Here is a 536,971-nt window from a genome sequence, read left to right on the forward strand (position 1 = left end):
ATGTAATTTATGGAAGTTAATAGTTACGCGTTTATTATGTAATTTATGGAAGTTCATTTACATACGTATCATTTTCAGATGTTTCATCAGTTACTTTTCTTATGTAACTAAGGGGTTTTCAGTTTTACTTGTAACCAGTCTGTGTTGTTTAGGAGTCAAAACTTACATTCTTTAGTTGACTCATAGATTTATTTCATGATTATGTATTTGTATTGATCGTTCCTGTTAGTGCAAATTTGTAATTACAGTTATTTGTTAGTAATAAAAGTGACCGCATAACTTAAATTGTGAGTTTATAAACTACAGACTTGCACATTTACAGTTTATGGCAAACAGTGCAATTCATTCTTCCGAGTATTGATCTGAATATATAAGCGAACACGCAACAAGTGACTAGTTTGAGAAATGTTAGACTAATAAAGGGTTTATTAAATCAAGGCATAAAATTTCTGGTAGGCACTGGTGAGTAACAGGGGCGGGCTTGTGTATAGCCCGCTCCCCCCAGTTCTTTGTCATCGGAACTGGAAGAGTCACTACTACTACTACTATTACTGCTGCTGCTACTACTACTGCTACTACTATTACTACTACTCCTACTACTACTACTACTTATATCGAGAACAGAACCCAACCAACCCCTTCAGGGCTTCTAACCCTTTCCTACTACTACTACTACTAGTAGTATTGCTACTAACTACTACCACCATTACTTCTTCTACTACTACTACTACTACTACCAATACTAGTACTAATACTACTACTTATACTAAAACCTCCTTACCACAAGATTGACATATTAAATCTTTATAACATGCGATTCCGATTCATTATGAACTAATATGAATCGTTAGAATCACTATGATTCGTTAAAAAACACTGGGGGAAGCGGACTATACTCAATCCCAGGGGCGGATCCAGGGGGGGGGCAATCGCCCCCCCCCCAGAAGAGGAAACTTTTTTATTTTATATATAAATAAAATATAGTTTATATTTTGACGCTCTTAAAAGTAGCTCCAAGTAGCAGTATTACAACCCACAGCCCCCCCCCAGAAGTCCGTCCCTGGTGAGTAAATAGTTCGGCTTGACAATGGGTGGCCTTTACTTTGCCTTCGAATTGCAAAGAAAACATGGAGACCAAACTCTGATGTGGGTACCGTTTTCAAATCTGAAATTTGGAGCCTTGTTTCACAGAAAGTGTTTGGTAAGATTATATTGTTCTGTATGTATAATACCACTATAACTAACCTCTGTTTTTTCCATAATAATTCTGTGATATTTCAATCCGCGTTTTTCTTCCTTTCGTCGATCATTCGGTGAAATATTAACAGAGGTTAGAGATCTTGTCCTTTCCTAACAGAGCACCGTAGTATAGAGTTATGTTCCGTTAGGCACCGCCGCGATTACTTATAATAACCGAACAGAACCCATCTTGCCTAACCTCATGTTTTATAAGCTGGCGGAGGTTAACGGAATTTTTGCCATGGTATGAGATGTTCTATTAAAAAAAAAAAAAAAAAAACAATATTGGTGAACCCTTTTTATTGCATATACACGCAGTTGGTGCAGATTTTCATAAGAAGTTGAAATATAAATTGGTTAGGGTTATGTTGCACGATAATTATAGATCTCGGTGAGAGGAACACAATAGTTAGATAAAATAATAATAATAATAATAATAATAATAATAATAATAATAATAATAATAAAATAATAATAATAATAATAATAATAATAATAATAATAATAATAATAATAATAATAATAATAAGCGATCCGACTTTCAGAACTGCATATAATCGCAGTTCTTTGGAACTTCTCCTTTCATGGAAGCTTCATAGCATCAAAAATATTTTTACCATCCAGATCAAGTTTAAACACATCACTCGCAATAATTGTTTGTAAAATTATAATTCTTTCACTATGTTTTCTCTTGTTCTTCAAAAGATTTGCACTGGGGACATCACAATATTAGACTTAGGATAGACGAAGTTCAAGGAGACCACAAGAAATAATTGTTAAAAAATCACAATTCTTTACGATTTCAGTATAAATAACAGTATTCAGACATGCAATAAAATCGCAGTGCGAAAAACAGAAACAAACATGTGCTAACTGAAAACCATGAATGCTGTGTAACAGTCATGACAGGCGATGCTGATGGGCACAAGGGGATGCGGCTAAAGAGAGCAGGCATGTGAGCGAAGATGGGTATATGCGTAAGGGTATAAAAAGACGTGGGTTCTCTCAGTGATACGAGTTCCTATAGCACCTATAATGGTCTCAGTCTAGTTACACTACACTTGTAAGCATAGAATGTCTTCTCGATAGCAAAAACACAGCGGGTACAAAAAAGATGATCCAATGAGACTTTTGGAACTTGAGATATTTGAAGTTTGTGAGTGCTTTCACTTTTCCTTTCACTTGAAGCATTTGCGTGTTAAAAATGCATTTCATAGTTATACAGGGTGTCTCAAAAGTTCCTTACCACCCCTATTAAAATCCAAATGGATGTACTTGCAGCGAATTTGATGTGGTAGGTGAACTTGAGGGTTAGGGGGACACTTTCTGGCGTAGGATACGCGGACGACCGCCATTTTGGTGCCGTCATCTTGATTTTAACTTTTTTATTACAAACGTTACGTGGGTCATGTGATACAAGACCATAGGCTAGAATTTCACCAAAAAACCGAATCTGAAGTCAAAATGTATTTATCTTTATGTGGTAAACACCCATAATTGCAGGTGTGACTTTCGTATTACATAATGTGCTCAACATGTTGTCCGTGCTGGGTAATGCACGTGTTCAGATGCTTTTCCCAATTACTATGGACACGTATTAAGGTTTCTAGGGATATTTGTTAACAGGCAACCATGATACGTTGTTCCAGATGGCGAACATCACGAATTTTCACAGCATACACCATAGCCTTCACATGTCCCCACAGGTAGAAGTCAAGGGGGCTTAAGTCTAATGATCGGACAGGCCATTCCACTGGTCCACGTCCCTGGGAATTGTTCTTCCAGGAACTGACGCACCTGGATGCCATAATGGGGAGGTGCACCATCTTGTTAGAAGAACCTGGGGAAGGTACCATCCTCGGACATCAGAGCCGGCATTATGTTTTCCTGCAACAACGAAAGGTATCGGTCTACATTTAACGTTCCTGTAATGAAAAACGGATCGACGATCTTTATTTCCCATATGCCTGCCCATAAACTAACTAACTAACTCTATGGCCTATGGAACCCGGAGGTTCAGTGCCGCGTTCACAAAAGCTCTCCACTGACTTCTATCCTTGGCAAATTGGATCCAGTTTCTACTTTGTATTCCTATCTCTGCGAGATCCATCTTAATATGATCCTCCCATCTGCGCCTAGGTCTTCCTAATGGTCGTTTTCCTATTGGTCTACCAGTCAAGACTTTGAAAGCGTTTCTACTTTCTTCCATTCTAGCTACATGACCTGCCCACCTAAGCCTCCTAGACTTGACGACCCTAACAATGTTGGGTAAACCGTATAAACTATGTAATTCCTCGTTATGAAACTTCCGCCATTCCCCATTCTCGTTCCTCTTGGGTCCGAATATTCTTCTCAGGATCCCGTTCTCAAATACTTTCAGTCTATGTTCTTCCCTCAGAGTAAGCGACCATGTTTCGCAACCATACAGAACAACAGCCATGATTATCGTTTTATATATTTTAAGTTTCAAATTCCTCGACAGAATTCGCGACGACAAGAGATTTTGAACCGAATAGTAACACGAATTCCCTGCTTTTAGTCGACATTTAATTTCTTCGTGAATATGATTTTCGTCTGTTAATATTGATCCTAAATATTTGAAAGTATCCACTTTATCAAAAGTATTATTTAATATTTTAACGCCTCCACAATTTGCCGTATTACGGTCCCGACGCACTTCCATGTATTTAGTTTTCTCTGCATTTACTTCTAAACCCATGTCCCTGCACGCGTTTAATAATATCTCTGCATTTATTTCTACTGTTCTCCTATCATCCCCTATTAAATTTACATCATCAGCTTATGCCATAACCTGGTGAATGCCGTTCAACTCTAGGCCCTGGTTGCTATCTTTGATTTTCCTTATGGCGTATTCCAGCACAAAGTTAAATAATAATGGCGACAACGCATCTCCTTGTTTCAGGCCATTTTCGACGTGGAAGCTCGTGGACAAAAATTTTCCTACCCGGACTTTACTTTGGGATTCACTTAAGCATATCTTAATTAATCCAATTAGCTTTCTCGGTATTCCAAATTCTGTAAGAACGTTGTATAATGTTTCTCTCCTAACGGAGTCGTAAGCCTTTCTAAAATCAATAAATAGTTGATGTACCGGGGTATTGTATTCCCACTTCTTTTCGAGTATTTGGCGAATGGTAAATATTTGGTTGATAGTTTCTCTTCTGTCAACATCCTATAAAATCCTTTCAAATATTCTGTTAGCAAGATATGCCTGCCCATACCATACTTTTCCCTGCACCAGTCATTTTCGAGGGATCTGTCCAAGCGGGGTTGTCACGGAATCAATAGCGCATGTTTTGCCTATTGACCTCACAATTTACGTAGAAATGGGCTTCATCCGAAAAAAGTATCTGCATAGTGAACTGCGGATTTACCCTCAATTGCTCAATAGCCCACTCGCAAAACTGGACGCGACGATCGGGATCGTCCTCCGACAAATGTTGCTGCAATTGCATCTTATATGGATACCACTTATACCTTTGGAGCATCCTGTGCACTGAACTGTGACTCACGGCACATTGCATTGCTAATCGACGTGTGCTTCGCTGCTGCGACTACGAGAAGAAGCCCAGCACGGCAGTAGCTGTTTCTTCGTCCGTGTCTGTCATTGGCCGTCCACTACGGGGTCTATCCACAACTGTTCGCATTTCCTCGAATTTGGTCAATAACCGTGCCACTGCAATATGCGATACAGGTGCTTGTTGTGGATGACGCGCATTGAAATCAGCAGCCACTGCGCGGGCACTCTTTCCGCCCCATATTTTGATGATTTGGATGCGTTCGTCCCTCGTTAACGGCATGATTCACAACCTGCAACACAAAAGAAACGCAGTCAAATTCACAACTTCAATTGTGGATAACTGTTTACCACATAAAGATAAATGCATTTTGACTTCAGATTCGGTTTTCTGGTGAAGTTCTAGCCTATGGTCATGTATTACAAGACCCACGTAGCGTTTGTAATAAAAAAAGTTAAATTCAAGATGGCGGCCGTCCGCGTAACCTACGCCAGAAAGTATCCCCCTAACCCTCAAGTTCACTTACCACATCAAATTCGCTGAAAGTACATGTAACGGCCTATTTTAGGGCCATAAAAAATGAGAACATATCAAGCAAACTTCCTGATCGGATAAAAAAATTAACGTATTATGAATATTCAATAGCTTGCCTAAATTAACCCAATTTTTGTATACTCAGTCCAAGTAATAAAATAAAAAAAATTCAGAATGAAAGCAATTTCTAATTTACATGCGCAACGGAAATTTAACATTTATCACAGGTTCTTGCTACAGTGGTAGACCCACAATGAGATTTTAGTCGGTGTGCCATCTAGCACATGTTCGACACGAACTTACAATGTACCTTATTACTATCAAATAATCTTGATATTTAATATACATTTTTGGAATGGAATCATAGATTCAAAGTTGAAGTTATTATTTATTGATTCACAAAAAGGAAGAAAAAAATCGAATTACAATTTAGAAAGGTTGATATAAAATTTTAGATTACTGGTTTCGATATACATTAGCTTTCAAATATCTTGATTTTGCACTGTTTCGGTTTTCACATTTTATCACTGCATAGATTTCAATATACATGTTATTATTAATACAAGATTTAGTTTTCCAATACAAGGAAGATAAGATAAACATATAAATGATACATTATTAATAACTTCTTTTGGCAGGTCAAACAGATCAAAATAGGTTACACCCTTTTTAGTGAACCAATACTCACCAAAATGCGATGTTTGGCTCCCAATATTTCATATTATTGTACACTGATCCATTTATCCTTTATCTAACACTCAAGAAAGTACAGGGGAAAGATTAAAAGTAAAATAATAACGGAAAATGTTACGTGCACGTCCATCAAAAGTGCTCGTACTTATACTACATTAATATTCCACTTTGGGAATCGCTTCAGAATTCATCTGTTCGTAGCATATTATAAATTTGGCTTACATGCCATGGGTCACATTTTACATACAACACAAGAAGAAAACACTACATTGATTATCCCTATTAATGAGCATGCACTATATACAGGGTGTCCGAGAAGTCCTTCCCTCATTACAGAAATTTATAACTCAGGCTAGAAATAAGATAGAAATATGAAACTGGTGTTGAATTGTTTACAAACTATAAAAGTTTTGGTCACATCAGTACACTTCCACATGAGCACCCTTGGTAGCACGTAGCACATCTAAGCGATATTCAATTTCCATCCACACATTAGCCAACATCACTGGAGGGATCGATGCAACGACTGTGGTTATTCGTTGCTGTAGGGTTTCAAGATCTGGTACACGTGTTCGGTAGACCTCATCCTTGACATAACCCCATAAAAAGAAGTCTAATGGGGTTATGTCAGGAGAGCATGGAGGCCAAACTGTTGGTCCATCATGACCAATCCATCGCCCAGGAAATGTCCTATCGAGATAGGCACGGACGTCCAAAGTCCAATGAGGTGGTGCACCGTCTTGCTGAAAAACGACATCGGGGCGATACTGAAGCAGCTGAGGAACAGCATACAGCTGCAACATATCCAGGTACACTGCAGATATGATGATATCCTCAGCGAAGAAGAATGGCCCGATAATTCAATCGTGCAATAACGCGCACCAAACATTCACCTTTGGACTGCCTCTGGTGAACTCCCTGACCTCCCTAGGGGGTTCTGAACCCCAAATGCGTACATTATGGCGATTCACTACTCCACTGACAAAGAATGTCGCTTTGTCGGAAAAGGCAATTCGTCTGAGATAACCATTATCGTCCTCAATACGTGATAGCATTTCGACCGCAAAGTCATATCGACGTGTACCGTCGTCGGGCAACAAGGCCTGAACGAGTTGCACTTTGTAAGCACGAAACAATAAACGTTTGTGTAAAGTGTCACGGATAGAGCTTTTTGGCATCTGTAATTCACGTGAGGCCCTGCGCACCGATTTCTTAGGACTTCTCAGAAAAGACTGCCGCACAGCCTCCACCGTGTCTGCTGAGGTTCTTGGTCGACCAGACCTCGGAAGGTCAGCAACCGACTCTGTGTTCTTGAAATTCTCATGCCAGGCTTTAATGCTCTTGACACCAGGTGGAGTCCTCCCAAATGTTGTCTGGAACTGTCTCTGCACCGTGGTTGGTGATCGTGTCTCATGGTACCACAGGACACACTGTGCCTTCTCCTGGTTGGTTGGCATGGCTTCTTGGGCTTCTTACTTACGTACTACAAACCTAAAACAAAAAAATGAGACTTGGTAAAACAGAACAAACCTAACACAGACAAAAACTTTTATAGTTTGTAAACAATTCAACACCAGTTTCATATTTCTATCTTATTTCTAGCCTGAGTTATCAATTTCTGAATTCAGGGAAGGACTTCTCGGACACCCTGTACAAATGAAGATGAAAAAATACAATGTTTAGTACTTTCCTGATCATACCATAAGCGTACTATTTAATTATACGGATCAATACATCGCCCTACTCAAAAGAAAAACGACAAGTTGGCCATACCTGAGCTAACCTAATCTTCCAAATTCTATCATTTAATTAAGTCGGTAAAATTCTGTACTGGAAACCAATTATATAGTCGTACTGAGGTATACTAGAAATTTTGATAATAATAATAGCGGATTAGCGAAAATATCACGATGAGACTGTTAGATGCGTAACGCAACACGAAACACTATTCGCACTTAGCTGTCATGTTAATAACACTTACAAATGATTTTTTTTTCTTTTCAGCAGTTAATGTCTTTCAATATTTCAAAGTTTAAAACGCAAATGGTACCATGTATTAGGGTGAATTCAGTTCGGAATAATTCCCATGAAAGAAAAGGTAAACTTTAACGTTACCTGTTATAAGTTGTGTAGCAAGTCCAGACTATCCTGCATCCTACCTCTCCATGACGCTGCAGGGGCCGGTTCCAGAATATCTCGGCCTAAAACACAACAAACATACCATATCCTTCTACTTTTACGGCGAAGAGATGATGGTTTTGGTGACGCTTATGTCCAAGAACAGGTTATTCATTTTGGATAAGACCTCCCAAATTTCTTTTGTCTAATACATCACAGGTTATTTCGAATTAACAATTTTATACACTTTGGTCCTAGAATGCCAATTTAGGCTTTTAAATTTCGAATTTTTCCTGGAGGTCATACAGCGTCACATGTTTCACTTCAACACATTATAGTGGAGCGTCATACAATGCCTGGCCACTACAAACCCAGCTACTCCACAATATTTCATATTGCAAAGCATAACCTTTATCATAATTACCATCTTAAATTTTGAAAATCTAATGGATTATCAACAAATACCATATATATTAAGTTACGCTAACAGTTCTTCAAACTAAGATTCATAATATTTATACACATCACTTACTTACTCTTTTTCGTCCGGGTTGCATAAACCAATGGTAGCCCCCCACCTCTCCGAAGTGGAAATGCTGGACGGCGCCATGTTGATTTCACTATCCATCATGCATCAACACACGACAGTAGAAAACAAATTATTATTGTTCTACTACGAAAGGTTTGCAGTTAACGCAATACGTAAGTTTTCATAATAAGAAGTTAACACATTCATCATAGATTTTACGTAAACAAAAATTTAAAAGAATCCGATATAACGTTAGGAATTATTCCTAATTAATATTAATTATATACGGATATAATGTGCAGTTATTGAATAAGTGTGCAGTTATTGAATAACCTTGCCACCAAAGGCTTGTATTAATAATAAAGAAACATTTCAACCACTAACATGAATAACTAACACGTAAAAACAAATAAAACGTGTATTTGAACGAATGGTACGACTATACCAAAAGGGGCCACTTAAATAAAACAACAGAAAAACAATAACAATGTAAGGTACCGTAAAGGGGTACGTTACATTTTTCCATTGGATTTTAATTGGGGTGGTAAGGAACTTTTCAGACACCCTGTAGATCTCGATCAGAGGAACACAATCGGATAAAAAAAAAGTTCGATTTGATTTTCGGAACCGGCAGGGTTGGCGAAAACCATGGTTTTTATTGAAAACATAAAAAAACGTTTTATTTTGTTTAAACTTTTTTTATTTGGTTTAAATAATTTGCTTTATGTATTTATATCACATGGACAGAAACAAATTTGCTTCCTCTTGCTGTTATAATGCAAAAACCGGGTTATGCTGGAAAGGGTCACATAAACTTAAAAAGGATTCCAAACCGCTTCTCGGCTTACATCCGAGAGAAATTATCCTTCATTTGAACTCGAAACTGGGACTAATTGGCCACAAACGCGATACGCCTAACGACTCTCCCGAAGGATTCCTCCTGATATATATAAAGTTGTACTAGTCTTTATATACTTGTTAATATAATTGTCAAGAGTCATTTCAGAAGGACAGAAAGCTAAACAATTGCACAAATGAAACCATTATACAGAATTACATATGAACAATTTCAAAGTACTGCAGAGTACAGAAGAACTAATTCAGTTCAAATTAGATCACTAAGACTTATTAGTCCAAGTTAAAGAAATAGAACGTCTTAATTTGCATATCAATAAAAAAGTGAATAAAGATACGAATTATTTGAGTTCACTTTAGCTCTGACCCATTTATACATAAATAAATATCGAAGATAATTCTGATTTCAATAAATGCCTCTCGTAGGGTTTCAATAGGGGTTCAATAAATGCCCCCCCAAAAATGTACGGCATTTCGATGCATTTTATCAATAATAAACATTATTAAAACGAAACAATATTTAGAATATTTTTGATTGCAATTGCGTAACAATAATAAAAAACTATAAAAAATCACAAAACATTCATAAACTTATATTTTAAAAAAAGTTGCTTTGGTAGTATAATCTCTTTGAGTAGTGAATGGGGATTTTAGGTCTAAATATAATACGGATAATGTACGAGAGTGAAATTGATAACCCACAAATGTGTGTTCATCAAGATTTTACGAACATTTCGTTTTTTGGTTTAAACCAGTTGGATTTTTCTAAAACCTGTTTTAAACCAGCCAACCCTGGGATCCAGAAATGCAAATTTACTGTAATTTCACTGAAACTTGAGAATTAATTATCTTCAGTTCCGAAAGTTGAATCACAGCAGTTTGTGTATCGTTGTGTTCTCATCGAGATGTATAATAATCGTGAAAATATTTGTAATGCTACAATACTTCATCCCAACTCATAAATTTATGGCAGACATACTGCTTTCTTCACTAAATCTACCCTTAGTACCTTTAAAGTTTTTTCCCCCCTAGTTGGTGGCGTTGCACTAGAGGTTAACCGTTATGGCTGTAAATACAGCGTGCTTTTGATTGTTAATATACAATTTGATGCAAACACTAAACCAACTGTTACGCACCTTATTGGTATGGCACTGACCGATTGTCTTCAGATTTGTAAAATGTGTGCAAGCATATGCCATAAATAGTACTAAAATCACGCACCAGTCTACTATGTGGTCACTACATGTAAGATTTCTATCTTCCTGTTCAGTGCAGGGCGATGGTAGTGGTCTGGACAGTTATTATTGCGTCCGTAGGAAATGCGCGATACACTGTTTGTGAACCACTTCTCTAGAACATAGTGAGTGAGAATTGAGGTGTTCGCGCACACTGAAATTGATTGAAGAACTACTTGATAAAAGAAACGACTGATCATGTTTCAGTTGTAAAATGTTTGTACCTAGCAAAAACACGAAACATGTGATTTGATAAGCTAATTTCATCAACGGATTTATTATTATGACCATAAGGGGTACGCATATTAAATTTGGATCGTAACTTTTGTTCTCTATAATGTCAAAATGCTGTGTTTCTTCTGCTATATTCGAAATAGTTTTGCACGCCAGGGACGTACTTGGGGGTGGGTCCTGGGAGTAGGGACCCCCCGAAATTTCGGCTTTTGTGTATATTTAGCCTAATTTTAGGGGCAATTTTAGGAATTTTAATATAAAATACCCTCATATTGAGTTTAAATCCCCTCTCCGAAATAAATTCCTGCGTACGCTACTGTTTCATTCCAACTTCATGTGACTGTCTAGAAATATAGTAGGAGGATCAGCTTTTTGATGTAATGCAAAACCTAAGCTCAGCCGCAACTGGTAATATACTCCTGTAATCCTGCTTCCCTGGAAGCGAGATAATGGAATGGGGAAGTGTCGTATACTATGAGAGTTGGGCTCACGTGATGGTCCGTGAAGCCGCCAGCTGCGTCACATTCGGGCCCCAGCCGTAGCCTGAAACCAACGTTAATAGTAAGTTTTATCCTCTACAATTTAACGTGTTGTATAAGGACGTAAAACAATATTTTTTTAAAAAAACACTAGGGCATCCATGTAACAATTCGATACACACGTTTCAAAAAACAATTATCATCATCATTGCGCGTTTCCACAATCGTAGAAAGTGTTAATAGATCTTGAATTACTAATATCTTTGTCTGGTGAAAGATTCCTCTAAATTACATATCAGCACAATGCTACCGTGTTGATACTTGAAATGAAGAAGCGGTACAGATATCCTACCGTGGCGTGGAAGATCCGGGTTCGATTCCCGATTGGAGCTCAACCTAGTTCGGATTCCACGTTAAGCTGTAGGTTCTCGTCTCATATAGCCTCGCTGCTCAAAGGGATGCTAAACCTAAAATCAACATTTCGTATCAGTTTGATGAAAACCTGTAACTTGTGTAACTTGCTGCGAACGATTAACCGAAACTAGGATCCCACTGAATGACTTCAACAAAACTTTTAAATTCTGTAATTGTTTTCCATCTTATGGTTACCGAACTGAAATTGTCGCATTGCCGGAAACTTAGATATCTATGCTGGAAACTTAAATATTTAGCTTGACAAAACTAATGGAGGAAATTGATCAGAATATGTAGTTCCATAAAGAACGTGATGTCTAATATGGGGCGTTTACACTTGGTCGATTTAGTCGCACGACTAAATCGACTCGCTGCATTTGCCACTAAATCGAAGCAACTAGGCCGAATCAGATCGATGGATGTGTTCAATTATTTCAACCACAGAAAATATAACGTTTTTCAATTCAGTTGCCAGTCGATTAGTCGCCTTCGATCAACAAGCGATTAAGTTGAATTCCTGTTTACACGGTCGATTAAGTTGAAAGTGACGTCAATTCAACTGTATCGAACGCAAATCGACTAAGTGTAAACGCCCCATTAAGGGACACGTGCTAAGGATGAGAGTTTGGTGATTGAAACGTGTGTATGAAATTGTTATGTAGATGCTTTGGTGATCAATTTTTTTCCGATTAGTTAATATGCATCCTACAAAAACAAACTCAAAAGGTAAGCTCGAAATTTGATACTTTTGTTCAATCGTTAATGATTTTCCGACACTTTCAAATGATTTAGATTCATTCTTTTTTGAAAACAATCATTCTTTCCACAATACAAGCCAAAAATAAAACTTTAGGATACCATGACATTACGTAGTAATTAGTTATTTCACATGTGTTCCTGTGTACAAATAGACATAAGGCCTAGAAACTATTCCTGTATTGTTATCTTCTACATCATTTACAGGGGCTAGGGATGAAACCTAATTAAGCGACTCAACAGCATAGTAACAGAGATTAACAACAATCTTGCAGGATCCAAAGGAATCAGAAACTAATAAATTGAATCGTTGCTTTCTTTAACCTTTTCAGTGGATTTGTACTGTACATCAAACTTTGGTATGCTTTAGGGACACTTATTGACTTAGTCGAGCTAAAATTATAATTATTCGTCTTAACATTTATTTTGGACCCTTAAGATACTTTACACGAATGGCGGTTTCTCTTAATGTTTGCATGTTTGTACAAACCTCCTTCCAATATTTTCATTTTTTATTTGTGTGAAATCACTTCATTTTATTGTCAACATTATCTGTTCTTAAACAAGTGCATTTGAAACGGGGCTGGCTAGTTGCTTTCTGCTTGATAGTTTGCCAAACTCCCCAGCTTTAACAGCTTCTGGGCCATTGCGGGGGTTGCGCAGTGAGAGGGGGGTTATCACGCCATGCACTGCCTCATAAGGATCCACATGCTTGCATATCTTTTGCAAACAAATCTACCAAACAAAAACAGCCTTTCCAAAACATAACGCTTTGGAACTGGAATTTCACCACCGTCCCTCCCCCTGCAGTATAGGTTCACACGGTTCTCGCCTGAAGGGGAATAGTCTGTTCATTTGTGACAATGTTGCTTACCGTAACCAAGTCGCTTCAGAGAGAGAGAGAAAAAAAAACTTGCGCCTTGCCTAAAAGCGAGATTGCCAAGTGGTCATAACTATTGGTTCTGTCAACCAAGTAACGTCAAGGTAGCTATGGAGACAGTAAAGGCGACCCCGTGAAGAGGGAAGACAAATTGAGGGTGTCGATATTTAATAGACTCGTATCTGAATAAGTAGAAATTTGGCAGCATGGATACAATGTTTTCCTTTTCATGTGTGCATGAGTGAATGAGAAAATTAGAGGGCAGTTTTTAGAAAAAGGGCGTTAATTGGGGAAGGGGTGAGATTTTAAAGCGGGTAGCGGAATTTGTTGTGTGTGTATGTGTGTGTGTGTGTGCCGGTCTTTGTTGTTCATCGGAATATTGTTGCTGTAATTGCATAATTACGTGTCTGTCCCTGATATACGTGAACTAGCAATGCAGTAGCAATGAATTCTGTAACGTCTCTGTTGAATTAGCCGTTTTCGAAAAGAACTGCAGAAGCAAACCTACTTATGAAAGACATCGGAAGACCGATTCTGACTCTCAATATAACGCAAGTAATTAGAAGTCAGAAACGAACATTTACAAGGAAGTTTAATCTCAACTTGTACAAACAGCATAAGTGGTTATGTGAATGTGAAATTAAAAATGCTTTGTTTTGTTTTCCCTGTTAGTTATTCGGGGCGGAGGAAGATGCATGGAGTAAAAGAAGGTGTAAATATCCAGCATCTGCACGACAAAAAAAAAAAAAAAAAAAAAAAAATCCTCAGGTCATATAAGACACGTTCTGATCTCACTGTGTTGGGAAACTTGAATATTGCTGCTCAATTAAATGCTGGTTATAGGCGGTCCATTGAGAATCACAATCAAAAAGTGACGCAAAACAGGTACGTGCTCAATATAATCATCAATTGCATTTGGTTTCATGGTACCTTCGAAATGCCGGTTCCACAGATATGCCGGTTAGGCTAAAGGAGACGGTGATGATGAGTGATGAATGAAATGGTGGAATGAAGAAAGTGGAAGGAAACGGGAGAACCCCGAGAAAACCCACGCACACGGTGTTTGTCCACCACAAAGTTCACTTGGCGGGGGCTGGATCGAACCCAGGACCCCGAGCACCAGAGGTGAACGCTCTACCACTGAGCCACCGCGGCCCCACGTGGCACCTTTGAATTGGCTTTAAGAGGACATAGTGAAAAACAGACTCGTCTTCAAATCGAGGCGTTTTTCGTAGATTAATTAACTTCAGTGCAGAACTTGACAGCGCTCTCAAGAGTCATTTAGAAAGCGCAATAATTTTCAAGAGTACGTCAAAAATCATACAAAATGAGTTCCATTGCATACTTGAAGCATGCCATGAGGAAATCGCTATTATCATTTATAACTATCAGTGGCGTATTTAGGGGGGCTTCCGGGTTTAAGCCCCCCGAAATCTTACTTACTATAGTAAAGTATATGAAATATCTTGCAGAATTTTCACATTTTCAGGCAAAGCCCTCCGAAACAAAATCGTGAATACGCCACTGCTATTATTATTATTTTATTATTATTAATAATATAATAATAATTATTATTATTAAACTATTATTATTTATAATAATAATAATAATGGAAAAGGAGAGGTCATCTATTGTGCACCACCTAAAATTCAAAGCACCAGCCGCCACTGCTTTATACCATATATTTTTCAAAATGCACACTATAATGTACATTTTCCTTGTAACATTTGTATATGATACATATAAAATGATCAATTTCTGAACACTGTACTAGATTTTTGAGTATGCAAAAGTGTACTATAGAAAAGTCTTTTTTATGATTACACACCAGAAGAAATGACTTTTGGTGGAATTCACAGAAACAGTTTATTTTTTGCTTTAGACACAAATGCACATGGTACTTTTGACAGAGAGTGAGACCTGAACTTTTCACATGTCTGATATTTGCAACGGATTGGTTCATCCTGACCATCATGAATAAGAAGATGGTCTACTTTGTCCACTTCTTCAGGGGTCGTTGTTCAGTCTTTTTTTCTTGGTGGTGGCGTAGCTGAGCCTTCTCTTGAGTCAAATGATGGCTTTCCTCTGTTTTTTTTTTTTTTTTTGGTTTGAACTGATTTTCCCATCTTGATCAGTTCTTCAGCTAACTGAAATCAGGAATTAAAATCTAGCTAGTCTTTCTCAGGTACCTTTAGAAAATGCTACTCTTTTATATTGTAATGCACCACGTGTTTCTGTATACAAACAATATTATACTCTTGTTTGTAAATACAGGGCGCGAGGGATAGCATGAGCTATGACCTTGAAATCCGCAACCAACAGACTTGAAAGGAACGGGCAATCCTAATAGTGTTGCTAACTGCCACAACAGTGAAGTAGAATTTGGCGATTCGACAGAGACACTTTGAATCAATCTGCAGCCTTCCTTTTCTCATCTTCATTTAGAAAAATCTGAACAATAAATTAGAATATTTATTTAATAAGATGTAAAAGTGCACTCGTTGCAATAAAGGTTTCCTTACTAGTTCATTGATATATATATATATATATATATATATATATATATATATATATATATATATATATATATATATATATATATATATATATAGTAAAACTTACAACACATAACACAACCTATATTTGCAATTCATTCATTCTGGGCACCACGACTCATGTTCTCGCCTTAGGGAAATCGTGGCTGCAGACCTGTCAACTCCTTCCCCCATCATACAAGGAAGTTTGTCATTTTCATTGGTAAAACAAAGTGGTGCTATTAGTACCCTCTCTCCCGGGGTAGTTATTTATGGCACAGATGGGGTCGTCGTGAGAGACACATGAAGAAGCCGAACCGGACATAGTGTTCTTGTGTTCAGTGAAGTGTGGTTCTTTGTGTATAGTTCTGTGTTGTTTTCACTTATGTTGGAGGTTATTATCAGCATGGGTTAGAAACACTACCAAAAAATCTTCCTCCTCTCTCCACTGTCGCCCTCGTAGCGAATAGCGTTCTTCCTACCTCCCACTTCTCATTCATAGATGGTCATTTTCCACTGGGCTCGCTCGCGCTCGCGCTCACTCGGGCTCGCGCTCATCTGTTTTGACTGGGCTCGCACTCACTCGCGCTCGCGCTCACTAGCACTCGCGATCACTTCTCTCAACTGAGCTCGCACTCACTTGGGCTCGCGCTCATCTCTTTTGACTGGGCTCGCACTTACTCGCGCTCGCGCTCAACTGTCTCAAATGGGCTCGCGCTCACTAGCACTCGCGACCACTTCTCTCAACTGAGCTCGCCTCACTCGGGCTCGCGCTCATCTCTTTTGACTGCGCTCGCAGTCACTCGCGCTCGCACTCAACTGTCTCAACTTAGCTCGCGCTCATTCGCATTCGCGATCGTTTCTTTTAATTGGGCTCGCACTCACTCGGGCTCGCGCTCACCTGTCTCAACTGGGCTCGCGCTCGCGCTCATCTCTCTTGACTGAGCTTGCACTCACTTCTCTCGATTGGGTTCGCGCTCACTGGGGCTCGCGCACTGGAGCAAGCTCACTAATCTCAAGTGGGCTTGCGCTCAGTCGGACTCGCGCTCACTTCTCTCAACTGGGCTCGCGCTCACTTATTTCATTGGGGCTCGGGCTCGCGCTCACTCGGGCTCGCGCTCAATTATTGAGCTCGAGCCCGGTTGAGCGCGAGTGCCGAGCTCATGAGCGCCGGGCTCGCGAGTTTGGACACCTATGGCTCATGCTATTTCTCGCGCTCTGTAACAGTGAAAATACAACCATGAAGGTAGAGCGTGCGTATTGTGTGAGGGAATTTGCATGAACTGGGCCTGTCGTACCGGTGCAGAGACAATTTCGTATATATATATATTTTGAAGTTTAACGTCCCACGATTATGCACCAAGGCTAAGCGAGATGTTGATAATAATGAAGTGGATGACAATGGTGGAATGAAGAGGATGGGAGAACCCCAAGAAAACCCACATACACGATATTTGTCTATCACAAAGTTCATTTAGTGCGAGCTGGGATCGAACTAGAGACCTCAGTATAAAATAAAGAAATAAGTCGACCAGAAACATTGAGGGAGGCAGAAGATAGCTGTGTTATCCAGGGTGCTCATATCCAACACTTGTAATATCGACAAAATCTTACAATCTTATTTTCTTCTTTCCAACCAAATTTGCTTTTGTATGTCCTTTCAGTACTAAATAAGTGCGGTTTAGTTTTGTACCATTCTTTTTGAATATCCCTGTATGTTGTGCCACTAACAAATTTATTAGAAGCCTAAGAATGAAAGCATTGTAGCCGTTGATAGTGGTAAGTCTCAGAAAGAAAGTGATTGACCAGTTTTTCTGGAAATCACTGATAAAGTTTAAGAGTTGAGAATATTAATGGTTTGGTATATATACAATTGCCTGCTTAGCGTGGCTTGTGGTGCATCACATGATTATGCCGTGGAAGACATAAGAGACGGTATTAATGAGAAACAATGAAACGGCGGAATGAAAACAGTGTCAGGAAACGATAGTGCCCTCAGGAAACCTGCGCATACGGTGCTTGTCCATCACAAAGCTACTTGGCGCGATCTGGGATCGAATTAGGAACTGTATTCTCCAGACTGAATGTTCTAGCACTGAGTCAACGCGGATGTAATTCTCTTGCGGGACTCTGGCGTTAGGGTATGTTGATCTGTGGTCTGGCACCCAAGATTTATGCTCGTAGTCGATACGTAGTTATTGCGAAAACCATGCAATTTTACTACATGGATCTATAGTATATGTACTAGTAGTAGTGGTAGAAGTAGTAGTAGTAGTAGCAGCAGCAACGGGTTAGAAGTATCGCGGGGGTTAGTTGGGTTCTGTTCTCTACATGAAATGGGCAAATTAAAGATGCCCCCAAAAATTTCTGTACGTTTAACAATCTATGAATCCGAATAGTAAAACTGCACCGCCAAAACAATATTTACGTATGTGTTATAAAATATCAAAATATAATATGTATCGAGAAATGATGCATTGTAAAACTGTTATGCCATAGAAGCTGCAGTAAACACATTCAGATGTTCTAGATAGGCGATTGCTTATAAATATTACTGCAGATGCAACTATATCGTGTTTCAAGATTATGGAGGTTCGTCTTCGTGTCACATCTCTCATCCTATAATTTTTCACTATCCAATTTCAATACTTTACTAATAATACACTTTTATTAATTTATTGTACACTTAATAACTATCCAATAGTGTTTATTTTCTGGTACTTTAAATTTATGATAAAGAAGGTGACTGGAGGTTTTGTTCACCACCTTGGTGGAATTTTATATGATCCTGTTGGCAGCACTGCTTGTTTTGCAGACCGCCAAATTTTGATGCCTTCTGCTGGATTCTGAATTTTTCCAGGAGGATCAAAATAAACAGTGATTCTGAATTTTAGGTAAGTTCAATATTATTATAATTATTTATTCTGGTTCAATATAATTAATATTATATCGTGCAGGTTAAATTTTGACACACCACTCTAGATTATTGGGTAATAGTATACAACAGTGCCTCATGATCTGTGCGCGTGGATACTTCCTACTGTTGCACTACGTATAAAAATGATTTTATTACATTTAGAAGTAGTAAGAAGCATCCACGTGCACGTGACATGCGATATGTGTTTCAAATTCCCCACATATACTCATACACTACGTACAAGGGCACATTATTATTCTTCGCATACCATAAAACACAACGAAACGCAACGCAAACCGATGTACATTTTATTTTATATTACTCAGTAATTAAATGAAAGTCGCATTTTTACCTCATTTTCAAGTTCCTATATCCTCAATGAATAATCCTTAAAAGACTGCACTTCGTGAGTCCTCGCTAAATGATGAGGCACTCTCGTATACTATATCCGATTATTGTTAAAAATTATAATTTACTACCGGTAATTTCCTTGTTCCGTAAACCATTTGCGCTGGGCAAGATGAAAATATTCCTCTTGGCATAGCTAAAGTTCAAGGGGTCCACGAGATGTAATTGTTGAAAAATTACTATTACGATTTGCGCATAAATACGGCTTCCGTTTGTATGACAAAAACTATAGGACATAATTTTGGATTTGAGAAGTGGGAAGAGAATTTTTTGATTGAGTACTTTGAGCTATATTTTCTGTATTTTTCGTTTGTCCAGGTTACATTACGTTGGCTTAGTATTTACCTTCACTTACTAATTACATTTCTGTAACATCAGATCATTTCATCTGTAACATTTTTTTTCTTTAACCTGATCCCCTAAATCCAAAACTATCCCGGTTAAGTTAGGTTAACTTAGTACTTCATTTCAAGGTTTGTAGAGATCGGCTTTCTTGCTATATTTTATGTATCTATGGTTTGTTCAGATTAGGTTAACTTCGTACTTACCTTCACTTAGTTATTTCGGCTTAAGTTTAGAGTTGCCCCTCCAGTCTGAAGGTGCCCTTGGACTTTGTTATAGAAAACAATGCATAAAGTATTAGAAATCGTTACATTTCACGTAACTTCAGTACTCCGTGGGCTTTACAAAAATTTAAAAGATTTTCTTCATTATTTTTGCGCATCCGTTACACCTGTTCACCATATTTTACAACTAGCATGCTGCTGAAACCTTCCGCATCCGGCAAATAGTACTAACTTCCACATATCTTTTCTCGCATTAAACATAATTCTCCTGCCGAACTTGCATTCCTAAACATCAAATAAAAACTTCAAATTATCATTTCCTTTCTCATTTCTCCTGTACATTTTCCTGATTTTTATAAAAACCGGAGGGGTAACTCTAAATTTAACCCGTTATTTCCATAACATCAACTCATGTCTCCTGTGAATATCTTGTTTTTGCTTGATTTGGGACCCCCAAGTCCAAATCTATCCCAACCCTACAGTGCGGAGAACACGAACCAATCTATACTGTAGCCACTAAAAACCACAAATGTTATCTAACTGAGTCAGGGCTAGGCGAAGCTGGGGCCTTACGCGGTAGTGCTGGGCTGCTTTTAAAGGGAGCATGCGCATTAACAGCGCTGAGTATACGCGTAAGTTACGATAGTGAAAAGAAATGGGTTTTGGCAGAAATATGAATTTCAATAGCTTGTAATGATTTTATATTAGTGTCACTCCACTCGTAAGCATAAAATACAGTTGTATTATTTTGTATTTACTTATGTCCCCTGTCGTCTGCAGAATTTGTTGTCAGCAGGGGCGTCATTTAGGGAGGGCAGGAGGGGGCAATTGCCCCCCCCCCCCAAGAGTTTGAGGAATGCATATACTTTAGTCGATGCCTACTAATATACTAGTACAAAACGTGAAATTCTTATGTCGGTGGTGCTCTTGCCCCCCCCAAGCAAAGTCTGAAATGACGCTCCTGGTTGTCAGCCTTAAAAATATGTTTCTTCATGCGCAGTACGTACTGAATTTTACCTGTAAATCTTGAAAATGCGGTTTGCCAAAACTACACCAGCACCATTTATATATTTCAATACTAGGTAAAAAGTAAATGTATATTTCTAATTTTACTTGAAAATATGACGAGCTTTTGAAGTGTAGGGTTAGCTGATAATTTTTTTTTTTTTTTTTTGCCATATTCGTTTGCCAGTTTTTGTTTTTCGGCATATTTTACGGCATGGATTGTTATGAATTTATGGTGTAGAATTTTGTTTTAGGGAGTAATTTTATTTCGCGCAAACTGTAAATAAAAAAAATCGCATCAAACAGTCTGTAGTGCACACGAAGTCTTGGGCAGGCATGACAAAATCTTCGACTTACGGGGTTTGGGTTAAGTGATACTACTAATTGTGGTGCTGATTGAGAATAGTTTCACCAATAGACAGTTACTACATGTATCCTGCAGTAATATTGCACTCCTTAGTGTTGATTTAACTACAGCTTTACACTGTGCCGTCGTCATTTTATCGTTAAAATGAGAGACTTTATATAAGAGAACTGTATTAGATATTAATTTATACCGTCGCAGTTGAATTTTATGATTATAGGAGTAGAGGTACTAATGTGAAACCTTTACAACTTGTATAGGGAGTCGCATTCCTGTTGACAATTCTGAGTAGTTACAAGAATATTTACGACAGATGATTTGTTTCTGGATACGAATGTTAATTCGTGCGTATTATACTCGTTGAAACACTACGAAACCACATTAAGATATTTGTAAAGCGTTAATTGTCGTATCGCCGGACCAATTTTAGGAAATTTACCGGGTCATTTGGAGAATTTATTTACGTTGGTGATTAGGAATAAGTGAAGGTGAGGTAAGCGAAATAATAAAAGTGAAGAAAGTTGTTGTTGTTTTTGTTAGTTGATTTTGATGTAAGCGCTACTATATGTGGAGGTGGAAGGAGTATTTCGCGGAGAGGTACATTTCTTATAATATAGTAGCGCGAAAGGCATGGCGTTGGGGAAGGGGGAGCATTTCGAGAGCTATTTAGATGAGTATTTATTTAAGGAAAGGAAATCCCAGGAAACTGTTGTACACTATTTTCTTCTTGAAATTGGAAAAGTTTACCAACCTCAGTTTTGAAGGTAAGTGACTTCTAACTGAACGGGAATGTATTTCTGCAGAGTGTACAGAAGCTGTATTGTATGTTAACAAGTGAAGCGTTGGAAGTATGATACCATGACAAGAGGTATTGAAATTTATATGATCGCCAAAACCCACATGTCACTACTCTCGTTTACGAGTATACCCACCGTCGCTGGCGCACCTGCTCCCTTCGCACACATTCCCTCGCTCCGTTCGGCCCACTGCTGCGCTCCTGCTCTGATTGTTAGCATTCGTGCTTTTTAGTGGCCACCTAGGATAGGTTGGTTTGTGTCTTTGCATTGTAGTTTTTGCACGTATGCACCAGAGATGAACAACGCTCTACCACTGAGCCACCGCAGCCCCATTACGAGAACATGATTTTTTTTTTTTAGTTTTACGTCCCACGATTATGCCGGTTAGGCGAAAGGAGACGGTGATGATGATGAGATGATTAAAATGGTGGAATGAAGAAAGTGGGAGGAAACGGGAGAACCCCAAGAAAACCCACGCACACGGTGTTTGTCCACCAGAAAGTTCACTTGGCGGGAGCAGGGTTTGAATCCGGGACCCCAAACACCAGAGGTGAACGCTCTACCACTGAGCCACCGCGGTCCCCATTACGAGAACAGTAAGCAAATGAACTGTCTGCTGCGTACGTGTAATGTATACCACATTTCCCTATTCCCTTTACTATTCAGTAAGGAGAACTCGATTTTTGTCCATAATGACCCTCTTGAGACGTATTCACCATTAGTTCAGACTCCCAGTACCCTGTTCGAGATTGGTCATACGTGATTCAGAGTGGAGTGAATTACGTATATCGAACAAGTGCCGGAAGTCACTGAATCCATAACTTCTATGGAAGCAACACAACTACGGAATAAATAAAAAAAAATCAATGTAGAAACTGAAATAAGGAAAGTTTCTCCAGTGCGAAAAAAAAAATCTAATAATGATATTATCCGCGATGTAACAAAATTTTGAATTTAGAGAACGGGACTCCGATATTAGGGACGGTTATTTTACTCTTCAATGTATTTTCTCAGAAATTCAAAATAATGTTACCAGCATATGGTCTCAGTCTAGCTGATCAAAGTAAAATACCGAGTTCTCAAGCGTGAAAAGATTGGCCACCAATGTGTCAGGAGGAGGATTGTGATTAATAGGGTCAGTAAGGGTAATTATGAGACCCCTCATTGATCTTCAACCACTGTAGGTAAATACAAATAAAGAGCACAGGCATTTAGTAAAATCCTTTACAATGCTCTTTCTACATTTTTAAGTTTCAGTTTACAAAAGTTTATTGCGAAATTACGCCTAACAGCCCAGGGAATCAACATAACGTCTAAGTGACATGAATCACGCCAGGAGAAATCTCGGCGTCCTCCCCTGCACACTTATTTTGGAGCAAAAGACTTCGTCATTTCACAATAAACTTACATGCTCATGTTGCAGGTTTTTTGCTGCGGACTGTACCAGTTTTTTTTTTTTTTTTTTTTTTTTTTTTTTTTTTTTTTTAAACAAACTCATTAAAAGAAGTTTTGAAATTTGAACTTCTATATCAATTCGTGCAGTAATATCACTGCTGTAAAACCAATGAGTGTTGATGGAAGCCTTGTAGGTCAGCAGTTAGAGGTTAAGTTGAATTTGTCCTTTGGGCTTTCGTTTCAGAGTTACAAATTTTTTTGTTGTTCTATCTAATTTTGCTTATATGGAGGGTAATTATGAGACGCACGCTAGATTAATGTATTTGACAGATAACTGGAATCTGTCTCTGTATCCTAGTATGTTAAGTTTCAAAAAAGCTGTATTCTGTAGTTTAAGCAGTCCTATAATCTTGTTTCTTAGTCACTTTCAAAATTGTAAACCTACATTATTTTGTTGAAAATAGCCTAGACTGCATATGAATATACTAAAACATAAAGAAAAAGAAGTATCCTAAGTTGTTTTTTAATGAACAGCCTAGAACTTGGTCTACATTTGTTTCATAAGCCTGTTTTCTAACCTGAAATTATCTAATATAGGCTATTAGCCTTTAGGCGTATTATAGTCAACTCACAAAAATGTTAGAATAACATCCGTAGCTATTTCCACTGTCTTTCTTAGTTATTTTCTTTTAACTCAGCAAAATAATTGTATATTTTTATGTAATAAACACAAAATAACGAAGACTTCTTTGTCTCAAATTGTACTCCTTCATACCTCAATATCACATACAGAAAGCTGGGGACAACAGGTGTCTCGTAATTACGCTTTTGGAGGGAAATTATGAGACAGCACAAATTTGACATTTACCCCTCAACTTATGAGATAACAGGAAATTTCTTGGCAGCAAATTGTTACTCTATTGGCACCATAAACTGCTTTCAAAACTACAATGTAAGCTGAGTAACGTGGAAGAGTTGTGATATCTGTCTCATAATTACTCTCACTGGCCCTATCCAATCCGGAAAGTTGGAAAGTAGTGCAGCGGATTTTCATGGATAATTTACTGTACATCTTAATAGGAATTCTGAAATACTGATATATATTGGCTCTTGGTATTATGATAAAAATTGCTTTCAGCTATTTCAAGCAAACCTGAAAATAAGTTCTTATAATTTATTTATCTATTCTTTTTCAGATATCTGGGTGCGAAGAAGATAAAGTAAAATGACGTTTGATCCAGATATGATGTCAGACCTTCTTCCTTTGTATTACAAGAGATTATTTCCGTACGGACCATATTACAAATGGCTCACCTACGGAAACTGTAAGTGCGAAGTCATTCTGTTAATTGTCTTGCCTGTAATTTCAGCAACTATTTCTCTCAGATGGTTACTTTTGCAACCATTCAAAATACTTCTCATTATCGTATTCGTGTTTGAAATTTTGTAAAGTTGTTAAGTTTAACAACCATTAACGAGCTTAAAGTGAGGAATGGACCCATATTTGAATTGTCAAAATAACTTAATTTATTAAGAGTCACTAATAATTATGACACTTAATAAGCAGTGTTGCTAGGTCTGAAGATTAAAAAGTAGCGAGGTTGTACTTAAAAAGTAACGAATGTGAACTATTTATAGTCCAAACATAAAAATGTCACATATCTGGGTTGGCAATGGTCAGGCAGCGACGGCCTTTTGGACTGTTGGGGACGGTGGGGAAAATAACAGGATTTTCCCAATGGCTAAGGCGGCACATTCCCGATTTATATATAATTCTGTATAATGGTTTCACTTGTGCAACGGTTTCGCTTTTTGTCCTTGTAAAATGACTCTTGACAATTATATTAACAAATATGTAAAGATCAGTACAACGTATTTTTATGAGGAGTCCTTCGTGAGTGAGTCGGCAGACGTATCGCATTTGTGGCCAATTAGTCCCGGTTTCGAGTTCAAATGGAGAACAACTTCTCTTGGATGAAAGCAGAGAAGCGGTTTGAATTTCGCTTTAAGTTTATGTGACTTCTTCCAGCATAACCCCGTTGTTGCATAATAACACCACGGCGAAACAAACTCATTTCTGTGCATATGTTAGAGGATGTCCATACTTCCAGGTAATTAAAAGTAGCGTGTGGCCCAATTTGCAATTCTGGCAGCGAGAGCACTTGAAAAATCGCGCAATCAACTATTTGTAGCTCAATCTGGGAACACTGTTAATAAGGATTAATAAGATTTTTTTGTTTGTTTGTTTGTTGGACATCCTCTAACTTTTTATGTGCTCTGGGAATCTTAATCATTCATGATTACTTCCTGAGCATGGTGGCTTAATGGTAGAGGGCCCCTGGTTTGTTCCCATCTCGCATCAAGTTGGGTTTATGGTGCACAGTCACCGTGTGAGTGGTTTTCTCAAGCTGCTTTTACTTCCTTCCACTTTCTTCATTCCACCATTTTATTCATTTTTGTCATCATCATCTCATTTAGCTTAGGTACATAATCATCGAAAGTAGAACTAGAAATTTCAGTCATTCAACACGATTACATTTCTTAAATAAGTGGTATCGTCAACCAATATGGCCCATAAAAAGAGATTAGTGGTTATTTATCTTAACAAAATTATGCCAGACTTCTGTGTTAAAATAGTTAAGTATTAAAACTTTAAACTATTTGATTTCCTATTAACACTCCCCTCGCTACACGAATATGAAATTATTATTAAAATATTTTTTAAAAAATGTACTTTTTTTTTTTAAAAAAAAAGAGCAATTTATCCTTGTGTTTCTTGGACAGTAACAAATGTAATCAAACTTAAGAGAATATTTTGTTTCTTTTTTCCTAGTGAAGCAGAATTACTTCCAGCACCGTGAGTTTTCTTTCACATTAGCTGATGATGTGTATATCAGGTACCAATCTTTCGCGAACCAAGAAGAAATGGAGAAAGAAATCCAAAAACGGTGTCCTTTTAAGATAGATATTGGCGCAATATATTCATTCAGGTCAGTTTATTTCATTAGCTTATTCAAGTCAAAAATACATATAAATAATCTAGTCTGAATTGTACTTATATGGTAACTATGTAGGAAAGTTAAAATTATTTATATTGTAAAACTTTGTGTAAACTCGTCTCATATAAGGAAGAGGTAGAGCAGATAATAAAAAGAGTGTCCGGAATCGACTCCCACTACCAGTTTTATTATAAAAATCCACTATATGAGTATTTGTACAAAATACTATACAATTTGGTCTCTATTTAAAAGGGTGAGTAAAAGGTAGTCTTTGACCGTGTGGTCGCAGACAGGATCTCCAACAGAGCCCCGTAGCAGGCTAAGAGGAGTGGAGTTAAGGAACCAATGCTCCGTAGCAAGCAGAGGCAGGTTAAGTTGCCAACAGAGCCCCGTAGCAGGCTAAGCGGCTGAGGATGGGATACCCAGACAGAGCCCCGTAGCAGGCTAAGCCAGGAGATAGGATAGGCGTAGTCCCGTAGCAGACTAGAGGCCTGGGGTTAGGTTACTCCAAGAGTCCCGTAGCAGACTAGAGGAGGGTCACCAGAGAACTGGTCCCGAGTTGCCTTGGTCCATCCAATTTATAGGGTCCTTTTGGGTGGCGGTGGCGCTGTTGCTCCGATGTCGTCTTCTGCTCCATGGGAGGGGCCAGAAGCCGTCGTCTGCATGTGATTACAGGTCCCTCTGGTGGAAGATCCTCTTGCCGAACCATGTGGTGTTGTTTGTAAACATTGAAGGGTGGAACTGTTTGTTTACGACATCACATAGGATATTACAATATGCTTTCTTCTTCTTATTATTATTATTATTATTATTATCCTCATTTATTAATAAGTAAGCTGTACAAGTACATACTGTCAAATCGTGTAATAAAATGGTTAGATTCATATTTAAATAACGAAAAATTTAGAGTTAGATTTAATGGCTATACTTCCTCTACTTATGACAATATCTGGAGTACCTCAGAGCTATAACCTGAGTCCCTCGCTGTTTTTATTTTATATAAATGATTTACTTGGTAGGTTAACCTGTAAATATTTGAAGTATACTGATGACAATAAAATCATTAATGAAATTAATATTGTCCAAAATCTAGTAATGTTGCAAGAAAACATTAATATATTAGTTACATGGACATAGAATCATTTCTTATCTTTGAATATAGTCAAAAAAAAAAAGTATGACTTACCAGTTAAATTATCTTTTGTCTTATAAATTTAATAGATATTCAGGGAATTAAATGTGGAACGTATGTTACAGATTTCGGAATAATTTAGATAACAAATTATTCTTTCAAACACATTCACAGGTGATTATATCTAAGGTCAGAAAAAAAAATTGTCAATGTTAAAATAGCTTTGTTGGAATATGGTACTTGATTTGGAATAATGAAGTCAGATACTTTGTAAATACTGTTGAGTTTATTCAGAATAGCTTCCTAACCTGGTTACGATGGAAGTTCAAAGATTTCAAAGATACAAATTATTTAGTACCGTATATCCAAAGAATTACATCTCTTGTCTTTAGCCGACAGGTGATATCTTTTGATCTTAGATTTTTCATGATATTCTTTATGGGGTTTCTTCATTGATGGTTTTGTTTCCATAAGAATTCCTTACTGTAACACGAGAAATTTTATTATTTTTGTCTCTGAGTTTCTACTGCAAAATCGTCTATTTATAATATAAAACCATTGATATTGCAAATACGAGTAAATTTTATACTATTCTAGGTATTTTTCAAACAAAATTTATAAAAGTTCGTTCAGAACTTAGTTATTAAAGATCATTTAGTGTTACGGTACCTATTTAATTTATAGTAGTGCCATGTGATTATTATTATTTTTTTTTTTTTGTTTGTTTGTTTGTTGTTGCATGATCTGATACTACATCTCTTCTTTTATCTTAATTAATATGAATTTTGTTTAATTATATGAATTACTTTTCTTATAATCTTTTTTTTTTATTTATGATATGTCACATTTTATCCCTGTATAAAATCCTTTATTAAATTCATTGTATATTAAAATTTTATGATTTTGACTGCATGTGCATCTTATATATTGTATATACAGAGTGTCCACATAAAACCGGTACGTCTCACATATTGGTTAATCATCCCTAGTTAAATTGTTGACAATACTGTCACGGAAGTAGGCTACACATGCATTTTTATCAGAAAGTTGAATGCAGCAGCATGTTCGTGCGTCAGTTGTTGTGAGAAGCTCGAATTGTTGACTTGTTGCAATGTGTTATGTATTGAATCAGTGCTTGTGGTAACAAGGAACATTTGTGACAGAAACGGGGCAGTTTGCATTTGAACAACGAATTGATATTGTGGAATTTGTGAGAAGTCATATTTCTTGAATTTTGTTTTTGAAAATTGTCAGGTTTTGTTCTTTGCTTTTAAATGAGCAAGCTTCACGTCCATAGAACACGCAGGACAGAAATATTTTTTTGATACTTGTGACTACAGTCAACGGTTTGTACAGAGTAATAATACGCATTGTCCGTCATTAAAACTTTGGATCGTAAGCCCGGGTAAGGCTTAGAGGTAACTTATTAATCCAAACCAACGAAGCTAGTCTTGCTCGATAATATTGTTACAATTTCACCCAACAATACCAGTGAATGTTGTATTCATGTTAAAATAGAATGTGCAAAGATTTATTTATCATGTATTTCGCAAGATTGTCTTTTTCTATCACCTGAAACATTTTTTTAAATCACTAAACTGACAGCAAGCTAGAATTTATTATATAAGTTCAGATGTGAACTATTTACTTTCTTCTTACTGTTTAATTGTACACCCAGAGGTAAAAGTGGATCTGAAAAGGTAGGGGGACGGTAAGTAGCGGCATGACGTCACGCCGTCCCCCTTGCCTATCTTTGCCCATTCTAATTTCTTAGGAACTGGAGGGACGTCGTACATATTTTTGAAGTATCCCCCGCACTTTTACCCTTGATTGTACCCTTATGAACCTTAATTTGTTCTTCTAGGCCGAAGGATCATCGCACGGTATCAGTGTTTAATCCACTAGAAAAGGAACTTGTCTTTGATATTGACATGACAGATTATGATGACGTGAGAACGTGTTGTAGTGGAGCAGAAGTGTGTCAGAAATGCTGGAAGTTTCTGATATTAGCAGTTAAGATTCTGGATACAGCTTTGAGAGGTAACAAATTTTAATATAAAAATATGGCAGATTTCATTTTACATAACTTACAAATTAAAGTTTTATTATTTTGTAATTGTGTGAATCTTCAATAAAACTGATATATTTCAACCATCTGTTTTCCTGTGGCTGTCTTCGGGGTTACATCTTCTTCTTACACAGATTCTTTAGAGAGAGAGAGAGAAAGAGGAAGATTTCACGATTTTTAAGGGGAAAAAAAGAGGAAGATATGTGGTGCTCAGAATTTACGTATGATAGTCACATGCATGATTGCACATAGTATTGATAATCAAGCATACACAATCTGAGAACAGTTTGTATGGTGTATATTAATTACGTTCCGCAACTACGAGTTTCTTTAAGGATCAAAACTTTTCAGTCACCCCTCGTACAATGTTTAGGCTTAGAGCTTCCATACAACTCTTAAACATAAATACGCTGATACGTATTGAGTCCTTTATTGTGCGATATTTCCATATTTCACATTGATTTCCTCAATTACTCAAAAAGATCCAAGTGAGCCATATGAATACATCTTAGCATGGTTAGAGAGATTCTACCGACAAGAGAACATTTATGAGAGGCCTAAGAAATTCTGATATCTTGTTTGCACAGAACCATACATGATAACTAAACATTCAACGTAGAGTATGTGCAACTTTTTGTGGCACTTTTATAGAAGAATATTAGAATAATTTTAATTACAAATTGGGACAGTTTCATTTAATTAAAAATAACTGCAAATATAAAAAAAAAACACATACAAAAATATATTACAGTTTCCAGTAGGAGATATGTGGTTTAGATCCAACGTAAACCTGTAGTTCCCCGTCTCATATAACCTTGGTATCCTGAAGGGGACGGTAAATTCAAATCTTGCCAACCAAATATAGTACATAAATCTTATTAATTTTGAATTCATACAGAATGATTTCAAATATTCCTGCTTTAACCCTGTTGACTTCAATGGGTTTTTCATAAATTAGTCCGTAGTTTTGTCTCCAAAGAAGATAAGTATGTTTTGGGGACTCTGGAGCTGGGAGTGAAACAGTTAGCAAATCGTGTGAATCAGATGGTTAATCATTGTAGCCTGTTTGTAATTACGATATTTTCCTTACGCCCATCACTTATGTGATCGTTCTAGATTAAAATATAAATAACGTAAAATTACCGTAAAAATTACCGACTTAAAATTACCGTAATTACCGTAAAATACTTAAAATTACCGTAAAATAATTTGTAGGTATTTTGTTTGTCTACAACGAAATTATCATATACATAATGCAGTTATTATAATTTAATTTCCACCCCTGACTATGGGGAAAATGCAGGGGGAAAAAAAAGCCAGATCTAAAGGGAATTCGTAAGGATGTAGGGTCATTTTTTCTGATTTAATCTCTGGAAGGCAGTCCCACTTTTTATGACCAGAACTGCACAAACCATGTAGTTTGAGTTGGTGAATACCGATCTCAGCATGAGGGAATGTATGGCTGTTGAGGGAGCGGAGTCGGTAACGTATGGTTAATGCACGGTATGCCGAAGATCCCGGGCTCTAATCCCTGTACAGTCTCGTATTTTTCACTCTTTGCGTATCATTAATACTAATCCTGTATATCATTCTTTTCTTACAGACGATTTTGGTTTCCAGCACCTTTTGTGGGTATTTTCTGGAAGGCGAGGTGTCCATTGTTGGGTCTGTGATGAAGAAGCGAGAAGCTTAGATGCTATGGCGCGAAGTGCTGTTGCGGAATACCTTCAAGTTGTCCAAGGTGGTGAAAATCAGTCCAAAAAAGTCTCTCTACCAGGAGATAAAATTCATCCTTCTATTAGGTCAGTACCGTATGTGGGAATGTTTAACATGCTTTTGGTCTTGTGGTCCCGAGTTCAGTTCTCAGTGATTGCACGGAATTTTGATAGTGATTTAGCACATCGATGAAATCAGGGAACTAATTGAATTATGAAGTAGTAAAGCCCGGCTTAGTAAACTAGAAATATAGACATTGATACTTGCTAATGAATGTTATAGGATACATAATAAGTATTACAAATAAGCACCAATCCTGTATCCAGAAGCGTTGTTGGATCTCGGAGCAGGATTTTCCAATAGTTCCTGATTCGGAGGGAAAAAAAAAAACTGTGATTTTTTCAAAAGAATCTTTAAAGATAGAATTTATAGTGTTGTAAATAGAAAAAAACCGTTCGTTTTTTTCAGAAATGTACGTTTTTTTAGAAAAAAAAACATTGCCTCTCGTTTTTTTTCTAAATTTCGTTTTTTTTCAAATAGTCATTTGTAATGTATCTTACGTCATTTAAGTCTGAAGTATTTTTATGTAGGTGTAATTACCATAAAATGCAACATAAATTAAACACTAGAAACTGATGCGGTACAAATATTTTACAATTTATATGAGTAGTGTACCTACTAAGAATCCGGGTTTCTGTATTGTTTCACCAATATCAACGAAGAAATAAAAGTAGAAAGAAACATTTTTTTTTTCGTGAAAGTAGGCCTTTAATAAGTACGAAAATAATATAACGAACAGTATAAAACGCAAATAACTTGTCTAAAGGTAAAAACTAAAACTAATTTGCCTACTAATATTTTTTCTGAATATCATATATAAATAATGTGTCGACTTGATATATGATATGCATTGCTGGCTCTATCACATGTGCAACACGTGCATTTCCACGGGGCTGCAATATCTGTTATAAGTATTTTATTTAAAATAAATATTTCTTGTTGGAGACAGACTTCATGATCATGGTAGCTAAATTCACTAAGCTGACCTTCTATTTGAATACTACATTCATAAATTATGTTTAGGTCTCATTAGTTTAAGTCTCATGATCAGTGCTAAAGCAAATGGTAAAATAAATCCCAGAAAAAACTGCTTGATTGTTGTCAAATACAGGAACTCAATTCTCGAATGCCTGCCCCCTTTGGTTAGTTAGCAGAGCTTCTCTTGTCTTTGTCGCAAATAGGATCGTTATCATTGAAGGTGGAAAAACTTTAAAAAAATAAATAAATAACAGATGTAGAAGGAAAATCAAGAAATGAAGGTAAAAGAGCTAGTTGCACTATAATTGCAAACTGATATGTTGAGATTGAAACTTGATATTGAATTCTATAAAATGGATTACCATCTTTCAGATGTATTTGCTTTATCTTTCACTAACATAATAGATTAATATTTAAAGAAAAACACAGACACAACAATATTGTATTTGTAGTAAGTATATAAGCCTTTCTGAATGCGGGTGTAGTTTCCTTCCCTTTCGTTGTTCATGCTGGAGTAGCATACTTAAGATCGTGACTTTTAAGATTTGTTCTTTCTGGAGAAAGAGGGAGGCGGCAAATTACATCATTGCGCGGGCGACAAATTGCCTAGGGCAGGCCCGATGATATGTACACTCATGTCCAAAATGATTGTCGCATATCTATAACTGTCTTCTTGTAAGAATATAATTTGATAATGATTTTGCAGGGTACTTTTAATATTGATGCTGTGTGTATAATCTGAAAATGTATATTTATGGTAAATTTCAAAGGAAAAGAATTATAAATACGAAAATGAGAAAGAGTAAAAGAAAATGTTGCTAAATGGACAAGAAAGTTTCATTTTCGTTTTATTGTTCTTATTTACTGCTGTTTTGACATGAAATTTTCCACATACATGTCTTTGCCGATTATACACACACTAACATTATAAGAAATACCAAGCGGATTCGTTATCAAATTATATTCCTAGAACAACATATTTATAGACATGGAACAATAATTTTGGACATGAGTGTACATACAAGACATGAATATAGAATGACATAATTTGAAGTAATGCAGGGTGTTTCAAAATGAATATTAGGGTTTTGAAACTTTGTAGTATCTATTACAATTAACTTACAATTATAAGCATTATCAAATGAAAGAATAACTCAAACAATTTTGAACACACGCATGCTATGCATTGTTTCCTCTGTCTGCCGTTAGAAAGAGTAAGTAGCAAAGATGGAGACTAGAGACCAGAAAGCTTTGTGTGTTTTAATTTTGCAAAGACTGAATATGTAGTTACAGTGCAACCGTCTGTATGAATTGAATGTTTTGTGCCATATGGCGGAAAGTTTATGGGCCTTTCTCGCCTATTGACTCAATGTGTGCCATGTGACGAATGAAGCTCACATCCGAACACTTGAAGCAAAAACTGTTTGAGGTGTTCTTTTATTTGATGTATTATTTATAATTGTGCATAAAATGTAATAAGTAGGGCCTACTACGAAGACTTAATTCCCCGATATTCATTTTGAAACACCCTGCATTTCTCAGCATCAGTATTGGAACTAAGATGTAAAAAGGAGAGATTATGATTGTTTACAACAACGATATTATTATTAGTCAAGACTATAATTACTACAACAACACAAGTTAGTAGTCAAAAAAATGTAATTAAATGTACACTCGTAACCCTTTCGGACCCACATGGCCAAAGTGACACATACGCGTGTGTCACTTTTTTAATACGCTCCTGTATGGTCACTAATTAAGATATCGGTATATATTTTTTTTGCCAAATATGGTTGGTCCATAGTTTATCATTTTAGTTTCTTCTTCTTCTGTGTGTCGAATTTCCTTCTCAAATTTCACCCGTCAAAAGTTCAAGAATTTTCGAATTTTCTTTATTACTTTTCCCCTGTAGCTTCATTCGTTGTAGAGAGACCTTCTTAAGACTTGTCAGGTAGATACGTCGGATGGATACCTAATTGTTGACATCAATTGGATGGGCTTGCGCGCAGTGTTGCCAACTACGGAAATTAAAATCTCCTTAAATTTGGGCAAAAAATTCGAAATTTTTGTTATAAACCTACCTATACGTCCCAATGCAAGTCAACTTACGCCAGTCGAACATTTGTTCTTACTGAACAAACTCGGGTACATATCGTTACAGTGGAGTAATTAGGGGACGCACAAAAAATTCGGATTTAGGTTCTAACTCTTGATTTTCCCTACTTTTCTGTTTATCGAAATATATTTTTGGTAATTAAAAGCATTGTTTCTTAAATATCGCCATGATACTTGTAGGATATATTAGTAATGTACCAGTGATTATTTTAAGATAGTTTTCGTCTGTCTGGTAGCAGTGTTGCCAGCTACGGAAAATTTTAATTCAAGATGTTAGGGGAAAATTACGTGTTTTGTCTATTATATCCCTCTTGTTGACTACATAGGAACAAAAGTACCAGTATCTGAAAGTCTTGTCTTTGTCCTTCACAACGCACTATAGAAAGTTTCAATACGATAGTTAGGGGAAGTACAATTGAGGTTTACACTAGACCTTGTTCTCTAAGTGGAAAGATAATTGATTTTTTTACGTAGACTGAAATATTTTTTAATGATCTGCTTACTTTATTAGATATCGTCACAATACTTGTAGGGTATATAATAGGGATACCAAAGCTTCTTTTAAGATAGTTTGTGTGTGTCTGCTAGCACTGTTGCCAGCTACAGAAAATTTTAATTTCCGATTTTAGGAGGAAATTTTGGAAAATTCCCTTTTTGTCTCTATTATTTCCCTCTTGTTGGCTACATTCGAACAAACGTACCACTGTCTGAAAGCCTCGTCCTTAGCCGACACAGCGCACCATAAAAAGTTTCGGTAGAATAATTAGGGGAAGTACAGTTGTGGCTTATAATAAACCATGTTCTGTAAATGGTAAGAAAATTGTGCATTTCTGAGTTAGAATGAGATTTTTTTTTAAATTTCATGTTTACTTTGTTAGATATCGCAATGATACTTGTAGGATAAATTCTTAGGGTACCAAGGTTTACTTTCAGATAGTTTACGTATGTTTTATGGCAATGTTTCCAGCCAAAACAATTAATTCCCGATTTTAAGTGAAAATTTCGGCAAATTTCCCTTTCCCCTCTATTATTTCCCTCTTGCTCGCTACGTTGGAACAAATGTACCACTACCTGAAAGCCTTCTCTTTAGCCTACAGAACATACCATAAAAAGTTTCAAATAGGATAATTGGAGAAGCTGTAGCGTCGGCATATCTGTTGGTTTTTGCTTTTGAGGAGTAAAAAGTGTCAAAATTTCATGTGTATGGAAACAGATTTTTTTCTTTCTCTCTTTGAATGGAAGCCAGCGACTTCAGGTTTTCACTCTACCTTGTCAACGCACCAAAGAATCTTTTTAGGTGACTTAGACCCATATGGCAACAGTGGTGCTAGATACAAAAAATCTTGAATTTCGGTTAGGAATTTTTTGTAAATTTTCACCCCTACATTTCCCTCAGTAATTTCCCACCCGCTCGCAACACTGCAATGTAACATACACCAAAAAATAGCCACATTCCTTTTCTAAAAAAACAACGTCTTAACTATATCAATAGGGTAAATGGTTTTTGAGGAATACGTCACTAACTGACAAAGTAGGAAAACGCCAAAAATGATCTGGGTCCGAAAGGAATAATCACACGATTTTGCTCGTATATATGTACAAGGAAACAAACGATTTGTAAGTTACGAGGGCTTCGACTCAAGTTCTATTGATTATTTCAATAATCTTCAACATACATCAATAAATAATAGCTGCCAGAAAAAAAAAAACAGACATTTGAAAAAAAAACATGAAAAAGAACGACGTTTTTTATTGAAAAAAAACTTAGAAAAAAAAACCGTTTTTTTTACAACACTAAGAATTTATAAAGTTTAATTTCCAATTTAATATAGGATAATAACGACACAGTTTCACGGAGAATATTCTTTTATGTTATTTCAGCAAGCTAAGTTGAATAGGGATTTTTTTTTTTTTTTTTTTTTTTTTTTTTTTTGTTGTTGTTGAAATAGCGCAATTCATTTCGCGCTTGAGTGTTGGAAGAGCATATTTGTTGAAACATACTGTATGTAAATAGTTTCTCATCATTATAAGTAGCATACTTCTATAAATATTTACCTATACCATATATGAGATGGTATGAAAAAGTATTGAGACTATTTCTGTAGTACTCCTACAGATGGCAGCGCAAAGTTGCACACACAGGTACAGGGAGCACTGACCTTCGATGTCTCTTGGGACATCGTTGTGTGCGTATCTGGAGTTATACAGCTGATGCTATTCTGACCACGTGCGTTACCACGTCTGCGATTTCATCGTGAACAGCAAATTAAAACAACGAGCGAACCTGAAAAATTGTGTGAGACTGGGCAAATCCCATAGAGACGCTTGACATGGTTCGGTAAGTATGTCGCAATGAATCGTTCGAGGTGTTCAAATCACTGGAAGACGAAGAGAGATCAGAACGAGCACAACATCCGAAAATGTTCAAAACCATTCGGCAACTTGTGCATGAGGATTTTCGGAGAACAGTCCCTAATATTGCTGCCATTGTCGGCCTGTCATATGCAACAGTGTAATCAATTCTCACGTGTGTTGCTACCAAGTTCGTCCCCAGGCTCACACAAGTTCCAGCTACAAATTAAACACTATTTTGTTTCATACTTTTCATCTTGTAGTACTGTTTTACTGTGAAATTATTAATTTATTCCAAAAGAAGCTCTTGCTGTAACTTTCTTTTCAAAATGTAATGTCACATTCTTAGCTGATCGATACTATGGTCTGCCTATCTGGACGGCCACATCACGTCACAAATTATAGTCCAGGGACCTAAGTTTATTACTTTAGCACAATAATTTTTGGAACTAAAGTGCAGAGACGAATAAGTTAGTGAATAGAGGAAGTTAGTGTAACACAGAAAGGCATACGGAATCGTTACTGAATGCGTTTGACCCGGTTGCTATGGTGTAGTTGGTGAAGCTTCAGCATACTAGCTGAGCAGCCTGGGTTCGACCCCTGGTAAGGACAGTTTTTTTTTCGTTATATCCGTTTTCCAATGCCTCTGTAACATGAGTACCTGGGGTAAACAGAATCGGAGCATAATGCAGAGAACACTATGTGCTGAAGTTTCGGAAGCTTTACGTTCATCATATATGTAATTTATTCTTCATAATAGTTCATGAATGTAGAGAAGTTGTTTAAGCAGGGCAGGAATTGTCCAGTTCGCAGCAAAAAACCTGCAACATGAGCATATAAATTTATTGTGAAACGATGAAGTCTTTTGCTCCAAAATAAGTGTGCAGGGGGGAGGGGGGACGCCGAGGTTTCTCTGGCGTGATTCGTGCCACTTAGACGTTATGTTGATTCCCTGCGCTGTTTAATAATGTTTCACAATAAACTTACATGCTCATATTGCAGGTTTTTTTGCTGCGGATTGTACAATCGTAGTGCCTGAGCATCGACCGCAAGTAAAACAAGTAGCGGTGTCACGTGTATATCACGTGAGGGAGTTTCGTTTCTATGGCGTGGTATTTTCTCAATATTGAAGCCGGAAGTGGTATAGATTTCTGCTACTTCTGGTTTTAATAGGGAGATCTATGTGGAGATGGGGCGCTTAATTGGTTAGAGAAAAATCTGATTCTTTCTATCTAATACCGTTTTTACTTTATAGCCACCAACGTTTTAAAACCGGATGTTGTACATTTCGACCACTTCCGGTTTGAATAGAAGGTTAAGAGAGAAGATGGGCTTTATTTTTAGAACGCTAAATCGATTCCATTCCCAAACGAAAACTCTTCTCGTTATTTCTTCTTGTGTTTGCTCTATATAGATCAATATTGAAACGAGAAGTTTTAGTGAACTTGTGATTTTAGTAGAGACTTAAGGATGGACATGAAGTGTATTCTTTAGACGCTTAATCGATTGCAGGACTCCGCTTCTCGCTATCTATTACCGTTTTTGCCCTGTAGTGATCAACGTTAAAACCAGAAATTATCGATTTCTGCCACATCTCGTTTGAGTGTCACCTCCATCAACGAACTCGGTTCTTAAGCTTTGAGTCTCTACTTCCTGGCCAAAATTGATGGTGATCCATCAAGTAGTTTTGGAGATCCCAAATTCAGGATGCCCCAGTAAGATGTCCCACTTTTTAAAGGTTAATAAAACAAAAAAAAAAAAAAAAAAAATGGAAATAGACATTTGTAGATTGAAAATGAAATTGGTGCTAAGTGCCAAAAATGGAAAAATTCAGTTTAATGTCAAGATGTGGGCCTTGTACCTAACGCTGCTCAGTGAACAATGGGCTATCTAGTTTTCACTGTGGAAATAGTTCAAATAATCGACAGAAGAATGCGCGTGGGCCTGTGTGTCACCAGATTTGAAGCAAAATCTGAGCTTTATAGCCAACATTTTTATTGTGGCATTTTGCACGGAATTTATAGTCAGTCTATATTTGTTCAAAAAATATAAAATGGCATTGAAGCAGTTTGTAATTATTTTTGTTGTGTTACAATAATTGATAATACAATTATTGTAAATAATAGCCAATAAAACCACCCAGTTTTTGAACGGCTATAGCACTTTTAGTGGAGAGGCAAAAGGACTGGGGGGTCATCGTTTCCGCTCACCTCTCCTATCGTTTTCAGTCCTCATTATGGTTTGGGGGAGGGGGCCGTGGCTCAGTGGTAGAGCGTTCACGTCCGGTGCTTGGGGTCCCTGGTTCGATCCCAGCTCGCGCCGTGTGAACTTTGTGGTGGACAAACACCGTGCTCGTGGGTTTTCTCGGAGTTATACCGTTTCCTCCCACTTTCTTCATTCCACCATTTCACTCATTTCTCATTATCACAGTCTCCTTTAGCCTAACCGGCGTAACCGTGGGACGTTAAACATAAAGATTTCATTTTTTCATTATGGTTTGGCCAGGAACTTTCGCGTACGCAGTCGAAATGTTTTTCAAAAACAGCAGTCCTCTGATTGTAGTACAAAGAGCTTTTCACTTAAAGTTTACTATTCCATTTAACCAAAATGTTCCTGATCGGAAGATTTATCCTGGACTGGGTCGAGAACTTTTGAATATCAGGTTCAACGTTGGAATATTGAGGCTGTGAGACAAACTATTTGCAGTCCCCAGAACGCTCTGCATGGAAGCATGCTGCAGCTGTTGGGCTTTCTAAGGAGAGTGTAAGAACAGAACAGAGTAACTTCAAACTGTTTTCAACACTATTTTGTATTTTTCAGTAAACAAATTTTTCTATCTGCAATAGGTTTTGTTTTATTAGTCTTAAAAATCAGGGAAGTTTTATTGGGTCACCTGTGTGTAAAGACTTTTTCGTAAAGCAAATTCCTTTATGAGTTACTGGGCAAGAAACGGACGAGATATCGTAGTTGTGGGCGCACTAAGATTAAACTGTAGTCTGAGTTCAATTTCTGGTCCAGCCACGTAAAAGCCATCCTATATATAACGCAAAAATACTTCCCCTGTCCATAACGCTAAGTCCTAGAATGTTTAGCAAACTGCAAGTCATTTAAGAATTTTGGATTGCATAAACATGTAGGCGAAATATGTATATATTCTCAAGAGACGAGGCAAAGACCTGGAACAAGAAATTTTAAATAGATCCGAAAAAGAAATCAGAGGGAAACCATTAAAGTCTCCGTTCATTGAAAATATAAAAAGAAAAGTGATTCCGCATATAAATTAATAGGCTAAACAACCAAGATGGCTTGGGTAGTCAACAACCTTAAAAAATACCGGATTTTTTTGTCAAGAAAATTAAAAGTAATTGTTTTGGCTTGAACCGTTCGGGAGACCGATAATATAGAAAATGAAGTTCTATTTTTACAAGAGAGTAAATAACATTACTATTTTATTATTATTATTATTATTATTATTATTATTATTATTATTATTACTACTACTACTACTACTACTACTACCACTACTACTACTACTACTACTACTACTACTACTACTACTACTACTACTACTACTACTACTACTACTACTTATTATTATTATTATTATTATTACTACTACTACTACTACTACTACTACTACTACTACTTATTATTATTATTATTATTATTATTATTATTATTATTATTATTATTATTATTATTATTATTATTATTATTATTATTATTATTATTTAATAGTAATGTTATTTACTCTCTTGTAAAAGTAGAACTTCATTTTCTATATTATTTGTGATGTACAGAGATATCAAAAGATTGACTTACACTGGATTTCATAGAAGTAATTAGCTGGAATGTCCATCTTTCAGGCACGCAATCGTGCGGTTGCTTCTTGTTGGGTGCAAGTATAAGCACAGGCCATAAAATTAAGCTAATAATAATAGTTAGAATAAGTGCTTGTCTTTATTTTAACACTTCTTCAATTGGAATACTTCAGAGTCGTGAAAATGAGCATTATGTCTGTCAAAATGTGGTCACACGCATTCTAAATGCGTTCCCATAGGTGTTTTATGTCGTGGAGTATCTGTTTCCTGTAGAATGCTCGTCTCCAATAATTGGGGTCCCTGGTTCTCTCCCAGCTCATGCCAAGTGGATTTTGTCATGGACAAACACCGTATGCGTTTTTTTTTTTTTTTTTGGTGTGTGTGTGTGTGTGTGTGTGTGTGTGTGTGTGTGTGTGTGTGTGTGTGTGTGTGTGTGTGTGGTTCTCCTGTGTCCTACTTTCTTCAGTCCACTATTTCACTCATTATGATAATCATCATCACTGTCTCTCTTAGGCAGTGGGACGCTAACTAGAAATCTCATTTAATTTCATTTCGAATCAACTAAGTTCGGATTATTGGAACACTACTACCGACAATTATGCGTCTCCTTTAGCCTAACCGGCATAACCGTGGGACGTAAAACTCAAATTATGCCGATTGACCTCCCTATTCAAAAAGAAATAGGCCTTGTGAATAGTACGCTACGTGTAAACGAGGAATCCAGTTCTTATTAGTTCGCAGCCCACGTATAGAACTTGATTCATCGATCTAGGTCATTCTGTTTATGTTCCATGTGCAGCTTCTAATGATGTAAGCGGTTGGTGTGCAATATCCGGACACTGGTAGGTAAATAATTTTGTATTCCCGCTTGCGAATTCTTTTATTCCAACCACGTGGTCTCTGTTTTCGCTTTTATATTTTTTAACTTTTTTTTTTTTTAATTACATATTCCCTTGTCTTAATGCTTTTTCTTCTCTTCCAGCCGTGCTTTGGAAATCATCAGAAAACACTTTGAAGAGATGTGTTTGCAAGAACAGGATATCCTTGGAACACCAGAGAGAATGGAGAAAGTGCTTAAAATAATCCCAGATGCATCCCTAAGACAGACGATAGAAACGGAAATGAAAAAGTGTAGTTTATCAAGAGAAAGGTGGCAAGTCTTAGAGAAACATGTAGAAAGCCTGAAAAATGAAGTAAGTTTATTGTTTCACCATGATAGATTCTATTATGATTGTAAGCTGATCAGTAACTAATAATTCAATAACTTTTTCTCAGGACTTCCTAGTGACCAAGTGGTAAACAAATTAAAAAAATAAATAAATACAATAAAAATTTCGATTGTATTTTCAGAATTCAATACTTTTAAAGCTTGGCGTTCATTTTTAGCACCGACTATGACCTATATTTTAAGGTGAAATACGAACCATCGCTGTGCTTTCAATGCTCTCTCACGAGGAATCGAACTCAGGAACACTTACACTAAAAGTGTGCACGTTAAAGACTAGATGGGGAGGGCTCGTTACTAGTTTGGTAAACTGACAGATTTCATTTTTGTCTGTCCTGTCAAAAATTTAATGTTTTAAGCGATGGCTTCCAGCTTGCAGTGTAAGTTTTCAAATTTTAACAGGGTTGCTCCAATCTGTGTTATTATTAATAGACGCTGTAGTGTCCATCTTAAAGTAGAGCAGTTGCCTTATCTTCGTACAAAATGAAAAACGATGACTATGACTACCGCGAGAGTTGAAATATTGAAATCTTTTATCTAAAACTATAATAAACACATCGGGTACAAGGGTAAGTCCATTTTTCTATTGTAAGATGTACTCTAGAGTGGCAATTCGTAATTATAACTACTGATAGTTAGAAGGTATATCTTTTTTCTGTTCTTCACCAAACTTGGATTAAATATTTGATTTTACTTGAAAGTATGACTTTGCGGGCTGCGTTAGCATTAAGTGAAAATATAGGACACTTAAAAAATAAATAAATAAATAAATAAAAACGAATCAATGATTATTGAAGATCGATAGAGCATAAGAGAATAATGTAGTGAATACAAATCTAACCGCATAAGAACAATGGTGCATTACGACCAGAGTGGTAAATGAACGCAATTGTGTACCTCAGTAATTAGTTGGAGTTGAAACATGTAATCTTTGGAGGTGGTCTTCGATTACTCTTCAAACCATGCCTATCATTGTTGTACATTTCCAAGATATTCTTCGTATCTTGATTCGTATCTTACTAGCTTCTTACTTATCTAAAGGTCTCTGTACTATAAGTTTACCAAGTAGAATTCTTTGCACCCCACACATATGTTTCATGCGAGCGAATGTCCTGTCCCTCGTACATGCCTCGGATCTTATCCGTATAATGTACCGCTAGAATTCCATTCAAAGAAAAGTGAAATATTAATCAAAGCCTTAACTACTAAGCGTCTATATTTTATTAACACACAATCTCATATCAATACATATAATTAACTTTATTATGCTCCTTCTTGGTGAGCATTTTCTTCCCACTTAAACTTAATATTGCATTTTCTGCACTTGTCCATACCAATGTAATTACTTTTCTACTGATTTTGGGATGTTGTTATGATTTTATGATTCCATTTCTCGTTTTATTTCTTATTCAGTCATGTTTTTTCGAGATTTATGAATTTCATTTTCGTTGCTTGGATTCTGCGTCTGTCATTTTGCATTAGTCCACTGTTTAGGTTATTATAGATATGAAGTACGTGTGGTATAGTAGCATTTTAGCTTTTCACGCTTTGACTCCTAATTCTATAAATGAAAGTAATAATACTAAAATGTTTCCTAATAATTAGTAATTGTTAAGAATTCCCTTTTATTAGGTGAAGCACAAGAAACTGTGGAATCTTGTGGAAGAGATAATGTTACAGTACACTTATCCACGTTTGGATATCAATGTATCCAAAGGTCTCAACCATTTGCTGAAAAGTCCATTTTGTATCCATCCGAAGACGGGAAAAGTCTGTGTGCCTTTCAGCGCCAGAGCTGTTGAAAAATTTGATCCTTCATCAGTTCCTACGATCACGTAAGTATCACATTAAGGAATTTCAATTTGCGTTTAAATAAATGCTAAGTTCTTGTTTGTTGTACTTTTGCCCACAAAATTTTGACATTCCGTCCGTGTTTATTTTATTTGACAAACGTTTTAAATGCACTGACTGTGTCTATCAGCAGAGTTGTACTAATTAGGGACTTGTTGTACAAGGTATAATTCTAATTTTTATATTGTTTTAATTTTATATTTCAATATTTATCAATTAAATATTGTTACAAGTTACAGTTTGATTCAATTTACAGTTTTCTTAATATTGTAAAATTCTGCTAAAAACAGATTGGTAGAGACAAAATGATATTGGTGTCGAATTCCTCCCACACCAATTTTATTGTAAAAGTTTCTGTTGTAAAATAGTATAACACATATTTACTAAGATAAATACAAAGTCCACTAAATACTTAGGGCAAAATAGGTGTCCAAGGCCCAGGCAAACAAGGGAAGAATCTTCACAAACCTCCATTGCAAGCTGAGTGAGGTGGGCTAGGATTCTCAGTACTCCACAGCAAGAAAAGAGAAGTTAGAGTCCCGCAAAGCTCCAGGGCAAGATAAGCGGGAAATAGGAAACCACAAAGATCCACTACAAGTTGGGTGGTTTGCGGTTAGGAATCTCTCTGAGTTTCACGGCAGACTAAGAGAGTAGGAGTGATCAGCTGAAACTGATGTCGAATTGAAATTTTATATCTCCTGGGTAGCGGTAGCACTGGTGTTCTGTCACATGACCCAGTGGTGACAATGATTCCTGTCGTCTGTATCTTATAGTAACTTATAGTAGAAAAACACGTGGTGTTTACACAAATACAAGCACATATTGATGTTTATAAATAGAACCACGTGCGGGATAACAGTGTTATTATTGCTTTCGTTTCTTTATATGATAATAAAATATTCCAAATTTCACTTAATTTCAAACTTTCTTCTCTATTCAACATGTTATCGTGTAATTTTATTTCCATTGCTTCACTTAATAACCTTTTATATCCATCGAAACATCAGTCAGATAAAATAAATATGGATGGAGTATCAGAAGTCTTATTTATTGAATTATAAACATTTCCGTGAAAGTTATGTGAAACATGTATTGACACGTTTCAGTGTAAAATATTGGTAGTTTTGGATTCTTTCCTTGATTTGTATTATTGATGGTTTTCAGGTGTGAATCCCCAGGGGCTCTTACCTCCTATCGTGTGATATGGATTACCAGTATTTTTAAGCACTTTTTACCTCTTGTATATTGTCTCTTCCGGGAGGAAATCGGAAATCAGTGGTTGGTATGATCCAGCTTAAATTAAGTGGGGGACACTATTAAATTTGCAAAGATTATTGATTTGAGAAAAATATAGATCATTAATTTTTTGCAACGAAATTCCGCAGAAGTATGATTATTAATTATAAGTAATAATTAATATCGTTTCAACTCATGAGGGGCGCGGTGGCTCAGTGGTAGAGCGTTCACCTCCGGTGCTTGGGGTCCCTGGTTCGATTCCAGCTCGCGCCGTGTGGACTTTGTTGTGGACAAACACCGTGCTCGTGGGTTTTCTCGGGATTCTCCCGTTTCCTCCCACTTTCTTCATTCCACCTTTCATTCATTTCTCATCATCACTGTCTCCCTTAACCTAACCGGCATAACCGTGGGACGTAAAACTCAAAGATTTCATTTCAATTTCGTTCCAACTCATCTCCATGATATATTAATTTCACATAGATCGATCCTTCGCAACGAGAATCCTCTGAGTCGTAAAATATTGACAATGAGAGGGAATCCCATTCCTTCTTTCGACAAAAATCCACCGCTTTCTCACCCATTCTGCGAAGTAACGGGCTTCATTTGAGTTACTTCTATTTCCGAATGCCAAGGAAGCTCTGAAGGGATACTGTTTTGGGACGATTGGAAACGTTCTAGCCGCTGTGATAAGCCGTTTAAATAGAATCTCAGATCAAGAATGGCTGGAGTCCGTGTGTTGACTAACAAGAAGCCTGCTTTGAGGAACAAGTGTATATATATATATATATATATATATATATATATATATATATATATATATATATATATATATATATATATATATACAGCCTTTTATATATATATACAGAACGTTTCTCATTACTTTTGGGGCACATCTTTTATATATAAAAGGAAAGATGAGTACAATTAGTTCGAAATTTTTATCATTTTTTTTTTTGAAAAATTATTATTATCAAATTCCATATTTATGATTTCAGCCAGTTGTTGGAGGAGATAGGCCAATTTGATGCGAAGAATAAGGACACGGAAGGTGAAACCAAAAAAGTGAAGGATTACAAAAAGACCAGCATGTTTAAAAGTGTGGTTGCTTTCGAGGAGTTTCTGTCTAACTTAGAGAAAAGTCAGCGACAAAAGAAGCTAGAAATAAGCGGTGAGTTGTGTAGATTTTACGAATTAATTTCACACTAGAAAACTCAGTTGTCAATTGAATATGTAAGTACTTGATTATTATTAGGTATTCTGCCTTTCGGCAGATCCTGGGACTAATGATTTTTAATTTTAGATTTGGGTCTGCAACACCACATTTCGAAGCTCTCCAAATATTTCTTCTCTAACTTCCGTGAACCATACAGTCCAATGCTCCATATATAGCACTTGACCAACTTCTTCTTAAGACCTATATTGAGCTTGCTAGTTAAGAGTGATCTTATCTTGTTGAATGCTTCTTTAGCTGTGACAATTCTTGACCTGATCTCTTTGGTGCGGTAAGCGTCTCTCGTCAAAATACTTCCCAAATACTTGAAATTATCGACCCCTTCAAGTTCTGAAGTTGCGCTTGAATGAAGGAGAAACCAATAGTGTGGGGATTGGAAGAGGAGTCAGACAAGGATGTAGTTTGTCGCCCCAATTATTCAACATTTACAGTCAATGTTTAATGAAGGAAGTACTAATGGGAACTGGAGACTTCAAGATTGGAGGGCAGATCATTAACAAGATCAGGTATGCAGATGGTACGGTTATAATAGCTAAAACCGAAGGAGGACTACAGGAGATGATTGACAAAATAGTTGACACCGGAAAACTGTATGGAATGGAAATTAACATCGAAAAGTCGCAAGTACTTGATACCACCACTTTATTCACAGCTCCGTCTCCTACTACACTGTTGAAGTCTCCCATTACTATGACGTTGACCGTACCTCTTCCTGCCTGATACAATATTCCCCTAATCTCATCATACATTACTTCTACTTTATTGTCATCATGGTCAATTGTTGACATATACACTTGTATTATCAAAATATCTACTGGCTTTGCATGTAGTTTTACAAACATCAAGCGGTCACTTCTCCTCTGTTGAGTCTTCCCGGAGTAATCCCCACCCGGAGATCCGAATGGGAGACTATTTTACCTCCGGAATGTTTTACCTCAGGAAGAACCATCATTATATTTATTTATTCTCCTCCTTCGTCCTTCTGGGAGAAAGATAATGTGGTACTATTCCCATTTCCTTTCCACATTTCCATACCGCTGACCACCTTATGGTTCATCCACCTATAAGGACAGTTATGCCTTCTAAGGACAAAAAGATGCCCTGACCTCCACTCGCTCATCCGCCCTCCGAGGAGGCCGTTGGCATCCAGTAGAGGTTAACTCCTTATCCCGCAAGTCAATGGATCCCTACTTACGTTATCCGCCTAAGACGTTGGCTGCTTTCTCCCGCGAGGAGGTGTAGGTTGTGATTTTCTATTCGTTTAGGATGAGACCCTAAGGCATTCCTCAAACCTCTCCAATACTTTTAGAAAGCAACATAAAATGTAGGTCTAATTAAAATAAATAAATAAATAAACATATTTCACTATTCATTAAAGAATGACTACACAAATATGACAAGGTAGATCTAAGTTTCAAAACTTACAGTTCTGAGTTTTTAGAAAATTTCTTGATGATACGATTACTCCCTTTTAGCCTTCTCTTACGTAAGCAGATGTTATCAGGTTAAAGAATCAGTAGGTCATTAAAAAAAAAAAAAAAAAAAAAAACTTTTTCCTCATTTTTATCATGTAGATTTTTCAAACTATGCTGGATAGTCGAGTCTACTGTACACATAATAGTTATCCCATAGTAAAATCTTTAGCCTTCGCCCTGTTGCTTTTATTTCGTTCTTCCCAGATTGGGAAATGATACTTCATTAACTTATCATTTAAGTCCTTGGTTTCATTGATCGAAGTTTAACGCCTCTTTTTAGTTGGAAAGCAATATGAAACGAGTATTACTGCTTACATCGAGATCTGAACTAGCGCTTGAATTTGTATCCCCATTGGAAGTCGAACCGAGGACCAAGTGCACAAAGAGAACATGTTTTAGCCACTTATTTACAAAGAATTTTGTTTCAGTTGATAATAGTTCTACTACTGTAAGTCTACGATAAGGTTATAATTTCTATAACGAAATAAATGAACGCGGGTTCTTTGCACGGGGAAAGTAGGAGTATGGGAAATATTTAAAAGGTGCATTGAATCCCCTCTCTTTCTATCAATCTGTATGGAATTGTGAAAACCGAACTCGACCGATGTGTTCAAAAATTCATTTCAGACTGTATAGCCGTTATTATTTGCGAAAAATTGAAATGTCCTTCCCGCGTAAGATACGTACGCATTTCAATCAAGGTGTAATTGTGAAACTGCATTAGTGTTGTTGTTACTCCCTTGCAGTTTTTTCTTCCCTGATTACTGTCAGTTTGTTTCTCTCGTTGTGTAAGCTCTTTCGTGCTATTCTAAATCTGTCGTCGGATACAGCATGCCTGGTTTTCTTTCTTAAGTTCATTCGTTTCCTTGATGACATTGTGTGATATATATATTAAAAGTCTATGTTAGCAAAATTGGAAAATAATTTTATGTCGTGTAACAATGAAAAAACAATATTTCAATGTTAGTGAATTCATTGCTGCCATGCGAAATATTCTCTTTTGGCATATGTTTTGAACGCTGCTACTCCCCTCCCCCTTACTGTAGGTATTTTAATCAGTGACATGGTAAATAAAAACCTTGTTTAAGACATGTACTAAGATTGCATCTTAAAAGATAACCACGGCAATTTCTCATTATTGATAGGACCTCCGTTTTTCTCCTGCATGATGGAATTTTTTAATCTGTTACACTGTGCAGTTATTATTATTCTCTCTGTCAACACAATCAATGTTTACAAAACTGTTTCAATTTGCAGCAATTGTGTGGTTCCACCAATAATAATGATAACAGTAACAACAAGCCGTTCTTACATTTAAACATCCGGCTGACAAAGAAGAAACAGACTCAGAGAAATAAAATGTGATTTTGGAACTCAAAAGTTGAGAAAAAGTTTTTAATTGTTAATCTCATTCACATATTTTTCTTTCTTTTTCAGATCGTAAACTCGAGTTCTGATTTGGAACGTCAGAAATATGGCTAATATAGTTTGTCCTCCGCATCTCTGTTGCCTTGGTAACTTGATCGCCATGGTATTTAATGCAGCAGATTGCTGGACTCTTTCATAAAATATGAAATTTTGCAGTTTTGCTCAGAAATATTGAGTCACCGTCTGACTTTTGATCAAGTTTTACCTTAGATTCTAGGTTTAAACATGTAATTCAAAGATATTTAAATGCAATTGAATTTTTTAAATCTACGTAAGAGTATTGTATCGGGTTCACAGGCTGCAAAGCTAACAGTTACAATAGTGTTGAAAGTGACTGTACAAAGTATCCTTATATTCGAAGACTGTGCGGAAGATTATAAACGATTTGATGTTACTGATTATATTAACTTCACTGCCGATTCGAAATAGTTTTAAATGTGAACAGCCACTCGAATTAAGCCTGGATTTGAATACATATTTTTCTGCATCCAGAGCACCACCAGTATTGTCCACATTTACTTCAACGGTGAAGCAACGGAACAATAACTGCAAATTTATAAATCCGCCTGCAAATAGTACTTCTGTATATTTTGTAATATTTTAACCATTGTACGCCAAAAGTATTTTTTGATCTAAATACCTGTAAATCGTTTTTTTAAATTAAAATTTTGTACTAATTTTTAATTTCTTGTTCTAAATATAAACCTTACACTTCTTCCAAAATAACTAACCACCATAAATAAGTAGTCTGTGTTAATCTGGCTCATACATACAGTGTTTCGAAAAAATGGTATGTTACGTATGGAATTTGTGACATTTAAAAGCAACAAACAAACAATAATCTCTTTACAAAAATAAGATGAAACCACTTTTCCAAGAAATAACAATAAGTGCCAGAATTTCGATTTTACCATTGTTTTAGACATCTTATTTTTGTAATTAGGGTAATAGTTCGAAGAAGAGCTATTGGACGATTGTGAGAATGATCGAGACTACGTAGCAACAGAAATATCAGATGCATCAGGTAAGTAACCTTGAGATAATAATTCTCATATTCGCATTCATTTTCCTTACACTACGTGTAAATGTTATTTGTGATTTGTAATGGTTTTGTGGTAGGAATACAGAATATTATGTAATGCGCCGCTATTCCGAATCTACACCACAGCGCATTACATACAATATTTAGAAAGTGGTGATAAGGCTTCCAGTCCACACCATATGATACAAATTTAGAAAAATGAATGTTTTCGAATCGAAAATAAATAAGATAAAATTGTAAATGTTGGAAATCCTTAAAGGTGGGAAAAGAATTAATTATGAACCATTAATTTTACGTTTGTTCGGGAGAGATTTCTCTTTCTCCCCTTATTATAATCTGCCACGATTTTAGGATGACATAATTTAGAGTAGAACATGATCAAAATAGTCAAAATCTTATGTTTTATAGTAAACTCTCCGATATTTCCTACGTTGCCAGTGTTTTGAATATTCAGAAATATTTCCGTTTTACTTTTATTAAATATTCTATAGTAACAAGCTATTACAATGTCTCAATAAAACTTACAATAATAAGATTATTAACCGAAATGACACAATTACACTGCATTCATATAAATTACAAGTTAAATATATAATTATAAGGTCAAAGAAAAACTATTGTCTATGGATTAATATATATAAAACTATTTTATCAGAGTATAAACATCTCATCCAGTTCCTTTCCAGGAGGTAAGGTGCTAAGGACCGACGAGACGTTATCACGTTGGGTAGAAGCAGATATGCGCTGTATTAGATAAGCTGTGGAGCGAACTTCGCCGGAAACACAAGAAATGCGTCTTCCTATCTCTCTAATGAATTCAAGACTTCTTGCACCCAAGCACCACTGGTTTCAATAGCGATTGGAGTGAAAACAAAATTTTCGAGAAGGTTGTTGTATTATCTTTGCTTTTCAGCTTCTCTGTGATTAGCAACAGCTCCAGCGTTCATTACAGATAGGGGGAGACTTGAATGAGCGTATGTATCAGCGCATGTGAAGTCCCACAGTAAACACTTACCTCTCATCCATGGAACCAGCCTCATCCCATCCGGTCGCTTTCCATCAGAACGACAGCAACCAGAAGGTTCCCGTATTGAAGGAATTCCAGCTGTGTTAAGAGCTCGTAGTATTACATCATTAACGGAGGAGTGTCGGGCGAATCTACCAGCGCTCTTCATACATGAAAGGCCGTGCAGGCCACGTTGGTTAACCTCATCTCCACAAGCTGGACAGCGATGAGGCTCACAAACAGCTAAACCTAAACGTAAGGCAACAGCAATTCGAAAGCTTTCATTTGACAAATGAAGACCTAAAGGCGGAGAAGGTATCGCCATCAACCATGCACCCGCTTCGGGAGATGAGGCAACAAGGAGCCTGGCTTTATCTTCCGGAACCACAAAAGATTGTAACAGATGATTATGTAATTGAGATGCAATTGGTGTATACCAAGATGACTGATAAGACTTTTTGCTAATTTCTGGGAGGTTTGTAACTGCTAAGCTAGCCCACTTAGAACCTTCCTGAACTGAACCATCTGGGTCCAAACAATAACCCTGTGGAAGGAGAGCTTCGATTAAACGCAGAGATCCGTGGTATGACGCTAAGAATGTAGGAATCGCCATATCCACAGCTCGTCGAATACCAAGACCGCCCAAGCCAACAGGTAAACATGCTTGCATCCAAGAGTCGTCATTTAAGGAGCAGTTCAGAATTGATTCAAGGCCAGTTTTCAGGATAGTATCACACTTTTCCAACAAAAAACTCTCATGCCAAGATGGAAAGCATCGTAAAAAATAGGTTAAACGAGGGATTGATAAAGATGCCCGTAAAAGAAAAAAGAAAGAATGGGCTGAAATTGAGGAAAATCGAGACAAGAATAATTCTAAATTAGATATTTTATTCAATAGCACGTTCGTGAGTGCTTCCAGTAATTTAACTAAAGAGTGTATAGTTATAGCGAAAAGTGCTGGGCCCAGAGGATCACCTTGTTGTACACCTCTCTGAGAAGAAATAGTGTTTCCGTTGAAAAACAGGTCACTTGGTTGAGCATAACATTGATAAACATACGGATAAAATGAAGAAAAATAATTCATCACTTCGGCAAGCATAGTATCCCGGCAAAGCTCATTAAATGCGTTACGAAAATCTAACTTTCCAACCGCCTTAGTATCACTGTGAGTAGAAGAGAAATAAACTTGGGTTGCTTGAACAGCTGCCTCGGCCCCATTAGGAACACAAACACCAAGCTGATGGGGGGATAAAAAGTTCTTAACTGGCTCACGTATTCTAAAGCACATTATTTTGACGATATTCTGCGCCAAACATTCCCAACTGCTATGGGCCAAATACCACTTTTTTTTTTTCTTTTTTTCAGAGCTGTAAGTTTGGCACCGAAAAACAGCGGGCGAACTTCCATTGGTACTTTTCCAGAAATGATTAAGAAATATATGAATTCACTATTTAATATAAAACTTAATCACATGGTAGATGGATAGTTGAGATTGCGGTTTCGTAACACAATTTGAGATATCGTTTTGGAATATGGAATTCTGGCAAACCAAGTTATTTTAATGCTTTAAATACAAAATGAATGTTTCTCTGGATATAACTCGAAGAACAGCTTTACGTTTGTCGTGATCTGGAAACTGACATCAATGGTTGTAGCGGAGGTTCAACGTATCTGTAAGAAGAATAAGTAAAGAATATATTTTACGTTAATATAGTAAGAAGGAAAAAGTAGATGAAAGAGAAGTTAATTATACATGATATATAAAAAAGATATGAATGAAATATAAGAAAATATGATTTAAATATACAGGGGGTACACAAAAAAATCTAAAAACACTTCATACAGGACACGCAAGTTTGGCCCTCCACTGTACAACACGTGTTGCGGTTGCCGATCGTTTTTGTTTTGAATGTGACATGTGGACCTTCCTCTTCCGTCAGCAGTAACCAGTTCACCTGCGAATGTCGTGATGTGAAAGTGGTGCGGTAAAATGGGCGACCTGAGAGACTTCCAGAGGCATGATCGTTGGTGCCCGTCTGGCTGGAGCTTAAGTGGCAACAGTGACGAACATTGTGGGGGTATCGAAAGACTGTGTCCAATATCACGAGGGCATACACAATTCATGGGCAAACGACGTCTGCAAAGCACAACAGTGGTCGAAAGACAATCATGTCAGATAGGGACCGGAGGGCATTAAAACGGATTGTATCAGCTAAAAAGAAGACCACTGCAATGAAAATTACGTCTGAACTCAATTCCGGCCTACAGAATCCGATTTCATCGAAAACAGTGCGACGGAAACGTCATAAAATGAAAATTCATGGCAGGGCCGCTATCGTCAAACCCCTGGTCACAGCAGTAAATGCGAAGAGGCGTATCCAGTGGTGCAAGGACCACAAGGCGTGAACTCATGAGCAGTGGAAACACGTAATGTGGTCCGATGAATCGACCTTCATCTTGTTTCCAACAACCGGTCGTGTTTACATATGGAGAACACCGTCGCAGGCCTATGGTACAGACTGTCAGCTCCCAACTGTAAAGCATTGGGGTGGTTCTGTTACAGTATGGGCAGTAATATCGTGGTTTTCTGCAGGTCCCATCATAGCCCTGCATGGAATGATGAATGCTAAGGCGTATGAGGCCATTTTGGGGGACCAGGTTCTACCCATGGCCCAAATATTGTTGCCTGATGGTGATGGCATCTACCAAGATGATTTGGCACGCTGCAAAAACGGGGAAATCATGGTTTGAGGAGCATGACCAGGAGCTATCACACCTCCCCTGGGTCCCACAATCACCAGATCTGAACATCATTGAGCCATTGTGGTCTGAGTTAGAAAGGCGTGTTCGGTCTCATTACCCTCCACCAGCATCCCTTAAGGAACTGGAACATGTTTTGGAGGAACAATGGTACAAAATTCCGCACACCACAATTCAGGAGCTGTATACGTCCATTCCACGTCGGATCCAAGCTGTTTTGGACGCAAAAGTAGGCCCCACATCATACTAGGTATGATTTTTACACTTCTGCAAATGTTTTAATTTTTTTGTCCAACCCCTGTATATATTAGTTATTGAGTAGAAAAGTTTAAAAATAAATACTTACCCTGCTGTTATAATGTTGTTTCCTAAACAAGCGACGTAAATGTACTTGTGCTGAAACTGAAAAGTGGAAAGAGAACATTGAAAATAAATAAATAAATATTAATAACGCTAAAGAAAGAAACATATATACTACTAGGAATCTATTATCAAAAGATTCAGTATAATAAAGATACTTACTTACCTGTGGTTATTGTAATATTCTATACTGTATGTATTAAAATGTTGTTGAATTCAGACTGGTAATGGAAATTTCAGTTGATCGTAGTTATTAAAACTTTAGATATAATATGTACATCATATTTATGTTCTGTTGCAATATTGTGTTGCGTTTTCGAATAAGTTCCCAGCATGTTACTCCACATATCGCCTAGAGTCTGTTTTCTTCTGATTCATTTCTCGAACCATTATGTGTGAGGGTGGCGACTCCGTTGACGCCGGGCCAAACTTTGGCTCAGTTCCTGTTAGGAAATGTCCTGTTGCAGAAACCAAGCCCACAATTGAAATAACTTAACCTAAGAACTGTAACGACTTGTTGTACTGCCAGAGAAAATTGGATCCCATGTACCATCTTATTATGTCGACGTATAAAGGTGTGACAGCAACAATATCAATTCTTAAAAGGTTCATACAGTAACTTCATTTAAATGTCAACAACACTGTGTAGTACTGTGTAAGGAGTGCATTACAGTAAAATGGCTAACCACAGCCAGGATTAATAAGTACTATTACAATTTTATATATAAGAATAAAGAGCAAGCTCTAAACTTGAAAACGGTGCATGTTGTATTATTTTAGCTTTTCTAGATTTTGAGATATAATTTTTTTAAAAGGTTGCAAAAAAGGCCAGCATTCTTGGGAAAGCCTGCACCCTGCACTTCAGAGCCCAGCACTCAGTGTTAATAGAGTCAGTCCGTTAATGGGTAGGGTGTCTCCTCAGGGTGTCTTGAATGAAAGTTAATTTTTGATTATTTCTTTTTTTCCGCAATAGGTTGCTCGAGCGACTATCTTGGCCGAATTCGTTAACATTTCACGGGTAACAGAATTTTAACGGTAATTATCCAAATCCATTTTCTACTATTGAAAGAAAGGTAGTATTATACATCTCGCCGTTAGATGGCAGTAAATATCTTCCAGCGGTTGACGTCTACTGGACGAAATTAAAGCTTCTACTGCGTGGTCCTTTTTAATGTCGACCAGTTTATTATTATTTCTGTGCACATCGTCCCTTTTCTATCTAATGAAGCGTCCAGCGAAAGTCCTTTCAGTTACCTTCTTTACTATTGTGTAACGAGCTATGCTAGTCGACTGTAGTGACGTAATTATCGCCATATTTTCTTTGTTATGTCAGTGATTTAGCACGTTATTACTATATGAAGGTTTCAAATTTCGAAATAAAAGATTAAGAAGAAGCAGTCGAAGGAGTGTACCTTATAGTGTTGTAGTGGACGAATGCCAAATGTAGCCCTACCCGCTTGTTGTATGGCTAGCGAGTACCTTTGATGATTCGATTCGATTGTTGGTGGGAGAGCATTGAAATTTGAATTTATTTTGCAGAGTCAGTTTTTATCAATTAATGTTAAGTGTAAGATCGTGAAATATGAGCAAGAACTTGCAAATTGAAATTATTATTCCTTTAGAGGCGGGCGCGCATATAATCATAGCCGAGCGCTCCGTTGAGTACGGGTATAGTTTATAAGCCATATTTGCGTTTAATTTTCAACTAAGTAATTCTATACCCATCATAGTCTTGAATTGATTTAAGGGTGTTTTTTCCTAGAGAAGGGGGGGAGGTTTAGAAAAGATTAAATAGCCGTTCCTAAAGGCTTTCTGATTTCATCTTAATTCAACTAATGTTCTTAATGCCTGAAAATCGGTAGATACAGCGAGGAAAAGAGCCGTTATCAAAGTTTTTTTCTTGTATTTCATAAAATGAAGTATTTCAGTTTAACGTCTCACGATTCTGTCCTTTTAAGCTAAGGTAGACAATGATTAAGGCAAGTGAATGATGATGGAAGAATTGATGGAATGAGAATCTATGGATTTTCTCGGAGTACTCCCGTTACCTCACAGACACGCTGTTGTCCACCACAAACTTACTTGGTCCGAGATCGAACCAGGGACCACAAGCATCAGAGGTAAGCGCTCTACCACTGAGTCAGTGTGCCCGTCCTTTCATACAATGAAATGAGACGGTTGAACATTCAAAGAATTAGATACCGGAAGCTCGTAAACAAATATGGTAGATGAGACATGCAAAAACAGCAAAAATGTAAGTCCAATATGTAGAAGAAACCTTACTAGTTTTAAGCCAAGAATTTACAAAATGTGTTCTTTTAGTTCCAAAACAATATATATATATAGATATATATATAAAGTCTTTCCAGCCTTAGAACCAAGTAGACGTAAACAAAGCGAAATGTATTACTCCGCAGCTGACAGCAAGATCATCTGCTTACTTACTATCGTCGCATAATTTTCAAAGTGTAAGGCTACGGTTGGTTGGAAATAATTAACGCACTGACACTGACTACTGCTATGTAGGAAATATGTATTTTCTTAAATCGTTATATAAACTCCTCTTTTGTCTTTTATAACACGAGACGAAGATAGATTATTGTCACTCATCGTCGCCATGAAACTCTGTATTCTACAATCTCAAATGAGCGGGGTCGGCGTGCGAACGCATACGCATGCGCAGTAAATACTATATGTCCAAATACGAGTGAGGTTGAAATTAAGCTACATCTGTTGTTAAATATTATATATATTGCGTTTATTATCGCAAAATGCAGGATAAATTCAGATACATTTATTTGAAATTATTAGTTTAGTAGGAATTATATTGCGGTAGGATACTAGTGCAGTGAGACCAACAACCAATCACTGGTCATTGACCTACTGGTAGTCACGTGGGTTTGTTTACATTACTTTTTTCTAAGGCAGGAAAGAGAATAGGAAAATAATTTCGGCGACAACAAGTATAAAAATACTACGTGCGCGATATGAATATACCCATTTAATGCCTCATTTTTTTCTTTGTCTTGACTGCGAAATATAGACCGTTTCGTTCAAAAATTGTCACATATTCAAGATCGTCACACACACACACACACAAAATGTGGTGGATATTTTTTTCTTTTTTAAATAATTTTACTTTGGAACGACGGCAGAAAATTTTATTTATACCATATACATACGCCGTAAAATGTGTAAAACATCATTACGCGCATTAAAAAAGGTGTACTAAAAGCTCCTTCGCTAAAATGCTTCTTCAAATAGGGAGGGGAAGAATAGCAGAAAAGAAAAAGAACAGACAAAACTGTGCTCTAAACAGAACAAAGGGAAGGATTGTTCGCCAATCACCGTATTCTTTCATGCTGTTTCTAGATAACCAAGGTTACTGAACGCACTGTTGCTCGTAGTAAATCCTAAATCTTCTGTCAGATGTTTTAAGTACTATTATTTATATTTGGAAATCATGCGCTACACACCATGCTTATATTCTTATTACAATTGTAGAATTATGTCTCGTTAAACGCTTTAAGTTTGTTGATAGGGCTGTTGTGTTTCTATTGTTGCAGAGCTTTTGGCAACAGCATCTTCCAAAGTATCACATGTTCTGCCCAATTGCCAGGCGTCAGCTTTCTTTAACTTCACATTACTTATTGCCAAAAGCTAATTAGTTAATTGAGGATCATTATCATCATAGATATTCCGCCCTTACTGGCAGGTCATTTGCAGCAGCTGAGAAGCTTCCATGCTCCAAGGTCCTCCGCTAATCTCTTCGTCTTCACGTATGATCTTTCTGTTTTTATACCATCCATTAATTGTAGTCTCCTTCGTTCTCTTTCCCGTCACCATGCTCTATGACGTCCCTCACGATACAATTTCTCCTTAGACAATGTCCCAACCAGTTTCCCTTCCTCTTAACAATATCTAAAAGTGTTCTTTTCTCCCCCACCATTTGTAACACCCTCTCATTCGTTACCTGTTCGACCCAACTATTTTTTTCCATTCTTCTCCACACCCATATTTCGAAGGCTTCCAGTCGTTTTTCATCACAAATACGTAATGTCCACATTTCCGCCCCATACAGCACAACAGTCCACACGAATAGGATAAGCATAACTAAATTACCGTTGATAGCTAACAAGAAAAATGAAATGAAATGAAATCTTTCAGTTTTACGTCCCATGTTATGCCGGTTAGGCTAAAGGAGACGGTGATGATGAGTAATGTATGATATGGTGGAATGAAGAAAGTGGGAGGAAATGGGAGAACCCCGAGAAAACCCACGCACACGGTTTGTCCACCACAAAGTTCACTTGGCGGGGGCTGGGATCGAACCCGGGACCCAAAGCACCAGAAGTGAACGCTCTACCACTGAGCCACCGCAGCCCCACAGCTAACAAGAAATGTTACGCAACCGTTAATGAGGATCGTAAATCATCATCAGAAATATTCTGCCATTATTGGCAGGTCACTTGCCGCAACTGAGAAGCTTTCATGATCCACGATCTTCCGCTACCATCTTCGTCTTCACATACGAATTTTCTCTTTTCATATTCTCCATCAATTGTAGCCTCCTTCGCCTCCCTCCCACATTTTCCTGCCACCATCATACCCTCTAGCACGTCCCTCATGATACAGTTTCTTCTCAACCAATGTCCCAATCAGTTTCTCTTTCTCATCTCAACTATATATAAAACTGTTCTTTTTCTCCTCCTCCATTTCTAACACCCTCTCATTCGTTTTCCGCTCGACCCAAACAATTTGTCCGTTCTTCTCCACACTCACGTTTCGAAAGCTTCCAGTCGTTTTTCATCATTTTTCCGTAAAGCTCATGTTTCTGCCCCATACTTCACACAGAACATTGTATGAGTTTTTCTCAACGCTTTCTTTATTCAAAGTCGCACAAAACAAAGAGTTTTCTTCCTCCTAAAGGCTTCTTTCGCCATTCCTATCCTTATTTTTATTTCACGTTCGCACTTCATATCGTCACTAATAATACTATCCAGGTATCGAAAACTATTTCTCCCCTCTCCTATTTCTATATTTCACATGATCGTCTCGTTCCAATCCAGTGGCGAAGCGTGCCATGAAGAATTGGGTAGACACACCTATATACAGGGTGTTTCAAAACAACATTGACAACGTTTGGGAGGTGATTCCTGACACCAAAATAAGACGAAAAGTATAGACCAACCTGGGTGGACAAATGCTTCCTTTCGGAGTTATATGCTGCTGAATACATGAAAAAATGAAATTTAAAGGACCATAGCTCCAAAACTATGGGGCTTACAGTAGTCGGGTCAAGACTTTACTAAGGAACTAATATGTGCTCTATCCAAAAATACATGTTTCAGAATCCTGCAGTACTTCCGCAACAATTTTTATAGAGGTAGTTAGTGAGTACTTCAGATTATATGCCAGTAAGCAAATTGCTTGTACAAAAATTGTTGCGTGAGTTCCTTAGGATTCTGAAACATGGCTATTTGGATAGGACACATATTAGTTTCTACGTAAAGTCTTGACCCGACTACGGTAAGTACCATAGTTTTGGAGCTATGGATCTCTACAGTTCATTTTTTTTTCGGCAGCCTATAACTTCGAAAGCATTCGTACACCCAGGTTGGTCTATACTTTTCGTCTTATTTTGGTGTCAGGAATCACCTCCCAAACGTTGTCGTTGTTGTTTTGAAACACCCTGTATATATTTTGCAATACTGTTTAAATCATGTAATTGCGAGGACTTGTTGTAATTACACCTACTAAAAGTTATTCCTGCAGTGCTACAAAAGAGAAGGAAAACAACAATCAGTTTAAATATTGTCCAGAAATTACGCCATTTTCAGCAGTGTTGCGAACTTATCAATGTTTATCATATCTCCGGGACGGTTTGAGATATCGAAGTGCTGTAAACGGCAAAATGATTTATTTGTCAGTTTCAAACTACACAAGTAACTAGATATGATACTTATCTAAGCATTTTTTCGAAATAAACCCTTTTGAAAAAAAATCAAATTTTCAAACCCTTGTAACTTCGTGGCTATTCATTCAAAACAAGTCATACCATGACCATAGTATCCAACGCTAAGGTACTTCCGATGTGCGTTGTCTTGTCCATCTCCGTTGTGCTGTATGTGTGATAGATGCTTCCAAACTTCGGATGTTTATGATAGTATAACATCCTGTGTATGCAACACTGAATAATAAATGTGATATTTTAAGTTTTCGTTTAACGTGTTGGTTTGAAATATGTAGTAATCTGACGTAGTGCCATTTGAAAAAATATAAGTATACTGGGATGGCAACACTGTTCACCAGATGGTGGTGTTTAATACGTAAAACGATGCCCCCCTCCTTATAGTTGCTTCATGCAAAGTTTCACTTTTCTCCCTCTTTTGATTTCTCCGTTATCACGGATGTTCCAGATAAATTGTCCACCCTATATATATATATATATATATATATATATATATATATATATATATATATATATATATATATATATATATATATATATATATATATATGTGTGTGTGTGTGTGTGTGTGTGTGTGTCTATAGTCATTCCTACAGTGGGTGTGGGAAAATGATGCCCCTCATTTCTAGGAAATGTGCCATTCGGAAAATCTAGACTTCGGAAGAATAACATATTACATGTATAAAATCAACTAATTATGAAATTTTATACTTTAGACTCAAAGAAAAAGAGTAGATAGATATATAGCAAATAATAATGAAAACTCAAAAACATAAAGGTATGAATGATCAGGGAGATTCAGCGACGGCCTTTACATAGGGCGACCCGGGCAACTGCCTGGGGTACCGCACTTCAGAGCACTGCCCTTGATCATGTATGGTCATCCAAAGAACACATGTATGGTCATCCAATAAAATTATGAAGTTTAGGAAGTCCTAATCGATTCGATCACAGTTTTATAAGTAGCCCATCTGCAGGACACCAAAAAATGCAACATGGATAAAAGTATTTGCATTATTCCCTCCATCAGCATGGGATCTGCGACTAGGCAAACTGTCTAGGCCGCTGAGCTCAGAAGGACCACAAAAGAAAAAATCAACCTTCAGAACAATTTCATTAGTGGATAGCGTATCAGGAGGTACTTCAGTGACGGGCAAAGGAGGGCATTCAACCATAAGTTGCCTAGGCCACAAAATGCCTAAATCCACTATTGCCCTCCATCTACGTACATATTCAGTGTATTAATGAGTCCTGTTGTCCTTCAATTTATCCTGTAATATCCTTGTAGGTAAATTAATAGAGTTCTAAAATTCAAATTGTATTTTCTGAGCAGCCTTACGCAAGCGATAGCTTTATGCAGTGTCATAGCAACGTAAACTAGCACATTAAGATTACTTTCCAATACTAGTTCAACTTGCTTTGGTGTGGAGTCAATTAATGGGAAAAGAATGTCGTTCGCAAGCATCAAAGTTCGCTGAAAATAATTTTATGATAAGCTATTAAAATCCATTCAGTGACTTACAAGTGAGAATAATTTCTTTAAATGAGGTGTTAACCAACATTTTCGAAACAGCTCTTCCCGCTGGTATAGTGGCTAATGCGTGGGCCATTAATGTACATAGTTCTCGGTTTGATTCCTATTCGGCGAGCGTTGGAAATTCCAACGCATTACGGTGGTTCCAATTCCACCGTAATCTGTAACTTCACGACTTATATAAACTTGTTGCTAAAAAAGGGATGCTAAACTTCATAGAAATTTTCGAATTATACGTTAGGGATTCCATAATACAATGTAAGTAAACACACATCGAGGGAAAGAGAGAGAACGTCGTAATCACCTCTTCTTCTTGTCACTCTCGCGAAGGCGAAGTAGACAAGAGTTGCCAATGCAACATCCGAACTTTAAACCCTGAAAAGACGAAGAGGCCACCGTCTTCTGAAAGGTTCTAAAGGCAAGTATTTATTTGGCCCTTTAATCGTGCACAGCTCGTACTTCTACCCTTCTATAGGTTGATGCAAGGAATATGGATCTAACACAGGGATAATGTCCACGGTTCCACTGGACGGTTAAAAATCTGTCTCTGTGTATAAGGATCTAGTTTCAAATTGAAAATAATAATAATAAAATAAAATTTTAGGTTAGAAAAAGACTTAAACTTAATGCATATGAAATTCTAATGAGTAGACGCTGTCTCCCCTCAAGCGTCGCCACTGTTCCAGTCTCCATGGCTTTGTCTTTGTAACATTTATTTTCATCCCGTACTCTTCACAACATTTCCTCAAGTTTTCTGGCATCTTATCGATATTCTTTTCATATTCCGTCGCAAGTGCCATATCGTGAATCAAATAATGGTATAACTTTTGGACAAATCAAAATGTCTCCAAATATACATGAAAACCGAAATGAAGCTTATGTTGTATAGTACATACTGTACAGAGTATTCACAAAAGTTTCACTAAGCCTCGGGTTTCTATGACATGTCATGTTTGTATCCTTACATTTTGTTTTACATCTCTAATTAAATATAAACACATTTATAATTCTTGTGAGCACGAAAATGCATACTTATTGATCATATTTTAGGCGAATTTCACTTATCGCTAAAAAAATATTGTAAAATTCTCTCAGTTTATGTAAGGTAGAGCAATTATCGTACTCGGGAGATTGGACTTTCCCAGCACCTTTTATTATAAAAGATCTTCTTGAATACAAAAATATATTGCAATAAGTAGTTTCATCTAATATTTTAGGTAAGAAAGTGGAAGGAACCCAATGACCAAGCGTCGTAGAGCTTTTAGGAAGGGTATCTCAATTGACCAAGCGTCGTGACAGGGTAAGGTGTTCCCAATGAACAGGCACTTTAGGGCTTTTGGTGGTTTGATCAACCTGTAGAAATTGATGCTGCTTGAGGCATGCTGCTGACTTTTATCTTAAAATGTCGGCTACCTTCGATGATCTCCAACTTACCGACTGTTGGCGATGGTGAGCGACTCCTTTTCGGTACTGTCGTCTGCGTTGTAGTTGTTTATTGCAAACACGTGTAGTACACACATGGTTACAGCATGATGTGAAGACATGCGGAACCTTACAATATATTCGCCAGTACTAGCAGTGAGGTTATTTAGAACTTTTTTTCTGCCTATCAATTAGTCTTGTGTAACAGTATTTGAAGAAATCAGAGTGAAAGGGTCAAAGCGGTTGACCTGGGATAGCATCAGCCACTTTGAAAACAGAAATTGTCATTGCAGCTTCTGCCTCTCTCTCTCTCTTCTCTTCTGCTAAGATACCTCAAGTCTAGTTTATTCGTTGCATATTGGAAAATATTTCCATCCATATCCGGGGAAGGCTTTAAATACACAGATGAAAGTACCACTGAGAAAATAGTGGTAAATCACATTGAGCACGATCGGAGATATGACAGGGAGAATTCTCCCCCGGGCCACCTGAAACCATTGCTGATACATATAAAATCCGTCCTTTTTCTTTCTTTTATATTGAGTATACGGATATTTTTTTTCAAGTATGAGGGATATTTCACAATCCTTGGAGGGATTTTTGTTATAGAATCTGGCATCATTTAGAACTTTTTTTCTCTTGTTTGTTATAAGGAATTAACTCCTGGAGATTGGTGGTATTTTTCCGTATATACTGTATATATCAAACTCAAGGTATTATTTGTCCCCACTCCTGCAGCCCCATTCTCTTTTTTAGTTATATTTTAGGTTATATATTGCCATATTTTGTGAGGGCATAAGTGCAATTATTTTCAAAGTTTTTAGGTCATAGAAATCTAACAGCAACGTCAAAAGTAATTTCGAGTTTTGTCAACCCGGAGACCACTACATTCATTTTCCAGGTTTCATAAACTCCTTTTACAATAGGGAAGCATTCTCTTCTCATTGACGTATCATCAATCTACGCATACTTCATTATCTTTAAGTTCATTAACTCTTTAGAAACGGTGTGGCATATAAACAACCGATCGTTGCATTGATGGCAGGTGTGGCATATAAGTACACATGGATGGATGGTACAGTTTATAAGCCCCATTTGCGTTTAATATGACAAATATATCATTCAATACCCAATCACAAGTTCGGATGACTTTCAGGGCGTCCATTTATTTGCGTCTGTGAAGATTAATGCCGTCCCTAAATTCTTTAGAGACTGTTGTGGCACATAAACATAACATTTGGACGAAGAAGTCAAGCCCCAAATGAGAAGATACAGTAGGTATCACTTTCGTTCAATTTGTCAAATGAATCGTTCTATGTATTGGAATGTAATAAAATAGTTTGATTTTTATTTTTCGTCTCTGAAGACTTGATTAAAAATGAGCTGTCCCTAAAGGGTTAATGTGTAGTAAGTGTACTTATTAATATGAATTATTAAGATATTTATCCTATGTATGAGGATCACCTAGTAAATAATAATAAAAAATAACGTTTTAGTATGAAACAAATGACACCGGTATATGCAAAAGATTTATAATACAGAAACTCCATATCTTATTCTACTTTTCAACATATTTGTCGTACATACTGACGCTCTTATTATAGCGTGATACCAGTCTTTCTATACCGCCACTCTATTCTGTTGCCGCCAATGTATTCAAAGAGTCTTAATTTCCGGAACAAATGGAAATCAATAAAACATTTCACTCTGCACGTCACAGTTGGCAACATTCTCAATTTTGTCACACACTAACATTTATATTCACGTCTGCACTGATGCGCTGCTAGACTCAAACTAAGGGGTCGTACATGAGTATGCTGCATGCTATAGTCGAATATTGCTCTTTCCGGAAAGCAATTTCTCACTGGCAATAAACACACTTTACTCGAGTACGTAGTTCAATACATTGGCGGTAACCGAGTAATGGTTGGTTGACTTAGAAGTTTAGTGACCCCTTCAGCAGCGAGGCTAAATGAGGCTTGGGACTTAGAGCCTAACGTGGGCTCTGAACCACATGTGCTCCCATTCATCAAACCGAGATGATCTATGCGGTGGCTATTCGCTAACCGTATATCCACGAAGGAGCTATTTCTCGTTTTGTTTTACATCAAATCGATCCTTTCTGTCTGGATGACCCTCGAATTTCGTTAGTACAGGTAGCAACAAATATGCATACCTCTGCATGCTGTTCTTTGATAACTTCGGAACAATTCAAGTTCAATTTTTAATAGCGTACAAAGAATTACGTCAAAACTATACCCAAATAAGGCAATTATTTTTGAAATTAATGAAAAAAAAAAAAAAAAAGCTTATGTCAAAGTGCCCACGCTTGGTTAAATTTCTAATACTAATTTGAAGCTACTGAATCCAGTGGAAGTATTTTCAAACACCCGTCCATAGGATCGCGAGAAAAAGACGCCAATTAGAAATTTATCCAAATGTAAGAACTTTTTAGCACTGGGATGATCAACAGTTATTTGAGTGGCAATTGTACTATTAGGGTTGATTAACACAACCATCTGGATGTTTCTTACTCTAGTAAACAAGAAAAATAAAAGAAAATAAATTTTATACACAAATATTTATTATATTACAGGACATAAAAAGCATTAACAAAATTTTATTAATCTGGAATTCAGTATGACGTATGTACTTTGGTATGAGTTATGAATTCCTATGACTGATACATTTTGCTACTGTTTTTCCTTGCAGACTAGATCTCACATGCAAATCATACACACACATTCACTTACAAATACACAATATTAGTAATAATAATAATAATATAATATATAGTCTTTCAAATAGTAAAAAAAGAGTCCTGTTTCTCAGTTACTAGCAGTTTATATTTTCTATATTTTACACACTCACAAAAAATGCGTTCTCGTCTCACATTCGCGCTCATTATTATTAAAAACTGCCTCAGATATTACAGAAACAAAAGAAATATACGTGATGAAATATAATAAGATATTAAATACATTAACACATTTACTTTCATCCAAACACACACACACACACACACACAACTTGGCGAATAATGCGTACGTTTATGCATGTATATAAAATAAAAAATGTCCTTAAGTTCGAAATTAAAAACACTTTACTTCTGGTCCCGCAGTCCTTGAACACAACAATACAAAATATCTTCCAACTCGCCGCACTTCGCAATATGATGGATCCTGCTTATCGCCGCCATTTAGGTTTCTCGCCTTGCGCATGCACATAAGAAGAGAATGTTCTCTGTACGTAATGGTAAAGGGAGGCTATTATGCTGCATATGGAATGTGCACACTCATAAATGCCTTGTTTTGCTGCCCCGATCTGCCACCGGCAGCTGCCCTTCTATTTAGAGGTCATGACCCTTTACACGAGGCCTTCCTCCTCAAGAGTTGCTGGCGAACGAAATGAGAGAATCCCGCGAAGGACGACTTGAAAGATCTACATCCTCAAATACCTGGAAAACAAAACGAGAGAATCATTAGGATTTTATTCCTTTTTTTAAATCAGGAATTCCTTCAAAAAAAAAAAAAAAAAAAAGACAAATCTGTTACTTAACAATATCTATTTTTAATATACAGTACGTAAGTAAAAAAACAACCAATTTCAACTGAACAAAACCTATCAACGAACGACATACCTTTTAGTGCCATAATTTTTTTTACCTTTTTAAGCTCAATGTGATCTCTCTTATCTTTGGACAACATTACAGTTTAAGAGTTATAATTTTGGGCTACATCTCATTAACAATTTGTCATAATGAAAAGCTAGATGAGTTTCATCTCAATACGTTTCTCTGAGCTCGAACCACCATAATGCGTTCAGTGCTTTCTAACGGGAATCGAACCCGGGTAGACCAGCGGGGAGCGCTCTACTCAACTTTTGGAATCTATTGCTGAGAATAAATGAAATGGTGGAATGAACAAAGTGGGAGAATCCCGAGAACCGCCCCCCCCCCCATACACTGTTTGTCCATCATAAAATTCACATGGCGCGAGCTGGGATCGAACCATGCACCAGAGATAAACGCTCTACCACTGAGCCACCGTGGCACTTAAGATGATTTTTTCCCCTTCATAATGAAATCAATAGATTTATCGAAGACGAATAATGACGCATTAACAACACTAAACATCAGAACAACGTATACAAACCTCATTAAATTAGCTCTAGTTTTCTTGGAATGAACACAGAGAAAGCGATTGTGCACGTTTCCTAGCGTATGATCCATTGTACTTTTTACAATATGAGTAACTATTATATTGATAATATTTATCTTGCTTAAAAGAAGTATGTGATAGGAAAAGTACCACAGTTATTCCCAGATCAAATCAAGGAAAATGTTGATGTAAACCCTGATCTCAGAACGATTACAATCACCAAACGGACTTCTAAGGAGCCGTTCTTGGAAAAACGGGCGATTGATATATTGTATTTCCATAGCAGATTGCGTTACAAAAAAATACCTCTTCAGATGGCTAATTGCTTTAATCATGTTTCTAATCAAGCAGCTTGGGAGCAGAACTTGATAATCCACACATCTGAGAAATGGAAAAAACGCATTTCAAAGTTCGAAAATAATAATGTGTGCTTCTTACTATCACGGCTAGCTACCGGGTAACAGAATGAACAGAGTCCAAATCATGTATTACTGTATTTCAATCAGTATGTGGACTATGGAACTTTACTGTCGAGCCGCTAAATTAGATAAAATTACAAAGCGTGTGTGTATATCTTCAATTCAAATCCAAATGCATTCCTTACAAGCAGCTTCTAGAGTTGAAGCACAGGGTCACCACTAAGAACGTCAGAGCTTTGAAATCGTGGATTGGTGAGATTATACTGCGACATACACATTAGTATGGAGACATACACAATTCATCAACGCACATAAATTATTCGAATTCCCCATCCAAGTGCGACGTGCCAAACGCGTTCTGCTGAAAAATGGTGATGTGAACTGATCCAGATCAGCGATCGCTCTCGACCTGGATAATTTTCTATGGGGTTACCTTAGGTGTATCAGAATAAACCACGAACAGTTCATGAAATAAGAAGGAACACTGAACGCACCGTTGTGAATTTACCGTTCATTGTGTGTATAAAAGTGATGCACAATTGAACTCTTAGAATCCATTCTTCCAACGAAGTTAGCTAACTAATTAATTCTATGGCCTATGAAACCCGGAGGTTTAATGCTGCATACACAAAAGCTCTCCACTGACTTCTATCCTCAGCCAACTGGGTCTAGTTTCTACTTTGTATCCCTATTTCTGCGAGATCCATCTTAATATTGTCCTCCTATCTGCTCTTAGGTCTTCCTAATGGTCGTTTTACCGATTGAATTTTCAGTTAAACTGAAAGCATTCCTGTTTTCTTCCGTTCTGGCTACATGACCTGCCCACCTAAACCTCCTAGATTTGATGACCCTAATGTGTGCTAAACGGTATAAATTATACAGTTCGTCGTTATGAAGTTTCCGCCATTCTCCATTTCCGTTCTTCGGTTCGAATATTCGTCTCAGAATCTTATTTTCAAATACTTTCAGTCTACGTTCTTCCCTCAGAGTAAGCGACCATGTTCTGCAAAAGCATGATTATCGTTTTATATATTTTAAGCTTCAAATTCCTCGACAGAATTCGCGACGACAAAAGACTTTGCACTGAATAATAACACGAATTACCTGTTTTTAGCCGACATTTAATTTGTTTTGGTCTATTAATACTGATTCTAGTTATTTGAAAGTATCCACATTGTCGAAAATATTATTTGATATTGTGACGCATCTATAATTTGTTGTATTACGATTCCGACGAACTTCCACGTATTTAATTTTCTCTGCATTTACACCCGAAGCAGAGGACGAAATTTGAGCAATATTACTTTCAAAAGATAATGCCATTGATTGCTCTGCACAATAAAACAAAAGGGTATTTCATTATAACTTGTAGATCTCATTTTAAAGTTCTGGTGATCTTATTGGTAGACCCTATATTTCTAGATTAAGGGACATTTTTTTCTTCCTTAATCAACCTTGTTATTTTTCATTATTGATTTCATTTGAAATTAGTATTTTGTTTATCACTATTATTGAACAGTTAAAAACATCTTGCTTCATATCCACCTCTAACACAGTACTTGTTTCGGAACAAAATTTTCAAAAAAAAAAAAATTATTTTCGCTTTTCGATATGGACATTCGCTATATAAATTAAAATGAAGCCGTATGTTTTGACAAAATTGTATACTCTGACTTTAAGGTTAGTAACCGACAGTAAAATTTTAACTACATTGCTTAGCTCCATAAAATACTACCTATAAGTAATGCTTTCTGCGAACTCCACGAGAATGCTTTAATTCGGGTTATGCGAGCTTAAGCCCTTTCCAGAAGGATCTCCCGTCACCACTCACGTGTGTAGATCTAAACTGACATTGTAAGGTGCAATATTTTATGGATTATTATAAACTTACTTTTATTAGATTATCCAGCCCAAAGAGGTAGCCTTCTTCGTGATTTCCTTGGACCCACGGCTTTCTGTGATCAATGTGTGTGTTTTCTGGCACCACCCGGGTCTTCGCAAAATCTATCAACCAAGCTCCCACTTTATCGTCGTCATAAATCATGAATATGCTGCTACCAACAACCTGAAATAAAAGATTACGAATCCTGTGAGTAAACCTTATATCACTACATTTCCCATTAGGGACCAAAATATTATATGCAAAATCATATTCATGATTATTTTCCGACCTTTCATACTATCAACTTATTCATACTCTCAGAAAGAATTAAGCAAAATTAAAAAAATGACAAGGAAAATGTTTGCGCCTAGACTAACATAACACAGTGCAAAATATTTCCCTTGTATAATTCTTTGATTTTGCTTAATTGTTTATGAAAAGGTATATAGCTTAATACAGTGGTTCCCAATCGGTGTGTCGCGCAGTCCTATAGGGTGTGTCACAAAATTTTAGAATTTAATAATCAGTTAAAGTTAATTTTGAGTCACACCGTATCAGTCAATGCCTCCAGCGGCAATAATATAATGCTCAGTACTATACAGAGTCACTACGTCATAGAAACTCACTTTTATAGTTTTATATCTCTATAATTTTTATTTTTATTGATAAAAATAATCAAGTAACTGTGCGCCCATGTCACAGGGATTCAGTAACGTGTGTCACTCAAAAAACGTTGGGAACCACTGGTTTAGTAGCTTTGTCCTTTATTTGATACATTTTGTTTCAATAGTACCCTTCTATGACCATGTACAAACGCGAGTCACGTGCGGCTTCGACCCGATTTCCGGTGGGAAAGTACTTGGATCGGACACAACCCCAACTAGTGGTCCAAAATTCACTTTAACAAACCACTTCGAACAAAAAACTCAGCACTTGCATGTGAGTTTCAATTTATATTAACACGAAATCAATTAACTTTACTGTCGCATCATTATGAGGTAGCAAATGAACAACTAATCTGTGAGCTTCTGATACCACCGTAATTTTTAAGCCCACTAGCTTATCATGTGGAAGTCTTCTTTACTGAATTCCAAGGACACTTAATAACTTTCGATTTTATTGTTTTGGTCTATAGTTATTATCTGCACGAGGAAAATTATTTTAGTTTATATGCTAAAATTTCCCTCACAACACTAACCGCCATATGGACCAACAAATCAAGATTTTGTATCTAATTAAGACAGTCTTAATGTCATTAAGTAACTAAATTATTATGCCTGAACAATATCATTTCAAAAAGTATATTTAAAATATAATATAACCCTTGGATTTACGGTGAATTTCACTTACCTCATGATTTTGAAAGTAGGATGACTGCTCGAATTTGGCTCGGATTTCTCTGAGACGAGACAACATCTTTTGTCTGACGTCTTCCTTGCCAGCAAGGAACAGTGCTATCGTTGCCATTACCTCGTCGCGGGATTTTATCTTCTTCAAATCAGTTACTGGCGCTGAACCACGAAACTAAAAATAAACATAAGTCATAAATTATGTTATTATAATTATCACAATTTCATTTTAAACTTCACAGTTTTTACATTTACCACAGTGTAAACCGTAGGTGTTACAGTACAACTGAAATGTCTCTTTTTAAAAATTAATGTATAAAAATAAAATGCTCCGCTATTCCTAACTTAATGCTTTACACATGTTACTTATAGGTTCAACAGAACACAACACTAGGATTTTAAATAACTAACAAGCAATTCATTACGGTATTTCCATGTGAGCAAGTGGTTAGCATGCTTTCTTTTGTGGTCTTCGATTCTCAGTCGAGACGCGATGTTTGGCATAAGATTTAACTCAATATATTGGGAAGCTATTGCCAATGAACCCTTTTGGTGCCGTCCTAAATTGAGAAGTTTGATGCAATAAGGGCGTAAGTCTGAAACATGCAGTTGGAGAAAAACGATGTTGAAAATTTTAGTTTAAAATAAATAAATAAATAAATAAAAAATAAAGCAATGTAATATGCAGCATTTTATTCCGATATTGAGTTGAAATATTACCAGGAGGCTAAACAAGCATGGCAAAAGCCACAAATGCGTTTGATGCAAAAAGGGCGTAAACTCGCTTACGCCTTTCTTATTACATCAAACTCCTCAATTCAGGTGCTACATGCGACAAATGCATCGTAAAGTAAAGACAGTCGAAAAATCAAGGAATATCACTGAGTAAACAGGATCTCTTCTATTAATTTCAAGCAGTGATTACAATCGTTTGAAAATCATGGTCGATAAACAGACCGGTGGCACTATAGATATCTTTCGGTTGCTGCCATCACAACAAGAGTTAATGGGAAACAATATCTTGGGAGAAAATTGAACTATATAAAAAAAATATCACTTTTAACTCGAGGCTCAACTTTGAATTAATACAATAAATCAAATAACGTTTTCTACAAGGCAGTAAATTAGCACGAATTCATTGCTGCACATCATATTCTTGAAATTTTAATTCCCATAAGGATTATTCAAAAGAGTTCCCAAAACTTAAGGAAACAATATGCATAAATACGCTTCATTATTGTCAGCATGCCATTCAGGCAGTTTTTATTTTTGTTTGTTTGTTCTCGATAAAAGTTATGTTAAAAAATTTTCTTTCCTACAGTAATTCTGATTTTTATTTGGGATCTCACTTAAAACACGCCATCTCAAGAGACTACATTTGGTTTCTACAACTGTATCAAGACTAAAAGAAATCAGAGGTAGAGAAATAAGTGTAGACATGACTTACTAATATTCTAACGTATTCTCATCAAACTTTTTTATGACTTGTACCAAAGTTCTGTGTAACGGGCCCCCAAACCTCTTACGGATCTATCTCTAATGTACCGTAAATAAAAAAATCGCCTATTTAGAAGTTATAAAGTTAATTTCTTTTCTAATGCAAAAACTGAGTCAATATTATTTAGTAATTTTTAACGTAAACGACAGAAATCTTATGATCTCACTCGATTATAATTCGGGTTACTCCCCGCTAGCTAAACACACGTCATTCTGTAGCGACTTCCTGTTTCTTGATGCAGTTTGTTGGTGACCTTGAATGAATGGAATACGAGCACTTACCCTCATGGCTTCTATCCGGAATCCTTCACTACAAGATGAACTCTGCTGATCTCGGAACTGCATGTACCGCAACTTGGTAACGGCCTTCTGTTTGTGTTCCTCCTCGGTGGGTGCGTTTGGATCTACCTGCACCATCTGCCAAATAAACAATAACAAATATTTGTACACGGCCTTTCTTAGACGCAACGAAAGTTTACAATTTACATTGCACAGCTAAATATAGTTTTAAATGAATATGAGAAACATGTAGTAAATCCATGTGATTACACAAATTCTGCTACACTCGACATGTAACGATTTCCACTATTTACCGCATCTGGCCTCTTTGGCCTTTATATTATGTACCAAGCGACGGGTGGCAATGTTTGTTGTAATACTACGCAAACAAAACAGTTGTTAATAGCTTAAAAGATATGATGTTACTATATAGCATAAGCACAAACTACTGTGTCCTGATAAACTTGAATTACCTTTTTAGATGTTATTTACACAAGAGATATAACCAACAGGGACGACTTCTTTACTATCATAGTTCAAAAGTAATTAGTAATCCAAAAATAAATAGGTAAACAAATAAAAAATACTACACTATCGCACTAAGTTTTCAGTCAAACTGACATATCAACCTGGTAAAAGTTAAACTATGATATTAAGTATGATACATTACTCATATTGGTATGATCAGTAAGCAACCTTTGCTGGCTCTTTCCAAGAAAAATGAATAATACTGCATTATAATATATGAGAAAAAAGTTGAGAGCCGTTTTTGAGAAAATCCAAGAGCTGCCTTATGGCTAAACGGTTACCGTACGCGCCGTTAGCTTGGCAGACCTGGGTTCGATTCCCGGCGGGAGCTCATATGATTCGGATTTCACGTGTCATCTACTCTTGCTGCTGAAGTTAGTTCTAAACTTAAATTGGTTTCAAATCCTTAAAAAGAACAGTGTGCCAGATCTTTTGACACACAGCCAGATGACACCCAAAATCACTCTTGGTACATATACGTCATAAAATTTAACCCACCCTCTTTACTCACAACGCTCGAAAAGGCGAAATTGAAATATTAATTCCAAAAGAAGATGTCGGTTGCATTAACTATAAATTCCATATTACTTCGAAGGAAACATTACTTAAAAAACAAGCTGCAACTTTATTGAGTACTTCTATTTCATTCAAATTTATCTAAAACATATTTGAATGCTATTGTCTAAAGAATGTTATATCTAAGCTGAACAGAAGTGGCGAAGAACTCACAATCTAAAGTGTTAGTATACAGACAGCATCAGAGCTACTCGAATGAAATAACACTTTACATTATACAGTTCTTATGTCACTAAGATTATTGACAACGACAAGAGAATATCAGTTAAAGCAATCGAAAGCTTGCGTCCATTTCGAGGAACTACTCCAATTCTTATCATAGCGATAAAATAAAAAAAGTAAAAAATAATAAGCTTCAAAACATTGGAAGAAGAAATAAGTCATTACGTATTTTCTATTTAACAAATGATGTAATTACGATAAGAATCCATTCCGAGAGCTGTAAATACTTGAGATTCTGTTTTAAGTGTTTTGCCATGTTTATTTATAACGGCATTTTTTTTTTTTTCCAAATTACATAAACTCCGAAATTAAACGGCTTTAATTCACAAGTCACGAGAATAACTTCCCTAATGTTGGTTTATTTCATGTGTGCTTTGTATTTAGTGAAATGTGCCTCACAGTCTGTCATTTTCTAAAGTGCTGAAATGTCAATATTTTAAGCAAAAATGATGTGCGAATTTTGAAACAGATACATAAGAAATCACTATTTTCATTACTTCACATTTTATTGTTTTGGTTCTGGTGTTATTACTTCTGAAACACGCTTTTGCTCTCTAAAATAACCAGACTATTATACAGTAAAGGGAAGCTGACGTCTGACAAATAGCTGAATATACTGTAAGCAAATCAAAAGAGGAGGACTGTTTGCCAATCGCTGCAGTATTCTTTCATGCTGCTTTTAGGCAACCAAGAATACTGACTGCGTAACAGTTGAATGACGATATTATTATTATTTGGAAACCTACGTTAGAGTTCAACCTGCCATATTACGATTCTAGAATGACTTGTTAAACGTTCTAAATTTGTCGCCTCAGTTGTTATTGAGTTGAAGAGCCTTTGCCAATAGAACGTCCAGCATACCACGTGTTCTGTCCAACTATCAGACACCAGCTTTTCTTAATTGCATGTATTTCTTATTTCGTGTTCACACCTCCCCCCTCCCCCCTGCCAAACGTGCTCATTTCCACTTTAGTGATGATCCTGTCAATATTTGATTGATGACTACGAAATGCGAAAATTTGCATTTGTAAATATTCCTATTTTCTTCACAAAATAATTAAAATAATATTCCTAAGGTGGAAATATAGTTAAGTATGTAACAAGAAGAAATTTTGAAACTATGCTGTGTCACGCTACAAATGTCCAAGACATTAAAAAATAAATAAATAAATAAATAAAAATAAAAAAAAATTACCTTTTTATACAAATCAGATCGTGCTGTTGTCTTTTGGACCTCAGATTCAAGGAATGTCCTGGTTCCCATTTTAATGTCCATAACATTAGGGTCTTTGAATTCGTGTAACAAGTCCTGCAATTCTATGAACTTCTCTCCCTGATATTCGACTTCTCTGTAGTAGCGAGGAATGATGTCTCGTGCTTGTGGGTCAGACCGCAAGGCTTCGTACACGGTTCGTTCTGTGTTATCGGGGCCGTTGCGTTTCTTCCAAATAGTCCCTGGGCCAGCTGGTGCAAAACAACCCGGATGTCCCGCCAGTTGGAACCAGTTGTTCTGTCGGTTTTTCAGCAACACATCACTTGCAGGGACGGAAAGATCTAATGCATTCTGTTAACAAAAATAAATCGGAATATTAGTCTACATGTTTTATTTTATATTAAACAGATTCCACAATGAATTTATGATAACATTTACTTCATAAAGTACTGACCTACGCTAAGAGGTCAGAAGATATGAATGAGAGGGGAGTTTTGTATAAAAATGTTTTTAATGGTATGGGTGGGGCAAAAAGTGAGAAATTATACAACTCCAGACTATCTGGCTTTTTTATTATCCGGTTTGCTCATCTACTACATTAGCCGAATAAATGGCACTCTAGTGTATTAACTGAAGAAAAGACATATTTACCTTTTTTCTATGTAAAAAATAAAGGTTAACAATAATATTTTATAATTTTACATCTACATGAGGTATTACAATTTATATAGTTTTTATCTTAATAAATTATGTAATTTATACCTGTTTGAAATTCCCAACTATAATGTGCTACGCATTCGAACTTTATTTTTATTTTGTCGTTTTTGGACTAATATTGAATATTAAAGGATCACACGGGCAGACCTTGAGGACCAATATTGCTCTGCAGACTATAGTTTGAGAAACACTGTCCTAGATCATGGGCGCCTACAGGAAACCTTTCTGGTAATAAGTAAATGTTTGTAAACTTATGGTAATAGTTTACATCCTTTGATTCAAAAATTCCTTTCTACATGTGTTGCTTCAAAAATTCACGGAAAGGTAAATATTTCTCTTACGCTTGAAGTACTGCACTAGAGTAATATATTTCAATAATATTTATTTTAATTCTTAAAGCGTATGTAATCTAAAGATGAGACACTAAAAAATACCGTATATAGGCCAGCAAAAATAATTACGTTTCCATTTCTGGATTCATATTATTTATTACTAAGGGAGTCATTCAGTACGAATCATCGGAAAATTTTGCGGACAGCACCGCAACGCAAAAGCTCGAACAAGTAATAGTAAGTGCTGTATGGATTACCGCAAACTAAAACATATATATATTTTGCACTGAGTTGACGCAACTTCGTATGGAATAGAGACCCAAAATTTATTATCATTAAATTGTCAGTAACTTCAGAATTAAATCCTCAATTTGAATACAGTTTCCGGTAACATACAGATAGATAATGTCAAGTTAATAAATAAATAAATAAATCAGTACCTCCTAAGCTGTTAACTAAGGCACTTGTAGGAAGCGGAAATGTACAGTACTTCTGCTGATAACTGAAGCTATTCAAAATGGAATTTTGACATTAAATACTTTTAATTTATCTATTACTTTGTCAACTTGGCCTAATCATGGTGAAAATTTAAAACATACGAAAAAAAAAATGGTAAAACGACGATATAAATGATATCTCACAAGATTAATCAACAATAACAACAAAAAAGGAAGATAATTGTTCACTTCCTGATCTCTTCTCATAGTATAAAAGATACTATTACTTATATAATAATTGTTCAGTTTCTTGTCCCACGCGTTCCGCGTACGTATCATCAAGTGGAAAAGCTTACTGAATAATTACAAATGCCTACTATTGCGCCTAAGCAACTCATTCAGGGTGTTTTTTTTTTTTATCTAATAGTGTTCAGATAACATGAGTTTTCTAAACAAGCATTAAAAAAAAAAAGTAATATTTCTCTGTTTACTGCTACATATTATCGACTACTGTAAAAAATACCTCTCTCCCTGACGTAAATTGGTTCGGTGTAATATTTCAAAGTGCCGAAGACCATTATATAACTTCCTACTTTTCTTTTTTTTTTCCTTTTCTTTCTTTTTTCTTTTTAACAATTATATAGGACAGTCAGATTAGATTTTGCTATCTTATAACAGCAGCAGTTTTCATATTGAAAACCCTCCAATTCGCTCATTTTCATGTATTAACAGCTTAATCGAAACAAAAAATCAAAAATATGCACGGTGGCGTCGTTGAAACTTTCAGTGAGGCAGAGTCGAGAAAAAAAAAAAAAATCAGTTGAAACTTCAACCAGCTAGTACCTAAATGAAAATCTATGTAAAAGCAATCGTCGTACCCAGAACAAGCATGAAAGTCCGGAAGGGGATCATAGAAGATAAGTGATATTGAGTCTGGACGTCATACGGCATTCCGAGTACAAACAGAAGAACAAACTCACTTGCTAATTCACAAGCCGGAACTAAACAAACAACAATTTAATCCATGCGAAATTTATAAGAACTTCGACATAAAACACTGAAATCATATCGACTAAAAAGATCGAAGCCTTTTGAGGATGCAGTTATGACAGACACGTTTGATGGAAGCTGCCGTTGACTGGGCGGATTTAATTTCAGTGTAATTTCAGAAATAGTTTTCTCTAGAACCAACGTAAATAAATTATTCAAAATTTGAATGTAAATGTAGCCAGATCTCTTATCTTGATAAAACAATTCTTAATCGTCACTACTTATATGAAGATGTACGATACAAAAGATTTTCAGAAAAAATCCACGAGAAGCTGAAGAAAAAAATATACAATGAATTTTAATCTTTTGAAAGCACTAGATCTATTTAACACAGTCATTCACAAATATAAATGAACAAGCACATTTTCTATGTAAATACAAATGGAAAGCAATAATATAATGACGAATATTTAGCCTGAAATTTATAAAGTAACCTACCACGAAAAGAAAGTCACTCCACCCGGAAACAAATGACATCGTACTTGATGATAATGGGAGTCAGTGGTTCTTTCAGAAATAATGTTCCGGGGGAGCACACTTAGTATTCTGGGGGGGCACTGCTGATACTATTCTATTTATTATTATATTATAAATGTATTATTTTGGTCTGCTCCGTGGGGGGCACTCTCAGAACTCCGGGGAAGCAGTGTCCCCCAAAAACAGGTCTGGAAGAAACACTGATGGGAGTGGTGTTCCCGTCACATTTCAACAACTAAACCAACTTACAAAAAGAGCAAATTTTCGTCTATTTTGTGATCTATTTTAATGTACAATTCGTTCATTTTTGTTTTCTTACCCGAACCAATGAGGACGCAATACAGGTTTTGATTGGTTAAGTGTACAGAAAACCTAGTTTTCTAGCACACAATTCTGGAGTCTTTCCATAGATTACGAGCAACATATAGGATCTACTTTGAGAGTACCTCTTCATGGACCTCCTATTGCTAAGGAAATGTTCAGTGGCGGATCGTGTAAAGGAAGTGACATCGGTAAAAATTAAAATAGCATTGCTCAAACTAAGGGAAGAACGGTTACTTTAATGTACTAATCCATAAACCGCACAAGGCGCCACTGGAAAAATTATGGTCTATATATATTATATGCCACTTACCCATGCAAATAACTGAAGGTAGGACATATCCTCCTCTGACGAGCTGCTATCCTTTTTCCCAGGCACCAGAGGAAGTTTGTGATTACAACCATTTTCAGTCTCGGCTGTGCTTTCCCCATCCGTATCACTGACACTTCGGCCAACTTTCAGCTTTCTCCATTTTTTCAGTCCTGCAGGAGGAGACAGGGTCTTCTTTTTGTCTGTCTGTGTACATCGAGATCGGCCCTTTAGAATATCGCCGAATTCCACCCTTTCACCACCATTCTGAAAGTAAAATTAAGTAAAGTTATTATCAAAATTTATAACGCAAAATGTGGCACATTAAAAGCTTAATATGGGTGTTAGGTAACATTAATTTGAAAATTTAAAACTGTTCCCAAGTAGCTTCCATTTTTTTTTTTCTAATTTACTATAGTAAATTTCATTTTCCTCTATATCAAAGACATCTTCGTTACTTTTTAAATAAGCAAGAGGTTTGTAAATTGAAACCTGATAAAGTGAAGTTAATTAACGTTATTCCAATTCAACACAGAGCTGGGGAAGGTGAATCCAACCCAGACATACAATGAATAAACCACGAATACCATCAGCAAAAAACACTGAAATGTACAACTACACTGTGATGAATTTATAGGAAGATGTTTAGATCATGTAAGTGGACAGAAAAAAAAAATATTTTGCCTGTCAGAAGAAATTTTCCTGATCTGAAGCTCGTATTAAAATAATTAAGTAAACAACCATGACCAATAATCACAAACATTTAAAAAGGTTCGCAAGAACTAATATGAAACTCAAAAACATTTTAAAATAAATAAATTTAGCGAAAAAGCAAGTAATTTTAAGCTTTCGATCTCAAATTTAAAGTTTGCTGTATCTGTACAGATAAATGTTGCAAATTTAATGCAAACGTTACATTATCTGATACTTGACACAAATGAAACAAGTTACATATAATTATAATATTGACATAACTGAACTTCTCTTGAAAATTTAATTATTGGAATATAATAAAACTACTGAATATTATATAACTGTGTATACTAAATTTTTAATCAGCAATGTCATTTCTATATATTGAGGCGGAAAACTTCTTTCTACTAAGTTTAGCAACACTGTAGGTAGACTTGCGTTTCTAAACGCAACACTAGTCACAAAATAATCCACAATTTTATTCTACTCTTCGAGCACAAAATATTAACAGAAAAAAAGTGTTATCTGCCATACACGCTTTCATGTTAATTGTTGAAGACAATGTACTTTGTTAATTGTATAAAACAATAACACATATTCACACTAACTTCTTCAAGCACTTTTACACACCTGTTTGTAACACAATCGCGCTGCCGATACTTCCGCTGTGACAAATCCCATAGCTGCACTATTTGCGATTAAATAAAATAAATTACGGAAAAAAAATCACACTGCTGCGTCTTGCGCTTCGAGCACTTAAGAGCGTTCCGCTCCAACACACAACTAGCTCTAGTCCAACCTCCGTTCTACTCGATAGTGTTTATTCGCAGCTTCGGGTACTTCCGCCACTCCTCGTGGGTGATACCCGATGTTACGTCACCCGCGCACGAGCCAATCCATGCTTATAAACAGCTGAAAACGCCTACAAAATGAATAGGACACACGAGTGGCTACCGAAGTTCCTTTGAAATTTTCATTTATCTTCCTGTTAAATGAATGATCTGGACATGCTTTAGAATTTACTTGTATTCCAACTATCTGTGTCACAATCAGTTTTTGTAATCTAAGGTTGTCATTGAGGTGGAATCCCAAACAACATGCAGGAAGATTCAAGGGCATTCGCGTTTTATAAAATTACTACCCATGCTTTCTCAATGAAGTACTTTATCATTCGTCAAAAGCTTTAAGAAGATGCGCATTATTTTGTTCTTGGTTCAGACGCAATTCCTTCAAATTCCGCTACATCTTCTGGGAAGAAATTCACTGAAAATTTGTACCATTACAACATGTAATATACATAAACATGCATTTGTACGTATTAGAAATGAAATTTCTTTTCTTGTTAATTTGTTCATTTCACTATTATCATTACTACTCCATATTAAAATTATATTTTCATGTTAGATTATGCAATACTCATTACAATACAAAATTTTCAAGAAAGCAAAAGATCATTTTTCAATTTAAAAAATAAATCCTATTTTCGCCTTATACATGGATGAACAGAAGACGTAAGAAGTATTTCTGAACCTAAAATTGCATCAGTTTCTCACAATACACGAATAGTTTGTATTTATCAATAGCTTTTCCATGTGCCGCTATTACTGCATATGTATACTTCTTTTAGAAACTAAATTTGCATTTCAGGATCTTCAGCAAAGCTGCTACAGACCTGGATAATCAGGGAATTTGGGTCTTGTCTTCAGAGAAAACCAATGAAGTGATGTCAAAAGTAAGGAAAGGTAATCGTTTTCATTTCGTTGACTCAATTCACAAACAAACCCTTTTCATAACATATTTTGGCATTGCTCCTGCAAATTTGGTGCTGAATGCTAGAAAAACTAGGGAAATTTTCTAATAAATTCTGTAATAGGGTGCTTTTCTAAAGGTTAGATTAATTTTTTCTTTTTGTCAATATGTTTCTGGTTTTCTCCGCTAGTTTCTTTTAAGTTACACATATCATGTCATTTTCCTGAAAATTATACTTTAAAAAAAAAAGTTCATTTTCAATGAATCAATACAGACAAAGACACTTAATATATCGAGTGATATTGGGGTTATTTCTTTGAATTGTTTTTATGACTAACATATTATTTGACATAAGTTATATTAGTGAGTTACTGCAACTTAAAAGCATTCAAAAATAATTAAGAACTTACTAGAATAATGTTCCTTTCATTTTTTTTTTTTTAAGTCTATATTTCAAGTGCTTTCCGTGGGCACTCTTCGTCAGGAGGAATCACTTGAAAATATAGAATTAAATACACGAATGGAAACATTATTCAGGCAAGTTTATAATTATTATGGTATTCACACACTCAAAGACAGTTTAAAAATGACTTTTTTTTAAGGAGTCGAGATTATGGTAATGGTGCAAACAGCAGCATTATGAAAATAATTTTATTGGTTTCTTGCTAAAAATCTTGATGGTGAGAGTAAAGCATTCTACCTACACAAGGCATGGAGTCAACGAAAATGTTCACTTTTCTGTGGCAATAGGTACAATATCACAAATCCATTTAGAAGGCATTCTTGAAAAGGTACCGGCTCAGTATTTAAGACAGAGAAGTGTTCCTGTGTAGTCGAATTTTGAACGCACGTGGTTCCCGACGAGGCATTGAGGCAATTGGTAAACTATTTTAAGTAAGAGATAGCTCCTGACTCTTTCTTTAGTTACGTTCAATTCATAGACTCGCCTTCCGTAGACTTCGCTTTAATCAGCAATCAGATAAAATCTACAGTATCCTTTATTGACATTGCGTAATGTTTTACAGTAAATGATCATATACGCACGTAGTATCCAACTACTCAGCTAACTGTATACAAGAAAGAAAAAACTCTCCCAATCTGTTTTTTACTTTGCCATAAACCCTCTATTATATTTGCAATATAAAGACATCATTTCCATGCTGCACCCATATCGTTTCATAATAAAACTTTCGTATGAATACATAATAATATCAAACTCCAGTTTACGTCAAATGAACTTTATGGTGGACAAACACCGTGTGCGTGGGTTTTCTCGGAGCTCTCTTCTTTCCTTCCATTTTCTTAATTTCATCATTTCCTTCATTTCTCATCATCACCGTCTCCTTTAGCCTAGTCGGCATAATTGTGGTACGTAAAACTGAAACATTTCATTTCATTTCCAATTTACGGCGGTGGGAGCCAATATGCTGACCACACATCCTCAATTAAAGGCCACTTAATTGTATTGATACTTGTTAAAAGTTAATAAGACAGACTGCACAAGTTTTATTTCATAGCTCTGTTCGATTATAACTTTATTAGAAGACATTCTATTTTAACGTTTAGGTTTTTAACAGTTCAACCGACCGAATATCTTATCACTTGATAAACCCATGACGACAGCGATAAAATTTTTATCTTATTTATAAGTTTTAATATTAATAAATAATCTTCGTGTGCTGACAGCTTAAATAGTGAATTTCTCCTTCTTCAGTGCTATTCAATAATTAGGTATTTTTAAACTTCAAAATGTTCAGTGTATTTTTCGGCTAATTCAATAATGCCCAATTCTATTACTACAGATAGCACGTACTACAGTAAAATTTCCAGATAATTAGTTCATAAACTGAGAATGTAAGAGATTTTATATAATCAATTCTTCGATAGGTACGGGACTGGATAACATAGTGACTAACGAATGGGCACGGCAAACCGGAGACCCGTGTTCGACTCTCGGTCCAGTCACGCATTTCTTCAGTTTTTGTATATACATAGTAGTTTTTGTATTCCAAACACGTTATCCTGTTACAATCGCTGATATCTTAAAATTTATCAATATTGTTCTAACCGGTATTTATCAACTAAGATTTTGTAATACACGCTGATGCATAATAAATATTAGCATTAGGATACAAGATTAAGAAATATCCTTACGTAAGGTGAGAAATCAAAACAGGAAATAAACAAACACTCTTCTTGATAATCAACTGGGAAGCAACCAAACCGCAGACAGACAAGCGTATAGAAGAAACATGTAAAGTAATTTCCCAGTTTGAGGGGCAGGAAAGCACAATAACAACTTTTGGACTTTCCCGAATATTTTACATTGCATAATCGTACTGCAGATTTTAATATATATATTATAATCTTTGTTTATTTTTTTTTAAATCACATACAGACTTCTAAAAAGGTTTATAATGAAACAAAAAGCATGAAGTATACTATCATGAAGAGAAAGAACTTCACGGCTGAAGTTTCGTTTCAGAGCTCTGTACTTGCACCCCTTAGTAGCAGACTTTCCCCACGGATTTGGAAAGTGGAGAGAGAAGGGGCTACAGACTACTGTGCGATTTTCAGTTTAAAGGTACATTACACATTTTCCACGCATTATCAATTTTTAATTTTCGAAGTATATATACGCACTTCAATTGCTGCGGTAGCAGCGAGCAGTAATAATGTTGTCCTTAAGGTCCTGAATTGTTTAGGTTGTTGGGATATACTTGTTCTTTCAAATATAGCTTGACAGAAAAAAGAAGTCTATGTGACAACAACCCACAAATAATTCAGTATCTTACGGACAAAATTATCGCTGCTATCCCAGCAACTGACATGCTTTATGCATTTAGAAATGTTAACATAAGAATCATTGTTTGACGCAATTCCAGAGAAGGCATGACATCATTTTTCATTGTTAACCGGAACATGTATTCTTTAAAAAATCAGTTTTCCACTCTTTTGTGCGTTTATTTACTAAATGAAAAGTAACATTGAAATGTTAACACTCTTTGCAACATGATTAGCGTTTGTAATATAGATATCATTCAGCTGAAGAAAATATGGAAACTGTAAACCCTTACGCATAGTTTTCGAGAAAAAAGAAATATTTTGTAAACCTAAAAATTGATGCTATACAATAATCTCAAGTAGAACTAACTAACTATATCAGGGTGTCTACTAAAATTCCAAAATGAAATTTCGTGACTTTTTCGTGATCTTTTCTTTACCAAACCATAAAATTTTTAACATTCTCATGAGCGAATTTGGGCGCGAATTAGGCCGAATTTTCACGCATACAATAGAAGCGTGCTTTGCTTGCGATTTGGTAGCGTCTAAAGCCAACCATAGACATTGCTGATGGTGAATTTTCACGTTTGATACAACAAAATTTTCCAGTCTGTACTTATATTTGTACAGATTTTTTTTTTAAAAAAAAAATCGTGATTCAAAAGCTAAATTTCATGACTTTTTCTTGACTTCACGGCCGTTTTCTAATTTCGTGACTTTTTCGGGACTTTCGTGACCGATAGACACCCTGTATATGGCCTATGGAACCCGAAAATTCACAAAAGCTCTCCACTGACTTCTATCCTTAGCCAACTAGATCCAGTTTGTACTTAGTACTCCTATTTCTGCGAGATCCAACTTAATATTGTCCTGCCGTCTGCGTCTTCCTAATTTCTTTCATTCTAGCTACATGAACTGTCCACTTTAACCTCCTAGACTTGATGGCCCTAACAATATTTGATAAACGGTATAATGACAAGTATACTGTCACCAAATTTCTGGTTATGATGGTGGCACTAAGGTTAATGAGATTTCACACCCTTAAACTTTCATTTGTGTTAAATACTGTCCCTAGGTGAGGCATATGTAAATCGACGTTACGTCAGGCTGAACAAAAATAATTGAGAGAGAAAACTCTCGTGTGTAGCTATCGAGGAAAACGAATTTTTATTACGCTAAAACATGTGTCGTTCGATGCCCATTCTGTTGAAACAAATTCTTTGTATACTACATGTTAAAAATTGTTAACTAACCGATTGTTTCTGTTCTCCCAACGGTGGCACACATTCTCCTAGTAGTGACGTACATTGTTAATTTCTACATTCACAGATCGGACAATATATAAGACTACACAGAGAGCTTTCACAAATAGAGAAAGTAACGGAACTTTAGAAAGTAAAATTTTAATAATAAAAACCACAGTATTCTTCTTGCACGAAGAACCTTCCAATGAAATGGGAGAATGATGGGTTTGGTATGGTTAGTAAGTTTTAATGCATAGCATTACAGTTTTAATGCATAGGGCAATTTTAATACATAGGAAAATCTTCAGAGCGGCGAAGACCTTTTCCGTAGCTTATTTTGCGCAAAGATCGTTAAAATAAGAATTCTATTGTTTTTACAGTGTGTATTTCTCTGCTTCGAAATATGAAGGAAGTCTGACTACGACTAAAAGCACCGGGTGCTTTTTCTATGGTTAAGGGCTAAAGTTTTTACGGATATTAGGGAAGTTGTTCGTTATAATTTGAGTTGTTCGTTATAATTTGTTATAACCAGTGATTTCCATGTTTGATGCGATATGCTTATCACATGTTCACAATTTGAGACCTATGATAGGTCATAACAGAAATATTTAAACATTAGATCGTGGCCAATATTTCACTGCTTAGTTCATTTCTTCATTTTATCCCATCAAAAAAGTATTATTTATTTGTTTAAACAGATTTCGTAAAAAATACTGCTATTTATTTATTTATTTTTACGGTTATTATTTACATTTTCTCTTTATTCGATTATAAGATCCTCTTAAGTTACATTTCGTGAAATATTTTCAAGGAGTGTGATGGATATTGAGTATGGTACGTTGTAACTCCTTTTAAGTATGCAACCAAAATTGCTTACATGATATTTGGGTGGCATTCATAGTAGGATAGTAACTTATTTAGATCGCCAATTACTAATTACTATTATTAGTAGTAATAGTAATTACTGAAAATAACCGAAATGGGAAAAAAATGTGGAAATATTGTATTGTCATTGGGTTTACATATCGGTACAAAACTTTACAGTTCTAATGAAATTTATGTTGCAAGGGTTGACACTACAAACGAACAGAAAAGTAACCCATGAAAGCATTAGGTCTACATAAAAAAAATATTAAAAAAAAAAAAAAAAAGTTTGAAATTTAACTTATTCTTCTGGAAGTTTACAAGTTATAGTCAGTTTTCAATTTTTTTTAAATAAAAAATTGTGAAAACAATCGCCAGAAATTTTGCTTAACGTCTGAAAATTTACCTCTTTCGTATTAGATAATCCCGCCTTACTAAAGATTAAAATTGTCCCATAGTACCTATTCTATTTGAAACGTCTGATACGGATTTTTTAAATTGCTACGGTTCTACTTACGGATGAAGTTATATAGAATTTGAAAGAGAAAGGTGTTAATTTTTTTTAACACGACTGTACCACCATCCTATATAGATATAAATTTTAATGTTCCGTAATTAACCAGTATTGGCAATAAATAATAAAAAAAGTAATTATATGGTTGCTTGACATTAAAAGAGCATTAAATTACTTTCACAGGCATCTTATACGACGTGAGAAAAACCGCATACGGGAACCAAGGCGAACTTTTGTGAGATTGTTGAAGAGAAAAGAGAAAGAAAAAAAGGATCCGAACAACATGCATGACGCAGTGAATCAAGTACATATTTGTTCTTCGCATTTCGTAATATGTTTCCATATTTCTTTTAACAAGACTGCATTGTGTGTGTATGTCTGTGTATGGTACAGGTGAATTAATTTTCCATTCTGTGAACCTAGACGGCTTTTTATGATTCCACTTTTTTCTACAGAGACGATGAATTACTTTTGTGGACATCATAACAGACATGCACGTGGTGGGAATATCAGGTCGACAGTTCAAAGAAACGCTAACAGAAAATTATGGCCACATCAATTGTTAGCATGACAAATTGCTGGGTGGTTTATCTGTTTAGTTGGTGTGCTGCGTACAAGCATAATGGTAAATCGTTCAATTTATGGAAAGATGTAGTTTCTGAAAATTTTCGGCTTCGGAGAAACAAAACAGGAAAACATATTTTTCCGAATAATTTACTTTCATGTGAATTGACCCTGTACGCAGATTTCGTATCGTGTAATGATTTGGAAAACAACAATCGCTCCTAAATTTGCTTCTAAAGAACATTTTAATGAAAAATAATTTCTTAGAAAACTGAGGTATAGTATGATGGTTCAATGGAAGAGTGCTCAAGTTTCCCTGTTCAAACACACCTGAAATTCGTAGTGAAAAAATCACCTATTTTCTTTGTTTTTATTTCCTTTCTCTCTCCCCACTTTCTCATTCATTTTTGCCCGCTTCCCTTACTTGAATGCGAACTTTACAATAGCTACAGTATTAGCGTTCTTACGAGACAAGAATTGTGGCAGTTTTGTCTTGAAAAGATATCGTAGCCAATCTTACCCCGAATATCACACGGAGACACAAGATGAGCGGGACACGGCACTGACATGAAAAATACGAGCGGGTGATAAGTTTCAAATGAAGAGAATTTGGGGTAGACCAATAAAAAAAGTGAAGAAATAATACAGCAGGAGTGTTTTATTTACCAGTAAGTCTATATGAGAGTGAACTTACACTTTAACGTGAAATTTTACATATTAGATACTGTCGTGGATTGAACTCGAGCCTCCCGTCCGAAAGGCTAGTATGTCATAACCTAACAACAATCTTAAACTGGCTTGGTTTGGAACAGGAGCTCTTGTTACCACCACAATAAACTATATCACTTCTTTCAAGCCACAGAGTTAGCCAACAAGACAATTTTCAGACTTTGAAGACAATTCTCTGGATTAGTCCATTTTCTCATAGAGTAAGTTAACAGATTTTTCACAACGCTTTCAACCAAGATTTTTTAAAAATATTAAATAAGTGAGCGAAATGGTTTCTACAAAATCTTATTAAATGAACTAACAACCATTTCCAGGTTTCTTTCTTATAGAATTTCGGTGCGCAGTTTTATGACGTCATAATGATTCGGTACTCGAATTAAGGTACTACTATATGAAAGGTTCTGAAAACAATTAAATTACATAATAAATACAATCTTCAACTGATTTAAGCACCTATATTTTTAACTTGTTCGTATGTATGTCAACAACTGTCTGTTATCATTTTCAGTACATATCTATTAAAGAATTTGTATCTATGAATTATATCTGTACGAAAAGTACTCGTTGAAAAGTACACGGGCAAGTTTTGTATCCTATCAGTTCATTAAGTATCGTATATTTCTGAATCCAAGACGAGAATTTTTGCCGCAATTTCGTGCCCAAAAGTACGAGATTGTCTTAATTTCACATGTGATGTGGAGTTTTACTTTACTGAACTGAATTACGAGTTTTCATTATGTTCGAACTTCATTCTCTTCCCCGTCTATCACTTTAGTCCTGAACGTTTGCAGATTTAATGGCCCCTTCCAATGAGGAAAATTAAGGGAGGTCTGTCACTGATTTGATTTTCTGTATAGGGGGCAGAGTGGCTCACTGGTAGAGCGCTTACCTCTGGTGCATAGGGTCCCTGGTTCGTCCTTCGGCCAAGTAAGTCTGCGGTAGACAACATCGTGTCCGTGGGTTTTCTCGGAATACTTTAATTTATTCCCACATTCTCATTCCACCAATTTCTCCATCACCATTCACATGCCTTAATCACTGTCTCCTTTAGTCAAAAGGGTATAATCATGGGACGTTAAACTGGAAGATTTCAAATAAAAATGAAATGAAATCTTTAAGTTTTACGTCCCACAGTCATACCGGCTATGCTAAAGGAGACAGTGATGATGAGAAATGAATGAAATGGTGGAATGAAGAAAGTAGGAGGAAACGGGAGAACCGAGAAAAAAAACACACACGATGTCTGTTCACCACAAAACCATTTGGCGCGAGCTAGGATCGAACCAAGGACCCCATGCACCAGGAGTGAATGCTCTACCACTGAGCTACCGCGGTCTCTACTGAAAGATATAATTTTCAGTTGATTTTCTTGTTGCTTCATAGTAAGTATGAAGTGCGAACGTGAAATAAAAGCAAGGATAGGAATGGCGAAAGAAGCCTTTAGGAGGAAGAAAAGTCTGTTTTGTGGGACCTTGAAGAAAGGGTTGAGAAAAAGACTCATAAAATGCTTCTTGTGGAGTGTTGTACTGTATGGGGCGGAAACGTGGACATTATGTAAAGGTGATGAAAATCGACTGGAACCCTTCGAAATGTGGGTGTGGAGAAGAATGGAAAGAATTAGTTGGGTCGAGCGCAAAACGAATGAGAAAATGTTAGAATTGGTGGGTGAAAAAAGAACACTTTTAGATATTATTAGGAAGAGGAAGAGAAACTGGTTGGGACATTGTCTAAGAAGAGATTGTATCATGAGGGGCGTCCTAGAGGGTATGGTGTCGGGAAAGAGAGGGACGGGGCGAAGGAGACTACAATTAATGGATGATATAAAAACAGAAAGATCATACGCGAAGACAAAGAAGTTAGCGGAGGACCGTGGAGCATAGAAGCTTCTCAGCTGCGACAAGTGACCTGCCAATCAAGGCAGAACACCTATGATGATGATGATGATGATCATAGTAAGTTCTGAAAATACATACCCAGTATGTGCTTTTTCTTTGTAATACTTTGTTTTAAAAGTGCGAGGTAGTTTTCGGCTCAGAAATATACGGCAATTTGAAGTAAGGAATTATTCAAAACCATTTTGTTAGTATTAAATGGTTTATGACAAAAAATGTTCAAACTGTCTTATAATGAAAATTGACGAATCCATAGCAAGAGAAATTTCCTGTGAAAAGCTACAAAGCACGGAGGCGTATACTTTCAAACACGACACCAACCTCACACAATAGAATGCAATGATAAAAGAAGGCAATCGACGAAAGATTTATTAGTTGTTACACCAGCTTCAACACCGTATTTTCTTTTCTTCAATTTCTCTTTTGTTTCACCTAATTGTTTCCTTGGTGAGAAAGAAACGTGTAAACCGACACTTGTACAGCCACTGAACACCCTAACCTAAGTCACAGGAAGTTGAAACATATTCTCATAGCTCTGACGCACAAGGAAGACGTCAATAGGTGCAGCAACTAAATGCTCGCTTCCTTTCCATGTCACGGGAAAACGTGAGCAACATCCACATACATTCCAAGGTCTATAAAAATAAATACAATTCCCACAGCGCCTTTCATTTTAGATAGATATTTCAACAAATCACTGTTATCAAACATGGCTGTGTGAATTAAGATATTTGTGTGAATTAGAATTTTCATCGTAACTGCATTCAGTCTTTTCTCACCCTTTTTCTGCATTCTTTTTAAACAAATCCTATAATTTTTTTAGTGTAAAAAATGCTATTATAGTGTTTAACGTAAAAAAAATTCTCAACGATAAGTGAGATACCAATCGATACATATTACTGAGCTATGACTTTTGATTTTGAGTTCAGCGCCCCTTTCGGCAGAGAGGTTATATGAAACGTGGACCTATAGCTTAACGTGGGATCCGAACCACATGAACTTCCGCCGGGAAACGAACTCGGATCTTCCACGCCGAAGGCGCGTATGCTAACCGCTTAGCCACGAGGGAGCTCCACTGAGCTATGACATTGATTTAGTTGAGTTCTACTTTTGTAAACAAGAAATAAATTTTAAAATCAACAACAAAAACTATTATAATATTATTCTCTCAGTTAAGTTCCCACAATATATATATAGGGTTTTCATAAAGTCTGGACGGATTTAATTTGCTTATAATTTTTATAAAAATGCTCATAATGAAATCAAATAAAGTGCAAACGGTAGCGGAAGGATTAAATTTTTACCTGTAATGTGCACCAGCTCAGTTCATTCACCGCCACACCTCCAACTGGGCGCCATTTACGTCCGCACATTCGCGTAGGCGGCGCTGGAATCCACTCACAGCGTTCCGCCGTGTTTGATCCGAAATGCCAGCCACAGACGCCCTGATTTTGTCCTTTAAGTTCTCCAAACCACTTTCGGATTGCACTCTCAGTCGGTGCCGGCTTTTTTAACTCTTTGGTGAACTTTCGACACACCAGAATTGGTGATTTTAGCTCTGCGTACCACAGAACACATTGCGCTTTCTCTTTCATCGACGCCATCTTTGATACGGTAAAAAAAAATAGTCTTCTTAGAGGAGTTTTTCATTTATTTATTTCTTTAAAAGACACACACACTAATACAGCTTACAACTTACTTTTAACAGTCAACATTGAAACAACAATGAAAACAACAATGGATGGAATTTGGTAAGAAACTGACCCTTGCCCTCCCTCTCCCTCTCTCAACGTGTTCAGAGTTGCCGCTTATCTAACAGTGTTGCCAGCTAAAAATTTAATCCTTCCGCTACCGTTTGCACTTCATTTGATTTCATTATGAGCATTTTTATGAAAATTATAAGCAAATTAAATCCGTCCAGACTTTATGAAAACCCTGTATGTATATATATATATATATATATATATATATATATATATATATATATATATATATATGCATATTTGTAAACTGAACCTACGTACGGTACTCAACTCAAAATCAACATTTTAAAAAATATTATTGTAAACAAAAAGAAAAAAAATATTTTTAGGTCCTTAAAAGAAAGTTTCCTTTTTTGAAGTCACTTCTTCGTATAATCCTGACTTCAGAAAATAAGAACAAAAAGGACAGAGTCAAAAAATATTCTCTGATAGATGTCATATATACAGAGTGGCCCGAAAGTAGGTATACAGACTAGCATCGATCAAGTATGGCATATTAATTTATTAAGATAATGAATTTACTTGCTTTGGTTTGTTCTGAGCTTAAGGTATAAGTGAAAATAAATTAATTGAAACTAAGTCAATACCTATATGGATAATAATAAGTAAATGATATAAAATGTCATGACTGATCAGTACGGGAGTTTATACCTACTTTTGGGCCACTCTGTATAAAGGAAGGGAAGTTCAGAAACTGAACCAATGGTGATAATCTAACGCCAAATTATGTGAAAGATTAGATTCATAAATGTGGAATTTTGCCTTAATGCGACCAAATTACTTTGTTGATACCTTTATTAATACGCTATTCTTATATCCTTGATTCACTTACCGGTGCTAAAGAGTGACCATGCCAACCAACAAGAATACACGTTACTGGAGTAGAGATTTTTCCATCAAGAGAACATACTTGAACAACGAATACGCTGATCAACCTTTCATTATAACACCAGCAAGATGACAGCATACTGTAGGTTAATGCAAGTGGTTCCCACCCTAAGTTGATTGACAACGCACTTTTCTTAACATCTGCGACACACTTGTCTCATGTTTTATTAATAACAGTAAAATAAACTATAATCGTGTAAGACTATAAATTTCTAGAGCATCCTACATGGTTAGCGTACGTATCTTCGGCGCGGGAATCCGGGTTCGATTCCCGGCGGGAGTTCATGTGGTTCCGATGTATGTCCACGTTTCATATAGCCTCACTGCTGAAGGGGGCGCAAAACACCAATCCAACCAACTATAAGTTTCTATAATGAAGTCACTCAAATATAGTATCGAGCAATATTTACTGGTGATGGAGACATTAACTACTACAGTTTGTCTCAAAATTGATTTTATAATTATTTTATGCTTCTTATTTTTAACTTTTAAAAAAAATTCGCGACATCTTGCATGGGACTACCCGACACAACGGTTGGGAACCACTAGGTTACAGCCCAAACTTATCATTAACCCTTAAAACGAGAAATTTCAGCAATATAACCAATCAATAGCTTGATAGCCATAGATCTATATTGTGAATGGAAATTTACAAATGTCATTCGCATGTTCTGTAGTGTTTTGGCTAATTTTAAGTCCCGTCATAAAATGTGCTCCTCTTATGCGTAATTGGAGAGGCTGAACATTTTCTTAAAATATTATTTCTACTAATTCGGGACAAGTGGCAACCTACCCGGAACTGCTGGATGCTCTCCTACCGGAAATCGGGACCATGTGCACGAAAGGCACACGCGCAAGCCATTAATCAGTGAGGAGAACTGTATTAGATACATAAACTACAACGTAAGACTCATATCGAAGCTTAAAATACCAACTTTTTTTTTTTTTTTTTTAAGCAAGATGAATATCTAAATTTTATATTTCAACCTGGTTTTATGAATAGTGTGATCGGGCCGTGAATCGCACCAGTCTTCGGTTTAATCACTACGTTGTCCCGTCCACTCTACGACCAACCACACATTCTACTCTTTTAAAGCCGGTGCTCAGCCATTCTCCTTCTACCACAACTCCTGTTGCATTTGGAAAATCTAATTTCAACATTAATGAGCACTAATGACTGATAATTTATAATCAAATAACTACAAAACTTTTAAAAAGAACGAAAGGTTAAAAAAAAGCACGTGCACACACACCCGAAACGCTAAAATATTGCAAAACAACAGTCTAGACACAAAGAAACGTTGAAATATATTGTCTGCTACATTTCTATTGTGTTTGTTCCAAAAACAAAAACTGTTTATTTTAGAAGCGAGAGTTTCATAAAGTAAAACCTATGTATCACGTAAGTACGTATCTGATCATGCATTGACGTAAAAAGAAATGTTTTGTATTTGGCTGCCAGGAAAACAAACGATGACTTCTTGGCGTAAAGGTCTCTCCTGTTTATACAAAACAAATGAAAACGCGGTGAAACACATAATTTGACAAACTCGCACGCAGTAAGTTGAATGAATTTGCTTCCTTTTGTGGATTTAGTAAGGAGTTAGCATTAACTCCTACTAACATTCGAAATTATGTACTAACATTTTTTCGAAACCGCCTCAACTTTATACAATTTATTTGGTGAACCTCAACGTGAGGCTCATATTATTTCAAGTAGTTCTCAATAATATACTATTTACGAGAGATGATTTTTTTTAAAAAAAAGGTTACAAAACATAAATCATTTCCCATAATTAGAAGCTCTGCTTTGTTATAATTAGAAGCCAAAGAGTTAGTTGGCGAAACTGTAACACGTGTTAAATTTTAATGAAAATATATAGTTTTGCTCAGCAAATAATTAGTTTATAAATCATTTACAGGGTGTCCGAGAAGTCCTTCCCTGATTACAGAAATTGATAACTCAGGCCAGAAATAAGATAGGAATATGAAACTGGTGTTGAATTGTTTACAAACTATAAAAGTTTTGGTCACATCAGTACATTTCCACATGTGCAATCTTGGTAGCACGTAGCACATCTAGGCGATATTCAATTTCCATTCACACATTAGCCAACATCACTGGAGGAATCGATGCAACGACTGTGGTTATTCGTTGCTGCAGGGTTTCAAGATCTGGTACACGTGTTCGCTAGACCTCATCCTTGACATAACCCCATAAAAAGAAGTCTAATGGGGTTATGTGAGGAGAGCGTGGAGGCCAAGCCTTTGGTCCATCACGACCAATCCATCGCCCAGGAAATGTCCTATCGAGATAGGCACGGACGTCCAAAAAAATTGAGACTTGGTAAAACAGAACAAACCTAACACAGACAAAAACTTTTATAGTTTGTAAACAATGCAACACCAGTTTCATATTTCTATCTTATTTCTAGCCTGAGTTATCAATTTCTGTAATCAGGGAAGGACTTCTCGGACACCCTGTATGTTATTCACAGCAACTTAACGAAAATTTATTTGTAGATTAATAACATGTCAGTCTTGATGGAGGTTTGAATTAAAGACGTTGAATTCTGATCATGTATACCCGAGAAGGAGTCATTAAAAATGAACACTCGTCTGGAAAATTATTAATAATCAAGAGTGCAAGTGAGGTCAGTGGTGCGGTTCCTGTGGGCCAAAAACACTGCACCTGTTGACATTCATAGGTACCCAGACAGCATGTTTGCTTGCCGCAAGCTTGTCTATCGCTTTTATTTGATTTTATTTCGCTTTGGCTTATACACAAAAGCTTATTTCTGCTTAGCGCAAGCCGTAGTGCGGGCAACCCACGCTTCGCTTGCGAGACGCTTTTCTTTAGATTGAAGTAAAAAGCCAGCGCGCGTTCGATTTTCAGTTGTTCTCAAAATCCACGTGACGCTTAGTGCAAGATTCCATATAAATTCTTTGGCGTGTGTTTCGCTTGCAATAAGCTTAATAAAGCTTGCCATTGATGAGAATACGCTTATACTTGGCTTGCGTTTGAGATAATTTGACTTGTGTTTAACTTGTGAAGACAAGCTTGCCCCAAGCCTTGCCCAGATGTAACTAACTAGCTTGCCACAAGCTTAAAGCAAGCTAATTGGCTTGCATAGTATAGCTTGCGGCAAGCTAATTTACCTTGCAACAGCAAGTTTGTGGCAACTTGCAGCAAGTTTAAATTGCTGTCTGGGTAGTGTTTAGAGGGCTAAATTTCAAAGCAACATGTAGGGAAGTGGTGTCATGTCTTCAAAGAAAGACGCACCAATATTCTTATTGATAACCCTGAACACAGCGGTAGACCCAGCACTTCAACCACTGACGTTACGCTTGGAACGAGTACAGTACCCCTTCTACATCCCTGACCTAGCCCCAGTGACTTTCACTTTTTTCGTGTTCTACAGAAAAAAGAAAAAAAGCTGGCCAATACTATCTTACATGTGATTATGTCAAAACCGCTGCCTCACGGTGGCTACAACAACTTGTCGCGGATTTCTATGTAAATGGTATAGAAAACTATCTGCCGTTGTGATACGCGGTTGAACTAAACTGTGATTATATCGAGACTAGTATTGTGTGCCCTCTAATATGATGTGTTGATCTTCCAGCTATGTCTGACACAGAAGCCATAATAGGTTTTGTAACTTTTTTTTTTTTTTTTGATCATCCGTCGTATAACCAACCAATTACATCTTTCTGCTAATTCTTCTTTTTCGCTAAATCTTACTATATTTCTGGTTCCTTAACTTCACACTAGCTATTAATACCTCAAAGTTGGATATCTTTAGCTCCTCAAACTCCCTTTCTTTAGCCCCCCCCCTTCCAATAACAGTCTCTTTAATATACGAACTTCATGCCTTCTGCTGTGCTTCACACAGGATCATGTTGAACCTCAATCTAGCAGTACCTACTGACCTCAAACTCATATCCTTTAAGTCTATCAAGCTTACAGTAAATGTTGACACCTCACACTCAGATTTCCTACAGCAGTACTCGCCAAACTTATGAAGCTTCAGAACCACCGTACCATTTTAAAATCCTACTGTGAACTACCAACCAAAAGAACTACCAACTTACAAAAAACATATTTGTTTATGGAGGAGTCAAGGTTAGTCAACCAGAGCGTAAATGTGATCTACTAGTAGCTCGCGATCGACAGTTTGGTGATCACTGCTCTAGACCCTCAACCTCACACTACATATTAACAGCTCAAACTCGGATCCCTGTGGCATCTCAACCTAACAATATATACAGATACTTAAACTCTGATTCTTTCAGCCCTTCAACTTCACACTACACAATCACACTTCAAACCTAGACCTTTAAATCTCATCGGTCTAATCCATCCTTATTGTTGGAACTGTTGGAAGTTTCTTTCAACCTAGAGGCTATATGAGAGTGGGCCTACAATTTAACAAGCGATCCGGATTACGTGAACTTCCACCAGATATCGAGTTCGGGCTCCTCACACGGAAAGATTCTCAATACTACCATGAGGATGGGTGCGGCTAAGTCTGACCTCAATATATGACGGCGTCCAACCATTGCTTCTCTCACTGATAAATTTTAGATCTTGAGTATACTTCAGAACGGGTCTGAACACCACAACCCGTCTACAACTGTAGTTCAATGTCAAAGCTTTCGAGTACTTACCACCCTCATTTAACACAACTTATCCTCAATTTACACTCACGCACTGATTCTGATCGTGAAAGATGAGATCGAACTTCATTACCAACACCAGATAAGCTCATCCACCTCCTGTTACCACACTGCTTACTCACAATATGCAAAGCAACTGCCATACACAACGATTCCAAGACAAAAGAAACAGTTCTACTTTGGCTACTTTTTTGAGTTCATTCACTCTGTTTGCTTCTGTAAAGAGAAACTGCTTCCGCATACCGCAACTCATTTTTACTTTTTCAATTCCGCTGCTTGTAAAGTAACGATGCAACTGTCTTCTAACAATACATTCAAACACAGCTCGTCATTAAATTTCTTACACCTATATTCTAACATCACGCTTCCCAGTAAATGACTAACACTCAAAATTGATCACACGGTTTGATGTGAATGAACTTTCTTCCAATCTCACTCTTCCGCAATCATGATAAAAAGATATAGAATAGTCATATTTTGGATATTAATATGGGAAATATAATTTAGAAGTATCAAATTCCTTTTTATTTTTTTTAAAAATCAACTTATGAACTTTCCTCAAACACTGAACATTTGCTATAAACTAACCTCCTTGGTGTTACATGCCGCAAAAAGTTTATGGTCAGTCGGTCAGCTTTTAGTAAAATAGCCTTATATAGACGTTATTTGTAGTTTTCTAGGTTGGCGTTCGATATTCGAATATTAAATCGAATATTAAATCGAAGGCTTCTATGTCTCTACCAGGAATCGGATTCAATACCACGCACGTCGAATATTCGAATAAGGAAAGACTTCCAGTAAAGTATACTGAAATTACGGAATAAAACTTAGAATACAAAATAACGCTGGATTGAGAACATGGAACGATACAATTAATGTGTATGTTTAATATATATATATATTTTAAACTTTTGTGTGTTCATTAAAAAATATCCTTGTTATACACAAAAATAGGACTATAGCCAAAGTTATCTTACTGAATATCGGAATTTCCTTGATCTATTACCTCATTTTATAAGTTTTCATCCGACCTCTTTTTCTGTAGTATAGTGTCTAATAACCTCGCGTTTCTCATTATTTATTTCACACGAGTAAAATCTTTAAGTTTTACGTCACTTAGTACTGGCCGATGGTTGAAGGAGACGAATGACAAGAGCACGTCAACTACTAATGAAACATCGGTGGAATATGTGGTGAAAGAAAACGGCATAACGTATCCACGGACGGGTTTTCTCCTAGCTACTTTCGTTTCCCCAAATTATATATTGACAATCATTTTTTGGTGAAGAGGCGAAGTGGCGTAACTGGAAACACTGTGAGTTGAATTATGACCAATACCTATCCTTATTTAATCTGCTGTATCAACCATAAAGTTTCATACCTGAATTCCTTATATTAACGCAGATATGAACTTCCTGAAAATGACATATATCTTGAAATCAGTATAGCAGGATATAAATAAAGTGCAATGAGAAATTTCAAATCGCTCTCCTATAAAATTCTAAAACTCAATATACGCCATTTCGTGCCTTCACCAACGCAATGTAATGAGTCTATATCTATGTTTATCACAAATATTGTATTGTTAGAACATGGACGGTAATTTACTATTTTTTGTGCCCGCCTTCTGCGACAGTGTATTTTGATGATCTCTGAATACAGAGTTAATAATAATAATAATAATAATAATAATAATAATAATAATAATAATAATAATAATAATAATAATAATAATAATAATAATAATAATAATTCTACTACGCAGAGACGTGGACACTATGCAAAAGCTGGATGGAATTCAATCTGTTTTTACTAAGGAGTTTCATTTATCAACGTATATGTACTCTTGTCTATCTGTATGTCCATCCGGGAGACAAAATCTTACGAATTTCTTTACAGATCAACATCAATTTTGGCCACGATGTAGAGGGTCACAGTTAGGAATCCAGTTCGCTGATGAACGTTATACATCCAGTTGATTCCAAGATATAGATTACCAAAAATCGGTCCCCATGTACAGTACTCCTATGGAAGTAATTATGGATATCATCCTTGCTTGATAAGACTACCCGCAATGCTGTTTAGCGGGTTTGTATAATGCTCAGGATCCAAGATACAAACCTGTCTGCAGAAAGCAACCTTAAAATGAAATTAAATGACTTTTCTACTTCACAAATCTAAAGGCCTAAATGTATTCTATTGTCAAATATTCATTTGCAAAAATTCAAACTTCAATTTTCACGTGTACATTGTGAGAAACCAAATCCCTTTAAGTGGTATCCGCAGTGACGCAGCTCCTTGTTTTACATAATCATATGTGGCTTACTGTAAATAGTTTTCCCATGTATTGGAAAAGATTTTGGTTGGATATAATATTATATATTAATAAGATTTTTTTTTATTTTTAGACGCAAGAGCAGCTTTGAAGAAGAAAAATGTACCGGTACAGGAAATTAATAAGCAAAATTACTTTGGTAATAAAGCTGATTGCAGGAGGTCTAATAAATTCCAAGTAAAATACTTTATTTAAATATCACTTCCGCAAGCCATTACACGTAATTTGATCCATACAAAAAAAAAAAGTAATATTCATAATCCTTAAAGAACAAGTCAATCATTTAGTTTGTTGATTTGCTGTTAATAATAAAACGCATATTAACACAGAGAGAAAAGCTTACGTGATCGGTACTTGTTCATCGTCTTAATCACCACGATAGCCTTATAGTCATGTATTATATTTTTTTTTTCTGAAACTGGTTTCTATTTTTAACCCTTGGAACAAAAAGCAGCTTATGTGAATGTGAATTAAATGGTGAAACAGGGGGTCAAAGGGGGGGAAGCAGGGAGGAATGACGTCAAACAGACGTCAGTAGGAACCTCAGGTTGTGGTTGACCTCGTTCTGACCGAAGATCATCGCTCGAATGCTTCTCCCGTGCCCCCCGCTCCGTTCACTTTACAAGCAACTAAACTATGTTCTCCCCTACGCAACGCACCTCTAATGAAATTTCAAGATTCTTTTGTACGTTTTCTCTTTGCTTTCTCACGGACTTAGTAAACTTTGACGACTCTTTTTTTTACTAGATTTTTCTTTAAAGATAATTAAGTGAACTCATCATTCAAGAGCTTTTCACACTGTCATTATTATAAAACCATATTTCCATAGTACCCAAATTATTGATGACATAATGACACCCGTCAGAGTAAAATTAAGAATTATGCGCTGAAATATGTTTTATGAAATGACAGATAAACGTAGATGGATAGCGTTATTCGGATAATGAAGTGGGTTTTTAAATATAATATTTCATAAGACGTGGTGTATTGATGCAGTATGTATTGTTAAAGCAATTATACTTCTCAAATATTTTATTTTATATTAACTATATTTATAATGTTTGATACTTCCATGAATAAAAGTTTTCTTCACAAATTCAATACGTAATTCTTTCATCATACGGCAAATTTCCTGCCAAATTGTTTGAAGCGTCTCTAATCCATGTTCTCAATTAGCTGCTTTACTTGTTCAGTCAGCGACAAAAGTTCCTTCCGTTTAATGGAATTAGTTTCGTGAATAACTTCAGAATGGAAGAATAATTTGAGTATAGTTCTCAGTAAATTAAAAAGAATGTTATTTTCTGTACGTTCCAACCATACAAACGTTGTACCTTCCAGTTACGCTACCGTTGTTCCCAAAATAAATTTTACCAAACGGAAAGAGCTTTTGTCGCTGATAGTACATGAATGCTACCTGTGCACTGGGTTAATGACTATTAACTGCTTATCTGTCACGTTGGTTATTGTTCTGAAGAAAATACTTGTTTTGTATGTACAATGCAACACGGACTGAGGAGTGTGCACATTTTGCAACGAACGTGGTACATATTTCAGTTAGAAAATATATATTTGTTTACTTTATATATATATACGTCCATTATATATATATATTGCATGCTATTATACACATTTGGTGACTACATGTGTTATTTGTTCCCACAATCCGCCATATTGCATCTGCCATATTGGATCCGCCATTTTGAAGTTTTTCATTTGGATATCAGATTCGTATTCAGCGACCCCCAAAACCTTTATTTACCCAATTTTAGATCCATGGCTTGATTTGTTCCTTTTTTGTCCGCCATATTGGATCCGTCATTTTGCATTTTTTTTTCATTTGAATATCAGATTCGTATTCAGCGACCCTCAAAAGCCTTTATTTACCCAATTTTAGCTCCATGGCTTGATTTTTTCTTTTTTCTGTCCGCCATATTGGATCCGCCATTTTGAAGTTTTTCATTTGGATATCAGATTCGTATTCAACAACCCCCAAAATCTATATTTACCCAATTTCAGCTCCATGGCTTGATGTTTTCTTTTTTTTTGTCCGCCATATTGGATCCGCCATTTTGAAGTTTTTAATTTGGATATCAGAATCGTACTCAGCTATCTCACAAACCTTTATCTGTCAAGTTTCATGGACATGGAACCACATCTTCCTATTTTGGCCACATTTTCAGGGTTTCTGGACCACTGTGCTGTGGGACAATTCTATACACTATTTGAACGTGAAATAATGAAATGATTTTTTTTAGTTTTACGTCCAACGGTTATGCCGGTTAGGCTAAAGGAGACGGTAATGAGAGATGAGTGAAATGGTGGAATGAAGAAAGTGGGCAGGAAACGGGAGAACCCCGAGAAAACCCACGCACACGGTGTTGGTCCACCACAAAGTTCACTTGGCGGGAGCAGGGTTGGAAACCGGGACCACTATTTGAACGTGTACATACATAGTTGTGCGAACAGCTGTTGTTCATCTGAGTTGAGTGAGATAAAACACACGAAAATGTGCTTAAAACTAGCAGTGTCACGTGAAGGAGTCTGGTTTGCATGGTGTAATATTTTCTCAATATTGAAACCGGAAGTATTAGTAGATTTCTTCTACCATTTCCGGTTTTAGAAGAGACATTAGAGTGGAGATTGAATATATTTTAGGAACGCTTGCTTAATTGATTGCACAAAATCTCTTCTCGCTATCTGCTGTCACTTTTATTTTATAGCGATGAACGCTAAACTAGAAGTAGTTGATTTCTGCGACTTCCGGTTTCAACAGAGAGTTAAAAGAGAATGTGGTACTTATTTTTAGAATGCTAAATCGATTAAAAAAAAAAAAACTCTTCTCGCTTTTTCTTAACGTTTGATTTTTTTAAAAGGGTACAAATGAACTGATTCGAAATATCGTGCTCGTTATTAATAGTCTTTCAAACGCTATGATGGGAGTGTGTCAAACATGTTAAATGTTTTAACTACAGGAACATAGGTTTTAGCTGCTTAACAACAACAAAATCATATTCCAACTGCCTGGTCCATAACCATCAAAACACTTCTAGGAACTTAACTTTGAATTTGTAGTGTTCTCTAATTTATAAAATTTGTAGAACACGGCTTCATTTTCTCACATGTGAGGGAAACATCAAAACGCTCGAAATATATCTGTTAAGTTGTATTAATCTATTATTACTTCCACATCGGAGTCGGACACCTTCCACATGGTTCTTTGTACGGTTTCGTGACTCAATGCAGAGCTTTCTTAAAGTACTTTCACCGGTACGGACATTCGTGTGATTTTTTTTTTTTTTTTTTTTTTTTTTTTTGAGAAATTACTTGGAAATTGGGTGGTTCGACTTATTGAGTGCACACACAAACCAGTATTATATTCTTGCAAATTTCGTCTTCAAAAAACTGGTTGTTTATAGACAATTCATATCATAGGCTGTCGTTTTATTTTTCTTGAAAGTTTTAGAACGTAGCAGTGAAAACGACATTAGGGTCAGATTAATGGGAAAAGGGTTCCAAAAGGGGCAAATGGGTGCTAGAAAATTATTTGTATTCCCATCCAGAGGCAAACATTTCGTACAATGACTACATTTTGAGAACTCATTCCTGCTCTAAAAGAAAAAGATGTGCACCTAAATATGCTAACCCTAATTCTTGTCGTTAATGGAATAGGCTGTCAGACAAGACACTACCTAACGGCATACCTTCTGTTTAAGGAAAACTTTTTATTTTATGCGGAGATTGTTTATCGACATTTACTTTCCTGCATTTCAGCAGGCGTGTATTACCTGTCCATTGTCAAGGTTTTCCAGTGCCGGCCTGCTTTGCAAAACCTGCCAAATTACAAACACTTTATGTTTTGACGTCATACTGGGTGAGTATATGTTACACAATAAAACTGCATGAAAATGATACGCCTCTCATTTCATAAAGGCATAGTTTTACCTTCAAACATTAAAAAAAAAAAAATAAAATAAAATAAAATAAAATAAAAAATAAAAAAATCAAGTTTACTTATCGTACGTAATACTGTACTCGAACACAATTATTAGATCTACTAGAAAACTGGAAGAAACGAAGTTAGATAATAACGTGTTCTATAATAATCTCAATTACTATACGGTCGTAATTCTAATCAGTCAATATGTTAACAGTACGGCTTTTGATCATTCTCTCTCTCCCCCCTTTTTTTTGGGCACATAAGTTTTATGGCCAGTGTTAAATTACACACGTTTTTATGTCCAATGACATATTAATCTGTAAATTATTTTTAATAGTATTTTTTTAAAACTTTTCATAACATTAATAAAATATATTTAAAGACCGATAGCTGCTAGAAACATGTGCCTTCTCTGCTGGTCTAGTGGATAGCATGCACGCCTTTGGTGCAAGGTTTCGACTGTCGGTGGGAGAGCTTTGAACTTTGAACGCACAGTCAATGACGGTTCTAGCCCGGGGCCTAGGCCCCCAGTTTTTCAGTACCTATAATTATTTAAGGCATTATTTATATATATTTTTGAAAGTTATAGTAAACTCATAATATACCTATCGTAGTCTGGGTTGTGCCAGCCCCTTCCCCCAGTTTTTACCTTCTGGAGCAGCTACTGCACACGGTGTTTCAGATTCTACGGCTCACCCCATAACTGTAGATTCACGTCTCATATAGCCTGGGTGCTGAAAATGACTGTAATCTCCAGTCAACCATGTCCAGATGTTCAACATACATTATAACAAACGCATAGTTTTTTTTTTTTTAAAGTCTAACATCCCATGTTATGCGCTGAAGTCACGATGAGATGGATCATATAGTGGAATGACGTAAGTGACAGGAATTTGGAGAACCACGAGAAAAACCACGCACACGGTGTTTGTCCACCACACAGCCCACCTAACTGGAGCTGGGCAGGGAATCTACACGCCAGAGCTGAGCGCTCTACCACTAAAACACCGCGGCCCCATCAAATACATTGAGTGCATTGTTGAGGTCAAATACAGGAAGTAAATAAAAGGAACACAAAGATAAATATATGTTTCCACGCGTGTAATATCAATTTGTTTACATGCATTGTAGACGCTATTTATGATGACGGCAGAAAACAAACACACCTACAAAATTTTAAATAATATTATCATTTCCGCGTGTGTGATCGACAACGTTGTACGGAAAGGGTGGGCATCTGCAATGAAGGGCATGACCTCCGAAGTGCTTCTAACCCTGTCAACGCCAAATACGGGACAAAGCTTATAGAAGTGTAAACAATCTTCAATGAACCCACATTCTAAAGAATAAGGACAAGTTCCGTTTGTAATTCATGACTTCATAACGTACGATTGACACTGAATATCAAAATTGTTGCATTGTTCTTTGTGGTATTTACAAGGTCCTCTAGCACATCATATGCGCGACACGAATTTATCTGTATTAAGGATATCAATTTAATTTCACTTTCATATTGTTTACAGCCTCAAATGTTTCTCAATACACAATAGAATAGCCAGAGAAATAAGTAATTCTCTTTTTGAGAGGCTATGCTGAATAGTATTGTTATGGAATGCTCTTATTATTTCTTAAAAATTAAACTTATTTCAAAAATGAAATCTTTAAGTTTTACGTCCCACGCTTATGCTAGTTAGGCTAAAGATGATGATGATGAGAAATGAATGAAATGGTGGAATGAAGAAAGTGGGAGAAAGGGAAAATCCCAAGAAAATCCACACACATGGTATTTGTCCACCACAAAGTTCACTTGGCGCGAGCTGAGACCAAACCAAGGACCCCATGCACCAGAAGTGAACGCTCTACGACTGAACCGCCGCGGCCCTGAACATTTATTTCGAAAAACAAAATAATAGTCAGCGCCTTCCTCAAGGAGAAATATGTTGGTGGTATAGTCCGAAAGAGATGCTTATATGTTCCTTCTTTTGGGGGAATTAAAGATAATTTTAAGGAAAGGTTATTTAGTAATGCGTGAAACACGTGAAACACAATTCTTCAGTTGCTAGAGGCACTGTTTTAGTCTTCACCCCATAAATGACAGACTGATACTAATAACTTTATGATTCAAGTAAGGAATACGTAATAAGAACGGAACCTTTTACACCCTCTCCCCTTCCTTTGGGAGGAATTTTACAATAGTTACACTCTCACCGCCGCACTCTGGTTTCAATTTCCGAAAACGTGGTCAAAAATCGAAATCATAATTTAGTCTTTCTAAACTAAGTGCATACGGGTTTTATAGATTGCTGATGTCGAATTTGATATTATATAATATAAATGAAAGTGACTATGTTTCTGACTTGAACCATCCGGCCGATCTCGATCAAATTTTCGACATAGATGAAGTTCGGGCTTGGTTGTTTATCATTTCACTTTCGCGGTGCAATTCAGGGGAGGAGGAAAGGGGAGCTATATAAAACTGATCGAAAATGACCGATATTAGTGTCGGATCTATAGTTTTCGGGGTCGCTGAAACGAACAGTGACACTTCCGATGCCGTTTAAATCTAAATTCAGCCCTCATTAGTACTCCTAATGGAAATGGGACATGTAAAAATAATAGTAAATGACCGATATTAGTGTCGAATTCATAGTTTTTGATGTTTTTACGTTGACTGGTGACAGTTTTGGTGCCCTTTATGTCCAAAATGAAGCGTATTCTCCCGTGCGAACAACGGACATTCTGCTAGTAATAACTAAAAATGAAAAACTGGAGGATCCAATATAGGGGACATAATAAAAATAATTTTGATTTCAATAAAAATTGATATTGGCTGTTTCCAAGGTTGTTGATTTTGAATTTTAGATAATTGTTACTACATTTATTAAATACTTTTATTAAACAGAAAGAAAGCTTGCAATGCTCGCCTTAAAAAATTGCCGCAGAGAAACTTGGATAAACAAAGTAAAGCACGTATGAGCAGGTACTTTTTGTTGTAAATACATGAAGATTGACTTTAAAAATCGAGCAAATTTGTTTGAGAGCGGGATCTCGTGGGATTTTTGACTTTGCATATTTAATATTTGCAACTTAAACTGAAAAGATAAGAAAAAAAAGTTTATATATTATAAATCCTGCAATAATTTAATAACAATCAAATTTCATTACATTTAATTTATTTGGTCTAGGAATTAATTCGTGCGGGTGGACAAGAGATGGCGCAACGAACGGAGCGTCCCACAGTTCCGTGTATCCACACATGTGTTGCAAACCCCTGTCATCGCGTATCGTTCGTAGTATAGGGCAGTGGATTAAAGCGTCAACAACACCAGTTTGTAGTTAAGTGAACATGGCGCAATTTGTGCCTGATAAAGTGTTTTTGCGGGGTGTCCTGCTGCATTACTTTAACATGCAGAGAAGTGCGACTGAAAGTCATCGTATTTTGGTGGAAGTGTATGGTGACCATGCTTTAGCTGAGCGAACGTGTCAGAAGTGGTTTGCACGGTTTAGAAGTGGTGATTTCGGCTTGGCAGACCAAGAGCGAGCTGGACAGCCAAAAAAATTTCAAGACGAAGAATTGACAGCATTGCTCGAGCAGGATTCGTGTCAAACGCAGGAACAACTTGCAGCAGCATTAGGCGTTGATCAAACAACAGTCTGCAAACGCTTGAAAGCCATGGGAATGATTCAAAAGATGTCACATTGGGTTCCACATGAATTGAAAGACAGAGACGTTGAAAGACGAACAACCATTTGCGAATTGCTGCTTCAACGACAGAGCAGAAAGGGGTTTCTGCATCGAATTATTACGGGTGATGAGAAGTGGATCCATTACGAGAACCCTAAACGAAAAAAGGCCTGGGTGAAACCAGGTGAACCAGGTCCATCACAACCAAAACGAGATATTCACTGTGCAAAGGTTATGCTGTGCATATGGTGGGATATGAAAAGTGTGGTGTACTATGAGCTGCTGCAACCGGGTGAAACTATGAATGGAGAACGTTATCGACGACAATTAATGCGTTTGAAGCAAGCTCTGGTCAGAACACGACCAGAATGGGAGAACAGACATGATAAACTTATTGTTCAACATGATAACGCTCGCCCACATGTCGCAAAACCGGTCAAAACCTATTTAGAAACTGTCGGATGGGAAGTTTTACCCCACCCGCCGTATTCACCAGACGTTGCTCCTTCGGACTACTACTTGTTCGATTGCATGAACAACGATTTGATTGGACAGCGGTTTACTTCTTCAGAAGATATCGAAACATGGGTCTCTGACTGGATCGCTTCCAAGGATGAGGACTTCTTTCGCCACGGAATCCGTACATTGCCTGACAGATGGGCGAAAGTGGTGGCTAGCGATGGACAATATTTTTCTTTAGGTATTTATGTATGTTGTGTTTGTACTACAGCTTCAATGTGTGCGTACCAACCGCACGAATTAATTCCTAGACCAAATATATAGCTGAAATTCACTTACTTTCAGTCGTTGACACCATTAAAAAAAAAAAAAAAAAAAAAAACTACAAAGGCAAAAGGAAATAGAGCACGATTGAGTTCTGAGATCCAATCTTAGGATTAGGAATTAGATTTCTAGGCTTTCGGCATATATGGCCATGTTAGGCCATGACTAGGATTAGGATTAGGAATTAGATTTCTGGGCTTTCGGCATATATGGCCATGTTAGGCCGTCACTAGGATTAGGATTAGGAATTAGATTTCTGGGCTTTCGGCATCTAAGGCCATGTTAGGCCGTCACTATGATTAGGATTAGGAATTAGATTTCTGGGCTTTCGGCATCTATGGCCATGTTAGGCCGTCACTAGGATTAGGATTAGGAATTAGATTTCTGGGCTTTCGGCATCTAAGGCCATGTTAGGCCGTCACTATGATTAGGATTAGGAATTAGATTTCTGGGCTTTCGGCATATATGGCCATGTTAGGCCGTCACTACGATCAGGAATTAGATTTTTGGGCCTTTCTGCATCTGTGGTCATGTTAGCACGTCACGTATAAGGAAGGAAGCGGACTGGGACCTATATATTAGGTACTATCCCAGCATTTGCCTGGTGTGAATGAGAAAACTCAAGAAAACCTTACTCAGGATGGCTGGCCTGAAAAAGCTGTTACATTTTTTCGACCGAGATCCGATGTGACTAGTACGATACTTAGATTTAAATAGATTTCGACAGCCAGGTATGTCAAACACGGTCATTTCTGACGGTAACACCACCACTTTGACTATTTACAGTCTTTTAAAAAGTCTCCAAATCAAGACTTCGTTTTAGGGGTTTTGGCCACTTTCTGGTAATCGGGACCACAGTGCAACAGCCTAAAATTTAAAGGGAAAATTTCTACAAAAATTCCAATTTCCTGAACTCAAATCTTTCGAGGTCTGGTAAAAAGCGAAGAAACCTGTAACTCCACTTTTCATCCGTACAGGTTGAACTTCGCAAAACTTAGCCTTATAAGCAGTTTTAAGTTTAAGGATAGCAGACACAACTGTTTCGGAAATTTAATATTGAGTAACTTAGTGCAAGATTACGCGTCCTCCCAGCTGCTCTAGTGGTTAGCACGCGCACTGTTTGGTTCAATTCTCGATGGGAGAACACTGAACATATTACTGTGGTTCAAACTGTTCCGTATAGCCTGTGCTGGAAAGGGACGCTGCACTTCAAAGAAACAAAAAGACAACATCGGGATCACACAAATGAGACGATGTTGTTTGCGTTATTAGTACTTTGACTCGCAAGCATCAGCAGATGAATGTATTTAGCATACTGAATATGAAACCTACGCAAGTGATTTCACAACGTGAAACCAGCAGAGCACAAAAGATGCATCCACGTGAAGTACTACTTCGCACATACTTTCTATTGAAGGTTCACGCACATATTTGCAAGTACTATGTGTGTACAAACAAAAGTTCAAGTAAATAAGAACCCATTTCACGTGGAGTAAGTTGTTTATTTGATGTCATAGAACCAAGAAGAGATTTCCATATTCGTTACAAAAGGTTACTTAATGAGTCAAGAAACTATTGAATTAAATTAAATTCGCCGGCTACATTATGCTAGCGAATGCTACATGTATTATAATGATAACGAAACATACAAGCTAAATTAACATAATAAAAGATTTTTTTCTTCTACAAGTACTTTCAGCGCTGCCATACGATGCAACAAACACGTATTCTATTTCATTTGCTAGGATTCTTCCACTCATAAATTCATGTAGTCATTTGAAAAAATAAAAAAAGTGTTGTAAATTACCAACAAAAAAAAATGTACTTATGTTAATATTTAAAACCTATACAGATCATTCTCTTTGAACACGTATAGCGAAAGCTATAATGTGACACATTGACATCTCTCAAGGTTATATGAGTCACAAACACACACTCAAAAAGAAATACCGCATCTGGTTCACAAGTCTGGATAGAAGATATTTACACATCTTGTAGAAGACACACATACACATTCATATTTTCTGTTACAGAAGGATAATGGTGCTTGATTTTGAGAACATACGCAAATTCCTAAAGCAAACAGCGATAACTATAGTGTAATAAATTAGTTTGAAAGAGCTATAAGGGAAGGTGTGTACAATCCTATCTAAATATCAAAAACACACGTGCTTCTCACTCAAGGAACGGTGGTAATCACGATGCCGGAATCTCTTAGAAGCCGCTCGACAATTAGAATATAATGAAAGAAAGTCAACTTTTAAATTAACAAATCACAAAATTAATCTCTTCAGATGACATTTTGAATATAACATGTTTAAGGTTGCAGGTAAAAATGAAATTCCTATTGACTTTGAAGCTTTACAGTTGCGACAAGTGATCTGCCAATAACAGCAGAATTCCATGATGAAAATGATGATGACCCTAGTTTAACGTTCCATTATATTACAAAAAAAAAAAAAAAAAAAAAAAAAAAATACACGAAACAATAGAAGAATGGATAAAAATTCAGAGAAAAGGGAGAGAACAGGAGGACCCGAGAAAACACAAGCACGCAATGCTGTATATAAACGCAATGATGACAGAATTAGTGAAATAATGGGAGAAAACAGGAGAACCTGTGAAAACCTCTGCACACAATGTGTCTATAAATGTAATGATGGCAGAATTAGTGAAATAATGGGAGAAAACAGAATCTGTGAAAACCTCTGCACACAATGCTGTCCATAAATGCAATGATGGCAGAATTAGTGAAATAATGGGAGAAAACAGAATCTGTGAAAACCTCTGCACATAATGCTGTCCATAAACGCAATAATGATGGCAGAATTACTAAAATAAGGTGGAAAAATGAAGAACCTGTCAAAACCTATGCAGGTAATGTTGTCCATCAATACAATTATGATGGAAGAATTAGTGAACAGGAAGATTCGAGAAAATCTCCGATGCACACGACGTTGTCCATAAACGCAATGATGATGGCAGAATTAGACATGAAGGGAGGAAACAGGAGAATCCGAGAAAACCCACGGACAGAATGCTGTCCACAAATGCAGCGATGATGGCAGTATTAATGAAATGAAAAAGGTCAAAACAGGAAAACACAAGAAAACTCGCGGACAGAATGTCGTACTAGGGTTCTCGAATAAACGATGACTGTTTTACTGTTGAATCATTATGCATCCTTTTAGCATACTTAAGAATACTATATTATCAGACGTTTTCTACATTTCTGGTGCTCTCCCTTACGGAACGAAGATAAAACCATATCCACAGGGCATCTACTCAACTGAATGTTTACTTCTAGACGCGGTGTCGCTAGTTAAGTACAATAAAAAAATGAAAAAGAGAAAAAAACGTTAAAAAATATCCGTCTGACCCCAATAAGTCATTCCGTTACCGATATGACACAGTCTGCACGTGATACTGGAACGCGGACATCATGAAAAAAAAAAAAAATTGCAAATAAGCAGTTATTTCGCCAAACGTTTGGCTGAACATTTTTAAAGTACGCATTTCTCTCAAATGTTGATGTTACGTTGGGAAACTAGAACACAAATATTTTAGACAGAGAAACTGCACAAAACACGGAATACTATTTTGGAATCTTGTAAGAATTAAAAATATAATGCGGAAGAAGTAAAATCGACTGAGGAGAGGTCGATGCACGGAATCTTTCGTGACGGTAAATAAAAAAAGAAAAAGTACACAGAAACCGATTCAAATAAAGATGAATAAATGATGTGCATATGTACTATGACAGGCATTCGTATGTTTCCGGGTCAAAAAGAGAGAAAAAGTAATGTGGAACACCAGCAAAAAGAGCCGGATACCCCTTTTGAGTCAATGTCCTAGTTGGAGTAACTCCAGACTCCCACACTCTGGACACGAACTTCTGTTATATTTATCCCGAAGTCACATGGAGGAACATAGGAAAGAAATACCGTCACTGAATGCACACCACACACACATACATACATGAATGTGACGTCAAACGAAACTGAACTCTTATACCGCAGTGACTTCTTACTTAGCAATCTGATCCTCGACATGTAAATTTAATTGTTGTGCCTACAACAGGATTCTAAAATGTCATTCTCTAAACAATCACACGACAAAAAGAGATGTGCGTCACCATATGCATACATATTTTTGTATATTACATGTTTGTTCATTCACAAGGTTCGTTTCAGCTTAATATGAAACGTATTTTTGTTTAACAAATACGTCACCTAATTTGTTTAACACTAGTTATTTTTTAAGAATAATTTTAAAAATATTATTCAAATTTTGAACTTTACCCTACAAAATTATTGTTATACACTAAAACAATTACAGCATTGTTTTTGCATCAGGACGCGCTTTTGGTTTCCAATTCAGGATATTTTTGGCGTTGTGCAGCATACATCCATTGTAAATGCTCGAAATCAGATTGGCATTGATAGTACGACCGACTTGATCGTAGTTCCACCATTAATATTATTCTTTTTATTCATTTGTTTTGCAAATTTGTTATTAAATAATCGAGATCACACAATTTTCCAGACAAAATTCTAAGATGTTCATGAGCAAGGAATCAAATCTCTTCTTACAATTTCGTTGTTTAAGAGTACAAAAGGTTAGTACCTACTTGCGTTGTGCTTGTCAATTTACTCAAGAAAATATGAAATACGATATACGGTATTTTAACTGAAAAAGATGGTATCCTATTACTTATACAACTTTTCATCAAATAAAGTATTAGAAACAACCAGGAAAACTAACATTGATATACAAATCTTGCCCCCCCCCACACACACACATACACACGCGCTTTTAACGTCCAATCGCCGTGTTCGAACAATTATTCGAATTTCAACAACACTAAATTAAACGCCGAAACCCCCTTGAGTATGCCACTCTCTGTAAGTAACTAAGTACATAGATAGTCCTTACAAATTAAGAAACAACGAAAAGAATACGGAAACCTGCTACTTGAAGAACAGCCAAATGATGTTACGACGACCCCGAAACCTGAAATAAATTTGCCAAACGCCACATGGCCAAATCAACAGAATGGTAGTGCTTTGCTGACAAGAGTACCACCAAAAGACAGGCACTCTGCCAAAGAAGTAAACATAAAACATTGGAAAAGTTCAGTACATTTTGACCTCAGAAATGCTTTGATTGAGCAAGGTGTCAACATGTTACATTCTATCTATGACATAGCTATTGTTTCCTTTCTGCTCCCGACAACAAGCACTTAACTCCATAAGTTTATTTATAGTAAGTAACAAGATTATCAGATTAAAGATTACAGCAAGACGTTATAGTCAGTCAATTGAAGATATGTAATAGTTGAATGAACTATTATCTAATTGTGTTGTCCTCCCTCTCGATCGGCCTTCATTTGAATGGTCTCTACAACTACTAACACGTATTTCAATTTCATTTTTTTTTTCAAGAGATGTGTTTTTCAAGTAAAAATTAATAACATTAAAAACAAACACAACATGACAAAGCTGTTCCGATTACTAAATGACATGTCTGATGCGTGATTAATTGCTATCATTCAATAAAATTCAAAGTTTCAAGACTTTCAAGTTTATCAGACGAGTTCCCCCTATCTTTAAAACACTATTAAATAACAATGTATTTCCAAGACTCCGAAAAGAAAACAATATTAAAAACACTACTTAATATATTTTCACAGACGCCGAAAAGACAAATAAATCAAGTTTGTGTATGCAGTGATCATTCTAACGTAAACAATAAGGTATTTGAAGTGAAAAATAAAAAGTGAGAGCCCTTTAACTGTGGTGTACCGCAAGGTAGCATGTCTGGGCATCACTTTTATACGATTTTTTTTTTAACCTTATAGACGTCTCAAAATTTGTGTATGTTGTGGACAATTTTCCATATTTTAATTTTACGGTTCCCTGCAATATTCACAACCTTTCAGTTTTATGTTCCACGTTTATGCCCTGTAGGCCAAAAGACATGATGATTAACGAATCTGAATATGAAACAAATTAATGGAAATGAGAACGTGGGATGAGACAGGTGAATCTCGAAAAAATCCACGGACACGATGTTGTCCACCACAAACGCACTTGGCCTAGGATCGAACCAGTGACTCTGTAGTTATTTTCAAAGTTAGAACAAATTTGCAAAATATGTGATTGGACAAACGAGGACAGACTTGCTGGAAAGTTATTTTTTAATTTATTATTATTATTATTATTATTATTATTACAAAATTCTGTCCAAATCTGATTCTAAAACATAACAAAAGCAGTTTTTAAAGATGACATTCTTTTAATTTCGTACAATGCTTAAATATTTGGACTGTAATATATAACTCATTTCCGTACTTCCTGTGTAGCCAAGATAAAGTGAGACGATTCATCAAAACACTATTTTGTACTTGTTTGCTATGACTAACAAAATCAAGACACGAACTATCACACTACTTGCTCTGGAGATTGAATCTGCAATATCCGCAGGATCAAATCAAGTTGTTGAGTAGGACTGATACTCTCTTTAGGTCTTTAAGACATTTACCAATTTCGAAAAGAACAGAAATCAGCCGGGATATTTTCTAAAATATCGTCTGATAGAAGATTAGCTGAAAGAGGAATAGGCAAAATAAGAACTCCTGTTTCGTTTATTCCTCTTCCGGTTACTCTTCCATCAGAGAAGTATTCAATGTTCTAGGATTATTCTTTTACAGGTAGAAGTGTTTTTTCTATCTTCTATAATCCATGGTTCAGTGAAAACCCACATAACCCAAAATTCCCGGATTTTTCATTACCAAAACTATTTATATTCGCTATCTATGTATTCTCGTTTTAAAATTCAGTGATTTTGAAGAAACAGAAATAGATGTTTAAGCTTAAGAAGAAAAAAAGTAACATGTTTCGGTTCCATTTCGCCTTTTATCAAACTTTGGATACGACTAATAATCCCAAAAATTAGGTAGCACACGTACAGCTTCGATAAGTGTAACGTAAAAAGATGTAGGCCAAACTAGAATTCCTGTCTCACCTGCACGTAGGATGAGATACAGATAGTGACAAATTTCCAATACGGTTATAGGCGGGTCAGGAAAGAATTGTCTCAGAACGGACTTATCCTTTAAGTTCTACGTGAAGACGAAGGTATTAGGTAAGAACTACATCCTTGAAAATTCCTCAGCTTGCTGCAGGTGACCTGATGGCATACGGCAAAGTACGTATAAATTATCTACAGGATAACACTTACATGTCAGACAATAAAACTACAAACAAATCTAAATACCAATAAATTAATACATGCTATTTGTTTAAGAAAAAAAATTGACGTACATAATGGTTTCCATTTACGCCTGTATGTCACCTTAAATAAACTCTTTGTACACATTGATGTAATTAATTCGTTATCACCATATTAACTCAATAGTTTATAATAACCATTAATTCCGGTCATACGTAATGATGAAGTTATAAAAGAAAACGTGTTAAGTGGCACATACATGCACGTAAACACGTAAGATAATTTCACGTAGAATTATATTCCACAGCGAATTCACATACGAACTTAATAGCTTACAATCATGAAATCCCATCGTAACGTCACAACAGATTAGATGCTATCTACAGTATTATAGCACGTTTTTTGACACAGAAATTTATAGCTGAATAGATTCTTTCGTTCCTTCGTTTGATAATAATAATAATAATAATAATAATAATAATAATAATAATAATAATAATAATAATAATAATAATAATAATAATAATAATAATAATAGCAGTAAATGTACGCAATCTTCAAAACCCGCCCAATTTTGGAAAGCTCCCTCGTGGTTACGTGGATAATGTATGCGCCTTTGACGTGGGAGACCCGAGTTCCATTCCCGGTGGTTCGTATCCCACATTAAGCTGTAGGTCTGATATGGCCTCACTCCTAAAAGAGACACTAAACTCAAATCAAAAATCTTCCGATCTTCATTAAACGTGGCACTGGGGTACGACTCTGATTTGGTTGTTACGCATGGAAAATATACATATTTCCGGATCGAAAGCAGTTGGACGACACATTTGGTAAATGAAGGATTGGAAGAGAAGTTTCTGTTGGCCACGTGACCATAGATTGTGAGGAGTTGTGCAGAAACGCATATATGCAATGAAATCAAGCAGGCGATATTACTGACTTTAGCAAACGTATCATAGGTTTCGCTTTCTGGTGGAATGCAAGGAAACATTACAGTGCCATTCTTCAGATATGTTATTAGCATTTATCAACAACATTTTTAAAAAACTTTTTGTTCCATAGTAAGCAAAAAATAGGTATGTTTTTTGTTGATATTTTATAATAAATGTTGTAATGTATAAATGATTAAAACAATACTTTAAAAAAATCAGGATGTGAAGACTAGCCTACAGGTAGGTACCTTTCATTTTCCATTTTTTCCTAAAGTATTCGGGTATTTTGAATTTTATGATGTTAATCTACAGAAGTCTGTCAATGAACTCTGGCTGCGTATTTGTATTGAGAATAGACGACCATTAGCTTTATTTGCACTTGCTCCGATATTAACCAACTTTACTTATTAAATATATATAATGCCGTATAACCAAAATAACTTCGTGTTAAGTGATGTTGACTTCCTTTCTCGAAAATATCCCAAGACCAATAACGATACAAGGAAAATAATTTTGGATTAGAACGAAGAGGAACGGTGACAAACGTGGAAAAGTCAGAAATAATATTAATATAATTACACAAACTGTCTACAAAACAAGAAAGAGGGAAATATGGTGGTAAAGAAAATGGTACAGCCATTGCAGTGCATTTCTGGTTGGTGCCCATAAGATTTTGGCTTCGTACAAAAAAAAAAAAAAAAGTTTCCGTCTCAATAAAATGCACTTTGTTCTTATTTCTTGAATGCCTGTTACGTACGCTTACAAAATTTTATTTATAAACGCTAAATCAGTCTCTGAAACGTGCAATGATGTGGATTCAAATCCTATAACTGAGTCAACCCAATCACCATGAGTGTACGGTATGTTGCATATGCACAAGGTGTTGACATATACAGTATGGCCCTATACGTCTTCATAGGGAAAAAAAACGACTGTTTTTTTTTTCAGCTGGATTCGATAACGTCATCGACTTCTGGCAAAGCACCTATAGATTATCTGCCTAGTTATGTCTGGTAGCACCAACATGATGCATACGAGAAATATGAAACAACATCATTCATGGCTTTGTAGCCAACTTCACTGCAAAGACTACAAATCCAGAACTATAAGAAACGTATCGTTCGAGACGCCACAGAGTGCTTACTGACGATAGAAGTTAACACGTGCTCGGAGTACCAAAAATTGGGTGAAGCATGGTCACACAACAGTTGCCAATTCTATTGTACCTGATCTTCTATGACGCAACTTATAACCTTCGGTTCATCCTGAAGATTAAATAATAAATTAATGATATTGTTGAGAAAAAAATGCAAAATATAGCAAGATGGCCCTTACCAAGATGGACAAATCTTCATATAAGGTTTGACCACACCCATTTTCAAAATAAATAAGTGAATTCCGTAACCCTGCACAATAGCTATGTAGCTAACAATGGATTTTTGTTCTAGACCTTTTCTGAATGAAACTTTTTTAAATATCAAATTTATGTTCCAGACAGCTTTATATTCTTGAGATCGACTTCAGTCTTACCTCATTGTTAATAATGAGGTTAAATGTGCAGCTGAGAAAGTACCTACTTTCGTCCCTTACATCGCTGTACTGGTAACGCATATAAACATTACAAGAGTGAAATATTCAGTGACTGAATATATTGACCTGATCATGGAAATAAAGAAGCAACACGCATTGCATAATGTTAAGAAACCCTACAAAATTCACGTGCACCCTTGTCTTGGCAGTTCCATTCTCAATATGTTAATAATCTTTCTCAAATCTCGAGATTATTTAATCTCTTCATCTGGAAGTTCGATACCTCTTGCACCACGTTGGAAAAGTGCTCGAGATTCGCGTGTCACGTGTATCCAGTTTCTTTCTTTACCGTTGACTCCAGCCTGTGTGGTCTTCGAACTCGTCAGGGGGTAGAAATCCTTATTAAATTCGGTTTGCAGTTCATTATTGAAAAAACACTGTTGCAAATCCACGTGCTTGCACCTTTTATTATTTTAGTCGGGTACAATTTCCCTCAGTTGACCTTGTCCTGTAAAACCATAGGTGGTATTTAACCGAATAATCATGAGTTCGCTTGCCGCACAAGTTTTTTTTTTGTTTCTTGAACTAAGCGTTCTTGCACAAAACACGTGCATGCGTGATCTACTGAGGGACGAAGAAAGGCATATTGTTTATAAAATCCAGATATTGACGTAAAAAACCAAAATTATCAATCACAAACGACGATATGTAGATTATTTTGTATTTTTTTTAAATACAAATTTTGCCTCGAAAGCAAATTATTAATATAATGCAGAAACTCAGTTTTATTATGCAAAACCTTTTTATGTGGCTGATATCTCCTCACTTTTATCAACATTTTTATCACATCCTGACATGAAGCAATCAAAAGCAGCTCTCTAAAGAGAGTTTGACGTCAGTGCTGGAGTTGTTTATCACTTTTGTAACCATGTCGCAAGAAAATATCTCTCTTAATATCACGCTTGTGTTGGAAATAAAGCTAAGAACAAACCATCATTAAATATTATGATTATATGCATGCATAAATACTCAGCGATTGCAAGCGAAATATCAAGACTACTCTTCAACAATTTCATTAGTCGAAGATGATGAATAAAAAATGACATTAATAGAGTATAATAGTAGATTGAGAAATTTGATTTTATAATTAATCATTCTGAGCCATTTAGTTGACTATTGAAGAGTCACTGGTGACGCAAAAGGATCCGTATCAACAGGAGAAAGTGGAAAGTGTTCAAAACAAACATTTCTTTCATCATGGCATATCGGGTTCTCCCATGAATTCAATAAAACTTTAATGTCTTCATAGTACAACTCCGTATATTCAATTACCTATAACCAATGATGTCATTCAGCCGGTTCGTCTAAACCGGTCGTTAAAATTCTTAGGCTCCCAGAACCGGTTGTTAAAAGTCTCTCTTTATCCATAGATACAGTAATTACAAGACATAAAAACAAATAAATAAAAATAAAATAGAATAATATATTCTTTAGTACTATTTTTGAAAATAATATACAAAATATCAATATAAACATGCTATATGACTTAATCCTAGCTACATTACTAGTATCCTTGGAACAAATAATAATATTATCCATAAAGTAATAATAATAATAATACCAACTCAACTTACTACACTGAACACAGAACCAGTTAAACACTAATCATAGAACCGGTTGTTAAACACTAAACACAGAACCGGTTGTTAAATACAAATCACAGAACCGGTTGTTAAATACTAGTCATAGAATCGGTTGTTAAAAACTAGTCATAGAACCGGTTGATAAGTACAAATCATAAAATCGGTTGTTAAGTACAAATCACAGAACTGGTTATTAAACGTTAATCATAGAATTGGTTGTTAAATACTAGTCATAGAGACAGTTGTTAAACATTAATCACAGAGTCGGTTGTTAAACACTATCGTACAGGGGGCTGTTAAGTACAAATCACAGAACTGGTTGTTAAACACTAATCATAGAGCCAGTTCTTAAATACTAGTCATAGAACCGGTTGTTAAATACTAGTCATAGAACCAGTTGTTAAATACTAGTCACAGAACCAGTTGTTAAATACTAATCATAGATCCGGTTGTTAAACACTAATCATATAGCCGGTTGTTAAATGATTTGAATGACTCTACTGCCTACAACCGAGTGATTATAAAATAAACGTTACGTATTTTAATTGTTGTACATTCGTGTACCGGATGCACCAGAAGTAGCGAGTCACCTTTGAGTGATCAGTACATTTTTTATTACAAACAAAAATGGAATGAAACAAAATTGCAGGTACAGAGAAATGATGTAGAAATCAAGTGCTTCTCCATAACATCGATACATACCTGCATCTGGAGACGCACATTTCTGCACTCATCTCGGCACATCTGACCGGGAATGTTGTTGAATTCCTTGGTAATTCGCGCCGTCAATTCTACAACACTATTTATGGGCCTTGCATATACCTTGTCCTTCAAATGTCCCCACAGGAAGAAGTCGGGAGGGGTAAGGTCTGGTGACCACTTTACTGTTCCCGGCAACCAATCCCCATAGCCCGGGGAAGGTGTTCAAAAAGTCACGGACAATCGGGCAAAGTGTGGTGAAACACCATCTTGCTGCCACCATATATATGTCAAAATCATCCCTGTCCTGCAACAGAGGTATCACAAACTCCTCCAGTAAGTTCAAGCACGTCCCCTCAACCACCGAACCATTAAGGATACAAGTGAATCACTACTTCTGAGATACCCTGTACTTATTGTCAATTCTTACAATTGTTTAAAGTTCCTAAGTATCTCTTTTTCTTTGCTATTTGTCTGATAATCTGTGAATACGCAGTCCTGAAATACCCGTATTTCGCATGGGAATAATAGCTTTATGGAATATATTACAAATGTCCCTCTCTTCCCTTCTTAGGATATGTATCTAAATCAAATTGTAGCCTAATGATGAAGACCCAACTCCTATGTTCAAAAATTCATTTTAAATAGTTCAACCGTTTCCTCATTTTCCATAATTTATGAATATAAAATGGAAAATTAAAATATACTATGTTATACTGCAGAAATTTCCCCGTTCCACCTTCAGAAGCGGAATTTTCGCAAATACATCGCTTTCTGATCAACGTGAAAACACTCTCCCCTCAACTTATTTTTGATAAGCTTATATACTGAGTTTCATCTGCCTAACTTGATGGGCCCCCGAGATGCTCTATATTTTTGTACATTTTGAATCTTCTCTTCCCCCTTAGGATGCGAATTTTGATGAAAATAGGATAGAAACCTGGCTCGAGCTATGACCCCCACCAAAAAAAAAAAAAAAAAAAAAAAGGAAATAAATAAAATAAAAAAAAATAAAATCGTTGAGGAGTTTTCCCGTGATGAGGAGATAGGCTTGACACTTCCGTTTTAAGAAGTGGAACAATAATTTAATGTAAACAACAAATACAATACTGCATCTGTACCGATGGAAGCTTCATGGGCATAGTGAAGTTGTAAATAATAATCGAAAACTCCATAAGGAAAAGGACAAAAAATCATAGACACGAAATATACAGGGTGTTAATGAACACCGTATCAAATTAAGAAAGTGAATTCCTATATCGAATGAAAGAACAACTCTGGCTTGAAAACTATGGACCTACTACAAATGGTTAAAAAAAAAAATACATAGGAGCTTGTATGCTCTGTACCGTATGTAAATATCCATGTTTCAAAATCTTCTGGTACGTCCACAACGAGGACTCAATTAGTAATTAAAAACTGTTTTCCCGTATCCCAACTTAGCTTATACAAATCGTTACGCTGGTACCAGGGGATTGCGAAACATGGATACTTCGATAGAGTGCATGCTAGTTTTTGTGTAATTCCTTGAATCATACTTGGAAGAGGTTCCATAATTTTCAAGCCAGAGCGTTTTAAAACGTGATGTTTCACATTTTTAGTTTGTGATGTTTCACATTTTCAGTGCTTTTTGTAACTATGAAAAGAGGCGTTTTCCGACCCTAGAACAATTGTTTGTTTTAGTTTTCAGAATGGTTATACCTTAAATGTTTCTTTCTTTCTCTCTCTCTCTCTCTCTCTCTTGGTAATGATTTTGTAGTTTCATTACTTATTATAATCAGTTTTATTTCCATGAACGGTTAATATGACATCACAAACAGCCTTGATTACATATCTTTTCCTACGAAAACTACCTCATAACACAGTATATACAGAAAGTCTTTTATCTCCAATACAGAACTCTTCACTGAATTAAATCAGTTTACTTTCACTTTAGAATTTGCGTCTCATTGCTTCGTCGTATTCACCATACAAATATTTATTTATACGAAGAATGCGTAAGTATTTCAAGCGATTGTGCAGATTACAACACGTGTGCTTCCTCTGCATGTGGATTTTATACTTTTGACTCGCTGTCCCTGGTAAATGGAGAAACTTATTTAATGCGGAACTTCAGAACACAAATACCTTATAGTCACTAGCAAATGAAGAGTACACAAAAAAAAAGGGGGGGGGGTCATTACAATTTTTGCGAAAAAGCCGATATGGACACCAGCTGTTAGTGCTAGTTTGTATTTCTAAATGCACTACGAATATTGTGAAGAAAAGTGACTCGTTGTAGAGAAACTTACACAAAGAAAAGGCGCCCATCAACATTTTAAATTGCTTCTCCTGATATTATATATATATATATATATATATATATATATATATATATATATATATATATATATATATATATATATATATATATATATAATATCGATTAGCCCCCTTCTTTCCGTGTACCCTTCAAATGTGAGTTTCCGTCTATACAATAGCTTAAAAGTGAAAATTACGTTGGGTTCAAGTTTCTGAAATTGAAAAGGAGGTTTAATATTATTTTTATTTATTTATTTTTTTAAAATAACAGCACACAGTTCAAATCACCTTTGAGAAAATTCTACAGTACCAGTATTATTTGCGTTAACGAAAAAAAAATATCAGTTACCAATTGTTAGCTCTCATTGAGCTGAAAAATGATACAAGAGAGTGTTAAATGTCATGCTTACTTTCCGAGATAGTCGAGAAAAAGGAATGTAAACCTCAAATTTGATGCTCTAAGATAACCATATGCCACCTATTACCATGAAACTGATACTGATATACCCTCAATGAAGCTTCTCGTATGTTACTAACAAGACAACAGTATGCACTGTGGATAATAACATATATTGTGTGTTCTTTATTTTCTAAGCTTTAGAGTAAATGACTTAATATCATAATCACACATTCTTTATTTATTTAACTTTACAACTTTTTTGTTTTGTGTCTTTATACAGCAGCGACCACTGTACTACCAGTATTACGGTTGGTTCCGAATCACGGTTGATGCTTGAAATTCGATGCACAGCCATCATGCGAGATCAACGGTCACAGTATAGGTTGTTTCCCACTAAACTATCCTGCATCCAAGAAGGACGGACTACAGGACCACGACACTCGTTTCTTTTCTCATTTGAATATAGGTTAACAAATTTAATGTCCTACGGTTATGATCTGTTGGCTAAAGGACACGAATCATTAATAAAAGTGAATGATTATGAAAGAACGAATGTGAGAGGAAACGGAAGAATCAGGAGAAAAACCAATGACACGATGCTATCCACTGCAGATAGGTTAATGAAAATAACTCCCACCCACAATCGAATCAAGATAACTCGAAACTTCCATGTAAATGTATTTCGTTTCGTGCTCTCTGCAAGATTTTACTTCCATCGTTACTTCTAGCTCACTCAACAAAAAGTAACGATGAAGATTCTAATGCTAACCCTCGAGGTACACCACTTCTATATGTAACCTTTCTCTGCCAATGTATTACTTACATTAATAGAACCATTAAAAAAAAATCAATATACAGAAGTCTCGACATATCGTTGCCACGCTCTCCTTTAATGTGCATCAGTCTTGGTAGAACTAATCTATGTTAACTCACAAGACATGCCTGCGATCTAAAAACTAAAAATAGTGATCGTTCTCGAAAGAGAAAGTAAGATACGATTCCAGGTCAGTAGAATGAAGTTTTTCATTACGGTTCCATATGTTATTGATTTTATAGCTTTTCCCATTGTAGTTAACACCATACGGCAACAGGATTCTGAGGCTGAACAATTTAGGTCAACAATATACAGACAATCAACTGTAAAAAGTTAAAATTTGAAATATTGACAAATATCCAAATGAATCGCTGATTTGAGAAAAGTCGTAAGTCAATAATGTCAATAATGCCGTAAGTCAATGATCTGTGACGCTCCTCAACTCAGGAACGCTTGCTGCAGCTCGATATTACACGAACTATTATCGTGACCTCTGACATATCACAACCCAACATTGTAGCTAGTCTTCAAGAATCAAACCTGCATATTAAACTCATTTTTGGCATATGGCTGACTTATGACGTTTCTCAAATCAGTGATTTAAATACATTTTTTTAAAAAGAAAAATCATTGGAAACTTAAATAAAAGTACCAATATATATACACGTATACTATATAAAGAAATTTATAATTAAAGAAAGAAAACGATAATTTCAAATATTGGGAGTAAGCTTTCTTCAGTATGAATATGCTTCTGAATTACATTTTTAAAACGATATATAATTGTTGATTGAAATTTAGCGTCCCTTTTCAGTACAGTGGCCATCTAAAACGTGAAAATACAGTTTAAGTTGGAATCAGAACAACCCTTGTAATGCGTTAAACAATCTACCATCGGAATGGTAATAATCGACGCTTGCGGGGGTCGAATCCGGCATTTCACGCACCATAGGCGAGCGAGCGCTAGCTATGAAACCAGCTGAAAGAGCTAGTACAGAATATCGTTTTTTTTTTTTTTAATATAAAATTTGACCAAGAGCTTATATACAAGAAACAAAAATTTCCACACAATGTTTCATAAATTCTTAAAGAATCAAATGTTTTACTAAATTATGACGCGCACTCAGCGAATTAACTTCAAGCACCATTATTTCTGACTTGTGAAATGGTAATTCGCTACTTTTTAAATAAGGCAGGCCCCAAATGCGTCATAATGCTGGACTGACATTGAAAATTCCGTAAGTTATCCAGAATCGAACCTACACTTGCAGCTATTAGGAACTCCCTTTATTACATTCTATACGAACTTTCCAAGGAATAAATGTAGTAAGCCATTTCTGCCTACTAAATTCATTCGAAATTACTCCCTAATTAAAACAGTAATTTTACAGTTAAAAAGAAAGAAACTCCACGTGAACATGTGATGTACATTAATTGTTTAATCTGTTAATGTAGTAATGTTTTATGTCACCAGCTATCAGGACAGAACGATAAATTCAAGAAGGAAAACCCGTATAGTACTAGAACGACGCCAGGATACTACATTGTATAAGCAGAACGATCCAGCTATGACGCACGACACAAGATTAGAGAAGAATTTTTATCGAAGTGAAATCTCTTCAATCAAATGTATCGAGTACATACAGGATATTACTCACAGCGTGCAATTTGTAAGTATGCTTAGTGTACTGATAACTAATACTCGTAATTCATGCAGAGTGATGGAACTGACAATAATAGCATGATACATTAAGAGTTGAAAACTACAGAAGTCCGCGTCTAACCGCGACCGGAATTGATACAGGGCTACCTTGTTAGCCTATATTTGTTTTTCCAAAGATGAACACTTTGCAATTGGGAGTCAACTGGACTCACTGTTACTTGGTGGCTATTCGAAGCGTTCGCAAGGCGTTTCTATTGCCTATGCGTACGCATGGAATACGCTGACCATGTATTTAAATGTGGATGGCTAATAACAATGCACTGCAAACGCGAAAGCAATAAAAACGCAATGTTGCTGTTTTGGTTTGACTACTTTTTAAATAACACTATTATTTAATTTTAACAAATGTATGTTAAAACTATTTTCTTTATTACAAACTAAATACAACTATTATTTAAAAAGTAGTTCACAAGAAACTAAGACAACATGATACGTAATCAAATTGCAGTTGAGTTCGTTCCTCTAATCGCTGCCTTAACTTAGAATTTGGGGGAAATGTTATTTTGGCAACACTGTAATTTGTATGGATGTTAACACTGAAAATTCTTCAGGTTCATATTTGCTGTTGTAGAATAACATTATCTATAATTGTGGTAAGTTGCATTTCATTATCTTATTTCACTTATGAATAAACAAGCAAAAGAAAAATGGTAAATTTTGTATTATTTTTAGTAAAGTAGGCTCTTTAATTCAATTGTAAAATTCTTTATCTGGGAACCACGAATTTTCGAAGATTTACTATAACTCCACTTACGCATTATGTTAATACGGGCAATACAGTAACTGAATTAAATTTGCGATGTTCATGTTTACACAGACAGCTTCCTGTAACTATTAGGCTCAGGCATTCACAGAGACAGCAACACGGTCAGCGATATTACGACAGCGCAAACTTAACAGAAGTCTAGTGTTATCAGATTTGGAGATTGAAAAGTACTAATACAAAAATTGAACATATTAGTTTTACTAGAACTATTGTTCGTTGTGACATGTCACTAGAATACTAAGCAAACAAAACGTTTATTGTATTATATAAAACTAATAGTTCGTAATTTCATATATAAAAATAAAAAGTAGCCCATCCTTAAGAGTTATAGCCTACACAATATTAAAAGTAGCTCTATTTGAAATTTTGGTAGCGAGGGCACTTAAAAAATTGCCCACTCCGCTACTTGTAGCCCAATCTGGCAACACTGCACAGGATCACTATTCTTAATAAGGGTAGCGTTAACTCTTATTTATCTCATTGGACTCGGGCTCACTATCCTCAATAGGAATCGCGCTACCCACCAGTGATGGAACGGGTCACAAACTTAGTGACCCGGTGATGACGGAACATCGTAATATACATGCAAACTTTTACGAGACTCATAATTCTAATAAACTCAATATTTTCATCACGCCATCTCTTTTCTCACTAAATCTGTGTACTATTCTTCTCTCTTGTGTCCGTGTGTGTGTGTGTGTGAAAGCACTGCACTGAAAGATAACTACAAAGTCTATCAGCGTATAAGGCTGCATTTATGCAACGCGATTGTCGTGCGAGTCATGGACATTGGGTTAAATTATGTTATTTATGTACCGTGATAGTTATCCAACTCAAGAACGAATCGCGTGAACCTTACTCGGAGGAAGGAGTAAGAACAATGGTGTAATAATGCGCGTGTTCAATTAAAAATTGACCCTGGGGGCAAAGTTAAGACATTCTTGGTTCACACATACTTAATCTAGAAGCCACTTATCTAACAGGAATTTCTTCTGGTATATTCGACAAAGTGGATACTTTCAAATATCTAGGATCAGTATTAACAGAGCAAAACCATACTCACGAAGAAATTAAATGTCGACTGAAAACAGAAAATTTGTGTTATTATTCAGTTGAAAACCTTTTGTCTTCTCGAATTGTGATGAGAGATTTGAAGCTTAAAATATATAAAACGATAATCATGCCTCTTCTCCTGTATGGTTGCGAAACACGGTCGCTAACTCTGAGTGAAGAACATAGACTGAAAGTATCTGAGAACAAAATCCTGAAACGAATATTCGGACCCAAGAGGAACAAGAATGGGGAATAGTGGAAACTTCCCAACAAGGAACTGCATAATTATACAGTTTACCAATCATTATTTGGGACATCAAGTCTAGGAGACTCAGGTAGGCAGGTCATACAGACAGAATGGAAGAAAGCAGAACCGCTTTCGAACTTCTAACTTTACGTCCAATCGGAAAACGACCATTAAGACGATTTAGGCGCAGATGAGAGAACAATATTAAGATGGAACTCGCAGAAATAGGAATACGAAGTAGAAACTTTATATTGTTGGCTAAAGACAGAAGTAAATTGAGAGCTTTTGTGAACGCGACATTCAACCTCCAGGTTTTATAGGCCACAGAGATAGTTAATTAGTTAGTTAGTTATATTAAGATACCAAGATTTCACGTGTAACATTTTCGCTTTAAGGATGAAAAAATCTATATCAAAAGCATACTATATGGATTCAGGAAGTTGATCTCCAACTTGTAAAGAACAACAATATCGAATCGAGAGCTTGCTTTTCTTAGTATAAGCTTTCTTCAAGAGTAAGAAAGGGTATTTAAATCGTAGGAAGACAATTGAGAAGGTACATGGAAAATGTAACGACCTCTAGTTAAGAAAGTTACAAATAACAACAATAGCATCCAATATGCTGATCTATTACACAACACATATTTAGTAGGTCCAGCCCACTTGTTTCGGGAAAGAACTACTGCTCATGCCAACAATTCACACATAGTGTGCCGAGTCAATGCCATTCCCCTGCCATATGGCTGCGACCATTCACGCGTGCAGTGCCGCTACTGCTTTCTACACTATTTTCCTGGGTTCTGGTCAACTTCGTGTCGCTTCGTGTGCTCCGAAGAAAGCCGAAGGATCGCGGCGGCCGAGTAACGGCATGGAAACGATTGAGTAAATTTCTTTCTGCGCATTGTACTAATATGAAGACTCTGGGTCCAACAGAACAATTGTAAAACATACACGTGCATATATGTTACGATAAAAATCGCCTCATGTTTGGGATAAAATAAATATACGAGGTCATTTTTTGGGGAGCTTATGGACAGACATGAATAAAAATAGTTCCACTGGATTCTGGCTCCTCCAATTAATATGGAAAGAGCAATTAAAACATTATCCAAGTGTGGGTATTTTTTTACCACTGGTATAAGCGATAGTTCAAATGTCCCACTTTGAGGTCTCATTTTTTCTCGTAGCCTCATGGAAATATATATTTAAAAATAGTCCCATTCTGTACAGGGTCCTTAAATTAGTATAAAAAGCTCAATTAAAAAAATCCCATGCTTTTACCATTAGTATGAGCAGTAGTTCTTTACTATACTTAGCTTAATACCAATGAATAATTAAAATAACGTGTCTCTGGGGTTTAAATCTACGAAAGGACTCGAAGCAGAAAAGATGAAAATATGGAATTCCATCAACAATTTTTAATACAACGGAGGACAAATGAATGCATTTATGAACAACACAAGACGGTTGCAATATACCCGTCACCTTTAATACATACGCTCTGCAATAATTCACAACTGACGGCCACTTATTAACTGTGAAGTATGGGTTTTTTCCTAGTATGGTATCTTGCTAGACACATATATCAACAAACATAATAAACGATATGTCAATTCGATAATGAGAGAACTTGCAATAATCCAGAATGCACTATTACGTAATATCTAATAATACAACGAACAACACTTATAGGAAATTACTTCGTAAGTAATCTTGTGATTAATTAGTCTGAGTTCCAGCTACATAAAGCACATTTAATGTCTTCTTAGGTGAATTGGGAAAATGAAATAAGTAGTTATGCGACCCACGGATAGAGTTTACATGCTAAAGGAGATGGGTTAATTAAAGTGAATGATAATTTTAAAAATTGGTGGGGTAAGAATGCTGGAGGAAACGGATGAAATTTAAAAAATTACGAACACTATGTTGCCATCACAAAATCACATGAACTAGGATTGAATCAGGGCTCTCTTGCGCCATAGATGAGCACTCTACCACTGAGCCACTATGTGTTCTACGTGGATTGGAGTTGAACGTCTCTTTTAGCACCGAGGTTATATGAAACGTGGACCTACAACTTAAGGGGGATTCGAGCAACATGAGCTTCCGCCAGGAATCGAACCCGGGCGTCCGATGCTGCAGAAGACGCTAACGTTAAAGCTTTCTTAGTGTAGAAGAAAGGATAAAGTAGAAGGGGAAATATAGAGATGTAATGGTGAAAAAGAAGGCAGTCATTTCAGGGCCGTAACTTGTGGGGGGAGCCGGAGGGGCAACTGCCCCTCCAGGGAAGCTCCCGGACCTTTGAGGGGGGGTTATTTTCACACAAAATTTTCTTATTGCATTAGCGATACGAACATGAAATTATAAATGAAGCATCAAACAGGTTCACTACATTACATAAACGAAACAACACACAAAAGGTAAATTAAACAAAAATGAGTCGTGGGCCCATTTCAGTAAAAAATGTCTTCTATTATGGGCCTAGAAATAATATTTATTTGTGTGGATTTGAGATTTGTCAATATTTTCCCCTTAATTAATTTGTCATGTGTGGAACGGGCCCAGGGTCGTAACTAACGGCCCCGGAGACCTTGCCGTACGGTAGGGCCCACAGACTCTGGGTGGGGGGCATAAAGAGTAAGAGAAAGATGGATTATTCTAGGGGGCCCAAATACGCGTATTAATGCTTGCCCCCCCCCCCAGAAAAAATCTAAGTTACGGCGCCGTCATTTAGTTGAGGAAAGGGCCCCAACCCCAAACAGACCCACGGATAGGGCTGTCCACGAGACGAGACGAAGTGCAAGAGAAGACACAGGCTTTTGGAAACAGATATACTTTCATGACACCTTTCCGAGATGAGATAGCTTCACTCTCATCTTATAGGTATTATTATTCATGGACACAGTGCTGTCCCCCACAAGCTGCTATGACTTGGAAACGAACCCAGGAACAGAAGTGTCATCGAGGAAAATACATTAATTGAGAGAAATTCATGTTTACTCTGTCCCTATTCCGATTAAAATCCCTTATCTTTGCAGTCCTCCTTACTCGTCTAGTGGCTAACACATGCGCCTTTGTTGTAGAGGTTCCAGATTCGATTCCATGTGGGAGACCATCAAAGAGACTACAGTGATTCAGATCCCACTCTACACCCATGTATTTATTTTACAAATTTACAGATACAGAATACGATGTCAACTTACAATGGCATAACTAATCGATAACAAGAATAGTAATGGGAAAGGAAGTTGACAAGAACCATATGTAAAGCTAGAATCCGGCATTCATGTGGTGGGAGCACCAATAAAAACACTCAACGAAAACAAGGAATACAACGTCGAATGAATATGCCCTTTAAGTTGACGGAGACGGATGATTAATGAACGTGAAGATTACGCAAGAATTATTGGATTTTTTATAAAAGCAAGACTACTCGGTCTGTCCGTAACTTTCTTAGTAGTTCAGTCTAGCTAATAGTTGTCGCTAGTTGTACTGCCTCCTACATGACCCCGAGAGATGTTGTTAATGCGAACGAGTCAAAGACTTTTCAGAATAACGGAAAGCCAGAGAAAACACACTGACATGATGTTATCTACCACACATTAACGTGGCCCAGGGTTGAACCGGGAGGCCTCGCACCAGATGTGAGCGCATTACTACTCAACCACCGTACTCCCTTATATAAAAAAAAATCAGTTATGTTGGTCAACTGGATCTGAACTGCTAAGGAAGAATGCAACTACTAGATGATTTCCGACTCTCAGAAGTAGTGTGCTATTTGTTAATCATAATACGAAGAAGCTGGTGGAAAATTAGCCACGCCGGCCAAGTACGTGTATCGATCTTTCTTTCTTTCAATTTACATCCCATGATTATTCCCTTTAGGCTGAGAGAGACCACGATTAAAGTAAGTGAATGATGATGGGAGAATTTGTGGAATGAGAAAGTGGGAGGAAAATGAAATGAAATGAAATATTTAAGTTTAACGTCACACGCTTATGCCGGTTAGGCTAAAGGAGACGGTGATGATGAGAGATGAGTGAAATGGTGGAATGAAGAAAGTGGGAGGAACGGGAGAGCCTCGAGAAAACCCACGAGCACGGTGTTTGTCCACCACAAACTTACTCTGCCAAGGATCGAACCAGGAATCCAATGCACCAAAGGTAAATGCTCCACGACTGAGCCATCGTGCCCCTACAAGTAACGTAACCTTATCACTTACAACATTACCAAACTGTCGTTACTTCATCTCTAAAATTAACTCAGAAAGCTGATTACCCCGAAAGTAGCAGCAAGCCCTACCGGCATTTTATTATCTTTACATTTTTGCGAGGCTTTGTATATATATATATATATATATATATATATATATATATATATATATATATATATAAAAGGAAAACTGGCCCACCACGTAAGAATGTACTTCATCAACATAAACGTTAAGATATGGAAATGAATTGGAAAATAACAACGGAAACACGACACCTGTGGGTTTAGAAGCAATGACCGCAATAATAATAAAAAAAAGTACTCCCTTGGTCTTTCAATGAGAACGAGGCCAACTAGGGAATAAATTTCAACAATGTCACAACGCACCCTGGGATACTCATGTATTTAGCCTTAATTACATAACCAGCACAGAGTATGTGAGATCCTTGAAATAAAGATTCATGGAAAAACGGAATCAAAATCATTCAGTACGATTAAAAATTTAGCGTTAAGTATTGTGCGTTATAAAGGCTTCCAGATATATTTTACAGACTTACAGATATATCATGCGAGGCCAATGTTTACTGGAATCGTAGGTTTTCTCGGGGTTTTTCTGCTTTCTCCTAACAATTACTTCATAATCAATCACTTTCAATAATCATCTATCTCCTTAAAGCTACAGAGCATAAACAGGGGAAGTAAAACTTTAATTTAATTTACATTAGATTCAGCAACAATGAAAATGAAAATCTCTCAGTTAACGTCCCACGCTTAGAGTATCTGCCTTTTAGGCTAAGGGAGAAGGATGATTAAGGCAAGTGAATGATGATGGAAGACGAATGAGAAAGTGGGAGGAAATGGGAGTACCCCAAAGAAACCCACAGACACGATGTTAATCACAAACTCACTTGACTGAGGATCGAACCAGGGATTCCACGCACCTGAGGTAGGCGGTTACTCGGATAACGGATAATGAATCGAACAATTATTCGGATAAGCAATGAATCCAACAATTATTGAGAAAACGATTAATGAATCGAAACATTACTCGGATAACGAATAATGAATCGAACAATTACTCGAATAACGAGTAATGAATCGAACAATTATTTGCGTAACGTATAATGAACCTAGCAATTATCACGTAAGGAATAATAAATCGAACAATTACTTGGATAATGAGTAATGAATCGAACAATTATTTGGATAACAAGTAATGAATCGAACAATTATCGGATAATGAATAACGAATCGAATAATTATTCTGATAACGAATAATGAATCGAACAATTATTTGGATAACGAATAATGAATCGAACAATTATTTGGATAATGAGTAATGAATCGAACAATTATTTGTATAACGAATAATGAATCGAACAATTATTTGTATAACGAATAATGAATCGAACAATTATTTGGATAATGAATTGAACAATTATTTGGATAACGAGTAATGAATCGAACAATTATCGGATAATGAATAACGAATCGAATAATTATTCTGATAACGAATAATGAATCGAACAATTACTTGAATAACGAGTAATGAATCGAACAATTACTACAATAACAAGTAGTGAACCGAACTGATGATAAATGTAAATCGAAGCTAATACGTACAATTGGCGGAATAATAAAATGAGAAGAAACAAAACTCCAAGAAAATCTATGGACACACTGTTGTCCCCACCACACCTTCGCATCGTCTGGTTATTACTAGACTATTCAACGCCTCAATCCTATTACGAAAACCTATTTAACAAGCCATTCAGCCCTTCGCTTTAGAGTCAAACACAAAGACAATACAGGTCTCATTATTAATTAAGATACGAGATGAATAGAGTCACGATGCAAACAAAACTCTTGCGAGATATAATCTTATCACCAAGTTCCGGTTTTCGGCTTTGTTCAAAGGATTTCTGTGTCCTGTGTTTGTTCCTAGTTTTTTCCATCAGTTTTCAATATCGATATCATTGTAACTTGTGACGCACTTCCCATAAACAGTACAATAGGAGCGTTCTTTAAATTGCGATCCTATAATCCTTCCAAGTACAACTCACATAAATTGAACCATAAAAACAGCTGAATAATAAAAGTGAAGATCACAAAAAACACATTTGTTGAGCTACAAACTTAATGAAACTTCCCATTAGATTCAGTTCACGGAGGTGGAAATTTCCAGCAGTAAAGGTGAAAAGAAATCACCTTTATGGCCATTTTCGTATTTACACGGATTTACAAATACATATACTGCGGTTTGTAGTTAGCTTACTTTCAGAACAAACACATTTTACCTAGTATATAGATAAGAGGTCAATTTGCTACTTTTAAAGAGATACGCTAGACAAACCCACTTAGCCTTATACTGGCCGTTTTTTAACATCTAGAATAGTTCTTAAAAGATTTTTCTAGTGTAACGTTCCATTATTGTGTTCTGTAGGCTGAGCCGGATGTTCAATGAAAATGAATGGTTATTAACTAATTAGAGGAACGGAACGATGTGGGAAAATTCCGAGAAAACCCACGAACACGATGTTGTTCACCACAAACTCATATGGTCTGGGATCGAATCAGGAATCTATCATATCAAATGTGACTGCTCTGCCATTGAGCCACTATGTGTCCTAGATATTCGAATTTAAAGTCCTCTTTTAGTGCTGTTCAGGGAATTCCAATAACTTGAATTCCCATAGGAAATTGAACACGGTTTTTCCCACACCGAGGGCGTGTATATTGATCATATAGCCACAAAGAAACTTTCTAACAGGTAGAGAAAAAGCCCTCGTTTCTGATCTAGGAGCTAGAATGAGTACCTTTGGTGCGCGAGATTCTAGACTCGGTCCTGAGAGAGCATCGAACGCATCACCGCGATTCAGATTAGTGAGAAATTCGAATATTTCATTATTCAAATACTGAAAACGTATATTCGGATATTTGAATAATAGAGAAAAATTACTCGAATAATTTTAGACTAATAGCACCAGTTCGGTTTTCAATGTAAATTGGTTTGTCTCATCCAATATAGCCCTCCAACCCTGAATTAAGGTTACTTATTTTAAGTTAGTTCCATTGCAACTAACTATGCCCTGCAGGCAAATGAAGATAGGATTCTAATCGGAATATTAAATTGTCACCGCATATGACAATAGACTGCGTTAACTATCACAAGGACTAGCAAACTCTCTCATGTGTTCCTCAGGGCAATATTTTGCATATTAAGTGATTTATATCTCTTTTCTTTCCATTCTAAATCAAGTATAAACAACGCTGAAAACTAATTATTTAAAATGAAAGTCTAAATGACAAATTAAAATATCCCCAAATCTCAGGAATTCCGCGATATGAAATATATATACAAGGTGGTAAGAAACTATTTGAACAAACTTCGGGAGCTGATTCCTGACACCGAAATAAGCAAAAAAGAAAAGAAAAAAACTCTGGAACTTTGGTCAGTGAGGGATAGTTTCGGTGATATAAGGTGCCAAAACTGTGGGGAAAAATGAACTTCAGCCTAGGTAATTCTAAGCCAACGATACGTAGAGAGTGCGGTTTAGAACATGACACTCGAAGTCATACCTGCTCGATTGAAAAATGTGTGTTTCAAACCTCCGCAAGATGAGTGTGAGGGATTCTCCAAAGGAACGTAGGGATTACTCGTTCCTTTGGAGAATCCCTCACACACATCTTGCGGAGGTTTGAAACATACATTTTTCAATCGAGCAGGTATAACTTCGAGTGTCATGTTGTAAACCGCACTCTTTACATTGCGTTGTTTTTAAAATTACAGCCCCCTCTGAAGTTCATTTTCCCACACTTTCGGCACCTTATATCACCGAAATGATCCCTCACTAACCAAAGCTTCAGAGGACTTTTTTTTTTTTTTTTTTGCTTGTTTCGGTGTCAGCAATCAGTTCCCGAAGTTTGTTTAAATAGTTTCTTACCACCCTGTATAATAATTTATTGCAACCCTCTTTTTACCCCCTTCCAACTCGAATTTCTAGAAAATCTTGATAGTATCTTACGCCACAAACCCTATGTGCTATCCAAATTTTAAGCGTTAATGAACGAGTAAGGATTTCTTTCATATAGAGAAACTATTCATGCAGTATGTTTTACTATATCACTATGATCGTGCAATCTAGGATAAATAATCTACAGTGTTGTTTCCATATTGTGGATACATGTTTCTGGACAAACAGTGGATGAAAATGGAAATCTCCGCAAATACAGATCCACAGCGTTTTTAACTACAATGACTTTGTCACTTCTATTTACATATACACTTATAACCTATCCTTCAATGGTTGATTTCATCATAGAAAAACTTATTTTTAAAAAAGTTATGACAAGTACATTTACGAGATAATTCATGAATTTTGCAACGAAAAGTTGAAAGGATAATTGAGAAATCCCTTTATCACTCTTAAAGTCTATACGTAGAGGCTCTTAATGAATATTTTATACTTTTAAATTGCAATACAACTACTTGTATACAAACCTATGTGCAAACTATAATTACTTTACATACATTACTATATAACTGCGTCTTGTCTTCAGCTTAACATGTAATGTTATTCATACATACTCGTAAATTAAAATATTAGCCTCAATGTTAGAAAATTCAAGGAAGAGCTGCGAAAAATGTAGGATAAGAATTAATATTAAAAAGTGAAAACAACAATGACTAGAAAGAATCTCGCGGTTGTTTTTACACTCGCGCATACTATTTTGTTCAACGGCAGCGGTGGCTCAGTGGCAGAGCGTTCGCCTGGGGTCCTTGGTTCAATCCGAACCCGCGCCAAGTGAGTTTTATGGTGGACAAACATTGCATGCGTGGATTTCCTCGAGGTTCTCCCGTTTCCTCCCACTTTCTTTATTCTACTATTTCATTCATTTCTCATCACCACCGTATGGCAAAGCGTTCACTTGGGGCCCTTGGTTCAATCCCAACACGCGCCAAGTGAGTTTTATGGTGGACAAACCGCGTGCGTGGGTTTCCTCGGGGTTCTCTCGTTTCGCCCACTTTCTTTATTCCACTATTTCATTTATTTCTCATCACCACCGTCTCCTTTAGCTTAGCCGGCATAATCGTGGGACGTAAAACTTAAAGATATCGTTTCATTTGTACTATTTTGTTAGCTCAGTAAAATATCTCTTTCATCTTTGGGCACTTCTTTTTCGTAAAACGGTAACAATATTGTACAAATATTCAGTTGGTTGTTAATAACATCACATTTTGGAAAACTTTACATATGATTTTAATACACCACCCGATATCCTCAATTCCTAATCACAGAGTCTTAGAGACACCGACAGGGCTGGCCTTGAATTTACAGTTCACTAGACACGTATGTAGTATTTGACAGACGACCTAGACCAGTAGGTCATCTTAACGCTGTTAACAGATATGTCTGACAAAGGACTAAACATAACGGGCGTTTAGTTCCTAATGGCACGACCTTCGTGGCAGTAAAGTGGGTAAACGCCATTACATATGCCGCCTTCCTTCAAAGATGCATATACGACCAGGAATGAATTGGAACATTACGTTATACTGTACTGACTTTACAATTAATAAAACTATGCTAGTTTTATTATTATTATTATTATTATTATTATTATTTGTAACAAAATGCACAAGAAAGTCTCATATTCCATCTAAAAATCACAAGGCTGTGAACACATTAATGGAGGAATATCAATTTGATTAAGAACCTATTGCGTGACCAAATAACTGAAGTTCGTGTTTTAATACACATACTCCCGTGTTCGATAGCCGGTGAGGACACTAAGGCTCGAATAAAATACCCAATAGTATTTCATTTTACAATACCCGAATTGAGTAACTGATATGCTGAAAATAATCGATTATATTTTACCAATAATGTGAATAATAATAATAATGAACAAAGATTACACGGAGTTGGTTAAACTTCAAAAAGTGTTTAAACATTTTTCTTTGCGATTTTAGCAAAAAAAAAAAAAAAAAAAAATCACGATTTCAAAGCCTCTGTTTAACTTTCCAAAGATGAAACAGGATACAAACATATCTTGCGATTAAAAATTTTAAAAAAAATAATTTTGTTACTATTTATTTTTGTTTTACAATATTTTTCAGACTTTTTCCCTAAACATTAACCCTCTTAATTTTAGAAAGAATATATATAAGACGCGATAAAAAATACACATAACTTGGATATTTATGTCAAAAAAACTTTCATTGTTGTAATTTAAATCTGGCAACGGTTGAAGAAGTTTGGTAGTATTATCATTTTTTACTTGACAAGGTTAATTCCTAGCAACAAACTTTCCGCGACAGTTCAAATCAATACAGGCGTTCCACAAGGATAGACCATTGCTCCGCTGTATTATCTTCTATACGTCAACGATGTACTACTAATCAACCTACAATCTTATACAAAACTGAGACACACTTTATAGATGACATGACATTTACTATTGGGTCACGGCTACAAGATATAGACCTACAGCTCAGATTACAAATTTTCGGCTTGGTAATACTAATAATAAAAACGACAACTATCTATCTCATTGGTATTTGCTCTGACCTCAGAAAATCTCTCGCTCTACCTTTGAGAAATCGTGTCTTCTATCATTTTATTATGAGTAAGGTACAATGTACTCCATTTGGTACCCTACGTAATTTTTAAGTTTGGTCCTTGAAATATTAAGCCTTATAGAGATCACGCATTCTTGACATATGTTGATAAGTTCCATCATTGTACCGTATATAACAGACTATGGAAATGAAAAAAAAAAAAAAATGTTCCTAGAAAATGTCGCCTGCTTCCGATAACTCCGAGCTGCTAAAATATTGCGAGATATTGGACATTGGACACAAGCATAAATACTACCTTTGTACTTTGCTCAACTAAGCCAGAACGGGGTGTACTTAACCCTGTAAGGACACAGACATGACCTTTAAATCGTTATGCAAGTTTACTCTAGACTTTTTTCCTCTTTCGAGCTAGCTCTTCTTTTAAGTTCAGCTGTAATTACGTTATATAACGGGCTTGCGGTTGTTGCAACTAATGTAAACGCACGTCACACAACAACGTTTAAGCTTCTTAAAAGACAATAGTTGTATATACATTCTAAAAGAACAATGTACTTCTCGGCAGTATTATGAAAATATGCAACGATACAAATGAGCCATAATTTATCTTGCAGAGCTTTGTCATCGGTACTTTTGCTTGTAAAGTAACGCGAAAGTGATCGCAAATTCTCGCGTGTCATAGAACTTAAGTACAAAGTCATCACTAAAGTAGGAAACATGACATTCGCTGTTTAATGTCCTGGACATTAATGCTCTGCAGGCAGTATTGTCTTTGAGACGAGAAATTTCTCGCTTCGTCTCGATTTTAGTATCGAAAACGAAACGAAAAGTTAATTTAAAATTCGAGACAAGAAATATAACAATTTTTGACTCGTTTTGCGAGACGAGAAATTTTACAAATAAAGTGGGCAAGACTAGTTCACCAAGTCTTAGATTTTAAACACTGTTTTAGTGTTAAAAGTATTCACAGTATAAAAAAACTATATATATATATATATATATATATATATATATATATATATATATATATATATATATATATAATGATTGTACGAACATAATGAAGAGCATTTATCGAGGAGGGGTCTTGTTTTGTAACACTCCCCTATACACATGTTTCAAGGTCATGTTTCGTAGTTTTGTGAACAGTTTACTTACCCAACATGACTCGTGACGATAGTACAGCGCTGATGTTCTACTTACAAACCAATTAATGACTTTGTTGGCCCAGCCAGAAGATAACAACGGGACCCCTCCCTTGTTGATTTATTTATGTTTGCAATAGTCAGAGCGATTATCCCGGCCGATTTCGTTAATGAAGTCAAACTGATGACATTTTCATTGGTAACGGAGGGTGACGTCAGTGGTGGCTGTCCATAACCCATAAATGAAAATATTTTACTTGATCCTCTTTACTGTCTTTATCAAAGTTTATTTTACTTTTAAGTTTAATCCCACTGATTTGCTCTTTCGGCTAAAGGAGACAATTAAAACGGCACTAATCAAATGAGTGTAGAAAGGACTAAATATATAACACTACGCCTTGAGCTCGATTCGAACCTGTGAAAGACAAGCTCTTCAGCCAATTTAATAACTTCCACTGTTATTCTTAATATTAATTATACGTAAGTTTGACCCGCCTTGGATAAGATTATGATTACCATCAATTTTTTTTACGGCCTTAACGTTCCACGCTTATGGTCGGCTAAAGGAGACGATGATTATGTTAATGAATGAAATGATGGAATGAAGAAAGTGGGAGGAGATAGGGGAACCCAGAGAAAACCCATACACACATGGGACTTGTCCAACACAAAGCCCACTTGGCGAGAAGTGGGCTTGAACCACAGATTTCACGCACTAAGATAAGCGCTCTACCACTGAGCCATCCGGAACTACCATCAGTTATTGGAGACACGTTAATATTCGAATGCATATTACAGTCCCTATATTATTTTTTTAGAAACGCGTTTAGTAACTATGGGATTGCTGTAATTGATCTAGGTCTTAGGTAAAATCAAAACACTGATCAAGACCAGGAAATAAGTGTGAGCCAACATCAGTTCACATCAGACGTTTAAAATAATGAGAAAATGAACTAAACTTACCATGCAAAATAATTCGAACAGTATTAGCTGCGACGAATCTTTGAATAACCGCGCTCCACCCATTCTCTTCTTGCTTACTACATGTGTGTGTGATGCAAGAAAGGAACGGACATCTCGGTCCCCCGGTTTACACCGTGTCGACATCTGTCATCCTCGAAACAGCCGGATATCCTTGAGTATGCCACCACATTATTCCTTTTCCTTCTGTTGCTGCTTATTTACTTACATAGCAACCAAGCAGCAGGAAAAGAAATTATGAAATATGGGTGAGAGAAATAAAAGAGAATATATGAATGGTGACATATACTTCCAAAAGGAAGTACAACGTATGCTATTGACTGTGATCGCGGAGTTGAGAAATAAAATATATTTTTCGGAGTACAGCAGTGAACGGAACGAAAAGAAAGAAAAAAAATGAAAAATATGAAAAGTAACTGCTTTCGAAATATGGCAGTACGATGAAAAATCACGAAAATTACCTGGATAAAACGGAAAAACATAGAGGAAAGGGAAACAATGTATTAGAAAGGATGGACAAATTACAAATGGAAAGGAACAGTTCGAGACAGAAATGTCTAAGAAGAACGCAAAACCAAAAATTACTGGACAAAATAAGGGACAGAATATCACGGATAAACTAGTAAAGGAAGGAAACCAGTATTCGAGACGAAAGTAAAGCTGGGTTGTCACTTTACAAAAATATTGTAGCTGTCATTTAAAAAAAAAAAAAAATCTTGCAACTCTACAATATTTCTCCATGTAAACATAGTCTTGAAAGGAACATACATTTTTTTTTTATCTTGCAAGAGTCAAACCACGTGCAACTGTCTGGGTCGTCTTGCTTGCTACCTGCTATCGCCCTTCCGTTGACAAAGAAAGAAAAAAAAAAAGTTTCGCCGCTTCCGAAACAACGGATTCTATTGTACGGGGAGGAGAAGCGCGCCAAAATACACGTTTTTAATGAGGAGGTTCACTATTTGACCATTAAAGTGCAGTGCTGCATGGGTGGAGATATCTTTCTTGCTTTCACAAAGTTGTAATGTGTAAACAGAAATAGAAAGATCAAGTTACAAGATATTTTTAATGACGGCTACAAGATTCTTGTAAAGTGACAACCCAGCTTAAGGTGCAACGTAAAAGAAACACGGAATTATTAGAAATAACGAAGCGAGAAGAACGAACTCAGAGACAATTGTGGCTAATAAGACACTACACTAAGAAGAAAATTTTATTCTGAAGAATATAAGAATGGTGAAACAGAAAATGAGATACAAAAAAGACTGAATCATTAAAGAGGACAATTCTTACATAAAGTTGAGACGGCGCAAGACCTTCCACCATTGTCAGAATACTACGATACGTCTATTTTTAACATAGAACATAGAATTTTATGTACAAAAAGCTATTAATTCTAATCGATAAGAACAACTTTTGGAGCCTCATTTACTTTACAAGAAAACAAAGCCTCCTTAAGTCTACTTTAATTGTCAAAGCTACATTATACACGTAAAATTACAGCGAAAAATAGACAATAGTTATTAAATTACAATCCAGTGTAACACGGAAAATAAATGAATATGGTTTAATGGGGGGGGGGGGGTAAGCAGCATGGATATTTGTTCCCATCACAAATATGGAAACAACTTACATTAAACCATAATTAAATAAAAATATTCTAAAAATAAAAAAAGAATATTCCGAGCCAGAAATTTCTCTATATATAAAACTAAATATTCAATCTCACGTTTTTGGAAAATGAAAGGTCTTAACATATGCTATAAGATTCAATACAAACATTTTTGCGTAGACTATGGTAGTTCCGGCAAGCATTTATTTATTTTTTCGTTTTCAAGAAGTAGTTTTGTGGAATGTTCTCTTTTTTAAAATTCGTTGATTCAAAAACTGAAATGTTAATAAAAATAATTATTATTTGACTAATAATCTTAATTCTTCACCAATGATGTCATGATGGAATATATTGTCGCTAATTTCTAGTTATCCAAGAAAAAAAAATCACTGTGTATACATTCAATAAAATATTCATCTGGACAATACAGCATTATTACTGAACTTGTATGGTGGATAGAAAACATCTAAATTCTGTGGAGGTTTTGAATACTTCGCATTTATACGCAATAGTTCTTTAAAATATTGCATGATTTTGTAACTGAACACTTAAGACGTAAAAGTGTCTAAATGATTTTATATTTCAAAATTCTTACATTCTTACTCACAACAGAAGAAAATGAAGTAAAAATTTTCTTTGGTTGTGTAAAATCTTAATTTGAAATCAAAATCTACATTGTCCTATGTAGACTACTATTGTGAGAATATGGCCTTGAGAGGGAAGATCTTTTTAAACACCCGGCGTATATCTTCCCAGGGTATGTCCTGAAAGTTTACGCTAGGAATTTTGCGTCTTCAATTCTCAAATATTTCACCATACGATTTTCAGCATTTCACCATTTTTTGAAAGAACGTACTTTTGGATATAGGGAACGCTTCAATAATGTACGTTCAAAATCTAGGGTCTTCAATTCGATGATATTTTACCGTAAAGAAATTTACGTGCAAATTGAATAATACAGTATGCTATTTAATTTTGTCAATGTTTGTAGAGTGTATTTCTGGTTATAAAGATGGTTTTGCAAGTAGCTGTTCGTGAAAGTAGCTTTCTGTACTCGTGGTTCCGACTTTGATTCTCGGGAAGGGGTGTAATTGCCTTGGATACAACCGTAAGTACAGAAGTAGTGATTCGGATCCGACCTTAAACAGTAGGACAGCAACTCAGTTTAGGTGCTAAAAACAAGCGTGGAAACTCCAATAAACCAAATAATCAGGTTTTTACTTTGAAATTTTAGCTTCTTTTAAAGTATCTATATGTAACATTATTCCAGACTCTTTGTAACCTTGCTGAAAAAAATAGTTATATACTTTTCATCACGTAATATAGCGGTTCTACTTTTAACTTTTATGTACATATCATTGTTCACATTACGAATAAAAAGGAAGACATTGTATGAAGGGAAAAACTGATGATATCGCAAATACCTTGGGAATTCCAAACACGCCACCTCAATAGACAGTATATTTAATTAAGAACTTCAGGCATTTCCATGTATATTTTGTACTGTTTATTAGCAATAAAACAAAAAAATATCTATCTAAATTCATAAAATTAATACTAACAATGAAGACTTATTATTAGCATAAACGGATGAAACAAGAAGGGTGTAAGTAAATAGCAATTAAACAATTATACACTGACTATATAGTTTTGGATTGGTTTGAATTCATGTAACTGCTTTTCCGGTTTAGTTGTTTATATATTGTCTACTATCTAAAACTGTATCGGCAACAGTTACAGTCTCACCACCCAGTTCAAATCCGGCGTGTGTAACTAAACTGATTGAAGCGCACTGTTGTTTCGCATTCTTCAATTTACCGTCCAAACTAAATTTAAAAGATACTAATGTTGCATATGAGCAAACCACAAGCCAGTGTACCGGGTTTGAAAACTGTGACGAACCATGTTGACAAAGTATTCTACTCAATTCCACGAGGAAACTGCCGGGATGGTTTAAATTAGGATCTGACCGAATAACTTTAATTTTCATTATTTTTGTTGTTAGTGATTCCACGGAAACTAGACTCACAGGCAGACTGTCATGAAAGATTGAAAAATAAACGAAATTGGAATGGAATGAAATATGTCAGTTTAACGCCCCACGATTATGTTCGTTAGAGTAGGGGAGACTGCTGATTAAGGCAACTGAATGATGATGGAATAATTAATGGAATGCGAATGTGGGAGGAAAAGGGAGTACCCAGAGAAAACCCACGGATACGACTTACTCACTACAAACTTTACTTGGCCAGGAATTGAACTACGGACCCCACGCACAGAGATACGCGCTATACCACTGAGCCACCATGCTCCCTTTGATAAATAAACAAATTATACAGAGTGGCCCAAAAGTATGTTTACAGTCCTGTACGTTTTATATATGTACACCTATCTGTATACCTACTTTTGGGCCACTCTGTGTGTAGATCTGCCGAAGTTCATTCAACACTGATGTCTTCCTTTTTGTTCTACATCGTGTACTATGTATTAAGTTAGCACATATAATTTCCTCCACCCGGAATATTCAAATGCTGACATCTTTAAAAAAGATTCTCTATAACGGGAGGCAGTAAAGCACAATATAATTTGTATTAATGAAGTGAATATTGTTCATTTGGACAAGCAAATTTGGAGCCAGTATTTCATTCTCGATAACTACGAAAAGATACGATAAAATTCCTTTTCGTAAACATGCTATCGTCCAACGTCATGGCAACCGTTTTTAAATTTTAAGTTTCTGCATTTATTATTGATGGAAAAGATACTTTTTGAATAGCAATCGATTTTAATCAATGTTTCAGGATTCAAACAATAAACCTACTGCTATGTTTTGAATATCATCCTGGAAGTTATGTAAACCAATATTCACAAATGATTAAGAGTTGTATACGTCTCGGATATCATTTGTCCAGTTACCAACAAAAATTAATAAGCACACCTCACACGTCTTTTAATCAATAATTCTGGAATAATAATACCAAATTTTGTTATTTTTGATGTAAAAAAAAAAGGGCATAATTCTTTGTTCAACACCGAAAACTACATTTCAATTAGTTGGTTCGTTCGGAATTTATTAACACAAAAGTATGAACTGTGTGTTTACCTCTTTTTGCTTGTGACTGTAAAAAAAACTATGATGGATATCACACATATACTGAAGACGCCAATTGTGATAAGATTTCACAGGCATAAAGAACACCGAAAAAGAAGCGACACGTATTTTTTTATATCGGCCAACAAGCGCACTGAAAGGGTCAAATATGGGCATGAAAACGGGGTCAAACTGAGATTATGTGGAATATAGCGAGTACGAGAAGACATATCGGAAAAGTTTAAAGTACGAAATACTACTCATAGTCGACGCAATTCAATGAGGTAGAACGTACTCATGAGAAGAGAGCAGAACATCCAAAATGGACCAATCACGTGTACACCATTATTACAATGTGTTACGGAAATGAGGGACAAGGGTGATAAATATCAGGAAAAAATAAGAAACGAAAACAGAAAATACGTGTTTTTGCTTTGGGTGCATATGTTGCCGAATGCGAAAGAGACGCAATTTATCTCAATGCTCGAAGATGGGATAACACGCAGGGAAGATGAAAACGCCGTTCATATAGACAGCACTGCGCGGTGGGCTGCATATATCGCGTAATGAGAACAACGATGAGATGGATGTTGGAAACTAAAATGTGTGTAGGCAGTAGTAACACAAAAACAAAATTGTTACTATTAATGTTATGTTGTACGCGTATTTTCGTAGTGATATAATGTTGATACTCATGTGTGGTACTGACATTAATGTTGCTGTCTATCTTACGTATGTGGACCACCTGCTATTACATTCTACTGTGCTATGAAGGTTTGTTCCTATTACCCGATATATGCAACCCACTGCGCAGTACTGTCACGCTGGCTGCCTATATGAACGGCGTTTGCATCCTTCCTGCGTGTTATCCCATTTTCGTGCATATTGAGATAAATCTACGTTTTTTTCGCATATGGGTGATGTATGCACCCAAAGCAAAAACACGTATTTGCTGTTTTCGTTTTTTCTTTCTTCCTGCTCCTTATCGCCCTTTCCGCTCATTTCCGTAACACATTGTGACAATGTTGTACACGTGACTGGTCCATTTACGGATGTTCTGCTCTCTTCTAATGGGTGCGTTCTACCTCATTGAATTGCGTCAACTATGGGTAGTATTTCGTACATTTAACTTTTTCCGATATCTCTTCTCGTTCTTGCTATATTCCATATAATCTCATTTTGACCCCATTTTTATGTCCCTATTTGACCCTTTCAATGCGCTTGTTGGCCGATATAAAAAAAAAATACGTGTCGTTTCTTTTTCAATGTTCTTTACGTCTGTGCAATCTTATCACAATCGGTGTTACACCTGGGTACCCTGCCCTGTAAGTAGCACAGGTAAACTTATTTATTTTTGAAGCTGGCCCAAAATATAACATCTTCAAAGAAAAACAGGCTAATTGTGTATTAAGCATTGGCCTCTTTTTCAGCACCATTCTTCCCAAGGTACCGTTGCCTGTTAACGGTGCAATGTTTTCTGCCATGTTAGGAGTACTCGCAATTCTCTTGTCCTTGGTTCGTTTAAAACTAAGTTCACACTAAAGTCATTTACAGCTAGTCAAGAGGTCCTTCAGTCTATGGGTTTAAGTAGAGGCACGGTTATGAAGCAAAATGTATTACCAAGATAAATGAAAGCATCATAGTCCCCCCTCCCGATCTTTCTTGTGACGTAAATAGGCCAATGTTTTGACTATAAATATCACCACGCGTGTTTACAATTGCCCAATAAGAGAAAACGAACAAGACATTTCTTCACAAGCTCTTAGGAATAAATAGAGCAGAAGCAGAGAAAGGATGTACACATATTACTATTTATGTTCTTTCTTAACTAATCTTTCTTTAAATAAACACTTTGTTTGGCGTTAGGCGCAATGTCTTTCAATGAAGGATACTTTAGAGAGAAAGTATGACATTGTTATTTTTTTAAGGTTCAATTATTAAACTACGTACTTTTTTTTTTTTTTTTTTTTTTTTTGCATATTCTTATCAAAAAACAAGTCTCTCAGCTTTTATGTTATTCTTAAGGAAGTTTAGCGATCGGACTAGACATACAATCAGTAGTCAAATAGGATAATTTTAGTATGTATTCGTAAATAAATAAATATTCACACAGTTTACAGCAAATACCACTTGCATGGGAAAGTAATGTCGGATGCATAACGATAGCTTCATGTAATTGTGAACCATCTCTCAGATTGCCGAGCAGGATAATGGGCCTATGGTTGTTAACGGTAACGGAACTGGTAAGTATGAATGGGTTTTGGTTCTTTTGCCGAAAAATAAAACAAAATTAAATTAAATTAAATTAAAGGCGTGCAACCGAAATTGATTTTCTGACAGGATGGGTTCTTGTTCTGGAATTTTAACCGATACTAAAATGGAAGCGAAATTAAAATTAAGTTAAATCTTTCAGTTTAACGTCCCCAATTATGTCTTTCACGCTAAAAGAGATGGATGATTGAGGCAGTGAATGATAATGGAAGAATTGGTGGAATGAGATTGTGGAAGGAAACGGAAGTACCCCGAGAAAATCCACGGACAAGATGTTGTCCACCAATCGGATTAGGGACCCCACGCACTAGAGGTAAAGGCTCTACCACTGAGCCATCACGCCCCCTACAGAGAAAAGAGAATTACGTTATAGGTGGTGCCCTCGAGATAACAGTTTACGGATGCTCAATACTGTTTGCACCTTGTAACGGTCTTTAGCTAATGATGTATGCTAATTTTCTTTGGTCTGATTTGAGTTTAGCTTCCCTTTCAGCTGTGAGGCTATATGAGATGTGGACCTACAGCTTAACATGGGATTCGAATCACATGACCTGCCACCAAGAATAAATCTCACAGCTTCACACGCACCAACGGAATATATGCAAACCATATATAGCCGAAGGGAGCTCTGATCCTTAATTATGGTAATGTCAAACTATATTTCTGATCTCTTCTCGCAATACAATGAATTACGGTTTTCGGCTTTATGAACAGAAACAATATTTCGAAATGTATTTCGACTCCCTTTCCGAAGCACACACATTAAAACGTTTACCCAGATTCCGAGACCGGAACCTCAAAACATCTTCGGTTCCATTACTATGAATAACTCATTAGTTGGAAGATAATGAATTCTCTGTAAACTAATCTTGGTAGATACACTCTATATTCTTACGACAAGAGTAGTTAAGGACGATCCGTGGAAATCGGAAACTTTACGGTTCTTCATCTATAACAAATGTAAGTCTAGACAAAATACAAAGTTTCATAATTTCGCCTAAATAACACACTGTACTAGTTATACCTTAAATGACCGTCAACCCAACATACATTAAAACATGACGGGTTGCATCTTTATCAGGTAACATATTTTAAATCTAATAATTCTTGCACTTACAAAGGCCCGGAACTAGGGTTTGCACCCGGGATAAACACGACATTAGGCGCCTCCCAATGTATACATATTACTTTTCCATTTAGGTACTCATTCCCCACCAGCTACGCACTCAGAGCACATGCTCTACTTGGTCCCTCTCCCCATGGTGCAGATCTGACTTTACGCCATGTTTGTGTTTGATGAACCACCTAATATCTCAGAATAAATTTAAGTACGTCTGAGAAATGAAATGAGAACGTACGTTATGTGCGTTATACTCGAAAGAATCGTGATCCACATACCTGTATGAGCTGTGTACCCTTTACGCGTATGGTGTTCCAGAAGATTTTCTTTGATTTCAGGCTTTATACTGTCTCAGGTGATACAGACTTCCCAAGAACGAATACATTCCAAAAGGTTTCCTTTGACTGAAAGAACTACTTGAAGAATCATAATGAATTTCAGTCAGTATGTAGAAAGCCAAAACTCAGGAATCGAATTCGTTGCTGGAGGTGATCTATCCTCCGGAAAAGTAGAAATAGGGATGCGCACGAGACAAGATTTGTGGCTGTCTCGTCTCGAAAATGTGCTGTAAAAATAATGTCTCGACACGAAAAATGTATATTTCTCTATTGGAAGAGCCGTGTCTCGACTCGAATTTTGTCAGGAAAATCCTGTCTCAACTCGGCAGGTGCGCATTCCTAAGTAGAAATGAAAATGAAATCTTTGAGTTTTACGTCCCACGGATATGCAGGTTAGACTAAAGGAGACGGTGATGATAAGAACTGAATGAAATGGTGGAATGAAGAAAGGGGGGAGGAAACGGGGAAACCCCAAGGAAACCCACGAGCACGATGTCTGTTCACCACAAAGTCCACACGGCGCGAGATGGAATCGAACCAGGGACCCCAAGCACCGGAGGTGAACGCACTACCACTGAGCCACTGCGCCTCCTCCAGAAGGGTAGAAATCATCCGGTTTCAATGTTGATTACTACAGAGTAAAAACAGTAATAGATAGCGAGAAGCTGTTTCCTGTATAATCGATTAAGCGCCCCAAGAATACTTTTCATTCTCAGCCACAACTCTCCATTAAAGATGAAAGCGATAGAATTACTACCACTTCCGGTTTCAATATTGAGAAAATATCACGCCACATAAACCAAATTCCATGTGGTGTACACGTGACTCTGCTACTTAGTTTTGTTTAAAATCTTACGTTTAAAAGGAGTTTCTATATTATTTTTTATAATTTTAAACATGTTTTGCGTGGTTATGCATAGTCCGAATGTTTCTTCGAACCAATTAACCGTGTTATGCAAGATATTAGTGTATATGAAAAATAACATCGAACATTGCCATCGCTGAAGTTCACTGATGTGGGTTTCAAACAAAGGCGCCGATCCTGGGGGGAAGGCAATGCTTATGTGAGCCCTATGTATTCTTATATGAATTTTTTATTGTTATATGTATTTTTTATGAATGGGCCCCCTAAAGTTATAGATAAATTGGTGGCCTTGGTTCCAAGCAAATGAGTGTTAAAGGAGTGTTTCTGGAATAAGTAAAGAATACAGTTTTGTCTTTTCTTTCTTTCTTTATATTATTATTATTACATTGAAGTAATACTACAAACCCAGCCACAATGAAAAGCAGACTGTTATTTGTCTGTGTGGTAGGCACTCAAGTAGTGTAACTAACAAGTCTTTAAGAATAAGGGGTGAAGGGTATTTTATGAATTTTTGAAACGAAGTTACTTGTTCAAAAGAGACTCAACCTTCGTTGTTTTGTGCGGAGTATTGTTCTATGTGGAGCAGAAAAGTAGACATCACGAAAGAAGAAAAATGACTCAGTAAAACTAATTCATAGGTTTTAGCAACACTTAGGAACAAAGGAATAATATTGGAGACAGTTAAAAATAGGAAGAAAAACTGGTTAGTAGGGATGCGCTCGAGTCGAGACATGTCTCGAATCTCGACTCGACTCGACTCGAATTCGAGTCGAGATTCGAGTCGAGACACTCTTTGTAAAATTCGAGACGAGTCGAGACAAACGTATTTCTCGACTCGAATTTTCGAGTCGAGACTCGAGTCGAGTCGAGACAGCTGGTAAAAATCTCGACTCGACTCGAATGTCTCGAAAATCTTTCTATAATTTTTAATATTATTTTGAAGAAAGTACTCGCTCAGAAACACTCGGCACGAGAATTTCGGAAACTGCAGGACTTGTCAGGTGTTCGAAGAGTGCTGTGGTGATTGTCTTCAACAAGTGGCGAAACCAAGAGGAAAAGACGTCCAAATGTCGAGGGGTTGGGCGCCCGCTACTTCATTAAAGATGTGGAGAATAAGAACGAGGACAGAAAAAGAGAAAGAGAACACTGACCGTTGGGAATTATCCCTTGTTGAAGCGATGGTTGGAGTAATAAAACCAGTTAGTATTTCCGCTGTTGTATTGTTGATTTCACAGAAATGTTCAAAAATAAGCAAAACGTGACTCTGCACAAGATGTTTACTGTTTTTTTTTTTTGTTTTTGTTTTTGTTTTTATACCCATAGTTTTTATATTGTCAACTGAACCCTGAGTGTCTGGGATGTTTCTGTCCCTTCTCGCTTTACAATTTGAGAGGGGAGGGGGTATTATCATCAGGGTACCACTAGTAGTACACACTGGCGCAAATCCCGGGGGGACGAGGGGGACATGTCCCCCCCAATGTTGGACCTGGGGGGGACTGTCCCCCCCAATAATCTGATTTAAAAAGCGCTTTTTCGGATTTGCGTCCGAGTGCCCCAAAGGAATGTAAGATGAAATTGATTTCTCTTGGCTTTTCCATTTTTTTTTTTTTTTTAAAAAAAAGAATCGTATTCTATAGTATTTCAAACTGAACTTCGTGCTGTAGTGAGTTTAGTAGTCTCATCAATATGTATTAATTCCACTTCCGCTATTTGGGCACAAATTGCAATAAATGCCAGAGGAGGATATGCCCCTCTCCTCATGCTGGAAAGTTGTCTCAGCTGTAGGTACGGGCACAGATTCCGGGGAAATGGGGAGACATGTCCCCCCCAACATTGGAACTGGAGGCTCTCGCAATAATCCGATTTGAAAACTGCTTTTTGCAGATAACTGTGATGAGTTGTGTCCGACTGCCACAAAGGAAAGTTAGATGAAATTTGTTTCTCTTGGCTTTTCCATTTATAATGAAAATGAAGGCGTGCGACTGTGCGTGACGTAACCTCATATGAAATCTTATCTCCTCCTCTCCCCTAGGCCCTAGCACACGAAGAGTATATAGACTATCCAATGTCAGTAGAACCCATCTTTTCAGTAAATGCGCATTTAATCTATTTGTAGTATCAGCCTAGGCATCTACTCATGCTTCGTAAGCTAACAAACTCTATAGCCTATGGAACTCGGAGGTTCAATGCCGCGTTCACAAAAGCTCTCCACTGATTTCTATTCTTAGCCAACTGGATCCAGTTTCTACTTTGTATTCCTATCTCTGCGAGATTCATCTTAATATTGTCTTCCCATCTGCGCCTAGGTCTTCTTAATAGTCGTTTTCCGATTGGTCTTACCGCTAACACTTTGAAAGCGTTCCTACTTTCTTCCATCCTGGCTACATGTCCTGCCCACCAGGCACGTAGCCAAGGGGGGGGTCCGGGGGGTCCGGACCCCCCCCTTCGAGACCAGAAATGAAAAAAATAATGAAGAATAAAATAAAATGAAATGGCAAAAAGAAGGATTAGCGTTAAAAATTAAAAAGAAAACTACAGGAAGCTTTTGCTTACTCTTTCTTATGAGGAGATTTGAATTACTTGCAATATGGTGGCGAGGTAAGCGAGGTATTCTGGAAGAGTCAGGGAGATTTCAAGCTTTCGAAAGCATAAGTGCCGTTGTGTAACAGCGTGGACATTTTTAATCATAATTTTTCGTCATCGCATCCTTGCAGTATCAAACATGTTATTTCAAGGACAATTTTCTGTTGCTCTTTTAACCTGTCATTTGGAGCGACAGTAGTTGACTGAATAAAAAAAAAATGTTGAAAGAAAGTTCTGTTAGCATTTGATTCAACAGAGAAAGGAACGCATATATTGTAAAACTAGTTGAATATACACATGCTTCGCACAGGGGCTGTATTTGGAAGTCAACGCCTGTGGGAGTATCACCATTAATCTCAACGACCGCGAAAACTATGGATTTGATACTAATATCGGTCATTTTGGGCTATTTTTTATATGTCTCGGTATCCACCTCCCGCTGACTCCCGGCCCGCATACTTGCAAGTCATCGCTAATGGAAGTGTCACCATTGATTTCAGCGACCGCGAAAACTATGGATTTGACACTAATATCGGTCATTTTGGATTACTCTTATATGTCTTGGTATTTCACCCCCTCCGGTGACCCCCGGCCCGGAGCCGAATAGCGTGAATTTGGAAGTTAATGCGACTGGAGTTTCACCATTGATTTCAGCGACCGCGAAATTATGAATTCGACACTAATAGCTCAAGTGGTAGAGCGTTGGCTTCGTATTCGGGAGGTCGTGGCTTCGAATCTCGCTGCCTACCATCCTGACTGAGGTTTTCCAGGGTTTCCCTCAGTCCTACCAGGCAAATGCCGGGATGGCACCTACTAAACAGGCCCTGGCCAATACCTTCCCAAATCCTTTTCATTGTTAATATTGTTGGATATTCAATGTAAAATGGCCTCTGAGTTATATCTGGTGATAAATAAGTAAATAAATATCGGTCATTTTCTACTACTTTTACATGTCCCGGTAAACGGCCCCCTGAGACTCCCCTGGTTCGAATTTCGACAAAAACGTTTAACTCTGGTCTGGAGCCTGGACCAAGGTATTCGTGACTAAAATTTGGTAACTCTCAGCCAATTTGTCTGGTTCCCAAGCCGGTTCCGGTAAACGCACCACTGTTTCGAAATTTGAAAAAACGCTTAGTCTTGATCTGGGGCCTGGGCCAAGGCACACCTGACCAAAATTTGGTAACTCTCGATCCACTCGTCTGGTCCCCAGACCGCACACAGACAGACAGACAGACAAACACACAAACAAACTTTATTTTATTTATATTAGAAGATGGTTTACAAGACAGTATTCAGTATGTACTTTTTTTAATAATTGAGGTCATAAGGAAAGGAAAGTTGTTATATTTGAATAAACAGGAGAAGGACGTAAATATTGCAAGATCTTTTTCAGTACTTTTTTTATTATTATGCTCGAAATTTCTGCATAGTTTGTTATTAAAATACTTGCCAACATATCCTCATTTTATTGTCCTAACAAACCAATATATGTTGATAGTAAAGTACTTTAGATTGATCGAGTTCCTGGGCCTTCACAATTTCATGTCACCTTCCCCCCCCCCCGTTACGAAATACTGGCTAAACGAACCAATATATGTTCCAGTAAAATAGTTCAGAGTGATCGAGTCCCTTTTTTGATGACCACAGTATTTCATGTCACGGACCCCCCCCTTGACGAAATCCTGGCTACGTGCCTGTGCCCACCTAAGCCTCCTAGACTTGATGACCTTAACAATGTTTGGTAAGCCATATAATTTACGTAGTTCGTCGTTATGAAGTTTCCACCATTCCCCATTCCCGTTCCTCTTGGTCCGAATATTTCTCTCGGGATCTTGTTCTCAAATACTTTCAGTCTATGCTCTGTACTCAGTAAGCGTATGATTATCGTTTTATACATTTTAAGCTTCAAATCCCTCGACAGAATTCGCGACGACAAGAGGTTTTGAACTGAATAATAACACGAATTCCCTGTTTTTAGTCGACATTTAATTTCTTCGTGAATATGATTTTCGTCTGTTAATATTGATCCTAGATGTTTGAAAGTATCCACTTTATCAAAAGTATTATTTAATATTTTAACACATACATAATTTGCCGTATTACGGTCCCGACGCACTTCCATGTATTTAGTTTTCTCTGCATTTACTTCTAAACTCATGTCCATGCAAGCGTGTCTAATAAGACCTCTGCATTTCTTTCTATTTTTCTCATATCAACCCCTACTAAACTTACATAATCAGCGTACGCATAACCTGGTGAACACCGTTCAGCTCTAGGCCCTGGTTGCTATCCTTCATCTTCCTTATAGCGTATTCCAGGACAAAGTTGAATAATAATGACGACAACGCATCTCCTTATTTCAGGCCATTCTTAGCGTGAAAGCTCGTGGCCAAAACTTTTCCTACCCGGACTTTACTTTGGGATTCATTTAAACATGCCTTAATTAATCTAATTAGCTTTTTCGGTATTCCAAATTCTGTAAGAACGTTGTACAATGTTTCTCTCCTAACCGAGTTATAAGCCTTTCTAAAATCAATAAATAGTTGATGTACGGGACTACTGTATTCCCGCTTATTTTCGAGTATTTGGCGAATGGTAAATATTTGGTCGATAGTTGATCGATTTCGTCTAAATCCACACTGATAATCTCCAAACATTTCATCTGCGTATGGGCTCATTCTTGCTAATAGAATGTTTGAAAGGATTTTATAGGATGTTAACAGAAGAGAGATGCCTCGATAATTATTACAGTCAGTTTTGTCGCCTTTCTTGTGAATTGGAACAATGATTGATTCTTCCCACTCTTGTGGCAATTCTTCCTTGTTGTAGATAAGGAGAATGAGTTTGTGTATCTTGTTCCACAATTTTTTTGCCTCCAACTAAAATTAACTCAGCCGGGATTTCGTTTACACCCGAGATTTATGTTTCTTTAATTTCTTTATAGCGATTTTTACTTCTATTCGATTGGGTTCTGGAATATATGGTTCTGCGGTGTGTATCTTCCTTTCTTCACGCACATTAGTTTTTGGCTGCGTGTTAAGCAAATCGTCAAAGAAATCTTTCCATCTATTTAAAATGCTATCTGTATCAGTGAGAACTGTTCCATCAGCTTTCTTTCATATATAAGAACGAGGTTGATAGCCTTTCTTAAATTCGTTGACCCCTTTATACATGTCCCGAATGTTTTTATTTTTACTATCTTCAAGTTCCTAAATTTTAGCTTTCAAAATATCGCGTTTTTTTGTTCTAAAAGTTTTGGAAGTTCCTCGCCTGATGTCTACGAAATTTTGTGTAGTTACTTCATTCGGATTTTGTAGCCAACGTAATTTTGCCTGTTTTCTCTTCTCTGCTAGTTCGAACCATGGTTTGTTCCTACATATTATTTCCGCGTGTCCCAATTTTTCTTTTGAGAGAGGATGTTTCGTAAGCAAAGAAAAGAATTCAATTGCTGGAATATTTTTCTCTCTAATCTTAAGGTTACATCTGTTAAGTAAAGAGTATGACATGCGTCAGATTTCTGAAACGATTCCTGTAATGTTATTGAGATTATAATCATTTTGCTCAAAGAGTATTGTTGCGTCACACATAATTGATATTCTTTCTTCATAGTTTTGGGGAAGTCGTCATTTATATTATTATATTACTATAAAACAATTTTAACGTGGATCTTTGTGGATGCCTAATTAGAAACATACCAATTATAAATGTGCATGTATTCAGATTTCAGAATGTTTTCACGGCAGTGATTTGTAATACTGATATGTACTACTACTTCATCTACATCACCTAATATATAATATACTCTACAACAGTTGATCAGATTCATCTACTGTAATATGAGTTTCATCTCCCTTATCTAGAATAAGCCTCAAATCTGCCCACCTTCCAATGTTGAAGACAACCAATGGCGTATTTAGGATTTTCTTTTGAGGGCTATGCCCAACACAAGGAAGGAAGTGGGCAATTGCCCACCTGAGTTTGAGAATTAAATATATATTAATTTATGCATAAATTGAAGTTATAATGACAAGAATTACAGATCGATAAATACTATATGATATGACACAAAAATTTAAAAGTGAATCTAACCCTTTATTCTATTCATACAAGAAAAAGAAAGCATCCTCTTGGCCGTCCTAATTTCCCGGGCTAATTATTTCCCCGTTTTGATTTTCTTTAATTCAAACATTTCCTTCTTTTAAAAATAACTAAACGATATAATTGTTCCTTTGTTATAATAACTAAAGTCTTGTCATGTTGATATCCGCGCATGTTGGTGTGGAACACTAGTTTCGCTTATCAACTCCTCTTAGTTTTGGTGTTACTGATGACGGCCAACTTGAATCACAACTGACAACGGTCGATAAAGTATGATAGGCGAAATGAAAGTAGTAACGTCAAGAAAAAGAAACAGAAAAATAGAAAGGATGACAGAAAGAACCATTAAGGACGCAGTTCTTACATGGAATGAAATTTGACAAATACAGTATTATTTCTGAACAAAGAGTATAAGAAAATGGAAAGTCAATGACATTCTTAGAAATGGTAAGAAGGATTATTGTTGTACGTGGAATGCGTAAAACTAACAAATTATTTCGAGGGGAGAATGAGCCCGATAGCCTCCTAAATTCGTCACTGAAGACAATTCTGCTCCCCTGATCCTTCACAACATTGTTTTTCAACTTCATAAATATTTTGAACATCGCTTATATATATATATATATATATATATATATATATATATATATATATATATATATATATATATATATATATATATATATATATATACGGGACCATCTTACCCGTCCCCCCCAATGTTGAAGACAGATTTGCGCCTTTGGTAGTACACCGCTAAAAGAAATGCTTTAGTGCTGCGTCGGAAGCGGCATGTTTTGTATATATTTCTTAAAATGTTATCCATTCATAAAGTATAAATTCCCTCACCCTCCCCTCATTCTGTTTCCAATACAGAGAACCGACTCTTTAAATGAAGAACGAACCCTGAACCTTCCCGAAAATGCTAAAATGATTGATGCGTACAAATAACAAATCTGTGGATGAATCAGAAAATGCAGATACATGAGAAGATACTTGATGCAGTGCAGTCCAACACATGTAAATAGATTTGAAGTGTTCATATTTGTGTATGTGTACGTGTGTATGTGCTTGTTTCTGAGTATTTATATGCGCGTGTGTCTCGTAATTGTTATATTAATATCCACTGGATTAAGTGAAAGTATAAAATGGATTTGATGACTGCCAAATTGACGTCACATTGATAAGTCATTATTTTTTAAATATTAATAATATTAAATTAGATTATAGTTTAGCGTCGTTTTTAGGAGCAAAGCTCTACAAGACGTGAACGTACAGTTTAATGTCGGATTTGAAACACATGAGCTCCTACCATGAATCAAACCTCGTTCGAGAAAGGCGCATCGCTAACAACATAGCAACGGGGAGCTAAACATTTAGTAATATGTATATTAAGTTGTAAAATTATATTCGTTTAATTTTCACTAATATAATCTTCACAATGTAAAGCATTCGCTAGACACGTTATCTTGTTTAAAAACTGCCTATCTCTTATGTTTCCGTCTCGGGGTTGGACTGCGGGATGATAGAAATCCGAAAGAGATGTTTTTATTATATTTTGTACAGTAGATCTGCTCCTTCATAATCTCCGTGTTTGATAAGAATGAACTTCCCTGGCTCACGAAAATGTATACGTAATATAACAAACCATGCACATTAAATGCCAGACTAATATAGCAAGCATTGAAGATGTTCTCCTAGAAAATTTTCTTCGGCCGTCCATGTCTGGAGGTACACAGTTTTGCAACTCAGTGGATACGATGTGGATGTATTCAAAGTCCACTGATTTACCCATCAAATTTAAATTTTATAAAAATATTATCAGTGAATACTAACCTGAGGAGAACTATTTTTTTAAAATTCGAACGCAAAAGCAGTTTTTTTTTTTTTTTCCACCAGGTCTCGGTAATCATCCGGTACGAAAACTGAAGTTTGTACAAGTGTTTCCCCAGCAATTTCTTTGAGAAAGGGGTTCTCCAGGAGCGTTATTTATGACGTAATTCCTGCGTTTGTTATATACATATATAGATATAAATATAGATATACTGTATACATATAAAGATATGTAGGAGCGGGTCTTTAAAATTAGTTCGGAAAGATAATATGAAAATCTGGTATAATTTCCAAGAATCTATCTAATCTAATATAAATAAAATAAACAGTTTGTTTGTGTGTTTGTCTGTCTGTATGCGGCCTGGGGACCAGACAAGTGGACCGAGAGTTACCAAATTTTGGTCAGGGGTACCTTGGCCTAGGCCCGAGATCAAGACGAAAAGTTGTTTTCAAATTTCGAACCAGGGGAGTCTCATGGGGAGGCGTTTACGGGAACCGGCTTGGGAACCAGACAAATTGACCGAGAGTTACCAAATTTTAGTCACGAATACCTTGGTCCAGGCTCCAGACCAGAGTTAAACGATTTTCTCAAAATTCGAACCAGGGGGGTCTCAGGGGTTGTTTACCGGGACATGTAAAAGTAGTATAAAATAACAGATATTAGTGTTGAATTCATAGTTTTCGCGGTCGCTGAAATGAATGGTGAAACTCCGATCACATTAACTTCCAAATTCATGCTATGCGGCACCGGGTCGGGGGTCAACGGGAAGGGGGAGTTGAGATATCGAGACATATAAAAGTAATCCACAATGACCGATATTAGTGTCAAATCCATAGTTTTCGCGGTCTCTGAGATCAATAGTGACACTTCCATTACGATGATTTGCAAATTCAGCTACAATCGCATGTGGGCCGGGAGTCAGCGGGGAGGGGGGGGGGACCGAGACAAGTAAAAGTAATCCAAAATGACCGATATTAGTGTCAAATACATACTTTTCGCGGTTGCTGAGATGAATGGTGACACTTTCATTAGTGATCACTTGTAAATTCAGCTACCATTGTATGCGGGCCGGGAGTAAGCGGGGGCGGGGATACCGAAACATGTACAAGTAATACAAAATGACCAATATTAGTGTCAAATCCATAGTTTTCGTGATCGCTGAGAACAATGGTGACACTTCCATTAGCGATGATTTGCAAATTCAGATACCATTGTATGCGGGCCGAAAATCAGCGGGGGGGGGGGGGAGGAATATACCGAGAGATGTAAAAGTAATCCAAAATGATCGATTTAGTCTCAGATCCATTAGTTTTCGCGGTCGCGGAAATGAGGGTAATACTTCCACAGGCCTTGACTTCCATGCGAAGAATGGGTATATTTATCTATTTATCTAATATATATTGATCAAAAAAATTAGGGAATCAGATGAAAACACATGTAAAACTTCTTACGAATAATGTGATAACACTGTATCTTGTCCAGTTCAGATTAAAATCCTGAAGGCCCAACGTGCAAACGAACCGTTTGAAACATCTGTGCACGTGATCAGTGACGTGGCGCTAACAGATATCATTTTGTAGTGTGGCGCTGCCAACACATTCCAGCTCCAGAATACCTTTGTTCTCATTGTGTTTAGTGCGTCACAAATCTACGTAGTGAAATTGCGCAACAACGTGATTTGCCAGAATCGTTGACATGGCGAGCTGTCGGCAGGTTGGAAGCTGGTCAGTTACAGCGGGAGGTGTCACATGCCATAGGAGTAGCACAAAGTGTGATTTCCCGATTGTGGAATCGATTACAAACAACTTGAAGTGTTCGAAGAAGACAAGGACAGAGCCGTCCACTAGCAACCAAAGCCAGAGACGATCGTTATCTCTTGTTAACAGCCCGTCGAAACCGGCGTCAGAATACAACTCTGCTCCCGCAAGCCTTCCGAACAACAACAGGACGCACAATATCCACTCAAACGGTCCGCAATCGCCTTCGAGAAGGTGGTCTCTACGCACGTAGGCCTATGGTGTGTGTCCCATTAACTGCACGACACCGTTTTGATCGAAGAGCGAAGGCAGAGGAACATCGTGGGTTGGGACGCAATGAATGGGGCAATGTTTTGTTCTCTGACGAGTCTCGATTCAGTGTGGAGCCTGATAATCGACGTGTTTTCATCTGGAGAGATTGTGGAACACAACAGAATCCCATGTTTGTGCGAGAAAGATTCCAGTATCATGGTGGTGGACTGATGGTGTGGGCAGGAATCAGCATTGGTGAGCGTACTGAGCTCCACATCATCCGAAATGGCTCTTTGACGGCTCTCAGATATAGGGATGAGATCATGAAAACTCTTGTTCTTCCCTATGCTGGTGCCATTGGTGATTCGTTCCTTTTCATGGATGACAATACTCGTCCTCACAGAGCTCGGTTAGTGGATGAGATACTGGATGCTGAGGGTATCGCTCGGATGAAGTGGCCAGCATGCTCTCCGGATCTCATTCCAATTGAGCATGTCTGGGATATGCATGGCAGACGAATTGCCGCTAGGCCAGTAAATCCATTAACCATTCCAGAGCTGGAAGTCGCTCTTCTGGATGAGTGACACAACATTCCCCAAGAACTCATCGATAATCTGATTGAATCCATGCCACGCAGGTGCGAGGCTCTGTTGGCTATTCGAAGTGATCATATGACATATTAAGGAACAATTAGTGTTGTTGCCTTGCCTATTTGTGGGCAGTTCCAGAGGTACACACATAACCGTCTTGTGTCATGAGCCATGTGAACAAGGTTTTCCGTGCCCCAACACCAGTATGTGCCCCATTTTTCTAGTGTATCTTAAAGCATTCCTTCTTGTATGATATATATGAGTCAAACACAAGCTTATTCATACACTATCTTAAGGTCTTGTGTGATGTTTCAGCTGAAACCCCTAATTTTTTGAGCATTATATACAGTATACGAGGGTTGCTATATATATTTCTGGCCTAGGCAACACTAAGTGTTGCCAGGTGCAATCTGACATTTCCATTGGAAAGTTTGACATTTTGTAGCATAAATGTACTCAGAACTTTTTGACTTACGACAATTTTTTTTTCTTTTACAGGTACTTGAAGAAATCAACTTGGCAAAAAAATGGAATTAACTCGTGAACATTTTCGTGCGATCATTTTTCACAACTTTCGACGTGGATTATCACGACAAGAGTGCATCGATGAACTTAAATCTTTGTATGGCGACGAAGCACCATCCTATAGCACTGTGAAAAACTGGTACAACGAATTCAATCGTGGCCGACGCTCGCTCAAAGACGAATTCCGTGAAGGTCGTCCAAAAACAGCCGTTGTGCCAGAAAACATCGATGCCGTACGTGAACTGATAATGCAAGACCGTCATGTGACTTACCGTGAGATAGAGGCATGCCTAGGCATTTCTTCCACCAGCATACATTCGATATTGCATGAACACCTGGCCGTAAAAAAGGTTTGTTCTCGTTGGATCCCGCACAATTTGACAATCGCTCAAAAGAAAGCTCGTGTGGATTGGTGTAAAGAAATGCTGAAAAAATACGATCGCGGTGCTTCAAAAGACGTTTATAAGATCGTCACAGGTGACGAATCATGGATCTATGCGTATGAGCCCGAAACAAAACAGCAATCGACCGTGTGGGTCTTCCAAGACGAGCCAAATCCAACGAAAGTTGTTCGTGGAAGAAGCACTTCGAAGCAAATGGTCGCCTGTTTCTTCGGCATAACTGGTCATGTGGCGACTGTTCCGCTTGAGCAACGTAGGACGGTCAATTCTGAGTGGTACACCACCATTTGTTTGCCTGAAGTCTTCGGAGAAATTCGAAAAATGAACAAGAGAAGACGAATCATTGTGCACCATGACAATGCGAGCTCTCACACATCGGCTCAAACCAGCGCATTTTTGACCGGCCAAAACGTCGAAGTGATGGGTCATCCGCCGTACAGCCCTGACTTGGCACCCAATGACTTCTTTTTATTCCCACACATCAAGAAAAAAATGCGTGGTCAACGATTTTCGTCGCCAGAAAATGCTGTTGAAGCATTCAAAAACCATGTTTTGGAGGTGTCTCAATCGGAGTGGAAAAAGTGCTTCGAAAATTGGTTTGAGCGCATGCAAAAGTGTATAAATCTTGATGGAGAATATTTTGAAAAACAATAAAACCATTTTCGTTGATAAATATTCGTATTTTCATTATTAGGCCAGAAATATATATAGCAGCCCTCGTAGTGCCGTATCCAGGATATGATCAAGGGAGGGGCTAAACCATAGTTTGCAGTTTTATCCAGTGTAAAGCAGGATTGAAGCCCATTTTATGCAGTGTATACTTGAGTGTGAAGAGAGGGGGGGCGATAGCCCCCTTGGATCCGCCTCTGTATATATATATATATGATCGAAAATGGCCTCGAATCCATACTCGCTGAGATGAGCAGAAGATGCCGTTTAAATCCACAAATTCAGCCCCATTAGTACTCTAAGGGGGATGGTGACATGTAAAGATAATTGAAAATTATTGGTATTAATGTCAAATTCATAGTTTTGGGGCTCCACAACTTCATTGGGGACAGTTTTGGTGCCCTTTGCGTCCAAAATGAAACGTATTCTCCCCGTGCGAAGAACGGATATTCTGCTAGTCTGTAATAATAACTAACGGAAGTTTCACTTAATATATTTCTCGCTGCTCAAATTTACTCACTTGTGCGGTATATGTGTGTAAAGTAGAATTAAAACCTGTTGCTTTAAGTATGTTTCCGTTAGCGAAATACATTGCATATATAGTAGGACGTCGATAATCCTAACGTCAAAAATTCGAACGCGGTCCCTAGAAGCTTTTTACATTTTGTCTTAACGCTAGCGAGAAACAAACAATAGCGTGTCCATCGACGTTATGTGAAGTCAGTGTTTTTACAAAAGTTCATTTATATGTAATTGTTCGTCATGTATTTTTATTTTTATTTTTTCTTAGGCCTATAAATTTTAAGTGTGACTTACAAGAACAGTGTTATTTAGAGTACAAGCAGGTTTTTCAGAAACACTAAATGTAAGTAGCCTTACGTACGGTATTGTAATTACTGTATGTACTGAATAACCACTGTATCGATAGAAGAACATACCGTACAGTATATGTAAGCCTAAATGTCATTTTCTTCGTCATTTTCGAAAATCCGAACAATTTTTGAAAATCCGAACTACCTGTGGTCCCAATTAGTTCGAATTTTCGACTTCCCACTGTATATGTTGCAGACATGTTACAGCAAGTAAGATTACTAGTATCAGGCCAACAAATAGTTTTTAAACTATATTTTCCTGTTTTTGCCAATATTTCCGAACAAATTATTTTTTTCTAATGGTTTCAAAATTTCCGGAATTTTACATAGAACACTGAAGATATCTGTATGAAATATGTTTGATTTAACATATTAACTAAAATGATTCTGTGATTAGCAAAAGTGATGATTCTGATAATACCCAAATTTTCCGTTTTTTCCCCAGCTCGGGAAAACCGTAAAAAAACTTTTTTTCACAGACCTTCACAACACTAGTCTGAACACACAGTGCACCGAACACTCCTACCGATGGCGAATGTTAACACCTCGACATCGGCAACTACAACTGAAATGAATACGTTACCATCGCCACTAGAGCTTGGCACAATGGCAGAGCGTTGCATTATCTGATGAATCCCGATATCATCTTCATCATGACGATGTGAGGGTGCGAATCCGTCGTGTTCCAAGGGAACAGCTCCTTGACAACTATACTGGGGGGCGGAGACAAACTGGCTGCGGTTTAATTATTATCTGGGGAACATTTAGGTGAGCATCCATGTGTCTATTGGAGCTCGAGGGAGGCACCATGACGGCCGAGGCGTCACACGCTTCTTGCAGACTACGTACATCCCTTCATGACGGCCATGTTTCTCATCGGTAGTGGCATTTTTCGACAAGATAATGCACCATGTCACAAGTCCAGGAGTGTGATGGAGTGCTTCGAGGAACACAGGAGCGAGTTCCAAGTGATGTGCTGGTCCCCAAACTCTCCGGAGCTGAACCCAATCGATCACATCTGGGATGTGATTGAACGTGACCTGAGGGCGCATCACCCCCTCCCCGGAATTTACGGGAAATAGTTGACCTGTGTGCATATGTGGTGCCAACTCTCTCCAGCGACCCACCGAGGAACATTGCGACCACGCCAAGACGCGTTGCCGTTGTTATTCGTGCCAAAAGGTGGACATACTAACAATTAGGTAGGTAGTCATAATGGTCTGGCTGATGTGTGTGTATATTTTAACTCGTATATTTTGTCTCGACTCGAATTTCGAGACGTCTCGACTCGAATTCGAGTCGAGTCGAGACAGAGACTGTCGAGTCGAGACACGAGTCGAGACAGCAACATATTTTCGAGTCGAGACACGAGTCGAGACAACATTTTCTCGAGTCGAGTCGAGACAGGCTTAAATCTCGACTCGACTCGACTCGAATGCATCCCTACTGGTTAGAACATTATTTGAAAAGAAATGGTTATTAGGATGTGATAAAAGGCAAGATTAAGTATTGGAAGAGAGAAAAATATTGGAGATACTTAAAGAGAGAGAAAAAACTGGTTAGTCGTTATTAGAAATGTGATAGGCGGTATGGTAGAAGGTTAGACTAAGTGTTGGAGGAAAGAAACACAATATTAGAGAAGTTAAAAAGAGAGGAAAAGAAGCTGGTTGGACATTATTTGATAAGAAAATGTATTATTAAGGATGTGATAGAAAGTATGGTAGAGGGTAAGATAAGAGGAATATTGGACATAGTTATACAAGAGAAGAAACTGCTCAGTATATTCTTTGAGAAGCTTTTATTAGAATTGTGACAGACGGTATGGTAGAAGGTAAGAATAAGTGTTGAAGGAGAGAAGAACAATACTGGAGACAGCTATAGAGGAAAAGAAGCTGGTTGGACATTATTTGAGAAGAAACTATTATTAGGGTTGTGATAAAAGGTATGGTAGAAGGTTAGACTAAGTGTTGAAGAGGAGAGGGACAATACTGGAGACAGTTAATGAGAGGAAAAGAAACTGGTTATTTGAGAAGAAATTGTGATGTTAGTGATGTGATAAAAGGTATGAAAGAAGGTAAATAGAAGAGGAAGAAGACACCCATGGACGATATCAAAGATGGCTATTCTTTTGTCACAACTAAGATATTTACGGGTATAAACGGTAACAAAAAATAAAACCTATAGACTGACAAAGTATTGCACCGTTTCTTTAACACTTATTTTTCGTTTTCACGATATTTTTTCACGTTAGTTTCTTTTTAAAGAGTGAAAAAGCATACGACAACCAATTCACAAACAAACAAATACTATTTCCTAAAGGACGTGTTTACTATAAGAGAATGAATGTACTCGCAATCTAACTCATTTTAGCTCCAGAAGAAGGTGGTAAAAGTCCCCCCCAAAATTTATCTATTTGTAATACAGTACTTATCAAACAAAAAGATTTAATTTTTAAGGGAACACCTTAAAACAAAACTGATTATTTGTTTCGATATTAGGCCTACGTTGCGAATGGCAAGACGATTCTATGTTTAATAATATTTTATATATATATAATAGACACCATGCCTTAAAATGCAGTATGACTGAATGTCAAATAAATACGTGTAGCCTATAATATTTCTTTCGTAACAAAGAGCACAAAAGTTTATTAATTATGCTATTACACTTACTTCGTTTTATATATAATTTTTAAAGTTAAAATTATTAATTTGTAAAAGTAATTATCCCAGATCATTAAAAGAAGCTGGACATCCTACCCCTGCTCTACTGACTTAGTGGTCTCGCTACCTAAGTTAAGGGTAAGAGGGCTAGAACCTGCCTATAGGCAAAACATTCAGTTTTCCTGTGCCATGTATCAGGGACTGTCTTTCCGTTGTTCATATTTATTTAAATAGCTAATGAGCTTGTTTCTGGGTAAGATAGTTAACAAACTTAAAATGAAAACATGACGTCTCTAGTTCAACGTTCTGAAGTTACGTTCTCTAGGTCGAAAAGCAGATAATAAATAGTGAGTGATGACGGAAGAACTGATGGCTTGACAAAGTATTAAGAAGAAACTGGACAATTTCACGAAAAATCCATGAACATGATAATGTCCACCACTCACTCACTGGGCCTGGGATCGAACCACGAACTCCTCGCACGAGAGATACATGCTTTACCACTGAACTAATGTGCTCGCACAAATCGTTTCTTCGAGGCTGAATGGCAAACATTCACGGCTTTAGCGTAACGGATTCTGGTTCGATTCTCGGTGAGAGCTAATGTAATTTGGCTTCACGTCTCATACTCTTTGTGCTGAACAGCGATGTTAAAACTCAAAACAAAAGCCACTTTACGAAAATGCTGAACATAATTCGCTTAAATCAAAGAGCAATGAAATGGCTAGCGTTAATAAGGGAAACATGTGGAATGGCAAGCGTTACATAGACACATGTAAGACAGAATCAAGAAGAAGGAGTGGTACTAAAATACAAAGTGCATTTTTGATGAAACAATGGTATTAGTCTTCCTGATTTTTTTGGTACGGCATTTCATACATATATTTGTAAGAGAAAAATTATGCAGAAAATTCTTATTCTGCTATTAGGGTAGCTATAGAGAAAGAATTTATTAATTATTTTTTTAAAAAAAAATGCCCTACCTTTTTGCCGAATTTGTTGATTTCCAATAATCGCTCGTATTGGTCCGCAGCACGAACGCACAAACGCATGGTAAAGGCCTCCATTTTCGGAGTGATCGGTGCACAACAACTGCTCATCTGTCCCTTTACTGAAGCAAGCAGACCAAAATACAATTAATTCCACGAGTTTTTATATGTATCGCGGGTCACCGGTTGGGTAAACGCTGACACACGCAGCAGCAACCACGATGACGACAAAAACTACAGGAATAGGTTCTCGCTTCCATTCGTCTTAGCTCTCGCACTTCATCTGACTGCACGGCAAGAGCAGACTGGCTGTGGACTGGTACTGCGTCCAACTCATCCTCTTTGACTCGAGTCACGTGACTTTTCCCTTAGACGACTCGACGACGGACTGCCAACTTTACATACACTTACTTCACTTACACATACTTCACTTACTACCAATACGGCGCGCACCTACATTCTCACGTACGATGGAATGCTCTATGAATCAATGATTAATTCTTATTGTTAATCAAAGTATTTCACTCACAAAAGAAACCACTGAGGTCCAGTGGTTAACGTCAATCTCTCGGAAACTCTAGCACCTATTAGCGTCACTTGATAATTTAGAGGGGTGAAGCCCACTTACTCTAATCGACAGAAAAGTGGCGCAATAGCTACATAGAAACCAAAATGGGTGACATGTATGATTGCACAGTGGAAAAACGCTGTCAACTCAGCGCTAAGGATCACTCACTCGATTCCAAGCAAATTTGCTGTAGATATAGGGTTCCGTACATTTTCTTGGTAATTCATTATTATTTACTGTTCGTCTTCTTAGGACCATTTGTACAAACAACGTGATTATTTCATTTCTCACATAAATAATCCTCATACCAAGACCTATGTAGCTTCCTTACTTGTGACCGGAGGTACGGCGACTCAGTGGCAGTGTTTAATTTTGGTGCGTGGCAAGGGCACCCATTAGGGGGGGAGCAAGGTGGGGCGCTTGCCCCCCTTGAAGAAATGGTACTTCGGAATATCAAAACTCAATTGAATTTTAGAATAGTTACAGAAAATTTGAAACTATATTTGAAATGTCGCTTATACTTCCCTCACCTTGGAAACCACAACATGGGCGCCCTTGGTGCGTGGGGAGCCTGGTTCGATCCCCGGCCAAGTAAATTTGTGGTACACAAAATTTTGTCCATGGGTTTTCTCGAGGTACTCCCACTTTCACATTCCACCAATTCTTCCATCATCATTCACTTGCTTTAATCATCGTCTACCTTAGCCTAACAGGTATAATTGTGGGACGTTAAACTGAAAGATTTAATTTTGCCAGGACCATCGTTAACGGCTACTGAATTTCTCTCTCTCTTTTCTGGCATGAATTACTTCTAATGATTAACAAATGACAGAAGAACGGAGGTGGGTAAAGTCTAGTCTTTTTCCGACTATGATAGTCATAAAAAGTAACAAGTGATCATAAAAGTCAGTACGTCGTTTGAATATGAAGATCAGGTATCGAAAGTGTCACTATTCGTCTCAGCGACTCCGAAAACTATGGATTCGACACTAATATCTGTTATTTTCGATCATTTTTAATCTCTTCTCCTCCCCTAAGCTGCACCGTCAAAGTGAAATTATATAAAGCATCCCAGGTTCGAACCTCATCTATGTTGAAAATTTTATTTTAAAAAAATGAAACGAAATGAGTTTTACGTTTCACGGTTATGCCAGCTAGGCTAAAGGAGACGGTGATGACGAGAAATGAATGAAATGGTGGAATGAAGAACGTGGGAGGAAACGCGAACCCCGAGGAAACCCACGCATACGGTGTTTATTCACCATAAAGTTCATTTGGCGGGAACAGGGTTTGAACCCGGGACCCCATACACCTGAGATGAACGCTCTGGTGTACCACTGAGCCACCGCGGCCCCAAATTTGATAGAGATGTGTCAGGTGATTCAAGACTTAATAAGTTACAAACATAGTCACTTTCAATTTTATATAATATTTTTTATATAGTTAGACTATGGGATAATTTATCTATATAGAAGACCTTGCTGAATATTAGATACGTTCTTCTTAAAGTACAATCTCAATTTTGAATTCTGAATATGTACAAAAAAGGAAAGAAAAAATTTGGCGCCTCGTACAGAGAACTTTGCGTGATCACATCAGACCGAAGCATTTACAAAATTTATCATTTCCTCATGGATTTTCTTTTCAAGAACGATTATGAAGAAGCGATGAATCAAAGTGAAAATCCCACGTTACGTGCAGCATTACTCGTCCACACCACGTTAGCTGATAGTTAACCGCCTATAAATAATTTGTGTCAGTACCTGAGGGCTTTGGCACATTGGTTGGGTGAATGGCCCGCATCCTACGTTTTAATGTTAAAAACATTCCATATTTGAAGAATTGCTTTGTTTCTCTTGTACTTTGTACACTACGAAAAAAAGAAGTTTGCTAAATTAAAATAATTGGGTTTTATGTCACATTATGAAACAATGGCAGACTTCCAAACCAATGGCGTACGCAACGAGGTTTAGGGGTTTTCAACCCCCACATTTTTGAGCAAGTATTATACAAAAAACGTTTGTCATGTATACAAACACCTGAAACTATACAAACTTGAGAGCCTGAATCTCCCTTGACGAATTACTGCGTACGCCAGTGCTTCAAGCTATATGAATTTAATAATGAAACCGGAAATGATACATTTATCGTCTTTGGTTTCAGTAAAGCGCTAAAGTCCAAGATGGAACGCTATGGCTCGGTGCGTGAGGTCTCCAGTTTGATCCCCGACCAAATAAGTTTGTGGTGAACAATATCGTGTCCATGGGTTTTCTCAGAGTACTATCGTTTCCTCCCACATTATCATTCCACCAATTATCCCATCATCATTCAGCTGCCTTAATCATCCGTCTCCCTTAGCCTAACGGGCATAAACGTCGGACGTTAAAACGTACTCTTATTTACCCCGTCTAATATAATGTACGACTGTTTTGATGTTCCTTGACATTTCCACAGCTTATCTGGGCAACTCGTCTCATTTCCTTAAAAGCTCTTCTTGCGCTATTCAGTTACTTTCATTTCCTTAAAAGCTCTTCTTGCGCTATTCAGTTATTTTCATTTCCTTAAAAGCTCTTCTTGCGCTATTCAGTTACTTTCATTTCCTTAAAAGCTCTTCTTGCGCTATTCTGGTACTTTCATTTCGTTAAAAGCTCTTCTTGCGCTATTCAGTTACTTTCATTAATTATTCGTCTCCATTAGCCTACAGAGGATAATTATGGTATATAACGAGTAGCAGTGTTACGTGTACACCACGTGGAAGAGTATGATTTCTATGACGTAATATTTTCTCGATTAATAGTCTAGCGTGGGAGACCCGGGTTCGATTCTCAACGGGGACTCATGTAATTCGGATTCCACGTTAATCAGTAGGTTTCGTCTCATATAGCCTCGCTGCTGAAAAGGACTTTAAAGTCAACTCAACTCAACTAAAATCGAAAGTGCTAGAAGTCTATTACCACTTCCAGTTTCAATAGACAATTAATCGAGAAAATACTACGCCATAGAAATCAAATACTATGCATTATAGAGTGGTAATGGGATGTATAATTGATTGCAGAAAACCACTTTTCGCTATCTATTTATGCTTCCACTTTATAGTGATCAACGTTAAAACCGGAAGTGATTGATTTATATCACTTTCGGTTTGAATAGAAGGTTACGAGAGAAGATTGTATCTATCTTAGTGTGTCAAATTGGTCCAAAAAACGCTTCTCGCCATCTCTGATCGTTTTAGCACAATATAGATCAATACTGAAACCGGAAGTTGTAGTGGATTGCTTTACTTCTGGTTTTAGTAGAGAGTTAAGGATAAAGATAAAAACATTCTTGGGACGCTTAGTTGGGTGCAAAAAAGCACTTTTCGTTATTGTGTTTTACGCTATAGTGATTCTTGAAACCGGAAGTGGTTGATTTCTGCCATTTCCGGTTTGAGTAGATGGTTAAGAGAGACGGTACCCATTCTAAGAACACTAAATCTATTTTTAAAAACGCTTCTCGCTCTCCCTTATAGTTCTTGTTATATGTAGATCAATATTGAAACCGGAAGTTTTAGTGGATTTATATCACTTCCGGTGTTAGCAGAGTTAAAAATGGAGATTAAATGTATACTTGGGACGTTTGACTGATTGCAGGAAACCGGTTTCCACCACCTATTACCGTTTTTGTTCTATAGTGGTCAACGTTAAAACTGAAAACGTCTTATTAGAACCACTTCCGGTTTGAATAATCACCACTAACGAACTAGAGTCCTAACTTTTGGCACTGTACATCTTGGCCAAAATTAATGGTGATCCATCACGTAGTTCTTGAAAATTCTCCCGAACGGTCGGACACACATTTTTTTTCTCGCAGACGGACGGACGGATACACAGACAGGCACGGAGAACATATAAAGGAGTTTTGATACACCAAACTTCTTGGAAAACTAAAGAATTTATATTCTTCAATGACAATTTATCAACCTCATTTGAAGTTTAAATAAAGTTTCAGATTGGAGCTACCGACATCACATTTTGACCTTTCTTTTTACTTCTACGCACATCTAACATATTCAGTATTTGGAAGAATGAGATTATGAAAAAAGCTCCGAAACGAGTACAATGAATCCGCGAGCTTGCTTTTATCTTCGTAACGGTGTCTGCGATAAAATTAGCCCTTTCAAAACTAAAAAAGAAAGAAAAAAGTTTAACAAATATGACCTACTTTCACGTTTACTTCATATCAGACAGAAAGAGGTTGACGAAATACTTAGGGAGCGAATATAACTTCTATTTTCTGGCTCATAAAACAATAAAAAGTATATAACATTTTATTGTGCTTTTTTTGGATCATAACACTGCATATGAATTTAGCCTTACCATCAACATTAATCATTAAAAGAATATCTGGTGAAAGAATGTGTCTCAAGACATTGCCCACATGGAGTTATCTTCAACGAGTGAGAAGGTCGAGTCATTTACGTCACTTAGAGAAAGGTTAAACAAATACATTTCTTAAAAAAAAAAAAAAAAAAAAACTTTCCAAGAAGAATAGTTTGCTACCATGGAATATTGCAACGAAATGCTAAAACTTCTCCATTCTAAAAAAATTATGATAATCTGTATTTCTAAACATTGTTACTTTACCATATTAAAATTTATTAGATGGTCAATGGCATTTTTCTGTATCCTATATACTACAGTCCTTCTAAGAAATGCAACAAAAAACACAAATACTCTTTTTTAATACTAAATTCGTAAAATATTGGGTGGATGTTTAAGTGACCGTAGTATTTGTAATTCTGGAGAAAAGTTTCGATATGGTAACACTGGGTAGCCTGAGAGTGACTGAACGAAATATTCCCGAACCGTTGGATCGATCGACGTGGGTCTTTGAAGTGGTCAGCTTGATCTCCTGATTTGTAACCACCACACTTTTCCATAGGGTATTTTAAAGAACAAAGTGTATCAATATCACATACGCAATTTGCCGAATTACGGGAAGCTATCACAGAAGAGTTTCACAGGATACCAGTACGGGTCTGTCAAACTGCTTGTGACAATGTTGCTCTCCGTTTCCAGGCATATATGGATTTGATGATGCATTGGTGGATCATGCCATGGAAAACAGAGATTAAAATTCTCGCAAGAAAAAGTATGAAAGTAATGTGTTAATGTTCAATTTTATGTTCATCTTATACTGCTAGTTTCTTTACTGCAATCTTTGAAACATAATATACATAAATATGGGCCACCCTGTAAATAAACATAGCGAGTGTGTAAGCCTCTTAGACTGCCAATGTTTTTTTTTTTTAATTATTATTTGTGCAGCTTGGACAGTAAATCACCACTACAAAACAAACTGTACATCGTTTGGAAAGACTATTTACTGTTCTTTCATTTGAAATCAAACATTATTTCAAAGGTGAAGTAACTAAAGAACTTGGAAGAGAGAGAGAGAGAGAGAGAGAAAGTAAACCAGACGGCTAACCAATAGCCTGAAATGTGAATCGGACATGAACTCAAGGATAGGAATGACAAAAGAAGAAAGTCTTAGGAAGGGGGAAGATTGTATTTCCTTGGTCACACTGAAAAAACCCCATTATTAAAAAAAAAGTCCTTGCTACGCTACTATGTTGTAAGAATATAAAAATGAAATGAAATGAAATGAAATGAAATCTTTAAGTTTTATATTCCACGATTATGCCTGTTAGGCTAAAGCAGACGGTGATTATGAGAAATGAATGAAATGGTGGAATGAAGAATGTAGGAGGAAACGGGAGAACCCCGAAAAAACACACGAGCACGGTGTTTGTCCACCACAAAGTCCACACGGCGCGAGCTGGGATCGAACCAGGAACCCCAAGCACCGGAGGTGAATGCTCTACCACTGAGCCATCGCGCCCCCTGTAAGAATATAAGATTCTAATATTACGATAATTAAGACTTACAGAAAAGTGTATGGAGTACAGATTATGGAGAGATCTCTACACAAGTAAGAGGGACGAAATAAAGTAGAAGTCAATAAGAGAATAAATGTTTACATTTAATTATATAGAGAAATCTACTTTCCGATTATTGGTAGAATACTACAAAGAACTAGTAATGTATCTCCTTATAATGCTCAAGATAGTAAAATAACATTGGAGGGAAAAGAAAAATTGTGGTGACAGTGTAAAAGAGAAGAACGAAATTGGTGATTGCAAGTGTTGTCAATGAGACGAGACGAGAAATTAAGTTTTCTCGCCTCGTCTCGATTCTCGAAAACCTTTTCTCAACTCCTCTCGAAATTCTTCTCGTCTCGTTTTATAAATTTATGTATAGAGTGATGCTCTGATTGTTATCATACTTTCATTCAAGATTTCTAGAAGTTATAAGAATTTTTCCGTGTTATGAGAAGTGCACAAAGAATGTGATATAACTGTTAGATACTCTCGAAGGGGTATTAATTAAATGGAGCCAATATTGAAATTTGTACCAAATTATATGAAAGTTTAGAATCAATTATTTACGTTCCTTAGATGTAGAGTTTTGACTTAAGGCGACCTCACAATTACCCAAACAATAGCGCACTGGCAACAGTTGATACTTATATTATATAACATTAGTATATCCATGATATAGTGATTCAATTACTACAAGAATTCATACAAAACAAATAAGAGTACACAATAACAAGAGTGTAGATTCTTCCAACAAAGTGAACATATCAGAGAGTCGTAATAATAATATCTGATATCTTTGCACAGATTCACAACGACAATACTGAGTTAAGAGACAGCTTACACTATATGAAGTTCTCCAGACGTAAGTCCTACAAGAAAATTTTTGACTAAAATATATTGGATCTTTTGATCTTAATAAATAAATAAATAAATAAATAAATAAACTTTTATGGCACTATACACTATGGAATGCATAAATCCGTAAAAGCTTTTTTTTTCTTTCTTTTTTTTTTTAACGATTAACATCTTTCTTCCCTTTCTATCGTCGCTAGAATGTAAGAATCACGAACTGAGTGTTTTAAAGTTAAACAGGATTTCCTGTTTTTATATTAATAAAGAGTACTGAATCACATTTTCAAGCCACAAAATACGCCTAGTAAGTTCTTCCATATTTGGAAAAATCTCGAGAAGAAATATGTTTATCTACAGATTATAGGATAGTCACGACCAGCAAATACTGCAAACAGCTACGAGAAGAAATAAGATTTCACACGTAATGGAAGTCAAGAGTATTGCCCTTCTTGAGGATATTTATGGAAATGAAACCATTACATGTTACAGTTTTAAAAGAAGGAAATTGCTCACGACTTTGCCAATGACGATATCTCGATAATGGTTGTACTGGCTCTAGGATTACAACGAAGAATTTAGAACATCTTCACTAAAATTTCTGTAATTTCAAGATTATGGATTCCCTACCTAGTTTTACATTAAAAGAACGAAGTTAGACTAGAGATCATTTAACCAAATATTTATTTCTTTATGAATTGGCATATAAATTATCGATACAAGATAAGAGTCGAAAAACAAATTAAGAACCATTTGAACAAACACAAAAAGAAACAAATTTGTTTTTAAAATACCAAGAAAACACGGAGAAAATTTTAAAATTTGAAAAACACGAAGCTCTAGAACTTACAGGATTGAGTGGTAAAAGTTTTGATTACGTAACACATTCATAGCTTTAAAGAACTCTTAATATGGCTAATTTACAAGGTAAAAATAATAATAATAATAATAATAATAATAATAATAATAATAATAATAATAATAATAATAATAATAATAATAATAATAATAATAATAATAATGTGACTTCACAAAGTGGCCATATTTACAGCCAAAAATTATTGTTAGGTCATAATGTGTCCATATTTGGAGCTAAAGTCTTGCGACGTCATAATGTGACCAGACAGAGTTAAACGTGATCTAAGAAAATCTTCTCAATGTTACCTCTCAATCTTACCACTTTTCACGTTTAAAGGTACTAACTTCCTCCAAATGTTAATATGGCCCTTTGTTTTATAATTATTTTGAAAGATAAAAAACTAAACAGCCGTAATATTATCTTGAAAAGACTTATCAATTCTATGCTGTATATGTATAGATGTACAGAACTCACCCTTTGGTAATAAGAAAACACCACAAAGCCCTTAACACTTACCGGAACCTGGAAACGAAAAACAAAAGTTTCGTAAGTAAAGTTACGATTGGTAAGAACAAATAAATGCATAATATATAAACCATAACGATAATCAAGCGTATTATATACAGGGCAAGTCCAAATGATGGACCTGATTTCAAAAAAGTATTCTCTGAAATCTAATAAATGTACGTTATTGTGAGTCATGTGTTCACCATGCGTAACACGCCAAACATCAAGCCGGTAGTTTCTCTTGCCCTTGGGAAGCATGTCGCGATCAATATGAGCAATGGATTCCCTACCTAGTTTGCTGTGTTGCGGTCACACAGGTCATCCAATGTTGTTGGAAGCGCTGGTACGTAAACATGATGGCGGATGCCCCACATGAAGGGATGGGCAAATGCCATAGCACACTACACACTTGTTCACATGATAATCAACCACACAGAAAGATCTCTGTTCTCCAGTCAACGCCGTTTTTCTTAACTGCTCGCTGCTAACTCTTATCGGTAGAAAATGGAAACACGGAGTGCAAACTAAACTTGGAAAGTTAACCTTTCAAAGCTCATGTCTCACAATAGCATACGATTATTAGATTTCACAATATAAATTTCTGAAATCGGGTCCATTATTTTGACTTGCCCTGTACATAAAAACATTTTAGTGGAAGATGAATATATGTATATAGGGTCTTTCGAAACAGCATCGACAACGTCCGGTGAGTTGGTTGCTGACACCAAGATAAGACAAAAAGTATAGACCAACCTGGGTGCACAAATGCTTCCTTTCGGAGTTATAGACTGCCGAAAGCATGAAAAATTGATCTTTAAAGGTCCACAGCTACAAAAACAATGGAACCTACCGTAGTCGGGTCAAGACTTTACTTAGGAACTAATATATGCCCTATTCAAATACCGGTATCCATGTTTCAGAATCCTGCGGTACTTCCGCAACAATTTTTATAGAGGTAGATGGTGAGCACTTCAAATTATATGCCCGCAGCCAAACTCCCTCTATAAAACTTGTCGCGTAAGTACCTTAGGATTCTGAAACATGTATTTCTGGGTAGTATACATATTAGTTCCTATGAGAAGTCTTGACCCGACTACGGTAGGTTTCATAGTTTCGGAACTATGGACCTTTAATTTTTTTTTCATGTTTTCGGCAGCTTATAACTCCGAAAGGAAGCATCTGTGCACCCAGATTGGTCTATACTTTTTGTCTTATCTTGGTGTCAGGAATCACCGACTAAACGTTGTCAGTGTTGTTTGAAATACCCTGTATGTAAAACACATCACAGTTGTCTTGTATCTAAATTATTAGATTAAAAGTCGCTAACATCAAAAAGGAAAAACATCATGAGCGTCAATATAAATTTATTAAATACATTTTCTGACGATATTTACGCTAATAAAATTATAAAATATTATTAGCTTTTAACGAGGAAAATGTTCAAAGATGACAAAATATGAATTGATAGATCTGATGGGGCTGAACAAAATTATATGCGTACTTTTCGAAAAGAGAGAAATTTTATAAGTATAAAAAATTATGCCGTACACTGCCAATAATAAATTATAGTTTTTTCTTTAATTCTGTCAGAAAAGATTGCACGTAGCAGATTGTATTTATTCAACACAAGTAGCACTAGCAAGTCTTCCAACAGAATCACACATACTCCTAATATAGCTACTCGCATACTGTGGTGGAGTCCTTATTTAGTAATCTATGTTTTGCCGTCAATGGATCGACCGATTTTAATGAAAAAGCTACCGTTCATGCCAATGGTGAAAGAAAAAAAAGGACCACGCTTGGATAAATTTATAATTGTGCTTTGTATACTAATTTAAGGATTTTTAAAGACATTGTTAAAGGGATTACGAGAAAAATTACCTAAAACATTGGTATATTCGAACTACTGATCATTCCAATAGTAAAAGACTCTACGCTTGGATAACTTAATTGCGCTTATGGGGTTACGACAAAAATAACCTCAAAGATGATATATTTATATTTATCCTGACACGAATTATTAAAGGATTATTCAAAACGAGCACCGCCAGTTTTGTTACATCAAATTATCAACTTTATTTTTTCAAAACACACTAACAAAATTTATAAACATGTTCATCACACATTCCGATTTCAGGTATGGGTGAATGATATCCGGCATATGACCTCCTCTACTGGACTGGCATGCATTAACTCTGTTCGTGAAATTTGTTTTGACTGACTGACAAGTTTCCACTTGGATTTCACCGACAACTCGTCGGATTTCACCCTTTAATTCAGGGATGGAACGAGGTTTCTTTACATACACCAATGATTTAAGATTACCCCAAAGAAAAATATGACAAGGAGTTAAGTCGCATGAGCCTCGGGGGCCATTTTGTCCTAGAACCGTGCGAAGTTGCGTAACAGTTGCTGCATAACTCTCCATACTGATAAAAAGTTTTCACAATTAGTACACGTTGCGCTTATAGTTAACTGCTCCATGGCTAGACACAGACTGAAGAAATGCAAAATATTCTGAGTAAGGCGAAAATCGGAATGTTTGTTGGTATAGCAACAATACAAAACAATGTCGGCAACCGAGAAATGAAAATTTGCCAGACGATCCAAAACCGGCACGCTTTTTGAATAATCTTATATTATTACCAGGTATTATGCTTTTTAGCAGGTCCTAGGACTAATTAGTTTTATCTATTTATTTTACGTTTGGGCTTGGAAAATGTTTCTTCCACGTTTCTCGATCTTCAGATCCTGACACGAATAATGTCATCCTGACTATTATGACACGAATGGCGGAAACTTTATAAGGAGGACCTGTATAGTCTACACAGTTTACCAAACATAGGGTCATTAAAGACTAGGAGACTCAGATGAACAGGTCACGTGGTAGAAAGTAGGAATGCTTTCAGAGTTTTAACTGGAAATCCAATCGGAAAACGACCATTAGGAAGACCTAGACGAAGGTAAGAAGATAATATTAAAATGGATCTCGCAGAAATTGGAATATAAAATAGAAACTGGATCCAGTTGGCGAAAGACAGAAGTTAATAGAGAGCTTTTGTAAACGTGCCATTGAATCTCGGGTTCCTTAGCCTACTGAGTTAGTTAGTTATATTCCAACTTCGAGGTCACTTTAAATCGGCAAAATCGGCTACAGTTTAATACCCGATAGCGCAGGCAGTGACACCTATCAACGTGGCTATTTATTATTAGGATTCCCATGACACATCGATTGAGACGCTTCCTACTCAGTTATCAAAAGTTGCTGTTCAGATAGTACCAGAAAACGTACGTACTGTAAACAACACTGAGTTAATTATACAAGTAAACAAACAAACTAACTAAAAAAGATTGCTTTCTGTTATAAGAACAACAGACAGCTGTACTAAATTCGTTAGGCGTTTTCATGATATAACAGCATAATACATACCACATGCCCACATTCCTAAGGCAAAGTGTAATGTTTACATCAAAATCCAAAATAAAGCTAGACAAACGTGCACAGGGTACAGTACAAGGCGGATGACAAAGAAAGAAGATAAAAGAAATTATGACCAACTAATTATCACTATTAAGCAAACACTATTTAAAACCTTCTCATCAGTTTGAGTATAACTACGTCACCTGCTGTTAGCTAAATAGTATAGCACTGACTTCATAAGTGATGATCTCACAAGAAGAATCTGGTACAATAATTAAATTCAATTATTCTTACCGGCATTGTAGGCTTTTGTATACAAATAACGGTTTCTCTCTTCTATACTGCCAACACAATTTTACTCCAACAGTGAATCACGCATTTCTTTGATTTCATGAGTTTATGGCTGACTTCATGTAACACAGAGCTTTTTACTTATAACTTCAGAAACTAGTTTGCTTGGAAGAATGTATTCTCCACTTGCTTGCCATAAGCAAAAACACTTCATTCATAAGAAGCCCACATCCGGACATAGGATAAGATGACTCAGACCGTGCTTTAAATATCTCTCTCTCATAAAATACGTGGACAAGCAAAGTCATTTTTATCACCAGAAAGCGCGAGAGGCAGAAAAAAAACCTACATATAATTACAAGTCGTTTATTTTTCAAGAGCGTATCCTGTAACACAAACACACTCAGATATTCATCAACAGCAAGTATATAGGGTGTGTGCTCTATCTGCTTGTAGACAGATGAAAGTGTAAACTTTTCCAGCTTACTGGATTTGTGTCTAAAAATGAATTTACCATAAAAATTCAAAATGAAATTTTAACGAGTTTTTATATTCTGAGCAATGCAATTGTAGAATATTTTAAATTCAACATCAATCGAAGAGCAAGTGAATTTTGTTTTGCATTATGGAAATACGTTAGCTTTTCAAATGATGCGAATTTAATACTAAAACCGGAAGTACTAGGTCTAATAACTTCCGTTCGTAAACAAAGGAAGATTGAACTTATTGTTGGGACGCTGAAGCCATATCAAAAAGCCATTTTTCGTTATCTCCTACTGTTTTTGCTCTATGGTTATCAACGTTAAAAACGGAAGTAATCCATTTCGACTACTTCCGGTTTCAATATAGTGTTAAGAGGGCAGATTGGAGTTATTTCCTAGGACGCTGAATCGATTCCGAATAAACCTCCTTGCTATCTTTAATAGTTTTACTCTATGTAGATTGATACTGAAACCGGAAGTTATGAATTTTTACCACTTCCGGTTTCATTAGAGAGATAAGGGTGAAGATGAAATATTTTCTTGGAACGCTGGTCGGCACAGTGGCTCAGTGGTAGAGTGCTTACTTCTGGTGTGTGGGATCCAGCGTTCGATCCCCGACCAAGTAAGTTTGTGCTGGACAATATCGTGTTCGTGGGTTTTCTCGGGGTACTCCCATTTCCTTCCACAATGTCACTCTACCAGTTGTTCCATCATCATTCACCTGAACTTCATTATCCGTCTCCTTTACCCTAACGGGTATAACCATGGAACGTTAAACTGAACGTTTTTTTTTTTTTTTTTTTTTTTTTGGAGCTGAGGCGATTGCAAGAAACGGCTTCACGCAATATTTTTGCTGTTGTATTGATCAACAATGAAACCGGAAATGGTTAATTTCTATCATTTTTGTATAAGACGAAGCCTACTATTAGAAAGCTGAATGGATTCCAAAATACTGCCTTCTTGCTATGTCTTACCACCATTTTTGTTTAAACAACTATCAGCAGACAGAGATAACTATCTTAAAAACTTCGCACATTTATATACCATGGTTTGCAAAACTAGAAATCCAAATAGGCCTATATCAAAATACAATCATTTCAATATGTAGTCAATATACCCATCTGGATCGTATATTCTACTAATTTAAATCTTTGATTCATTCATTCATACTTAAATACATAGACAGCATATTTTTCGCACATCGTAACCGGTTTCAGAATGTGTAAGCATTTCCTGTCCAGACTGGCCGCCGGTAGGCAATTCAGACGCTTGTAAAATAAGCAAACGAAAGAAATTCTCAGTATCTTCAATCACTAATGTGACCGTAGGTTACGAGTAATTTGCCCTTCATGTTTCTGTAAGAATTTTTACAATTAAAATTTCCTTGAAAATGAACCATTAACAGAGCGAGCCTTCAAGCATTTTTCTTTCTTTCTTTCTTTCTTTTTCCGTTCGTTTTTAGGTAACTACTTATAGTAGCTGATTCATTAGTTTCAAGTGTTGCCAATGTCACCCAAATTTATTTGGAAATTAGTAAACGTCCATAGAGTATCTAAATTAGTTAACATATCTACATTTGACAATTTTTTTCTGTTTCTCCAAATCAACTTTACCAAAGGATTACCAGTGCTGTCAAATTGTAGACTAACTTATGAACACATTAAGAAACATCATCATTATCATAAGTATTCTGCTACTATTGGCAAGTCACTTGCTGGAATCTAGAAGCTTCCATGTTCCCTGGTCTTCCGTTAACCTCTTCGTCTTCACGTATGATTTATCTGTTCTGATATTGTCCATTAATTGTAGTCTCTTTCGCCCCCTCCCTCTCTTTCTTGCCGACATACCCTCTAAAACGTTCTCATGATATAGTTTCTTCTTCGCCAATGTCCCAACCAGTTTATTATTATTATTCTCTCCCACCATTTCTAACATCCTTTCATTCGTTTTCCGCTCGAACCAGCTAATTCTTTCCATTCTTCTCCACACCTACATTTCGAAAGCTTCCACTCGTTTTTCATCACTTTTGCGTAATGCCCATGTTTCTGAGCAATACAGCACAACACACCACACGAAGCATCTTATGAGTCTTTTTCTCAACTCTTTTCTTCCTCCTAAAGGTGTATTTCGCCATTCCTATCCCTACTTTTATTTCACATTCACACTTGATATCATAACTAATAATACTACCCAGGTATCGAAAACTGGTCACCTGTTTTGTTTTCTCCCCTCCTACTTCTATATTTGACACCGACTGCTTCGTTCTAATCATCATGGCTCTTATCTTTCTAACATTTATTTTCATCCCATTTTCTTCACAGCCCTTCCTCAAGCTTTCTAACTTCTTATTGATTTTCTCTTCAGATTCTGCAACAAGCGCCATATCATCTGCTAACCGTATATACCTAATCATTCTACTTCCTACCGAAATGCCGTCTTTATTTTGTAAGCTCTTTCTCACTATTTCTTTCAGTTAGATATTAAATAATGTAAGTGAGAGACAGCATTCCAGTCGAACTTCTCTTCCATAAATTCTTATACTGATAAGCTTACATTACTAAACAAACGAACAAACTAGCATTAATCCACGGAGATCAAATGACTTACCAGAGGCCAGAGCGACTGGAAATCCGAGTCTGGCGCCTAGCTTTTTTTGACGTTACTATTCCTAGTTTATACCTACCAGTAGCTTCTGATTTTTATGTTCCTGGATGAATAAAATCACATTATAGTACATTCGTTATGAAGCTCAAAGTTTCCAATTTACCTCGGGCCTGAAATATCTACTATTTATATGTTTTGTGTCCCTTGTTTTTGTTTTAGAGTTAGTAAAATTTTGTTGCTTCCAGATTAACCATGAAACCTGAGGTATCTAATACTCAATCACAGCATTTGAAGTAATCTCAATTGATGAATTTATTTTAACATGCCGGTGGAAAACAAAGACTCATGTTTCAAGTATTAATTCAGAACATATTCAAGTACTGATTCGTGTTCAAATATTGAGTCACACGAGAAGCGAGGGGTGCAATTTATGAATTGGACAGCGTTACTGTTCGAAAAATGGAAACGTTTCTGTTCCAATGGAATTTATTTATTTCTTCAACACAATAAGAGCTAGATCCAATTACAGTACTGTTTCTTTATAAATACTCACATTTATATCTCTCAACAAGTTATACATTCATACATTTTCGTTATCACATATATTTTTAAGTCTATTCCTATATACTGTCTCCGACATTCCAAAAACATCCATAACAGATATCCTTCCAATTGCATTTAGGAAGCACTCATCCTCCATATAGGAGACTTAGCGAGGATATTTGTTCTTTCCATTTTGCAGTAAAATGTACTGCTATTTCCTACGCGGGCTTTACCTGACGGGACATGCAATTGGACTTTCGAAGTAAGATCGGGAAAGTTAATTTTATCATGTAGCAATTTGAGTAAAAATAAAAGATCCGCATGTTCTCTCCGCTATTTCAAACTGTGCATATTGAAGTTTTGTACTATTTCTGAATATGACTCATATTTTGCGTACAAGCCAGTTTTTCTATAAGTAATTAATTTTAAGTATTTTAATTGTATGTGCTTCAATGTTTTTGCTGTCCAAGACAGTCGCATATTCTAATTGTGATCTCACAAAACAGAAGTAGAGTTCAATTAATGTTACATCATTTTGAAAATGTTTGCCTAGTCTTCTAATACAACCAAGATTTTTATATGGATTGTTTCAGCATGATAGGATAAGTTAATATAGGATCAAATAGGACTCCTAAATCTTTAATTAAGTTAGGTGACTCTAAAAACAGTTCCTTTAGTACAGTCGCCCACATAAGTATCTGGACCCCAAGTAAGGAATTATAACAGTCAGGGGTCCAGGTACTTATGTTGGTGACTGTACATCAGTCATGTTTAATACTGTATTCTTTATAGGCAAAGGAAAGAGTTGTGCATCTATTTACGTTCAACTCAATCTTGTTACTGTCACACCAGTTCTTAATACTGCACAAATATATTTGCAATTTGACAGTTCTAAAGCGAATTAATTTTGGAGAATATTTAGGATTGCCTGCGAACAGACGGGAGTTAGAATAATGAATGTAACATGGTAAATCAGTTATAACTAAAAGAAAGAAGAGAGAGAAAAATTTGTGCTTTGAGAGACTCCAGATAAGGCTGTGACATTTTGGAAACGCATCCTTTGTGCATTACGGCCAGAAAATGAGAGGAAGTCATATCTATATATACAGTCGACTTCCTCTCATTTTCTGAGATATATATGCAGTAGTCTGAGAAATTGCATTTCATAATGTGTCTGATGAAGGCAAAGATACTTTGCCGAAAGTATAACGCTGTTATTTATTAGATAACATATACTTTGGTCAGGATTTGTCTTTTATTTTATTCTTTAAAATCTTAAAAGACTTATGAAAAAGAGAATAAATAAATACAGACAATATTGTGTTAAAAATAAGTTGTCCTTATGTACGCACAATTGCCTCAGTAAATCACACTAATTTCTTACGTTGTTGTTTGGTTCGTTGAACTGTAGTTCAGCGTCGTTTCTTTCAGTATCGAGGCTGTATGAGACGTAGTCCTACCGAGGCATTTCAAAACAGGAAATTATTATACAGTAAATTCTCAATTGTTGAAAAACAAAACAAAATTGTAATTTGAAACTTCGACAAAACTGAGGTACAATGTTATTTTTAAAATTACGTATCGTCATTTTGACTATGATCAAATTTAAGTAAGGTAATTACACCACAAGAAGGGTTTTTTGTCTTGACAAAATCAAGGAAATAAAAACCGCAAGTGTGGTGTAAAGTGGATTAACAGTTTTGCATCTAGGCTTATGTAACAAGTACCAGCTTCGTCACTTCAGTGCATTTGTTAAAGATATGTATCAAGTTATAGAGAAAAAAAAGTAGGCATACGAAATACATGGTGAATAAACCTTTTAAACACTCTATTTTAAGATGAATAATACTTATTGATATTGGATGGAATTGCTACAATATTACCGAGCTCGTTTCGGGTCTCGTTTATTTGCATTAATTACGCCGAGTCAACTCGGGCTTAGGATTGAAAGCGTTAGCGAAAGCGAAAGCATTAAACGTTCTTCATTTGAAAGATACAGCATGTTTTGAACTAATGTCAGAAGCCCATTCGTGCGGGGAGTCCGCTGGGTCCGGACATCCCCTTTTAAAAAATCTTCGTAACTCGACATACACTTCTATATTCCCTAATAAACCTATAATTGTTTCACATAGAAATGATTGATGCTGCCTAAACCTATAACTGTTTCACAGATAAATGATTGATGTTGCCTAAACCTATAATTGTTTCACATAGAAATGATTGATGCTGCCTAAACCTATAACTGTTTCACAGAGAAATAATTGATGTGGCCTAAACCTATAATTGTTTTACAGAGAAATGATTGATGTTGTCTAAACCTATAATTGTTACACAGAGAAATGATTGGTGTTGCCTAAATCTGTAATTGTTTCACAGAGAAATGATTGGTGTTGCCTAAACCTATAATTGTTTCACACAGAAATTATTGATGTTGCCTTAAGATTTGATCTTACACATCAATTCTACTTCAAATGATTCTTAAAAGGCAACTGTTTATCTCATTAGACTTTGCCACGATTTCAAAGAATGAAAGTAAATTTAGATAAATAATTACATGTATTATGTCAGCCGTTATATGATACGAGACAGCTCTTATGTCTCCCATAATTACAGCCTCAAATGTGGTTCAAATTACTCAGAAGAGAAACAATCAATGATAGGAATAAGGAATCTTTTAAGCGCAAACTTATTTATTATTAGTTTCAGACACAGTCGAAAAGTCATTTCACTCTGAAAGTATAACAAGTAAACAGAAACTGTGGAAGGAAGCCAACTAAGAATGTACTATCTTGAAAGCATTCTAATGAAATTTCCATCTTCAAATTTCGAAAAGTAACAGAATTCACCTTCAAATATTTTACTTCAGACAGCTACATCTGACCCACCGACTTATATATATTATCACTGAATAATATTTTAGTCAATCTAAATTTACAATTAATGGTAATTTTAAGCTAGACCTCATTAACCGTATTGTCCAATGTCGTTTCGTTGGTGTCATAATGAAGATTTTAATGACAATGTACTTCAGTACTAGTTTCACCCCAATAAGTTGCATGGTTCTTGTACAGCTCAGCTTTTTGGTATGCAAGAATATTCATTTTTCTCCATTGTATCAAAACTAGCCATGAGTTTTTATATTAGTGAACTAGCCTTCGGCTAACTGGGAGCTCCGCCCCAGTCTTCCAGGGTTACTCGGCCTCGTACCTCTTAAACCCACAATTTTACTAAATATCAAGTTTTCTTTCATATTTCAACTATCTAAGATTTTGTATCCCAAGAAAACGCTTATTTAAATAACGGGATTTTTTCATCTACCTTTTAGACATCTTAAAAACTGAAAATATTCATTTTTGGAAATTTCCCTGTGGATTAGTCCAGGAAGGCTACAATCATGACAAATTTTATCATTCTAATCCTGCCGGAAGTGCCTAAACATTTTTGGGGTGCAGAAGATGTGCCATATAAATAACATCGGAATGATTTTTCAGTTCCCCACTCTAAAGTTGGAAATTTTCATTTTAGGCAATTTATTTAAGTAACGCTAACGAAAACGTACAAGTATATCGAATTTCAAGTTTTTATTCCAATTTCAAGTACCTAAAATATGAGATAATAGATCCAAAAAAGGTCCATTTAAGTAACACGGAGATTTCTTCATCCACCCTTTAGACCCTCTAAAAATTAAAAATATTCACTTTTGGTAAATTTTATGTGGGTTAGTCCCAAAAACCTACAATCATGCCAAATTTAAACATTGTAGCCCTACAGGAAGTGACCAATAAATTTGGGGTGTAGAAGATGTCCCATATAAATAACTACCTAACTAACTCTATGGCCTATGGAACCCGGAGATTCAATGCCGAGTTCACAAAAGCTCTCCAGTGACTTTTATTCTCAGCTAATTGGATCCAGTTTCCACTTTGTATTTTTAACTCTGCGAGATCCATCTTAATATTTTCTATTGTCCTTCCATCTGCGCCTAAATTTTCCTAATGGTCGTCTTCCGTTTGATTTTCCAGTCAAGACTTTGAAAGGGTTTCTACTTTCTTCCATCCTAGCTACATGACCTGCCCACCTAAGCCTCCTAGACTTGTAGTTCCTCGTTATGAAGTTTCCGCCATTCCCCATTCCCGTTCCTCTTGGGTCCGAATATTCGTCTCAGGATCTTGTTCTCAAATAACATGGGAAAGATTTTTCAGTTGCCTATAAAACCACTCTAAATTTGGAAATTTTTGGTGATTTACTTTGGTAATGATAACGAAAACGTACAAGCATCAAAATTTCAAGTTGTTATTCCAAAGTAGGCTTACCTAAAATATGATATTTTAGGTCCAAGAAATCACCCATTTAAATAACATGGGGATTTTTTACCCCCCTGTATACCCCACTAAAAATTTAAAATATTAACTTTTGGCAACTTTTAAGAGGCTTAGTCTGGAAAAGCTATAATTATGCCAAATTTCAATTTTGCACGTCAATCGGAAGTACCCCTTTATTTTTATGTCAGTCAGTTCATGTACTGTAGTTTTATATATAGTTAGGATATTACGTTGTTCAGTTCAATAAAATATCTCATATGTCTCACCTTTATCCAATTTCTATTTTTTCGTTAAATGCTCATAATATTGTAGAACATATGAATAATGCACGGAAGACAATCATTTCGAAAAGATACACCTAAATATCTTCCGCGGTTTGTCAATCGTACACACGGAAAAGAAAGTACTTGATAGTTGACAAATTTCCTTTTGCCAATAACTCGGGAACAAATGAATTAATTTGGATATTTTTGTTGTTATCCTTAGAATAGCTATAATCTGATAACTCACCAAAACCAGTATACTTAATAGGTTAATTTACTGTTGAGCTATTAGGAAAAGAATTTCGTCAGCTGAAGAATACAACACCTGTAGTAGCATGCAAACTAATGGCGGAGAACTTTTCGCTTGTTCTATTATGAAGTAGAAAAGATCGTATCTTGCAGATGTTAATACAGTAGCTGTATTCATTACCAGAAGTAAATCAAGAATGTTTTAACTCAAGACAGCTGTATGTCGGAAACTGTAAATATCAGAGAACAAATCTTCCCACTGGTGACGATGATGGACACCCAGCTAATCCAAATTTGTCTACGAGATAAGGTTCAAACACGGCTTGTCTTTGCAGGAGGAACCGTACCGGAAATTGCATGAGTGGTACAGAATCAGAGAAAAACCACAAATCAATATGTTCTGACGTCAATAAGTAAGCCACAGAGGAGCGGTTTCCTTGTAAATGATTCAATGTGCAACGCGACTAGGATTTGTCTTACAATGCCAGTGACGTTGGTACTGACGCGCGTGGGCCGCAAAAGGGGAGAAAGCACTAAATACATTGATGTCACCTTTTCGCCAGGTCCGGCATTAACTCGATTGTTTTACTCTTCGGCGGTTACTGAACGTTATGACTAATTAGTAACAGCCCCTTTTGCAATGCAATGCAGATAAGGTGCGCATTGGAAATGTATTTTCTTGACAAACACGTATTCAATTACGCATAAGATCAAACATATCTTGTGTAACGAACACGACGAACGTAAACATAGGCAATAACAACATCTGCGATTTATACTCACTTTTTCTCGAGTAGTACCGGTATGTTATAACTATCTAAACGTTTAAGGTGTCCATAATATCCCTATTTCTCAAATGAAACGTCATCATGTTTCGATTCCTGGTGGAAGTGTTGAGCAAGTGACAGAAGTTTATATGCCTCACGAGCAGTGTTCGTAGTTTGAGGGAAATTTCCCTAATCCAGGGAAATTTCGTAGATAAATTTGCAAAAACGGAAAAAGGAATTTTTTCTATAAAACGTGAAAATCGAGGGAAATTGTCGCACTGATTCACCAACATAAATGCTTAAATTTCTCTTTGTTCTTCAGAATACAATAGCAAGTGTGTATGTGTGTTCAAAGTAGCATATTTTGTTCCATTGTTGGCTGAATGTATTTTGTATATCTTTTGTACAAAAACAAGTAAAAAAAAAAAAAGAATCAAAAAGCAAATGAACAAAATAAATGTGGCTGGCACTTCCTTTAAAATAGCTAAATTAATCTTAACACACAACTTCTGTCATACGTGCTCACACTTAACCAACTAGAGAAAATGGAAAAGGGAATATTGTGTGTCAGTCCAGGGGCGAACTGGCCAGGGCCGCTAGGCCGCAATTGCAGCCTAGCCCCTCTAAGGAAAAGTTAATAAGAAAATAAAGAAAGAAAGAGAAAAGCTAAAAGAGAAGAAAACTAAATAATTCGGTAGATCACTTATTATGCTGCCAACACATACCCCTCTTCCATCCTTACATCAGTAAGTTCTTTTATTATTAGAAACTGTCATTTAGTTCGTGCATGAGGCTTTGGGCCCTTCTTTCATTACACTGAGCAGTTGAAGCCCTGGGCCCTTTTTCATTATGTTGGGCAGTTAGGGCCCTTGGTCCTTTTTTCATCATGTTGGGCAGTTTGGGATCTGGGCCCATTTTTCATTATGTTGGGCAGTTGTGGCCCTTTCATCGTTGAAGACTGGAGCCTGGTTTGTAGCTGGGCCCATATTTAACCATAGGCTGATTGGTCCCTTATGGATATTAATACATCTTGTATATTTAATAACTCAAAAATGAAAAAAATGTCCTAAATTCAGCGCATTTTTTAAAAAAAATGTCAAAAACTTTTATAAATAAACTAATCCGTATTATTTGACAGTTATTGCAGAAGAAAGTAGTGGAAGACGTCAAGAAAGCGGGTATTTTCAGCATAATGGTTGATTCTACCCAAGACATTTCTGTGCTCCATCAGCTGACTATAATGGAGTTGAAAGCATTACTGGAGAAGGATAATTTTGAAATCATTTACACCCGCTGCATGGCTCATGCTCTTAATTTAGTTATGATAAATTCGACTGAGCAGATCCCCGAAGCTGCAAACTTATTTGGTGTGGTTCAAATCAGTGCTGTGTTCCTGTCTGAATCCTACAAAAGAAAAGATGTTTGGAATAAAATGATTGATGGAAGCCACGAGGGACATGACAGACTACGAAAACTTTAAATAATTGGTGCGACACGATAGTGGAGCAAAAACAAGGCACTGAATGAGATAATCGACACTAACGAGTTTCGGTACGAAACAGAAAGCCAAGAGGAGGATGACTGTCCATCATCATCAAGATTTTTCACATTTTTATTGTTCCTCAATGATGATGTACAGGACAGGCGTTTTAATGCGAAATCAAAATTTCAAGTTGAGACTTTACTGAATAAATGGACAGAATTTAACACTGTAATGATGTGCTCTGTATACCAAGACTTGTTTACAGAAACAGCCTGTTTCAAAATACCTACAGTCTCACGGATTGGACTGTCTTACGACTTGGAGACTTGTAGACTATTTGCAACAGCAGCTTCAGAAGAAGATAAAGGCAACAGATGATGTCTGTTAAATGCTTTACGAAAATACAAAAATATTTTTGAGAAGATAAATCAACATCTTACGCAATCTAGTGCAGAGATAGAAATGGAAGAAGACTTTCCACCCAGAAGAATCTCAAAGAAGAAGAAAATGCAGGAGAGCTAGCAGCAGATGAACTGAGAAAGAACTTAAATGTGAGTATGATTTATTCAGAATAAAAACTTCACCGAAATTCTAAATACAGCTGCTACATAGATTTCAGCAGCCAAAAGACTTACTTTCTAACTGCAAATGATGAATCCCAAACACTTTTCAGAAATCAAGAAGAATGGTATGCCTGCAGGAGCTTTCAGAGTTCTTGCGAAAAAACTAAATATAAAACAGGATGAAAGATGCAAAAAGCTCTAGCAATTTTCTGTCATGTATAACACACTGTCACAAAACATTCTGCTTTTTGATGATCTTGAAGAGAATGACGCCCTGAATCTGTAGAAGTAGATGATGATGATGATTATGCATCTGAGCCTGCTATGCGAGATTGAACATCTTTGGATGAGATTCACGGCAAGAGTGATATTGATGCTGCAAACAACTTGTATAAAACTTGTTTGCCATGTGCAGCGATTTTTTTTTAAACCAATTTCTATGTCAGTCTAGTTGTTTTAATAATTTATACATTGTATACAAATATGTGTTGTCTCTATTATGCACACAAGTGACATGCGAAAGGTGCTTCTGAAAGTTCAAGTTAGTGAGTAAACAAATCTCAGAGCTAGTACGTCTGAATACATTTCGGATACATTTTTACTAATGAGTACGGAAATAGACATATTAAATTTAGTATACGTGGACGAAGTTATTCAGGAACTCTGCAATTCATCATCTGAACTGAAAAGAATCTTAAATTTTTAAAATTATTAGTTGTTTAATGATTCAGCAGTATTTTCCATTTTCAGTAAAACTGTCGTGTTCATTTTACATTCATAGTTGTTTAGTGTTTCAATTTTTAGAAAGCTGACCTCTTCATTCCACAGAAAAAAATGTTGGCTATTATTTGTTTAGTGTTTCAGCTACTATACATCTGACAATACAATAATAATTATAAAATATTCTCTTGAGAGTTTATGTTCCTGGAAATCCTGTGCTTTGTTGTTTGATTAAAACTTGCTGTGACATCAAATTTCCAACTATCAATGGTAAATCATAGCTTGCAAAAACTATCAAGTAAACAACGAATTTACAACTCAAAACGCTATGGCTCATCGCAGATGTTCATTGTACGCAGTGGCGCAACCAAGATTTTGCTTCGGGAGCAGCCAAGAATACCTAATATAGCAGTCTGCGAACAACGTGGTGCACCATCTGATATGGACAAAATTGAAAGTGTGAATTCTCCTCAATACAAGCAATTTAGTTATCCTTATTATTAACATGCTAAAAGATCTTAAAATGAAAATTCAAATTCATAAATTCCCTATTATTAACGGTTACAAGTTTTAAAATTTGAACTATAATTATTGTTTTGTACATCTTTATTTTTAAATAAAATGACACACTCTTTACTAACATGTATTTCTCTAAGAAATTAATGTAGGATTTTCACTACGTTTTTCTCCTTTCGTACAGTGCTTTGATTTAATTCAGTATTAATTTATGCATTGATCTAATTTGAAATTTCACCAAAATTTGTCTGCAGTGCTGCTGTATAAGATAGGCCAGGTTTGTTTCAGGAAGGGCCTGGGCCCCCCCGAGCTCTGAGCTGGTTGCACCACTGATTGTACGCTATTTTAGAAATTGGTGTTATAGTCTGAGGGCCCTCCATGGTAACCGCGGCCTAGGCCCTAATATACCCAGTCCGCCCCTGTGTCAGTCAAGGGATATTGTCTTAAGAAAACCTACGAACACTGCTCACAAGCAGGGAGAAAGGCACGTAAATTAAGAGATAGGAAACTCTGGACTAGGAAGTCAGAAATAAATGCGATAACATCAATGTGCTAACCAGACATCAATCAATTCTACAGAAATTTGCATCCAGCTTATACCACTTTCAGATTATCCAACCCAACAACGGTTCGGGATGAAATTTACTCAATTCTGCAACACAGGGAAACCTAAATGTGCTTTTGACTAGAAAAATCAGACTACACACAAAAGACCTAAGAAATACAAATTACCGCAGTATTTACCATAAAAAAGATAACACAGTAATTTTCCTCAAACACACGGTGTCTACTGTTATGGGATGTATCTCCCTATTGTGTGTGGAAGGAAAGGTGGGCATACGAAAGACCTATTCATTACTGATAGAATACACAATGTATTTTACTACATTATGATAATATTTCTATTATTACGTTCTCTGAATTAATTCATAGGAGTATTTATTCGAAGCTGAGATTTATTTTTACCACGAATGAAGATTAAAATTAATCTTATGATTCATCACATCTAAATGCACACTTTAGAATGTTTTCGTTGATATTTTATCGTTTGACAGATAATCACTTCCTCAGTTTTATGAGAACAATAACTGAAAACAGAAAATAGCAGTTCTTTTGAATGATGAATGATCATAATAAATTCTTTTTAAAGAACGGAAACCAACTTCCATCACGTGATTGGATTTTCCATGGATATAATTTAATGATCTACCGATTGATCTATAATGATAATACTTTAATAACTTTCCCTTTGGATCATACTTGCTTCCGTTTGCATTTCCACTGAATTCACATTATCTCCAATGACCCTATATTGGTATCCGGTTTTGTCATGTTATAGTAGACCCAGCCACAACGATACGATAGTGACCTTACGACTGGTCAACACTTCTCTAATTTAAACTCTTCTGGTACACTTTTCCATGGATTTAATTGTTCTGGATTTTTACTTGTGATGCCACTTCGAGTGTTTCTAGTGTGAAAATATAAGATCTCGGGCTTCAGACTCATGACTAAGGTCTATATGGACTGGGAAAGAACGACTGCAGATGGTGAACACTTTACTCAAATCCTGTAGACACCACGTGGTCACTCTGAATTTGAATTAAATCGATTAGTTTAAACATGAGTTACAGTAAAACAAACTACTCAATTTTTGAATTAGAAGATCCAATATATTTCAATCAAAATTTTTCTTGCAGTCCTTATATTTGGAGAACTACATACAGTGTAGGCAAACCCAAACTATCACGTAACTCAGTATGATGTGCTTATTCCGTAGAAAATACGAAAACTCGATTTAGGGGCTGTTCAAAAATTTTGTAGCCTCTTATCCAAAAACTAATTCTTGACCAAGATCGCAATCTTTGGATACTTTTTTTCAAAATCATTCCTGAAATTCTTGTTTTCTTACTTTGGTGAAATTCTCTAGCAGTTTGACCTCTTGCATTTTTACCACTCCATTTCGAAAGTCAATCTTAATCCAAAATGGCGAATTTGAATTACCAGTATGTTGCTGACACCTCAATGTATATGTATCTTCTAACTTACATATAAAGACAGTGTATTGCTGATGAACAGTTCCGCATTTTGAATTTCTTAGGTGTTTTGATTAATATTTTGCTTGCTAATATCAAAACACTTTACTTCGGTAATTAATAATTATAACTACCCCATACTGAGGAAGCAAAAAGATGTCTGACATAGTATTTCATTATTTTTCCAGTAGCGTACAGCAAAATGTTCACCTGATGCTACGCATGCGAGACTAAACGGCTTTTTTTTTTTTTTTTCCTAAAACGACATATGTCAAGTTTTGTCAGACACGAAGTTAACGACAATATCGTGTTTGTTACGCGTAGATACACATTTTATGAGATATCTGTACCTCTCAAGTTGTTGCTTACACAGCTACACTTGGTATATTAGATACAAATAGACGTTTTTGGAGCAACTATACTGTGTATTATAGTTTTTCACATTTTTACTCAAAACTTGTTTTTTCTGACATGTGTCGTTATATATATATACAAAAGGGCGCCCATCAGGGGGGCAAGGTGGGGCGCTCGCCTCTCCTAGAGGAAATTACACTTCAGAATATCGAAAATCCAATAGAATTTTTACATTAGTTAGAGCAAAATTTGAAACCATTTTTGAAACGTCGCTTATACTTGCCCCCTCCCTTGGAAACCACAACATGGGCGCCCTTTTATATTATATATATATATATAGATAGATAGATAGATAGATATAACGATTCAAATGTAGTCCTACTCCCATCTGTCTTGCAGAAAAGTTTTCAAGTTTCTAGTTTTTTACTCATATTTTATATTATCTGGCGTATTACAGCATAGCTCATCCCTAAATACGTGACAAATGGAGATCATTTACCTTTGAAGTTTTGAAAGCAAATTCTCTTATCAGTAATATGTCTCCCTACGATGAGCAGCTAACGATTCAATGACTAGTCAGATGTTATACGTTGTGATTAAATGGTCTCTTAGTCGCCAACTTGGGGACAAGCAATGGAATTATTGTACTTAGGAAAAACAAAATGTGAAAAAACAAAAACGAAAAAAATCCAGCTCTTTTAATTGAAAGAAAACTTCAGATTTTTTTTACTTTACTTTACATTAGCAAGGGGACATGATATTATATCATATATAAAAGGATACATGTCAGTGTATATGTTCCAGCCTAACTCTGGAACGCTTGTAGCCATTTTCAAAACTTGGTACATAAATAATTTACAACCTGAAAACAAATACTGAAGGAGTAAGACATCCCTATCATCCGTAGAGTGGTGGGAAAGGGTGACATGAAAAATAATCAAAAACAATCAATATTGGTGTGGAATTCATAAGATGAGTAGTGACACTTTCGATTGAATACTGTGCGGGTAAAATACCCCTAGAGAGTCTGAGGGGACTTACTGACAAAATAACCGAAAACGACCGATATTAATGTCGAATCCATCGTTTTCGGGATTGCTGAGACGAATAGTGACTCTTCCAATGCTATTTAAGTTCAGCTCCCATGTGCATGAGAGGTGAGAAATAGTCCAAAAGGACAGAGTTTAGTGTTGAATGCGTAGTTTTTGGGGGCTAGGAAAACGACTGGCCTGTTTGAAATGACACGAAGCATTGTACTATATTGTCACTTTGATTTAAGGGTCTATCGTAGTGGTACAGGGTGTTTCAAAGTGTATGCCAAAAGTATTGTAGTTCCAGTGCAGAGTATGTTACGGATTTTTATTATTACACTTTCACTGAAATGCGTATCCAAAGGGTGAAGAGGATTTTAAGGATTTTTCATAAACCTATTCTTCCCGTGCGAAGAACGTGCGTGGCAACTAATAAAGGATATTCATTGTTGCGAATGAACAAGCGTAAGCTATCTTTATTTACAGTGTACGAAGTAAGTCAATATCAGAAAACTGTCGCTTGGGTGGATTGTTTTCCATTTAAAATTTTGTACAATAAAAACAGTAAATATTCTATTGATTTATCTCTTTATCTTGTACTGCAATCTCAAGACTGAATATCTTATTATTATCAGTAAGAGATGGAGAGGGTAATGCCATTCAGGAAACAACTGACGATTCGAAAGGAATGGAGGAAAGTTCGTGGTAGAAAAGCTAATAGTTTCTCGGAAGATCGTATGATGGTAATCCTGCGTGGTTGTCCTACGCAATAATTGCGCATCTTTCTATCTTTCCGTGAGTGAGTGTCCATGCTCCAATGACGTTAGCGAACTCTTCTTAAACATCCTTTCTAAGCTTCCTGCTATGAATAATATTGTCATCCAACAATAATACACTATTCAACGAACGATCACATAAATGGCTTTAAACGCACAAAAGTTATTTGCAGGTTCAACACACATTATTAAATGACTGTCGATGAGTTTCCTGCTTCGAATTACCTTTCACGTTAAGATATGCATGTATGCGGGCACATAGCCAAGGGGGAGGGGATCCGGACCCCTCCTTCGAGACCCGAAATGAAAAAAAAAATTAGGGAAGGATGAAACAAAATGAAATGAGAAAAAGAAGAATCAGCGTTAAAAAAAAAAAAACTACAGGAAGCTTTTGGTTACTCTTTCTCATGAGAAGATATTACTGGTGGCGAGGTGAAGAAGATATCCTGGAAGAGTCAGAGAATTTGAAATTTCTAGAAAAGTTACGGAATTCTCAGAATTTCTGCTACTATTTAGTCAGGGAGATTTCAAGCTTCCGAAAGCATGGTGCCCTTGTCTAACAGCGTGGACATTTTTTAACATAATTTTTCTTCATCGCATCCTTGCAGTATCAAACGTTATTTCAAAAACAATTTTCTACTGATCCTTTAACCTGTCATCTGGAACCGACAGTAGTTGACGGAATAATAAAAACAAAAAAAAATATGTGGAAAGAAAGTTCTGTTAGCATTTGATTCAACAGAGAAAGGACTGATATTGTAAAATATTTCACAAGACATTATGAAGTATGTACCTTTTATAATAGTTGTCATAATAAAAGAAAAATTGTTATATTTGAATAGAGGAAGGACGTAAATATTGTAAAATCTTCTTCAATAGGTTTATTATTATTATTATTATTATTATTATTATTATTATTATTATTATTATTATTATTATTATTATTATTATTATTATTATACTCGAGATTTCTTCATAGTTATTATTAAAATACTTGCCAACATATCCTCATTTTATTGTCCTAACAAACCAATATACGTTGATAGTAAACTAGTTTAGATTGATCATGCTCCTGGGCCTTCAGAATTTCATGTCACAATAACGAAAATATTTCGAGTTCGCAGAACCGTTTGTTATACCCAGACAGAACAGCAAATTTTACCCAGTTATTCGCAGGAGCAGTAACGTTTAGTTTATCTTTGTTTTAAAAAATCTTACAGCTAGAGGATTAAACGTATGATCTTTCAGAACAAGGTATAAGAGATTATTTCTTAATCTCAAATGCTCAGGTATCAAGAACTGGGATCACATAAGTGTAGTGGTGAGGGTTATTCATATTTGAAACGCATATATACTGTTATAAACAATTATTGATCCATTACTGGATTAAGGTTTTTCAATGCTTTTTGACAACCATCCATCTTGGAATTCGTTTCCAAGACATTCGCAGTGCTAACAATTTCGTCACACCACCTTGTATTAGGATGTTGTGTGTAGATCGCTACTTGTCACTTGTGGTATCCAGTAAAAATTTTGTCTACCTTGTATGGTTTGTTTCCTAAGAGAGTAATATATATTTACCTACTCTCTCTCTCTCAAGATATATATATATATATATATATATATATATATATATATATATATATATATATATATATATATATATATATATATACAGTGGCGTATTTACGATTTTGTTTCGGGAGGGGCTTTGCTAACTTTCGGGGGGGGATTTGCCTGAAAATGTGAAAATTCTGCAAGATATTTCATATACTTTAGTATAGTAAGATTTCGGGGGGCTTAAGCCCGGAAGCCACCCCTCTAAATACGCCACTGTATATATATATATATATATATATATATATATATATAGAGAGAGAGAGAGAGAGAGAGAGAGAACCGGTTGTTAAAAAATTAGAATAACACCATTGTCTGCGTCTGCACGCTACGACTCTTAGGAATAAGCTACGCGTTCAAAAAGTCTCTATACACCTGAATTGTCACATATTCAAAGCAACGAGAAAATTATTTTGCTCAAAATTTATTATATTTTATGGCGTAAAAGCACTATGTACAGGGCGTAGCATATACACACACATTTTCACAGTAAATGTTGGAAATGTCCCCCATGAGCCTCCAAACATGCTTGCACACGTTTCTTCTTGTTCTCAAATACTCTCACAAGTTGTTCATGTGAAATGCTATGAGCAAAATCTCGAATAGCTTTTTCGAGTTCTTGTAGCGTGTGTGGGTTCTTTATAAACAGAATTCTTTGCATAACCCCAGAAGTAAAAATCCGGATGAGTAAGTCAGGAGACCGAGGTGGCCACAATCCCTTTTAAATTATCCGATCTCCAAAAACCTCTTGCAGTAATCTCATGGATTGGCGAGCTGTATGTGCTGTAGCGCCATCTTGTTGTATCCAAGCATTACGAATTTCGTCTTCCGTTAGTTCTCCCATGAACTGGTGAATAATTTCACAATAACGAGTTCAATCTATTGTTTGTCTGAAAAATATGGGGCCGATATGGATATTGCAATCCACACCCCTACCTTCTAGTCATGCAGAGGAACTTCATGTATGACATGTGGGTTTTCTGCACACCAAAAACGTTGAGTTCTGGGCATTGACGTCACTTGATAAATGGAACCAGGCCTCATTAGTAAAAAAAAACTATCCAAACATCGTCAGACTTGTCCATAACAAACCGTGTAAACCATTCCCAATACTGCACTCGTTTTACACTGTCGGGAGGAAGTAACTGCTGCACCGCTCTCACCTTATACGGGATAAGACGCAGTTTCTTACGAACCGCCTTTTGTGCCGTACCAACATTTATGCTTCTTCCTGGACAAGTTTTCGAAGTGGTTTATGGGGCTACGTTGCATTGCATCCGATATGTGTAGCATTTTTTCTTCATCGAGCACTGACGGTCTACCACTTCGATCATAGTTCATTACCGTTCCAATGTCTCTAAATTTATCGATCAATGCCCTTACAGTGTGACGATTCGGAACAGGTTATCTGGAAACCTAGCTGCAAACTTATCTTTGACTGTCTGTTTGTACTCGCCTTGTTCACGGAACACATGTTCAACCAGGAATATTCGTTGTTCCAAAGTTAACACCATTGTTTCAGAGACCGCTAACTAGATGCAACAATCACTTCAACGTCACTTTGCCGACTGGAATCTAAGAAAGGAACTTCACGCAAGGCGATAATATAACAGTGTTGCAAACCTTCGCATAAAATTTTATTTCATGTGACTTTGAATGCGAATTTGACTTACCACGATTCAGATATATAGAGACTTTTTGAACGCTCTGTATACGAAATCACGAATTGTTAGTTTTATATAAGCTAATACAATAAAGCTTTGTTTGTTGAGTATTCTATTCACAACAAACAGTAGTTTTACTAAAACTAACATATTCAGTACTAGTTCAATTCTTGTTTTAGTAATACTAGACTTTTGTTAACTTTGCGCTGTTGCAGTATCACTGACCGTGTTATTTTCTTAGTTAATGCCTGGGATTAATAGTTACGCGGAGCTGTGTAAACATAAACATCGCAAATTGAACTGTGTTACTGTACTGTCCATATAATTCGTAAGTGGAGTAACAATAAATCATCGAAAATTAATGTCTCCCAGATAAAGAATTTAGCAACTTAATTAAAGAGTAAATAACCATACTGTAAATGTTATAAAGTGTATTTCAAAGTCCACAAAACTGACTTAAGCAATCATGTCTTCTTAAAAATTATAAAAGTCGCTCGTTTTATACTAACACCACCTGCCCACTTCATTGTACACAGTTCAACTGCAGCTCATGTAGTACGCAGTCTTTCCTAACATACCACAGCCAACAATCCCAAACTGGTCGCCACCTGACTACTGCCAACCCAGGTACCTGATGTCTGACATATGCCATTTTTATGTTTGTGTTACAAATAGTTCAGATCCATTACTTTTGGAACAGAACCTCGCTACTATTTAATTTTCAGATCTGACAACAGTGGATCTCACGTGAACTAGTACAATAAGGGAACAATAAAAAAAAAAAACGAAAAATATTTCTATTTATTTATTTATTTATTTATTTATATCTATAGGTGCACGGCGGTCTAGCGGTTAAGCGTTTGCCTTTTGGTATGTAGAGTCCCTGGGTTCGATACCCGACCATGTTAGTTTATGGTGGACAACATTGTGTCCGTGGGGTTTTTCGGAATACTCCTTTTCTCCAATATTTTCATTCTACCAAGCTTTTCGTCGTCATTCACTTGCCTTAATCATCCGTCTTCATTAGCCTAAAGGGCATAACCATTGGACGTAAAACTGGAACATTTCATTTTTATTTATATTTTATTTTATAAAATCTAGACACCACTTGATAACTACGGCAAAGCTGTATCACAACAAGAAACTCTTCAAATGTTCCCTCAAATTCAAAAGGATAACAGTTTTTTTTTTTTTTTTTTTATCACATGCATGAGGGTTGAAGTTAAAAATAATACTTATATCTTGTAAATAAGAACTATTTTCGTTAACAACTGTTTGCGAATATCTTCTGCCTGACTGTGATTTTTATTTTCAATTTTCTAAAACTTAAAATTTCATGTACGTAATTAACTTACCAGAACTGATTCAATACTAAATTGGCAACCCAGACATTTTTTTGCAAAATCTAAGAAAAATCGGCAGCGGCCTAGCATGGTTTTCTACTATTGTCTTTAATGCATTGCACTGAATATTTAATCCACATTTTTAAAAAAGTACCTTATCCGGACAGCGGTATATTGCACAAATATACGGAATCCTTACGTTTACTACGGAAATCTGTATGGAGTATACGCTATTCATATGCTACATACGTAATGCCTTTTTCCCACTTAGATGTTACATCTAACAGTCTTCCATATATTACATACGTATACGTATGTTATATACATCCACCTGTATGTGAGATCATGACTGCCTATATATATTTATATATTGTTTCATACGGAAAGTAGTACAGATGGAACACTTATACGGAAAGTATTATAAAACATACGTTTTCATTTATACGTTTACTACAGTATGTTACCTATAGCCGTATATTGTCTAAAAACTACAAGATGTACGCATGTAACCAAAGTTTTTACGTACGCCACATGCATTTTTTCCTCTGTGTATTATTATTATGTTCTGTGTTATTCATAATTCATTATTACACTCTTTTTTAACAAAAGAAACACTGACCAAAGCTTAAAACACACCTTATTATAAATTATAATTACATTATTTTATTATTTTAATTATCTTAATTAAATTATTTTAAATAAAAAGAAGTAATTATCATTTAAAATAAAGTGTATTTTAAGCTTTGGTCAGTGTTTCTTTTGTTAAAATAATCAATCCAAAGCCATGGATAGTCTTACTATTCTTTTTAAATTTATTATTTTGTTTACTCAGGGGAAGCAGCGCTTCCATAGCTTTCATGGATGCTACGCCTCTAATACATTTTATTCTGAATATATATTGCATTGTTTTATGATATTCTCCATTATTCTTAATTCATCATTGCACTATTTATTTTAATGCATTATTCTGTTTATTTAGAGAATAGGAGCTTCCAAAAGATTCTATCGATGCCTACAGCCCCGAAAATCAGGTCACTAGAAGTCGATAAAAAAAAAAAAGTTTACAAATTTTGGCCTAAGTAGACAAAGAAAGAAATCGAAATCAATAAGTTATGTGGGAAGGAAATCATATTGACTCACTGACGTTACAAACAAACAAACAAACAAAAATGATTTCAATGAAACGAATGGTGATTTCCTTATGCACTTACGCTACTGCTCATTAAAAAAAGTATACGACGGAAATTTGATTGTTTGCATGGAACTGATTTCCTTTTCATACACAACTTCTGCTTAGTTGAATTACGGAAAAATACGCAGAAATGATTATCTCCTAAAGAGAACAGTCTGCCAACGGGGGACCTCCCGCGCGCGAGGTCATCATTACGACCATCTAACCTACAATAGCCGTCTTATTGCATATTCTTTGCGTTGTTACTCATAATAATTCGCGTTTTGTAAATCCCAACGTAAAAAAGACCTTCAACCGTTATTATTATTATTATTATTATTATTATTATTATTATTATTATTATTATTATTATTATTATTATTATGGAAACACTTATGAGCTTTATAACACCTCAAAACTACTGAACACACATTCATTTGTCCATTTCATTACTTTTAACATAAAGAAATGAAATTTAAACTTTATGTTCTGTGGTGATGGCATTATTTAATGAAATAACATTTCCAGTTTAATGACTCTGGTTACGCCTTTAGCCTAAAAGTGACGGATGGTTAATGGAAGTGAATTATTGTAAAATAATTGGTGGTATGGCAATGTGGGAAGAAACGGGAAAACCTCGAGATAACCCACGGATATCACGATGTCCTCCAGAAGCTCACATTGAGTATAAGCGAATCAGGGACTCTTCGTAACAGAGCTGAACACTGCCACTGAACCATCGTCCCGTTAACTTCCACCGTGAAAGTTAACGGGAACAGGTAATGAAAGCGCAACACTTGCGGTATCGACATTTGCGGTACTTCGAGTATTGATATTTTGTGGTAGTGGGGCATTTGCGGAGAGAGAGGAGAGCTGAGAGAGAATATTTTCCGATGTTCAGTTGGAGGATAGGCATACAGTATCACTGCTACGAAAAGACCAAGTTTTATCACATTGGTGTAGCCAGCAAGTTGTTCTAAGGGGGGAATAACATGACTTTCAGGGAACCTGGGTTTTTAACATACTAAAAGCAGATTAAAAATCTTCTTTCAGAATATAAACCATTATTAACTCACCATACGTACATACAAACCTTTCTCATAGCACCTAAGAACACGTAAATGCAAATATAAGGATTAATTATGCAGGAAACGGAAAAGAACAATTACTAGGATACATGCATGTTTACGATTAGCTAAAACTGGAAAATGTAAATATCTCTGATTGGTCGAAGGCCTGACTTTGATATTTAAAGGGAACTATATATATATATTCTTTTATAGTTTCTTTAACAGGTTTTCAATAACTATATGCCAATGGTTATTCAGAGTTGAAATATAGTATTCTCCTTTCTTCATTTTTAACATATGAGATATTTGTAATTACGCGTAGGGCTAAGTATTACGGGATTATCCGAAGAACAACTTGCTAGCGGAGTGATTTGTCACAACAGTTGTCCATTGTTACGAGCACATTTAGAGACGTTTGATCAGATCTAGCTCGAAATAAGTATGTGAAACAGTCAAAATCAACTTTCAATGAATTAGTAATTTATTGTTCCGATCGAGTTCAGTTAGTACATTATTAGATAGCTTCTCTTCTGGAACAAACAAAAATTACTCCAACTTTTGAATGTGTGCCGTTTTTCTCAAAAACTTCTTGACATCTTTCGAGGTTACATATCGAGTTAATACGTTTTCTATTCTGTCCATCTCATGTACTGACGTCCTCTATGTTTTCCTTCAATGTTTCAAGTTCTGCTTTCATGTAGGTAATCACTGTACACAGCCTCTCGTTTTAGATACTTCGCCAAACAGTACACATAGGAGTTGACTTACCTAATGATTTCAGTCCGTGGTTTCACCGTTTAACATTATTCGTTCTGTGCTGTTGATTCGAGCAGTTACACATGGAGATGTCAATACTGAGAGTGTTTAACTACAGTTCTACAAAATATTCTAAAAACATCACATGTCTTTCGTGATGTGGTGCATATTCCATAATGGAAAGAAACCGAACATCGACATCATCTACAGGAAGAAATGGTAGAGCAGAACACATTCTGAGGAGAGTCTCACCTCTAGAACTGATTTATAGTCATTTGTGAGTCCTAATTCCTGAACAATGTCTACTTATGTTGTCTATAACTGGGCAAAGTGCCCACTACAACCCTTAAATGTTCCGTCCATAAAAAAACGTAGCGTGCTAAATTGTATACTGTCTTCCCTTGGCAGTGCAAAATATTAGCGTTCTTTCTTCCTCTGTGGTGTCATCTGGAAGCAGGAAGTTTGTCTCATCATCCATAGTCAGAATATATACACATTCCACGGTGTGTACCGCAAATGTCCCACTGTCTAAGGGAAAGTTTCGAACAGTACCGCAAATGTCCCAGAAAAATTGGTTTTCTCATTGTACCGCAAATGTCCTGGTACCACACGTAATAAACTGGATTGGCAGAAAGTGACAGAAAGCGAGGAAACGAAGAGGGAATCGACACACTCGTGCAACTTTACTCTGTAACTTAATGTTATCATGGCCACGTGTTCCACTTTTTAATTAGAGTAGCCTCACCGCAAAGCAAACGCCTAGCCACACGATAAAGGTCCTCACGATTCGACTACTATAACAAGCTACTTTTTATTATTTTTTCGACCACAAATTAACATTTTTTTTCTCGTAATGCAGACATCCATCTGAAAAGCTCCAAGTTCGATTACCGCTACTCTGGAACTCAGACAATATGGGTTTTAGGGTGGATAAACTTCATGCTTAGGATTTTCCTGTATACAGGGTGGCTCAAAAATAAGTATACACTTCTTCATTGATCTTGTATAACGTTCTAGTTTATGGGTTTATTTGCTTCTGCTGTTCCGAGATTAAGGTATGAATAAAGAGACATTAAGAACAAATAACAATGAATAAAGATACATTAAGAACTAGGTCTAACAATAAGAAATAATATGAAATACAGTGAGATGATCAGTATGGGACTGTATACCTACTTTTAGGCCACCCTGTATATTCATTTTGTTTTAATTTATTATCCCACTACTTAATTCATTACATTAACTTACAAAATTCTCGAACTGTTCTCGTGTAGAGCAAAATTTAGAGGTTATACAACCAGGGGAGTCATTTAGGGAGGGCAGGGAGGGGCAATTGCCCCCCCTCTGAGTTTGAGATTTATATAGATCTTATCAATAAAATGGTAGTAAATCTGTGAAAAATGCGAAATTTTACTAATATCAAGGGGTCTTGCCCCCTCCAAGCAAAACCTGAAATGACGCTCCTGCATACAACTAATTTCTGGTTTATAGGCTTACTTCAATACTGTTAAATTATCTGTCGGGTTTCGGTCCTATATATTATGCTACTATTTTACTGCTACTACTACTACTACTAATAATAATAATAATAATAATAATAATAATAATAATAATAATAATATTAATAATACCCCCTTCTGTACAAGCGACTAGAGCCCTTCTATTTCAAGTGTATTAGTACCCCTGCTGGCGCTGCTGTCGATGTATATTTTCCCGTACCTCCCTCAAAAGAGGAGGGATAAGTTGCTGTGGTCAAGATTTTTCAATTGTTGTACGTTGAAGCATTGCCACAAAGAATTATTTCACAGACTTCGCTGTGCACTGTCTTCTTAGCCATTCTAAGTTAGCCTACACTGTAACCAATAACCGTGAAAATAAGTGCCTCCTACCATGAAAAATATACGGTTTACCGTTTTTCTAAAATAATGGTAGGAAACCGTTTTTCTGTCAAATGCTTGTGTCGGGCATGCGTATTGGAGAGAAAAGCACATGTTCGAAGCGAGGATTGATGGCGCGTAGGTTCGGATGTGTTGTGCTTTGTTTTGTTTTGTTTGTTTGTTTGTTTAGTGTGTGGTTTTCTGGTGTGATATAAACAGTAGGCCTCCTACTGTTGAAGATATACTGGAAATTCAACATTAAGCAAGGTAATGTATGGGAAAGCACCATGTTAATATTTGAACTTTGTTCGGTGACAAACAAAACTTGAGTTGGCTATCGTGGCAAGGAGATCAGTATATTTATTTATTTATTTATTTCGGAAAAACAACAGGCAAATGCCTAATTACAGTTTTCCCTTACTGTAAAGTGTATTTAATACACTTTAAAATACACATATAACATACTAATATGATCTCAATTCTATCGTAATACACACTAAAATACACATATAATAAAATAATAATATGAAAGCAAAATATACGTTAAAATACAAATAGCACGATATACAGAATACAACAAATTTATGTAAAATGAAAATTTTGTTTGCAGCTAAAAATATCTATATCTGGGTGTTCTTGTGACATCTTATTATACAATATACACATTTTTCTGACAGGCGATACATCTAATGCATTAGTCCTTTGCGATGAGAGATGGAATATGTCATTATGGGGTCTCGTTGCTCTATGTGGGACGCGAATTTTTATTTCTGATAAATATTCTGAATCTATTGCACCATGAATTATTTTATGTAAGAAAGATAATATGAAATGACTTCTGCTTTCAAGAGATTGTAATGAATATTTGTTTCGAAGACCTTCGTAGTTCTCAAATTTTGGATATATACCTGTTTCTTTATATGTCAAAAAGCGCACAAATTTATTTTGAATATTTTCGATTTTATTTATATATTTCTTACTATTAGAACCCCATATTATCGCTGCATATTCCACCTTAGACCGTACATAGGCAGTGTATAATGTTTTGAGAGCATTAGTATTAGAAAAATCACCTCCTAATCTCATCACAAAGCCAAGATTCCTAAAGGCCTCACCAATTACTCTGTTGACATGAATATCGAATGATAGCTTTGACTGCTGAGTGACTCCAAGATCAGTAACATTATCCACTCTTTCAATTGGCGTTTGATTAATAGTATACATATTGCGTACATAGTTTATTTTCCTGGTGTATGATACTACTTTACATTTTCTAATATTTAGTAGCAACTTGTTTGATTCACACCATTGGGAAATAGCATTAATGTCATTTTGCAAAGAAATTGCGTCTAATTCCGTGGAGATACTGCGATAGATTTTTAGATCGTCAGCAAACAAAAGTTTGTGGGAAGATGTTATTACAGATGGTAAATCGTTAACAAATAGTATAAATAACAGAGGTCCTAAGTTCGATCCCTGAGGCACACCAGAGTCTACGACATATTCCTTAGTTAAAATATTCTTGTATCGAACGCGATGTTTCCGTTGGTAAAGATAGGATGCTATAAGTTGTTGAAGATTTTGTGAAAAATTGAAAGTCACAAGTTTGCTTAGAAGTATATCGTGATTAATTACGTCGAACGCCTTGGAGAAATCTGTATAAATTACATCTACTTGTTCCTTTTTATCAACTTGATTAGCTATAAAATGTGTAAGTTCTGAGAGATTAGTTACGGTTGACCTCTTTAGCATGAAACCATGTTGAAAGGAAGATATTACTGACCGTACATGTGAGTAAATTTTTTCGTATATAATAATTTCAAATATCTTAGATGGGGCAGATAGTAGGGTTACCGGTCGATAATTTTTTATTTGGTCTGTAGGACAGCCTGTTTTGGGAATGGGACAGACGTCACCAATCTTCCATTTCGTAGGAAATGTAGAAGAAGCTATTGACTTATTAAAAATAACTTGTAGGGGATGTTTCAGTATTTCTGAGCAGCCTTTAATGATATATGGTGGTATTTTGTCCGGTCCACAAGATGACCGTGGTTTAAGTTTTTAAATAGCATTCTCCACATCTTCGATTTCTATAAAGTTAATGTTTAATTTGTCCAGGACTTCCGAATTATTGTGTTGCTCCACAGGAATAAGATTGTAGCTCGATTTATTGTGTGTCACTTGAAAATTTGCCATAAACGCGTTTGCAATATCAGCATCGTCACCCAAAGTTTGACCATCATAATGAAAGATATTACTTCCCGAATTACTCTTTTTATTCTTAACATACGCCCAGAAAGTCTTAGGATTATTTATAATATTGGCCTCACAGTTGTTTAAATATATATTGTATGCATTAGAAATTTCTTTTTTAGAAAGAGCTCTCAATTCTTTAAATTTATTGTAGTGATAAAGTGCGTCCCGAGAACCCTGCTCCCATTTCTTATGGTGATATGATTTGCTCTTAATTAATCTAATTATGTCACTTGAAAACCAAGTAGGATAATTGAATTTAGCTCTTTTTCTCGGGATGCATCGGTCAAAAATAGAATAGAGTGTATTATAGAAAAAATCCACAGAGCCACAAATCCAGATCGCTCCAAAGTGCAACGATTCGAAACCAAGAAGCTGCTGGATGTATAAACTAAAGTCTTATGATAATGTAGCCAACTACGAGTGGTGGTCTAGAATTACAATTACTTTAAAAAAAAAAAAAAAAAAAAAAAAAAAAAAAAAAAAAAAAAAAGAACTTCGTAGTTTACCGTACTTAGTACAGCATTGCATAAATTGTGTTGCATCAACTGGAATTTTTCATGTTACAGAAATAAAAGTATACTGTCACTCATGTGTGCCCGAAAGAGGGGCAGGGGGTCGCTCCCCTAGCTAATGAAAACGTATTAAATTTCTTAATACAAATAAAAAATATCAAATGTAATAGGGTATATAGTAACCAGGGAGATGAGTCCCCTAAAGTTTTCATCGAGCGCCCATGCTGTCATTATTTTTTCTGGATAAATGAATTATTAGATTTGAAAAATATTTCTGTAAATGTTTTTATCTTTAATTTTGTTTTGAGTACCTATAATCTGTTCTGGTGTCTTGTTAATACATTTGAGCGTTTAATAAATATGCAAAAGTTGGATACTCTGGAAGTTTGGTGACTTTTTTTTTTTTTTTTGAGCATTGATGCCACTGTTACATAATTATGCAAACACGTATTTATTAATTTGGGATAGCGGATATTGGATACTGTAGGCAGTGTTGTGAGAAGTCATATGGTTTTACACTTGTTTAGTCGTACTTCTGGTCATTCTAAGCTATGTTGTCGGGTGCCTGCTTGGTTATCTGAAACCGTAATAATGCGACTAATCGAATGAATCGCTGATTAGAATATTTGAGGTCTATTATAGCACGGCTAACAAGAGATGGTCTCTGACGTTTCTTACCACACGCGGTGGGACATTGCAGCCCCTACTTTGATAACAGTGTTACCAACCACGATCACTCTGTCTTATACCATTAATTAAATTGCCACTACAGTTGCACCGAAAAAAACCTTGACACGCGAGTAGTGGCAATGTCACTGCGAGCTGTCAGAGACGTTCTCTTACTGGACGCACTATAGTCTACTGGTACTCATAGCGAAAATACATGCAATAAAGCTAGTCTTAACACTACAACAGAATATCAATTTATGAATATCTTAAAAGGACATGGACGTTTGTTCCAACTAAATCTTCAAAGCTTGCGAAAACTCTGCTATAAAATTCAAGAAATATATATATATATATATATATATATATATATATACTTGTATGTAATATAGAACCCCTCTTCTGGTGTTCTGTTCTAATACATCACAAAATTGGTAATTTTGAAGAACTATGTATTTTCAAGATGATATCAGAACAAGGGTTCGATATTACAAACTAAGAATTAATTTCAACTTTTATTCTTATGGATATTATGCACGTCGTAGGTGCAACGCTTCTTTCGTTCATTTTTGTGTTTTCTTTAGTTAAGTAGTCATTAACACCAGTGGACTCTAGTTGCATCCATCCAGGAAAAATTATTGCTAGCCAGTGTATGTACTGATACAGTTTTCAGCAATTCGATGAAAATTGGGTCAATATACATTGCCCAGCAAGAATTCTTACTGGATCTAGCAAAAGGGCATACTGGACTGGCAAGGACCTCTAGATAGGGAATCGGTGTGGTAATTACTGTAAATCTTGTACAGTAATAACACATCTGTGCTTTTTTTTTAAAAAAAAGAAAAAAGACCCCTAAATATTACCGTAAAATATACGGTACCAAATTTGTTTCTAAACACGGTCAATATTTTTTTGCTTCTAAATATACGGTCTGCCGTTTTTATGAAAAAATGGTGGTCCGTAAAATTTAGGGTAATCGGATGGCAGCGAGGGTTGACGGTAATCGGTCAGTAAATTTAAGGCGAAATTTTTTACAGTGTACGGTCTTCAGTATTCAAGACCAAACGACTGAATGACAAATTGGCAACGCAGCAGAGATCACTGAATTCTTTCTTCTAAGCAAAGGGAGGGTTTCCTCTGTAAGAGGGCGGCGGGGGTGGACTCGAAGTATGTTCCACATATTTTCCGAGGGCACACTTGAAATAGAAAAGTTCTAACGCGCATGGTCCAGACCCAATTCCCACACTACACATTCGCCGACACATTTCAAGGTTGGGCGGAGACAATACGGATTATACGATTCTTTGGCCGTCCGCCACACGGAAACACAACCCGTAACTTGAAATATGGTGAACGATTACTCACCTGACCATATCATACGTTTTTTTATAGTGACCGCGACGTCATGAAGCCTGGGCTCTACACAAATCGTACAACTACTCTTCCCCCTCATGTAGGATCATGATTTTAACATGTGTAGAAAGTAGAAGTCTTATGATGACTTTATGCCACAGTGCAAGTTATTTGACCATGTACTTTCTTTTTTGCAGGTGTTTGCAGTAGAGCATTTGTAAGAACTCTGTGAAAATGGAAAATAATGAGGTTCGTGCGGTCATCAAGTACCTGCAATTGAAAAACTTACAGCCAAGGGAAATTAATGACGACTTGGTACAAACATTAGGACAGTCTGTTCCATCATATCCTACAGTTGCGAGATGGTGCCGTGAGTTCAGATGTGGCAATCATGCGAAGATGCCCATGCAGGTGGGCCACCAGTAACAGTGACCACCGAAGAAAACATTGCGAAGATCCTGGACATGATTATGACAGACAGACGAGTTACCATCAAGTATTTAGCAGAGAGTATAGGGTTGTCAACCGGCACAGTTCATAACATCTTGACCAATAATTTATGTATGAAGAAAGTCTCGGCACGATGGGTCCCGCGAATCCTGAATGCTGATCAGAAGAGGAGCGGAGTGACATTTTCAAGGCAACTTTTGGACAGGTATCGTGCAGATCCAGAGGACTTTTTGACACGATTTGTGACAGTGGACGAAACATGGGTCCACCACTTTGACCCCGAATACAAACAAAGCTCAATGCAATGGAAGCACACCAGCTCCCCAACCCCGAAGAAATGTCGTGTTCAACAGTCAACCAAAAAGGTTATGGCAACTGTTTTCTGGGATGGCAAGGGAATACTGCTGGTGGATTATCTGAAACATGGAACCACAATGACGGGCCAGTATTATGCTGATCTTATACCAAAATTGCGAGCTCAATAAAGAGCAAGAGACGAGGAATGTTGGCGCGAGGAGTGTTGCCGCATCAGGACAATTCTCCCGTTTACAAGTCCGGTGTTGCCATGACTGCAATTCATACAGCTGGATTTGAATTGGTGCCTCATCCCCCTTATTCACCCGACATAGCCCCAAGTGACTTCCATTTGTTTCCACATTTGAAGCAGCATCTCCGTGGACAGATTTTTCGGGATGACAATGCCGTCATGGATGCTGTTAATACGTGGTTGCAGGAGCAAGAGGACATCTTCTTCCAACGGGGTATAGAAGCTTTGGAGCGGCGATGGACTAAGTGCATTGAAAGGGCAGGAGATTATGTTGAAAAATCAACATTTTTTCATTTATATTATATTTTGCTTTCTTGGTGAGTATTAGAGAATACTGAACGCCCCTCGTAGCAGTACACTGTGATTAATAACACAGGCTGTGGGCAGGGGCGGATCCAGGACCCACTTCTGGGGGGGGGGCGGTGGATTGTCATACTGCTACTTTTAAGGGCTCCAAACTTTGGGATGGGTTTTATTTATATATATAAAATAAGAAAGTTTCCTTTTCGGGGGGCGACTGCCCCGATCGCCCCCTCTGGATCCGCCCCTGGCTGTGGGAGGTTCTGGTCGAGTTCCTCCGTCACTTGCACCACAGTCGCACTACGGTTCTGAATGACAATTCTTTTTTCAGTGTTCGGCGGGACCTGTCACTGAAGGTTTTCTTCCAACCACTCCTTTTCGCCGATGTGGTTTTGGCGTGAGTTTTGCAGGCCGTCATGGCCTTGAACATTGTCTCTCGCGACATAATAAACGTGAGTTCTTAAAGTTTGTAACCGGGAAGATTATTTTGAATATCCCTGTATATAGGAGGGGGAGAAAGAATCATGTTTGTTAAGATTACATTAGTATAGCAGACTTACATATATTCCCCGTATGTATGACGAGGCTTTGTCGCCTCCGGGTTTGTCGGGGTCACAGGTCTGACTACCCCAGGTTTTCTCCGAATGCCGAGGACAAAAATTGTAACTCAAGTGATCCGAGAACCGATGACATCACTGGTGGGCATATCGATGGATCAACTTAATCTGTGCCTCTTCGTGGCTAAAATTCATGGTTCATGTGCGTCTTGTCTCGGATTCGATTCTCGGTGGAGGTAGCTGTCTCGGATACAAACTCAAACATAGGTCGGATTCCAGTTTAAACGCCAGGCTCTTCTTATACAGTCTCTGTACCTTAAGCTCCACGCACACCTTATTTCCAAGCCAATAGACAGGGCTACTTATGTTTACAGAATTCTTTAAACGATTAGTGTTCATTATACAGAAATACTAAATCTCGGAACTACATGTTGGACAAATTAACATAACCCCAAACCCAATTATACAAAAACTCTTTCACATGTGATTCCACTGGAATAGATACAGAAAGAACTGGTTTCTTCAAGGTCCTTCCGTGTTACCCACAATAGCACATTTTACGCTACCTGTGTTGTGTAAGTTCAATGCGTGCTTCTGATTTACGCAATGAATACTCAAAAAACACTTAAGATGCTTCTTACCCGGTTACTAATACGTACACGTAATATACTTGATAGTTGTTTGGCAATGACTTGTCATACTTAACTTCCTACACTTCTAGTGTGTGACGACTGAAATATTCAATATAGTCATATCATCATCAGTATTTGCAAGCCACGTGCTAAAAGACATAAAGCATTCGCACCAGTTAACAAATGAGACAGATGATTTTAGATTCCCATTTGAGGGGACTTTCAACGCGGAGGGAGGTGAAAAGTAGTACTACAAAAATATTTGTTATCCACATTGAACATAATCAGAGATAGATCTGGGGGCAAATTCTCATTTCCAGGACCAACCCCTCGATCAATACTTTCCTATCTTTTTCTATAAACCTTTCACCGCATACAAACTATAATGTTTTGAAGATTTTGGTGGGAAATTAGTCATCCACTCGGTGTTCTGGAAATCTGTTCAGATCACTTCTCAGCAGTGCTGGCAACTCGTGTGAAAAATTCCATTTTATAGGTTTTTTGACACTAATTTCTTAAATAGGGATAAAGGGAATTTTCGTCAAACTAGGCGGCATGTATGGGATTTTTCATACATTTATTTCATCGACGCCAAGAGAATTCTCCGTGACGCTTGATTAAACGTGAAATCGGCGCTAATTGCCAAATGCAAAATGCTTGTTAGTGTGGAACTGATTTAAGCAGTAACTTGTAAATTTTCAAAAACACGCGCCAAGGATTGTTGTAGTAAATTGTACTCTGGAATTATTATTATTATTAATGATGATGATGATGATGATGAACGGAAGAAAGTAAATTACCAAACGTGAATCAGACAATTTCTAAAACGTTCACCACGAAACAACTCAGAATGAAGTTTGTCTAGTTTCAGTAGAAGATATGGCACAAAAGCATCATGAAAATACTAAATTCTGTCAACAAAATGTACTTGTTTTTATCAACATTTTCAAAATAGTCTCTTTTAATTATATATATATATATATATATATATATATATATATATATATATATATATATATATATATATACTTTTCATTAACTATTTGATAAATGTAGAATATCGGAATTTACAAATAATTCGCTCAAATATTGATGAAAATAAGTGACATACAGTAGTTTTAATTTTCATATTTTATAAATTTTGAAATTGTTGTAATTAGTAGTATAGCGCGTGGGAAATTTAAGAGCAAAGTAGGATTTTCTGCCTTTTGAGATGGGATTTTATAAAGTTCAAGGTTGGCACTACTGCTTCTCAGTTTACAGTATATCAGTTACGCAAGGAGGGACTTCCCGGGTTCTAACAACATTGAGAAAGATATTATGCAAAAATTATCATTTAACATATTAACATATACAGAGTATTCATTTATCACACCTAAACAATAAAAAAGGTCTATATGAACATAAGGGGATAAACGCGCTGTTTTAAAGTTATGAGATGCCGAAATCGAGAAAATTGTAACTTTGAGGCTGCCTAGTTCGGAAACTGAGAGAGAAAAAAAAAATGCGGTTAAAGAACTATTAGAGAAAATAGTACACTCTATATCTAAATACCTATGTTTCAGATTTGGGTTGTACCGGCGCACATGATTTTAGAGAGAGAGGTGGAAGAGCGGAACCTATACCGCAGCTCCCTCTATAAAATCCGTTGCACCGATATGTCCCAACTCTGAAACATGGTTATTTAAATAGACAGTGTACTAGTTCCTCTCATATATCTTTAACCGCCCTTGATATCTCTCATAGTTTTCGTACTAGGCAGCCTCAAAGTTACAGTTTTCTCGATTTCGGCATCTCCGTAATTTTGAAACAACGCATTTTCGCCTTACGTTCATACAGATTTCTTTATTGTTTATGCGTGAGGATTTTACCAGTGGGTTTTGGCTACATAATACAGGAACACCCTGTTTACACAAACATCTCAAATAATATGAATTTGGGGGAGCTGGAACCCCTGTGACGAAATTTTGCGTTCGCCACTGAGTAGAGATTTTTAATCTGTACTATCGATGATAAAACCAACTCACTGAGACAATAAATTTTCTCATGCACAAAATCATACGAAAGTCACAAATTGTTTGCCTTCAAAAAAAAAAAAAATCTGTCGCAGTTTCTCCTGTGGTTGTAACAACCAGAATAATGAAAGAAATCCACGTAGAAATTTGAGTTTTGTAATACAATCGTGATTTCGAGCTTTTATTTTTCTTTTTTCTTTTAGAGGATTTTATTGCGAGAAAACGAGAAGCAAATGTACGTACACACGAACTGTGGTTTACTATTGCCCTTGTTATTCACTGGACTTGAAATATACACCGCGTAAATTTTATATTCATAGGTCAAGGGCGACGCTGCAAGGGAATTGCGCGCCTCTATCTGCAACCTTTTTCATAGTCTTCATAATCGGTTTATTATGGGCAAAGGGTTATTCGAGGGTCACCCGTAAGTCTTTCTCTGTCATAAACGAAAACTTTTATAACCTTTCATACTCGTATTTATAAAACATTAATCTGATTTCACATTCAAATGAACGAAAGTGTTTCGTTTCTTTTTTCAATGTTCGCTGTATGCTAGAGCAAGTAAGCTTTTCTTTATCCGACTTGGCATGACTCTGTATGCCTGTCTGTGTTCACGATTTTCTTCACACAAGAGATGTGTTCAGTTCATCTTGGGCTTCCTGATTTATCAATTTGTATAACATTCGATGGCATGTATGTAATATAGAATCTCGTGTTACGTCATTTCCCACATTTGCCCATGTATTCGTCTCTTTTGGCTCCGTTTTTTTCTCTCTCAACTCTATTTTCGAATCACCGTACCTTCTGTTCATCCCGCCATGTTAATGACTAATTTTAACATCCATACAATACCGCGCATAATATGCTCTTGTAGATCTTTTAAAAATACTTTGTCGATATTAATCGTGACAATAGAAGTCTTTGCACTGAACAGTAGTATGCATTACCTCCTGCAGGACAGGGAAAGGCAAGGGAGGCCAAAGCCCACTCCTGGATTTTCGATCAGTTCTTGGAAATACATGTCAAAACATATTAGATTTAATCACTCACACAATACAGTATTTGATATATTAAATACGAATTATCTCCTTGATTTCGTTTGCCTGTTGTGTTAAAAAGTATAGGATGTACCGAAACACAACATCACAAACTTTAGCTACAAGCACTACATTATGTTGCTCTAGAATATGCTATAAGAAAAAGCAAAGATAGCAAGCAAGGCCTAGACCTGAATGACACAAGAGTCTTCATGCCGGCGAAATTAAAATACCGCTAACTTTACAGTAATTATGTGATATCTTCAAATAGATAAAAGATAATTGAAATATGGAACAAGAGCGCCCTAGACAATATTATTTTGCGTGAGGTACCGTTATCACAAGTCACCTAGCGACTTTCCGCTTTCAGCTGTTTAGAAACGCGAAAATAAATGCCGATTTTCAAAATGGCTCGAAATCGAAAGCAAATAAGTGAGTCGTGATAACGGTTTCTCATGTAAAATAATACTGTCTAGGGCGCTCTTGTTCCACATTTCGATTATCTTTTATCTATTTGAAGATATCACATAATTACTGTAAAGTTAGCGGTATTTTAATTTCTTCGGGATGAGGACTCTTACATCTGGTAGGGGAAGATACAAGGACAATGGGGGAAAATGCAGAGGTTTTATTAAATGTCTGTAGGGACATGGGTTTAGAAGTGCAGGGAAAACGATGGAAGTGTGCCGTGACCATAATACTCCAAATTATAGATGCGTTAAAATATCAAATAATACTTTCGTCAAAGTGGATAGCCTACCTTCAAATATCTATGATCAACATTAACAGACCAAAACCATATCCACGAAGAAATTAAATGAGTGAAAGCAGGGAATTCGTATTATTATTCAGTCCAAAATCTTTGTCTTCGTAGAATTTGAAGCTTAAAATATATGCAATTATGGTTGTTGTGCTGTACGGCTGCGAAATACGGTCGCTTACTTTAAGGGAAGAAAGCTTGCAGACTGAAAGTACTTAAGAATAAACTTCTGAGGACAATATTAGAACTCAAGACGGGACAGGAATGGGAAATGGCGGAAACTTCGTAATGGGAAACTGCATAATTTATACCGTTTACCTAACATTGACGGTCATTAAGTCTAGGAGGCTCAGAGGGGTAGGTCATTTACCACAATCAGAAGAAAGTAGAAACGTACCTCAAACGGAAGAAAGTACAAGTTTCCTAAATTTTAACTGGAAATCCAATCAAAGAAAGACCTACGTGCAGATAAAAGGACAATACTACGAAAGATCTCGCAAAAATAGGAATACCAAGTAGAAACTGATCACGCTGGCTAAGGACAGAAGTCAATGGAGAACTTTTGAGAATGTGGCATTGAACCTCCCGAGTTCCATAGGCCATACAGTTAGATCGTTAGTGCTAGATACACTATCTTTTAGTCACACCGTAGTCCAACTCCCTTTACACACATCGTGCTCCAAATGATGCACAACGTTCTTAGGTTCCGCGAAATTGTAACCTCATATACCATTAAATCACCTAGGTGTAAATCAGTCAACGCTACAAAATTGCACAGGACTTGCAACACTACTATGAAAAGAAAGGTGACTACTTCGTTAGAGGGTAATTTAATTACTATGGATGGAATATGCGTTCAGTTTTAAGCGAAAATCCAATGAATAGAAATATCCTGGATATCGTAGTCCAAAGGCACTGCGTCCTGCACCATCCTGTACGTCAAGGGTAGAAAGTTGATTCAATTACTACTGCAAAGCCTTGCAACATCACCCTCCTTTCATACTCAGAAGAAAGCGACGGCACTTGCTACAAACAACACCCATCAGGTCATCAATCTTGCATGACAATGCCAGGTTGCACGCTCTACAACGTCTGCGTAGTCCCCGCCAAGTGAACTTTGTGGTGGACAAACACCGTGTGCGTGGGTTTCCTCGGGGTTCTCCCGTTTCCTCTCACTTTCTTCATTCCACCATTTCATTCATTTCTCATCATCACCGTCTTCTTTAGTCTAGCCGGCATAATCGTGGGACGTAAAACTAATAAAACACACAAGAGAAATTACTGACGGTGCCACACAGCGGTACCCGTGCAACATCGACAAGAGTAGGTATGCTGAAGGTGAAAGACTCCTTCGGCAGGAAATCATTACACTGAAATAATGTGACTGGTTATTTAATCCCCCAATAAAGCCTAGTAAAATTAATACCTGTAAGGACTATGGACACTACTTTTTAATCATTCCTCGTACATTAGAATTGTACGTAAGGCGACTAGAAAAATAATAATAATAATTAAAATTAATCTTGATAATAAAAACTGGATTGTTACAAACTATACATGATTATTGGACATTTCCAATAAAATGTCATTAGTAGTTTCCAATGGGCATGTGACATACAAACACGAAGCATATACCAATAGCACTTTCTGACTTCTGTACATATACCAAAGAATGGACTAGCTTATATCCTGTGCCGTACGAACGCAGATCGTCACCGTAATGTGAGATCCTGCCTTCCAATGTAATGTTCTTACAAAATCTATTGTCTGAAAATTGAACATTCAATATGCACAAAATGGAAACAAGGAAAACTGCAGCATACTTCTTTTTAACGTGAAGTCTTTAACATTAATGTTGCATTGTCTTAGGTGTGATTTCCTATTGCATGGATCCACTTACGAGTACTAAGTAGCCACTACGCCATCCTTACAGGGTTGCTAATTCTAATTATTTCTTGCTAGATTTAGCGAACTTCTTATTTGTACTGATATGGCACTACAGTATATTGAGTTATAAAATCTGACCACTGTGATCCACATTTACTGTAGCTCTACAAGAGTAAAGATATTATATATATATATATATATATATATATATATATATATATATATATATATATATATATATATATATGGCTGACTTATCAAAGAATAAGCCAAATTGTTTAAGCTAGAAACTTGACATTTGGATAGTATATAGGATTTTTGATGTAAGGAATCACCCAGAAAGATTTTTTTTTTTTTTAATTTGATGTTGAAGGCAGAGGGTAATTATGGTTTGCAAATATTATAATAAGATGTCCAAATCTCGAAATCCTTATAAATTTAGCTATTTTTATGATTGGTTTCTTGATTATATTTATTTATTATTTTTATAGCGAAAATGTTGGCTGAGACATTTACTCTTAACGTGCCGCTTGTAGTGATGTAAATTTTCCGATTCATAAAAACACTCCACTTATTCCTACATCGTTGTTTAGTCGAAAAATTTATTTGTAGCAAATATTGACTGAAAAAAGTTTTATGAGATGAAAATCGAACAGTTCTTCATTTCTGCAAAAATGTTTCAAAAATTTCAATGTATTCTTCCCTCAAAATTCACCTTTGATCTCATAAAATCATATTTTGTTAATTTAATACGGGTAAGACGGGTATGTTTTCTCATAGCTTTAAACACAATAAAATCAAACATTTCTTCCTATTTTCTGTTACAAAAATGATCTTGATAAGGAACTAAAACTTTTATGTAGTTATTTCATTACAGAGGCAGGCCTTTATGTGAAGAAATAGTATAATTTTCTGTTTTTGAAAATAACTGATACATTGAGAAGGGTTTCTTTTCACTTTCTCCTTACATTTTAAACAATGGGATGGAATATTTATACTCTACGAACTCGATTTATATTACCTGCACTTTATATTATATATATATATATATGTAAATGATATATACAAAGAAAGACAGAGAAGGGAAAAAAACACTTTGTAAGTTTTTACTTGCCAACTTGAATTAGAAAATTTTCCGGTACATGAAAGCTAATTGGAAAATTATAATTTGTTGCTGTCTAACTCTCCTCTATAGGAATTCAATTTTATAGCTCAATGTGCAGTTTAATAGTGGAAAAATTTCCACCTAATATCACTATACATAATATTCAAAATTGTCCGGGTTGGAATTTTTTTTATTTTATTTTATTTTTTATTTATTTATTTATTTTTTTACTTGTTCCTACATCTAATGAAAATTTTCCGATCCACGAAAATTCCCTTCACTTGTTTCTACAGAGAAATAAAACTTTCCGATTCATAACAAGTTATTTTACTTTTTGCTTCAAAATGTTGAAAATTTTCCTACTTATAAAAAGGTTTTCAACTTTCCCATACACGACAGAAAATGATTCGATTCATGAAAAATTGTTTCACTTGTTCCTACATATTATCGGAAATCTTCTGAGTCATGAAAATTTTCAGATTCTTTAAACAATTTTCACTTTTAACATTTCTATACATGAAGTCAATCAATTTTATGGTTAATGAGGAATTGTTACTTTATCACCGATACTGATATTTGTTTAGAACGGAAAATTTTTCGGAAAAATATTGGAGAAAATTTTCTGAAATGGGAAAATTTTCCACCTCACGTCCTAGGCCGCTTGTCATTTTTACTGTGTTGTAAATAATATCTGAGATGTTTGGGAAATTTTACTTCGATTCTTAAGATAGTACTTTTATATTATTATTACTATAAAAGTTTTATCTTTCTTAACTTGGTCTGTGATATATTTTATATGTTTGATAGCTATTGACTTGTGTGAATTATTAAAACGAAACGATACCAACGAGATAATAGCCGCATAAATATAATAACAACACAGGGAAGACACAGAATTGGATTCTTCCATGGTGCTAACGAAACCTTTGTCCTAATAACAAGAATAGGGAGATATCCATACTTAGAGTAAGACTTGTGTAGCATATGCCGTAAACACACAGCCATGATCCTGTGCAGTTAACGCTCTCATCTTTGGTGCGAGCAGTCCCATGTTCGATTTCCGGTAGGACACACGGTCGAAAAAGTGTATAAGTTTTTATTTTCAGATCAGCCACTCTGAGTGAAGTTTTCCTGGGTTTTCTTCATTCACATCAGGGAAAGGCCCGGATAGTACCTCATATAATGATCCCAGCCCGCTTCCTTCCTTCCCCAACCCTTTCTTTCTTTATTTTTTTCGGATAGTATGATCGTCGAGGGACGTCATACGTGACAGGCTAACATGGCCATAGAGATCATAAGCCCACAAATCTAATTCTTAATCCTAATAAACACACAACCGATCGTACCGCTGATGATGGGTGTGGTATATAAACACACATGGATGGAGAGAACGTGTGGTTTATAAGCCTCATTTGCGTTTAACTTGTCAAATAACTCATTCAATACCTAAGCATAAGCTTAGCTGATTTTTTTTTCAATTCTGAAGAAAGAGATAGCATCACTAAACCATTTACAAATAGGTATGTTATGTAAAAATACAACCGATCTCTCACTGAGGACAAGAGTGCTATGTAAGCTTCATTTGCGTTCAATTTGTAAAATAAGCTATTCTATGTATTGTAATATAATAACAATTTAGTCTTTTTTTTTTTTTTTTTGTCTCTGAAAAAATTGATTTAAAATATTCGTCCCTAAACCACTACGATTCAACAAACCTAATACTACCTTCCCACTAATCTGGTGACAATGCATCTTTGGTGAATGAAATCTCGGCGCTTCTATGCTTGGCGGGAGAGCAATGAACGCATAATGGCGGTTTGGATTCCTTCTTTAAAACTTTAGGTCCACGTCTTATATAACTTTTTTGCTAAACAGGGGCGGCGAACTTCAATGAACAAATGTATTACTAAACTGTATTAGAATTTCGGCATTATAATGACGCCTTCAGACAGGTTATGACGTTGAAATGTTAATTTTCACGGGGAAAGTTCAACATGGAACTGGAAATCTGAATTCTATACATAATGTATACTTTAATAAAACTTTTGTTTAAAAAACAATAACTCAATTCGAACATGAATACTGCATAATGCGATAAAAGTATTTCCCACGTAAGTTTCATGAAAAATGTCCAACTTCCATGAAACTTGACATTATATTGTGTCTGACTATCTAAACAGGCCTCCAACAAACTAGAGACCTGCGCGGGCGGGCTTGGACGGGCCGACACTGATTTCTCTTCAGGTCGGGGCGGGCTTGAACGGGCCGACACTGATTTCTCTTCAGGTCGGGCCGGGCTGGGGCCCATTAATTGCAATTCTTTAATAATTATTGACATTCGTTAAACGATAATTAGAATAAAGACAAACGTTGAAGAAGTGTGCCCGTGAAAAATGTTACAAAATGAAACTTCTAAAATTTACCGGGCCCGGGCCGGGCTTGGGCCAAGAATTTTAAAAAACTTATCGGGCCAGGCCGGGCTTGGGCCGAAAATCTCCAAAACTTTTCGGGCCCGGGCTGGGCCGGGCCTACGTATATTCGGGCTGGATTGGGATCGGGCCGAAAAATTCGGCCCGTGCAGGTCTCTACAACAAACGCAAGTAATAATAATAATAATAATAATAATAATAATAATAATAATAATAATAATAATAATAATAAAGAACTCATTAAACCTGGAGTACGTTTAATACGGAATTCGGGATTAAAATCAATTGAGGAGATTGATGTAATAAGGGCGTAAGCAAGTTTCCGCCCTTTTTGCATCAAATGCATTTGTGGCTTTTGCCATGCTTGTTTAGCCTCCTGGTAACATTTAAATTTAATATCGGAATAAAATGCTGCATATTACATTGTTTTATGTAAGAAAAAAATTCTTAAATTTTCAACATGGTTATTCTCCAACTGAATGTTTCAGACTTACGCCCTTATTGCATCAAACTCCTCAATTAAAATCAGAGTACCACTCATTCTAGCTTTGAAACTTCTTGTATAAATTAATAGACAAACTCTGCTTTGGTCAGAGTTTGTCTTTTAAAATCAGAGATACGCTCACTCTTCCCATAAGTTTATTCGCATCCTTCTACTGTGAGTACGCCACTGGTACACATTACAAGTAGAATATGTCACTGTTAGGAGCATCTACCATCGTTAAAAGTCAAATAAATACGATCTACTTAACAGTGTTAAAAATTTAAAGTTTAAGGGTTAATCTCAACACCCATCCTACGTAGTGCTGTCTTCCCGGAATCATGATGTGATGATGCTGATCATGATGTTTGTTGAAGTTTAGCATCCCTCTTCAGCACCGAGACAATATGAGGCGAAATTTTAAGCGAAATCTGAACCTGCATAATACGTTCAAATTTCAATGCGTTCATACTCGGAATGTAATCCGGGACGACGTGCACTAAAAGCGTGAGCGCTAGCCACTAGACTAGCAGGGAAGGACAGTGGTATAATGAAAATATTAATGAAGGTGTATTTCGGTATCAGGACATACGGTTATTGTACAGCGTCAATTTTCGGGTTTACAAAAGCTTTTCTCGTAAACTACGCATGATGATTTACATTTACCACTCTATTTTGTTTAGTTCAATTACATATATCGATTGTATATTTGGACAGTTTTTAAAACGTTAATAATACTAGAATCTATAACTAACTTGCATATTTTGTTTCTAGTTATACCTATAAGGCAATTTCAAAACTAGAAACAACATTTTAACATGTAGGATTAGTAGTCCAGCGCTCACTTCTGGTGCATGAGGTCCCTGGTTCGATCCCAGCCCCCATAAAGTGGGCTTTGTAGTGGACAAATATCGTGTGCGTGGATTTTTTTTCGGGTTGTTCTGCTTCCTCTCATTTTAGTCATTATCATCATCAGCGTCTCCCTCAGATAACACAAAAATGACGAGAAACTACTGAAAGCTTTAGAAATGCGGGTGTGAAGAAGGATGGAGAGAATTACGCAGTTGTGTCGAGCAGGAAACTAATGACAGGGTGTTAGAAATAGTTGGAGAGAAAAGAACAATTTTAGATACTATTGAGAACAGGAAGAGGAGTGGTTGGAACCTTCGCTAAGAAGGAAATGTATCATGAGGAACACGCTAGAGGATATGGTGGCAGGAAAAAGAGGGAAAGTAAGTTACAATTGGTGGATGATCTCAAAAGAGAAAATCATACGTGAAGACGAAGAGGTTAATGGAAGACCGTGGGACATGTAAGCTTCTCAGTTTTAACAAATGAACTGTCAATAATGGCAGAATACCAATGATGATCACGATCATGATGTTTCCCTTAGCTTCGATGCATAATCGTGGGACGTTAAACTAGAACAAAAAATTTAAAGAAAGGAGTTGGAAATAGTCAGGGCCTAAGTACTGTGTCAGAATTTGTCTAGTAGAATTGATGAAATACCTTGTAAGAATCTCGGTCAACAAAATGGCAGACTACGGGATTCGAACTGAGTACGTGCGACTGATAAGCGTGAGCAGAAAACTGAACATCTTCCTACTGTATATTAATAAATAGTGTCGAATGCGTCACATTACTTGGAAACCCTGAATCATTAGGCGCACATATAAATTCCAACTGTGCAATTACGATTCATGATATTTACACTGATGATTCCATCTCGTAATTACCGTTAAAAATTATGGACATCATCATTTGAAGGTGTCTTTGTCTCTGATGGCTTTTATTTTATTTTTTTCTTTCCAAAGGTAGCATCTTGGGTGGTTTCTAAATATAACTCGATGAACGTGTCCGCTAATAACACGCACAAATTTCACTTTCGTTCTTGCATTTCTTTTTTTTGTTTCTTTCCTCCTCCCATTGTCACGTACCTTGTTGGAGAAAGCTTTCCAGGTCACAGAAGGAAACTGGGAATTTTCTGGTTGGCACGTAACATCTGCTCCTTAAACTTATTTTCCTCATCTAAACGTATATGGTTACTTCGGTCACACCTTCAGTTACAAAATATAATGTAATTACACAGTAGTACTTGGTCCTGGATCTATCCAACGTGTGAGGTAATAGAACAAAGGATTGCCGACAAATACTATTGTATTCGTAATAATGAAGTACCAGCGGGGCGCCCGGAGACAATGGGTAGAGAGTATAGTTGTATAGAAATACACTATTGTTGAAATGACATATGATGACAGGTAATGGTTGTTGTACTATTGTATGTATAAAAGTCACACAAAAGAGAATAATAAAAGATGTCAAAGTTGAAAAGATAAATGATTTTAAAAAACTTTGGAAAACTTGTTGAACAAAGGGTAGTTTGTTATAAAGAATAATAAAAGAGAAACCTTGCAGCTGTATTTTTTTAAAATAATAAAAGAGAAACCTTGGGAAAATCGTTGAACAAGGGTATAAAGAAATAATAGAACTATAGAATACTTTGCAGCTGTATGTAAAGAATAATAAAAGAGAAACCTTGGAAAACTTGTTGAACAATGCTGGGTTGTTATAAAGAAATAATAAAAGAGAAACCTTGTAGTTGTATGTAAAGAAAAACCTTGCAGGTGTATGTAAAGAGAAATCTTGCAGCTGTTTGAAAAGAATAATAAAAGAGAAACCTTGGGAAAATCAAAGAACAAGGGTATAAAGAAATAATAGAACTATACAATACTTTGCAGGTGTATGTAAAGAATAATAAAAGAAAAATCTTGGGAAAATTAATTGAACAATGCTAGATTGTTATAAAGAATAATAAAAGAAAAACCTTGCAGGTGTATGTAAAGAGAAATCTTGCAGCTGTTTGAAAAGAATAATAAAAGAGAAACCTTGGGAAAATCGAAGAACAAGGGTATAAAGAAATAATAGAACTATACAATACTTTGCAGGTGTATGTAAAGAATAATAAAAGAAAAATCTTGGGAAAATTAATTGAACAATGCTAGCTTGTTATAAAGAATAATAAAAGAGAAACCTTGCAGGTGTATGTAAAGAATAATAATGTAGCTGACGAACAATAGTGGATTGTTATAAAAAGAGTTTTTAACCCGGCGGCGGCGGAAACGCGAACCCAACGCGGGGCGCGAACGGTTGGGCGCGGATGGTAATAAAGTTGAAAATGAAGTAAAAGAGAGGACCTTGAACGTATATATGAAAAGAATTTTGGGATTTTTTTTGTTAGTGCAAAGAAAAGTTTTTATGTTTTTTGTATTGTGTTATTAACATGCTTAAATATTGTTTTGAAAAGGAATAGGTGACTTGTATGAACTTGATGGTATTAGAGGACGCCATCTTGTTTGTTGGAACTGTTTAAATACGAGAGTTTTGGAAAATGTTGTATGTATTTTAGCTATGGCTGCTATACAGAAAGAAGATTTTGTGTACGCGGATGAAGAGACGTTGTTTTCTCCGCCATCTGTGGAGCATAACCCGAATACCGAGAATAGCATTTTATCGGTAAATAGCAGAGCAGAGTCTCCAGACAGTGTAAAAACTATTTATTTATCATCATCTTCGGATGATGATGATGATAATAATATTGATATTGAAGAAGATGAAGAATTTGTGGGAGGATCACCATCCTTACTATCGAGGACATCAAGGTTCTGGAGGTTGAATTGCCGCTGCAGTAATTATAAAGTGGACATGAAGTGTATTGTGAAAGCGATTAAAGAGTGGGAAACAGATAAAATGTTAATTTGTAGCGGATGTTATGAAAGTGTTAACAATCAAATGGGCGATGAATGTTTATTCATGACTGATGAAGAATTGATGGAACGTGCCATATCAACTTTAATAGATATAGAAGTTGAAGAACTGTTTTATACATATGCCAAATCGCATATAATAGGCATATGTACTCAAGAATTGTTTTATGAATTATACTATGATTTGGTTGAAGAAAGGGATAAGACATTTTTAAGTGATGTAATTGAAATTTTTAGAATGAAAGACAGAAAACATGTGTGAACTGAACTACAGATGAAAAGTGAACCTTATGTTTGTGTTTGTGTAAAGACAGAAAAAAGTGAAAGAAAGAATTGTTTTATGAATTATACTATGATTTGGTTGAAGAAAGGGATAAGACATTTTTAAGTGATGTAATTGAAATTTTAGAATGAAAGACAGAAAACATGTGTAAACTGAACTACAGATGAAAAGTGAACCTTATGTTTGTGTTTGTGTAAAGACAGAAAAAAGTGAAAGAAAGAATTAAATGTACTCAAGAATTGTTTTATGAACTATACTATGATTTGGTTGAAGAAAGGGATAAGACATTTTTAAGTGATGTAATTGAAATTTTTAGAATGAAAGACAGAAAACATGTGTGAACTGAACTACAGATGAAAAGTGTACTTTGTGTTTGTGTTTGTGTAAAGACATATAAAAGTGAAAGAAAGAATTAAATTTTAAACTTTTAATTATATATGTATACATATTACGTATTTTGAAAATAATTTTTTGTGTATCGTATAGTGAACAACATATAAGTGCATACTTACGTTTTAATAATAATAATATTTCTTGTGAACAATGTTTATTTTATTATGATATTGGAAATTTTGCTGTAGGATATTTATCCAACGATATAACTTTGAATGATTTATTTGAAGAACATGATACTGAAATTTTAAGTATAATTTTTACACGCAAAATGCGTGATTATCGAATTTGATGTTACGTTTTTTTTGTTAGAAAACAAGATGCAACCTTTTATTGTAAAGGTGTAGAAAAAAAATCACATGGATTAAAAATATTTTTGTAATATTTAAAATTTTTATAACATTAATTGTGTTGTATACAAAGAAGAAATAATAATTATTATTATTTTATGTATTGAATGAAAATAACATCAAGTTTTTTTTTGTTAATGTAATTTTATTGTATTGTATTGTGATGAAAATATATAGAAATAAACTTATGCATTATAATAATTTTTCTTGTTTTTGTTTTTAAAATGAGTAATGAAATAAATAATTAGAAAAATTTGAAAATGATTGCAAGTAACATTTGTTTGATATTTATTTTCTTTTGCATTTACTTATATTATTTTACAATTAGTATTGTTGCACACGTTTGCATTTTTTTAATTTTTCATAATATTATTTTACATTTTAAGAAAATATTTAAAGATAAATACAAATAATAATAAAATATATACGTATATAAAAGTTTAATACTTAAATAATTTATGTTAAAAAGAAATGAATTTTGAAAATACTAAATTACTTGAACACTTTGTATTGCCGTGTTAGAAATCGCAAAGAAAACTTTACATTTATATTTTATCGTTTGTTTTGAATAAACTTTTTTTTTTTTTTTTTTGTATTATGTAGAAAATGTTTGGAGAATTTGTTTTACTAACTAATTTTTTATTTTTAAACTTACGTATTATTAACAGAATTGTTTTACGAAAAGTATTTATTTAACATTGCGTAATAAATTACACGACCATGTTGTGTGAACTAATAAAATTGATTTGAAATAATAAAATGTGCAAAACATATATTAATATTTATTGTTTTGGATATACTACACAAGTTTATTTTGTTTGATGAAAAATACATGTAAACATATATACATACCTGCATAATGAAAAGTAAAAAACACATGTTGCAGTTGGAAGCTCTGTTAGCCAATGGAAACTATATTCACCAATAGAAAGTAAAATACCAACTTATAACACGCATGCGCAAATTTATTTATGAAAAGGAAAACACATAATGCAGTTGAAAGCTGTGCTAACCAATGGGAAGTAATTACAAAGTTTGTAATACGCATGCGCATTCGTTAAAAGTTTATACGCATGCGCAAATTTATTTATGTATACACAGGAACAATACTTAAATAGTATAGTATTTGTGAAGATGTGTAGTAGAAAAGTATCCCATTCCGAGTATATTTCGCCACGAGAGAAAGAACTTAAACTTGTTAATAGGAAGAAAGTTATTTGTGAAGTGAAATTATTACATTCTAATGAAGAACATTGTAATTCGTTTAGAAGATTTTATCGAAATGATGATGAAATACAATTTGAAAAAGTGTATCCTAATACAGATATTGAAATTTATGAATTAGATATTATAAACTGTAAGTGCAATCGCTTTAAAGTAAGTAAGTTGTGCATAAAAGAACTTTTGAAAATTATAAACTGAATGAACCATTACTTTGTTCTGCTTGTTCATTAAGAATACCAGATGAGCGCCTTCATTTATGTTTATTAGCATATAATAATCGATTAAAACGTACTGTGTGGGAATTTGTAATTAAGAAGACAACTCGTGACATAGTGTTTAAACTGTATTTGAAGAAACATTGTTTAGACGATAATTACAAACAAAAGAAAACGCTTTTAAATAGATTTAATTTATCATATGAATCACTCACATTTTGTGATAGTTATATTTCTGACTTAGTGGAAGTGTTTTTAAAAAGTGACAAAAATGCCTACAGGAATCAGACCGTGTCTGTATAATTGCACTTCTTTTTTTGTGAATGAACAGTGCGTGTTGGATTGTATTTCAAGATGGAAACCAGAATATAAACTAGTATGTGAAGGATGTTTCGAAAACTCGCATATTATAGAACACCATGATTGTATTACTTGTGAATATGAAATGATGTGCTTTAATGCGTGGCGTGTTATGGTACGAGGTCGTACTTTTGATGAACTGTATGAAATTTTTTCATCATATCATGATATTGAAATAGATGATTGGACCTTTGTTTATATGTTATATAATATTTTATTAAACAAAAATTATGTTGATTTAATTACAGAGCTTTTGTTAAAAAAAGATTTTGCTTACAATTTTTATAATTTTTTTTAATTTGTTTGATGTGTTAATGATATAAGTAAACGAAGTAAAAGTTATACATTGTAAATATAGTAAATTTGAAAACAATACTTATTATAATTTTAGTATGATGAAATTGTTTACATGTACATGAATTTAAAATTAAAATAGAATATAACATTACATATTTATTTATATTATATACTTTGAAACAAATTTTTATTTATATGTAATCAGTTTTAAATTATGTGAAAAATAAAAATATTATTTCTATAAAAGTATTTTTGTTATTTTTTATTTGTTTTAAATACCTAGTTTGTAATTTTTGTACGCACAAATAGTTTACATTGTTATGTGCAAACGGATTTAGTTGTAATTTTGCATGCATTGGAATTTATTTTATAATTGAGCATAAAATCGAATTAGGTAAATTATAAAAAATGAAATAACATTTGTAAAGAAAAAAAAACTTTTCAAAGGTAAGTAAAAAAGAACTATTGTTTATATTAATACTTTAATATGATAAGAAATTTTAACAGCGAGTTTGTTCTTTAGTACAGGAAAATATTGTTAAGACATGTTTTTAGAATGACTTTTTATTACGCAAGAGAATAACTATTAATGAAAAAATAAGAAACAACGTTTACAAAAAAGTTTACGAGAAATTATTATGAACGTTATTGGTTTATGATATTGATATTTTCGTTAACAGTTTATTTTAATATTTCCCTAAAAGTATAACATTAGTGAAAACAAAAAAAAAAGATTTCTTAGTAAACATGTATTACAAATACTGCAACTTAAAAAGTTGAAATTGCATACTACACACTAATAAAAATACTGAAAAAAGTATTAATCATCTGGTACCTAAAGATAGTTTTGATGGTGGAATGTTTTAATGCCTTGTACGAATGTACCAGCGAAGAGTTTGTGTTATATTATGATGTTACCAGTCTTTATCCGTGGGTAATGGCACGTAAACCTATAATATACAATGGGCCTGACTTTCCTCAAGTGCAAAGTATTCATGGATTAGTGAAATGTAGTATCTTACCTCCCAAAGACTTATATTTTCCAATTTTACCATATACATGTAATGAACGTCTTTTGTTTGGGTTATGGAACAAAGTGACAACCATTGCATTCATAATGATGCTGAGCGTGTCCTTACTGGTACATACTGTAGCTTTAAATTTCGGATACAAAATTCTACAAATTATTGAAATTTGGGAATTCAAATTATCCGATTCACAAAATAATCTGTTTAAAGATTATGTCAATTCCTTCTTAAAAATGAAGCAGGAGTCTTCAGGATTTCCTAGCTGGTGCAAAACTAAACAAGATCAAGAAAAATATATTACAGACTATTATGAACATGAATGCATTCAGTTAACGGAAAATAACATTGAATCAAATCCCGGTCTAAGATATATTTCCAAAATATTTCTCAATTCCTTGTATGGTAAATGGGGACAAAGAACAGATTTATCTCAATCTGTAATTGTAGATACTCCAGAAAAATTTTTGGGCACCACAATATGAGGTACAAACTGTATTGCCTATTGGAGAGCGGCATCTCATTGTATGATATAAAAACATTGAAAACAAAAACAAGCCATGGAAATTTTCCAATGTTGTCCTTGCAGCCTTCATCACCTCTTGGGCGCGTCTAAAACTTTACAAATTACTAACAGCTATAGATCGTGAGCGTGTATTATATTGCGACACTGATAGTATTATGTTTGTACAGCCACGTAATGAAAACCCTCCACTTTCTTTGGGTTCCTATTTAGGTCAGTTAACTAATGAAGTTCCTGATGGGTGGGAAATTGATGCATTTATAGGCTTAGGACCAAAAAATTATGCCTATAGGATGAAAGAAGTTCAAACAGGGAAAGTAGATTATGTATTTAAAATTAGAGGAATTACTTTAAATCATCGTACACGACAAGAAATTAACTTTGATCATTTTTATCAACTAGTTCAAGATAAAGCTGACAAAAAACAGTTACACAATCCAGGAAGAATTGTTCGTAAGCCTGGGTTTGTCATCGTATCCAAGTCTGAAACTAAAACACATCAGAAAGTTCAAAATAAAAGACGACGATTAAATCATAACAGTATTACTGACTATAGAACATTACCATATGGTTATCAAAGTATTAAGTGCATAAAATGAATGGTATTCTGTATATATGTAAATAGTAGACTGTCTAAAGGTACTATAATGTCATAATATCATCAAATATGTCCATAAGTTTCATATCTGTTGGTACTTGTACGTATATATCATGTAAATATCTTATTTAAATATGTATATCAATATTCCAAAATAGAATATTGTAGAGTATATAAATACAATAAAGCGTTACAATTTATAATAATATGTTTTATTTCTCCAAACAAATATTCATATCATACGAAGTATCTGTATTCTATATAAGATAAAGGAACAATACCTATGCTTCATATAAGGTTATTTATCATATTTTATGCTCCTACAATAAATGACTCTAAGTTGGAAACCATAATGATGGCATAATGTCTTGTACAAGGTGAACAAGCATGTTAGAAGTAACTAAAAGTATGAATACTCTAATGAATTAGAATCTATATGTAAATGGGTTATAACACAGTAATATCCTTTGTGCTTGAAATACCCCCTAGAACATCTTTGGCATGCTCACACATTTTAGTATTTTTCGGAACATCTTTAGTATGCTCACACGAAGTGTTCGAGTAATTTATTACAAGAGGTTAAATAAATAAACAGTTTGCTTAGCAATTTAAATACGATCACACTGTATGAATGTTCTATTAAAAAGATAAGCAACTAAAATTCCAAAGGAAACGATAAAATAAAATATATGAGAGGTTAAATAAATAATGAGATTGCTTAGCAATTTAAATACGATAACACTCTATGAGTGTTCTATTAAAAAAGATAAGCAATTAAAATTCCAATCGAAACAATACAATAAAAAAATACAAGAAGATAAATAAATAAAGAGTTTGCACAGCAAACGATGCAATAAAAATTAGGAGTTTGCACCTCAATTTAAATACGATCACACTCTATGAGTGTTCTATTAAAAAGATAAGCATCTAAAATTGTTTCAAGTGTTACAAACTTTAATAATGCATTTACAAATTACATCATATTGCGTAATATTACTGATACTAAATTTAAAATATGTTAAAGCACCTGCGTACAATATTACAAAGCTAACTGCGTTTGTGTACAATATTACAAAACCAAATGCGTTTGGGTACGAGACTACAAAACGAAAATGCGTTTGGGTACGAGATTACAAACTGTGTTGTAGCTTATACAAGTAGTAGTGTTATACTCCGTGTTAATATTATAATTATTATTTTGGACGGTAATTAAATTATAATTCATGCATAGTATACGTATACTAAACGTGTACGGTAAATCATAATACATTTTTATGTTTATGTTTGCAACCATTCGTGTAATACATGTACACAAATTGTAAATAAACTCTTAGGATTATGTTCGGCAATGTTCGTAAAACTTCGGTTAAGTTCGTGTTAACTTGTTTAAATTTTTAATTATTACTGTTTTAAAAAATAATGTATACTAGATTAATGCACATTAAAATTCATCCGCCATATTTGTTTCTTCAAAGAACGCCACCTGTACCATAACATTCACATTAGTGTGTATAAGACTGTGCGTGTGTGTACATGTGCCATAGCAAGTTACCGAGTGTTGTTTGTCCGGCAATACCCCGCGCACTTTCCGGGCGGCAATATTTTACGCGTCCCGCGTCGCAAAAACCTTTTTCCGGGCGCAAATACAGCGCGGCGCGCACCGGTCGCGGTAAAAAACGCGCGGCGCGTACCGGTCGCGGTAAAAAACGCGCGGCGCGTACCGGTCGCGGTAAAAAACGCGCAAAAATGGTATTTATTTTAGTAATATTATTCATTTTACCTATTCATATAAAAATATATCTTTTAATAAACATATTTCCAAAGTTTCAAAAAATTCGACGCCATATTGTTTATGCAAATTCATTAAATTTTTATTTTCAAGTTACAGTGTTCTAATCTGTATAGTCATGTTCCTTAGGTCCTAACGATTAAGAAAATATCTTTCTTTTCTTTCTACGACCAATAGTTTGGCCAAAAAAGCGAAAAAATAAAAAACTGTACTTTTGAAACACACTGTATATAAATTTCAAAAAAAATAAAAATTGTTCAAATGTATCATGTAGGGTGTCTTTCTATATAGATTTTGACCTGATAAATCGATTTCTGGTGTCCATTTTCACCTACGATGAACCGTTTAGGAGCCACGCACATTTAAAATTATTTTCAAGTTACATTGTTTTAATCTGTATAGTCGTGTTCCTTAGGTCCTAACAATTAAGAAAATATCTTTCTTTTCTTTCTACGACCAATAGTTTGGCCAAAAAAGCGAAAAAATAAAAAACTGTACTTTTGAAACACACTGTATATAAATTTCAAAAAAATAAAAATTGTTCAAATGTATCATGTAGGGTGTCTTTCTATATAGATTTTGACCTGATAAATCGATTTCTGGTGTCCATTTTCACCTACGATGAACCGTTTAGGAGCCACGCACATTTAAAATTATTTTCAAGTTACATTGTTTTAATCTGTATACTAGTGTTCGTTAGGTCCTAACATTCAAGAAAATACCTTTCTTTTGTTTCTACAACCAATACTTGGCCGTCAAAAGCAAAAAATGTAATGTTAGAACCCTACATGTCCACCCACCACTGTTGACCCCCCACAAAAAATTGTTTAATTTTATCATGTAAGGTGTCTTTCTATATAAATTTCGACCTGACAAATCGATTTCTGTAGTCCATTTTATCGTACAATCAATCGTTTAGGAGCTATGCCCATTTAAAGTTATTATACGGAAAAAAATCTTAGTCTTTATGCATCAACGCCACCTATATACAAACACGTGTCAGTACCATTCATGCTTTTGTGCGGTTAGCATCACATCGTATGGGTCTCGTCTTATTTAAACAACCGGAAATGCCTTATACGTTTACCGACGAAATCATTTTGTCGTTTCCCTCCATATATTAGTGCTTCGTATGTGCTTCAAACATCAAACAAAACAGTTTATCCTAGGTAAGTATCATCATTTTAACATTTCTATACTTTACATGTGTTTTTTAGTACACATCATAACATTATAATCTAACTTTACATATTTAAAAAGAAAAAAAAATAGTCACTCAAACCCGTTTACATATTCAGTTAAAATTTCAATAAACGCGTGCATATACGCCACTGATATCAACAGATAAATTATTCGTTTTCGTTCATGTATTTGTTTTCTCTTGGCTTACACAAACTTGCAGTTTCTGTGTTCAACATCACGCTTTTTCCCCTCCTTTTAAAAGACCGTAAATTCCATTGCATTCAACTAGGAATAAAAAAAAAAAAAAAAAAAAGCCTGAAGCAGGTTAACCCCGCGCCTTCCCCCTGTCTTCCGCTCAGCAGCACACGTATGCATGCTTCGCTCTACCTCTCTCTCTCTCCCTATCTTTTTGCTCGTGTCTATATTGCTCTTACTCTTCAAGTCAAACTACAAACATATTCTCCCCCGCCCCTCTCTTCTCCTCTCACGCACACTAACGCATTTATGTGTGTTTCCCGCATCTATCGTTCACGCACACTATTGCTCTTTTCGTCAAAGTACAAGCACCAAAATCCTCCCACCCTCTCCTCTCCTCTTACGCACCAAACTCAATTATCCAACCTTGCAAACATTCTCTTTCTCTCTCTCTCTCTTTATCGCATACACTCTTTCCGTAAAACACCCTTCCCGTCTCTATTGCTGTTTCCTTCAAACTAGAAACACCCCCTCCCGCCCTCGCTTCATAGCATGCATTCAGCGTATATGCATGCTTCCCATATTATTTCTCTCTCTCTCTCGCTGTCTTATGGTAGGTAACCTATCCGTTCACTATTGGGCTTCTTGGTGTTTTAAATATCCACAAAATGCACAACATTTCTGGTTTCCGTATTTCAATCTTCACAAATAAGTCTCATAACAACGGTTCTATCTGACATTTGTCCAATAAATAAAAGCAAACACAAGTCATTTTAATATTCCCATTGATTTTCGCTTATAGTTAAGGAGCCATACTTTCCATTTAGGGAAGGACAAGAAACGCCATACTTTTAGGAATTATTCATTCATTATCTAGGATGTTAAAAAGTAGGTAATAGACTGAGTTCTTACCCTTGTACTTAGAGTGTTCAGGTAGTGCAACAGTAAGATGTATCCTCATGCACGAAAGATGACAAGTAGCTGTTCTTAACTATTACCTCTTTTTCGTTCATAATAACGCTTACAAAAACTTTTAATTCAGCTTTATTCTTAACCAATTGGATTTATGCTGTACTTTATGCAATATTCATTTTAATATTCCCATTGATTTTCGTTTATGTTATAAGTTTCACTAGTGAAAAATGTACATAGGATTTCCTTTTTTAAATATCATACATATTCAGTGAAGTCTTGTACACATAATGATTTTTTATGAAATATTTTTCAAATTAATCTATTAAAATGCAGCAATCGATGAAATATGAAAATAATCCCATGGAAATTATGAGTTATATATCAAAATTTTAAGTAAATTTTCCACTTAGAAACAAACTTGGTCTTGATTTTCAGTGTTCCTTCAATCAAGATCAAAATACGTTACCAATACATAAGTTATAAAGCTTCAATAGTGTTTTTTAAGGGAAACAAGCAAAATTATTTTAAAAAACGGGTAGCAGAAAAGAGGTGAATTTTATTTATCTTTCTTGTTCTTAATATTATTATTATTTTCATTGCATATAAAATTAACTAACTAAGTCTATGACCTATGGAACCCAGAGGTTCACACAAGCTCTTCACTAACTTTTATCCGTACCCAATTGTATACAGTTTGTACTTTGTATTCCAATTTCTGCGAAATTCATCTTAATATTTCCTCCCATTTGTGCATAGGTCTTCCTAACGATCGTTTTCCTATAAGTCTACCAGTCAAGACTTTGAAAGCATTCTATTAAACCTATATGACATGCTCACCTAAGCCTCCTAGACTTGATAACCCTAACAATAATGGGTAATTCTATAAACTATGTAGTTCCTCAATATGAAGCTTTTGCCAATCACCATTCTTATTCCTCTTAGCTTCCTAGAATTCTGTTCTCAAATACTTCACTCAGAGTAAGAGATTATGTGTGACAACCATTTCATTGCATATAGTTTACGAAAAAATTGTCTTTTTTTCTTTATATGAATATAAAAGGAAAAAGTAGAAGGAAAGTAATGGATAGGAAGAATAAGATAAGCATAATTTTAAAGAAACAGAGTCAAAATTATTTTCCAGGTCTGTCAAATGTATAATAATAATAATAATAATAATAATAATAATAATAATAATAATAATAATAATAATAATAATAATAATAATAATAAATATTTAGATAGCTGAGCTGGATTCCAGCTTGCACTACCTAAAATTTGTCTTTTAATCAAGTTCAAAAAAGCATCTTTAGTCAGTAACTGAAAATTATATTTTCAACAGTCTTCTTCTTCTTCTTATAAGGTTTCTATAGACTTTTTCCCTGTAATTTTAACACCAAAACAATCTTAAATCCCTGTGAAACTAATATTCTTTGCTGGGTCTTCCATAAAAAATTATACAATACCTTACTCCACTCCATTTGTTAGCTGAAGTCTTCCTACAATCCACCCACCAGAAAACTGAAAGAGAAAACCATAAAAATGTGGTCGCTATAAAGCCTTCCAACCACCCAAACAACCAAGTAACCTTAAAACCTGATTTTTCTCAGTTCAAATTACCTAAAGTAATCATATTGGAATTAATAAAACACACAAATTATATTGTCTAATCTAATTTTCTTTTTTTTCTTTTTATTTCTTATATTTACATTTTTCTTTTTCTTTTTTTTTTACATTTTTCGTTTTTTTTTTTTACAATTTATTCCCTTCATTATATAAATCTTGACAATTATTCAAAAATTGATTAAATGTATGTAAAACTTTAGCATCCGTCGCTACGTTTAAAAATTTTTGTAATTTAATCATTGTTTTTAAAAACTCTTCACTTATTTCAATCACCCTATTGTTTTCTTCTTCTTCTTCCTCTTGTTCCCCCACCTCATCATCATCATGATCATCATTATCCTCTTCATCATAATGATTATCCTCTTCTTCTTCGTGATTTACTATCACCATTTCATCCTCCTCTTCTTCGTGATTTACTATCACCATTTCATCCTCCTCTTCTTCGTGATTTATTATCGCCACCTCATTCTCCTCCTCTTCTTCGTGATCTAATATCAGCACCTCATCCTCCTCTTTTTCGGGATCTAATATCAGCACCTCATCCTCCTCCTCTTCTTCGGGATCTAATATCAGCACCTCATCCTCCTCTTCTTCGGGATGTAATATCAGCACCTCATCCTCCTCTTTTTCGTGATTTACTATGAGCACCTCATCCTCCTCTTCTTCGGGATGTAAATGCCTCACATCAATATCTTCAATACTTAAATCGATAATTTGAATTTCTCTGCGTTGTGCCATCCTGCAACAAACAAAAATAAACACTTATAAATATCAAATAATACTATAAAATTTCACATGTTATATTTAAGCAGACGTTCTATTAAAAATATATCAAAATAGGTATCATCTTATTTTTTATATCTCTCAATAATTCATCCAATCAATTCACTGTTCTATTCTCAAAATAAATAGCTACTGTACATTGAATACTCAGTTATCACTCTTATACTTATTCGTTTAGCGCCTATAATTTGATCTGTCAGAGTTATTTCATTATTTAAATATCAGTTCTTAAAAGTTGGATCTTCAATACAAATAATGACTCTAATTATTTTTTATTTATTTATTTTACATCAGTAAAAAACTCTGGGGATCTAAGTTACCTAAATTATAATTATAAGGCAATTTACCTATATTTCCAACAAAAGTAATATTTCATTCCTTCAAACATAAACAATCTATTTTTTTCTACAATTTTTTTTACCTTACTTTTAAAAGTAACCTACATATAACTGTCTACAATACCTTAAAAATTACCAGTTTGAAACATATTCTAACAAAATTACTTTGTAACCCTCCCAACAAAAAATTTCAATGTCTGTCTGTTTTTTGCCTACATATTCAAAATATCAAATAACATACGTCCTTATTGCCATTGTATGAACATATTCGTATCATTTATATGAAATTCCATAAAAATTAAGCAAAAGTTTTTCCTAGGAAACATTTCTATTTACAATACTACCAAGATAATATTCAGTTATCATTACGTTTTTATTTTACTTTTTCCATACAAATCCTAAATTAATTTCCTCTAGTACATTTGGTTCATAGTTCTATTTTCTGCTTAAGTCATCATTATAAATATTTTACCTTTAATACCATGTCACTTGCCACAGCTAACAAGTTTGTATGCACCACGGTCCTCCGCTGACCTTCTCGTTTTCGCGTATAATCTTTCTGTTTTAATATCAGTCATTAATTGTAGTCTTCTTTGCCCCCTCCCTTTCTTTCTTGTTAATATACCCTCTAGAACATTCCTTAACAAGAGATTTGGTTAACTAATCTTATACTAAACAATATTATCATCATAATTTTTTCGGAATGCTTCCGTTTCCTTCCACATCCTTAATGATCATCTTCTTTTACCCTGACTCGCATTACCGTGCAATATAAAGTGCTAAGTGCCATAAAATCAATTCAATATTTTCAATAAATTATTATAAGAAAACAAAATCCATTTTTCCTAAAAAACTATTCTCGTTCATAAGCTCCTACATTTCTAAGCGGTTAACGTACGCGCATTTGCCATAGGTAACCAGCGTTTGCTTCCCGTGGCAAACTCATGTGGTGCCCATTGCACGTAAAGTTGTAGGTCCACGTCTCATATTCCATGGCTGCACAAGGAAACGCTAAACTCAAAATCAACTTAACTCAACTGAAATCTTCTTTATACATACATTTTAAATACGGTCATTTGATTTTTCCATACTTATATTAATATAATATAATTCATAAATTTACTTTCAGTCTGAGTAAATATTTTAGCCCCGCAATGCTTTTATGTTTCCTGTATTTTTATTTTTTATTCTTTCGGACATAAGGCCAGTTACATAAAGCTATACAACAGGTATAACGCCATATATATTCCAAAAATAATAATAATATTTAAGTCGCAAGCACACGCCGTGAAATAGTGATATTCCCAATAAAAAGTCCATATGGGTATTAATTTCAATTAAATTTAGGCATTAAAACATTTCTCTGTACGTTATTAGTTAAATCTATACTAATATTACACATGCATGGTTTTGCCCAATTCTTTAACTAACAAATATAATTCAATTATCTCTTTTCCAAAATAATTATGACACACTTGCACCTACATTACCAATTTTCATGTCATAAATGTTGGTGTGTGTTTCCAATATTAAAAAACTGTCATTGCCAAACTGGTACTTAATAACAGTCTGTTTTAAATCCATGGCATTTTTACGTAACCTTCTATCTACACGCAAAAATATATGGCAAACTACACTTTTCCAATTAAGCTAGCGGTGCATTAAACGTAAAACAATTCAGTTCAATTCAACACATTCACTCAACTAATTTCAATTGCACATTATCTTACATAACATTGCTTTTGTTTTTCCAATTCATGAATTAACTAAAAGTTTATATTTCATATCCTCTTTCTAATAATAAATTCCAATATTTATTAAAGCCAGTTTGCGGTACCGCGCGCCTCCGGTGCTTCAAATCTCTCATACAATCCCAATCCGCAACAAGTCAAATTTATGCTGCGCAAACACCGTATGCCTACATTTTGTCGGGGTTCTCCCGCTTCCTCCCATTTTTCTTCATTCCAACATTTCACTCATCATCACCGTCTCCTTTAGCCTAACAGAAATACAGAGCAACGGTGTGCGCCCTAGCTACCACGTCACTGTAAAAAACCATGTAAGTACTCTCATCATGCATTTTCTCGCAATTTTTCCCTTTCATCCCACACTCTCATTCCACCATTTCATCCATCTCTCATTATTACCCTTTACCCTAACCTGCATAAGGGTAAAACGTCAAACTTAAAAATTTTATTTTCTATATCATTAATAAACTTTTATTTTTGCACCATCTTGTGCTTTTTTCTCCATATGTTCCAACGGTACCTCAATGTTATAATGTACACCTCTGGTGCGTGCAATCCCTCCTTCAATTCCCCCGCAAATTAACTTTGTGTTAAACATCATTCTCTTATTGGGTTTTCACGTTTTTCTCTCACTATCTTATTCCAACAATTATTGAGTTATTATTTATTTGCCTTAATCACGCGTCAGTCTTAGCATAACTGGTATAACCGTGGGACGTTAAACTTAAAAATTTCATTTTCTATCTTTTCATCGTTTCCTCTATATATGTTTCAACGGTATCTCTCATGCGTAAGGTCTTTTATTTAATCCCTAGACATGTAACTTTTTAGTGGACAACATCGTGTTCGTGAGTTTACTCGGGGTACTTCCTTTTGCTCCTACTTTCTCATTCCACCAATTCTTCCAGCATCATTCACTTGCCTTAATCACACATCAGTTTTAGCCTAAAGGACATAATCGTGGCACGATAAACTCAAATATTGCATTTTCTATGTTATTTATAAGCTTTTATCTTTCCAGCGTTTCCTGCTTTCCTCTCAATAAAACTAGGCTACACATACTATACTCAAAATGTTCGCAACTAAAACTAATCTTTTCCAAAAAGTCAATTAAACATAATAAGCTCCACAGTTTTCCTCTCTTAAGTTTAAAAATAAATAAAATAATTTATTTCTTACCTCAAATCTCCAAATTTCTTTCAAAACGCTGATAAAAAAAAATCGATCCAGGAAAAAATCTAAAACAAAAATAAGAAAAAATAATTAGTATAAATTCAACACATCCTTCACAAGCACACAATATCATTCTCTCTCTCTCTCTCTCTCTCTCTCTCTATATATATATATATATATATATATATATATATATATATATATATATATATATATATATATATATATATATATATTGTAGTGTGCCACACGCGCCATCTCAATTGGCGCCAAAATTTTTGCCACACTCCACAATTACTCAAACAATTAACGACAATTATTTTTCTAATTGCGTAGACAAGTTTATTTTTTTTCTTAAATCTTAAAACAAGGAAGAACGAGAGAGCAGAGAAATGTTAGTCATTCTCTTCGCGCATTCAAGTTCCTTCCAGCTGTCTTTATTTTTTTTGTTGGATGAAAGATTATGTCTGCTTCATCCCTCCCAGCCAGCTGACTGTCTGCTCAGGAATCAGTTAAACTATAACCTTTCTCGTCTAGAGAAGATAATATTTTTCTCATACAGGAAAGTAATAGATTCCTACTTTTTGGTTATCAAAATCTTAAATAAATAGAAACGACAGAATTAATCTGAAATTCGTTTAGTTAACTTAAAGGTTAAAAAGGTTATTTTGTTAGTCAACCATATATTCAATAACTATGACACAGAGTCTCATCTTCCCGTAATACGACCACAAGTGTTCGATTATAAATTTGATTATTCACTCTGTTTTGGACGTTTTAGTAATATAAATTGTCACAGACCTAAGTCGTTAATTTTTAAAGCACACTTGCAAAGTTTGAACTTTTGAACTCTTGAAATTTTATTGAAAATATAATGTGTCTGGAGAGTCACGGTGTAATTAAAATTGTCTCAGTAAATTGTACTATCTGTAACTAAAATTGACTCTTTGTACACATGAGGTCAAATGTTAACCTTCTCAGGTTATCAGGGTTTTTGTATCAGTAAATTTTTCCATGTACAGGAAGCTTTTAGGATACGCCCTCCGCCTGCTTACGCAGTCGCAGAAACTTAAATTCGTTTAATAAATAATTCGAAATCCAATCAGGTAAAACCCTGACTTACCCCTGCCTTCACACGTCCCTACCCTAGTGCCGTGTGAAAATGATAAGGTCAAACAAAAAGTGAGTACATCTCTCTTGAGAGAGTAGAATTAGTCAATTCGTCAATTCGGGGGAATCATCATCGAGTTTTCGAAGAGGCGCGGGCCTCCGCCCGTTGCCCCCTTCGGGGGAATTCCGATAACCCTTCGAAGAGGCACAAGCTCCCGCTTGTTGCTCCTCCTTCGGGTAAAGTTCCATCAAACTCCACGACATGGACTTATCGTCCACAGTCTAACTTGGAACTACGCCGGAACGTTGACACTCTTGTTATAGCCCGTTCTTCGGTCGGGAGAAACTTTGTTACATCCCTCACCGACTTGTGCTATTGTGTCAGCAGTGACTGTTAACTTCCATCATACGGCGTAAGGACGGTATTCCTTCCACCACGGACATTTCATAAAGATCCATCATTGGAGACGAGCAGTGTGTGTTATCACTAATTCCATCTTAAGTGCTCAACTGGACAGTACTTCAGTTCTCACTGTGAGTATACAGTCAACCTACAAACTTAGTTATTACTATTCAGATTCTGCTTACCTAATCTGAACATTGGCTCTACAAGGATCTCTTTAAGATCTCTCAGTAATTCCACTTTTGTGTACCTAAATGCTTCCTAACACCATATTCGTTAACCTGTGCTAACGCTGAGTTACGTAGAAGACCTCATGTAGGAAAGTCACCCTGTAATGTATTCAGTCTACGGACTTATTCGAGCCAGCCAATAAAATTCTTCCTAACTCGAACTTGCATTGTTTACGTCATTCCAAAAACATTCTCAATACTTCCCTTTTGGTGAACGTTTCATAATTCTTTCTCAATATCTATATTAACGCCTCGTATCGACGTGCCCATGTTGTAGTCTACTGGAGAAGGCAGATGACCTGTGGAATGAAATCCTGTTGGACGTAGTTCGAATCTGGGAACTGCATTCACCATTCGTCTCACCTCTATTCCATCATCCATCCAGGAGAAGACCAGCCTGTGCGAAGTCCCAAACATTCCGAAGACTTCTAATCCCGTACGAAGCTCAGTGACGACATCGTCTTACATGAAGTCCTGATCATCGTCCGTCTATCCTGTTCTTGTATTTCAGCCGCTCGAAGTACAAGTAAGTTTCTCGTAATAGTGTTCTTAGTGCTTTTAAGTGATTGTGCTACCTGGTGCGTACGAAACGGCTACAGCTGCGTCGAAGATAGCCCCGGAGTCTTCCCATCTCGACTTAGAGTGCCTGGAGGTAGGACCACGGACCTCAGGTGGGTTATCACTGTTTATTTAATGTTTTCATGTAACTGTCATTTGCATTATCTTTTCATAAAGTCGCTTAACTGTAAAGGGGATCACCTCCCAAGTAGTTTCAAAATTACTTTGAAACCTTTTGTTGCTTAAATATCGTTTGTGTCCAATTATAATGATATAATATGTCTTTGATATGCTAATTTGCTAATTATTCTGAACTGGCTGATAGCAGTGGTATTCCAACCCGCTGACGCCTTCTCGCTAATATCGTAATACTCGTAATTATTGTTCTTTTGCGTACTGACCTCACTCGTCCTCATTTAGACCAAAAACCGCCTTGCTTTTGTTATCTGTATTGTTCCGGGACCCTAAAGCCGTCCCCTTGACGAGTGGTCATTCGATAGCCTGTTTGCTTGAGATGGACATCTGCGCCTTTGCGCCTTCACTCGGTTGTTATTGAAATTGTCTGTTATTTAACCATCTATCATCCGAGCTGCATAGCTCTTCTTTGACACGGACTAATTTGAAGTCCCTATATAAACAGCCTTTTTCAAGGCTACCTCTCGCTATTGTTCATTATTATTGTACTAATAACAACCTCCTCCACCCAGACATACTTTGGTGACAGATTGGTGGAATGTGCACGCGCGACATAATTGTTGTCGGCCTGTGACATTGCGATACCTCGCGTCACGCACATAATTTGATAACTGAATCGTTGGGATATGTACCCGCTGACATAAATTGGCGGCTACATTGAGATTCGAACCCTGGCCCACATAAATCGTGGCCCTTACATGAATTATTCTTGTTGTGATATAACTATCCTCTGGCGGTATATAAATACTTGTTTGTCTTGGCTATCGCTCTCTATATCGGTGTCTTCACACCCTGTCAGTACGCCCATAAATTAGTTAAGCGCTCGTGTATATAAAACCTATATTTTGACTTCTATCAGAGCTTACTTGGGAGCGTGAACAAACTATTCATTGTTCTTTAAATGCAAATGATAGAATCGGTGTTTACAACTTTCTAACACTGAGAATCCTACCAGTCCACCACGAAGGTCTAAGATATCCCCTTGAGACCGTTCGTGGCCGCGACAAAATTGGTGGCAGCGGTGGGATCTGTAACCAAAATTGGTGGCAAGCGGAGGAATATGTCACCGCCGCGACATAATTAGTGGTAGCGCGTGACATGCGAACCTGCATCACAAGTGTAAATTCTGTTAATTTTGGTAAATTTTGGTAACAGCTTGTGATAGCGAAAAATTTAATCTATCTTGTAAATTGTTACACTGTATTGATTTAATCTTGTAATTTTAGTTAAAATTTAAGGAAAGTGTGTTTCAAAGTAAATCAAGTTAATTTGTGTGTTTTGAATAGTTTGCACACCTCATTCAAAAGATTTTGTTCATTTTTAAATCACAAGATAGTTGTTTGGTAGAGACACAACAAATCTCTCATTTTGCTTTGTTGACGTAAACGTAATCTTACATTCTTTTACAAATTTAAAAAGAGAGTTAGGTATAGTTTCATTGCAGAACTTATGGTTCCAATCTTTTTAAGTTAAGATAACACTCACAGAAACATCTTGTTCGTTTATTCTCCAACCCCCCCCCCCTGTGGTAGTTGTAAATAAAGAAAAACAAGATCAAAGAAGGTTCACACCTAGAAAGAAAATAGGATAGAAATTGACCGCGACAGGAAGTTTTCAATCTTTTGGACAGAAAGCCTCTCCTTTTGCGCTCGCCGTCAACCCACGGCTGTAAAAAAAAAAAGAGCGAAAATAGCGGAACGAAATACTTGTTTCCCTCCGCAACCTTTCGAAGAACGATCTGTTTTCTTTCAACTGGTGAAGTTTCTTCTTCTTCCTAGTAACATTAATAAGAAGGTATAATAGTAGTAGTAAAGAAAAACGGAGGCGTGAGAATTCTTAACTCATCAAGTTAATTGCAGTTATTTGATTCATGTAAAACTTAATTACTTAAGTCATTGATCATAGAGAGAAAGTCAATTTGTTTTATGTATGTGACGATATCTACTCGTTCGTTCATTTATTCGTCACTCGTTCGTATTTCAGTAGTTTAGTAGAGAGAGAGAAAAAAAAATTAGTTTGTCAAAATGTTTGGACATCATAAATTGTATTACCCTGTCTATAAAGAAGACGAAGTCCTCATGCAAGATTCTTCATTTAAGTACCTACTTGCGCAACGTTCAGTTTTGCCTAAATTTGAATTGTTTAATCCCACTTACGGATTAACAGAACAAGAGGAAATTGTTCAAAATCTAAGCGGCTTAAGATTCCGAAAATGGTATGAATTACATTTCCAGACTAGCCTAGCGAATAGTTCAAAAATTATATTTCACGGCATCAAAACCATGTCTTTACATTATCTCTCCAATTTAATTGAGTATCATGAAGAGTTACGACCTTCAGTTCTTTTCGCATTCTCTGGTCCGAATCCGAGAATACAAATTGTTGCTTTATTACCGCTAGTCGACAAAAATCTTGTTGTCAAACACCTAGAATCAACTCTTATTGATTTGCGTTTAGTTAAATGTGACAAAACGGATGACCCTTTGAAATCTTTGAAGTTGTACAACGATTTAGCGTTTTTAATCGTTTCCAAAAACAGAAGCTATCTAAACCTCACGGCAAACGTAGAACTTTTCAATGAAAATGTATCCATTTATGAGTATTATTAGACATGAAATGAGAAATTGCGTGCATTCATGTATGTTTGTTCAGGAATATTGAAACCTATTAATTAATGAAAATGTGGTATACCGTTCTAGTTAAATCTCTTTGTATTGCAATGGCCGTATAGTATTAAAGTAATGTGGAAAGTATCAATTTGAAAATCTCATTGCAACTGTGTCGGACGTAAAAATGTCGTCAGCCCATGTGACGTAATCATCAAACTCAGGTGTTTCCGCTCAATTTATAATCTCGCTAATTTTCAATTGTAGTGTTTTGGGTTAAGTAGTAATCCCCTCGCATCTTGAAGAAATTCATATAAATTGCGTTTGATGTGTAGAATACATATCTCTCTGTTGTGCTAGATTGCTATTGACGGTACCTTAGAACTGTCCTCGAAATAGCGATTGCGAATTGCTGCCTACTCGCGTAAAACAGCTGTCGTCATCTTTTCGGAGTGACCACACCTCTTTGCGTCAGTCTAGGTCCAGCCATGCTTATGTTGATTCAATAGGTCCGTAAATTTACCGACCTGGGCGCATTTTCTTGCAGCCCCTCTGTCTTCTCCCAGAAGGCAAAAATGCGATTAAAAGGCGAATAAAAGCAAGGGAAAAGGAGGCCAAGTGTCTTGTTTCCTTTGCAGAAATATGTAAATGTGGTAAAAGTGCTAATAAGCGGCCCCTTCTGAACAGGCCTGCTATACTGAGTAAGTTTTCTGTTGTATGAAAGTAATTCCGAGCGCCATCCGCTCCAAGGTTAGTGTCAAGCGAGAAAATCTTCCAGGTATATTGAAGTTAGTATTATGTGTTATTTCATTACGTAGTAGTTATCTAAGGAGCACCAATGACCAGTTCCATTAATTCTTCCTTGAGTAAAAGGTTGTCCGCACCAGAAAGCCTAGTAAAGTTGCCCACGGCCGAGTTAATTGTGTATTTGTCTAAATGTTCTACTAAATTAAGCCATTATTATCTTTTTCTGCGTTAAAATCAGACGCCTCAAAATTGCTAATGAAATTCATGCAATTATTACTAAACGTAACAAGTCATCCAATCTCATTCAAAAAGCCAAGCCGCCCCTCTCGAAAAGGAAAATCTTAATGTAAAACTCTCTCATCTGAAGTTTAATTATTGTTAATTTGTTATTTGAAGATCAATTGTTTGATCTACAACAGTGACTTAAGGATTCTCGAGCTCTCGCCATATGTAATTGAAATCATTTAATCTAGAGGTTAATTGTAAAGCGAATTTTAGTAAGAAATTCAAGTGTAGCGATATAATTGTGTATAATTTGTGCCCTTAAACAAGGATGAAAAATGTATGAATTTAGTATGATTAAGTACCCATATCTGATGCCGATTAATTGAAAACCTCATATTGATTCAAATAATCGTCTATGCTTGTTAACAATGTAGTTATAATGTGTTGAAAAAGCTTTTAAGGTAATATGTATAATTAATTATAGGCAATACATATAGAAATATTATGATAGTTTAAAGGTCTTCTAACCGCTCATCTAGTCCAGTAGCGTGGACGAGCTCACATTAATTAGCTATTAGCGAATTAAAACCATTAGTATTTTATCGTTAATTGTAAATGTTCAATTATAACTCAAATATTCCTATTTCAAGCGAGAATTGTCTATGAATTGCCTAATTATTAAACTTTAGTAGATTTATTTATGTTGAGTCATTAGTACGAAAGGCATCATCATCCCTTTCTAGAATACTCTATTTAAACAAAAATTGTGCAACTTGCGTCCCACGCGCAAAGAATATAATTATTTCAACCATACTAGAAGTCAGTATGTTAATTAATCTTAGAACTATCTATTGTTTGTTGTTCAGAAATCTCCTTAATTACACGTAAGTTAACATCATTGAAGTAACAATTAACTTACTTAACTTACTTATGCATCATTTAACGGATTCATAAGATCATAACGCATAAATAGCTTATATTTTTCATATCTGTAATTTCTTGCTCTGTATCATAATATCATTGTGGCATAGTGATTTTATATTTCCCATATAAAATGTACAAAAGGTCTTTTACCTGTACTCTAAAACTCTTTCTGTGAGAGAATTAATTTTCATGTTATTTCGTAAGCTTTGCCATTCTGTAAATCCATTATGAAGGATTCATTATCAATTTCTATAACAATTGATACAAACTGATCAAACTAATGCTTGTAGCTATAAATTCGAAATAATTAAAGTAACAAAATGCATAAGAAATAGCCACCATAACATTGTTGCTAGTAATAATAGTATTAATATTGATGTTGCCAACAACATCCATGCTAATAATAATCGTATTGAAAACGATAATGTTTCAAATCAGGAGGTCTATAATACCTCGTACGTTATATTAATTATATAAGAATAAAAGTGTGACAATAGTATTCTGTCTAATTCAAGGCAATGATAATCTGCATCATTAATTGGTTAAACGTACATCTAAAAGGTAGCTATAATTTACGATTACAATATATTAGTCATATGTGTAAAAGGTACAATCTCGAAACATCTGTTTCCAAATAGAATGGTTCCGTTAACGTAAGGACAAGAAACAGTTTAAAAAAAAAAAAAATCTCAAAGGTTAGTTGTGTAGCTGAAGAATATATATATATACGTCTATATACAGATTCTTGAATTCTTTCATCTTCTGTGGTTTCACCCCTCTGTAGAAAATATTATATTTCAGCTCGAGGCCAAGCTGAATGTGTTAATGGTTTAGGGTAGTTCTTTTTTTTAAAAAAAAAAAAAGAAAAAGAAAAAGTTAAAAAGAAAAATGTACCGTTAGAGTCTAAAAAGTAGGTCAAGTTCATCTCTTATCCCTTAATGGTTTGTTTGGGTTCAGTAAGGTCAACTATGTGTCTACTTCCTTATTATGTTTCCGTAGATAAACAAGAATTTGGTAATTCTGTTTCCTTTTGTTTTTGTATCTTAGCAAATACAATTCGATATTGCTATCGCATACAAATTATTTGGTCTCAAGTTATTTTTATTCTATAAGCACATTTGTCAGAAAATCTTAATAATTTTGGAAATTATTCTTAAAAGGAATATCATTTAAATTTACATGTAAAATTTTAAGGTACATATGTAGAAATACTATAAAGGTTTAAGGAATTAATGCCTTTAGTATAAGCTCATATACATACTTTGTAAATGTCTATAGGTATAGCTTATTGATTAATATCATTGAGTTTATGATCCAATCAGGTAGTTTAAAGTTCACTAATCGTGTCATTTCTTAGTTTTATGTACTTATTATGAAATTGTCACTATATACTATATGAGTTCTCTTATATTGAGTTAGGGTTTGTTCTATTTCAATTTTAATTAACCTTAGTATGTAGTATTGCTCGAACATACAACAGTGTTGCAACCTACCATAGGTAAAGTCAATGTTGCCAACCCAAAGTAAAAACTCATTTAACATGAAAGTGTTGCCAACTCTGACATTTAATTTGCCATTAGCCCTAAGTAAAAAAAAAATGTTTAGATTTGTCGGAGCAAACTGAAAATTTTTTTTTCCTTAAGGGGCGTCGACTGTAGTGTGCCACACGCGCCATCTCAATTGGCGCCAAAATTTTTGCCACACTCCACAATTACTCAAACAATTAACGACAATTATTTTTCTAATTGCGTAGACAAGTTTATTTTTTTTCTTAAATCTTAAAACAAGGAAGAACGAGAGAGCAGAGAAATGTTAGTCATTCTCTTCGCGCATTCAAGTTCCTTCCAGCTGTCTTTATTTTTTTTGTTGGATGAAAGATTATGTCTGCTTCATCCCTCCCAGCCAGCTGACTGTCTGCTCAGGAATCAGTTAAACTATAACCTTTCTCGTCTAGAGAAGATAATATTTTTCTCATACAGGAAAGTAATAGATTCCTACTTTTTGGTTATCAAAATCTTAAATAAATAGAAACGACAGAATTAATCTGAAATTCGTTTAGTTAACTTAAAGGTTAAAAAGGTTATTTTGTTAGTCAACCATATATTCAATAACTATGACACAGAGTCTCATCTTCCCGTAATACGACCACAAGTGTTCGATTATAAATTTGATTATTCACTCTGTTTTGGACGTTTTAGTAATATAAATTGTCACAGACCTAAGTCGTTAATTTTTAAAGCACACTTGCAAAGTTTGAACTTTTGAACTCTTGAAATTTTATTGAAAATATAATGTGTCTGGAGAGTCACGGTGTAATTAAAATTGTCTCAGTAAATTGTACTATCTGTAACTAAAATTGACTCTTTGTACACATGAGGTCAAATGTTAACCTTCTCAGGTTATCAGGGTTTTTGTATCAGTAAATTTTTCCATGTACAGGAAGCTTTTAGGATACGCCCTCCGCCTGCTTACGCAGTCGCAGAAACTTAAATTCGTTTAATAAATAATTCGAAATCCAATCAGGTAAAACCCTGACTTACCCCTGCCTTCACACGTCCCTACCCTAGTGCCGTGTGAAAATGATAAGGTCAAACAAAAAGTGAGTACATCTCTCTTGAGAGAGTAGAATTAGTCAATTCGTCAATTCGGGGGAATCATCATCGAGTTTTCGAAGAGGCGCGGGCCTCCGCCCGTTGCCCCCTTCGGGGGAATTCCGATAACCCTTCGAAGAGGCACAAGCTCCCGCTTGTTGCTCCTCCTTCGGGTAAAGTTCCATCAAACTCCACGACATGGACTTATCGTCCACAGTCTAACTTGGAACTACGCCGGAACGTTGACACTCTTGTTATAGCCCGTTCTTCGGTCGGGAGAAACTTTGTTACATCCCTCACCGACTTGTGCTATTGTGTCAGCAGTGACTGTTAACTTCCATCATACGGCGTAAGGACGGTATTCCTTCCACCACGGACATTTCATAAAGATCCATCATTGGAGACGAGCAGTGTGTGTTATCACTAATTCCATCTTAAGTGCTCAACTGGACAGTACTTCAGTTCTCACTGTGAGTATACAGTCAACCTACAAACTTAGTTATTACTATTCAGATTCTGCTTACCTAATCTGAACATTGGCTCTACAAGGATCTCTTTAAGATCTCTCAGTAATTCCACTTTTGTGTACCTAAATGCTTCCTAACACCATATTCGTTAACCTGTGCTAACGCTGAGTTACGTAGAAGACCTCATGTAGGAAAGTCACCCTGTAATGTATTCAGTCTACGGACTTATTCGAGCCAGCCAATAAAATTCTTCCTAACTCGAACTTGCATTGTTTACGTCATTCCAAAAACATTCTCAATACTTCCCTTTTGGTGAACGTTTCATAATTCTTTCTCAATATCTATATTAACGCCTCGTATCGACGTGCCCATGTTGTAGTCTACTGGAGAAGGCAGATGACCTGTGGAATGAAATCCTGTTGGACGTAGTTCGAATCTGGGAACTGCATTCACCATTCGTCTCACCTCTATTCCATCATCCATCCAGGAGAAGACCAGCCTGTGCGAAGTCCCAAACATTCCGAAGACTTCTAATCCCGTACGAAGCTCAGTGACGACATCGTCTTACATGAAGTCCTGATCATCGTCCGTCTATCCTGTTCTTGTATTTCAGCCGCTCGAAGTACAAGTAAGTTTCTCGTAATAGTGTTCTTAGTGCTTTTAAGTGATTGTGCTACCTGGTGCGTACGAAACGGCTACAGCTGCGTCGAAGATAGCCCCGGAGTCTTCCCATCTCGACTTAGAGTGCCTGGAGGTAGGACCACGGACCTCAGGTGGGTTATCACTGTTTATTTAATGTTTTCATGTAACTGTCATTTGCATTATCTTTTCATAAAGTCGCTTAACTGTAAAGGGGATCACCTCCCAAGTAGTTTCAAAATTACTTTGAAACCTTTTGTTGCTTAAATATCGTTTGTGTCCAATTATAATGATATAATATGTCTTTGATATGCTAATTTGCTAATTATTCTGAACTGGCTGATAGCAGTGGTATTCCAACCCGCTGACGCCTTCTCGCTAATATCGTAATACTCGTAATTATTGTTCTTTTGCGTACTGACCTCACTCGTCCTCATTTAGACCAAAAACCGCCTTGCTTTTGTTATCTGTATTGTTCCGGGACCCTAAAGCCGTCCCCTTGACGAGTGGTCATTCGATAGCCTGTTTGCTTGAGATGGACATCTGCGCCTTTGCGCCTTCACTCGGTTGTTATTGAAATTGTCTGTTATTTAACCATCTATCATCCGAGCTGCATAGCTCTTCTTTGACACGGACTAATTTGAAGTCCCTATATAAACAGCCTTTTTCAAGGCTACCTCTCGCTATTGTTCATTATTATTGTACTAATAACAACCTCCTCCACCCAGACATACTTTGGTGACAGATTGGTGGAATGTGCACGCGCGACATAATTGTTGTCGGCCTGTGACATTGCGATACCTCGCGTCACGCACATAATTTGATAACTGAATCGTTGGGATATGTACCCGCTGACATAAATTGGCGGCTACATTGAGATTCGAACCCTGGCCCACATAAATCGTGGCCCTTACATGAATTATTCTTGTTGTGATATAACTATCCTCTGGCGGTATATAAATACTTGTTTGTCTTGGCTATCGCTCTCTATATCGGTGTCTTCACACCCTGTCAGTACGCCCATAAATTAGTTAAGCGCTCGTGTATATAAAACCTATATTTTGACTTCTATCAGAGCTTACTTGGGAGCGTGAACAAACTATTCATTGTTCTTTAAATGCAAATGATAGAATCGGTGTTTACAACTTTCTAACACTGAGAATCCTACCAGTCCACCACGAAGGTCTAAGATATCCCCTTGAGACCGTTCGTGGCCGCGACAATATATATATATATATATATAAACTTTAATAAAAATTACTTGGGTGGTTTAGAATTAAGTTCTATGCTATTATATAAATTTAAAAATTAATTCCACCATCAGCTTTTCAATATTTCTCATTTTATTTTTCTTAAAAGTCAATAAATAAAAATAATATTATATTCTCACTTCAATTATCTATAAAAGTTAAGTTCTTTCGTTATTACTTTATAGAATAAATATAAAAAACAAAATTCAACTTACCTTCCAAATATAGATATTTCCGGTCAACTAAAAACTCCTTTCCTCAAATATTAAACACAGACGAACTAGCACAGAGTAAGTTCTAAAATACAACTAAGCGTGTTCTCCAAAACAACATATTTATATTTTTTTCACAAATAAAAGATTCAAACTAACGCCAAACATTTTACGCTTTCTTTTCTTTTCTTTTTTTTTTTAAAATCTTAGCGTCCCCTGCAAACACTTTCGTCCAATTACTGTATGTCTTAAAGCAAAATTCTTTTAAAACACTACCCCCTACAACTTCCCTTCAATACAACACAAAATTTACGCAACTATCTCTCTACAAACAATAAATTCACACATAAAAGAAACTCTTTCCCTTAAATACAGCTTGTAGCGTCTACATAATTCACAATAGCCAAAAAAATACAATACACTTTTGTAGGTTCTGCAAAACGAAAACAAAACCAAAGGTTGCCTTTTTCAGTTTTATTATCTTATTCAGCACTGGAACAGCTCTTTTCCCTCTCTCTCTCTCTGTAAGTATCGCACCATACGTTAACATAATTCTTCAATACTAAGGCGTTCAGTTTTCGTGCTTCAAGTCTCAGCTTCAGTCACACTTTACACCACATACATATTTTAATATATCTATAATTCACGTTATACATTATCCCATCTAACGTAGCAAAGGTTCAATCCCCGACCCAATCAATTCAACTTTATGGTAAACAAACACCGTGTTCGTGGGTTTTTTCGGGATTCTCCCGTTTCCTCCCACTTCCTATATACTTTTAAGAGCTTATTTTAGCTCCCATATTTAGTTCAAACACATTAGATTGTTCAGAGTTTGTAAAAAACAAACGAACCAAAAAATAATCATCGTCTCCTTCACCTTAGCCGTACACGCATCAAAGGTGCGCGTCCTAGCTACTACGTCAATATAAAAAAAAAGCATCTAAATACTATCATCTTGCAATTTCTCGCAATTCTCCCATTTCCTCCCACTATCTCATCGTCTCCCTTAGCCTAATCCAAATAACCATGCAACGTAATCTTAAAAATTTCAATTTCAATATTCCAACTACAAAAAATATAAGTTTGTAAGCATCAGTATTATACACAAATTATTCACTAACTTCATGCCTCATGTAGCGTCGCTGTTGAAACCAAAGCAAAACTAACATCAAGTCAAGTCAAAATCCATTCAATTCATATTGTGTTCCTTCGAATTTTCATGTATCTTCCTATCAATTTTAATCCAATTATCACAACACTAATAAAATATTTATCTTTAATGTATCAAACATCTATGTTCCAATCCTCAGCTCACAGCATATATATTTTCCCATATTTTATTCTATTTTTTTTTTCTCAACTATAATATAATATCAAATCAATCATGTCTCTTCTCATCTGCATCTTTTCAACTATATAACATAAAAATTCAACTAAATTAAAACTTCAAACAAATCCATAACCCCGAAATATCTAAATTTCTATTACAAATATTATCTTATTTTCCACGTAAGTTTCTCACACTCCTTTTCAAAACTACAAAAATCCATTCATGATAGTATCCCTAACTTCAACAATACTTTTTTTTCTTTTTTTCTCACTCTGTTAAACCACTGGTATAATAACAATCTTACTCACAACCTGTCTGTTTTCGCCCTTTCGTTTTTTCACAAAAAACAAGTACAAAGCTATTCTTTAAAGTTAACAAGAATCTTTTCCAGAAAAAGGACTTTTTTTCTTTCTTTCTTTTTTCATTCTAACAGGGCATGCTAAATGGAACATTTTTCTGTCTAAGTCAGAAAAATCTTTTTTTTTTCTTTTCTAAAAAAAGTTACGTTCAACTCAAAATTACAGGGGGTCCCATCCCTCAACAATAAATGTCACATACATTTTCTCAAATAACTTTCTATATCCCAACAACTTAAAAGATCTTTTTTTCTTTCTTTTCTAAAAAGAGTTACACATGCACGTGTGTCGCAACCAACATGACAATTTCTCATCCACACACACAAAAAAAAGTTTCGCTTTCTATTGTAGTAATTTTAACTATTCCCACGTTAATTTAAACTGGTCCTTTGGTCAAAAGGACACTACACTTTCCCTATGCATTTCTATGCCGCGTCTCTCAATATGGGGTAATGTAACAACTCTCACAAAGTCACACGTAACATTTTCAAGGTATTTCTTACATTCTCTCTCCTTCAGTATAATGAGCGGTACCTCTCCATAGGGTGCATGTTACAGTGCCCCCAATTAACCAATGTCCAGAGCACAGTACACCCCCACCACCTCCAAAAAACCTGGAACACACACATACAAGCAGGTGTCTCCTATTTCTTTCTTTTCCATGCATTAGAAATTACAGGCCCCCAATCAAGCAATGTCCAGAGCATAGTTCGCCCTCCTCCTCCAAAAAACTGGACCACCCAAAATTACAGTACACCTGTGTATATGTTTCTTTCTTTAGTACACATCAAAGAATTCTCTCCCTACCCATGCCATTCTTAGGTTACATGACTTTCTCACGTCCTGCTGTTACACTATTTTCAAACACCCATATCTCACTTTCAACTCGTACTTTCTTACTTCCTTAATTGACAGAATGATGGCATTACGTGACACTTACAAGAAGCTTTTCTTTGATGTTTCTCATGTTTCTAAAATTTATTTGACGTGTCTCTCTGCCTTCCAACATTTAAAGTATTGTGCAACATCCATATGTCACATTAAATTGACACTTTGTTACTTCCTTAATTGACACAAAGATGAAAATACGTGACAGCTTCAAAAGAAGCATCTGGTACGATTACAATGGTGTTTGTCGGCTATCTATTGTCTATAAGACCTCACACGTTGGATAGATTCAGGTCCAAGTACTACTTTACACGCCATTGCCAATAGTCCTTTTAGAAGTCATTGGCAAATAAACGAAGACGTCAGCGTTTTGTCAGAAATGAACCTGTAAAGTTTATCATAAGGAAGTTTTACAATATTATATATATATATATATATATATATATATATATATATATATATATATATATATATATATATATATATATATATATTAGCGTTTAATGGGGAAAAATGTCAACACGAGACAAATATCAACTGATTGATCTCAATGAGTTATATATATATATATATATATATATATATATATATAAGGGCAGATCTAAGGGGGGCTAAGGGGCTATACCCCCCCTTGACGCTCAGGTTTACACTGGATAAAATGGGCTTCAATTCAGCTTTACACTGGATAAAACGGCAAATTATGGTTTAGCCCCTCCCTTGATCATATCATAAATCCGCCACTATATATATATATATATACGTGAGTAAATGTACATCTTCATGCGTAGCAGAGGCGGTTTTAGGATTTTAAATTTGGGTAAGCCCGCTCCCTCGCTTAAGGATATATATACACATTTGATTGATTAATGACAGTAGGAAATTATTTTTACAATAGTGGTTGATGCTATTTGTTAAATAATTATCTACCATTAATATAAATAGTGGAAAATATATTCACTCTTTATTGTATCGTTTAACGTTTATATACATTTTTCAAATTTTTGGGTAAGTCCATGCCTACCCTGCCTACCCGCTAAAGCCACCACTGATGTGCAGTTTTCGGGAAAAAACTATTTTTGTAAACCTAAAAATTGATGCTGTGCTACACTAACGCCATCTATTAGCATGAAACTGATACTGAAATATATCCTCATCAATCTATTATGACACTATAGTGCTGCCAAAATGTCTTGAGCCGTGGCAAAATTGCGAACTAAAGCTCACACCCTCTACACACGTTGAGCCAATAAGGGTTCAGCTGTTGTTAAGCGAGACAGCCTTAGCGAAAGGGAGTGGAATTCCTTCAGCCGATAGCAGCGCTTGGAACGGAATACTAGGTGTCAAGTTAACGTGGTATATCTATAGCAAGATAACCAGAGGGTGGAAGTTGAAGAAATGTAATCTTTTCTCTGGTATCGCGGGCACAATGCCCATCAAGTACACATAATACATTTCATTATTAGGTATTACACTTCGTTTTGACACATACACACACAAAATGATAATCGTACGCGTAAATTGGCTAACTGGTAGAGTGCTTACCTCTGGCGCGTGCGGTCCCTGGTTCAATATCCGGCCAAGTACCTTTGTGGTGGACAACATCCGTGGGTTTCCTCGGAGTACTCTCGTTTCCTCCTACTTTTTCATTCCACAAATTCTTCCATCATCATTCACTTGCCTTACTCACCGTCTCTCTCAGCCTGAAGGGCATAATCGTGGGACGTTAAACTGAAAGATTTCGTTTCTTTTCATTCTCGAGACTTTGCACCGAGGTAAACACATTTTCTCGTAGGATGATAACAGAATCTGAATAGAATAATAATAGGATGATAATAGAATAATAAAGAGAACCTGAACTACAGATATTAGTATTTGTTCCATGTTGTTACTGACAATATTTTGGAACTGTAGTTTTCTTAATTTTTATTACTAGTTAACCTGAATCACATTTATTTGTTATCCTAATAGGCCATAAGTAGGGGTCAAAAGTTGAAATGTCTTCTTTCGTCTGGTATAACGGATATGATGCTATTATTTGGTATATTTGTTGTATCCTTTTAAATTTACAGTTCAAATTTAATTGTCATTTTCCACCATGTTTAGGTCAACTTTCGATGCTTTTAGGGCCTTTTATAGATCGTATATCTTAGTTTTTAGGCCACAACTTCCGCCCCTTAATGACGCAGTACACAGTATGGGTAATTAAATATTATTATTATTATTATAAAATGTGACTTTATTTTAGAATTTTTAATACAAGTTGTTTTTATTTTTACTTTTAATTTTTGATGTCTCATTGATTTAGGATTTGACATAGACTACAATGACAGTGCGTATCTTATTATTAATGAACGTAAAAAGTTATTTTATCTCTTTTACTATATTGTAATGTTAAAATAATACTGTACAATATGACAAAGATATATGAAATTAAGTGTGTGTGGTTTTTGCATAAATGAACATATGGGCCTATAAAATACCATTTTTCATTTATTATCCGTACCCTTTAATATTAAACGTTAAATTTTATATGTGAGCTACCCCATGATTGAAGTAATTATGTATAAGATACCGGTAAGAGAACTAATTAGAGATTCCCGGAAATCTTCAAAGAACAACAACTACACTTCTTGAATCATTACGCCTCGAAAAGCATAGCTTCACAGAATTCTCTGGTTCCAACGGAAGGAGGCGATTTCTCCGAATTGATCGCCAAGTGTCTGTCCTACATGGACTCCAACCACCTGCTTCCGGTGAGAGGCATCCAGCTTGTTCTAGAACGAATCCCACTAGTAACACAGTAACACGCTGTTAAGCCAATCAAAGCACAAATTCAGTACATGTTCATTTACTTGATGTAATATTTATATTCCTTCTCTAAGGGTTTGACCCTGTGACGCCAGCTTCAATTTCTTGGAGGGAGGGGTACGGACATTCATTGGGGGCAGCTATTTATTTTTGTACACCGAAAATAATAGTTTTATATTACACGACGTATAGTACAATGCATCATGTCTGAGGGGACCAGCCGGGGTGGGGTGGAGATGCTACCGAAGGTACCAGTTCCCCTCGCGACTCTAGCGTCGTCACTGGTTTTGCACTTTACATTTTTTAGTTGGTCACATTAGAAGAAAGAAGTAATTTATAGTGAAGATAATCATTACCACTCAACTATTCATTCTAAGAAATTTTTGCACCATTAGAAAAAAAAAAGTGCTATACTTCTAGAAAGATTAAAATAGAGTATCCTACGGAATCATCAACCATACACACACACTAGTGCCTTAAAGGGTAGCATAATAAATGAGCGTTTTCTATTATAGTAATGCAGTGCATTAGTTCTACATATACCGTAGTACTGTATTTCAGATAGCCTACTTCAAATAAGGTTAGTCACGAGATGAGACAATTCCAGTGACGAGACGAGACAACCTTAACTCTTGTCTCGTAGGCAACCGTGACTTAAAAATAAACAAAACATTTGTTCAGTAAATAATCTGGCACACAAACGTTGCCGCATTCAGAACTTGATTTGCGATTGCTAACGGGCCCAAAATAATACCAACTGGAAGTTAGTACAATTTATACCAATTACAAAGAAGCCTGAGCACGCGAAACGCGTACTTTTTTGTTTTTTTTTTTAATTTGACATCCCTGACTTTTCACTTAAACAACAACGTAGTGATTATTCCCATATAATAATAAATAGTGTAAATCTTAATTAGATCTTGCCCTTACTGTTTCATTATATAAATAAAACTTAAAACTGCAGAAAGGATATGAACAAGTTTCTAGTTTTTACAATCATCAGGAACGCTTATATCAGCGTTTCCCAACCGGTGTGCCGCGGCACACTGGTGTTCCGCGAGAAAATAGAAACAAAATTATTAATTCTATAGCAACCAAATTGCAAGACATAGGGAAAAAAAGTATATTCTTGTATTTCACATTACTATGAATTTCTATCATGAAAAAAATTACTGTAATTGTAGGCCCTAATATATTATTCTACATCTATTGCTGTGTAGGAGACAGTATTTCGGCTCGTACACATTTCCACGGTTAACTGCTATATTACGCTTCAATTGAAAGTCATACTAACACCAAGAAATGGAAGCACTTGTACGGTACGCGTCAAGTGAACGTTCGTAGAACACTTATACGCACCTGAATGACAGAACAACACTTTGTTCAACAGGTGTGTTTTGACTTCGACGCATCGCAAGCTGCGTGATTGCAATAATATGCACCGCTTTTGGTTAAAACAGCAAAGTTAAAAGTACAAGACATTTGTTTGTTCGTTCGTTATTTAGTGATCTTTGTTCTTAGTGAAAGGTTGGATACAGTTTTCGAAAAAGAAAGTGTATTTTTTTAAAACCTGAGTCTTATATTTCATTTCAATTGTTTTCTATTTTAAAATTAGAATAAAAAATAAGCATAATGAATTAGCATAGGGGGAAACCAGTGATCGAGCTTTCATCTCTATGAGATGTGTGCCGCGAGAATTCAAGTTACACCCGTTGTGTGCCGCAAGTTGGAAAAGGTTGGGAAACGCTGGCTTATATGATATTCAATATAAGGTAATGGCAATGGCCCATTTAGAATAGGCAAATGTGGTCTACGTCTGGTATATAAAGGTAAATTCCATGATCTCGTCACATGGAGAAAGTAAACAAGACAGTACCACGTGCCACCCCTTTTACTCTCTACGTTTCCCCAGATATCCATTAGGCAGAGGCTCGACAAAATAAACCCCTGATATGCATTCACAAAACGAGAGAATAAAGCATCATATCCTGATCACAGGTTAAAGCCAGGATGTCCAGCTGGTAGGCCTTACCGCGATACCGCGGCTCTCAATGTGTTAAGAAAAAAGTTAATGAATGAATGAAATTCTGTTGTTAAAGCCCACGAGTTACAATAGCTCTGAAACTTTGCAGAAAAAAGACAACGGAGAGCTTTGGAAATTCAGTCCAGAATAATAAGCTACTTACGTGAATAGGGTAGCGAAAATAAAGAAGTACAGCAATTAATGTTGCCCATGAGATGAGACTAGATTAGAAATACGGGTTTCTTGTCTCGCCTCGTTTTGTAAATTTACGTACAAAATTTATGAAGTGATTATTTTCATTTAAAAATTGTCAAAGTCCTTGTGCGACACGAGAGATTCACGAAGCGTGTGTTCGTATAATCATCGCTTTAGCAACTTGTAGTCTTTACTCTACGAATCATGTAATACTAGAATAGTGTTTGAGATATGAGACTGCATGAACTCGTGTTGTCCATCAGACTCATGAAATTTCTCGTCTCGTCTTGTCTCGAAAACAAGACGGGAATTGTCACGTTTCTCGCTCAAAATTTAAAAATATACTTCTCGTTTTGTGGGAAACACTAATAGCAATAATTACTGAGTGTGTGTTGAGTGTAGTCTATACGTGTAGTTGTTGCAGTGGTCACGATAAAGGTTAGGGGATTCGAACTGTTTTGTCTTTCTAAAAAGGAAATTCTAATGTTTTAAGGTGGATCACCGCCCGGAAGTCAGTACGTATTTTAGCTCATTGCCTAAACTACTGAGCAATGAAACGTTACATATTATAAATATTGTACTATAAGATAGAGTTATGTTTCAGCTACACCAGAAGACACTGATTCATTTGGTTGTCTCTCCTGATATCGAAAAATGTAACAAATAAAAGAAAATATTTGATTCGTTTTACAATAAGCACACAAGATGGCACTTGCTGTTTGATCTTACTAGAAGTGCTCCGTTTTATGAAATATTTATTTGTATGTGTAAAGTATTTTAAAGTAACGATCTTATTAGGAAATAGATATATTGTTTGACCGTTTTTCGCGTTATGTCTCATATTTTATTTAAATATTAATTTACATTTAAGGAAATAGATTTTGAGACGAAACTTGCGCAGAAAGCCATAAAGCGTTGTTGCCAAATTTGTACGTTTACTGTTAGTAGTCACAATAAGAAAATTCCTGGATTCTAGCGTTGCAGTTCGAGAAGCGGAATTGCGGTAAGGATCGAAAACTAATTTCTCTAGTAAGTATCCAAGCAGAATTGCATGATTACTTCCTTTATTGTCTGGCATCAATAAACACTCGACACTATCTGGCAACACCACACTATTTAAGCAGCGTTTAGCATAGCACTGGGAATACCTAGTGATCCACATTAATAAAAGTGTATTCTCTAGTGCATAAGTAGTAATCTGTGAGTGAAAACGCAAGGGCGAAGAAATAAAAAGGAAAAACCAAAATGCCAGCCAGAAGTCCAGTTATGGTTAAGTATTAGCAAGTTAGTGAAAATTTAGGAGTGTGGTTGAGCCGGAGGGGAGCGAAGCGACACTCCGGCACAGCTTTAGAATGAGGCTCCGGTACAGAAATTAAATATTATTAAATGAATTCTTTCAGTTTTACGACCCACGTTTATGCCGGCTAGGCTAAAGGAGACGGTGATGAGAAAATGAAATGAAATCTTTAAGTTTAACGTCCCACGGTTATGCCGGTTAGGCTAAAGGAGACGGTGATAATGAGAAATGAGTGAAATGGTGGAATGAAGAAAGTGGGAGGAAACGGGAGAACCCCGAGAAAACCCACGAGCACGATGTTTGTCCACCACAAAGTTCACACGGCGCGAGCTGGGATCGAACCAGGGACCCCAAACACCAGAGGCGCTCTACCACTGAGCCACCGCGCCCCCAAGAGGCTCCAGTACAGAATCAGGGGGGGGAATATTTGCTTTCTTTATCTCAGCGAATAAGTAAAGAAACGTACTTTTAACTTATGTTTTATTTTAAATTTGTTAATTCATAAATAAACATCCATAACTTTACAAAATAAAATGAATCTTTCAGTTTAACATCCCAGAGCTAAGGGAGACCTTTAGGTTAAGGGAGGCGACGATTACAGCAAGCGAATGACAATGGAAGAATGAAGGAATGAGAATGTGGAATGGAACAGGAGTACTTCAAGAAAACCCATGGACACGATGTTGTCCACCACAAACTTGGCCGGGGATCGAACAACGGAACTTACGTACCAGAGGTAAGCGCTATACCTCCGTGGCCCCTTAATTTGATTTCAGTTTTGTGTTTGTGCTTAAATTGTGGTTTTGGTTCTCTTATCTGGCACTAAAACCCTGCTTAGAAGTAAAGTCGAGCGTTAGAAGGGAGCAACACAGTGTGTCTAGATTAGTGTAGACGAATAACATCCAAAGAAGCAAAAATCAAAAAAAGAAAAATCCATCCAGAAGCCAGGCCCGTAGCCAGCCCAAAAATTTAGGGGGGCCTGGTAGAAGTTAGGGGGGGCGACCCAATCATATTATACTTAATCACCATATTATAGTTAATTTGCAAGCCTACCGTGAAACTTTTGTGGGGGCCAGCCAAAGTTTAAGGGGATCCCCGTGGATACGGGTCTGCCAGGAGCTCTAGTAAGGATACAAGAAAGGAAAAATCTCCGTAATACTAGAATTATAACGGAACATAAGAGTTGAAAAAGTTATTGTATTATTTTATATTTATGTAATTGTGTGTGTATGCATATGTATTTATTAATACGTATGTACACCGTATATGTTATTTATTTTAACAAAAGAGACACTGACCAAAGCTTAAAACCCACTTTATTTTGAATTATAATTTGTAACTGTTTCGGATATCTAGCATATCCTTCTTCAGACACTATCGAAAATAAATGAAAATACAGACAGATAGTGTCTGAAGAAGGATATGCTAGATATCCGAAACAGTTACAAATTATAATTTAAAATAAAGTGGGGTTTAAGCTTTGGTCAGTGTCTCTTTTGTTAAAAGAATCAATCCAAAGCCATGAATAGTCTTACTATGTTATTTATGAAGTTTTTTTTCAAAATAAACAATAAATATAATCAAAAGAACAAGCCAAAGAGAGCAAACTACAGTCTAGTGTTAACTATAAGGAACTAGACTAAAACTTTTGACAGCAGCACCTTAACTAAAGATTTACGGTGATGGCGCACATTCATCTGAGGGATACGTGGTCAGTGCACTGACTCGTAACATTATAACCCCGGTTTCCCGAGACCTGAGCTCGCTACCTCTTAAATTTAAGTAGTCTTCCAATTGCGTCACAACGCTAACATCCAACACCATGTTTATAAAACTGTGTAAAACTGTGACCAAAACACTGTAATTATTGACAAAACTCTTCGTCTCCCAAATTCCTGATACACTTACCACCAGCAGGATAAGATATCAATAACAACTTCCTTTGCTCCAACGGGATATGCTAAGCTCTCTTGACACCAATCATAGCGAGAAACGTCTTCACAACACTGTGATTGCTAAATGAGCATCTGTCAGCCGGAACACCAATACAAAAGATGCCACAAGTAATCTAAGGAATGTTAAATGTCATCACTGGTGTGCTAAAACCGTTTACGTTGTAACATACATCCTTTTGTATCCTACAAAACGTCATCGAACAAACAAAAAACAACCCACGGAACAGATTTTTCTGTTTTTTACCTTCTCTGCTCACGCAACTTCCAATATGGTTAGTGGAAGCTGGTTTCATGATCCCTCTGTTAGCAGATATTATGCTAATCATAAGGAGAAAGATATAATGGAAAGGAATACATAAAAAATATCTTTAAAAACAGTGATACATGTTTACCTCAAAAGGTCCAACTTAAATAATTAAAAAGTAGACCCGCTTTTATAAAGAGGGACATGTCTAGGGACACAACGTCTATGCAAGGAAATAAGTAGTACTGTCACATGTACATCACGTGAAGCAGTTGGGACCCGGACAAATCCGCCAAATGACAAATCCGCCAATTACCAAATCTGCCAATTACCAAATGCGCCAAACGTGAAAATGACCAAATGCGCCAATTGTGAAAATGGACAAATCAGCCAATGGACAAATCCGCCAATTACCAAATCTGCCAATTACCAAATCTGCCAATTACCAAAACTGCCAATTACCAAATCTGCCAATACCAAATCTGCCAAACGCGAAAATGACTAAATGCGCCAATGACGAGAATGGACAAATCTGCCAATTGACAAATCCGCCAATTACCAAATCTGCCAATTACCAAATCTGCCAAACGCGAAAATGACCATATGCGCCAATCGGGAAAATGGACAAATCAGCCAATTGACAAATCTGCCAATTACCAAATCTGCCAATGACCAAATCTGCCAATTACCAAATCTGCCAATGACCAAATCTGCCAATTACCAAATCTGCCAATGACCAAATCTGCCAATTACCAAATCTGCCAATTGACAAATCTGCCAAACGGAAAACACCGAACTCTGTTTGTATTATCATCAAATAACTGGATAGTCTAGTAAAAAGCATACAGAAAGAATTTATGAATATCAAGCAACAAACTAAAAGTAATTAATAGAAAGTAATCAAATCATAGCCCAGATATTTGAGGATTTGAACGAGGTAACCATTTACAATAACATTAACGTTTACTCAGTATATGTTAAAAAAAAAAAGTTGGTTATTTTTTGAAGACCGGAGAGACATGATGTAAAAGTTCAATAAATCGTACATGCTCTAACGCAATGAGATAATTTGTTTGTTTTTATATGTTAATTTTAATGAATTTATAACTGTTAAAAATGAATGTTCTTGTTATTTGCTGGAGTGATTGCCCCCTTTCTGCACTGAGGTTATATTTTTCGGGTGCCCGACCTCTTGGACATTACACTATACTTGTTACAGTTGGCAATACTTCTTAAAATGACGTAGTTGCGAGAAATTTTTAAAACGATCGTTGTTTGTTTTCGTACTTTTGACACTTGACCAACAGTTTTTGGGAGTCGTGATTACTACATATTCTTCTAATTTCACGACTTTTAGCAGTATTGCCAACATTAACATTCATTATCACATCTCCTAAACCGTGTAAAATATCAAATTGCTATTACGTGTTATTTGCCATGACTCCATTTTGGTGTTGTTTGCCACGGTATTGTTCTCTCTAGCTTATCTTATACCACAATCGTGAAGATTTATGCAAAATCGACTTATAAGCTAAGGGTTGCCAGATGAGCATATTATAATGATCAAATCTATTATATTATAAACAGAATGCATACAATATGAATTGTCCCAAGCACGTTATTGGGTTACTACGCTATCAGCTGTTCACGCCACAGTTAAATTTATTCAAGGTGAGTTCAAGCACTCAATATAATAATTTCTTTGCTTAGAAACTCTCCAAGTGCATTTTCAAAATTGATTTTGCCTACAATTTGTTTGTGTTCGACTGTGTAGCCAACGTTAAATCTAGGCATATCATTAGGACTAACAATAAGGGGGTATAGGAATCCCGATAAATGGGGACCCAAACCTTCTAGAGGGAGCGCGATACGCGAGATATATATATGTATATATTTCATAACCTTTCTAGAGATCAAATTAAAATTAGATTTAAAAATCTGGATTTAGCGATCTTTTAAACACCTTTGGTGAAAGGAGAAAAATTTAGTCTATTGGTAAAAATTTAGTGACTTATGTATAGTTACTGGGGTATTTTCAAGTCCACACAAAAAGCTCCCTAGTGGATGAGCGGTTAGCGTAGGGACCCAGGTTCGATTCTTGGCGGGAGCTTATTTGGTTCGGATTCCACGTTAAATTGTAGGTCCACGTCTCATATAGCCTCGATGATGAATGGGACGCTAAGACTGAAAACCAAATCTGTCCCACAGAGATTATTAAAATACAAGGGTCGGCAATCCCTCCATAACATTTCTGAAACAAGATGGAATGTACACGAATTGGAGTGGATTTGAGTTAAGCATCCCATTCAGCAGAAGACTATGAGCCTTGGACCTACAACTTAACATAGTTTCCGATACACATGAGTTTCCGCCGGTAATCGAACCCGGGTCTCCCATACCAAAGGCGCGTACGCTATCCACATAGCCACAAGGGAGCCCTGTGTACGATTTAAGACTATAAAACCTATGGCAGAAGAAACGGGTAGGTTACATTTCTCTAAGTTACAACCATTAATTCTTCCGGACGTTTGAAGATAAAATCTAGATCATATCAATGTAAGAAATTGAATCCCGCATTTGATACTGAACCACTCCGAGAAGAAATCAGAGAAGAACAATTTAAAATATTGGCTTTTTGATGTAATCGTACACAAGATCGTATCTCAGGTGGATTCTCGGTGTACAGAAATGAGATATATTTACTTGACTTTTCAAGCAATTCTCAGAGTAAACACTTTGGATGACAGTGTCACAATTAGGAAATTAATTACAATCTACTCTGATGACTTCAGTTGTAATTTTGTCAAAAAGAAACAAGTATATAAGTCAGTCTCTGTGCAGCTACTTTCTGGGATCTTCACAATAAAAATTATAAATTGATGTTATATTTGTGTTTCCTGAACTTCAGAATTTCCTCGCGCGAAGCGGATTCTGTGGTGGACAAACGCAGTGTGTCTGAGGTTTCTCGGGGTTCTTCTTCCTCCCATTTTCTTCATTACACTATTTTTCATTCATTCTTATCATTACCATATCCTTTAGCTTACACGGCATAAGGGTAGGACGCATCGGCGCAAATCTGTCTTCAACATTGGTTGGGACGAGTAAGACCGTTCTTATATATATATATATATATATATATATATATATATATATATATATATATATATATATATATATATATATAAGCGATGTTCAAAATATTTATGAAGTTGAAAAACAATGCTGTGAAGAATCAGAGGAGCAGAATTGTCTTCAGTGGCGTATTTAGGAGGCTATCGGGCTCAAGTCCCCCCCCCCGCCCCGAAATAAATTTGTTAGTTTTTCGCATTCCACGTACAACAATAATCCTTCTTACCATTTCTAAAAATGCAATTGACTTTCCATTTTCTTATGCTCTTTGTTCAGAAATAATACTGTATTTGTCAAATTTCATTCCATGTAAGAACTGCGTTCTTTTGTTCTTTCTTTCGTCCTTTCTACTTTTCTGTTTCTTTTTCTGGACGTTATTTTCTTTCATTTCGCCTATCATACTTTATCGACCGTTGTCAGTTGTGATTCAAGTCGGCCGTCATCAGTAACACCAAAACTAAGAGGAGTTGATAAGCGAAACTGGTGTTCCACACCAACATGCGCGGATATCAACATGACAGGACTTTAGTTATTATAATAAAGGAAAAAATATATCGTTTAGTTATTTTTAAAAGAAGGGAATATTTGAATTAAAGAAAATCAAACCGGGGAAATAATTAGTCAAGGAAGTTAGGAAGGCCAAGAGGATGCTTCCTTTTTCTTGTATGAATAGAATAAAGGGTTAGATTCACTCATAAGTTTTTGTATCATATCATATATAGGATTTATCGGTCTGCAATTCTTGCCACTATAACTTCAATTTATGCATAAATTAAAATATATTTAATTCTCAAACTCAGATGGGCAATTGCACTCCGACTTCCTTCCTTGTGTTGGGCATAGCCCCTCGAAACAAAATACTAAGTACGCCTTATTCTAGAGAAGGGAGATGAAACTCATATTACGGTAGATGAATCTGATCAACTGTTGTGTAGTATATTATATATTAGGCGATGTAGGTGAAGTAGTTGTACATATCAGTATTACAAATCACTGCCGTGAACACATTCTTAAATCTGAATACACGCATATTTATAATTGGTATATTTTATAACGATTTGAAAATTATCATTGATTAATGAGAATTAAAGAGAATTAAATTGAATAAAAATAAAATAAATGTTCATGAAAATCTAGAGCTGATATGAGTCTCATTAAATTTCATTAACGGTAATCAGGTTACATTCGTACTTGCATACGATTCTAATAAAGTACACTGTACTGCGCAATCATGATTAGGTTCTACATTATGTTGTACATGTCTTTCATCGTGATTCTGATTTTGATATGAAGTCCCATCTCTTGATCTCCAATTACGTCTATCCACGTAGTTCGCTGTATTTCTGGAATTGCGCTCAGTACTTCGATTATTTTTATATCTACTGCTGTTGAGTGATCTGACATCATAATTACCATGATTAGTTAGGTTAGGCGGATTCCCTACATAACTTTGCTTATTTTGCTCATTTGGATTGCTAGAGTATACTCGGCTTAGGTTAGGTTTCGTATTATTCACACTTCGGATATTTAAATTCCGAACAGGCACCAAATGATCTGAATTATTCTTATTTTTACCCATTCCTGATTGTGGATTCATGGCATGGTATTGAGTTTCGTAGCATTGGACAAGCATCAATAAATGGCTGAAACTCATACACTGTGTGGAAAATAAGATCTCTTGCAATTTAAATGGAAGCAAATTTCGAATCGATTCTATTATTCTCGATTCCGATTGTAATGGATTAACAACCTTTAATTCGTTGTAGACATTTACAACAAACTCTACAACAGATTTATGCAATCGAGCATTGAAGTGTTGATTTCTAAGGGTGGCATCTCTATTTGCCAGCAAAAAGTCATTTTCTTTACACTTACCACTGAATTTGCTCATAGCTCGAATTTCACTCATCTTAACACTTAACTTTACCTTCCTTTTCTCATTCCTTGTTCTTGTTGAGTGATAGTTCCTATCCATGACGTGCTGTGTCGTCACACCATCTATGTTTCGCTCATCAGTACTCTTCGGACAACTTTCTTCATATTGCTTGTGAGCTTCGTCAAACCTCAGTTCTATCTTCTGTTCCATGGTCTTGTTAGATTCGTTGAACTTCTGTTCCATGGTCTGGTTAGATTCGTTGAACTTCTGTTCCATTCGTCTACTTAATTCTTCATATTGCTTATTAGCTTCGTCAAACTTCTGTTCCATTCGTCTACTTAATTCTTCCTTTTGCTTCTTAGCTTCGTCAAACTTCTGCTCTATGGTCTGCTTTATCTCGGTAGACATTTGAATCAATTGTCGCTGTAAAGCTAACAAGATTCGATCCTCCGATGTCAATCCTGGTGTTACACTAGTCTCATCGCTGTCACTATTATTTGATTCATGCTGCATTGTTTCGTTGTCCATTTTTCTTATGATTACTTTACCACTTCGCAATATGGTTAAGTTCGTATTCATTAACTGTAGTATAAAAGTAAATTCAACCTTACTCTTCTTCGGGAATTGAATTTACACAATCCCGGGTGAGGTAAACCAAAATTTTTATAACGACTTATCAAAAAGATAGTCGTAAACCTGGTTCGTTTGCTGAGGTAAAAATTCGAAGTGGTAGTATTTCTTTGACATGAAAATATTAGCTTTGATAATTATATACCATTAATCTCACCTTTTTAATAAAAATGACAACGTCTATAAACGGTGCTAAACTGGTTTATTATTTGATATAACTTATAATATCCTTTTCTTAAATCTGTTAAGTACACAAACTCACTGACTAGGTAACCATAAAACATGTCCATATCAACAACTATCCCATAATACTAACTTACATATATTAAAAACATTCTTCTTTTGTTAATATGAAATTAACATTCTACTAAGTATAGTGCACATGTATGAGTACTTTCTGCCCAAGGTACAGGTAAATATTACTCAAACCAAAGTATTTTGTTATAATTTCTAATTAGGCATCCACAAAGATCAACGTTAAAATTGTTTTATAATAATATAATAATATAAATGACTTCCCCAAAACTATGAAGAAAGAATATCAATTATGTATGACGCAACAATACTGTTTGAGCAAAATGATGATAATCTCAATAACACTACATGAATCGTTACAGAAATCTGACGCATGTCATATACTCTTTAGTTAACAAATGTAACCTTAAGATTATGGAGAAAAATATTCCAGCAATTGAATTCTTTTCTTTGCTTACGAAGCATCCTCTCTCAAAAGTAAAATTGGTACACGGAAATACGTAGGAACAAACCATGGTTCGATCTAGCAGAGAAGAGAAAACAGGCAAAATTATGTTGGCTAAAAAATCCGAATGAAATAACTACACAAAATTTCTTCGATATCAGGCGAGAAACTTCCAAACAAAGAAACGCGATTTTTTTAAAGCTAAAATTTAAGAACTTGAAAATAATAGTAAAAATAAAAACATTCGAGACATGTATAAAGAGATCAACGGATTTAAGGAAGGCTATCAACCTCGTGCTTATACATTAAAGAAAGCTGATGGAACAGTTTTCACTGATACAGATAGCATTTTAAATAGATGGAAAGATTTCTTTGACGATTTGCTTAACACCCAGTCAAAAACAAATGTGCGTGGAGAAAGGGAGATACTCACCGCAGAACCATATATTCCAGAACCCAACCGAATAGAAGTAGAAATCGCTATGAAGAAATTAAAGAAACACAAATCTCCGGGTGTAAACAAAATTCCGGCTGAGTTAATTTTAGCTGGAGGCGAAAAATTGTGGAACAAGATACACAAACTCATTCTCCTTATCTACAACAAGGAAGAATTGCCACAAGAGTGGAAAGAATCAATCATTGTTTCAATCCACAAGAAAGGCGACAAAACTGACTGTAATAATTATCGAGGCATCTCTCTTCTGTCAACATCCTATAAAATCCTTTCGAACATTCTATTAGCAAGATTGACCCCATACGCAGATGAAATTATTGGAGATTATCAGTGTGGATTTAGAAGAAATCGATCAACTATCGACCAAATATTTACCATTCGCCAAATACTCGAAAAGAAGTGGAAATACAGTAGCCCAGTACATCACCTATTTATTGATTTTAGAAAGGCTTACGACTAGGTTAGGAGAGAAACATTGTACAACGTTCTTACAGAATTTGGAATGCCGGAAAAGCTAATTAGATCAATTAAAGCATGTTCAAATTAATCCCAAAATAAAGTCCGGATAGGAAAATTTTTGGCCACGAGCTTTCACGTCGAGAATGGCCTGAAACAAGGAGATGCGTTGTCGCCATTATTATTCAACTTTGTCCTGGAATACGCTACAAGGAAAATCAAAGATAGCAACCAGGGCCTAGAGCTGAACGGTGTTCACCAGGTTATGCGTACGCTATTTTTTACTGTAAAACAATCAAAATTAAAATCTTCTTTATGTGGTCACATACAGAATAAATTTACAAAAGTTTACAATTATTACTGGAAATTGAAGCGGTTACCCATTTCGAACATTTCTTTTTAAACACATAGTTTCAAACATATTAAAATTTCATTTCTTCTAGATAGTATGAAACGTAAACATTGTAAATTTTCATAACTGTTCTCAAGGTGGATCTGTGTACAGCCAGAGGCAGTTTTGTAAGTTCAACAAAAAGTCCAAAATAAGCCTCTTGAAAACAGCTTTTATTTGTAAAAGAATAGAGAATGATCACTTTTGGCTGTTGCAATAATCTGTGCAACCAGACAACAGCTGTTTGTCTTATTTGTAAAAAAAAAAAAAAAAAAAAAAAAAAAAAAAAAGCTCGATAAGGTGAGTGTAGGGGCGCCGAAGTCTATAGCTACGGCTCTGTTTTTCATCCCCCTTCTAAACATTTGTCTAGTTTACTGACACTTATCGATTCGACTGTGATATTCCTCATTGTTGTAAAATATATATATATAGAAATTTTTTCGAACATTTAACATTCCCCTTCACCGGACGCAAATTCTTATTAATTAATACACTGAGAAAAGTCGGTTATCCGGACAGCGATACATTGTACAAATATACGGAATCATTGTTTACTACAGGAATCTGCAAGGAGCACACGTTATCCATATGCTACAGACTTTCCTCACTTAGATGCTACATAATGCCGTTTTAGGATGTATGACATCTAACAGTCTTCCATGTATCACATATGTATACGTATGTTACATACGCCAGCTGTATGTTACATGCGTATTTCTGTATGTGACATCCTGATCACTTATATACAGTTCTTTCGTTCGTACAGAAAGTACGTTTATTCGAAATATTTATACGGAAAGTATGTCTTAGTTATACTTTTTTAGTTATACGTTTTTTTAGTTCTACCTTAAGTCCAAAAACTACAGGATTTACACATGTAACCTACGTTTTTACGTACGCCACATACATTTTTTCTGAGTGTATAACTTCACAATACGCCCTATGTCCGTCTCTCATGTTAGTGTATAAGATATAAGAAATTTACAGCATTCAATGTAAGATCTACTGAAAACATTTTGACACAGTAAGCTGACACTTTTGATCGATGTAAACCAACTTTTAAATTGAAAAATTATTGATTCAAATGACTGGACTAAACTACATGTTCAAATTAAATATAACAAATTTGGTGTTTTTTAAAAAATTATTTAGTTAACTGTAAACAAATTAATTTAAGTTGTTGGCCAATGCAATGATTGTTAGTGAATATTCTATGTTTGAACGCATCGTTGGATGACTAACAATTAATGAAAATATAATGAAACTAATTGTAGATCTGAAGTGAAGTGATTCAAATAAAAGCGTATAGATATAATTATATACTACTAAAATTATTCCTCAACAATGTCTTAAAATTCAGTTAACCCGGGAAAGCCCATACTTACTACAAAGTGGGTATTCAATAATTTTCTTGTTTTTTGCGTCCTTTATAAACACTAAATCGAGATTATGAGGAAAATAATTCCATACGTATACCCAATGCGGAGAAATGGGGGTGTCCCCTGTAGGGGACACTGGGCATTAGAAATACAATGGGCATATATTGAAACGACTATTGACTTAAAAGATACAGGTGTTATTGTATGTAAAATATAAATGAACACAAATATCACTTATACACAGAATAACTATACAAAATGCAAAATATTAAATACGGATATTCTGGTTATATAACATTTCAATACGCTGCCCAAAACAAGGTAAAACAATAGCATTACAGAACGCAAATTACAATGGTGACCTTCAATGTTTACTTTTGGCTGTGAAAGTCATACCAACAACGAACATGTAACCCAATCTCACAGTTTTCACACGTGAATCTTCTGTGTTTTTGGAACAAACCACAACTATTTTGTGCGCACTTCTGTTGTACATGGTACTTAGGGTCAGAGTTGAGGCGAACGCCATTCGGAACTCGTTGATCTAATGGTGCACTACAAGTGACACTCTTCACAGGTGCTTTCCTATAAATACCGCAGTAAATTTGAACAATCATTCTACGAAATTGACAATAAGAAAGCTTTTAACCTTAAAACTGAAAAAAAGGGGAGGGGCCGTTGCCATAGCAACCACTGTTGCCATAACAACGAATCCTGTCACTGCTTGTCAGTCTAAAACTGTTTGAAGAAAAGAATAAGTCGTAAGTGGGAATCCTTCACCCCTGGTGGGGATGTTCATGAAGCTATCAGCTTATGTCTAATTACGTTGGAATATATTAGCCGTTTCTTAATTTTGAACATACTAGATTCGATTGAAACGAGAAAACTTTTTATCGGACTTCTAAAGAGAATGAAATAAAATAACTAACTACATGACCGTGTTTATTATCTCTAGGATTCCCAGTCACGACCCCCCTTTTCAGTTTTATTAAAAATAGAAGAAGAAGATGAAGAAAGGAAAAGGAAGATAGAAGAGGAAAGAGGTAAAGTAAGAAGGTGATAAAGAGGAAACTGTTACTGGATATTTTGAGAAATATGGTAAAGGAAGTGAATAATTATCGAATTGGGATCATTTCCAATAGCTATTGGGTGAATATTTGGTATTAAGGTAATCAAAGGTAGACACATGTTAACCCATACATCCCCGATCTAGATCCATTTAACCCCAACTACCAAATTATCCCGATCTAGATCCGAGATAGATGAGAAAGTTTAAGTTTACAGTTTATTCAATATTTCCAGAAGTTCTAGACTAATATCCAATATTTGAAAAATAAAAGACGAAGTTGATGGCATGTTAGAATCGACCACAAAGAAAAAAAAAAATCAGAGTATTACATATTCGTAGAAGATTTTGACTTTCACAGTTCTCCCATGCTGATCATTCGTTTAGGCTACTTCAGTCCTTTTTACTTCCTCCATAGAGCCAACTTAAGTTAGTATTAACATTCGATGAGTTTAATTGATAACTACCATTAATTATAATAAATCACACGTATATGTCAAAATAATGGATGCACTTAATACTAAACCTACATTTCACTCACACACACATTCATGCAGGACAATGTATACTTCGGGTTGTATTTAGTTAAATTAAACTAACCTAACTACATTACTATATACATTTATTACATTTCAATAAAAGAAAAATTAGTTGGACATAACAGGGAAAAACTTAATACATGGAAAGAATGTTTCATTAACATGCATAGAAATTCGCTAGTTTTATCAAGACCAAATAACACATTTCTCTTCCTATATATATATTAAAAGTTGAATTACATGAAAGAGAATTTGACAAAAAAAAAAAAAAAAAAAAGAAAAAAAAACAAAATAAGGAGATTCACAGATCAATACATTTAGGATTCATTGTAATGAATATATATATATCATTGCGGAAAAAGAAAGAAAAAAAAAATAAATTAAAAAAAATATATATATATATAATTGGTTAATCATTCTAAAAAAAAAAAATACTTTAATAGCATTTTATTAGGTCGCTGTCCCAAGAGGAGACATTTCGACGATTTTATGAGTCTTTGTTCTCACATCGATAATAGCTCCTTTTTCCAACTCTCTTTTGCACTGTGGTTTGTGTCCATGAGAGTATTCAATTGGTTTTGTTTTAACTATGAACAACTAATTGCTTCATATCACATATATGTTTATATTTTTCATTTTGTCACTCGACACACTTGATCTAAAATTTCAAAGTTTGTTAATATTAGAGAAAAAATTATCAAATCCAGTCACAGATATTGGGAACATATTTCCATATTCCGGTATTCATATTAACTTATTAAACAGATTTCAGTTCGTTGAATTTAAGATCACTAATTTTTTTCCTAATATAGATCTTATAGTCAAAAGATTCTAAATATTGAATAGTTTGGTTTCCGATCGTAGGGGAAGGATTTGTTTCATGGTTCACTAATGGAAAGATTCGTTGGAGGGGCGCACTGTTTTGTAGGTTGCTAATTTCACTCGCAAAGTAAATTTGGGTAAGGATTAGGGTTATTCTTATTTATCTTACGACCCGCTACTTGTTTTATTCACATGCAGTAGTTAACATTATATTCCACTTTAATAGTTACAAAAATCAATAACAACTCAACAAAAAGTAATTTATGACAATTTACGCGGAAATACTATATATCACAAATAGTTAGTTAATACCGGGTGTCTAAAATCTATGGCAACCTAACAAGACCAGGGTAAATATCGAGCCCATTACATACATACTCGTATATATATATATATGTATTCATATTAATCAATACAATAAATTTCACTTTAATATCTATCTTAATATTTCATCGACGTTTAAATTCTACATCACCGTTCATATTCGACAAGTATTCATATTTTATAAATATTTATATTTATTTGGCTCAAAGACAAAACAAAACCCTGACTATCAAAAATTCACCTTTTTCCTTCATAAGGTTGCAACATTGTATTTCATATGAATAAACCCGATAATCAATAATCATTTTTCAATTTACTAAAGATCCGCGTAGATATACAAAAAATAGTTGACATAAGAGGTGGAAATGCAACAAAATGAGCAGGCACGTAACTTTTACAACTATGTAAGCACATATATAGATGTATATAAAAAAAATCAATGTTATTGGAAACTAGTGGGCCCAGACTACTAATACATACACACTATATGACCAATCAATAGAAATAAAAACCAGAAATCAGTAATCAATTGATATAAGTTGTATGATCAATGAATAACGAAGGTTTCTAGGAATCTGAAAGCATAGTGTACCTTCCCGTCAATTTCTCCCGTGGTGGATTGAAATATCGCGAAAATGGTCCTGAGTTGTGCTGCAATACCTCCACGAATTGCATCCCTCGATGTCTCAGTCAGTACATACGATCGAAATAAGTAATATGGAATATTGTACATTTTCATGAGTTTCAGAAACCGGGGGGGGGGGAAGGTTGAAAAAGTAAAAAAAAATCTCGAAGTAATGAAGACAGAGAGAGATAGAGAAGAAGGAAGACGAAGAATAGTGGCGCCAAAGACTTAAGTGGGAAATAACTAACGCTACAAAGACAGAAGTCGAATTTCTATCTCGACAAATCCATAGCCAAAATATTCTTAACATGCCAAAAAGGGTTCGGCTTACCAAATAAATAGCCGATAAAACTGTCTGCGAAGATGAGACAAGTCTGTGTCCACAATGGGATTTCCGGAAAGACAAAGGCTTTAGGGAAATCCCACCACTCACCGTATCCGGTCAACACCCTTGCAGACCCCGAAATCCTCCGGAAGGTTAGAGACGGCGTTAATTTAGAATTTCAGGAAAGAAAAAAAAAATCATCCGACCTCTTGGAAACTAGAAGATTCCAGAATAGGGATGAAATTAGAGTAATAGCTAAGATATCCCTAACGAGAATTTGCCAAAATAAAAAAAAATTAAATAAACTGAATTTTGGATCGGTGATTTCAATAACCAAAACATCACCGATGGCTACCCAGCGCAGACATGCCACCGTCTGGGACGTCGTTAATTTCCCTCATCTAATTAAACTAAGAAAAGACATGAAAAATACTTAAGGGGACTAGGGGTCGACGTCCGGGTACGCTAAATTTAGTAGCAGTTAATTTAATTGGATAGTCCGAACTGAGTTATATGAACACTGCACCATAAATAAATAAGGTAAGCAACAAAAAAAAAAAATCTCGGAGAGGCTATGAATGCTAAAGGTACAAATGACCGAAACCTGTACTTTTCGATGATCACAGGATATAGCAGTTGGTTTTCTTAATTATCATTTCTGTCAACCTTTAGAAGTAATTCCCACATGATGCTACTCTATCTATTGAAAGGCTTAAGATCTGGGGCTGTTGTTAGGAGGTACATAAATGCAAAGTAACACACAATTCCCAACTATAATTTACTATCCAAGTAGCAAACTCGGTTGGATGAATGCACTGGTGTGGAAGTCAAAACGCGAGAGATTTTTTTTTTTTTTTCGTAAACATATTCATATTTTCACTATATAAAATTCACTAGGCCTATCCATTTAAATATAGGGGTCATCCTCTTATTCATATTATATATCATATTATTAACATTTCATTACATTCATTCATTATCTACTAATTTCCGCACGAAATGATATTTTATCAACACCCTATTTCGTACATTTTCACGCAGGCCATACACATATTTACATTACGCAGTAATAAATATATATATATATAACTATCACAATCTATCACGCTCAAACCACCACACGATCACATTCATCGAACCACGTACTCTTTATTTCGAAGCACCCAAATTGTATTTACCTTGCAGGTTTAAAAAAAAAAAATCATACATGTATTTACGGAAAGTTAAATTGTCAACGATTAATCTATTTCTGATTTGTTGATAAAACTGAAGCAACAATGGAATTTTCTACAGCCACGGGAAAAGAGAATTTAATATTACATTTTTAAACAAACAGTAACAGCATATGGGTTTTACTTCTATTAAGAAAATAGGTGTTCTTTATTTCAACGGATTATTCATTAACTACTGGACCTAGCAAGCTGAAATTTTCAGTACAGTAAGATCTCATGCTATTTTATACGAAGGTATACTCATCTGAACCGAAAACCATGTCCAATGAAAGTAATTTTTGAATAAATGACTAAAATCCAACAACCTAGATCACTAAGTTATGCGATGTCGTATTGTCAACAAACAATTGAGTACCGAAACCGGACGCTGTGGCGCTGTAGTGGAGGCATAATTTACCGTGTACTGAAATGTATACTTGTACTTATTAATCAGAAATTTAATATTTACTCTGGTTTATTTATGTTAACAAAATGGTACTAAATTAAAGCATATTTATACACTGTCCAAATCGAAAATTCACACACTCACACAAAACTACTAACTACATACACCACTGTTAGTACTATACATAAAGACAACTAACTAAACTAAACATGCACCATTTAGTTACATGCACGTTGACGAAAATAACCTAACACATTAAATTTAAAATACATTACTCCCTCGTCGATATATACAGTCGGCTCTATTTAATTTAAAGGGGGTCAAAAATGAGAAAAGTAACACTAGGTCCAATTGACCTGACCAATTGTTTACATAATGATTGCCAAAAATTGATGCCCTGGGGGCACCTTAACGAGGTTTATGGAGGGACCCTTCCCCTGAAAGGGGAAAAGGCCCTAAAACGAACAATAACTAACCCATTCCCCCGCTAGAACTGGTTCAATTTGGAAAAGGGGATAGGAGCCCTTTTAAGCTAACTTAAGCTGCCATTATTATTATTCACTTTACAACCATCAAACCTACGTACATGCGATTACTGAATAAATAATAGAAAGTCACATTTACTTAATACACGAACAACATGCACCAAACAGGTCGTAATTTCCCTAATCCCTACTTGAGTTTGAAATAAAAAAAAAGTAAAGTCACTCTTTCACTGTTGTCTATTCTCGATAGGCAGCAAACATGGCTTCCTAGTAAACAGAACTGGAATTTATTATTTCACTGAATTGCAGCTTCTTTACCAAAATTTGCGGATTTTTCGGGCTCCTATTCTGTTGTAAATCTTTAACTATTGGATTACATTATATGTTACCTTAGTTGTCCTTGGAAATTGGAATTCTTCCCGAAAAATATGTAGCACAAAATTTACAAGCTGCTCTTTGAAAGGTGTCTTCGATTGTTCTGATAATATTGCGCCGAACAAGCCAGAGGTAGGAGAATTCCTCCAATCAGAAAGAAAACTTTAGCCGCGGAAATTACAAAGCAAATAGAAATTTGGCAAATCCAGATATAACCGGATCTGAAAGCGACTATGGACTAGTGAGAGGGGGTGAGGGAAAGATTAGGTACCTGGCCAAACTCTACATTGGTCTGAAATTAAGGAAATTTATATCCAATAACGGAACTATGTTTCGGTATGACGTCAGAATGGTAAAACTTGTAACTATTCAAGTTATATATCCGTAAATGGGATTTACACTTAAGCAAAATATAAATAAATATATTATACAGTGGGAATATGGTTATTAATGAAACCTTTCGATTCATTGTATTTAATTCGAAGTAAAGGGAGTAAATAAATTGTGTAGCTAAACCGAAATTGAATAAAAAAAAATTACTAGGTACAGGGTGCGTAAAAAAAAATTGCCATTACTTTCAACTGTAATGGTACATTACAGTTTTCCCCGGCCCATTAACAAAATTTTGTTAGAATAACAAAATTTTGCTAATTGGGAATACTAACTACTGATGCTTGTTAAATTAACACACTCATTCATCTCATTCAAACATTACCAGTCACACTAGGACAGTATATTATATCTACTTGGGGTATTGCGCGAGTAATTCATTACGTTTATCTTCTGTACAATTGAAAATCTTTAAATTTCGAAAATTGTGAGTTCCGATACTTTTTTTTTTTTTTCCAGTAGTGTTCATATAGCAATAGAACGGACAGAAGTTATAACTGAGAAATCGACAGAGACAATTCGTAAGGCTTCAGCCGTCGACTAGTATATCTGATGACATTAGGCCGCAGTTTCACGTCTATCACTGCCATTTAATATTGTTCTAGGCTCACCGTTACCACGCACTTGCGAAGGGACCGAATTCTGGGGTCGATTTACATTATTGTTACTATTATTCTGACTATTACCGTTCTCCCTTCTTCCGTACGTCCTGTTAAAATTCCTCCTGGTGTTATCGCCCCTATCCGGGTTCGATGCCATGTTGGTACGGTCATAGGGACGATAACTCCGGCGATTGTTGAACATGGGCCGATTCCTAAATAGTCGCCGGCCATTATTGTTGTTTTCTGAGCCATACCCACTAGGATAACGAGATCCAGCTTGGGTATAACTCAGGAAATCTGTCTGGCAACTTGCCGTTACCTTCGTCTTCGTCGGTTTTAGAATCTTTGCCTGTCGGGCGAAGTATCGTTTTGGTGGACCACCAACTTCCTTGCCGCACAAGGCAGCTAAACGTGAGGTGACTTCTCGCACCGTTTGGCACAAGTGGGACGCTATGGCCCGGGACTCATCGGGTGGAAGAGCGTTAACTATAATATCTACCAGTTCGGCCTGAGAGGGATGTTCAGCTATCTGATAATATAGTTCGATAATTTTCCAAGCATAGTCCAAGCTTGGAAATACTCCATAGATCCATACTTGGAGCGATCATACCGGAGTGATTGTAAGTTTCTCTTTTGGAGCCGTTCGATGTGCTCATTACAATATTCTTCTTTAAAAAGAATCAAAAAATCACCGAACGTCCGGATTTGGTATTTAACCGAGGCAAACCATGCGCCCGAAGCGGCGATCAAACATTTTTCAACTATCTGTAGGCGTTCCCCATCAGTAAGTTTATACATGTCTAAATATTGCTGCAGTCTCCGCAGGAAAACTCGAGGTAACCCGTTAGTAATGTTCCCATCGAAAGTGGGAAAACGTTCAATATCCCGGAGGGAAACTTTAGAGCTCATACTATACGGGGCAGGAAAAGAATCTAGTGGAATCAACGCATTATCCTGAGCGGTTGGGGTTGTCACCGGATTTGCCACCGACGAAGTGGTCACTGAACTGAACGCTCCCATATGACCAAGAGAGGTTTTATAATTAGTATTGACCATGTAAGGTTCAAACTTAGGACCCACCACGGTAGTAACCGACGGTCCGGCACATCTCCTTTCCCCTCCTGGCAGCACGCTGTAAGATTGTACCATTCCAAAGGTAGAGTGAGCATTTACGCTAGTGACTGTTGTAGTCACAACACTCGACTGCATCGGTACATCAAAATTACTCAACCATGATTTCGAGGTTGGCTGATGCGGGGGGCAATACATTGCTGTGTCCCGTGCATCAGGCAACACTTGACTCTTACCCGGGAGGACGTTACTTGTTTCTGGGAAAATTTTCCCTGGAGAATCGCCATCAGGAAAAGGATAGGAGATATCAGACTTGGCGATTTGCAATTTAATAATATTCCCCTTAATACTGTCTACTTCGGTTTGAATTCGACTAATTCTTTGGTCAACCGACTCTAGTTTAGATTCTATTGATAGGTCGGATACTACAACATTCAATCTACTTATTTCAGCCTGCTGCTGTTCAACTTTTTGTTCGATGTCACCAAATCTTTTGTTTGTACTCTCAAACCTTATATCTATTTCGTTGAATTTCTCATTTGTTTCGTCTCTGAGCTGCTCGGTGGACTGTTGGGCCCGGTATCTAACCTGCTCCAGTTCAGTAGATGTTTGCTCTTTCAATTTGCTCATCGAAGAAGCAAAGTCTAAACAGATCTGGTCAATTTTATTGTTTAATACCTCGAATCGAGCGTCGGTCTCTCGTTTCGAGGTATCAAACTTTTCATTTATTTCACGTCTCATTTCTGCATTCTCACGCCTCAGATCTACACTATTCTGATCTAACTTCTCATTTATCTCACGCCTCAGGTCTGCACCGTTCTGTTTCAATTCATCAAATTTGTTGTTCATCATTTGCATCATTTGGCGAATTAATGCAGACGTGTCAGACCCTCCAGATGACATTCCTTCCTTCGGGTTTGCCGTCTGATCACGAGAATCATTGTGATCTCCATTCTTTTCCTCATCATCGAGGTCAGATATCTCCGCTGGAGATATTTGGCCTCGGTCCTTTTCACACTCCTCACAATATTTTTCTATTTCGCCGGTTTGCACCTTTTCTGCATTTTCCGCAGTATCATCTAAATTGGAACAAGCAAAGTGGATCCATTTTAGTCCACAACCGGTACATCTTATAAGTCTCCGCGGGGCGCGAGATCTTTTCTCTTTTTCGTTTAATGTGCATTGAGTGCACGTGACATCACACTCGTCCTGTGACACAACAACCTTTTTTGTTGCCATAGTTTCGAGACACTTTACACTTTACAAAAGACAAGATATATATAGCAAAAATACACATATACTATAAAATACTTATTTGCTATCCAGACAAGTATTATTCATGACTTAAAGGACTCCCATTCTCTTTCCTTCCTTGAAACCCTTCTAGCGTTTAATTCTAATTTTAGAAAAATTTGGACACTCCTTCTCTTTTTCCCCCTTAGAAAAGGAAACAAAAATGACAAAGTAGCCAACGACTCTACTTGTTTCACTATAAAATTTCTCGTATTAATTTCAATGTTGTAATCAATTCAACATGCCTTCAACCTCACTCTTTGACATTCTTAAAAAAAATTTCAAATCTATCGGTCGCCATTTAAACTGAGATCCATTGCCATGGGAACAAACGTTGCCATGACAAACATTCTTGTCGCGGTTCACCAATTCAAACTGATTGGCATGATAACTGGTATTATTCAATAAACATTTTCAGATCCGTTACCACAGTAAACATGGTTACCATGGCAACAGTCCTGTCACGGTCGCCATTCTAAAACTGAAAAAAAGGGGAGGGGCCGTTGCCATAGCAACCACTGTTGCCATAACAACGAATCCTGTCACTGCTTGTCAGTCTAAAACTGTTTGAAGAAAAGAATAAGTCGTAAGTGGGAATCCTTCACCCCTGGTGGGGATGTTCATGAAGCTATCAGCTTATGTCTAATTACGTTGGAATATATTAGCCGTTTCTTAATTTTGAACATACTAGATTCGATTGAAACGAGAAAACTTTTTATCGGACTTCTAAAGAGAATGAAATAAAATAACTAACTACATGACCGTGTTTATTATCTCTAGGATTCCCAGTCACGACCCCCCTTTTCAGTTTTATTAAAAATAGAAGAAGAAGATGAAGAAAGGAAAAGGAAGATAGAAGAGGAAAGAGGTAAAGTAAGAAGGTGATAAAGAGGAAACTGTTACTGGATATTTTGAGAAATATGGTAAAGGAAGTGAATAATTATCGAATTGGGATCATTTCCAATAGCTATTGGGTGAATATTTGGTATTAAGGTAATCAAAGGTAGACACATGTTAACCCATACATCCCCGATCTAGATCCATTTAACCCCAACTACCAAATTATCCCGATCTAGATCCGAGATAGATGAGAAAGTTTAAGTTTACAGTTTATTCAATATTTCCAGAAGTTCTAGACTAATATCCAATATTTGAAAAATAAAAGACGAAGTTGATGGCATGTTAGAATCGACCACAAAGAAAAAAAAAAATCAGAGTATTACATATTCGTAGAAGATTTTGACTTTCACAGTTCTCCCATGCTGATCATTCGTTTAGGCTACTTCAGTCCTTTTTACTTCCTCCATAGAGCCAACTTAAGTTAGTATTAACATTCGATGAGTTTAATTGATAACTACCATTAATTATAATAAATCACACGTATATGTCAAAATAATGGATGCACTTAATACTAAACCTACATTTCACTCACACACACATTCATGCAGGACAATGTATACTTCGGGTTGTATTTAGTTAAATTAAACTAACCTAACTACATTACTATATACATTTATTACATTTCAATAAAAGAAAAATTAGTTGGACATAACAGGGAAAAACTTAATACATGGAAAGAATGTTTCATTAACATGCATAGAAATTCGCTAGTTTTATCAAGACCAAATAACACATTTCTCTTCCTATATATATATTAAAAGTTGAATTACATGAAAGAGAATTTGACAAAAAAAAAAAAAATGAAAAAAAAACAAAATAAGGAGATTCACAGATCAATACATTTAGGATTCATTGTAATGAATATATATATATCATTGCGGAAAAAGAAAGAAAAAAAAATAAATTAAAAAAAATATATATATATAATTGGTTAATCATTCTAAAAAAAAAAAAATACTTTAATAGCATTTTATTAGGTCGCTGTCCCAAGAGGAGACATTTCGACGATTTTATGAGTCTTTGTTCTCACATCGATAATAGCTCCTTTTTCCAACTCTCTTTTGCACTGTGGTTTGTGTCCATGAGAGTATTCAATTGGTTTTGTTTTAACTATGAACAACTAATTGCTTCATATCACATATATGTTTATATTTTTCATTTTGTCACTCGACACACTTGATCTAAAATTTCAAAGTTTGTTAATATTAGAGAAAAAATTATCAAATCCAGTCACAGATATTGGGAACATATTTCCATATTCCGGTATTCATATTAACTTATTAAACAGATTTCAGTTCGTTGAATTTAAGATCACTAATTTTTTTCCTAATATAGATCTTATAGTCAAAAGATTCTAAATATTGAATAGTTTGGTTTCCGATCGTAGGGGAAGGATTTGTTTCATGGTTCACTAATGGAAAGATTCGTTGGAGGGGCGCACTGTTTTGTAGGTTGCTAATTTCACTCGCAAAGTAAATTTGGGTAAGGATTAGGGTTATTCTTATTTATCTTACGACCCGCTACTTGTTTTATTCACATGCAGTAGTTAACATTATATTCCACTTTAATAGTTACAAAAATCAATAACAACTCAACAAAAAGTAATTTATGACAATTTACGCGGAAATACTATATATCACAAATAGTTAGTTAATACCGGGTGTCTAAAATCTATGGCAACCTAACAAGACCAGGGTAAATATCGAGCCCATTACATACATACTCGTATATATATATATATGTATTCATATTAATCAATACAATAAATTTCACTTTAATATCTATCTTAATATTTCATCGACGTTTAAATTCTACATCACCGTTCATATTCGACAAGTATTCATATTTTATAAATATTTATATTTATTTGGCTCAAAGACAAAACAAAACCCTGACTATCAAAAATTCACCTTTTTCCTTCATAAGGTTGCAACATTGTATTTCATATGAATAAACCCGATAATCAATAATCATTTTTCAATTTACTAAAGATCCGCGTAGATATACAAAAAATAGTTGACATAAGAGGTGGAAATGCAACAAAATGAGCAGGCACGTAACTTTTACAACTATGTAAGCACATATATAGATGTATATAAAAAAAATCAATGTTATTGGAAACTAGTGGGCCCAGACTACTAATACATACACACTATATGACCAATCAATAGAAATAAAAACCAGAAATCAGTAATCAATTGATATAAGTTGTATGATCAATGAATAACGAAGGTTTCTAGGAATCTGAAAGCATAGTGTACCTTCCCGTCAATTTCTCCCGTGGTGGATTGAAATATCGCGAAAATGGTCCTGAGTTGTGCTGCAATACCTCCACGAATTGCATCCCTCGATGTCTCAGTCAGTACATACGATCGAAATAAGTAATATGGAATATTGTACATTTTCATGAGTTTCAGAAACCGGGGGGGGGGGAAGGTTGAAAAAGTAAAAAAAAATCTCGAAGTAATGAAGACAGAGAGAGATAGAGAAGAAGGAAGACGAAGAATAGTGGCGCCAAAGACTTAAGTGGGAAATAACTAACGCTACAAAGACAGAAGTCGAATTTCTATCTCGACAAATCCATAGCCAAAATATTCTTAACATGCCAAAAAGGGTTCGGCTTACCAAATAAATAGCCGATAAAACTGTCTGCGAAGATGAGACAAGTCTGTGTCCACAATGGGATTTCCGGAAAGACAAAGGCTTTAGGGAAATCCCACCACTCACCGTATCCGGTCAACACCCTTGCAGACCCCGAAATCCTCCGGAAGGTTAGAGACGGCGTTAATTTAGAATTTCAGGAAAGAAAAAAAAAATCATCCGACCTCTTGGAAACTAGAAGATTCCAGAATAGGGATGAAATTAGAGTAATAGCTAAGATATCCCTAACGAGAATTTGCCAAAATAAAAAAAAAATTAAATAAACTGAATTTTGGATCGGTGATTTCAATAACCAAAACATCACCGATGGCTACCCAGCGCAGACATGCCACCGTCTGGGACGTCGTTAATTTCCCTCATCTAATTAAACTAAGAAAAGACATGAAAAATACTTAAGGGGACTAGGGGTCGACGTCCGGGTACGCTAAATTTAGTAGCAGTTAATTTAATTGGATAGTCCGAACTGAGTTATATGAACACTGCACCATAAATAAATAAGGTAAGCAACAAAAAAAAAAAATCTCGGAGAGGCTATGAATGCTAAAGGTACAAATGACCGAAACCTGTACTTTTCGATGATCACAGGATATAGCAGTTGGTTTTCTTAATTATCATTTCTGTCAACCTTTAGAAGTAATTCCCACATGATGCTACTCTATCTATTGAAAGGCTTAAGATCTGGGGCTGTTGTTAGGAGGTACATAAATGCAAAGTAACACACAATTCCCAACTATAATTTACTATCCAAGTAGCAAACTCGGTTGGATGAATGCACTGGTGTGGAAGTCAAAACGCGAGAGATTTTTTTTTTTTTCGTAAACATATTCATATTTTCACTATATAAAATTCACTAGGCCTATCCATTTAAATATAGGGGTCATCCTCTTATTCATATTATATATCATATTATTAACATTTCATTACATTCATTCATTATCTACTAATTTCCGCACGAAATGATATTTTATCAACACCCTATTTCGTACATTTTCACGCAGGCCATACACATATTTACATTACGCAGTAATAAATATATATATATATAACTATCACAATCTATCACGCTCAAACCACCACACGATCACATTCATCGAACCACGTACTCTTTATTTCGAAGCACCCAAATTGTATTTACCTTGCAGGTTTAAAAAAAAAAAATCATACATGTATTTACGGAAAGTTAAATTGTCAACGATTAATCTATTTCTGATTTGTTGATAAAACTGAAGCAACAATGGAATTTTCTACAGCCACGGGAAAAGAGAATTTAATATTACATTTTTAAACAAACAGTAACAGCATATGGGTTTTACTTCTATTAAGAAAATAGGTGTTCTTTATTTCAACGGATTATTCATTAACTACTGGACCTAGCAAGCTGAAATTTTCAGTACAGTAAGATCTCATGCTATTTTATACGAAGGTATACTCATCTGAACCGAAAACCATGTCCAATGAAAGTAATTTTTGAATAAATGACTAAAATCCAACAACCTAGATCACTAAGTTATGCGATGTCGTATTGTCAACAAACAATTGAGTACCGAAACCGGACGCTGTGGCGCTGTAGTGGAGGCATAATTTACCGTGTACTGAAATGTATACTTGTACTTATTAATCAGAAATTTAATATTTACTCTGGTTTATTTATGTTAACAAAATGGTACTAAATTAAAGCATATTTATACACTGTCCAAATCGAAAATTCACACACTCACACAAAACTACTAACTACATACACCACTGTTAGTACTATACATAAAGACAACTAACTAAACTAAACATGCACCATTTAGTTACATGCACGTTGACGAAAATAACCTAACACATTAAATTTAAAATACATTACTCCCTCGTCGATATATACAGTCGGCTCTATTTAATTTAAAGGGGGTCAAAAATGAGAAAAGTAACACTAGGTCCAATTGACCTGACCAATTGTTTACATAATGATTGCCAAAAATTGATGCCCTGGGGGCACCTTAACGAGGTTTATGGAGGGACCCTTCCCCTGAAAGGGGAAAAGGCCCTAAAACGAACAATAACTAACCCATTCCCCCGCTAGAACTGGTTCAATTTGGAAAAGGGGATAGGAGCCCTTTTAAGCTAACTTAAGCTGCCATTATTATTATTCACTTTACAACCATCAAACCTACGTACATGCGATTACTGAATAAATAATAGAAAGTCACATTTACTTAATACACGAACAACATGCACCAAACAGGTCGTAATTTCCCTAATCCCTACTTGAGTTTGAAATAAAAAAAAAGTAAAGTCACTCTTTCACTGTTGTCTATTCTCGATAGGCAGCAAACATGGCTTCCTAGTAAACAGAACTGGAATTTATTATTTCACTGAATTGCAGCTTCTTTACCAAAATTTGCGGATTTTTCGGGCTCCTATTCTGTTGTAAATCTTTAACTATTGGATTACATTATATGTTACCTTAGTTGTCCTTGGAAATTGGAATTCTTCCCGAAAAATATGTAGCACAAAATTTACAAGCTGCTCTTTGAAAGGTGTCTTCGATTGTTCTGATAATATTGCGCCGAACTAGCCAGAGGTAGGAGAATTCCTCCAATCAGAAAGAAAACTTTAGCCGCGGAAATTACAAAGCAAATAGAAATTTGGCAAATCCAGATATAACCGGATCTGAAAGCGACTATGGACTAGTGAGAGGGGGTGAGGGAAAGATTAGGTACCTGGCCAAACTCTACATTGGTCTGAAATTAAGGAAATTTATATCCAATAACGGAACTATGTTTCGGTATGACGTCAGAATGGTAAAACTTGTAACTATTCAAGTTATATATCCGTAAATGGGATTTACACTTAAGCAAAATATAAATAAATATATTATACAGTGGGAATATGGTTATTAATGAAACCTTTCGATTCATTGTATTTAATTCGAAGTAAAGGGAGTAAATAAATTGTGTAGCTAAACCGAAATTGAATAAAAAAAAAAATTACTAGGTACAGGGTGCGTAAAAAAAAATTGCCATTACTTTCAACTGTAATGGTACATTACAACCTTGGCCAATTCTTTTAGCATTAGCCATGCATTATTAGAATGGCATTCACACCAAACGCGAAGAGAGGGAACCACCATTTGTTTCCTTGGAAAGCAATTTGCATTGAGTGTGCATTTTCATCTAATCTGTCGACTCTTCTATATATTTATTGAATGCGCTGACAAAGTTTCAATAAGTGACAATGTTGTGAAAACGTTGTCAAAATAAAAATGGTAAACTCCAAGGCCTTGGGGTAACCTAGACTCCCTATCCAAAACAAGACTTGGACCTAGACCCAGATCTCTTGATACGGTGGCTTGCTATACTGAGCTCCGTGCTAGGGTTCAAAAGCAATCAAATAACCTGTTCGGGTGGCAGAGACCACAGTTTATAGTCAAATCTGAGTGGATTTCTACAATTTCATGGAGCTTGATGCTGAAAAGAAAATTACCTTCACGTAAATTATCACACAAGGTACAACTTACTTACACATAGAAAACGTAATCAATCAGATTGGACTAGGGAGATTTAATTAGGTTTGGTTTGGTTATGTAAACTTCAAAAATACCATACAATTTTTATAATTTTTGTTTATTTTTTACTTTACTTACATCAATCATTATCATTGTTATGTAGTAGTTAGATAAATTCATCTTGAAAACCTTTCTGTAGACAAGAACCGTTCTCAAAGGCCTTTTTCGCCTTTGAAGAAAACTGAACGTAAATCAAACTTAGTATATAATAAGCCAAGTAATCAGTATCTATTTTGTATACAGTGTCAGAAATCTACGACATAGTAATTCCAACTATGGTCTCAAAATCCGAAATAATACAAAGAAAGAGATTATGTACGTACAGTGCCCAGTGTCCCCTACAGGGGACACCTTTTTCTTTTTGCAAAATTATAGGTACTTTTCTTCATTTGTGACCAAACCATACATTTTATATGTGAACGTGAATGTTTCAAGATAATGAATCAAGAGTTTTTAAAAATATAGTTATCTGTTTCCTTTCTTGGCAGCCATTTTCATGCAGTGAAGTGGGTAAACTGCCACTCAGGCCGCAGAATGCGCAATTCTGTATTTCATAACTCTGCCGCTAGGTGGATCTGAAATCACACAGTAGTCCCAGGTGATCTTCAGACTAGATACTTTCCAAAACTCCAAACATAACCGAAATACTTCCTTCAGGTGAAAAATAATTAACATTTAAACTGCTGTCCCCTGTAGGGGACACCGGGCTTTCCCGGGTTAAATTGGGAATAATATTAACAAGTTTGCTGTCCATCGGCGATTAGGTGCGTGGAGGTAATTGCTGCTCTAACTTTTTTAACTTTACACTATAACCTAATTACATGGCCCCTTTATATTAGTAGTGTTTTGTCCCCCTTTTTAGTGTTCATACCCAATTGCCGTACTTTCTATTACAAGTGAATGGATCTGTTTTTGCGCAACTACAATCGATCACGGAAAGTAAGATAAATTTAACACTTTATTAAAATTGTTATAGTTAGTTAGTATACTATATATTGATTTTTTCTAAAAAGAGAGGTTTGCACGTGTATGTTATATGGGAACAACATATAATAAAATGTAGGGTTGTTACAAATCATTGGAGCTGTTTCATGAATTTGGCGTAGATATGATATTTGGCATATTATCACGAAGCTTTACCATAATATAGACCTTAATTTAGGACCTATTTAATTTCGAATTTATAGTAGTCAAATTCCGTTCAAACATTAGCCATTCACAACTCTCTATCCTACAATTCAACTCAGATTAGGTTATTTTCAAACAAAGTTAAACTATTCTGACTACTAGTTTGTTTAAATTTTACTACATGTTGGTACAAACATCTAACTGCTTAATTAAATGAATTGAGAACTACCCAATTTTGGTTCAGATTTTTTCTTTCAAATGTTTAAACTGTTAACTCATTAAAGACACTTTGAACCAAATCCATTCGTTCATTTAAATTAATTTTTTTACTACATTTGTTTCACAACTTATGAACCAATCAGTTTGAAGGAATCTAAGTCGAAAGAGTTTCCATACTGGTTCAGAAAATAAACAGGTTTGTTTTATTTTAAATTTTCATTTCTCTCAGTGTAAAGATCCCGTCGAATTGTATGTTTTTAATACTCATAGTTCTTATATTCATTACATAAGGCATATTTCACTGTAAGAAATCGTGGTTATAAGGAATTAAGGAGAAAGTAAAAAGAAAAATGTAAACAAACTTGTATGTTATACGAAACTGAAAACAATTAAATATCAATTAATTTCGAAGCTCTAGTAGTTAAAATACCACTAAAATAACACACTATTAAGTAGGAAGTTGCGTCAATTATTATATCAATTCTCCTGACAGTGATGGACATGCTACTTACAAACATAGTAAAACGATATAACTTGAGTTGATTTTGAGTTTAACGTCCCTTTCAACAGCGAGGCTATATGATATGAGACCTACTGATTAACGTGGAATCCGAACCACATGACTCCCACCAGGAAGCGAACCCGGGTCTTCCACGCCAAAGACACGTACACTAACCGTTTAGTGACATAGGAGCTCAGTAAAACGATTGAGTTGTTCAGGAAAGAAATTATTTAAGTGTCAGGTATTCATTGTTATTTAATATTTTGTGGTAATATACCTTAAGTTACATTTGCCTGGGAAAGATTGATAGTAACCATACCACAAAGGTTGAGAAATGCTTTGATGGAATACTACAAGTTAACATGAACTATTATGAGTGTATTCCTATTTCCCAGCAAATGGGTGTCATTTAAATTTTGATGTTAGGTATGTTCTGTTTTGAACCTACATAAGTTTTCAAGTAAGTGGTGGTACAGTCCCCATGTTGAAAAATATTCAACATAGCTGGTATCCTGGATTGAACTAGAACTTTTATCACTGGAAAGCAAGCACACTAAAACAAGCGGTACAATGATTCTTCTATTTATACTTAGTATGTGAGCATTAATAGAGAAATAGGATTATTAGGTCTATTAAATTTAAATATGTATACATTCTGAGGTTTGAAATAGGTCTAATACTCAAAGAAAGAAACATTAGGCTATGTATTGTGGTTTATCACATTTTCTTTTTCACGAGTAAAGTCACGTGGAAAAAAAAATAGTGACTTTCTGAACCCATTTTGCTACAAGTTCTTGTAAGATTGAGAAGGTACTTAAAATAACAAGCAGCAGGTGGTCGAAATAGCAAAAAACTTTTATCGAATTTCGATACTCAAACGCAAATTTTTGCTCAGTTTTATCAGGCAGATATCGAGATAGTATCTTGTTGAAGGTCAGGATTACTACTTTTTATCTTAAATATACCTAGTAGGTACCTCTAGCCTCTATACTGGTGATGATTTCTTCTAAAAGTATTGTATGGGTAGCGTACGCCAAAACAAACTATCAGAAAGCTGCACTTGGACATTATTTGGTGAAGTGTTCTTTACAAGAGTGAAATGTAATTTATCTTTGCTACTGGGGACATTTTTATTCATATTCGACTGAGAGAACCAAGTGCCCGAAAGTATATCTGGAAGTAACATTGCTGTTGGTTGCCCTAACCTTCCTTCTTCCCCTTCTCTTGCTTTCTCTCTCTTTTATAAATAGCGTGACATTTTCAGTTTGCCGAGAATTGGTCACACCCTATTAAAAGTCATGTTATACTTCTCTTTTTAATAGCAGAACATGAGCAATTCTAAAGGTGTGACTTCATCTTTATAACCATCTCGACCTCTGTGTCTGTATGTGTGGGGAAGACTAATATGCAAATACTAAATTTAATGTTAAATTCGTAGTCGAAAGACATCATGGTCGATTGGATTGGGTTTTAATTTAGCGGCCTCTTAAACAGTGAGGCTATATGAGAAGTGGGATCCAAACTGCATGAGCTCCTGCCGAGAATCGAACAGGATGTCCCGCGCCAGAGAAGCGTACGCTGACCATATAGCCACGGAGGAGCTCTCATCATTTGCGAATTCTGATTAGGAAGTATTGGATTTAAATAGCTTTTTCTCTATGTACTGAAAATTAATTATGAATTTTAATTAGGAAATAATATCTCGTTTTGTGCAATAGAAAATATTAATTTAGCCGAAATCATGTATTGTATAGAAAGACTGAAACTAGATTGGAATGATGATTTCTGGTGAGTCTGCCAGCAAACCTCAGCAACGATCCGCGAGGACAACATAAGAACAGGATTCTCTTCTGAAAACAATAAAACCAGAACGGGGAGAAGGCCTGGAAAGGGCAAGAGACCACCTGCTGCTTGAAAACTCTTTCATCTGAGCCGTTTTTACGCGCCGTATTTACGCTCGAAGTTAAAAGCAGACAGACTTTTCCAGCGTATAAAAATTCGTTACGTAAACTTACGCCAGGTCCCATACACTAACGTATTGACAGCTGCTAACAAGATTAGCGTATGAAATTTTATGGTTACGACCGAAAAATACATCAATGTATGGTCGACTTAAATGTGCAATTCGCATTTCCTGAGCAGCTGTCAGTCTCTTAACTCGCCCCAACTGAGACAATATTCTCTGTAATTATCTTTTAATTCTAATTGTACTGAATGAGACATGACAGAGACACGGACACAGAAAGATCGAGAGCAGTTAAAATCACAGAGAATCTCCACTGCGGATGAAACCTCGGACCCATACACCAAAAACCCACCCACCAGCCACTATACCAGCTTAATTTCCTTTAATTAGTTGCAACAGCGACACCCGACTGTGTAGTCATCTTTTTTGGTTGCAATTCAACTTAAGCATACACGTTAGTGACAAACAGAAATGAAATGGACAGTCCAAATCACAAAGTATCTCTTACCAGGAATCAAGGCCGGGACCCCTTATACAAAATGCTCACGTACTAGCGACTAGATTAACGCGAAAGCTCAAAGGGAGGGTTTATAGATATTGTAGATAAATGTGCAAAAAGGACTTTCAGAAGATTACAATATTAGTTTAGGTCCATTTTAACTCTTATATACTCCGAGGATTACAATATTTGCTTTAGACCATTTTAACTCTTATACCCTTTGATGTCTGCCCCCATTCAAGATAAGTACATAGAATAAGAATTCATTCATCTATACAAAAGCTTGCTCAAAAGAAGAAGGGAAACTTGGTGTTCATGACTGCATCACTTGCTCGCATCAGACATACGTTATAAAGGCTGTAAAAACGCATAGTACTCATGTTAATATCACCTTCCAGCACAAATACAAACTGATATTTGAGCAGGTATATAGTCTTAAAGTAGCTAGGTGGTGGTCATAGGAAATGCTGTCATAATCATGTGTCTGTCAGAATCGCATGCTAGGGCTATGTTTGATGAACCAAGGGTAGGTTATCAAACGAGAATAGAAGGTGTACAGTGACTAGAATACACCTGATTCATGTTATGAAAATGTGTTACCCTCTTCGAAGATGAAATCGCAAAAAGTTGTTCAAATATTTATAGAGATGACAATTGAGGATGAAAGCACCCATAGCGGAACAACAGATGTGTGAGATATGTAGCTTAATGCCCTATAGTAAAATTTTGGTATTCATCCTATATGCGAAATTCATACACACTAAATAGTCGTCATTGTGTTAAAGGGCAAAAGGACAATATTATCGAAATATCAGCGTCCTCCATGTGCTAGTCAATGACGAAGATCCTGTAAGCGATGAACAGATGAAAAAAAATCGTAGGAAAAGAACATAAACGTGCGATTCAATAGTAGATTGGTTACTGTTCGTGCGTTCACATGGGCCCACACATGTTCCAATGAAGTTGGTAGTGATCGTCCTATCAATTATGGTTATCCGCACGTGTCTTACTTACGACTTACAGCGAATAACTATATACATCATTACCCACGAGAATGGTCTATAAATAAATACGTAAAATAGTGGTAAAATTCAGAGCAATATTTTAGTTTACCTTTAATAATTCAAGTAATAAATTACTTTCTGTAGAAAGGAAATAAATATATCTAGAAAAATTATCTTTTTTTGCTTCAGAGATGAAAAGAGTTGAAAATTAAGTATATGTAAACAGTTACTGTAAGCAATAATGAAAGTGATGTTTAATTTTGTATAGGCAAAAATTCTTTGCATCTCCTTAACATGCACAACGATATGTTCAAAGAATATTTCTAACGTTAAATAAACCACCTGTAGACCTTGTAAACAAATTTTATATTTAACTCAATTGTCATGACAAAGTACAGCACTTTTTAGTAAAAACATTGTATAAAATGTAAAGTTTCAATACTATAATAGTATCTTCACCAGACTTAACACACTTATCTAGAATGTTGTTTCTACTCTTTCTACATCTCGTGGTGTAGCTCAAGGTTGTGGTTGCAATGAGGTATCTAAAAGAACACCAAAAGCGATGCAACTAATGGGTCTAGGTCAAAACCCCCACAGCCAAAACCCCCACACTCAAGAAATGTCAAAACGCCCACACAAACGGTTATAACCCCCACACAAATGGACAAATCTCCCAAATACACGAACGGTCATAACCCCCACAGCCAAAACCCCCACACTCAATAAATGTCAAAACGCCCACACGATCGGTCATAACTCCCACACAAATGGACAAATCTCCCAAACGCACGAACGGTCAAAACCCCCACAGCCAAAACCCCCACACTCAAGAAATGTCAAAACGCCCACAAAATCGGTCAAAACTCCCACACAAATGGACAAAACAGCCACACATAGCAACGGTCATAATCCCCACATAAACGGACAAAACCCCCACACAAATGGTCAAAACTCCCAGAAATTGTCACAAGTGCCACACAAATGGACAAAACCCCCACACAATCAGACAAATCTCCCACACTCTTAAATGATCGTGATTGCACGTCTTTGTTGCGGCTCTTTATGACGCCCACTTTAGTGTTTCTGTCATTAGAAAACAGTGAAAGAAGAATTGTTGCAACATCAGTTTAAGTGGAATAAAAAATGTTATTAAAAAGTACAAGGGCAAGACATACAACCAGGATCATTTCAGAGTGTGGGAGATTTGTCTGATTGTGTGGTGGTTTTGTCCATTTGTGTGGCAGTTGTGACAATTTCTGCATGTGGGAGTTTTGTCCATTTGTGTGGGGGTTTTGTCCATTTATGTGGGGATTGTGACCGTTGCTATGTGTGGCTGGTTTGTCCATTTGTGTGGGAGTTATGACCGTTGGAGGTTATGACCGATTACCAGTGTGGGGGTTTTGGCTGTGGGGGTTATGACCGTTCGTGTGTTTGGGAGACTTGTCCATTTGTGTGGGGGTTATGACCGATCGTGTGGGCGTTTTGACATTTCTTGAGTGTGGGGGTTATTACCGTTCGTGTATTTGGGAGATTTGTCCATTTGTGTGGGAGTTATGACCGTTTGTGTGGGCGTTTTGACATTTCTTGAGTGTGGGTGTTTCGGCTGTGGGGGTTTAGACCGGTTCCCCAACTAATGTAATGTCGTATAATGCATTGCCCTTCTTCCTAAGACGCCACTATTGATACATAATGGGTTGTAATAACTTTATCAAAAACGTGGTATGTATAAGCTTTAATGTATGACATTTTAACGAACATTTATAAGACATTATAATATTTATGCCATTAAATTGTATCATTGTGACTCTATATTACGTTTGCAATTGCAAAAAAGTAAGACACAGTACATTTTTTCTAAAAGAAAGTGACTGAATGAGAAATGGAAGAAGAAAACATGTTGATTTCGAAGTTATGACTACTTACTTTATAAATTTATAGTTTACAACTATTCTCAGGTTATCGAAATGAATAATGAAAAATATATAACTAGTTAGTAAATCAAAGAAATATGAGTCGAAATGTTAAGTTTTGTATGAATAAATTTATAAGTACAGAAAAGGGAACATGTCATACACATCGTTATTTTAGAGAACCTAACCTATTCATTGAAAACCATAAAGTAAAAATTGTATGTAAGAGAATAACACTTACACAAACAATAAGAGAATATATATACTTTATATATGCTGTATTATAAGTAGGCAATTTGTGATACTTTTATTGAAGTTATAGCATTTGTTCCAAAGGATCAATCTATATATGCCCATGAATATATTATAATGAAAGAAATACAAGAGAATACGAAGATAAATATGTGAGTAATGTGTTGGCTTATCGTATATTATTTATTCTTAAAAAGAATCTAAATGTATGTCGAGGAAATATTATCTTGTAAAGGACAAACTGCGTTTCTTTACTAATATGACCGCAAAGGGGGTAACCGTGGCTAATATTGTGGAAAAACGGGTCTTTTGGGAGCCAGTTTATTTCTTTTCTTTGTTTATTTTGTTTATTCCGTTATGAGAGCTCCTCCGTGGCTAAGCGGTTAGCGTACGCGCCTTTGGCGTGGGAGACCCGGTTTCGATTCCCGGCGGGAGCTCATGTGGTTCGGATTCCACGTTAATCAGTAGGTCCACGTCTCATATAGCCTCGCTGCTGAAAGGGACGCTAAACTAAAATCAACTCAACTCAATTTATTCCGTTATGAGTATTTCAAGTTTGAAGTTACCGACGAAGTGCCTGTGGTGCATCATCATGTAAGTAGCCCACTATGAGAGGGATACACTTTACACAAAAGTTCTTTCAATTTTCAAATTTAAAAGTAGTAGAAGAAATAATAAAGAAAAAGGACTTGAACCATATAAATATTGTTACTTGACTATTTCAACAAAAACGAAGTTGCAACTGTGCTGACGACCTTTACGGGGATGGAGATTTCACAAGTTTGGTTGGACCTCGCATAGAATTTGTGTGAAAGACCATGAAATCTACAAGCTATGGCTGACCTAATTCATTAAGCGGATGTCTGCTTCTTTTTTACATTTTCGAAATAAACCAATATATGTATTCCTTATTATAAGTAGAAAAATACAGTCGGTAAAAGTTAATAATAAAAAGTCTTGAACAAGAAGCTATAATCTTTAACAGAAAATGAATAAGGAAAGTAAGAAGAAACGCAATTATTTTAGCAATAATAACATCGTTAATAAGTAGGCAGTAGTTAGTATAATCATGACTTGTTTGCAAACACGTATCTTGAGATCTTTTTTGAGTACTCTATTTAGAACGTTTAGAATATATAATTTTTTTATATATATAATTTATTAAGTCAGGTTTGCGGGGTTCTTAGATTGTAGGAACTTTGCCCATATTACAAGTGACTTTTGTCCTCTTGACCTGATTTACAGTCGTGAATTTTATAATCGAAAGTTATAACAGAAAAAATTATTTTACAACTATAAATTTTGGTATTTATTTTTTATACGATCTTGTACTTGGTGAGAAATTCTAGTTTGTAATTGTGAAAGTTGTGAATATTTGAAAGAATGTGAAGAAATATTTTCATAGCCTTGTAAAATATAAAGTAAATATTTTAAGTAAACACTTTTGTAATTTTCTTTAAAAAGATTCTAAAGTGACGGCTTATATGTTGATGTCCCGATTCAAATTACCCGTTCCGGAAACAGGTTCGTATTCATTTTAACCAATTTGAAAATACTTATTACCAAGACTTTTTAATTAACTTGATTGTTATTACCTACGATTACAACTAGCTATTATGTTCGAAAAAGTGTATGTGTCACCTTACGAAAAGACAAGGAAACTGCTAGTTCACTACTGCCAGGACAATGAATGAAAGCTGTCACTGATTATTGGCAACGAAAGATACAGTTGTTAGTGCAGCATATATTTTTTTTATAAACTAAACTTGTATTCGAGCATCTCATTTTATTTGGTTCGATGTGATTTATCGATTTATACATATATAATGTGTTTGACAATGTTATTTTTAAAGGAAGAAAATCAATCAACAGTGTGGACTATATCTCATTAACTGAATAATGTAGTCTTAGAATTGGTGTAATAAAGATCTTAATGACAGCGACGACGACTTCTGTATAATTTTGGGGAGGCATTGAAATATGTGTATTTCCTTGTCACAAATTCGAATAAAGATATCTACATTCAGGGAGGCCAATCTCCAAGATCAGTGTGCATGGTTAATGACGATGTAATTCAATTTCACTTTTATATCAGTAAGTAGCTGTAACAGAGCATCAATGTTCATATCTACGAATACGATATTTTACTACATGTTTTAGAAAAGTTTACATGGGTTTTTACACGCATGTATAACATTTTGTTTACCTCAATATTATCAATGGAATTATATATGTCTCGTCATTGGAAGACTGTTAGAACTACGCGTTTCATTCTTGGAAATATGTGTGTCAGTGTTAAGAGGAAATCAAGTAACAAAAGGTACAATCCGATTGTTAACAGTTAATATTTTTCACTTTAGAAATCTGTAATCAGGATCACAAAATTATCACAAAATCACTAAGCATACAAGTTACAAAACACCAGTTACTAATGTGTATTTACTAATAGATGCGAAGTGAACTCAATTATACTAATTTTCCTTTTATATGAACTAATCTTGGATCATATTCAATCCACTTTAAACGTATTAACTACATAAAGAGAAACTTACTCTGAAAATTATTTGTTGGCTATCGAATAATTACAACAAACATTAGTCTTTTCGGGTTCGATTCCTAGTAAGAGGGCATTAAAATTCAAACGCGTTACTTCACGTCTCATATAACCTATGTACAGCAATGGGATACTAAACTCCAACAACCAACATCAGTAAACATTCATTTTGAAACATAATTGCGAATTAATTAAAGTAAAACACATCAAAATTAAAATACCCTTTTCCGCTTTCTTTCATAAATAATTCTTCTTCTTTTTCGTAATATTGTAGGATGATGATTGAAGAATACATCTAAAATAAAATGATAGTTCAGTGACTTATCCTTTGGCAGATTTGTCCATTGGCAGATTTGGTAATTGGCGGATTTGGTAATTGGCGGATTTGGTAATTGGCGGATTTGTCAATTGGCAGATTTGTCCATTGGCAGATTTGTCCATTGGCAGATTTGTCCATTGGCAGATCTGTCCATTCTCACGATTGGCGCATTTGGTCATTTTCGCGATTGGCGCATTTGGTAATTGGCAGATTTGTCAATTGGCAGATTTGTCAATTGGCTGATTTGTCCATTTTCACAATTGGCGCATTTGGTCATTTTCGCGTTTGGCGCATTTGGTAATTGGCAGATTTGGTAATTGGCAGATTTGTCCTTTTTCACAATTGGCGCATTTGGTCATTTTCGCGTTTGGCACATTTGGTAATTGGCAGATTTGGTAATTGGCAGATTTGTCAATTGGCAGATTTGTCCATTGGCGGATTTGTCCATTGGCAGATTTGTCCATTTTCACGATTGGCGCATTTGGTAATTGGCAGATTTGTCCTAGGCCCAAGCAGTTTAGTTATATGGCGTGATGCTTTCTCAATACTGAAACCGGAGTGGTAGTAGATTTCTACCAGTTTCCGTTAGAGACAATATACGAAAAATGGTCAAAAAGTAAGGTTACAAAGCACTGAAACGTTTATATATTATTTCATACAGTCAACAGATAGTACATACATTAGTGGTTTCATCGGGGTTTTCCACAGTCTCCATACCGTGTGTCGCATCGTGAGATGAGTTTGAAAATGTTATTACAGAAGTTATTACAAAATAAATACAAACATTATTTAAAAAGTAGTAAACAAGGAACCAAGACATCATGATAATTAATCAACTACCGTTGAGTTCATTTTTCTAGTCGCTGGGTTAACCTAGATTTTTGGGTAATTCAAATTTTGGACACACTGTAATTTATATGGATGGCAACACTGATAATTCTTCCGATTCGTATTTTCGGATGTAGAATAACATTGTATATTATTGTGGTAAGTTACATTTCATTATCTCTTTTCACTTACGAAAAACGGACAAAAGAAACTTTGTTAGCTTTTCAAAAATATTTAGTAGTATGCCCCCTTAACGTGTACCAGTTTCGCCAACTATCCATTTTGGCTTTATCTGACAGTATCATAAGCGAGTATTTTTTTTTTCTTTGTCTCCCGAAGGACGGACGGACTCACGGACAAGGTAGATATATAAAAGTGTTTCGTTAAATCAAAGTCCTTAATCCTCTGGTACTTGGGGTCCCGGGTTCGATCCCAGCCCCCGCCAAGTGAACTCTGTGGTGAACAAACACCGTGTGCGTAGGTTTCATCGGGGTTCTTCCGTTTCCTCCCACTTTCTTCATTCCACCATTTCATTCATTATTCATCATCACCGTCTCCTTTAGCCTAACCGGCACAACCGTGGGACGTAAAACTCAAAGATTTAATTTCATTTTTTTCAAACTCCTTAATTAAGCAAAAATTAGGTCATAAATTTTGAACATTAATTTACAATAGAAGACTAAATATATCGTTTCGTCTTGTGCGCAACATTATTAAGCAGTAAAATTTACACATAAATTACCAAATTTATATAAATAAAACTGAAAATGAGTATGTTTGTGATTTAACAACTCTTGAACCACCAAACAGATCTCGATCAAATTTGTCACATAGATTAAGTTCGAGTCTGGAATGGCTTTTATCATTTCATTTTGACGGTACAACGTAGTGGAAGGGGATATATATCTGAAAATGATCGAAAAATGACCGATATTAGTGCCGAATCCATACTTTTCGGGGTCGCTGAGATGAACAGTAACACTTCCGATGCCGTTTAAATCCAAATTCAGCCCCGCAAGTTGGGAAGGAGGAAGGGGTTATGTGTTTCAAAACAACACCGACAACGTTTGGGAGGTGATTCCTGATACCACGATAAGACAAAAAGTATAGACCAACCTGGGTACACAAATGCTTCCTTTCGGAGTTATAGGCTGCCGAAAACATGAAAAAAAAATGCACTTTAAATTTAAAGGTCCATAACTCTAAAACTAGTCGGGTTAAGACTTCACTTCAGAACCACTATATTTGCTATCCAAAAATACGTGTTTCAGAATCCTAAGATACTTACGCAACAATTTTTGTAGAGGTAGTTTAACTTTAAGTATATACTTACCAACTACCTCTATAAAAATTGTTGCGAAAGTACTACAGGATTGTGAAACTTCAAGATTTGGATAGGGCACATACTATAGTACGCACATACTATAGTACTGGCGCCGAGTCGTGAAGCTTGACCTAGATCTACCGATTTCACCACCCAATAGAACGCGAGGGTGTATTCCAGTCGTCAACACCCACTCATCACATTTTGTCAATGTCTTCCCTCGCTCTACACGAAAAACATCTCCCGAGAGTACAGTGTTGTCGAATTGGAGTCAAGTTCCGCTTTGTTCATTCTTTTTTTGTTGCGTTATATTTTCGTTGTTACTATTTGTGCTATTGTTACCATTTTAGAATAGTTGTTACAGTAGTTATTGTTGTGCAGTGTTATTATTGGTAATTTTTAAATTCCTTTTTTATATACTCATTTACTATGTCTTCAAAGTTTGGCAACATTGTTGGTGAATTTCAGCTGTTCGACATTTCCCCAAGTGTGCGCTCGGGAAGCGGCTCCACGAATTATACTGAAGTTTTCCGATGTGTTGGAGCTCAAGCAAAATATTTCTATGATTGGTTTAGAGCCCAAGCTTCACGACTCGGCGCGAGTACTATAGTTTCTAAGTGAAGTCTTGACCCGACTACGGTAGGTCCCATAGTGTTGGAGCTATGAACTTTTAAAGTTCATTTTTTCATGTTTTCAGCAGCCTATAACTCCGAAAGGAAGCATTTGTGCACCCAGGTTGGTCTATACTTTTTGTCTTATCTTGGTGTCAGGAATCACCTCCCAAACGTTGTCAGTGTTGTTTTGAAACACCTTGTGTATATATAAAAATGATCGAAAATGACCGATATCAGAGAGCGCTTCAATGATAGTAAAACGTGACTGACTAACGGAATATAATACTAATTTATCTTATTTTAACCCAACGAAGCAGGTTAATTGATGCTAGTAAACTTATAAATGAAAACGTAAACCGCACACTGCTGAACGCACAAAAAGTACTTTGTGTTTGTATGTTACAGGTGCAATAAAAACGGATTCAATGTTTCAAAACAAAAACTACATACTGTGTTAGGGGGAAAAGTGCAAAGTTTAACAAACGTTCGAGTTAGCAAATAAAAAAAAAAGTAACAAAAAACTTGTTTTTCAAACGGCAGCGTGTTGAACCACACGTAGGCCACTAATCCACGTGCGAAAGAAAATATAAATATATATATATATGCGGAAATTATGACGTAACACTGGGATGCTCTCGATCGACAGGCAAATATTATTAGCTAAATGCTAATGGTCAGAGAAGAGTCTACGTGTCCAAATTCACGTGAGTAGTAATTTGGCCGTAGGATATATCAGTCTCATTTCACATCAGATCTTCTGCCTTTTAATACGGTCACGCCCCTTTCTCTGTCCATACATATAGACAACACAAATGTGCTCGCGTGATTTCGGCATATTCTATTCTATATCATTATCGAATTGCTTTCTGCTGCTACTTAAGTCAAGGCCAAGGATATCATCTTTTCCCACAATTTTCGCTCTTGTGAAGAGTATGCTTATCACTAGAGGTCTTTGCGGAAATTCGTGGATGTACCCGCATCATTTTAGCTTCTTGAGAATACATTTTTTTTAGTTCCTATGAGGACAGCAGATAAAATTGCAGATATTCGTGAAAAGACAAGAATTCTGGAAGACGTTCTTCTAAACACTTTTAATTATTTACATCTTGTAATAAACAGTGATTTCTCCTTCTTAAGAAATGACCACCAAAATAAGATAAAGTTTCGTTAATTATTATTACATTATCTTTTTATCTGCTTTTAAACCCTATAATCAATATGAAATACTAATCTCATTTGATGGAAATTTGTGTGAGATTTTTTGTTCTTTCTTGAGGATCTATTATCTCCATGTGTTCTGAGCCTGTGCGTTGTTTGTTGCTTATGTATCGTTTGTGTCATGTTGCCTTTATGTTGTTTATTGTCTGTGTGTTGTTTGTTGGCTGTGTTGTTCCTCTGTCTTGTTCTTTGTGTGTCGTTCCTCTGCCTTGTTCAATGTGTGTTGTTTGCTGGTTGTGTGTTGTTCCTCTGTCTTGTTCCTGTGTCTTGTTGCCTGTGTGTTGATTGTTGCCTATGTGTTGTTCCTGTGTCTTGTTCAATGTGTGTTGTTTATTGTCTGTGTGTTGTTTATGGTGTGTGTTGTCCCTGTGTCTTGTTCCCGTGTGTTTGTTGGATGTGTGATGTTCCTCTATCTTGTTCCCTGTGTGTTGACTGTTGCCTATGTATTGTTTCTGTCTCTTGTTCAATATGTGTTTACTGTCTGTGTCTTGCTGCCTGTGTGTTCTAAGCAAAGACACTTATGAGTGGAAAACAAAGCAAAAGGATTTGCTCTAAAGTTAAATGACAAATACAGATATGATATTACCCAGCTTGACAATTTTCTTCTTAGAAATCTGCATTTCAGTGAACCTTAAGTAAGTATGTTTTAAATTAATTTCGTATTACTTTTTGCATGAATTTTATTTGGCGTGATATTCCACCATAGAATTCACGAAAATATAACTGATATATTTAGAATTCTTACAGAAGAAATTATGGTATTTTTTAAATTGTAATTGTCACAGAAGAAAGGTTTATACATTTGTTATCTCATCTGCGGATGCGGGTGCTAACAGAGATATTATGGATGTGATACGGACGCGGATGTGATTTTTTATTTCCCAAAAGACCTTGTTAATTGCGCGATATTATTAGCATTTAATGAAAAATAAGAAGTTCGACGATTACACATATACGAATCGCTATATATCTCAATGTACTGAACAAAATGATATGGATGTGTGAATCCTCATGCGCAGTTTTCGAGAAAATCCTGAAAAAACTAATTTTGTACACTAAGGAAGACAGAAGATTAAGGCAAATGAAGGAAGATGGAAGACTTGGTAGAATGACAATGTGAGAAGAAACACGAGTACCCGGGAAAACCCATTTCGAAGAATTATGGTACCTACAGAACGCTCGATCCTGGGTACTGAGCAGATGAGAATCCGCAAGCGATTTAGGAAGTATCCCTTAATACTAAGAAGTCACTGTATTGTGTAGATTCGGGTCAATTATGTTATTATTATTATTATTATTATTATTATTATTATTATTATTATTATTATTATTATTATTATTATTATTAAAGGAAGTACATCGCAATGACATTACAGTCAAACAGCGATGCACTTTTTGTGGCCTCAACTGGCAAATCACGACATACACAGAACAAGATGGTGTAAGATCATGTGATCTCATCCCCTCCAAATGGATTATTCTCTATACGGTTATCTCAAGTCTCAGGTCTGTAAGAATAAGACACGGGCAGTTTAGGAATTGAAAGGAAATATTGAACAAATCACTGCGAATTTAACTCGCAATATGTGTACAAAATTGGCCTTCAGAATTTATTCCAACCACCGAAGCAGATAAGAATATTTGAACATTATCTTTTTTAAAAAAAATAATGTTACGGATTGCTTTTCACAATAACGGCTCATAATTAGCGTATGTGCCGTTAACGCTAGAGACTCGAATTCGATTCCCGGTGGAAACTCATCTGGTTCGGATCCCACGTTAAGCTTTAGGTCCACAGTCTCGCTGCCGAAAGGGATCACTTATATTTTTCGTTCTACCTTAATTTTACGTCTTGAAGTTCCTTGTATACGCCTTATATACGCAGAAGAGCCTTATATACGCAGAAAATTATAGTTGGTTTATATTAAAAGAAAAAGCCATGATTGTTGTAAATGACAAATTAGCAACATAAACAAACGCTGTTTATTCATTAAGGCTGTCAAACGAATAAAACATAAGCAGTATATACGCAATTCGGAAACCCCATACACAAAACACCTTAGAGCTCTGACGCTTTCTGACGAAATAACCAAACCTTCTGTAGCAACTGGATTTCCCAGACTAAAAAAAAATATTTCATATTCTTCCTCACGCTTGATAAATAATACCAACAGATTTTTTTCCTCACACGTGGAGTCGTTTTGATTACAATCACACTTTTTTTTTTTTACCTTTGTATTTACGAAATTATAATACCACTTGTGTGCTATATGTATCAACTACTGAGAGGACAAAGTAATTCAGCGGTAAAGAGCTCACCTCTAGTGCTAGGGATCCCCAGTTAGATCCCAAGCTATGTGAGTGTGGTGGACAGCACAGTTTGCTTGGGTTTTCTCAAAGTTCAACTGTCTCCAGCACATCTCATTTCTTTCATTCATACTCATTCACTTTAATTATTCATCTCTTTTAGCCTAAAGGACATAAGCGTGGAGTTAGATTTCATTTTATTTTTCAGTATTTCATTATCTGAGAAGTACGAGGGCATTTCCAAAAGTTTCCCAGCCTAAAAATGAAATATCGCTCCACTGGTTATAAGCCGTTCATGGCATACAGTTCCATCTATGAAACAAATAGTGTTTCAGTTTCAACTGTCTGGCTGCGTCAGTTTGATGGATGCAGTCATTTGAATCAGTCACTGTGCGCTGAGCTCCCTTACTGCATACCAATGCTCCAATCCACACAACTGTTGTTGCCAAGTCTGCTGTTAAAGACTGTGATTTCATTTTATTTTTCAATATAACATTATTTTAGAAGTACGAGGGCATTTCCAGAAGTTTCCGTCCTGACATTAAAATACCCACTGGTAATACGTTGTTCACGGTATATAGTACCCTCTATGGAAGGAAGAAGTATTGTATCAGTTCCAGCTGTCTAGCTGAGTCAGTTCGTTGGAGGCAGTCATTTGAATCAGTAGCTGTGCGCTGAGCTCGCATATTGTATAACAATGCTCCAGTCTACACGGTTGTTGCTGCCAAGGCTGCAGTGAAATACTGTAGGATTTATTTATTTTTATTTATTTTGACTTATTTTGAGCAAATTCAGCAAATTCAGCATTGAGAAAATTCAGCAATCATCCTACATAGGGATGCGCACGAGACAAGATTTAACGCTGTCTCGTCTCGAAAATGTGCTGTAAAAGTGATGTCTCGACTCGAAAAATGTATTCTTCTCCATTGGAATAGCTGTGTCTCGACTCGTCTCGTGCGCATCCCTAAATTCCTACAGAACAGATTTAGCACTGCAGCCTTGGAAAGAACAAGAGTGTGGAATGGAGCACTGTCGTGTATGCGAGCTCAGCACACAACAACTGATTCAAATAACTGCTTCCAACGAACTGACGCAGCTCGACAGTTGAAACTGATACATTATTTCTTCCATAGATGGCACTACATGACATATGGACTGGAACGTTGTCATGCAGTAGGCGAGCTCATCACAGAGCGACTGATTCAAATGACTGCCTCCAACGAACTGACGCAGCTAGATAGTTCAAATAGATACATTATTTCTTTCATAGATGGCATTATATGCCATGAACGGCTTACTACTAGTGGCGGGATATTTCAGTATCAGGTAAATTTTGGAAATGCCCTCGTATAGTTCGTTTCACACTGAACGCCATTCACACGACAATTCTGTGAAATGCTTGAAAACTATCGAATGTGCATTTGAGTTGTCTGTGATCATAGCGAGAGTCTTCTCGAAGATTTCATTTCGTAAACTATATGTAGGTAACTATAAATCCAAGAAAGGTAATATACACAAATACAACACGATATTTTGAGCTTGTCTGCAAACGCTGATATCCCTGCGGTTGGTTGTGAAATCATTCATCGGTTATGGGAAACTACGGATAAAATTAATAATGGTTGGATTCAACCCTACAGAGTAATCACGCATAAGCAAGGTTATGTACTGGAAGAGATTTTCGGAAATCGAATCATTTTTACGAGCCTGTAGCCACCTCGCTCTTCTGACTTAACCCATTTCACTAACTTTTGTGGTTATGCGAAAGGTAATGAGAGAATTCACACTCGCTCCCATGAACTTCAAAGTCGTATTCGTGATTTCACCAAGGAACTTCAACACCACCTATGAACAACTAGTGGAAGTCTTCGAGAACAACAAGAAATGAGCCCAGATATGTATGGATTGAAAACGAAATAGAATTTCTAGTTTAACCACCATGCTTATTGCACCGAGGCTGAGAGTGTGATAGTGATTGAAATGACACGAACGAAGAAACTGGAAGAAAATGTGAGAAGCCAGAGAAGTCGATATTACTTATCGGAGCGAATTTTAGCGTTCCTTCCATCACTAAGGCCGTGTGAGAGGTTGAATCCGAACCATTAAGTTCAAATATCAACACACTCCCAGCAGATAGCAAACGCCAGAATCTCGCTTGTTTTGGCTTGTTGTTACTAGTGAATGATAGGAGTATACTTACTTTTCGAATGCACCATATTGTTCATATATCTTTCTATAGCTATTTTAGAATAAGTTTTGTTTCACTTCAGAATGTATCTTAAGCATGTGATGTTCTTAGCTAGGACAATGATCGAAAAATGCTATTTTAAGCTGGTAATAACGCAACAAGGGTTTTCAGTACAAGGAATATAGCTATTAATATCTCCGTGTTTGTTTTTCATACAATGATGGTATATTGAAATTTCAAGGAAACTTTTTTTAAAATGTATTTTAGAAAATTTTCCGCATTACAAAACGCTGTTCACTAACCCCATAGAGAATTGTTTATCTGTAGTTTATAGTAGATACAAAACAAAACAGACGCATTGGACAATATACGCATGTAAACAAAGCCGTTAAAAATACTAAAAACGAGACATCTTAATCAGAGTCTTACCATGAGGTCCGGGAGCTGGTCAAAACATTGTCGTCAATAGTGACGTTAATGATAAGAAAAAATCGTTCTTTTGACGCCAAACGGTCAAACAGGAAGCTTTCTTTAATCGTGTCATGCAAGCCAATGGTACATGGTAAATATACCCTATAAATGGCATGGAAGTAAATTGTAATAAGTAGAGATCGGATGTTTAGGCACTAAAAGCACAGAAAATAAGCACTTTTATCTCAAGACGTGGGCAGCAAAATAGGCTAGGCACTAAAAATACGAAAAATTCAAGAAATAGGGTAGGAACTATGATAGGCACATAATTCACGAAATAAGCACTCAAAGCAAACTCGAAATAAGGACAAACAGTGTTGCCGGATCTGAACATTAAAAAGTAGCGAGGTTATGGTCCGGAAGTAGTGGATTTGAAATATCTGTAGTCTAAACATAAACATGAATTATTTTGCAGCTATACACTTTTACTAACTATACAATACTCCAATTACATATTTACTCTAAGTGTATCCATTAAACCGATAAGATTATATATATCGTGCACAAATGCTTCTCGGTGCACAAATACTTCTCGGTGCATAAATGCTTCCTTTCGGAATTATAGGCTGCCGAAAACATGAAAAAATGAAGTTTAAAGGTCCATAGCTCCAAAACTATAGAACCTACCGTAGTTGGGTCAAGACTTCACATAGAAACTAATATGTGAGCTACTCAAAAATATATGTTTCAGAATCTTGAGCTACTCATGTTACAATTTTTATAGAGGGAGTTTGGTTATGGGCATATAATTTGAAGTACTCATCAATTACCTCTATAAAAATTTTTGCGGAGATACCGCAGGATTCTGAAACATGGATATTTTGATAGGGCACATATCAGTTCCTAAATGAAGTATTGAGCCGACTACGGTAGGTTCCATAGTTTTGAAGCTATGGACCTTTGAAGTTCATTTTTTGTTGTTGTTGTTGTTGCTATTTTCGGCAGCCTATAACTCCGAAACGAAGCATTTGTGCATACCCCCCCCCTAAATTTTCACTGCTCCCCTACAATGATCACGGTAGGTTTGCAAATGAACTATAATATGGTGATGAACTACATGATTGGTTCGCCCCCCCTCCCTACATTTTTGGGTTGGCTACTGGCCTGTTTGAGCACGCAGATTGGTCTATACTTTTTTCTTATCTTAGTGTCAGTAATCACCTCCCAAACGTTGGATAATCAACGCTCTCAGTGTTTTGAAACACCCTATATATATATATATATATATACAGTAGGATGTCGATAATCCGAACGTCAAAAATCCGAACGCGGTCCCTAGAAGCTAGTGACAGTACACTAATTCAACTTTTTGTGTGTGGAGTCAGAGCTTTTACAAAAGCTCATTCATATATAATTGTTTGTCATACATATTGCTAAAACCTTAAAGATAGGTTTGCAATCTACCTCAAACGTGACCGGTTTTGTGACGTAAAAGGCAGTTAGAAACTTCTGGAGGCATGTCGAACGGAGACCTCTTGTCTGGGTCGCAAACCCCAAACAATTCTCATACATGAAAACTACTGAATGGCCTTAACATCCACCCAGTTCCTCCAATAAGTAATTTAAACTAATGCAAGTCTTGGGGGCGTAGATAGCGTAGCTCAGAATTAGAAACATGGGAGTAGAATTTCAAAGATAAAATTCGATAACACAGAAATAATTTAGAACAAGAATTTAATGAACTGATCTTGAATGACTGAAAAACTACAGAGCATGATGTGGACTGGTATGACTTAAAGACTAGAGAAGACAATGCATAATCACTTACTTTTGATAACGATGACGAGCAGAACCTCTGATGGACAAAATGACGGAGTGACAGAAACTAATTATGAATAATTTGACTCGCAGAGTTTCGACGTCAAAATAGAACTTCTCCTACCCGGAAGAGAATCCGGTAGTATTTATATGATTTTTCCGTCATGTCAACATTCTTGCACATTCTTTCTGAGTCTTCCTAGTTCTAGAAGTCATCGCCGGTCATTTGCATTGTAGAAGTCAAGGCACTCTAAATTTTCCATTGGATTATGAATCCTAAAGAATATTCAAACTGCCTCCACTTCATACATTGCCTGTTTTATACAAATTTTAAAATCCAATTAAATATTATGTTTCTTTACATTGTGGTACACAATATTCCCTGTGCTTTAATTAAATATTTTGTTTCTTTGGTGGTTGAAACAAAAGCTTGGAGAAAAAATAAAAAGTTAAACCAAAACCAAAAATTACATAAAATGATAATAGTAATAATAATCAATTCTTCTTAAAATATTGACCCATAAATTATGAAACACCCTATATGTTATATAAAGTATCCTATACGTAATACATGATGTATAAAATGAACATCAAAATAAATAAAAGAAAAATAATGCTTGATTGAAATTTAAAAAAAAAATGTTCTGAAATATTGTCCACATTGGATTATCCTGTATATAAAAAAAAGAATATTTTATTGTAATGGTAAATAAGTCTTTGCAATATTGTTAGTTAAAGTCTGTTAAAAGAAGACACATAACAGTTCAGGAACGTAGAATAAGCAAAGATGGTATGAAGTCATATTAGATAACAGATTATTTTTCTGTTGAGTTATCACTTTATGTCTGTGGGAACAAATAACCATTCTCTGTTGTTGGCTCAGAGACCAAGTTCTCAAGAATGTTCACAGCGCGTTGCCAACTGCATTTAAATTCACCAAGTTTTAATCACTCAAAGTATGTGGATATACACAACTTAAGAAGTATATAATCACTGGAATAAGCGCTTGCACACATACTAAAATATATTGTTTAGGGACATGCACTCACTCACTTATTTCATCACTAAGTATGTGTAAATAATACAAAAAGGTAAATTAAATCACTTCACTCAGTAACTCTAGGATATTTAGAGTTAGCAACACTCTTTAATATTCACAGTTGATAGCGGAAATGCAGCGTAGTAGTATTCAATGACAGCGGAAGCAGGGGGGGAAAACTGGAGATGCGTAGAATAACACTGATTAGTAGAATCCCCTCGTAAGATGCTACAGAGCTGGTGCTGAATGCATCTTGTCTTTATTTGTCTGTGTGAAGTCAGTTAATAGTACAAAGTTTGTTAAAATAATAGTTTCTGTTTTCGGTGTTTCTTATTTTATTGTGTTATTGGTGCTTTCAACATAATATAGTGATGGGTCCTTTGTGTTTTTTAAAGTTCTAGTGGATTGTGAACAACAGTGAAAAAAAATCGTGAATTCAATTACAGTTCAGAAGTGTTGTGCATCAAAGTGAAACCACTGTTTCCCTTTTCTTTTTCCATCCTCACTTCTTTTCATAGCTAGTCCTGCTATAATTATCTTGTAGAAATCATCCTCTAATCAATCAGTCATGTTGCTTTTAGTTGTTAAAAAAAATTCGTGACCTGCATTGCCTGGGAAGGATATATAGGGTAAAGGAATGCTCTGTTTTAGATAATAGTCATTTGCATATCGCAAACGGCTAAGCGAGTTTTATTCAAAGAAATTGAAGTAAAGTTATTACTGGATAGAGGAATATTAGAAACATAATTACTAGGAATAGAAAAATTGACATCGTCATATAAATGTAATGAATTTGACGTAGATGCAACAATAAACGCATTGTCACGTGAGTCGAATGACAGATTAGAAACGTAATGAGGTACGTGAGGTCCAGTGGGTTGCGGTGTTGCCAAGTTTCGCATACAACATTTCGAGAAGGTGCAATCATATTTGAACAACAGTCTTATAAATAATATAACTGCAATAATTATACAAACTAATGTCGTGGCTTCGATGATAAAAATAATTTGTCCGTCCATTCTCTGTAAAAGAAAGAGAGTGAAGGGACTACTAAATATTTTGACCATAACGAAATAAAATAACATAATATCTATAACAACTACAAGCAATAATAAAACTTATTTCCTATTTCTCAACTACTTTCTTTTGTGTTCTCTCCGTCTGTCTGAACCTTAGAGATCAACTATGAAGTTTCTATAAGCATCATATACAAAAGGTACGTTATTCAATCTTAACCTAGCTCAGGATAGTGTAAATCCTGAACAGTCTCAAGCCTGTAAAATAGGGAGAGAGGTTGAATCTCGTGCCTCAATACACTAGTATTACTATTAATATTGTATATCCTTAATAAAATATTCCAATAAAAACTAAATGTTCCCTGCGCTTTAATACGCAGACCAAAAATAACATACTCTTAACATGATTGCATGAAAATAAGACTAACAAATTTAGCATGACGTCTCACACCTTGGTAGCCTTAGATCATGAATTGAGTTAATTCAAATAAAAATTAATTACATATATGAATTATTATCATAGTCATTCTATCTTAAATTATTTAAAGGAAACTTAAAAAACTAAAAATCAATACTGAACTTTGGAATGAGGTGTGGAAGTGTACTTGTGCATCATGCAAGGTACAATGCCCACATTCCTATGAACTATCTCTATTAACTTACACTACTAACTTATTTCTACTAATATTTGGAAATATTTAAGTAAAAGAAAACTAATATTTTGTTTCTCTTTTCTTTTTTTTAAATATATTTTCCAGGTATGTATGCTGTTACTGATATACATAATAAACTTAAATACATAAATATATTGATAAGGATAAAATAAATACACATAGTTCGGTAAGTAGTTCAATGATTACTACCTTCAAGATTGTTTGCATGTGAGTTAGCGTAATTTTTCTCTAGTTTTCTCAATTTAAAAAATAAATACAACAATAGAGCAAGAAACAAAACTAACATAATCGGGATTACAATTGAAAAAATGCTATGCAAGTTGTCAAAATGTAGCATATGCAAACTATTTTCATTGAGTTTGAGTGATTCTAATTCAGCACTGATTTGATCTAAAGATTTAATTGCATACGTTACATTTAAATGTGGAGCTGAGATATTTATTGTCAAAACAACATTCGTGTTGACCACATTAATAGTTTGCCTTGAGGGCAATACAGTGTGTTTTATAAAGATGTTTTCAAAGTTTTCATACAAAATAAATTGTGTTTTGTTGTTACCATAGACTAATGGTTCAGTATGAAGAACATTATGAGATGTTCTTTTTGTAATGTGTCCTGGTATTAGAGAATTAACTAATAATCCTGCAGGAGTATAAAGATGACTATACTCAAGCTTATGTGGAATAGTTTGAACTTCGCAATTAGTAAATGATTTATTGAAAACCATGTTCGTTAAACATTTCGATGGGGAAGTGACTCGTAAACTAGACGTCTCGCATAAAAATAAAAATGAATGCCATTTACATAACAACTTATTGATTTCCATGAATTTGTTGTCGCTTTCATATACCTGTTCTGGAATATTATATTTCACAAGCTTATCAGAATGTAACATTCCTAAATTGGAAACTTGAAACAATTTTGAAATTTTGTTTGGTGTTACTACTGGTGTTTTCAAAATTAAATCTACATTCAGTGTTTCAAAATTGAAGTTAACCAAAAATACAGATGAAATTGAATAAAATAAACCTATATCATGGACATACAAAGTATCTTTTAAAATTGCATGGTTTTTAACTAAACTTAAAACTTGCTTTGAATTTAATATTTCGTGAGTCACTCTATTTTGAAGAATATCAGATATCATTTTCATAATCCTTTGCTGTGATTGATAGTACGTAAACATTGCAAGCAAATAGTTTTCTATGCTAACTACTTTGCAAAATCCTTCTTCTATCTGTGATTTCATTTTCAGCATAGTGTGTTTGACTGTTAAGGCTACATTCTGTACAATTTTAACTTCATGATTAAAAGCTTTCTTGAGATTTTGAACCTCAGTTGTTAACAAATGATCATGTTCCTGTAACGCATTTACAGATGCCTTTAATTGACTGGTTTGATAAAAATTATAACCTGAAAGACCTAAAGATGTAAGACCAAGTATCCAAGATACAATTGATCTCCGATTACGTTGTTTAGGTACACAATGAACTGAATTGTTCGAAAATTGGAAAGCACATGGTATAACGTCTCTAATTTCTGCAAAAAATTCTCTTTCATGTTCCAATAATTCTTGCCTGAATTGAGTCCAATTTGTACAACTATCATTGTGTGGTAACGTGAAATTAATATCCAAATGAATCCGAAGAGTAGTACAGATGTTCTCTGCATCATGAACTGCAAAGCCTGCTTGCGAAATAGCAATGCCTAGTTCTGCTAAAGTAATTTGTTGCTGAGGGTCAAGATTTAGCTCACAGTAGCTACTCATGGACCATACAAGAATCAGAGTCATGGAAATCCAATTCATCTGAAATGAATAAAAATTTCCACTAAGCGGCTTGTTGAAAATGAAATCTCAGATTTAAAATTTATTTATAGGATGTTCTCTAATCTAATATTTACTTTACAGGATCATTTTTTTTCTCTAATGTTGATTCGTTTCTCTAAGTGTGGAAGAAAAATCCATAATTCCTAATCTAACCCAAAAGGATAGAATAGAAAACGACACAATTGAAGATTATTAAATTACGTTTTGATATTGAAATTTAGAAAATGTTAACATATTTCTATGTCAACTTCCGTCGATTGTCTGGACTTGGTTGAGGTTCAGCGTCCAGAATTCGCTGAAGCATATCAAAACGCAAAGTAATAAGATAGTCCACCACCAGTTAATACCTATACTAGATAATGTTATATTTCATAAACTATTTTTTTTTTACACTAACGTTCTCATTTGGCAATTGGTATCTTCGTAAAACGGACGTAGTCTTCTAATGTCAAATGAATCCTCGACTTCTTCATTTTTCGAATTTCGATAGCGGATTCGATACGAATTTTCATTCAATTTTTCAACAATTGTCCCTTGCGTTCTAAATTTGTTTCCAAAGCAAGCCGGAACTCCTTTCTGCGGGTTAACATCTTGGATTAGGACTTTCTGTCCTAAATGAAATTTTTGATCGGAGTATTTTCTCTGAAAGTATTGTTTCTGCGATTCGAATCTCTTAGAAAGATTTTTCGCTGCAATCTCCCTCGCATCCTGTACATTCTTGATTCGGACTTCGTTCTCCACGAACTTGCATGGAAGATCTAACTTCGCATCCAACATCGTTCTCGCTTCAAATCCGAAAAGAAGATAAAAAGGCGAAAAACGGGTACCTTCATGTTTGTGGGTATTAATACAAAATGTTATATTTGCCAAAGCCGTGTCCCAGTCATTTGATTTCTTGTTTACAAAATGTCGAAGGCATGTTTGTATTTTGTCGTTAAATTTCTCAGCTAATCCAATGGTATAGCTACTAGCTGTATTCGCAAACTTCAACTTGATGTTGAATCGTTCTGCCATTTCTTCCATGATCTTCGATTTGTGGGATGTCAATCTATCTAAGTAAATTAATTGAGGAATACCAAACTTGAGAATTATTTCCTCATAAATGGCATTAGTTATCGTTTCTGCCGTAATGTCAGGAAGACTTTTAGTCACCAAATATCTTGTACAAGCATCCACCATTGTTAAAATGTATTTATGTCTGTGTGTAGCCGATAAGGGAAAAGGCCCACACTCGTCGATCACTATTGTACTCATAGCAGAGTATGCTGGATAGGTTTGTGGATGTAGAGGTGTTCGACCAGATCTTCGTTTGTTCACCTGACAAGATATACACTGCTGACAACGTTTCTGTATGTACTGCTTTAAGGCTGGCATGTAAACTTTCTTAACTGCGGCTGAATACGTTTTTGAAAAACTTAGATGTCCCCCTCCTAGATTAGAAGAATGAACACAGTCAAAAACATAGTCTCTCAAAGAAGAAGGAATACATAATAAATAATTAATTCCTCCAGGATGTTTTTGTTTACGAAAAAGACGTCCGTCCTTGATCTCAAAGTAGTACGATTGTCTTTCCGTCTTCGCGTTCTTCGGTTCTTCTCCTTCCAAAACTCGGATGATTGGACCGCAAAAAGAGTCCTCCCTCTGAAGTTTGCCGACATCAACGTCCTCCTTGAATGAAATGAATGTATTCAGGTCTTCAACATCAAAGTCCTCTTTTGTTGGTTGATTATTTGTTTCCCTGGAAAGTACATCTGCCACATTGTCTGAAGACTTAACATGAATAGGAATATACTGATATTCTGCTAGCTGTAGTTGCCATCTCGCTAACTTCGATGGTAAATTAGGAGTATTTTTCAAGTAGGTAATTGACCTATTGTCACAAAGCAACTTGAACTCTCGACCAATTAAGAATACTCTAAGCGCTTTGAATGCACTTAGCACTGCGAGTAACTCTAAAGAATAAATGTCCAGATTCTTCTCACTGTCTCGCAAATTCCTGCTGTAGTAGGCTATTGGATACCACTTCTTATCTTCATCGCATTGCATCAAAATTCCACTCACAGATTTTCGGGAAGCATCTGTGTATAAAGCTAGAGGTTTCTTCGCATCGTACGGCTTCAGTATGGGTGTCTTCATCAATTCCGATTTTAATCTATCAAAACTTCTCTGGTGTTCGTCTGTCCAATGAAATTTCACATTTTTTCTCGTCAGTTTTTGAAGAGGGTCCACTATTTCTGCATAGTCCTTTACGAATTTCCTAACATAATTCGTAAGTCCCAAAAATGATTTTAATTTTTTAGTTGATGTAGGTATCTGAAATGTTTTGATTGAATTAATGATCTTGTCCGAAATTTTGTAACCAAACCTGGATAATTCATGTCCTAACGCTATTACTTTATCGTGGATAAACTTACATTTCTCAACAGAAAGCTTCAGACCTACATTACGTAATCTTTGAAACACTTTTTCTAAAATCTCAACCATCTGCTCCTGAGAATTCGTTGAAATCAGGACGTCATCCATATAACACATCACATGTTCAGGATAAACGTTCGCTAAACACATGGACATAATTCTACTAAATATTGCTGGAGAATTTAAGAAACCTTGGGGAATTGAACGATAACGAAATGACCCGATTTGAGGCAAATTAAAAGCTGTATAAGGTCTAGATTGTTCTGCCAAAGGAACACAATGAAATGCATTCTTGATATCTAACGAACAATAGTACAGTCTTCCTCCTATAGTAGATAAAATGTCATGTATTGGTGGTAAAGAAACGGATTGTAACACTGCGTGAGAATTAAGGAGACGCGAGTCCAAACATAGACGTAAATCTCCATTTTTCTTCTTTACAAACAGCACGGGCGAGTTATATGGGCTTTCACTATATTCAATAACTTTTTGGTCTAAAAGAAGATTGATTTGTTCTCTAATTTGTGGTCTAAGGGCCGCAGGAATGGGATACTGTCTTCTATAGAAAGGAACCTGTGTTTTTAACTCTATTACATGCTCATAATTCTTAATTCTCCCTATAGAATCCTCTGACCAAGCAAACACGTCGGCATACCTATAGCATAAATCAATCAATTGTTCTCTAATCTCAGGTTTAACCTCTGTACCAACATCTAGTTTTGTACTATCAAACAATTTCTGATCTTTCAACAACTGCTCTGAATCTACATCCTCTGACTGTACATTGAAACATTGAAAATCACTTAAATATGCTAGATCTTCGGCATACCCTAAAATCTCATTTTTCGTTAACGAAATTGAAGACACAAAAGGATTAATAACTTGTACAAAGTGTTGTTTGGGAGATAAAACTGTCCTAGGAATCAAAATTCCTGTCTTGTCTTGTAATGATTTGTTTGGTTCAAGTAACCATTCTTTTCCTGTCTTTGAATTCGCTAATTTTACTTCAACAAATTGTTTCGTTCGAGGCGGAATAGTAACATCATTAACCAAAACAAACGCAGGGTTCATACTATTACAAACTAAATTATTAGCCTGTGGTGATAATTCCTTTGAAATATCCCTGTTATCACTTATAACAAACCTAGGAGGTTTTCCAAATCTACGTAGCAACAAAACATTTCTATTCAAGTCTATTTGTGCTCTCTGGGATACTAAAAAATCATTCCCTAACAACATGTCTTGGGAAAAATTGTTTAGCACGCGAAAAGCATGATGAAATGTTCTCCCATTAATCTTAAAACGAACAATTGCTATTTTATTTATCAAAAGAGAATTTTGAGTAATTCCTTTTATGCGTGTATCAATATTCAAAATCTTAGCCTTTGGTGAAACTAAATCTTCTCTAATTATTGATATCTGTGAAGCAGAATCTAACACAGCATGAGCATTCTTATCTTCTATCAGTATTGGCATTAAAATCATATTGTTTTGAGTGGTAATGGAGGCTTTTACAACATGACCCTTTTTCCCGAATACTGCGTTATCTGTAAATGTACCTCCCACATTTACAGACATTACGCGTTTAAAGACTGCTTCCGCAATAAACATGTATCCTCTGTGTGAAAACCATGACCACAAACAGAACAAATGGGATGTGTTTGTGCCTGAGTCGGATAATGTTGATAATTACTACCATACATAGGTGTTTGGAACTGGTAATTATGAAAATTACCTCTAGGATAAAATTGATTTCTCGACTGGCCTCTAAAATTTCTATAGTTACCACGGAATCGACCTCTAAAATTTCCTCTTTGACTAGAGTTATGATTCTGATTTCCTCTATTTTGTCTGAAAAAGTTATTCCCTTTCCCTTGAAAATTCTGTCTGTTTTTATTACCATTGTTTTTATTACTACTATTACTGTTATTCTGATCAGATTGTTGCTGACTAATCTGTAAAGTTAATTTCTCTAACTTTTTCTCTAACGACTGCAATTGATCGGAGCTAACTGGACTTTGTGCCTGATTACTTGATTGACTCTGCACTTTCGGATCACTAGCCTCCTGCTTAACTAACTTTTTCTTTTTCTTCCTTTTTTCCTGATTGTTCAGCGGTTTCACCTCTACTTCACTATCTGACTCGACCTCGGAAGAATCTGCTGTTAATGAAGTTTTCAACTTTGGAAGTACGGACTTCCAAGATTGTTTCGTAACGGAAGTATTACGTTCGCGTTTTTCCCTTCTCTGTACACGAGCTTTATTTTTCTCAAGCTTAACTAAAACACCTAACATTTCTTCTACAGTTGTAAATTCATATACTCCAATGCGCTCTAAATAATAAGGTTGTAATGCAGAGGCTATAAGAGCAATCACCCTTTCCTCTGACAACTTGTCATCAAATCTCTGAATCAGCAAAAGCATGTCATACACAAAGTTCGTAACTGGTTCATCAGGTTTTTGTATTCTTTCTCGCAATTGATCTTCTATGTCTAAACCTAGTGTAGATCTACCAAATTCCTTAAAAATAAGTGTCTTTAAATTGTCATAAGATTGTGGCTCTTCACTTTGTCTCTGTAAAAATACCCGTAACCTTTTTCTAAATTGCCCTGTAAATGCTAACGGTAACATTTCCTTTTTCTTAGTTTCGTCCCAACCATTGATCCTACATACGTCATCATATTCTTCCATAAATAAACGTATATCATCACCACTTTTGACATCGAACCTCGGAATAGGCAACAAATCTCGAGCAATCTCAACCTTAACCGAATTGTTTGCCGGAGTTTCTGTATTCGTTCCTTGATTCATTTTGCTGTTTAGCCTAGTATTATATTTATGTGGAAATCTTGTTTGCGTTTGCGCTGACTTTTTCTTTAATTTCACTACATGTAAATGTATATCATCTAACAATTCTGTTAACTCATCAATGGGCATGAGCAAAATAAGGCAAGAAAATAATCTTTTAACTTAAATAACTAATATAACATTGTACTCTATGTAATATAACCTTAAATTCCTAAACCACCTTAAATACAACCTTAGCACTTAAATTCTAAAACGTTTAAATACACTTTGAAATATGATTGCACACTCCCGCTCTTGGTGAAACATTACGATACCGAAATCAATTTGAACAGTGAATTTCAACATACAAAATAGCTTGTAACACTATCCAAAAGACCGCGCACTCCACCATGCTAAAACCTTAAAGATAGGTTTGCAATCTACCTCAAACGTGACCGGTTTTGTGACGTAAAAGGCAGTTAGAAACTTCTGGAGGCATGTCGAACGGAGACCTCTTGTCTGGGTCGCAAACCCCAAACAATTCTCATACATGAAAACTACTGAATGGCCTTAACATCCACCCAGTTCCTCCAATAAGTAATTTAAACTAATGCAAGTCTTGGGGGCGTAGATAGCGTAGCTCAGAATTAGAAACATGGGAGTAGAATTTCAAAGATAAAATTCGATAACACAGAAATAATTTAGAACAAGAATTTAATGAACTGATCTTGAATGACTGAAAAACTACAGAGCATGATGTGGACTGGTATGACTTAAAGACTAGAGAAGACAATGCATAATCACTTACTTTTGATAACGATGACGAGCAGAACCTCTGATGGACAAAATGACGGAGTGACAGAAACTAATTATGAATAATTTGACTCGCAGAGTTTCGACGTCAAAATAGAACTTCTCCTACCCGGAAGAGAATCCGGTAGTATTTATATGATTTTTCCGTCATGTCAACATTCTTGCACATTCTTTCTGAGTCTTCCTAGTTCTAGAAGTCATCGCCGGTCATTTGCATTGTAGAAGTCAAGGCACTCTAAATTTTCCATTGGATTATGAATCCTAAAGAATATTCAAACTGCCTCCACTTCATACATTGCCTGTTTTATACAAATTTTAAAATCCAATTAAATATTATGTTTCTTTACATTGTGGTACACAATAATATTTTTATTTTCCCTTAGGCCTATACAAGTTAAGTTTTAAGTCTGAATTATAAAAACAGTGTAATTTGGTGTACGAAGAGGTTCTTCAGAAACATTAAATGTAAGTATCCTTACGTACCGTACTGTAATTACTGTATGTACTGTACAACCACTGTATCGATAAAAGAGCATACCGTACAGTATATTTAAGATTAAATGGCATTTTCTTGGGTCATTTTCGAAAATCCGAACTACCTGTGGTTCCAATTAGTTCGAATTTTCGACTTCCTACTATATATATATGGGTTTAACGTGGGGTTTAACATTGTCCTGTAACAGGAGGACCCCTTTGCGAGTTTTTCTTGAACACGGCTCAACTGCTGACAGTACACACTTGCATTGATCCTCTGACCAGATGGTAGCAATTCCCGATGCACGATGCCGATAGCAGTCCACCAAACACAGAGGAGGAACTTCTTCTGTTGCAGTGCTGGTATGGGCTGTTTTGGAACCGGTTCATGGGATGCTAAGTAATGATGACGGCGCCATGGAGCTTCGTACAGGACCAAATTCTCATCACATGTCAACACCTTGTCCAGAAATGGCTCCTTTCTCAGACGAGACAGCAAACAAACACAGGTGTCTGCTCGCGTTGCCTTCTGGCCTGGAATCAAACCATGTGGGATCCATCGAACCAACTTATAGTGCTCCCCAAGTTGATGGAGGTGCTGCCGAATGGTTTCTCTACTCACACTGAATTATAGTCCCAGTTCCTCACATGTCTGGTCACTGTTCTCTTCAATTGCTGCTTTAAGATCTTCATTTTGTACATGGCTTGCTCTTCCGGCATGGCGTGTCTTCGAGTGTTTCGTCACCGTTCTTAAAATTGTTAAACCACCGCTGTACTGTCCGCTTAGTCACGACACCCTTACCAAAGGCCTGGTATATGTTCCGCCCCACTGGAGCGGCGTTTCACCCCAGTTTGAACTCGTACAGCATACATGTCCTTATGACGCTCTATGGAGGTCCAATGTTCCCTCTTTCCTTACGCAAGTTCATGGTATAACTGAACTGCCACAACCAAATTGAATACAGACTTAAAAAAAAAAAAGCAAGAGAACTTTCTTGGTTACCTTTATAATTTAAGTCCTGTAGATGACACACTTCAGTATTAAGATCGGCTCAAGTAGTAGTTCAAATTCTACTTTGACAGAGATACGGCCTCATATGGATGATGTTCAAACAGGACATTAACTCCAAGCAACCAACTACTACTGTTGATGTTTTAATATATTAAGTTCCCACTCTAAAAGTTTAATGTGATCTTAGTGCATATTCATATTTAGCATGAGGGTTACCATATCTATTACTTTACTTTAATATGGCGTGTACGTTGGAGCAGGGTGATTCTGATAAAACCTAACCTGTGGTGCGAGGAATCCCTGAACCGATCTAGTATTGCCCACAACATGAGAAAATTCTCGTCTTGTCTCGAAAACGAGATGAGAAGTTCCTTTCCAAATTCGCAATGAGACGAGATATTTCATGAGTCTCGTGAGCGACACTAGTTTACCCAAATCTTAGATCTCACACAGTTTTAGTGTTACATGATTCATAGTACATAAACTATAAATTGATTAAAGTGATTGTCTGAAAACAATAAAAATTTTTTTTTATTAACGTTTAAGGACACGCGAGTCATTACACAATAAACTCCAATAAGTATGGTTTTTGTATCACTCTCTTCGTGGATTTATCGTAACGCGGAAAAATTCTGATAACTTCTAGATGAAATTTTAAAAAGAGTCAGGGCATACGTTTTGTACAGTCAGTGACAAAAGTTCTATCCATTTGATGAAATTAGTTTCGTAAATAACTTCAGAATGGAAAGACACTTTGACTACAGCTTTCAGTAAATTAAAATGAATATAACTTTCTCTACGTTCCAAAATAAATTTTGCCAAACGGAAAGAATCTTTGTCGCTGACTGTACATATATATACAAAAGGAGATGAGACAACACTATATCTCGTCTCGTTGGCAACACCAGTCTAATCCCAAGCAATGTACACTCATGTCCAAAATGATTGTCGCATATCTGTAACTGTCTTACTGTAAGAATATAATTTGATAATGATTTTGCAGGATACTTTTAATAGTGATATTAAGTGTATAATCGGGAAATGTATATTTGTGGTAAATTTCATAGGAAAAGAATTATAAATACGAAAATTAGAATGAGTAACACAAAATGTTGCTAAATCGACAAGAGAATTTTATTTTCGTTTTATTATTTTTATTTATACTGTTTTTTTGACATGAAATTTGCCACATACATGTCTTTGCCGATTATACACATACTAACATTGTAAGAAATACCGGGTGAATTCGTTATCAAATGATATTCCTGCAACAACATATTTATACACATGCGAAAATAATTTTGGACATGAGTGTACGTTTGTGGTGGACAACATCGTGCATGAGGATTCTTCCGGGGGGTTTTCCATTTCTTCCCATATTCTCATCCCAACAATTAAAATACTTCATAATCGTTCATTTTTATCAGTGGCGTAGCACACTTTTGCGCCCTTCCCCCCGCAAAGTATAGAGAAGGGGCCCTAGTTGTAAAGCCGACAGAAGTAAGGTTGAGGTTCTACTTGTTTAAATCTTTATTCATCGCAAGACTTCGGGGATCTCTATACCTCGGCCCCCCTCCGCACTGCGGGGGTTGCGGGGGCAGCTGCTACGCCACTAATTTTCATTTATAGTACGTGTCACTTAACCTAAAGGTTACATGGCCTAAGTAATTGTGGAACGTTAAACTTAGGGATGCGCACGAGACAAGATTGGAGGCTTTCTCGTCTCGAAAATGTGCTCTAAAAGTGATGTCTCGACTCGTCTCGTGCGCATCGCTAGTTAAACTAATATATATATATCCATTTCTACTGAAATCATGCACGTTCCAGTTTCGAAACTTTTGCTATAATAACGTTTTAACGTAGCACTCACGTGCAGACGATGTAATACTATGATCTCAAACAAAGAATGTAACATGCAATTTAGAAACGATAAAAGAAAAAGCACAACCACGAACAAGCAACGTGCATGCTCCATTTCATGTTAATGTTGCAGAAGTATTCCATCTTTTGTTCTGTACGAAAACAGATGTCACAGATCCATCTGGTTTGCACAAGTGGTTTGTCACACAGTGAAATAACGATGCGTTTTGTCGGTCTCTGTACAACACTAAGCATGTGGGACGTACTTTATGACTTGTTCGGCTACTCATCATGATGCGAATGTTTTTCTGCTCTACTATATCTCTCCGTTATTTATGAAGCCATATACTGTCGTACATTTTGTTCTTTGTTTTCATCTAGACATGTGACCTTCCCAAACATAGCATCTCCTTCACGAGTTTTCTTTAGCAGTTAATAGTTCCACGAACTGTAATTTTGGAAATTATTAATACCAGTGCTACAATCCGAAAATTCTTGAAACTTTTTAAAAAGATCATTTCGTATCTACTGTCAACCCTTGTTTAATCATTTCATTATCAAAGATGTTCTCAGTGTACCACTGGGTAATTATTCATTAAGGTTGGTGTAAAGGGACAAGTTTTGCCAATAGATGTCACTACAGTCTTCGTATCTCTCTCATGCATTTTTTACCTTTCACGAAAATTTACAATTTCTCTTACAAATTTTAACGTACAGACTTCAAATTTTTGGAGAAGGAACTTCATAACCTATCGAAGGCAATAATCCGTGCCGATTTCTAATTAGAATTTTCTTCATTGTTGAAACAATTATATTGTTAAAGGTTTGGATATCTCTTTCAACAAACAAGCCATTTCAACGATGAAGAAAATTCTAAATAAAAAATCGGCACGGATTGTTGCCTTCGATGAGTTATGAAATTCCTTCTCTAAAAATTTGAAATCTCTAGGTTGAAATTTGTAAGAGAAATCGTGAATTTTCGTGAAAGGTAAAAAATACATGAAAGAGATACGAAGACTGTAGTGACATCTATCGGCAAAACTTGTCCCTTTAAACTAACCTTAAACAGCTTGAATATGGCCTTCTCATACATAGTATCTCCTTCGCCAGCTTTCCTTAGCAGCTAACAGTTGTATCACAACCCAAAGGTTCTTGAAATTGTAAGATCGTATCGACTAACTTTTGTTTTAACCCTTTCAGTACCAAAGATGTTCTTGTGCACACCTGGAAATGAGATCTGAATAAGTTGAGCCTGAATGTCTCAATCACGTTTGTGGCTGATTACAAGAGTTTTATATGCAAATTGTTTTTTTTTGCAAATTTCCTGTACGTATTATAAGCATAAATGTGTTGTTTACATACATTGAATGAGAGTGTAATGTGGACGTCAGCGTTGAGGTAATTTTGTTCTCTCACATAAAGATCTATGACCAGTGTTCGAAGTGGGAAAAAAGCAGAGACAGTATGTTTTATTATGATTTTGACTCGACATACCAGCTATCCAAATATTGGAAATACAGTGAGGGTATGTTGTCTACAAGATTACATTTCTATTTACATAAAGACTGAAAACCATTGGAGATCGTCTCTGTAGTAGGGGGAGGGCGTGGAGAAACTTTAATCCCCTACCAACAACTTTCTGGAAAAAAAAATCAAAAATATTCCCATATGTTGTATTATAGAAAATTATACACGAAAATGCTCAAAAACCGAGTTTTTATATTAACCATTTCCTGCGGGAAAACTCTCGGCCCCCCACTCGACTGAGGGATATTACAAACCCCCGGAAGATCCACCCTACAGCAGACAACCCCTAAATTCGCCCATGCTTACAACACGACATTTATATGCGTCAAGGTTGGTTTTCAGGTACAAGTTTTTGCCGACAGATGTTACTACAGTCTTTGTATCTCTCATGTATTTTTTTATCTTTTCCGAAAATTCACGATTTCTCTTACAAATTTCAGCCTAGAGACTTCAAATTTTTAGAGAAGGAACTTCATAACCTATTGAAGGCAACAATCCATGCCGATTTTTTAATTTAGAATTTTCTTCATTGTTTAAATGGCTTAATTGTTGAAATTGAATATCCAAATCTTTAATCATATACTGTTTCAACAATGAAGAAAATTTAAATAACAAATCGGTATGACGGATTGTTGCCTTAAGAGAAATCGTGAATTTTCGTGAAAGATAAAAAATATATGAAGACCGTAGTGACGTCTATCGGCAAAATTTGTCCCTTTAAGCCAACCTTAAGGCAAGATGATACACACATACATAAGAAGAAAAAACAATTGAATGTGGCACATCAAAATATTTGAAGACACCTTATATTAAAAACAAAAGGTAGGAGAAAGGTAAAAAAATATCGGTGTTGTCAACTTAGAAATTATTTCTATAGAATAAATAAAATATTTTTATGTGCAATGCTATTCGTCAATTACTGTGAAAAAAAAAATAGATTTATTAAAGGTATTTATAAGGGCAGGAGATTTTCTCAAGTTGCGAAATCGCGAAAGTTTTCCGACAAAGCCAAAAGTGGGTTTTTCAACGAACTACGTCAGTTTGAGTAAGGAAATAGGTACTTTGAAGTCGTGACAAAATGCGATAACTAGCATTTTGAGCGAAATATGCCACAGAACGTGACAAATTGCAAAATTTTGAAAACGTCAATTTCATTGTTAAAATACAGAAATAAAAAGTACAATGATGATATTGTTTTAAAAATGCGCGGAAAAGTCCCTTTTAAAGTTAACTAGAAAAGCAAGAATTGAATGAAATGTATGAAAGCCATGGAAAATTATTTGGTTCCTCATTTGTTGGGTTCCTCTCAAATCCCGATTTAAAGTCTTTGTGCATGCTTTTTGTTCACATAACAGGATTTTCAAAGGAAGCTGCAATGTATGAACCTCTGTATTTTGATTTCCATAAGAGTTTGAAGGAAGTTATACAGAGTCAAGATGGCAATGTCAGTGTGATGGATATTTTACTTGCACAGAGAACAGATGAAGAGGAAAATTTAAATTTCAGTAACTTGTGCCTATCTGCAATATGGCTTCCCATAATGAATACTGATTATGATTTTTTTTTTTTTTTTCGAAATACAGTTTGGTAATCAATGATAGAAGGCTACAAATGAAAGAAGAAAATGTAGAACTGTGCAACATGCTGCACTTTTCACCAGAATACTAATTTGTAGACGAGATATGCAAGAAGATACTGTGCTAATGTATTGTATATATGTGTTTTTGGTGTAAAGCTAATACAATGTATGGTGTTTTGTGATGGCAATCGTGAAGATACTTCGCTACTGTATTTTAAGTTTTTGGACTTGTAAAGGAAGAAAGAAGTAATTTGTTGTTAGTAACTGCATAATTAACAACTTCATTGTCCTAAGTAGTGTTATTATATCTTATATTGGGCCTATATTAGAGTTTGTATATTAGAGCTTGTAAAATAATTTACTTAGCAACAAAATGAGAAATTATATATATATATCTCAAATCGCGACAAAATACGAACTTTTTAATTTCAAATTGCGAAAAACTCCTGCCCCTAGATATTTAGCATCTACTCTCCAATGACGGTATGCCTTAATGATTCAGAAACCAGAGGCGGTAGGGCATACCACCGCATATCGTCTAACTTCGACGACTGTCTATGGCCAACACGTGTATCTAATAAATAAATAAATAAATAACACATATCAATGATCAAGAACGGAACTTCTACGAGAGCTATTGGAAAAGTTTCTGCAAACTACCTCCGATAATAGCGTTATTGATTAATTATTATAAAATTTCGAAGAATACATATTTCTATCTTTAAATTATTCTTTGTTTTTTAAGCTCATTCATTTATTTATCACAGCAGTTTGAAGAAGCACTTTCGAGTGAAAAATGGAAATTTTTCGTGAACACTTTCCAGCAATGATTTTTTATAATTGCAAATGTAGTTTAACACTGAAACAATGCATCATACTGCTTCAGTTAGTTTTTGGGGATTAAACACCAGCTAATAGGATTGTGTACAATTAACTTTCCGAATTCCAGCGTGATTGTTTTTTTTTTTTTTTTTTTTTTTTTTTTTGTGATGCATTTCGTGTAGGTGATCCATCCACATTTGTTATTCCCGGTAATGTTAATGCTGGTCGGTTATATATATATATATATATATATATATATATATATATATATATATATATATATATATATATATATATACGCACACGCATTTAGCTAGCTGGGCGCTCCGCCCCCAGAACCCCGTGTTTGCTCGGCCTACGGCCTCGCATTTCTTATGTATCGGCCTTTGCATCAACAGTGAATTTCGTGAACTTGCTCTTTATATTTTCTGAATTTGCCCATCTGGGGGGTTTCGCCCCCCCCCCTTACACTGCCTTTGCTCGGCCTAAGGCCTCGCACCTCTTGAACCCATAATTCTATCGTTTCTTTTCTTATTTCAACTATTTAAAAGATAATATTTTGTATCTCAAGAAAACACCCACTTAAACAGCATGGGAATTTCTTCATCCCCCCTTTAGATCCCTAAAAAATTAAAAATATTCACTTTTGGCAATTTTCCTGTCGGTTAGTCTTGGAAAGCTACAATCATGCCAAATTTCATCTTTCTAATCCGGCCGGAAGTGCCTACACATTTTAAGGTGTAGAAGACGTCCCATATAAACAACATAGGAAAGATTTTTCAGTTCCCCATAAAACCACTCTACGGTTAGAAATTTTTATTTCTGATGATTCGCTTAGGTAACGCTAACGAAAACATACAAGCATTCCGAATTTTAAGTTTTTATTCAAATTCTAAGTACCTAAAACATGAGATTATAAGTCCAAAAAAGGCCCATTTAAATAACCTGGGGAAATTCATCTTCTCTTTAGACCCCCTAAAAATTATAAATATTCACTTTTTGTAATTTTCCTGAGGGTTAGTTCCGGAAAGCTACAATCATGCCAAGTTTAATCATTGTAGCCCTACAGGAAGTGCTCAATAATTTATGTCAGCTCATGTAGTTTTATATATAGTTAAGATTCAGATTTTATCACAATTTAATTAGATCAAAAAGCGTTATCTTTAGTTTAGCCTGCAAAAAGGACAATCGTGGGATGTCAGACTATGCCTTGTACAGACAAAAGTTCTACTATAAATGATTATTAGTAGGTATCACAAGCAAGAGAAAATGCAATAAACACATGTATTCGGCTCAGTATACTCACAAGAAAAGAAAAAAAATACCTGCCACCTTGGAGGCATTTTCGAGCACTATGCCCATGTTTTCTAGAGGTCACGGTCGTTAGGTACAGTCCTGATATTAAAGACAGGACCGTACGAGCATCTGAATTATGGAAAATATAGCATTCGCGTTTACATTTAAAATAAAGACAAAACACAAAATATAGGTAGCTTTTTTAGTAGTAGAAGTAGTTCGTAGAGTTGGAGAGGACATTTCCCTGATCGCCAAGTAACAAGAAACGTACAAACATTCACCTGTCATAATAATAAAAACTTTTTTTAAAAGTAAGAACAGATATCAAGAAATGCACAACGCTAAAAATAAAAGACAATAAAAATAATAAAGCGCTTAAAAGCAGAAAATAATGTACTACTATTATCTATGAAATAAAGTCATGCCAAGCTAAACAAATTAATTCCTAATATAAAATTAATTATGCCCGGTTGCACCAACCGAGGATTAATCCGTGGATAGGGATTAAACTAAAGTTAATCATCTAAATGAGGATAATGTGTTGCACCAACACTGATCTGAAGATTATACCGCCAAATCGTCCAATTAAGATTAGCCATCGAAAACGGGAGATTAATCCATGATAACGCCGTGATCAGCTGTGAGTAGAGTGAATATGCTTGCAAAAGATTTGGATATTTTAAATGAATCTGAAGTGCTCGAACATATAGAATATGCTATTCGACCTAGAAGAATAATGAGATAGGGAAAATCCTTTTGAGTACTTCAACGATGATGCATTTTGTAATCGCCTGTCGAAGTATTCTGTTTTGGATATTTTACAGCGTTTTGTTGCAGGATTGCTTGCAGAAGATTATATCAATAATTTGGCTGTTTATGTGGTTATGTGGATATAAACGGTGTTACTGTGCTTATTTCTATTGTTCCTAAAGCAAGAAAGTTATATTTGTATCAATAAATATCTGTCATTACTACAATGAACCGATTACAGTAGCATACTTGCACTAATTCATTATATTATTTATTTTATTCATGACTTATTTATTATAGTTTGTGAATTGAAGAAATTTAGTTTTTAGTGGCTACCTAGTAGAGTTGGACATAGTAGGTTAAATTTACCTCACATTTAAGGTAATTATATTTATAATATTCGACCTTGTTGCACTCTCTTGGGGTCAATTATATTTTATGGCATACACTGCACCAGTTGTTCATTTAACAGGTCTATTGACATTTTAAATCTTAACAATTTTGGTTTATTTGGGTTAAATATGTCCTTGTATATTAAATACTGCAGAAATAAGTGTGAAAAGAAAAGTAATAAACCGAAGCAGAAAATTGGAACATTAACTTTGTATGTCATAAACTAGAATTGCTCCAATCCTTACATTAAATCTGCTAGCATGTTCTGCAAATTTTACAATAAAAACTATTGATTGCTACTATCGTGCTTCTACCAATAAGTCATGCAGTAATCACCGTAAGTAATAACTTGATGTGTATATATTTTTAAAAAATGTACGCAAATTTTCATTAGAATTTCCGGTGCACATTTACTGCACGGATCCATAGATTTGTAAAATTTACAGAACAAATTTGTAATAATATTTTAACAGACTAATATGTTACTAATCGAAATATGCTTTCTTCTTACCTGAAGACATCCCAAATACATAGTTACGTAAAAAAATAATAATGAAAGTCGAACCTGTTATGCGCGGACTTGGCAAGATTCTAGATTACTGGTCCCCCTTCCCATTGATCAGTAATAAATACAGAAATCAACGTGTCCTGCGGGGCTCTAACCCACCTTCAATCGCTATCGCTCGCTCGGCCGTACTGTGTAAATTAAATGTATAAACTTTAGTACAGAAAGAAATCAACCCAGCTACTAACCTACATGGGGGACCAGCAATCTAGAACCTTCCCCGCGGACTTTCCTATAAGGTAGCTATTAACCATAGTATATGAAGTAAAGTACCGGTATCTGAAGTCATTGTGCTAATTTATGCCGCGCAACGACAAATCTCTGAGCATTAAGAGCTTCACATAATTGTGAAATTTACGTTAGTAATGTTATATGTTCATTTGAGCATTTATGATGTATCGCCGGACCACACGAAAATCGAAACAAAAAAATACATTTCGTTAGATTAGATTAGATGACATTATATTAGGTTAGTGTTTAGTTACCCCTCCTCCGTTTTTTATATAAAAATTAGGAAAATTTACAGGAGAAATGAGGTAAAAAATGATTATTTTGAGTTCTTATGTGTTGTTTAGGTGTGCAACTTTGGTTGTAAAAATGTGTTTAATACGAGAAAAGATATGTGGTTGTGGGTGCTATTTGCAGGACGCGGAAGGTTCGATGATTTAGCAGCTTGCCCATTTTATGTCAAGAACAGAACCCAATGAACCCCTGCGGGGCTTCTAACCCGTTCCTACTCCTACTCCTACTACTTATACTATGGATCAGGATAGTAAAACTGCACGTTTTGATGTTTTTACTGCTTTTTTGTAGGTATGAAACTGGAGGAGCAACTCAAAACTTAAGCCTTAGGTTAGGATAAGTTACAAGTCAATTATCTTGAAAGCAAATACGTGTACACTTTTACAGCTTGGAATTTAAAAAAAAAAAAAAAAAACAGTATATTCGTATTCGCAAAAACATAAAACAACTTGTGGTAGGTGGCCACTATAAAGCACAAATGCTACTTACCTGAGTCGGAGCAGGCCATAGCTAGTGGACCCACACGATAGCGCAAAACTGCATCCGAAAGGAGCGGGCGCGTCAGCGACGGCGTGTACGCGCGCAAGCGAGGATAGTGAAAACATGTGAATTTTGGTAATGATACGAGTTTCAATAGCACTTGTCAAGGATTCATACTAATAAGTATCCACTAGTAAACATAAAATACTCTGTCTGCACTCTTTGCAGAAACTCATTGTCGTAGTGGCCACCTAGCAGGTTAGGTTGGTTAACTTACATTTAGTTAGGATATAATTCGGTAAAACTCAAATACGAGTGTCTGAACTTTGACACATACGCGCCATTTCCACACTGCCGTATCTGCCACAACAAGTGTACCTCTCAGCCAAATAGTCCCTTCCGCCTCCATATGGAATGCCGTTTACATCGAAAACAACCAACAACAGACACTTCCTTAACTTCAACTTTTCCCATCACATGAATTTCAATAATTCTTCATCAGCAATCAAAATAAATTAACCAATTTACCCGGTATATTTCCTAAAACTGGTCCGGCGATACAGCACTTAACCCTTAATTTGGAACACAAATATACAAGCAATAAAAAATCGAGATATTACCTATAACGTTTTTAGTAACGAACAAATACATTATTAACATGTAAGGTAATTTGATGCCATATATAGTGTTTGCACTATCCTCGTTTATATCTATACCCACCTTCGGTAACGCACACCCTCGCTACCGATCGGGTCACTCCTCTGCGCTCCTACCGTAACTTGCTTAGATAGCATTCGTGCTTTTAGTGACCATCTAGCAAGAGTTGGTTAGTGTCTTTTGCGCAAGAGTTCTTATCGTATACATACACTGAAGTTCCCCTAAAATGAATCTGTACAAGGGAATGCAAGTCCCTACCCAAAAATGATTATTTAAGATACAAAAAGTCGATTTACTGAAAAAGAAGTATATATATATGCAAGAAATTTGTGCTGGATCCGTACGTAAATCTGCACCGCATCGCCAATTGATAACATTATGCAAACCCGACAGTCAACTATTAAAATAAACTTTACTTAATAAAGATGAACATATTTACGTACACCAGTGCTACTTTCTGGAGTGAAGTATACCCAACTGGCGACGCAAATGTAAACTTAAACCATTACTATTTTTTTTTTTCAGCGGAACTGGCGAGGCGATGTAGGTGTAAATCTGTCATAATTTGGGTTTTAAAAAGGTTGTCCGAACAGTCTTGGGGGGCGAGAGGGGAACATATAACCTCATTGTTGATGTCCCTATTATTTCCCCACTCACACTCATATAACTGTTAAATACAGTGTGATGGTCAGACACGGTAATATGATGAGTTAACCTAACCTAACCTTTCCTACTCTGCCCTACACTTCAAAATAACCTAATATTGATTGTAAGGTAACCTAATGTAACGTAACCTAACTTACTCTACCCTACATTTGGAGCGTTTGCCTCTGGTGCGTGGGGTCCCTTGTTCGATTGCAGGCCAAGAAAAATTTGTTTTGGACAAAATCGTGTCCGTGGGTTTTCTCAGGTTACTCCCGTTTCCTCCAACATTCTCATTCCGCCAATTCTTCTATCATTCACTTGTCTTCCTTAGCCTAAATGGCATAAACGTGGGACGGTTAAACATTGAGCTAACGTAACCTAACCTACTCTACCCTATCCTACATTTGAAAATAATGGCAAAGCATTGAGCTGACGTAATCTAACTTACCCTATGCTACCGTATTCTACCCTAATATTCTCTACTTCTCCCTATCCTACCCTATACTTCAGTACAAAAACCAAACGTTGGATTTTAGTCAAGACGGTATTTGTGTGAAGCTTAGCGTAGTTTGTAGTCAAAAATTATTTAAGAAAAATGGACTACCCATTCTTACTTGAAAATGTCTCTTAACAGCCGGATAAAGGAGTTTGATCTGCTAAAACAGAGGCTATATAAGATGCGGTCCTACAGCTTAATGTAAGATCCGAACTACATGAGCTCTCGCCGGCGGATCTTCCACGCCATTCCGCTTATCCAAAAAAAAAAAAAAGCTCATATATATATATATATATATATATATATATATATATATAAACTAACTAACTAACTCTATGGCCTATGGAACCCGGAGGTTCAATGCCGCGTTCACAAAAGCTCTCCACTGACTTCTATCCTTAGCTAACTGCATCCAGTTTCTACTTTGTATTCCTATCTCTGCGAGATCCATCTTAATATTATCCTCCCATCTGCGCCTAGGTCTTCCTAATGGTCGTTTTCCTATGGGTCTTCCAGTCAAGACTTTGAAAGCGTTTCTACTTTCTTCCATTCTAGCTACATGGCCTGCCCACCTAAGCCTCCTAGACTTGACGACCCTAACAATGTTGGGTAAACCGTATAAACTATGTAGTTCCTCGTTATGAAGTTTCCGCCATTCCCCATTCTCGTTCCTCTTGGGTCCGAATATTCTTCTCAGGATCTTGTTCTCAAATACTTTCAGTCTATGTTCTTCCCTCAGAGTAAGTGACCATGTTTCGCAACCATACAGAACAACAGGCATGATTATCGTTTTATATATTTTAAGCTTCAAATTCTTCGACAGAATTCGCGACGACAAGAGATTTTGAATCGAATAGTAACACGAATTCCCTGCTTTTAGTCGGCATTTAATTTCTTCGTGAATATGATTTTCGTCTGTTAATATTGATCCTAAATATTTGAAAGTATCCACTTTATCAAAAGTATTATTTAATATTTTAACGTCTCCACAATTTGCAGTATTACGGTCCCGACGCACTTCCATGTATTTAGTTTTCTCTGCATTTACTTCTAAACCCATGTCCCTGCAAGCATTTAATAAGATCTCTGCATTTATTTCTACTGTTCTCCTATCATCCCCTATTAAATTTACATCATCAGCATATGCCATCACCTGATGAATGCCGTTCAACTCTAGGCCCTGGTTGCTATCTTTGATTTTCCTTATAGCGTATTCCAGCACAAAGTTAAATAATAATGGCGACAACGCATCTCCTTGTTTCAGGCCATTTTCGACGTGAAAGCTCGTGGACAAAAATTTTCCTACCCGGACTTTACTTTGGGATTCACTTAAGCATAACTTAATTAATTCAATTAGCTTTCTCGGTATTCCAAGTTCTGTAAGAACGTTGTACAATGTTTCTCTCCTAACCGAATCGTAAGCCTTTCTAAAATCAATAAATAGTTGATGTACCGGCGTATTGTATTCCCACTTTTTTTCGAGTATTTGGCGAATGGTAAATATTTGGTCAATAGTTGATCGATTTCGTCTAAATCCGCACTGATAATCTCCAATAATTTCATCTGCGTATGGGGTCAGTCTTGCTAATAGAATATTTGAAAGGATTTTATAGGATGTTGACAGAAGAGAAATGCCTCGATAATTATTACAGTCAGTTTTGTCGCCTTTCTTGTGAATTGGAACAATGATTGATTCTTTCCATTCTTGTGGCAATTCTTCCTTGTTCCAGATAAGGAGAATGAGTTTGTGTATCTTGTTCCACAATTTTTCGCCTCCAGCTAAAATTAACTCAGCCGGAATTTCATCCACACCCGGAGATTTGTGTTTCTTTAATTTCTTTATAGCGGCTTCTACTTCTATTCGATTGGGTTCTGGAATATACGGTTCTGCGGTGTGTATCTCCTTTTCTCCACGCGCATTAGTTTTTGGCTGCGTGTTCAGCAAATCATCAAAGAAATCTTTCCATCTATTTAAGAGGCTATCCGTATCGGTGAGGACTGTTCCGTCAGCTTTCTTTAATATATAAGCACGAGGTTGATAGCCTTTCTTAAATTCGTTAATCCCCTTATACATGTCCCGAATATTTTTATTTTTACTATTATCTTCAAGTTCCTTAATTTTAGCTTTCAAAAAATCGCGTTTCTTTGTTCTAAAAGTTTTGGAAGTTTCCCGCCTGATATCTGCGAAATTTTGTGTAGTTATTTCATTCGGATTTTGTAGCCACCGCAATTTTGCCTGTTTTCTCTTCTCTGCTAGTTTAATGCATTCTTGGTCGAACCATGGTTTGTTTCTACGTATTTCCGCGTGTCCCAATTTTTCTACTGCTGAACTTTTAATGCTATCTCTAATTTCAATCCAAGTATCCTCAACACTAGTGCACTCCGAGTCTTCTAAAACCGAGAATCTATTCGAAACTTCAATCTGGTATTCCTTTCTTACATGGCTCGCTTCTAATTTCTTTAAATTAAATCTCTCCGTTTTCGGACATTGAATATTACCTTTATTGAACGATAACCTCTCCCGTATTATCGCTACTACCAGGTAGTGATCAGTGTCACAAACAGCCCCTCTAAACGACCGGACGTCAATTATGCTAGATTGCCTTCTTCTATCTACTAAAACGTGATCAATTTGATTATGTGTTCTTCCGTCTGGTGATGTCCAAGTGTATTTATGAACGTCGCGATGTGGGAATTTTGTACTTTTTACGATTAGGTTTTTGGATGTTGCAAAGTTCACGAGTCTAACACCGTTGTCATTACTTTCCTTATGCAAACTTTCGTTCCCTATGATCGGTTTGAAAATATCCTCTCGTCCTACCTTCGCATTGAAATCCCCTAATAGAATCTTCATATGGTATCGCGGGAGTTGGTCAAATATCCGTTCCACTTCTTCGTAAAAACTATCTTTTATATCGTCACCCTTATCTTCAGTTGGAGCATGTACATTTAAAACAATAATATCACACCACCGTCCCTTGAGAGTAATAAAAGAAAGTCTGTCAGTAACAAATTCAACCCGTTTAATTGCTGGTAATATTCGTTTGTGAACGAAAAACCCTGTTCCTAACTGGTGATTTTTATTTCCTTCCCCGTAAAAGAACGTAAAATTTCCGGAATTCTCAGACCCATTTCCTTCCCATCTAACTTCCTGAACTCCTACTAGGTCCATCCTGTATTTCTCTAACTCACTCGTAACAGATTTTAACGCGCCTGCCCTATAAAGACTTCTAATATTCCATGTTCCAAATCTCATGTCCATTTTCTTTTGTTGAGGTCGTGCCAAGTTATCAGTCCTTGTCCGAGGCTTTTGTGAATGTTTCTGAACAAGTACCTTTTTTTACAGGATGAGGGTGTTAGCCTTACCCAAACCCCCAAGCTGGAGGACCACTCCTAATCGTCTGTCCGCGACTGCTTATTCAGTATATTCGCAGCTAACCTCTATATCTAGAGGCCTTCTCCTCGATCCGCAACCTGAGGGCGCGCCATGCCGTGGTGACAGGAACCCACGTTGCACGGATATATATATATATATATATATATTATATATATATATATATATATATATAGATAGATAGATATAGATAGATAGATAGATAGATAGATAGATAGATAGATAGATAGATATAGATATCAGAAACAGCTTCTTTTTTAATATTTGATATGACTTTCTTTATTTTATTATTTTATTTATTTATTATTTTTTTATTTTTATTTATTTATTTATTTATTTTTTTGTGAAAGGATATGTTTGTCAAAAACATTAAAACATATTTGCCTTCCCAAGCAGTCAACTTCACCCGCTTTCTTCCCATATCTAGTACAAAAGTTACCACATGCTACACGAATCAGTTTTCAGTTGTTACTGCAGTTTTAGCCAATCAAATCCATGATATTGCATGACGTCATGTCATAAACGTCATAGTTTTATACAGCTTCCGATTATTCGTGGATAAGTTAATCCTTTCTCACAAACTGTTGGTGCAACGATGTAAGATTCTTATCCAAAGATAAAAATAGTCAATGGATTATCTTATCCGATCTTAATCTTCGGTTGGTGCAACCGGGCATTAGAGTATTATTTTATTAAGCATTAATATGTACTGTTTATGGGCAAGATACGTTATCAAATGCAAAACTCAAAAGATAATTCATCCGCTTTCATTTTGTAAATATCAATGTCCAAAATGTTCGTCGCAGTAAGCGACCAATCACAGAAACAGTGGTTGAGCAAACACCGGTATGTAAGCAGCCCATGACATCGCCATCAACCTAAACACCTATCATCAGTTTTAAACAATTTGGAGAAAGCGAGATACGGTTATTAACCCCTTATTATTTGCAACCCACTTTACATTACTGAATTTTTGGTTGTAGCTTATTTGAGGATGTTTTCTCAGGGGTTGAAGGAATTGATTATTTTTTGAGCAATTAACTCATTAATTTTTTTCGAATATTTTATAAACCTTCCTTGGGCACAAATTATTCGGTCGGTGAAAACCGCATTGAAATATGACAAATTATTGATATACTCACGAACAACCCTACAAATACACAGGTAAAACTGAGAACCTCCTCTTTCTTTTTGATTTGATTTGATTTATGAGTTTAGTGTCGCGTTCAGCAGCGAAGCTATATGAGACGTGGACCTACAGTTTAATCCGGGATCCGAACCACATGAGGTCCCGCTGAGAATCGAACCTGGGTCTCCCACGCCAAAGGTGCGAACGCTGACCGCTTAATCATGAGGGAACTCTCTCATTTTTATTTTTAAGTCTGTTAAAAACTTCCCTTAGAGATAGATGCATGATGGCAATTATTCGTAACAGCATTTAAACAATCCGGTAAAATTATCAATTCTCAGATATTTTTAACACAATTTTGTGGGAATTTTCTGCTCTTAAAATCGGTCGATTTTGATTACTTCCTAAAGCTAGCCGTTCTTGAGAAATTGGCCCAAAACCGAACGAAAGTACCTCTTCGTCCGCCATTTTTCAAAATGGCGGTCTTGGCACAAGTTGGATCAATGTGGACCTTTAGTATGTTGATGAGGAAGACAATTACAACAATCGTATGAAGAATAAAATCATTATTAATTATGTCCCCATCGATACCTAATTCGACTGGTCTATATATATATATATATATATATATATATATATATATATATATATATATATATTTGTATCATCATAAACCGAGATAATCAAGGTATTTCTGTATTTGAGAAGCATAGTTTCACAATGCCATCTGTACGACAGTTCTAGAAAGTACCTTGAAAACTGGATTTCAATTTAATGCCCAAATAACATTGAATATCTGTGCTATCTGTGCTTAAGCACATTCTTTATAAATGCTTCTAAAGACACAACTGTTGTGTAATGTGAAGTGGTGAAAGATAACAAGAAAAAACCCTTTTCAGATACCCGTGCAGTGTTTGATAGGTAGTACAAGCATGAGTACAACATAAAATCATTCGCTGTTGTTTCCGGAGAAAGTAGAATAGGTTACTTTCGCGTCACCATACTTCGAACCAATCCACGTGACATGGTGGCGGAATGACGTCAATCATGACCTCCGCATGTTTGTCTGGATGAGAAAAGAAAGAAAGAGAAGCAACAGCTGGACTTTCGGCTTCCAGGCAGTCGTCTTCTTCAACCAACTCTCTTGTACTTTACATATTATAACCAGCCATCCACGCACACATGCACTCGATATAAATGAAGTAGTTCACAACGGGAAGTAAATATATTATCACATACATACACACAAGCATTTAAATAAAAAAAAAATATCTCTATGATTGACATTTTTTTTTTTATTAACACACGCGTTACAACTAATGAATAATATCTGCTAAGTTCAATGTTTGCAAAGCCATTTTAGACTGATGATAGCGAATGAAGTCCATCAGTTATTTTTAAATTACTATGGTAAAAAAAAAAAAATGTATATGTATTGCAAAGTAGTTATGACCCTCAGGAATAATCGCAGTCTATGTAAAAATTAAACAAAAAAAAAAAAAAAAAAAAAACCGAAGGTCTGCAGGCTTATATTATAGGTGTTTATTTCACATCACGACGCTGCTCCTTCATTTTACATTTCAAAATAATGAAACGTGCTAACAAAGTAGATATAAGTTTAAAGCTGATAAGGGTATATATCAGAAACAGTGGTGGTTCACGAGGTACGTTACATCGGTAAAAATTTACATTTTACTGTTACAAACTAACGGAAGAAAGCTTAGTACATTAGGCAAAGTTTCGCTCCTTAGATTTAAGATTAAAAAAAAAATACTGATGTGTCTTCCTTCCAGAGCCGCCGTTAATACGAAAACAGAATAATCTTTTATTTTAATTAATTGAGTTTTAACAACAATCCCGTCCAGACTTTCATGGTAGAGTTTCATTGTAAAATGATTTTCTCAAGGGTAGAATTGTGTTGAGTTGAGTTGATTTTGAGTTCAACGTTCCTTTCAGCAGCCAGGCTATATGAGATGAGGCCTCTGATTAACGTGAAATCCGAACCACATGAGCTCCCGCTGGGAATCGTACCCGGGTCTCCCACGCTAAAGAAGCGTACGCTAACCGCTTAGCCACGAAGGAGCTCAAGGATAGAGTTGGGTATATGCAAAATTTCTTCATATTTTTTTAGACACTTCCTTTCCGTTCTTAGACTTATTTTTGAATTATTATTATTATTATTATTATTGCAATATTTTTATTAGGCTACTTATATATTTGTTTGTTAGAGTCAAATCTTGCAACTATAATTTCACCGAGGACTCAGTAATAGAGCGTTCACCTCTGCTGCATGGAGACCTTGGTTCGATCCTAGCTCGCACGAAATGAGTTTTATGATAGACAAATACCGAATGTATAGGTTTTCTCGGGGTTTTCCCGTTTTCTCCCACTTTCTTCATTCCACCATTTCATTCATTCTTATCATAACCGTTTCCTTAAGCCTAGCCGGGGTAGCTGTGGGGCGTAAAACTTAAATATTTCGTTTCATTTTATATAATTTACGCCCTTTCAGTGCTGTTAATTAGTATGAAAGTTTGTCAAGATTCGTAAAACTTGATGACTACAATATTCATATATTTTCGCTGTAGCTTATCGCTTTATTGTAAACAATTAAAATATGAAGGTGTATTTTGACTGTGTATACGCGTAGACAACGTCAGTTAATGAAACAGTACTGCAATAGAAGGGAGATTGATTCAGTGCTGGTTTACGACCTTTTGTGGAGCTTTTAACGGAAAGTTAGGAACTATATCCTCTAACAAGTGTCCTCTTACTCGTTCGAAGACGAAAAAGTACGAAACCATTTTTTAAAAAATTTAAAAGCAATGTTTATACACAAAATGAATTAAAAAGGAGATTTTTCGGTGAGATAAAATCTAAGATTAGGAGCATTTGGTGTTCTTCTTAAGGTTGAGGGCTTGCGCCGAATGTTTTTACGCTTAGTTTTTTTTTTTTTTTTCATTTCACCCCAACAAAAAAAATCTCCTTTTAAGTTCAATACACAAAGACAGTTTTTATTTTATGCTTTTTACAGTTATTGCTTCGTACGTGTGTGTGTGTATGACGTACGTGTTTTAATAACAGCCCTATAGAACTAGAATTCAATTAATCTTCAAAAAGTGTGGTTTTTAAATGCAGGAAATCCTTTAAATGCGAAATGATTTGCACTTGTTTTGGAAGGTTTACATAATTTGAAACTTAAGTTAGATAAACCTAGTATCGCAGCTCCTTGTTGACAAAGACACGAAACAGAAACCTTTCTCGCCCTGCTTTGTCTGTACGCTATTTCAGAAACAAATTGTATTATGTTTTCCAATGAAGCCAGTGTCTTAATTCTATGTTGCTCCCATACGTCCAAAGAAGAAAAACGACACTTATGGATTTTTCACAACTTACAAGGCACTTTTCGATATACTGGGCTTATCCTAGAAGTAATGCATCAGTTTTTGTTTTGAGTGTTTATTGAATCAGATTGGTACAATCACTTAAAAATCTTCAAGGTATGACCCTCCTGCATCAATACATTTTCGCCAGCAAGAGTTCCACACGTTGCATGCCTCCTGGAAGTCCTCAGAGGGGATGTCTTTTAAAAGACTCGTCGAAATCGTTTTGATGTTGTCAATGATATTTAGAGATTTTTTTAACATTGGAGACAGAAAGAAGTCTAGTGGGGCCAAGCTAAAACTGTAAGGCGGCTGCGAACCGTTGTTAATCCCGATCCGATTCAGAGAAGTCACGCGTGACAAAGGCGGTGTGGCTGGGAGCGTTGTCATGGTGAAGCTTTTACATATCTTTGGTCTTGGTCCTGACGCGATTGGTCCTTTGTCTTTTGAGCACTTCCTTGTAAAATTTTACGCTGACAGTCTGCCCAGGTGGTAAATCAATATTTTAATTTTATTGAAATCTTTACGTTTATTTCATGCACGTAGATTTCTTAGTTTTGTTTCATCCATCCGCTTGTTAAATTGTCCAGACAAGCCGGAAAAGAATAGTATACGTGAGATATGTTGTTTGTCTGCATTGTATAATTTCCGTTATCAAGTAAAACTGTGTATGCAACTAAACGACGTGACAAAAATCTTGGCATTTGAAGGCGGCGCTCCAAGTTCTCTTTAAATGCTGCTAGCAAATGAGAGGCCAGCGGTATTGCCAGGTTTATTTTGTACACATTCACGTCTATCCCCTATCACCTGATCGCGCTATAGTACGTCTGCTTAGCCACAGCCACACTTCTTAGCACTCGGCAACGTCGCGTCAGAGCTTGGGTTTTATTCGTTTAGCTGAAATGCCAAGATGTTTGTCACAGGCTTTAATTGTAACAAATTCTAAAAACTTCATGCTTAGTTGTGCTGATGAACATGTTTCTCTCAAACTGACATTTTTCTGCACACGTCGAGATTTTGGATTTGACACACCATTGGCAGTACTTTTCTACGTTTCAATACTACCTCTTCCGTGGTATATAAACTGAGGAATTTCTAGTTTCATTCAATTGTCTCTAGTATAGTCACTCATAACTAGCAGATAAACACCTTAAACTTTCAAGGATAAACAGTCAAATCCGCAACGCTAACTTTGAACTCAACCTATCCTATGAGAAATAACACACCCAATTACTATCTGTCCTAATTCTCCGTTGCACGGGATAAATAGTAAATCATATTCAAAGATTCATGTAATTACCGGTTATTATATTGTTCAAAAAACTAGGCTATTCTTCACAACACTGCGCAAGTCTTCACGAACAGTCAATCGACTATTTTCCTTATCATTGGTGAGAGCTCTTGGAACGAGTTTCGCGCAGTCACCTTAACTCTTTGGTCACAATCCGATGAATGATACTTTCCGAAATGTTTAATGCGTCACCAAACCGAATACTCATTCTTCCATCAGAATTCAGTAACGTGCACACTTGGTTCACTGTGTTGTCACTACGTGATGTTGCAGGGCGTCCAGAAAGACTCTCAATGGTGACTTTCTCTCGGCCTTCTGTCAACATCTTGTGCCACCTTTCCAACTTAAAGAAGCCGTCTTGAATAATCTATAGTACTCGCGCCGAGTCATGAAGCTTGACCTAGATCTACCGATTTCGCCACCCAATAGAACGCGAGGGTGTGTTCCAGTCGTCAACCCCCACCCATCAAGTTTTGTCAGTGTCTTCTCTCGCGCTACACGAAAAACATCTCCCGAGAGTACAGTGTTGTCGGATTGGCGTCAAGTTCCGTTTTGTTAATTCCTTTTTGTTGCGTTATATTTTCGTTGTTATTATTTGTGCTATTGTTTCCATTTTAGAATAGTTGTTACAGTAATTATGATTGTGCAGTGTTATTATTGGTAATTTTTAAATGCCTTTTTTATATACTCGTTTACTATGTCTTCAAAGTTTGGCAACCTAGTTGGTGAGTTCAGCTGTTCGACGTTTCCCCAAGTGTGGGCTCGGGAAGTGGCTCCACGAATTGTACCGAAGTTTTCCGATGTGTTGGAGCTCAAGCAAAATATTTCTATGATTTGTTTAAAGCCCACGCTTCACGACTCAGCGCGAGTACTATAGTAAGTGTCGCTTCCAGTCTTGCTCTGTTTGATGCTTAATTTGATAGCGTAATATTGCTCCAGGAATTTCTCCATCGCGACTTCGACGGCACTTCCAAACAGGGTTCACTCTTTTGCGCGCTGATGCTCCGGGAGCTCGGAGTCAAGTGCAACGCAATACGCTGTGTTCCCAAAGCTCCCATCTGGCAGGAACGGATAGTCGCGGACCTCGCGACACAAAATAACGTGGCGCATTACTCCTGGAGCAAATTCTCTTCACTGTGAAAAGTCTTTCGGCAAAACCTTGATGACATTTTTTTTTCTGGAAGCGATGCCGAATCTCGTATGATTATTCAAGAACCCCAATTCAACAACTACCCCGGCTAAGGGGCGGAAAGCACGGACCCCCCCCTCTTAAGCTACTTTTTCTTTCATTTATGTACGAAACAAATACAGCCAACAAGCATTTTACAGTCAAATGTTAATTTTAGAAATACAGTATTTATATAACGGATTTCTTGAGTGTTCTATTTCCTTATATGAGGGTTTTCACAACGTAGGGTTTTGATATAAAAGGAATGTGTATAATAATAATAATAAAAAGGTTTGATATAAAAGAACTGCACAATGTAAAGAAAGAAAATATTAAAGTTTCATTAATATGTATAATAAGAAACTTTAATGTTTTAAAACATAATTCTGAATGACTTTGATTTGCACATTTAATGATTATTCATTTTAAAAGATAACAATATTAACATGTATTTAAATAAACATAGTAAACACCTTGTTTCAAGCAGGTTGTTAAATGACAAAACACTGAATTTAATTTAATGGTTTTATGAACAAGTATATTATATTATTAGTATTTTCACTTCCCAGAACTAACAAGTATCGAGCAGAAATCCGCCGCAAACTAACTAAACATATTAAAGGGGAAACTAACAAAGACTTGAGAAACTAATTGCTTATATTAATATTTATTAGGTCCGAAAAATAATACAAATATATATTTATGAATAAACTCACCAAGGCTAATGTCGATAGTTATAACTGTTTACTTTCATATAAGAAAAATATCGAAAAATAGTGCTCCACACGAGGCGAGACAGAACTCTTCCAATAAAAACATTACTTTTCCAAACAAGACAGTATTTTTCACGACACATTTTTGAGGTCGAATATAAATTTCTCGTCTTGTCTCAATTATTGTCTTGAAAATGAGACGAAAAAGGCTTTTCAGATTCGAGACGGGATGAGACGAGACATTTCTTGAGTCTCGTGTGCATCACTAGTCCGCTCAACTCTTGAAGACCTCAAACATTGTTTTACTGTACATGATTCATAGTTTTTTTTTAAAAAAAAACTATAAATTGATAAAGTGATTATACGAATATAATGATGAGGATTTATCAACATTTAAAGATACGCTAGTCAGTTCATAATAAATCAAATAATAAATATGGGTTAAATGGTGATATATCATACCTTTGTGGACCTCTCGTGACGCGGACGGATTCTGATAACTTCCAAATGAAATTAAAAAGAAAATCACGTCAGAAATTAAAAAGAAAATCACCGCATAAATTGTTAACACAAATTTACGAGACGAGAAAACGTTAATCCTCGTAACGTCTTGTGGGCAACACTTGTTGAGCTAGCTCCGAACCACGTCTCGTGGGCAACACTTGTTGAGCTAACTCCGAATCACGTCTCATGGGCAATACCTGTTGAGCTAGCTCCGAATCACGTCTCATGTGACACACTTGTTGAGCTAGCTTCGAATCACGTCTCGTGGGCAATACCTGTTGAGCTAGCTTCGAATCACGTCTCGTGTGCAACACTTGTTGAGCTAGCTCCGAATCACGTCTCGTGGGCAACATCATCGAAAAACATCAATAAAAAAAAAAAAAAATTGAATCGCCATTTCGATATTTGAAAATATTGATCGATTGATATGAAATATCACACTCCGCTAACTTGGGTACAACATGAAATAAGAGCGTGTAGAATATTCAAGAGAAAAAAAAGAAAACCCCTAGACTATACAACGCAAATCTTTCTTACACACAAAAAAGACCTGCATATTGTATGTAACGCCATTTCCTATGCGCAAAATATTAAGAGTATTGGTCAACACACAGAATACACCACCACGCTGAATGATGGTGCAATCTGGGCCGACAAAGTAAACAAGAGATGAGAAGAACAAAAAAACTGTTAAGACTTGGAGGTAGTAATTGAAGGTGGTTTTTCATCGCATTACGAACTTGAAGGTATAATAATCACTTACACAGGAGGAAAATCCAAACGAAAAATGAAGCCTACTCAAGTGCTATAAAAGTCACGCCATCTATAATTACGTACTTAAGACAGACGGATATACCAAAAGACGACAAAGTTATTCCAAACACAGCACACAAAGGTTTTTTTTGAAAAAAAATAAAAATAAAAAAGATCTCACATCAAAGGATTATCAGAACCAAATGAATCACTGTAATTCTACATCAACACAAATGTTAGAACTAATGTCTAATCGTGGAACTAATCAGTAAATTAGTATGTTAATTTCGAAAACGTGATGATTATACAGGTCAAACAATAGTGTGTGTTGGAAACATTCAATCATATAATTTATTAATCTCCCATAACGCAGGGTCGATTCTACTAGATAATCTAAATCCCTCCCCCGTACTACAGCATCATCATTACTCATCTTTCCCTAAAATAAATGCTCTTAGCCACAATTTTAAGTACGTTAGTACGTAAGTACGTTGTTATAATCTTAGTAGCGTTGATGACAATATAGAATTCACTAATAATAACAACCTGCTGAGCCTGTGCTGTCTACACAGCACATCATTCTAAAGTGAGAATAAATTTTCTTTCGCACTTCCTCAACATACCTATACAGTCACGAAAGAAAGTATTCTTCAGCTGACAAAATTTTCTTTTGCTAACAACTCAAGAATAAATTAATCTATTAGAGTGCCGATTTTTGGCAAGTTATCAAATTATAACTATTCTAAGGATAACGACAAAAAGATCTAGATCAATTCATTTGTTCCCGAGTTATTGGGAAAAGAAAATTTGTCAACTGAAGAATACTTTCTTTTCCGTGTGTACATGCCCTTTATAGACATAGGGTCTACGCGAAGGGCAGGAAGACTCAAAGGGAGCGAATATATATATATATATATATCAGTGATTTATTTTCAATGTAAGGAAGTTCAATATTCTGGCTAAACTTTCCGCTGATACCTTTTTTGAAACAAGAAAAGAATTCTCCACGATAGAGACTAAATGAGGAAAACGCTGCACATTGTGACTGTAGCGCCGAATGGGTGTGCTACTTCAATACTAAACAGTTGAATGAAAGGGACGAGATAGTGTAGAGCTTTTGAGGTTACTCACACTAACAAGGTCTGGAAAAATCATTTGGGTGACTTCACACGAAGAACTGTCGGTAAACTAGAAGAAGGACGAAGCGTGACGTTTATGGTGAAGGAGTTTGGTATTGTCCACAGCATTGTTTTACGTGGATGAGGAGCACAAAGAATGTTATACGAAGGAGAAGTGGTGGTCGACTACGGCCAATTACAACAGAGGACGACTATATTCTAAAACAAGCAAGAAGGGACCGTCATCAAACAGCGGGTGCAATTGCAAACATCTAAGAGGACTGCAAGTGGCCCAAACACGCTTTACAGTGGCACATCGACAATCCTTACGTTGTATTCCGTTGACACCAGTGGAACAGTTTGAGGTTATATCAACAACATTAGGAATGGGGTCGATGAGAGAAGATTCAGTGTGAGTAGTGATTCTGGATATACACTCATCTGGTGAGAGGTGGGAACATGCAATGAACCAAGCAACACTGTCGAACATGATTGTTATAGTGGTCCGGCGTTCTTGTGTGGAAGTTGCATGGACATATCGACCTCCCAACTTTTGAACGTGGTACACTCACAAGTCAACGTTATTGTGACACGGTACTTTTTCTCAATTTGCATCTTTTCAGGAGGCAGTAGGCCCCAACTTCTTTCTGCATGATAATTACGCGACCGCATGAAACAACACAGGTGGCGGAGCTCTTGGAACGACCGGATATTCGGTGAATGGACTGGTCTGACTGTGCCGCCGACTTGAATCACATCAAACATGTCTGAGATAATATGGGGAAACATCTTTCAGCACGTCCAGATTGATCAAGGTTCATTCAGCATTTGCCAACAGCGCTGGTGGAGTAATGGAACTCGCATACTACAATAACCCATTACCAACTTATTGAGCAGCATGGGAGCACGCTGCAGAGCATGCATTACTGTCTATGGTGATGATGACACACTCTTTTAAGAGCCATTTCACTTCTTCTGTATTGTCAGAGGAAGATCACTAGTCGCAGTGTTTTCAGTGTACGTTGTAGTCTGTATAAAAGTGTCATTTTGTTCTAATCACGTGTTTCTTTTTGTTGTTTCCGTATTATACGGTAGCACTATTTCCTATATATGTTCAAGTTTCACCAACCTTTGCCACTTCGGAGTGACACAGTGTGCGAAACTTACTTTTGTCTTAAGTTTTGCACAATAGTGTACGACCTTAACCTGTGGTAAAATGACTTGAATCTAGTGTCCCTCAGAATGGGGTCTGCAAGCCTAATCCAGTGGATGAGAAATACATTTTTGGTAAAATTAGTAGCTGCTGCGCAAAAAAAAAAAAAAAAAAAAAAAGCACTTTTTCCTCTATCATTATCACTAGATGTCCTGTCTGTTGATTGATGCTCTCTTCTCAGAACAAAAAAGGTGATTTAGTTCACACTATAAAATAATCATTTGTTGTTTTCTAAAAATGCTCCGTACTGCATATCAAAATTTCATTATTTGCAAGTAGCGTAGTAGCACCTAAAAACAGGAATGGGTGTTCAAAATATTTTGCAATAAGATAATAAACGCAGCTTATCATAAAGAATTGCTTCTGAGAACGTCTAAATTCAAACAATGCATGAATTAAATTATTATTATCGGAGAATCACGTTACTGGGACTAGTTGTACGCCCGTTACTTCATGCGATAACTCTTGAACAAATGCGAATTCTTGAATCAGTCATTTTTTTCAATACATAAGTAAAAAAAAATCGCGCTTCAAAAGTAAGCGCTCTACCACTGAGCCACCGTGCTCCTAGACTTTGTAGAATTTAATTTGTTAAGCAGTTTGGTTTACCAAATACCAAACCAAACTGCTTCACGTGCTGTGTCTGTGACACTGTTGCTTGTTCTCCTCTTGCTTAATATATAACGAGTGGATCTTCTTAAACTGTTTTCATGTAATGACATCACAATTTTTACCACTACTGTTAGTCATTATAACTGTCCATTTAATGGGTTCAGCAAAAGAATTCTACAGCAGAAGGTAAGTGTCACCACCAGTGGCGTATTTAGGATTTTGTTTCGGAGGAGCGGGGGCTATGCACATGTGAATAAGCACTTATATTTTTTTTCCCTTTGGGTGCCGAAAAATTTTAATGAAGTTGTGCTTATAATATTTATTTCGGGGGGGCTTGAGCCCGAGAGCCACCCCCCTTAATACGTCACTGGTCACCACGAAGTTTCAGAACATGATATTACCAAGGAGAAATTTTATAAACATAAAAAAATATAGCTTAAAAAGAATGCAAAATACTGAGTTTGTATTAACGTATTAAAAACCAAACAGCTACTGCGTCCTGAATTCCCAGCTGAGCTCAGCCTGGTAAACTAATTATTCTGTGAACATTCGCATTAAATCATTAGTATGAATATATGCTGGAAAACGCCCATCACATTATGTAAAATCGTTTAGCACGTTCCAACGTCTTTTTAAAATGTTAAGATCTTTTCTCACCAATGAATATGGAACGTGTAGAGCAAAAGATGTTTCTTTTTAAAAGAAATATTTATTTGAGTACGAATGACCTATTCACTTACTTATTTCACTCTTCATTTTGTTCATATTATATATATATATATATATATATATATATATATATATATATATATATATATATATATATATATATATATATATATATATATATAACAGGGTAATGAGACTAGCCGCCGCATGGCGCTCCAGACAGTGTAGCAGTCGCGTCCGGACTCTGAGCTCTGACGTAGTGAGGTTCACGCGTGGCGCATAAGCTGTTCTTTAGTTTTTGTCACGGCAAAGAACATGCGAAATATGGCGCATTCGTTGAAGCAGCGAGATTAAATGTTGCTCTCGACGCCCTTCAATGAGTGGTTTGGACTAGGGATGGCCACAAAGTTCTAGTTCCGGCGGAACCGGTTCTCGGAGATCCGGTTTTCAGAACCGGTTCTGGAACCGGTTTCGGACCTGGATTCGAAAACCCGGTTCCAGAACCGGATCTTAGGAACCGATTCCAGACCTGGATCCGAAAACCCGGTTCCAGAACCGGATCTTAAGAACCGGTTCCAGATCTGGATCTGAAAACCCGGTTCCAGGCCTAGATCCGAAAGCCCCAAAGACCCGTAAAGGAGGCATGTAGTTCACCTTCAAAAATAATGCAAAGAGGACTATGCGCTTGTGCCTTCTCCGCCCAGACCCGCTTGTGCCCCCAGAAAAGAAATTTTGGTCCACCAGTGGGTGTTTAGCCAAATGAGTTGGCCAGTTTGCCTGTTTAACCAATGAGTTTGCCAGTTACCCAGTTTATTTAGCCAAATGAGACAAGCTGCCGCCGCCTGGGCGCCTGCCTGTCGCTTCCACCATTTCATCTAGCATACGGTTCACAGCTTGCCAGCAGCTCGGGTTTAGCGTAGGGATGGTCACAAAGTTTCGGTTCTGGCCATCCGAAAAAACGGTTCCGGAACCGGATCCGTTCAGACCCGAAAACCGGTTCTGGCCATCCCTAGTTTGGACAAAACCATGGCCAAAGTGACAAATCTCCTGGATCCGACCATTGTTCGCTTCATGACTTCAATGGTCTCCCGTCCGTTCTTGAACTCACTAAACCATCGGAAAACTTGGGCCCTTGGCAAGGCGTTGTCTTTGTAAGCCTCCTTGACAAACGCAAGCGTCTCGGAAGCGGTTTTGCCCAGGTGAAAGCACAATTTAAAACTGCTCCAGCAGACGCTTCCTTTCTTACATTCTCTTACATTACAGTGAAACGGGTAATCTACGCCAGTGTATATATATATAATTTTTTGGTAAATTTTAAGTTGCTCTCTAATATAGACTGAAACTTCTATGCCACCACTGAAAACCGAACTCGCGATAATACAAACTAAAAACACGCAGTTATTTTGCTCTATTCTCGCTTTTTATTCGGGCTATTTTCAAGATCGAATCACGCGGCCAGCTGCCATTTTTTCATGAAATTCATTTTTACAAGGCCTCTCTTCAACCACGCCATGCTCTACTGGGATGATGCGTTTAATACGAGGGGGGACGCAAAAGAAACCGGATTGAAAGAGCGCTGCCGTTCCTAGGCGCAGTAGAGAGTTCTCCTGCTAGGTGGGTCTAGTAGAGACCTTCCCAGATCAGCTGGCCAAGCGGCGTCTGCGTAGGAGGTTAACGTTTGATCGTATTATTGTTTTCCTCAACTGTTCTCGTTTGCCGCCTGCGAAATCGTTATGACAGATTCAAAGGAACAAGGAGTGTGTTTGCTTCCTACTTGGAAAACCAGAAACGGAAACTTACCAAATGCTTCATCAGGCTTTCAAGAAGGATACTAGGAACAGTACACAATTTTTTGAGTGGTTTGGGCGCTTTAAGTGTGATGAGATGAGTGTTGAAGATCATGCTCGTTCTGGGTGCTCTTCATCATTTCGAAACGACGAAAACATCGATCAAATCTGTCCCAAAATCAGCGAGGATATTCATTTCATGATCGATGATATTTCAAAACAGGCAGGAGTGAGTTGGAGCTCGTGCCAGCGTGACGTTTTGCAAATGAGACATGTTGTCGCTAAGTTTGTTTCTCGCCTGCTCACACAGGATCAGACCATTCGTCTGAATTTGAGCCAGGACTGGAAAAATCAGATTGAAAGTGATCCAAATTTTTTGACCAACATGATGACATTTTCCAAGAATTAAACAAAATCTAAAAGGAAAATGTTTTGATGGTGTAGAGGCTGTAAAAAGAACTTTGCAGAGCGCATTGGACGATATAAAAGTTCCAGAGTTCCAGAGGTGCTTCAAACAGTGGGAAAGAAGATGTTCTGCGAGGTTCTGGGCGAATAGCTTTTAGTCAGGAGTGATTGTAGTTCGCGAGTATCTGGCTGTGAGGTTTCGGTTACGAGATTTTGTACCCAAACCACAGGCTAATGCAACACATTTCTGACGTACATGACTTAGTTAAAAGCTGACTTATCAACTTATGCTATTGTTATTTACGGAAATCCAATGTTTAGCTATAATGCATATGCGGGTAAAAGCAACTAAACTGAATAACATGAAAAAAACAGGATGTCTTTTGCGCAACAAGTGAATCAAATTAAATCGCGAAAACTCTAGCAGGACGATTCATTTTTTCACGTCATCTTGGGCTACATTTAAAAAAGAAAATGAAAACATTTGTTAGATTAATGATTATTACCGCAAAACGTGCAATAACCCATAACATTTCCTACTAAATTAATTAAAATGTAACTATCATCTTAAATGACGTCAGTCAAGGTTAAATCTCTTCTCTTGCATGTGAAGATCGGGTCGTCAATTACCAACAATTACGTTCGTGGGATGATTTGCGGGGTTTACTACGCCCGCAGGAAAACAGGGGGAGCACCGCTTCATGTTCTTATTCGTAATTCCGGTTTAAAGACAAATTGTTACCTACCTTTAAAGTATTATACAAATTATAATAATTTTCCTCACGTATTTCAAGGTCTGCTTTTAACGTAAAGTGGATGGTTTCTTGCAATTTTAATAGTAACTGAAACTCGGTGCAGATAAAACATAATTGCAAAGATACAGTGACCTCCCGATTATCTGTGGAACTGGATGGTGCAGCAACAGCACATAGTCCACAAAACAGAAGAAAGAAAAAAAAAACATAAATCAAAACGAAAATGTTTTGAACAATGTTACAGTTATGACTTAATAAACTGCAGTTTCTGTATTTATAGTTTTTTTTTTTTGTTTACTTTTTCACAAAAAATCGGTCAACTGCTTTTGTTTTCTCGTCTTAAAACATTTCTTCTTTATTTGCGACTGAAGTCTTTTTTAATAGTTTGCAAAAAAAAAAAAAAAAAAAAATGGACAGGAAGATCGCGGATAATCGAGAGTTACCTTCTGGATCATTAACGAAAAGTATGGAATCCTAATATACACAGGTACGTATCAATTTAATGGCAACAACTGGAGCTGGAAACACGTGATTTTTATCCGTTTGTAGTTACAAGTAGTGAAATCCATTTTAGAAAGCCAGCATTAATGGCAAGGGGGGGGGGGTATGCTAACTAAACTTCACCCCAAAGGCCGGAACGCCACAAATCGTTTGTCAGGCCATGGCCCCTAAGTGCTGTATTGTGCCAGGAGTTTTGTTTAGGTTAGTACATACAGGTATTAAGGCTAGTGTAAAGGGACAGGTTTTGCTGATAGATGGCAGTAAAATCTTCGTATCTGTTCCATGTATTTTGTACCTTTCAGGAAAATTTACAATTTCTTTTACAAATTTCAACGTAGAAACTTCAAAGTTTTAGAGAAGGAACTTCATAACCTATTAAAGGGAACAATCCGTTCCGATTATTTTTTATTTAGAATTTTCTTCATTGTTGAAACAGTTCCATTGTTAAAGGTTTAGATATCCATTTCAACACGAAGAAAATTCTAAATAAAAAATTGGCACGGATTATTGCCTTCGATAGATTATGAAGTTACTTTTCTAAAAATTTGAAATATGTATGTTGAAATTTGTAACAGAAATCGTGAATTTTCGTGAAAGATAAAAAATACATGGAAGAGATACGAAGATTGTACTGCCATCTATCGACAAAACCTGTCCCTTTAAACCAACCTTAAATGGTTGGTACAGAAAGCTCTTGATACGTCTATTAAGAGACAGAGCGACGCAGTGCGCTGACCACGTGTTAGTTGCTAAACTGGACGTAGTTCCGCCAGTCGCAAACATATGTAGCGGCTTAGGCCCTACAAGGGCTGTTACGTCATGTGATTTACATGACGTGTGATTTACATGATGTGTCATGTGATTTACATGATGTGAGTTACATATAAAAAGGACCACTTCGTACATTCTCATATTGTTTGTTGTTCCTGCGTTAACTACAAAAGAAAAAAAAAACGGGGAGTTGATTAAATCATTACTTCTACTGATTAGGAGTGAAATCAGTAAAGGATATCTTAAGGTTAGTGTAAAGGGACAAGTTTTTCCGATAGATGTCACTGCAGTCTTCCTATCTCTCCCATGTATTTTTTACCTTTCACGAAAATTTACAATTTCTTTTTCAAATTTCAACGTAGAGACTTCAAATTTTTAGAGAAGGAACTTCATAACCTATTAATGGGAACAATCCGTGCCGATTTTTTATTTAGAATTTTCTTCATTGTTGAAACAGCTTCATTGCTAAAGATTTCGATATCCATTTCAACAATGAAGAAAATTCTAAATAAAAAATCGGCACGGATTATTGCCTTCGATACATTATGAAGTTCCTTTTCTACAAATTTGAAGTCTGTAGGTTGAAATGTGTAAGAGAAATCGTGAATTTTCGTGGAAGATAAAAAATACATGGGAGAGATACGAAGACTGTAGTGCCATCTATCGGCAAAAATTGTCCATTTAAACCAACCTTAAACTAAGATAAGCAAGAAGAAATTCTCCACCTACTACTACTAATAATAATCATTCAGTTCTACAGTGCACAACACTACTCGTATTAATATTAAAAAATTATTACCAATTCATGGACATTTTCCGCTGTGCAACGGCAGACAATAACTTAATTAATAAGTCTATCGCGAATTAGTAAGATCAATACTAAAACACTGTTAATTGCAATGTTTAAAAAAGATCATTGTCCTCGTTATTAATCAAAATAAATCGTATAAAACCGTCACATCTAATACCGGAAATGCAAACTGATGAGTGCCCTCCAACACAAAATCATTATCAAAGACACAACAAAGCATGCAGTCCTATACAAACGGATGTGACGTCAAAACATTCGCTATCATATGATACGATGGCACGCCCACGATAATGTTTCCGTTTGCTCTGACCTTGTAACTATACTGTGTGTATTAACTTTTTCTTCTTTTTCATACAGCGTTAAAACGAGCTACGCACTGGCGTAAAACCATGCGGGACAAAGGAATATCAACAGGCCTCAACTCAAGGCCAATCAGACGCTGTTAAACAGTGAAATAATTACAATCCAATTAAATCCATTAATTTTGGCATATTAAAAAACTACAATAGGAATAACAGCTGTAATAGGCGGATAATGACATACACATTATTGGCTTATCATTGAATTGAAAAAAAGTGTTACCTCATTAATGACCTTACTAGAAACTCAAACTACTACTAATAATAATAAACAAAAAAACATATTTAGACTTTATGGAACGAATCAAGGAGCCAAAGGTAGAGCAAGACGTATGAAAAGTCCAAGAATAACTGAAGACACGGTATTTCAGTCATAGAGAGCTCACCACTGGTGTGAGACGTCCCAGGCTACACTGTTTCCTGGTCTAGTTGCCAGTGCGCCTGCCTTTGGTGCATGGACCCGCGGGTTCGATTTCCTATGGGACAACATTGAAATTTGAACGCTTTAGGTTGACTGGGTTCCACGTTTCAAAGAGCCTTGGTAGTGAAACAGACGTTAAACTTCAATCTAACCAATCAACAGCGTATCCGTAGGTTTTCAATTCAACCAATCAACTGTGCATCTGTGGGTTTTCAAATCCAAGCAATCAACTGCATATCCATGAGTTTTCAAATTCAACCAATTAACAGTGTATCCGTGAGTTTTCAATCCAACCAATCAACAGCGTATCCACGGGTTTTCAATTCAACCAGTCACAGCGTATCCGTAGGTTTTCAATTCAACCAATCAACTGTGCATCTGTGGGTTTTCAAATCCAACCAATCAACAGCGTATCCACGGGTTTTCAATTCAACCAGTCACAGCGTATCCGTAGGTTTTCAATTCAACCAATCAACTGTGCATCTGTGGGTTTTCAAATCCAAGCAATCAACTGCATATTCATGAGTTTTCAAATTCAACCAATTAACAGCGTGTCCGTGAGTTTTCAATCCAACCAATCAACATCGTATCCACGGGTTTTCAATCCAACCAATCAACAGCGTATCCACGGGTTTTCAATTCAACCAATCAACAGCGTATCCATGGGTATCCAACCCAACCATCAACAGCGTATCCGTGGATTTTCACTGTTCTCGAGCGTTGCCATGTTTTATTCTCTCATTAGGTTATCTATTTACAAGACTAAATATGCAATCGTTGCTATAATGTAATTGAGTAGTTCGCCGCAAGAAGAGATAAGCGACTTTATATTTCTACGAGATACATGGTACAAATACAACGCAGCCTCTACGCTTCGTATTCACACGAAGATACCCATACGTAAAGGGTGTTCTATAAAGAACATAACTTTTGAATTGCCCTCCATTTCTGTTCTAGCAATTTGGCAACACTGAACGTTACACGATTGTCACCTGTTTTCTTTACAGGTAGGAATGGAGCGCTCACCATATTTGTAATAAGCTTTCACTATGACAACATGTCGTTTCCATTCTTACCTGTGCAGAAAATAGACGACGATCACGTGCTATTCGGCGTTCTGTGACTGCCAACCACAAAGACAACAAATAAAAATCGTGTAACGTTCAGTGCTGCCAACTTACTACAACAGAAATGGCGGGCATTTCAAAAGTTGTGTTCTTTATGGGACACCCTTTATAACATATAAGATAATGCTACAATGATGTACTCGGGAGATGGCAGTATAAGTTTAAATTGCATGCCGCCTCCAATTTCCTTTTAACAATGCATTTTCCACTCACCTTATTCTCCACTCAAGAACTTAAATGTTGCCATGGCAACCGATTTCTATTATACAGTGTGTTTGAAAAAGAACTCCCTAGTTTTAATGTGTCCTAGAATCTGTACGAAGTGACATACACTATTCTAGTTTGTGGTGTTTGATTCATCAACTCTCCAAGTTTAGCTCCCCTGCCGTTGGCAGGTCTGCTTGATAATGAGACGGCACCAGTGCTGTTAGCAACTCAGCAACAATGTGTACTCCGCAACAGAAAGCGCAGTGTGTTAACTGTGAAAACTGAGTCAGTTATAACAGTGCAACGTAATTTTAGACGTCAGTATAGTGGTGAACCACCTACAGCAAAAACTATTCGTCATTGGCTAAAGTCTTTCAAGGAAACCGGTAGTGTTTTAAAAGCAAAATCACCACGTAGACCGAGAACGTCTGAAGATGTTGTTGAACAGATCCGTGTTTCTTTTGAGGCCACATAAAAAAATGTTGTGTACAGTAAAAAGATCAGAGACATCAATCATTTACGGGAAAGAATCGTCGCGGCGGTTGGGACAGTTACACCTGAAATGTGTGTGAATACGTGGCGAGAAGTGGAATATCGTCTCGACGTGTGCAGGACCACAAATGGATCCCACGTTGAAGTCTACCAACATTAAACAAAACTTGAAGCAATTCTCTTTCATGATATGTACTCATTGATGTAAGTTTTCATTCATTTCCCAATTAAATTTATACTTAAAACTAGATGGTTCTTTTTCAAACACCCACGATTTACTAATGGCGTGATATTGTTTCAATTAATATTGAAATCGGAAGTGATAGTAGATTTCGACAACTTTTAGTTTCAGTAGAGAATAGTGTAGAGATGGCATATATCGTTGGGACAGTTACGTAATTACAGAAAACCACTTCTCGCTATCTATGACTGTTTTTATTCTATACCGATAAACGTTAAAACCGGAAGAGTTGATTTCCGGCATTTCAGGTTTCAACAGAGCGTTAAGAAAATAGTAGCGTTATTCTTAGAACGCTACATCAATTAAAAAAAAAAAAAAAAAAAGCTTGCTGCTCTATGTAAAACAACAATGAAACCGGAAGCAGTAGTGATTCTCTATCACTTCCGGTTTTAGTTAAGAGTTAAGGATGAAGAAGAAATTTCTTCTTAGGACGCTTAACGATTGCAGGAAACTGATTACTTAACTTCTAGTTATCTACAGTATATACGGTACCGTTTTTACTCTATAGCGAATAACGTTAAAACGGGAAATTGTTTATTTCTACCTTCATCAATGCAGCATCGAGCAATTCTCAAGATTTTGTGTTCCCCGGACGGACACACGCACAGAGCAAATAATGCAAAATTTCAAATGTTGCAGATAAGTGTTTTAATTTATTGTTACACAATTCTAGTACATGGTTTTGCAATCTATTCCTAAAATTGAATAACAATGACCATCTTACATCGCTCTTCAGCTTCAGTATTGAAGGACTACCATCATTTTTACTTGAAACGTGTTCTTTTTAAATAAAAGGGCTATGTAAACTCCCAAATTCGAATTAATTAATTCATTAATAAATAATAGTAATAATACAATTATAAATTACACACTGTATCTCTAAACGAAAAATGGCCCCCATTGGCTTATGACTGCTTATCACTCAACATGTTTGTCCATCCGCCAGGTTCTCAGACGACAGTAATATAGATTTTCCCTTTTGCTCAACACGCAATATGCGAGTTCCGAAACTTTTGCAAACATGCAAATTTAAAATAATGATATGTCAAAGAACGCTACGTGTACTACACATGCTTGGAATCGTCTTTGTTGTACTTTACCGTTTCTAAAACGTATGCGAAGATTACGGTGTTTGCCTAGCGAAAGAAAAAGGTTAGTGTCCATTGAAAAAATACCGACAAAATGAATAGAAGTTGTCAAGAAAATCAACTGACATGCACAAAGTTATAACTGTACTACTTTCTTTTCCGCATAAGTTCTTAAAAAAAAATCTATAACAAAACAAAAACTTTCTTTTCTGATTTAAGACATGCAACGTACTTCATCAGCTAAACAGCTCTTTTCTCGAACGATGTCGTGTTTTACATTCTCGGTTTTTCACCCAAACCGGTTTGATAGAAAACCGAAGTTGTTTTGAAAAATCAGTTTTTTGATAATTTTCTACAACCTGTTTCGGTTTTTCTAAAAAACTAAAAACCGAAAAACCGTTTTTTGTGCACATCATTTGTATCAGATTAATTCTACTTCTACGGGGAGGGGGGGTGAGGGATCTCAAGTAGAAATCAGTTTTATTAGAATATTTTACGGATCATACGTTACATTGCCTCGTCTGTAAATTTTGTAGAAGTTTCGTCTCAAAGAATCCTTTCTCGTATAGTCTCGAAAAGCTTTCCTCATCTCGTCTCCTTTTGTAAATGTATATACAAAACTGATGTCCCGCATAAACATGAAAAAAGGTGGAGACAAAGAAGAAGAGAATTTTAGAATTTAGATTTCTGGGCTTTCGGCATCTATGGCGAGCACATTATCCGAGAAAAGGGAAGGAAGGAGCCTGAGACATAAATTAGGTACCACCCCGGCATTTGCCCGGTGTGAACGAGGAAAACCTCATTCAGGGTGGCTGGCCTGAAAAAGCGTTTTACACTTTTTCGACTGTGCCCCACCGGGAATCGAACCAGGGACCGCTCGCACCGATAGCTCGAGTGTTAGCGAGTACGCTACGCAGGGCCACACAAAGAAGACATTGCATAATTTATATATGTTTGAGATTCATAACTATAATGTGTAATATGCAATTCATTTGAATGCTTTCTTTTTTAAACTACTGTTCAATCGAAAAGGATAACAAGAGTAGTCCCACGGAAAATAATAAACGGAAGTTGGCCAATTCTTAATTCCTATATTGAAGTAGTTTATTACGTACATCTTTGTTTGGTACGTTAAAAGAACTCTTTTCCTCAAGGTTTGGTTTTACATCTTCCAATATGGTTCTAGAAACCTGAATATTCATCACCGTAATAACGAAAGTTCGCATAGTCTCTGTCAAATGAATTCAATCAGGATATTATTACTCTCTTCTGTATGAAAAAATAAAAAATAAACTTTATATTATACTCCTATTTTCTTCTCGGCCCACCGAGAGGTATTTTTGAGCGCGTAGTTCTCATTCTAACGAGGATGGCGTGATCTCCCTACACTTAGACCTCTTAAAATATAGTATTTATTCAATTTATTATTTCCCGTATCAAGCTAACACGATAATGAAAAGAACAGTACTATATTATAAAGGCACGATATGTAATTTGATATATCATTGAAAAGATGAAAGAAATCAAACGTCTGTAGGAAGAAGGTTTTCGTGTGTGTCATCGTTTACGAAATGATCACAATTTGATTATGAATCCTTGCACTATCAATAACACGAGGACTGTCCAGAAACTACCAGACGTTTTGCCCTATCGCGGCAGGTGCAGGCTAGAGTCGTCATCTTGGTGTCAGAACGTTGCCATACTCAGTACGCATCCAGCTGTGGTGGCGCGAGAACTGTGACGCTCTTACTGAACTTTCTGTGACGTGCTATAATGTGCGCTGCAATAGAAAATCCCGCCTCTTCTGAGGTGCGTTCTTTACTGTGATTGAGTTTTTGTTAGCAAAAAAACTACAAGCCAATTGAAATCCAACGTCAACTGTGTGAAGTGTGCGGACATGGAATAATGAGCGAAAGCCGAGTGAGGCAATGGTGCATTCACTTTAAAAAGGATCGTTCCAATGTTCATGATGAGGACTGCAGTGGTAGGCCTAACCTTGTGTCGGATGAACTGGTGAGGCACATCGACGACAAAAATTGTGCAAATCTTCACAGCGATGAAGATATAGCTCGATACACAACGCTTGGATACGGACGCCGAACTGTATGCTGCTGTAAGCAAGTGGTTGAAATCGTAGGTGGCGCATTACTACCCCGACGGTATTGAAACATTTGTGCCACGTTATAATAAGTGCCTCAATTTGCATGGCGATTACGTGAGAAAATAGTTTAAAAGTGTACCTTTCAAATGTATATGATACGATTTGGTTTGTTCATTCTCTTACTTTTTTTTTTTTTAAAAATTTCAAAACGTCACCTTTTAGACAGCTTTCGTATTCAAAACAGTTAAACGACGATCATTTCATAGTGTACATCACTAAAAACTTCATTCTGCGAAAGTTCTTTATTTCTCCAGGCCCATTTCAATGCTGTAATAATAATAATAATAATAATAATAATAATAATAATAATAATAATAATAATATATATATATATATATATATATATATATATATATATATATATATATTTACTTGTTTAAATTTTTTGTGGAATCCCTGTCCCCTAGGTCTACGATAGGAAGTCCTGTGTAGTAAGCAGAACACTTCATTTGATGGATCCACTGATATTTTCCAATCTCACCTCATCCTACCTTCCCACTTAAAATTATCATGTGACCCCTGTCCACGATAGACGGTCCTGTAAGGAAAGCAGAATGCTCCATTCGATGCATTCTCCTCTGATATTTCGTATTTCACTTTTTATTTATAATCCTTTCATCTCCAGTCGTTATTGATTTTATAAGCACTGAACATGCTATCTCAAACTTTTAAGTACACAAATAATATTAAAGACTGAGTAGTTTCAGGATCGTATGGGCATAGTACTTACCAAGGAATCTTCACATATAGACGCAGCACTCGATACCTTCTTTCCAGTCAATCCATTAATAGGTTTCGATGTTATCACCTGCAAATAAATAAATAAAATAAAAATTAAAAATAAAAAATAACACGGCACATAACCATTCCAGGCAAGATTCTCGAATTTGAATTAAACAAACAAACAAAACTGAAAAGTTAATTTTCTTTACACATTTACTTCTCTTATTTCCATTCCATTTGTAGAAACGACTTCCATCAGTGTGTATTTGATGGCTTAGTTAATCATTTCACTCCCAATGGAACACAGGGATTCCAATATATGACTCGATCTAACTAATTCTTAACTTCTTATATTGGAGTTCTATCTCGTTTCTTTCCTCCATTCCTTTGTGTATACTTCTTTTCTTTCTTTTTCCTGTAAGGTTTCTTTCCAGTCCTTGTCCTTGTTGTATCTTCTGTGTCTACCCTTACAGTATGCTAGACTCGTTTCCATTTTCTTCTACAGATAGTCATCTATCCATTTTAAAAGGTTTTGGGAATTTAACTATAATCTAATAATTTTATCACCTCTTAAATGTTAATAGTTTTAGAGTCTCGTTGCTTTTTCTATTGTTGTTAAAGTTACTGAACATCCCCTCTCCCTTCTTCTTATTTAAAATGATTTTTAGTACATTCCATAATAGCAGTTGCGATACAAAACTGGGCTGAGCGTTAATGTCGACTTCAGAATAACACATGGCTTAGAACTCCCAATGAGAATGTGATTCTTAAAACATGTCGTGTCACTGGGTTTTCTCGAGATGCTCCCGTTTTCTCATTTCACCAATTGAAAGGAAATGAAACCTTTGAATTTGACGTCCCACGATTATGTCTGCTAGGCTAAGGGAGACGTTGATTAAAGCAAATGAATGATGATGGAAAATTGGTGGAATGAGAAAATGGAAGGAAACGGAAGTACCACGAGAAGTCCTAACAACACGATGTTGTTCACCATAAACTTGCTTGGATGGGATCGAACCAGGGATCCACACACCAGAGGTAAGCGCTCTACCACTGCCCCCTCTCATTCCACCAATTCTTCCATAATCATTTACTTGCTTTAATCATCGTCTCCCTTAGCCTAAAGGGCATAAATGTGAGACTTTAAACTGAAAGATTTCATTCCATTTCATAAAACGAAATGACGAATGTACTTAATATACTTTACGCACAATTTTCAATCATAATCGCACAATTACCTAATTCATAAGCAAGATTATTATCAATAATAATTTCCTCCACTGTTATGCAACCTAACTGTACACCACTGCATCGCACGGTTGCCTGCATACAGCAACGAAATCCAATTCAGTCTACTATTCCATAGGACTTGATCAAAAACGTTTTTATTTATGAACATTGTAATCATAAACATCCATTGATTAATGTGCAAAATTTAAACGTCATTGCTTTTTTGCTTGTCCGATTACAAACGATGAACTACTCACAAAATGACCCGGTAGGAGTTTCGATATTATTAGTTCAATAGATACAACCTACATTAAAATGATCTGGCTAGCTATACTGTATCTCATTGAAATTCCCCAGTTTATCAATTTAAACATCCATTTATTAAGAATAAAAGTGAGCTTGTATTTGTGGTATAAAGAAATGGAAGGTAACCTATGAACTGTGCCAGAACAGTTCGTTTCTTCCAAGTTGGTGTACCATATTCAAAACATAAAATACTTTATGTCATTGGTGGTTACTTATTGTCAGTCAGGTCTTCCAATTTTAATGTTCCGTAGTTACTGAAATCATACACTACTAACTAAAAACAAGCTTCAACTAGTAACAGGCAGTTTTGTAGCATGTAGTAAAAATGGCACTTCACAGCAAAAGGTATTCTCAGAACGTGTAAGTAATTTCGGCTGCAAAATGCTGAGTATAAATATACGTAAAGAACAATTCTTTCTTTCAGTGGTGGTTCAATAGGGATGTCACAGAAGTAAAAATTATAATTTTATAGCTACGAGCTAAGGAAAGAAACGTACTAATTCAAGTAGATAATAATTGGTTCATTAATTTTCTTTCTTTAGCTTTTAGCTTTTTTTTTTCTTTCTTTCTTTCTTTCTTCGAAGTTGAGTTCCGTCACGAGAAGTTCACAGGAATATTTCGGCATCACAGTCAATTTTACTTTCCTTCGCCACTTACAAGGTACATTTGCGAAGTGTCCCCTCGGGATTCGTGTAAAGTTGATTCAAATGCAAGTTCTCCGCGGCCCAATGTGTATTGTACTAATTTTAAAATGAGACCATTAGAAGTCCGTTCATTTTAAAGATAACTGTAAATTGAGACCATTAAAAACTCCAACCCATTTCAAAGAAAACAGTAAATTGAGACCGTTGAAAACCCCAATTCATTTGAAAGAAAACAGCAAAATGAGACCGTTGAAAACCCCAATTCATTTGAAAGAAAACAGCAAAATGAGACCATTAAAACTCCAGTTCATTTCAAAGAAAATAGTAAAATGAGACCATTAGAAGTCCGTTCATTTCAAAGAAAACAGTAAATTGAGACCATTAAAAACTCCAATCCATTTCAAAGAAAACAGTAAATTGAGACCGTTGAAAACCCCAATTCATTTGAAAGAAAACAGCAAAATGAGACCGTTGAAAACCCCAATTCATTTGAAAGAAAACAGCAAAATGAGACCATTAAAACTCCAGTTCATTTCAAAGAAAATAGTAAAATGAGACCATTAGAAGTCCATTCATTTCAAAGAAAACAGTAAAATGAAACCATTAAAACTCCAGTTCATTTAAAAGGAAACAAGACAATGAGACCTTTAAACCCCAGTTTATTTCAAAGAAAACAGTAAAATGAGACCATCAAGACCAGTTCATTTCAAAGAAAACAGGAGAATACCTCTCTACGTAAGTCAATGGGCTAAAAATCTAAAATGGCGAAGGCACTCAACAGTTAAAAAATACGAAATTCTGAAACAAAATGTAGTTATGACTGCAAAGCACTCTCATCCTTGCTTTCTTTTTCTCTATATCTGCGTTCAACAACTGCTTCAAAAACAAAACGACTGAGTAATAGAAGCCCACATCACGAACAAGAAATAAATTCAAAACATTCTCTTAATACAACCAAAAAAACTTACGTGATAAAATTTGTTGACTAATTATTCTGAAGCCATAATACGTAGTAATATAGATATGACTTCATACAAAAGATCCCATGAACACAATTCAAGCAAAGGAAAATATATCCTGAAATATTTTTGAAATCATGCAACATGGACATAAATTCACACTTGACAACAAAATAATACCCTACACAGTTTATGACAACTGTACGGCGCATTTTATTATATATATAAACAATGTATCGTTTTAATAAAGAGGACATCCCATTATATTACAAAACAACTTCTCACCTTTGATTCACCTGCTGTACATCTGCACCACCTCCCACAGCACAGAGTCATGCTGGTTTGCAAACATTACATTAGAACACAAGCAGTATATACATACTAAATCACCAATATAATATACTCGCATTTCCATCCACCAGGGCCTAGATGTGATTTATATTTGGTGACCTTCAGATATTAGGGGGCGTAGCTCTATCTGCAAGTGGTACTCAACAGCACAAAAATAGGCGTGCCATCTCTTAATCTAACATGTTGAACTGCACAACAGAGATTACAACTAATTATATATAGGAACAAATACTGATTTATTTATAAGCGAACATTCAACTATTGTATAAAATTACCACAATTAAAATTTATATTAACTGTTTTCGATGGTCTATCATGGAATTTTCGATTTCTGTAAGTTTCACGAACTTTGATATAAGCTGGAAAGTATTTAAGATGAAAGGTTTGATGGGAAGGAACATTTTAAATACTAGTTTCACCTTAATAAGCAGAGTGTTATTAAGCCTGTTATTAGGGTTCAATACAAGACACGCGTTAAGACTGTCTCATCTTAAAAAGATGCAGAGAAAGTAATGTTGCCTCTCGGAAAATGTATCTATATGCCGGATAGGCTACATAGCAGGAATTTATTTCGGAGGGGGAAGATCCAAATTCCAAATGCTTTACATTTCAATGGTTCAAGGGTAAAGGTTCACTTCTGTTAAGAGGGGACCCTGGTTCAATCCCGGACCAAGTAAGTTTCTGGTAGTCAATATTATGTCTTTGAAGTTTCCTCGAGGCTCTCGTTTCCTCCCACATTCTTATTCCATTAAATGTTCCAAAATCATTCACTTTTACTCACGATCCTCCTCTTTTAGTCTAAAGGGCATAAGAGTAGGACGTTAAGCTAAAAATTTAATTTCAATTTCGAGAACCTTATCGTATTTTTCAACGCTTATTGGTATTTTTAAAATATCTGTTCGAACAGAAAGAGTAAATAGTTTATTTGCTTAATTAATCTTTATTAGCCCTGGTACCTCTCTCAATACCTACAAAATCATGCATTCCTCATTGATGGGGAGTGTATACAATTAGATTTGCTACTCGATGCTATTATTACATATATAATAAATACCTAACATTTTATTAAAAAAATATACAATATTTGTGTATCTTCCACTGACATGACTCACGCTCATCCAATATTCTGAAGGATTGTCCAAAATCATGGAGACATTAATAGAACTTCAACTTCATGCTGAAGAGTAAAAATATTTCAAAATAACACTGGTAAGACTTGACAAGATATATCTGGGGTACGTAGTGGCTTTGTGGTAGAGCTCTCACACTCGGTGTGAGGGATGCCTCGTTCGGTCCCAGACCAAGAAAAATTTGAGGTTAACAACTTCGTATCTGTGTGTTTTCTCGGGGTTTCCCGTTTCCACACATTTTCGTTACACCAAATCTTTTATATGAAAATCGGAGAAGTGTCTCTGAAGAGGAAAAAACTTGGATACAGATATGTTATTGGTTTTCATTCATCATCCGTTTCTTTTAGCCTGAAAGGCATATCCATAAAAGACTTACTTGAAAACACTACATAAATAAACACGTGGCCTTTTCAGCCCATATGAAGCTCTTAAACACCGAGTTGGTATATGTTTAACAAGGTAATGTGTACTCAGTGCATCGACTTTAACGTAGATTTTAGACCCGCAGACTGCTACTTTAATTGGCTCCTTAACTGGTTATCAACTAGAAGACTGTACGACCACATACACACACACACACACAGAGAGAGTCGAACCTAGGTCCAAATCTCCCTGAAACACGCAAACAAATCATTCTGCTAGACTTACGCACTGAAAAAACGAAATTCTTATGTGGATTAAACTTGGTTACAATTTTCACTTAACTGAAATGTACTTAAAAAAAAAAAAAAATCAATTATTCCCCCCAAGTCTTCAGCTTGCTGCACACTAGGGGTTAAAACTATCCTTAATTAAATGTAATTGTTTAAATTTATTTATTATTATTTTAAACTTTGTAAACAAACTTACGAGCATACAAATATTGATGCTATACAGTCCTTTTCTTACGTTAGTAAATACCAAAGCATGTTCGTTCATCATTATCCATTTGGAAATAAAACGGCATGACAAACATCTTGGCATTTGAAGGCGGCGCTCCAAGTTCCCTTTAAAGGCTGCTAGCAAATGAGAAGCCTGCGGTATTGCCACGTTCATTTTGTACACATTCACTTCAGTCTATTCCTGCCACCTGATCGCGCTGTAGTTCGTCTGCTTAGCCAAGCCATAGCCACACCCCTATACTACTTGGCAACGTCGCCTCAGAGCTTGCGTTTTATTCGTTTAGCTGAAATGCCAAGATGTTTGTCACAGGCTTTAGTTAAATTCAAAAAATGCGGTTTTCAAGCTGCAATTAAATCGTCACAATAGTTTTAAACCTGTAAATTTCCTAGATGCCAGTGCCATCTATTGACGTCATGCAGCACACATAGGAACTTCTAGTATTACGAGGGAGATTTACGGGGGATGTGTAATGTCTCGTCAGCATGTCGCAGAATGGTGTCGAAAGTTGCGGCTGGTAGAGGAAACGTCATCGAGAGGAACACAGTGGGCAACCCCGCACGGCATCAACAGATTTGAACAAACCTCATGTGAAGGAGTTGATTCAAGACAACAGGAGGACTGCATTTGATGGCAGAATTGGGAATATCGCACTTGAAGGAGCCATCTAGGAGACCGTTGCACAGTGGTCGATAACTTGGAAAAAGCGGACAAAAATAGTTTATTCCCAAACAATGGAAGTTGACGTACGTCTATCGTTCTATATGCAATCGTCCTTTCTAAATCGATTGCAACTACTGCGAAGGTGATCCGAAGAGCCCCTGTTGCAATACTGCAGTTATATATACTGTACAGGGCGGTTCAAAAAGGTGGAAACCCCTCGCATAAATATCAAATACTGCAAAATATAACCAAAGAAACAATGTAGGGGATAATAAATGTGAGGAGGAATTGGGGAGGACACAAAACAATGAAAGCTGTCATCTTGAAATCCCATCGTGAATCACACATACAGTTTATAAATTGAAAACATAACATGTTGACGCTTTATGTGAATTGGACATCGCTAGCCAGTACGAAGTTAATATTCACTCAAGAAGCAGTTACAGGTTCAATGTGCTCTCCTTCTAATTGTATGAAATTATTTTTTTTTTTAAAAAAAGTGTAAAACAAATGTGTGTTTGGCCTTAGGATACACAATTCAAGTTCGCGGTTTTGCACTCGCGCCATCTTCGAAGAAACACTAATACGTACTGGAATGTAATTTAGTTCAGGATTACGTTGTTTCGGTAAGATTAAAAGATTCAGTATAGAATCATCTTATATACTACTACACTGACGTGTAATATACAACAGCTTCACATGACTGATAGTTTATCACTGCAACATGTATGAGGTTTTCACTACAACTTTGATTCAGGAACGAAGGGCAATCCAAATTACGTACAAGACAATATGCCTTTTCCCTTTGTAAGGTTCAGACAGGGGATCCTTCAGCTGCACTTGGCTACAGCAACTTCCTAAGCTCAATCTTTGTACTACTCATGGTCAACTCAATAAACCTTATTTGGCAGATAAGCAAGGATAAGCTTAGACTGCAGAGCTACTAACATCAGCGTATATATCATTTTTCGGTAACAGTAACAAATCTATCATATAAATTATACGACAATGGATAACAAATAAAACTCTTCACTAAACACACAGTATTTGAGTAAAATGTACTATCTAACCGCTTTCGTCGACCTCAGACACGATATAAATGGTTAAAACATATATTGTTCGGTTCATTTTTTACTGATGATTCAGCATTTTTTATTTGTTCATGTTTACATGCATTTCATGGACAGCGAAAATATTTCTATGTCCTGAAACTCCGGGTTTGGAAGCAGAAGAGATACTTATAATCAAATATCAATACCAATTTCATAGGCAAGGAAGTTGGCAAAATCGAATTTTGACCTTTTTTTTCAGTTTACGACCACTGTGCGTCGCTTCGCTTCAGATGAAGAGGTGAAACACACTTCGTTCCTGATAGGATAGAATTTTTACCAGGAAGCACTTCCCATGATGCGAAAAATGCATCACCCGATGTGGAGACTGTCGAAAAATAACCTAATGCATGTTGGTTGTATGTAATAATATATGTAAGTTTCACTGCAACCTTACTTTCTGATCACTTCTAATTATTAGAAACTAGCGGTACTCAATGACTGAGACATTATCCTTTTATAATAAGGGTATTAGAGCTCTCTCGGGGCTAAGCGGTTAGCGTATGTGGCATTGGCAGGGCCGGATTTCCCAATAGGCCCGGGCCTATGGGCGCAAGCTCCCAGGGGGCGCACGGCCGAGAGAAAAAAATTAAAAATATCTAGAAATAAAAATAAATAGCCATAACTTATTTTTTTGAATTGATTTTTAAAAAATCAGGGTAATAAAGCATTCTGATTTTGAAGTACATTGGAACAAATAATTGTTGGTAAAGTTAAACTATGTTTCAACATTATGCATCAACTTCGTTACAACATTGATCTCAAACACGGGAGAACTGGCTGTAATTTTTTAATAAAGGTTTTTAGGAAAGTAACTTTAACCAGACTAGGGGGCGGAAAAAATTATTGGGCCTAGGGGCGCCAAAATGCTAAATCCGGCCCTGGGCATTGGCGTGGGAGACTCGGGTTCGATTCCTGGCGAGAGCTCATGTGATTCGCATCCTACGTTCAGCTGTAGGTCCACGTCCCATATAGCCTCGCTGCTGAAAGGGGTGCTAAACTGAAAATTAAATCAAATCAAATAAGAATATTAAAAGTGCTCTCTGCACTGCAGTACAAAAGGAAGTTCCTATATTTACTACAATCCTACTATCTAAAGAATAACAACACTTTTTTTTTTTTTTTTTTTTTTAATTAAGACCGTGATTTCAAGCAAAAATTAGCTCTACTTATCAAGAAAGCAAAACAGAATACAAAGTTCATTAGGTCGTTTCGTAGAAGTGAGGTTTCAAGCAACACAGTTTGAGAAACTGTCACGCGCCATAATTCTAATGAGGCCATTAGCACAATTTTAAAGGGTTGCCGACGATGAGATTTTGCATAATATAGCTATAACGGAGAATAAAATCCTATATACGTATAGTTAGTAAATAATACATAATATTTGTCTCATTTAATGTTATTTTGAGGGTCATACAGTGTACGAATCTGGATAAGACTGCAATCAACGAAGACCTTTTCTAACCCGAGCAAAAAAACGATTTTCAGTCGCTTGATGTGTTCCACGCTTTGGTACGATCGACCCAGACGGGAAGGTCGTGCCGGGTCAAGAACCTCGGGTACAAATAATGTACGGAGGAAAAAAGGCTACAAGGAATACTCGTGGAATTTATTTCTTGATAACTCATATCAATGACGAACTGAAGCAAATAGCACACAACCTTATCTATTAATGTTAAAATGTTGAAGAAATATAATGTATATATATATCGGTGGAAGTTTTCCTCCTTTCTGTACTACGATATACGTTTGACTTCGAAGATTACATACTACGCGTAAAGTGTATATTGTTATGCATTTTAATTACGCTAATTATACCTATATATATATATGCTCGGATCCAAGGGCGGCTATACCCCCCTTGACAGTCAGTTATACACTGGATAAAATGGGTTTTAATCCTGCTTTACACTCGATAAAGCTGCAAACTATCGTTTAGCCTCTCCCTTGATCATATACTGGATCCGCATATATATATATATATATGTGTCTTCTATAACGCGGTCACTGATTACAAAAACATCTGAGCTATGGAAAACCGCGCTATTCGAGGTCTATTTACAACAGATTAAAACTGAACTTTCTCATCACAAAAAATTTAGAATTACTACATAAATATACACTAAATATACATAAATATACTACATAAATATACACTATATCCTTTGAAAATATAGATATTATAAAGAAGCAAAGCAAAAAAATATTTCTCCAATTGTTTAATGTCCCGCGGTGTACTCTGTAGGCTAAAAGAGATGAAAGCGAATTATGATACAAGAAACTGATGGAATGAGAATACGGGAGAATCTTAAGAAAAATTCATGAACGAGATGTTATCCACTACAAACCACATGGAATGGAAACCAGCGACCCCTGGTAGCAAACATCGAGCCACTGTGTATTTATTCTTGAACAATAGCTAATATCAGAAACATGGACATTACGCAAAAATGATGAAAAACGACTGGAAGTTTTCGAAATGTGCATGTGGAGAACAATGGAGAGAATTAGCTGGGTCGAGAGGAAAATGAATGAGAAGGTATTAGGAATAGTGGGGGAGAAAAGAACAATTTTAGATATTATTAAGAAAAGGAAGCGAAACTGTTTGGGACATTGGCTAAGAATGAACTGTATCATAAGGGACGTGCTAGAGTGTATAGTGGTAGAAGGAGAGGGCGAAGGAGACTACAATTAACGGATGACATCAAAACAGAGAAACCGTACGTGAAGCCGAAGAGGATAGCGAAAGACCATCGAGCATGGAAGCTCCTTAGTTGCAGCAAATGACCTGCCAATAACGGCAGAATTCTTATATAATGATGGATATCGTTACATCACAAGCCAACTCTCGACTCCACATACAGTATTACACCATATGTACATGCAAACATCCTATTTACTACTTTTATTTAATTATTTTCTTTAAGAATTAGCCAACATATTACGCAAGGTATTCTTCTATTCCCTTCTATTTTCCCATGGTAAGTTTCAAGTTTATTTTAACATATTTTCATTCATTAAACATTTCAGACTATCTAAATCACAGTCGTGAATCTGGCTTGTCAATGATGTTAGCACTTGAATAAAGGAACGTAAACTGCAGCATCGATAGGGGTACATTGGTTCAGTGATAAAGCGCCTACCTCTAGTGCGAGGGGCTCGTGGTTTGATCCCAGGCCATGTAAGAGTGATGAAAAGCATCGTATCTGAATGGTTCTCTTGAGTTCATCCGTTTTCTCCGTATCTCAACTAGTCAATGCAACCGGCTCGGTTCAACTGAGCCAACAGCTCGAGCCGGCTCGATTGGAATGAGCCATCAGCTCAGTTGGGGTGAGCCGTCGATTCGGCCCAACTGAGACGAGGGCAAAAGCCGACTCCGTTGAGTGTGCTGTTGGCTCGGCTCACTTGTCGGTTAGACCGTGGTGACTGAGCCGTAGATAACACTAAAACACTTCTTTCATATTCATTCACTTTCATTAATAATCCTTGGGGGGGGGGGTGGCTCAGTGGTAGAGCGTTCACCTCCGGTGCTTGGGGTCTCTGGTTCGATTCCAGTTCCAGGAAGTGGACTTTGTGGTGGACAAACACCGTGCTCGTGGGTTTTCTCAGTGTTCTCCCGTTTCCTCCCATTTCCTTCATTCCACCATTTTCATTCATTTCTCATCATCACCGTCTCCTTTAGCCTAACCGGCATAAGCGTGGGACGTAAAACTTAAAGATTTCATTTCATTTTCATTAATAATCCGTCTACCATACCCTACAGGTCATAATCGTGGGATGTAAAACTAGGCCCTTTCATTTCATTTTACGGCCTGAACAGTCAGAAACAATACAATGTGAGTATGTGATCCGAATGAAGTTGGTAATATTCTCTCTTTTTGACTTTTGAAAATAATAATAATAATAATAATAATGTGTGATGTCTACATCACATGAAGGAATTCGGTTTGAAATTAAAATCTTTGAGCTTAACCTCTTACGATTATACCCATTAGGCTAAGAGAGACGGATGATTACGGCAAGTGAAAGATAATGGAAGAATTGGCGGAATTACAATGCAGGGGGTAACGGGAGTATCCCGAGAAACCCCATGAACACGATCTTGACCATCAAAAACTTACTTGCGTGGAAATGGAACAAGGGATTCCACGAACCAGATCTACGAACTCTAGTACTGAGCCACCGTAAACATTGTTTTCATGAAATAATTTCACATCATGCGAGGATGAAAATTCAAATTAGTTTTGATGGTAATGAAATATAACGAGTTTTCTGTTTTGAAATCTATAATAGAAAGGACAATAATGATTGTTCTAAATTATGGAGTACATTTTCCGAGAAAGCAAATACAGTAAATTTGCAGTTACATTCCAGCAAAACCAGTCAATAATTCACACGCCAAACGAGTGTGCTTAGCGTAATAAAAGCTTTATGATCAGATAATACAATATTAGCAGGATTAGCGATGGTCGAAATTTGTTTAGATGAACCTGAAAATGATCTGTCTACTTTTCCACAAAACGTTCTGAATAAAAGCTTCCTTTAAAAAAAATAAAAGTAATATTAACCGTTTTCTCAAAAAGTAGAAAATAATAAAAGTGCTAAAGATAGAAAATAATACTGCGCTTAAAACCAGAAAAAAAAATAATTACTATTATCTATAAGCAACTGAAATCTCTGCCAAGCCAAACAAATTAATGCATCATAAAATTACCATCGAAACTAATTGTTTATTAGGTATTAATTTGTTTGGTTTGGCACAGACTTCTGTTTTTATAGATAGTACGAATTATTTTTTATTTCTGCTTTTAAGCACAAAATTATTTTCTACCTTTTAGGGCTTTTATTATTTTCTACGTTTTGAGGTTTTCTTAGTGTTAATATTGTTTTTTTAAATTTTATTTTCTGGTTTTTAGTGCATTTTTGAAGTTGGTTACTTTTTCAGTTTATTTAATTTTTCCACTTGTTCATTATTTCGGTATTCTCTTTCGAGCAACAAAACAACTTAATTCATCCAGCAACAAGAGAAAATCATTAACGCTTTACTAATTTTTTGCCCCAGGAAAAGTATTTTCGAAAAACTTCACGAACTATATATATATATATATATATATATATATATATATATATATATATATATATATATATATATATATATATATATATATATAAACTCATAAGCTAGAATGGTATACTTGATCAATGGAGGATATATACCAACTTTTGGGCCACCCTGTATAAAAATAATAATGCCCAACACATTAGAGCTATCATACAAACAGAACATTTTAAGCCTTTCTTGAAAACAAGAGATTAATGGGTTTGAGATTGCATCACGGCATAATCACAATACGACGCAAATGTCTGGAAGTCGTCAAGGTCTAGGACAGGTCACAGATCAGCTGTCTACCAAAAACATTAAAAAATAAAAATGTAAATATTGCATGGACTCGTGTCACAATTAACAACGCCTGGTATTTTACAGTTATACTACTTTCAGCTGTAAAATATTTCATCGAATTGAGTGGCACGGTGGCTCAGTGGCAGAGCATTCACTCACCTCTAGTATTGAGGCCCTGTGTTCGATTCTACATCATCTGAGTTTGTGATTGACGATAGCTTGTCCAAGAGACTTCTCAGAGTTCACAAGTTTCGTCGCACTTTCTCATTCCATCAATGTCTTCATATTTTGTGATGCTCAGGAGACGAGATAAGATCTCCTCTTTATTCTCGGAAAGCTTTTCTTGTCTCGTCTCGTTTTATAAATTTATATACTAATTTTTAGTAGTCGTCTTGCTACAATTTTGAACTTTGTAATACGAAATTCAAATGTAATATACGAATAACTTTTGAATAATTAGCATTAACTGAAAAAAATACCACTCAGATTCCTTAATCAATATTCATAGTCAAATTCGAGACGAGAGCGGAGACAATTCTCGTCTTGTTTTTGAGACGAGACGGGAAATTTCAAGAGTCTTACGGCCAACACTGGTACACCCAAAACTATCTTTTGGTGTTTCATGATACCTAGTATAAAGACTAAAAAACTGATAAATGAAAAGCATTTATCAATGTCTAAAGATACGAGTCTGTAGGTCATTACAGAATACTTCAATAATAAATAAAGTTTAAATGTTGTTATATCAAAAACTTCGAGGACCTCTCGTGACGAGGAAGGACTCGGATAACTTCTAGTTGAAATTAGGAAAGAAAATTCATAAAAAGTAAAATTATTCATAAAAGCAAGTGCATCATATGAATTTGAAGTTCAAACATTAAACGTTACATCTCTGTAAGATGTATATGAAAAATACTGTTAAGGAGGATTCCCCATCAAAGTATGGTTCTTGATATTTTGTCAGTTCAGCGTTTTCTTGAACTTGGAACAACAATTTTAGTATGAGGCGCTTCATTAATCAAACTACACGAATGCTTGTTGATAAGCTTCACGAAAACAAGGAGTATAATGGTTTATGAAGCGCCTCATACTAAAGCCTGTAACAAACATCTTGGCATTTCAGCTAAACTAATAAAACGCAAGCTCTGGCACGACGTTGCCAAGTCGTAAAGGGGTGTGGGCATGCTAAGCAGACAAACTACAGCGCGATCAGGTGGCAGGGGTAGACGTGTGTGTGTGTACAAAATAAATGTGGCAATACCGCTGGCCTCTCATTTGCTAGCAGCATTTACATTGAACTTGGAGCGCCGCCTTCAAATGCCAAGATGTTTGTCAAGCCGTTCTTCTTCTTCTTCTTCTTTATTTATTTATTATTATTATTTTTTTTTTTTTTGACAAAATATCAACAGACATACTTTGTTCGCGGGTTTCTTTATGTGACTTGCTACAATATTTTTCATACACATTTTACGAAGATGTAACGTTGAATGCTTATACTAGTTCTGATGTATATTTTTATTTTTATGAATATTATAGGCGGGAAAAAGCCGATCTTTACCCTCGTCCTTTACAAAACGAGGCGAGAAAAGCTTTCCGAGAATCGAAAATGAAACCTTTCAGTTTAACATCCAATGATTATGCCCTTTGGGGCTAAGGAAGACGATGATTAAGACAACTGAATGGTGATGGAAGAATTAGTGGAATGAGAATGTGGGACGAAAGGGAGTACCCCGAGAAAACCCACGACGTTGTCCACCATAAACCTACTTGGCTGGGAATCGAAGCAGGAATCCCACGTTCTAGAGGCAGGCACTCTACCACTGAGCCACCGTGTGCCACTTTTCCGAGAATCGAGTCGAGACTTTATAAAATTTCCGAGACGGGACGAGGAAACCTTATTTCTCGCCTTGTGTGCAACTTAATACGAGTACATGTTTCCAGACCAAAGCCACATAAGGAATCGAAACTGCACAATAAAACGTGAATGTAGGACTGTTTAAAGTAGTGACCCATTCAAAAAATAATATTTATGTTTGAGGATACTTTACGAAGGGAGGTTTTAGCATATTTACCCTAACGTAATTAGTCATAGCTATTAAGCCAATACAAAAAGAGACACGACACGAAAATATGGTTAGCGTACGTGACTTGCGCCCGAAAGACCCGGTGATTTATAGTGGGGGCTCATGTGGCTCGGATCCCACGTTCAGCTGTAGGTTCACGTCTCTTATAGCCTCGGTTCTGAAAGGGACGCTAAATCAAATCTTTTCCCCCGTGGTTCAAAAAGGCCTATATTACACTGGAAAGTAAGAGCTGCGGTATAGAACTAGGATAAGAATTATCATTAGAGATACTGCAAGAGTATCCGCATGTAATTATGTCTTCAATACAGAGATAGAGACTTGTACACGTCAATTAATATTTCTCCGAAATATAGCACTCTGACTTCCTATAGCCACGCAGTCAGAAACCTCCACCTGGTTCAGGTAGTGGATATCTATCACTTCCGGTTCTAGTACTAATATGAAGCTGGAAATGGACTCTATCTGAATTGATCTCCCTTTTCACTATCTATTACCGCTTTTGCTCCGATATTTCCCAACCCACAGATGAACGGACATAGCCCTTCTACATAACTCTTCTTATACTTATCCATAGGAAAGTTTCGAAGTCAACAGACTGAAATTTCGCTGTAATCTGTACAACATTGGGCGGAAAAGAAAACCTTGATTAAATTGGAATCACCATGAAATCAAGTAGCCAAAAACTAGATTATCATTCCGGAAAAGAGGAAGACTCCACTGGAAGAGCAAGAAGTTACGACGGTGGGACTGGTTTCCTTCCGGGGAGTGATTAAGTAATATTAATAAGTAGGTGTGAATAAACGTTCACTTTCGATTCTGTTCAAATGTACGTATGGAGCCAGAATACTGCAGCATTTAGCTACATTCGCTAATTAGCAATTTGAAGGTTGCGAGACTTTACTGTTCCACATTTCGTTCGATCGTTTCTGCATTGGAAAGTATTCAAATCACTAAAAACCACTAGAATTCTTAACTTCTTAGATGATGTTATAAATTTAATTATGAAATCATATACACGCAGTGACTGAAATATCAGCCAAGCATTCCTATGAAAATAATTAGCCATGTGCAAAACTTAAAAATCACATTAAAATCACTGAAACAGTAAAGAAAAATCGATACGCAGTGTGTTATACAACTTCGCAGACTTTTCCGGCAATCTTTTAATCATGATACAGGTAACATATACGTACTGTTGTTAAACATTAAGTAACGTGACAATGGAAACCTGTGCGAAGCAAATCAAAAGTGAATTTAGAACGCCCACTGGAAACAAGCTAGTCGACAGTCGACGCCACAATGTCTCTGAACGATGGCCATTCCCTGATTGTGTTCGCCACTAGCGATCTACTCTACTTCCTGATTGTAGGTTTCTTGTATTTGATGACGCCTATGAACAGAATTATGGCAATGTGTTACAGAAATGGTATCTGCATGTGTGTGATGAAAGACACGTGCACGACGAAAACCAAGAATCTATTCAATCTGTTAAATTTTACATTAATTATATTCTAGAACCATAATGATCACGTGATCAGTTTATTGTTTTATGTTCACGATCAATGTGTTCTTTCCCAAGACTATTTCTGTTTGTATTTAGTGTACAAAACCGTGCTTTGTCCAACTGTTGACCTGAAATATAAAAATGGATCTATGCATACATGGCGGGCTACGTGTGAAGCCTCAGGCATCACGAGAAGACTATTCTTGATGACCTGTTTGGCCACCGAATGACGTCAATGGAACGATGAAATCTAACCCCTCGTTGCAGCTCGAGGGCAAATTGGTGTCTGTGGTTTGTTTTTTAACGAGAACTTGAACCCGACCTACGAACAGCGATACTGGATAGTCTGTGCGGTTGAAACATTGAAAGCAAATTATAACAAAGAATTTTTTAATAACTACGGAGAAATTTCTTTCGTACTGATTTCACCTTTCATGTAGCAAAGCAGGATCTTACATGGAACTCCAGCTTTGGCCATGTGAACAATTTTAAGCTTCTAAACCATGATGCGCATAAGTCTTACGAATGACTATATTCACCCATCTGTCGAAAGATATAAGAAAACATTGTACCAAAAATAACTTCCATCTACGCGATTAATCCTACCTATATATATGATCAATTATATTGATATTTGTTACAGGGATATGGTGTCCTGAACAGCCGGGGCTGGTGTGTCTTTTGTAGTTCCGAAGAGTATTGTCCCTGGAAAAGGAAGGACCGTTATACCGTCTCTGTAAGTAACACATAGACGCAGACCTACAGCTTAACGTGAAATCCGAACCAAATGAGCTCCTACCGGGAATCGAAGACAGGTCTCATGGATTAAATATATATAAGATACATACTGAAACTATAAGTTGCAAAAATAAATGCAAAATGCAGTTTTAAAAAATTACAAAATACATTATACAAAGAGTTGGTTTGTTAAGTAGACCCCTATTAAAATACACAAGTCTTTAAAATCACTACTCCACTCAACTTTTTAATAAATATGACGAAATTAGTTTATTTTTTTGTTTCATTTTGTAAGTATATGAATACTTTTTGCGCTAACTGTATATTGTTCTGTGTAATTATCTTTAGACAATAAGCAGGAAATTACGAAACACAGAAGAGACTCCATTCAACCACCCTACAAAAGGCCCTCCAACCACCCACACCTTACTTCCTTATGCTATTTTCATAAGTGAAAATGGCAATGCCACAAAAATACAGGAAGTTTCGTCAAAATGTAGGAAATATACCTAGGTAGGAGTTTATAAGAAGAGACGCAAATATATAGGAAATATAGGTGCACTGGAAAGCCTGCAGTCTTCAATCTTATACTCTTTTTTGATCTCCCAACCATAATTCCATACAAATTCTAATGCTGCAGTTGGTCGGCTGGCAGTTCTTTTCAGCACCTATAGTACGAAAGGTATAACGTCGTTAGCTTCCCGCGAAAAGTTCTAGAGACGTTCATGCAGAGTTGCCAGCTTGGTTACTCATGGCTCGCTGAGCGCAGTAGATGGTTGAGGTTGAATGACTTTGCGATAAGTATGTTAGGCAAATCTGAAGGGTGGTGATTGGCTATCCCCTTACCACACCCCCAGTGACGTGCAGGTCCAAGCGCGGGAATCCAACGACGTTATACCTTCTGGACTATAGACTACATAAGACATGGACATAATTAAAGTGGAATCCGAACGAATGAAATGCCTTCAAATTTCCCGATTCTCCCACCGGGAATCTAACCTGGGATCCGTGCACCAAAGGTGCGCGCGATAACTACTAGATCAGCGGAAAGGGCGATTCTGCGCTTCAATTTCGCGACTGATACGGATTTTTGCAGTGTTTCTTGTTACTGAGTGGATGTTGTTAAACATCGTGAGCTTGGCGCTAGAGCTACTGTCCCAATTAATCCAGAATATTTGACAACAGTACCTCCAACGCACCACGTATTCTCTCTGTATGTACGCTTCCAGAGCTGCTTTCTATATTGCTCTGGAACATTCGTCTCAACACACCACGTGTTCTGTCTGTAAGTATGGTGCTAGAGCTTCTGGGCCTTATGCAGAGTCGTTTTTACGCATGATTAGTGCCATACTAGAGTTCGACTAACGTTTCCTGTTGTAGTCAGGTTCTAGTATGACACTAATCATACGTCAAAACGACTCTGCATAAGGCCATCTGTCTATTATTCTGAATTTTTTTTGCAACAACGCTTTGAACGAACCACGTGTTCTAAGTACGTAGCCAAAGATGCTGTCACTATTATTCTGAAAGATTTGGTAACAGTGTTTTGAACTCGCCAATGTTTTCTCTGTAAGTTTGTCGCCAGCGCGCCCAACGTACCACGTGTTCTATCTGTGAGTATGTTGCTAGAGCTGCTGTCCCTAATGTCCTGGAACATTTTCTAATACCGTCTCCAACGCACTACGTGTTCTGTTCAAATGTCAGACGACAAATTTCTTTAATCGTACAGTAGCAGTACGTGATTATGCTGATCATATGTTAACAAAGGTTTTACAAAACAGAAAACTATGCTTGTCTACTACGATCCTTCGAACCTCGTAAATTATTCATTTCACTTTGTAGCTGTTTTCAGGAAAAAGGGAATTTAAAACGTGAACTCGGTTCCTAATCTCGTGGGAGAATTTCCACAAAATTAACTGGTACTCATTAGGTATACTCCGAAGTTGCTCCTTTAATATCCTAAACCAGGCTACTCATATGTAATAATAAATTTCGGGATTCTTTTTGTGCGTGTGTAATTGGTGGGAAAGAGTTAGGCCAAGGACAAGGTTGCTGATTTTGTAAACATAAATTATTTCATAAAATCAAGCAGTTTTTTTTTTTTCACGACTTCATAATTTTATAACACATAACGTTCTATTTGTAGGACAATATGCTGAAACTTATATTACGTAATGGCATTATTACGTTCTTGATTATAGGGCCTACTAGTTAAAAGTAATTTTCGTTTGGCTTACTAGTATATATATATTTCGGGGTTTCTCAATCTAGAGGACGCGAAGGGAGATGAAAAAGATAGTTGTAAGTAGGACCTAGCAGTGGAAAAATAATTTTAAAGATTTTTTTTTTTTTTGTTTATTTTGATAGACATATTTTTACTGACAAATACAGCAAAGAATATTAAGGTTGGTGTAAAGGGACAAGTTTTGTCAATAGATGTCACTACAGTCTTCGTATCTCTCTCATGTATTTTTTACCTTTCACGAAAATTGACAATTTCTCTTACAAATTTTAACGTACAGACTTCAAATTTTTGGAGAAGGAACTTTATAACTTATCGAAGGCAACAATCCGTGCCGATTTCTTATTTAGAATTTTCTTCATTGTTGAAACAGTTATATTGTTAAAGGTTTGGATATCCCTTTCAACAAACAAGCCATTTCAACAATGAAGAAAATTCTAAATAAAAAATTGGCACGGATTGTTGCCTTCGATAGGTTATGAAGATCCTTCTCTAAAAATTTGAAATCTCTAGGTTGAAATTTGTAAGATAAATCATGAATTTTCGTGAAAGGTAAAAAATACATGGAAGAGATACGAAGACTGTAGTGACATCTATCGGCTAAACTTGTCCCTTTAAACTAACCTTAAATAAATAGAGAATTCCTTTTTTTAAAAAAAAATGAAAGAAATGGGGAATGAAACTGGTGAAAGGTTGCATTAAAAATACAAAACAAATACACATACAACTTGAAACTAAGCGATGGGCAGCTATAATCAAAATCTTATTACAAACCAGAAATTACTTGTGGGCTTCGCAAATAAGACGATGTGATAAGAAACAGTAGTAGTAGTAGTAGATTACACATGGAGGTTGAGGTTTAAACATCCTTACGCGAGGAATCATGGAAAAATAAACACAAAAAAAAAAAAAGAAAATTCGAATAATATATAAATGGCCACCCCTCCTTTAAAAGCAGAATTTTCGAAAACGTTGAAACACTTCTTCCCTCATTTTTATTTAAAAGTTTATATTCAGAATGTCACACCTCTAACTTAAGCAAATCATCACATAGAACACCTTCTTAACAAAGAAAGGGTAAATTTAATACTATAGAATATGAGAGCAAACAGGAAAACCCCGAGAAAACACGCTGACACGATGTTGTCCGGTTCAAATCCATATGGCATGAGATCGAACGAGCGAGCCCTCGTACAAATATGTGGTTGAAAAATGAAATCAAATCTTTAGTTTTACGTCCCACGGTTATGACGGTTAGGTTAAAGGAGACGGTGATGATGAGTAATGAACGAAATGGTGGAATGAAGGAATTGGGAGGAAACGGGAGAACCTCGAGGAAACCCATGCACACGGTGTTTGTCCACCACAAAGTTCACTTGGCGGGGGCTGGGATCGAACCCGGGACTTCAAGCACCAGACGTGAACGCTCTATCACTGAGCCACCACGGTCTCCTTACCTAACTAGCCTAGTTGTTGTTCGGGGCAAGAATTCGCCTTAGCGCCCCCCTGATCAACAAAGCAAAACGTTCCCTCAAATATTTACTCAATTTTGCGCCGTCCCAATCCAGCGCCCGGCGCACAAGCCCCGTTCGCCCCACCCTAGTTACGTCACTGGTTGTAGAATGCTTATGGGTTATATTAAACTACTGTAAGATCATGATTCCAGTAAGAGAACTGCCTGAAAAAACGTAAATAAACCAACAATTTATTATAATATATTTGATTATTTCTCACAAATCATCTTTCAAAAATTAATTCCTATGGACTGAAACGTAGTAGAAACTTACATCCAAAAAAGAGCTGACAACTCGTACTTCGCAAAAAAGTTAAAATACTTATAAAGCAGTACTAGAAAGAATACAGTTAAGACCTTCTTTCACACGATGCGCAACGTAAACGACCGCCAAATTCTAAGAACACGCAATAAATTAAATAAAATATTACTGAAAGCTCCCACTCTTAAATCTCTCGTTATCTTTGAACTCATCTACACAACTTAATTGCTTACTTTATATTGTTTTTAAAAAGAAAAGCAAAACAAAATTACAGGCAATAAGAGCATTCTGAGATCTCAAAAGGACATGACGAAAAACAAAAAAATATACGTACAAGGACATTGCCAGAAATACAAGTACTAAAACACACACTCCCACTGAAAATTGGTTCTTATGTAACGCTGTTCTCAAGATTTTTCGACATAAAATATTCTTTTAACATTTATTAAGGTTTCACATAAATTACTTAAAATATTATATCGAAAAGGTTACTAACGAATTGTTTGCTACTACAAAATATTTCTCTAGACATGAAACAAGTCTTCTCCTGTATTGAGGGAATTGTCCAATATCACAAGTGGCTATAGTAAAGCTTTAACAAAACCTTATTAATTGGAGGTTTTGTCTTACTTGTGACGTTTTTATTCTACTAACAACTTTGCTTCCTCCAAGCATTTTTTTTTTCTTCCAGTTAGCTGAGGTTGGCTTTTCGGACCGCTGTCTTCCACCTGTTTCTATCTTGTCATATCCGCTGTGACATCACATTGTATGTACCATATCGTTCTTAAAACCCGTAAGTACTACTTTTTTTTGGTCACATTGGTACTATGCGGAGTCTGTCAGACTCCGAACAATAGATTGTGGCCAAACTAACGACGCGATGTTAATTTTCGTATACACACTAAATATATAAAAGCAAGTAGAGGAAGAGGAGGCCGAACGGGAAGTTATGGCGAAAAGCGGAGTCTGACCGACTCCGCGTAGTACTTACGGGTTAACATAATCTCCTCATTTCTTCTTTGTCCAGCCTCGGGATCGTTTCCCATTTAATTGTATAGCATTCATTCTGTGAGCTACGTATTCCAAAGGTGGTCTTCTTACATGCCCGAACCATCTCAGTCTACTTTCGTTCAAGTTTTCTACGACTGGTCTCATCTTTATGGTTCCCCGATAATTTCATTCATAATTTTCTCCTTCCGTGTCACTCCACACATTCACCACAACATGCAACGTCTGTTCCCCTCTCTTCTTCGTTGTACAACATTCCACTCCATATAATAAGGCAGGTCTCACTACTGCTTTTAAACTTTTCCTTTAAGGCGTATTGGTACCCTACGATTACACAACACTCCTGTCGCCAATCTCCATTTCGTTCAACAGCTGCTAATTCTGCTGTTTACATCTGCTTCTATTCCTGCAAGATTGACCCCAAGTACTTAAGAGGCTTCATCCCGGCGAAATTAATATACCGCTAATTTTACAGTAATTAAGTGATATATCTCCCAATAGATAAAAGATAATCTTAATGTGGAACAAGAGCGCCCTAGACAATATCATTTTACATGAGATACCGTTATCATGACTCACTTATCTGCTTTCGATTTCGAGCCATTATGAAAATCGGCATTTATTTTCGCGTTTCTAAACGGCTGAAAACAGAAAGCCACTAGGTGACTTGTGATAACGGTACCTCACCCAAAATAATATTGTCTAGGACGCTCTTGTTTCACATTTCAATTATCTTTTATCTATTGGGAGATATCACTTAATTACTGTAAGATTAACGGTATTTTAATTTCGCCGGGATGAGGCCTCTTAAATTTGTTAGTCATGATCACTTCTTTTTTGTCCAGTCGTATTCTTGTACTCTCGATTACATTTTTCCCGAAAGGATAATGTAAATATTCTTAGTTCTATTAATCTTAAACCCTTTGCTCTCCAATACTCCTTTCCAGGCATCTAATTTCTCTTGCAGAGCTGCCTTGGTCTCTCTCATCAGCAGGATGTCATCCGCAAATAGCATATTGCACGGTGCTGCTTATCTGCAGTAAGTGTTACAATCAACAAAGACTAACGAATACAGTACCATGCGAGTTTTAGGTTTGACACGAAGCAGGCTGAGAGCTCACTAAGAACTATATCAGGTCGTCTAAAACGTATTGTGCCTTTAAAGGTCAAAATTAAGAATACAATTATTATGATTTGAAGATAACATTAAAAAAAAACATATAACCCTATGCACCATTTTGACCGTCTGCCATTTTTCCGGCAATATCCCGCCGTTATAGAGCTTCTGTAGTTTCTGGTCAAAAAATTGTGATACGTGGTTTTCACAGGACGCTCTTGAAACTAACTTAACACCATTCACCATTCAGGGAGTTCTCCAGAGGCAGAAACAATTGACAGTACCAGGTCCGGGCTATACGGTTAATGCATTAAACATCCCAGTCAAGTTTTCTCAACTTCGAACGAGTCGTTAAAGATGTTTGAGGTTTGGTGTTGTTACCATGATATACTACACCCTTTCTGTTGACAGTTCCGGCTGTTTCTTTTGATTTGCAAGATGCATTCGCGTTAATTGACTACAGTACAAACCAAAGTCTACAGTTCTACCCAACAGCTGCAGCTTGTGAGATACGATGCCTTTGCAATCCCATAAAACGCACAACATAACATTCCTGAGCTCACTGCGGGCTTTCCCAAAGATTGTGGAGCCTCTGCTCGCTTCGACCACGATCTCTCTCCCTTACTGTTGTCAGATTATCCACTTTTCATCACTCGTGATTAGCAGCTTCAGAAATGACACGAATTTGTTACGTTTCAGTAGAGATTCGCAGATATAAAGTCGATCTAGTAAACCGTCTTCGTACCAGATTGTGTGGCACTCACACGTCCAGCTTTTCTTGAAACTTATCTTTGTCCGAATGCTTTAACACAGTTTGATCATAAATGTTTAGATAATTGGCGATGTCATGACTGTTTATATGCCGGTCCTGCTCGACGTTTGTCAGAAAAAACATCCACTTTTAATGTGATTGGTCGTCCACTGCAAGAAGCAGCATGAACATCGTTATTTTCAGAACGAAAGAGACTAAACCATCTTTTGGCTGTTGCTTTTGATAATGTATCTCGCCCATAAATAACACAAATTTCTTCACGGACCTACGCAACATTTTTGCCTTTACAGAAATAAAACTGTAAAATGTACCGCAACTTATGTTATAATGTACTTTACGCCTAATTATAAGAATTCTAACACTTTTTGCATTTATTAGCTTCATCTACTGGCTGTCAAATAACGTTACGCCTGACCCGGACTCATATGTCCTGAGATTTGGGACAGTAACGCCATCTCGTGCGCAAACGACACAATACTTGTTTAGACTACCTGGATTCTATCCCGATGGGAGTTTAATTGTAGTTCGGATCCCAATTTATGTTCTAGATCTATGTCTCACACAGCCTCGCTGCTGAAAGCAAAGCTAAGCTTCAATTTAACCAATCGAAGCAGGCTGATCATCGGTTAACCAAACAGCAGTACCTCAGTATTGATTTCAGGAGGTACCAAGGAGGTATTTTCCTCTCTCCTCCCCTTTCCCCAAGCTTAATTCCGGCACAATTTTTGATTCATTTTATACTGAAATTCACTCCGGGAAAAATATGAAATCAACACTGAAATGCGTTATAGCGTTGCAAGGTTAAGTATGCAATCCAATTTTTCATCAGCACTGATTGAGTTCCCTAATCTTAAATGTCATTTGGTTTTCACGGGCTGCATAACTCAATATCAAATATGATCTATAATCTTCAGTAAACAAAAAGTATAAAGGTAACCAAGAAAGTTCTATAGCTTTTTCATCCACCACCTCTCAACATCGATATGTCACATAAGATGTACCTGGAAAATCAAGAATAGTTCCCATCAGCATCGACGACCTTCTGCAAACGTTACGGAAGGTCATGGATTCCATCGCGGTAGAACTTGGTGGGCCGTGAAGCGAAAAAAGTATCAAGTGCATTTGTACCTTTACTAGGGATTTGAACTGGCGCCCTCTAAGGTGATTGTCCACGGAATGGAACAGGTGATAATCGGACAGTGCAATGTCCGGGGAGTATGGCGGATGAAACAGTGTTTCCCATGCAAGGCATAGAATGGTGTCCCGGGTCATCCTAGTCACGTGGAGCTCAGTGTTGTCCTGTAACACAAGGATCCCTTTGCGATTCAGAAGTGCTGGCTCCAAAGTTTTGAGTTTTTCTTGAACCCGGCTCAACTGCTGACAGTACAGTTGCATTGATGCTCTGATCAGTTGACAGCAGTTCCTGATGCAAGATACCGCGAGCAGTCCACCAAACACACAGGACCACCTTCTTCTGGTGCAGTGTTGGTTTCGGCTGTTTTGGAACCAGTTCATGGGATGCTAACCAATGATAACGGTGCCGTGGAGCTTCGTACAGGACCCATTTCTCATCACAGGTCAACGCCCTGTCCAGAAATGGCTCCTTCCTCAGACGAGACAGCAAAGAAACACAGGTGTCAGTCAGCTCGTGTTACCTTTTGGCCCGGAGTTAAATTATGTGAGACCCATCAACTCAACTTGTAGTGCTTCCCAAGTTGATGGAGGTGCTGGAGAATGATTTCCCCACTTATACTGAATTGTAGTCCCAGTTCCTCACATGTCTGGTCACTGTTCGCCTCGACTGCAGCCTGAAGATCTTCATTTTGTACATGGTTTGGTCTTCCGGCATGTGATGTGTCTTCCCGAGTGTTTCGTTACCGTCCTTAAACTTATTAAACCACAGCTGTACTGTCCGGGCAGTTACGACACCCTCACCAAAAGCCTGTCACATCTGTCGCCCCGCTGCAGCAGGGTTTGACCGCAGTTTAAGGAAGGTGGTGAGAGTGAACACATTCAGCATGCATGCCCTTATGATGCTCTGTGGAAGTCCCACGTTCACTCTGTCCTTACGCAAGTTCACGGTGTAATTGAACTGCCACAACAACGTAATATGTTGGATATACCCACACCAATCACCGACCTTCGACTTATCTTCAGTCGCATGCAACTCAACGGTGTGAGGGCCAATTGAACATAGATCTCCACAAAAAGCGACAGAACTATCTTGTACAGCTTTATAACAAGAAAGTCACTTTTCTTTCGCTTTGAAATCAAAATTGCGTTTACATCATTTCCCCGAATCATAGATCCTTTGTATGATTCAGTTTGAAGAGTCTAATGGAAACTGCAAAATTAAAACCAATAACTGGTGTTTTGAGTATGGCGAGAGGTAGCTCGCAGTAAAAGTTAATATATATTAACTCAATATATACCAATACAGAGTATCTGAAACAGAAATATGCCTCCAATTTGATATATTGTCATGAATGTTCTGACCTCAAATTATATATATATATATATATATATATGTGTGTGTGTGTGTGTGTGTGTGTGTGTATGTATAATATCAACTGTAACTGTAACGTTTTCCGTCTCTCAAATGTCACCACTTGCTTCACACGGGCCCGAATCAACACTTGGACATGAATCTATTTTCCACATGCATCAGTCGGGATTGATTAAAATTCTGAATCTTAGTACTTAATGCCGAGCGTTTCATGGTTTATCCGAATGAAATAAAGAAAAAGCCAACTAAAATACAAACACAGCATAGAACAAAGTGATATAGGAGGCAATGCTCACAATTCAACAGAACGAAATGTATTTGAGATCCACTCAAAATTGGAAACCGAACTTTATAACGAATTTATTAATTTATTTTTAATCCATCCTAGAATATCAAAATTTGAACTATTGCCAGGTATACAACAAGAAGCAGTAACACCTAAAAAAGCTAGGCACAAGACTAATTCCAGTTGCCATGGTGACCGGGATTTTTTCAAGCCCTTGTACATACTGTAAGTGTTAAATGTTCCCTAATATAGACACTCCATTGTCTACGCTCAAATTGTAATTCCGAAGTACATGTGGTCTGAACATTTAATGCTTGTCTCATGAGTGAAGATGTATAGCTCATCAGCGCGTGGCCGAGGTAGGATTATAATTATATTAATACAGTAAGCCGACGATCCGAATTCAATTCTCAGTCCAGTCACAGATTTCTCTTCCTTTGAATTTTGTTGACAGAATTAACTCTATTGATTAATAGTAGTGGTCCCCACGAGACCAAAAATCTAAAAACTATAAATTGACAACGCGAATGTACGAACACAATAAAAAGCATTTATGAACTTTTAAAGATATGCTAGTCATTACACAATATATTCAAATAATTAAGTTCGTTTAAATGTTGTTAATATCATACGTTAATATGTTGTTAACATCCCTTTGGGGATGTCTCGTCACGTGGAGGATTCTGTTAACTTCTAGATAAAAATAAAAAAAAAATTCTGGGCATTTTCTCGTCTCGTCTTGCGGGCAGCATTAATTGATTGCATTTAGGCTTAAAGAAAACTAACCCTGTAATTACAGAAAAAATGAACTGAAAAAGTTTTACGTTCCACAGTTATGCCGGTTAGGCTAAAGGAGACGGTGATTATGAGAAATGAATGACATGATGGAATGAAGAAAGTGGGAGGAAACGGGAGAGCCCCGAGAAAACCCACGAGCACGGTGTTTGTCTACCACAAAGTCCACACGGCGTGAGCTGGGATCGAACCAGGGACCCCAAGCACCGGAGGTGAACGCTCTATCACTGAGCCACCGCGCCCCCCCTCTAATTATAGAAAAGCCGAATCAATCTAACAGACGATTTGCGAAATATATTCAAAAGACTATCATGATGCAACGACTAAGCATGTAGTATTTTGCTTGTTCGTAGTACCTAATTATATCATTCATACTGAATACTCCAGATAAAAGAGACCTTTCCTTGTACTCGAGAGTTAAAAAATTATTCTTACTGTTTGGTTGCTCTTTGGCAGCTATCTCAGTCTCCTAATGGACTACTATACATATACAGGGTGTTAGTGAACTATACCGACAAACTATTGGAGGCGATTCCTCACATCAAAATAAGAGAAAAATGCATAGTTTCAAAGCTAGAGCTGTCCAAAATCGCGAAATAGCCATATTTCCAGAGGTCCTGGTGCGAATTCTAGAAGCTGTGGTTGGTGGTCCTTATCAACGTAAGGGAAGTCACGCATACGCAATCCAAACGTGTGTATTTCATCCATTTTCAATAGGTGTACAGGGTATTCACCAGAAGATGTAATTCTCAGATATGCTCTCAATACAGTTTTCAGATATACCCTGATTTCAAGGATGGTCCAAACTATGCAGGAGGTACGAAAGACCGTGCTGCTGACGATGCTTAACCCATTGCGTCCTCTTGGCAACTTAAGTTGCCATGGGAATTTTTCGTTATAGCGCAGAAAGTTATGGACTGGTATTGCTGGTTTTAACCGTGAAGTAACTTTGGAGCCTGTTTCGTCACAGCATTGTTGCATTTTCTTTGTATGATATATTGACGCGAGGTTAGCACTGTTTTTTTTTTTTTTTTTTTTGGATACAATGTGTTTTGAGGAGAAAGACAACTGGATTGATTTGATTTTAATAGTTGTTTTTGCAGTGTATTTTCTCCCTCAAAATTGTAACTTTTCAAAATTTTCCCTTTTTTTGAATATTATGTGTCTGTTGGCAACTTAAGTTGCTGGGCTAAAAAACAAGAAAAAATAAATATTTTTCAGAAATATTCTAATATATATTTTAGGGTACTATTAGAACCAAATAAGCGAAGAAAAGCTTTTCAAAATACCAGTGGGGAATTCTGGGCACTAATGGATTAACACTTCCGACATCCCGCCAAGGGATTCCGTGTTCATTGCTGCCAATGCTTATCGTTCTCCTACCTTGGACTAATCATAAAGTCAGAACATATCTCAAAATTAGGTTGAGGGTGTGTCTCGGAATTGCAACCTGCAGGAAATAACCTGTAAACCCATTGAACCCCAATGAAATATGCATGTTTGGACTGCACATGTGTGACTTCCTTTACACTGATCAGGACCACAGTTTCTCGAATTCAAACTAGGGCCTCTTGAAATTTGGCTTTTTCGCGACTTTGGACAGTCCTAGCTCTGAAACTATGCACTTTTCACCATATGAACTTTTTCTTTTATTTTGATGTAAGGAATTACCTCCTACAGTTTGTCGGTATCGTTCATTAACACCCTGTATAACTGCTATAGGCTAGAAAGATATAACTTTGTTCGTTTGTTTCGTGGGTGCTTTAATTTGAAGATTAGTATACGAACTATTATTTCAAACAAATCGAAAATACTACGTCTTCAAGTAAGTGAAAACATGTCACCACTTTATTTTATATATATATATATATATATCCTAGAGGTCACGTTTGGATCATTTTGAATAGAATTTTTATTACTACACATAATAAAGAAATGGGAACTCACGAATAGGAAAGAACCCCCTTATATATTTCCAGTCTAGCAGCGCATTTGATGACATTTAGAAGATTCCCAAAGACAATGAGACAATAAGAACTTTTTTTTTCTCGCGGATACATTTCTTTTAATTCTGAAGTGCACGCAATATTTTACTTTAGTACTACGTAAACTAACCAAACCGTTAAATGCAAGGCCAAATTTGATTTATTTTTTAAATATGTTATCCTGATAGCTTCTAGATTAAGGCAAAAGTAAACATACGAACTGTCTTAGTTTGTATTATCTTTAACATGAATCATCTTCATGTTCCTCTCTGTTCCTCTTACGGACATTGAAGATGAATAACGCTGGGGTTAAATAACTGTTCCTTACGTTTCCTTTGTATTCTTTCTTAGTTCAAAATGACAATCGCTCTCGGATAAATGACAATCCGCACTGACTTATCATTTTGTTAATTAATTAGCACTCATACTTAATTAAACACTGAATCTACAATTTCATCGGGTGGAAAACGTTTAACTCATGATGTCAAAGTATTATCTTGGGTTGCTCCTAAAAGCTGAATAACTAACATGTCTACTTAGTGCCTGTGCCTTAGGCTACACACAAAAAGAGTATCTTGCAGAGAAAAAAAAAAATCAGTTCTCAATGTCTTCAAAATTCGTACACCACTAGCTCCGTAAATTGTTACCCATATTTAATATATGATAGGCCTATATATGATTATTTTGAAGAAACGGCCTATTTCAGATCACACAAACTAATCTATTGCAGGAAATTCAATAAAATGTAACGAGGAAAATGAATGGGCTGTTCAAAGGGTTGACTAGGTTGTGCAGTGGTTAATGCATCGGCACTGTATGCCGGAGACCCACGTTCGCATCTTGGTACAGTCGTTCATTTATTTCGCCAATTGTATATTATATTTAATGAATGTATTTGAAATAAATTATGTTTACAGTGATTTTGCAAAATAATCTTCTAATGCTTTAAAAACATATATTATATTAGTCACTTTTAATTGGCATCTTTGCCAAGAGAACTTTTTTTTTTTTTTTTTTTTTTTTTTTTTTTAATATTTAACATATATGAAACGCTGGGGCTGTAGCAAGCAGCGTAGGTCTAGGTCGTTATTCGAATTTCCTACCGCTTATACACTATTTATGAATAATACACATTCGATTATGGCAGTTTACATACAAATTTCCCTTGTCTTTTGTATTAATTGCTATCGTTCTGTCGAGTTTTATTTGTACGAGCTAGTAATAAGTTATTCCTTACACACGTATTCTTCTTGTGAAAAGTTTCAATTTTACCCGTACAATTTCCATTTTTTGGCCTGAACATTCTCAACCTGCACCTCAGTTTCATGGATACAGCTGTTTTGCTTCTTTGTTCCTTGCCTAAAACTCAAGGAAGCGCAATGTTTAAGCACCAAGTTCTGGTGCAAGGAATTCGATACCATGTGAGCACGGTGGGGAATATCGTGTCCGTGGGTTTTTTCGGGGCTCTCACATTTCACCCAACAATTTCATTTCAGTAATTATTTCACCATCATTCACTTTCAGCAAAATATGTCTCCCTTGGCCTAAAGGACATAATCTGAGTCATTAAAATATATATTTTCTCACGCAAGAACTTATTTTAACGTCACAAATAAAAAAATAAAAAAAATGGGAAGTTCTAACCTTTACCCCTCATGCGTATGAACAGTCATTTCAATGCCACTAATTAATACGATAAACTATAATATACTTCATTTGATAAATTCACACACGATCCTTTTTTTTTTAATGAAAAATTCTAGAACAGACCGACTTGAAGCACAAAGCTCGGATAATTTATCGATGGAACGCAGATCTAACCCAATTTTATGTTCCGGTATAAACAGTAAAACTTTTTCATACAAAAGTCATTAAGTAAACACTAATTCACAGTGTAATGCAGGGTTGCCAACGAACAATTAACATTTAGTACTAGATTAGAGAGTAGAAAATCACTAAAAATCACCAAATGTTAACACTCCATACTATATATATATATATATATATATATATATATATATATATATATAATGTAATGTAATGGAGAGAGAAAATCTGAATTAACTTTATCAAACTATAATGGCTAGATACTATTCCTACTTTCTAGTATGCCCCGTATCCGGAACAGGACAGTAGGGGAACGAAAAGATTTCGGATGAATAACTCAGTGGCGGCTCTAGAGGGAAGTCATATTGGTAAAAAATTAAATTACAATTTAGTGCTACAAGCTAAGGAAAGAAAGCTTATTCCATGCGCTAATTCCTTATAATGTATACAAGAATAAATACATTAGGTATTTCTTCCCTTAGCTTAGCGATAAAATTTAAATATTTACCATATGACCTCCTATACATCTGTAGTTTTTTAGTACATAAATAAACGCTATTAATATGTACTACGTAGAAACAAATCATTTGAAATACACTGAACGATTAGCACAAATGTGATTTTAGCAACTTCCCAAAATTAAGAATTCATTAGTAACTGAACCTGAAAGACTTGAAATAAATGTATGTGTGTGAAACACAATTGAATAGGGGTCTACAATAATAATAATAATAATAATAATAATAATAATAATAATAATAATAATAATAATAATAATAAACTTACCATGCAGCATAGACGTCTTCAAATAAGGCACTAATTCCTACGTTGCAATTCACACTATATAATTATCAAATTTCGGTAATTGTTCTAGATAGAAATTATGTATGATATTCATATTTACATATTTACATTGATGCACTTTGTCTTTCAATTTTGGGGCCTTGGTGAAGATAAACACGATTTAGCGCGTTTTATGAGTTTCTTTGAAACAACCATACTTGCACTGTTTTGTCCCTTCAAAGCTTGTTTTGTTATGAGAATACTATTTAACATTGGAACCGAAAGTTTGTTCCTAATTTTAGTTTTGTTCAAGGTGACCGCTGAGAATATTCGTTCTGCAGCGGCCGATGAATGCGGTAATGCCAGCATCCCCTTTACAAATTTTGACAATGTCGGGAAAGCAATTTCTCCTGCTCCGTTCTTCAATTTACACACTTGCCACCAAAATTCCTCCATATCTTTATCCTTGAAATCGATTTTATAGTTCTGTAATCGACGCCACTCGGAATCAATAATTTCAAATTCGTTCTCTTCCACTATATTAGGAAAACGCACAGCCAAAGGGATCACAGAATTATACTTTTGTACATTTGAAGGGTCAAGCATCAGAAGAGATTGCAACGTGTGATTCCCAAATTCAACACGTTTCAACAATTGTCTGCAGAATTCAATATAAAATCGCTGACATCTACGTCTGAACTCCATGAATTCTTTCGAGAGATTTTCATTCCTAATAAAAATCGCCTGCACTCGAGCACCCAAATACATATCTTCTATTTTCAAGAACTCTTTGGAATTTGCAGGGTTAATTTGATTTAGAGGAGTGTTGTCTACGTAACTCCTATCCATGTAATATTTTAAAATTGTTTTAAGCGTTGCTCCTACATTTTCTAATAGAGTGTGCAGCCTATACTTTTCGCTTTGGAATTCTAAGTTCAATTCCGTCACATGAGGGAGGAAAAATGTTAGAAAATAGAAATAGGCCTTCATTATTACATTTTCCAGGCCTCGTAGCAGATCTTGGGGGCGGCTGTCACGCTTTTCCTCTAGTGATAGTGATCGGAAGTATGCCTGCAATACATCCCATTGCTCAATAATTCGGGAAATAACTTGCTGGAGTGAGAGCCATCGTGTCTGGCTTAAACTTAATAATTTATGGGGTTTCATCTTGAAAAAATCTTGAATTTCTTTCAGTTCGGAGACTCGTTTAGAACTTGCATTGAAAAAAGAGGTTATATCTCTACAAAAGTTCTCAAGTGATTGAGGAAGTTCTTTACAAGCCTCAGATGCACATATATGAAAGCTATGGCAAATACAGCGCGCAACAAAAAGATGTCTATTCAATTCCATTAGTTTTGCGCTTACACCTGCGTTAACTCCCATCATAGTACTGGCGTTGTCAGCAGCAAATCCAATTAAATTTGAAATTGGGATATTTCTCTCTTGGAAAAGCGTAATTATTGCTTCAAAAATTGTATTGCTTTTCCCACTATGAATTTCCAATAAACCTAAAAGACTATCCAATACTTGACCCTTTCCGGAGCTAAAGTAACGAACTACAACAGCTAGAGTTTTGGAATTACTTATATCTGTAGATTCGTCAATAATAATTGAAAAATAATTGTTTCGCAGTTCTTCGGCGATTACTTCAATGTTTTCTTCCGCTAAAACATTTTTAATAATAGCAGCGGATTTTGTACGACCACATCGAATTTGTTTCGCAATTTGGGAATCCGGAAAACACACTTTTAAGAGTTCAGGTAAAGTGTCCATGACCGAAATAGGTAGATTTTGCTCTGCTAAATATGCAGATAATCTAACCTCGGCTTCTGTCACTTGATCCCCTAAGCTATTTTCAACAGGTATTCGAAACGCACTGTCCAAAGTAACAGTGGTTTTCCTTTCTTCGACGCGTTTCAAATGCTTTGAGGTATGTAAATGGCGTTCCATTGCTGATACACTTCCTAAAAGCTCTATATCGCAATATTTACAATATGCTTTCCCAGGGGTTTTAGGGCTACACGTAAGCCAGTCTTTAAATTGCGGTTTGTCTTCCCAACTTTTTTTATATTTCTGCTGGTAATGCTTGATTTTTTTAGTTGAGTGTTCGACATCATTCATATCACTTGGTGTCACACTTTCGTTAGCTTTTCTTTTTGTACGAATGTTGTCGAAATTACTGTTATCATTAGAAACGCGTTCATTCTGAATCTCGGTATTGTTACAATTACTGGAAGTACCAACACAGTTACGCGCACTTTTTTTCACTTCAGGGTTATTAGTAATCACACACGCAGTAGTACTATTAGAAATTTCACCCCCAACTTGAGAACAATTTGAAGACACCTCACGCACACACGCCTTCTTAAAGTAATTTAATAGAGTTGACTTTTGATTATCACCCATGTCCTCAACTCATCAGCACCACCGATGGGACACACTATGGGTCAGTGACTTGCAACACAAGCCCGAACTTAAGCAAAAGAAAAAATATCCGCGAGAAATTAATTAACACCTCAAACTGAAAGTTCTGGTGGAAATCACTACGGATATTATGAACAACGAGAACAACCTACGTAGCGACTCGCGCTGCACAAGATATTGCACGAAATTACTAACTAAACTAATATAAGACTCAAACGAGCTGATTTGAAAATCTACCAAACAGCGGCGGTTAGTATTATTGACCTTCCTGTTTATTGATGTCTTTCTTAGAAACCTAAATTAGTTTACTCATTAGCGAAAGAAGAAAGTACAAGTGTGCAGATTTCAAATCCCATATGCTAGAAATTTTCTCGTGAGAAATTAGTGAGGTTAAAAATTGTACAGATAATACGAAAGGGTAAGACAAGTTTAGAGTGCTTGTACGTGACAATATCAATAGATTTATGCTCAACAACTGAGTCACAGATGGAACTTTCGTCGGTACTGTGCTTATTTGCTGGTACATTTTATTAATACATATATTAGTATGGTTTCCTCCTTCTTTAGACTCATTGGGAAAAAAGAAAAGGGAATGATACTGCCAGCGCCTCCGTACGTGACAAAACGTTGAAGCAGAGAATTATTATTTCTCCACTTGCTTCAGAAACCTACCTGCTCACGATAAGTAACTCTCAATCTCATCCCATGTCGGCGAACATAAAGAGGTGGAGGCCAAAAGTACTGTCTGTTTACCCATGGTCATTTCACAGCAGGGGTTGCTCTCAGAGAGGAACAAAAAGATTAACTCTTTAAGTTTGAACATTCTTTCCGAACCGAAACACAGTTTTCCTTGTTATTTGAAAAATCATTTCCTTGTCATTTAACTCCATGAGAAATGAAATGACAAAAATCACTAGATTGTACATATTTACGCGAAGTACGTACTAGATCACTAATTCAATGATAAAATCACTAAATCTAGTACGAAATCACTAAAAGTGGCATCCCTGGTGTAATGGCCTGCTATTGCTTATTGGTATAATGTATAGGCGTTGTCATGTAAACAAACCAGTAATAATGAAACAGCTGCACAATAACAATTACCCAAGACGCTTTGCAACACTATTTTCATCTTACAAGTGCAGAAACGTTGCTAAAAGTGCATAATCGTAATTTTTCTTGTACCTGCTGGCTATAACAGCACTTGCAAAGTGGGAGAATTAAGTGACAGTACGCATACAACGACAACAGTAGGTTACGCTCGTGGTCCCCTGGCCAGCATGTAAACATACAGCAGGTCAGAAACCCAGATAACAAAAATACACTGAAATACGACAAAACAAACACGTTCACCCTTATTCAGTTGCAATAACTTAAACAAGAAACATTTTAACGGTATTTTATAATTAATAAAATAGCATACCTCCTTTAGAATGTTACGTAAAAAATACGAAGAATATGTAGGAGGTGGGAACTGCGTTGCTGCAGACGCCATCTTCAACGCTGCGATGTTGTAAAAGCTCCGTTGCTAGGGGGCGGTAGAGTACTGTAATAAAAACAGTTGAATGTTAAATTGCGCACTCAAGTACATGAAAAAGCTAGGAGAAAAAAGTAAAATTTAAATAATATAAAATTAAAAAAACGAACACAGTAAATAATAACTTTGAGAGTTGAGAGAGAGAGAGAATATACACGAAGATCCGTATCCTGATTGATTAACGCAAGTAAAGTTAAATTATTTCACCATTATCAATGCGTGTATATCTATTGGTGATGTCAAAATGTACACATTTTTTCCTTCGTTTCATTTTAAATGAAACTCTTGATTGTATCTTGCACTGAGGATTTGTTTTTATCCTTAATTTGCATTTAAATATTTAAAAACGAGATAAAGTATCAGTGTTGTGATTTATGAAATTGGTTTATTAGCTCTGCAAATATTATATATATCCAACGCAAATTAGTAAAAATTCGTCTGTCGATCTTATTTATTATTATACCTATAACCTGTTGATCTAACCCCATAGCATTTTTTATAAGTAGCAAAATTACCGTGCAACACCGAGGTTATGAGACGGAACGTACTATTGATGTGGACTCCGAAACACGACCGTACCGTGAATCCGATATAATAAGCACTTGCACAAACCATCACACAAAATCAATCCTCACAGTTTACCATCACACTTTTTCGTCTCCAAAAGACCTAGAATAAAAGCCCATGCAACCGATTTCCGCCTATTCTTCAATGATCATCATCGTCACTATTATGATACGTTTTATTCCATTATTGGCACGTCTTTTGCTGTCAACTGAGAAGCTTTAATGGGCATTATTGCTGTATCGCCGGACCACACGAAAAACGAAAAAAAAAAATGTACATTTGGTTAAATTATCATACACTAATTTACGTTAGGTTACCGGTACGTTACATTACCCTATGTTTAGGTTGAGTTACAAGTCTATTACATTCAAAACAGACGCGTGTAAACTTTTACAATTCGGAATAGAAAATTACTATTTACTTATAAGTAAGGCGATATTAAAACTACAGTGCGAAAAACAAACCAACATGTGCTAGGTGGCCACTAAAAAGTATGAATGCTATCTAACTGAGTCAGGGGTGGGAAAGAGGGTGCATCAGAAGGAAGCATGCATGTCAGCGACGGTTAGTATGTGCTTGAGCGAGGATAATGAAAAAGGTGGGTTTCGGCAATGATACGAGTTTCAATAGTACTTGTCATGGTTACCGTGTAAACAGTACACCGTGTCTTTCACACAATTTCAGCAACTGATGTTCGCTAGTTTTGTATTCTAGGTATAAAACTCAAACACGATATGTTACAATCTTGACATATATGCCCCATGTCCGCACTGCCTTTCCCCTCACTAAATCAGTACCTCTCCGCCAAATAGTACCTTTCGCCTCCACATACACTGCCGCTTACATCAAAAACAACCTACAGCTACTACTTCTACTATTCCCCTGAATTGACTTAAACTCAGTCTTTCTCACAAACCAAATTAATCTCTCCAATTGATCTAGTAAGTTTCCTAAAATTGGTCCGGCGATACAATTTCATGCATCAATGTCTTTAACTAATCTCTTCGTGTTCAGGTAGCATTTTTTTATTATTATTATTATTATACAGTCCACCAACTGTGGTTTCTTTCACCTCTCACTCTTTTTCCTACCAACAAATCTCTTATCACGTCTTTCATGACATTTCCTTCTCATTATGTTTCAACTGTTTCAACTAGGCTCACTTCCTTGTTTAAAATTGCAAATAAAATTGATACTTTCTCTCCGCTATTCTTAGCAATTTCTCATTAATATTCCGTTTGACCCAGCTAATTCTATCATTCTTATTCACACACACATAATGTCGAAAGTTTTCAGTAGTTTTTCGTTGTTTTTACATAATATACATGTTTCTACCTACACAAACATATTAGAATGCTTGAACGAAGGTTGGAATAAAGTATAATGAAATATTAGATACTAGAAGTACACTCTTAGATACTCTCATAATCACTTATTTTATATTTTCTGTGACAAGCCCGACATCCCCATACGGGTATAATTAACTCTGTGTATTTAACAAAGCAATAAAAACGAACTATATAAATTTTAATTAAAAGACAAAATTTAAAAAATACATTCCTTTATTTGAAACATTAACTGTAGAACAATGTATTCATTTCTCCCTATTCATTACTGTAGTATCTCTAATAAATATACTTTTAAGAAGGGGCCTCATTTCTTGAGTTTGAGGCAACTACGGCCCACACACTGTATCAGTCTCCGCAATATTTGCGTATCACAATGGAAAAAAAATGGAAAACAATCATAACTGCTACCGCAAACTAAATCACTAATTTTGAGTTGTGCTGAGGCAAACTACAATGGAATGAGGGATTGTATCATCTGCACTTTGTTTTCATATTGAAAGTAGTTTTATATGACAATATTGCTTACAAGCAATTTCTTTTCTGTACATCTCATTTATATAAAATTTAAATCAATTTAAGTTAATTAAGTAATCTAGAAAAGTTAGATACCTCATTCCAAAGTGGTCTCGGTAAAACGTACGTATCTGAACGCAACATAAAAAAGTGTAGAAACTCATTATAATTCAACGATCTTATAAAATAGAGGATCTGCCCTTACAACAAAATCTTGAAGCCATTCGTCATAGTTTCGCCACCCCTACTCTGCCCACTCCGCCCAACAGGATCGCAATAATTTGAGCCAACAATCATGGCGGAAAGGAAAGTAGCCAATCAGACGATAGTAGAAACGAGAGTAGCGAATCAGACGTGCTGATGCTCGATTGCTTTTTGGCTTCATCGATTTATTAGGATGAAGATACATATGGGCAGATCCTCTATTTATAACATCCTTGTTATAATTGCTATACCGATTACCGCAAACTAAAATGAAAATTTTGAGGAGACCAATATGGGAATGTGGGTCAAATTGAGAAATTAATTTTCAAACCCTTTATGAAAAAAAAAAAAAAAGGTACGAGTTTGGCAACTATTGTTCTCATTTGTTGTCCGTAACATGTCAGATGAATGTCAGAATCTTGTGAACTGGATTATATTTTTAAAAATAACTAAACTCTTAACATTCAGATTTTGAAAATGAAAAGAAAAGGATCCAACGTAACATCACGTCATTTCTAATTTTTAAGAAAAAAATGAAAATCGAAGAGTCAGATAGTATTGCTTGTATATCCGTGAAATCAGAAGCGTCTTCTTCTGAAGCTCCAGTAGATGTATAACCTATTTCTCTCTCTCTCTCTCTCTCTCTCTCTATATATATATATATATATATATATATATATATATATATATATATATATATATATATATATATATATATATATATATATATATATATATATATATATATATGTCGCAATAATTTTATAGGTAAAGTTTAAATGATGGTTCCGGTGACTTTTATCCTTCACCAAATTTATTGTAAAATATAATAAATACAAATGTTTTTGATTTAATGTCTCCTCCTCAATGACCAAGTGAAGAAATATTGATGTTTTGCCGGGTGAACCTTCCATTCATGGCAGTTTTTAGAACACTTAGCAGGTTGTAGGTTAGATTAGGATTATAAGTTTTAGATGGGATTTTTAGTTCAGTGCGACACAGGGTAAAGGAAGAGGTGTGCTTTTAGTTCACAGTGACATAGGAAGGTAATGGTTAAGCAATTAGTTGGTTGATTGATATTAGGTCCCTCGGTGGTTAACCTTTTATTTGTTTTTTTTTAGGTTTTTTGTGAGTTTTTTTTTTTTTTTTTTTTTTTGAAGGGGGGAGCGTTCCTCGGTGTCTTCCGTGTCGGATTTTTGTCTGCTAGGCTTGTTTAGATGCAATTACATGTGTTATGTTGACATGTGCTTTTGTTATGATGTGGAAATCCGTACAATATATATATATATATATATATATATATATATATATATATATATATATATATATATAGGGCCGGGATTAGGGGGGTGCAAAAGTGCACGTTGACCCCACCTTCGTTGTAGATATACACTACCTAAAGTAAGAAGGTGGCAGTACAAATAGCAAAACTTTTCGAAAATTTCTGCTGTCATGTTTCCGTTTGGGCTTAAAACAAAAAGGGAAATATTGCAAAATCGATAATTTAAGTCAATTTTCTAAAAAATTTGAAAGAGAACGATTCACTGAGAACAGACACATAGCATTTCCTCATTCACACCACAGATGTCAATTCAATTCAAATGTACTGGTAGTTATTGGTGCACCACCCTCAGAAAATCATGGATCCGACCCATATATATAGGTTTTTTTAGGTATATTTATACAGGGAGAGTCAAAATAAGTGTTACATATATATAAAGGATCTTGATTAACCAAAGCAAAACCTGAAATGACGCCCCTGCTTTCATGTACTGAGACATGAATAGGAAGGAAAGAGGGCTACTTCGTGCCTTCATTTTTGACAAGTGTGCAATATTAAGCATCAGAGTTTAAGGTTCGGCAGGTCGTTTAGTTTAGGTTGAATGGCGTGGAGGGCTCACAGAGATGACTAATAATTATCAGTGTTCATATCAGTAATAATTATCAGACTAATAATTATCAGTGTTCATTACCCTATGGCTTATGACCTCTGGTGAAAGGGATTCCTGGTTCAATCTACGAGGCGTATCCGGAAAGTAAGTACCGTTTTGAAAAAAAAAGTATCGTAAAATATATTATATATATATATATATATATATATATATAGTCACAAGAAAGAGCATTCTTACACTGCTTTTCCACATAATTTCCATCATTGTTGAGGCACTTGTCGTAGCGGTGAAACAACTTTTCTAGTCCTTCTTCATAGAATGATGACGTCAGTAAGTTTCACTTCGTGGGGAATTCGCCTGAGAGCGTTGTCATAGTGAAACATCTGTTCTCACGGATTTTTTCATCGCTTTTCCTCACCAAGTCATCGTTGACAACAGAAGCCCAACCACTTTGGGGCTCATCGTAGACATTAGTTCGACCCTCATTAAACATCCTTACCTACTTTCTCTCCATTCCATCAGTCATTGCGTTTTCACCATAAACATATTTAATTTGACGATGAATTTCTGCCGGTTTCACAATCTTTGCTTTTGAAAATCGAATTACCGAATTTTACAGTCGGTGGGATCGTCAATTAAACTTGCATTGTAAACATACAACACTACGCAGAGCAACCAAAATGGCGTCAGTTGAGAACAGACGAACAAGGACGACTAGCACGCATGCGCGGAACGCCGATCACAGCGCAGCAGTGGCGGGAATGCGAAACTGTATTTTCTTTCCGGATACACCTCGTAAGATTATATAAGTTGGAAGTAAACAAAAATCGTTTCTGTAGGTTTTCTTGGGGTTCTTCCGTCCCCCACCATTCCCATTTCTTCAATTATTCGTTAATTATTCATTTTCATTGATCATATGTGGGATTCAGTGTTATAGTGCTTACCTGTAGTGCATAAGGTCGGGTGTTCGATGCCGGCTTGGTAAGTTTCTAGTGCACAAGTTCGTGCCCGTGGGCTTTCACGCGGTATGCCCATTTTCTTATCCAGCAATTATTTCATCGTCTCCCTTAGGCTAAAAGATCAAAAAAGTAGAACGTTAAGCTGAAATATTTAATTTAGCCTTTTCATTGATGATCCGTTTCCTTTAGCCTAAAGGCCATAATTGTTGAATATTAAAGATTTCTAAACTGGTCAACAAATTTAATATTATATATATCGGGTGTTTTAAAAATCGCGCCCACGGACTATACAGCACTATTCTACAAGTCAAAATAAAGCGAAAATATACAGTATATAATTGTATACCTTTCGGGTCCTCTCTACAAAACACGAATTGCACCATGTGGCTACGACATAGATTAGAAAAAAGAAAAAAAAAAGAGTAGAATTAAAAATTAGTACACTTATTAGCGTAACAATCAATGCAACTCCTTGATGGATTCATAGCGCGATGCTAATGGTTCTATCTAAGTTCGTATGCGACGTTGCCACATAGTGAAACTTTTGATTCCCTAAATCGGTTTAAGGACGTCCTAGAGAGTATTACTATCATATAACATTTTCGCTTTATTTTGATCTGTAGAATAGCGCTCTGTTGTCCGCGTGGGCGCCATTTTTAGAACACCCGATATATTATCTCCATCCTCTTTAAGTTTTATGACGCAAGTAGCGCTATGATACCAGAATCATTTGTCAGCAATTTTGTGATGATACGCTAAGTGTAAGGAAGTAAAGACTTGGTAGATATTTTTGCTCCAGACTTCTTCTGAAATATTTTCAATAATTTTCATGTTCTTTACTACTACCGTAAGCATTCAAATAATACATCCTTCGGATCTTCTTTACTCAAATAGTCGAATAATTATTGAACTATTGTTCCAATAACGAAATTATTTGAATAAGGAATAATTGATCGACCAGTTATTCCAATAATATATTTATTTTTTAGAATTTAATTACGTTCCGATTCCAAATTTCATGACCCATAACTCGGGAACCAAAGATTTGCACAACATAATATTCCACATATGTACTAAATTCGTGAAAATCTACCAGGTAACCTCTGGTGACTTGGTAGACTTTCACGACCCGCCCAAGTTCCATCGATCTTGTATAATATATAGGGTGTATCAAAAGTCCGAGGCCATAGTCGAACTTCATTATGAGTAAAGATTATGGATAAATGGAATGAGAGGAAACTGAAAATTCTTGGTTTTCAATTTAAAATGCTGGATCTGTTTTATTTGCACCAACCATTTGGGCTCTACACTGCTTAGGTGCCCTACGTCAAATGAAAAAGTACCATTGCCAGTTGAACACAGGCTACTTTCTTAGGCCCTCACCATACCAACAATCAATGCTCGTAGTTTGAGGGGACGGATTTCCTTAATCTGGAGAAATTTCGCAGGTAAATTTAGCAAAAAGGGAAAAAAGGGATTTTTTTCGATGTTAACCTGAAAATCCACTAAAATTCTCGGGCTGACTGACTGACTAATATCAATTCTTAAATGTTCCTTTGTTCTTCAGAAATAAACCACTACAGTAGCAATAGTGTGCGCGCGTTCAAAATTGCATATTTTGTACCCATTTTTGGTTGTGTTTGTATATTATTATTATTATTATTTTGTAAAAGGGAAAAGTTTAAAAAAGCAAAAAGCAAATGGATAAAACAAATGTGGCTGTCACTTCTTTTAATAGAGTTAAATTCATCTTATCACATAACTTCTGTCACAGGTATTGGGCACTCAACAAACTAGGGAAACTGATAACAAAAGAGAAACTTGTGTCAGTCAAGGGAAATTTCCTTCAACGAGAACTACCAACAATACAGAGCATTGTTCGGAAACTGCTTTGAGGTGTTCTAGATGCCCCTCACATAACAATGTGAAAATTCGTCGTGTGCTTTTATGTTCTATTTGAGCAATCCGATGAACTGGCAACATTGCTTTTTCATTTTACATACGGTGCCTTACCACTGTAGTGCCAAAATGGCTGACGCAATTAGAAAAATCTACAATTTTAGATTAAAAACCATCTAATTTCAACAACTTCTCTCTATTTCCATTTCCCGTAATCCATAACAGAATTTGCTTATTGTTCCGGACTTTTGATACGACCGGAAGTGATGATTTCTTGGGGTGAACCGGGGGAGAGAATTTTCCCCTGAAGCTTCGAAATTTCCCTCGGAGTCCTATGTGGATTCTCAGTATTTTCGTAGTACACTTTTAGCTCCCCAGTGAACTGAAATCCTCCCCCCGGAAGAAGTCTTCTAAAACCATCACTACAAATACTATTCTTTTTCATCGGTATATTATTCTTTATCATTAGAGTCTCCAACTGTTCCATATCATACGGAAGGTCTCGTGTCTGCCACAATTTTTAAACTTTCTCCCCTCTTCCGATTAGATTGAATTCCGGAACACATATCTCCTGTATATTTTTATTTGCAAAATGGCAGCAAAATGACTACTTTATAGGATTCAGTCAGAATGTTAATTCTTGAAGCTTATCCCACTACTTTTTCTTTTGTTTCTTACGTAAGCAAACCTCTTTGACAAACACGCAAAAACTAAGAAGAGATCTCTGAGTACTCTGCAACCATTTCATAACTGTTTCGTGTAGCAAAATGTTTCAAGTCGAATCATTTTTTTTAAAACTCAAATTTATAAAGGTGTACTTTCGTAACAAAATTCCCGTTATTTTCTACATAAATAATTTGGCAGCCCTATTTGCGATTAATTTTAGTTTTTAGAAAAATCAAATGAACGACAGAAATTTGCCCTCTTCCGCCATCTAGTGTCAATTGCAGGAAACTACAGAGCCAATGCGAGACTGACAGCTTTTGAGCGAACATCGTGTTCCCATGGAGCTGTGTAGAGGAAGGGGTCAAGTTGCATTTTCTTCATATACACTACAGCTGCATCTCTCTTCTTGGTACATTTACTCGTTTATACATCCCCTTTTCCCGTTACACTTCTTCTTTTTCTTTTCATTATACATTTCTCACTTTTACCCGCCTTTTTAGCCCTGTCCGTCACTTAGCCCATTTTCACTGTCTGAACTTCTCTCCCGATTTTGACCTTTTCTTTTCCTGATTCCTGCCTTTACTTTTGGACAATTTAGTTTTCATTACAAAATTCCTCCTTATGAGGTATACATAAAGATAATTTTACAATTGTAGCTTACATAAATTATGTCCGAGGCACTTATTTAACCATTAGTGGTTTTGAAGAAGAATATTACAAGTAGTTTGCGCGTAAGAAATGTGAGTGTCATCGTTAGGAAAAGACGAAGAACAATTGATACAAATCTGCTACTTAACACTGCATATTTTAAAAAAATAAATAATCTTATTCCAGCAGTATATAAAGTAGAAATTGGATCCAGTAGGCTAAGAACAGAAGTCAATGGAAAGCTTTTGTGAATTTGGCATTGAACCTTCGCATTCCAGAGGCCATAGAGCTAGTTTTATTCCAGCAGACGCTATCAACCACATCGATTGGCATCGATCGATATACTTTTTAACGCCATATAATTTAGTTGGTGTCGATTTTCTCACATAAGAATGTATCTCATTTTCTTCAGCTCGATGTGCTGTGTGGATTGATATATGTGTATCAGGCTCTAAAAGGTTGTCTGGAAGTAATGAGGAAGCCCGATACTATTCAATATTTATATTTCTGACTTGTTGAACAACAAGTGGACCTCTAGCAATATTATTGGATTCGCCGACGATGTTTTAATAAGTACTCAAATTGCTAACATTGGACAATGACTTCCAAATTCTAGAACATAATTTATGCAAAATTAACAAATGGGTGCTTCAGCATGGACTAGAATCAAATTGGGCCAAACCCAGATTCATCATTTTCACCATGAAAAAAAAAAAAAAAAATACAACAGTATAGCATTAAGTTTCAAAACGTCAAGATTACATCAGTCAAATCAATTAAATATTTAAGCATGATTTTGAACCGAAAATTAAATGGAATAGTCATATACAGCAATTATTAATTGAATCTACTAAATATCAGAATCTACCAAAAATGTCTTTCGTCCAAAAGAAATAAAAGGGTTATAAATCCTTTGACTTTGACCACTGTACTCATACAAGAACATATGTAAAAAATAACCTATGGCAGCACCTTTTTTAATAGTATCAACCCACACGATCTCAAACTGGAACAAACTGTATATACATTAGCAAAATTAATCTTTTCTCAGCCCTCATTCTGTCCAAAGAGGGCACTTTTAAGAGAAACTGAATGCGACCTGCTACAGGTATTCATCTCCAAACTAGCTCATCAGTATATCATGAACGCTCTTGTAAAAGCAAACTCTCCGATCATTAGTAAACTACAACAATTAGAACAACTTCTATAAAACAGGAGAACTCCATACTCCAAGAACAAACCATGGTTCATTCAAGGTTATATTAATCTTAAAAAAAAAAAAAAAAAAAAAAAAAAAAGTTGTTATATACAGAAAACACCTTCATTACCATGTTTTGTTTGGGACTATCAAACCAATCTGACGCAGATAAAGCCACTTATCCCTAATTATATCAATATCTCGTATGAAGATTTAAGACAAGCAGTGTATCAAAACATTGGAGAACTACTATTAAATAATTTGATGAGAACACTACTTTCATTTACACCGATGCCTCAAAATACCCTAATGTCACGGTGGGTGCAGCAATATACATCCCTGCAAGATCACTAATTTTGAGTTACAAATTTCCGAAATTCACGTCCATATACGAGGGAGAAGCTCTTGCTGTTCGACAGGCTTTATTGTACATTAAACGAAACAAAATATTTAAAACAATAATATGTACAGATTCTTTGAGTGTACTGTCTTCTCTGAATACAACGCATTGGAACAAACATACCACTTGACTCATACTTAATATTAAACATCTTTTCTTCATCATGTCAAAAAATAAATATCAAATCACATTCGCTTTCAGCAAAGCGCATGTTAACCTAGATACAAACGGCAATATTATTGATGATTCAGCTAAAAGTGCGTGTCATGAAGGACGAAATATTGCCATCAAACTAGCCCCCAAAATTTTTAAATATGTGATATCAGAAAGAGTGAAAACATATGAATTCCTGGCGAGCGAGAAACAATTACCAGGAAAATTTTACTGGGAGATCACTGATACTTTTAAAGATCCTTTACGTAAACATATAGAATCCTGGATAAGAAAAAGAAATCATCCTCTACTATCGAATACTATTAGATACCGCTTTAACTCCAACAAAGTTATTCCAAATCAAAAAGAAAGAAGCATATCACTGCTGGTGTGATAAAGGAGTAGGAACCTCAAACCATCTTATTTTTGAATTCAAGCTTTTACAGCGAGAAAGAGACAACTTCCTTCAACAACTACATACTAATCTAGGATATTCTCCATTTTCATACAAATATGTTTTGGCCACAAAAATTGGAAAATATTGATACAATTCTTATTGTATTCAGGACTTAACCTTTTTAAAAAATCTACTCAACAAAAAGAAGAAACAGCAGAATGTGCTCTATCTCAATAAATAAATAAATAAATCCTTATTTGCCAATGACACTCCTAATTTAATTTATAGAAGATTCCAAGTTTAAAAAAAAATAAAATAAAATAAAGAGCTCTTTCCCAAAATTATAATTCAAGGAAGTAATACCTTTAAATAACGAATCACACATATTATCACTTATAAATTTTACCAAGCCAAGGATCAATTGATTTCGAACGACACAATTCTGAAAATAGTAAATCAATATCTCAGATATTACCTGTCAGTTATTAGTTCCGGAGGGGGAAAAAAAACTATATAAATGTTTATTTAATTACATCTCTTTTCTGCAATTTTAGCACAAGACCGTCTTGGTGGTGCAAGGAATGGGAAAACACTTTTAATGGTGAAGAAGACAATACAAGACAAGGAAGTAGTGATGCTTTAGTGGTCAAAATTGAGAATACATTCATTGTGATATGAAAATAAGGGTTAACTTTACAATGTCCGCTCCAGCTGGAATGCTCGCTCAGAAACGAGAAATTACACTCTATTAATTTTATGAAAATGGGTCAAAACTTTCCAAACCTGAAGTTAACCCGTTCCTACCATTACTCTACTTATCCCTATCTTATCCTACCCTACCCCACCCTGCTCTACTATACCATTTTAAAGCAGTCCTACTTATCCTTTTTAACACAGCTGGAGCGTATGTTGTAAAGTTTACCCGAAAATGACATTATAAAACCACATTATGCACCATTTTGTTCGATTACCTTCTGCCATTTGTCTGAGAACACCATAATACCAGGGTGCGAATTGGCGGGGGATGCCAGGGATTTCCCCCCCCCTGACAAAAATCTTTCCCACCCTGGAGAAGAAAAATTTTATCCCTGGCAGGGATAACTTTTTCCCCCTCTGGAGTATTTTTAAATGGACATAAAGATAAGATAGAAAAAGGGAACAATTATTACTTTGCGTAGCTAACCTAAATATTACTTGAGTGAAAATTTATGAAAGATCTCACATCTCAACTGTTTTGTACTTGTTAGTATATATATATATATATATATATATATATATATGGGGGGAGGACTGGGTGCGCATATGGGTGAAATTCATCCCCCTTGGGAAAATTTTTCAATTCGCACACTGCATAATACCATCACTACAGAGTGTCTGTGGTTTGTAGTCAAAATATTGTGATTCCACAGACTTCTTTTGAAATTAACAACACCATTCAGGGAGCTCTCCAGAGACCGAAACAAATGATAGCCTCACGATTCCTAGTCTGAGTTATACGATGGATGTATTAAAACCTCCTAGTCAAGTTCTCTCAATTTGTGACATGCCGTTAAAAATGTATGTGGTCTGGTGGTGTTAGTTGGGTATGTGACACACTTTCTGTTGATCAGTTCCGGTCATTTCTTTTGCTTCCTAGGTGCACTGGCGCCCCCCAAATTTACAGAGAAATCGGCGCCCTTGGTGCTGACCACATGTTAGTTACTAGGCTGGACGTAGTTCAGCCGGTCGCTAACAGATGGCATTGGAGAGGCTCAGGCCCACAAGGGCTGTTACACCTTGTGGTTGGGCTTGGTATACGATACGAACATGAAAATATAAATGTAGTATGGAATAGGTTCACCACGTCTCAAAAATCACACACAAATCTTTATAAAGAGGAAAAAAATGTGATCTGTGCCTATTTCGTATTAGATCTAAAATATTTAGTATTAGGGACCCTAGAAATCATATTATATATATTTATATATAAAGGCTTTAAGTTATGTCAAATATTGTTTCCTTAATTTAACTTCTAAATAATGAAATGGCCCCACCACGCCCTTTCCAAATGAAGGGAAATAATTTAAAATATTGCTGCTAACCCATCATCATCTGAACAAAATATATTTATCTAAAATGAAGCATAAATGTAATCCAGGGCTTTACTTCAATAAAGCACTAACTGAGGACCCTAGAAGTAATAAATTGTGTATTAAGGTTTTAAATTCTAGGGCTCCCATATTTCAAGAATGGACAATTTCATATTTTTCTTGGGAGGCTAAAGCTTTAAAGCTTAAGTAAGAGTTTCAAGTTGCACTACTGATGGTAGATGACAAGAACTCTAAAAATAATAAATACATTTCTGAATATTTCATCAAGTCAGGCATCTATGAGCTTAGTTCAGATCTTCTCCATTTCTCACTTATTTTCATTATTATTTTGTTATTCATAATTATCACCCACACATTCTATATTTAGCTAACAGTCACGACTAAAATCTTCTTGAGATGCGTTCCAATGAGCTTCGGCAAACGCCTCTCAATTAGTCTTGTGTTTCTGTCAATACAGTGGTAATCGAAAGAAATTCCTTCAGAAAAGTTTAAAGACACAATACACGATTGTTTGTTAGTTTTTGGGAGTCTTCTGCTATGTTCATAGCTTTTAAAAGATCACTAACTAAGGCTCTGACGTCATAACCTCCTATCTTGGTGGCCTTCAAACTGTAACCATGGTAAAAAGGACAAAAGAAACACATTAGATCTATGTTTAACGTAAAAAGATACCGATAACGTGAAATGTAGAGAATAAAAAAATAAAAGTTGCGAACTGACCATGCTCAAAAATAGATTCTTCTCTCATAGACGTGATGCGTTTTTGGAATGTGGCTTACGTATTACATGCATCATCACATGGTTCATGTACTCCGTTAGGTAGTAATAAAATGATCTGCACAATAAACAAAGTGCTAAGTAAACTAACAACCAAAAACAGTACTAAGGTTAAGTTATTCAGCTCTTTTTTAAGGAAAGAAAATTTGTACAGTCTTTTTCCAAAAATACATAGAAGAGAGGAAAGAGGTTCTATACCACTTATTCCTAAGATGGCAAGCTCATCGTCACAGAGATTGATTGTATATTTTATTTTCTACCATGTATATACTGCATTGAATAGCGCTGAGCCTGGTTGCAAAATGACTATGGGGAAATCGAGTGAGCATAATGTCCGATTAATGCGAACATGAGGTAAGCTGATAATGTGAGATCAAGTGGGCGTGGTATCAGACTGTCGATGAGACTGGGAGGTTGAGCGAATGAAGTGCCTGATTTAAGTCGTGAGCATGAGGCCAAGTGGGTGTGATGTCCGGGTAGCAACTTTCGTCCAGGTCTGGGTCTCGCCTCTCAAATTAAATTAACAAAATACTGTTTGGGCTCAAGCGGTATCTTTTATATTCTAAACGACAAGTTGTACAGGTTGATTAAATTTTCGCTATCTTTCATAAGAGAAACGTGTAGCATATCTTGTCTGTGATTCTGTCGCGTTTGATCTCTAATAAATCTTGCAGTTATCTTTCAGTGCAATGTTTGACACGCATAGATTCGAACAACAAGCAAGAAAGAAAATTATATTTGGTCGAAAAAGGCAATGGAAAAGGAGTGAATCATGTTTGTTAGAATTGCATTTGTAGACCCTCACATACTCTCAATGTGTGTGACGGAAGCCGCGGTGGCTCAGTGGTAGAGCGTTCACCTCTGGTGCTAGGGGTCCCGGGTTCGATCCCAGCCCCCGCCAAGTGAACTTTGTGGTGGACAAACACCGTGTGCGTGGGTTTTCTCGGGGTTCTCCCGTTTCCTCCCACTTTCTTCACTCCACCATTTCATTCATTACTCATCATCACCGTCTCCTTTAGCCTAACCGGCATAACCGTGGGACGTAAAACTCAAAGATTTCATTTCATTTCATTTTTTCAATGTGTGTGACGACGTTTCGTCTCCAAGTCCTACCGGACCACTCCAGATCATGGGTCTGTCCGGGTCACTCCGGGTCATGGACTGTACGGGTTATTCTGGACCATTGGTCTGTTCGGATCACTCCGGGTCAGGAGTTTGACACCGTCTGGGTCTGCCAGGTCATGGGTCACGAAATTCATGATCCATCCCATCACTGTAATGGACATGTTGTTGTCCTTCAGAAATTCGATGCCCTGGGATCGAAATAGGAAAACCTTGCACTAAAGTTGATGGTACTACCACAGAGCCACCATACCCTCGTTTTTCTTTTCCATTGAATATCACGGTATGAATCATTCAATAGTTATTCCCTTCCTTCTAAGCTTTTGGCCTACTGAACACTATGGATTAAAATGGTGTTTTGTCCTATTTTGACATGATTAAGTTGCAATTAAATCAGGAAATTATCTGCATCCTAGCAAAATCTACTGACGTCAGGCACGCAAACAACACGATGGAGATAAGTGCAATTCTGAACTGTACTGCAGTCAGTGTTCATAGTTTGAGGGAAAGATCCATAATCTAGGAAAATTTCATAGGTAAATTTGTGAGAAATTCCAAGAAAAAGGAACATTTTAATAAACATTCAGGAAAATCATCGCGCTGACTGATTGACTAATATAAAAGTTTATATTTTTCTTTGTTCTTCAGATATAAACGAATGTAATAGCAATAGTTTGTGTGTGTGTGTGTGTGTGCTTGTCTATTCAAAGTAGTGGTGAGCACAAAAACCGGTTGTTCGGTTTTTAGAAAAACCGAAACTGGCTTTTGAAAATTTTGAAAAATCCGGTTTCGGTTATCACCGAAACCGGTTATCGGTTTTTCACCGGATCCAGTTTCGGTTTTCTTCAAAACCGGTTTCGGTTTTTTCCAAAATTTCTTCTATTTCTGACCAGGATAGTGTTTCGTTGTTCTCCGGAAACCGATTCCGTTTCCACAAAAATAGTTTTATGTTTTCCAAAAGTTTTCACTGGAACCAGTTTCGATTAAAAGCGAACCGGATTTTGAAGAAAACCGAAACCGGTTTCGGTGAAAAACGGAACTGGTTTTGGAGAATACCAACATGTCGGTTTTTCGGGTCTTGTTTTTTTCTAGAAACCGGTTTCCGGTTTTTATAAAAACCTGGTCCCTAGTTCAAAGTAGCATAATGTGCACCCATTGTTGGCTGAATGTATTTGTGATTATTTAAAAAAAATGAAGGAATTTTTTTTAAAAGTAGAAGCAGAACGCAAATGAATAAAACAAATGTGATTGGTACTCTTTTTAATATAGCGAAATTATTATTATTAATGAAATGAAATCTTTGAGTTTTACATCCCACGGTTATGCCGTCTAATTAGGCTAAAGGAGACGGTGATGATGGTAAATGAACGAAATGGTGGAATGAAGAAAGTGTGAGGAAACGGGAGAACTCCGAGGAAATCCTTGCACACGGTATTCGTACACCACAAAGATCACTTTGTACGAGCTCAGATCAAACCAGGGACCTCAGGCACCAGTGGTGAACGCTCTACCAGCTACCACTGAGCCACCGCGGCCCCGCTATAACGAAATTAATCATATCACATAACCTCTGTCATAAAAATTGGACACTCAACAAACTAGGGAAAATTTGATAAGAAAAGGAAAAATTTTGTGTCAGTCGAGGGAAATTTTCTTAAGGAAACCTATGAAAACTGATTGTAGTCAGTCAATGTTTAGTCAAGCATCTTTATTTTTTTTTATTACGTCCTACCTTATTCTTTAAAAATAATAAATGATATTTATCTTTTTTTATTGTGTTAAGATTCCAAATATGAGTATAAAGACAACTTCCGCATTAGATTGCACGATAAGGTAAATATTCGTAATTTATATTTATCATATATTAATGTAAAAGACTTTCTTGCTTTATAATGGGCGCTGACTACACAAGACTGATTAGGTCAAAGTTTTTCTCTCTCTCTCTCTCTCTCTCTCTCTCTCTCTCTCTCTCTCTCTCTCTCTCTCTCTTATACATACATACATACATACATACATATATATATATAGGGTGTTTCAAAACAACACCGACAACGTTTGGAGCTGATTCTTGACACCAATATAAGACAAAAAGTATAGACCATCCTGGGTGCACAAATACTTCCTTTCGGAGGTATAGGCTGCCGAAAACATGAAAAAAAAAATACTTTAATTTCAAGAAAAAAATGAACTTTAAAGGTCCATAGCTCCAAAACTATGGGACCTACCGTAGTCGGGTCACGACTTCACTTAGGAACTAGTATGTGCCTTATCCAAATATCCTAGTTTCAGAGTCCTGCGGTACATCTACAACAATTTTTATAGAGGTAGTTGGAGAGTACTTCAAATTACATGTCCGTAGCCAAACCTCCTCTGTAAAAATTATTGCATGAGTACCGCAGGATTCTAAAACATGTATTTTTAGATAGTGCACATATTAGTTCCTAAGTGAAGTCTTGACCCGACTATGGTAGGTCCCATAGTTTTGGAGCTATGGACCTTTAAAGTTCATTTTTTCATGTTTTCGGCAACCTATAATTTGGAAAGGATGCATTTGTGCACCTAGGATGGTCAATACTTTTTGCCTTATAATGGTGTCAGGAAGCACCTTCCAAATGTTGTCGGTGTTGTTTTGAAACACCCTGTATCTCATTATATATATATATAACAAAGGGGGGTCGCAAGTGATGCGCTCCTGGCTTATGTTTTCTTCCCTACTTGACAAATGTTATATTGCTTTGTTTGTTGAATCCTTTTCCTTCAATCTTCAGAAAACGGAAACATGACGGTATAATGTTTCAGAAAGTGTGGCTTTTTCCACTGGTAGCTTCTCATTTTAGATAGTGTGCATATTCACAACGTAGGGGGGTGCACACCCCCTAGATCCGGCCCTATATATATATATTTATAAAATTGAAATTCAAATCGTTCCCACAATGCAACGAAAATGATATCAGCGACTCTGTCGGCTGCAGGCATAACTAACTGCATCATTCCTGGCAGCAGATAAGCATCATTCGCTACTGTATTCAAACTCACGCGCTCTGAATGATTTGATTGGTTATTATTTTCAGTAGTTCGTGCTATCTGAAGTGCTTTGAGTGGAGGCGCCACAGACTCCAGTCACGTCATGATTTAGTTTCAGTGGAAAGAGCAACTGAAAAATTTTTAAAACTGTCTTTGTGCATGGGGCATTGAAACGAGGCGTTCCCTCTTTAGCGCAGTGGGGAAAATAAGAAACAGGATATATTATTTCCAGTGTAACTTATGTAATATGTATAACTTCAATGCGAAAGAGGTATATACATGGTGTTTCTAAATAATACCGATATGCGTTTGGGAGGTGATCCTGGCATCAAGATAGGACAAAAAAAGGACAGACCAACCCAAGTGTAGAAATGTTTCCATTTTGCGCTATGTCTAGCTGAAATATTGTTCCAAAAAGTGCAGAAACAGCCGTACGGTATTACAAATTGATTACTTCAATTCCAATGACGAATCGAATCGGTTGTGCGCAAATGCGCCACTCCTAAAACACGGACGTCTATGAACAGGTTATTTTGAAACTTTGATCCATGACGGAGAAAATGTATTGAGAAACTTATCCGCTGTAGAAAACTAGCCTTTACTTTGTGTATATATTCTTCATGTATTTCTGTACACAAATTATTGTGCGTTACTTATTGGTCCGAATTCGATATATTGGAAATTGCCTTATTTTTAAATAGAATCGCCTGATAAATTGCACGGTCGGAAGCGGCACGCTTTCCAAGTCTGCACGTGTTTTTAGTCAATACAACGCAAACGAAAAAGAAAACGAAACATTATCACATTAGTGTAAGCAACGTGGTTGAATTTTCAAGGTTCCTTTTTTCTTTCTTTCTTTCTTTTCTTTTTTTTTTTTTTTTAATTCCGCGTGTGTAATTAAACAGCACACAAGCATAAAGTTAAGTTTTCTTTATCACTGTTAAAAAAAAAAAAAGTTCTAGTACATCTTTCGGAGGTGTGCATTTGATTCAGAATTATAACCATCGTGTTAGAATACTAAAAAATACAGTATATTGTAATAACCTATCAGTATACTCACGATAAATACACAAATCTTTGCAAACACACACAAACACTTTATAGCCTAAGTGTATATATGTCCACAAATTGAATTTGTGCCTAAGTAAACAACTTTTTCTTCCAGGTCCTTGATATGCAATATTAAGGTTGCCACCTTTTTGAAGCAAAATATCGGGAAACGTAAAAATAAGTTGTCATAGTGGAGGGAAGGAATTTGTATAGCATCTTGAATATAAGAATATTGAATGATATTCTATAGTCAAACAAGTGTTAAGAAGCAAGAGTTATTATACTGGTTTGCAGCTCCTATCCCAGCTTAGATAAGAGACACATTAGGACATTTTATTTCATTACAATGTTTAAAAATTACACTCTCGATAATTCGAATTTTAAGGGTTTCATAATTATATTTAAAAACCTCGGTAACCCTAACTTTCGTATCTACGAAACTCTAAATCGAAGTTTACGTCCATAATTCGAATTTTTCTTGATGTGACCTCGGTAACTCCAACTTCTAACTTTATACTTTTACATAATTGTCATTATTTCTAATGTGTACTGTAATTGTGTTTTACTCATGTGTACATAAAAAAGCCCCCTCCACCTGTTTTTAAGTCAATAACTCTTCTTCTTCCTTGTAAAACTTCGAGGAGTTACAGAGATTATATAGTTCCGTTTACTGAGAAATGTGAAATCTCAGTATCTCGAAATTTTGTTGTGGTCGATCACAACTCGGACCTTGATTACACGAACCTTGATTGCTAGAAAAACTCGATAACTCGAATTTTACATATTCCCTTCCGCTTTGAATTATCCAGGTTCTACTATATGATATATACTGTATATCACCCAGGTTTCTTAACCAATATTCATACCCAAACTAATATAAAAGCGGTTCACAGGGCACAACGAAGTTAAAAGGCACATTTCGTCTTATGGACAACACTAATCTCGATAAGATCTCATAAAAGTAATGTTTTGTCTCGAAAACTGCATCTGTTACTATTTAATGATCCTTGTCTTGTCTCGCATCTTCTGACTTCTTTCATCTTGTGGGTAAATCGGAGAAGAACCGTAGGAAACCTCAATCATAGTGGTCCGCCACCAGACTCAAACCTAGAACCTTTCAATATCAAAGCAATGATGTTAACCAATACATTTTCTTACGTAGTTATTTCTTCGTATTGGATAATATAAAGGTACGTAAGAGGTAAATAAAGATGAAAAGATTGAGATATTGTAAGGGCTATTGTTTCTGCAGAACTGAAATGAAAAAGGACCATTATCCAGAAAAAAAAAAAAGTTGAGAATGTTCTAAAAGCATTGCCAGAACAAACTTAAAAATAATGAACAGATGGAGCGGGAAGGATAACTGTGGTTGTTTCTACATGTAAAAGTAGATGTTTTATTCCTACCTTCTTCTGTTTCTCGCAAAATATCTTCTCTTTATGCCTTACGGTTCCCGAGATATGGCTTCTTAAATCTCCCGAAATTCGAACTTTTTTGGCCAACATCTGGGGAACCGTGGCCAATTAACCAGTGGCTATCGGTTATTATTTGGAACCAAAATGTTCATCATCTTCTATGGCATTAATCAACACCAATATAATCTCTGTATAACTTATGGTATCCGAGATATGGCTCCTTAAATCCGGAAATCGACCATTTTTTGGCCAATATCTCGGGAACGGTAAGAGTGACGCGAAAAAAACATCACTTTCTCAGACAGTTTTCGATGCTCTATCGAATGAAGGGCTCAAAATTGAAAAAATTCGCAAATAACAGACAGACAGACACACAGACATAGAGAATTTAGTAACGAACTTTTTTTGAGTTCGTTGATCAGAACTGCTCCGATAAAATCGGAATCAGTGCCAACCCTGTATAAATAATATTAAGTGAAACACCAGATCTTCAATATTGCAAGCGATAGATAGATTACGTGGGTATGCACACATACTGTGTTTAAATGTGCAAAAGTATGTGTCTGTGTGACTGTTTATATTTGTATGCCTGTCTTTACATATATGACGTAGTCAGTGTATATATACTGTACCATCTTACGACGCAAAAAGCTTTCTGAAGTTTTCCTTGTGGATGTCTATTTCTCACGACGGTGACTTCCATTTGCTAGATCAAGACCAAAATCACGCATTTGATTTGCGCATCAACAACGGAAACTGTGTACATGAACTATGAAGCAAACATATAAATCGAATTAAGGTTGTGAACAGTGGCGGCTTCTGAGAGAAGTCGCATCGATAAAAAGTACAATATTATTGCTACAAAAAGCCAAAGGAAGAAAAATGACCTAATGTCGTAATTGTCCTGTATGGTATGAGCTGCGAGCCCTTGTGTGCTAATCGACCTTGTTACTTATTATAGGCCGTGCCTACCTCCTGCTATGTATAACTTACCACCTTTTTACTTCACGCTTAAAAATGGATAGATACTTTAAACGTGAACTTAAATATAAGATATACGTAGCAGCAGGTAAGACACAACATGTAATGAGTAGAGACCGGATGTTAGGCAAAATGCCTATTCTTTAATGGTAAAAATATGGTCAAAATTAACGTTTTAATGTTTATGTGGGGGGTTATAGTTTCGATTTAAGCTGTAAAATTTGAAAAATGAAATGAGAAAGATCCCGGTGGTGATCGCTTGTAGCGCCAGGTTTTGTAATAATAAAAAGAAAAAAATTGAGATGGCGGGTTTTGGGTTCATATTCCGTCTGTCCCTATTTATTCCCTGTGCACCACCGTTAAAGTCTCCGTTCCTCGAACTAAAATGGTTTGTGACTCGATAAGGATTGATCTCACGGTTAGGAAATCCTATCTCCCCGCGGTGTCCCAGGGCTTTAGGGAAACAAGATCCCTCTAAAACCGTGTAAGCAAATGAAACTTGATATTATTCGCATACGTATCCTGAATTCACGTGCTGCAACGCTGAAAGAGAATTTTGCTCTAATGTTTGGTTTGTGTGGACGAACTAGACTGACTTTCACTTTCCAAGTGGACTGAATAATAATGGTAGTAATAAGAATAAAACCAGAAAATAAACGAATATCTAGAATTTAGAATTTAGTTGAAAATTCTGAAAATCAGTCTAATCCCCACTAGAATCGAGAAATGCTTATATTGCCTAATTTGCCTAACAGATCCTTTGGAAACCAATGTTATGCTTAAGGTTAGGGATACAACTTGTTTATGAAAGAAAAAGCTTACGAATTTGATTAACAATGTAATAAAAGTTTTAATGAGCAAACGAAAACAACAACAAGAATATGTTTAAAAAAATTTAAGCAGGCCAAAAGTTAACATTGACTTTTGAGTTTTCTGACCACAAATGTTCAGAATAAGGCATAAGGCCTTAAACAAAAAGAAATCAATTTAAGTAAATTACATCTGGGCTTTCTTTCTTGAACTATGTAGTGAATGAATTGTTATCATTAACCTGATAATAATAAACAATCTGTGGAATTGATGTTTATAACCAATGCTAGATGCAATCTTACATTGTTTACATTCTATATAGAGCTTTCCTGATTTACATAGATATCATACCAAACTGGTTAAATTACAATTTTGCATTTGAAAAATACCTAATTATTTGACATCGCATGCTAAGTATATAGTTCACGTTGATCAGCTGATATGTTTTGACCATAACCTTTTTAATACTTACGAGATTAAGATATTACATAGCTGGACGGAATTTTGAATATAACAACCTATATTTTATTCGGGTGAAAACTAAGTATTGAAATGATTTAAAATAAGTTAATCTAGTTGAAGTAAGTGGAAATGAGTTGAAATAACTTGAATTGAAATAAAATAAATCGAGAAACAAGTCATGACTTTGAGTTGAGATTTGTGGGAAGTATGAAAGAAACATAGAATGATCTAAAGGAGTTAAATAAACCTACTGCCTGACTGCTAACCATTTCTAATTATTTAAATTAATAACTGAGAATGAGAATAAGTGCACTAAATATGCACTTTGACATTTACCTAACAAGCATACACTATCAAATACATAAAATCAATGAGCGTAGCATTACCATTTCGTTATTCATAAAGGCTACATATATATACTCATATTAACACAAGTAGAAAATCAACAGACACAAACATATATAGATATATACATATATATAAAATCATAAGTAAATACATGCATACACACATAAAAATCAAATAACACATGAATACAAATAATAAATGTCAAGACGTCTCTCGAGATTTTTTTAATCTGAATATATTGAGTTTTTCGTGATTTTTCTCCCCATCATTAATAGGACTGGCATACGGCCGAACATCTTCATGCATTCGTCTAGTTTGTTCGTCTAGTTTATGCGCATAAACGTCTGATCGCTCGATTGTTAGAGGATCAGACTGACGTAATAATTGCGGCTTTACTTAGCCCACTTCGTATTTTTCATCTATATTCTACCTGACTGTACTAATGTCGGTTCCGCTTTATTTACGGATTACGCATCTCCAACCAAGAAAATGATCAATTGCGAGACTAGTCGCATATACATCACAGTTACCAATTAATCCTTTAGCTCTCCTACGTAACATATTTTTGATGACTCATTACAATATTATTTATTAGAGTTTTACTAGTATATAGATCGAAATAGACTCATTTAGTACGTTCACTTCTATGCAAAATTACTTTACAAACACTATAATCTCTGGACAATTAAAGCAATGTCTTGAATATATTTTCTAGGAATATCTATTATGTCTTGTTCAAAATTATCTTAAAGTTCTCATATTACATGTACATAGCGCAGATGATGCATTTTTACTTCATACAAATTTCCATATGTTAAAGTAAATACTTCTTTCATCGTTAAAGGTCTACAACCCGTCATTCGATCTACTTTTAAATTAACTTTCTTTATATGTTATCAAAAAAAAAATCTAAGCCACAAATAGAGAAATGACCTAAACTACTATCTCCTTAATAAAAACAACGACATATTCACTAAAGTCACAGAATATATATATATAGAAGTATCATTTTAAAAAGTATCTCTATTTTTAATAAGCCTTGCTCAAAAAGAAAGAAAAAAAAAGAGTTCTAATTGTTTAGCAATTACAGTTCGAGTTAGAAAATCTTTTCTCCACGCGGTGTAAATACATTAACAGTTTTCAAATAGTTCCGACTTTATATCGCGAACGTCTTGCATTTTATTCAATGACGAAAATTTCCCTTTTGGAATCAACAAAAAATAATTTGGATGGGTCCTACCTTTCGTCGTACACACTGCTCTCACCACCAAGCTCACAACACACATACAGATGTCCCTGCGTTTACTGGCTTCCTTCTTTCGTGAGAAGTGTCCTGGATTCGGAGTTCCTCTCTTCGATTCCCGCTGCGTCCTCCTCTCAAACTGGAAGGGGCGTCGCTCTTGGGTGTCTCCTGATCCACCAAGGTGGGGCTTCTGTTGGTCCATTTCTGATAGGATGCACTCTCACTAAAAGCACTTTCAGACGTCACACTGCACCAACATCACTCTCGGTGTAAAAAGTGTAGTGTTACACGGATAAACAGTGTTTATTGTTTTTAAGCATTGTGTATACTACTTCAAAACTGATTATGTATGATTAAAAACTAGTTCAAGTGCTTTCGGTGCGTAAGTAGGTTATTCTAATTGTCTGTAATAGCTCGTGATTATGTTTATAAGTACGAAACTCTGTCACTCAAAAACAATGTTTGTAGGCGTTTCGCGATCTATATATATATATATATTAGCAGCGTTACAAAGTTTATATATATATGTTTATATATATCAATATATTTTGAAGAAGATCAATGTGTAGGTTACTATGCTAAGGAAAGATTGTAATATCGTACACTCGGCTTCGGTGAGTTTAGCCGCACATTGTTATTGTGAACTTAACTTTTGATTATGAATGTAGTGTGTGTGTAAGTTCCGGGTATGTTTTTGTGTTGCGGTGGTACGCTGTTTCCCGGTGAAGAATTATTTTACGACTGACTTGGAGTTTTGAATTTTTAACCTGCCGAACTTTTTGGATACGCCTCTAACGGTGTCTTCGATTTCGTCTCTGCTCTCTTATTCGTTAACTTATTTTGGTGTCCTAAATTTTGATTCTCTTGGTCTCCGCCTATTTACGGTTTTCGGGCGTCGTTTCTCTAACGTACGTGCTTCCTTCAAATTTCACATGTTATATCGAAAATTTTTATGAGAGTTGATTTGGCTCCTAGTCGTCTCGTGCATGGTTTTGGACCATTTCACAGTTCTATGTTAAAATTTTATCTTGGTTCTGAGTGGCGACATATGGTCTATGCTGTGATTTTGACAAATTCGCAGAGATTATATTTCTACTTGGATTCTATTCAACGTGTTAGGACTTTATTATTTTTCTCAATTTCACAAAAAGATGCTAAAAGCTGTTTTGTTCTTCTTTCTTGCGTTCACGCGAGGAACTCTGCTGTGTGTGGTTTTCTACGTGTGTGGCTTAGGCAGTGGTATTGAGAGACAATGGAAGGGTCTTCCAACTGTCCTCGCCGCACGGACAGGTATACAGAAAAAAATAAAACATCTTACTTCTCGGATAGTAAGGGAAAATAGAGAATGTCCTTTTCCTCTTTAAACAAACAAAAATGAAAATGAAAATTATATTCACTAATGTTCATAATTCTACGCAAAATTGAGTTTAAAAGATTTATTTAAAAATTAAATAAAAATGGTAATGATGCAACTGTCACAAAGCCAATTTTATTTTGCCTATCTTCCCTATTTAAACTGCCTAATTAATTGCATTAGTGCCTAATGTTGCCTATTCTATGCATTTCCTCCAAAATAAGTCTTCATTGGGAAAATATATAATTTATATAATATATATATAGTGGACAAACACCGTGGGCGCGTGGGTTTTCTCGGGGTTCTCCCGTTTCCTCCCACTTTCTTCATTCCACCATTTCAATCATTACTCATCATCACCAACTCCTTTAGCCTAACCGGCATAACCGTGGGACGTAAAATTCAAAAATTTCATATTATATATATATATATATTAAAAGAATATAGCAACAAACAGCTATATTTCTATATTCTTTAAATATTATCCATGACTTGAATCTTTTTAATTGTATTGAGTATGCTTTATCTTCATTATTAAGAGTTACATTTTAGTGCCTATTTTACTGCCTATTTTCCAGGTTTTTAATGCCTAAACATCCGGTCACTATTAATGAGTAACAAAGTCGGTTTGATAGCTTGGAGTTTAAATGTAGATACTTTTGGCACGTACTTTATGGGTTGTTAAATGTAGATGCTTTTGGCACGTACTTTATGGGTTGTTAAATGTAGATACTTTTGGCAGGTACTTTATGGGTCGTTAAATGTAGATACTTTTGGCAAGTACTTTATGAGTTGTTAAATGTAGATACTTTTGGCAGGTACTTTATGGGTCGTTAAATGTAGATACTTTTGGCAGGTACTTTATGGGTCATTAAATATAGATACTTTTGGCAGGTACTTTATGGGTCGTTAAATGTGGATACTTTTGGCAGGTACTTTATGGGTCGTTAAATGTGGATACTTTTGGCAGGTACTTTGTGAGTCGTTAAATGTAGATACTTTTGGCAGGGACTTTATGGGTCGTTAAATGTAGATACTTTTGACAGGTACTTTATGGGTCGTTAAATGTAGATACTTTTGGCAGGTACTTTATGGGTCGTTAAATGTAGATACTTTTGACAGGTACTTTATGGGTCGTTAAATGTAGATACTTTTGACAGGTACTTTATGGGTCGTTAAATGTAGATACTTTTGACAGGTACTTTATGGGTCGTTAAATGTAGATACTTTTGGCAGGTACTTTATGGGTCGTTAAATGTAGATACTTTTGACAGGTACTTTATGGGTCGTTAAATGTAGATACTTTTGACAGGTACTTTATGGGTCGTTAAATGTAGATCCTTTTGGCAGGTACTTTATGGATCGTTAAATGTAGAATCTTTTGGCAAATACTTTATGGGTCGTTAAATGTAGATACTTTTGGTAGGTACTTTATGGGTCGTTAAATGTAGATACTTTGGCAGGTACTTTATGGGTCGTTAAATGTAGATACTTTTGACAGGTACTTTATGGGTCGTTAAATGTAGATACTTTTGACAGGTACTTTATGGGTCGTTAAATATAGATACTTTTGACAGGTACTTTATGGATCGTTAAATGTAGATGGCAATTTACTTTATGGCAATTTAAATGCAGTGAAAGGATCACGAACCCAGTTGAAATCTTGAATACTATTTCTTCTGCAGGATTTGTAAATGTACTTTAATATCTTCAGAAGAATAATAAACTCTGGTAAAAAGTAAAAACGCCCACGCACTAGAAGTTTCAATTTCATCCGGTAGATGTCAACCACTGTAGAATATTAGCTGTCATCTAATCGTGAGATACGTAACTTCTGTTATTTTTGTTTCAATAGTACAAACTGGGATATGGGTAACAAGATTTAACCCGTTGGGAATTTATGGTATGAATCTGTACCATGGAGTAGTGTGCTTAAACGCTTATTAAGTTCATATAACACATATTGAACCTTTTTATTTATTTTTTTTTTTTTTTCATTGGTCAAGTCAAGCATGGACCAAAGAACACCGCAGATGCGTTTCGGAACAGGATGATTAACTTGGCGGCGCGAAGTGGGGGGTGTAAGGGCGTGACTTTTTCTTTTCTTGTTAAGGCAAATTTCAAAATAATTTCCGCTCTTAGTTTACAAGATACTAGATTGAAATTTTGCATATTGATTGTGCACATCTTTAAATATTTCTCATTTTTTTCAAAGATCCCTACGTGAACCCGGGTCCGGGCCCGAGGGACGCAAATGTTCCGAGAGGGTGATTTAAAAAAAATCCGTTTGTTTTGAATTTCCAGGTTCAGGTGTATGATACGGACATGTGAGTGGTACCATTGTAAAAGACGCGTAATAGTGAAGAAAATGACGTGTGAACAATGATCCTAGGTCAAATAGTAATGTCGTAGGAATTTTTAGAATATCATATATATATATATATATATATATATATATATATATATATATATATATATATATATATATATATAGAGAGAGAGAGAGAGAGAGAGAGAGAGAGAGAGAGAGAGAGAGAGAGAGAGAGAGAGAGAGAGGGAGGGAGGGAGGGAGGGAGTCCAATATACAATGCAACCCGGAATTCGGGATAGTAGAACTTATGAGCCTGAAGTGAAACACAAGTACTGGTTATACTAAAATGAAGCCTTGTTCATGCATATATTCTTAAACTAGGAAGCAACGATTGAGGTACAGTAGGAATCACACAGTGTTACCAGATATAACCGAAGGTGTAAACCAATTTTTTTTGCAAAACATGTAAATTGACTCATAACTCATACGTATGGATGTCTTGTCGTTAATTTTTAGTTTGTTTAGTTGGAGTAGCTTGGAAACTATGGACCAGAAAAGAATTTTTCATTTCCACCGATAACTAATCGGATGAGGTCCCTGTAAAGGGCAACTAGGAAAATCGTAGTTTTTGTAAATTAACACTCTGAATTGGCAACACTGATGATGTTTCAGTGCATCAAAAAGTGTGTTAAGGATCTGTCTACATCACGCAATTCCTGAAAACAACGAGAAAGAAACTTTGAAATTATCATGATAAAACTTTTACTTACATGCACCTGGCAACACTTTGCTATGTAACACGCCAAAGGATTCCGTGTTCACTGCTATCAAGGCTTATCCTTTGCCTACTTTGGACCAATCATAAAGTCAGAACACATCTCAAAATTAGGTTGATAGCATGTCTGGGACTCCCCCTCCCCCAAAATTTTACCCTTTGTTTTCAAGATACAAGATTTGCACACACATTGTGTATATAACTACGTATTTTTCAAGAGATTTTCAGATCCCTACGTGAACATAGACCTGGATCAGAGGGCGGAAAAATTTGGGGAAAAAAATTCTAAAAACTCCCGGTTTTCTCCGATTTTCCAGTTTCTCGTGTATAATACGCACAAGCGAGTGGTACCATTGGAAAGGATGCTCTATTCTTTAAAAAAAAGAAAGAAAAAGAAAGAAAGAAAAGAAAAAAGAAAGAAAAGAAAAGAAAGAAAGAAAGAAAGAAAAAAGGAAGGAAGGAAGGAAAGAAAAGAAAGAAAAGAAGGAAAGAAAAGAAAAAAGAAAAAAGAAAGAAAGAAAAAAAGAAAGAAAGAAAGAAAGAAAGAAAGAAAGAAAGAAAGAAAGAAAGAAAGAAAGAAAGAAAGAAAGAAAGAGAAAGAAAGAAAGAAAGAAAAAAGGAAGGAAGGAAGGAAAGAAAAGAAAGAAAAGAAGGAAAGAAAAGAAAAAAGAAAAAAGAAAGAAAGAAAAAAGAAAAAGAAAGAAAAAGAAAAAAGAAAGAAAAAAAGAAAAAAAAGAAAGAAAAAAGAAAAAAAGAAAAAAATGAAAAAAGAAAAAAAGAAAAAAAGAAAAAAAAAGAAAAAAAGAAAGAAAAAAGAAAAAAGAAAGAAAGAAAAAAAGAAAGAAAGAAAGAAAGAAAGAAAGAAAGAAAGAAAGAAAGAAAGAGAAAGAAAGAAAGAAAGAAAGAAAGAAAGAAAGAAAGAAAGATGATTAGATCAATGAAATCGGCCGAGATAATATCTCAAGCTATCTATTACAAAGAGTATTTTTTAAAAAAAGATTTAGCTTTTGTTCAAGAGTTATCTTGTGGAATAACGGACTGGCGTACTAACATTATAGTCATATATATGCCAGTAGCGTATTCCTAATGAAGGTTCAACCAACAGTTAATTTTAATTGAACAGAACAACATTAAAAAAAAACAACCATTAAGAACCATTTCCGTAACATTTTTTATTTATACTTCAAGTGTATTAACAGAAGAACAATTAAAAATTTACTGGTATCTTTCTTCTCAGTAGGTGATGCATAATAAAAACTTAAAAAAAAAAACTTTTAACGCGTGTGAAAGTAATAAAACATCACGCCATGTGGCACAAAACGTAAAGAAAGAGAATAAAAGAAAGACATATGACCCGAATGTAATTATATCCTGTTGACGTATAGAGCTACGTCATCCAGTTATTTATAGCACTTAGGACCTAAATGATGCGATTTGAATAACGATGTCTATACATCAAATAAAAAAAAAAAAGAACATTTTGAAAACGTATGTTACAAATATAAATTCAAGTTTAAAAAGCACATCTCTAAAAAATAGAGAGAAAGGATACCAATCGAAATTCTCGTTGAGCTGGACAAAATGATAAACAGGTAAATGCAAATCTTCGTGTGTGGTTATTGGGGAAATCGAAAAAAAATTTTTTTGAAAACCTGAACATTATTGCTGTACGATAATCATTCCACCATTAGATAAAGCTCTTACTGGCTGCTGTACGATAATCATACCACCATTAGATAAAGCTCTTACTGGTTGCTGTACGATAATCATTCCACCATTAGATAAAGCTCTTACTGGCTGCTGTACGATAATCATTTCACCATTAGATAAAGCTCTTAGTGGCTGCTGTACGATAGTCATACCACCATTAGATAAAGCTCTTATTGACTGCTGTACGATAATCATACCACCATTAGATAAAGCTCTTACTGGCTGCTGTCCGATAATCATTCCAGCATTAGATAAAGCTCTTATTGGCTGCTGTATGATAATCATACCACCCTTAGATAAAGCTATTACTGCCTGCTGTACGATAATCATACCACCCTTAGATAAAACTCTTACTGGCTGCTGTACGATAATCATACCACCATTAGAGAAAGCTCTTATTGGCTGCTGTATGATAATCATACCAACATTAGATAAAGCTCTTACTGGCTGCTGTACGATAATCATACCACCATTAGAGAAAGCTCTTATTGGCTGCTGTATGATAATCATTCCACCATTAGATAAAGCTCTTACTGGCTGCTGTACGATAATCATACCACCATTAGAGAAAGCTCTTATTGGCTGCTGTATGATAATCATACCAACATTAGATAAAACTCTTACTGGCTGCTATACGATAATCATACCACCATGAGAGAAAGCTCTTATTGGCTGCTGTATGATAATCATACCAACATTAGATAAAGCTCTTACTGGCTGCTGTACGATAATCATACCACCATTAGAGAAAGCTCTTATTGGCTGCTGTACGATAATCATACCAACATTAGATAAAGCTCTTACTGGCTGCTGTACGATAACCACTCCACCATTAGATGAAGCTCTTACTGGCTGCTGTACGATAACCACTCCACCATTAGATAAAACTCTTATTGGCTGCTGTACGATAACCACCATTAGATAAAGCTCATATTGGGTGCTGTACGATAACCACTCCACCATTAGATAAAGGTCTTTTTGACTGCTTTACAATAACCGTGTAGAGAATCGTTGGTCATGTTTCGATCTGGTTTTCACTAATGGAACAAGCTATTCCCAAGGAAAGATTTTAATACTAGAACATTTTTTTAAAAATCAAAAAAAATCTTGCAACACCTGCGCCTAATGGAAAAATTATCCTACAACATGCCGCAACCAGATACTCAACAAAGTATAAGTGGGTTGTATACAATCAAGGGGTAATGATATATCTGTTGTCAGCTTTCTCTAAATAATGGTTAAACACTGTTGAATACATGTTTAGATCATTGCCGATCGCATGACTGCCTGCATGCTAATGTTACTCGACTTTTGCTAGAATATCATTCACTGTTTCCTGTGATTGGTCGCTCACTATGAGAAGTATTTTGGACAACGAAAGTGGAAAAATTAAACAAACTTAAATATGCACTAACGAGGAAACTTTTTCTGGTGTCACACGAAATGTGGAACGGTACTGTGGTCAATCGATTTGTGTTAGTGAACACGAAAATCCACAGGCGGGAAAAACCCTTGATCGCAACCGTTCCGGACTTATGGGGGGAGGGAAGTAGGGGCACTGCCAACACAACACGTTGTGGATAATGAGACGAAATATGGCGCGAGTTCGATGAAAATATACATAGAAGCACAGTTAAACATATACTACAATGTGACATTACATTCGACAACACTCTGACAAGTGAGGGTAGAGGTGTAGCACATAACGACAGAAGAGGGGGCGGATAAGGGAAATTAAAAATGGTTATATATTTGAGGAAAACGAAAAACTAAGACGTCAGTTGAATTACACAGTAATAATACATGGTCAAGTAATCAATCACGAACTATAGACACGCTGTAGACGTCAACATAAAGCAATAATGGAAGAAAGAGAGCTATGGAGGGGATTGACCGTAGAGTCCACACTCCCTCTCCTGATAACGTCCGATGTGTATAGATTGTTGTATATATGTAGGCACTCATTTGCATATGTTTATGATGATGATGATCATGATGACATAAAAGAAAGACAACAATAAATGCCTCTGTGTATGCACCGCACAGTCCAATATACATTGTACCAACATTTACACCACTATACATTGAAAGATCAGTTCAGGAAGGTGGGGGCTGTTGCCCCCTTGCCTTTCTACTCTCCACCCATGTACTTGACCAGGTCCATGATATGTTAGTATGCTATTCCCCTTAAATACGGCTCGTATGTGTTCATACCTTCTATGGAATTTTTCCCCTACCCGCCCTCCTCCTCTGTCGTTACGTGCTACACCTCTGCCCTCAGTTGTCAAAGTATTGTCGAATGTAATGTTAGATTGTAGTACCGGTATATGTTTAACTGTGCTTCTATGCATATTTTCATCGAACTCGCATCATATTTCGTCTCATTGTCCACAATGTGTTGTATTGGCAAAGCCACTACTCTTCTCCCCCGAAAGTACGGAACGGTTGCGATCGAGGGTTTTCCCCACCTATGGATTTTCGTGTTCACTAACTTTTAACACAAATCGATTGACCATAGTTTCGTTCCACATTTCGTGTGACACCAGAAAAAGTTTCCTCATAAGAAACACAAAATAAAAACATTTCTTGAAAAATATAAATAGACCTCAAAGAAGCACAAAAAACAGAAAATAATAATAATAAAGCCATTAAAAGCAAAAAATATTAACGTCTCATGAAACGATAGAAATAATTTTGTATTAGGCATTAATTTATTCGGTTTTGTACAACTTCAAAAGATTTTTGTACATAATAGTAGTACCTAGGTAAATTAATTTCTGTTTTCAAAGCTTTATTGTTATTATTATTAATAATAATAATAATAATAATAATAATAATAATAATAATAATAATAATAATAATAATAATAATAATAATAATAATAATATCATTATTATTTTCTGCTTTTTTACAGTTGGTTTATATATATATATATACTAGGCATAGGCTAATTGGGGTATTTATTCCCAGATCTCCTCCCCCCACATTTCCTCAGTCTAGGTCCTTGCACCTCATATTTCAGTTTTTGCTCCCGTTCTTCATACAATAATATGTTTATACTCTTTAGGCTAAGGGAGACGGATGAATGATGATGGAACAATTCGTGGGGTGAGAAAGTGGGAGGAAACGGGAGTATCTCGAGAAGACCCACGGACACGATGTTCTCCACCATAAATTTACTTGGCCAGGAATCGAATCAGGGACCCTAGGCACCAAAGGTAGTGCTCTACCACTGGGCCACCGTGCCCTCAAAGAAGAAACTGAATGAAATATTTTCCCACGCTTATGATCCCTAGGCTAGAAGAAGAATGATTTATGAGAACAAATGATTATCAAAGAATCAATGGAATGAGACTGCCCTGAGGAACGAAAGAACTCCGAGAAAATGTCATGCACCATAAATTCACACATTCTGGGATCGAAACAGAAACTTGGAACACCAGAGATGAGCTTTGTAGCAATGAACCGCCATCAGTGACTTAAGAATACATTCCACCTTTCCCCCATATGTTCTTGGATTGGATTGGATTTTCAGTGTAGCGTTCTTTTCAGCAGCGAGGCGCGTACGCTAACCGCTTAGCCACAAAGGAGTCTCATATCTTCTGTTGAAACTAGAAATGATTAGTAGAATGTTTGGTTATTGCATTGGAAACGGTGCGTATCACACGTCTTCCATTCAGGGATTTTCTTTTTTCTTTATTTCAGTCTTTTTTAAACATCTTTTTTTATATTATCGTTTTCCTTCGACGAACTGGTTTTGCCTTGTTCGTTCGGCTTAACGTTTGAACTTATTAACCTTTTGTCTTATAATAGCGTATTGATATATCGATCAAGAGAAATGAATTTTTCAGTTTTAAAACTGTTATCCATTCTCACGAAATATCTTTTAAGATAATCAATCAGAGTGATTCGATAACAAGACAGAAGAGATTACATTGATTTCATTTTAGTTTTTTTTTTAATCGATGAATTACAAGACCAGATTAAAATAATATAAGTTAAAAAAGAAGAAAAAGTACTTTAATGATAGCAATTGACGTCATTTGGTTTAAGTTAAATAAAAGAGAACGATATTAAAAATAAACCATATCGATCTCCACTTCGTGTAGAAGAAAAGGTGAAAATAGAACTGTAGATAATGAGATACAATTAATTGATTACCTTTTTAAGCAGCCTGGCGCCGTTTTATTGACATATGGCCACGTAACACATGTATAAGTAAGCAGGTACTACTATTACTGCACATACACAAGTACAAAAAGTTTGTTTAAAATCACGGAAAATAATTAATAAAAATAAGGTATGAATGCGACTATCTGATTATAAAATCAGAGGCGTTTCCTCAACGTAGGAAATGAAGAGCATCCTACAGTTAACTTTCAAATAGTATTTAGTATGTATCTTTTCATACGAAATAAATTCGACTAGGCACTTTTGTTCATAGCTCTGTCTCCTTTGTTGTGTAATCACTCCGAGATATGCATTTGTCTACATAGTTGTATCCTGGGCCATTTGTAGTTTCTGCCGCTGTCTGAGGACCCTGACTAATTTCTCTACAACTACGGCTGGTATGGACAGAGTATTTCAAAGAAGTTAGGCTAGGGTTTATATTTATGGACATTACTGGCATCTAAGACCTATCTAAGCCCGTCGCATATGAGAGATGATGTTCCTCGGCCATCATACTACCTGAGGAAGTGAGAAGGAAATAAGTGACCGGGTATTTTAATGTTAGATACCATCCCACATTTGTCTGGGGTGAAAGACCTCACTTAGAATGATAGTTTTTTAAGAAAAAAATCTATCACACCTTTTCGACCGAGTCTTCCTACCGAGAATGGAATACGGGACCGCTCGCACCACAGACGAGAGTGTTAGCGACTACCCTACGCGAAGCCATAGCTGATACGAAGTAGTATTGTCGTTTTATGAATGTGAGAGGAATCATGACGCCACATCTATCATTTTGAAGCTAGATCGAATGCAATTTACACACACACTTAGTATCTGACATCTTGACAAGATGCCTTATTCAGAACCACACTTCGCAATCAATTGCGGAACGTAACACAACGCAAAGTATGTAAAAAATCAATTATAGCAGTTATATATATTGTTTAGCTATTGATATCTAGTTTATATATTGATAGCTGTTATATTTATTATCGCAAACAAAAACGTAGATTTTGCTTTGTTTTAGGAATGGGGAGTTGCGTTACGCAAACCGTTACAGAATGAGGGCCTCAGTCTTGCATAATGTCATTCTTTCGTCTGGAGAAGAGGAAAGAGAAAGATATCTTGAGTATTTATACTTGAAATTTGCTCCTCTTTTTAAAAAATATTACACTTTTTAACAAAAATATTGCATCTTATTTACAAAACCTTTTCACCTAAAAGTCCTAGCTCTAGTATTTATGTTATAAAACAGGACGAATTTCAATAATAATAATAATAATAATAATAATAATAATAATAATAATAATAATAATAATAATAATAATAATAATAATAATAATAATAATAATAATAATAACTAACTAACTAACTAACTAACTCTATGGCCTATGGAACCCGGAGGTTCAGTGCCGCGTTCACAAAAGCTCTCCACTGACTTCTATCCTTAGCTAATTGCATCCAGTTTCTACTTTGTATTCCTATCTCTGCGAGATCCATCTTAATATTGTCCTCCCATCTGCGCCTAGGTCTTCCTAATGGTCGTTTTCCTATGGGTATACCAGTCAAGACTTTGAAAGCGTTTCTACTTTCTTCCATTCTAGCTACATGACCTGCCCACCTAAGCCTCCTAGACTTGACGACCCTACCAATGTTGGGTAAACCGTATAAACTATGTAGTTCCTCGTTATGAAGTTTCCGCAATTCCCCATTCTCGTTCCTCTTGGGTCCGAATATTCTTCTCAGGATCCTGTTCTCAAATACTTTCAGTCTATGTTCTTCCCTCAGAGTAAGTGACCATGTTTCACAACCATACAGAACAACAGGCATGATTATCGTTTTATATATTTTAAGCTTCAAATTCCTCGACAGAATTCGCGACAACAAGAGATTTTGAACCGAATAGTAACACGAATTCCCTGCTTTTAGTCGACATTTAATTTCTTCGTGAATATGATTTTCGTCTGTTAATATTGATCCTAAATATTTGAAAGTATCCACTTTATCAAAAGCATTATTTAATATTTTAACGCCTCCACAATTTGCCGTATTACGGTCCCGACGCACTTCCATGTATTAATAATAATAATAATAATAATAATAATAATAATAATAATAATAATAATAATAATAATAATAATAATAATAATAATAATTAGATATAGGCAAAAAGGCTAAATTTTAATTCGTTACACTGAAGTTCGAAATTCGTTAAAATGAAATGTTTTAACACATTAAAACAATAGGGCAGTTAGTTCACGCGCCTTTTGGCGTGGGAGCCCCTTGTTCGATTCCCGGTACGTGGTTCGAATTCTATGTTAAGCTGTAGGTTCATGCTTCATATAGCCTTGCTGCTGAAAAGGATACAAAAATCAAATAATAATAATAATAATAATAATAATAATAATAATAATAATAATAATAATAATAATAATAATAATAATAATAATAATGAAACGGGAAGGAAAAAAATAGAGTCTAAAAATAATGTTGCAAATCTGAGTTTTGTTATACTATAGTATTCGTTAAGGACGACATTTTACTGAATACGCGTAAAACTAACATATTTTCAATCTTACAGAGAATGAGAATTGGTTCGTATTCCCTTTTTGTGTCAATTGTGGCTTTGTTTAAAATACCTAATTTGGTCTTTTTGTAAGTTAAAACTACAGAATGTGTATTTCTCATCTCCGTCCTGGCCCCTTTTCTGCATTCGATAGAAACGATCGGAACAGAAATTTCCACTGATTAGATAATGACTCAAAAGCTTCTAGCGTGTTTATTTGTTCACGTGAATGAGACCATGAGCGTAAGTAGAGACGAAAAGAGGTTCCAATCCAACACGACAAAAGAAACCAGCAAACTAACAATTCTGAAAAATAAACTTTCTGACAGTTTGTGGTAAACTTGCTTCCAGAAACACCATTTGTATGTATATGTACGAACAAAAACATCTTCATTTTTCACAGTCTCTATTGGCATAAAGGCCCTGTTTCTAACTGTGTCACATAAACACTTACAAACTGTGAAGAGAGAGAAAGAGAGAGAGAGAGAGAGAGAGAGAGAAAGAAAGAAAGAAAGAAAGAAAGAGAGAGAGAAACTACCATCATTCGAATATAACGAGAACAAAGTATCTTTGTATTTTGCATGTGGCAAAGTCTATTCTTCAGAGTCCATCCAGGCAGTAGTAATCTTACGAGAATTCTTGGGTTGGTTGGAGATTTTGCAGTTCCTCTGTCAGCACCAAGGATATTAGGAAACTTAGATCAATAGACAGGGAACGCAAGCCAAATAGCTCTCACCAAGACTCCAACCCTGGACTTTCAAAACTTACAGCGCGAACATAAATCTTTCAGTACCTCTTGTTGGTGTCAAGAGACGTCGTAAAGATACTTTAATTTAATGAAAATATTTCGAAACTAAATTAGGATTGAATGTTTTTATAATGTTAGCCTAAATAATGATGATTACGACAAAAGGAAGTTTCAAGCAGTGGAATACACAAAATTTTATCAAAGGGAGAGGACAAAGAGTCAAAGTTTATATCGTTTTATGACGCTCTCGATATTCGTATTCATGCCTCAAAATAGTAAATTTTTAATTTTCAAAATCTGCAAAATGGGGAGTTCAAACTTGGTAACCAAGGTCGCCCATCAGGGGGAGCAAGGTGGGGCGCTCGCCCCCTAGAGGAAATTGTACTTCAGAATATCGAAAACCCAACAGAATTTTTACATTAATTACAGCAAAATTTGAACCTATATTTGAAACGTCGCTTATACTTGCCCTCCCTTGGAAACCACAACATGGGCGCCCTTGTCGGTAACCCTTCTTTCCGCACACCACTATTTTCAAGAAATCGAGATTAAATCTTTGATTAGAAATCACAATTATTGGTATCACCATGACTGGCAGGCGACTTACCGTGATTATATCCGTGCATTATATCCTCTTGATTTTTGGTCTTCACAAACATAATGTTGTCTATCATTTATAGTATTTATCACCTTCCTGATTTTCTCTCCATTGAACCTACGTTTCAAACTTAATCAGTTATGGATTGTCAAATAGGCCATTGTTAATGTCAGCCACTATTTACACTAGGGATGGCTATGTCCGGAAATCACATTTTCCGTCTTCCGTTTTCTGGAAATTTTTCCGTCTTCCGCTTTTCCGGAAAATTTTCCGTCTTCCTTTTTTAATTTTCCGGTTTCCGGAAAAAATATTTTCCATTTTCCGTTTTTCCGGAAAATGTGGCCATCCCTAATTTGCACAGAAAAAAATCGTTGATAATCCTGTTTCAGTGACCCTTAATGTTTCTTGGACATAACTGCAAGTTTTTCAACGTCTCAATATCCTTTGAACATCGGGTCTGAGCAGAATAATTTTTGAAAGTCTCATCATAGACGTAAAACAGTACACTTTAATGTCCTCAATATTCCACGGATATTCTTGGGAATGCAATTTACGCCGTACATCCTTTGCGTAATCTTTGTCGTTCGAGTATACCTTCTGCTTCAAGGCGTTTGGTACATTTCTTTCGTTTATACTTATTTAATCGGCTCATGACTCCAGTGATAAAGTGACAATATCACTTCTTTTTCTATCTTATTATTAGTTGCTGTTAATTTTTTTTGACTACTCTTAGACCACAGACGAGAGAGAGAGAGAGAGAGAGAGGGAAAAAGTGGAAAGATTACATCAGCTCTTTGTCCAAATTTGTGTTGTTTTTGAGCAGTGGCGGCTTTAGCGGGTAGGCCGGGTAGGCACGGGCCTACAAAAAATATTGAAAAATATATAAACACTAAAAAGATACAATAAAGAGTAAATATATTTTTCACTATTTATATTAATGGTAGATAATTATTTAACAAATAGCATCAACTACTACTGTTAAAGTAATTTCCTACTGTCATTAATCAATCAAATGTGTATATATATCCATAACCGAGGGACTGGGCCTACCCAAAATTAAAATCCTAAAGCCGCCCCTGGTTTTGACCAGTAAAAGTAAGTATCAGTACTAGAGCTTTGTTTAACTGTAATATTCGTATTTGGACCCTACTCCTTCGTCTTACCACAATTTTCCTAATTCTTCTGATATACCGGGCACGACTTTCTCTGTTCCTTCTCGGAGCGGGTTGGTTTCTTCTGCGCACATTAAACGGTGTGACAAACATCTTGGCATTTGAAGGTGGCGCTCCAAGTTCCCTTTAAATGTTGCTAGCAAATGAGAGGCCAGCTGTATTACCACATTTACTTTGTACACACCCACGTCTATCCCCTGCCACCTGATCGCGCTGTAGTTTGTCTGCTTAGCCATAGCCACACTCCTTTACCACTTGGCAACGTCGCGCCAGAGCTTGTGTTTTATTCGTTTAGCTGAAATGCCAGGATATTTGTCACAGGCTTTAGTTCCTACCAAGGGCGCTCCCACGGAGGGTCTACCTGGTCCAGATCCCCCCCAAAAAACTTCCGAACTCATCATACATCTCTACACTTTCTCAATAAAACTGTGCTCATGTAATCTTCGTGACTAAGCGGTTAGCGTACGCGACTTTGGTGTGGGAGATCCGGGTTCGATTCCCGGCGGGAGCTCACGTGGTTCGGTTTCCACGTTAATCAGTAGGTCCACGTCTCATATAGCCTCGCTGCTGAAAGGGACGCTAAACTTTAAAAAAGAAATCAAATAAAATCATTTAACAAGGAAACGATTGATATAGCATGAAAATTTGATCTTAAACTTCATCTGTATTCTTTCTCTTATAAAAACAAAAAAAGTTCTATCATTTTGCTTTTAGACTATAAAATCGTATCACAACCTTTATATTTCATTGGACTTTATTTCTTTTTCTTTTTTTTTAATGTCTTATCTATCGTCATGTCTTTTCATGCCAATCATAGCCAAAATAGCTCATACCCTGGGAAAAATTTAAACTACAGCACTGGATATAACAAAGAATGTCTCAGTATTTGCTTAATATAGCATGAATGCTCCTGGAACGTTCAAATATACCACAATTTACCACACACATTGAATAAACATTTTCGAATTCCACAACCACTATTTACACAAGAAAAAATTACTCATAATTCTAACATATTTCCAAGTGATCTTCAATATCTCCGCGTATGAACGCAATATCCGAGTCGTAGAAGTTACAATATCCCCCCTCGAATATAAGCAGAATGTTCCTCGGTCTCAATATCTTATACATTTAGCTGAATTAATCCGTTCCCTGTGAAAGTTAGCTGTACCATAAACCATATAAAAATCAGAGTTTATTTGCAAATAGCTCGTGACTATCCGATGATTTCTGCATACACTATTTCAATATGTCTTGGAATTATTAGTATTAAGTCCATAGAATCTACCGTTTACAGTGAAGTTTCCTAAAAAAAAAAAAAAAAAAAAAAAAAAAAAAAAAAAAAAAAAAAAAAAAGTGGACAAATATACACATTCTAACATTTTAATGTAAGTGACATAACTGCCTCTTGTAGTTGGAAGACTCAATTGTCCTTATTATATTCAGTGATCTTGGACGTGAGAAAAATGTCTTAAGCTCCTCCAATGTTCAAAGTAAGAGGGAAATCCTTGGAGTGTCTCAATATTCTTTAGACGCGAAAAAAAAAAAAAGTAATATAACCAAATATCATTTAGACCTATTTAGAATGGCTGAATGTGTCTTGGAAGCAGGGACATACGCAAGGGGTGGGTCCTGGGAGCCCGGACCCCCCGAAAAGCTTTGGACCCCTCCCGAAATAAATTCCTGCGTACGTCCCTGCTTGGAAGTGAACGAAACTTTCTTAATGCCTCATTAATCGGAGTTCTGTGATAGTACGAGGGTCATTTAATAAGTCAATGACAACTGGGCTGCACCGACTGAAAATCTACAGCGATGCGTTTGAGGCCCAAAGGAAGATACTTTCCAGTGCTATCAACAGACGGTGTCTTGTACAGGAGCTAACGGCAGGAAGCAGTCGACTCGGGAGATAGGTACACAACGAATACACTGCTCAATCAGGATTTAATACACACAAATAAACACAAAAGTACAGTTACAAGGAAATGTATGTAGGCCTATATATGAAATCTTTGAGTTTTATGTCCCACAGTTATGCCGGCAAGACTAAAGGAGACGGTTATGATGAGAAATGAATGAAATGGTGTAATGAAGAAATGAGAGAACCCCGAGAAAACCCACGCACACGGTGTTTGTTCACCCCAAAGTTCACTTGGAGGGGGTGGGATCGAACTTAGGACCCCAAGCGCCAGAGGTGAACGCTCTACCACTGAGCCACCGCGGCCCCTTAAATATATGTATATAGCAAACATCAAATGTCCTTCAAATAGTTCCCCATTGCGCACACATATTTTTGCCAATGGCATTGAATATCGCTGACTGTGTGTCCCACCTATCAATGTTTTCCCCATCCTTGCCAAACATATGTAAGTACTGTGGGCAAGTATGTAAAGATGGTTAGCTGTTTCCTACAAATGTACTGTACTTCTTGCTCCACGTTTTTACTTTGTATTCATTTGTATTAAGGCCTGATCGAGTTATGAATTCGTACGTACATATCTTTAGATTCCCTCTACCGTGAGCTCCTGTGTATAGACATCAGCTACTATTGGTACACACCTTCATTTAGCCTTCAAAGGCATATATAGTACATTTATGTTGCTGTCTCGTTTCCGTCAACTGTAACAGTTTACCACCACTTATAAAATGACCCTTGTATACATATTGAGTATTAACTTCTTCTTTGATTAACAAGCAGATAGTAAGCTAAGACCACAATTCAGAAATAAAAACGTATACATCTATTTGAAAACTAATAATCTATTCGTACAGAAGTTCAGTTAAAAAATCAAGAAAATTTCGCTCCTCCTAGCGAATCGAATCAGTTGCACATTCCTGTGGGTTTCGGATAAAAATAACAAGTTTCAACAAGCAAGCTGTAAACATGCACACATATTAATCAATAGTTAATGGCTAGGGAGAATCTAATCATATATATATTTTAAAAAATCTAATATTAACGCATTTCGAAGAAGATTGGTTCTTCAAAACTCCTTTATATATTTACTCTACCTGTACGTGTGTGTGTGTCCACCCTCCGGGAGAAAATGAAATGAAATCTTTCAGTTTTACGTCCCACGGTTATGCCGGTTAGGCTAAAGGAGACGGTGATGATGATTAATGAATGAAATGGTGGAATGAATAAAGTGGGAGGAAACGGGAGAACCCCGAGAAAACCCACGCACACGGTGTTTGTCCACCACAAAGTTCACTTGGCGGGGGCTGGGATCGAACCCGGGACCCCAAGCACCAGAGGTGAACGCTCTACCACTGAGCCACCGCGGCCCTGACCCTCCGGGAGAGTATTTTACCCTAACTGTCCCGGAGACTGTGTTGCGAAAACTCCTTCATATATTTACCCTATCTGTCCGTGTGTGTGTCCACCGGCCCTGAGAGTATTTTACCTAACTGTCCGGGACACTGTTGCCAAACTTCCTTCATATATCTATCCTATCCGCCCGTGTGTCCACTCGCGCGGGAGACTGTGCTACCAAAACTCCATCATATATTTACCCTATCTGTGCATGTGTATGTTCATCTATCCGGGAGACTGTTTTACCAAAACTCCTTCATATATTTACCCTATCTGTCCGTGTGTGTGTCCATCCGTCCGGGAGACTGTTTTACCAAAACTCCTTCATATATTTACCCTATCTGTCCGTGTGTGTGTCCACCCGTCCGGGAGAGTATTTTACCCTAACTGTCCGGGACACTGTGTTGCCAAACTTCCTTCATATATTTATCCTATCCGCCCGTGTGTGTGTCCACTCACGCGGGGGACTGTGCTACAAAACCTCCATCATATATTTACCCTATCTGTACATGTGTGTGTTCATCTGTCCGGGAGACTGTTTTACCAAAAGTCCTTCATATATTTACCCTATCTGTCCGTGTGTGTGTCCACCCATCCGGGAGACTGTTTTACCAAAAGTCCTTCATATATTTACCCTATCCGTCCGTGTGTATGTCCACCGTCCGGGAGAGTATTTTACCCTAACTTTCCGGGACATTGTGTTGCCAAACTTCCTTCATATATTTATCCTATCCGCCGTGTGTGTCCACTCGTGCGGGGGACTATGCTACCAAAACTCCATCATATATTTACCCTATCTGTACATGTGTGTGTTCATCTGTCCGGGAGATTGTTTTACCAAAACTCCTTCCTATATTTACCCTATCTGTACATGTGTGTGTTCATCTGTCCGGGAGACTGTGTTACCAAAACTCCTTCATATATTTACCCTGTCTGTCCATATATGTGTCCACCCGTCCGGGAGACTGTGTTGCCAAAACTCCTTCATATATTTACCCTGTCTGTCCATATATGTGTCCACCCGTCCGGGAGACTGTGTTGCCAAAACTCCTTCATATATTTACCCTATCTGTACATGTGTGTGTCCATATGTCCGGGAGACTGTTTTACCAAAACTCCTTCATAAATTTACACTGTCCATGTGAATATGTGTCCACCCGTCGGGGAGAATGTTATTCCAAAACTTCTTCATATATTTACACTGTCCATGTGTGTGTGTCAATAAGGACGAATGCTGTTTTACCAAAACGCCTTTATATATATATATATATATATATATATATATATATATCGTGCGTGTGTGTGTGTGTGTGTTCGTCCGTCCGAGGGACAAAAAAATTTCAAGAACTACTTGATGGAATGCCATAAATTTTGGTGAGGATGTAAAGGATCGAAAGTCAGGAACCGAGTTCGTTGGTGGAGGTGATCCATACACCAGAAGTGGTGGAAGTCAACCATTTCAGGTTTCGTTGTTGATCATCATAAAATGAAAGCGGTAACTGATAGCTGAAGTGGTTTGCTGTAACCAATTAAGCATCCCAAGAACATATTCTATATCTACTCTAAACTCTCTACTAAAATCGGAAGTGGGTGGAATCTACTACCACTTTCGGTTTTATTATTGAGAAAATATCATGTCATACAAACCAAATTCCTTTAGGTGGTGTACTCATGATACTACTACTTTTTTTTTTTAATCTAACAATCTAAACTAGTTCGTGTTACGTTACAGAAGGGCCCATTCTGTTAGATGATTTTCATTAAGATTATATTTGTCGTTAGCTTAATTGGTATTTCTAATTCCTTAGACAAAAGGTCGCTTATCTCTTAATTCAGTAACAAATCAATTATGTTCTCACACCCAGAAATTACGTGCCACACTGTGAATCAAACCAAAAAACACGGATTCAAATTATATAAACTCTAACTATTAGAGCATACATGAGCAGGTGAAGTCACAATATCTGCAGATTGCTCAGATTTATTCTATGAAATAATTTTTCCGAAGATAGGAATTATTTGAGGCTCGTGAAATACACTCTGGTCATTAACCCTGCCTCGCTGCTGACAAAGAACATAAATGTAAGTCAATCAATCAACAAATGTCTTCTAGTCTACTGCATGTAGTCCTGAATTTGATTCCCAGTGAAAGTATGAAATTTTGAAATATGACATCTATAAGTTTTACGTCCTACGGTTATGCCGGTTAGGTTAAAGGAGACGGTGATAATGAGAAATGGATGAAATGGTGGAATGAAGAAAGTGGGAGAAAACGGGAGAACCCCGAGAAAACCCACGAGCACGGCGTTTGTCCACCACAAAGCCCACACGACGCGAGCTGGGATCGAACCAGGGACCCCAAGCACCGGAGGTGAACGCTCTACCTCTGAGCCACCACGCCCTCTTATGAAATTTGTAAGCATTATGGTGGTCTCTATTCAATCATAAACTAAGTTCACAATTGTGCAAATTAAGCTATTGAATGGGGTGGAATAAAATGAGTTACAGCAGGGCACAGAGATGCAGAGGTAATTCAAAATGAGACGCCGTTTTCCTTCTCTCCACATAAATATGACAATTTTACTAAAGAAATTTAAGAATAATAACTAAATTAACTACATATTGCCTGAGATATCCACACCTAACCTTTTCAAATGTGTTTGAATGTAGGATTGAAGGTATCTTTCATTGCATAAATGTACAATCTGATGGTGAAAACACGGGGAAATAATGTGTATATTAATGAGATCTGTGAGTGTAAAATTACAAGCCGAAAGTGAGAATGAATTCTTTCAGTTTAACGTCCCACGATTATGCCCTTTAGGTTAAGATAGATGGATGATTATAGCTAGTGAATAACGATGAAGAATTAGTGGAGTGAGAACGGAGGAGGAAACGGGAGAACCCCGAGAAAACCCACGCTCACGGTGTTTGTCCACCACAAAGTCTACTTGGCACGAACTGGGTTCGAGCCAAGGACCCTATGCACCAAAGGTGAACTCTCTACCACTGAGCCACCGCGACTCACATTAATCAAAATATTCCTTAAGTCTTCGAGCACATGGCGCGTTCAGTCCTAAAATGAAATTTTAGTTGAAGGATGGTGTTTTATTTACATCCAAAAGATCCAAACGGAAATGCATCAGTTCTTGAACACGCTACAACACGCGGAGTTGCAGCAACGGAAACAAAATTCCTGGAATCGTTGAATATAAGCCCGAGGCCAAGACTGGATTTTTAAGTTGATGGGACAGATTGGTCCCAATTGGGCCCTGCGCTAGAATGGAATCTACTCTTGGCTTGTGAACTACATACAACACATTGTAATATATGGCGCATTCAGTGCACAAGGGAATCAAGTCTACTTTTTGGATCATTTTGGAGATATTTCAACTTTTAATATCTTTGTCTGAAGCTTCTTTCAGAGCTTAAAAGAGTCTATCCAAATACTGTAAATAACTATTAGAATGTAAGAAAACAGTGTTTTCATGTACTTAAGCGCACCGTATAAATTTTGTCTTTTTTATTCAACACTTTGGTAATTGGACTTAGTATTTCCATGTACTTAAGCGTATCGTACAAACTTTAGGTCTCTTTTATTCGTAACTTTGGTAATTAGACTTAGTATTTCCATGTACTTAAGCGTATCGTACAAATTTTGTCTCTTTTATTCGTAACTTTGGTAATTGGACTTAGTGTTTCCATGTACTTAAGCGTAACATGCAAACTTAATGTCTCTTTTATACAACACTTTGTTAATTGCACTTGATTCCTTTGCAGTGTAAACGACTCATAGCTATGGAACGTTGAACTTCAAGATTTAATTTAAACTGACAAAGAAGGTCATATCCGAAGAGTTGAAATGTGCGTATCGTTCTTGGTATTCTAAATTCAAAGAAATATTTCTTCCTTTGGAAGTCCATAATTTTTCAGGAAATGTATGTCATCTAGATAATTTAAATAATAATAATAATAATAATAATAATAATAATAATAATAATAATAATAATAATAATAATAATAATAATAATAATATGTTCAAATAATCGGCTATTGAACTCTATTAATCTACAAATTTCTTATACAGCTTCAAATAAAATTTATTTATAAATCTTTCAACGTAAGTTTCGTTTGTGTCTTTCTTTATTTACTTTTTGATAGTATCACAATTGGCAGTTTTAAATCTGAAACAAATAGCCTCGATAAAATATCCTATAAATACAATACAATAAATAAATGAATTACTACGAAAATGACTCCAGTGCTCTTATGCTATAAATACAATCACTACAGTTATGCAATAAACACTTAAAGATAAGTCATCCTCAGAAGGATGCCCGCATAATCATATTCCCAATGTACTTAAGAAAACAAGCGGCAGTGTTACATATACACTCATGTCCAAAATTATTGCCGTATGTCTATAAATGTGTTGTTGTAGGAATAAAATTTGATAACGAATTCACCCGGTATTTCTTACAATGTTAGTATGTGTATAATCGGCAAAGATATGTATGTGGATAATTTCATGTCAAAAGAGCAATAAATAACAACAATAAAACAAAAATAAAACTTTCTTGTCCATTTAGTAACATTTTGTTTTACTCATTCTAATTTTCGTATTTATAATTCTTTTCCTATGAAATTTACCACAAATATACATTTCCCGATTATACACATAGTATCAGTACTAAAAGTACCCAGCAAAATCATTATAAAATTATATTCCTACAAGAAGACAGTTATAGATATGCGACAATCATTTTGGACATGAGTGTACATCACGTAAAGGAGTTTGGCTAATATTTTCTCAATTAGCATTGAAAAGGGAAGTGGTAGTAGATTTCTACCACTTTCGGCTTTAAAAGAGACATTAGAGCGAAAATGGAATATATTCTTGGGACGCTGCAGAAAACAGTTTTTCCCTACCTATTGCCATTTTCACTGTGGTGTAACTAACGGGTCAAAGGGTCTGACGTGCGGGGAAGGGGGAGCATTTACGGCAAAAGGGGCCTTATTTAAGCTTCGAAGATTAACTTTATGATGTTAGGATTTTATAATTAACTTTTCAGGTTTCATATTATTACATACTTTTTCTTCAGTATTGTTCTGTTATCTAATATCTTTCGATTAGCACTTAGAAAGCCATTTAATTTACTGCGAAAACTTTGTTTAAATTGATTTGAGTTAAGTGTACCTTTCAGCAGCTAGGCTATATGAGACGTGGACCTACAAATTAACGTAGAATCCGAACCTTATGAGCTCTCGCCGGGAATCGTACCCAATTCCTCCACGCCAAAGGCCTGTACCACTCTATACAGAAACTGGAATAATAAACAGAAACGATTTAACAATATTCAACAATTTCCACTTGAGAGTAAAAGTGTAAAAAAAGCGTTTTTTTCGGGATGAAGTTTTTTTATATATATAAAATGCCATCTTTTGGGTGAAAAAAACATAAATTTTCGTTTTTAATTTTTTTTCTGACTTTCATGTTCAAGTCCCACTTTTCATTATCTGTAGTGAATGTAAAAAGTCAACAAAATGCGTTTACAACATCCAGTATTTCTAAGCTCTATGATCATCCGAACTGATATTTTGATTGATTTTCAAACTGACATTGCAGTTGTTGCCAGCAACTGTACGTTATGCAACCATCATATGCAAAATGTCGTTTTGGTTGCCTAGCCACTGTATCAAATATTTGGAAGTTATACATCTTTAAAAAATATATATTGTATATATTTTGCTGGTTACTTAAATTCAATCTGGCAGGCAAGAAAAAGTAATACAAATCGCAAAACAGACATGAAAACTTTTCGAGAGGTGTGAGAGTAGGGGAAAGAAAGTTGCTTACATCTCGTTCTCTGTTCGAAAAAAAAAAAAACTTTATCCTGAGCTTCAGACTTCAGTTTACAAAATTCCAGCCGTACACGGCTATTTTGGCTTTGGTATTACTTTAAAATTATACTATCCACAGAATTCTTCCTTTCTTTACTGTTAGCAGTATATCGTGCCAAAAGTTTTGAAATAAGAAACTTGTGGATAGCGTTTTAAAGTTCTCTTTGATGTCTTGCGGCCGCAAGAGATGCTATATACAGTTATAATTAAGTTCTACTTCATTTATAAATTTTAAATGACAAATTTTGTTCCACAAAATCTGCTGCATTTTCGAAACTATCAAATTTTGACTTATGCCAAAACCGCGAATGTGTTAAATTTGACTTTGAGTTATAAGCATTTTAATATTCAACTTACCCCAAAAAATCAGTATATAGACTTAGGTACATGTTTTAGGAATTGACGATAACTTCTAATATACTTATATTTTACAAATGGGGCTTTGGTATTGGAATCTGTGTGCACCAAGTAACATGAAACTGCGCTTACAATGATATTGTATATCAGTGAATTACTTTCATTTTTATCTTGTAGCTATTTTGGGCAACGGTGCTTAAAACTGCACAATCTGTTGTGAAGAAGAAGAAGAAAAAGAAAGGCAGAATATTTGTTGAGATATATTGATGTTAGTGTAATGGTAGTTGCTGTAACTAGAGATAGTTATTTGTTTCGTGTTGCTATGACAACAAAAAAAGATTATTCATGGAGATTTGAGAATAAAAAAGTTAGTTGTGCTATGCATTTGATGTGCTTAATTTTTAAGGTATGCAGTTATTAGAATTTGCAATTACATATAAAAATTAAAGTGCTGAATCGTGTTGACTATTCGAATTGTGGGCAATATATGTAACATAAAGATAACAAAAAGATAACCTAGATAACGTTACACACTTACAAGGGACATGTTTCGGTTCGAACGCGAGGATCAACATAAAACTTGGTAGACATATACAGAACTAAGTACTGACCACTGTATGGTGTGTCATTCCCGTGTAAAACTCGTTTTCCTCCGACAGCACCACCTATCATTCGAAACACTAGCCGTTAGATTCTTCGTTATAGGTACTGAGTGAAGATCAGTCAGGTGCGTCAGTGTGTGGTAGTAAGCTCGAATTAGTGTTAGGTGTGGTAGTCAGTGTGGAAAAAATGGGGCGGGCCGCTGGCATTAACCCCCTTCATGTAATTGAACTGTTAAAAGACAAATCAGTTGGAGCAGAAGATGAGTCATTTGCGACATTTTGGTGCAATTTAATTATCAATGAGTACGAAAATGAATTAGAAATGATACACACATCGACACTCGATAGAGATGATAAAGAAAATGTCACGGCACAAAAAGATATCTATGATAGCAGTTCAGAGCGGGAAGAAGACAGCAGTCCAGAGCGGGAACAAGGCATTAGTCAAAGCGAATACGACGTATCTTCAGCATGAAAACTGAAAAGAACAGATATTTTATCGCAGCCTACGGACGAGGAAGTCCGGAGTATATACAAATATTATCATGAAGGAGAATACAACTCGTACAGGAACTTTCTGACAGGACACAAGAAAATTATTTCTTTGAGTAACTGCAAACCTATTTTGGATTATGAACATGCGCTGTCTACGAACTCCGCTTCATTTAAAGGGAATGGGGAAATGAAACTCCAAACAATGAAGTGCGAAATCATCAGATTATTTGACGAGAGCATGGAACATCAGTGCATTACTGGTATTTATAGTGCTGGGCTCTCCAAGCGATAAAAGAAGTCGGCTTATGGTATTTCAAAACGGAGCCGACTTTCATTGAAAATCTTCAGAAACAAGCAGGCATTATTTCACGAACGATTACGACCATCATCAAATAATCTGATGATTTCACATTTCACTGGAGTTTCATTTCCCGATTCTCGGTTCCCGCTCTGGACTGCTGTCTTCTTCCCGCTCTGAACTGCTATCATAGATATCTTTCTGTGCCGTGACATTTTCTTTATTATCTCTGTCGAGTGTCCATGTGTGTATCATTTCTAATTCATTTTCGCACTAATTGATAATTAAATTGCACCAAAATGTCGCAAGTGTCTTATCGTCCGCTCCAACTGACGTATATCCTTAAATCTGCGCTTTAGTTCGTCTTTTAACAGTTCAACTACATGAAGGGGGTTAATGCTAGCAGCCCGTCCCATTTTTCCCACACTGACTACCACGCCTAACACTAATTCGAGCTTACTACCATACACTGACGCACCTGACTGATCTTTACTCACCACCTATAACGTGGAATCTAACTGCTAGTGTTTTGAAGGATAGGTGGCGCTGTCGGCGAAAAACGTGTTTTACACGGGAATGACATACCATACAGTAGTCAGTACTTAGTCTTGTATATATCTACCAAGTTTTATGTAGATCCTTGCATTCGAACCGAAACATGTCCCTTGTTAGATGAAAATAGCAAAATTTGCACATTCGCGGTTTTGGCATTGGACCGACGATGTTGAACGTTAGTCTGACAGCTGAATAAACAATTCATTGGGTTCAGAAAACCCACTGCACCCACCGATTTGCACTTTTTCCCTCATATCAAATGACCAATTTCTTTTGATTCTTGAATGTTTTCAGGATTTTCGTTTCAGAATACAGTATTTTAAGGTTTTTTTGGTGTTATAGTGGGAAAAACTATGCTGGAACGTAGTGTTTTATCTCCACTAAAAAAGAAATATTTTAACAAAATTTCCCAGGCTAGTAATTACTAATTGTCCTGCAGTTATATATTTATGTACAGACGAGCACCCAGAATTTTTTGTTGGTAGGTGTTCAATACTACAGGGCATTACGTCTATCTAGTATGGAACAGGTATTGTTCTGCACCCTAAAAGATGATAAGTAATTGTAAAATACTTTCACTTATATTTTCAGGGGAAAAATGATAAAACTACATTATTTTTATAAGAGAAAGAGTACAGATGAAGTGTAAGATCGAATTTTCACGTTAAATCAATCATTTCTCTGATAAACAAGTATAGCTCTATTAAAAAAGTGTATAAATGTATGTTGAGTTAGGAAGTTTTGAGGGAGGTCCGGACTTGGTGGTGTCCCCTCCCCGTAGATGCACCCTTGGTTATATAGAGAGTTGCTCATGAGACGAGACAGAATGACCGTGAGGAAATACGAGGCAGATCTCTTTTAATAATAATAATAATAATAATAATAATAATAATAATAATAATAATAATAATAATAATAATAATAATAATAATAATAATAATAGAAATAGCTACTTTCCGAGACGAGACAGCCTCAATCCTTTTCTCGTGTGCAACTCCACGTAGTACTCTGAACGTTAATAAACACAGATTCATCAGAAGAAGAGTGAGAAGTAAAGATGCCTTTTCGTAGCCGAGCCGACTGACGCCTGTGCTTTCTGTGTCTGTGGTCCAGGTTTCAATACCGGATAGAGATGCTTAGCACTGGCGTTTCTAGGGTTTCCAAACAGACGGAGCAGAGCCTTAGTTTTCGCCTCCTCACCCTAAATCTGCCCCTGATAGATATTAACTACTTCCTCTCGAGTAGCTTACCTCCCAGGATACATAACACGTGTAAAGAAAAAGTGTTTGTACACCCTGTTGTTCTGCAACATCGCCTTACTATACAACGTTTTTACCATTATCGTCAAATATTTGTCCCGATATGGGTCAAATCATAGCTGGGAATCGTACACTGAATTTACTACAAATCTGTCCTTTTCGATTCTTAACCTCCTTTCTCCAGATAAATGACTATTTACAGAACTATCGTCAAATATTTTTCCCAGTATGGGTGAACTTGTAGTTTAGAACTCAAATATTTACCCCAGTATGGGTTAGCTCATAACTGGGAATCATACACTGAATTTATCACAAAACTGTCCTCGATTCTTAAGTTCCCCCTCCCAGATAAATGACTATTCACAGACCTATTGTCAAATATTTCTCCCGGATACGATACATATATTTTTCTAAATTGTATACTATTTTAGGGGGCGCGATGGTTGTGGTAGAGCGTTCACCTCCGGTGCTTAGGGTCCCTGGTTCGATCCCAGCTCGCGTCGTGTGGACTTTGTGGTGGACAAACACCGTGCTCGTGCGTTTTCTCGGGGTTTTCCCCTTTCCTCCCACTTTCTTCATTTCACAATTTCATTCATTTCTCATTATCATCATCTCCTTTAGCCTAACCGGCATAAACGTGGGATGTAAAACTTTTAAAAAAAACTTAAACTGTATGCTATTTTTTTTAAGTGAAACTTTTATATTGATATGGTACCTCTCCCCTCTTCAAGCAAAATCTCAAATGATGCTGCTATATACAGCAAAAACAAACACAATTACTGATACACGGTACTATATATATATATATATATATATATATATATATATATATATATATATATATATATATATATATATATATATATATATATATATATATATATATATATATATCAGTAATAAGTAGGTTTACATGAAAAAATCTCTCATTTTAAATTATAGGTAGGGCATGATACGAGGTAGTTGTTTACGTTGTTTCATACGAAACAAACGTTAATCATTAAGAGTTAAATTCCGTAAAAAAAAAAGAAAAAAATGTAAGAATCATGACAGTTTTAGAATAAGCTATTAACAAAATTTTTGAAATTGCTTTTAATCAAACGTTATCGACTCCATATATTCAAGCGTTACCCATAAAATATCACCATAAAAATGGGGACAAAATTGATTATATGTTTACTGTAGCTTCATCTATCAAACAGTACATATAGTCTGATGGGAGTGAAAAATGTCGAAGCTGATTTCTGTTTTTAGCATAAAGTTGGGTTAAGTTTTCAAAATTTATAACAATAAATCGTACATATTTAACATCTAACAGGTATTGATGTAATTAACACATTACTAGTTTACACTATGTTGTTCAAATTATAGAAGAAATTTCATTAAAATTCCGTAAAGAAGTAATTCAAAAGTTTTCCGAAATTGGAGGTGAACCATTTTCATATATCGATTAATCATATCATCATCTTACACACATGTTTATACGAATGTTGTTCACCTGGAGGATCAAAACAAATAGAGATAACATTTTGTTAAAAATCGCCATTGTTTTTATTATAATTATCATCAATTAGAAAATAAACTTCGTTAAAAGTTGATCCTTTCCAGTTATAAATTTCTCAAATTGTTACTAAAAATTTGCAATCAAATTTATATGTGATAACTGAGTTATGTTAATGTCTTACACCTCATTTGGATACAGAATAAGAAGACTATTTTAATTCTACATTAATTAATAAAAAAATAATAATTCATATAAAAATCTGAATGAAGTAAAAAAAAGAAGAAAAAAAGTATTTCACAAAACGTATTACAAAATTAATTAAGAGTGGATTAATGCAGAAATTTAAAAGAAAAAAGTGTCCGAGTTCCACCGTGATTTAAAGAGAAAAATATTCATACTTCACAGACACATGCAGACAAATCTCATTACTTATGTAGTCCTCGTTAGTTGCTTTTGTGTGACGTATGAGTTGACGCTTTTTATCTTTATACCATTGTGAAAGTAGGACAATGTTATAAATATGTAGTGAGTTTTGGAACACTTTAGTGTGAACTAGAAGAGCATAGGGAGATGATTCAGTAACCTTACCTCTTCTGTTCAACCAATAGTAATTCAGGGATCTGTTTGGAGTTTATCAACACAAATCCATTCCAACACGTTGTAGTGTAAACAGCCACTGTTAGTATGCAGTCCCAGAACACTGCCACTCCAACACAACGCAAGACGGAAAACAACCAAAGAAAATCGTATTTCAATATGGTAAGGTAGTTACTTTGAAAAAAAGAAAAGAAATCACTATTAATTCTATATCAGCAAGCACACAGCAAGTTGTCTCGACTTTTCAAGGCTGTTAGATCACTTCACGCAGTAACCATGCTGGGAGTAAGTCCCCCCGCTTTCCCCCGCCACACTTCCTCTACAACTAGCTCTTTCCCTCCAGTGACGTCAATAAAGACCTCATATCAACTTCACTGAAAACAAAAGGTGTTACTCCGATAAGAAATGGGAGGGGCTTTAGGTGTTTAAGCGCCATTTAACATTCAGCTCTTTTTTCTTCTTTTAATATCAAAAGAAGCTGGTTTTTATCTAATCGGGACCTACACCAATTTCATTCTCATTTAGAAGGAACCAACTTATTCCTACGTTATTTTTTCTCTTTTAACAAGGAAAAAAATTATGCTACCATCAACCGCAAAGTTTCCTTTCATGTGTTGTTTTTCTTTACACAAACGACATCCCATGGTTTCCTTTTTTCTTGTTTAGTATTTGTTTGGCCCACTTGGAGAAGAATATACACAACTCCAAGGTCCTTTTTCTTGTTAGAATCTGCGAAGGAGGAAAGAAAATACGAAGTAGCTGTTTTAAAAGAAATGCATTGGACATCTTACAGATGTTGTTTCATTTATATTAATTTATATTCGTATATAGTTCATTTTATAATAAACAAAAGAAATGACTTGGCGTAACACACTTTTGTAGGCCTGAGCTGCTTTAACGCCACCTGTAATGATATATATCATAATAATAAATAGTCACATTGATAGATGTCACTACCTGCTATATCCCTTGCCTGCCTGACGCTGGTAGATGCCGCTACATGCACTATCGAATGTTAAACAGTGCAGGTAATTTACCAATTTGAAATTCCAATTTCGTTGTTTCAACATAGGACAAGAGCAGTAAATTTGAGTTTTTAATACAGTAATTTGTGTAACCGCATGTTTACCTAGGGTTGCCAACTTTTGGAAATAGAAATACCGTACACCATCCTGGAGTACTACACTGTTTGTTCGTGAAAAATGTGAACAATCTGAAATTGGTTACTTCATATAAAATTGAGCGATTCAGAGTTCGAATTTAAGAACTTTAGTTGCTTTTGAAGCATTTATTAAATTTACTTATTCTAGTTTTGATTGAGTCGGCACATGTAATTTTTGTAGTTCATTATCAATAATACATCTTATTTACACCAGAAAAGCAAATACGGTATAATTGGCAATATAATTTTGAAATGCACAAAATATACTTGAAAAATAAGTTTTACCCAGTGTTCGAAGTGGAAAAAAAAAAAGCAGAGGCGGTATGTTTATTTCGATTTTGATTCAACATACCATCTATCTAAATGTTAAAATACAGTAAGGGTATGTTGCCTAAAAGATTGCATTTCTATTTACATAATGATTCAAAACCATGAGAAAGCTTCTTAGTATAGTTACGGAAGGGAGGGACATAAAGAAACTTTGATCCCCGCCAACAACTCTCTGAAAAAAAAAAAAAGGTACATGAGAACTCCCTGATCTGCGATTCTTCTGTGTTCTATTACCACTTCTACATGAAATACCATAAATTTTCTACGTAGTGCAATAGTAAGAATTATCCATGTGCATAAGACATACGATATGCGTTTAATTCCCCCCCACACACACACATAGTCATAGATAAAGTACAAGGGCACTACACATGCAGATATAAAGTACAGGTACGTTCTTTTTTTTATTTTCGTATCAGTCAATAAGTAAATAAAAGTCGCTTTGTTACCCCCTTTGTAAGTTCGTACATACTCAATGAATAATCCCTAAAAGTATGAGCGTCCTGCTCTTTCGGGAACTGATGCAGCTTCATGTATACTATATCCCCCCCCCAAAAAAAAATCCCTTAGTTTGCATTATAGAGAATTATTCAGGAAAAAGCTCAGAAACCGAGTTTTTATATTAACAATTTCCTGCGGAAAAACTGCCGGACCCCCACTCGACTGAGAGGCATTCCAAACTCCCGGAAGATCCGCCCATGCTCAAAACACTACATTTATATGCAATGCAACGTAAGAAAACATACACATACATAAGAAAGAAACAATCAATATGGCACATCAAACTATAAAATAGATGAATTTATTTGTGGCTAAGCGGTTAGCGTACGCACCTTTGGCGTGGGATATCTGGTTCGATTCTCGGCGGAAGCTCATGTGGTTCGGATTCCACTTTAATCAGTAGGTTCCGTCTCATATCGCCTCGCTGCTGAAAGGGACGTTAAATTCAAAATTAACTCAACTAAATAAACCTCTTTGAAGACTTCATTTTAAAAACGAAAGGTAGGAAAAAGATAACAAAAATGTCGATATTGTCAACATATACATTATTTTTACGTAAGAAATAAGATCTTTTTAAGTGCAAAGCTATTCGTCAATTAAAGAATGGATGTATTAAAGGTATTTAGTATCTACTCTCCAGTGACGGTATGTCTTGGTCTTTGAAAAACCAGAGATGGTATGGCATACCACCGCATACCAGGGGCGGATCCAGGATCGACTTCTGAGGGGGGTGCGGTGCGTTGTCATACTGCTATTTTTAAGGGCTCCAAACTTTGGGATGGGTTTTATTTATATAAATAAAATAAGAAAGCTTTCTCTCCTGGGGGAAGGGGGTGATCGCCCCGATCCCCCCTGGATCCGCCCCTGCCGAATACCGTCTCACTTCGACCACTGATTTTACCAGCTTCGCTGAGACTAGTAATGTCTCATAATGCCTACACGTTTTTACTGGATCTGAATGCATTATTTAATTGCAAGATGTAGCTGAGGATGAACCAGTGCTAGCTGCGCTTTGAAAATGTACTCTTTTTTCCACCTTTAGCAGTTTTGATAAATTCAGTAAGTTTTCCTTCCTTCAACTTTTCAGCAAAATCCGCGCAGTATAGGTCGGTATCAAACCGAAGGTTGGTTTAAAGGGACAAGCTTTGCCGATAGATGTCACTACATTCTTCGTATCTCTCTCATGTATATTTTACCTTTCACAAAAATTCACGATTTCTCTTATAAATTTCAACCTAAAGACTTCAAATTTTTAGAGAAGGAACTTCATAACCTATCGAAGGCAACAATCCGTGCCGATTTTTAATTTAGAATTTTCTTCATTGTTGAAATGGCTTGATTGTTGAAATGGATATCCAAACCTTTAATAATGTAACTATTTCAACAATGAACAAAATTCGAAATAAAAAATCGGCACGGATTATTGTCTTCAATAGGTTATGAAGTTTCTTCTGTAAAAATTTGAAGTCTCTAGGTCGAAATTTGTAAGAGAAATCTTGAATTTTCATGAAAGGTAAAAAATACATAAGAGAGATACGAAGACTAGTGACATCTACCAGCAGAGCTTGTCCCTTTATACCAACCTTAAACCTGTTCATCGACAAACGATTCCTTTCACCACTCTGAATAGAACAAAGAATAAGACTAGTAAAAGAAAAAATGGGAGTTCATGTGGCTCGGATTCCACGTCAAGCTGTAGGTACACACCTCATATAGCTTCGCTGCTGAAAGGGACACTAAACTAAAAACGAATCAATCAATCAATCAATTGAAGGCAACAATAATCTTCATTTTTTATAATAGTAGTAGACTATTGCTACTTCTCTTTGGATCAAAATATGTTAACTTTTCAAGATACGAGGAATTTTAATCTTCAAAAATATTAACAATAACTCTTTTCTGAGAAACTTGCAATAAATTAAAATAGTTTCTATTTAATTTGAGATACTACTATTAAACCAAATAGTTAACATCGAGGGTAAAGATTTTGGGCGTTGACGACTGAACATCGCGAATCAATTTGAGGCAGATAAAAATAATGGTGTGGTGGAACGAATACAGTCAAGGGCGCCGATTTCTCTGTAAATTTGGGGGGGGGCGCATTCAGATGCAGAAAGCATATATGAGGATTTTAAGACAAATTGCATTCAAAGTATGCCAAATGTTAAATTTACAAATACAATGAGGGGACCTACATGAGCTTTGGGGGATCCCGGACCCCCTCGACCCTCTCCCCAGGATCGTCGCCCTTGAATACACTGACTATGAATCATTCAGTTGATTGTGCGCCACCTGGATGAACAAGGCTGTTTGTAAGGTATGATGCCAGGTAGTTGAAAAGATGTTCTGGACGTTCTGGCCACCAATAACTCTCTATTTAGATATGAGCCTTGTGTCATATCTAGCATCTTCTATCCCAGTGGATTGCTGTTTTTTAAAATACGAATACATCGTGACAGGATGTATTTTTCTAAAACCAGACATTGGGACGTTTCATTAGATATTGTCGCTTAGGTTAAGCGGGGACAGAGGATTCACATCAAGCAATGTTACTTTAGTTCGGTCATTATTCAAATCTTTCATTTTCCCACAATCATAAAACTGAAAGTCACTATGTGACTTCGTACCTGTTGAACAACCTGACCGACCTCGATGAAATCTTCAATACAGATGAGGCAGGATAGTTTCTATCATTTCACTTTGACGATGCAACGTAGGGGAGGGGGAGGAGGAGAGAAATTTAAAAATGATCAAAAATGACCGATATTAGTGTTGAATCCATAGTTTTAGGGGTTGATGAGAGGAACAGTTACACTTCTGATGCTGTTTCAATCCACGTTCAGCCCTGATAGTTGGGGAGGGGGAGGAAACAACGTAAGGAAGGGGGGATAAACATTTAAAATTGATCGAAAATGACTAATATTAGTGTCAAATCCTAGCTTTAGGAGTAGCTGACATTAATAGTGATAATTCTGATGCCGTGTGGCGTAGCACGGAGGAGGGAGGAGGAGGAACTATATATAATAATGATCAAAAATGACCAATATTAGTGTCTAATTCATAGTTTCCTGGCTCATTCAGATGATCAGTGACATTTCCGATTCGGTTTAAATCCAAAATCAGCCCCACCACTTGGGGGAGGGGGAGAAAGGTATATATATATAAAATGATCGAAAATGACCACTATGTCGAATTTATAGTTTTCGGTGTCGCTGAGATGAACAGTCACACTTCCAATGCCATTTAAATCTAAATTCAGCCTCGCGACTTGAGGGAGGAGGAGATATACGTATGTAAAAATGATAGAAAGTGATCGATATCAGTCAGAGAGCACTTCAGTGATAGTAAATAGTGACTGGCTAATGGAAAATATTACTAATTTTTCTTATTTTAACCCAGCAAAGTGGGTAATTGACGCTAGTTCAATATAAATATTTGTTTGTTTCCAGTACTGAGAGTATAAGAGACGTGAGTTAGATTTTAAGATGTATTTTCACGTGAGTAGTGATTGACGAACTTCTACACCCGAAAGCTGGAATGTTAGCGGTACTTTACGTAATAATGATGTTCTAACATGTTTCTTTAATGGATGTTGTCAAACGGTTTGGTAGGTCATTATGGGTTGATGACATGGATTTGGAAAGTTGTTATATTTCTGTTTTTAGTTGTGCTGACATGTAAAAGGTCGTGTCCTCTTTTTAGAGACTTTATACTGGGTATTTTTAAAAATAATAATAATAATGGAAATTTGAATTAAATCTGTTGATACGTCATTCTGTATCACGTACTTTCGTAGTAGTGATTAAATTAATATTGAATATATTACACGAACAATATGTGATAGAATAAAAAAGAAAATGAAATATTTGAGTCCCACCTGTTAGGCTAAAGGAGATGATGATTGTTAAAAATAAGAAGGTGAGAACACTTATAATGTGTGATACGCACTGGAATCGAACCCGGTACCCTTATCATTGGAGCTGAATACTGTATGATGGGAGCGAAATATTTATTCATGCGTGACTTTTTTAATTTGTTGGATCGTATTTTTTATTTTTTTTGTAATTATTACTCGAACACTGTGTAAATATACTCGGTGAGCGTGGCAAAACTTTGTGTACGGTATGATACACTATGATGGTGCATATACAGAGCGTGGTTTCCGTACGTCTGTTGCTGATGAACTTAAGACATGAACTGAACTTTTCCCGCGCTTTTTTGGAAAACCCGGTTGGGTAAGAGTGGTGATGTGTGCTTGCAGAGCCTTGCTAAAACTTGAATTCAAATACAAAGGAAGACCGTTGACACGTTTGGTAAACATTACAGAATACCGCCAGACTGATAGAAATAACTTTGGCGCCGCGGTAGGTGAACAAAAGGAAGATTGCGGACGTGGGAGATAAACATCACAAATTGGGGGCAAACTAATAAAAATAACTTTAATGTTGGGAATGCCGAACACGTGATTACCTTGCGGTTATGAAAATACTTTAAATACAGGTTATAAGAGACAAAATATATAAAGATACATCATGCAGTCGTATGAGAAGAAGGATCTTTGCAATAGCAATATTGAAGCAATATCTGATGCTGAAACAGAAATATACGAATCATCGTCAGATGAAGAATTTGATTTTGATGCAATAGATTCACCAGCGCTAACAGTTTCACCAACACCGCCAGCATCTCCAATTGTATTATCAAGAACATCACGATTTTGGGCTTTAGATTGTTGTTGTAATAGTGAAAAAGTGGATCGCGATTGTATAAAGAAGGCTATTGAAAAATGGAATTTTAATGAAACACTAATATGTGAGGGTTGTACGACAGGATCTAATCATGATTTTGATCATGATTGTATGACGACGCGTCCAGAATTATTGGAAACCCGCGCTTGGAGTATTATAGCAAGTCCTAGTGTTGAAGATGATGTGTTTTATTTGTACGCAAACACGCATATTATCGGACTATTAACAAGAGAAAAATTTTATGACGCCTATGTGGATTTATTAAGTGATACAGACTATTTACCGGAATTACTAGAGATCTTCATAAGAAAAGACAAACGGAAAGCGAATATTTCAGATTGAAAAAATGTATTCAAATAGTGCTAGTGTTTTATGTGTGTTATGTAATGGTGAAAACATTAATGTGAACTGTGTATTAAAAACTATAAAAGTATACTTACACAACAATAATCCATTGGAATGTGTGGAATGCAAGTTACATCTTCCTCATGAATGTAGACATTTTCATAATACTGGATCATTTGCAGTGAAGTATTTATCTCTTGACAAAACTCTTAGTGAACTCTTTGAAGTGTTTGAACAAGAACATAGTGAAATCTCATTTCGATGCTTTATGCATAAAACTTGTGATCTTTTACAAAATACAGAATTTGTTGGACAGATAATTCCGTTTTTTATTTTTCATTCAAATGAAATTTCAACATGTGTAAATCAGTATATTATTGATATTCAAGGTTTTAAAATGTCTGATAACGAATTTATTATTCGTGAGTTTTGTTTAACTGCATGCGATGATACAGTAAATTTCCATTGCTTGGTAAAATCACCAGTTGAATATAATTTATTATCACTAGGGTGTCAAAAACAAATTGACTGGTTAACATTAAATTTGCATGGATTGAAATGGAATAGCAAAACTGGATATACTGTATCATGCATACGAAACCTTGTATATCAATTATGCGCAAAGAATTCAACCTTTTATTGTAAAGGTTTAGAGAAATCTCTTTGGATTAAAAGAATATTTGCATTAGATAATGTCATTGATTTAGAAACAAAACATTGTCCTTCATTAAATGAATTATGTGGAAATACATTTAATGAATATTGTTCTTTTCACACAAGTATTGTAAAGAAATCAGGATGTGCATATCGTAATGCACAACAGTTGAATTATTGGTGGAAATATGAAAGATCAACAGCATTAACTAATGCATTATCAAGATTGTAATGAGGAATTGTAAATAAAATGCATGGGTGTAAGTTTAAAAATTTATTGTAAATTAAAAATGTAAATTAAAAAAAATAATAAAAAAAAAATAAAAAAAAAATTATTTGTGTTTTATTTTTAAAAATTTGTTTACATGTTTATAAACAATAGCATCATTCTTTTTCAAAATTTTCTTGTTAAACAATTTTAAACACTTTTCAAATGATTGAGTGCGAATAATATGATGCAGAAAATATAAGACAAAATAACCACATAACACAGAATTATCATGTTGATATTGTTGAATATTTGTAAAGTACATTTTAGTATTTTTCGACAAAAAGTTTTTTATTTCCTTGGGAATGTCCATAGCAAGACTATCAAAGTAGTATCCATGTTTTTTCTTATTGATGTACACTGCAACCCAGTGGGAACCAGCAGAATCAGATGTATCAAGATTAATCACAAGTGCTGCAGGAGGTTTTACCGTTACAGGAAGTTTGTCGATAGGGTAAATTCCAGTAACACTTGCACCAGTCACTTTATCAGTTAGTAACACTTTTAATAATTCATCACTATACATGATAAAGATTATTTTTTTAATTGTAGTAGGTATGTAATTATCACTGTTATTCACATGTAACACATAATCATACACTTTCACATATTCACTATACAGTAATGCTTCATGAACAGTACATCTATATTGTCCGAAACGATGCTTATTATGTGCACACCGATGAACGTGAAAACTTAATGCAGTATACTTTGGACAGTTTATTTCTTCCAAATTTGTAACTTCTCTTTGAAGAATTTCTTGAAGAAAACACTTTCTATTTATTCCGTATGTGTATATGGTTGTAGTATTTGAACAATATGTTTGAAGAATTTCCTTAAGATGTGAATATTCTACATCCCCTTCGTGCCAGGTAATGCCATACACATTTTCACCTAGATATTTGTTTGTGCTTATGATTGGCTCAGATAAGTTATTTAAAGGAAATGGTGGTTTAAAAACCCAATTTTGAAAAAAGGGAACGTCAGGATTTACAATGGCTAGCTCTTTTATAATAAACTCATCTTCGTTATCATGATACGCCGAGAAGTGAACAACAACCCGCATTGTATTCAACTAAATAAATTAGAAGGTGTTATCAGTATAAATATTTCTGTCTTTGTCTATTTGTGCTAAAGAATCGAATTGTGCGTACACAATGCATGTAACAGGTTCAGTTAAAGTTTCTGAAAATGATACTTTTAAATTTACAGGGGAATCGCGTACTACATCCCACGTGTTATCATCTAAAGTTCCTGTTGGAGATAGAATAAATGCATACAGAGCATATCCGTTTGGATACTCATCAAGAGTAACAGTATGTGAATAATTTTGATAATATATACCAGTACCTGAAATCAAAGTATAGTAACTTAGAAGGTATAAATTATTATTAAAATCAGGTGTGAGGGGGTTGGGAGGGAATGATTTTGAACCGACTTGTAATTGCAGTTTGTTAACGTTAAAGTTTCGAAATTCAAAGGGATTAAGATGTGATTTCCCATTGAAGGCTGTGTTGGAGATGAAACCAATAATCAGGCCTTTAGGAACATTACCCAGGAAAAGATTATCAAGACTGTAAGACTTTACTTGTGCAGGTATAGTATAAGATCTTGTTTCCACTCTCGTCAGAGGTAACTTGGCTGTTTCCGAACCCATTCGTGTATTTAATTGCATAGCTAAATCTGCAGCTACATCAATACGACGTACATGAAGAATAATTTCCTCAAGTGCAACTTTATAACTTGTATTTTCAGCAGACATTAAGCAAAAATTATCTTTACTACGATGTAGTTTTACACGCAAACTTACTTTGTTAGGAAGCATACGATCTAAACTTACAATATCAGTATGAAGACGTCCATACATTTCAAAAGATTTACTATTTTTCACCATATTAGCACGTTTTTGGAAACCAGCATTTGTATTATCTAATTTATTAAAATTTTTTGCAGTATCTTTATGCCACATGGCACATGCTAAATGTGTTTGAGAAGCATCATGAGAATAATTTAATAATGTTTCAATGTATGCACGATAAGGATAAGATCCTGATGAAGAACTAATTAATTTATCATTTAACGAAATATCAATTTGACTAAATAAAGAATGTAAGAAATTATTTACGGGTGCGACAACATCATCGTTAGCTAAAGTTGTACCATCAGCTTTAGTAATTTTACAACGTACATAAAGATAAAGATATGCAGGATGAATAAATTCACCTGTTTCTCCCGGAATAACAAATTCAATAGGTCCTTCTGAGGTTAATGTGGAAATAGGACGATATTCAGCATTTGTAGTTGCTTCAATAGCTGTCTGTGTCATTGGTATAGAAAAGAAATCAAATTCATTGGTACAACATTCAAAACTATTTGAATTTAGGAACGCCATTATGAAAAGATGTCCTGTATATGTTTACGTTTTGTTGGTGGTCCAAACTTTACAATTGCAGGAGCTTTCCTCTTGCGTGACCGTCCCTTGCCGTTACCAGTTAGCAACTGCCCAACTTTATTAATTGCTTTTGTCTTTAAACTATTACCAGCTTCTTTTACACGTGCACGAACCGATTCTTTAAATGGTCGATTTTCTAATACATCACCCGCAACTTGCATACCGGTTTGTAATGCTTGACGTCCTACAGTTTTTGCACCTTGTTTAAGAAATGGTAAAGCAAAACGAAATAATCCTTTAAAGAAACTACCTATACCATGTCCCCTTTGATATACAGGTCCTGAAAAATATGGTATTCCGCGCCCACGATGATAAGTAACACGTCTTGCTCTCATTTTTATTATTATTATTATTATTTAGAAGATGCCGGAGAGCGTTTAAAATGTAGTGTTACGGTCAGTGTCCCAGAACGAAATGGCAAATTTCGCCCTGCATGATCTTTTAATAGTATTTCAATTGTATTAAAACAAAATTTTGCAAGTGGCATATAATGAATATCTTCAAATGTAATTGTTTGAACTTTTCCATATTTAATATCAGAGATTGTTGCTATACGTAATAATGGTGCTTTTGTATCACCTAAAAATTGATATTGTATAATATCTGTATAAATAAAAATTTGATGTGGATATCCGATATCTATGTATGGTTGTTTGAATCCATGAGATTCTTTTACAAGATCTGATTTTTCAGAAAAACCTAATTGTAAAGCTAATGTAGGCGACAATGTAACTGATTCTACATGTTCATCACATTCAACATGTACAACATTTGAAAAACTAAATTTTATAAAACTCGATATTGCGTTTAATTCTTCTAGTAAATGATGAATGGATGGATAATATCCAACAAGAATTTTACTTTTCATAGGTTCTGCATTTTTAAATTTGTACCATATAACGTTTTCACCCGCGGTAACATTATAACATGTTAATGGAATATGTACTTCACTTAATCCTACATACCAATCGGATTCTGATAAACGAATATTATTTTTTAATTGATTAATAAAATGTGTTGGACTATTTGTAGGATATACATCAGCACTAGCATTTGAAACTAATGTAATGTAAAAACTATCATCAATACTTTCAGAAATCATTTTCGTTTAAAGTGAAGTGTTAGGTTTGAAGTTCCAAAACGAAATGGTAATTTTAACCCGTGTTCATCTTTTAAGTTTACTTCTATTGTATCAAAATATTTCTTTTCAACTTTAACATAATGTGGTGTGTGAAATACAAAAGATTTTACATGACCGTGTTGTACATTATATACACTAAGTTTTCGAACTAATGGACCTATATTTTGTTGTTGTTTTACAATATCAATGCAAACATTAATTGTATTGGGAATATTATAATCTAATTCACATGGAAATTTTCCACGTGCTAATATTAAATCAACATTTTTAACTTTTGTGTATATAACATTTTTAACATCAAGCGTATTTTCATTAATAAATCCAAAAATCTGTTGTAAACCCGGTGTAACACCAATCATACATTGATCTTCTAATTTTAAAGAATGTTTAATAACAACTTGATTTTTATTTTGTAAATAGTGTAACATACGAACATTTTCAGGAATTAATTGTAGAATTGATTCAATTGATGAATAATATCCCGGTGTTATTGGAACATGGTAGCGTTCAACTTTATCATCGATAACACTAGTAATTATAATTTCTTCATTTTCACCAACATTGTAAAAACTCCACGGAATATTAATTTGTGTTAATGCAACACCCCATTCCCCATCACTTAAATCAATAGGCTGTGCCAATTTAACTCGAAATGATGATGTAGTATTATTCTCAAAAAGATTGCTACTTGCATTTGAAGGAAGAGTAACGTAAAAGTCGTGTGTAAAGTTTGAATTCATTTTGCAGACTGAATAGAATCTGATCTAATCCACGAATTCATACTTGATGGATATCCTAACCATTTTACATACATCCACCCTTTTTTACGTTTTAATACTTTTTCAATGAGATATGTTTTCTTTGAATTTATAATTACTTTTTGTAATTCTTGTGCATAAAATATTCCTTTAATTTCTTCACCGTTCCAATCTTTTAATTTGTAAGTGACAGGATCTGACTTAATACATTTGTCAACAATAAATATTTCTTGTGACCATTTAGGTAAATATCCTTTTTCTAATACATGTTTATACTTACTAACACGTACATAATCACCCTCATTAAATTTACATGTTATATTCTTTTTATTATTATTTTTATTTCCGTATAATGTTTCCCACACTTGATTCACATTGGAATCATTTACTTGTGCAGGTGCCATTTTAATACTTGAATGGTATGAATGATTATAATTTTTTACAATTTGATCTAATACATTAATATAACGATAAGTATTCTTTGCAGTAAAATAACGATACAATCTTTCTTTTAATGTACGTATAAAACGTTCTGCTAACGCGCATTTAATTTCGGAATGAACACTATAATGATTAATTTCATATTTTTTAAACAATTGTTTTACATGACGATTATAAAATTCACCGCCTAAATCTGTTTGTACGTTAAACACGGGTAACTTGAAATTTTTAAAAATTTTTGTTATTGCTTTTACCATTTCCGGACCTTTCTTTGTTTTTAACGGAACACAATATGCATAACGTGAAAAAATATCAATACAACATAATATATATTTATAATTATTATTATACTTTGCAATATTTTGCATATCTGCTAAATCCATTTGTAATGTTTCATTTGGTGCACTAACATAATACTTTTTACGTTCAAAAACTTTACGAGCTGGTGCATGTAATGTATAAGCATCTTGAGAAGCTAACCAATTTTTAATTTTCTTTTTAGATAACTTTGTTTTGCGTTGTAATGTTTGTATACTTGATAAAGAATCAGGATTTGAATAATCATAATATATTTTTGATAATTTTGTCATTTTTACATACTATATTCTTTCCACTGTTTAAATAAATTAGCAACTATTGCAGGACTAGTAGATTTTCTTACTTTACGAATACGTTGTCTACTACTACTACTATTCACTTTTGATGCTGGTGTGCTAATAGGTGTAGCAATAAATTCTTTAGGAACATTAAGATCTTCTAATAAATTTTTAAATTCATGAATACCTAAAGGATTTCTTGAATATTTTCTTGTACGAACAACATCATTTACTAAATCTATAATATTTGAACCTGGTATTGTTTTTCCTTGAATACGTACAATGCCAGACTTATCCCACTGAATTTTATCAGAACTTGTCAACTGTTTTAATAATAGATCTGTTTTCCTACGAAGTGTTTTCGGTACTGATTGTAAAATGTCTGATACAAATGGTAAAATAGAAGTATTGCTATCTTGTTTGGAACTTGATGATAATTTTTCTTCTTCTTCTTCTTCTTGAATGATAGGTAAAGTAATAGGTTTATGTGAAGAAGAAGATGTATACTGTAAATAACGATGCAAAGCTTGTTGATATAATTTCCACTTTTGTTGTACACTAAGATCACGGCGTTTTAAGATATTATTCATTTCTTCATCTAAACGTGACTGATGTGAATCTATGGATTTAAGATTTGATTGAATTTCATGTACAGCATTTTCAGGAACTAAAATCATTTTACGTAATTCTGACATATTTAACGACTGAAAATACTACTTCCTACTGCTGCAAGAAGTGGTCCCAAGATTAACGGTAAAAGCGCACCACCTTTTTGTAATAACAACTTCTTCTTTTTATTCAATGCAGTACGCTGCTGAGATAGAGCACGTAAGATCTTTTTATGTCTACGTAAACGTTGCTTCTGACGAGAATTTAAAGGAATGTTTCCTTTTATTGTGTTTTTAGCTACTTGAGATATTGTTCTTATTAAATCCCCTGAAGCATTTTGTAAAATTTGTTTTCGTTTTGCATTTTTGCATTTGCACAGAGCACGGAGCGTGCTGTAGTGTTGTTTCACCTTCAACATCTTGATGCCGACTAAACAAAAATTTCTGTATGCATGTCTTTTACGTTAGCGTACACATGCATGATTTCATTCGGAAAAATATTTGTACGTATTCGCAATGCATCGTTTGTTTTTTGTGTCAGATCAAATAATAAATAAGTGTGAGGCTCCCGTGTTACTTCTTCGAACACACTCACGACTTCTTTACTATACCGAGGCATAATTTGCCTTGCTAAATATTGTATTTGTAATTTATCACGTGGATTTTTAAATACTATAATATAATGTGCATTTAAACTAATATCACGTGCATGTTTTCCTTTTGGAAATAAATTTTGGATAATAAATATTACAGTTAACTTTTTATGATGTGCATACTTTGTAAATAAATTAGCAACATCACCATTAGTTTCCGACATTAAATCATCAAGTATTAATAATGAATTTTCTTTAATTTCAAAATTATTCATGTCAGGTATCCCCTCTACAAAACGTATTTTTGCATTTGCATCTAATTTTGGTATTACTGCGCCATAACACCAAACAATATCATTAAATTTTATACTAAACATTTGATCACATTCATTAAGTAAACGATTTACAAAACAAGTTTTACCAGCCCTTGAAGGACCAGCAATTAAAATAGTAGAGGGATGTTGAAACTTTAACATCTTGTAATCAAATGAATGCATACAATAGAGACTTTGCTTTATATACACACACACTCACACTCATACATTAACATATTTTCGAACATGTGAATTTTAATATTTTTACAATCGTTGATTGTTCGGAGTATACATACTAATGAAACGGATAAAAAATCACTGGGATATAAAATTAAAGCTTGAAATGAAAAAATCACTGGGATATAAAATTAAAGCTTGAAATGAAAAAAAAATCACTGGTATATGAAATTAAAATAAATTATGAATAAATTAAAATAAATTAGGAATAAATTAAATATTTTTAAGAACGAGTATACGAACCGGTTTTTAAAAAAAAAAGAGACATTCATACAACTCACATTCATTCATTCGTGGGTCTATAACCGTAAGGTACACTTGCACGTTTTTGTACTGGTTCATCGTCAGTTACGTCAGGTTCGTCAATACGTTTTCGTTTTTTGTTGACCTCACGGTGTGTCTTTGTCTCTCTACAGCTAAAGATACGGAACCCCGGTCTACGAACGATACTGTTTGGGTTTTCTATTACTGTGGACTCTAATTGTCCAGACACTAATTTATAGAAACTCTCAAAGTTAATTTTTTGAGAGGTTCTATCGTTTAGTGTTATCCCCCTAATTTTGAATATATCGCGAACATCCCCTTGGGCATTTGTTAGCCGCATGGCGTAATTTTTACAGCCAAGACCTATAAAGGTTGTAAACTCCCAACCTTCAGGAATTTCATTTGTAAGATCACCCAAATAGTTTCCGAGCGGTAACAAGGGTTCCTCATCTTTTTTCTGTAGATACATGATACTGTCAGTGTCACAGTAGATTGCTCTGTCAGGTCCTACAGTCGTCAGTAGTTCGTAAAGTCTAAGTCTAGCCCACGAAGTAATAAATGCGGCTAGTATCACATTAGAAAACGCTAACGGAACGTTTTCGTTTTCAATGTCTCTGTATGTGACAATGAGATGGTCATCATCAATTGGTACCACACTTTGAATTTCATACCTTGCCGTAGTTAAATACCTAAGAAATGTGACCTCATCACTAACAATTATACTCTGTGACATATCTGTGCGTTGCCCCCACTTTCCATACAATGAATTGAGGTATAGTTTCGCACATTGCCTCAATCCAGGGTTCGTCCTAATATTATCATAATTTAACCGTATGCCTTCATGGGCATAATATTCTTCGATATATTTATGTTTGTCTTCTTCAGTGGTACAGTAAGCAGGAAAACCAGAGGCTTCCTGCTTCATCTGAAGGAAGGAATTCACATAGGTCCCGAACAGCCCACCTGAATTCCCCTCTTCAGGATCTAAGAGTTCAAATTCCCATATCTCATGTATATCGATTATTTTGTAACCTTTTTTAAGAGCAAGGTGTAACTCTGGAGTACAAAATGTTCCTGTGAGAGCACACTCAGCATCACTATGAGTACATTCATTAGTGTTTTCTTCTTCCATACATGTGCGGCAATGACCGAAAAGTAATCGACCTCCCGCAACGTATGGTAAGATCGGAAAATAGAGGTCCTTTGCAGGGACAATTGTACATTTGACTACACCGTGAATACTTTCCACATCTGGAAAGTCCGGTCCCGTGTGAATCTTAGGTGATTTAACCGGCATAGGTTTACGCGCCATTACCCATGGGTAAAGGCTAGTTACATCGGCATAAGATATACGCTCATCACTCGTACAATTGACGTAAGAACGAAAGACCTCCGTGCGACCACCGTTGTAACAGTTCTTAGGAATAAGAAAATCAGGTAGATTAGTACAACGTTCTTGAACAAACTTTTGCACTTCCTTGTCCGTCTTTATCTTATTATCCCAAGAACATTCCCATATTTCATATAGGTTTACACCTATACTTTTCAGGTACTTACGGCGGCGCATGGTTTGCTCATAGCGTTTTTCCATCGTATTGTACGAGTCTTGTGCATCGTGCAAAACCGCGTCACGGTTAAAGGGAAAACAATGGCGGCAGGCATGGAAAAAACATCCGTAATACTCGAAGGCAGCGTTGAGTCCTTCGTGCCATCCATCGACCTTGTACCTACCAATATACTTTTCCCCACCTCTCCTAGCATGTTGGATTTCTATCCCTAATTGGTCTTCCATATACATAAGCCATTGCATAGCTTTTGTACTATACTTGGTCTTATGATGAAATCCCAACGCGGGAATGATAGGAATAGTATTTTCCGGTAAGTGCAAGGTACGATATGTACGCATTGCAAGACTTGCAATGGTTGATGATGTTATGAAACATTGCAAACCCTCCGTTTTCTCTTCAATAATATCGCTAAATTTGATGACCGCTTCTGTTAGAATTCTAACATCATTTTTACAATAAGCCAACATATCCTTCTGCAGGTTAAACTCCTCACCACTTTCCGCACGTTCTTGGTGCCAGGCTTCCAATTGTTTTCTTTCTTCTGTGCTTCGTCCCTCAGGGTCATAGTACTTAAGTGGAGGGTAGGGACCGACATAATTTTGATTTTCTTCAGTATTAAACAAATATGGGAAATCTCCCTTCTTTAAATTTTGACTAAGGCCTAACGTTTTCGGTAATCTGGATAATTTGGCAGCAATATAGAGGAAAAAGTCGCGAAAAAAGATACGGTTACCTATATTAATATTAAAAATCTTTTGACCCTGAATAAGAACACTAGGTACAATATGCTGGTCTTCTATTAGAGTTCTAAGACAGAAGAGACCATCATATCTGGATGCATTATGAGCGATCGCCAGGATTTTCTGAAAGACAGGACGTTCTACTAACACGTGGTTAATAAAATCCGTCATTGTCTTAAAAGAAAACGAACGATTTCCAATATTGTCACCGCACGTTTTACAAGGCTCATCGATGTCTTTCCTTATACAGACGTGACATACATGATGACAACACACCAGTACAACCTCATGTTCCCTTTCACCGCGCTCATTCGGCGCCTTCAACATCGTCTCTACATCATAAATAATGTACATAAACCTTTTCGTATGAACAGGTTGCTGTCTCTGAACAAAACATGTATGATTTGTATCAACATACGCGCGGCATGTTGAACAAAAATGTTCACCACACATGTGTTCAGATTTTCGCCCCCTCTTATCAAAGATGATACCACAATCGATGCAGAGCTTTACATTATCACATACGGATTTAGCCGCTTTATTATGTACCAGATGGTTGTCAAAACAAATACCCTCAGCAAACTCTCTATTGCATGCATTACATTTAATTCTGTTTGCAGTATCGTCCCGTTCGTGAGTATGTTCGCAAAAAGTACAACGAGTTTTACACTTGTGTGCACGTGACCTTTCATCATAACCTTCCAAACAATAATAACAATACTTCCGTTTGCTAAGAAAACTTGTAATATTACGAATGGGTTCAAAATGACCAATAGTGTTACCTCTTTGATATAGGATAAAAATCTTATTTTCTGCGTGTTCTCCTGGGTAAAGTACTATATATTCCCGATTATTCTTTTCAACCTCCTCATAAACAACAATTTGATATTCCCCTTTCAAATATGCTTGAAAGAGGTCCAGATCAGAGATGTCACAACCTTGCTTACTTTGAACGTTAACTCCTGCCATTTCGCAGAGAACTTCTGCTTTAAGAATCCAATTATTATAGTCTCTTGTTTTTAAATTACATAAAACTTGACTACTTGCGGTGTGTTTTGTTATTCCATATATTATGGCCATGGGGAGGCAGTACATATTCTTATTTTCAATGCGAATTAATCGCTTTTCCAAGTAATCTTGGTATTTGCAATATTTTTGGACAGCACTCAATGCATTAGGTCTTCCTTGTCCGTGCAAATTCTCTGCTATATGGAATCGAAACAATACTTCTTCCCCTAAAAGGAACACTTCATTCGAATTTAGTACTCGTTCGATTGAAGTGAGGACTGTTCTAGCAGTGAAATTGTCCTTTCTTCTAAACGGCACATACACTGGTTTGTTATTAGTACTATTACTACTTTCAACGTATAAACCAATGTAGTCCATGGGGCGTGCATTGGAGATCACATGTTCCAACGCAAAATCAATTAAACTCTCAATATAGGCCTCTGGGTTATTAATATTCCTTTCATCACCCACAGGTCTGACGACAATTTCATGGCCCGTAAGATGAAACTTACGAAACCTTTGTCTGCTTTGTCTTACAACTTCGAAATTACTATTTCTTTGATTATCCCCGCCATTATTATTATCACTACTACTACCACTTGTACTACCACTATTATGACTACCAGTAGTACTACTTGCACTATTCTTATTTATGTTGCCATGTCCAACCATTGGTGGGACACTAGCAGATGACGGTCCAGGCTGTGGAGAAAAAATCAATTGGTTCCCATAGTCATGATTATCCTGTACACAATATTGAGTTGTATTGTATACAGGATTTTCTCCCTGGACCTGTTGCGTGGGTATAACCACAGCATTGTCCGCATTTTCAACCAATCTCCTCATTTCTTCTTCAATTGGTAATTCAACGGAATTTAAATTGCCAATCCCATCTGCTTTATCATTTAGGAAAGCTAAATCTTCATTTGATAACAAATATAAATTATTAGGACTCAAGTTATGAGTTTCTTGAGGGGTCATGACTATGGCATTATTATTATTATTTTCAGATGGGATTAAGCATGGTTCCAAAACAAATCGCGAGCCAAAATCAAAAAACTCAGATAACTCTGTATCATTTATCCTATCTACCTGACCTTCCCCACAAGCTAATAAATACATAACTTTATCTAGAGCCAATTCATATGATTCTTTACTACGGAAAAAACCGTACACAAACAAATCCAGTACGTCAGCACTGCTTACACAGTGCTGGAGAAGTAGTATATCATTACCTTCAAAGACACGAAGGGTCCGCAATAAGGCTTCGCATCTCACGGTTCCCCTATGGCCAAGTCTGCTTAATTCCATGATGGCTTTCCACGTACTAAAAACCCTAGGGTACTCGTTGAGACCGCGCAAAACCTCTTGCAGGTAGATCTCATCAATCATGTTAAATTCTTCAGTTGGGCAGAAGAAATCCATCTAAAAAAATAAAACAAAGAAAAACTATTTTGAGTAATCAACACCACTTTAATAAAAAAAAGATCAAATAAATACATCTTTTAAGCAACGCTCACAATAATATCATATAAAAGAAAAAATTAATCACCTTTAGTTAATTAGTAATATGTAAATAGAAATCAATCAAGTTACTTTATGAAAAATCAGTAAATATATTCACCTATATTGAATTATAAACTATTCTATTAAAAATATCCATACACACACACACACACACACACACACACACACACACACACACACACACACAGAGAGAGAGAGAAAGAGAGAGAGAGAGAGAGAGAAAGAGTCTCTCTTTGTTCATTAATATTGGTTAAATACAAGTCAAGTACAATTAAAAACTATATAATTTCTTTCTTTTTAAAAAAAAAAAAAAAAAAATCATAATAACCATAAGAAATACATACGTTTCAAGGCTTAGTTCTCCGATCACAATCCACAAAAAAGAAAAGAAGAAATCTCAGCTGGAATAGTCGGTACTTTTTTAATTAATTGCTAGCACCACAACGCTTAGCACAGCTTCAATATCTGTAATAAAACAGGTCTCAATAAATATACTGGTAATCCTGTATACTTTATTTAATACTATTAAAATAGGTTAAATAATCAGGAAAGCTTTCTCTGTGATCTTTAACGCACGCCGACGTAAGAAAAATGATAAGCGTACACATCAAATACATGTTATATCATGTTCTATCAAGTGTTCTCCCCCCTCCCACCACTAACAGTGACATCTGTCGGAGAATTTTTAAATTAACTTTAGTTTAGTTTAAGCCGTGTTCCGTGTTGACGTATTTGTTATTAGTCCTGAATATATATATATTTATATTTTAAAGGTACAGTATGATATATATATATTTTCTTTTTAGCCATTAAATACTACTGATAGCATTAAATAAGTACCCTTCTTGCAGTTGTGTTCTGTTAATAAAACATAATTTGTGAGGGCATAGTTGATTCTTCTTCTATCAGTAAACCACCAAACGTTCATTATATTACAAATCCCTAAGGGGGGACCCTTCAGTTGAACATAATTATCATCATCATTATGTTATTACCTATTCAGAAAACCCCGCAATTGTAAGAACTAACTAACTAATGGGGAACTTTAACACATGTCAATGTATATGGTAAAAACACATAATTCTCTTTTTGCTATAATATAATACTGCTAAAATCTCGGGTCGCCTATAACTAATGGGCCCCCGCCCAGTTATAGCTACGCAATTTTCCTTTTGCTATAATATAATACTGTTAAAATCTAAGTAAGCCTGGGGGGCGCGGTGGCTCGGTGGTAGAGCGTTCACCTCTGGTGTTTGGGGTCCCGGGCTCGCACCAATATTTCAACATTTTCATGACAAACATTGTTTGGATTTATTTTTTTTTTTATAAATTGTTGTAGACAAACATCGTACATATGAAAATTTCTCGGGGTTCTCCCGTTTCCTATATACTTTTAAGAGTTTATTTTAGCTCCCATATTTAGTTCAAGTTTGTAGAAACAAACGAGAGAATAAATAATCACACTGTGTGTTCAGAGATTTCATAGAAATCGAACCAATAAAAAAAAAAAAAACGGCATAACCGTGGGGACTCAAAAATTTCTAAGTAATCTTGTGACTGGGACCCACCAGTTATACTGCAAATAGGACTACATAATTTCCTTGTAATACAATACTGTTTAAATCTGGAGGAACCCATAAGTAAGGGGAAGGGCCTCCGCCAGTTATAGCTATGTGTTACAATACTCGTACGTAATTCTCTTTTGCTATAATAGTCATACGTAATTCTCTTTTGCTATAATACTGGTAAATCTAGGCAATCTATATAACACGCAAAAGCCCCCCGTCAGTTATAGGAGCATGGTACAAATAGGAATACCCATACATAATTTCAATTCGTTTCATTATAATACATTAATGCTAAATCTGGAGGAACCCATAACTACGGGGAAGGGCCCCCGTTACTTGTAAAAATATACTACAAATACCCATACATAATTTCAATTCGTTTCATTATAATACATTACTGCTAAAATCTAGGATCGCCTATAACTAATGGGCCCCAACAGTTATAGCTACGTGATTTTCCTTTTGCTATAATATAATACTGTTAAATCTAAGCAATCTATCTGGCAGGCAAAACCCCCTCATTGAGGGACATGGGCTCTATCTAGGAGGCAAAACCCACTTAGTTGGAGGGACATCATTTCCTTTTGCTTCATTGTAATACAATACTGCTAAAGTCAAAAGACAGTGTTCAATAACCAATGTATTTAGCGGGTCCGTCCTTTCTCTGTCTTGACATTAAAGCCATTGTACGCGTTATGTGGCTAGCTTCCACGCAAATAACTAACATTCAGTAATATTTACTATTAAAACACAATAATGTTGGAAAAAAGCGCTCCCCCCAAGACTAAAACATTTCTTTCTGCAAATACTAGTCTTAGTTCAAACATTTGCGTTCCTAAAAAAGATTATCAGTTGTATTACCAAAGCGTAGTAGTATGCCATCTATTGGTAAATGAGCTTACTTAAACAGTTCAAGTCCCATCTGTACAACGTACATATATATATATTAGGTATAACTGATTTAAAGTGATCGGTATAACAGTTAAAAAATCGTAACAAATGAATCAAACATATTGTAATTAAGCATCCTATAATTAAGCAAATAAAACTCTACAAGTAAATGGTCCGTCTTTTATTTGTAGGTTCACACTACAGGTGTTCTGAGATTTCATAGAAATCGAACCAATAAAATAAATTAACACGGAACTTCTAATGAAGTGATTGAACAAAAAAAAAAAAGCAAATGAACCAATAAAATATTTTAATAGTTCGCACCGTAGCTGCTATTAGCCTGTGTACCAAGCATGAAAAATGCAAATAAAAAGCAATCCGTAAAAATAATAATAATAATAATAATAATAATAATAATAATAATAATAATAATAACTTTAGTAATCGAAAATCGCAATTACATTTCAAGCGTTTTCAGTATATCGCAAAGCTTATCCTCTTGTCATGATTACAAAAATGGTCGTAGGTTTATTTCCCGGATAATGTTTCTCAGAAACAAATCGTGTATTATTTACTTAATTATAATGAATTGAATAATACATGACATTTAAAAAGTTCTCACCTTAAAAAAAAATCAGAGTTCGATCTGTTAAATCACTCCCAAAAAAGTTCAACACCCAAAAGATCAACACACACACACTATAAACGGTGTAAAAACAATAATAACAAACTTTATTTCATTACTGTATATATATATATATATATAAGGATTTCATTATGTCCCTCCCCCCAAGCATCATGTTTTTTCAGCGGGTTTTCAACCCGATTTCATTAATTATAAATAAATAAATAATGTCATCATATCCGCTAACATCGTTTATTCAGTGTTACGGTAAGACATCTGAATTTCTTATTTTCAAGTTCGTCAGCCGCTGGAGAAATCTCATTCAGACAGGGTATCGACATTTGGGACTTGTAGCTATGTACGGTTTTCATCTAATTAAGGAAAAAATGCTTACATGTTCATCAGATATTCTGCCAAAGATCAAATATTGTCACAAAAATACATCTTCTAAAGGGGGAAGAAACATGAAATTTCTATCTGTCTTCTTCATCACTGCCGATAACTATCGCTGTAACAACCATCGTTAATGAAAAAATATTTCAGTATGTTGCCAGACAGTTTCTCATGGTCAAGGAGAAAGTGTGTAAGGTTATTCCAGTACATGCGGAAATAAAATTAGAAAGTACATTGACACTCAATGTTCTAACGGATGTCAGGAGAAATCGTGTAAGGCAACGACCCTGGCATTTTACAAAAATAAAACTCTATTCATTCTAAACAGCCTTCTCTCAGAGACGGAAGAACAATTCACTCGCTCCGTATTTCAAACTTGGCTGTAAACACGGAGTTAACTATAAGGAATAAAAAACAATGAATATTAACAAAATAAATAAAGCATTCAATCATACATACACAGACTTCGTATTTCCTATATGTTTTTTTTTTCTCGCCAATTTACATGTGAGAATTGCAATAATTCTCAGTACAATACAATATACACCATTAGTGTTTGGGGGTCCCGGGTTCAGTCTCCCGTACAATACAGCGTTCACCGCTGGTGCTTAGGGTCCCCGTACAATATAACGTTCATTTCTGGTGTTAAGGTTCCCATATTCAATCCCCGTACAATGCATCTTTCATCTCTGGTGTTAAGGGTCCCGGGTTTATTCACAGTACAATACAACATTCATCTCTTGTGCTAAAAGCCCCATATTCAATTCCCATAAAATACAACGTTCACCCCTGGTGCTAATGGTACCACGCTCATTTTCAGTACAATACAGCATTTATCTTTGATGCTAAGACTCCCATATTCAATTCCCATACAATACAACGTTCATCTCTTGTGCTAATGGTACCACGCTCATTTTCAGTACAATACAACATTCATCTCTGTTGCTAAAAGTTCCATATTCAATCCCCGTGCAATGCAACGTTCATCTCTGTTGCTAAAAGTCCCATATTTAATCCCCGTACAATACAACATTCATCTCTGTTGCTAAAAGTTCCATATTCAATCCCCGTGCAATGCAACGTTCATCTCTGTTGCTAAAAGTCCCATATTTAATCCCCGTACAATACAACGTTCATCTCTGTTGCTAAAAGTCCCATGTTCAATCCCTGTACAATACAACATTCATCTCTTGTGCTAAGGGTACCAGGCTCATTTTCAGTACAATACATTGTTCACCAATAGTGGTAAGGGTCCCGGGTTCAATTCCAGTGCGTATCACACATTATAAGTGTTCTCACCTTCTTATTTTTAACAATCACCATCTCCTTTAGCCTAACAGGTGGGACTCAAATATTAATTTAATCACTACTACGAAAGTACGTGATACAAAATGACGTATCAACAGATTTAATTCAAATTTCCATTATTATTATTATTATTTTTAAAAATACCCAGTATAAAGTCTCTAAAAAGAGGACACGACCTTTTACATGTCAGCACAACTAAAAACAGAAATATAACAACTTTCCAAATCCATGTCATCAACCCATAATGACCTACCAAACCGTTTGACAACATCCATTAAAGAAACATGTTAGAACATCATTATTACGTAAAGTACCGCTAACATTCCAGCTTTCGGGTGTAGAAGTTCGTCAATCACTACTCACGTGAGTTAGATTTTAAAATGTATTTTCACGTGAGTTAGATTTTAAGATGTATTTTCACGTGAGTTAGATTTTAAGATGTATTTTCACGTGAGTTAGATTTTAAAATGTATTTTCACGTGAGTTAGATTTTAAGATGTATTTTCACGTGAGCTAGATTTTAAGATGTATTTTCACGTGAGTTAGATTTTAAGATGTATTTTTATGTGAGTTACATTTTAAGATGTATATTCACATGAGTTGGATTTTAAGATGTATTTTCACGAAAGTTAGATTTTAAGATGTATTTTCACGTGAGTTAGATTTTAAGATGTATTTTCATGTGAGTTAGATTTTAAAATGTATTTTCACGTGAGTTAGATTTTAAGATGTATTTTCAACTGACGCATGCACCTTTGGTTAAACACTAGATCAGAGGGCTTACATATCCCAATATTATCCTATTTTGTCTCGATTCATCTAATTGTGCAACGTATTTGTATTAATAGTATCTATGGATATCCATATGATAGTACATTCAATTTAATATGAAAAGTTGCAGAGTATATAAAGGCCTTTGGAGGCACAACATAAACTGGATTTCCTTGGTTAAGCTGGTTCCTCTTGCCTCGAGCAATTCTGCTAGAATGGAATGAACGTCCGGAGATTTTTTGGTTTTTTAATTTTCTTAATTATTATTCAGCTTCTAGTAGGAAGGAAGGTTCCTCAAAAAGTGTCTTCAAGTACATACTTAACAAGTCATCTAAGTTTTCTGGAATTTTCCGGGATCAGTTTGAATGTTTTCGTTTTTATTGTAAATCGCCTTTAATCTGAGAAGTGAGGTCATACGTACCCTTTTTAGAGTCAACTTGTGTCTTTGTATGGTGATTCTCCTATGTTTCTGTTGATGTGATGTCATGTAGTCATCTGTTGATATGATAAGAAATCTTCAAGGATAATGTTCTGTTTTAAATGTTTAAATGTTCTTATACAATATAACAATATAGGGTGGTGCCCTGTAGAAGCAGTGGTTGAAAATGTCACGAAGTGAGCACACCCAAATATTACCTTCATTTTTAGCAAATGAATACAGGAAAATATCTTGTTCCCTATTGTAATATTACTAGCTGAACCTGTGCTCTCTACACAGCGCATCATTCACATACGAACACGAATCTCCTTGTCATTCCTCACAACATCTGTACATGTCCCTTCGCAGATACAAGTGAAAGACGTATTGATAAAAATCGGCAAGGGCTACCATAAAGAGGAGATTTTTACGATTATTTTTTTCAATATCTCACATCGTTTGCAAGATTTGAGCCTACTTCCGGTTGGAGTTTTTAATTCATGTATGATCAGTGTTTTCTTTCTTCTTGCATGCAGTATGTAATAAGCAAATACATTACACAATTAATTATAATGTCAGTGATATATGGTGTTCATTGGGCAAAATACTCTAAACAATAAATATTCAACTTAGAGTGGAGAAATGGTTATCCTTCGTTTTTCATTATCATTTGCCATGAAACAAACCCCCGTATACAAATATGTGGTGTTGGAATGTATAATGCATAGGATATGAGGCTTTAATTTTTTCTAATTTCAACACTTCCAGTGTACCCGTAAAAATGTAATAAAGAAATGATGGCCATGTTTTTTAAATATTCAATTAGAAATGGACCATCTACATAAAATTTGCAATCGATCAGTGAAAACGTCATCTTTCTAGAGCCTGTAGTTTCCGAGATCTCATTGTCGAAAGGATTGGCCACAAACATATAAAAGTCCACAAATGTATAGTTTAAAAGAACTCCAAAGATGGCAGCACAATTTATTTGCATTGGAAAAGGCTTATTAAAATACAAAGGCTTTGAAAAGTAATTTAAAAAGGATAAACTTTATGAAAAACGGGTCCATTTAAATAATTTATTTAAAGTACACATACTTTAAAATATTTGTTTTTATTAAACGTGAAATCACAAATAACCGTAAATCAATGGTTTGAAAACCAAGGTTATAGGTTGGAGCTCAGGCTCTTTTGTTGGTATTGTAGCATTTTAATAGATAGATAGATAGTTTGATTGATTGATTTCAATTTGCATTCGCTACTATTGCAAAATAATAAGATACTATCTATTTTCAGACAACGAACAACTACAGCTTATCGGAAGTTTAAAAGTTATATTTATATAAGACTTCTCCATCGCTTTTACTAAATGTAAGTTAATCAAAGGTAGCATATATAAAGCATAAAGTGAATTTTAACAATTACAAACAGTATATTTCTTTTAATTCATAGAATTAACAACAAAACCACTCACATATTCTCCAGGCACATTTACAATAAAATAAGACAGAAATTCAGGGGTACTTAACTTTTTATAGAATGAATGATTGATTGATTTTTTGAGTTTTACGTCCCGTTCAGCAGCGAGGCTATATGAGACGTGGACCTACTGATTAACGTGGAATCCGAACCACATGAGCTCCCGCCGGGAATCGAACCCGGGTCTCCCGCACCAAAGACGCGTACGCTAACCGCTTAGCTACGGATGAGCTCTATAGAATGAATGAAAACAAAGATCATTTGAAATAACACTCCCTCTGGAATATTTTTTTTTCTAAAATAATACCTCCCTGTTGCTTCCTGGTTATTTCAGAGACAAAGTCAAACAAATTGATCCCATTTCGTGTCTTGAGAGAGAAATTCACTTTGGGCAAGGTTTTATATCCAAAAGTTTTATAGTGGTAGGGGTAGTATTTTCCTAGGAAATGAATATCACCCTGTTATTTCCTGGTTACTTCAAAGACAAAGTCAATTATTACATTATAAATCGATACCATTTCGTGTTATCTTTTAAGGGACGCACTCGCTTTGGGCAAGAAGGTTTTATATCCAAAAGTTTTATAGAGGTAGGAGTAATATTTTCCTAGGAAATGAATACCTCCCTGTTATTTCTTGGTTACTTCAAAGACAAAGTCAAATGTTACATTATAAATATACATCCTTAAATTCTCTGTCTTAGAACACGCAGTCACTTCATGCAAAATATTCTTATATAGTTGAAATTCTCGTTTTTTGCAAGGGGAGAAAATATTTGAACCTCCTTCCCCCTAGAATGTTTATTTCAATAAAAGTGTAATAACAAAACTTCAAAAGGTGGGGCCGCGGTGGCTCAGTGGTAGAGTGTTCACCTCTGGTGCTTGGGGTCCCGGGTTCGATCCCAGCCCCCGTCAAGTAAACTTTGTGGTGGACAAACACCGTGTGCGTAGGTTTTCTCGGGGTTCTCCCGTTTCCTCCCACTTTCTTCATTCCACCATTTCATTCATTTCTCATCATTATTCATTTCAGTGATCCCAAAAGCAATAGATTGCACAGTAATATCAGTCTTTTTTTTTTTTTTCAAAGCATTCCTTCCAACCTTCACCCTTTCACAGATTAGTGTCAGATCCATAGTTTGGGCTCGTCAAGTTATTAGATTACAATCGTAATAACATTTAATCCCAAATTCACCCATAAAAGAGTATGTGAACTGGATTGCAAATGTACGAGAGCAACGCCAAATGCGTTTCTCACATATATACATATATATTTGGATTTATGTGTATGAATGTATATTCCACATTAACTCCGAAATGTCTGAAGTAAACTTGATAGACCTATGATTTTGAAGCTGCGAAAAATACTGTGGGAGTAAGACACCCTAAGGGGTTAGAGTTGAAAGAAGTGTTATGTAAAAATAATGGAAAACGACTGATACTAGTGTGGAATCCATAGTTGTCGGAGTCACTGAAATGAATAGTGATGACCCAATGTCGTTTTTTTTTTTTTTTTTATCTAAGTCCATCTCAATCGGCAGGAGACAGGGGGTGATAAATAAAGCCTCAAAATGATCGAGATTTGTGTCCAATTCATAGGTTTTTTTTTGGGGGGGGGGGAGTCAAGTAAACAACTTGTTCGTTTGAAATGACTTTTGGAAGATAGTACTTACTTCAATCTGGGTTTTTAAAATCATATTAATTGGATTAAAGGTATATTCTGTGGATGCAGAGTGTTTCAATATTTATCCCAAAATTAAAGTATCTTCTGTACTTTTATTTTTGAACTTCCATTGAAATAAATGTTCTAAGGGGAACAGGATTCAAATGTATCATCCCCGTTCGGACATTTCAGCTAGTTTTCTGATATAAGAAACTCTTGCACGATTGCAACTATTTTTGATTGTAATTATTTGACGATATAGTTAAAATAATATGTAGTAATCTACATAATACACCCACCTTCTCTGACCAATTTGGCATGGCGATATTTGTAGTTACGCTGTTTTTATGGCGCCCTCCTAATATTCGTAGCTGTGCTCTTTTCATAGTGCCCTCCTAATATTCGTAGCTGTGCTCTTTTCATGGTGCCCTCCTAATATTCGTAGCTGTGCTCTTTTCGTGGTGCCCTCCTAATATTCGTAGCTGTGCTCTTTTCATGGTGCCCTCCTAATATTCGTAGCTGTGCTCTTTTTTATGGTGCCCTCATAATATTTGTAGCTGTGCTCTTTTCATGGTGCCCTCCTAATATTCGTAGCTGTGCTCTTTTCATGGTGCCCTCATAATATTCGTAGCTGTACTCTTTTCATGGTGCCCTCCTAATATTCGTAGCTGTGCTCTTTTCATGGTGCCCTCCTAATATTCGTAGATGCGATATTTTTATGGCGCCCTCCCACTATCTTTAACACCGCACTTTTCATGGAGACAGTCCACTCCTGCTCTTGCTTACCGTTTTTGCTCTGATATACGTATATGTTAATAGACGAAGGTATCCGTTCTATAATATTTCCTATAATTTTTGCATAACATAGTTTGGAAGTCCAGAACGAAAGAATTTATACGAAGGTAGTAATTCCTACGACCTATACATAGTGGGAAAGGTCACTAGGCAATAAAAAGAAGAAGAGGAGGAAAAGGAAGAAGTAGTAGTAGTAGTAGCAGCAGCAACATTTATACTGTTGCTTAGAAGGCAGACACGCGCAAGTATAGTCTTAGGATCACATATTGTTACAACACTAAACCTTGATCTTTCGTTTAAAAAGAAATAACTAACAAAAAAGAAAACATTGAAAACTTGCGTTTTCAATCTTTTGAAGGCGTGACTGTATAAATATGTATTCGATCACCACACGTGGAAGAGTATACACAAAGAAGCTTGATCGAAGCTGAAGACATATAGTAAATTGCTTCAGCGCTGAGTGTGTGTGGGGGGTATCCAGTATTAATGACAAGGAGCATAACCCTCTTCCCGTGTTGATCTCTGCTTACAATGATACTACAATGACAAGAGATTTCCTGGTGACGTGAAAGACAATGGTACCCAGCAGTTTCTCAACCTCTGGCGCATCTCTTTTCTTTTCAGAGTTCATTGCTGCTTGTCTGCGAAGTTTGTCATGATGAAAATTGATTACGTAAAATTGTTAGAATTTGAAGGCGGGGGAAGAGTATTACGTGGTAAGTCTATCAATTAAAAGAACTTTTCTAAAATTAGCACTGATTTGCCTGTAGAAGCGTGACTTGCATTTTTAAGACATAGCACCAGGTCAAAGATAGAAGACCTTATCACATTTTTGCCCCATGTTGCTCTCCAAAATATTATATCTATTAGTAATGGCGTTTTGTTGTTTTACTTACAAGACGACAGAGAACTAACTTATATAACCGTTTCGAAATAAAGGCAGAATACTACCATGTTTTATATTCTATGATTTAAAACTGCCTTTTCGTAGCAAATTATCGCATGAAATTTCGCGTTTGATTCTAAGGCCCGTATTCCGTAACGCTCAACACCAACACAACGCTATATTTGCTGTTTAGATTCTGATACTCGTCATAACAAGTTATAATTGCTATTTGCAGCTTTTGCGTTGCGTTGCGGTTCGCAAAGTTTGCCAAGGATGATATGTACGAGGCCGCAGGTCAGAATGTTTGCTGTTCATCCATAGCCTACTTAAAAGAGACTTAATTTCTTTTGGTCATGTGATCTGGTTCATGGTCGTTTAGTCGCCATATTGGATTCAAGATGTCGGATCATGACCTTCTTTAAACGCTCATAACTCGGCTATTTATGGACCGATTTTGGAAAGAGAAAATTACTCTATAATTTTGTATTGTTGGACTTTTCGCGAAATCTGCGCCGTTTTCCCGAAAATTTGGAAAGAGTAGAATTGAAGATAAAATTTTATTCTATTTTCGAAATTTTCTCGAAAGTGGCTAATAATTCAACATTTTAATGAGACACAGAGAAGAAGCAGAATATAATAAGCTTTAAAACGGTACACAACATTCTGGATTTACTTTAAAACTAGGCTATATATTAAAGGAAAACTAATAGTATGTATGATTTTAATTGTTGTTACAAAAATAGCTTTTCCGTCGTTTATACCTTCTAGCAGTATATCTGTACTGCAGGCGCTAGCCCATCTTACGTGCAGTTTTATGTCCCCTAAATCTTGTTATGGGGTTTGTTAAACACTTATACGAGTATAAAAACGGTCACATGATCCAGATCATAGTCATTTGGTTGGCATATTTAAAAATGGACGCCATTGACTAAGTATACCTTCGTACCCACCAGTGGTCCGAATTTAAAGCCTGGTTGCGGAAGTAGCTTCTTTTTACGGGGAGATTGGTAGATCTTGAAGTAGAGGCAAAATCTTGAAAGTATTTTTTAAAAATTTTATTATTAATATTATTATTATTAATATTAATATTAAATTTATTATTAATATTATTATTTTTTGATGGAACTGATGGAAACGTAATTTATCCATTGTACCTAAGCTTGAGCCAATTGCACGAAACAAAACTTCTTATGTTTTTTCTTTCATGTTCTCATTTAGTGGCCCTTTGCCAAAATCTAGCAAGAGATCTTCCACACATGATTCTGCTGCTTTCAAAGCTGTTGCTTGTAGTGGCGCAGCCGGTTAAAGAATGAATAGCTCGTAAAGCTGTTAAAACAGCAAGCGGTGCTCTGCTTTCAAATGAGTAAAGTGGAATGTTCCGCGATGATTTTCCTATTTCAAAACAAATCCAAAGTTCTTGCAGTCCTAAACTTTTCCATTTCTGTAGGTAGTGATAGAGGGCATCAAGAAAGAAAGAAAAAATAAAACATTGGTATCAGTAGAACAAATAACCACATTGCTTACTTTTGAAGTCAGTGTAATGTGAGAAATATGGGCTAGGATCCTCTCATCTGCTTCTTCATGATCAGACTCCAAACTAAGTTAATTCTCATTCATCCCATTCTTTATAGAAACACATCTTGACTGACGATGTTTTCCTACACCACCAAGATAAATCGGAACAGATGAAGTAACAGAATCTTTTCCCCGGAACATCCAATCAGTAAAGTATGACTGCAACAGTTCTTTGTTTCTAAATGAGGCCCAGTAAATATAAGTATCTACAGGAAGCGGTGTGCTGTTATTTGGGGCTACATTTTCTACAGGTAATTTCCGTGATCGCTTGGACCTTAAAATATACATACGGAATGCACGGTGGCCCAGTGATAAGGCACTCACATCTAATGATAAGCATCTTCGATTCGATTAAAACCCTTACGAGTTCGTGATGGAAATGTGTTTGTAGGTTTATCGGGATTTTCCATATCCTCCCATTATCTTAATAGCATTAATTCTTCCATCTTCATTAATTTTTACTTATTTCTCTGCATTAACATACAGGACATAACCACGGTACGTGGAATTATTAATGTATTTTGTTTAATTGAATGTCCCACGAATAATGTCCAGACTAAGGGAGACAACGTGTAATGAAAGATGGTGGGATGATGAAAGTCTGGGAAACGAGAAAACATCGAGAATATCAACGCAAACGGTATTTGTCCTCCACGAAGCCCACTTCGAGAGCTAGGATAGAACTAGGAACCCCTTACAACAAAGCTGAAGTCACAGTTGCCCTATATATATATATATAGATAGATAGATAGATAGATATACACTTTAAATTTCAATCACTATAATGGACCAATTCGCACTCTGCACAAGCAAACGAAATGTACAAAAGCAAACGCTAATGACACTGCATAGGGGAGAGAGGTTTCATAATACAATGAATGAATATGTACTATATAATGCGGTATATGTTCATAATGTCTCTTATATCCAGTTCCCTGAAATTCGTCTGTAGAATTGTTGAGTTGAGTTGATTTTGAGTTTAACGTCCCGTTCAGCAGCGAGGCTATATGAGACGTGGACCTACTATATTAACGTGGAATCCGAACCGCATGAGCTCCGGCCGGGAATCGAATCCGGGTCTTCCACGCCAAGTCTGTGGAATTGTGTTTTGGAATGTAAGTTACCAACTCCGCCCACGGATTTGGCCAGACAGGTACGAAGAACATAAAATCGAAAAGAAAACAAAAGAAGTTTTGACATCAGATTTATTTTTGGTCTCTTTACATTATTCGGGTGGCAGAAAGGGTTTTTAAATTTTCTACTCTTTAAAATTAAGAACGAAAACCAAATTCCTAGCATAAGAAGCACATAGAGGACAAAGACCAAATAGCTGGTTAATGACCAGTGATGCTTTCAGATGGAAGCCCAGGGGGATATCCCCATATCCCCCTCCCCCAAGGTATATCTCCGATCATCGTCAATGGGTGGCTTATCACTATTTTAGCAATACTACTTTCAGAAACACGCACCTCTTCGTTAATTCGAAGTCCCGCTGAAAAAATCCTATGAAATCACTGAAGTGTTCCAGTGCTTTGTACGACGGAAATTTAAAATTAGAGGAGATATATAAAATTAATCTTTTAAAGCTAATTGCCATTACTAAAATGAACGATCTTCATAAAGCAATAATCACAATAAGAAATCACAGGAAAAGCTGTTGTAAAATACGAAAAAAATTAAGCTTGATACAACTCTCGGTTACTGTTTTAGATTAAAAGGGTCAAATTTCTATTTTAGTTCCGGACGAAGCAGTCTTCCACTTTATTGCGCTGGCAACGTCGCTCGAACCGGATTGGTTGACATGAGAGCAGCGCTGAAAGTATACGCCAGTTCAAGTGACGCATACTCTTAAAGTACTTCTTCATTGTAAAGTGAGATGAGCCAAAAGGACTGTTCAAAATCGGATTTCAGATTGAGATCAACACTCTTGACTTCTACCTGGCAATTCTCAATCTCATGACCAATCTACGAGCAACGTCACCAGGAATTTATTTGGAAAAGTGGTGTTGGCTTTAGAACGAGAAGTTATCGGGAAACTGACTTCAGATTCAGAATTACAGCTGGGATTTACTTGACCATTTTCAATACTATGACCCGTCTGCCTTGAGAACGAGAAGAGTTATTGATAAACGAACTATCAGTAGTATAACTCATTGCTAATTTTTATACAGATATAGTCAGTAATAAGCGATGATATTCCGACCGCGCAACGATCGAATTAGTGAGATTTTCGAGAGCAACTGTAATGAAAATGCAGTAAGTGCAGAAAGTGCATCTGTAGTGATGTCAATAGAAGCAAGTGACAAGCTGTTTGTAACACCGTAGTGGATTATGCAGGGTTGTCGGAGTGATCTTTGATTCAGTGACTAGAATAAGTTCATAGGCGCTGCACAGTGGAGTACTGATTATTCAGTACAACAATTTTCTACTCGAAAACATATTTCCTATAACCATCTATCATACATTCGCATGTGTTGACAATTCCAACAGATACCCCGGCAAACAACAACACCAACGATTCACTTGGCACAACGATCTGATGCGATATAAGATTAGAGGGAAATCTGCTAGTCTGATAAACTGTGATTTTTAATTCACTCTGTCGATGGACGTGGCGTCTCGCGAATGGTGTCAACAGTACAGGACAGTGGTGATGGGTGTATGATGTATTGCAAGAAATACATCCTCAGGTAGGTGAAAATAAACACATGTTTGGTGTCTCTTATGGCGATCTTTTGGCAGATTGGTTACACAGCAACTTCTGAAAATCACCAAAATTTCAATTTAGCTAATACTGATGTCAATATGCCGTTTATGACGAACGAACAGGGGTGGACTGGCCATAATCAAGTACCGGCCCGATGGCCGCTGCGCCCTCCTCACATCAGTGCCCTTGCGCCCTCCTCGGGAGGGACTAAGACCCGTCTTAGCCTCGGGAAGCGTCCTCTCTGAACTCATTAAAAAAAAAAAAACATAGCTACATAATTATTTCATAAATTCGCTAGCCTTTGGCCAGTTAGGGCCCCACCCCAGATCCTAATATTTGCTCGGCCTGCGGCCTCGCTTTTTCTGTTTTCGGCGTGGGAATGCTATTAATGATATTAGATTTACCCCTAAATATATAGATTTGACTCTAATATCGGTCATTTTGGACGATTTTTACATATCACCCTTACCAACCCCACGCTCCGCCCCAAATCTCAGTATTTGCTCGGTCTGCGGCCTCGCTCTTTCTGTCTTTGGTTTTGGGAATGTCATTATAATGATCTTAGGGACCCTGAAATTAGTAGATTTGACTCTAATATCGGTAATTCTGGATGATTTTTATATATCAACCCTCTCACCCCACTGCTCCGCCCCCATATCCCGTCTTTACTCGGCCTATGGCCTTGCCCTTTCTGTTTTAGGCTTTGGTTGTACCATTAATGATCTCAGCGACTTCGAAATATATTGATTTGACTCTAATCTCGGTCATTTTGGATCATTTTTACATGTCTCTCCCTCCCACTCCCGCCGTTAGGGGCGCTAGTGGCGTTATATACCAAGGCTGTTTTATGTCACACTATAAGCTATATGTTTCCAAAATTTCGTTAAAATTATTTTTCTCGTTCTTACGTTATACCATTAAAACCATTCCTGCTGTTAAAACCCCATTTACCGTAAATAGCATTGGGTTCAAGTTTCCACCTCCTCCCCCTCTGCAAAGGGGAGAGTTGGGGATTGCTAACCCCGACAGTGTTGTTTACCTGGTACCAAAGAATATTTATGCCAAGTTTGCTCAAAATCGGTTGAACTGTCTAGGAGGAGATGTGAAACATACTCATACATACATACAAACATACAATGGCATTTATAATATAGTAGATATACAGTATTATTTTACGTATATATGCACATTGAAAAAGTATACATATACAAAATTATATGATGCCCAAATACATAATGTATATAGAATATACACTTGAAATCAAAACAGCAATTGCCAAAGAAGTTAACCAAGCTGGAGTTTTTTATGTCATAATGGACACGACCCTAGATGTCTCCTCATATGACCAGTGCTCCATAGTGCTTCGGTATGTGTACAATGGATTTGTTCAGGAAAGAGTTATTGCCCTCAAACATGTGATTTCAACAACAGGAGAGAACCTCTTTCAAACCCTCGAACAGTCTTTGGCTGAAGTAAAAATACTTATCGAAAAATGTGTGGCAGACTCTTTTGATGGAGCGCCAAATATGAGCGGACTATATAAAGGTGTGACAGCAAAGCCGAAAGAGATCAATCCGAAACACATTCACATATGGTGTTATTCACATGTGTTGAATTTGGTAATAACTAACATCGTCCAGAGTTTGGGTGTTTGTATATCTTTCTTTGGGCTTCTCCAGGAAATTCAGATATTTTTGAAAGAATCCCAGAAACGACTTGAGGTGTATTGGAACAAAACCCAAGCGTCCGTCTTGAGGCTATTGGGATAACTCGATGGAGAAGTAAAAGCAACGCTGCTGTAAAAATATTTGGACACTTTCATTACTGAGCACCCGACTCAAAGGATGCCAGACCAAGAAAATCAAAACCAGTATATGTGGAACTCGTAGCAGCTTTAAATGTGAGTGGCAACTCGCAAGAATTCAATTCCAAAGTCAGACATGATGCAATGTCTCTCATTCAAAAGTTGTGCTCCTTTGAGATTATTATTGTGGCTATTATGTTTTTATTGATTTTTCAGCATACCACACCTTTATCAGACTACTTGCAAACAAAAAACTTAAGACTATGTTCAAGCATGGCGCCTGATATCCTCAACTCAAAATAAGTTGAAAGAAGCTAGGGACCAGTTTCACAAAGTCTACAAAGCAGCAGAACACTTTGCAACATAAATGTCAAATAGTATTGAAGGACTCATCACAGATGTTCCTAGTCTAGAACAAGTTATTATAGAAACAATTGCCTGAGGTAAGATGTAGAAAAAGAAAGAAAATGGCAGGGGAATCAGCTTCTGATGAAGTAATTGAAGATAGTAAATACAGATTTGAAGTAACCGTTTTCAACTGTGTTCTAGACCAAATTTCTAACAGCATGCAGGAACGATTTGCTGAAAATCAAACCTTATACTTAGATTTAGAGTGTTTTGATCCTAAGAAGTTCAAGTCTGGCTTCGTTGTCACTGAAAAGAATCACTGAAATTAATTCCTGATTGTGAAAAGAGAAAACTTAAAGATGAGCTTCTTTCGTTTTCATGAATGTGGGAAGAGTTTTCAAAATCCCCTTCAAAACCAAGAAAAGAATCAAGAAGCTGTTGAGGTTCGTACGATTGAAGATTTGATTGAAGAAGACAAGTTTTCTGAAGATTTCATGGAGAATGAGGAGGAATATTTGGGGCCGACTGACGATATTGTGGATTTAAGGTCTATAAAATGTGATGGAGTTAAGTGCAATTCTTGCTCTAAGTGCGCCTTCGATGTGATTCTGCAGTACAATATGTACTCAAGACTCTACACAGAATTATTCAAAGTTTATAAGTTTCTCCTTACATTACCGGCAACACAAGTGTCCTGTGAGCGAGCATTACATAAAAACAAGACTCCGTTCAAGACTTTACAGATGAACATCTGGAATCATTGTTCTCAGTGTGCGAATTAGATAATCTATATTGGGAGAGGGGGAATAAAATTAGGCCAACAGAACATAAAGTCTGAAGGTGCAAATTTCAAAATGAGACAATAATGCCTTATCCCCATATACAGTATATATATATATGTGTGTGTTTGTGTGTGTGTGTTTGTGACATCTGTAATAAAAAAGAGATTTATTAATTTAATAAATCTACCGACAATAACTATGCACGTATATATTGTCTGACATACACACACACACACCACCAAACCTTTCTGAACGTGTTTAAATGTGCTCACTCTTATCCCATAGCTCTCCAAGGTTTATTTAGTTAATAATTCGGCCCGAGCGATAGCCATGATCACAAGCATATGTTAATTTTTCCACTCATATTGAAATCTTCCACTTTGCGTTATTACATACAGGTAGAAAAAAAACTTCAGTCTTATGAAAACCACTAAAATTATCAGTTAAACCGGACATTTTTTTTTTTTTTTTGTAAAAAAGAAAATCTAGATATTAGCCTATCAAACAAGAAATGGATTGTTGCTGGTCCCGATTTCTGACATCAAGGTCAAATCGAAGGCCAAATATTTAAAATCTCTCAATTCAAATTTCGAACTTGTGCTTCTACTCCCTGCTAAAGCCTTCACGACGTTTTCCCTCCAAATATCGATTCCGTGATGGGGCTCAGGAAGTCAACACTTACAATTACTTTACTGTTAGGTTGCAGATGAGTTGATTCACTATGGGCTACGTTATTCAAATAAAGTTTTTCAGACAACACTATTAGTGTGGACAGCAAACTGTACAGCGAAAAGAAAGATGAAAAAATGAAGGGTTAACTTTTTTTTAAAAAAGCCGCTCCAGTTGAAATGTTTATACAGACACGGAAAATGACACGGAGAACCAGTCGTATTAACAAATTCTGAAACAAATCTTCAATTATGCGCTTATTCACCTAAAAATCACCTTCACTAACATGTCTGCTTACTAAGAGCGTATCCCCAGCGTGTACGTTAATATATACTTACGAAAGAATACCTATTTCTCAGATTTTGAGTACAGTTTCAAAAGTTCATTTCGTTAAACTGTAAAAGGCAGTATGCTAATTATCACAAATTAAATGCAACTTTTAAGTTGCATACACACAAACTACTAGGGAATGAAGACCATGTGCTAACAAAGAGTACACTGGAGAATGAAATAACACGTTATAACAAAAATTAAAATAAGATGATAATCGATACAAATGTAGGGGATGAATATGACATGTCCGAACTTCGCCAAGCATGGTGGAAGAAGCTATTTGTTTACTTCTTCTTGGCCAACCGCTAAGAACATTTATAAATCCATATGTGGCTTTGTTATACGCAATTAGTACATTCAAATTCACGAACGATGACGAACTGAAGGGTACGTAAGTACAGTTGCAAGTAACAACCGTAGTCATAATAATATAGTTCAACTAAACAACGTTGAAAATAGTGGGTAATTAGGTGGTAAATAGAAATGACCAAAACTGAACAGCTTACATCGATCATTCCGAAGAAATTTGGAGTTATACTGAGCATAGTTTGGGGGAGAAAGTGTGCATTCCCGGTTGAAAATTCTTCAGCTGACTTCTTTGGGGGGAACAAAATGTGATTGAGTGGAAAAATCCCTCTCATTCCCCCGGTAATTCACACCCTGATTGTTCTTGATGAACTCAGATAGAAACATTCTGACCAAAATAGACAACAATCTTATTATTGACAAAATGTGTGAGAAAAGCAAGGAGATGCGAAGGCTCCTTCAAGCATAAAGCAGTGACTTTACTTTCATTTTCCAGTTTTGTTTTTGAATTTCTTGTTTTGCTAGGTAGGTATATAATTCTAAATTTACTTTTGTTAATTTGTAGTAAATGTTTCATGTATACTTTTTATCAATGGTTTTAAAAATAGATGAAAAATAAGTTAATGTTATGATGAACATAGCTTTAAAAGGACAAAAGTATGAAAAATAGCATAAGCCCCAAACTTAACTCAAATCTTCAGTTATAATTAGGCTGTTAACAAATGTAGTCGAAGAATGTAAACAACTGGTGTGATTTTTGTAGTCTCAGTTAAAGTGTGCAGATTTATATGGGCCTAATATATTTAGTACTCAAAGTCTCTTTGTTTATGAAAATATTGAATTTGTATAATTCTACTGCAATAACTACTTAATCTTTTGTTATGTTTTGTGTACTACCAGGGGAAGCCCCCCGGCTGTTCCTTTTATTAGAAGGGAGTATTCCACACAAGCGAAAGCCTCGGATGGACGGCGCCCTCCCAGAGTATATGACCGCGCCCTTTTTACATAGCCAGTCCACCCCTGCGAACGAAACATATGCCTTGAAATATGTTTTCCTCCTCAATCTCCTCTTCCTTTATTCAAGATGTTATACACTTTAGCATTTAAGTATCGCTCTGAAATTGCAACACTTTTCTCTTTTTTCAGTGATGGGAATGCCAATGAAGAGATTTACAAATAAGTGTGATCCTTTTCTCCTTCTGTTTGTTAATAGTTGTATCGTGCTGAAGAGATCATAAAAGTCAATATATTCCCTCTTTCGAATTAAGTAAACAGGCTTTTCAGTATTGCCAGGGCTTAAACAGCAATATTACCAAATTCTGACGGTTGAAACAAAATGTTTTAAACATTTCTTGATTACCATAGAGTTCATGAATTTCTATGGTAAATATCATTTGGTGTTTGCCGTAGCAGTAATTGTGAAATGAATGTAACTAAATTTTCGTCCTCTTTCGTGTCAGTGTTTCTTCCAGACATATTTTGGGGGGTAATGCCCCTCGGAGCTTTGAGAGTGTCCTCCCGGAGGAGACCAAAATAATACGTCTATAATAATAAATAGAATAGTACCAGCAGTGCCTCCCCCCCGGAATACTAAGTGTGCCCCCAGAACATTTTTTCTGAAAGAATTACTGTTTCTGATTACCAATTTATTTAATCTTTCCCTTGCTACTGGCATCTTCCCAGCCTTACGGAAAACAGCACGAGCAAGGGCGCCGATCCCGGGGGCCCCCAAAACTCATGTGGCCCCCTCATTGTATTTGTAAATTTACAATATTTGCATAATTTGAATGCAATTTGTCTTAAAATCCTCATATATGCTTTCTGCATCTGAATGCCTTCCCCCCAAAATTTACAGAGAAATCGGCGCCCTTGAGTACGAGTTCTACTTCTCCCTAAAATTAAGGATATCATCTGCGGAAGACTTAAGTATTCAGTATTGCCTATTTCAGTATTACCTGCCCTATCTAAAACTCTTAAGGCCTAAATATATTGTAAGAGACCAAATACGTGGGCACCTTCGAACTTATAACCTTTTAGACACGTTTCAATCTGGGTTTCGTAAACTTTGCAGCTCTTCTTCAGCCCTTCCAATGTTACTGATAATAGAGATTCTGCTTTGGAAAAGAAGGAGATAAATATACTTACCTTAACTGGATTTTAGCAAAGCATTTCAGTCAGTAAACCATAACGTTTTGCTGCAGAAACTTGTACAGTCTTGGTTATAGGAACCAGTACTACTGTGGGGGGAAGGGGTGAGCGAGGCGATTGTCCCGGGCACTGAAGTAAGGGGCGCAAAATTCGAGAGAAAAAAATGAAAATAAGAGGAAAAACTACTTTGAATATAAGTATGAGGGCGCCGTCGTATACTCTCGCCCCGAGCGCTGATTTTCCACGGCACGGCACTGATATGGATCTAAGAGTCCGTAAAAAAAAAAAAAAAAAAAAACTAGGTCCCAAAAATGAATCTAAATCCTTAAAAAAATCTCTTTATATCTGGCTCTTTTTCCCTGGATTTCTGTCGTGGACAGGGGTGGAAATTGAACGATAATATTACTGAACGCATAAGTAATTTTGTTTCTTGTACGTGTAAATCAAAAATGCCTACCATACAGGAAAATACGGTAATGTTAAGCCGCAAATTTGTATAATTTGTATTTTTAATCAAGAACTGTTAAAGAAAAAACGACGTAGAAGTAGAGGTAACATCAGACTACAATGCTTAACCATCTATTTCACACAATTTGTTTCTTGTTTCACTGCAAAAACCGTTTACAGCGAGTGCAATTCTTCTTAATTTAAAATTCACTGACAATGTAGCACGATTCTTTGAAAAGCTACAACGGCTGAAAATTCAGTAACGGCGCAAATTGCACTCATTGATACTGCTCTATAAAATACTTACTTTCACAGAACCTTCTTACCTTTCTCAAACACTTTGGGCCTTATGCAGAGTCGTTGTGACGTGTGATTAGTGCCATACTAAAGAGTTCGACTAACATATGTTTCCTGCAGTAGTCAGATCATTAGTATGACGTTAATCATACGTCAAAACGACTCTGCATAAGGCGGCTTATTTTTGTTAAGCGATTTCTATGACAGGGACACATGATCACGTTTTAACGGCAAGCTTGCAATTCCTCTTCATAGATCTACTTATTTCTTGAAATCTTGCATAATTTCATGCTGTCGTGGTTTGAATACTTTGCCAACCTCGATAAGTGAGTCAAGCTCTCTAGCATCTTTCGAAAGATCAGCTTACAATTTATTGTTATCGAAGCTGGATTGAATGTACACAGATACAGAAAAAAACAATAGAGCAGTTCGTCAATTAGTTGTAAGGGTCCACCTTCGAACTTTGATATATGTCATCTAAGACATACCTAGAAGATCAAAAATAGTTCCCATCAGCATCGACGACAAAGGCCAGGGATTCCATCGCAGTAGAACGTGGTGGACCGTGAAGCGAAGAAGGTATCAAGTGCATTTCGTTCCTCTACTAGGGATTTGAACTGACGTACTCTAAGGTGATTGTCCAAGGAATGGAAAAGGTAATTCCTACGGTGCATGTCCGGGGAGTAATGCTGGTGCAGTAGTGTTTCCTATCCAAGGCGTAGAATGGTGTCCTGGGTCATCCTAGCCACATGGGGCTTAACATTGTCCTGTAACACGAGGACCCGTTTGCGATTCAGAAGTGCTGGCTTCAGAGTTTTTGAGTTTTTCTTGAGCATGGCTCAACTGGTGACAGTACACACTTGCATTGATGCTCTGACCAGCTTTTAGCAGTTCAAAATGCACGATGCCACAAGCAGTCCACCAAACACACAGGGGGGACTTCTGTTGCAGTGCCAATTTCGGCTGTTTTGTAGTGTTGCCACGAGACGAGACATATCTCGTGTCTCGTCTCGTCTCGTCTCGTAAACGAGACGAGACAAAGACGAGACAGAACCCTTTTAGGCGAGACACGAGACAAGACAGACTACTTGTCCCGTCTCGAAAACGAGACGAGACGGGACGTCTCGTGAAATGTCTCGTCTCGTCTCGTGTCTTGAAAATGAAAACGCTGGTGGGAACGGCCAAGATTGAAATTGCCAGTGGTCATATAGGCTGCAAAAGGAAAATCCCCTTTGTGAGAAAACATGTTGAAAAGCCTTCATAGAAAAGTGTCCTCTGTCTATTGAATGAAACAATCGTGATACATGAGCTTCCAGGAATATCATCCTTAATGTCCCCAATTCCCCTTGATGTAAACTGAGGAATTCTCATTTTTTCATTTCTGGCTGGAATGATGACAAACAAAATCAAAGACAGGTAAGATTTTTACAAGGTCAAGAAACCGAACTACCAACAACAGCTATTCAATTGGAAAACTGGATAAGGTCTACACTCATCACAGGCTGTATTTGCGGTATTCTTTTTGCTATATGAATCGAAAACGGCAATTTAAGTATGTCATCTTGCAACTAAAATTTTGTCTTCTCTCTCTCTCTCTTTCTTTCTCTCTCTCTCTCTCTCTCTCTCACACACACACACACATACACATAAAAACGCACTTATACCATTTTACCAATCGCTCGCTTATTATACAGCAGTCATGTTGTAAAATTCACCTCTTTGTTTGGAAGCCGGTCGAAGGACAAAGAAAGCAAAGATACTGTCGACGAACCCTTCAAATTGTTTGCTTTCAGCAAATTTATGGTACTAACAATAACACTGGAGGTGAAGTGGTTTTACAGGAGGGGCCTTCCTTTTGTTACGCGGAAATGTTTGATCTGACCAGAGTGCGAAATTGCCCTCTGCTTCCATGTTGAGAGGAAAGGAATACTTCCCTTTCCTAGTGAATGATATTCATTAGGACCTGAATTAACTTCAGAAATGGTTTCTTGCAGAGTGTAAAGAACATTTGGTATAATATTCATGGAACTCCGTTGAAAGCAGAAAATATCATGAGAATGATCAAAATTCGAACATTGAAGAACATAATTAACTGAAAAGAACATAATTAACAGAACCCAAACCATATTTTTAAACCTGCTATAAAATGTATATCCTATATTTTTACTAATTCCTTACTCCCATGAAAGTGTCTTGGGGGAGGATATTCTCTCCAATTTTTTCAGACTGAAATCCTTTTATCCCGTACGACTCCCCCCCCTGACACAATACGAAAAAACAAATGCTGTTAAAATCCATACACATGACCCTTCCGGGACTCAACTCGGAGCCTTCAAGCCGATGGTCTATCGCCGCAGACCGCTCGGCTTGGTATGAAGATGTACGTTGTATGATTGCGAATAGATCACGACAATATAAGAAACTTTAATCCAAAATGGCCACCAAAAAATCAACTTTTTTTTTAGACCACTAGCTAATCTGGGTGTACTGTCATGAGTTTGTTACACAAACGGGGCAACCACCATATAGTATCACACATCCCGCGGTTATGGGAACAGATTTGAACCATGGAGGTGAAGACTGGCCCCAAGCATTCTTTCGTCCGATGTGTCGTTAAGCTCCCATTACTATGGCACTTTAAGTAGAGCTTACTGTGCAGTAACATATAAAATTTCAATCAAATACTTTCCATTACTCAATAAAATTATTTGGTTCCGAGCTTTTTTTAAAAAAAAAATGCAACAAATCTAAACATGCTAAAATGGAAAGTAGTTTTTTGATTGGTATGGGTTAACACTGTGAAACCTAAAGGCTGGAATATATGAAATCAAAGTGTACACAAATATCTATCTCTCTATTTATCTATATACCGTATTTACGCGTGTATGCCGCGTCCCCATGTAAGCCGCGCACCCCCAATTTCTGGAACGTAAAAATTGAAAAATAAATAAATAAATAAAAAATTCGTGTAAGCAGCGCACATCAATTTTCTGAAAGAAAAAAAAAGGTGCAATGTATTTTTCGTCCTACTTTTAATCATTAAAATTGTTATACACAGACACAATCCAACAATACTGTGATTATTAACAGAAATCACTCCCTTGCCTAGCTTTCTTCGTCGCCGAGGAGCTGGAGCACGTATCACCATCGGACTAAATAAAGTCTTCGCTCCCATCGCTGGTATTGGAAATGCAGCATTTTTTAAAGCTGCGGACGACAAGAACCTCTGGAATTGAATTCCATGCTTCAATAATCCATTCGCACAAAAGGCGAAGTGCAGGTTTCTTAATTCGGCCAGTTGGCGTAGTTTCGTGTACTGCAGTTGCCATCCATTTAGTGTACAGTCGCCGCAAGTAGTTCTTGAAGGGCCGGTTGATGCAAAGAGAAAAGATGAGCTGCAACTTGTCATTTTATATTAACACTTTTCTACTCTTGTAAAATTACTCACAATATTCCAGTATTAGGTTAATAAAAACTCCCCGTGGTTTTAAATGCTTGGTGACTCAGTCAATTCTACATTTCCTTCTTGTATGCCGGGCACCCTGTTTTTTGACTTCGTTTTTGTGCAGAAAAGGTGCACGGAATACACGGATAAATACGGTATCTTTCCATCTCTCTCTCTCTCATATATATATATATATATTTGGTCTAGGAATTAATTCGTGCGGTTGGTACGCACACATTGAAGCTGTAGTACAAACACAAAATACATAAATACCTTAAGAAAAATATTGTCCATCGCTAGCCACCACTTTCGCCCATCTGTCAGGCAATGTACGGATTCCGTGGCGAAAGAAGTCCTCATCCTTGGAAGCGATCCAGTCAGAGACCCATGTTTCGATATCTTCTGAAGAAGTAAACCGCTGTCCAATCAAATCGTTGTTCATGCAATCGAACAAGTAGTAGTCCGAAGGAGCAACGTCTGGTGAATACGGCGGGTGGGGTAAAACTTCCCATCCGACATTTTCTAAATAGGTTTTCACCGGTTTTGCGACATGTGGGCGAGCGTTATCATGTTGAACAATAAGTTTATCATGTCTGTTCTCCCATTCTGGTCGTGTTCTGGCCAGAGCTTGCTTCAAACGCATTAATTGTCGTCGATAACGTTCTCCATTCATAGTTTCACCCGGTTGCAGCAGCTCATAGTACACCACACCTTTCATATCCCACCATATGCACAGCATAACCTTTGCACAGTGAATATCTCGTTTTGGTTGTGATGGACCTGGTTCACCTGGTTTCACCCAGGCCTTTTTTCGTTTAGGGTTCTCGTAATGGATCCACTTCTCATCACCCGTAATAATTCGATGCAGAAACCCCTTTCTGCTCTGTCGTTGAAGCAGCAATTCGCAAATGGTTTTTCGTCTTTCAACGTCTCTGTCTTTCAATTCATGTGGAACCCAATGTGACATCTTTTGAATCATTCTCATGCCTTTCAAGCGTTTGGAGACTGTTGTTTGATCAACGCCTAATGCTGCTGCAAGTTGTTCCTGCGTTTGACACGAATCCTGCTCGAGCAATGCTGTCAATTCTTCGTCTTGAAATTTTTTTGGCTGTCCAGCTCGCTCTTGGTCTGCCAAGCCGAAATCACCACTTCTAAACCGTGCAAACCACTTCTGTCACGTTCGCTCAGCTAGAGCATGGTCACCATACACTTCCACCAAAATACGATGACTTTCAGTCGCACTTTTCTGCATGTTAAAGTAATGCAGCAGGACACCCCGCAAAAACACTTTATCAGGCACAAATTGCGCCATGTTCACTTAACTACAAACTGGTGTTGTTGACGCTTTAATCCACTGCCCTATACTACGAACGATACGCGATGACAGGGGTTTGCAACACATGTGTGGATACACGGAACTGTGGGACACTCCGTTCGTTGCGCCATCTCTTGTCCACCCGCACGAATTAATTCCTAGACCAAATATATATATACAGACTCTATAAAGCAAGTGGGTTGATAGTATACGGTAGTGTCGGGGATGGTGACACCTTTACATCGAACTTTGCTTGTCGTGTAAACATTATTTGACATTAGTGTCTTCATCTTCGACGTACCTATGAGCAATTTACTGTATATTCGTGTATTGAAACTGGTGAAACAAATTTCAATTTCAGAATGTTAAAAAAAAAAAAAAAAAAGCCAGAGTCGAGAAGCCTCAGACAACTAACAGCAGAGATATATTATCTTGTAAACTATTTGTCTTTGCCTTGTGAGCTTATTTGAATTTATTTTTAAGACCTTTAGGCAACTTTGGCCGAATGGATGATGATGGGGAAATTAGTGGAATGAAGAAAGTAGTAGGATACTAGACAACTTCGAGAAAACACACACATTCGAAAAATGAAATGAAATGAAATGAAATCTTTGAGTTTTACGTCCCACAGTTATGCCGGTTAGGCTAAAGTAGACAGTGATGATGAGTAATGAATGAAATTGTGGAATGAAGAAAGTGGGAGGAAACGGGAAAACCCCGAGAAAACCCACGCACACGGTGTCTGTCCACCACAAAGTTCACTTGGCGGGGCTGGGATCGAATCCGAGACCCCAATTACCAGAGGTGAACGCTCTACCACTGAGCCACCGCTGTCCCCACACACATTCAATGTTTGTCAACCACAAAGCTCACATGGCACTAACCGAGATAGAACCGACTACCACATACACCAGAGGTGAAGGCTTCACGGTGTAGCTACCGTGACATTTCTTGTCTTGTGTGTTCTGGGTAATTCTTGTAACTTAGTTGTATCTTGATTAGCATTGTGCAGCCTGCTACATTTTACTTTCGTTCCCATGGTATGCTGCTATATTTTTACGAGACAAAACGAGACAAACAAGACGAGACGAGACGAGACGGGACAGAACCACTCGAGACGAGACACGAGACGGGACGGGCACATTTTTTCGAGACGAGACATGCTTTGCACGGGACGAGCACATTTTTTCGAGACGAGACATGCTTTGCACGAGACGAGACGAGACAGCCTGAAGTCTCGTCTCGTGGCAACACTACTGTTTAGGAACCGATTCATGGAAAGCTAACCAATGATGACGGCGCCCGCGCCGTGAAGCTTCGTACAGGACCCATTTCTCATCACATCTCAACATATGTTACTTCTTATCACATGACCAGAAATGGCTCCTTCCTCAGACGAGACAGCAAAGAAACATTGGTGTCTGGTCGCGTTGTCTTCTGGCCCGAAGTTAAATCATGTGGGACCCATTGACCCAACTTGTGTTGCTTCCCAAGTTGATGGAGGTGCTGCCGAATGATTTCTCCACTCCACTGAATTGTAGTCCCAGTTCCTCACGTGTCTGGTCACTGTTCGCCTCAATTGCTGCTCAAGATCTTCATTTTGTGCATGTGTTGGTCTTCCTGTACGTGGTGCGTCTTTGAGTGTTTGGCCACCGTCCTTAAACTTGTTAAACTACTGCTGCACTGTCCGCGTAGTCACGACACCCTCACCAAAGGCCTGGCATATCTCCCGCCCCGCTGTAGCGGCATTTGACCCCAGTTTGAACTCGTACAACATACACTCCCTTATGACGCTCTGTTGATGTTTTTTTTTTTTTTACCTGTCTTTACGCAAGTTCAGGGTGACCTCGTAAAAAAAAAAAAATAGGTTAAGCAATAGATTGACAAAGTTCCGTAAAAGGAAAAAAAGTGTGAATGAGCTGAAATTGAGCAAAATCGAGATCTGAACAATTCTAAATTATATTATTTTATTCAATAGGACGTTAGTGAGTGCTTCCTAGGTAAGAGCAGCACCTAAAAAGGAAGCATTCTGAATAATTAGAGGATGTATGCCTAGATCAGTCTCTTTAAATCATCTACAGATTTCGTCGAATTTGGTTTCATCTCGCCGAATTCAGCCAATCTTGCATTTAGAAAAAAAAATTGAGACAAGTCAAGAACAGATGCCTTCTCATTTATTTGTATTAAAAATGAAAGAACCATCTCGAGTTCACCGCCAATTGTTCCATCGTCTAAGTACCAAATGCTTAATTCAGTGTCAAATAATTTAACTAAAGAATGAATAGTTATAGCGAAAAGTGCTGGACTCAGTGGATCACCTTCTCTGAGAAGAAATAGTGTTTTCGCCTAAAAACAGAACACTGCGTTGAGCATAGCATTGATGAACATACGGATAAATTGAAGGAAAACCATTCAGTATTGCGGCAAGCATAGTACCCTAGCGAAGCTCATTAAAGGCATTACAAAAATCCAGCTTTACGACAGCTTTAGTAGCACCACGAGTAGAAGAAAAATATTACATTTTCATATTCGTACTCAAAACTAAAAATAAATAAATAATTAATTAAAAATAAAAATATTATCTTCAAAACATCTTTTTTAAAAAGTTAATAAAATCTGGACTATTCACAATGCTGTCAGTCTTACACATAAGAGTACAAAAACACTTTATCAAATCACAACATTCAGATACTCAATGTTATTCAAAAATGTGTTCCTAATTTACCATTTTTATTCACATAGGGTTAATTTCAATTTTAAATTTAAAATAAAAGTTATAAATATCCTAAACCTTACGTATCTCTCGTAAATACTTGTCATAATTAAATTCATTTTGCTTTACTAAATCAAATTTTAAAATCATGTATCAGGCTACCGACTCAATAATAATAATAAACTATTGTTTAAAAGAGTTGTAGTGTCAGTGAGAACACATAAATAAACTTTTCTAACTTGAGTGAAAGGTGAAGGTCACGTCAGCAATGAAATTGAAATTCATTTACTGAAGTGAACAATTGGCATACTTTATCGTGTTAACACTGGTATTAACACTCGTATTAAAACGTTTACACGGATATAAGCAAATGTAAAGTAAACATGATTTATGAATGTAATGTGAAAATAGACGGTTGAGATTAGTAAATTTTACCAACTACGATGATCATGAAGTCAGGTATTAACAGTGGCGTATTTTTTGGGCTACCGGGATTACCGGCGGTAGCCCTAGAATATTAAAAAATAAAGTTATTCGAATATAAACTAAATTATATTGATAATTTTTAACTTATTATCTTCTTTCAATGATGCAAGTTTCTCAGAACTGTATGTATTTAGAAAGATCAACTAACTTTTTCGCACGAAGATGTCTCGCTATCTTAAGAAATCTTCGATATGACAACGCAGCAGTAACCACACTCCAGCTACTTCAGAAAGAATCGTATCAGTGTATTTCCCTTCGCTCTACCTCTGCCCACTGCATACGAACGGGCTGCCAGGTAACAGCAGTTGCCTCTAGACAAATCGGTTTCTTGGACGTGAGCGAAAAGTTTAAAGGAAGTTATATGAATAATGACAGTGCATTTTGGAGGACTCTGGGAATTGTCTCGTACATTTTGAGCCTCGTTCCGTAGCAGTTTGCGTCAACGCAACAAAAAATTCTGTGTTTTACGGTATGTTCCGATAGTTGACATAGCTCTTATAAATACTTGTTTCATTATTTGCGTTTCGTTGCCAAAGCTCTTACAGACTGAGGCTCCTTCATTGGCTAATCGCCTATTTCAGCGTTCTTTATTACTCGATTAGCTTCCATTTTCTATGGTGAGTAGGGTTACTCTTATCGAAAGCAAAATGTAGGGTTACTTCATGGAACATAAATGGTAGAAATGTTCGATCGTTATTCCGTAATAGCAATAAGATAATATATAAATCTTGCTAGTGGAAAGAAAATCATATTTATCTACTTGATAAAAAGAAAGTGTGTTGTAAGGTTTTCTTTTTTATTTTGAAGATTATAATAACGTGGAAACTAATCTAAACTCCAATAATAATAATAATAATAATAATAATAATAATAATAATAATAATAATAATAATAATAATAATAATAATAATAATAATAATAATAATAATAATAATGTACAGATGTTATAAAGGTTAGTGATAGCCCAAGCCAGCAAACCAGTATACACCACTGGGTACCGACAAGTAATATTCACTTCAAATAATTTAATTTTCATATACTTCCATTTTATATACTGTATACCAGTCCGTGCAACTGACGGCTCTGCATGTACGGAAATTTATGTGAGACTTGGTTATGTTTTTCACACACACAATGTCGCAGAGTGCAAGGCTGTTTTACGCACCGACGCAGTTTGCATAGAACTCTAGAGTGAAGAAAGAAAATGTTCAACTATGTAGCCTTGGCGTGTGCAAGGGATTGCATCAGTAGAAGCGCCGACCATGAAAAGAGGTGCTAAGTGACGCTTAAGCGTTATTATTATTACTATTCCTACATTAAAAAGAAGAAAATGTTATTCAATTCGCGTGGATTCATCTTCATAAATTTTGTTTTGTTTACTATAAACTGTCCTACTTAAGTGAACAGGAAGATTAAAAAAAAAAAACTTCCCATATATAAACGAACCCTTTTTTATCGAACTTTTAAAAAGAAGTTTACATTAGACATTTTCAGGTATAACTTGGACCGATTTTGATTATTTTCTAAATTACTAACCTATGCTATGGATAACTATCGGAACTCTTATATAAAGGTGAACAAGAAAGTTTTGTCGCTTTTTCACCCACCACTTTCGAACATCGATATGTCACCTAAGACGTACCTGGAAGATCAAAAATAGTCCCCATCAACATCGATGACACAAGATATCAAGCGTGTTTTGCACTTCTACTGGGGATTTGAACTGGCGTCCTCTAAGGTGATTGTCCAAGGAATGGAACAGGTGATAATCGGACGGTGAAATGTCCGGGGATTATTGCGGATGCAATAGTGTTACCAATTCAAGGCGTAGAATGATGTTCCGGGCCATCCTAGTCACGTGGGGCTCACCGTTGTTCTGTAATAGGAGGACCCCTTTGCGATTCAGAAGTGCTGGCTCCAGAGTTTTGAGTTTTTCTTGAACACAGCTCAACTGCTGACAGTACACACTTGCATTGTTGCTCTGACCAGCTCGTAGCAGTTCCCGATGCACAATGCCCAAGCAGTCCACCAAACACACAGGAGGACTTTCTTCTGGTGCAATACTGGTTTCGGCTGTTTTGCACCGGTTCATGGAATGCTAACCAATAATGATGGTGCCTTGGAGCTTCGTACAGGACCCACTTCTTGTCACATGTCAACACTATATTTAGAAATTTCTCCTTCCTCAGGCGAGACAGCAAACACAGGTATCTCCTCGTGTTGACTTATGGTCCGTAGTCAAATCATGTGGGACCCATTGATCCAACTTGTAGTGCTTTCCAACTTGATGGAAGTGCTGGCGAATGTTTTTTTTTTTTTTTTTCACTCACGTTGAATTGCAGTCCCAGTTCCTCACATGTCTGGTCACTGTTCGCCTCAATTGCTGCCTGAAGATCTTCATTTTGTACATGTGTTGGTCTTCCGGCACGTGGTGCGTCTTCGAGTATTTCGTCACCGTCCTTAAACTTGTTAAACCACTGCTGCACTGTCCGCGTAGTCACGACACCTTCACCAAAGGCCTGGCATTTCTTTCATCCCGCTGTAGCGGCGTTTCACCCGTTTGAACTCATACGGCATACACGCCCTTATGACACTCTGTGGAGGTCCCATGTTCATTCTGTCCTTACGCAGGTTCACGATGTAACTGAACTGTCACAACCAGGTAGTATGTTGGATATACCCAGACCAACATTTGACCTTCGCCTTATCTCCATTCGCATTCAACTCACGGTGTGAGGGCCAATTGAACAGAGACGTCCATAAAAAGCAACATAACTTTCTTGGTTATCTTTATAGAACGGCATGTCCGTCTGTCTGTCAACAGGTTGATACTCCTAACGGTGACGCACATAACAATAAAGCGATGTACATGCTAGTATTTAAGCTAAGTTCATTTTTAACATTTGCCTATCAAATTTATATAGTAAACGTTCGTCATAACAACAAGGTTATTTGTGTTTTGTTGACATGCTAATTATCAGTTAGTTAGCAGTGTTTTGACTTGATTAAACTTACTAAAGTTCGGTTAATTATGTTTGGTTAATTAACTAATTAATATAATTTTATACTATTGTCAGAAGTTCAGTACTTTCAATTGGACGGAATAGAACAATTTATTGCAACGCTACTGTGTACTCTCTAAGGAAGCAGCAAAGCTGACTTTGATCAGAGAAAGTTAATTTCTTTTAAACATAAGAATTTTATCAATCAAATTTTAATACATTTATTTAGTAAGTAACTGGTTCACATCAGCTTTGCTATTTTAAATAACTTAAACTAGAAATATAAATCACTGAACAAAGCAAAGTTTATTTTAAAATAACTGTGTAACAGTTTCGCCAAATAACTCACCATATTGGCTTCATCAGACACTTTATGAACATATTGGCTTCGGAGTGCCTGATGAAGCCAATATGGTTAGTTATTTGGCGATTGGCTTCATAGTGTCTGATGAAGCCAATATGTTCAATTAGTTGGCGATTGGCTTCAGAATGTCTGATGAAGCCAATATGTTCAGTTATTTGGCGATTGGCTTCATAGTGTCTGATGAAGCCAATATGTTCAGTTAGTTGGCGATTGGCCTCATAGTGTCTGATGAAGTCATTATGTTCAGTTAGTTGATGATTGGTTTCAGAATGTCTGATGAAGCCAATATGGTCTGTTAGTTGGCGATTGGCCTCATAGTGTCTGATGAAGTCATTATGTTCAGTTAGTTGATGATTGGCTTCAGAATGTCTGATGAAGCTAATATGATCTGTTATTTGGCGATTGGCTTCATAGTGTCTGTTTAAGTCAATATGTTCAGTTAGTTGGCGATTGGCTTCAGAATGTCTGATGAAGCCAATATGTTCAGTTAGTTGGCGATTGGCTTCAGAATGTCTGATGAAGCCAATACGGTCAGTTAGTTGGCGATTGGCTTCATGGTGTCTGATGAAGCCAATATGTTCAGTTAGTTGGCGATTGGCTTCATAGTGTCTGCTGAAGCCAATGTGTTCAGTTATTTGGCGAAACTGTTACACAGTTATTATTTTTAAATAAGCGTTGCTTTGTTCAGTAATTTGTACTTCAAGTGTAAGTTATTTAAGATAGCAAAGCTGATGTGAACCATTTACTTACTAAACAAATGTATTAAATAATTTATTTAGATTCTATTTGTATAATTCAAATTTCGTACTTAAGTAAAGGTCAGTGTAGCTGCTCTCGGTAAACAAAATTAGAAGCTCTCTCCGTTGGTCTAATGGTTAGTGCATGCGGCTTTGGTGCACAGGGTTCCAGGTTCGAATCCCAGTAAGGTGAATTTTGAAAAATATACTCATTACGGTGGCTCAGATTCCACCTTAAGCTAGGGGGGCCGCGGTGGCTCAGTGGTAGAGCGTTCACCTCCGGTGCTTGGGGTCTCGGGTTCAAACCCTACTCCCGTCAAGTGAACTTTGTGGTGGACAAACACCGTGTGCATGGGTTGTCTCGGGGTTCTCCCGTTTCCTCCCACTTTCTTCATTCCACCATTTCATTCATCTCTCATCATCAACCGTCTCCTTTAGCCTAACCGGCTTAACCGTGGGACGTAAAACTTAAAAATTTCATTTCATTTTTTCCACCTTAAGCTATAAAAGTCAGTTGTCTCGTGTAGCCTTGGTGCTGAAAAGGGACTAAAGCCTATTCGATCAGAAAATCAAAATTGGAGAACAAAATTTTATGACAGGCATGCAGTCCTACGTGACATATGATAACAGTTCAGTACATATCAAGGCGTAAATTGCATTGTAATTTACTTTACACCTTATTTCCCTAAGGCCCTGGACAGGGGCGGATCCAGGACCGACTTCTGGGAGGGTCGGTGGGTTGTCATACTGCTACTTTTAAGGGCTCCAAACCTTGGGATGGGTTTTATTTATATATATAAAATAAGAAAGTGTCCTCTTCTGGGGTGAGGGCGATCGCCCCCCTGGATCCGCCCCTGGCCCTGGACCTCCACGAGAAAAATATTATGTGTTTATTATTATTATTATTATTATTATTATTATTATTATTATTATTATTATTATTATTATTATTATTATTATTATTATTATTATTATTATAGCCACGAATTGGTGAATCATCGCCACAATCATAATTTAGTTTCTAGATCTAGAGACCTGAACTCCGTGGATTTGACTTCAGTTACCGAAGTTTAGATGAACGGTTATATCAAAACTCAATGTCTCAGTGCACTCGGCTATGGGATGGGTACTTTCTCTGAGCCACTGTGTGCTCCGTTTGATTGATTGATTAGGGTTTAAATGTCCCGTTTCAGTATGGAGGCTCTATTAAGATGGTATTTATAGCTTACATTGGGGTCTGAAATCATACTTGGGTTTCTATCCGAAGCAAACACATTAGAAGGTATCGAAAACTAGGAATGCGCACGAGACAAGATTTGTGGCTGTCTCGTCTCGAAAATGTGCTGTAAAAGTGATGTCTCGATTCGAAAAATGTATATTTCTCTATTGGAAGAGCCGTGTCTCGACTCGAATTTTGTCAGGAACATCCTGTCTCGACTCGTCTCGTGCGCATCCCTATCGAAAACGGCACAAAAAGCACGCGCTTTAGTCACTTGTTCAAGGAAGGGTACTAGTAACAAAATCTCAGTCAAATCGTATAACTATGTTTTTATTATTAAGTAATTCTGACCTACAACCACAAGAAAGTAGTTGTTAGTTTAAAACAGCCAGTACCAAATGTAGGTTACAGTGTTATGTTAGGTCTCCAAAACTTTGACACTCTAGGAACAGGTCTAGTATTTCCATTCAATTCGTTCCAGTTTCTATGAATACATTAATTTCTGACTTCATTCCAGGTCTATACTTGGGGAAAATTAATTTTCTTTTAACGTTACAGCGTCAGTCCCCGAAACAAAGAACTAGCCGATTGCTTTTATGGTTACTCATGGATATTACTCATGTCTTGGTAACTCTGAAACCAACAAGTCTCAATAATTACATTTAACTTGTTCTTCTAAATAGAAACAAGAGCATAAACAAGCGAAGTGCTGTAGTTGACTTCACCATCTGTGGCATTTGATTCTCATTTCTAATGCTCCAAGGGTCAGCGTTGACGCAAGTAGTATCGCGTTCTTACAGGACAATCAGTTGACCTTTTTCTATAAAATGTTTGACATGCGGCAGGCAGAACAATTGCATTGCATCAGAATAAAAGAACAACAACCGTCGCTTAATGTGACGTCAATGACATTGGCTGTCATGAGCCTTCATCATCAAAAAAGTGAGAGATTTCATATTTATTATATGCACATATGTGATTTCAAAGGATCAAACATAAGCTCTTTGGAAAATAGGCACTTGAGTTTGGATAGGGGGTTCAACTTCTTTAACTTTGGCATATTAAAATTATCGTAAGGTTCTGTTTGGAATAAGTAATCAGTTATTTGCAAGACATCTTGAAGATCAAGTCTAGTTAAGAGAACGTGAACATTATTCAATGATACAATAGATAATCGTTAATTACGAATGCCTTGTTTCAATTTTAAAATGTTCTTCGGATGCAGAAAATGAAATAAAACATTTTGGGACATCATCTTGCGAACGGAAGTTTTTTGTTTTATCTTTATGTTGTGTTCTAAGTGCCTGAGTAGGGACGATATCCAGCTAATATAGAGGATGCGGTGGAAATTTCCATCTTAACTGCCTAGTATTTATTTCCTGAGTTTATATTCAATTATTCCGTTTCTCACGAGTGCTCAATCAACACAGGAGAAAAAATAAATCGAATATTTGAAAAATACGTGAATCAAAACGAAGGAATTATACGATTAATGTAAATTATTAGGTAAGTAAACACACAAATTTTCTCAAAAGTATTCTTGTGCGACCAATTTCCCTGATGCTTCAATAACAGCAATATGTAAAATACTGCTACTGAAGTTGGATAACGCCTCCATTTGTAGGGAGATTTCCAGCTTATAGAGAAAGGCATACAAATGAAAACAAAATAAAAATAGAGAAAATCCATGGAATAGAGCTACATAAATGGAAATCAGGGTATTACGGAGACTTGTTAGAGAACACGATAGTCGGGAATGAAATGTAAAATATTGAATCATTCCGGAAACTGAGGACCATTCCGGTTTTCCTGAAGATTCTTTCTTAGACTCAGTAAACTAATCTTCTTTATTTAACGTATGTTTATTACACACAGAATGCTAATATAAGTAGAAGAATTAATCCAAATAAATTCCTGTTTTTCACCAGTTTCCAAATAAACTAAATTAGCTTGAGTAAAAAGGAATGTACTGAGACCATTCGATTGATTGGGAACAGAAGCAACAACACTGTGTCTAAAGAGATCAATCACTTACATCTTGTTAGGAAGCCTTTTATCAAAGGCTTATGAACAAATTTCCGCCTTAGGCCTACCGGTGGGAGCTCGTGTGGTACTGATCCTACATTAAGGTGTAGTTTCACGTCTCATATAGCCTTGCTGATGAATGGTTTGCTAATCTCAGTTTTTAAAAATAAACGAGTAAGTCCTAGTCGATAAGACGTCTACTTGCCATCCTTGGCAGGGACGAGACGTTTTTCTCGCTCTAATGCGGCTCTGAGGTTCACCCAGCCTCTATAATATGGGTATGTGCCGAAATAAAGGCGCCGGAGTGTGGTGCCGATTACATTTGCATGAGTACCGAAATAAAGGGACTGGAGCAGGGTGATGACTACATCATTTCCATGAGTGCCGAAGTAAAGGGACCGGAGTGGGATGATAACTACATTTGCATGAGTGCCAAAGTAAAGGGACCGGAGAGGGTTGATGACTACATCATTTGCATGGGTGCCGAAGTAAAGGGGCCGGAGTGTGGTGCCGACTACATCAGCTGCATGAGTGCCGAAGTAAAGGGACTGGAGCAGGGTGATAACTACATCATTTCCACTTGCATGAGTACCGAAGTAAAGGGTCTGGAGTATGGTGCTGACTTCATCACATGCGTGAGTGCCAAAGTAAACGGACCAGAGTTGGGTGATGACTACATAATTTGCATGAGTGCCGAAGTAAAGGGGCTGGAGTGTGGTGTTGACTACATTACCTGCATGAGTGCCGAAGTAAAGGGATCGGAGCGGGGTGATGACTACATTATTTCCATTTGCATGAGTACCGAAGTGAAGGGGCTGTAGTGGAGTGCTGACTACATCACCGGCATGAGAGCCGAAGTCATGAAACTGTGGAGTCTTTCCCTCTAGATACAGCCCTTGGATCTTTATGGCTTGTTCCAAATGGGGAACGACTCTTATTTTATGAGCGAACTTCTGAATACTAAAACTTGGATTGTAAAAGAAAAAGTATCATTCACACGGAGAGACAAGAACCTCATGTAATCTGGTGGTGTTCCCGACGTTAATCTGGTAACTTCGCGACGAAGAGGGTGAAAAAAGAATGCGCCATACAGCGAACGCAGAGAGTTATCTGTGGGAAACGTACATAACCACGATTGTAAGGAATAGATAGCCTTCTGAAGAGTGGGGATACTTCACGGTGTATAAACTGTATGTACAGTACAGCAGAACATTACGTAGAAGCAAAATGTCGGTGGGAGAAGGGATTGAACTATGAACACCAAACGCCAGAAGTTTCCCCTTTACAGCTGAAGCACCGCAGCTTACAATGAGGAAAATAAAGAAAGAAGTAGTTATAGGCTACCAGGTTATATATCGAAAGAGAGAAATTAAGAATCACTGCCTAGGGAAACATGGTACTGGAAAGAGTATAAGCCATGTTTATATTATTTTTCACAGAATAGCATATGGAATAAAGACGTTCGACAATGTGAACACCAAATAGTAATTGACCTGTGTTAAGGGCAGCCTTACAACCACAGCTGGGAGAGGTATGTGTTCTTTGCTGGTAACAGGGAAGGACTAGAGCAGAGACAACTATAGGCTTTTGACGCTAAACATATTGCTCCTGGAAGTTACATGAAGTACGAACGTTGTCAACGATTTTCCTATCCAATCAGGCTTTCGCATTCCTGCCAATGTGTCTGCATATTTCACTTTTTGTACGCTACAGTGGTACGAATGTATTCTCAGTCCAAACCACTTTTCAAACGTCCACTGTCTGCACCAACAACATTCTGGTAACATCCTGTATATACTGCTGTTGTATGATGTGAGTTCCACCTCCTTCTTGGTGTTAGATACAGAATACGAATGATTTATAGCGGTTTCAGCAGATATCCTACAGCTGTTATCTCCAGCCAGTCAAAACTTAATTTCTTCTCAGCGCATGACAAGAACATCACTGTGTTTTTAACGTCGTACATAATAACTTTTGTCTTTAGGACTTGATCACATAGGTGACTTGTACCACTTCAGCAGTTCAAGGTATGTATTTTCTTAAGGATTGGTTTCTTATCTTTTAAAACTCGTGAACTTTGTTCTCTGTGCTCCTTCGAACTTAGTAAGGTAGGTAACCCGTAAGTCTTCTAAAGTTTAAGACAAATTTTCTCAACTTTTAGGACTTGCGTATTTTTTGATCTGTGCTTCCTAGCACTTACGCAGATAAATAGCTTATAAGACTTTCCAGCAGTTTGAAACGTAATTTTTCAAGATTTTTTTTTTTAGAACTTGTACATTTTATGTTATGTGTTCTTTAGGAGTTTTGCAGGTGGGTGATCTGTATTGTTTTTGCAATTTAAGACATAGGTATTATGAAGAATTGGTTTCTATTTTAGAACTTGTGTATTTTTAGTTTTGTGCTCTTCAGGATTTCTGCAGATAGGTAATTTGTATTGCTTCTAAAGTTTAAGACTTACTTTTGTTCAAGAATTGGCGTTTTGTATTTTGGGACTTGTGCATATTACGGTCTGTGCTCTTTAGGACTTGTGGAATTATATGACTTACAGTGCTTCTGGAATTTAAGAGACAGATATTATCAAGAATTTTTTTTTTTTTTTTTTGTATTTTAGAACTTGTGTATTTTAAGTTCTGTGTTCTTCAGGACTTGTGCTGTTAAGATAACTTGTAATGTTTCTGCAATTTAAGACATACATTGTCTCAAGAATTGGCTTCTTGTATTTTAGGACGTGTGCAATTTAGGTTCTATGTAAGAAGATGAGTTGTAATTCTTTTACAGTTTAAGATACGCATTTCCTCAAGAATTTGTTTTCTGTCTTTGAAAACCTGCATTTTTGGACTTCTGTACGTGGGCGAATTCTAAGACCTGCAGTTTAAGGCCTCCTGCCTTTTCGCAAGAACTGGCTTCTGTTTTTTTTTTTTTTTTTTTGAATGACAACTTTTTTAAAAATTATGGTATTTCTGTTACATATTGGACTTCAAAATTACCCTTATTGCTTAGTGATTAGGGATGCCCACGAGTCGAGACACACTTTGTAAAATTCGAGACGAGTCGAGACAAACGTATTTCTCGACTCGAATTTTCGAGTCGAGACTCGAGTCGAGTCGAGACAGCTGCTAAAAATCTCGACTCGACTCGAATGTCTCGAAAATTTTTCTATAATTTTTAATATTATTTTGAAGAAAGTGCTCGCTCAGAAACACTCGGCACGAGTATTTTGGAAACTGCAGGACTTGTCAGGTGTTCGAGGAGTGCTGTGGTGATTGTCTTCAGCAAGTGGCGAAACCAAGGGGAAAAGACGTCCAAATGTCGGGGGGTTGGGTGCCCCCACCTCATTACAGATGTCGAACGTTCTAGTCTGGGCAGATTGGTAAAACAGAACAGGCAGCGAACTGCGTCGGAACTAAGATCAGAGTTTAATGCTGGGCAAAGTACAAGTCTATCTGAACTAGTTTTGTCAAATTTCCGGAAATTTTGAACCTGTTTTTTTTAAAAAAAAACGTTTTTTTTTCGATTTTCTGGAAAAATTGAAAAAAATAAATATGTTTGTATTAGGTTAATTTTACTAGTAATGATATCTTTTTTTTCAAACACGGGAAAAATTTAAGTTCAAAAATTTCAATATTGCGAATATTAAAAAATAGCACTCGAAAATAAAATTATTCCAATTATTATCTATATATTAAAATACTAGATTTACGCGTATATGTTTCTCCTCACAGAAAAGTTTATATGTTTGTCTCCAATCCTTTCAACAATGAGACCTCGAACCCACAAGTGCCAGAAACGTGCCGTTTTCATTTGTTGATTCCAAATTTTATGTAAATTGTCCAGTTCTAATTGAATATTTTTGTAAAAAAAAAAAAAAACATGGCCATTAGTTCTTTATTGCATTTATAGGGGTACACAAGAAGTACTGTGGGGGCGCGGTGGCTCAGTGGTAGGACGTTCACCTCCGGTGCATGGGGTCCCTGGTTTGATCCCAGATCGCGCCGTGTGGACTTTGTGGTGGACGAACACCATGCTCGTGGGTTTTCTCGGGGTTCTCCCGTTCCCTCCCACTTTCTTCATTCCATCATTTCATTCATTTCTCATCATCACCGTCTCCTTTAGCCTAACCGGCATAACCGTAGGACGTAAAACTAAAGATTTCATTTCACTAGAGTACTGAAATTTTTGAAAAAGTAAAGCATCATACCCTACGAGTTATATATTCCAACATCACATAGTTGTATATAGGGGCTGTCAGGCGTTTGTTTCATGGCCAAATGATAATGAAAACGAAGGATAACCATTTCTCCAGTCTAAGATTAATCTTCATTGTTTGGAGAGTTTTTTTTTTCAATAAACACCGTTTATCACTGACATAATTAATTGTGTGTGTACTTTATTTACTTATTAAATAATGCATGCATGTGCATGCATACACGATATGGGCATTCAGTAAATGGATACTTGAAAATTTGAACTCAATTATCTATACAAGCCGGCTACGAGTCTTTTGTTAGCCGGCTACGGGTGCAGTGCAAACTACTCTTTGGATTGAGCTTCTTACCGGATGTGTAGCCTACCGAAAGACCACACAGATGTTATCGAAACTATTGTGCTTTGTGTTTTTTTGTATGCTTTGGCAGAAAGTTCTGTAGATATAAAAGCCCGCCAGTGAAGCCATATCTAGCATCTTGGTGCTAGATCTAGCATAATTCACTCCCATCTAGCATCTAGCATCTTGACTTTAGCATCTTGGCAAAATCTCATTCTTTCCTCTGGAGAACAGAAAAAGAACGAAAATTTAGATGGCTCACTGAGCGTTGGGAATTACCCTTAGTTGAAGCGATGGTTGGAGTAATAAGACCAGTTAGTATTTCCGCTGTTGTATTATTGAATTCACAGAAATGTTCAAAAATAAGCAAAACGTGACTCTGTACAAGATGTTTACTTACCCATAGTTTTATTATTGTCAACTGAACCCTGAGTGTCTGGGATGTTTCTGTCTCTTCTCACCTTACAACTTGAGAGGGGAGGGGGGTATGACCGCTAAAAGAAATGGTTCAGTGCTGCGTCGGAAGCGGCATGTTTTGTATATATTTCTTCCCCTGATTCTCTTTCCAACACAGAGAACCGACTCTTTAAATGAAGAAAGAACCCTGAACCCTCCCGAAAATGCAAAAATGAATGATGTGTACAAATAACAAATCTATGGATGAATCAAATAATGCAGGTACATGAGAAGATGATGACGTGTGTCTTGTAATTGTTATATTAATATCCACTGGATTAAGTGAAAATATAAAATGGATTTGATAACTGCCAAATTGACGTCACCTTGGTAAGTCATTATTTTTTAATATTTAGTAATATTAAATTAGATTATAGTTTAGCGTCGTTTTCAGGAGCAAAGTTCTACAAGACGTGAACGTACAGTTTAAAGTCGGATTTGAAACACATGAGCTCCTACCATGAATCAAACCTCGTTCGAGAAAGGCGCATACGCTAACCACATAGCAACGGGGAGCTCAACATTTAGTGATATGTATATTAAGTTGTAAAATTATATTCGTTTAATTTTCACTAAAATAATCTTCTCAATGTAAAGCATTCGCTAGGCACGTTATCTTGTTTAAAAACAAAAAGCCTATCTTTTATGTTTCCGTTTCGGGGTTGGACTGCGGGATGATAGAAATCCGAAAGAGATGTTTTATTATATTTTGTGCAGTAGATCTGCTCCTTCATAATCTCCGTGTTTGATAAGAATGAACCTCCCTGGCTCACGAAAATGTACACGTAATATAACAAATCATGCACATTAAATGCCAGACTAATATAGCAAACATTGAAGATGCCCCCCTAGAAAATTTTCTTCGGCCGCCCATGTCTGGAGGTACACAATTTCGAAACTTAGTGGATACGATGTGGATGTATTCAAAGTCTACTGATTTACCCATAAAATTTAAATTTTATAACAATATTCTCAGTGAATACAATTATGGAGAACTATTTTTTTTTAATTCGATCGCTATTTTTTTTTTTTTTTTTTTTTTTGTTCACCAGGTCTCGGTAATCGTCTGGCACGAAAAATGAAGTTTCTACAAGTGTTTCCCCAGCATTTTTTTTTTTGAGAAAGAGGTACTCCAGGAGCGTTATTGAGGGTGTAATTCCTACGATTGTTATATACATATATAGATATAGATAGATATAAATATAGAGATACTGCGTATATATATATATATATATATATATATATATATATATATATATATATATAAAGATAAGTAGGAGCGGGTCTTTAAAATTAGTTCGGAAAGATAATATGAAAATCTGGCATAATTTGCAAGAATCTATCTAGTCTAATATATATAAAATAAATAGTTTGTTTGTGTTTGTCTGTTTGTATGCGGCCTGGGGACCAGACGAGTGGACCGAGAGTTACCAAATTTTAGTCAGGGGTACCCTGGCCCAGGCCCCAGATCAAGACGAATTTTTTTTTTTTTAATTCGGACTAGGAGGTCTCAGGGGGCGCTTACAGGGACATGTAAAAGTGGTAGAAAATGGCCGATATTACTGTCGAATTCGTAGTTTTCGCGGTCGCTGAAAACTCTGATCACATTAACTTACAAATTCACCCTATTTGGGCCGGGGGTCACCGGGGGGTTTGGATACCGAGACAAGTAAAAGTAATCCAAAATGACCAATATTAGTGTCAAATCCATAGTTTTCGCAGTCGCTGAAATCAATGGTGACAATTCCATTAGCGATGATATGCAAATTCAGCTATAATTGTATGCGGACCGGGAAAAATCTTTAAGTTTCTACGTCCCACGGTTATGCCAGTTAGGCTAAAGGAGACGGTGATGGTGAGAGATGAGTGAAAGGGTGGAATGAAGAAAGTGGGAGGAAACGGGACAACCCCGAGAAAACCCACGCACACGGTGTTTGTACACCACAAAGTTCACTTGGCAGGGGCTGGAATCGAACCCGGGACCCCAAACACCAGAGGTGAACGCTCTACCACTGAACCACCGCGGCCCCCAATGAGGTTGGAAGCTGGTCAGTCATGGCGGGAGGTGGCACATGCCATAGGAGTGGCACAAAGTGTGATTTCCCGATTGTGGAATCGATTTCAAACAACTGGAAGTGTTCGAAGAAGACAAGGACAGGACCGTCCACTAGCAACCAAAGCCAGATACGATCGTTATCTCTTGTTAACAGCCCGTCGAAACCAGAATACAACTCTGCTACCGCGAGCCTTCCGAACAACAACAGGACGCATAATATCTACTCAAACGGTCCGCAATCGCCTTCTAGAAGATGGTCTCTACGCACGTAGGCCTATGGTGTGTGTCCCATTAACTGCACGACACCGTGTTGATCGAAGAGCGTAGGCGGAGGAACATCGTGGGTGGGGACGCAATGAATGGGGCAACGTTTTGTTCTCTGACGAGTCTCGATTCAGTGTAGAGCCTAATAATCGACGTGTTTTCATCTGGAGAGAGTGTGGAACACGACACAATTCCATGTTTGTGCGAGAAAGATCCCAGTATCATAGTGGTGGACTGATGGTGTAGGCAGGAATCAGCATTGGTGAGCGTACTGAGCTCCACATCATCCGAAATGGCTCTTTGACGGCTCTCAGATATAGGGATGAGATCATGAAAACTCTTGTTCTTCCTTATACTTGTGCCATTGGTGATTCGTTCCTTTTTATGGATGACAATACTTGTCCTCACAGAACTCGGTTAGTGGATGAGATGCTGAGGGTATCGCTCGGATGAAGTGGCTAGCATGCTCTCCGGATCTCGTTCCAGTTGAGCATGTCTGGGATATGCTTGGCAGACGAATTGCCGCTAGGCCAGTAAATCCAACAACCATTCCAGAGCTGGAAGTCGCTCTTCTGGATGAGTGGCACAACATCCCCCAAGAACTCATCGATAATCTGATTGAATCCATGCCACGCAGGTGCGAGGCTCTGTTGGCTATTCGAAGTGATCATATGACATATTAAGGAACAATCAGTGTTGTTGCTTTGCCTGTTTATGGGCAGTTCGAGAGATGCACACATAACCGTCTTGTGTCATGAGCCATGTGAACAAGGTTTTCCGTGCCCCAACACCAGTATGCGCCCCATTTTTCTAGTGTATCTTAAAGCATTCCTTCTTGTATGATATATATGAGTCAAACACAAGCTTATTCATACACTATCTTAAGGTCTTGTGTGATATTTCAGCTGAACCCCTAATTTTTTGAGCATTATATACAGTATATATATATATAGGCGGATTCAGGATATGATCAAGGGAGGGGCTAAACCATAGTTTGCAGTTTTATCCCGTGTAAAGCAGGATTGAAGCCCATTTTATGCAGTGTATACTTGAGTGTGAAGGGGGGGCTATAGCCCCCTTGGATCCGCCTCTGTATATATATATACATGATCGAAAATGGCCTCGAATCCATACTCGCTGACATGAGCAGAAAATGCCGTTTAAATCCACAAATTCAGCCCCATTAGTACTCTAAGGAGGATGGTGACATGTAAAGATAATTGAAAATTATCGATATTAATGTCAAATTCATAGTTTTGGGGCTCCACAAGTTCATTAGTGACAGTTTTGGTGCCCTTTGTGTCCAAAATGAAACGTATTCTCCCCGTGCGAAGAATGGATATTCTGCTAGTCTGTGATAATAACTAACGGAAGTTTCATTTAATATATTTCTCGCTGCTCAAATTTACTCACTTGTGCGGTATATGTGTGTAAAGTAGAATTAAAACCTGTTGCTTTAAGTATTTTTCCGTTAGCGAAATACATTGTATATATAGTAGGACGTCGATAATCCTAACGTCAAAAATCCGAATGCGGTCCCTAGAAGCTTTTTACATTTTGTCTTAACGCTAGTGATAAACAAACAATAGCGTGTCCATCGACGTTATGTGAAGTCAGTGTTTTTACAAAAGTTCATTTATATGTAATTGTTTGTAATGTATTTTTATTTTTATTTTTTCTTAGGCCTATAAGTTTTAAGTGTGACTTACAAGAACAGTGTAATTTAGAGTACAAGCAAGTTCTTCAGAAAAATTAAATGTAAGTAGTCTTACGTACGGTATTGTAATTACTGTATGTACTGAATAACCACTGTATCGATAGAAGAACATACCGTACAGTATGTAAGCCTAAATGGCATTTTCTTGGTCATTTTCGAAAATCCGAATACCTGTGGTCCCAATTAGTTCGGATTTTCGACTTCCCACTTTATATGTTGCAGACATGTTACAGCAAGTAAGATTACTAGCATCAGGCTAACAAATAGTTTTTAAACTACATTTTCCTGTTTTTGCCAATATTTCCGAACAAACGATTTTTTCTAATGGTTTCAAAATTTCCGGAATTTTACATAGAACAATCAAGATATCTCTATGAAATATATGTTTGATTTAACATATTAACTAAAATGATTCTGTGATTAAATGATGATTCTGATAATACCCAAATTTTCCGTTTTTTTCCCAGCTCGGAAAAACAGTAAAAACACTGTTTTTTTAACCCAAAATTTCCGTTTTTTTTCACAGGCCTTCACAACACTAGTCTGAACACACACTCCTAACGATGGCGAATGTTAACACCACGACATCGGCAACTATAACTGAAATGAACACGTGACCATCGCCACTAGACCTTGGCACAATGGCAGAGCGTTGCATTGTCTGATGAATCCCGATATCTTCTTCATCATGACGATGTGAGGGTGCGAATCCGTAGTGTTCATAGGGAACAGCTTTTTGACATCTGTACTGCGGGACGGAGACAAACTGACTGCGGCTTAGTTATTATCTGGGGAACATTCAGGTGAGCATCTATGTGTCTAGTGGAGCTTGAGCAAGGCACCATGACGGCCGAGGTATCGCACGCTGCTTGCAGACTACGTACACCCCTTCATGACGGCCATGTTTCCCATCGGTAGTGGCATTTTTTGACAAGATAATGCACCATGTCGCAAGGCCAGGAATGTGATGGAGTGGTTCGAGGAACACAGGAGCGAGTTCCAATTGATGTGCTGGCCCCCAAACTCTCCGGATCTGAACCCAATCGATCACATCTGGGATGTGATTGAACGTGACGTGAGGGTGCATCACCCCCTCCCCGGAATTTACGGGAATTAGATGACCTGTGTGTGCATATGTGGTGCCAACTCTCTCCAGCGACCCACCGAGGAACATTGCGACCATGCCAAGACGCGCTGCCCTTGTTATTCATGCCAAAAGGTGGATATACTAACAATTAGGTAGGTAGTCATAACGGTCTGGCTGATGTGTGCGTATATTTTAACTCGTATATTTTGTCTCGACTCGAATTTCGAGACGTCTCGACTCGAATTCGAGTCGAGTCGAGACAGAGACTGTCGAGTCGAGACACGAGTCGAGACAGCAACATATTTTCGAGTCGAGACACGAGTCGAGACAACATTTTCTCGAGTCGAGTCGAGACAGGCTTAAATCTCGACTCGACTCGACTCGAACGCATCCCTATTAGTGATTGATATTCGTTAGGGATAAGGGGTTAAATTTCACCAATTGTCAAGGATGAAATGTTTATATTTTAGCGTTTCGTGGCTATATTTTGCAGACTAATGAAGGTAGAGATAAAATGGCAGTGTCTAGAAGAATTTGGGAGCAGTAGAAGACAAAAAACTCCCAAGATAACCAATGGACATAATGGTGTCCACCAGTGGCGTAGGGAAGGGGGGGGCCCGGAGGGGCCGGCCCCCCAAAGAGGTCCGACAATGTACTTTGGTACTTTGATGTTTGTAATTTTTTATATATTTTTTTGTTTATATATTTTTTTGTTTGTAATTTTTCTATATGTGCCTATAACAGCACTTGCTCCCCCCCCCAAACACACATCCTGGCTACGCTACTGGTGTCCACCACAAACAAACATGTCCAGGGACACAAGTAAGGAACCTTAGCACCTAAAGTGAAGGTTCTATCACTAATGAGGACACGTACACATCACTCCAATTTCCAGATTCTTCTGAAATCCTTTTCAACGTGTTAAAGCATCAAGTTTTTTCTTAACAAAATCTCAAATAAATTGTTCCTGTTATAGAGAACTCCAGAAGAATATCTACAACATGACTACCTAGATACATCTTCCATTAACATAAACTTTTACTTAAATTATTCTGGGTGAAAGAACAAAAGAGACGAAAGCATATAGAAAAACCAGTTTCCATTTAATTTAATCTGTTAAAAAAAGATTCTAACGTGTGAATAACCTTGTCCATTGACGTCATTTCAGTTAACGGGTTCCCATATCCATCGTTTGTATAAAAATTCTGTCCCCCCTCCTAACAAAACCTCTCTAATCTTCCCAGTGCATCTCCGTGTGTACCTATTATATAAACAGTGCAACATGGAGCTTTTACTTTTAAACATAAAAACTCGCGCAATTATAACATTTAAAATGCAATTATTTATTACAAAAAAATCTGCTTTAATTATCCTATTTTCTTTATGGAACATGTTCTAATAACATGTAACATGCATTCAAATGGCTTTATTTATCTTGATTTGAGCCCATAGTCAAGGGCAAAACTATACTTTTCGAATTAAAATTTCAAATGTTACTACAAAGGCGTTCAAAAAGTTTTGTACAATGGGCCATAAACTGTTTTTAATACTTGCACTAGAACCATGAAATGTTGTGTGCCTATACTTGTGTCCTTTGTGTGCATACACATGTTATTCAATGTATCCTCCATCCGCTGTGACACATTTGCCCGCAATTCTTTTGATGCCGTAAATGCACTTTGGTAAAAACCTAGTATTAATAGCACACTGACTATTACACTATTGTTTCACATATGTAATGAGTCCTTGGTCACTGGTAAACTGCCTAGTTACCTAGTATGAAGGTAGGTCTTCAGGCTATCAAACAGAAAGAAATCGGACAGGTCTAGGTTCGAACTATAAGAAGTTGAGGAACCACTTCCCATACCATACTTCTGATTTTCTGCTGTATGTGATTGGCAGGATGGATTTGTTTCTGTTTGCTTGTGAGCAGATGTGGCACCCAATGGGCACAAAATTTACTGTAATCTAAAGACTGTATTAATGTTAGAATACTACCCACAAATAACAGAGTCGCTTCAACTAGGTATGGGCACGAGTCAAGCTAAAACTCGATTCAACTCGAAACTCGATTCGAATTCAACTCGAGTTTCGAGTTGAGTCAAAGGTAATTTTCTCCAGTCGAGTTCCGAGCCGAGTCACTGGTTTTGAGGTCGAGCCGAGTCGAGTTTGATAAATGACTCGCTCGTTCAGCCCGTTTTATCTCGTTTTGAAATCATGGCCTGAATAAACTGGAAAGCGAAAGCCATCTGAAATGCAAGCAACAATGTGGAATACTTCCAGTGTTGCTCACGACAGGGGTGCATCTCGTCTCGTGGTTTGAGTGCATTTCGTGGGGTACTTTTAGTGTGTCTCGTCTCGGAAACAAGACAACAATAGATTTTTATAACGAGACAGCCTCAAAATGTCGTGAGAACCAATATAAGTATATACTGTAGTTCTTACCTTCAAGGCTGAGATCTACACCGTCGAATTTTTGAGCCCAAGCAGAAGCCCAACCCGGATAGTGATGTCAACCGGCTCTCCTAGGTTCAACTGAGCGAACAGCTTGAGCCGGCTTGGTTGAGGCGAGCCATCGACTCGGCTCTATTGAGCCGATTGCTTTAGCCGGCTTGGTTGGAATGAGCCACCAACTCGGCTTATGTGAGCCATCGGCTCGAGCCAGCTCCGTTGAAACTAGTCCGTCGACTTGATTCGACTGAGCTCAACTGAGCAGACGGTTCGATTAGGTTCGGTTGGGGTGGGCAAGAGCTCGGTTTGGTTCGGGTGAGCCATCGGCTCTGTTGGGTTAGCTCAGTTCTCGGTTCGGCTCGATAGTGAATTAGCTGTGAGCCGACCCGCCCGAGAAGTTGACAACCTTAAACCTGGGCCGAGCAGTTTTGAACATGTTTGGCCAATACCCTATAACTTTTAACATTTTTTGGCTCGAGCCCGAATACTTGCTCCTCCGGAACTCAAATCCAGAACCTCATGACTGATGTCCCTGCCTCCTGAAGACTTCTCGACTACCGAGATCGATAGACAACTAATTTTTAGTATTCAGATACAAACCGCTTATCTTTCATGATTATATATTGTGTTGTTATAATAATAATAATAATAATAATAATAATAATAATAATAATAATAATAATAATAATAATAATAATAATAATAATAATAATAATAACAAACTTGTAATAGTAGCTATTGTATCATTTGTAATTATATTATCTATGTAGGATACTTGAACAGTGTACTTGAAACTACACATAGGATTTAGCTCGATTTAGCTCGTTTTGGTTGGACTGGACTTGAAACTCTACCTGAATTCGAGTCGACTTGGAGGAATTTTTTCGAGTTGAGTACTCGAGTCCAGATCAAATATGTCTGTTTCGAGTCAAGTCGAGCTTCAAAGAAAACTCGCTAGTGCCCGTTCCTAGCTTCAACAAATTTTCATCTGATAATAGATTTGTCAATGTGGTCTTTGTTAATGTTGTTCACTGCAGTTGATGGTCTGCTGTACCGTGTTTGTCCAGCGGACGAAAATCACCACTGTGGATCATTTCTACCCATTACTTGATATTGCTGCGGTCTAATGTTTCATCCCCATTAGGGTGGGCCGAAAAAGATTTTTTTTTTCGATTGGCCAGGTTGCGAAAAAGTTGCCTTACAATCGTGGTAGTCAACACACAAATAAAAATTGTAATCAATTAGATGAAAAACGGAAATTTTATATTTCAGTTCATGTTCTTCATATATAGCTTAAAAATATGTTGTCAACCTTACATTCAAGCTTTTTCACGTATATCGTGAACAATTTCTTTTAGACCCGTTTACATTATAAAGAAAAATTTAATCAAGTAATCTGATGTCAAGTAATTTCGAAATCGGCTGCCCAATAATATAAAATATATATTTATCTACAACATTATACACGACAGTAATAATACGTAAAACATTATTTCACAAGAAGTCGGAAACATTGTAAGTTTATGCACAGCCCAGTAACGATCAGCAATATCTTCTGGAAATTTCCAAGCCGTTTCAGGTTTGTATCCGCCAGACCTTCTGAAGAAAAATCCTGACCAATTGTCATGTTCCGATGGTTGATGACAGGTTCTCTCATTGTTCGATTATATATTTGCATCGAAAATTCCGAAGAAGCATTTCGTTGGCTTGCACAGTATGCCAACAAAGTATTTCCTCGAGTTTGGTTTGAAATAAAGCGAAATACTTCTCTCACCAACTGGACGCAACACTTGTGGGTTCTCGCTTGGTCTGCAGCCTTTTTTTCCCAGAGGAATTAAGAAGAATCCCGTTTATTGTGATTAGCAGTATTTAGTCAAAGTTATGCAGTGTTGAGTTTGGCCAGCACTTGATAGGTAACAATTGTGGTAAACAAGATAGTGTTGTCAGTGCAGCATCAACCCAGCGTCGTGAAGACGATTGAGGAACTACTTGAATAAAACAAATGGCTCACAGTCCAGTGAAAAACGGTAATGATGGTGACAGAAGTCGAGAGGTGTTTCCCAAACTACTGTCCCAGCTTAGAATTGCCGGTTAGCTAATTTAGCCTCCTCGGTCTCAGCAATTTTTTGGGGTAGAAATGTTATGTTCTAATATTATAGTTACCTTCAGTTGTATACCCTGTTAGCCAATTTTCAGTTATTCTTTCTTATATCTTTGTCATCTGTCTGCTGAGTGCATGTCGCCTGTAGGCGACATGGGGACTCAGTGTATACATCATGTATAAATCACATGTCGCCTATTGACGACACGGGGTCCGAGGAGGTTAAGGCCTCAATACTGTAGAGTTATGCAAAAAATAATCGTATTAGAACTTGAAAATGGCTTAAAATACCATTTAATCCAATGTGTACCTTAGGAGCGGGTACTTCTAACCCTTCATACATTTATTGGTACAGCTTTGGTATCCCAAATATTTGAGAAAAGGGGCGTAGGGCGAAAGTAAATTTAGGGGTGAATGATATAGGTGAGGATTTCATATCTACAGTGAATAAATTATTATGGACACACTTTGAATTTTCATAATATTAATTATAGAGATAGACCTATCTCACTGTGAGTGAGCACTTTGTCGCATTAGTAGAATACAGCCGAAAATATTTCTTTTGAAATGATGGTTCATCATCTCTAAATCTTGAATTCCAACAAAGAATGAGAAATACTAAACTTGTTACTTTTCCTGAATGGACCAACTCTTATCTAGTATGGTGTGGGGCCCACTGTTTCTTTCAGAAAACATGTGCCTGGGGCACTCTAAAACTATGTACAGGACGGTGGGGTAAGATGACGAACGGGGCAAGTTAAAAAGTCAATCATATCTGTTAGCAAGTGTATGATTTCAGGCTGAAAACTTATTCCGCAGTTGGCAACCTTGAGGTTTCACACTAAGATGATAGTTTTACAAAACGAAGATTGAGTCTTGTACAGCAGGTAAGAACATATATTTATATCTATTTTGCAGTTTATTTTTCAGAGAAGTAAAAATGTTTCTACATCAGTGGCGTATTTAGGGGAGGGGCTTCCGGGCTTAAGCCCCCCCGAAATCTTACTTACTATAGTAAAGTATATGAAATATCTTGCAGAATTTTCACATTTTCAGGCAAAGCCCTCCCCGAAATTTAGCAAAGCCCCCTTGAAACAAAATAGTAAATTCGCCACTGTTCTACATGTTTAGATACTTGCAGAATTGATTACTTGGAATAGTGCAGGAACTCATTGTTTATCATACTACTTACTGACAAAGTTTTACAACAGAACAATCTTTTGTTTGAGAACATGCGATTATTTTTCAAAGGATGGCGTTACGAGACAAGCTGACATGTCTGAGTGAGGTAAGTTGGTGATTCGTCAACTTGCTCCAGCCGCTTCAACCAAACCCTTGCTCAGAAGAAAGTAATTTTTCCCATTATTAATGTGTTCCTTAAAGTCAAATACGAAATAATATTGTATTTTTTCTTTTTTATTTGCATAGTATAGTAAAGTTAGTCCAAATCCCACAGTTATATTATGTAAACTGTCGTTCTGTTCTCATCTGTAGGATTTTTATTTATTTATTTATTGTGGGCTTTAGTCATAAAAATTATTTTTATTTCTCCATTCCAGATTACGTTCTTAAAGAAACCGATAAGAAATTATAAAAGAAAAAAGAAACAGGAATGCATGTTTCATGGGACCATGAAACATTAAAAAATGCTTTGAACACTGTTGAGAGCACTTCTCTGTACGTCTCCTACACACTGAATCAATTTAATGGGTGGAGCGAGATTAAAATGATTCAATGGACATCATAATTGCTGAATTTTAATTCATTCACTTTGCAGATTATGTAGAATCAAACAGAAACTGAGGTATTATGTTTGTCTTTGCAGGCTTTTCCGGACCATGGTGAAGATACCGAGTTATTTTTACTCCTGATCAAGAATCGCTACTTGTGAGTTATGCAATCGAAATGCACAATAAAAGTTACAGGTTGACACATACTACCATACGTATGAATTTGCACTGAGGAATAGAATAACTCATTCATTTGACAATAATACTAAAATGGCAGGTAAGGACTGGCTGAGTAATTTCATGCGTAGGAATCCTAACCTGAGACTTCGAAATCTGAAGGCGACAAGTATTGGGAGAATTTCTGGCTTTAATAGGGAGCAAGTGGACATTTTTTTAAATAAGAATCTAAAGAAGTTAATGGAGGAGAAGTTCATATCTGAACGCATTTACAATGCTGATAAATCACCCCTTACTACTGTTCCGAACGAAGTGCCTAAAGTTTTAGCTCCAAGAGGCTGCAAAACAGTCCGCAAGGTTGTGAGTGATGAGCGAGGTCAATCCGCTACAGTTATGTGCTGTATGAGTACAGGAGGTACCTTCATATCTCCAACCTTGATTTTCAAGCGAAAAGTTCCCAAACAAGAACTAAGTAATGGAGCTCTCCCTGGTACCCTACGATAATTTTCTGTTTGATAAATGCTTAGTTATTGGTTACAACACTTTATTTATTATTCGTCTCCAACTGAAGAAAAACTTGTTCTTCTGATCATGGATAACCATGAGTCACATTTGTCCCTTGCAACTATTGATTTGTGTCGTTAACATCATGTCACAATATTAAGCCTCCTCCACATGATACACGAACCTCAACCCCTTGACGTTTGTTTCTACAGTCCCCTTGAGGCATACAATTCGTCGAAGAGTGGTTAATAAGTCATTCAGGAAGAAAAATAAGAGCTTGCTCCTCTGTTAGAAAGGCTTATTTGAAAGTAGCTTCTGTTGGCACAGCAGTAAAAGCATTTGAACTTACTGGCATCTTCCCTCTTAATTCAAATCTACTTTCTGAGGTTGACTTCTTACCTTCGACAACAACAGAATACCAAATTCCAGTTGCAGAAGAAAATGAACACAATGACAATAAAGATGACATCATAGCGGAACCAGTGACACAAGAAGAGGATCAGAATACTGAACAAAACTCAAACAGCGATTGTACTGGCAAAAGAAAAGTTATAACTTCAGTAATCTTCACTTCAGAAGAAAATGAACACAATTAAATATAGTAAACATCATTGAGTAACCAGTAACACAACGAAAGGATCGACATACTGAAAAGTAACTCAAACTCAAACATAGTTTGTGTTATTCCATAAACCATAAAGCCATATCCTAAGTCTGGAAAGAGATCTGACATGAAATAAACTAGCAAAAGGAAAATCAAAACTTCATTAATCATCACATCATCACCGTTTAAGTAATTGAAGATGGAACAGGAAATGAAAGCAACTAAGAGCATTAATTTTGGTGATCCACAACCCTCAACTTCTAGAACGACTACTTTAATAAACTACAATTTGAACACAGAACATTGGGAGTGTGTTGGCTGCAAGGAACTTTCCGTTTCACCACTTCATGAAGAGTGGATACAGAGTTCCAGATGTAAAGGCTGGTGGCACGAATTGTGCACTGATTATGAGGGAGGCAAGTTTGTGTGCGATGTGTGTTAGTTTCCACTGTAACATTTTTAAACTGATTGTGGTACTTTCTCAAGTTTGTATTGTGATATTGCTCTTACGCCAACTTGCCCCACAGTGGTAGCCATCTTGTCCCACCTGTGGGGTATGTTGACGATTTCGGTACTTTATTGAATAATGTAATGTATCTATCTGACTTCCTTTTTTTTTTTTTTTTTTTAGAATGTCAGTATCTTCAAAGAATTAGTGTAAACAATTTAATGAATCATACTTGTAAGTTTTGTAATTTTGCTCTTATATATACATGAATAATGAATGAATTAATATTTTTTTTCATCATCTTGTCTCACTATCCTGTGTTAACGAAGCCTGCAGCTACTTGCCGTACATTTTTTTGAAGTACGCTCAACAAGATGTTCAACTGTTGACTGTTCAACTGTTGACCTGTTCAAGGTTGACAATTACAGACACGATGTGCCACCTAATCTCTAAATATGAAAAAAAAAAAAAAAAAACTTTAGCACAAGCTTTAGAACACTTGTAAAGTAGCAATATGAACATGTTTATTTATTTATTTATTGTATTTTGAAACTATCTCCCACTGCTGGTACTATTCTAGTACTATTAATTTTATTTCCTCTGGGGAGGGACTCTCTCACAGTTCTGGGAGGTAGCACTACCCCCCTCCAAAAATTGCCTGAAAGAAACACTACCTGGGTCACTTGCCTCGACCACGCAACGGTCCTGAATTTTTTTTTTTAAAGGCACCCCATACACTATCAATTTAACTGAAGGAAAACCTAATCGCGACGTCAGAACTGAAGGAATTCGTTCAGTTCAGTCAGTTCTTCATGCGGTTATTTTGGACTGAACAAACGAACTGTCTTTTGCTACGATAACTGTGCTATTAACTGAAGGAAACACATAGTTGTCTCAGTTCAGGACGTCATCATGGCATTTAGTAAAAGAGAGACATTGTTGACAGCAGCGTAAATCTGTCTTCAACATTGGGGGGGACGGGTAAGACCGTTCCCGTATTATTATTATTATTATTATTATTATTATTATTATTATTATTATTATTATTATTATTATTATTATTATTATTAGGGATGTTCAAAAATTTATGAAGTTGAAAAACAATGATGTGGACGATCAGTTGAGCAGAGTTATCTTCAACAATGGGAAGCGGGTGGATTTGAAGTTTATTCTGGGGGGACATTAGTTTCATCTCACTTTCCTTTGCAGCAATCAAACACAAATAACCACATTTCTCCTCAAAAACCGTATTGCAAATCTGATTATTGGGGGAGACCGTCCCCCCAGTTAGAAGATTGTAGAGGACATGTCCCCCTTATCCTCCCGGGATTTGTGCCAGTGATTGTTGGCTTTTATTAAAGCCTACCGTGCTGATCCCGAACTTTGGGACATGCAACATGTGCATTATGAGAATAGTTGAATTTACTTTTGGTCAACTCTCAGGGCGAGTGGGAGAAGGAGTTCCCTGAAATTTTGCCTGAAGAAAGACTGAAAAGCAAGGAAGTGAAATTCTCCACTATTTCGCCATAACTTTTCATTTTTAAACAAATAATCCACAATGTTTGTTCCAGACCTGTTTTAGGGGGGCATTGCCCACCCGGAGCCCTAAGACTGCCCTCCAGAGACCAAAATAATACGTCTATAATTTAATAATAAATAGAATAGTATCAGCAGTCCTCCCCGGAATACCAAGTGTGCCCCCCCCGGAACATTGTTTCTGAAAGAAACACTGATAATCCGATATTGGTGAAACTAGACAGCTGTTTTCATTAAAAAAAAAACATAAGAATAAAGGAGTGAATTCATTCTTTAAAACAATTTTCACTCATATCTTCTGTACGCGGGCCACTAGTTATGTATTCAAGATTCAATTTTGTGCTAAGAGTATGTGAAAAGCTTTCTTAAAAAAAAAAAAAAAAAATGTTTTTCAGTTTCGTACACAAATATGAATAAAGGAATAGAGAGCTCCTTTAATATTTATGAGATATTTATAACACAGTTGAGTACAACATAACGATCTTTACTCTTTTGAAGACATTCAAATTAAGAATTGGTCGGAAATTGTCCACGTAAACAAGCGCCACCTGTGTAAAATATGCATTTATATCATAGGTGTTTATTTGCTTACCCGGACCTTTCATCACAAGTATAATAAACGAGAATAAGATGTCGTGTCTGATGGCGAACAACTATTTTTAGCGAGAGTTATTAACACTCAAACAATCCGGAAACACATGCAATTAGATACTTCTTTAAAACGGTCATCCCACGGATGTTTTCCGTGATTTAGTTATTAAAGTATCTCTCATTGACACATCTTTATATGTAGTAAGCGGTATCACGAGCACAACAGATGACTCGAAAGGAAAGAAGAAGTAGGTTTTTGTTGTTGCAGCTCACACTCAGATTAAGAATACGAGGTGCTACTAATAATTACCGAGAATTTTCTCCGTAACAATCAGACAACTCATTTATATCCGAATATACACAGTTACCTTCATTGTATTTACGTCGGGTTTATACGCAACAATTCCAGAAGTTTGCCCATTATTTGGAACCCCGCGAGTTGTAGGCTTGTAAAATTGCAACGGGCTAAGTCGGGCGAGTATAGTAGGTGATGTACAATAGTTGTGTTGGTTTTCCAACAGGAAGTTTCTCATAAGGAGAAAGAAACTTTGGTGAATTTTGTCATATGTACTCCATTCACTGGATTTCGTTGACGTATTTCTCTGGTCCAATTCAATTACAAATATTATGCATTGTTTATTGTTTATTGTCAACACAACAGGCTATAGCCCAATTACAGTGTTGTAAATTACGCAATTACATGTTCATAACTCTTGATAACTCATGATAATGGCATTCCGAAATTTCTTAGGCGACATATCACATATATCAAATTCATTGTTATTTGAACACATTCTATTATACAAAGCTGTTGTCCTCCAGATTGGTGATTTCATCATTATATTAGTTCTTGATTTTTTGCAGTAATAAAGACCAGTGTTTCTACGTACTTTTAATGTGGGGACATGAAAATTCAATAAAGAAACTAAATCGGGACAATCCAAAATATTTTGCGTTACTTTTTGAATGAATAATAAATCCATCATATGTAGCCTTTGTTCTAGGGTAGGAAGATTAAAGTTAGCAAGTATGGTTTTACAGCAATCATAAGTAGGATAAATGTGAGTTTCTTTATATGTTAGAAATTTTAAAAATTTTGTCTGTATTCTTTCTAATTGCTTACAATGTTTTATGTAAGTCGGATTCCAAATAGTAGAAGCGTACTCTAACTTTGAGCGAACATATGCATTGTACAACATCTGTAATGTTGAACACTTCTTAAATTCTTTTCCCATTCTAATTATGAATCCTAATAGCTTGAATGCTTCACCTGTTATATTTACAATGTGATTGTCAAACGTGAACTTAGAATCAAACGTAACACCAAGATCTTTAACTGAATCATGCCTATTTACTGTATATTTATTAATTTCATAATCAAAGTGACGAGGTGATTTGCTTCTAGTGAATGATAATACTTTGCACTTGCTTGCATTGACCCCAAGTTGATTCGAAGAGCATCAGTTACCAATATAATCTAGACCTTGCTGCAGCTTTATGTTGTCGTCCACAGAATTGATTTTAGCATATATTTTTAGATCATCGGCATATAGTAATTTTTCATGGTCAGGAATATAGTCAGGTAAGTCATTAATAAACAAGAGAAACAACAATGGTCCTAAATTTGAACCCTGAGGAACTCCTGAGGATGCAACATATTCTTTAGATTTGTATGCATTAAAAGAACGGATTGTTTACTATTAAATAGGTATGATGAGAAGAATTTAATCAGGGACGAAGAAAAGTGGAAAAGCTTTAATTTTTCTAGTAATATGTTATGATTAACTCTATCAAAAGCTTTTTCAAAGTCAATATAAATCACATCTGCCTGGCTGCCTACATCTAATGAATTCGCTATAAAATCTGTAATAATTGCAAGATTCGTAATTGTGGATCTTTGTGAAATAAAGCCGTGTTGTTTACTTGAGATGACCGGTTTGACATAATTAAGGATTCGTCGATACAAGATATGCTCAAATACTTTGGCAAAAGCAGGTAATATTGCTATGGGTCGAAAGTTGGTAATATCTTGACTATTGTTGGACTTCGGAATTGGACAAATTAAAGCTGTTTTCCATTTGTCTGGGAAAGTGCTTGTTCTTAGTAATAAATTGTATGCAATTAATAGGGGACATTTAAATATATCAGCGCAACCCTTCACAATGTAAGAGGGAAGTCCGTCAGAACCAACTGTTGTTTTGGACTTAAGGTTCTTAATAGCCAGTTCTATTTCCTTCAAATCTATCTGGCAAATATTTAGTGATCCTATGCTACCATATCTGTTACCTCCCAGATCTATGTTGGGATCAAGTATCGTTTCTGAAGAGGAAACATACACTGATCTAAAATACTTCGCCAAAGTATTGGCTATTTCCTCGTTACTAGACAGATTATGACCCTGAAACTTTAATGATTTCGACGGTAGATGTCTTTTCCTATTTTTAATAAAATTCCACAATTCACTTGAATTCTTAGTAATAATATTTTCAGTATTATGTAAGAATGTTTCATAGGCTGATTTGATGTTATTTTTAACTTCTCTTCTCAAACGAGCAAATTTCATGTAATAGGAGGTACTATTGCTAGTTTTAGTTGAAATTTCCTACGATAACTTGCCTTAGCCTTCAATTTATTAATTATATCCTTAGTGGACCAACACGGAAATTTCGAGGCAGAGTTTTTCCTGAGAGGGGCGCAAGTATCGAATACTTCATAGATAATATCATATAGCCTATTCACTAGGTCATTAACATTATTGTATTCCCATAGGCATTTCCAATCGACACACATTAAACTAGTATATAATTTCATAAAATTCGCCTTTCTAAAATTGTAGCCAAAAATGTTAGGATTATTACCTACTTTTGAACGACTTTCATGATGCACATTTATTACTATAGCGGGATGATGTTGATCTTCTGGCACTAATGGGAGTAATTCCCTGATAATTTCAACAGATTCTAGTGTTGATAAAAGTAGATCTAGAGTACGATTATTATTGTTTTGTATCTGAATAAAAGATTTCATATCATACACCGTAAAAAAACATAAAATTACGTAAATTTTGACATTTTGACATTGTCTGTCTTCTGTCCTCAAGGATCACTTTACACACCTTCGCCATCGTTTCCGGAATTGATCATGATGAAGATCGATCCGAAGTCCCTCCATAGATTCTCATAGATAAGAAAGAGTACGTGGCATCCCAATAGAGGGATAGTTGGTGTGTTCAGGCTGCGGATGCAACGAGCTAAAGGGAGGGATTATGAGCTCTCAGAGAGCGTGTGTTCTGTTGGGCCCGAGATATAATACTAATATCCTAACGCACTCTTAGAGCCTGAAAAGTAAGTGTGGTAGTGGGTTATATCCTTCTTCCCAGTTTGTGCGGTCACTGGGTGCAGGATTCACAATCCTACCGGGAGATTTGCTGCTCCCAAATGACCATGACTTTAATCGTAGACAATCTACATAAATCATTGGGTCCAATAATGTACGGTATCTAGAGGAAGTCCTGTACTGCTTGTACGTCCCTGAGGGAAATTGTGGTGGTGTTTCCCAGATGGTGACCTACACGTACCTTAGGTTCGGAAGGTAGGTAAGCTACGACATGTACGTGGTACGTAAATATGTAAAAGAAAGTAAGTCCCGTATTGCCAGGACGGGCCTACCGAGCAATGAAGCTTCAGTAGACTCCCAGATAACCCTGTCTGCAGAAGAAGACAGTTTACATTAGTTATTGGTTACGGTGGTGTACGAAGTAACTCCGTTGTAACTACAGGAAGTCCTGTATTGCTTGAATGATTTTATCAGGAGGAGGGAAAGACCAGTGTACTGTCTAATGGAAGTCCAAATGACGACTTGAGAAAAATGCTATTCCCAGGAATTTGGGTAACTGTTTCTGATTGCAATGGAAGTTAATAAGCATTCCAGGAAATGGCTTTGTCTCGAACCTAAATGGTGACTTACACGTATCATTGGATCCGGGATGAGATATTAAAGTATCTCGACGTTTTTGCGATACCTCTAGGCAGAAGATTGTGGCTATTGAACGAAAGAAGTAGGGACAGCCGAGAATGATCAAACTCCCTTCCCTGGGTTTGCCTGAGGTTCCTAGACTTGGTTGAATTCTGTCGTGTTGTGGTCACAACGTAGGATTCTGTAACTGGCAGATTCACGTTCTTATTCGTTATGCACTTATGGGACTCATGCTTACACAAAGTTATACTACTACAATTATGTCAAGACAAGCATCAATAATTAACATGGATGTCCATAATGTAGATCATACTAACCCAATCTCATCATCCCAAGTCTAACGCAAAGAAATAGTTCCGACAAACGAACTATCCCTGTCCCTGAGTTTCGCACACAGAGTACCTCCCCTATAGTAGACCCAATTCCGACCAACCTGGTTACCAGAGTAGTGCATCTGTGTTTCTGGCCTTCGTTGTTCGGCCTTCGCAGTTTTTCCAAATTTTAAAATTTAGACGTGAGGTGGCTTTGCCAGATTTCTGGGTTTTATACATCCATCCAGTCTCTCTCTAATGCTATTAATCGCCCTTTCTAGATATTTTTGTTTCAGACCCTTTGCAACTCAGTCTCTCATGAGCACCAAGAGCCCTTTGCATATTCCTTGTGGAATGGGAACCTGGGAACTATGCTAAGGGGCACTGTTTATGATATTCGAAGGCTGTGCTCCATTTAAAGGCGGTTCCTTTTAAACACTGTTAGCAAATGATAAGGCTGCGCTGTTGCCACAACTTTATATGCTTTGTATCTGTCATTTGCTCGCGCTGCAGTGTATCTGTTCCGTTACCTCATGACAATGTCGCATCAAAGCTTTCGTTTCATTCGCCTAATCCACATCCATCAATTGTATCCCACCCTTTAAATTAAGGCCCTTGTCTAGGATCGACTGCTGCAAAATTTTGCGGACCAGTGCTCCAACACGCATTTCTCCTTTTCTTTTCTGTTCATACCAGGGGCGGATCTAGCGGGGGCGATCGGGGCAATTGCCCCACCAGAAGAGGGAACTTTCTTATTTTATATATAAATAAAACCCATCCAAGAGTTTAAAGCTCTTAAAAGCAACTTTAAGTAGCAGCATTACAACCCACGTCCCCCCCCCCCAGAAGTCCGTCCTGGATCCGTCTCTGGTTCATACTTGGTCAATCATTGAGTCCAAGGCTAATTGATCCCCAGACCCGGGTTCGATTCCCGGCGGGAGCTCATGTGGTTCGGATTCCACGTTAATCAGTAGGTCCACGTCTCATATAGCCTCGCTGCTGAACGGGACGTAAAACTCAATCAATCAATCAATCAAGCTAATTGATCCCCTTTGAGCCAGGGGCTGAGTTTGAGGATCTCTGCTTCCTAATTGTTTTTCGAGATAGGATGACGTGGTATATTAATTAGCTATGACTACTTTGGCTATATATGACTACTTTGGGAGACAACGTAGTCTGGTGGTTAGAACGTTGGACTCACATCCACGTGTCCCGAGTTCGATTCCCGGCCGGTGCTTTCCCAATTTTCGGCGTCCACTCAGCGTCGTGAGGCTAACTGAGGAGCCACGTGAATAAAATACTGACGTCACCAGGTCTGAAAAGCGGTGGCGGTTAGCGATAACGCGACGCGGCGCACTGACAACGTGTTCGTTGCTAGGATGGACATACTTCTACCAGTC

At 36.2% G+C, this 536,971-nt stretch overlaps 2 protein-coding genes and 1 pseudogene across 7 annotated transcripts; 2 read left to right on the forward strand and 1 right to left on the reverse strand.

Moving 5' to 3' along the window:
• Window positions 1–285, forward strand: part of LOC145675011 (protein Abitram pseudogene) — an 865-nt pseudogene extending 580 nt beyond the window's left edge.
• Window positions 286–18,781: 18,496 nt separating this feature from the next.
• Window positions 18,782–49,865, forward strand: Prim1 (DNA primase small subunit). Its single transcript, XM_081746716.1, has 9 exons — window positions 18,782–18,933; window positions 24,688–24,816; window positions 26,325–26,481; window positions 29,487–29,662; window positions 31,294–31,492; window positions 41,715–41,925; window positions 43,590–43,792; window positions 46,043–46,215; window positions 49,191–49,865. The coding sequence occupies exons 2-9, from the start codon at window positions 24,717–24,719 to the stop codon at window positions 49,208–49,210; spliced, it is 1,239 nt and encodes a 412-aa protein (XP_081602842.1). The 5' UTR covers window positions 18,782–18,933; window positions 24,688–24,716; the 3' UTR covers window positions 49,211–49,865.
• Window positions 49,866–65,838: 15,973 nt separating this feature from the next.
• Window positions 65,839–453,576, reverse strand: IP3K1 (inositol-trisphosphate 3-kinase-like protein). Of its 6 annotated transcripts, XM_081745265.1 has the most exons (10): window positions 453,245–453,576; window positions 398,688–398,810; window positions 362,754–362,831; window positions 175,605–175,652; window positions 79,049–79,312; window positions 75,384–75,752; window positions 72,866–73,000; window positions 71,088–71,261; window positions 69,747–69,920; window positions 65,839–66,733 (listed from the first exon to the last, which is right to left on the reverse strand). In XM_081745265.1, exons 2-10 carry the CDS (start codon window positions 398,757–398,759, stop codon window positions 66,662–66,664), a joined length of 1,386 nt encoding a protein of 461 aa, XP_081601391.1. In that variant the 5' UTR covers window positions 398,760–398,810; window positions 453,245–453,576; the 3' UTR covers window positions 65,839–66,661. The 6 variants fall into 6 exon arrangements, with proteins under 6 accessions (XP_081601391.1, XP_081601392.1, XP_081601394.1 ...); XM_081745266.1 differs by lacking the exon at window positions 175,605–175,652 and having other exon boundaries at window positions 453,245–453,574; XM_081745268.1 differs by lacking the exons at window positions 175,605–175,652; window positions 362,754–362,831; window positions 398,688–398,810; window positions 453,245–453,576 and adding an exon at window positions 166,929–167,229.
• Window positions 453,577–536,971: the final 83,395 nt, after the last annotated feature.

This window comes from Thermobia domestica, chromosome 18 (assembly GCF_964235325.1).
Source record: "Thermobia domestica chromosome 18, izTheDome1.hap1.1, whole genome shotgun sequence".
Lineage (NCBI taxonomy): Eukaryota > Metazoa > Arthropoda > Insecta > Zygentoma > Lepismatidae > Thermobia > Thermobia domestica.

Coding starts and splice junctions, on each gene's coding strand:
- IP3K1 (XM_081745265.1), bottom strand. CDS start 398,759: ATGGCGTCTGCAGCAACGCAGTTCCCACCTCCTACATATTCTTCGTAT. Junction 362,832..398,687: donor TACGTAACATTCTAAAGGAG/GTATGCTATTTT, acceptor ATTTATTTGCAG/GTGATAACATCGAAACCTAT. Junction 73,001..75,383: donor GATCTGATTTGTATAAAAAG/GTAATTTTTTTT, acceptor TTTATTTGGCAG/ATGGTGCAGGTAGATCCAAA.
- Prim1 (XM_081746716.1), top strand. CDS start 24,717: ATGACGTTTGATCCAGATATGATGTCAGACCTTCTTCCTTTGTATTAC. Junction 43,793..46,042: donor TCATCAGTTCCTACGATCAC/GTAAGTATCACA, acceptor TTATGATTTCAG/CCAGTTGTTGGAGGAGATAG. Junction 46,216..49,190: donor AAAGAAGCTAGAAATAAGCG/GTGAGTTGTGTA, acceptor TTTCTTTTTCAG/ATCGTAAACTCGAGTTCTGA.